Source organism: Bufo gargarizans, chromosome 1, assembly GCF_014858855.1.
Source record: "Bufo gargarizans isolate SCDJY-AF-19 chromosome 1, ASM1485885v1, whole genome shotgun sequence".
Lineage (NCBI taxonomy): Eukaryota > Metazoa > Chordata > Amphibia > Anura > Bufonidae > Bufo > Bufo gargarizans.
The window spans coordinates 151,292,247-151,868,962 of NC_058080.1; the positions used below are offsets into that span (position 1 = coordinate 151,292,247).

Consider the following 576,716-nt stretch of genomic DNA (forward strand, 5'->3'; position numbering starts at 1 on the left):
ACCCCTGTTGATTGTACGAGCGCTGCCCCTATCTGTACCTTTTATCTGTGAACTTCTAGCAGCAATAGGAGAAGAATGGCACAACATAGAGTCGAAGAACAGGTCATCCAGAATTGTCATTCCATGTGGAATACAAATATTTACCTAAAGAGACATGTCAAGGATGGAGACAGGTCCTCTTGGGTTGGCCATTTTCTGGTTACTGCTGATGAATGTGTTTGTGATATAATTTTAAGGCACTTACTAATATAGTCTTTGATATTCTGGACCATTTTCTATTTTTCATTACATTTGCCCCTTTTGTGTTGGCCACACGGAGGTCTGGTACACAAAAAGGGTCATGTGACCAGGCATTACATTTCTATACAAGTTTGTGTCAGAATTTATTGTGCTACATGTCTTTGATTAAAAAAAAATCCAATAAGTGTATGTTTATTGGTTTGCGCAAAAGTTATAGCGTTTACAAACTATGGTACAAAAATGTGAATTTCCGCATTTTGAAGCAGCTCTGACTTTCTGAGCACCTGTCATGTTTCTTGAGGTGCTAGAATGCCAGGATAGTATAAATACCCCCCAAATGACCCCATTTTAGAAAGAAGACACCCCAAAGTATTCGCGGATGGGCATGATGAGTTCATGTATGATTAAAAAAAAATTCACAAGTTAGCAGAAAATGACACTTTCTGAGGAAAAAAATTATAAAATAAAGTTTCCATTTCTGCTAACTTCTGGCAAAAAAATAAAAAAATCTCCCACGTACTCACTATGCCCCTCAGTGAATACCTTGGGGTGTCTACTTTCCGAAATAGGGTCATTTGTGGGGTGTGTTTAATGTTCTGGCATTTTGGGCATGGCTAAATTGTGAGCAACCCTGTAAAGCCTAAAAGTACTTGTTGGACTTTCGGCCCCTTTACGGACCTAGGCTGCAAAAAAGTGTCACACATGTGGTATCGCTGTACTCAGAAGAAGTAGGGCAATGTGTTTTGGGGTGTATTTTTACATATACCCATGCTGGGTGAGAGAAATATCTCTGTAAATTGACAACTTTGTATAATTTTTTTTTTTTAAGTTATCATTTACAGAGATATTTCTCTCACCCAGCATGGGTATATGTAAAAATACACCCCAAAACACATTGCCCTACTTCTTCTGAGTACGGCAATACCACATGTGTGACACTTTTTTGCAGTCTAGGTGCGCAAAGGGGCCCAAATTCCAATGAGTACCTTTAGGATTTCACAGGGCATTTTTACGCATTTGGATTCCAAACTACTTCTCACGCTTTAGGGCCCCTAAAATGCTAGGGCAGTATAAATACCCCATAAGTGACCCCATTTTGGAAAGAAGACACCCCAAGGTATTCAGTGAGGGGCATGGCGAGTTCATAGAAGTTTTTTTTTTTTGGCACAAGTAAGGCGGACTGAACGGTGAGGCGGACTGAACGCAAGTATGCGCACAAGATCAGGCCTGATAGGGCGAACACTGCGTTTTTTGTAGAGCCTAAGGTGACCCTAATGTAGTGATATAGATCTGATTGCGATCAGTCTTGATCACTTACAGATACTATATAGTACTAGTGCTGATTAGCGACAGCGATGACGCTAATCAGCGACTAATCAGTGACTGTGGTGGGCTGGGCGCTAACTACCTAACAAGTAGGAATTGCGGACCCATTCATTTCTATGGGGACAGACTTTGTCCCGCTCGGATCCGGAATTGCGGATCTGCACTTCCATTCCGCAAAAATACAGAACATGTCCTATTCTTGTCCGCAATTGCGGACAAGAAAAGGCATTTTCTATATAGTTCTGGAAATGTCCGAGTTTTGCGGATCCGTGGATCCGCGGATCCTCAAAACACATGCAGACGTCTGAATGGAGCCTTACAGGGGGGTGATCAATGACAGGGGGGTGATCAGGGAGTCTATATGGGGTGATCAGGGGTTAATAAGGGGTTAATAAGTGACAGGGGGGGGTGTAATGTGTGTGTGGTGATTGGTGCTACTTACAGAGCTGCCTGTGTCTTCTGGTGGTCAATCCAAGCAAAAGGGACCACCAGAGGAGCAGGTAGCAGGTATATCAGACGATGTTAACAAAACAGCGTCTAATATACCTTTCTGATGCGATTATTTTAACATCTACAGCCTGCCAGCGAATGATCATCGCTGACAGGCTGTAGTATAACTTCCGAGCAGCGCGACGCTGTGAACGGGAAATCTCGGGTCTCACGAGATGACGCCGATAGGCGTCATTGAGACCTGAGAGAGCCGCCGCACTGACACCTTTCGGCATTAGTGTGACGGCAAGAGGTTAATTTCCTCTGCACCGCTGAAGGATGCACCACATTTATGAAAAGGCTCAGACCTGATCAAAAATTAGGCATATCCTCCGGCTGTCTGTTCATCTAAACAGAAATCACCCCCCCCCCCCCCCCATCAGCGGCCATCTTATGGACAGGACCTCTGTGTAGAAAGCACAGAAGATTTGCTTAATGAGGGGACATAGCTTATGAAATATAGCACATGTCTGTATTACTAAGTGCCATATAGTCATCAGTCATCAGTATATAGTCATACACTTTGGTCATCAGTTGCCAGAAAGTGGCCAACCTCTTTAATTTCTAACTCTATAGCACCATTGTGTCCTTTGAGCAGCAGTGTAGCTTTATGGGGGGCAGAGGCCCCTCTGGTACATAAGAAGAAACCACTCATAGAGGCGACCTTGACGTGGTGAGTGGCTTATTACGCTTTGGCCAAAATGTACACTAATGCCTCATTCAACATCCAGCACAGAGGCAGGGCAGAGCGCTGGTTGCAGAGTGCGATTGCATTTGTGTTTTTGCATAAGAAGAAACCAGTATAACTAATGGCAGATTCTAGATCAGTCCGTCTTCATGGGTGCTCGTCAATGGTTGACCCATCTCCACCCAAGGATCCATTTTCCAATATAGCACAATTTTAGACAGTACACAATGTGATTTTCAAATATGCTTATTAATTCATTTTAATTCAGCCGTAGGCATCAGAGTAGCAATGTTTCGGGCCCTTCTAGTGGTGGGCCCTTTCTCAAGCAAGTCTTATGTGCTTGTCTATACATGTCAGTCGACCCCCGCAGACAAACGTGTCAGACTTTCTTGAGAAAGGCTCCCCCCTAGAATTGCCTGAAACGTTGCTACTCTGACACCTACGACTGAACTGAAATTAATTAATATATTCACGTTGGTGTGCTGTCAAAAATTGTGCTATAATGGCATATGCTACGTAGGTCGGGCCCCTGTTACAGATTTGGCATGGGAGCCCAGGAGCTTTATGATACAACTTCATCCTCTAGAATTTATTGGCTGCCTCTCCTGAATTTCAGATGAACTAGAAAATGGTTTTCTATCCTCTGTGTGGTCAAAAAGATTTACCATAAACTAAGGCCCCTTTCACACGGGCGAGTATTCCGCGCGGATGTGATGCGTGAGTTGAACGCATTGCACCCGCACTGAATCCCAACCAATTTATTTCTATGGGGCTGCTTACATGAGCTGTGATTTTAACGCATCACTTGTGCGTTGCGTGAAAATCGCAGCAAGCTCTATATTCTGCGTTTTTCACGTAACGCAGGCCCCATAGAAATAAATTGGGTTGCATGAAAATCGCAAGCATCCGCAATCAAGTGCGGATGCGGTGCGATTTTAACGCACGGTTGCTAGGTGACGATCGGGATGGAGACCCGATCATTATTATTTTCCCTTATAACATGGTTATAAGGAAAAATAATAGCATTCTGAATACAGAATGCATAGTAAAATAGCGCTGGAGGGGTTAAAAAAATAATTATAATAATTTAACTCACCTTAATCCACTTGATCACGCAGCCCGGCATCTCCTTCTGTCTTCATCTTAGCCTTGTGTAGGAACAGGACCTGTGGTGACGACACTCCGGTCATCACATGGTCCATCACATGATCCATCACCATGGTAAAAGATCATGTGATGGATCATGTGATGACTGGAGTGACGTCACCACAGGTCCTGTTACTGCACACAGCTAAGATGAAGACAGAAGGAGATGTTATAAGGTAAAATAATACAATCTACAGAACACCGATCCCAAGCCCGAACTTCTGGGAAGAAGTTCGGGTTTGGGTACCAAACATGCGCGATTTTTCTCACGCAAGTGCAAAATGCATTACAATGTTTTGCACTCGCGCATGTTCCCGCAACGCACCCGCACATTTTCCCGCAATGCCCGTGTAAAAGAGGCCTAAAGGGGGCTTCTCCAGTGGCTGCTAATTTTCTTAAATGACAAAAAAAAAATACAATGAATTAATAACATCTTCAAGACGATCGGCCTTAGGCTCCTAAATAGTTCAAATAAAAGGTATCAAATCACTCCATTTATTGTCAGTCCTGCTCCTTGCAGTCATAATCGATGGTGAAGTCAGACTGGTTGCTATGTGTGACACTTTTTGTCAGAACTTTTTTCGCCCTTGTTGCACGTAGCAACTGATTCATTGATCTTTTATCGTTTCTAGTGCAGTTCACAGAATTACTTCTGAACTCTGTTTGCTTTGGGTAACAAGTAAACGGGAGAAGCGTGATTAGGGTACGTCCATATCTATGGCATGCCTTATCTGGAACAAATGCCGGCTACCAGCCAGACAAAAACCGTTGCATGAAATGTTTTGTGTCAAGCCGATCTCTGGCGTTTATGCTGGAAAGCAGTCGCATCACCGCCCAACGGTTATAGTCAAAGGGGATCTGGCGGTGAACTGAAACAGCCTGCCGCAGATGTGAACGAACCCTTACACTTTTTCCTTCTACCAGGTCTTGTATGCTTTGATTATAATGGGACCTCACACTGCCATCAATGGTTTCATGTCAAGCGTTACATATGTATAATGCATGCGTTATTTCTCATCTGCTACAGTTTATGGAACGTTATAGCGCTATCTATACATTGACCCATCTTTATACACGATGGACCTTACGGATCCCACCTGTTTTATAGAATATTTGGCCTTGTTGGAGCAACCGACCAGTCTAGGTTCTGTGTTTTCTGGATGGCACTGGAATATGAACGACTGGTTGAAATAGATAAATGAAATTCTTTCATTTCTTATTTTTCTATGTACAGTATCATGTGCAGTGTTAGCATGCCGTTATAAAGGTGTCTGTCAAAATATAAGCTACTCTAATGTCTTTTTCCTTGTTGTAATATATGTTTTATAAAAATGGATTCTCTTCCTGTATTTTTTATTGTTCGGTATATAAAATAAAAGAAAAAAAATCAGTTTTGTCTGGAAAGCATCTTTCAAATAGCAGACTGGGCCGATATGCAAGTCTTTGTCAGGCTACAGCTTCATTACTAGTTACAGACACCTTTCCAATCGACCATTCCAACATCTAAATTCATAGATGCACATAGCTATAGTGAAGAAGGGAATTGTGGAGACATTACATACCATATGTATCTCGGGGGCTGTTTGTGAGGGACTATTTTCTGAGCAGGGGATAAAGAGGTAGAACAAGTAAACTCAGTAAACAGGCCAGTTGGTATCAATTATTAAGTCTCTGTTTACTAAAGTGCAGGATAGGAGTAGTAGTACATCCAACAATAACCATTCACAGTTCTAAGTTCTAAAGCACAGTGTAATCCTTTCCCACAAGCAGTGTATGGACAGCAGCAATGATGGAAGTTGTAGTACTCCTTCTCTTTCTCTTTAGTACTCTGTCACTCTGAAGTCTTTTTCGACAGAACCATAGGCAGGTAATAAAGTACTTGTTAACTGTTTTTGCAATTCCCAAGCTGCAGGATGCATATATAAGATATGGTATGCCAAACTTTTTCCAAGTATGAAAGGGTACATTAGAAATGTTCCCTCTAACAGCAGCAAAGTCTCTCAGCCATAAATTTGCATGGTACATGGGTGACTGACTCCAATGCACTGCCATGTAGATTCTGGACATTCTGTTTCCTTCTGTCTAGAGCACTTGATGATGATGATGATAAAGTAGCTTCCCTGGCTGTAGACGTCTCAGAGAGGAAAGTAGAACAAACTCCCACTGATTAATCAGGCGACGGACCTAGGTCCATCTCCTGGCAACCTAACAGGGTAAGCCAAGATGTTAACCTTTATTTGTCCATACAATGCTATAAGGTACACAAATATACCAAATCATAACATTTAACATAGTAATATAACATTACATCAGTTAATCCTTTGAAGTGACCCTGTTCTGGGGTACTGCAGAGGCAGGTGCTTGATTGTCTCATGTGAGCAAATGCTCACCCACAGAAAGGAAAGAAAGTCCTCGAGAAAAGTATGTTTAAAAAAGTTTTAAACTCATAGGATAACCCTCCCCATTCTGCTGGACCTGTATTAGGAAGGTGACTTACCTACTTCCCGATCCTGGCTTCCTGCTCCTTCTCCTGCAGGCCTGTGATGCTCCGATGGACTCCAGCAATGTCAACAGCTGGTTTGACATTGCTGCAGCCTGGTTGCTGGCCGCAGAGGTGTCCTTGATCTCCTTGCGTCACATGATCATTTGTCATGACACAATGGGAACCGGACACCGCCGTGGCCAGTGATTGGCTCGGCAATGTCAAACCAGATGTCGACATTGCTGGAGCCCAGTGGACCATCACAGGCCTGGAGGAGAAGGATCCAGGAGCTGGCGCCTGGATGCAAGTAAGTCCTCTTCCCTTTGCAAGTCCGGCAGAATGGGGAGTTTGCCAAAACACCACATTCTTGCACATTCCCTTTAAAGAAGCAGTTTGGCGAATTTTTTCGTGGAAACATAATGCAAACTCCCCAGCAATATTCCACAAGTGTACGTTGTTTCATCCCATTATGATTGCATCCATACATTTGGGACTCTTTCAATATGGGGAGCTGTGTCATGTGAATCCAGCATGACCATCAGTCCATAGCTTGCTCTCTTGTGTAGTCAAGAGGTCCATCTCCCCTGTGTTGCTAACTGACTGTAAATCACAGGATTACATCATCATTTATCAAATCTCTCCTGGCATCTCTCACAAACCTCATCTCCCAACCAAGCTTCACCATCATTGTTCCTTCCATTAAATTAGTGCTGCTGAAGATATCATTATAACTTGTATTGCGCCAACAGATTATCTGATCCATATTTGTCCAATCAAAATAGTTGGTGTGTAAATCAAATAAATCAAAAGACCTGTCTGTGTATAAGTGTAATATAGCACCTGGGTATGTACACTGGTCCCTCAAATTGCAAAATTAATTGGCTCCATGATGACCATTGTAAGTTGAAACTATTGTAACTTGAGCCCATAAATCTATGGAAAACAAAAATGGATTCCAAAGCCCCAAAAAGTCATCCCAGAATAAGAAAAAGTGATTCAGGAAAAATAAGCAGATAACCAAGACATATAAAGCAAGTCCTTACATAAAACAGACAGAAATAGATGCTGGAAGCTGGAAATGATTTTCTATAGTGAGGGCAGGGGCTTCTTCAGGGTCCTGCATAGAAAAAACATGTACCAGAAAAATCAAATGGAGTCCCAGTTCAACTGGTGTCCAAAGGAGCAGCTCATCCTCCATGCATTGATGAAAACACCACTGCTCCCTGCAGTGTATATATATATATATATATATATATATATATATATTAAATAAAAAATCACAAATAGTAGAGAGAGTACCGGTATATTGAACAATAGAATCACATCTGGCATTTGATATAGGCAATCCTAGTTAACCCCTTTCAAAATTGATTCCATGTTAGGTTAACATTCTCGCATTCTTGAAAGACCATGAAAATATGTAGTATGGGTAAAGCTGATATAACTGGGTCCTGCCAAGAAAATATAACTGAGGTGCAACCCTAGTTACATAAAAAAAAGCATATCCACAAGCAAACCTTGTGTTATCATTGTGCACTCAGGTCATATCCTCAGAAATGTCAGATGGTGTTGCCTGGTGCTAGACCTCTTGGCCATATTGAGGTTGTGCTCATTGTTATGGCATAACCTATTAATACCCTGTGAAATTATTTTCCCATCCATTGCCAGACCTTACCAATGTGCAGCCATTCTTTGCATCGGATGAGGAAGAGGAGGTGGCAACGGCCACTACCCAGCGGTCTGACGACAGTACTCAGATCAGCCCAAGGAGTGTGGTTCCCGCTGTTGCTGCCTACTCTGAGATCTCTAATGTCAGTGATGGTGAAGGTGACGATGATGACATGTCGATGGACGTCACGTGGGTGCCCACAAGAGAGGAAGAGGAGGGGAGTTCAGAGGGAGAGACGGAGCAGCAGAAGGAGGCAGAACTCGCAGTGCACAGGAGGCAAAGAGCAGACTGCAAATGTATCTGGAATGAGCCATCTACCATGCACGGTCACATCTGGTGCTCCCAGGACGCCGGCACATGGCTCCGCAGTGTGGGCTTTTTTTAAGAGTAGTGTTGCAATCTGCAGCCTGTGCTGTTAGCGCATAAGTCGCGGTAAGCCCAACACTCACCTAGGGACGACCGCCTTAAGAAGGCACCTGGCCTCCCATCACCGAGCTCAGTGGGAGAAACACCGTCAGAACCCACAAAACCACATTCCCGGTGCTCCACATCCTGCCTTTTCTTCTCCTTCTCCTCTCAATTGTTTTCAATCTCATAACTTTTACTGCCCACTGGGTGAACCTACTGACGGCTGTCAAGTATGCAACCCATGGCACCCATGTGGATTTGGTGTTACCGCAACGGATTGCATGCAGGCCTGCCTCTTCTTCGCCTCCTCCTACTCCATCCTCCGTCTCCTCCTCGGCTGACTCTTCCTTTTCCACTGCTGCCACCTCTTCCACTGCGCACCCCCCCCCAGCTCCCCAGAACCTATTTTTTATTATTTTTTTAACTTAGATTTTTATTTATTTTTGGCACATAATATGTCCCCCAGGATTAAAAGACCTCTTTAGGACACTGACTTTTCCCCCCACTATTTTCACTGTAACTGGGGCATCCACAGGAGCCCCAGCTACAGGGGAAAACAGCCCCCAGTGGGGGCATTACATACAGTCAGAGCTGATCACGGTCTCCTTAGACCCTGCAGCTCTGCTCCTGCCCCTGACACCCCCGATGGTCACGTGACCTCCAGGACTAACAGAGGAAGCCGTTCCATAGGAAGCTGCTGCATTTAGAAGTGGCGCTGGATCTGCCGAAGTTAGGCCTCTTTCACACGAACGTGTGATGCCCATGCTGTGAACTGCAAATTACGGTTCACAGCGACCCCATTTACTTTAATAAGTTCGATCTTTTTGCGGAACGGAAGCACAGAATAGAACCCCAAGTAAGCACTCCGTGGTGCTTCCGTTCTGTGGTTCCGTTCTGTTCCGCACCACATTTCCGGATTTGCGGAATGCACATGGACGGTGTCCCTTGTATTGCGGACCCGACGTATGCGGGCCTGCAAAACGGCAGCGGGGGACACGCGGTCGTGTGCAAGAGGCCTTATGGAGAGGCTGGCGACTCTTCAGAACTTTGTCGATCCACCGCCAGCAATGGGGCTTTATTAAGACTGGCGTCTAAAACGCCAGTCTTAATAAATATGTCCCAAAATTTGAGGTCTAATATACAGGCAGAAACCAGACCGTTTCTGAAGCAGTTTAGAAAGTTTTTTTGTTTTTTTATCAGTTAAAAAAACAGCTACAAGTCATATACATTTACATTTAATTAATATACCCCCTCCAACAACCCCCCCCCATAGAAAATGTATTAATGGACATTTACTTTCAAGATCAAAAAGAGGGTCATTTAAGGAGCAAAGAGAAACAGAAGCACTTGAGTCAGGAACAGGGACAGTAAGGCTACTTTCACACTTGCGGCAGAGGAACTGCCTGCCGGATCCGTCAAAATGTACGCAAACTGATGGCATTTCTCAGGGGGATTTGTGATCCGTCTGACAAATGCATTGAGATGCCGGATCCGTCTCTCTTTTTTTCACATTTTTTGCGGTCTGAACATGCGCAGACCGCAAAAACGGATCAATTTAGCTGGAACACTCGGGGCCGGATCCGGTATTAATGCATTTCAATGGGAAAAAATGCTGGATTCGGCATTCCGGCAAGAGTTCCGGAGATTTGGTCCTGAAAAGTCAAAAAGACTGAAGACATCCTGATGCATCCTGAACGGACTGCTCTCCATTCAGAATGCATTAGGATAAAACTGATCAGTTATTTTCCGGGATTGAGCCCCTAGGACGGAACTCAGCGCCGGAAAAGAAAAACGCTTGTGTGAAAGTACCCTTGCAAATATGCTGTAAGTGAATATACCATACAATACACACAAAACATATTCCTCAGCCAAAGTATGTCCTGCACATTTAGCTACATTCTGTCTGGTAACCAGCAGAGAGCAGGCAAGTTTTACAAAGTTTCGATTTTTTTTTTTTCCAGTATTTCTTGAAACTTGATCCTTCAGAAGGTTCTCTTCATGCTTTGGAAAATACAAATCAGCAGTCCACATTCCTAGCAGCCTTTTTTACATCATCCTTTTACTGACAGCAAGCTGGGACTTTGCTCTTTATACACACCGTCTTGGGGTTAAGACTCCTTTGGGGGACCCCAGGTTACTTTGGAAAATGAAGTTCTGGGCAATTATTACCCTGATTCTTGTCCATGAAGTTCTACAAAATGGTGAGTTATTTTACTGGCTCTCATAGTGTCAGGTCCCGAAGCACCTTGTAGCCAAGCTGCGCAGTCCTGAGGAGCTCCCAACCCCTGGGACTGAAGGAACTGCTTTCAGATATTAGAAAGCAAAGATATACATGTATGAAATGACTGCTGTAAGCTGTTACTTATTTTCTGGAATCTCAGCTGCTGACTTATCTATGTGTATACGGGATACTGATCACATATGGACAGATTTTTAAATATCTGTTAATGACATAGCTATATGAAGTGCATGTTCTTGATATTGATGTATTTAATTTTTTTTCTGAGATGTTAAATACTGGATCTTTTCGGACAGGAAAAAACCCATATCAGTCCACCTGTCACTCGGTGTGTGCGCTTTTCTATCAGGTTATTTACCGCCTTGTATTAGGGGCTATTACCTGCACCAGGCTACTACACCACTTCTACATCAGAAAAAACGGAGGCAGGAAATATCGTTAGATCTGCTCATGTGGAGATTTAATTTCATATGTATTTTTTTGTGCTGTGTTATTCCCATTGAGGTCCATGGAGACAAACTGAGATGAAAATGGCATACACGTTATACCGTTTATAAAGCCATTTACTACAATTTAACATCTGTCCACTGCATTAAAATACCGCAAGGGCCAAATGCACAATGGTATGTCTAGGGGGATGATTACTATAATACAATGACCTCTGTGAGTCTTATGCTATTTAATTACTTATTGTTATGAACTATTAAAAAAACACTGGTTGAAATTAAAGGGTTTTTCCGAAATCAGAAAGAATTTGGCTAAAGTGAAAAGATTTCATGAAAGGTTCCTCACTCACCTGATAAAAACCCTGTCGCACCAGCACTACTGACCCTGATGGTCTTTTTTACTGTACTGCAGGGATGCGGTGCCCATCTGCCCACATGACCGCTGCAGCCAATTGCTTGCCTCATTGGTCTCATACTGTTCACAAGTGAGGCCTCTGACTGTCTGCAGCAGTTTCGAAGGTAGACAGGCTGCAGCAGTTTCAAGGGTAGACAGGCTCCAGCACAATACAAAAAGACCGGGTGGGAGGATAGGACAATGGCAAAACCAATTGTTCTCATTACAGCCATTGCAAGGTTTTATTATGGCTGTCACTCAGCTTTCCCATGCTCCTGAATGACAAAACTGTACAGTCAATACAATGATATATTTCCTGTTTCATCACATATCTGTCAATTTGTTAAGTCTCCTGAAGAACTGGGTGACAACTCTTGTGGGGGCTCTAATGTTCACATTAGCTGTCACCTACCTTTCGTATGCACAGATATAGTGGTCTTTAAGGGCCTATTTACCATTTGCCCAGAAACGGTGAGTTAATGTCCTGCATTAAAGATCATTTCCCCCAATGAATGAGCGTTTTGCAGTTCATCGTGGGATCTGCAACATCTTTCCATGAGCCTATTATGGCAAACAAGTAAAGTTCATTCCTGATAATCAGCCAACATTTGCCCCATGTAAACCCTTTATTACTTTGCAAATTATTACACTATAATTACATTGCGGTCAGATATTTATTATCCGTAATTTGGACAACCCCCTTCACTTTGCAGGTCGTCTTGTCAGCCTGTTTGGTAGGTAGGCTCCTTTGATCAGCTTTTAGCCCTGAAGTGGCACAGCATGATATCAATAGTGCATGATGTCCATTATGTCCATCTGGCATCGTGGGGCAGAGTTTAGCTCTGAGATTGAAGGCCACTGCTTGACAGCAGGACACTCTAAAATCAAGGTCATGGTCCACCACATCCTCTGTATAAACACATACACCCCTGCAGGATCCTGTGAATTATGCCTGGGTTAGTATTTATACAGGCTCGAGATATGGTTTTATTTTCCTGGTCTTGATGTTAGCACAGTGCTACCCATGAGCTTGATTTTCTTTTTTTCAAAAATCTTTAGAGGTAGACATGTGGACAAAATTGTTAGTACCCTTCCATAAAAAAAAAAAACGCAATGATCACTGAAATAACTTGAAACTGACAAAAGTAATAATAGATTTTAAAAAATGCTGAAAATAAGCTAATGAAAGTCACACATTGTTTTTGATTTGTGGCTCAACAAGATAATAAAAAAATTAAATTAACTAATGAAACTGGCCTGGACAAAAATGATGGCACCTCTAGAAAAGATTGAAAATAATTTGACCGTAGGGAAATGTTAGCATCACAGGTGTGTTCAGACTTGTAATCATTCTGCCTTTTTCAAGTGCTGTGTACTGCCATGGTGTGTACCTCACTGAACATGGACCAAAGAAAGAGTTCTCTCAGGAGATTAGAAAAAAAATTATAGACAAGCATGTTAAAGGCTATAAAAACCATCCCCAAAACAACTTGATGTTCCAGTTACTACAGTTGCCCATATTATTTAGACATTTATGGTCTACGAGACTATAGACAAGCTCCCTGGATGTGGCTGCAAGTGGAAAATTGATGACAAATTGAAGAGACAGATAATATGAATGGTAACCAAAGAGCCCAGAGCAACTTCCAAAGAGATTAGAAGTGAACTCCAAGGTCAAGGTACATCAGTGTCAGATTGCACCATCTGTCTCTCTCTGCACCTTAAGTGAACCGAAAGAAAGACATCCGAGAAGAAACCAGTGTTGAAAGCAAATATAAAAAGTGAGATTGGAATTTGCAAAAATGCATATTGACAAGCCACAAAGCTTCTGGGAAAATGTCCTTTGGACAGAAATGTGCTGCCCAGTGTCAGAAAGCTTGGTCTCAGTTGCAGGTCATGGGTCCTCCACCAGGATAATGACCCAAAACACACAGCTAAAAACATCCAAGAATGGCTGAGAGCAAAGCATTGGACTATTCTGAAGTGGCCTTATATGAGCCCTGATCTAAATCCTATAGAACATCTGTGGAAGGAGCTGAAACATGTAGTCTGGAGAATGCACCCTTCAAACCTGAGACAGCTGGAGAAGTTTGCTCATGAGGAGTGGAGGCCAGAATACCTGTTGGCAGGGGCAGAAGTCGCACTGAGAGTTACACAGAACAGGTGAATGCCTCAAAAGGTTGTGCAACAAAATATTAAGTTAAGGGTATCGTCAGTTTTGTCCAGTTTAATTGGTTTGTTTTATAAATTATTCTGTTGAACCAGAATTGAAAAGCAATGTCTGATTTTCATTAATTGATTTTCAGAACATTTTTATTCATTATTACTTTTGTCAGTTTTAAGTTTAATTCTGTTACCATTTTTTTTTTCCTTTAACGTAGGGGTACTAACAACTTTGTCCACGTGTGTATGTCTTTATAGGGATAGGATATCAGTTTTTCTCACAGTGCAGTTAGAATATAAGATTATTGCCTTATAAATATTCACTAATCCATTAATCTTTGACGTTATGAGAATTCACTGGTCCAGTAATTTGATAGACTTGTACACGTCTACATCTTTGTTTTCATTAGATGCTATGTGTGTATGAGCATGTGCGTGTGCAGTGATTTGCTACAACTTACTCCTGGATTGTAATTTTATTGTTGTTGGACTTCAAAAAAGTTGAACTCAGTTTTATCCCTTATGCTGGACAAGTTCTACTTCATAGCTGAGTCGGAGGCCAGTCACAAGATTTTAAATATATGTGAGTGGTGGTGAGCTGGATTTTCTTTCTATTTCTAAAATTCTATCTGCCTACTGTAGTTTGCAGGAACCGCTGTGTGCCAAAACCAAGCAGCACCAAAACACCGCAGTTTCATACCATGTATAGTGGTTGTGTCTGCTTATTACATGACAAGTGAGTGAATGGAAACGGTGCTGCAGTAACCAGGCGCGGCCACTATACAGTGTATGGCGCTGTGCTGTTCTAGTGCCTGATTTTGGCGCACACCAACTGTTGCAAACAGGTAATTGGCGGGGTGCCAGAATCTGGTATTAATTGCCTATCCATATTGTTAAAAGGTGGATATTTAAATGAAGCTTAGTCATTTAAGACATGCTTGTTAACAGAAAAATATTGCAGAAAAAGCTCCAGGCTGACCACTACCATTAGTAAGGCCACTTTCACACTTGCGTTTTTGCTGGATCCGGCAGGGTTCAGCAAAAACGTTTCCATTACTGATGATACAACCATCTGCATCCGTTATGAACAGATCCGGTTGTATTACCTTTAACATGCCAAGACGGACCCGTCATGAACACTATTGAAAGTCATTGGGGGATGGATCAGTTTTCTATAGTGTTGTTTTGCTCCGCTTCCCGTAACAGAAAGAAAACTGAAGCTTGCTACGGTTTGCTCTCCAGTATGGGAATCCAACCAAACAGAACGGAATGCTTTTTGGTGCATTCCGTTCTGTTCAGTTACGTTTTGTCCCCATTGACAATGAATGGGGACAAAACAGAAGCGTTTTTCTCTGGTATTAAGATCCTATGACGGAACTCAATACCGGAAAAGAGAAACGCTAGTGGGAAAGTAGCCTAAGGCGTTCTTAAATTTGAGTCTTTGCTCAAGATTGAATTGTCATATTTCTCTCTCACTGCCATACTAACTAGATTTTTGTGAATTTGTTTTATACACCAATAGTTTATGGATCTGCAGTGAAATACAAATAATTATAGAGTAACAGCTTTATTAGGTTTTATTAATGTGTAGAAAGCATGAGCTCCAATAAGAAAACATCAGTTCATAAACTTCAAAAGATAACTGTACATTAAAAAGGCAATCCCATGTACATGACCTTACATTTGTCAGTGTAAGGCCTCATGCACACGACAGTATTTTTTCACGGTCCGCAAAAACGGAGTCCGTAGGTCCGTGATCTGTGACCGTTTTTTCGTCCGTGGGTCTTCCTTGATTTCTGGAAAATAATTTTTTGGGGGTGTCCACCTGGCCGTGCGGAGCCAAACGGATCCGTCCTGAATTACAATGCAAGTCAATGGGGACGGATCCGTTTGACGTTGACACAATATGGTGCAATTGCAAACGGATCCGTCCCCATTGACTTTCAATGTAAAGTCAGGAGTCCCTTTCAGGTGTCCGCCTGCTGAGCGGAGCGGAGGCTGAACGCTGCCAGACTGATGCATTCTGAGCGGATCCGCTTCCACTCAGAATGCATTAGGGCTGGACGGATGCGTTCGGGGCTGCTTGTGAGCCCCTTTAAACGGAGCTCACAAGCGGACACCCGAACATTTTAACTTGAAGCGTCCCCATCACCATGGGAACGCCTCTATGTTAGAATATACTGTCGGATACTAAAAAACTGTGTACATGACTGCCCCCTGCTGCCTGGCAGGTGCTGCCAGGCAGCAGGGGGCAGACCCTCCCTGTTTTTAACTCATTGGGGGCCAGTGCGGCCGGCCCCCCCCTCCCTCCCCTGTAGTTAACTCATTGGTAGCCAGTGGGCCCCCCCCCCTCCCTCCCCTGTAGTTAACTCGTTGGTAGCCTGCCCCCCCCTACCTCCCCTGTAGTTAACTCGTTGGTAGCCAGTGGGCCCCCCTCCTCCCTCCCCTGTAGTTAACTCGTTGGTAGCCAGTGGGCCCCCCCCTCCCTCCCCTGTAGTTAACTCGTTGGTGGCCAGTGGGCCCTCTCCCCTCCCTCCTAATTAAAATCTCCCCCCCTATCATTGGTGGCAGTGGAGAGTACCGATCGGAGTCCCAGTTTAATCGCTGGGGCTCCGATCGGTAACCATGGCAACCGGGACGCTACTGCAGTCCCGGTTGCCATGGTTACTTAGCAATTTGTAGAAGCATCATACTTACCTGCGAGCTGCGATGTCTGTGTCCGGCCGGGAGCTCCTCCTACTGGTAAGTGACAGGTCTGTGCGGTGCATTGCCTAATGATCTGTCACTTACCAGTAGGAGGAGCTCCCGGCCGGACACAGACATCGCAGCTCGCAGGTAAGTATGATGCTTCTACAAATTGCTAAGTAACCATGGCAACCGGGACTGCAGTAGCGTCCCGGTTGCCATGGTTACCGATCGGAGCCCCAGCAATTAAACTGGGACTCCGATCGGTACTCTCCACTGCCACCAATGATAGGGGGGGGGGAGATTTTAATTAGGAGGGGTAGGGAGGGGGGAGGGCCCACTGGCCACCAACGAGTTAACTACAGGGGAGAGAGGGGGGCTGGTCACCAACGAGTTAACTACAGGGGAGGGAGGGGGGCCCACTGGCTACCAACGAGTTAACTACAGGGGAGGGAGGGGTGGGCTGGCTACCAACGAGTTAACTACGGGGGGGGGCCCACTGGCCACCAATGTGTTAACTACAGGGGAGGGAGGGGGGGCTGGCTACCAACGAGTTAACTACAGGGGAGGGAGGGGGGGGGGCGGCCGCACTGGCCACAAATGTGTTAACTACAGGAGGGGAGGAGGGGTCTGCCCCCTGCTGCCTGGCAGCACCTGCCAGGCAGCAGGGGGCAGTCATGTACACAGTTCTTTTAGTATATTCTAACCTGAAGCATCCCCATCACTATGGGAACGCCTCTGTGTTAGAATATACTGTCGGATCTGAGTTTTCACGAAGTGAAAACTCAGCTCTGAAAAAGCTTTTATGCAGACGGATCTTCGGATCCGTCTGTATGAAAGTAACCTACGGCCACGGATCACGGACACGGATGCCAATCTTGTGTGCATCCGTGTTCTTTCACGGACCCATTGACTTGAATGGTTCCGTGAACCGTTTTTGTCAAAAAAATAGGACAGGTCATATTTTTTTGACGGACAGGATACACGGATCACGGTCTCGGCTGCAAAACGGTGCATTTTCCGATTTTTCCACTGACCCATTGAAATTCATTGGGCCCGCGAAAAAAAAAGGAAAACGGCACAACAGCCACGGATGCACACAACGGTCGTGTGCATGAGGCCTAACCCAGTGCTTTACAATTTAGTATGTACGGATGATTATTCGGGCATTATTCCTTCCCATGTGCATAACCTTAAATTTGTCAGTGTTAAACCTCATCTGCCACTTCACTGCCCAAGCCTCCAATCTATCCAGATCCATCTGTAGCAGTACACTGTCCTCTTCCGTGTTAATTACTTTATGCAATATAGTGTTATATGCAAAGCAGTGCAATCCCCCTACAAGATCATTAACCCCTTCAGGACCCTGCAATTTATCACCCTAAAGACCAGGCCATTTTTAGCAAATCTGTAAGTGGTGATAACTTTAAAATGCTTTTACTTATCCAGGCCATTCTGAGATTGTTTTCTCATCACATATTGTACTTTATGGCAGTGGTAAATTTGAGTCAAAATATTTCATATTTATTTACCGGTATAAAAAAATGCCAAATTTACAACAAAAAAAAATGGAAAATTTGGCACATTTTTATTTCTCTACTTAAAAAAAAAAAGTAATACCTCCAAAAATAGTTATTACGAGGGACGAGCGAACTTCATATTTTGTTGAAGTTCGAGTTCGTGTTCGGGTTGGGGTATATGTTGAATTGCGTTATGGATTCCGTTACCATGGACTATAACGCAATTCCATGACGGAATGCACAATGGAATGCCTTTACAGGCATTCTGTTATTCATTCCATCTGAACAGTAGTCTATGGCCAGCATAACAGATCCGTCCGGTATTTGTTATGCTGCATTTGCTTTACACCCACATTTTCACTTTCCCAAAGGGTAAAAGGACAAAATGCACCCCACATTTTGTTCCCCATTTTCTGCCGAATACAGCAACACCCCAAATGTGCTAAAAAACTGATCAGTGATGGCCAACATATGCGGGCTGTCATCTTTTTTCACAAGTCCAGCGATGCACAGGTAAGCCCTTACCTGTGCCTGTGCCGCGAGCCGGTCTGAAAACAAATGCGGTCACCGGGAGCAGGCAGTTCCGAGAACAGCCCGATGAAAGTCCCCAGTGGCTATTCTCGGAACTGCCTGCTCCCACTGACCGCACTTGTTTTCAGACCGGCTCGCGCACAGGTAAGGGCTTACCTGTGCCTCGCTGGACTTGTGAAAACAGATGGCAGCCCGCATATGTTCGGGGGCGAACAATGCAAACTGGCCATTACTGAAACTGATGTATGGGCGCACAGCAGGCTTCAGAGTGGAAGGAGCACCATATGGCTTTTGGAAAGCGGATTTCGCTGGAATGGTAATTGGGAGCTATGTCGCATATGAAGACACCCTGAGGTGGCCCTACAGTGGAAACCCCCAAAAAGTGACCCCATTTTGGAAACTACACCCCTTTAAAGAATCTTTCAAGGTGTGTAGTGAGCACTTTGACCTCAAAAGTGTTTTCTAGAATTAGGAAACACTTGGCAGTGAAAGTGAAAAATTTCACTTTTTTCACCAAAAAGTTGCTTTAGCCTACATGCACACGAACATGGTTTGGTTCCGTGTCCGTTTTTTTTTTTTGCGGATAGGATGCAGACCCATTAATTTCAATAGATTCGCAAAAAATGTGTCCGCATCAGTATGTCCGTTCCTTAGCCCCACAATTTTTTTTTTATAGAATATGGCCTATTCTTGTCCGTTTTGCGGACAAGGATAGGCATTGTTACAATGGATCCACAAAAAAAGCAGATGACATACAGACACCATCAGTTTTTTTTTTTTGCGGACCGCAAAACACATACGTTCGTGTGCATGTAGGCTTACACCCACATTTTCACTTTCCCAAAAGGTAACAGGACAAAATGCAGTCCACATTGTCAGTCTTTTCTTGTTTTCATCCAAAACTAATACATTACACAATTTAGTAGTAACACATTCCAAAACTAACCATCTTAGTAAACACTCTCCTAAATGGTACGTGGGATGGACTAAAAAAACTCAGCGTTCTCCTTGATGAGTCTGTGAAAATATGGATATGAAGCTTAAATAAAGTAAAAACTACACTTTAAGTACCTTGTGTATAGTAATGACTCTTCAACCACAGTAATATATTAATGGAAATTGAGTAACTACCCTGCATGTTGTTTGAACATTTATCTGAAGGAGCGTGATGAGGCTCTACAGCAGCGGTCCCCAACCGCCGGGCCGCGGCCCAGGACCGAGCCCTGGAAGATGGTTTGCCGGGCCGCGGCGATCAGGGCAGTCTTTAACTCTGTACTAATGAAGCGCTTCCATTATGGAAGCGCTTCTTTAGTACAGAAGGACCAGGAAGCGGTGAAGGATCTGTACTCACCGCTTCCTGGTCCACGGCTCGGCTATCGGCTGTGCAGGGCTGCGCACAGCGTGAGTTCGCTCTGTGACCTCACACTGTGCGCCGCTATACACAGCCAGCCGACAGCAGAATGAAGAGGATCGCAATGGTGACCAGGAGCAGGAGAGGTAAGTGTTTTTTTTATTTTATTTTATTTTATTTGCACTAGGGGCTGATGGCTGACCTGGGGGACATACGACTGACATGAGGGGCAGACATGAGGGGCAGGCATGAGGGGCAGACATATGGCTGACATGAGGGGCAGACATGAGGGGCAGACATATGGCTGACATGTGGGGCAGACATATGGCTGACATGAGGGGCAGACATGAGGGGCAGACATATGGCTGACATGAGAGGCAGACATGAGGGGCAGACATATGGCTGACATGTGGGGCAGACATATGGCTGACATGAGGGGCAGACATATGGCTGACATGAGGGGCTGACATGAGGGGCAGGCAGAGGGGCAGGCATGAGGGGCAGACATATGGCTGACATGAGAGGCTGACATGAGGGGCAGGCATGAGGGGCAGGCATATGGCTGACATGAGGGGCAGGCATGAGGGGCATACATATGGCTGACATGAGGGGCTGACATGAGGGGCAGGCATGAGGGGCAGGCATATGGCTGACATGAGGGGCAGGCATGAGGGGCATACATATGGCTGACATGAGGGGCAGACATGAGGGGCAGACATTTGGCTGACATAAGGGGCAGACATGAGGGGCAGACATATGGCTGACATGAGGGGCATAAATCGCAAATAGGCCAGCACTACTCACTGTTGTTGCAATAATTCCAATGTGTGGTGGTGCCCGTAGCGTTGAATCCTGGTCCTAGGATTACTGTAATAGCCAGAAAATAAGTAGAATAGGCCACGGCACTCCAAATGGATCCAATTAACTTCTTTATTACACCTTATGCAGCTGCATAAGGTGTAATAAAGAAGTTAATTGGATCCATTTGGAGTGCCGTGGCTTATTCTACTTATTTTCTGACATGAGGGGCAGGCATGAGGGGCAGACATATGGCTGACATGAGGGGCAGACATGAGGGGCAGGCATGAGGGGAAGACATATGACTGACATGAGGGGCAGGCATGAGGGGCAGACATATGGCTGACATGAGGGGCTGACATAAGGGGCTGACATGAGGGGCAGACATGAGGGGCAGACATGAGGGGCAGACATATGGCTGACATGAGGGACTTACATGACGGGCAGACATGAGGGGCAGGAATGAAGGGCAGACATATGGCTGACATGAGGGGCAGACATGAGGGGCAGACATGAGGGGCAGATATGAGGGGCAGACATATGGCTGACATGAGGGGCTAACATGAGGGGCAGGCATGAGGGGCAGACATGAGCGGCAGACATATGGCTGACATGAGGGGCAGGCATATGGCTGACATGAGGGGCAGGCATGAGGGGCATACATATGGCTGACATGAGGGGCAGACATGAGGGGCAGGCATGAGGGGCAGACATATGGCTGACATAGGGGGGCTTATGGCTGACATTGGGGGGCTTATGGCTGACATTGTGGGGGCTATTGGCTGACATTGGGGGCTGATAGATAGCTAAAGGTTTGGGGGTTGATTTGAGCCATTGGGGGTCTGATCTGAGGTCTGATTAACATTGGGGGTCTGATTGCTGGTCTGACCTGAGGTGTAATGAAAAATATTTTTTTCTTATTGTTCTCCTCTAAAACTAGGTGCATCTTTTAGGGCGAAAAATACGGTACAGTGCAGCAGAGACCAGTGCAGCAGAGACCAGTGCAGCAGAGACCAGTGCAGCAGAGACCATAGTCAGTTTATATAGTCGTTATATAGTGTTATATATTTTAATATGCACCTTGTGTTTTGTTATGCGCCCGCCCACCCCCTAAGCCCCCCCCCCCCCCCAGACTTTCCTGCATGTGGAATAGGTTTAGCTTCCGTCGCCTACTACATTTTGTAAGAGACTTGCATGCTGTGGTTAATTTGGAAAAATTGCAAAGTGTTTGCAGTGAGACTCAGGGACTACTACTACCACCATTTCCAATGTCTATACACAGCCAGGGGGAAAAGTAAGCTTTTTGTTATACCTCTGAACCATGCCTATTGCTATCTGTACTACAACTTTCATCATCCTCAGTAAAGAAACTGGGCCTGTTCTTTGCCTCCATCTTTTTGCCAGCCCTGCACCTGCCCCCCTAAATGCACCCTGCCAACCATACACCCTCAAGGACACCCCAACTACCACCAGGAGAGAGTCCACAAAAGGCTCAGGGTGTGCAGTCTCCATTCACTGCTGCTCAGCCTCCAGAAGGACCAGAGTGAGGACACACACCGTGAATCACTGCTACTCCTATCTATGCCACCACCACCGCCACCACTCCCATTCTCCTCCCAGCACTCCCACTGCACAGCCACCTTCTAGCCATTTATAAATCAGGTCCCTTTTGATGAGGCAGAAAGGCCTTTGGCCCCCCTTATGTACCAGGACCTGAAGGGATCTGGTTATCAAACTTTAACCTCAAACGTTTTTTCCCTATGGCTGCCCTGATTTGCTTCCTAAACCACTCTTGCCTGTAAAGGTAATGTATGCAGATATATTACAGAACTGCTGAGAACTACATTTCCAAAATACTGTACAGGGTTTCAGTGGCAAAGTGGAGCATCACTGTAAAGCAGTTGTCCATAGAGGACTAACCCCTTTCAAAATCTCAAAAGAAGGGGAAGCTTATGCTATCTTTACAAGAGGTATTACATGGCACCCCTTCAGAGTGTTTTTTTAATCCTATTTCTCTTGGTGCATAGTTTAGTATTTTTCATTTTTTCCATGGTTAGACTTTTGATGTATTAATAACTAACATATTATAAGCTTACTTTCAGACTTTGAGGATTTGGCTTTAGATGGATCATGAAACTAAAGAAATGTTAAAAAATGATGCTGTTACTTTTGGAGCGCTTGTTGCCGCAATACATTGGAACAATAACACGTGCACTTTTTCCCTCCTGCATCTGCTTTATAGAGGCAGTTATATCTCCACCTAGGCATCATATGATTGATTATATTTTATAACTAATATTTTGTAACTAATCAATACATTGGAACAATCTCCAGGACGTGGAAATCTATCTTTCTGACCATTATGATGTTTTCAACATATAGCACTATCCCATGATTGCTTAATGAAACCCAGCCTTAAAGGGAACCTGTCACCGGGATTTTGTGCATAGAGCTGAGGACATGGGTTGCTAGATGGCCGCTAGCACATCCGCAATACCCAGTCCCCATAGCTCTGTGTGCTTTTATTGTGTAAAAAAAATAAAGATTCAATACATATGCAAATGAACCTGAGATGAGTCCTGTATGTGAGATGAGTCACGGACAGGACTCATCTCAGGTTAATTTGCATATGTATCAAATTGTTTTTTTTTACACAATAAAAGCACACAGAGCTATGGGGACTGGGTATTGCGGATGTGCTAGCGGCCATCTAGCAACCCATGTCCTCAGCTCTATACACAAAATCCCGGTGACAGGTTCCCTTTAAGGCCTTTTTCCCACTACCGTTTGTTTTTTTTTCGTTTTACGGGCCGTTTTTTGCGTTCCGTATACGGTCCGTATAAGAAACCATTCATTTTAATGGTTCCGCAAAAAAAAAAACGGAATGTACTCCGTATGCATTCCGTCTCCATTTTTCCGTTCCGTTGAAAGATAGAACATGTCCTTTTATTGCCCGCAAATCACGTTCCGTGGCTCCATTCAAGTCAATGGGTCCGCCAAAAAAACACATACAGAAATGCATCCGTATGTCTTCCGTATCCGTTCCGTTTTTGCGGAACCATCTATTGAAAATGTTATGCCCAGCCCAATTTTTCTATGTAATTACTGTATACTCTATATGCCGTATGGAAAAACGGAACGGAAAAACGGAACAGAAACGGAAACACAGCGGAAACAAAAAATAACGGAACGATGGATCCGTGAAAAACAGACCGCAAAACACTGAAATAGCCATACGGTAGTGTGAAAGAGGCCTAACAATGTGGTTTTCATTGCACTCTATGCATTTGTATCAGACTGGGTGGGAGGCGTGAGGGGAGAGAGAATGGTGGTAGTAGTAGTAGTAGTATGAGGATGGTGGTATTACTCATGGTGGCGGCTGTCCTGCTCCAGCTCCTCTTTTGGGCCGTGTACCTGAAGGTCATATTTCCCTGGGGCACACCGTGGTTGGGGTGTCCTGCCTGTTGGAATGTGGGGTGCTCTTGATGTTGATAGTGAGGTGCCAGTCAGGAAACACTCTTTACTAATGATTCATGGAATAGATGCACAGTCATTGTTACAAACATGGCTGAGGCTGAATTAAATAGTTAACTCCAGGAGCTCCCTGAGAGATCCACTTTTATATAAACTGTTCTATACTTCCCGATTCAGCCAAGAGGTGCACCACAAGTTCAATTATCCGTCTGTATCTCGAGCAGCAGCCGAGATACGATCAGTGCCTGGAAACCTTTACAATATGCTGTGCCTGAATGAGTGCTGCAATTCTGGGTATGACCAGAGCCTATGACTTTTAGAGACCTGGGCAAGTGCTGTGAAGTCCATAGCCTTGTGCTTTACCTTCACAGATTCCTATGTACAACCCTCTTGTGATGGCTGCTCAACCTCGTAAGGGATGCTGAACTGTAAACCTTCTCTGGGATGCTTCCTGGTCTCTTCCCTGGGTCTCTCTATGTTTATATATTCAGCTACCAGATCTAGACTAATCTAACTGAACAGGAAAGAGCCAAGCCCAAGTTTTAGGACTCATCCCTTTCTGGTTACTTTCTCTAGGGGGCGGGGGGTAATTAACCCTATAATTCAGCTTTATAGTGCATGAAAATAAATAGTTTTCAATGGAAAAAAAAAACATTAGCAATCCATCACATTACGTATCTGACAAGATCTTTGATCATTTAGCAGTGGCCCACTGGGTCACTGCACATTATTGTTCCCAGGGGTGTATTTAGAAGTTAAAGGGCCCCGCAGCACAATTTAGCCCCCACCATGCACTGAGAAGTCCAACAAATGTACAACCTTTTCATTAAAGGTAATATCTGCCATAATTTTATCACTTATGCTTATACGGGGTGCAGCTCATTTGGCACACACAGAACTACATGTCTAGTAGATGGTGCCAGAACACAAAGCAAGGGCTGTGGCCGGGGAAGCATGATAGGGTTATTGGGGAATTTCCTCGGGTCCTCTACCCCCATCTTATAACCTCCATTCCCCATCTACTCATACCTCCCCTACAACCCCACCACAAATGACACAACACCGTACGTTGGAATTAAATGGCCACAGCAGCCTTTTATTAATACAAACATAACATGTAACTGTCAATATAAATATATATATAACAATATATATATAACAATATATATATAAAACCCTGACGAAGGAGGTCCTAGAAGCCCCGATTCGATTCCAGCTGGTGCCCCAAACACCCGGTTATGCCACCCTGCCTCCAGCCGTATCACTCCAGCTTGGAGACACCGAGTGATGGTCACCCACTGAAACCAACCAACTTTCCACACCTGGGAGTCCAGCCCCACCGTTTGAGGCCCTCCCATCCACAAACACCAAGCCCTACCACCGTATTCCAGGACCTCCTACCGCCAGACTGCTATGACAAACAATTACCTACCACCTACCCCCCACAACACCCCTAACCCCCCCCCCCACCAGAAAAAGAGGGAGGGTGGGTGGGAGTTTCTACCTCTAAAATGGCGCCCGACTTTCTCCTTTTAAACCTACTACACCGCCCCCTACGCTAACCCGGCCTCCTACTTCCTTAACCCCTTCCTCCCCCTTTCCAACTCCCTTTTTACCTGCCGTCCCCTCGTCCCCCCAACCTCTCATGTCAGCCTCCCCTTAGGCTGCGCTTCTAGTCCGGCTGCACTGGAAGTATGAGAGGTGGAAGCAGGCAGTGCCGGGAGGAAGAAGGAGGAGTGTTAGGGTGGTAGGAGGCTTGGTGTGGTGCTCCTGACAGAATAAGGCCTCTAAGGATTGCAAAGTAAGAAGTACAAAGGAATCGCTGAGTGCCCCAGTGCAAAGTACTGTGATAGAGAGACAGTCTTACAACAAGTGTGAATGGAGAGGGAGTCCCCCGACCCACTGGCACACCACTGAAGAGAGACTGTCACCAGCCGGTAGGCCTTATGCCGCACCACTGACTGAACAGCTATTCCTTATTCTTGTTATTACTTTCATACGTTTGCTTGTTTTCTCTTAATTGAAGACTTCAGTAAAGTTCAGTCAAAGCCAGTGGAGTCGTGTTATTCACAGCGTGCAATATTACACATGTAAAAATTCTGCCTGACTGTAGAACCACTAGCGGTAGCTAAAGGGAGTCACACTGAACATCTACTATAGAACTCAATGAAACCTGTTAAAATATCTGTGCAGTGAAATCCCCTAATGACAATTGCAAACAAAAGCTATGACTTTGAGATTGTTGGAGGCAGTGTCGGACTGGGGCACCTCGGGTCCACCAGTGTAACTGATTCTGGGGGCCCACCTTAGGGCTCCTGCACACAAACTTTTTTTTTTTCCATGTCCGTACCATTTTTTTTTTTTGTGGTCTGTATGTGAAACCATTCACTTCAATGGGGCTGCAAAAAACGGAAATGACTCCATGTGCATTCAGTGTCTGTATGTACACATGGCCGTTACGCAAAATTATAGAACATGTCCTATTATTGTCGGCATTACAGACAAGGATAGGCCTGTTCTATTAGAGGCCGGCTGTTCTGTTCCGCATAATGTGGAATGCACATACCCAGTATCCATGTTTTGCAGATCCGCAATTTGCAGACTGAAAAACATCCAATGGTTGTGTTCATGAGTACTTACAGTGATAACAGAAATATTAAAGATGAAGTATGATGGTAGACACTCACAGCAAAATGCACAAACATACATGTGGCAGAATTTAGGCTACTTTCACACTTGCAGTAGGTCTGGCAGGATGTTCCAGCGGGGGAAGAGCTACCACAAGTGTGAAAGTAGCCTTACACATACCGCATTTTTCGCCCCATAAGACGCACCAAGGTTTTAGAGGGGACAATAAGAAAAAATATTTTCCATGACACCTCAGGTCAATCCACCAATCAGACCCCCAATGTTAATAAGACCCCCAATTAGACCTCAGCTCAAACCCCAATGTAAATGACCCCCAATCAGACCTCAGATAAGAGCCCCATGCCTCATATCAGCCCCCAGTAGCCTCCATTCAGCCCCCAGTAGCCTCATATATGCCCCCAGTAGTCTCTATCCAGCACCCCGTAGCCTCATATATGCCCCCAGTAGCCTCATATAAGCCCCCAGTAGCCTCATATATGCCCCCAGTAGCCTCATATATGCCCCCAGTAGTCTCTATTCAGCCACCAGTAGCCTCATATATGCCCCCAGTAGTCTCATATATGCCCCCAGTAGCCTCATATATGCCCCCAGTAGCCTCATATATGCCCCCAGTAGCCTCATATAAGCCCCCAGTAGCCTCATATATGCCCCCAGTAGCCCAATATATGCCCCCAGTAGCCTCATATATGCCCCCAGTAGTCTCTCTTCAGCCCCCAGTAGCTTAACATCACATAATACACTTCTCGTTTCCATGGTTACAACCACCCTGCAGTCCATCAGTGGTGTTCGTGCTTGCACAATATAGGCAAAAGTGTCAGCCCCTCTGGTGGTCGGGACCATAGGCTAGTGCTTTATCCTATAGTGTGCAAGAACGACCACCACTAATGAATTGCAGGGTGGTCTGTAACCATGGAAACGAGCAGTGTATAATGTGATGGAAAAATGAACCCAGCCAGCAAAGGAAGCAATATGGATAATAACAGTATATTAGTAAGTGGCTTGTATTAACTTTCTCTACATGATAAATCTGACTTACTGAAGTGAGGCAACCCCTTTAAGACCACGTTCCCTTGATCATGGGGGTCCTAGCAGTCAGACCCCCACCAATCAGACACTTATCACCTGTCGTGACATAGCTGTTTCACCTTTATACATTCCCTATCCTTCAAGGTTTTCTTTTTCTTTAAAATTAAAAACAAATTAAAAATCTGGCCCAAAATATGTGTCAAACTAAAATAGAAATGCTCGCCTGTTACAGGGCCTGTGTCCACTTTTCTAGTTATCCTCTATCCACAGGATCGGGGATAACTAAGTGATCCATGGGGGTCTGAACGCTGGAGCCCCCACTGATCCCCTTTCTTGACTGAGTGGCAGGTTGAGCATAGGCCCTGCCTCTCCATACAATCTCTATGGGGTAGCTGGAGATGGCAGAGTACAGCACTGGGTATTTCCAGTGGTCCTAAAGAGAATGAATGGAGTAGCAAGGCATATATGTGGCCTGTCACACCATAAAAAGGGGGATCAGGACCCGTTCCTGGAATCAGTGGGGTGGGGGTTTGCAGAATCGGACCCTACTATTTATATAGGTATACCCTATGGTGTGGAGAGGATAACTTGAAAACCTGCACAACCCCTTTAAATCCTCCACCACTCCTCCATCAGTATCTCTTTACATGGCAGCAGTGATGCCTATAAATATGGAATATCATCACTACCGCCATGTAAACCATACGTGTCAATACTGGAGAATATGACGCACTGTGCAGAATTTTTCGGGCATAAGTCCAAGCTCCTTTGCACCTTTAACAAAGCCCAAGCAAAGGTGCTAGAGGAGCAAAGTGAGCAAAGGGCACAAACGGAGGGTCATAACTGAAACAGAGGCATTAGGGTCACCTGAGGCAGGGCAATAGTGGGGATCCTGGAGCAGGGGTAACTGGAGAAAAGGCAATATTAGTGGTGCATTTAGAGTGGGGGCATCTGGAGCTGGGGCACTTGTGCACCTAAAGCAGAGGCATCAGAGTTACCTGAGGCAGGGTAATAGTGGGGTAATAGTGGGTATCCTGTAGCAGCTGCAGGGGTATTAGGGGGGCAACTGGAGAAGATTCAATATTAGGGGTGCTTTTAGAGTGGGGGCATTGGGGGGCATCTGGTGCTGGGACACTTATGGGGGTGCACCTAAAGCAGAGGCATTGGGGGGGACCTACAGCAGAGTCTCCCCAATGCACTCTGAACTATGCAGAGAGCAGCACACATACACAGATCTGTTTCTGCTATAAACAAATCCTCTATTTTCACTACTGTCACACACCTGAGAAATCAGCCCAGCACCGCAGAGGAGTCCTTCGTTCTAGCAGCCACAGTTTCCTGACAGCAGGGAGGGCAGGAGGAGGCAGACACCTTCTCTCTTCCTTCACTGCCAGCAGTCCCAGAAGCTTAGAAGATACCGCGGGGCCTCCTGCACAATGTACACCAGTAGAAGGCTGCATCACTGTGCGATACTGCCACCTAGTGGTTACAATAATTATCTCTCCTGAGAAAGGAAAAATTATTACTCCATCTTATCTCAGGCGCAGGAGATTGGGGCCTACTGAGGAATACCCCGCCTCCCCGGTGGGCCAGTCCAAGCCTGGCTGGAGGGCCCCACGTGGTCTGAATTTATGCACCTTGGCAAACACTACCATGTGTCTTGTGAAACTTCCCTCTGCAGCACACTTTCTTTAAATTGGGCTCCTGGGCACATTGCTGAATATACGTTGCAATTTTACCCAAGGTGTGGCTCCCATATAAAGTCTATAATTGCACAGGAAACTATTATAATGAAAACTATAGCTCTGATTTATGAAGTCTGGTGTTTGCTCGTCTGGTCTTGATATCCCCTGCACTGCCGTAGCTGGTGTAGATTTCAGTCCTTATTTACACCAGAAAAATGGCGTACATGGTGATAAAAGTGCCAGGGCCGATAGTCCCGTTCTTGTCATGAACCTGGCAAGGACAACATAAAAAGCCAATTGTGACTAAATTGAGTCACAATGGTGTTTAAAAAGTTGCAAACCCTGGGTTTGTAACTTTTTATGCTGAAAAACGGGCATAGGGGGAAGATAAATCTCCCCCTATGTGTTTTCTGCCAGGAATACTGTATATTTTCTTAAAACTCCTGCATTCTTAGCATTTTATGTTATATTTAGTTCTTTTGCATGGTTTTAGAGAGACCCAGGTGCTGAAAAAAGCCAAACTGTCACAACAGCATGTAAGTGTTGGGGTGCAAAAATAAAATATGGTTTTGACTAGTCTCAAGTACTGAAGCCACAATAATGTTATACATTTGTATATTTTTATATATAGAGCAGTGAAATGGGGCAGACTGACAGTGGATTTTCTTTATCTCTCTCTGTGCTCTTTTTTAATTTTCTTATTTTCAAAAGTTTACAGGTCAAGTAAGTGAAAAGCATCTGATAAAGAATAATACACAAGCCTGAATACTTAAAGTGGGTTGTCTGAGTTATAGATATTGATGAACTAACCTGATCCTTAGGTTAGGTCATGATAACAGATTGGTGGGAGCTGATTGGTGGAGGTGTTGGATCTAACCTAACTTAAGGATAGGTCATCAATATCTATAACGCAGACAACCCCTTTAACAATGTGATCAATAACAGATGATGAATATAGATCTTGGCATGCATCAGACAACTGCTTCAAACTGATGCTCTTTCTACAAGATGTATAAATGAATGGTGATTGATGACCATTCCTTTTAGTCCGATCTTGGCAAGACACTTTGGGGGGAAATTTATTAATAATTCTATGCCAGTTTTCTAACATCAAAAAGTCACAATTTTTTCACAAGCCTTGTTTTGTACAGAAATTTTGTGATTTGTTTTCTCAATTTGATGCTACACTTGCCACTTATCTAAAAAGTGGCCAGGATGTGGACAGGAGTTAATGTGACCTACATTATGTGGTCTGATATATTTAAGATACACTATATGGACAAATTGATTGGGACATCTACAAATTATACCTACTGTAGCTTTTATAACATACCATTCTAAATCCATAGGCATTAATATGAAATTGGTCCCTCCTTTGCAACTGCAGAATTTACCACTCTTCTGAGATGGCTTCCTTCAAAATTTTGGAATGTGTCTGGGAATTTTTCCCATTCATCCTGAAAAGCATTTATGAGAGCGAAGAGAGGGCCTAACTTGCAATGTCCATTCTACTTTATTCCAAAGGTTTCGGATGAGGTTGAGATCAGGGGTCGGTGTGGGCCAGTCATGTTCTTCCACACCATACTCATTCAGCCATGTCTTTATGGACAATGCTTTGTGCACTTAGGCACCTTCATGCTGGATCAGAAAAGGGCCTTCTTAAAACTGTTCCCACAAAGTTGGAAGCATACAATTGTCCAAAATGTTTTGGCATGCTTAAGCATTAAGATTTCCCTGGAATAAAGGGGTGTATGCCAACCCCAGAAAATCAGCCTCACAGCTTTATCTTACACCAGCGGACGTTATACTAAGATGGCATATGGAACACTAGTCTTAGGAAATTTCCCCCTGCCTTTATATATCACACACTTAGATAAGACAAAAGAAATTATGTATATTTTAGCTGCTCTGTATGTTGAAAACTGAGGAATATTATTCTTGACCCCAAACATCAGATGCATTCTATAATTCTTGGCCAGTTGATCAGTCCACTTGGCCAGTGCTGAGTAAGACTAGTGGAAATATGATTGGCTTGGGAGTGAACAAAGTCTTTTCTGTGTCTCAGCCAGAAACAGGTCTAAAGATAGCTGAAGGCTGATGAAGGAGGACATAAGGGCAAAGAATCATGTATGTGATAATGAGGCTGCAAAGACTGTGAGGAAAAGGCAACTGCTCTTCTAGACCACTGTGTCTGGTACGGGAGCTGTGGCTGACATTGCAGTGATGTCAACGCAGCTAGCTCAGTAATTTGGCACCCTGGCTTGCTCTTTTATGGTGGCACTGTGACATTTCTGCCTGCCATTCTTTCTAATCTTAAGAGGTGGGGTGATATGGAGGTTAACTGTTTCACTGCATTTAATGTACTCCACTGATCTGCATAGTCCCTGGAGCTTTTAATTTAATTTTAATAGATCCCCTTTGGGACATAGTGAAATATACGATTTCCACCACGAATGTCACAGCAATTTACCTCCATTTTTTGTGCACTTTAGGGTATTAATTAGACCTTGATGACAAAAGTATGTGAGAACATGACTTTGATATTTAATAATGCATTAATGTATCTCTTGTTCAAGATTCTGGTTTAAAAAAGCTGGGTGACAACCATTATGTTAGCTGTAGTCTTATGCGTTGCGTCTGTGCCGCACTATTCCAATGTACCACAGACTTTTATGGGCAATTGTAAGCAAAAGAGGTTTCCATTTTGACATTTTCAGGATCCCACAGCCTCAATTTTATTGAATAGCCGACTGTGTTGTTCAATAGAACGTAAAAGAAAATGTATAAAATTGCACAGTATAATGTTTATGGTAGTTATATGCAACTGTCTAGACTAACTGGCTCTTTCACACTTGCGTTCTTTTCTTCCGGCATAGAATTCCGTCGTCGGGGCTCTATGCCGGAAGAATCCTGATCAGTTTTATCCTAATGCATTCTGAATGGAGTGAAATCCGTTCAGGATGCATCAGGATGTCTTCAGTTCCGGAACGGAAAGTTTTTTGGCCGGAGAAAATACCGCAGCATGCTGCACTTTTTGCTCCGGCCAAAAATCCTGAAGACTTGCCGCAAGGCCGGATCCGTTATGAATGCCCATTGAAAGGCATTGATTCGGATCCGGCCTTAAGCTAATCGTCATTTCGGCGCATTGCCGGATCCGACGTTTAGCTTTTTCTGAATGGTTGCCATGGCTGCCGGGACGCTAAAGTCCAGGCAGCCATGGTAAAGTGTAGTAGGGAGCGGGGGAGCAGCATACTTACCGTCCGTGCGGCTCCCGGGGCACTCCAGAGTGACGTGGATGACGTGATCGCATGGCACGTCATCCATGCGCATGGGGCGCTCTGACGTCATTCTGAAGCACCCCGGGAGCCGCGCGGACGGTAAGTATACTGCTCCCCCGCTCCCCACTACTACTATGGCAACCAGGACTTTAATAGCGTCCTGGCTGCCATAGTAACACTGAAAGCATTTTGAAAACGGATCCGTCTTCAAATGCTTTCAGTACACTTGCGTTTTTCCGGATCCGGCGTGTATTTCCGGCAAGTGGAGTACACGCCGGATCCGGACAACGCAAGTGTGAAAGAGGCCTAAGTCATTGCAATTAATGTAAACACTGAATGCAGTGCAAATTTAGCCTCACCTACTAAGAGATGGAACTAAGAAATGGCTGAAATAGTCACTATTTTCAACAGAGTTTGCATAAGTCAATAGTATAAGCAAATATAAGAAACTTTGTAATATATCTTATCAAAGAAAAATACTAATTTCTCCTCCTATCAGCTCTTTCCAGATTTCTAAACTTATGTTTACTATGAATTTGGTAATACATCTTGTAACACAGAGACAGATTATCAGATTACTGAAGGATGGCATTACAAACTCCTATAGAAGTTATGGAAAGGGGAGGGGAAAGAAAGAGTGAGCAGAAGAGTGGGAAGTGTAAGCGTTATATCTCAAACCAAGTGCTTTATTCACATCTATAGTGTTCAGTACTTCTCTATACTTGTCCTAAATGCTGCTTTTGAATGAGAGACAGAAAGAGAGATGAGAGTAGAATCTCCTTTTTTCTCCCTGTGCACTCTATGGGGAGACATGATGAGCAGTATGTCTCCACCCACTGGATCAGGGATATCTGAGATTAGAGATAAAGGCTGCAGAGGAGAAAGCTGATAAAAAGGATTGCCAGGTACAAGTTATATAATGGCTAGACATAGTGTTATTCCTCATCTACACACATGTGTTTATTCTATAATTTAGCTATAATAGTCTGCCTACATTTAATGCACTGCCTGTGCTGTTCATAGTACGCCCAAGCCATAGGTTCGCCACCACTGCCCTAGAGGATGGTAACAAAAATACCTCATAAAATAAAAGAGCACAGATGAGTAACATTTACAGTCACTGCAGTGTGAGATGTGAGAGGCGGCTACTTATTGACTGAAGTAATAAACACAAGTTTTGCTCAACAACATGGACAAGGTGTTTTTATTCCAGTATGTGAAGCTGAGTCTGCTTTCTGTGTTGACTTTAGACATCAGCCAATGGCCCGGACGTCCAGGCTAGAAAAGATTACCAGGCTAGTAATGTTATGACACAATCTCATACCTTATTGTACGTGTGATAATATAGGTGATACTCCATAATATCACAACAGCAAAACCCCTTTTATATGTATATATACATGTAGCTTTTATTGGAGCCAATGGAGCACTTCACACTGATTTTTATAGCTGCTTCATTGCTTTTATAGCAACTGTGCAAATAAAGACTGAGAATCAAGGTTTTTCAGGTCACAAGTGAGGGAACATCATGTGAATCAACTATGGATTTGTTTATTAGTCAAAGGGGCTCTATGGCATCATTTACATAAGGCTAAAATAGCGAGTACATGTAGTACTTATGCAGTGTCCAATATATACTAGGTAAAAATTCACTCCCCAAGAGCTGATCGGAGGCAATTTTCAGCAATAAATGGACTGTGTTTACCACTCATCTGTACAGGCTTTATAGGTGAGATAGATGTATAGTAGTGATCCACTGCTGTCTGTGAATGCATTTCATGTATCTCATACACGAGACTATCTGTACAGAAGAGACAAAAAACATGGTAACAAATGCATGGAAAAACTTTTTTCTGTATCTAATCAGGGCTGGGCTGGGATTACAAAGCAGTTTTGGCATGCAAACCCCACCAGCCCACATATGAAATCACTTAAAAATAGTGATGCTCAATGAATGCTGAGGCAAATTTTTCATGTCATGCCCCTTTGTAAACCATCAATGCATAAAAGTAAATAAAAGCACATGATAAAAATAATCACATGGTTAGGGACATACATTACCCTTCCCAACAGCAACATCTACCGTGGCAAATCTCAAAATACCTCCTCAGCATTCTCAATGCCACCAGGCAGCACAAAATACCTCCCAGCACCATTGCTTTTAACTCCCCCCCCCCCCCCATTGGCAGCAGCATTGTCCCCAGTTAATCCCCTCCTGATGCAGCGATTTTTTTCAATTTTACCTTTTTTATTTTTTTTTACTCCCTGCCGTAGAGTCATAACATTTTTTTTCCATTCATATAGCCATATAAGGGCTTGTTTTTTGTGGGATAAGCTAGACTTTCTATTGAAACTAATTGCTTTTGCATGCAATGTACAGTAGTAGAAAGGTGGGAAAAAAAATCTAAATGGGGTGGAAAACACAATTCCGCCATAGTTTTATGGGTATTGTTTTTATGGCATTCCCTATGCAGTATCAAAAACATTATTTTCTTTCTGCAGCTCAGTACAAATACAGCAATACCAATTTTTTATAGTTTTTATTGTGTTTTAATACTTAAAAAAAAATTTTTTGAAAAATATTTTTTGTCTTTGACCCCCCATTTAACTTTTTATATTTACATCTCCGGAGCTGTGTGAGGGGTCATTTTTTTGTGGGGTTATCTGTATCTTTCAATTATACCATTTTGGGAAGTGCTGTGACTCTTTGATAATTTTTTATTACATTTTTTGGGGGGTGAAGTGACCCAAAATTTGTGAATCAGCCTTTTTTTTTCATTATGGCATTAATCATAACAGGAAAAACACTGTTATATTTTATTAGTTCAGGCGTTTTAGGACACACGGATACTAATTACCGTATTTTTCACTTTATTAGATGCACTTTTTTTCCCCCCACAAAAATGACATCTTATAAATCGAATACAAATGAGCACCTTTAAGTGGTTTGAATTTTATACCTTTTTTTTTCCTTTCCTTTTTTTACATTGTTTTTAGCCCCAACTATGGGACTTTACTATGCTATTGTCTCATTGCTTCTCCCATAGACAGCAATGATTTATGGGAGCATTCCTACGTTCCTATCAATGCCTACCATAGGCAAGCCTTGATAGAAACATAGCTATGAGAGGCCTCATAGCCTTCAGAAAACCTAAGTCTGCCATAGCAACTAAACGGTTTCTGTGATGTTATAGCGGGAGACCTGTTCGTTCGCCAGGAGCACAGCACTCACAGGAGCCATATTTAAAGATCCAACATCTGCAATACATGTAAGGCAGATGTCGGGAAGGTGTTACATTTTTCTCCTGTTTTCGAGAGTGACAGTATAGCAGCAGTGAGGCTGGTTGTGCCTAGAATTTATGGGCTTCAGAGAGAACCTAACCCTACCCTCAAATCATTCTAAGAACTAATAATGTCCACCAAAACAACCCTTACTCTAAACCCAACACACAGAAGAAACAACACAGAACATGTATAAGAAAGTCTCACAGCCCCCTAAAACAGAACACTTAAAGGGGTTGTCCAAGTTATGAAAAAAAATAATATAGCAGTGAAAATCTGATATATAACTGAGCTAAGCAAGTTTTATGCAAAAAGAATAATAACATATATATATATATATATATATATATATATATATATATTTCCTCATTTCCCTGGTTCTTTTCTGGCCCTTTGTTTACATGCAATAAAAACAATCTCTGCCCCTCCCCCTGCTCTGCTAAGGGAGTGAATACAAGAGCTGCCCTGAGTGACATGTCTGCCTGCTGGGATACTCTACAGCATGTTGTATGTGTAGGACTACAAGTCCCAGCTGTACAATGACACTGCTAAGGGAGTGGATACAAGAGCTGCCCTGAGTGCTGGGAGAATCAACAGCAACTTGTAAGTGTAGAACTACTAGTCCCACCTGTATAATGACACTGCTAATAAACACAGGATCTTCCCCCTACCTTCTTGTGCAATGCTCTCTCTAGTTTGTCAGCTCCAGTGCCCAGAATTGTCTCCTCACTGCCTGCAGAGCTGTGCAGCTAAAGGTGTTAAGAATCCTAGTAGAAAGTAGACGGCAGTGAAGGGGGGGGGGGGGGGGGGGGCGGGGACGTGGCCAGCACAGTGACGTCTCGGTTATAGGCTTGTAAACGACCTTTATCAGAGCAGGGAGAGAAGCTGACATCACGGGTCATGTGACCCTCAGTCAAATCAGAAAAACCAGCCACTGGTGAATTAGAAAGCTGTTACATTTGCCTAGTTAGGAAAATAGAAAGAACAAAAAAATAACTCGGACAACCCCTTTAACCAACTCCCGACCGCCTAACGCGCCGATGCGTCCGGGAGGTGGTTGATTTGTTCCTCCTGGACGCATCGGCGCGACAATCTCGCGATACCCGAGATTTCCTGTGAACGCGCGCACGCAGGCGTGCGCGCTCACAGGAACAGAAGGTAAGCGAGTGGATCTCCAGCCTGCCAGCGGCGATCGCTAATATACCTACTACCTGGTCCTCTGGTGGTCCCTTTTGTTAGGATCGACCACCAGAGGACACAGGTAGGTCAGTAAAGTCGCACCAAACACCACACTACACTACACCCCCCCCCGTCACTTATTAACCCCTTATAAACCCCTGATCACCCCATATAAACTCCCTGATCACCCCCCCTGTCATTGATCACCCCCCTGTCAGGCTCCGTTCAGACGTCCGTATGATTTTTACGGATCCACAGATACATGGATCGGATCCGCAAAACACATACGGACGTCTGAATGGAGCCTTACAGGGGGGTGATCAATGACAGGCAGGTGATCACCCATATAGATTCCCTGATCACCCCCTGTCATTGATCCATGTATCCATGGATCCGTAAAAATCATACGGACGTCTGAATGGAGCCTTACCAGGGGGGTGATCAATGACAGGGGGGTGATCAGGGAGTCTATATGGGTGATCACCCCCCTGTCATTGATCAACCCCCCTGTAAGGCTCCATTCAGACATTTTTTTGGCCCAAGTTAGCGGAAATATATATTTTTTTTGTTTGTTTTTTCTTACAAAGTCTCATATTCCACTAACTTGTGTCAAAAAATAAAATCTCACATGAACTCACCATACCCCTCACGGAGTCCAAATGCGTAAACATTTTTAGACATTTACAGACGTGGACAAAATTGTTGGTACCCTTTGGTCAATGAAAGAAAAAGTCACAATGGTCACAGAAATAACTTTAATCTGACAAAAGTAATAATAAATTAAAATTCTATAAATGTTAACCAATGAAAGTCAGACATTGTTTTTCAACCATGCTTCAACAGAATTATGTAAAAAAATAAACTCATGAAACAGGCATGGACAAAAATGATGGTACCCCTAACTTAATATTTTGTTGCGCAACCTTTTGAGGCAATCACTGCAATCAAACGCTTCCTGTAACTGTCAATGAGACATCTGCACCTCTCAGCAGGTATTTTGGCCCACTCCTCATGAGCAAACTGCTCCAGTTGTGTCCGGTTTGAAGGGTGCCTTTTCCAGACTGCATGTTTCAGCTCCTTCCAAAGATGCTCAATAGGATTGAGGTCAGGGCTCATAGAAGGCCACTTTAGAATAGTCCAATTTTTTCCTCTTAGCCATTCTTGGGTGTTTTTAGCGGTGTGTTTTGGGTCATTGTCCTGTTGCAAGACCCATGACCTGCGACTGAGACCAAGCTTTCTGACACTGGCTAGTACATTTCTCTCTAGAATTCCTTGATAGTCTTGAGATTTCATTGTACCCTGCACAGATTCAAGACACCCTGTGCCAGACGCAGCAAAGCAGCCCCAGAACATAACAGAGCCTCCTCCATGTTTCACAGTAGGGACAGTGTTCTTTTCTTGATATGCTTCATTTTTTCGTCTGTGAACATACAGCTGATGTGCCTTGGCAAAAACTTCGATTTTTGTCTCATCTGTCCACAGGACATTCTCCCAGAAGCTTTGTGGCTTGTCAACATGTAGTTTGGCATATTCCAGTCTTGCTTTTTTATGATTCGTTTTCAACAATGGTGTCCTCCTTGGTCGTCTCCCATGTAGTCCACTTTGGCTCAAACAACGACGGATGGTGCGATCTGACACTGATGTTCCTTGAGCATGAAGTTCACCTTGAATCTCTTTAGAAGTCTTTCTAGGCTCTTTTGTTACCATTCGGATTATCCGTCTCTTAGATTTGTCATCAATTTTCCTCCTGCGGCCACGTCCAGGGAGGTTGGCTACAGTCCCATGGATCTTAAACTTATGAATAATATGTGCAACTGTACTCACAGGAACATCTAGTTGCTTGGAGATGGTCTTATAGCCTTTACCTTTAACATGCTTGTCTATAATTTTCTTTCTGATCTCTTGAGACAGCTCTTTCCTTTGCTTCCTCTGGTCCATGTCGAGTGTGGTACACACCATATCACCAAACAACACAGTGATTACCTGGAGCCATATATATAGGCCCAATGGCTGATTACAAGGTTGTAGACACCTGTGATGCTAATTAGTGGACACACCTTGAATTAACATGTCCCTTTGGTCACATTATGTTCTGTGTTTTCTAGGGGTACCATCATTTTTGTCCATGCCTGTTTCATGAGTTTATTTTTTTACATAATTCTGTTGAAGCATGGTTGAAAAACAATGTCTGACTTTCATTGGTTAACATTTATAGAATTTTAATTTATTATTACTTTTGTCAGATTAAAGTTATTTCTGTGACCATTGTGACTTTTTCTTTCATTGACCAAAGGGTACCAACAATTTTGTCCACGTCTGTATATTCCAGACTTCTTCTCACACTTTCGGGCCCCTAAAAAGCCAGGGCAGTATAAATACCCCACATGTGACCCCATTTTGGAAAGAAGACACCCCAAGGTATTCTGTGAGGGGCATGGCGAGTTCCTAGAATTTTTTATTTTTTGTCGCAAGTTAGTGGAATATGAGACTTTGTAAGAAAAAAATAAAATAAAAATCATCATTTTCCGCTAACTTGTGACAAAAAATAAAAAGTTCTATGAACTCACTATACCCATCAGTGAATACCTTAGGGTGTCTACTTTCTGAAATGGGGTCATTTGTGGGGGTTTTCTACTGTCTGGGCATTGTAGAACCTCAGGAATCATGACAGGTGCTCAGAAAGTCAGAGCTGCTTCAAAAAGCGGAAATTCACATTTTTGTACCATAGTTTGTAAATGCTATAACTTTTACCCAAACCATTTTTTTTTGCCCAAACATTTTTTTTTATCAAAGACATGTAGAACTATAAATTTAGCGAAAAATGTATATATGGATGTTGTTTTTTTTGCAAAATTTTACAGCTGAAAGTGAAAAATGTCATTTTTTTGCAAATAAATCGTTACATTTTGATTAATAACAAAAAAAGTAAAAATGTCAGCAGCAATAAAATACCACCAAATGAAAGCTCTATTAGTGAGAAGAAAAGGAGGTAAAATTCATTTGGGTGGTAAGTTGCATGACCGAGCGATAAACGGTGAAAGGAGTGTAGTGCCGAAGTGTAAAAAGTGCCCTGGTCATGAAGGGGGTTTCAGCTAGCGGGGCTGAAGTGGTTAGGTAAATGTTACTTTTCACTTATTTAGTGCTGCTACTGTGCTGCTACTGTACTGTTAGGTTATTAAGGACCTATTCACAGGTCCCTAAGCTCCCCTAACCTTGAAACTGCAGTTCCTATCCTCTCAGAGGGTCAATGGTGGTTAATGATCGGTGATAATGATGTCATCACAAGTCCTTGAGCTGTCATATACTGGGTTTGCATCATGAGTGCAGTTCATGTTTATTCATATCAGACGGCCCGCTGACAGACCGGCTCACCGGAAATCGGCCCAGTAGGGCAGATATCAGTCTGAGCCTGTATGTAATGCTTTATAAGGGTATGTCAGATATTAACAGGTGTTTATATTGCTACTTGTCAAAACATGTGGAGCCCACCTTCCCAAACATACAGTACTGAGACACCTACATATTACACCTCAGACATCCCAACCTGCAAAAACTCATTTCAGGGAGGTGCACTTCTCATTTCAGGGAGGTTCTCTTTTTTTTTTCTTTCACAAACTAAAATGGATTATAACATGGGTGCAAAAAAGGAAAAAGAGTCCTTGGTAATTAAGGGGTTAACTGTAAAGTGTGACAGATAATTTAAAGCGAACCTGTCACCGGGATTTTGTGCATAGAGCTGAGGACATGGGTTGCTAGATGGCCACTAGCATTGGGTATTGGAGATCTGCTAGTGGCCATCTAGCAACCCATGTCCTCAGCTCTATACACAAAATCCCGGTGACAGGTTCCCTTTAAGTTACTCACCTCAACATGTCTCTTACAGTCATTTAACCCACCATGGGAAATTGAAAAATCACTGCTGCAAACTGTGCAGTGAGCTACACTTTCATTATTTTTTACCCCTATTAGACAAGGTACACTTTAGTGTAGTCAGGGGTGAAGTGCGTTTTGTACTTCTTTTTTTTACTTGCACATTCTGCCATGGTGCTCACTGCTGAGTGATCGTCACACTCTCGATTTTGGCAAACAGTCAGTCTTAAGTGTCACCTCTCCCTCTCTCCCCCTCCTCCCACTTTGAGATCCCGCGCGTGCGCACAGACTCAGATGCGCCGTTGCGGACTGCATCGGCTTCTTTTTGCACTGTGCGCATGCGCCGAGACACTGGCTGCTACGGGTGCCGGAAAGGTTTACTGCGAGTAAACCTTTCCGGGACCTATTGTTTCACATGCGGGCGTCAGGAAGCCGCTATCTAATAGCGGGAGACTCCCTGAATGTCCGGGAGACTTGAGATCCCTGACACCTACAGGAGCTATTATGATATCCCTTTCTAAATCCACAGACAATAATATGGAGTTGGTCCTCACTTTGCAGCTAAAACAGCTTCCACTCTTCTGGGAAGGCTTTCTACAAGAGTTTGGAGTGTGTCTGTGAGCATTTTTAGGGTCCATTCACACGTCTGTAGTGCATTGCAGATCCGCAATACACCCGGCTGGCACCCCCATAGAAATGCCTATTCTTGTACGCAATTGCAAACAACAATAGGACATGCTCTATTTTCTTGCGGAGCTGCGGACCAGAAGATCAGGGGCAAGCTCCGTAAATGCGTATGCAGAGAGTACATAGTGTGCTCTCCGCATCTCTTCTGGTCCCATAGAGAATGAATGGGTCCGCACCTGTGTCGGATAATTGCGGAACGGATGCGGACCCATTTTACGGACGTGTGAATAGACCCCTACCCATTCATCTAGAAGAGCATTTGTGAGGTCAAACATGGGTGTTGGATGAAAAGGCCCAGCTTGCAATTTCTGTTTTAGTTGATCCCAAAGGTGTTCAGTGGGGTTGAGGTCAGGACTGTGTGCAAGCCAGTCAAGTTCTTCCACACCAACTCACCCAACCAAGCGTTTATGCAGCTTGCTTTGTTCACTGAGACACAGTCCTCATGAAGCAGAAAAGGAACCTCTGAAAAACAACCTAATAGCATTGTCCCTCTCCCACCAAACTTTACAGTTGGCGCAGTGCAGGCAGGCAGGTAACGTCCTGGCATTCGCCAAACCCAGACTTGTCTATCAGACTGAGAAACATGATTCATCACTCCACAGAACACATTTCCACTGCTCCAGAGTCCAGTGGCATGCTTTAGATCACTCCATCAGACGTTTGGCATTGTTCTTGGTGATGTAGGCCTTGCATGCTGCTGCTCAGCCATGGAAACCCACACTATGAAGCTCCCAGCACACTGTTTTCATGCTGATGTTAATCTCAGAGAAGGTTTGAAGCTCTGTAGTTATTGAATCAGCATACCATTGGAGACTTTTATGCACTATGTGCTTCAGTACTCTGGTCTTCACTTCGTAGCCTAGTTGCTGTGGTTCCTAAACCCTTCCACTTTGCAGTGATACCACTCACGGATGATGGCGGAATAGCTAGAAAGTGAAGAAATCTCATGAACTGACTTGTTACAATGGTGACATCCTAATACAGGACCGCACTGAAATTCAATGAGTGTTTTAGCATGTGCAACGTACCGCCACCTAGGGCCCTATTGCATCCCAGGTTTACTTGGAAGCCGAGTGGTATGGTGCGGCCTAAATGTCTCTTTATGTGTCACGGTGCTCCTACCTGGATACTGCTGGACCCCAGGCTCTGAAGCAAAATAAAGGGGGAATAATTGAGGGATGAAAGAAAAATAACTTAAAGGGGTTGTCCGGGTTCAGAGCTGAACCCGGACATACCCTTATTTTCACCCCGGCAGCCCTCCTGAGCCTGGCATCGGAGCATCTCATGCTCCGATGCGCTCCCGTGCCCTGCGCTAGATCGCGCAGGGCACAGGCTCTTGTGTTTTCAATAACACACTGCCGGGCGGTAACTTCCGCCCAGCAGTGTGTTCGGTGACGTCACCGGCTCTGAGGGGCGGGCTTTAGCTCTGCCCTAGCCGTTTTACTGGCTAGGGCAGAGCCAAATCCCGCCCATCAGTGCCGGTGACGTCACCGGGCTGCCTGTCAGCCCCATAGAGAGCCCGGTATGTCACCGGAACTCAGAAAAATGCCTTTGCCCTGCGCGATTTAGCGCAGGGCAAAGGAGAGCATCGGAGCATGAACTGCTCCGATGCTCATGTCAGGGGGGCTGCCGGGGTGAAAATGGAGGGATGTCCAGGTTCAGCTCTGAACCTGGACAAGCCCTTTAAGTCCAGAACTTGTGGTGAAATTCAATGGCAGCTTTACTTGAATGAAACAATTGGCAGGTTTTGTCTTGGTTCCAGCAGGCTTTAGCATAAACTGGGCAGGCAAACTCAACTCTGCTCTCTCTCTTTCTCTGCTGTAGACCTCATGGACACGACCGTTGTGTGTTTTACTGTCCACAAATTGCGGATCCGCAAAACACGGATGGCATCCACAATTTGCTGGGGGGCATCTATGGGGGAACATCTTACTGGCACATTATTGGGGGCACTGTGGGGGCATCTATGGGGCAATTCAAACTGGCACATTATTAGTGGCACTTTTTACTGGCACATTATTGGGTGGCACTATTGGGGCATCTATGGGGGCACTTCTTACTGCCACATTATTGGGGGCATCTACTGAGAAATATCTCTCTGTAGTTATTTGGTGGGAGGACAATAACCTTTTAAAATGTTAAAGGGGTTGTCCGGGTTCAGTGCTGAACCCGGACATATCCCCATTTACACCCAGGCAAACCTACTGACTGAGCCTGAGAAGCAACCCCGCCGACACGCTCATTAGTACAAAGGAGACATAGAGCAACCTCAGCTTCACTTAACACCATGCACCCGTTTTAATAGGATTAAATTTCCTATCTTTGTATTCTAATATGAAGTAGGAAACCACACAATATACCTATGTATTCCCACAAAGATATTAGAAGTCTGTACAAGTTGAGTTCGTACACTGATGCCGACATTTCACTGATGCCAATACAGAAGAAAGAGCTCGCCATATTTCTCAATGTAATAACTAGAGATGAGCGAATTAAAGCTGACGAAGTGGAATTCGATCAGAATTTCAGGAATTATTAGATTTGCACCGAATCCGAATTTCCTCATGCTTCGTGGTAACGAATCGTATTTTTTCCTAAAATGGCTGCTGCAAGTGTTAGGACATGGAGCAAGGAACTCTGGGAACGAGGGATCGCCCACAATTCCATGCATGCAGCCAATCAGCAGCAAGCAAGCCTTGCGATGTCACAGCCCTATAAATAGCCTCAGACATCTTGGATTCAGCCATTTTCCAGTGGGAAACATTAGCAGGCGCTAGGGATAGTGCTAGGAAAGACTTGAAAACGTATATTTTGCTCAATCGAAGTTCAGGAAAAGAGCATTAGAAGTGTAGGGAAAGGATAGGGAGGAATTATTACCCAGTATTGAAGCAGAATAAGGTTCAGGAGGAGAGTTTACAGCCTTGGTAATAGGAACAATCCTATTACACCTTGCTGCACTGACTGTGGATCCAAATTGCCATTATACTGCTGCTCATTTCAGGTTTGTAATACCTCTGTAATTTCAGCAAGCCGTTCTTGTTATTGGGGTCTTATTAGCCGTTCACTGCCTCAGTTACGTATATGTTCTAAAGCCTTTTTTTTGTGTGTATTAGTGGGGGGAAAAAGGGGCTTATTAGCTGTTGTGTAATTAAAGCCCTTCTTGTCATGTATTACTGGGGGGGGGGGGGCTTATTAGCCGTTGTGTGGTGAAGTGAGAAAATTACAGCCCTTTTTGACATGTATTAATTTCCTTTTTATTTACTTATTTGATCTAACAGTATGTCAGACAGAGAAGTGACAGGCCCTGCACAGGGGAGGGGAACAGGCCTAAATGTTTCTGGCGCAGGCACAGGTCGCAGCAGAGTAAGAGGCTGTGGCAGCAGGTGTCACTTCGAGAGGCCTGAGCTCCTAGTGTCAGCTAGCGGTCGTGTCTTGACCAGCAACTCGAATTGTTGACTCAATCTTTGACTTCGCAAGTGACATCAGACACCCCCAGCCAAGAGTCAGTGGGTTCGTCAGACACAACCCTTAGTTGGCATGGCCCAGGAGCAGGCCCTGTGCCCTCACCTATCTGCAACTTGCCTCTGTCCTTTTCTGTTCTCTCAGTCAGAGAAATACTATATGCTGTGCGCTCAGCTCCACTATACAGCGAGGATGAGCTACTAGAGGACAGTCAGCAGCTACTGCCCAGCCAAGATCCGGAGGAGACATCCGCCGCTCCTCCGGTAGGCGGGCAAGTAGTGATGAGGAGAGTGGCGTGGGAGCTGGTGTTGTGAGCGGTCAGGCTCCTGGCTCAGAGGACATCAGTGATGTGCAGACAGTACTCGATGATGATGTAGCCGATTGCAATTGGGAGCCAGGTGACGTGAGGCAGTGGAGGAGCCAGCAAGTCGGTAGCGTGACTGGGAGTCACCAAGGTGGCAGCAGAGGGAGTTCGGGAGCCAAACGTGCCCGGGGTAGACCACCCGCTTCGCAGGAGCCTAAAGGCCCGTAAAGTAGTGGTGCAGGGTAGAGATCAGTGAATTTTTCAAAAATAAAAATCGGATGGTTTACCGAATTTTTTAAAAAAATTTGGACTCGATCCAATTTTTTTTGCGGCAAATCGCGTTAAAAAACTGCTATTTTCTGGCTGCAGAGAGCCTTTATAGTGGTGTAGAGCACTGCGACTTACAGTAACACGCATAGGGAGTCTGCTGTGGTTGCAAAATAATACTGTGAGTCAGTATGACATGCAGATTACAGGCGTCGCTCTTAGAATCACTGCACACTTTACTTATTTGGCAGGCACAGGGCCAAAACTGACCAAATAACTCAAGTATGAACCCAGCCTTACAAGTTGATATTATAAATGTCTACAGAACCTGTTCTATTAAACGCTTATACAAGTAGAGCACCCCGACATAGTGGAGAGGGTGTCAGCAGTAAGTTTGTTTTGACGTCACTGGTTATTTTGCCCTTCCTCTGATCCGTCAGAACAATAACCCCCCCCCAAAAAAACAGATCCTGTCTGTGTAGCATCTGCCTTCACTCGATCAGCATTTGGTCAGTAATCCATCAGTATTGCTAATGCCAAAAAATAAACAGGAGTGGATCCAAAACAGAGATGACACATGAATGTAATATTTGCATGTCTTCTGTGTTTTGTACCCACTCTTGCTTTTGGCTACCAAATCACGAGCCAATTCTGATGGAACCATACAGGCCTTACAGCTACTACATAGACAGGATCCATTGTGCATCTTATTTTTAAATCCTTCTGACAGATCATAAGAAGGGTAAAATAAATGATGATGTCAGCCAGGCTGCAAGGCAAAATATTGGCCCAGTCATGAAGTGGGGAGGGTGGGAACAGCATGAGAAGTCCACAGAGTGGACCTATGACATAGTGGTGAGGTGGAAGCAGCATGAGGAGGCCACATAGTGGCACAATGACAGTGTGGAGGTGGCGGCAGCATCAGGAGGCCACAGAGTGGCAAGGTGATATAGTGTGGAGGTGGCAGCAGCATGAGGAGGCCACAGTGGCAAGGTGACATAATGTGGAAGTGGCAGCAGCATCAGGAGACTACAGAGTGGCAAGGTGACATAGTGTGGAAGTGGCAGCAGCATCAGGAGACCATAGAGTGGCAAGGTGATATAGTGTGGAAGTGGCAGCAGCATCAAGAGACTACATAGTAACCCGGTGACAGAGTGGGGAGGTGGGTGGCAATACCAGTACCAGCTGAAGATGGTGTGTGAAAGAAGGAGCACTAGGCATCCGATCTCTGACATCACGCGGGTTTCAGCATCAGAATAGTAGCTGAGGCAGGTAGCCATAGGAAACTGGTCTCTTTTGTCAAGGTTTGGGTGAGGCAGCATGGATGAACTAATCTGATGCATCTGGCATTGGTGGGTGGAAATTCTGGCTGATCCACGCCTGATTCAACTTGACAAAGTCTCTCCACATTTTGGGTGGACAGGCAAGTTTTCCTTGGAGTAACTATGGCCCCCGCCGCACTGATGCCATACTACTGGCCGGGCAGCACAGCTTTTCCAGGGCAAACTCGGCCAGTTGCGGCCACAAATCCAGTTTGGCTGCCCAGTAGTCCAGCAGCTCTTCAATGTGGGGTGGCAGGGTGCTGTCCAAGTATGCCACCACCTGCTGGTTCAGGTTCTGCTCCAGGTCTAGATGCTGCTACTGGTGAGTAGTTTGATCACTAGGCTCAGGCTTCTGCTGATGGAGCTGGTACTACTCCTGCTACCCCCGAGCAGCTATGGTAGTGGAACATGAGCGCAAAGGGGCCCCCGGTCAGGCCTGCGAGAGGATGGACGATGGCGCAGATAGGCAGCGGCAAACTGTCTCTATAGTAGTTCAGTTTGTCCTCCCTCTCAGCACGTGTAAAAAAGGCCCCCATTTTGGACCAGTAGCAAGTGTCTAACAAGGTGGAAAGCCAGTAGTCATCCCTCTGCCAAATGGTAAAAGTTCGGCTGTCACTACGCAAGAAAGTGAGACTGCATCGGGCCATTTGCGCGAGTGACTCAGAGGGACTCCATGCCTCCATCTCCACTGCATACTGCCACTGTGTGTCCCGGTCATCTGCCTCGTCTTCCTCATCTCCCTCTTGCTCCTGCGGCTGCTCCTGCTCCTCCTTTCCTGTCACCTGTGTAGAAAAACCATCCATTTCGCTACACATTGCTTGTGCGCCAATGTCCTCCTCCTCATCCAGTTCAGCCCCCCATGTGGCCATGAGATGTAGGCGTCATGTCTCCAGTCCCCTGACCAGCCAGATTTACCAGCATCTATTCCAGGATATGAATCAGTGGAATGACATTGTTCATCCCGTAGTCCTGGCAACTGACAAATAAAGTGGCCTCCTCAAAGGGCACGAGCAAACGGCAGGTGTCACGCATGAGCTGCCACTTGCTAACATCGAAGTTACACAGGGGAGTATCTCTGTCCGCTTGTATCATCAAGAAATCGTTTATATGGCCTTTCTCTGTTCGTACAGTTGGTCCAACATATGGAGGATGGAATTCTAACGAGTGGATATCAGCCTATGTTGGGGGACGCCGTTCTGCCGCTGTAGCTCAAGGAGGGTGTGCTTGGTGGTGTACGAGTGGATAAAGTGTATGCAAAGTTTCCTGGCCATTTTTAGGATGTCTTGCAGATGGGTGGAAGACTTCAGGAACGGCTTGACAACCAGATTGAACACGTGTGCCATGCAGGGCGCATGGCTCAGCCCTCCTTGACGCAGCGCCGACACCATGTTTTTCCCGTTGTCGGTCACCATGGTTCCGATTTTGAGTTGTCATGGAGAAAGCCAGGATTTGATTTCTTGATGAAGGATGCAGAGCAGTTCCTTCCCTGTGTGACTCTGTTCGCCCAGGCAAATTAGGTGCAGAACAGCGTGACACCGCCATGCCCTGCACATGTGATATGCTAGTGGGGCATTGTGAATTGTCCCCGCAGTGGAGGCTGAGGACACAGTGGAGGATGAGGCGCACATTGTCGCAGGAACAACGGTGTGAGAACGTGGAGACGGAAGCGGCGTCACCTGGCCTGGTTGCTGGTTTGGCTGGACAGGAACCACATTTACCCAGTGGGCCGTAAAGGACATATATTGTCCTTGACCGTATTTACAGCTCCACACGTCAGAGCTGCCGTGCACTTTGGCAGACACCGACAGGCTCAAGGACTAGCCCACCTTCTGTTCCACATGTGTGTGGAGGGCTGCTACTGCCTTTTTGGCAAATAAGTGACGGCTTAGGACTCTCCAACTCAGCTTTCCACAAGCCGTCAATTCTCTGAAAGGTGCAGAGTCCACCACTTGGAAAGGGAGGGACTGCAGCACCAGCTATTTGGACAGGAGGACGTTCAGCTTCTGCGCCGTTGGATGAGTGTCACATACTGTTGTCTCTTGGCAATCACTTCAGTGGTGGTGGAGGTCGAGGTGGTGGTGGAGATCGATCGAGGTGGTGGAGCCTTGACTGCCTAAAATTGGGTGTGTCCCACTGTGTGATGCAGCGGTTGCTGCAGCAGGCTGGACCACCACATTGGAGCCGCGGTTCTCCCAGGCCACTTTATGGTGACACTGCATATGTTGACGCAGGGCCGTAGTGCTAACATTGGCACCCTGGCCACGTTTCACCCTCTGCCCACAGATTTGACAAATGGCCTCTGTGGCGGGTTCCTGTTTTAAACCTCAAGGTGAAGTGTCGTCTCATTCTTGGGGGAGGATTTATTGCATGCTGTCCCAGTTTGACTGCTAGGAGTGAAAACCTATTCGTATGGTTCCTACTCAACTGCCTACAGCATTCATTGCTGGGAGAGGATTTATATGCTGGTTCGGTGATTGTGGTGTCTGCCAAAGTGCTTGGAAGCCTCAGGAAAACGCTAGGCGCATCCGTAAACGGAGGTACTCAGTCGGGGTGCCAGGAGATCCGTTACATTGGTGGCAAGCAGTGGGATGGCGTCCTAGTGCGAGGAGAAGCAGCTCAGAGACACCGGTAACGTGTGGAGTTACAAATTGAGGGCAAACGCTAGCACTCGTGCAGCGCCCCTGGGAGCAGAGGTATCCAGCGACTTGGAGCAGACAAGTATGGAAGGCTCTGAAGATGACTGGCTGGCCGAGGTGAGGCAGCGAGTGGACCAGTATGGAGATAATGTGTCCATGGATATATGCCAGGCCATCTGGAACCAGGTCACAGCCAAGCGACACGCAAGGATGGAACGAGAATTCCGACTGGCGAAAGAGAGAGAAATTGCCCAGCAGAAGGAGTGTTACAGCAGCCGAGCAGAGGCTGCATCCGAGGAGGTAAGCCGTTTCCCCTTGAGGTGGCCAGAGGAACCCGAAGTAGGGGTCCTCATAGACTGGTCCTGTGAGGAACCACAACAGGCAGGTGGAGACGGGACCGAGGTCTCTCCACCGGGATGCTGGGCAGCTGGCCCAGACCCTCAGCAGCAGCCGAAGTTGCCAGGTGTGGACGCAGGTGGTCCTTACTCGCAAATGTTGAGGGACCTCAAAGACTGGTCCTGGGAAGACCCACAGATGGCAGGTGGAGATGGGACCGAGATCTCTCTACCGGCCCTACAGGGATACTGGGCACCCGGCCCAGATCTCCAACTCCAGCAGCAGTACCAGGAGGAGGAGGTAAGCAACCCCTCCCCTCCACAGCCAACTCCAAACCAGGTACTGGGGTCAGTAGAGGAGTCGTTAGCCCCCTCTGGCCCCCTCCCAGTAGAAGAGCTGGCATCTGGGCAGAGCACCGCTGACCTCTGCCCTACTTGTCCCCTTACTACCCAGCAGGACTGTACTCCAGTCCCTCCAGCAGAAGAGCTGGCATCAGGGCAGAGAGCCGCTAGCCTCTGCTCCACCGACCCCCTTGTTACAGGGCTGGCTTGTACCCCCCTCGCCCCAGCAGAAGTGCTGGCATCAGTGCAGAACACCGCTGGCCGCTGTTCCCCAAGTAGCCCCAGCGGTTTGCCTAGCACACCAAGGGTAGACAGCAAGCCCCACAACAGTGCAGATGGGACCGTAGTCTCTGTACCTGCACCACTGGAGATATGGACAGTCTGTCCTGGTCCACAACAACAGGACAATGTATTGGAAGGAGAGGCAGTCTGTTTTCCCCTACAACAAGGGAGGGTGTCGCAGAGAGAGGAGCCTGTTACCCCTTCCCCCCAGCAACAGCTTTGTTCAACCAGGGGAGAGGGCACCCTGGTTACCTTCCCCCCAAGTCATGGATCTACAACTGGGCACAAGTGGCAGGGGGCCATAGGGACAACTACACCCTTGGAGAAAGGCCGGCTGACTATCAGAGCCCCAGACCGCCTAGAGGTCTGGAGTCTGGATAGTCTCAATGGGAAAGGGGAGAAATGTGGCGGAACCCGCCTCGCCACTGGGCATTGGAGAGGACTGGCTGGCCGCCTCCTACCTACTGACTATGGCCCCTGGTGATTTGGTACGTTTGAATGCAATATTTGGGCATGTGCTATTTTATATTGCTGCTACTGGCCCTTTAATGGCCATCCGGGGACATGTCTGACTTTTAGGAACAATGCCCCTTTAAGACTGTGTAGCAGATTGCATTCAGGCTGTCTTAAATACTATGTATGTTATTATGTGTTCTGTTACATTGTATCTGTGTATGCCAGGGGTCAAGTTAGTCCATTACGTTTGATAATTGTATTTTGTGGATTGCGTCTGAGACAATGCTTATTGTGTTGGTTAATTACGTCTCAGACAAGGCTCATTGTGTTTTGTTTATTACGTTACAGACAGAGGGAAGGGGATTTTGTGTACAATTGCTGGGAAGGTTTAAATACTGTAGATACATATGATTGGCTGTGGGTGGTACCTTGTTGGAAGATGTGTATAAATCAATGCTTGTGTTAAAATAAAGGGAGTTCCTGTTTTATCCTTCATCATGTTGAGACTGGTGTTTGGATAACTGATCAAACTGGGGGATTGCTATACGCTGAAGATTTGCTATACTCCCCCTGCATAACTACTAGCTCTTGTAAGAGCTGTTCCTGCTCTCTGGCTGTAGGAGAGGTTCACCCACTGGAGCCTGGAGCCTTGTCGTAGGTCCAGCATGGGTGGAGGACGGTGAGACCCCAACCAAGCTGCGGCGGTTCGTGGGGTCTGCAGTGCGTACGGTGTCAAGTGGAGTGCTTGGAGTCCTCGGAAAGCACTAGGAGCATCTATCGACCGAGGTACCCGGTCGGGGTGCTAGGAGATCCGTTACAGCCTCCTCCGGCGGTTTACCAAAAAACTGCCACACCGCAGAGTAGGTAATTTTACACCTAACACTCCACACTGACTGACTGCTACTGCCACTGTCTCTGCGAACCCCTGCACTAGGATGAGCGAATAGAAACTGACTTCTGGTAACTAATCGCATATTTATTTTTTTAAATGGCTGCATGTGTGAGGACATGGAGCAAGGAACTCTGGGAATACAGGATCACCCATGTGATGCCACAGCTCTATAAATAGCCTCAGACATCTTGGATTCTGCCATTTTCCTTTGTACTTAGTGCAGGGAGAGACGTCAGCAGGCGTTAGGGGCAGTGCTATAAAAAACTTCATTGTGCTAAAAAAAACTATTTACAAGTGCAGGGAAAGATTATTCAAGGTGTAGGGAAAGGATAGGGAGGAATCATTCCACAGCATTTATATTGAGCAGGGTTCAGTAGGGGAGGTTACAGCCTGGGTAATAGGAACAATCCTGCTGTTTGATAGAGGCATTAACAGGGTTTATTACAAGGAAATATTTCTGCATCTTATTTGCCCTTGTGCGGTGCAGTTATATGTTCAAAAGCATTTTTTAGCTTGTATTAATGTGAAAAAAGGGCTGTTGTGCGATGAATTGAGAAAATTACTTTTTGTCATGTATTAGTGGCGAAAAATATATTTACCGTTCAGCGGTGCAGTTATATGTTCTAAAGCCTTTTGTGGCGTGTATTAGTGGAAAAATAAAATATATATTTGCCGTTCAGCAGTGTAGTTATATGTTCTAAAGCCTTTTGTGGTGTGTATTAGTGGCGAAAGAAAAATATATTTGCCATTCAGTGGTGCAGTTATATGTTCTAAAGCCCTTTTTTGTGTGTATTAGTGGGGAAAAAAGGGCTTATTAGCCGTTGTGTGGTGAATTGAGAAAATTACAGACTTTTTGGGGGTGTATTAATTTCCTTTTTATTTATTTATTTCATCTAACAGTATGTCAGACAGAGTAGTGCCAGGCCCTGCACAGGGGACTGGCAGAGTCCTGAATGTTTCTGGCGCAGGCAGAGGTCGCAGCAGTGTAAGGGGCCATGGCAGCAGGGGTCATTTCGAGAGGCCTGAGCTCCCAGTGTCAGCTAGCGTTCATGTCTTGACCAGCAACCCAGCGGTTCTTGAATGGTTGACTCTATCTTCGACTTCGTCACAAATGACATCAGACACGCCCAGCCAAGAGTCAGTGGGTTCGTCACTCACAACCCTTAGTTGGCATGGCCCAGGAGCAGGCCCTGTGCCCTCACCTGTCCTCAACCTGTCTTTTTCTGTTTCCTCAGCCAGAGAAGTATTGTATGCTGTGGGCTCAGCTCCACTATACAGTGAGGACGAGCTACTAGAAGACAGTCAGCAGCTACTGGCAAGCCAAAATGTGGAGGAGACATCTGCCGCTTTCTCCACTAGGCGGGCAAGTAGTGATGAGGAGAGTGGTGTGGGAGCTGGTGCTGGGAGCGGTCAGGTGCCTGACCCAGAGACGGTTGAGGAGGACATCAGTGACATGCAGACAGTACTCGATAATGATGATGATGTAGCTGATCGCACTTGGGAGCCGGGTGATGAAGGGGCTTTATCATCATCTGGAGAAGAGGATGGCAGCTTGCCCGTTAGGCAGCGGTGGAGCCAGCAAGTCGCTAAAGTGGCCGGGAGTCAGCAAGGGGAGGTCGGTAGCTAAACGTGCCCGGGGTACACCACGCGCTTCGCAGTAGCCTACCTGCCCGGAAAGTAGCGGTGCACAGGTTCACGGAGGCAGTAGCAGTCAGTCAGTGCATAGTGTTAGGGGGTAAAATCACCTACTCGGCGGAGTGGCGGTTTTTTGTTAAGCTACCGGAGGAGGTGAACGTGGCCATATGTAGAATCTGTGGGCAGAAGGTGAAGTGTGGCCAGGGTGGCAATGTTGGCACCACAGCCCTGCATGAAAATATGCAGCGTCACCATAAAGTGGCCTGGGAAAACCGTGGCTCCGATGTGGTGGTCCAGCCTGCCTAAGCAACACACTGCATCACACAGTGGCAAGCAGCCGATTTCAGGCAGTCAAGGCTCCACCACCTCAGTCGAAGGCAGCTGTCTGTCCTTCCCATCATCTGCTGGTCCTGATGCTCCTGCTCCTCGCCCTCCTACTCCTCATCAGTCATTCTGTCAGCAATCGATCACCAAAGCGAATGTCAAGAGACAACAGTATGCTTGTACTTATCCAACGGCGCAGAAGCTGAACATGCTCCTGTCCAAGTTGCTGGTGCTGCAGTCCCTCCCTTTCTAAGTGGTGGACTCTGCACCTTTCAGAGAACTGATGGCTTGTGCCGAACCGAGGTGGAGAGAGAGTCCCAAGCCATCATTTCTTTGCCAAAAAGGAAGTACCAGCCCTGCACACACATGTAGAACAGAAGGTGGGCCAGTCCTTAAGCCTGTTGGTGTCTGCTAAAGTGCACAGCAGCGCCGAAGTGTGGAGCTGTACCTACGGTCAGGGACAATACATGTCCTTTACGGCCCATTTGGTGAATGTGGTTCCTGCACAGCCACACCAGCATCTTGGCCAGGTGACGCCGCTTCCGCCTCCACGTTGTCACGCCATTCATCCTGCAACAATGTCCGCCTCTGCCTCCTCATACTCCACAGTGTCCTCAGCCTCCACTGCAGGGACAATTCACAGTGCCCCTCCAGCATACCAACTGTGCAGGGCATGGCGGTGTCATGCTTTTCTGCACCTTGTTTGCCTCGGCGAACAGAGTTACACAGGGGAGGAACTGCTCCGTGTCCTTCATCAAGAAATTAAATCCTGTCTTTTTCCGCGACAACTGAAAATTGGAACCATGGTGACTGACAACGGGAAGAACATGGAGTCAGTGCTGCGTCAAGCAGGCTGAGCCATGCGCCCTGCATGGCACACGTGTTCATTCTGGTTGTCAAGCTGTTCCTGAAGTCTTCCACCCATCTGCAAGGCATCCTAAAAATGGCCAGGAAACTTTGCATGCACTTTAGCCACTCGTACACCACTAAGCACACCCTCCTTGAGCTACAGCGACAGAACAGCATCTTCCAACATAGGCTGATATGCGATGTTTCCGCCCATTGGAATTCCACCCTCCATATGTTGGACCGACTGTATGAACAGAAAAAGGCCATAAACGATTTCCTGATGATCCAAGCGGACAGGAGTACGCCCCTGTGTAACTTCAATGTCAGCCAGTGGCAGGTCATGCGTGACACCTGCCCTTTGCTCAGGCCCTTTGAGGAGGCCACGTTAGTTGTCAGTTGTCAGGACTACGGGATGAACAATGTCATTCCACTGCTTTATGTCCTGGAACAGATGCTGGTAAATCTGTCTGGTCAGGGGACTGGAGACGTGGCGCCTACATCTCACGGCCACATGAGCCCTGTGGGGGCTGAACAGGAGGACATTGGAGCACAAGCATGTGTAGCGAAATGGGTGGTTTTTCTACACAGTTGACAGGAGAGGAGGAACTGGTGCAGCCAGAGGAGCTACAGGGCAATGAGGAAGACGAAGCAGAGGACCCAGACACACTGTGGTAGTATGCAGTGGAGATGGAGGCAGGGAGTCCCTCCGAGTCACTTGCACAAATGGCCCGATGCATGCTTACTTGCTTGCGTAGTGACAGCTTAATTGTCACCATTTGACAGAGGGATGACTTCTGGCTCTCCACCTTGTTGGACCCTCGCTACTGCTCCAAAATGGGGGCCTTTTTTACACCTGCTGAGAGGGAGGACAAACTGAACTACTATAGAGACATCCTATGTAGTCAGTTTGCCGCTGCCTATCTGCGCAATTGCCCATCCTCTCGCAGGTCTGCGCTCATGTTCCACTGCCATGGCTGCTGGGGGTGGCAGAAGTAGTACCAGCTCAATCAGCAGCAGCCTGTCTAGAGTCGCTGATGAGCAGCTTTCTTCACCTATCTAGGGAAAAAACTACTCACCAGCAGGAGCATCTAGACCTGGAGCAGAACCTGAACCAGCAGGTGGTGGCATACTTGGACAGCACCCTGCCACCCCACATTGAAGATCTACTGGACTACTGGGCAGCCAAACTGGATTTGTGGCCGCAACTGGCCGTGTTTGCACTGGAAAAGCTGTCCTGCCCGACCAGTAGTGTGGTATCAGAGCTGGTGTTTCGTGCAGCAGGGGCCATAGTTACCCCAAGGAGAACTTGCCTTTCCACCCAAAATGTGGAGAGGTTTTGTCATGTTGAATCAGGCATGGATTAGCCCGGATTTCCACCCACCAATGACAGATTAGTTCATCCATGCTGCCTCACCCAAACCTTGACAAAAGAGACCGGTTTCTTATGGCTACCTGCCTCAGCTACTATTCTGATGCTGCCACCCACCTGATGCCACACATCTTAATCCAAGTGCTCCTTCTTACACCTACCATCGTCAGCATGTACTGTTAGTGCCACACACCTCCCAACTCTGTCACCGGGTAACTATGTGGTCTCCTGATGCCACTGCCACCTCCACACTATGTCACCTTGCCACTCTGTGGTCTCCTCATGCTGCTGCCACTTCCTCACTATGTCACCTTGCCACTCTGTGGTCTCCTCATGCTGCTGCCACTTCCATACTATGTCACTTTGCCACTCTGTGGTCTCCTGATGCTGCTGCCACCTCCACACTATGTCACCTTGGCACTCTGTGGTCTCCTGATGCTGCTGCCACCTCCACACTATGTCATCTTGCCACTCTGTGGTCTCCTTAAGCTGCTGCTACCTTAACACTATGTCACCTTGCCACTCTGTGACCTCCTCATGCTGCTGCTGCCACCCCCACACAATGTAATTGTGCCACTTTCTGGCCTCCTCATGCTGCTGCGACCTCCACACTATGTCACCTTGCCACTCTGTGGTCTCCTCATTCGGCTGCCACCTCCACACTATGTCAGCTTGCCACTCTGTGGACTCCTGATGCTGCTGCCACCTCCACACTATGTCATTGGGCCACTCTGTGGACTTCTCATGCTGTTCTCACCCTCCTCACTTCATGACCAGGCCACTATTTTTCCTTTTTGGCCTGGTTTACATTATCATTTATTTTACCCTTCTTCTGATTTGTCAGAATGAAGGAAAAATTGGACACACAACAGATCATGTCTGTGTAGCAGCTGTAAGGCCTCTATGGTCCCATCAGAATTGGCTTATAATTTGGTAGCCAAAAGCAGGAGTGGGTACAAAACACAGAAGAAATGCAAATATTCCATTCATGTGTCATCTCTGTTTTAGATCTACTTCTGTTTTTTTTTTTTGCATTAGCAATATGGATTACTGACCAAATGCTGACCGAGTGAAGGCGGATGCTCAACAGACAGGATCCATTTTTTGGGGGGTTACTGTTCTGACGAATCAGAGGAAGGGCAAAATAATCAGTGACGTCAACACAAACTTATTGCTGACACCCTCTCCACTCTGTCAGGGGGGCTCTACTTGTATAAGCGTTTAATAGAGCAGGTTCTGTAGACATCTATGTAGAATCAGCTGACGACGGTGCAAAAGAAGTGTGCTCTTTCACTCTATAGTAGGATCTTGGGCCTCTGTGTAAGCCGTGTACCGGGGTGGGCTCCCCAGGATATAGCGAAGTCATGAACAAGAAAAGCAACCCTGACACCAGCTTTTGCAAAAACTGAATTTTACTAACACGTGATAATAAAGACAACCCCAAATTCTGAGAGCATAAAATAAGTTTACATACATCCCGCCCAAAGGCTGAGACCCCTGTGTTGCACAACATGGAACCCCCTGATGGATGCCAAATTTCACGATAATTTTCCTACTGGCAGGCACAACTAAAACTGCTTTGCTGTACCTATTATTACCCTGCAACAAACACAAACAATTGGTTGGGTGCTTAGTACGGACTGGCCTGCGGTGCAACACAGCAGTTCATAATCTTACCGCTCTCTATATTATTCCCATAACTAGTCCGGTAGCTTGTGCCTGATTATTTCTCCAGAGCAAAACGCTGAACTGGATAGAGTTTGTGGGGGTATTTATCAGCTCTCAAATGTGCAATGTCCCTTTTAGTAATGGAGTCCTTGTAGTACAGTAGCAACACTTTAGGCCTGACAGAAAGCAGAGACCCTAACTATCTAACTACAGGCCTGGTTTAAGTCTCTAGGTGCCAAACTGCAGTGAGATGTGTGCACGATCTTACCGACCCGGGTCTGCTCTAAATCCACTGATGTCTCTGAACTAAACAACCAGTCTCTCCAGCAAACACGAGGTCCCACAGGGTATGCAGCTTGTTCCTTAGCCCTTGCAAGCCTTCCTGGAAACAATCCTCCTTTCCCTGGACAGGATCTGGGTCTTGGACAACAATCAGTTTCCCTCAGCTGCAGCTGTGGTCACAGAGGAGGTCCTCTCACTCCTGGATCCATTAGCTTTTCTGCTCACACACAGCTCCTTAGCTCTCAGCTCGCTCCCAAGATGCAGATCCTTCTTCCTGCTCTTTAGAACCACACCGTTAATGAATATTGAAATATATATGCAGTCAGTCAGCTGTGCCTAGGAAACAGCAGCAGCTTGTGACCAAACAGCAAAACGTCAGTCCAGATAATTTAACTTCATTTAAACAAACACAATGTTCAGACAATGAGAGCTGTTTCCCCATCTCACATCTGCACGGTTCTTTATACCTGACGCTAACATCGACCTGTAAGGTTGAGTTCACACTTGAGTTTTGGCCCCCTAATTGCCCAAAGAAGTGAAGTGTGCAGTGATTCTAATAGCAACGCCTGTCATTTGCATGTCATACTGACTCACAGTATTGTTTCACTATCACAGCGGACTCCCTATGTGTGTTACTGCAAGGCACAGTGTTCTACACCACTATACAGGCTCTCTGCAGCCAGGAAGTAGCTGTTTTTTATCATTCAGGTTTTTATTGAGATTTTCAAGAAAGTATTTCCTTAACAATGACATACATTGATGTTCAAAGTGACAAACAATCTGAGGGGGTATCTGAAAACTTGTAAAGAAGGTTACAATAGAATATGTACCAACATGGGTGCAGCCCCATAATAAACATGAACCTTGTAAGGTATCTACAGTGAATGCAATAAGAAAGCAAGGGAAGGGGAGAAGGAAAGGTGGGTAAGGGAAGGAGGGATTTGTCAGGTATGCGGATCACAAATGAGCGTTTCGAAAAGCATCCGAAGTACGAAATGTTTCCCATGGACCCCAAGTTTTTACAAAGCAGGTGGAGTCTGAGGGAATGAGATCTTCCATTCTCTGGTGAAGCGCAATTTCTTCAAACTATTCCTCCAGTGTAGGGGGAGAGGGAGATTTCCAGTGTCGTGACCATTTTTTCCTCCCGGACCATGTATTTTAGAAGTGAGGTTTTTCAGGCTGGAATATTCAAATTGAATACAAACAGTAGGAGGGATTTAGGAGAGTTTGGTATAGGGATACCTGTTACCTCCTGTATTGTTTTGTGTACGAAGTTTCAAAATGGGCGCAGGATAGCACAATGCCCCTAAATGTGGATCATCGTACCCGCCTCTGTGTGACATCTCCAGCAGTGATCCGACACTGTTGCTAGCCATTTGTGCAGAAGTGTAGAAGCCATTGTGCAGAAGCCATTTGTGTAGGCATCCTGTACCACCTGAAGAGGATTTTATAGCTTGTTTCTTGCGCTTTAGTGGAGATCAGCGCTTTGTGAGAGAGACGGAAACTCCTGTTCCATTGAGAGTGAGTAAGCTGTACGCCCAGGTCTTGTTCCCAAGCTTGACAAAAGGGAGGGAAATGTGGGGAGCATTGGAGGATAAGTAATTTATAAATGGTTGAGATATCCCTGAGTACTATTGACGGGGCTATACACATTTGTTCGAATGTGGTGAGGCGTCTAGTTAGGGCATGAGTCTTGCGTGTAGATAAATAGAAGTGCTGGAGTTGTAGGTATTCAAATGAATGTCTAGATTGGGAATGTGGAAGTTCTACCAGTTGGGCTAGAGGCTTCAGGGATGACCCCGAGAGAACATGATGAAATCTGAGAGGGTGAATTTTGGTACCTTTAAGAAAGGGGCGAGATGAGTGTCCCGGTGGGAAGCACATATGGTCGGTGATTGGGATTAGGGGGCCCTTAGTGTCGATTAGAGAGGTGTGATGGCTTATGGATGCTATTGTTGCAAATGTGTGGTTAGCCGTAAGGATAACTTAGAGGTGATAGAGCGTGGTACGCCTGTAAACCAGGGGAGTACTGATAGTGAACAGGAAGAGGAGTCTTGTGCTATATGAACCCAGAATTTGGAAGAATCTATTCGCAGCATATCCAGCAGGAGCCTAGCGTATTCCGTAGAGTGATAATACAGTCTACAGTCTGGCATACCAAACCCCCCCCCCCCCCCCAGCTCCTTGGACAGAGTCATTGTTTCCCATCTGATCCGTGGTTTACCAGGTGACCATGCAAAAAGTGTAAAGCATCGACGCAGTTGCAACCAGAATATTGACGGGATGGGGATGGTCTGCAAGAGATAGAGCAGCTTTGGTAACAAATTTATTTTAACAATACTGATTCTGTCAAACCAAGAGAAGTCCCGTTGGCTCGAAGACTCCAGGTCTTTTTGGAATTTTTGAAGGAGAGGGTAAAGTTCTTTCTGAAGAGATATGACAGGTCGGCGGAGTTCTTAATTCCCAAATATGTTATTCCCATGAGTGGCCAGACAAATAGGAAGGAGGTTTTAAGAGAAGAGACCAGGGTGCAAGGCAGGGAGATGTTTAGATCTCAGATCTAAAGAAGAAAGGCATTAGTGCTATTGCCAACTTCTGAGGGCAGGGCCAAGATGCAGCGAAACAAGTTGCTCCTATGGCTGAAGACATCAAATAATGTAGCAGAGAGTTTACCTGCCACGAGGGAGAACGCCCTTATTGGATCGCTTAATATAAAGTAAGTAAACCATTATATTTAGTACCTGAGTGCTAATGAATGGGCTTAAACACAACCAATTGAAACAAAAGACACACATGTACAATTATAACACAAATATTTTATTAAATAATAATTATAACAACAGACCATAGACAATGATAAAATGAGTAGCAGCAGTGCAGACAAGCGCTGCGATAAACAGCTCAGCCGCCTGACTCTGGATAAATGAATCCAAAAATCCAAGAGAGGAATAGGGAAACAGTGTATGCTGCACTGAGCAGGCAATATAAACCCTACCCCCAATACACATATAAGCGTTCAACCCCCACAGATAAACATACAACAACTGCAAAAATAGGAGCCAGAAAAAAGGGTGAAATAACAGCACCTATAGCTAGCCCATAAGCAGTATGGAGGGACAACAATAGTAGTAATAAGCAGTATGGAGGGATTTTTGGATTCATTTACCCAGAGTCAGGCGACTGAGCTGCTTATCGCAGCGCTTGTCCGCACTGCTGCTACTCATTTTATCATTGTCTATTGGTCGTTATATTTATTATTTAATAAAATATTTGTGTTATAATTGTACATGTGTGTCTTTTGTTTCAATTGGTTGTGTTATAACTAGGGATGAGCAAACTCGAACTGTATAGTTCGGGTTCGTACCGAATTTTGGGGTGTCCGTGACACGGACCCGAACCCGGACATTTTCGTAAAAGTCCGGGTTCGGGTTCGGTGTTCGTCGCTTTCTTGGCGCTTTCGTGACGCTTTCTTGGCGCTTTTTGAAAGGCTGCAAAGCAGCCAATCAACAAGCGTCATACTACTTGCCCCAAGAGGCCGTCACAGCCATGCCTACTATTGGCATGGCTGTGATTGGCCAGAGCACCATGTGACCCAGCCTCTATTTAAGCTGGAGTCACATAGCGCCGCCCGTCACTCTGCTCTGATTAGCGTAGGGAGAGGTTGCGGCTGCGACAGTAGGGCGAGATTAGGCAGATTAACTCCTCCAAAGGACTTGATTAATCGATCGATCTGCAGCTGTGCATCATTGAGCTGCTGAAATTCAATTGCTCACTGTTTTTAGGCTGCCCAGACCGTTTGTCAGTCACTTTTTTCTGGGGTGATCGGCGGCCATTTTGTGTCTTGTGGTGCGCCAGCACAAGCTGCGACCAAGTGCATTTAACCCTCAATGGTGTGGTTGTTTTTTGGCTAAAGCCTACATCAGGGTGAAGCTGTCACACCAAGTGCATTTAACCAGCAATAGTCTGTTTATTTTTTGGCCATATACTACATCAGGGGCAAGCTGCACCCATCACCAAGTGCATTTAACCCTCAGTAGTGTGGTTGGTCAAGCTGTCACACCAAGTGCATTTAACCAGCAATAGTCTGTTCATTTTTTGGCCATATACTACATCAGGGGCAAGCTGCACCCATCACCAAGTGCATTTAACCCTCAGTAGTGTGGTTGGTCAAGCTGTCACACCAAGTGCATTTAACCAGCAATAGTCTGTTCATTTTTTGGCCATATACTACATCAGGGGCAAGCTGCGCCTGTCACCAAGTGCATTTAACCCTCAATGGTGTGGTTGTTTTTTTGGCTAAAGCCTACATCAGGGTGAAGCTGTCACACCAAGTGCATTTAACCAGCAATAGTCTGTTTATTTTTTGGCCATATACTACATCAGGGGCAAGCTGCGCCCGTCACCAAGTGCATTTAACCCTCAGTAGTGTGGTTGGTCAAGCTGTCACACCAAGTGCAATTAACCAGCAATAGTCTGTTCATTTTCTTGCCATATACTACATCAGGGGCAATCTGCGCCCGTCACCAAGTGCATTTAACCCTCAGTAGTGTGGTTGGTCAAGCTGTCACACCAAGTGCATTTAACCAGCAATAGTCTGTTCATTTTTTGGCCATATACTACATCAGGGGCAAGCTGCGCCTGTCACCAAGTGCATTTAACCCTCAGTCGTGTGGTTGGTCAAGCTGTCACACCAAGTGCATTTAACCAGCAATAGTGTGGTTATTTTTTGGCCATATCCCAGTCTAATTCTGTCAGTAAATCCATACCGGTCACCCAGCGCCTAAATACTAGGCCTCAAATATATATCCCGCTAAATCTGTCGTTACCGCTGTACTGTTCTGGCTGGGCAAGTTATTTAGTGTCCGTCAAAGCACATTTTTTGTTCTGGGTTGAAATACAATTCCCAATTTAGCAATTTCATAATTTTGTGGTTTCTGCTATATCAGAGCTATTTGAAATCTATCCCTAAAAGGGTATATAATATTCAAGGTGCACATAGGGTCATTCATAATAACTTCACACACACGCTACTGTGCATTTCCAAGTCTAATTCTGTCAGTAAATCCATACCGGTCACCCAGCGCCTAAATACTAGGCCTCAAATTTATATCCCGCTAAATCTGTCGTTACCGCTGTACTGTTGTGGCTGGGCAAGTTATTTAGTGTCCGTCAAAGCACATTTTTTGTTCTGGGTTGAAATACAATTCCCAATTTAGCAATTTCATAATTTAGTGGTTTCTGCTATATCAGAGCTATTTGAAATCTATCCCTAAAAGGGTATATAATATTCAAGGTGCACATAAGGTCATTCAGAATAACTTCACACACACGCTACTGTGCATTTCCAAGTCTAATTCTGTCAGTAAATCCATACCGGTCACCCAGCGCCTAAATACTAGGCCTCAAATTTATATCCCGCTAAATCTGTCGTTACCGCTGTACTGTTCTGGCTGGGCAAGTTATTTAGTGTCCGTCAAAGCACATTTTTTGTTCTGGGTTGAAATACAATTCCCAATTTAGCAATTTCATAATTTAGTGGTTTCTGCTATATCAGAGCTATTTGAAATCTATCCCTAAAAGGGTATATAATATTCAAGGTGCACATAAGGTCATTCAGAATAACTTCACACACACACTACTGTGCATTTCCAAGTCTAATTCTGTCAGTAAATCCATACCGGTCACCCAGCGCCTAAATACTAGGCCTCAAATTTATATCCCGCTAAATCTGTCGTTACCGCTGTACTGTTGTGGCTGGGCAAGTACTTATTTAGTGTCCGCCAAAGCACATTTTTTGTTCTGGGTTGAAATACAATTCCCAATTTAGCAATTTCATAATTTAGTGGTTTCTGCTATATCAGAGCTATTTGAAATCTATCCCTAAAAGGGTATATAATATTCAAGGTGCACATAGGGTCATTCAGAATAACTTCACACACACGCTACTGTGCATTTCCAAGTCTAATTCTGTCAGTAAATCTATACCGGTCACCCAGCGCCTAAATACTAGGCCTCAAATTTATATTCAGCTGAATTTGAATACAATACATTGGGCCAAATAATATTTTTCTTGTTGTGGTGAACGATAACAATGAGGAAAACATCTAGTAAGGGACGCGGACGTGGACATGGTCGTGGTGGTGTTAGTGGACCCTCTGGTGCTGGGAGAGGACGTGGCCGTTCTGCCACATCCACACGTCCTAGTGTACCAACTACCTCAGGTCCCAGTAGCCGCCAGAATTTACAGCGATATATGGTGGGGCCCAATGCCGTTCTAAGGATGGTAAGGCCTGAGCAGGTACAGGCATTAGTCAATTGGGTGGCCGACAGTGGATCCAGCACGTTCACATTATCTCCCACCCAGTCTTCTGCAGAAAGCGCACAGATGGCGCCTGAAAACCAACCCCATCAGTCTGTCACATCACCCCCATGCATACCAGGGAAACTGTCTCAGCCTCAAGTTATGCAGCAGTCTCTTATGCTGTTTGAAGACTCCGCTGGCAGGGTTTCCCAAGGGCATCCACCTAGGCCTTCCCCAGCGGTGAAAGACATAGAATGCACTGACGCACAACCACTTATGTTTCCTGATGATGAGGACATGGGAATACCACCTCAGCATGTCTCTGATGATGACGAAACACAGGTGCCAACTGCTGCGTCTTTTTGCAGTGTGCAGACTGAACAGGAGGTCAGGGATCAAGACTGGGTGGAAGACGATGCAGGGGACGATGAGGTCCTAGACCCCACATGGAATGAAGGTCGTGCCACTGACTTTCACAGTTCGGAGGAAGAGGCAGTGGTGAGACCGAGCCAACAGCGTAGCAAAAGAGGGAGCAGTGGGCAAAAGCAGAACACCCGCCGCCAAGAGACTCCGCCTGCTACTGACCGCCGCCATCTGAGACCGAGCACCCCAAAGGCAGCTTCAAGGAGTTCCCTGGCATGGCACTTCTTTTCACGCTGTGCCATCAGAGCCTGAAGCGAGGCATTAACGTTCTGAACCTGAGCACAACCTGCATGACCAGGCACCTGCATGCAAAGCATGAACTGCAGTGGAGTAAACACCTTAAAACCAAGGAAGTCACTCAGGCTCCCCCTGCTACCTCTTCTGCTGCTGCCGCCTCGGCCTCTTCTGCTGCTGCCGCCTCGGCCTCTTCCTCCGCCTCTGGAGAAACGTTGGCACCTGCCACCCAGCAAACAGGGGATGTACCACCAACACCACCACCACCTCCGTCACCAAGCATCTCAACCATGTCACACGGCAGCGTTCAGCTCTCCATCTCACAAACATTTGAGAGAAAGCGTAAATTCCCACCTAGCCACCCTCGATCCCTGGCCCTGAATGCCAGCATTTCTAAACTACTGGCCTATGAAATGCTGTCATTTAGGCTGGTGGACACAGACAGCTTCAAACAGCTCATGTCGCTTGCTGTCCCACAGTATGTTGTTCCCAGCCGGCACTACTTCTCCAAGAGAGCCGTGCCTTCCCTGCACAACCAAGTATCCGATAAAATCAAGTGTGCACTGCGCAACGCCATCTGTGGCAAGGTCCACCTAACCACAGATACGTGGACCAGTAAACACGGCCAGGGACGCTATATCTCCCTAACTGCACACTGGGTAAATGTAGTGGCAGCTGGGCCCCAGGCGGAGAGCTGTTTGGCGCACGTCCTTCCGCCGCCAAGGATCACAGGGCAACATTCTTTGCCTCCTGTTGCCACCTCCTCCTACTCGACTTCCTCCTCCTCTTCTTCCACCTGCTCATCTAGTCAGCCACACACCTTCACCACCAACTTCAGCACAGCCCGGGGTAAACGTCAGCAGGCCATTCTGAAACTCATATGTTTGGGGGACAGGCCCCACACCGCACAGGAGTTGTGGCGGGGTATTGAACAACAGACCGACGAGTGGTTGCTGCCGGTGAGCCTCAAGCCCGGCCTGGTGGTGTGTGATAATGGGCGAAATCTCGTTGCAGCTCTGGGACTAGCCAGTTTGACGCACATCCCTTGCTTGGCGCATGTGCTGAATTTGGTGGTGCAGAAGTTCATTCACAACTACCCCGACATGTCAGAGCTGCTGCATAAAGTGCGGGCCGTCTGTTCGCGCTTCCGGCGTTCACATCCTGCTGCTGCTCGCCTGTCTGCGCTACAGCGTAACTTCGGCCTTCCCGCTCACCGCCTCATATGCGACGTGCCCACCAGGTGGAACTCCACCTTGCACATGCTGGACAGACTGTGCGAGCAGCAGCAGGCCATAGTGGAGTTTCAGCTGCAGCACGCACGGGTCAGTCACACTACAGAACAGCACCACTTCACCACCAATGACTGGGCCTCCATGCGAGACCTGTGTGCCCTGTTGCGCTGTTTCGAGTACTCCACCAACATGGCCAGTGGCGATGACGCCGTTATCAGCGTTACAATACCACTTCTATGCCTCCTTGAGAAAACACTTAGGGCGATGATGGAAGAGGAGGTGGCCCAGGAGGAGGAGGAGGAGGAGGAAGAGGGGTCATTTTTAGCACTTTCAGGCCAGTCTCTTCGAAGTGACTCAGAGGGAGGTTTTTGGCAACAGCAGAGGCCAGGTACAAATGTGGCCAGCCAGGGCCCACTACTGGAGGACGAGGAGGACGAGGATGAGGAGGAGGTGGAGGAGGATGAGGATGAAGCATGGTCACAGCGGGGTGGCACCCAACGCAGCTTGGGTCCATCACTGGTGCGTGGCTGGGGGGAAAGGCAGGACGATGACGATACGCCTCCCACAGAGGACAGCTTGTCCTTATCCCTGGGCAGCCTGGCACACATGAGCGACTACATGCTGCAGTGCCTGCGCAACGACAGCAGAGTTGCCCACATTTTAACGTGTGCGGACTACTGGGTTGCCACCCTGCTGGATCCACGCTACAAAGACAATGTGCCCACCTTACTTCCTGCACTGGAGCGTGATAGGAAGATGCGCGAGTACAAGCGCACGTTGGTAGACGCGCTACTGAGAGAATTCCCAAATGTCACAGGGGAACAAGTGGAAGCCCAAGGCAGAGGAGGAGCAAGAGGTCGCCAAAGCACCTGTGTCACTGCCAGCTCCTCTGAGGGCAGGGTTAGCATGGCAGAGATGTGGAAAAGTTTTGTCAACACGCCACAGCTAACTGCACCACCACCTGATACGCAACGTGTTAGCAGGAGGCAACATTTCACTAACATGGTGGAACAGTACGTGTGCACACCCCTCCACGTACTGACTGATGGTTCGGCCCCATTCAACTACTGGGTCTCTAAATTGTCCACGTGGCTAGAGCTAGCCTTTTATGCCTTGGAGGTGCTGGCCTGCCCGGCGGCCAGCGTTTTGTCTGAACGTGTATTCAGCACGGCAGGGGGTGTCATTACAGACAAACGCAGCCGCCTGTCTACAGCCAATGTGGACAAGCTGACGTTCATAAAAATGAACCAGGCATGGATCCCACAGGACCTGTCCGTCCCTTGTCCAGATTAGACATTAACTACCTCCCCTTAACCATATATTATTGTACTCCAGGGCACTTCCTCATTCAATCCTATTTTTATTTTCATTTTACCATTATATTGCGAGGCTACCCAAATTTGAATGAACCTCTCCTCTGTCTGGGTGCCGGGGCCTAAATATATGCCAATGGACTGTTCCAATGTTGGGTGACGTGAAGCCTGATTCTCTGCTATGACATGCAGACTAATTCTCTGCTGACATGAAGCCAGATTCTCTGTTACGGGACCTCTCTCCTCTGCCTGGGTGCTGGGCCTAAATATATGCCAATGGACTGTTGCACTGGTGGCTGACGTGAAGCCTGATTGTCTGTTACGGGACCTCTCTCCTCTGCCTGGGTGCTGGGCCTAAATATCTGACAATGGACTGTTGCATTGGTGGCTGACGTGAAGCCTGATTCTCTGCTATGATATGAAGACTGATTCTCTGCTGACATGAAGCCAGATTGTCTGTTACGGGACCTCTCTCCTCTGCCTGGGTGCTGGGCCTAAATATCTGACAATGGACTGTTGCATTGGTGGCTGACGTGAAGCCTGATTCTCTGCTATGATATGAAGACTGATTCTCTGCTGACATGAAGCCAGATTGTCTGTTACGGGACCTCTCTCCTCTGCCTGGGTGCTGGGCCCAAATTTATGAAAATGGACTCTTACAGTGGTGGGTGACGTGAAGCCTGATTCTCTGCTATGATATGAAGACTGATTCTCTGCTGACATGAAGCCAGATTGTCTGTTACGGGACCTCTCTCCTCTGCCTGGGTGCTGGGCCTAAATATCTGACAATGGACTGTTGCATTGGTGGCTGACGTGAAGCCTGATTCTCTGCTATGATATGAAGACTGATTCTCTGCTGACATGAAGCCAGATTGTCTGTTACGGGACCTCTCTCCTCTGCCTGGGTGCTGGGCCTAAATATCTGACAATGGACTGTTGCATTGGTGGCTGACGTGAAGCCTGATTCTCTGCTATGATATGAAGACTGATTCTCTGCTGACATAAAGCCAGATTGTCTGTTACGGGACCTCTCTCCTCTGCCTGGGTGCTTGGCCTAAATTTATGAAAATGGACTGTTGCAGTGGTGGCTGACGTGAAGCCTGATTCTCTGCTATGACATGCAGACTGATTCTCTGCTGACATGAAGCCAAATTCTCTGTTACGGGACCTCTCTCCTCTGCCTGGGTGCTGGGCCTAAATATATGCCAATGGACTGTTGCACTGGTGGCTGACGTGAAGCCTGATTGTCTGTTACGGGACCTCTCTCCTCTGCCTGGGTGCTGGGCCTAAATATCTGACAATGGACTGTTGCATTGGTGGCTGACGTGAAGCCTGATTCTCTGCTATGATATGAAGACTGATTCTCTGCTGACATGAAGCCAGATTGTCTGTTACGGGACCTCTCTTCTCTGCCTGGGTGCTTGGCCTAAATTTATGACAATGGACTGTTGCAGTGGTGGCTGACGTGAAGCCTGATTCTCTGCTATGACATGCAGACTGATTCTCTGCTGACATGAAGACAGATTCTCTGTTACGGGACCTCTCTCCTCTGCCTGGGTGCCGGGGCCTAAATATCTGAGAATGGACTGTTCCAGTGGTGGGTGACGGGAAGCCAGATTCTCTGCTATGGGACCTCTCTCCAATTGATTTTGGTTAATTTTTATTTATTTAATTTTTATTTTAATTCATTTCCCTATCCACATTTGTTTGCAGGGGATTTACCTACATGTTGCTGCCTTTTGCAGCCCTCTAGCCCTTTCCTGGGCTGTTTTACAGCCTTTTTAGTACAGAAAAGTTTGGGTCCCCATTGACTTCAATGGGGTTCGGGTTCGGGACGAAGTTCGGATCGGGTTCGGATCCCGAACCCGAACATTTCCGGGAAGTTCGGCCGAACTTCTCGAACCCGAACATCCAGGTGTTCGCTCAACTCTAATTATAACTCTTTGGCACACATAATCTCATCCTTTGGATGATTTAATAGGTGGTATGAATCAGCCTAAAGTATAACTATCTAAGAAGAGAACTTTTGTCCTGCCTATAAAGTAACAGCATTAGGAAAACTCTCTAAATCGACTATAGCCTGTTATAAAGATCCCAGCTAAATTAACATCTGGATTATTTCCTTTGAAATATAAATTAACTGTACCAACTGTCCTGAGACCATTGATTCAGTAAAAAGTCAACTGTGTTTTACTACAACTGACTCCTTTCTACTACTCTCAAAATTTGCACTTTTTACGGTGCTGGTATCACGAACACAGGGGCCCAGCCACCAAAGCACGTTAAACACCTATACCATCAAGGGCACCTCAACTTCCATCTGGCTGGTGTTCCCTGCAATAGAGAGTGCCCCGGAGGATTTAGTGCTCTCTTCACCATCACTGCACGCCAGCCCAGGGAGGCTCTGCTAACCGTGAGTAAATGAACTACTACTCCCATCGGCCCACCATAGCCTCACTTGTTGCCCCTGGGGTCCGGTCCACTGCATAATGTACATACAGTAACTGAGGACTGAGCTTATATTGAATAGCCACTAAGCATTATGTTAATGAGACACTGTAATTTAAAACTTCGGGGCTGTTCACGCCTCGTTTTTGCTGTATGTCAAGCAGATACGTCTGTAAACAGAAGAAACGTATAGAAACATTTGGCTTGATGTATCCATAGACTATAATTGGGAAAACATAGTTCAAAAGTGCATAGACGTCTTGCGAGCAGGACACAGGCAGAAACAGACCATGGACCAACAGAGTACTTTATGTAATAAAAAAACATGACCGTACAGCAGGTTAAGCAATAGTGGTAGCACTACCACAGAACGAAGTGCACGGTAGACCAGAGGCAAAACCCAGAGGGTGGAGAGCTAGTGAGACAGTTCTTCGCAGAGCCCCTGGAGGTGGGGATGAACTGGGCCGAGGGCTCACTGGTCACACCTCCAGAAAGGTCTTGATACACTTGGCCGCTACCTGCAGAGAACCATGCTGGTGCAAGCACCAGCGTAAACAGACAACAGGACTGGAACCCAACCGAACACAGGACATGGATCAGAGAAGAAGACAAATTGGAACCAGCACAGAAGCAGATGCCTGGACCCCATGTGGAACAGAAGCATGGCGGTCACAAGCTGAGCTACACACAGACTAGAGATCCTCTCTCCGGAGAACCCAGGGACCCTCTCACGAAGGCAGGACAAACACAGGAACAGAAGCAGTAAGGCACTGCAATACAGACAAGTAACGGACTAGATCAGAAGCAGTAGGCTCTGCCCGGCTGGACAAAGGACAGGATCAGAAGCAGTTTAGCACTGCCAGGCTATCAGACGCAGTTAGAGCACTGCTAGGCTAGACATGGAACAGAGTGGATCCAGACAGAGAACAGGTACAGGAGAACAGGTACAGAAGAACAGGCAAGGCATGGACAAGGATAACAACATCAACATCATCACAGGATAGGTACAGAAGAGAAGACAAGGACATAACATCAATGCATTACCAGGTGACACCACAAACAAGGGCATGACATCAATGCATTACCAGTTGACACCACAAACAAGGGCAGATGGCAAAACCCCCTGGGTCAGCAGCAAGGGGCTACTCCCAGCAAGGCACAAGACAGATTGACCCCCTGGCACCACAGCTCACAAGTGACAGTTCACACCAGACACAGAATGTTGCAGCCATCACGCCCAAACGACAACCAGCATACACAGGGTAACTGTAGCCAGTACGAGGTTACAGGCAGCCAGCCTACACAACAACAAGGAGAGACAGAACTGCACTGTGATACAAACACAAATGCATCCATACTTAGACCCTGTTCACACACAAGGCCGCAGCCAGCACACATCACAGAACCCGCATGCATGGGAACACCCACAGCCAGTACACAAAACACATGCAGCCAGCCTGCATGGCACCAGAGACAGGAACCACAGATACAGTTGCAAGAAAAAGTATGTGAACAATTTGGAATGATATGGATTTCTGCACAAATTGGTAAAAAAAAAAAGATTTGATCTTCATCTAAGTCACAACAATAGACAATCACAGTCTGCTTAAACTAATAACACACAAAGAATTAAATGTTACCATGTTTTCATTGAACACACCATGTAAACATTCACAGTGCAGGTGGAAAAAGTATGTGAACCCCTAGACTATTAACATCTCTAAGAGCTAATTGGAGTGAGGTGTCAGCCAATTGGAGTCCAATCAATGAGATGAGATTTGAGGTGTTGGTTACAGCTGCCCTGCCCTATAAAAAAAAAACACACACCAGTTCTGGGTTTGCTTTTCACAAGAAGCATCGCCTGATGTGAATGATGCCTTGCACAAAAGAGCTCTCAGAAGACCTACGATTAAAAATTGTTGACTTGCATAAAGCTGAAAAGGGTTATAAAAGTATCTCCAAAAGCCTTGCTGTTCATCAGTCCACGGTAAGACAAATTGTCTATAAATGGATAAAGTTCAGCACTGCTGCTACTCTCCCTAGGAGTGGCCATCCTGTAAAGATGACTGCAAGAGCACAGCACAGACTGCTCAATGAGGTGAAGAAGAATCCTAGAGTGTCAGCTAAAGACTTACAAAAGCCTCTGGCATATGCTAACATCCCTGTTAACGATTCTACGATACGTAAAACACTAAACAAGAATGGATTTCATGGGAGGATACCACAGAGGAAGCCACTGCTGTCCAAAAAAAAACCTTGCTGCACGTTTACAGTTTTTACAAGAGCACCTGGATGTTCCACAGCAGTACTGGCAAAATATTCTGTGGACAGATGAAACCAAAGTTGAGTTGTTTGGAAGAAACACACATCACTATGTGTGGGGAAAAAGAGGCACAGCACACCAACATCAAAACTTCATCCCAATTGTGAAGTATGGTGGTGGGGGCATCGTGGTTTGGGGCTACTTTGCTGCGTCAGGGCCTGGACAGATTGCTATCATCGAAGGAAAAATGAATTCCCAAGTTTATCAAGACATTTTGCAGGAGAACATAAGGCCATCTGTCCACCAGCTAAAGCTCAACAGAAGATGGATGTTGAAACAGGACAACGACCCAAAGCATAGAAGTAAATCAACAACAGAATGGCTTAAACAGAAGAAAATACGCCTTCTGGAGTGGCCCAGTCAGAGTCCTGACCTCAACCCGATTGAGATGCTGTGGCATGACCTCAAGAAATCAATTCACACCAGACATCCCAAGAATATTGCTAAACTGAAACAGTTCTGTAAAGAGGAATGGTCAAGAATTACTCCTGACTGTTGTGCACGTCTGATCTGCAACTACAGGAAACGTTTGGTTGAAGTTATTGCTGCCAAAGGAGGTTCAACCAGTTATTAAATCCAAGGGTTCACATACTTTTTCCACCTGCACTGTGAATGTTTAGATGGTGTGTTCAATAAAAACATGGTAACATTTAATTCTTTGTGTGTTATTAGTTTAAGCAGACTGTGAGTGTCTATTGTTGTGACTTAGATGAAGATCAGATCACATTTTATGACCAATTTGTGCAGAAATCCATATCATTCCAAAGGGTTCACATACTTTTTCTTGCAACTGTATATAAACGTGGGTGCCCCAAACACAGGCCACAGTTCACACACAAAACTGCAGCCAGAACGCAGTCCCAAGGAACTAGCATACACAGGTGTCAGCCTGCAACCTGTATGCGAGAGAACCTGCAGCCAGCCTGCATGGCAACAGTGACAAGAACTAAGCAGAGATACAGATATGGGAAGTAGACACATACACAGGCATAGTTCACACAAGACACAGCAGCCAGCATGCACAGGAGGCAGCCTGCAGCCAGTATGCGAGAGGGCATGCAGCCAGCCTACACGGCCACAACTGTCACAGTGAACCGCACCATGACAGTTTGTCACTGTTACGTTTCTGCCGGGGGGTTTTCAGGACTAAATAGAGTAGCTTACCACGCTTTTCTGAAGTGTATACTTTTTATTTTACATTGCAGTGCATGAGAGACAGATGGAAACATAAGACACTACCTTTCCATCCGTTAAATGTATCTGTTTTTAATCCAGATACTTCCTGCTTCCTTTGATACACTTCAAATCTTTGTTTAAAAAAAGAAAGGCTCTACAAAAACGTATAAGTTTTTTGTTAAAAAAACAGAAACATACTGAATAGATTTTGTACTTTTTTTTACTGTATGTCTAAATGTATCCACTTGACATACAGCAAAAATGAGATGTGAACAGGCCCTTAAATTGTCTGCGTAATAAGTAAAGGTATAAATGTTTGTGCACCTGTCATGCCTGCATGCCATCAAAGCTCCTACATGGCATTTCCGCTTGTCTGCATCACCACATGGTGACTCCTTACGCTTGTATGTTACCAGTTTTTGCTGAAATAAAAAAACAAACCTCCATCCTGCAGTTCTGGTCAAGACAAGGAAAGATACAGTATTTGACTTTGTGTACATAAGGAAGTGTGTGTATCACAAGAGCACTATGGTGCACATTTATTAAGATGGGCGTTTTAGACGCTGGTCTTCATAAAGTCCAAAGCTGGGGGTGGATCGTCAAAGTTATGAAGAGGCGAAGGCTTCCTAAAACAGGCGTAGAAAATGGAAAATGAGATGGGCCTGCCGGCCAGTCCCCTTCCCTGCCCACGCCACGCTCACATGTAGACTAACTAGACTAACCATCTAATATAGGTGTCATTCAGTATAATAAACTACCCCCTATATTTTTCAAGGCTGCGTTCATACTATGTGGTGTACACTGGGAATGCTTCCTTCTTATACACTGAATACATGCCAAGAAGAGTGTCTTTGCTAAATGAATAAAATGTATGCTCAGTTTTTCAATACAGGAGATCCCATAGAAAAACACAGCCTGACACTGGCAGCACTGATTGGATGAAAGTAGTAGCTAAAACAGAGAAAGTCAGGAGAGGTTACAGGTCCTCTTTAAATCCACTTTACACCAGATTTAATACATGTTTTGGTGAATCTGGTGCATCTTTAAGTGGAATGGGGTAATGTATCAAGTGTGCTGTGCCATAAAAGTGGAGGGATTTTGCTTATTTTGTCATTGGAGTAGTCATTTGCTCAATATTTCTTATTATTTGTGCAATTTTTAATGTGGCTTATGCCATGCCCCGGAGTTTACACTGACTAATTGGCAGACAGATGTTTCGTGGGTGGAGCTACATTTTTTCAAAGATTTTTCACTGCAACTTTTTGCAAAAAGTCACAGAAAAGTTGCAAGTCTACTCCAGTCCCCTGGTGGTGTACAAACTGAAGGAATCTTTGTAATAAATATGGTTAGACATTAGAATGAAAAATCCATAGGTATTTTGTGTGACAAATTTAACAAATGAGATGCAACATGTGAATACATTTATCACAAACAATACATGTGCAACACCGTGACAAAGATTCCAAATAATTCCCCCAAAAATTCACGTTAATACACTACCCCTTAATACTTTTGTCTTGAGATGTTACACCACTTTCTACACTACACCTTTACTGGAGTAAGATTGGGACAACTTTTGCAACTTTTTAAAAAGCCACACTGGATATAGCTGGCTTGAATCATCTGCACAGGCTAACCACACCAGGGAGGGTGTAAAAAGCAAAATGTTATAAAGTCACAAAGCCCTATATTGTTTGTCTGACTCTTTAGGGTACAGCCACACGGTCAGGTTTCCTTGATGCAGTTTGGGAAACCAAAGCTAGGAGAAGTCATATCTGTCCGTCGCGCTTTCTATCCTGTTATGATTCACTCCTGATTTTGGCTTCCAAAACTGCATCAGGAACCCTGACCATGTGGCCAGACCCTTGAAGCCAGAATTCTGGAGTACCGTCTAACAGATGTCATCACTTTTCATTACATGATGACGTGGGATGACACATCTGTGTAGATGAAAGTGGCGTTTAAAGCGCATGGTTACCATATTGTACAGTTATTATATGCAGCTGACCCTTGTCCCGGTGACTGAGCAGGCCAGTTGTAGACACCTACAGTATTACTATTGTACCGTACAGTGTGAACAGAGACTGCTCTATTTCTATATAGCGTATAGCTGATCTGTGAACTGGAACTTAAAAGATTATTGAAACGACTTTAAAGTAAATGTGTTTTCTATTTTCCCTTGGCATGTTCATGGCCAGACATTACATGGTGATGCTCATAACCCAGACCTGGAATGGTAAATTCTTCATTCACTGACTAACACACCCAGAAACGATTATTTCCTAAGCTTGAATTTCACAGGCGTTCTCTAACTTCACTTCCATGAGTGCCCTTCAGCACTGCTGCACGAAGAATGCTTCAAATCTTTCCTATCATCTGCCTTGCAGATTGTTCCTATTAGTTCTTCTCTCCGTGCACGTCCTCCTATATTAATACCAGCATATGCTGCTTAGTCCAGTAAACAAGCTTATACCCCCATAATATAATCACCTCCCGGACTTGTCAGGAGCACAGCAGACATTTCATGGTTCCAAAAACACATATAAACTTTATTATGCACCAGAAGAGAGACATTGGTGTGTTGTGGCTTCCACAGCCCTTAAATAGACTTTCCTCACAGTTTAATTGGCCTAAAGTAAACCTGTCATCCATTTCCATCTACATGAACTCCTAACAGGCTGACCTGTCAATCATGCTAAAGGGGGGCAGAGAGTGGACTCTTCTCCTCGTGCCCGGACTCTTCGCTCTGTGCCCGGCTTGTTTTTAAAACTATGGGGCAGATTTACTAAGGCTGAGTTCACACTTCAGTTATTTCCATCACTTATTGTGAGCCGAAACCAGTAGTGAATATGCAGCCAGCCAGTCGCAGGGGGTACACGTGAGGTTCACGGTGGACCGATGAGGGGTCAAATGGTATGACATACAGTTCATCAGTTTACTCACGGTTAGCAGATAGCCTCCCTGGGCTGGCAGCACAGTGTTGAGGTAGACAGCATGAAATCCTCCGGGGCATGCTCTGTGGTAGGGAAGCATCAGCCAAGATGGTGGTTGAGGTGCCCTTGGTGTTAAGGGTGCTTAGGGTGCTTGTTGCATGATTTTTGTCGTGACGCCAGTACTGTTAATGGTGGCACAACCATAGGTATTAATAATGAGGTAGACAGTGGTAAGATGCAACTCACAACTTTTACTTTAGTGGGTTTTCAGATGCTGTGGTACAATTATGCAGTCTTTAGATGTTAGAGAGACGATACTACAAATCCACTGTTTAAGGCTTGTCAGGTGCTAGGTTGGTTTTGGAGCAGTGGGTTAGGTGTATCTGGTTCCTTTAGATGCCTTGGATCCTATTCCTTGACTTTCCCTACAAGTTAAATTGGTATAGACAGGAAAACTCAACTGTCCCTCAAAAGGTTGGTGTGGCTGCCTGAAGCTATAAACCTCCACCATGCAAAGGTGTCTGTGGCCCTAAATAATGGCTCTTATCACCGATGAATTCCTAGAAATGCTTGTTTCTTTTGCAGGGAGGCAAACTCTTCTCCTACTTGTCAGGGATGCAAGTCTATAATCCAGCTACAGAAGGAAAACGCTCTTCTGCGCCTAACATCGGAGTAAACACCTTCTAGCGAATTTGGCTCCACTCACTAATCTGCGTTGCGAAGTCTTCACTCTATCTTTCCTCCCGCTAACTTGATCTGACTACCTCAGATCTGCTCTCTTCTGAACTACATCCTAGTTAATCTGATCTGCCTTGACTAATCTGTCTCACTAGGCCTGACCTGAATATACAGTCCTGATCAAAAGTTTAAAACCACTTGAAAAATGGCAAAAAATCATATTTAGCATGGCTGGATCTTAACAAGGTTCCAAGTAGAGCTTCAACATGCAACAAGAAGAAATGGCAGTGAGACAAAACATTTTTTGAGCATTCAATTTAATGAAAACAACAAATAAACTGAAACAGGCTGTTTTTCAGCTGATCAAAAGTTTAGGACCACACCTCCAAAAAAAAAACTAATCCCCCCCCCCCCCCAAAAAACAGAAATCCAACTTAAAAATATAAACTCAGTAATGAGTAGCTCGGCCGTTATTGTTTATCACTTCCAAAATTTGTTTCGGCATGCTTGATGCAAGCGTTTCCATGAGGTGAGTGGGAACATTTCTCCAAGTGGTGAAGATGGCCGCACGAAGGCCATCTACTGTCTGGAACTGTTGTCCATTTTTGTAAACTTCGCTTGGCATCCATCCCCAAAGGTTCTCAATTGGATTTAGATCAGGGGAACACGCAGGATGGGCCAAAAGAGTGATGTTATTCTCCTGGAAGAAGTCCCTTGTCCTGCGGGCATTGTGTACTGTAGCGTTGTCCTGTTGAAAAACCCAGTCGTTACCACACAGACGAGGGCCCTCAGTCATGAGGAATGCTCTCTGCAACATCTGGACATAGCCAGCGGCCGTTTGACGCCCCTGCACTTCCTGAAGCTCCATTGTTCCACTGAAGGAAAAAGCACCCCAGACCAATTTGGCGCCCCCTCCACTGTGGTGCGTAGAAAACATCTCAGGTGGGATCTGCTTGTCATGCCAGTAACGTTGGAAACCATCAGGACCATCAAGGTTACATTTTTTCTCATCAGAGAATAAAACTTTCTTCCACCTTTGAATGTCCCATGTTTGGTGCTCTCTTGCAAAGTCCAAACGAGCAGTTCTGTGGCGTTCAAGGAGACGAGGTCTTTGAAGACGTTTTTTGTTTTTGAAGCCCTTTAGTCTCAGATGCTGTCTGATGGTTATGGGGCTGCAGTCAGCACCAGTAAGGGCCTTAATTTGGGTCAAAGATCGTCCAGTGTCTTGACGGACAGCCAATTGGATCCTCCGGCTCAGTGCTGACTAAATTTTTTTGGGTCTTCCACTTGACTTTTTTGTTCCATAACCCTCAGGATAATTTAAGAAATTCCAAATGACTGTCTTACTGCGTCCCACCTCAGCAGCGATGGCGCACTGTGAGAGACCCTGTTAATGCAGTTCAACAACCCGACCACGTTCAAAAAGGAAGAGTTTTTTGCCTTTGCCATCACAATGTGTGACTACCTGACAGAAAATGACAATGAATCCACATTTTTGCACAGACTTGGCCTTTTAAAGGCATGTGGTCCTAAACTTTTGATCAGCTGAAAAACAGCCTGTTTCAGTTTAATCGTTACTTTCAATTAATTGAATGCTCAAAAAATGTTTTGTCTCACTCTCATTTCTTCTTGTTGCATGTTAAAGCTCTACTTGGAACCTTGTTAAGATCCAACAATGTAAAATATGATTTTTTGCCATTTTTCAAGTGGTCTTAAACTTTTGATCATGACTGTATATAGGACCTGAACTTTATCCCCATCTAGTGGCAGGATGTATAAATTGCACCTAATAGGCCTGTTAACAGGGATTTTGCAGTTATACAAATGTGAAATTATACATGACAACCTAGTGCTTGTGATAATATAAAAAGTGCTTTTGAGCAGTGCCCCCACACACACACATAGTGGGACGCTACAAATCCTACTCAAAGATCAGGTGTAATGATTTAATTTGCACCTGTTCTGTGTTTTTGACCCGAGCCAGGTTTTGACTCTCAGTAACGAATCAAAATAACTGACCAAATACCTGAAGTGTGAACTTAGCCTAATCCTGTCTAAAATGCAGAGTGAAATTAGATGGACAGCCTAAACTTTACCAATATGGGCCAATCTTGGCACTGTATGTGTCCAAATGAAATGATTGCACTCATTTGGCACATATACTTTCACTATTGTCGGCAGCACATGCAGCGCGCCCTTGTGGGAGCCGGTATAGAGGATGGGAGTGGTAGTGGCCATGATGTAGTGTAGTTGTGTCATGGTGTCTTACTTCAAGCCATTGCTCCCTGGGATCCATTGCAGAGAAAGTTGTAGCACTGAAGAATGAGGCCAAAATTGAACACAAAGTCCTTTTTACTAAGTGCAATGTAGAACTTTAGAATACAAATAGTAGCAGCAGGCTTTAGTGCAATTCTCTTCTGGCAGCAGCAAGGATATTGAGGCAGGTTGGTGGTGATTCAGCACTTCGATGGTCCTTGCCTTGTGGTGGCTTGGTGTCTTTGGCCTGTTTTCCCTCACTTTGCAGCAGGGTCTGCAGAAGCTGGATACAGCAGTTCACTTTGCTGTCTCTTATCCTTTAGGGGTTTAATTGAGGCAATTTAGTAATGGTTCCCTCCAGAGAAATCTATAACAGGAGTAGGAGCACTGCAAGCTGCATCCTCTCCACACTGTAGCTACACATGAACTCCTCCTTTTTCACAAGGCCACTCCCATTTCCTGTTAAGATACACCCATTTTAGGTGCTGAAACTTTTCTAAACATAGATGTACCAAATTTCTGCAAAGTGAAACAGGTGCTTCATAAATATGGGGCTAATCCTGAACAGCATATTTCTCAACTCAACGTAGCCACCACTAGGGGGAGCTCTGTGCAAAGGAAGTTATACAATTACCATGGAAGCTGTAATAATCTTTTTGCAATGAGCTCCTCATAGTGATACATGGACAAAGTAACAGCACACAAGACCTTTGTTATATCTTCCTTGCTGGTAGTGATAGCCAGGGAACAAACACTTCCCTGTTTACACAAGGCAATGTGCTGCCAACGCAGTACCCCAGACCTAGGAGTATCTGCTAATGCTTTGTATTGTATTTTTCTATGTTTGGCAGTATCTACTAGTAAGAAGTAGTGATGAGCGGCAGGGGCAATATTCGAATTTGCGATATTTTGCAAATATTTGGGCGAATATTCGTCATATATTCAACCGAGAATTCGCTATTATTTTCTTGATTGCGAAAATCGGCAATGTAATATGCGCGGATTGCGTGCGCAATACAGGCGTGGGTCACTGTTGCTACATTTTTCAAGCTGCTAGAAGTTTCCTGAGACTGGAGAAAATGATTGGTACGGCAGAACATTACAATAGCTTTATATGCAGATAGAGTGCGCCAATCTCACACTAACTATCTGTATTATATATAAAAGCTAACTATCTATCTAATGTAATTAGACAGTAAAGCACAGAGCTGTCACGGACGGTGTACAGGAAACAAGACAATGCAACATGCATATAATGTCACGGACGGTGTACAGGAAACAAGACAATGCAACATGCATATATGACTCACTGGATCCAAAGCTAAGGAACCAAAAGGGAGACCCCTGCACAAGACCTGGCACTTTCCCTGGCTGCTCAGCCTATGCAAAAATCCCAAAGGTGGATGGTTGCATATCCACGTACCTCGACTATATAACACCTGAACACCCTACAATAGTGAGGGGACACGACCACCGGCTCCCTACACCAGACACGGAGGGAGTCAGGGTCACCTGGGATCCAGCAAACAGAAAATAACAGATAAATGTACAGCACTTAACTTAGTAGCAGACTGGGAAATAGGATCAGCATGCACACACACTCCAGGAAGAAGTATAAGCCGCCCAGTAATGCATTATGGGGAGGAATTTAAAGGGAAGCAATCAGTCCAACTACATGACAGCTGAGAGAGGCTAACGAGATGAGGAACTGAACACCACAACAAAGAAAACTCAAGGAGGAGGTTCTGAAAGGCTTCTGTCAGAGCTTCTCAGCTGTCTGGTTGTGACATTACCCCTCCCTCTACGACTGGACTCCGGACACTCAGAGCCCACCTTCTCAGGATGGGACCTATGGAAAGCCCTGATGAGACGAGAGGCCTTAATGTCCGTCACTGGGACCCACATCCTCTCCTCAGGACCATAACCCTCCCAATGAATGAGGTACTGGAGAGAACCGCGGACAAGACGAGAATCCACAATCCTAGAGACCTGAAATTCAAGATTCCCATCAACCATAATCGGAGGAGGAGGCAAAGGCGAGGGTACAATTGGTTGAACATAAGGTTTCAATAAGGACTTATGAAAAACATTATGGATCTTCCAAGTCTGAGGAAGATCAAGACGGTAGGCAACAGGATTGATGACAGACAGGATTTTGTAAGGCCCAATAAACCTAGGACCCAACTTCCAGGAGGGAACCTTCAATTTGATATTCTTGGTAGACAACCACACCAGATCACCAACATTCAGGTCCGGACCAAGCACACGTCTCTTATCTGCCACACGCTTATATCTCTCACTCATGCTCTTTAGATTATCCTGAATCTTTTGCCAAATAGATGACAAAGACGAGGAGAATCTGTCCTCATCAGGTAAACCAGAAGACCCCTCTCCCGAGAAAGTCCCAAACTGAGGATGAAACCCATATGCACCAAAAAATGTGACTTATCAGAGGACTCCTGACGATGGTTATTTAAATCAAACTCAGCAAGGGACAAAAAAGAACACCAATCCTCTTGATTCTCTGCCACAAAACAGCGCAGATATGTCTCCAGATTCTGATTGACGCGCTCTGTCTGACCATTCGACTGCGGGTGGAAAGCAGAAGAGAATGACAACTGAACCCCCAGGCGAGAACAGAAAGCCTTCCAGAATCTGGAAACAAACTGCGTGCCCCTATCAGAGACTATGTCTGAAGGAATACCGTGCAATTTGACAATGTGATCAATAAATGCCTGCGCCAGCGTCTTAGCACTGGGCAAACCAGGAAAAGGGATGAAATGCACCATTTTGCTAAAACGGTCCACCACCACCAGAATCACAGTCTTCCCCGAGGAACGAGGCAGGTCCGTTATGAAGTCCATGGACAGATGTGTCCAAGGACGGGAAGGAATGGGTAAGGGAAGGAGAGGACCTGATGGCCGTGAATGAGGGACTTTGGCACGAGCGCAAGTCTCGCAGGCTGCCACAAAACCCTCAACCGACTTACGAAGCGCAGGCCACCAGAATCTCCCAGCGATGAGATCCAGTGTGGCTCTTGCCCCCGGGTGCCCAGCAAGGACCGTATCGTGGTGTTCCTTAAAAATCTTGTGTCTTAAAGCGAGAGGCACAAACAACCTCCAAGGAGGACAACGATCAGGAGCCTCTGACTGGGCTGCCTGCACCTCTGCCTCCAATTCAGAAAAAAGAGCAGAGACCACCACACCTTCAGCCAAAATGGGACCCGGGTCTTCAAAATTCCCGCCTCCCGGAAAACAACGTGACAGGGCATCTGCCTTCACATTCTTAACTCCAGGGCGGAACGTGACAACAAAATTAAACCTAGAAAAGAACAAAGACCATCTGGCCTGTCTCGGGTTCAGACGCTTGGCTGACTCCAAGTAGGCCAGATTTTTATGGTCAGTAAATACGGTAATAGGGTGTCTGGCTCCCTCTAGCCAATGGCGCCATTCCTCAAAAGCCAACTTGATGGCCAACAATTCCCTATCTCCCACATCGTAATTTCTCTCTGCGGAGGAGAGTTTTTTCGAGAAAAAGGCACACGGTCGCCATTTGGCAGGAGAGGAACCCTGAGACAAGACCGCCCCCACACCCACCTCAGAAGCATTCAATCCTCAACTATGAAGGGTAAAGAAATATCAGGTTGCACCAAGATGGGAGCGGAAGCAAAACTCTCCTTGATATTAGAAAAAGCCTTACGCGCCTCTACTGACCAAGAAGAAAAATCTACCCCCTTTCTGGTCATATCAGTGAGTGGTTTAACAATAGAGGAATAATTCAAAATAAACTTCCTGTAATAATTGGCAAAGCCCAAAAAACGCATCAGCGCCTTCTGATTCTCAGGAAGCTCCCACTCAAGCACAGCACGAACCTTCTCGGGGTCCATGCGAAAACCAGAAGCGGAGAGAAGAAACCTCAGAAATTGAATTTCTGGAACCGCAAACACACATTTTTCCAGTTTCGCATATAATTTATTCTCCCGCAGGATGAGCAAGACCTGACGTAAATGTTCCTTATGAGTCTTGAAATCAGGAGAAAAAATCAAAATATCATCCAAATACACTAATACAAATTTTCCCATCAAATGATAAAAAATGCTGTTCACGAAATGCTGAAAAACGGCTGGGGCATTCATCAAACCAAAAGTCATAACCAAATTCTCAAAATGGCCCTCAGGGGTATTGAAGGCCGTCTTCCATTCGTCTCCTTCTCTGACCCTGACCAGGTTGTATGCCCCTCTTAGATCTAATTTGGAAAAGACTTTAGCCCCAACAACCTGGTTAAACAGGTCCGGGATTAGAGGAAGCGGATAAGGGTCACGAATAGTGATACTGTTCAGCTCCCTGAAATCCAGACAAGGTCTTAAAGAACCATCTTTTTTCTTAACAAAGAAAAAACCAGCAGCAACAGGTGACTTCGAGGGTCGTATGTGTCCTTTTCTCAGACTCTCAGAGATATAAGCACGCATAGCGATACTCTCAGGTTGGGAAAGATTGTATAAACGAGATTTAGGCAGCTTGGCGCCTGGGATGAGATTAATAGGGCAATCGTACTCCCTGTGCGGGGGCAAATCCTGAACTCCACTCTCAGAGAAGACATCCGAAAATTCAGAGAGAAAAGATGGTACAGTCTTAGTAGCAACCTCAGAAACAGATGTCGTGAGGCAATTCTCTCTGCAAAAGTCACTCCAACCATTTATTTGCCTCGCTTGCCAATCAATGGTGGGGTTATGTTTAGTGAGCCAGGGTAGCCCCAACACTAGAGGAGTAGGCAAACCGCTAAGGACGAAACATGACACATCCTCAACATGAGCATCACTCACAATTAAACGGATATTGTGAACTATACCCTTTAATGATTTCTGAGAAAGTGGAGTGGAATCAATAGCAAAAACAGGAATACCCTTTCCCAAAGTGCGCACCTGGAAACCATGAGTTATTGCAAATTGATTATCAATGAGATTGACAGCTGCTCCACTATCCACAAAAATCTCACAAAAAATGCTCTTGCTCTCTAGCGCCACCCTAGCAGGCAGGACAAAACGGGAACTACAAGCAAACGGAAAACCTTCAATTTCCGCCTCAACCCTGCCAATAGTAACAGACGGAACATTTTTAAAAGATTTTTTCCTCTTTGTTTCTTTATTACTCCCAGAAAACTGCCTGAATCTCCTAGAGGGACAAACATTTGCCAAATGATTTATACCTCCACAACAAAAACAAACCCTCCCATGCGAGCTGAATCTTCTATTGTCAGAAGCAATCAACCCCAGCTGCATGGGCTCCTGCTCAGAAGGGGCTGACAGTGACCGAGACCCCTGCGCACAGAATGAGACCGCTGCACTGTCCTGGGACTGAGTATGACAGGAAGGAGATATCTCTCCTCTCTCTCTAAGACGCCTGTCAATACGAACGGCCTGAGACATAGCAGAGTCCAAGGAAATAGGCCTCTCATGAAAGGCAATGGCAAAATTTACCATGGCAAAATTGACTTCGGAGTGCAGCATCATTCCAACCAGTATCAGCTGCCCATCTCCGAAATTCTGAGCAGTATATCTCTGCGGATTGTTTACCCTGGCATAATAGACATAGTCTAGACTCAGCCAGAGCAATACGATCCGGATCATCATATATCTGACCCAGGGCTAAAAAGAATTCATCCACTGAACGGAGAGGCCGTGCCCCCTCCGGCAGCAAAAAGGCCCAAGACTGAGCGTTACCCCTGAGCAGCATTATAATGATCCCCACCCTCCATTTCTCATCACCAGAGGAATGGGGAAGAAGGCGAAAATGGAGTTTGCAAGCCTCTCTAAAACGCACAAAATTCTCAGTACCCCCGGAGAACGTATCCGGGAGCGAGATCTTAGGCTCAGAACAAACTCCATGAACGCAAGCTGAACTGGTCACTTGAAGCTGAGAAAAAGTCTTACGGAGATCAGCTACCTCCAATGAAAGACCCTGGAAGCGTTCAGCCAAAAGTGAAACCGGATCCATGCTTGAGACGGTTTTGGCGGCTTATAATGTCACGGACGGTGTACAGGAAACAAGACAATGCAACATGCATATAATGTCACGGACGGTGTACAGGAAACAAGACAATGCAACATGCATATATGACTCACTGGATCCAAAGCTAAGGAACCAAAAGGGAGACCCCTGCACAAGACCTGGCACTTTCCCTGGCTGCTCAGCCTATGCAAAAATCCCAAAGGTGGATGGTTGCATATCCACGTACCTCGACTATATAACACCTGAACACCCTACAATAGTGAGGGGACACGACCACCGGCTCCCTACACCAGGCACGGAGGGAGTCAGGGTCACCTGGGATCCAGCAAACAGAAAATAACAGATAAATGTACAGCACTTAACTTAGTAGCAGACTGGGAAATAGGATCAGCATGCACACACACTCCAGGAAGAAGTATAAGCCGCCCAGTAATGCATTATGGGGAGGAATTTAAAGGGAAGCAATCAGTCCAACTACATGACAGCTGAGAGAGGCTAACGACATGAGGAACTGAACACCACAACAAAGAAAACTCAAGGAGGAGGTTCTGAAAGGCTTCTGTCAGAGCTTCTCAGCTGTCTGGTTGTGACAAGAGCACAGCAATGACACTGCTGTCTCTTTCAGAACTCCATAAAACTACAGAAAATGGCTGCTGGGGAGGTTCTTATATTGTAAGGGGTAGGCAACTTTCCTATTGGTTGCTAGGGATGTTTCTAAGCTCAGACAAAGACTTTGCAGCCTTCTCATTGGCCCACAAGCAAGAAGGGAGGTTACTGATGAAAAAAAATCTAGAATATTCGAGAATACGAATATATAGCACTATATTCTAAATCTTCGCGAATTCTCGAAGTGGCGATATTCGCGATTAAAATTTGCGATTAAAATATTCGTGCCCAACACTAGTAAGGAGTGGCAATAGTTGGCAAGGAACAGGGCTAAACCACCTTGTTCCTCTTGGTGGGAGTGGATTGGTCCTGTTTTCTACCAGTAGCCTTAGAGAGGAGAGGAAGCACACTGCAGAGCTCCTGCTCCTGCCAAGGATTCTACAGAGAGATAGACTATATTTAGCCTCAAGTAAATCCTTGATCAGTGAGACAGCAGAGTGAACAGTTAAACACCTTCATCAAAGACACTGCTGTGAGGTGAGGGAACACAGCCAAGACACCCATCACCCAAACCAGCACAAAGCCATTTACCGCTAACCTTATAGTATCTACACTTGTACAAGTGTTAAATTGCAGCCATCTAACCTGCTTCCATATTCCTTAAGGGCTGTTTCACACGAACGAGTCCTTTGCGGGAATCATGCTCCGTGTGTGAGTGTGATCCTCCGCTCTGGACTTGCAGGAGCGCACGGCATTATCATGATTTATAATATAGTAAAAGTAAAGATGGGCACTCTAATATCCGGAATCACCAAACATTATATTTATTCAGAATAAAATATGGCATGAATAACAAAAGCATAAAATTTTGAATCCAATATCTAAAATAGGCCTAAATACATTATAAACTGTGATAAGACTAATAGCTGGTATAGATTGACTCTATTAGCCACTAAAAATGAAGCTGGTGTTGGGCTGCCTGTTCAGGTCCAGCCTAGCTACACATATGGACCAACAATTATTGCAATAGTTGATGAAATCGAGTAGGTGTTCAAAGGTGCCTACAAATGATATATAGTCCCCAAGTGATGTGTTTCTCATACACTATACAAGAGACCAACGTGAAATAGGATGTAGCAAATGTTCCAAGTGAAAAAATAATAATCCAAATAGATCCAAGAAGAAAAAAGAAAAAATAGAAATATGCAAAGTTGGCAAAAATATGGCAAAAATATTTGTGAACACTTCTTAATCGTGCAAAGAATCCAAATAAAGTATAGTGTTGCTGTGTTTAGGTAGGTAATAGTCAATCGCTACTTAAAGTGCATATGCTGCCTGTATTCAGGGACTTTATAATAGCAACTTTGCAACTGTAGCCGGTCCCTCCGGGTATAAGATTTTTTACTCCGGTAATATGGTCTCAATTGTTTGAGTCAGTGTTATACACTCTCCACAGTTGACCCGAGGAGGAGATATATGCAGTATAAGTGATTACAAGTCGTTGCTATTTGTAGTGGTACTCACACTTAGTGCTGCTATCCGGTCTGTAGCGTGGCTACACAGAAGGCTTACCTCGTGTGTGGAGTAAGGAGGTACCTTGTTGGTATATCTGGACTGTATGGTCCACTTTCGCTGTTATCCGCGGGTATCCAGGGCCGACCGCAGTTCACAGGTCTCACTCTGTTTAGATCGTAGGCACAGTCTGGACTTATCTGCGATGGGCGTTTCTCACTACTCCATGCGGTTGATTTAATTGTTCCAGCTGGCTTCTGCTGTCCGTGGTTTACCAGGCTATGGCCAATAGACCTGGTATCGGTTTGTTTAATAGAAGAGCTTATTCTAGATAGCAATAAAATCTAGTTTTGCCGGTTAACTGCCAGGGTCAGTTTCTTATTCATCCACGCCAGACGCGTTTCGAAGGTTGGGCTACCTTCTTCCTCAGTGGCTTTAGTAAGAACTGCCTGGCTGCCCGGCTTTTATTCCTCTGGCTATCAGAAGGGTTCTTTGTTAACCCTGAGATGGATCTAGTCGATCTGGTGTCCTTTTAATCATATGTCTTTTTCATTGTGCAGTTTTTAATGCGTTTTTTTCATAAATTCCTGCGTTTTTATGAGTCCACACTTGCTTTAGTTTGTCACTGACAATTACAGTGAATTATTTTTGCGAAAAAAAGTTGTATTCTTAGTAGGCTTTCCTTTCAAGATGTATATAGCTGAATCATTTAGCTTGGCGGCATATAAGTATTTATTATTAGTAAAATATATAATCACATAAAAATATCACTAATAGGATTTCCCTATCTAGTATGGAGAGTGGTCATAATATGCAGCATTTAGTATTTATTCTATATGAAGAAGACAAAGGATATAGGTACATAAAATTCATTTTTGATTTTATAAAGAACATAAGAAACATTTTTAGTATAATTTTTTGTTTATTTTAATAGTTGTTTTAAAAAAGTTATTTTAAAAAAGGTTTTTTTTAAATCAAAAAATGCAAATAATATAATAGAGACTGAGTAAGGGGATCCCAATTGTGGGAGCTGGGAGATATGGTTCATTCAACATATGCTTTATTCAGGTGTACAGTGGTGGTCGGAGGGGTATGGTATCTGATTTTGTAGCCGGTAGAGTATATTGTCTGATTTTATAACCGGTGGTCACTCATGGTGTATTTGGGCTGGAAGCCTCCCGACCAGGGGGGGTCACAGTGCTGATAATCAGCCAGACTGGTACCCTCCGTGATCCGAGGGCATCCAGCCCATTAGAGGAATCCAAAGATTTCGAGTTCGGCATTTAATCCGGCTGGTGTCAGACTCCCGAACTCGAAAATTCTCCTTGATTCCACCCTGGACATTCGGGCTATGTGGTTCCCTCCCCTCCAATGCCGATCTAACTGTTCAAAGGCTGCAAATTTCAGGGTTTTTGGATCCTGGTTGTAGATCAGTTTAAAATGTCTGGACAGTACATGCTTTTCGTATCCCTTTTTAATATTATTTATGTGTTCCGCTATTCTTACTCTTAATGGTCTTTTAGTTCTGCCTATATATTGTTTGCCACACATACATTCTATTACAGGGAGTGCAGAATTATTAGGCAAGTTGTATTTTTGAGGATTAATTTTATTATTGAACAACAACCATGTTCTCAATGAACCCAAAAAACTCATTAATATCAAAGCTGAATATTTTTGGAAGTAGTTTTTAGTTTGTTTTTAGTTTTAGCTATTTTAGGGGGATATCTGTGTGTGCAGCTGACTATTACTGTGCATAATTATTAGGCAACTTAACAAAAAACAAATATATACCCATTTCAATTATTTATTTTTACCAGTGAAACCAATATAACATCTCAACATTCACAAATATACATTTCTGACATTCAAAAACAAAACAAAAACAAATCAGTGACCAATATAGCCACCTTTCTTTGCAAGGACACTCAAAAGCCTGCCATCCATGGATTCTGTCAGTGTTTTGATCTGTTCACCATCAACATTGCGTGCAGCAGCAACCACAGCCTCCCAGACACTGTTCAAAAAGGTGTACTGTTTTCCCTCCTTGTAAATCTCACATTTGATGATGGACCACAGGTTCTCAATGGGGTTCAGATCAGGTGAACAAGGAGGCCATGTCATTAGATTTTCTTCTTTTATACCCTTTCTTGCCAGCCACGCTGTGGAGTACTTGGACGCATGTGATGGAGCATTGTCCTGCATGAAAATCATGTTTTTCTTGAAGGATGCAGACTTCTTCCTGTACCACTGCTTGAAGAAGGTGTCTTCCAGAAACTGGCAGTAGGACTGGGAGTTGAGCTTGACTCCATCCTCAACCCGAAAAGGCCCCACAAGCTCATCTTTGATGATACCAGCCCAAACCAGTACTCCACCTCCACCTTGCTGGCGTCTGAGTCGGACTGGAGCTCTCTGCCCTTTACCAATCCAGCCACGGGCCCATCCATCTGGCCCATCAAGACTCACTCTCATTTCATCAGTCCATAAAACCTTAGAAAAATCAGTCTTGAGATATTTCTTGGCCCAGTCTTGACGTTTCAGCTTGTGTGTCTTGTTCAGTGGTGGTCGTCTTTCAGCCTTTCTTACCTTGGCCATGTCTCTGAGTATTGCACACCTTGTGCTTTTGGGCACTCCAGTGATGTTGCAGCTCTGAAATATGGCCAAACTGGTGGCAAGTGGCATCTTGGCAGCTGCACGCTTGACTTTTCTCAGTTCATGGGCAGTTATTTTGCGCCTTGGTTTTTCCACACGCTTCTTGCGACCCTGTTGACTATTTTGAATGAAACGCTTGATTGTTCGATGATCACGCTTCAGAAGCTTTGCAATTTTAAGAGTGCTGCATCCCTCTGCAAGATATCTCACTATTTTTGACTTTTCTGAGCCTGTCAAGTCCTTCTTTTGACCCATTTTGCCAAAGGAAAGGAAGTTGCCTAATAATTATGCACACCTGATATAGGGTGTTGATGTCATTAGACCACACCCCTTCTCATTACAGAGATGCACATCACCTAATATGCTTAATTGGTAGTAGGCTTTCGAGCCTATACAGCTTGGAGTAAGACAACATGCATAAAGAGGATGATGTGGTCAAAATACTCATTTGCCTAATAATTCTGCACTCCCTGTATATATATGACATTCGAACTGTCGCATGTTAAGAGTTGTTTTATTTCAACAGAGAAGGCATTTTGGGTTGAATTCACTCGTGTGGTTTTCCTAGCAAAAGATGTAATTTTGCAGTTCACACAGCGACCACATCTGTGAAACCCACCACTTTTAAGCCAGTTGTTAATGGGTCCATTAGTCCCTGATTTTTGTTTAATTGATGGCGCTACTTTCAAACCCAAATTGGGTGCCTTCGTATACACTATGTCTGGTGTTGAGGGAACTAGGGGACCTATGATTTTGTCCTTCTGGATCAGATGCCAGTGGTTTTTAATGATCCGCTCTATTTTTTTATATTGTGTGTTATACGGTAATATTATACGGAATTTTTCTTCACTGGTTTTTGGCCCAATATCAATCTGATTAGGCACAAAGAACTGATTCCTATCCATTTCCCTGACTTTTTGCAGGGCTTTGTCCACCACTGATTCTGGGTAGCTTTTGGCCAGAAATTGGTTTTTCATATTGGTAGCTTTCTCTTCAAATTTGTCCTCATTAGTACAATTCCTCTTGATCCTCCGGAATTGTCCTGTGGGTATGTTCATCAGCCAGGAAGGCAGATGACAACTTGAATAGAGGATGAAACTGTTTTTCGCCACTTTTTTCTGATAAGTGGTACACACATAGTGGTCCACTTGAGTGGTGATCAGTAGGTCGAGGAACTCTGTGCTATCTTGGTTGATGTTGGACGTGAATTTGAGGTTGTAGGTATTATTATTAATCTCTTTTAGGAAGGTAGATAAATCCCCTTCATCACCCTGCCAAATGAAGATGACATCGTCAATATAGCGCTGCCAGAGCACCAGATCATGCTCCGTGTGTGAGTGTGATCCTCCGCTCTGGACTTGCAGGAGCGCACGGCATTATCATGATTTATAATGCTATGTGTCTCTGCTTGACCTTATTTCTACAGAATCATACTGACAGCTTTATGTCACTATGATTCTGTGGAAAAGAGGCCATGCAGAGACACATAGCATTATAAATCATGATAATGCCGTGCGCTCCTGCAAGTCCAGAGCAGAGGATCACATTAACACATGCAGAGCTTGATTCCCGCAATGGACTCGCTCGTGTGAAACAGCCCTAATGGTCCCAGAAAATTGCACTTGGATTGTGCTGCAAAAGTCATTTCCAGTGCACCAATCCCCAGGGAGCAACGGCCTGAGGGAGCAGACCGTGACACAAAACTTCATCAGGGCCACTACCACTCCCATCCTCTGCACCCGCTCTTTAGGGACTCGTTGCACCAACATTCAGTTATTTTAATGTCTGCTTGAAAGATTAGATTAAAAAACACAAGTGCAAAAAATACAGCAAAAAATGTCTTTCTTAAATTTCTATATTTTCATAAGGTTATAGCTAACATCTGGAGGTGGTACTTTTTAAATAATAAAAAGAAAATCACACATGCACGTTTAAAAAAAAAAAGATGAAAAAGTCAGCAAAAAAAGCTAGAAAAAACTGTGTGAAATCACTACTGAGCATGTGTGACCACAGATTCTGGAAAAATCAGGGGGCTCCATTACTCTGACTTCACTGCAATAACTACACACATTTATTTTTAAAGATTGCAGTTGACTAAAGTGTGGTTTTGTTGTGGTTAAAAAAAACAACTTCAAAACATATTTTACAAATGTGGTAATTGCCTATGCTTTTTTTACTAGTAAAACAGAAACACATTGATTTAACACTTCTCCTGTAAAAACAATTTTTATTAAAATTAACAAATGGTAAAAACGTGTGCAGTTTTAATAATGAGTTTTTGCTTTGCATTTTTAAACAAAAACTGCGACATGAAAACCCACCCATAGGGTACATTCACATGTGTGGTGGGTGTTGTACAAACACCAGCAAAGTGGATGAGATTTTAAGGAATCTCATCTAAACTGCATGAAAAACATGCCGTGTAAATTGACCTGTAGTGCGGATTTAAATTCAGCAGAATGTCAATTTATGCATTTTAAAGGTTTTGCTGCATTTTTTATTGCAGCAGACTTTTTCCACAGTAGTCTTTTCTGCTGTATGTTCTGTCATGTATGGACATACCCTTATCCGTTATGTAATCTTACAGAGTTAATTAATATTCATTTCTGAGACAATCTCTTTAATGTTTTTTCACATTTTTCTTGCAGTTTTTGGCCAACCAGCCAGCAAAGGGAAACGTCCAAAAGAGCCTGCAGAAAATAAAATTAAACCTGCAATAAAGAAGCTAAAACCCAAAATTACAAAGCTGAAGGACTCCACAGAGCCTGTCTCAAAGGTGCAGTCTATTATGATGCAAGTTATGGACAAAGGTCGGTTCCAGAAGCCCCCCGCTATGCTCACCATGTCAGCGGGGCAGAGCATGGAGCTTAGATGTAAAGGAGAGAAGATAACATGGAACTACCCTGAATATCTGAACACATTCAAGACCTCCAGACTCAGGTAAACGCTTCTAATGGAATGGAAGGATATTGTACTCTTCTGAACGGAGAATGGGAATTCTTCTATTGTTGGAATTTACTCAGATTTTGTGCCAAAAATACAGAAGCACATATAAAAAATGACATATAAACATGGTAGCTCTAGTGAGCACCTGACCATAAATAACCTACACATGTAAGGCTCTGTTCACATTGTGTTTATCACATGTCCAATGTGTGCGCCAAAAAAACCTCCTGACGTGGTCTGAACACAGATCCTTGACTTGTGTAGCTGTACGCCATACAGTTGCATACAGCGCCATAGACTTCCTATGTAAAAAAAATAAAAATAATCCAGTGATACACCAAGGCATATTGGTCTGACATATGCCACAAGGACACTTTTTGGCATATATCCAGGACATACTCCTTTATAGATATGCATAGTGAGTATGCTAGGAGTATGCTATATGACCCTATGCTAATAGAATTATGGGGCAGATTTACTAATCCTGTAGATGGTATAGGCTTAGACTGGCGGTCTATATCTCCACCAGATTTATCACAGTGGCTCAGGCTGGATGATAAATGTGGTGCAGGGATAGACACTTTGTCTAACTGTATACAAAAAATTGATTGGCATACTTTGAGATTTATTCACCAGTATTATGGAGTAAGTTTAGGGCACAATTTGCATCTTAGGCCACATCCCTTTTTCACAAGGCCACTCCCATTTCCTGTTAAACCACACCGATTTTTAGGTGCTAAAACTTTTCTAAACATAGATGCACCAAATTTCTGCAAAGTGAAACAGGTTGTTACGCTGAGCGCTCCGGGTCCCCTGCTGGCCGCGGAGCGCCCACAGCGTATGCCCCCAGGCAGCACTCCAGTGTCTCGGCATGTGCGTCCTCGCTCTCTAGGGCGCGCGTGCGCCGGGACTCTTAGATTCAAAGGGCCAGTGCACCAGTGATTGGTGCCTGGTCCAAAAGGGATATTAAGGGTTAAGGTTTGTGAGAGGCAGTGCTGACTTAATTAGGCTGCACCTGTGCACTGCCCATTTATACCTTCTCCTCCCACAGCTTCCTGCCGGATCTTTGTGCCTTGTGCCTCAGAGAAAGCGTTCCAGTGTGTTTGTTTGCCTTGCCTGTTGCCAAACCCGTTGCTACCGTCTACTCGCCTTTGAACCTTTGCCGCCTGCCCTGACCTCTGCTACGTCCGACTACGCTCTTGCCTTCTCCCTGTGTACCACGCCTTATCAGCTGCCAGAGAGGTTGAGTTGTTACTAGGGGATACGACCTGGTAGTTACCGCCGCAGAAAATCCATCCTGCCTTGCGGCGGGCTCTGGTGAAGACCAGTAACTGCTTAGAACCGGTCCTCTAGTACAACCCGCGCCATCGCCTCTCTGGTCCAGAGGATCCACTACCTGTCCTGCCGGTTCGTGACAGTAAGATCCGGCCATGGATCCCGCTGATGTTCCCCTGCCAAGCCTAGCGGACCTCACCACTATTGTGGCCCAGCAGGGTCAACAGCTGGCCCAGCTGACCGCTATGTTGCAGCAGCTCCTGCCTTCTCAGCAACAGCCAGCTCCTCCGCCTGCAGTTGCCACCGGTTCCAGAATCCGTTTGTCCCTACCAGACAAATATGACGGAGATCCTAAGCAGTGCCGTGGGTTCTTGTCGCAGTGCTCTCTCCACCTCGAGCTTCTGTCCGACCAATTTCCTTCTGAGCGAGCCAAGGTAGCCTTTATTCTCAGTTTGCTGTCCGGGAAGGCCCTGGCCTGGGCTACACCACTATGGGACCGCGCAGATCCTGCCACCGCTTCCGTCCAGAGCTTCTGCCTAGAGTTCCGGAATGTTTTTGAGGAGCCTGCCCGGGTTACCTCCGCAGAGACTGCCTTACTAAATTTGACCCAAGGAGGTTCTTCCGTGGGTGACTATGCCATTCAGTTCCGCACCCTGGCCTCTGAGGTGAACTGGAACAATGAAGCCCTTTGCGCCACCTTCAAGAAGGGACTTAATAGTGAAGTAAAGGACGTTCTGGCTGCACGTGAGCTTCCTTCCACTCTTAGTGACCTCATCTTGCTGGCCACTAGGATAGACAAACGTTTCGCCGAAAGACAAGAGGAACTCCTCCTTGAAAAGGAAAAAGCTCGTCCTAGACGCTTTCCTCGTCAGGCTGCTGTTTTTCTGCGTCCACCTCAACCCGCTACTGGGCTTTCCGCCGTGGAAGCCATGCAGGTGGATCGGTCACGCCTGACTCCGCAAGAACGAAGCCGCCGCAGAAACGAGAACCTGTGTCTGTACTGTGCCAGTACCGAGCACTTCCTTAGAGATTGTCCTCTCCGTCCACCGCGTTCGGGAAACGCTCGCACCTAGTAAACGTGGGAGAGGCGTTGCTAGGTGTGGATTCTTCCTCTCCACGTCTCATCATACCCGTGCAGTTGATCATCTCTTCCAAGTCCTCTTTCTCCGCAGCCGCCTTCTTGGATTCCGGTTCAGCTGGCAACTTCATTCACGCCTCCTTGGTTGACAAGTACCGTATTCCAGTAATCCGTCTACCCAAGCCGTTTTTCATCTCTACTGTTAACGGTGAGAGACTCTCTGCCACCGTGCAGTTCCGTACCCAGCCTCTGCAGATGGACATCGGAATATTTCATACCGAGACTATAGAGTTCTTTGTCCTTCCCTTCTGTTCCTCCGAACTCCTCCTGGGTCTGCCGTGGCTTCAACGTCATAGTCCTATCCTGAATTGGTCCACCGGTGAGATCCTGCGTTGGGGTTCCTCCTGTTCGGACCGCTGTCTCAAGCCTGCTCTGGTCAAACAGAACCCGCAAGTTTCTCCGCCTTCTGGGCTGCCCAAGCCATACCATTCCTTCGCGGATGTCTTCTGCAAGAAACAAGCTGAGGTCCTTCCTCCTCACCGATCCTATGATTGCCCGATCGACCTGATACCCGGTTCTACTCCACCTCGGGGCAGAATTTATCCTCTCTCACCTCCTGAGACTCTTGCCATGTCCGACTATATAGGTGAGAACCTACAGAGAGGATTCATAAGAAAATCTTCTTCTCCTGCTGGGGCCGGTTTTTTCTTCGTGACAAAAAAAGACGGCTCCCTCCGCCCCTGCATTGACTACAGAGGTCTTAATAAAATTACCATCAAGAACCGTTACCCTCTGCCTCTAATCTCTGAGCTATTTGATCGTCTCCGAGGGGCTAAGATCTTCACTAAATTGGACCTTCGAGGGGCCTATAATCTGATCCGTATCCGTGAGGGAGACGAATGGAAGACCGCCTTTAACACAAGGGACGGCCATTTTGAGTATTTGGTGATGCCCTTCGGCCTCTGCAACGCACCTGCTGTCTTTCAGGAATTCGTTAATGATATTTTCAGGGACTTACTTTACACCTGCGTGGTCGTATACCTGGATGATATCCTGATCTTTTCCTCCAATTTGGATCAACACAGGGTCCATGTGCAACAAGTTCTTACTCGTCTTAGGAGAAATCGCCTGTACGCTAAACTTGAAAAATGTCTTTTTGAACGGACCTCCCTGCCTTTCCTGGGATACATTATCTCTGCCCAAGGACTTCAAATGGACCCAGCCAAGCTCTCGGCGGTACTGGATTGGCCACGCCCCTCTGGTCTCCGAGCCATACAAAGATTTCTGGGCTTTGCAAATTACTACAGGCAATTCATCCCTCACTATTCCACTCTGGTAGCTCCTATCGTGGCCCTCACAAGAAAAGGAGCTAACCCCAAATCCTGGCCTTCCCAAGCCGAGGAAGCCTTCCAGTCCCTGAAATGCGCCTTTGCCTCTGCACCCGTTCTCTCTAGAGCAGATTCCACCAAGCCTTTCTCTCTTGAAGTGGATGCCTCCTCGGTGGGAGCCGGAGCTGTCCTCACCCAGAAGTCTTCCCGGGGCAAGATTTCTACTTGTGGCTTCTTTTCCAAAACATTCTCTCCCGCAGAGAGAAATTACTCCATTGGGGACAGGGAACTGCTGGCTATTAAATTGGCACTGGAGGAATGGAGACATTTACTCGAGGGCGCCACACATCCTGTGTACATCTTCACGGACCACAAGAACCTGGCTTATCTCCAGTCTGCTCAGAGATTAAATCCCCGTCAGGCTCGTTGGTCTCTGTTCTTCGCCCGCTTTAATTTTGAGATCCATTTCCGTCCGGCTTGTAAGAACATTAGGGCAGATGCTCTGTCTCGCTCCTCTGATGTGGTGGGCGACGAGTTAACTCCTCGATATATTATCCCTCCAGAACGCCTTATAACAGTCGCTCCCGTGGACCTGCGCCTTCTTCCTCCTGGCAAATCCTACGTACCTCCACGTCAGCGGCTGCGAATTCTCAAGTGGGGCCACGCCTCCCCTTTTGCCGGTCATCCAGGGGTGCAAAAGTCTCTCCAACTAATCTCCCAAAGGTACTGGTGGTCTTCTCTAGAGAAAGATGTCTCGGACTTCGTCCAGGCCTGTATGATTTGCGCCCGGGATAAATCACCTCGCCAGAAACCAGCGGGTCTCCTCTTGCCTCTACCCGTTCCTGAAGTTCCCTGGTCTCACATCGCCATGGACTTTATTACTGATCTTCCCTCCTCCCATGGCAAGTCCGTTATTTGGGTCGTGGTGGATCGCTTTTCCAAGATGGCTCACTTTGTACCCCTGCCCGGTCTACCCTCTGCACCCATGTTGGCCAAACAATTTTTTCAACACATCTTCCGTCTCCATGGCCTTCCCAAACATATTGTCTCGGATCGTGGGGTACAATTCGTCTCCAAATTCTGGAGGGCTCTATGTGCTCAGCTCGGGATCAAATTGGACTTTTCTTCTTCGTACCATCCTCAGTCTAACGGCCAAGTAGAACGGGTGAACCAAATTTTGGGTGACTATCTGCGTCACTTTGTATCCTCACGCCATGACGACTGGGCTGATCTACTTCCCTGGGCGGAGTTCTCCTACAACTACAAACAATCCTCTGCCTCTAACAAGTCTCCTTTCTTTGTAGTTTTTGGCCGTCATCCTCTTCCACCTCTGCCGCAGTCTCCCACTCCTTCTTCTGTACCTGCCGTGGACAGTCTTGTACAGGATTTTTCCTCCATCTGGCGAGAAACCCACGCTGCTCTCCTCAAGGCTTCCGCCCGTATGAAGGTTCAAGCTGACAAGAGACGCAGATCTCCTCCGGAATTTCGCCCGGGTGACAAGGTGTGGCTCTCCTCTAGGTACATCCGATTTAGGGTCCCAAGTTACAAGTTGGGCCCTCGTTTCTTGGGACCCTATAAAATCAAGAGTCGTATCAATCAAGTTTCTTATCAGCTCCATCTTCCTCCCTCCCTCCGAATCCATAACTCCTTCCATGTCTCCCTTCTTAAACCTGCTGTCTTTAACCGTTTTTCTCCCAAGCTTGTTTCTCCCACCCCTGTCGCCGGTACCTCCGATATATTCTCTGTCAAGGAGATCTTGGCGACCAAGATCTCCCGGGGAAAAATATTTTTTTTGGTCGACTGGGAGGGCTGCGGTCCTGAGGAGAGGTCATGGGAGCCGGAGGAGAACATCCTGGACCGCAGTCTCATCCGCAAGTTCTTCGGTACCAAAAAGAGAGGGAGACCAAAGGGGGGGGTACTGTTACGCTGAGCGCTCCGGGTCCCCTGCTGGCCGCGGAGCGCCCACAGCGTATGCCCCCAGGCAGCACTCCAGTGTCTCGGCATGTGCGTCCTCGCTCTCTAGGGCGCGCGTGCGCCGGGACTCTTAGATTCAAAGGGCCAGTGCACCAGTGATTGGTGCCTGGTCCAAAAGGGATATTAAGGGTTAAGGTTTGTGAGAGGCAGTGCTGACTTAATTAGGCTGCACCTGTGCACTGCCCATTTATACCTTCTCCTCCCACAGCTTCCTGCCGGATCTTTGTGCCTTGTGCCTCAGAGAAAGCGTTCCAGTGTGTTTGTTTGCCTTGCCTGTTGCCAAACCCGTTGCTACCGTCTACTCGCCTTTGAACCTTTGCCGCCTGCCCTGACCTCTGCTACGTCCGACTACGCTCTTGCCTTCTCCCTGTGTACCACGCCTTATCAGCTGCCAGAGAGGTTGAGTTGTTACTAGGGGATACGACCTGGTAGTTACCGCCGCAGAAAATCCATCCTGCCTTGCGGCGGGCTCTGGTGAAGACCAGTAACTGCTTAGAACCGGTCCTCTAGTACAACCCGCGCCATCGCCTCTCTGGTCCAGAGGATCCACTACCTGTCCTGCCGGTTCGTGACACAGGTGCTTCATAAATATGGGGCTAATCCTGAACAGCATATTTCTCAACTCAACGCAGCCACCACTAGGGGGAGCTCTGTGCAAAGAAATGTATACAATTACCATGGAAGCTGTAATAATCTTTTTGCAATGAGCTCCCCATAGTGATACATGGACAAAGTAGCAGCAAAAAGAAGATCCCAGAGCACTCCTGCAACTAAGCTAATTTATTAAAATATTAAAACAATAAAAACTTTACATCAGTGCTATGTGTATCTAGGGTGTGCCACCCTCTTCCTCAGGCACAACTCCCCATAGTGATGGCTGCAAATAAGGGCACACAAATGTTGCCCCTCCGTGGCCATATTGCGGCCCGCATACGGCGGGTCCACAATTCACGGGGCACCGGCCGTGTGCATTCCGCATCACGGATGCAGACCCATTCACTTGAACGGAGTGGGTTCCATTCCGTGCCTCCGCACCGCAAAAAGATAGAACTTTCTCTATATTTTTGCAGAACGAACGAATCGCGGAACCCATTCAAGTGAATGGGGTCGCGATCTGCATGCAGCAGCCCCACGGCCGGTGTCCAGCACAGGCACGGAGGGGCAACGGTCGTGTGAACAAGCCCTAACAAAAATACAAAAAGTAACAGAAACCTGATGTAATAGCAAAAGGTTTAATGTAGAAGCTTTCCATAGTGACCCCATTACTTTGGTGATTATATTTCTGAGTTATGCCAGAGCTAGTATTTTTAACACGTTTCCTACATTTCTTTTCGTTTGCTGAGTAAGCAGGTTCGCCACATGGCATTTTAAGATCTTTGCATTGCTGAAATTCCAGATTTTCACCCTTTCCCTCTGGTTCATTTTTCATCATCTTAACAGGAATTTAATTTGCAGGCTGTTTTCTTATCGCCCATCCTAACTTTAGAATGGTATGTTAATTCAGAAAAAATATGATTATGTGTTATTATAGCATTACTGACGGCAGACGCAATGTTTATCTACATTCCTGCAGACATTTTTTACAGATTGTTGCAAGACCTTATTTTAATAAGGAGCACTTTGCCCATATACACCCATCAGCCATAACATTAAAAACAGATGACAGGTGTAGTGAATACCATTGATCACCTCCTGACAATGACACCTGTCAAGAGGTGGAATATAGTAGGCAGCAAGTGAACTGTCAGTTCTGGAAGTTAATGAGGGACATTTGCTAAGGACAATACACTATTATTGTGGCGTAAAGCTCCTCTGCACTTTTCTGACGGTTCTACTAGAAACTGTATATAAGGAGAGCAATCAGAGCCCCTAGTTGTTTGCAGACAGGGACCGGTGCTTAGTAGAAGAGACAGACTGCAGAGACCAGTGTTTAGTAGAAGAGACAGACTGCAGAGACCGGTACTACTCCCTGCTGTAAAAAGTTGGATTGTCCAGTAAAGTTTACGTTCGGTTCAGTATATACTTGTGTACCTTCATCATTCCAACCACCAACCGGCGTGCCACCGTCCAAAGGCACTGGCGTCACGAATACCACAGGGACCTTGCCCCAGGCACACAAAATACCTGTAACATCCAGGGCACCTCAACTACCATCAGGCCTGGTCCCTATCTACAGAGCGTGCCCCAGAGGAACCGTGTCTACCTCTCCTTCACTGCCACGCGCCTGCCCAGGGTTCTTCAAATATAGTGAGTACCCTCGATTGCCTATAACTGTGACCTCACTTCGTCAACCCCTGCAGGTCTGGCGTGTTGCAGATGGCGATACAGGTAGATGCTGCGGTGGGGCAGTGCAGCAATGTCTCCCTGCCACACCTTTCCCTCTGATAGTCTTTAGCCTAGTGCCTGTAGCCCGGCACAAGCAGTCGATGACATAATAATCATTGCGCCGTCTGAGCCAGGCATCATACAGCTCAGGAAATAGGTCAGAAGAGGCCTGCACTGCATGGAGGTAAGTATTTGAGTTTATTGTTTTTAATTTGGCACCATGCTGTAAGGCCACTATTGGTGGGGGAGGAACACATCTACTGGGGGCACTAAATAGGGGCATTTTGTACTGGCACACATAAGAGGGTATGTTCTTGTACTGGCTGTGGGGATTCGCTCTGGTAGTTAGGACTAGCGGATGCAGTATACAGGGAAAGTACATAGTTCTTGAATCAAACAGCGGTGTTTATTCACACATTGGTGTATAACAAAATGCAGATAAGGTGTATCACAAAACGCAGGTGGCTTGGTGTTTGTTCACACACAAGGAAAGTCCATAATAAAAGTCACCTTTTCTCCTGGGTGTTAATTTACACCCTAGAGAAGATGAACAGATGGCTCACTGTGGACAATCACGCTAGGTGCTCTGGTCAAAAAGAGCCACCCCTTGCTCTTGTTAAAGTGAATGGTAAATGGAAATTGGACAGGCACTCAAAACACCAAGAGGGATGTGGAACCAAACTTATTTATTTAAGCACAATAAAATAAATCGAGTGTATATACTAGCATCGATAGTACAGTTTTATCGAAAGAATATCGATTATAAAAAATCCATTGCGGTGAATCGATCAAATAAAATCGAATTGAATAAAATGCATACATAAAAATACAAATAAAATGCAATATTCTTAATCGATAATTGCTCGATTTTTTCTGGAGACCTAGATATATCTCAGTTAAAGTCCCAGTACAAGAAACCCATATATATGGGTGAGTCCCAGTGGAAAATATCAGTGGAAAATATCAAAGCTATGTCTTCAGTGCTTATATAAAGAGCACAGTTTCGCCTTTTCAGGCCTGCATAGTTAGTCAATACAACCAGCTTTCACGAATAGATATATATTTTTGGTTACTCACAACCTTTTGTGCTGATCGAGAGGTTCTTTGTATGGGAATTATTTCAGGTGGCATCCCACCATTCACATCCCAACCCAGCAGAGGGAAACCAACATTGCTGGATTGGGATCGATGCTAATATATACACTCGATTTAATTTACACCCTGTTAGCCGTTCAGCCTCATCATGTCCATAGGCGGCCTGTTCGCCTTTAGAGGGGCCTGAGTCCCCCAGCCCGGCTCAAACCTTAAATCCCAGCACAGACCTCAGTTCACAGCACACAGACTCCTTAGCTCCACTGTCAGAGGGAGGTAAATCCACACATCTGGCACTGCTGGCTGGTTTTAATGCCTGGCAAAACCCGGCCTGGAACATGGGGAGTAGTCACCTACCCAGCACTTTGACTACTCCCAGTAAGAGCCGTCCCGGATCAGCTATAACAGCCATGCTGAATCTTTAGGTGTCAATTAGCAATAGCTGCTGCTGACACATAAAATACTGGCTCTTACTTCACCGAGGCCAGGAACCTCGGTGACACATACCTTCCATCCACAATTATTCCAGGTACCTTCTTACATGGCACACATTATCGAGGCAGTATGGGGACATTGGCTTTACTGGGGGCACTAAGAGGGTGCATTTTTTGTACTGGCATACATAAGGGGCATTGTTTGTACTGGCATACATTTTAAGGGAGCATTTCTTGCACACTGACATGCATTATAATGGGTATTTTTTGCACTGACATGCATTATAAGGGAACATTTTTTGCACTTGCACACAATATAAGGAGATTTTTTTGTGCACACTATAAGGGGGTATTATTTTTTTACTAGGGCACACTATAAAGGGGTATTTTTGCACTGGCACACATTATATGGACAGTGCAATTCAAATGATCACAGCACACATGAGCGCCGGCGTGCACATGATTGTGCTTATACACAACATGATGAAGGGCTACATATAGCCCGAAACATTGCCTGAATTTACTATATACCATTATGTCCGGCTGAATAAAAATCACTGAATATTTCACCTTCAATTTTGGAGTGCTGTCTAATTTTATACACACATTATAAGGAGAATTATTATTACTTGGGGACTGTGGGGAACATGATTATTAGTATGGGCAGAATGGGGGCTTTATTGCTATTGGGGGCACTGTTAACACTATGCACTCTGGCAGATTATTACTATTGGTCGGACTTTGAGGAGCACTGTTACTGTGATGGTCACCCTGGCACAGTATCAGCTTAGCACAATTATTTTTGGGGGCCACTATGCTTACACTATTACTGTTAGGGACACTATTTGCTGGGCGCAGCTATTTTTTAGGTCACTGTGTGCCAATAATAATTGAATGGGGCACTATCTGTGAGGTACTAGTATTTTCAGGTGGACTGTTTCTGCAGTATAATATTGGGGAGCACAGCGGGCATAGTATTAGGGGTGGCAGGATGGAGTGTTGAGAGGGTGAGGAGGATGATGGAAAAGTAGGACACTACAGTGTCTGTTTGTTAAACACTGCAGAGACAACAGATGGCTGAAAGAAGTCATCATGGTGGTCTGGTCTGAATTGAGAAGATGAGGAAAGAGAATGTCTACATCAGAGGAGACCCCACAGAGGTATGTGGCACTGTATTACTGAATTACTCGGTATGTTGTGTAGCGCTGTATGTAATGTTTTCTAATTATGTATTTAATAGGGCTGGAGGGAAGGGGTTAGGTTGTGAATTTGGCTTGGGGAGGGTGCCGTTTCAATCTTTGCCTGAGGCAGCAGAGAGGCTAGGTGTTCCCCTGATCCTTGCCATAAATCACTGAGAGATGGGGGCCCAAGCTGAACTCTTGCACCAGGGCCCATGTGCCTTTAGCTACGCCCCTGTTGCCAGCATGTGACTCTGCTCCAGCACGTGCAGCCTGCATTAAACAGTAAGTTCTCGCATCAACTTTACATTAGCAGATAAGTAACAGACCACTGTCACTATTGTATGCTGTCCTTAGTGACGGTAGCATAAAGATGGTGACAGGTTCCCTTTAAGGATAAGTCCTTCAGACTGAAAATATTGCAGAGAAATTTCTTAGAGTCCCGCTATCTTGTTTCCAAGAGAATTTTAAATGATTAGAAACAATCATTATAAAAGCACTCAGTAGAAAAGACAGTTTTTAGTGGAATGCATTTTTATGTTGCCAAAAACTGAGTAAAACCTGTGAAGTCGAAGCAATAAATCTGGAAAGGATTTATTTGATTAAAATAATGTTCTCTTGGGATAATCTACCTACTTATCCAGCTTTTCGGCGGTATGAGCAGAAAGCTTGTGATGTTGTTTTAGAGCAGCAAGCCATCTGTATCACTTCAGACTTTAACATTTAGTGGTTCAGTGGCTTTGAGTGAGTAGCAGAAACTTTCACTAGTGAAACATGATGTCTCATGGCTAATGAGGCTGGAAAGAGACTCCAAGAAGTCTTTAACATGGAACATGATCTTGGAAACACACTACATAAATACACCAGTGTATACTGTATGGCTGGTATTGTATCATATGAAAAGAATGAGTATAGTATAAGGAGAAGATCGGGGGGAGATCTATCATCTCCCTGCGCCACTTATCGTGCATAAAAACGTAGCACGCACCGTTTTTTTTATTTTTTAGGTGACAGTTGTCACAACTTTTGTGGTATTCTTATGCTTTCAGGGAGGGTGGGGACTGGGGAGGGACAGGGTCAGTGGACCCTACACATTCATCTTCATTTACGCCAGAGGATGCACCTAATTTATGACAAGGTGTAAGACGCCTCATAAATTAGGTGTATCTTCTCGCAGCGCACAAGTTTGCAAAGACCAGAGTAAAACACCCCCCAGATGTAGAACGTAGCCTTCGTGGACGTAGCCTTTGTGGATTTCCTAATTACTAATGTATTTTTCAGTATAGAGCTTTAGGAAATGTATATTATTCCCCACAAATTTGTTTTTGCGACCATTGTCATATTTTGAAATGTACCTATTTTCAGTAAGAAATCGATTTGTTCACATAAAGTCATAAAGAAAATAACATATGAATCAACATTGATGCTGGTTGCTCATTGGAGACTTTAAAGTGGTAGCATTCTTGATGGGTTTTCATTGTAGTTTTACCAAGTTTCTCTGCTGTCTTTGCTATTGGGACAGCATGGATAGCAAGGCACACTACCACAGGTGGGACTGTCCAAAGCACACTGAATTCTCTGTATCAAGTAATTGGCACTGGTGAGAGCTATTGCCAGCACTGCACATTAAATTAGGCCTTATAAAACAATCTGCCATAGCTCTAGCTAAGTTGGGGGCCATTAAGAACCTTTAATACTTTTTTTCCTAAGTTCTCTGAGCTAGGTGTCTTCCTCAGAAAACAGATAAAGAAGGTCCTGGAGTGGCAGGAATTCCATAAGAAGCTTGCTATTAAGAAGAAAGTGTATTGGATCAACTTTTTCACAGTGGTTTGCGGCGTCCTGAGTAATCACAAAATGGTAAATTATGTGAAACTGGAACAATGGACGGCAGGATGTCCCTCAAAATCCATATATACTTGATGCTTTCCTTGATAAATTCAGGAAGAACTTGGGAACCTATTCAAAAAAGCAAAGCAAGTGTTTGCACCAGGGTATACTGGACTTTGAACTCCGCTGCCAAGGATAGTATAATGAAAACATAATGGGAGACTACATTCGGGGACTGATTCGCGACAGAGATTTACTATATATTCGCAAATCTTGAAAAACTATTAAAGGGGTTGTCCACTTTCTGGTTACTGTTGACCAATGTGTTTATGAGATGATTATATGGCACTTACTAATATAGTCTCTGTTGAAATTCTGCACCATTTTCTATATTTTCTAAGGTATACAAAGTCTTTTGTGCTGTCCACACAGAGTTCCTGTCCATAAGATGGCCGCTGATGGAGGGTCATGTGACCAGGCAAATCACCTCTGTGTGATTCCTCCTCCGTTTATATACAATGCACCTGTCATCTGCACTTGTTCTTTTGAGAGTTTAGTGCAGGTGCAGTGTGTTTGAATGGAAGAGATGTTACATGGAGGTGATTTACCTGCTCACATGACCCTCCATCGGCAGCCATTTTATGGACAGGAACTTTGTGTGGACAGCACAAAAGACTTTGTAAACAAGGGGACATATATAATAAAATATAGAAAATGGTGCAGAATTTCAATGAACACTATATTAGTAAGTGCCATATAATCATCTCACAAACACATTGGTCGACAGTAACCAGAAAGTGGACAACCCCTTTAATTGTCTCACTCTTTTGTGATTAGACCTTGTGTATTCTGCTGCAAGTTTTTTTTAACTACTTACAGCCTGTGTTTGTACAATGGCTTAGTGGGAGCTGAGTCACCCTATCCTGAAATTTCTAGACTGGGAAAGAAAGTGTCAAGCCCATGATGGCCCTGCCATTGTACAGGGGATTTATCAAAACCGGTGTAAAGGAAAATTGGGTCAGTTGCCCATAGCAGCCAATCAGATTCCACCTTTCAATTTAAAAAGGAGCTGGGAAAAATGAAGGGTGAAATATGGTTGCTATACTCAACTAAGACAGTTATTCTTTACACCAGCTTTGATAAATATCCCCCGAGTTACCCTGTTAGCCCAACAAAGACTTTAGATGTTAGGCTGTACACCTAACAGAGAGAACTACCAAGATGTTTATGTACCTATGAGGGATTGTAACCACCAAGCTACACGCTAAAATCTAACCTTCTTCCAAATATGTGTACATTTTGATCAATACGTTGATAATCTTGTGCAGGAGCAGACTACCACTCAGCAGGGGGTCAGTGATGTCACCAGGAGAGGGGAAGGACATCAGAGCGAAAGGGGGAGGAACTGGTATCAGTGGGCACTTGGGCACTTTGAAAGGAAGAAAACATCCACCTTGGCAATTAGTGCCTTAGTTGCATATACATCAAAGTGCTTTTTATGGGGAACAAAAACAAACAGGGAAGGAAAGGTATAGTTTTACTGATTTTCTACAATTAGGTCCATATATATTTGGACACTGACACAAATTTATTTGTTTTACCTGTTTACTAAAACATATTCAAGTTATAGTTATACAATGGACATAAAGGCCAGACTTTTAGCTTTCATTTGAGGGTATCCACATTAAAATTGGAAGAAGGATTTAGGAGTTTCAGCTCCTTTACATGCGGCACCCTGTTTTTAAAGGGACCAGAAGTAATTGGACAATTGACTCAAAGGCTGTTTCATGGGCAGGTGTGGGCAATTCCTTCATTCTTTCATTCTCAATTAAGCACATAAAAGGCATGGAGCTGATTTGAGGTGTGGTGCTTGCATTTTGAAGATTTTGCTGAGAAGTAAACATGCAGTCAAAGGAGCACTCCATGCAGGTGAAACAAGCCATGCTTTATGTGCAAAAACAGAAAAAAAACTTCAGAGAAATTGGTACACTATTAGGAGTGGCAAAATCTACAGTTTGGTACATCCTGAGAAAGAAAGAAAGCACTGGTGACCTCAACAATGCAAAAAGACCTGGACGTCCAAGGAAGACAACAGTGGTGGATGAGAGAAACCCCTTCACAACAGCCAACCAAGTGAACAAAAAAAAAGTATGGGAAGGCATGGTACAGCTCATGATCCAAAGCATACCACATTATCTGTAAAACACGGTGAAGTCAGTGTGATGGCTTGGGCATGCATGGCTGCCAGTGGCACTGGGTCCCTAGTCTTTATTGATGATGTGACACAGGACAGAAGCAGCCGGATGAATTCTGGGGTTTTCAGAGACATACTGTGTGCTCAAATCCAGCCAAATGCAGCCAAACTGATTGGTCGGCATTTCATAATACAGATGGACAATGACCCAAAATGACACCAAAATGCATTCCGTTCTATTTGGTTGCGCTCCCATTGCGGACAGAATAACGCTGAACGCTGAAAGAGCAATTTCTCTGACACAATAAAAAAAGGATCTGTCCCCCATTGATTTTCAATGGTGTTCATGACGAATCCGTCATACTGTAGCTATAGATGACATAATACAAAAAGATCCGTTCATGATGGACGCATGCAGTTTTATTATGGTAACAGAAACTTTTGCAGATCCAAGACGGATCCGCAAAAAAGGCTGATGTGAAAGTAGCCTAAGCTGTGAATACTACAATCATAGCGCTAAAGAAGCAGGTTCCATTCTTCTCTCATAGAAATGAATGGGAGTTGCGGAAACAGCATAGCACATCAAGTTTGGCTGTTTCTACAATCCTGGGCACCTCTTCACTCAACCACAACCCAGGTGTGGTGGCCAGTGGCAGACGTGACGGGGTTGCGGGACCCCCAAGTAAAAGTTATGGTGATGAATAAATCTAATGTTTCTACTTTTAGTATATCCAGAGTAGGTTACCTGAAAGTAAAGATATTCCTTCTACCCACAGATGACAAACTGGAGAAACACTAGAGAACATTCATAAGTGATGAGAAAATGTTGGCATGCGGTCAGGGTAAGCTAGATGTGTGCCTGCTAAAAAGGAGACAATAAATCTGCCCAAAGCAGATCACACAGCTCTATGTGAACTGGTAACCTTTAGATGCAGACATTTATGACAGAGTCACATTGACAAGACGGCTCAGAAAGCTCTTAGAGAGGACACTCCAAGGTGCTACTTGCTCTTTAGTTGACCTCTGCATTGCAATGTTCAGTGAGAATAAAAGACGAATGTCATATCCAGGGAGGCAACGGTATGCAATACATTTCCATTTTATTACTGGAATGAATGTATTAGTAACTGGTCATATATCACCTGTAATAAACTTGAAGGTGCATCGGCAAACAGTTTTGTAGGGGTCTCCTATACCTTCTTGGGGACCTGGACCCTAACTGACCCCTTATCGCAGAAGTAGGGTTGGCCACTACTATTCTTACCTGTCCATGTCAGCAATACAGGCGTCACACAGACGGGTCTCATCATTGCATCCCAACTACCAGCTTCAAAAGGGGAGAAGTAATAGGTGTCATGCTCCACTCTGACGATGTGCGGAGGTCGGCCAGGATAGCAGCATGAAGTTAGTGGTTGCTTTGGAGCCGTGCTGGATCCGCCTCTCATCAGGTGCACTGGGTGGAGTCATTAGTTTAAATAGCACACTGCCCAGTGCCCTGAGCGGATTATACTGTTCATTTTGGTCTGGGAAGTTTGGAGGGAAGGTTGGCTGTCAGTTCCTGCTCTCAGAGATAAGTGTCGTTTCTAATTTGGTTGTTTGTGTCATCTATCCCAACCAGGTTCTGTGCGAGCAGACTGCTCCTATCTCCCCACTTCACCATCTTAGGGAGTTCAGGGTTTTGTCAGCCCAGGCTGGAGGACACAGCACACCTACCTTCAAGGTCTGCTTGTGGGCTGAGCAGTGCAGGGAAAGAGGTCAGGAATAAGCTAGGAGGTGACCCTTCCCCCGTCTCTCGTCCAGAGCCTGGTTGGTGTGTTATCTTTTGTACTGAGTGCACGTCCGTCGTGACATTATAATCCGCCATACTGTGACAGCCATTGCTCTGCGCTTTTGTGATGGCGTCAATTGATGCACTGGTTGACCGCATGCAGGATTTATCCCTAGAGGTTGCGGATCTGCGTAGTTCGGTCACACAGTGTCAGAGGGTGCTGGCAGCAGGTACAGGTCAAATTGTTGGGGAGCCTAAAGTCGCTCTTCCTGAGAAATTTGCAGGGGGTACTGATGATTTTTTCCGCTTCAAAGAGTCATGTAATTTGTACTTTCGATTGTGCCTATTTTCTTCAGGTAATGAAGATCAGAGGGTGGGTATCATCATGTCTTTGCTTAAAGGGGACGCGCAATCCTGGGCTTTTTCTCTGCTGCCCGGTTCTCTGGCCCTCCGGTCGGTGGAGGAATTTTTTAAAGCCCTGGGATTGATTTACAATGACCCAGATCGAGTTTCATTGGCAGACTCAAAATTACGTAACTTACTACAGGGTAAACATACGGCTGAGGTTTACTGCACAGAGTTTAGGAGGTGGGCTACTGAGTCGGGGTGGAACGACCCCGCGTTACGTAGTCAGTTTTGTCAGGGGTTATCTGAAAGGTTGAAAGATGCCCTGGCTTTTCTTGAATACCCAGATACTTTGGAGAATGCTATGTCTTTGGCTATACATTTGGATAGACGTATCAGAGAGAGGTGTAAGGGTCCCTCTGTGCAGGGGATTCCTCCCGCGTGCGGTTTTGTTTCACCAGCTGCCCAGGGTGATATTGCTTGTTACTCTGGGGTAGGGGAGGAACCCATGCAGTTAGGTCAGATATCTGGCCATTCTGATAGTAGAGACTTTCGAAAAGTGCACAATCTATGTTTCTATTGTGGGAAGAGGGGTCATTTTATTTTTTCTTGTCCTTATGTTAAACCACAGGGTGAAGAGATAAAGAAAAAAGAGAAAAAAAAAAACTCCCCTCACACTTGGTTGTATGAATGGTATGGTGGAGCAGACTAGTATGCAATCTCCCTGCAGTTCCCGTTTTCTCCTTTCAGCTATGGTGGCGTAGAGTCTAGAAATGTGTTTGTTGATGTTTTCCTTGATTGTGGTGCTGGGGTAAATTTAATTGACTTTCTTTTTCTTCAGGGCCTGGGACTAAGTACTTGCACGTTAGAGAACGAGATTTGTGTTTTTGCAATTGATTCTTCCCCTCTTTCTCAAAGGAGCCTTACGCACATTGTTCATGGTATTCATTTAAGGGTGGGTGATTCACATGCTGAGATTATTTCTTGTTTTGTCATGAAGGATTTGCCAGTTCCAATAGTGTTGGGGTTGCCATGGTTGTCTAGACATAACCCAATTATAGACTGGCAAGCGAGACAAATCATTGGTTGGAGCAAGTTTTGTTCGGATAATTGTCTTGTCACATCTATCGCTGAAGTGTCCATTACGGCCTTGCCTCAGTATCTCTCGGATTTTTCGAATGTCTTTTCGGAGGGTGGGGCTCAGGAATTGCCCCCTCATCGAGACTATGATTGTCCACTTAATCTCATTCCGGGGGCTAAGTTGCCTAAGTCTCGGCTTTACAACCTCTCTCAACCCGAGAGAGAGGTCATGCGAAAGTATGTCGCCGAGAGTTTGGCAAAGGGTCATATCAGACCATCCAAGTCTCCAGTGGCGGTAGGTTTGTTCTTCGTGAAGAAGAAAGATGGATCACTGAGACCGTGTTTGGATTTCCGGGAGTTGAACCGTATTACAGTCCGGGATCCATATCCCCTGCCTTTGATCTCTGATCTTTTTGATCAGATTGTTGGAGCCAAGGTGTTCTCCAAGATGGATTTGAGAGGAGCATACAATCTGATCAGGATCAAGGAGGGGGATGAGTGGAAAACGGCCTTCAATACGCACGAGGATCATTTTGAGAACCTGGTAATGCCTTTTGGGTTGACGAATGCGCCAGCGGTATTTCAGCGATTCGTCAATGATATTTTTCATCACTTGGTGGGGAGGTTCGTAGTAGTTTACCTAGATGACATCTTAATTTATTCTCCTGATCTGAAGACCCATCAGGATCATGTGAGACAGGTTTTGACGATCCTTCGGGAGAATAAGTTATATGCTAAACTGGAGAAATGTTTGTTTGCGGTGCAAGAGCTTCCGTTCTTGGGATACATGCTTTCTGATTCCGGTTTTCGTATGGACCCCGAAAAGGTCCGGGCGGTTCTGGAGTGGGACCGACCGGAGAATCAGAAAGCTTTGATGCGGTTCTTGGGGTTTACGAATTATTATAGAAAATGTATTTCAAATTATTCCACCCTAGTCAAACCTCTTACTGATATGACCAAGAAGGGCGCTGATGTCTCTGTCTGGCCGGATGAGGCATTGCAGGCCTTTTCGGCTATCAAGGAGCATTTTGCGTCTGCTCCCATTCTGGTGCAGCCGGATGTATCTCAGCCATTCGTGGTGGAGGTTGATGCATCAGAGGTGGGGGTTGGGGCGGTGCTTTCGTAGGGTTCTTCTCCTGGCAAGTGGGTCCCGTGTGCCTTCTTCTCCAGGAAGCTCTCGGTCGCCGAGAGGAATTATGATGTTGGAGATAGGGAGTTGTTGGCTATCAAGTTGGCCTTTGAGGAATGGCGTCACTGGTTAGAGGGGGCGTCTCACCCCGTTACGGTGTATACAGACCATAAGAATTTGACTTACCTGCAATCTGCCAAGCGTTTGAACCCTAGACAGGCCAGATGGTCATTGTTTTTTACCAGGTTCAATTTTGTGGTTACCTTTCGCCCTGGGGTTAAGAACGTCAAGGCAGATGCCTTGTCTCGCAGCTTTCCTGGGGGAGGTGATTCAGAAGATCCAGTGCCGATTTTGGCGGATGGGGTGGTGGTCTCCGCTCTGTAACCTGAATTGGAGATGGAGGTATTGGGAGCTCAGGAGGGGGCTCCTGGTTCGTGTCCACCAGGGAGGTTGTTTGTTCCTGAGGGCCTACGATACAAGGTGCTCAAGGAACATCACAAAACTGTTCTCGCTGGACATCCTGGTGGTAAGTCCACCTGTGATCTGGTGTCCCGGAGGTTCTGGTGGCCAGGGTTACGTAAGAGTATTGAGAATTACGTGACAGCTTGTGAAACCTGCGCTCGGTCAAAGGTTGCTCATACTCGACCGCCTGGTTCACTTCTTCCATTGTCTATTCCATCTCGTCCTTGGACGCATTTGTCCATGGACTTTATTACGGACCTGCCGAGTTCCTCCGGGAGAACAGTGATTTTGGTGGTAGTCGACCGTTTCAGTAAAATGGCTCACTTTATACCACTAACAAGTCTGCCTAATGCTAAGACTCTTGCGCAGATCTTTGTGGATAATATTGTGAAATTGCACGGTATTCCTTCGGATGTGGTCTCTGATAGGGGCACGCAGTTTGTCTCCAGGTTTTGGAGGGCGTTCTGCTCTCGGCTTGGCATTCAACTTTCTTTCTCGTCGGCTTTTCATCCACAGTCGAATGGTCAGATGGAGCGTACCAATCAAAACCTGGAGACCTACTTGAGGTGCTTTGTGGCTGAGAATCAGGAGGACTAGTCCTCATTCTTGTCCTTAGCAGAATTTGCATTGAATAACCGTAGGCAGGAGTCCACGGGTAAGTCGCCATTTTTTGGCGCCTACGGTTTCCATCCTCAGTTTGGTACCTTTTCTGGGTCTGGTTCCTCTAGGATGCCAGAGGAGGAGAGATTCTCTTCTGCCTTGTCCTCTATCTGGCGGAGGATTAAAGGAAATTTGGAGAGGATGGGTGAGAGGTATAAACGAATGGCTGACAGGAGACGTGTGACTGGTCCGGACCTGTGTGTGGGTGATCTGGTGTGGTTGTCCACTAAGAATATCAAGTTGAGAGTGCCATCTTGGAAACTGGGTCCAAGATTTGTTGGTCCGTATAAGATTTCTGTGGTGATCAATTCAGTGGCATTTCGGCTGGATCTTCCGCAGACTTGGAGGATCCATGATGTCTTTCACAGGTCTTTGCTAAAAAAATATGTTAAACCGGTGGTACCATCGCCATTGCCTCCTCCTCCTGTTCTAGTCGAGGGAAACTTGGAGTTCGAGATCTCCAGGATTCTCGACTCGAGAGTTCTTCGGGGCTCCCTCCAGTACCTGGTGCACTGGAGGGGATACGGTCCTGAGGAGAGGATGTGGGTTCCGGCGTCAGATGCCAACGCCAGCCGACTGGTGAGGGCCTTTCATAGTTCCCATCCGGATAAGGTTGGTCCGGGGTGTCCGGAGGTCACCCGTAGAAGGGGGGGTACTGTCATGCCCAACTCTGACGATGTGCGGAGGTCGGCCAGGATATCAGCACGAAGTTAGTGGTTGCTTTGGAGCCGTGCTGGATCCGCCTCTTATCAGGTGCACTGGGTGGAGTCATTAGTTTAAATAGCACACTGCCCAGTGCCCTGAGCGGATTATACTATTCAGTTTGGTCTGGGAAGCTTGGAGGGAAGGTTGGCTGTCAGTTCCTGCTCTCAGAGATAAGTGTCGTTTCTAATTTGGTTGTTTGTGTCATCTATTCCATCCAGGTTCTGTGCGAGCAGACCGCTCCTATCTCCCCACTTCACCATCTTAGGGAGTTCAGGGTTTTGTCAGCCCAGGCTGGAGGACACAGCACACCTACCTTCAAGGTCTGCTTGTGGGCTGAGCAGTGCAGGGAAAGAGGTCAGGAATAAGCTAGGATGTGACCCTTCCCCCGTCTCTCGTCCAGAGCCTGGTTGGTGTGTTATCTTTTGTACTGAGTGCACGTCCGTCGTGACAATAGGCCACAGGCTATGTGCCCTATTCCTCTACCTCTGGGATGACTGTGACAGTCAGGAGTGGAACGTTACAGGGGGAAATCCCGGTAGACTGCTTTAGTTATGGCGTCATGAGTAGTGATGAGCGGCAGGGGCTCATCACTTCACATTTTAGCCGGTCTGACTACAGATTACTGATTGGTGCACTAGTATTGTTGTGAAATTGACATTGTTTCCTTCTCGTTGGCCCACAAGCAAGAAACAGAGAGGAATCATGTGTTCAGATGAAAAAAAATGACGAATATTCGATATAACGAATACAGTCCTGATCAAAAGTTTAAGACCACTTGAAAAATGGCAAAAAATCATATTTAGCATGGCTGGATCTTAACAAGGTTCCAGGTTGAGCTTCAACATGCAACAACAAGAAATGGGAGTGAGACAAAACATTTTTTGAGCATTCAATTTAATGAAAACAATGAATAAACTGAAACAGGCTGTTTTTCAGCTGATCAAAAGTTTAGGATCACACCTCCAAAAAAAAAAATAAACCCCCCCAAAACAGAAATCCAACTTCCAAACATGAACTCAGTAATGAGTAGCTCCGCCGTTATTGTTTATCACTTAAAATATTCGATTCGGCATGCTTGATGCAAGCGTTTCCATGAGGTGAGTGGGAACATTTCTCCAAGTGGTGAAGACGGCCGCATGAAGCCCATCTACTGTCTGGAACTGTTGTCCATTTTTGTAAACTTCCCTTGGCATCCATCCCCAAATCCCCAGATCAGGGGAACACGCAGGATGGGCCAGAAGAGTGATGTTATTCTCCTGAATAAAGTCCCTTGTCCTGCGGGCATTGTGTACTGTAGTGTTGTCCTGTTGAAAAATCCAGTCTTTACCACACAGACGAGGGCCCTCAGTGATGAGGAATGCTCTCTGCAACATCTGACATCTGGACATAGCCAGCGGTCGTTTTACGCCCCTGCACTTCCTGAAGCTCCATTGTTCCACTGAAGGAAAAAGCACCCCAGAACATTATGGCGCCCCCTCCACTGTGGCGTGTAGAAAACATCTCAGGTGGGATCTGCTTGTCATGCCAATAACGTTGGAAACCATCAGGACCATCAAGGTTAAATTTTTTCTCATCAGAGAATAAAACTTTCTTCCACCTTTGAATGTCCCATGTTTGGTGCTCTCTTGCAAAGTCCAAACGAGCAGTTCTGAGGCGTTCAAGGAGAAGAGGTCTTTGAAGACGTTTTTGAAGGCCTTCAGTCTCAGATGCCGTCTCATGGTTATGGGGCTGCATTCAGCACCAGTAAGGGCCTTAATTTGGGTTGAGGATCGTCCAGTGTCTTGACGGACAGCCAATTGGATCCTCTGGATCAGTGCTGATGAAATTTTTTTGGGTCTTCCACTTGACTTTTTTGTTCCATAACCCCCAGGATCATTTAAGAAATTCCAAATGACTGTCTTACTGCGTCCCACCTCATCAGCCATGGGGCGCTGTGAGAGACCCTGCTTATGCAGTTCAACAACCCGACCACGTTCAAAAAGGGAGTTATTTTGCCTTTGCCATCACAACGTGTGACTACCTGACAAAAAATGACAATGAATACACATCTTTGCACAGATTTGGCCTTTTAAAGGCATGTGGTCCTAAGATTTGGATCAGCTGAAAAACAGCCTGTGTTCAGTTTAATTGTTATTTTCAATTAATTGAATGCTCAAAAAATGTTTTGTCTCACTCTCATTTCTTCTTGTTGCATGTTGAAGCTCTACTTGAAACCTTGTTAAGATCCAACAATGTAAAATATGATTCAAGTGGTCTTAAACTTTTGACCAGGACTGTATATAGCACTATATTCTAAATATTCGCGAATTCTCGAAGTGGCAATATTCGTGATAAAAATTTGCCATTCGAATATTCACGCTCAACACTAGTCATGAGGCCGACTGCCCCCCAAAAACTATTCAGTAGCTCAGCTAACTGGTCCTACATGTCACTGATGTCCTATATATAGCGAAAATTGAGGCACTCAGATTTAAATTGCTGCAATCAAACTTTTTTTATTTTTTGAAGTTTTGCAGTAGTTTCATCCAAAAGCCCAATATTAATCCTTGGTACAAAGTGTGTATTTAGACCAGACGTTTCGGTAATTTCAGAACTTCATCAGTGGTCACATTTTTATCTGTAACAATATATAGTACAAAGATGAGTTGGTATGAAAAATAGAGTTTTAGATGAGATGCTGTATGCTTTCCATTTATATATAGTGCAGTCAGGCTATATGGCACTTGTGCAAGGGCTGGAAGACTTTGGGCCCATCCTTGCTAAGGGCCCAGCGCAGGTTTCACCTGTTCCCCTGTGGGCCAGTTCAAGCCTGACTGTTTACAATGCAATGTTTACTATATCAAATGAATATGAGGTACTTACAAGTATATTTTGATCAAAATCATTTGTGCCCATCCACTACAGCAAGGTGACCATTTTTAAGATGGGTCCCTAATCTATGATTACTCCTCTCCGTGTGCCAACCAGCCCAAAATAGAATCCACCAAGTTAAATGGCATTTAAAGGGTGAAATTGCCACTTCATAAGTACAGGAAAAAGGGGAACCCTGCTCTTGGGATCAGTGGAAGTCCCAACACTTGGACTTAATTTTCCCCTATCTTGTGGATAGGGAATACCTTTAAAACTTGGCCAAACCCTTTAAAGGGGTTGCACAGGATAACATAAACTTTGTTGCTCTGTTTAAAAAACAGCACCACTTCTGTCCATGGACTGTGTCCATGGGCATACAAAAATCTCATAGGGCCCCCCTGACCCAGTTTCCCAGTAGACGGACATGAAGCACTCCAGGACAGTGTAGAATGCAAAGCGCAATGCCCAGATTTCTGATGAATTTATGTTTTTTTTACTAAGCAGAAGAAATGTATATAAAAAAGTTACCCTTGACTTCACCCAGTTCTATGGCAGAAAAAGTGGAAGTAGTGCTTCAAAAGTATGGAGCTAATTCTGAACAGTTTATTTCTCAATGTATTTATACCAGACAACTAGTATAATACACAGATAAACCACCTGCTTCCCTCTATTACAACGTTGGCTGCCTGAAGTCACCACTAGTGGGAGCTCAGTGCAAAGGAATTTATACAGTTACCATAGACTGGAATAGGCTATAATGGAAGTTGCAAGAATCTAATTGCCCTGAGCTCCACCTAGTGGCAGCTACATGAAAATGCAGGCCCAGATTTACTAATCGTAAAGATGGCGTAAGCTAGAGACTTCCACCAGATTTATCGCAGGGGCTCAGGCAGGATGATAAATATGGTGCAGGGATAGAGACTTTTCTATGACTCTATAGAAACTATTGGTTGGCTTATTTTGAGACAGATTTTTAATGCCAGAATTGCCCCAAATTTTTTATGCAAAATAGCACATCCTAGGCTGCGTCCCTCTCCCTGCGGAGCGCCATCTTCCTCTAAGCCACACTCCCTTATTAAGCATATGGGGAGGAAGTTTACAAACCTGAGATGTACCAAACTGCTCTACTTTTTTAGACAGATTTCTGGCGCAGATACATAGCACCTTCAAAACCACACGGCCATTAACAATACAGACCCACTGAACAGCGTGGCTTCATTAGTTTAATGAGATTCCACTGCTGCCCTTTTGGACGCACGGGTACTGAAACACTGCACAGCCGTGTCACAAGCGCCACACAACCTGCCCGTGTGGTCCTACCGTAATAACACACACAACCTGTGGATAACTGTGGCGCTGTTTTGGATTTAAAAAAACGCCTGATTTTTTCTGATTCTTTACAAGCCCATTTTACCACAATGCCTTATACAGTTGCTGTCATTCCTGTTCGGTTATTACTAATACATTTTACACGTGTGTTTTTCGAATCAGTTGTAGATTCTTCAGGTCAAATAAAATGCATCAAAGCCACAAAGCTGGAATAATAAAGGAGCTGGCTTTTTACTGAAGCCAAGAGTTTCTCTATAAAGTGCAGAAGATCCACAGCTCCAGCACTATTTTTAGTTGCATCTGGCACCACACCGGGACCTGTGTGATTTGCATGCACGTACATCCTCTCGCATATTTTAAAATGATTTGTGGGGTGGAAAATAGTTTTTTGGGGCTTAATTTTTACAGCGTTTACTATGTGTTAAAATTAACATGATCATGGCAATTTATAATTTTTAGAGTTTTTGTTATGTGTTTCTATGTTTTATAAAAACGAAACACTTAAAAAAAAAGCATAAATATACTGTATATAAAAATGGAGCTTTGTGTGACAAATTTTAAAAATTGTCCACCTCTAAAGCTGTGTAGGGCTCATTTTAGCTGGGAAAGTTCTCTCTGATACCTGCCGTGTATGGAGCAGCATCGGCTCCTGAGCATGCTCCGTACCCTAGTCGTACACCAGTGATGTAGGTCATTCTGCACAGTGGTTAAAACGTATGTAAAAACACTATGCACTTTATGAGCTTTTAGTCGTGTTTTTTACATGGTTTTCCTTGGTGGAGTTTTTTACTGTACATTTTGTTTTACCGGAGCTTTTGAAGTCCTATAGAGAAGAAACCACCAGAGAACAATACCATACCTAGGACATGCAGCATTCTGGTACCTTAAATACTACAAACATGGCAAACTGTTTATATAGACAGCACTCTTCTGTGGGGGTCACTGAGGGGGTAAAACTATTGTAAGGAGGGCACTAAAGGTCAGCACGATTGTGAGGGAGCACTTAAGGGGCATAGCTACTTGTTGGGGAGCACTAAGGTGCATAACTATGGGGCACTAACATGGCATTCTTACTGTGAAGTGGACATTCTACTATGAAGGGCACAATAAGAGAGCATAACTACTTTGTGGGGGCATAACTGTGGGAGCACTAACAGCGCATTGTTACTGTGAAAGGAGCACTAAGGGAGCATAACTACTGTCCAGGGGAACTAAGAGGGCATTCCACTGAGAGGGGGCATTAAGGGGACATTCTACTGTGAACGGGGCACCAAGGGAGCATAACTATTCTGTGTGGGCCCTTAAAGAGCATAACTACTGTCACGAAAGGTGTACAGAAAACTAGAAGACACAAAATGAAGATCCGACTGACTGGATCCAAAACTAAGGAACAAAAGGGAGAGCCCTGCATCAGACCTGGCTCTCTCCCTAACTGCTCAGCCTATGCGAAAATCCCAATGGTAGATGATCGCATATCCTCGTACCTCGACTGTATAACACCTGAACACCCTATAATAGTGAGGGGGCACGACCACCGGCTCCCTACACTTGATACGGAGGGAGTCAGGGTCACCTGGGATCCAGCAAACAGGAAAACACAAATGAACGAACAAAACTTATCTGTAGAAGACTCAGTAGTAGGATCAGCATGCACACACTCCAGGAAGTAATATAAACCGCAAAGTGATGCAGTATGGGGAGGGATTTAAAGGGATGCAATCAGTGCAACTACATGACAGCTGAGAGAGGCTAATGAGATGAGAAAATGAAAGCAAAACAAAAGGAACCTCAAGGAGGAGGTTCTGAAGGATGTCTGTCAGAGCTTCTCAGATGTCTGGTGGTGACAACTACTGTTTGAGAGCACTAAGGAGGCATTCTACTGTATAGGGGCACAAAAGGAGCATTACTACCGTGTGTGGGCACTGGTACGGATTGGGTGGGTATAGCTAGGCATTTGGTGAAGTTAGAGGCATGGGTTAGTGTAAAATAAACTTTGCTCCAGCGCACTCCACGTACTGCTGATCTTGTCCCTCCTTGGGCTTTTCAGGAGATGGGAGTTATGCATGTGCATTTGGAAGAGATATACTTGAACATAACTCACATATGTGGCAGTGTTAAAGGGGTTGTCTGAATTTAAAAAAATTGGAAAAGACAGAGAAGGTGTTAGAACTAGGGATAAACGAATCGACTTTGGATGCTTCATCCGAAGTTGATTCGCATAAAACTTTGTTGCAATATTGTACGGAGCGGGAGCACCGTACAGTATTATAAGGTATTAGCTCAGATGAACCAAAGATATTACTACACAAAGTCTTTCGAGACTTTGTGTAATAACTTTGTGAATTAATTATTACTGTTAAAAACCTTGATACCAAGGTTCGGGTTCGGTTCCAAGACCCTTGCAACTTATGCTTTAGAATTTTGTTTATCTGAAAGTGGTGTAAATGGGGAGCAACTCTCGGCACTTACATTGGATTCATTTTGAGATTTTTTTGGCGTGTACATCATGTGGATGAGATGCATCTGCTGTAGGTTTTTATTGACACCTGGAGGCTGGTTGAGGTCACAGTCTGTCCTTGTAGAGGGTCCTGTCATAGACTACTTGTGCATTAGATATTAAAAGGACATGACTTTTCTTGTTCACATATTAATGTACCAGTACCAACCAAAAGGTCATATGCAAAGACATGCGTGTGCACAGGGTACTCAATAGGGAATATCAGCTTTCATAAATACTGTACCCCAGCCTCTCTCCTAAAAATGGGAAGAATATGTAGCTCTAAATAAACAGCCTCTTCTTACGCCATCTGCTGGTCAGGTGTCATCACAGCAACTGTACTCCTTCAGCACCTGGTAGATCTGTTTCTAATCTGTTTCCAGATTTCTTAATGTTAACCCTTTCAGGCCTGGGCCCTTTTTAATTTTTCATTTTTGTTTTTCACTCCCCACCTTCCCATAGTCCTAACTTTTTTATTTTTCTGTTCACATAGCCTTATGAGGGCTTATTTTTTGAGGGACAAGTTGTACTTTCTAATGGCGTGATTTACAGCTGCATACCATGTAGTGGGAAGTGGAAAAAATAATCCAAATGGGGTAGAATTGGGTAACATTGACCTGTTATCTTCATTCTGCAGGTCAGTACGGTTCCAACTATACCATAATTGTATAATTTTTCTTACTGAAAAAAAATTAATACCTTTGAGGAAAAAAAATACATTTTATAACCATATTCTGACCCCTATAACTTTTTTGTAGTTATGTGTATGGGGCTGTGTGAGGGCTAAATTTTTGCGGGACGATCTGTTCTTTTCAGTGATACCAATTTGAAGTGTGTGCGACTTTTTGATCACTTTTTCTAAAAAAAATATTGGGTAGTTGAAGTGACAAAAAATTGCAAATTTGCCGTAAGCCCATAATATTGTTATATTTTAACAGTATGGGCATTTTCTCACGTGGCGATGCCCATAATGTTTATTTTTTTATTGATTATGTATATTTGTAAAAACTTTTTTTCACTTTTTTTTCGTCACCTTGGGTGACAATAAGTGGCAATCATTAGCTTGCCATTGTGTTCATTGTCTATATAGACATAATTGAACACTTCATTTGCACTATACCAGTGATGCCCAACCTACGGCCCACGGGCCAAATGCAGCCCACGAAGCTGTGTCATGCGGCCCGCGCAGTAACAAGACTTTATCAGCGCAGGACGCGCTGCGAACGGCACAGGTAGCAAAGCGATGCTGCCTGTGCCTGCAATCTCCCCGCCCAGCGCCGCCTCCTAGCTAATTTATTCACTGCACTTGCCTCTGTATAATTGAAGAGAAGCGCCGTAATCTCGCACAGGCACACTGGCAGAGGCATCGAAGTGCGCATGCACCGTCTTCCTGGCCTCTGCCAGTGTGCCTGTGAGGGATAACGGTGCTTCTCTTCAAGCGGAGCGGAGGTGCGCAACTTCCGCTTCTGGACTGCGAAAATGCCGTGGTCACATTTGACCACGGCATCTGAAGGGGAAAATGTATGCGATCAGCCTCATGGCTGATCGCATACATGTGCCACGGGTCTCTGCTAGGGGTTAAGAACTTTTTTTTTTGAGGACCCATTTATTAAAAATAAGTATCCCTTATTATCAGGAACTGTTTGTCCTATAATCAAAGGGGTTGTGTCACTTCAGCAAATGGCATTTATTATGTAGAGAAAGTTAATACAAGGCACTTACTAATGTATTGTTGTTTTCCATATTGCCTCCTTTGCTGGCTTCATTCATTTATCTATCACATGTTTTACATGTTCCTAAGCTATTCCAAAAGTGTCCAACCACATGATATAACTGACCACATATAATCAATGAGCAGAACAGAATGAATTTGAATTGTTTGCATAAACAGTGATGGCTAACCTCTGGCATTGCAGCTGTGGTGAAACTACGTCTCCCAGCATTCTCTATTCATTTCTATGGCGTTCTGAGAACAGCCAAGCAAGTGTACATCTTGGGAGTTGTAGTTTTAGCACAGCTGGAGTGCCAGAGGTTACCCATCACAGGCATAAGATGTTTCTGTAGACTGACCAGTAGTACTATAGCTGATATACACTACTCATCATTGAAAGTAAGGTCATGCAAATCGAGGAAGGAGCAAGTGTCACTAAAATTTTCAGATGATAAAATTTTCAAGGACATAGCTACAACTGTGGTATGTGGGCATAAAATCCATAATTAATGCAAAATTTTTTAGCCACATAAAACCTCACAAATCATATCAAGTGTGTGGGATGATTGTGCGATGTCTCTTGTTTGTTAATGTGCCAGTTATTGTCACTTGTTGGAAACTGAGAGGGACATAAAGGGGTTATCCGAGTTATTTTTTTGTTCTTCGTATGTTTATAACTAATAAAATGTAACAGCTTTACCATGCACTTGCTTTATCTCCAGTTGCTGCTGTCTGCTCTCTCCCTTTATTTTGTAGAAAAAAACTTTAACCCCTTCATTAGCACAAACTCAGGGCTGCAGTCTTTACTAAGTAGCTGCAGGCAGTGAGGAGACAAATGCTGGGCACAGGAGCTGACAGATTAGAGGAGTTCTGCAGAGCATTGCACAAGAACAGGTAGGGGGAAGATCCTGTGTGTATCAGCAGTGTCATTGTACTGCTGGGACTTGTAGTCCTACACATACAATATGCTGCTGAGTCTCCCACTCGGGGAAGCACTTGTATTCACTCCCTTTGCAGAGCAGGGGGAGGGCAGAAATTGTTGTTGTTGCAGGTAAAGAGAACCAGGGAAATGAGGAAATATATATATTGTTGGCCTAAAACTTGCTTAGCTTAGTTATATATTGCTGCCCATCAAATTTACAGTGCTATATTTTTTTTTTTCATAACTCGGACAACCCCTTTAACCCTTAAACTGAGATACCTTGGTTTATCACCCCGGCAGATTGCTACATGCCTAGGCCAACATGTCAGCCCTGTAACATGTTGCGTGTCCCACTGGTTGGGAGAACAATAAAATGGAGTGACAGAAAGAGGTGCAGAGAGGCGAACCTCTGCATTGACAGATCTGATTCGAAGAATGGCACGTAATGATCCATTCTGTACTGAAAGTGAATTTGGAAGTGACTTCCCAAGCCTAGGGTGGCAAACAGTGTCTACACAAACTATCAGAAGACATTTGCACAATGATGAGCTTTGAGCCAGACCTCCAGCCACAGGTGCTCCATTGACCTCATGCCACCACTCTCCAAGGCTATCTTGGTGCACCGCAAGACATCATCCACTATCACCAGGTTTGGGGATTACTAAACCACTAGCATGTTGTTACACAGGTTCCCAAACCTGCCCATAGCAAACCCATCTGTCCCCACAGAGAATAGTAAATGAAAATCAAACTTACTGTGAGATGTATCTGGGACTCTCCACCAGCAGCACCAGACACATGTGCCAAAGAGGGTGCATCTCACTTTATTGTGTATATGTAATGAGAATGGCACCCTTGGCATACAGTATATTAGGAGGCAAGTAAACAGTCATTTCTTGAATTTGATGTGTTAGAAACTGGGTTCTGAGTAACTTTGACTAGACAACTGGGTCAAAGCATCTGAAAAATGGCAGGTCCAAAGAAGGACAAGTGATGATCTGATGTCAGGGTCATGGGGGCCCAAGATTAATTGATGTGTGAGGACTGAAGACTACTCTGTCTGATCTCACCTAAGAGCTACGGTAGCACATAGCTGAAAATGTTGGCTTGCTGTATATGGGTCTGTGCAGCTGCAGACCAGTCACAGTGCTCATGCTGGCCATGTCCACCGGAGTATTTGAGCATCAAAATTAGACCATTGAGCAATGGATGAAGGAAGCTTTGTGTGATGAATCACATCTTCATTCATATCACGGGGACATCTGGGTCACTTTCCCAGGCAAGAGATGACACCAGGATACAAACTGCGAAGAAGGCAAGTCAGATGAGGCAGAGAGATGCTCTAAACAATGCTCCTCTGGGAAATTTTTGGCCATGGTATTAGTATGGACATTATATATTGTCACATACCATGTACACCCCTTCATGTCAATGGTATTCCTTAATGGCATTGGTCTCTTTCAGTAGGATAATGCACCCTGACACAATGTAAAGGTTGTTCAGGAATGGTTTGAAGAACATGACAAAGAGCAGGCTCGGACTGGCCCACAGGGTTGCAGATGAATCCCACGGTGGGCCCCTGAGCAAGGTGGGCCCCTAGTCGCCCACCCCCTGCACAAGTGGCACAGAACACATTAGATTTACTGCACTACATACATATATTCAATATACAGCACCTCAACCAGCCTATGTTCATATAAAAAACTCTATAGATTATTAAAGAAACTCACCCGTTTATTATTATAGACGATCAGAGCTGAGATGACTTCTAGGTACAGAGGAAAGCTGCCAGTGTCCTCTTCTCCCCAGGACCTACCTTCTCAAAGTTACTGCAGGGACCCCCATATTCAATCATCTGGTAGCATCTTGCTGCTGTGTTAGCAGGTAATATTTGAATGTATTTATACGGTGGGCCCCCACAATAAATGTTTCTGGTGGCCGCTAGGCACCCCAGTCCGACACTGACAAAGAGTATATGGTGTTTATTTGGCATCTTAGTGTTAGGTGTCAGATAACACTCAACACCTTTAGAGGTAATTTTGATGCATGAGATCTGTTTTGGCGGCACAAAGGGGACCTAAACAATATTAGGCCAGTTATGGTGGATCAGTGTATTGTATGCTATATTACCTACATAAATTTAAAATGAAAGTATAGGGTTTCCCGCCTATTTTTTAGGTCACTTTAGCTATGGGGATACAACTTTACAAGCAGTGGCATAGCTAGAAATCACTGGGCCCCACAGCATATTTTTTCGCAACCCCTTCCTTTCATGCCGCCCCTATTCCTGTGGCTAGTAAAGATCGCTTGCTCAGACCAGGCCCGGCAGCTGTTCCATCTATTTTGTACACTGTCTATACTGTCACTGTATATTATTTCATTGTGTAATACTGTTGAGGGGGCCCTGACAAAATCTTTTAGTCCTCCTCCTGGATGGGCCCCTAAGCAGCCACTTCCCCTATAGATCACTTTTCTTCTGTTCCAGGCTCTGCTTACTTCCCCTATGCTCAGTCAGGGTCCCAGAGTGGGTAATTTCTCAGCTTAGGAGTCCCTGCTCTGACTCCATATAGGGAGTCAGTGTTATGAACATGAAAGGCATATTCCCAAGCATGGTCACTATGCTTGGGGGGACACCCTGTGTATACAAGTCTAATTTAGACTCTATTTTTGAAATGTTTCTTTGAGGATTCAAACTCACAACCATCTACAATAAAGACAAGAGTCTTAACCACTGGGCTATAGAGCTCAGTGCTAAGTCATTACTGAAAAATCTTATAGAAGATTCTCTTGTGTCATACAAGAGAAACTTCTATGAGGTTTTTCAGCCATGACTTAGCATTAAATTCCATAGCCCAGTGGTTAAGGTTTTTGCCTTTAATGTAGATAATTGTGAGTTCAAATTCCCACAGAAACATTTTAAAAATAGAGTCTAAATAAAACTTAAATACACAGGACTCAATATTTTGACCCTCATAACCTTTTTATAGTTATGTCTACAGAGATGTATGGGGGCTCATTTTTTATGGGACGATCTGTCATTTTTGACAATACCATTTTGGTGTGTGTATGACTTGATCACTTTTTATTCAATTTTCTTGGTAGATAAAGTGATGAAAAAAACATGAATCGGCCTTTTTTAAAAAAAAAAATCTGTTACGCCATTCACCATTCACCATATGGGCTAACTTTTTTTTAAATATTTTACAAACCAGATTCCCAAAAAGTTGGGACACTAAACAAATTGTGAATAAAAACTGAATGCAATGATGTGGAGATGGCAAATGTCAATATTTGATTTGTAATAGAACGTAGATGACAGATCAAACGTTTAATCCGAGTAAATGTATCATTTTAAAGGAAAAATACGTTGATTCAAATTTTCACGGTGTCAACAAATCCCCAAAAAGTTGGGACAAGTAGCAAGAAGAGGCTGGAAAAAGTAAATTTGAGCATAACGAAGAGCTGGAAGACCAATTAACACTAATTAGGTAAATTGGCAACATGATTGGGTATAAAAAGAGCTTCTCAGAGTGGCAGTGTCTCTCAGAAGCCAAGATGGGTAGAGGATCACCAGATAGTGGAGCAATATCAGAAAGGTGTTACCCAGCGAAAAATTGCAAAGACTTTGCATCTATCATCATCAACTGTGCATAACATCATCCGAAGATTCAGAGAATCTGGAACAATCTCTGTGCGTAAGGGTCAAGGCCGTAAAACCATACTGGATGCCCGTGATCTCCGGGCCCTTAAACGACACTGCACCACAAACAGGAATGCTACTGTAAAGGAAATCACAGAATGGGCTCAGGAATACTTCCAGAAACCATTGTCAGTGAACACAATCCACCGTGCCATCCGCCGTTGCCAGCTGAAACTCTACAGTGCAAAGAAGAAGCCATTTCTAAGCAAGATCCACAAGCTCAGGCGTTTTCACTGGGCCAGGGATCATTTAAAATGGAGTGTGGCAAAATGGAAGACTGTTCTGTGGTCAGACGAGTCACGATTCAAAGTTCTTTTTGGAAATCTGGGACGCCATGTCATCCGGACCAAAGAGGACAAGGACAACCCAAGTTGTTATCAATGCTCAGTTCAGAAGCCTGCATCTCTGATGGTATGGGGTTGCATGAGTGCGTGTGGCATGGGCAGCTTGCATGTCTGGAAAGGCACCATCAATGCAGAAAAATATATTCAGGTTCTAGAACAATATATGCTCCCATCCAGACGTCATCTCTCTCAGGGAAGACCCTGCATTTTCCAACAAGATAATGCCAGACCACATTCTGCATCAATCACATCATGGCTGCGTAGGAGAAGGATCCGGGTACTGAAATGGCCAGTCTGCAGTCCAGCTCTTTCACCTATAGAGAACATTTGGCGCATCATAAAGAGGAAGGTGCAACAAAGAAGGCCCAAGACGATTGAACAGTTAGAGGCCTGTATTAGACAAGAATGGGAGAGCATTCCTATTTCTAAACTTGAGAAACTGGTCTCCTCGGTCCCCAACTGGTCTGTTGAGTGTTGTAAGAAGAAGGGGAGATGCCACACAGTGGTGAAAATGGCCTTGTCCCAACTTTTTGGGGATTTGTTAACACCATTAATTTCTGATTCAACATATTTTTCCCTTAAAATGGTACATTTTCTCAGTTTAAACTTTTGTTCCATGATTTATGTTCTATTCTGAATAAAATATTAGAAGTTGGCACCTCCACATCATTGCATTCAGTATTTATTCACGATTTGCATAGTGTCCCAACTTTTTTGGAATCCGGTTTGTAATAGTATGGGTGTTTTCGCATGCGCCGATGACTATAATGCTATTTTTTTTGTTTCTTTTGATTTTGGGGAGTGGGGGTGATTGTCATTTTTAATTTTTTTTTATATTTTCAAAACTTTTTTTTGCTTTTTTTTACTTTTTGTTAGGTCCCTCAAGTGTAAATCAGATGTAAAATGCTCCATTAGTCTGCATAGAAATCACTATATCACAGTTTAGTGCTGCCCCCTAGTGGCCTAAACTGGGATATACTAACAATGAGCCTGGAAGCCTAGTACAGGCTGTGGCTTATTTATAGAACATGGTGCTTTTCCCGTTCTCTCCCCTAGGGCAAAGCGCGCCTGAAGAGGAATCCCACACTTCCAGTTTTTAACACTCTTAGATGTCGTGAGTGAGGGGAACTCATTGCTGTGAAGGGAGGGGGCATGTGGTGTATTCTGGGCCCATAAGGGTGAAGAACTGTTGCATTTTTGGGGGGCATAATAGGGGTTGATAACCCTTTTAACCATTAAGATACCGGAGGTTTTTTCATTTTTCTTCCCTATCTTCCTTGAGCCATAACTTTTTTATTTTTCCGTTCACATATCCATATGAGGGCTTATTTTTTACCGTACAAGTTGTACTTTAATATGGCATACAATGTAGTGGGAAGCAGGCAAAAAATTCCAAATGGGGTGGAATTGATTTTATTTTTTTTAAATTGCCACTGTTTTGCAGGTTTTGTTCCTACTGTGTTCCCTTTGCGGTAAAACTGACTTGTGCCCTTCATTCTCTTTGTCAGTAGGAATACAAAGGGGTGTGGCAGGGGATGAGCCAGGGCAGGTGGTGGGAAATTTAAGGGAACCACTTATACACACATAAGTGGGACGCTGCACCGATTCGCACTGTGCAGCTTTTCCTGTACAGTTTTGATGCAGTTTTAGAACATTATGCAGTTTTTTTGTGAAAATCACATTATGCTTCAACAGTAAGGCCTCATGCACACGACCGTTGTGTGCATCCGTGGCCGTTGTGCCGTTTTCCGTTTTTTTTCACGGACCCATTGACTTTCAATGGGTCCGTGGAAAAATCGGAAAATGCACCGTTTGGCAGCCGCATCCGTGAGCCGTGTTTCCTGGCCGTGAAAAAAATATGACCTGTCCTATTTTTTTCACGGCCAACGGTTCACGGACCCATTCAAGTCAATGGGTCCGTGAAAGAACACGGATGCACACAAGATTGGCATCCGTGTCCGTGATCCGTGGCCGTAGGTTAGTTTCATACAGACGGATCCGAAGATCCGTCTGCATAAAAGCTTTTTCAGAGCTGAGTTTTCACTTCGTGAAAACTCAGATCCGACAGTATATTCTAACACAGAGGCGTTCCCATGGTGATGGGACGCTTCTAGTTAGAATACACTACAAACTGTGTACAAGACTGCCCCCTGCTGCCTGGCAGCACCCGATCTCTTACAGGGGGATATGATAGTACAATTAACCCCATCATATCCCCCTGTAAGAGATCAGGGCTGCCAGGCAGCAGGGGGCAGACCCCCCCCCTCCCCAGTTTGAATATCATTGTGCGGCCCCCCCCTCCCCTGTTGTTAACTGTTGGTGGCACAGTGTGCGCACCCCCCTCCCTCCCTCCCTCTATTGTTTTAATACATTGGGGCCAGTGTGCGCGCGCCCCCCAACCCCCCCTCCCTCCCTCTATTGTTTTAATACATTGGGGCCAGTGTGCGCGCGCCCCCCCAACCCCCCCTCCCTCCCTCTATTGTTTTAATACATTGGGGCCAGTGTGCGCACCCCCCCCAACCCCCCCCCCCCCTCCCTCCCTCTATTGTAATCATCATCGGTGGCAGCGGAGTAGAAGATTTTCATACTTACCTGGCTGCTTGCTGCTGCGATGTCTGCGTCCGGCCGGGAGCTCCTCCTACTGGTAAGTGACAGGTCTGTGCGGCGCATTGCTGTCACTTACCAGTAGGAGGAGCTCCCGGCCGGACGCAGACATCGCAGCAGCCAGCAGCCAGGTAAGTATGAAAATCTTCTACTCCGCTGCCACCGATGATGATTACAATGGGGGGAGGGAGGGGGGTGGGGGGGTGCGCACACTGGCCCCAATGTATTAAAACAATAGAGGGAGGGAGGGGGGGTTGGGGGGGCGCGCGCACACTGGCCCCAATGTATTAAAACAATAGAGGGAGGGAGGGGGGTTGGGGGGCGCGCGCACACTGGCCCCAATGTATTAAAACAATGGAGGGAGGGAGGGGGGTGCGCACACTGGCCACCAAGGAGTTAACAACAGGGGAGGGGGGGCCCACTGGCCACCAATGAGTTAAAAACAGGGGGGGGGTCTGCCCCCTGCTGCCTGGCAGCACCTGCCAGGCAGCAGGGGGCAGTCATGTACACAGTTTTTTTGTATATTCTAACCTGAAGCGTCTCCATCACCATGGGAACGCCTCTGTGTTAGAATATACTGTCGGAAATGAGTTTCACGATGTAGCTCATATCCGACAGTATATTCTAACATAGAGGCGTTCCCATGGTGATGGGGACGCTACAAGTTAAAATATACCATCGGATTGGAGAAAACTCCAATCCGATGGTATAACAGAACTCCAGACTTTACATTGAAAGACAATGGGGACGGATCCGTTTGAAATGGCACCATATTGTGTCAACATCAAACGGATCCGTCCCCATTGACTTGCATTGTAATTCAGGACGGATCCGTTTGGCTCCGCACGGCCAGGCGGACACCAAAATGACTTTTTTTTCATGTCCGTGGATCCTCCAAAAATCAAGGAAGACCCACGGACGGAAAAACGGTCACGGATCACGGACCAACGGAACCCCGTTTTGCGGACCGTGAAAAAAAACGTCCGTGTGCATGAGGCCTAAGGCTGAGTTCACAAAGGCGAGATTTCCGCGCGGGTGCAATGCACTGAATCTGGCACCATTAATTTCTATGGGGCTGTGTACATGAGCGTTTTTTTTCACGCATGACTTCTGCAATGCTTGAAAATCACAGCATGCTCTATATTCTGCGTTTTTAACGCAGGACAGGCCCCATAGAAGTGAATGGGGCTGCGTGAAAATCGCAAGCATCCGCAAGCAAGTGACGCATGGTTGCTAGGTGACAGTCTATTCACTGTATTATTTTCCCTTATAACATGGTTATAAGGGAAAATAATTACATCTACACAACACCGAACCCAAACCTGAACTTCTGTGAAGAAGTTCGGGTCTGGGTACCACAGTCGGTTTTTTATCATGCGCGTGCAAAACACATTGCACCCGCACGATAAAAACTGAACATCGGAACGCAATCGCAGTCAAAATGACTGCAATTGCGTACCTAATCGCGCGGGTTTGCCACAATACACTGGGACGCATCCGGACCCAATCCGGACACGCCCGTGTGAACCCAGCCTAAAACATATATAAAAATCACATGTCCTGAAAGTTTTTCAATAATTTTTCAATCCTTCAATAATTACAGCAACAGGCAGTGAATAAGATACTATGTGTCAGGACCAGGTTCGAATTAAAACTGCATTGAGCCTTTCAACAGAACCACGTTTTTCACCTTAGTCTCGGTTCACATCTGCAGCAAATTCTGTTTCTCTTGTTCTGGTATAGTAACAGAAAAATGGAAGCACCGCATGCAGCATATACTGGATGCAGGTCAGGTACCTATTGAGGTCCCTTCCATCAGGAATGCCTTAGGATACAGACAGGCATTCAGCTTTCCTGGTGCAGTTATGGAGGCCAAAATCAGGCATCAAATAAAATAAAATAAATACAAAAAAAGAGCAGGAGTGGCATCGGAATGTGTGGCCAGACCCTTACAAGTACTGTTGAAAGCAAAAAGTTGACTGGCCCTTGGCTGAATGGGAGACCACATTAATACTTGGTTGGCAGAGTATAGAAATCTGAATGAATGTTGACAGTAGAAAACCACTTCCACAATTGGTCACTAGGTGGCAGTGTTTTACAGTTTTGCCCGAATATAAGTTTACGGTATATAACTTTTAAGTGTAAATCTTATAAAAAAATATTTAGCAATAAGCAGAAAATAATAACATGAGCATATAGTGTCATCAATTAGAAAACTTGCTGCAGCCACTGATCTCATGTTTTTTCTTACATGAGACTTTTAGGGCTCATGCACATGACCGTTGTTGTTTTGCGGTCCATTTTTCATGGATCTGTATCTGAGTTTTTTTTTCTCTGATTTAGGTCCTGAACCGTTTCATTATTGCACAAAACATATCCGTATGGTTTCCGTATTTGATCAGTTTTTTGCGGATCGTATACAGAAACAGTAACTTATTAATCACCAAACACATGAGCAATATGGGCTGGGCATAGCATTTATACAGTATGGATCCGCAAAATGCAGATGAAATACGGATGACATATGGATGTGTTCCATGTGTGTTCCGTATTTTTTGCGGACCCATTGACTTCAATGGAGCCACGGACAGTGATTTGCAGACAATATAGGACATGCACTACTTTTTTGCGGAATGGCCATGCGGACAAACGGAAACGGAATGCACACAGTGTAACTTCCGTATTTTCTACAGCCCCATTGAAGTGAATGGTTCTGCATACAGGCCACACAAAAAACGGAACGGAAGCAGAAAGAAAATACGTTTGTGTGCATGAGCCCTTAAAGTCACAAGACAGCAAATACGAACACTTTGCGCAGATATGTTATTCGCCATGTGTTATGTGTTACTATTGTAAATAATAGCGCTGCACTGATTGTGGTGTAATTCCATGAAAAAAGATCCGTCAGACGGATGTCGCTGCATTTTGTGACAAATGCCATGTTCACACTGCCGTTACTCCTTTCCATTGTTTTTTTTTTTTCAGTGCCTGTAACTTTTGACAGCAAGAATTGAGCAACATGCAACGTGCATCACTGCATGCTGCCAAAATGGTGACATAACCTTAAAGGGGTTATCCGAAACTATAAACAGCCCCCTCATGTGCCAGGCCCCTCACATGGAATATACTTACCCCGCTCCCTGCGCCCCTCCTGGTCCCCGCATCGCTACTGCTGCTTCTCCCCGTGCGCGGATGAAAAGATCCGGTGTCGGCAAACGGCAGGCAAGGACAGGGACGAGCCTCCCTAGCGTCACCCGCAATGCTAGGGAGGCTCCCCCCCCCCCCCCCCCCCCCCTCCACGACACTGGATGTTTTCATCCTCACACGGGGAAAAGCAGCAGCGGCGGTGCTCTTGATAAAGGGACTCTTATGCCAAAACGCTTCAAACTTTTTACTGAAAATAAAGACTTCTACTATACCCAGGAGCCCTTAGTGTCATCCTTTGGGGGCCAAAGAAGCTACTTTAACCATCTACAAGCGACCTCGGCGGGGGAGGTGCAAGTATTGGTGTATTGAGCTTATCCTCTACTTCCCTCCCTGGTAAAGTAAGTCCTTTACCATTGCCATTTTATCGACCCTACATAACAATCGGTGGTAATAATAATGATGTTCATGTATCTTTTTAATTACTGATTTTAAACTTTGTATCTTTGTATCCATTACAGGTCCTTCTAAAAAAATTAGCATATTGTGATAAAGTTCATTATTTTCTGTAATGTACTGATAAACATTAGACTTTCATATATTTTAGATTCATTACACACCAACTGAAGTAGTTCAAGCCTTTTATTGTTTTAATATTGATGATTTTGGCATACAGCTCATGAAAACCCAAAATTCCTATCGAAAAAAATTAGCATATTTCATCCGACCAATAAAAGAAAAGTGTTTTTAATACAAAAAAAGTCAACCTTCAAATAATTATGTTCAGTTATGCACTCAATACTTGGTCGGGAATCCTTTTGCAGAAATGACTGCTTCAATGCGGCGTGGCATGGAGGCAATCAGCCTGTGGCACTGCTGAGGTGTTATGGAGGCCCAGGATGCTTCGATAGCGGCCTTAAGCTCATCCTGAGTGTTGGGTCTTGCATCTCTCAACTTTCTCTTCCCAATATCCCACAGATTCTCTATGGGGTTCAGGTCAGGAGAGTTGGCAGGCCAATTGAGCACAGTAATACCATGGTCAGTAAACCATTTACCAGTGGTTTTGGCACTGTGAGCAGGTGCCAGGTCGTGCTGAAAAATGAAATCTTCATCTCCATAAAGCTTTTCAGCAGATGGAAGCATGAAGTGCTCCAAAATCTCCTGATAGCTAGCTGCATTGACCCTGCCCTTGATAAAACACAGTGGACCAACACCAGCAGCTGACATGGCACCCCAGACCATCACTGACTGTGGGTACTTGACACTGGACTTCAGGCATTTGGGCATTTCCCTCTCCCCAGTCTTCCTCCAGACTCTGGCACCTTGATTTCCGAATGACATGCAAAATTTGCTTTCATCCGAAAAAAGTACTTTGGACCACTGACCAACAGTCCAGTGCTGCTTCTCTGTAGCCCAGGTCAGGCGCTTCTGCCGCTGTTTCTAGTTCAAAAGTGGCTTGACCTGGGGAATGCGGCACCTGTAGCCCATTTCCTGCACACGCCTGTACACTGTGGCTCTGGATGTTTCTACTCCAGACTCAGTCCACTGCTTCCGCAGGTCCCCCAAGGTCTGGAATCGGTCCTTCTCCACAATCTTCCTCAGGGTCCGGTCACCTCTTCTCGTTGTGCAGCGTTTTCTGCCACACTTTTTCCTTCCCACAGACTTCCCACTGAGGTGCCTTGATACAGCACTCTGGGAACAGCCTATTCGTTCAGAAATTTCTTTCTGTGTCTTACCCTCTTGCTTGAGGGTGTCAATGATGGCCTTCTGGACAGCAGTCAGGTCGGCAGTCTTACCCATGATTGCGGTTTTGAGTAATGAACCAGGCTGGGAGTTTTTAAAAGCCTCAGGAATGTTTTGCAGGTGTTTAGAGTTAATTAGTTGATTCAGATGATTAGGTTAATAGCTCGTTTAGAGAACCTTTTCATGATATGCTAATTTTTTTAGATAGGAATTTTGGGTTTTCATGAGCTGTATGCCAAAATCATCAATATTAAAACAATAAAAGGCTTGAACTACTTCAGTTGTGTGTAATGAATCTAAAATATATGAAAGTCTAATGTTTATCAGTACATTACAGAAAATAATGAACTTTATCACAATATGCAATTTTTTTTAGAAGGACCTGTATGTCTACTCTTACTTCATGAAAAGTATCACACTTCAGACTCTGTGAACAGTTTGGCTCTGTGGTGCCCCCTTGCTGCCTCCGGGCCACATTCCCAAAACAGCGCCACTTACCGTAATTTTTCCCACCCAATTGCCTTTTTTAAATGACAGCCATGGGCGTAACTATCAGGTCAGCAGACATAGTAGCTGCTATGGGGTCCAACAACTGAAAAGGTGCATTTAGTGGTGAAAGGTATGTAATATGGCAAAAAAAAACAACTGAATGTGTTCCCATTCTAAATCTTACAACGATTTGCATGGTTATTCTATGTGCAGGGTGACATTATCACTGTACTGTGACATCATTTGTACATATTCCCTGTACTGTGATATCACTTCTGTACATTATCCCTGTACTGTGACATCACTGTGTTCATAATCCCTTTACTGTGACATCACTGTGTTCCTTATCTCTGTACTGTGACATCACTTTGTACATATTCCCTGTACTGTGACATCACTGTGTTTATTATCCCTTTACTGTGAAATAACTGTGTATATAATCCCTATACTGTGACATCACTGTGCACATAATCCCTGTACTGTGACATCACTGTGTTTATTATCCCTTTACTGTGACATTCCTGTGTACATAATCCCTGTACTGTGACATCACTGTGTTCATAATCTCTGTACTGTGACATCACTTCTGTACATTATCCCTGTACTGTGACATCACTGTGTTCATAATCCCTGTACTGTGACATCACTGTGTTCATAATCCCTGTACTGTGACATCACTGTGTTCCTTATCTCTGTACTGTGACATCACTATGTACATAATCCCTGTACTGTGATATCACTGTGTTCCTTATCTCTGTACTGTGACATCACTATGTACATAATCCCTGTACTGTGATATCACTGTGTTCTTAATGCCTGTATTGTGACATCACTATGTACATAATCCCTGTACTGTGACATCACTATGTACATAATCCCTGTACTGTGACATCACTCACTGTGTCTCACATTTCGCTATCATTACCGTGCACCAATTTCATAAATTTAGCACAAGTGCGAACAGCAACTCCAATCTAAAATCTGACCTCAAATACACCTACAATTAGAAATTCCTCCTGGAAATTATAGAAAAGCGCCATTGTGTGGAGTGGATTCCCATCAATCAGAAGTGATTTTTCGAGTACAACAAGATCATTGTGAAGAACCATCAAGTCCACCAGATTAACAATCGTCTTTCTATCTATGGCTCTGAATATTTGTCTGTCAATATGTATATAGTCACGTCGGCAGATGATATCACCAAGGTTCATTTATGTTCCTCCTGAGGATATCGCAGGTAAAGTCCCATAAAGTAAACATCTGAAATAATGGAGCAGAATAGGTTGGCTGCTTTGCCAGGTGATATCAGACTGTCTAAACAGAGCACTGTGTGTACTGCGCTTTACAGGTGTGGTTCACCATGACAGATTGTTCTTCTGTCAGGATAGAAACAGAGGAAGAATTTGGCTCCTGTGACTGCCTGTACCCCTCCGAGGCTCTTAGGTGTACCCTGACAACCATATCACATAGCACTCAACGGCATCATCATTACTCACCTCGTCCGCAAGACTCTTGAGGGTACAGTACATAGACTCCTCGTGGGAAACTGTAGGATCAGTGTGCTCTCACCTCTCCTGACCTCTGTTTTAGGCCTCGTTCACACTGGCGCGGGCAAAATGCGGGCCACAATAGACGAGCACAGTCCGTGGGGCAGCCGCAGCGGATCGCAAACCCATTTAATTGAATGGGTCCGCGATCCGGCCGTTCCGCAAAAAGATAGAACATGTCCTATCTTTTTGCGGAACGGAAGTACAGGCCGAAACCCCACGGAAGCACTCCATAGTGCTTCCGTAGGGTTCTGTTCCGTGGTTCCGTTCCGCATCTCCGGATTTGCGGACCCATTCAAGTGAATGGGTCCGCATCCGTGATGGGGAATGCCCACGGAACGCCACCCATGTATTGCGGATCCGTAAATGCGGTCCGCAATACGGCAACGGGGCGCACACGCAAGTGTGAAAGAGGCCTTAGGGTCATGCACGCGACTGTATGTATTTTGCGGTCCGCAAAACAAGGATCAGCAAAATATACGGATGACATCCATGTGGCATCCGAATTGCATCCATTTTTTTGTGGGGATCCATTGTAAGGGTTCATGTGCACAAACGTATTTTCTTTCCCTGTCCATTCTGGGTTTTTTTGTGGGCCACACGGGGAACCATTCCCTTCAATGGGTCCGCAAAAAAACGGAAATAACTCTGCGTGCATTCCGTTTCCGTATGTCTGCATGGCTGTTCCACAAAAAAGATAGAACATGCCCTATTCTTGTCCGTTTTGCGGACAAGGATGGGCATTGTTACAATGGATCCGCAAAAAAAGGATGCAATGCGGATGTCACACGGACGTCATTCATATTTTTTGTGGATCCATGTTTTGCAGACTGCAAAATACATACGGTGGTGTGCATGAGCCCTAACAATGCCTATCCTTGTAAAACGGACAAGAATAGGACATGTTCTATCTTTTTTGTGGAACGGCTATGTGGACATACGAAAAAGGAATGCACACAGTCATTTCCATTTTTTTGCACACCCATTGAAGTGAATGGTTCCGCATATGAGCCGTAAAAAAACGGAACGGACATGGAAAAAAGAATACATTTGTGTGCATAAGCCCTTAGTAACAACTTGCATTCCCCGTGTAATAACATTTCTGGACCATCTTTTCTTATAACTCTAGCTTATGCCATTCCTCTATTACTCCTAGTAGACATTTGTATATGAAATGCCAGCAGTCTGCAATGAAGGTCCATCAGGGTGTTACCAGTTAGGGGTGACATTATCCAATCTGTGCTACCAGTGGCAGACTGTGCAGGAACACACTCCAACTAGTATCACTCAGCTGGACCTTTATTACAAACTGCTGACAATAAATTCATAATTTTCTAGTAGGAATAACAGAGGAATGGCACATCATCGAGTTATAAGAACAGATGCTGCAAAATTGTTATTACATGGAGCAGCGGCGTACATAGAGAAATAAAGGCCCCATAGCAAGGATCAAACCAGGCCCCCCACACAGGACAGAAGGGTTTCCACCTAAACCCCTTTCAAGGACCCTTGGGCTATTTTTTCCACTGCCTCATTTGCTAAAAGTTGTTTCTTTAGAGAGTCCTGATGAGGTTTTCACCCCCAGTAGAAGAGGAGAGGATCCCAACTGGGCCCCCTCTTGCCCTGGGCCCCATAGCAGTTGCATGGTCTGCCACTATGGTAGTTACACCCCTGACATGGAGAATGCAAGTACCATATTTTTCACCCTATAAGACGCACCTAGGTTTTTGAGGAGGAAAATAAGAAAAAAATATATTTTTAACCAAAAGGTGTGCTTTTGGTGGGTTTTGAACTAATGGGGGTCTGTGGATGACACTATTATGGGGGATCTGTGGATGACGCACTGTTATGGGTGTCTGTGGATGGCACGGTTATGGGGGTCTGTGGATGGCACTTTTATGGGGGCATAACATTGCTTACATGATTACTACAGTGAGTGGGGCCCGGTATAGTAGAATACAGTTACTGCTACTAATGCCGGCCCCCAGTTCCTCCTCCTTTCCGCTGATACACACGCCGGCCTCGCTGTGCAGCAGCGCGGCAGCAATGTATCAGTGTAAAATTGCAGCATTCGCCCCATAAGACGCAGTGCTATTTTCCCCCCACTTTGGGGGGGGGGGGGGGAGTGCATCTTATAGGGTGAAAAATACAGTAGTTGCTAAAACAGACAGGACCAGGACTTGACAGGCTTTTCAGGGACCAGTTAACAAGCAATACCTCACATGACAAGAGCCTGCAAACTGTCCCATCATGCAATTCATTGTTGACCAGCGAACAGGGACCAGTCAACATCATCCACTGGAGTCTTGGTTTCTTATAAATGTTTTTTCTTATATAAAAAGTCACATCACAACATTAAAAAAGAACAAAATAAAAATCACCACATGCCAAGATGTAATGCTGGGGCTACACGGCGATAATGGCCACGAGACCCGTCATGCAACTAAGGATCACGGCGTAGCTCTGTAGCCACTGTACTGGATAAGGCTTACACCATGACCCCAGAATCACCAAAAATCAAGCAGTGTTGGATTATTTGCTTATTCGGAGGTCGCATCAACTTGAAAATTGTGCCCCCGATTCAGTACAATGGCTGCAGCGCTACACAGCCGTCCTTGGTTGCGCAGCAGGTGCCATGGCCAAGATCGCCTTGCAGCCCGGCCTTATCGTACCAATCTTACTGTTCTTTTATAGCTGAATTAAAATTGCACTGTAACGATTTATATAAGAGGAGATACAATTTTTCCGATACCTCGTTGACACAGACCAAGCCAGTGGATCCGGATTGACGTCTGCATGACGCCATCTTAGTATGATATGCAGCTTTTACAAGTACGAAATGTGAGTGCGTTTATCATTGGTTTGAATTTCTCACTCACACTTGTCATATGGTTATCTGCATAGTGTCAGTCTCATTAAAGCGGTTTATGGGTTCTGGTCAATAAGGAATGGGGAAAAGGGTACTTTCACACTTGCGTTGTGAAGATCCGTGTGCAAATGGATAGCATTTGTAGACTGATCCGGAAGCGGATCCGTCTAACAAATGCATTGAAACACCGGATCCGTCTCTCCGGTGTAATCCAGAAAAACGGATTTGGCATTTATTTTCTTTGCATGCGCAGACTGGGAAACCGGATCCATTTTGCCGTTAACACTTGGTGCCGGATCTGGCATTCATGCATTTTTATGGAAAAGAATGCCGGATCCGGTATTCCGGCAAGTGTTCCGGTATGCTGCGGTATTTTCTCCGACCAAATACTGTAAGAGTGACTGAAGTGAAGACATCTTGATGCATACTGAACAGATTGCTCTCCATTCAGAAAGCATTAGGATAAAACTTTTCCGGTATTGAGCCCCTAGGATGGAACTTAATACTATACTCGAGTGTGAAAGTACCCTTAAAGGGGTTGTCCATAAGTTAGAATAACCAGCAGCAGGATATGTAATAAAATTTTTAATGAATGATTAGCCTTTTACGCCCCTTCAAATAGCTGATTAGCAGGGGCGCCATATGTCAGATCCAATATGCTGATCCTGAAAAACCCCTTTAAGGGTCCATTCAAACGTCCGTTGTTTCTTTCCTGATCTGTTCCGTTTTTTGCGGAACAGATCTGGATTAGATCTGTACCCATTCATTTTCAATGGGTCCTGGAAAAAAATCAGACATTGTGCTGTCCGATTTTTTTCAGGACCCATTGAAAATGAATGGGTCCAGATCTGGTCCAGATCTGTTCCGCAAAAAACGGAACAGATCAGGAAAGAAACAACGGACGTGTGAATGGACCCTAATCATTCATCAGTCCAGCACAGATGCTCACGTTGTCCGGTGCTGCCGCTAGTAATGACGTTCCGTACAAGTGTGTGACTGCTGCAGCCAATCACACTTAGGCTACTTTCACATCTGCATTTTTCTTTTCCAGTATTGAGATCCGTCATAGGATCCTAATACCAGAGGAAAATGCTTCAGTTTTCTTTCCATTCATTGTCAATGGGGACAAAACGGAACTGAACCAGAATGCATTCCGTTTTGTTGTGTTCCCATAGCAAGCAGCGTGTTTCTGTCCGACATGGGATGTGGAGCAAGACGGATCCGTCATGACATACAATGTAAGTGAAAGTAACCTTACTGGTATCACCGCAGCAGTCAGTGACTGGTCCTGTAGCGGTGTGTGCATCCTGTAAGCTACATTGGTAGGTTGCTACAGGCGGTAGTATTCTCATACGTATGAACCACTTGGTGGTACCTGCCACTGATTGTTCACTATTGTTTTAGTGATAACATTTCCCTTTAAGAATAATTATTTAGCGCGGCTCCACCACATGAATGACAGCAGGAAAGCATTTCTCAACAAGTCCAGCTGTGACTAATCCGTAATGTATGGCTGGTATTTCTGGAAACTGCCTGGGAGTTACCGTATATCTGGAGGGATGCAAGAGTTTTACATAAGGGATGATATAACTCAGTGTAATTGTATGTTTTCTTCATGGTGATAAAATAACAGGGCCGACACCGATCTGACATTCCAGGAGGATAACTACAACTGTACGAATAGCCGACTAGCCCAATTATTACTGAACTTCCTCTGCTTCCATGGCTAAAAAAGGCCTGGAATGCCCGTGTCAAAGTGATTCGGTGAATTTATAAGAATATATTAGGAAATTAAACAGCTATTCCCTGACATAGTAGTGAAGCCTATCAGAGACTACACGGAATAGGGCCCCATTTTAGTGCTTGTTCACTTCACCCTCTCCAATCTGTGAATCTTGCAACACCATTGGGGTCATTTATCAAACTGGTGTAAAGTAGAACTGGCTTAGTTGCCCATAGCAACCAATTCGATTCCACCTTTCATTTTGGACAGCTGCTTTGGAAAATGAAAGGTGGAATCTGATTGGTTGCTATGGGCAACTAAGCCAATTCTACTTTACACCAGTTTGATAAATGACCCCATCTGTTTTTAGCCCACTCACATCTCCCCTTCTGATGGACAGTATGACTGTCCAGACATCTACTTATTTGACAAACAGGTTTTCTTTGATTTACACATGGGCCCTATGCACACATCTGTCATTTTTTTCGACACCTGATCTAGATTTTTTGAAGATTGGATGCGGTCCCATTGATTTCAATGGGGTAGCAAAAAATGCAGACAGTGCACCATGTGCTGTCTGCATCCATATTTCTGTCCCGCATAAGAAATAGAACATTTCCTATTCTTATCCGTTTTGTGGACAAGAACAGGCATCATGTGCCTGAGGCCTAACAATCTTAGAATAGAGCATCCATCAATCTGACGTACATCTGACATTTGGAAAACCGCTGATCAAGAATGAACAGATAAAGGATACCAATGATACTTTATTCTTTACCCCTTACCCTATGTACAAGTGTGGCTGGTAGTCCTACGGTTAGGCCAACAGCAGAAAACATTTTGACATCGCAGATCATTGATGAGGTTTGCACCACTCATTTTGGCACAAGGGTGTGAACAACCTAAGATGTGGTTCTCCACCTCCATGTGCCCAATAGTTGGATGCCCTATGGTACGTTCATGCAAATTCACTGTGGTGTTGTGTCATCAGAGGATATACTGTTTTACCACAGTCCTCTTGTCATGAGCCAGCGGGTGTGAACCCACTGTGCCACGTGTCCTACCTCCTCTAAGGGCGTTGTCTAAGTGAACCCCTCGATTCTTCACAATACCCCTGATGGTGGGGATAGATTTTCCCGAGGGGAACACCAGGTCGCTACCTCTTGAGGAGGATAGGTACACAAGGCAGCTGGTCCAGGCAGACCAGGAGGTACCTGAGAAAGGTACCAGAAGTACAGGTGTAGTCAGGCAGGTGGAGTCGTTACCAGGAGCAACAGTGCAGTACCGAAGGATGAGGCAGAGGTGTAGTCAGACAGGCAAAAGGTCAGGGCAGGCGGCACAGGTACAGTTCTGGAAATCCGGATCGGCAACAGGAGAGTCAAGGCATGCTGGCAGGGATCAGACGAGAAACAGAATCCAGGAACAAGTCAGGAACACAAGTGGTTATCAGGAACCTAAGCAGAGCACAAGGACCTTGACACTGCGCATGAGGGCTAGGATTGATCAGCGAGGTCACATGAGCTAACCCATAAAACCCAGGAAGTGATCCGTGCCAGCCCTTTAGGAATAGTGTTGAGCGCGAATATTCGAAAAGCAAATTTTTATCGCGAATATCGGCACTTCCAGAATTTGCGAATATTTAGAATATAGTGATCCCTTCTTCTAGCTTGTGGGTCTATGAGAAGGCTTTGTCACAGCTTAGCAACATCCCTAGCAACCAATAGAAAAGTTGCCTGCCCCTTACTATACAAGTTGCACTTATTGAGAAAAAATATGTGCATAATTAATTGCCGAAAATTCGCAAGCGGAAATATATTGGAGCACTTTATCTGCATATAAAGCAATTCTAATGATCTGCCGTGTCAACCATTTGAATATGACGAATATTCTACAAATATTAGCGAAATATTGCAAATTCGAATATTGCCCCTTCTGCTCATCAGCTGTAAAAAAAACAGCAGCAAGCATGCTGTGGCCAGGGTTGAAATGAAACTGTGGAGTGGATCCTCAGAACTACAGCACCTACACAAACAGAGCTGCAGCGGGATATGGGAAGCTCTGGTCACAGATCACCGCAGAGCACGGGACCGCGGTGGTAAGCAGGGGAACAGTGGCGCAGGGCAGTCGCTGTTACACCTTTTCACAAACTTGGGTGGAAATTGTGGTTCTCTGGGTGTCCTGCACTTTGCACTGTTTGTTCTGGATGAGGGTCCTATAAACCTGACCCTGGGTGAGATGGTAATGACCGTACTTCGCTGATAGTTAAGGAGTAGAACTGTTCAGGATTTAGATGCAAATTCCATGCCTCAGTACTGACAGAAGGTGTTGTCCGAGTTATCCTAAAATCTACCCAAGACCACTAAATGCGTTAAAATAAAAACATCCTATACTCACCTGTTTCTCCCCTGCCTGTTTCTACTCTTGGCCACAGCTCTAGTTCTCCTCCTGCTGTTTGTATACAAGACAACTGAGGACAGTGATTGGCTGCAGCAGTCACATGCTATTTACCTGCACGTTACTGATGCAGCTTCTTAGGCTACTTTCACACTTGCGTTTGTAATTCCGGTATTGAGATCTGGCAGTGGTTGGTGTAAAATCAAAATGGAAAAAAAAACGGATCAGCACTAAATACATTGAAAGTCAAAGGTTGACAAATCCAGTCTTCTGTAGTAAACAGATCCGTCACCATTGACTTACATTGGCTTCAGCAGGGGCGAACACAGACAGCAGAGGACCCCTGTGCAAAGAATGTGCCTGGGCCCCCTGAAGCCAAATTCTCAACATAACCTTTTCCGTCCTAACGTTACTTATAGCAATACAAAACATACAGGTTAAGGCTACCTTCACACCTGCAGCACTACGCTCCGGCCACCTCATCCGGCAAAGAATGCAAGTAATTGGCCAAACACAAACTCAGGCATGCAGCGGTTTGTGTCCCGCTGATTCTCTGCATTTTTGCCAGATTGTGGCCGGATCTCTGCCATACCCTGTTATAGTTAATGGGGCCGGCGGACATTCAGTCTGCATTCAGCAGTGCTGAAGCATTCCGGCAGGCTGTTCTCTGCTGGAAGAGCCTGCCAGAATCATTAACTCAGATGTGAAGACAAGTCCACATACCTCTTACATCTAGTGACATCTTCTTTAATGTGGATGTTCTCTGTCCTTATCTTCTCCTTTCAGACCACACCGCCATGATGATTTATTTCAGACATCTCTTCTTTCTGCAGAGTTTAATAGACAGACATCTTAGTTTCCTAGTTTTCCATCATCCTCCCACCTTCTGAACACCCCATCCTGGTGTTCCCTATACTAGTTACACACACAGCCCTAAAATATAACTGCCCATAAGAAACAGTGTCCCTGACACTAATAGTGTAATCATAATGTTCCCCAAAAATAATTGTGCTGATACTGTGCCAGGGTGCCCACCAAAGTAACAGTGCTCCCCAAAGTCCCACCAATAGAAATAATTATCTACCAGACAACACGTAGTAGTAATAGTGCCCCTACAGTAATAATGTCCCCACTACGTCCCAAAAGTAATAATGCTCCCATAGTGCTCATACTAGTATTCAAGTTCCTCATAGTCCCTCAACTGTAATAAAGCCCACCATAAATCCCCCGGTAGTAATAATTCTCTTTATAATGTGTAACAGTAGAAAAATGTCCCCTTATAATGTGCGCGAGTACATAAAAGTGCCCTGTTGTTTAGCAGTATAAAAAATACCTCCGCTTAGTGCCCCCTGTAGAGCCAATGTCCTCATAGTACCCTCATAATGTGTGGCAATGCCCCCTACTGTGTGCCCAAAAAACCCTCTTAGTGCCCCCAGTTGAGCCAAGGTCCCCATAGTGCCCTATAATTCGCACCAGTATAAAATACTCCTATATCGTGCACCAAAAGTGCCCCCCCCCCCCTTATCCCCATGGTGCCTGACAATGTGCCAGTATAATGCACCTATATAATGACCCCAATAGTGCTCCTATTCCCTCATTCTCCATAGTGGCACCCATGTGTGCCATTATATAAGATAGGGTCACCAGTAGATGCCCCCATAGTGCTCCCCTCTTCTCCATCATGCCCCCCATGTGTGCTAGTATATTGCATTCATAATACGAGTGTTAAAATGTGCCCAAATTATGAGTTTTGAAATAATCTTCAAATATTGCAAGTGGCAATCCCAGTGACATTTACACACATTCATCATTTATGTGTGTCTTCAGAAGATTTGGGTTTAAAAGTTTTAAAGAAATGTAACAAGAAAAACTGGAAATTCAGGAGCCCAGAAGATGAAATGTATTACTTCTTAAATACATCATGTATTGTTTTATTTTTTCCCGTAGAAGGCTTGCGCAAAATTAGAAGAACATGGCTGTTTTCTTCCAGAAACAGGGCCACATCTGTCTTCGAGTCTGGTACTGGAGCTCAGCTCCTTTGACATGCTGGTGGCTGGGCTGCAATACCACATGCAGGCTGTGGACAGGGGTGTCGCTGTATCTGGAAGAAAGCAGCCATGTTTTCTAATCCTGGTAAATACCTTTAATTACAACTACTCTGTTCTGTTGGTCAGCTAGCATAACATTGCCAGATTCTGGCCCTATAGAGCACCCTATTCTCATTCAATTGGACCTGTAGCCTCTCCTAATTTCACTTGCATTCCCGTTGTAATAACAATTCTGGAGCGTTGTGCAGAGGTTCCGTAAATTAGGGACCGCAATTTGCGGTCCCCAATGCACTGGCAGCCTCCGTGTGGTGGGCCGGGAGGGATTGGACCCATTCAACTTGAATGGATTCGAGTTCCGTCCGCACTGCAAAAAAATAGAACATGTTCTATTTTTTTGCGGTGCGGGGGCACAGACAGAAATACCACAGAAGCACTCCGTAGTGCTTCCATGCCTCCGTTCTGCACAGCAGCTCCAGATTGTGGACCCATTCAAGTGAATAGGTCCACATCCTAGATACGGGGAGCACACGGCCGGTGCCCGCATATTGCATGAGGCCTTATGGATGAATTACTAGCTGGGTGTTACTAGTTGGACAGTTGTTTCTGCACAGTCTGACACTATCCAATCAGTGCTGCCAGTGACAGACTATGCAGGAACCCCCTCCCCCCCCCCCCAAACTGGTATCAACCAGCTTAATTGAAAACATTTAGCAATTAGTTTAAGAATAGATGTGCAGTGTACTAGGCCACAGGGGTGTAGTGAGTTAGTGAGAGTGGTGGTGTACCGAATGGGTGCAGTAGTTTTACTCACTTTTTTGTAACTCCCTGGGCCGGCGTGCAGCGGAGGGGAAGATAGCACAAAATCTGCCGGGGTAGTCTCTATTGCAGGGAACACCAGCCAGATGGAAGTTGAGGTGCCCTTGATGGTAGTGGGTATGTTAAGGGTGCTTTGGTGGCTGGGCCCCTGAGTTCGTAAGGTGCAAATGGTGAGGGTAGTAGAAAGGATGAGGAGTCAGTTGTAGTAAAAACTGTTGAACTTTTACTGAATCAATTGTCTCAGGGCAGTTGGTACAGTTCATTTATATAGCAAAAGCAACAATCCAGATGTTGGTTTCACTGGAATCTTTATAACAGGTCTGGCAATTGTCAGCTGAGGAGTTTTCCTTATGCTTTTACTTTATAGGCAAGACAAAAGTTCTCTTCTTAGATAGTTCTACTTTATGTCCAATCTCTAGCACTCAGGTACTGAATATAATGGTTTCCTTACTTTTATATTGAGCAATCCAATAAGGGTGTTCTCCCTCGTGGCAGGCAAACTCTCTGCTACATTATTTGATGTAGGATGCTCTCCTGAAGTATTCAGGTTCACTATGTCCCAGAAGGCGTTTAGTGAAAAAAGATAATTCTGCGCACTAATCATCCAGTTGTGTCCAGGTACCTTTAAGTTCCTCCTGGTCACTGGTGCTTGTGAAGTCCCATGGCTAGACCTGGCTCTAATCTTCACTAGAACTGCTTTATATTCGTACATAGACTGACTTGTCTGTGTTGGGCTGCTGTGACTACTTGGTCTGTCCTCTCCACCCTTGATCAGGGCCCAGAGGAAAGAAAGGCAGATATATCTTGGACTGAGTCTGCTCTTCTCCTCCATACTGCGCACAGCACAAAAACTGCGGCTCGGATGCGGACCCGAACAACAGTCGTGTGCATGAGGCCTAAGCCTGAGTTCACACCAGTTATTTGGTCAGTTATTTCCATCAGTTATTGTGAGCCAAAACCAGTAGTGGATCCTACAGAGACAAAAGGTATAAGGGAAAGATCTGCACCTGTTCTGTGTTTTTGACCCGCACCTGGTTTTGGCTCACAATCACTGATGGGAACAAGTGTGAACTTGGCCTAAGAGAAGCTCACAAAATTCTTCTGTCATTTGAAGGAAATATAGAGGTCACAATAACGTAGTCTGAGTCTGAGAAATATATGATAAGACTAAACCGTGTCCCTTGTTTCCACCCTAGCATAAAGCAGCAGGACAGATACGGGCAGCTGATCCTGGCGAACTCCTCTGCAATGGACACTGGGGAGTTCAGCTGCTGGGCCCAGCTCTGCGACAGCCTCGGCTGCAAAAAGGACGAATCCAAGACTGGCTCCACGTACGTTTTTTTCACAGGTAACAAAACAGCCAGGTCAGTTAACCTAGAAGGAGTTAATTGATTGTCAGCACTGAAAATAGATAAAATAACTCAAAATGTACCGTTTTCTGTATTTTGAAGGGCTCATGTCACAAATCAGGGAAGATTTGAGACCTCTTTTATAATAGAGATTGAAGATTTTACTGTAGCTATATATAAATATATAGATATAATTTGTCATTATAGCTAGGGTATTTAACCCCTTCCTGTCGGAGCCATTTTGAAATTTTGACTCCCTGTCTTGAAAAAAAGCCATAACTTTTTTATTTTTCCATTCCATAGCCATATGACTGCTTTCTTCCGAAAACAGCACTACACTTGTCCATAGGTTATGTGCAGTAAAGTAGTCCCGCTCAATTGAGGTGAATGGGGCTGTGCTGCTATACCACACAACCTGTGGGCAGGAGTGGTGCTGTTTTTTGGTAAGAAAAGCAGCTGTTTTTCTAACCTTGGGCACTTCCTTTAAAAGTAGGTTTCTAATATTGAATATTTTCCATGCCATCATTCCATTCTGTGTTCCATTCCTTATCTTTTTTTTTTCCAAAAAGTTGAACAAATCTCAGCAGAAGGAACAAAGATATTTGTGTTTTCCATTCCTGCGTCTGACTTAAAGGCTATGGACATGTTTTTATTATTATTACATTCTACTTATTTTGAGCTAAAAATCTGATGTCTCAGTCTATAGCCCTTGCTTCTGAGCTCCTGACAGTTCATAAACACACATTATAGCTCAGTACTTTTCAGTTTGATAACAATTAAGCTTAAATGAGTTTTTATGAGTTGTTATGAGTTCAGAGATAAGGCCTACAGAGTCCTCAGATCAGTTCTATGACGGGATTCACTGTGAAGGTAGAACCTGACAGTCTTCAAATTAAAGCTATACATGGAAAACTTGAAATTTTGTAATAAAGACCAAATTAAAAAAATTATTTTAACTCAAAATGTTTAGAAAATGCCTCCAAAAGGTGTCCATAGCCTTTAAAGATAGTGTAGAGAAAAAAAAACATGGATTTGCTCATACTGGGGCACTACTTTAGCAATCTAGGCCCTGGATTGGACTGCCTCCGTCATCTCTCATAAGTGAAAAACTGAAGGAGGATGTTATGGGGATGTTATTTGGTATAAAGTATAATATACGGTAAATCATAAAGATCATATTATCCCTCCAGATGCACAGCAGCATAGTATGAGGGCTCCTGTGGAAGGAACTTTTTTTTAAAATGCTCATTCTTATAACTGGCCTGTGTAAATGTGCCGCTGATCGCCCTGCAATTGAGCCAACACAGCTTTCATGCAGCATCGAAAATCCTCAGTTGTCAGCACCACACTGTCTTGGGTAAACAGGGATGTTCTGCCGACAAACAATGATAATGTATTAGGAAGAATGATCATAGTGACTGTGACGGATACCACGCCTCGTGCCCGCTTGACGTCACCTACGTCGAGCTCTGGAGTTACCAAAAGCGTGATGTTACGCCCTCCCGAGGAGCAGGTAAGGTCAGCTTGGTAAAGTTTACACAGACACATCCTGTCCAGGCAACAATTTGAGAGAGCCTTTTCACTGCTGCAGTGAAAACAGCCCTGTCTCAGCCCAGGAAATCTGCCACCAGCTTTTCGTTTGATATAAGCCCGGTCCGCTAACGGGATTATATAGGGTGAGAAACCAACCCGCAGTAGCTTATAACTAGGCCGAAACACGGACGTGGGGATTCGTGATCGAGATACAAGATAGCACAAGATTAAATTATATATTTAATTGCCTTAAGGGCACACTAAATGCCACAATATACACAGAGAATATATACAGTGGTCTGAGGTTACAGATACAGGTGATATAGGTACAACAGGGTTAAGCAGAACAATAAGTCAGTTTACCAGATATGAGTCCTTTGGGTAGTGATGAGTTCTTAGCTGTATTCACGTCGGAGGCAGTGATGTCAGCCAGTTGCAGGTCCCTCTAAACACATTGCATGATGTTGTGAAACGAGAGCAAGGCAGGTGGTTTGACTCCTCAACCAGAAAAGAGTGCGTACGCAGAAGTCAAGATTAAGACAATTGCATTTACTATAAATTAATAAAAGCAGGTTAACAGTGAAGTTACAGAGGTAAAGACAAGCAAAATATTCAAAACAGTATAAACAATACAAGTCAAATACTGCAACAATTTTCACCTTTGCTGTGTCCGTATTCGCAGTGCGGACACTAAGAAATAACAGTCCCAGGAACTATCCCTAACTGACCCTAACTTTCAAGCGGGTGCGCACCCCCCTTATCCCAGTGGTCCAAGTGGACCTCTTACAGTTTGTGGAAGTGCACGGTGGGGCCCGATGTCGTCCTTTTCCTTTAACCAGCGCAGGATCCGCAACAAAGAAGTCCTCCTCAGCAGGCCGGAAAACCAGTTGAATATAATTCAGGATTATTACAGTTACTGTCCGGTACCTCGACAGCACTGTGAGTCTCTTTACTGTTTGGGGCAATCCACTCAGCCCAATGTCGGCTCCACAGGTTAGTTGCTGCACACAGTCCTTTTAACTTGGCTTCACTAAATGCACGGTTTCTTTATACTCCATCCGTCTCTAGACTGAAGTTCACACAGCTTGGCTGCACAGGAAAGTCCTTTAGTATCTCCACACACCTCTTACACAGCACAGAACTTGTTTTTTCTATCTGCCAATATGGCAGCCGTTATAGTTCCAGTCTTTCTTCCTCTTTCTTCCTGCTCACACTGAGGCAGGCTGACATCATAAGGGGCGTGTCACTTCAACACTTAACTGCTGCCTTAAAGAGCCAGTATCACATTAATACACTTTCTCTATGGTAAACTTAAATGCAAATTGGTCCTATGCTGCCATCTACTGACCAAACGAATACTGCAGGCATTTTACATTTATCTGTATTACTGAAATAGCATTATACATTAAATTTTAACACAGTTTACCAGGATACTGAAACTTAGAGACATTACATGACTGTTTCTTACATATTCCCCCCACTTTAAGATTGTCAGTCCCTGCCAATGACTGAATATCCAGAGTGCTGTACTCTTATACGTAGAGTGGTAATGTACCGTTGTATGGCAGGCCAAATAAACTCGTCCTGCGCATACCGAACAGGGGGAATGCCAGCATTTGGTCTAGTGGTGCGTCTGAGAACCACTGGTATACTCTGGGGTAATGTAGCCATAGGCTGAGAAGGACCAGCAGACTCCGCACCGGAGGGGGCACAGGCTGGGGGCACAATAGTCACAGATGGAACATCCTCAGGAGTGGGAATTGGCCAACAATCATCTTCATCATCGTAAGCCCATTCCACACCACCAGTCTCGGACTGTGGGAACTCGTTGACATTATCAGTTCCATCACAATTTGCTTCTTCAGATTGACACAGGCGCAACATATTTCTGTGAAGTACTCGGACACAATCAGTTCCTTCGTTCTGGACTTCGTACACAGGCCCATTTGCATACTTGCGGGCAACTACACGATACGGCACAGCCTCCCACCTGCTTTCCAATTTTCCTTGAGGCTTCTTGACACGTACCAGCACCAGGTCACCTGGCTGCAATGGTGCCCTTTGCACCGGGGTCTTATCAGGATGAGAATTTTCTTGCAGACGCTGTCGCACCAATCGATGAACTGTCTCAAGTCTCTGCCGGTGTGCTCGCACCCAGGAGGCTGGATCTCTTGGAGGGAACCCATCCACATCATTTAACTGTAACTCTCCGACACTTCGCCCAGACCGTCCAAATGGGAGAGTATAAGGAGAATACCCTGTTGTAGAATGGACCTGATTGTTATAGGCCCACACCATCTCAGACAAGAACTGAGGCCACTGTAACTTCTTGTCCTCCTCCAAAGTCCGCACCATCTGTAGCAGAGTTCTATTGAATCGTTCGCAGGCTCCGTTTCCTTGGGGATGGTATGGAGTCGTGTGCGACTTCTTTATCCCGTAGATACGTTGAACTTCTTTCATTACATGTCCCTCAAAGCAAGCCCCTTGGTCAGAGTGTATGCGTTGTGGACACCCGTACACTCGGATGAAATCTTGGCATAGGGCTCGAGCTGCCGACTCAGCGGTCTGGTCCTTGGTGGCGTGGTCCACCATTACGAGGCAGTACTGGTGCCCATTGTTGGAGGGGCCCACCATTAGGTAGTCTATCATGATGATCTCCAAAGGTTCCTGGGTCACTATGGTTTGCAGGGGAGCTCTTTGTTCTATTGCCTTATGGATCTCACAAGTTCGACATCTATGACATACTTCTTCGACCATTTGACGGAGAGCTGGACAGTAAATCAGTCGCTGTAGCCAACGAAAGGTCTTCTCATGACCAAAATGTCCTTCTTATTATGAGCCTCAAGAGCCAATGATTGAGCCAGTTCACTAGGCACTATGATTTGGTAACAAATGTCGATTTCAGAGGGTAGATATACCTTTCGGCATAGCACTCCATTTTTCATCTCTAACTTTTCCCACTGACTCAGGACTGATAGCATTTCACGTGTCAGTCGTTCTCTTTCCTCTTTACATGGCTTTTTGCCTTTCTTAACACACTTGATCATTTTCGCCAGCCCCTTATGGGCCTGCTGTATTTGCACCCATTCCTGTAGTGAGGGGCCAAAGAAAGGAGCCGTTTCGGTCCCTTCCACTGCACACTGCATAGCAGTGAGCAAGGCTTGTGAAAATCTGCTGAAGTCAGGCACTTCCACATGCTCTAACTCATGATCCACGTCTCCGCTGGGGGCCTGGGTAGTTACCCTAGAAAGTCCAGGCATTTTGGTTCTCTGTCTTGGACCGATACTTAATGCGGTAATTGAACTTAGACATTCCGGCTATCCACCTCTGCTCCAAAGCCCCGAGCTTGGCATTTTCCAGGTGAGCCAATGGGTTGTTGTCAGTCAGTACTAAGACTTCAGCTCCGGTCAAATACTCAGAGAATTTCTCAGTCATGGCCCATACCAGTGCCAACAGTTCTAACTTAAATGAACTATAATTGTCAGGGTTTCTCTCAGAATCTCGCAAGGATCGGCTGGCATACGCTATGACACGCTCTTGGCCATCCTGGAACTGAGAGAGCACCGCTCCGAGACCATACAGGCTTGCATCGGTATATAGCTTGGAAGGGCAAGTGGTAATCAGCATACGCCAAGATTGGGGCCGTTGTAAGAGCATCCTTCAATGCCTGGAAGGCGTGTTCCTGTTCAGGGCCCCATTTCACGGACCGGTTCTTCGGACCCCCGGCGGTGCCTCGTAGGAGAGCATTAAGTGGTGCTGCTATTCTAGCAAAGTCTTTAATAAACCGTCGATAGTAGCCGGCTACTCCCAGGAATGCCCTCACCTCTCGCAGGGTAGTCGGTGTCGGCCAGTCTTGAACAGCCGCTATCTTGTCCCTTGACGGCCTCACCCCTTCTCCTGATACACAATGACCCAAGTAATCAATTTCAGATTGGAACAACCGACATTTACTGGGTTTCAGTTTGAGCCCATGTTCCCGCAATCGTTGAAATACTTGTCCCAACTGGTGGAGATGGTCCTCAAAGGTTGCAGAGTACACTATAATGTCATCCAAGTAGATGAGAGTGAATTCAAAGTTGAAGTCACCAAGACATTTCTCCATCAATCGTTGAAACGTTCCAGGTGCATTTGTCAACCCAAAGGGCATCCGGTTAAATTCGTATAGTCCCATGGGCAAGATAAAGGCTGTCTTTTCCTTATCTTTCTCGGCCATTGGCACCTGCCAATACCCACTAGCCAGGTCTAGCGAGGAGAAGTACCGGGCTCTTCCTAGTGCCGAAAGGGACTCCTCAATCCGAGGTAAGGGGTAGGAATCTCGTACGGTGCAGGTATTCAACTTTCGATAGTCTACGCAAAACCGAATGGACCCATCTTTCTTCCTTACTAGTACCACTGGAGCTGCCCAGGGACTTTGGCTTTCTTGAATGATCCCACTCTGCAGCATCTGGGTCAACAGTTCTTTCACCTCCTGATACATCTGTGGAGGAATTTGTCGGTAGCGCTCTCTGATTGGAAGGGTGTCTCCTGTGGGAATCTCATGGTAGATCCCTGTTGTACATCCAAAATCTTCAGCATGACGTGCAAAGGTTGTGCGGTTTTCCCATAACAGTTCATCTACCTTCCGGATCTGTTCCAGAGAACACGAAGAAGTCTCTATCTTCATCTGTTCTCGAATTGCACCGCCATTCCATTTAGGGGTGGGGTTCTCGCCTTCCCCCATAGACACGGTTACGGCCCATTCACCTCGTTCAGCCGGCCTCAACTGCATCGGGGTCGCTTTCCTCACTTCCTCCGGAGTCACATAGAGGTTAGCCAGCAGCCTTCCTGGGGCTAGGTCTACACTCTGATCCTGAGTGTTCACACATCGGAGGGGTACTCTCCCATTGCGGACTACTGCCAAGGAACGGGCTACTAGCGGATCAACACTTCTTCCGGCTGTCGGCAGTGGTTCTATCAACACAGCTATGTCCTCTAGTTTCCTACAGGTGCCTACAGGCATGGACACTATCATCTCCCATCTGGGTGGCAACGTAACTTTTGTATGCAGAGGGACCGAAATTCGAGCAAGAGGACACTGTGCATCTGAACTTTTCTGTAAGCCACATGTTCGGACCAGCCGCTGGAAGGCCGTTTGAGTAGGCCGATGGCTAGTGGTTTCTCTCCAATAACCGTGACCTTTCTTTTCAAAGAGAATCTGATCCAATTCTTTTAACACATTCATCCCCAAGATGACAGGGACCTTTACTTCATGTGACTCCTGTACTACCACAATGCCTTTCTTGCCTAGATCTTGGCCACATAATCTGACATTCATCCAGGCCACTCCCACCACCAGTACTGGTAACTGATTAGCTGTGACCACTCGTATGAATGTATGGGGATCATATTTCACATGTCGCTGAAAATACCGTTCGTAACAGTCTCTACTCAGGGTCGTTACTTGGGAACCCGTGTCAATCATCCCGGTAACCGGAATACCTTCCAATTCCATCTGTATGATGGGACTTGCAGCGATCAGATCCTCTTCAGGGCATTCTCCTCTCATAGTCTCCTTCTCAGTTTCCCCTACTGCCCGCCCTACTGCAGCAGGGGATTTCAGTTTAACGGCGGTCTCTCATAAGCTTGTTGCTGCCCCGGACATCTAGCAGCAATGTAGCCCACGCGTCCACAATCCCAGCAGCGTATTTCCCGTCGCTCTGGCCATCGGTTTGGGCCCCTTCAGTAAGCCCCATCCTTCTCTCCTGAGAGTTGTACTACATTATTGGGACCCCTTCGGTAGGTCCTATCCTCATCCCTCCAGTAGGGTTGTGGGTGATTCTGACCTTCTTGGTGTGAACGGCCCACCCCTTCGTCTCTAGTTTTCTGGAGGCCTGCAATTCTTATAGAATTCTCATTACAATTGGTTTGTAGGTGTTCCATTTGCTCTTGCAATTTCTGCATTACTGTAAGTATCTCTTTAACTGTCCCTTTTTCCACTGTTTCTGGGCCAGAGCTAGCCCCCTGCAACAATGTAACTCCAACTGCGGTCTGAGGCTTCTGAACCATACTATTGGCACGTGAGATGGCCTCTACCTGTACGTCATGAAATTTAGCATCAGTCTCCCGTCGTATAAAGTCCTGCATAGCAACAGTCAAACTGCCATCACGGATCCCCAGAACGAACTGGTCACGGAGTGTCCGATCAGGGTTACAGAAGGCTGGTGAGCCCCCTCTTTCCTTCCCTTGAATATCTCGGAGCAGTTCTTGTAGGGCATTTGCATACTGAGGGAGACTTTCATTCTCCTTTTGTACCCTCTGGAAGAACCATGCCTGCAGGGACCCCAGCAATGCGGTTTCTCCATAAATAGTTTCTAGAATCTGGACAACTTGCTCAAATGTCTGTCTTTGTTCAAATGGCCGCAATATCACTGTAGTCTTAGCATCTCCTTGTAACGTCAATATGGCTAGCTCTACTAGTACTTCTGGTGCGGTCTGGTACATGCGCTGTACCATTCGTATCTGCTCTGCCCACACACTCACAGACATATTATTGCCATCAAACTTTGCTAACTGACTCATTACAGCCCCTGCTGGCATTCTTCCTCCAGCACCATCCCTCCTAACGGGTGCGTCGCCGTCCATTCTGGTAGGCGGACCCTGCCGACTACGCCAATTTGTGAACCGAGAGCAAGGCAGGTGGTTTGACTCCGCAACCAGAAAAGAGTGCGTACGCAGAAGTCAAGATTAAGACAATTGCATTTACTATAAATTAATAAAAGCAGGTTAACAGTGAAGTTACAGAGGTAAAGACAAGCAAAATATTCAAAACAGTATAAACAATACAAGTCAAATACTGCAACAATTTTCACCTTTGCTGTGTCCGTATTCGCAGTGCGGACACTAAGAAATAACAGTCCCAGGAACTATCCCTAACTGACCCTAACTTTCAAGCGGGTGTGCACCCCCCTTATCCCAGTGGTCCAAGTGGACCTCTTACAGTTTGTGGAAGTGCACGGTGGGGCCCGATGTCGTCCTTTTCCTTTAACCAGCGCAGGATCCGCAACAAAGAAGTCCTCCTCAGCAGGCCGGAAAACCAGTTGAATATAATTCAGGATTATTACAGTTACTGTCCGGTACCTCGACAGCACTGTGAGTCTCTTTACTGTTTGGGGCAATCCACTCAGCCCAATGTCGGCTCCACAGGTTAGTTGCTGCACACAGTCCTTTTAACTTGGCTTCACTAAATGCACGGTTTCTTTATACTCCATCCGTCTCTAGACTGAAGTTCACACAGCTTGGCTGCACAGGAAAGTCCTTTAGTATCTCCACACACCTCTTACACAGCACAGAACTTGTTTTTTCTATCTGCCAATATGGCAGCCGTTATAGTTCCAGTCTTTCTTCCTCTTTCTTCCTGCTCACACTGAGGCAGGCTGACATCATAAGGGGCGTGTCACTTCAACACTTAACTGCTGCCTTAAAGAGCCAGTATCACATTAATACACTTTCTCTATGGTAAACTTAAATGCAAATTGGTCCTATGCTGCCATCTACTGACCAAACGAATACTGCAGGCATTTTACATTTATCTGTATTACTGAAATAGCATTATACATTAAATTTTAACACAGTTTACCAGGATACTGAAACTTAGAGACATTACATGACTGTTTCTTACAATGTGACCCCCCTTTCAGAGAAAAGACACCGCCCGCTGGCTTGCATGGGCTTATGACATGTCGCCAGACGCTCCCCTCCCCGCCTATGGGTAGGGTCCACCCCTCCTTCTCTGGTGCTGGGAACAAATGACCCATAAAACCCCTTAGGGCTCATAGCCCCAGACCAGAATATCGCCTGGACCAATTGATCCGCATGGGTTCCGGCTACAACTAGAGTCCAAACATGGCGCCGCTATGTGGTTTCTGTGGAGAGATATGTATATATCCCCTCCCGGGCATCCTAGCCTCAAGCCAGGACTACGTGGACATTTGGCTTTGCCCCAGGATCGCAAAAAGATCACTGAATTATGCCTGGGGTGGACGAACGATTCATAATTCCTTATGAAATGTAGGTGCCAACATGTCTGGGAGGTATTATTGATCCTGACAAGGGCTGATACCTCCTGCTGGGGGTTTTCCTGCAGGATCCGTGCTGTCTGACTGGAGGTGTGAAATGTAACCAAATGTGGCCTGCTAGGAGTTTTCTGCTATCTGGCTGCGGCTTTGAAGCAGGGCCCTCCTGTGGAGCTTGATTTCCTCTGCCATCTCTCAGCAAATGGTTGGTGTGAGGACATGGCTGACAGTAAATATTAATCCATATTGCTCACAGTGACGATTATTCATCCACCTACACTAGTGAATATTGCTGCATGTAAATACAGTTGAACAAGCAGGTAATGATTGGGAATGAGTGATCCTCACTCCTCCTGTTGATTGCCCGCTCTATCAGTCTGTGTAAAAGGGCCTTAACTGTGGCCTGTGAAATATTACCCCACGTGTTCACATGTCATCTCCCATTATTTATTGTGTGCAACTATAAAAGTGTCATGAAGTGACTGGTGGGCACCGGAGGGCAGCTGACAGGTGAGAGTAGACCCTTTTCATTAGCTTTGGTCTCAGTACTCCATGTGGAGCCCTCATGGTAGCCATGTAAATGAACCTTTATGAACTAGGTAGTGTCACCTGGCTCATGACTGGTTTACTTGTGTGACTGGAGCCGGACTAATTTCAATAACAATTAGATATAATCTCTCTGTAAATCACCTGAAGTGACAGTACCTGCAGCCGACGTGACTGAGATTAATCTGTTACACATGTCTGTCATCAGACAGGACTATCACTGTGTGCGAGTTCGTGCTAGGTAACAATTAGAGGAACGAAGGCCCTCTTAGTGTTATAATGGAATAATATTCATCCTATCCAATAATCATACACACTAGAGTTGCCAACCAGAATTTTTCTTTTTTCTGGATAACTTATCCCAAAATCACAGACAGCCAACATTTTTTTAACCAACAAATTGGAAAACCATAATGAACGATACAAATTATAAGTAATACATGTCTATAGCTAAATATACTCATGAGAACTCAGAACCAGCATTTACTGTGAGCTGTAAAATGATGATAATTACCACCAGAATAATCTAGACAAGTACCACCAGCCTCAAAAAAAATCCACACCTGACTGTACAGAAATTTCTGGACATTTGGCTTCCCTGGTATGTACTCTCTATGTACAACTGTATGCAATCTTCATATAACATGTAATCTAACGCCTCACCAACTATACAGTAAACATAGGAGGTCGTGGATGACGTCTCAGTTATTGCCTTCTAAAAAAATAGTACAAGGTCTGGTGTTTCCTAAGATAAGGTGGCTACAGAGCTAATCGTTCTGCTCTGGTGAGGCCACGTGTCAGTATATGCCAGATCTTAAACAGTGGGTGACGGCACAATAATCATTAGTAAATCACATTATATGCAGCCAGATGCAATCACTTATTAATTAATTCACTTTGTGGCTATTAAGTCATTCGTCATCAGTAAAGTCAACTACATAAAGTATGCACTGGTGTCCAAGATAATGGATAATGTTGTCTCTGACTCTTCTAAAAGGGGTTGTCCAAGTTCAGAGCTCATACCCATCATTTCACCCAGACAGCCCCCCTGATGTTAGCATCGGGCTCTTTTGTTTACAATAACACACTTCCGGTCCGGAAGCTTCCACCCGGCAGTGTGTTCGGTGATGTCGCCGGCTCTGATGGGCGTGCTTTAGCACTTCCCTAGTCGTTTTACAGGTAGAAGTATCCATGTACGTCGTATAAACAATGGCCAAACCTGCTGATTTTAGTGGGATAAGCAGACCATGTTGAGTGTGTGGAGGTCACCAGACTCTCCTCTCACAGGAGAAGTCAGGAGAAAGATCAGGCAACACTTTTCCCCCTCTTTCATGCATGTTTATGAGTCACTGGAATTAGTGATCAGCCGAACCAGTGTTTTGCTACCAGCTATTTTAAGTGTATGGGGACCTCGTCCTACACCCTCACTGACTGACCATCCCGAAAAGTGTTCATGAAGGCAGGAAAGAACAGTGCTATCTTGAACAAACATCATTCAAGGCTGTGTGACTGCAGAATGAGGGTCACTTCTGAGGACTTTATTGTAGGATTGTTTTAAAGTTGACAATCTAAGCTTTAAAACAAGAGCAAGATTGCAGCACTATCCACAATACATCACAAGTTACAGCTCTTGAAAATGGGTCCCAGCAAGCTGCAACTTTCACTCCCCACCTGATTTCTAAAGTTTGTATCTCTCAATGTAGCAGCAAGCACTTCAATGCTGGTAGTGTTTAAAAACTTCTAGCTGATACACAACCTGAAATATGAAGGGTTAAAGCAGCCCTCCCTCCCTTCATTGCTGAGATACCAGCCAGCCTGGAGGGGGTGGCAGTGGGGGAAGTGCTGACAGGCTGCAGTAGGACAGACATAAGTAAGACTGCTACATAATGCCACTGTGGTCATGAAATAAAAAACGCTCTCTGGAGGTCAGTCATCGGCATTATTCAATGCGACTGCAACAAGCCCAGGAATGTAGTAGGGTAGAGGGCAGGAGTGGTGGTGGTAGTGGCAATGATGAGGATGGTAGTACTCATGGTTGCAGTTCTCACCCTGGCACACCCTGGTTTTGGGGTTCGGGGTGCCTTTGATATTGATGTTGGTGGGGTGCAAAGCAGGGTCCTTGTGAGAATCAGTCAAGACAATGCAATACCAAGATAATGAAGGTGTTGGTGCATGCAACGACGAGGCTGGGTTTTGGACCAGATAAGTTCCGCACTGGCAATTGCAACGGAAGTCTGGGGGATGCACTGGGGCCCATTTAAGATGTTAGCTAAGTGTTCGTTTTTCGTGACGCTAGTTGCCATGAAGCAACAAGGACACAGGGCCCCTTTTCAGTGATGTAGTGAATGGTACCCAGGTGTAGGAATGCCAGAGTGGTAGAGGGTAGCGTACAATGTCCCTTTGAGTGTTGTGCACTAAGTCTAAGCCTCTCCCTATATGAAGTTACTCCCATTTTTTTCACTTCAGCCTCATTGTTTTAGAACACACCATATTTGATGGAGAAGTTTTCTGAGCAAACACAACTAATGTCAGAGGTCTTTGACTCCTTGCCCATGCCTACAATAAAGTGGTTGGAACAGGAAGCAGGGATTCTTTTGCTAAGTTTCAGACTCCTAAGAGTAAAGCTATTATCTCCACAATCGCCAGTTCACCAAAAAAGAAGAAAGATCCTCACTGGAATAGAAATAGCATTTAATTAGGTTTAGCTATTAATCCAGTGCATTGTCTGAAGCTGACCGGCAGAGCTGAACATCATTACATTAAATATGCATAATCAGGGGAGTTTATAGAAGAGTGACCCAAGCACTGAACCTGGAACTAAGCAGGATATGCCAATGGAAACATCTGAACAGGAACTCTCCCTAAGGATACACAGGAAGACCTTAGGTAACTCATTGCCATTTATTGTGACAGTAAATTGTAAAGAGCCATCAAGGACGAAACTTTGAAGTAAGCTTCTCGGCCTTTTGGCTAAAGGGCCCTTTACACGGGCCGAAAATTGAACAGATCGTTCATAGTAATGCTCATTAGCGATGATCTGGCAGTGTAAATGCACCGCCAATTACCCAATTGGATTGTTCGTGCAGCACAAAAATCCTTGTTTCCCGGTGGCAGATTTTTATGTGTGAACAAGTTTGTATGGGGAAGAGTGATGGCATTAGCGATTGCTCTTCCCCATACTCTGGAGGAGATCGCTACATGTAAATGCAGTGGTCTCCTTTGCTAGAGATCAGAGGATTGTCTGGAATGAACCCTTCCCAACAATCTGCTTGTACATAGTCCCGTGTAGAGGGACCTTAAGATCAAGTGAACAGAGAACCATATGGAGGACCCTAGGGTCTATGCCAGGGATGTCCAACCTGCAGCTCTCCTGCTGTTCCAAACTTCCAATCCCAGCATGCCCAGACTGTCAACAACTATCAGCCTACAGCAGGGCATGGTGGGAATTGTAGTTTTACTCCAGCTGGAGAGTCGCAGGTTGACCATCCCTATGCCTTTGGCCATTAGTGCCATATGTTAGGTGACCATAGGCTGAGATGTTTGAAAGCCCGAGGTGCAGAAGTGCCCCAGGAGTGGTGACCCAGGGGTACCTGAACTCACTGGGGAGCGAGGGCACATTTGCACAAACTTCACTTTCTCACATTTTGAGCACACTCATCTCTATCTTTGCCGACTTTACAGCCTGCTGTAATAAGATGAATTTTAATAATTCTGGTGGAATTTCCGGGCTGTAACGGACACACATTCACTATTTATTTTTTGTTCACTATATGTTAACTTTGCACATTTGTTTGTCATTAGGACCGGTCAGGGATGCAGCGCGATGGGGGTGTGGCAATCTGGTTCCTCAGCCCCCTGCAAACCCCTTGGTTCTCCCTCTGGGGAGAGACCAGACCTAGACTTCTGGCTCTTGGCCAACTCCTGGGCTGGCAGCCAGAGCAAGACTGGCACTTCTTTAGCTTCGGCTGTGGGATGACCGCTAGTCCTGGTCCCTTGCAGGAGCCTTCTGGCTCAGAGCGACTGGATTGGTTTATGGGAGCCCCTTCTCTTACTAATGTGAAAGGGGCACAGAGGGCAATACTACTATGGAGGGGGCACAGGGGGCATTACTAATGTGAAAGGGGTACAATGGACATTTCTACTATGAAGGGGGCACAGAGCCAGAGGGCATTACTACAATGAAGGGGGCACAGAGGACATTATTACTTTGAAGGGGGCACAGTGGGCATTATTACTGTGAAGGGGGCACAATGGAGATTTCTACTATGGAGGGGGCACAGAGGGCATTACTACTACAGTGGGCATTACTACTATTAAAGAGGCACAATGGGCATTATTATTGTGAAGGGGCACAATGGGCATTATTACTATGAAGGGGGTACAGTGGGGATTTTTATTGTGAAGGGGCACAGTGGGCATTATTACTGTGAAGGGGTACAGTGGGCATTATTACTGTGAAGGGGGCACAGTGGGCATTTCTACTATGGAGGGGCAAATATGGCATTACAAGCACAGTGGGCATTACTACTATTAAGGGGGCACAATGGGGATTATTACTATGAAGGGGACACAATGGGGATTATTACTATGAAGGGGACACAATGGGGATTATTACTATGAAGGGGACACAATGGGGATTATTACTATGAAGGGGACACAATGGGTATTATTACTGTGAAGGGGGAACAATGGGGATTATTATTGTGCAGAGGCACAAATAGGGCATAACTACTGTGAGGGGGCACAATGTGGGCATAACTACTGTGAAAGGGCACAATGTGGGCATAACTACTGTTAGGGGGCACAATGTGGGCATAACTACTGTGAAAGAGCACAATGTGGGCATAACTACTGTGAGGGGGCACTCATCTTTACAAAACTACTGTGAAGGTTGTACAATGAGAGCAATACTACTGTAAGAGGGTACAATTTTTTTGGTATTGGGGAAGAGGGGTGCCAGAGAAAGAACACATCCCTGGTGCCAAACACATTAGGCACGCCACTGATGTGTGGACCTCTGCCCAATCTTGTTGCATGGCCTCAGGCATAAAAAAAAAAGATAACCATGTATTAGCTGAAAGAACTATGAACTGTGAAGTCAGACTGAAAGCAATTGGACTAGTAACTTCCCTAGGTGGTCCATATAGGTTATGCAGTAGAAGTAGTAGTAGGACTTGGCAATCAATTACTTCTCTAAACTAAAAAAAGCTCAGGAAAATATTAACTGCAGGGTCACAGGAAAAGAAAATAAGCATCATTTCTAGTCAAGTGAATTAAATAAAGATTTTCTGTTCTCTCAGGTTAACAGGTGAAAAGGGTCAGATTGGCTTATCAGACCACAATAATGGGCCATCAGAATAACCAGTCTAACAGATTACAACCATTTGGAAGATGTTTTGAAGTATTTATTTTCAGAATAAATCATGTTTCATTTAGAACAATTTTTGTGTCATTTTTTGGGGGATTTGCATCCCTACCTATCCCTTGTTTGAACTTGATGGACTCTTTTTTTAACCGTATTAACTACACTGGACAAAAATATAAATGCAACACTTTCGGTTTTGCTCCCATTTTGCATGAGCTGAACTCAAAGATCTGAAACATTTTCTACATACACAAAAGACCCATTACTCTTAAATATTGTTCACAAATCTGTCTAAATCTGTGTTAGTGAGTGTTACGCTGAGCGCTCCGGGTCCCCTGCTGGCCTCGGAGCGCTCACAGCGTATGTCCCCAGGCAGCACTCCAGTGTCTCGGCGTGTGCGTCCTCGCTCTCTAGGGCGCGCGTGCGCCGGGACTCTTAGATTCAAAGGGCCAGTGCACCAGTGATTGGTGCCTGGTCCAAAAGGGTTATTAAGGGTTAAGGTTTGTGAGAGGCAGTGCTGACTTAATTAGGCTGCACCTGTGCACTGCCCATTTAAACCTTCTCCTCCCACAGCTTCCTGCCGGATCTTTGTGCCTTGTGCCTCAGAGAAAGCGTTCCACTGTGTTTGTTTGCCTTGCCTGTTTCCGAACCCGTTGCTACCGTCTACTCGCCTTTGAACCTTTGCCGCCTGCCCTGACCTCTGCTACGTCCGACTACGCTCTTGCCTTCTCCCTGTGTACCATGCCTTATCAGCTGCCAGAGAGGTCGAGTTGTTACTAGGGAACACGACCTGGTAGTTACCGCCGCAGCAAATCCATCCCGCCTTGCGGCGGGCTCTGGTGAAGACCAGTAACTGCTTAGAACCGGTCCTTTAGTACAACCCGCGCCATCGCCTCTCTGGTCCAGAGGATCCATTACCTGTCCTGCCGGTACGTGACAGTAAGATCCGGCCATGGATCCCGCTGATGTTCCCCTGCCAAGCCTAGCGGACCTCACCACTATTGTGGCCCAGCAGGGTCAACAGCTGGCCCAGTTGACCGCTATGTTGCAGCAGCTCCTGCCTTCTCAGCAACAGCCAGCTCCTCCGTCTGCTCCTGCTGCGTCACCTCCGCCTGCAGTTGCCACTGGTTCCAGAATACGTTTGTCCCTACCAGACAAATATGACGGAGATCCTAAGCAGTGCCGTGGGTTCTTGTCGCAGTGCTCTCTCCACCTCGAGCTTCTGTCCGACCAGTTTCCTTCTGAGCGAGCCAAGGTAGCCTTTATTCTCAGTTTGCTGTCCGGGAAGGCCCTGGCCTGGGCTACACCACTATGGGACCGCGCAGATCCTGCCACCGCTTCCGTCCAGAGCTTCTGCCTAGAGTTCCGGAATGTTTTTGAGGAGCCTGCCCGGGTTACCTCCGCAGAGACTGCCTTACTAAATTTGACCCAAGGAGGTTCTTCCGTGGGTGACTATGCCATTCAGTTCCGCACCCTGGCCTCTGAGCTGAACTGGAACAATGAAGCCCTTTGCGCCACCTTCAAGAAGGGACTTAATAGTGAAGTAAAGGACGTTCTGGCTGCACGTGAGCTTCCTTCCACTCTTAGTGACCTCATCTTGCTGGCCACTAGGATAGACAAACGTTTCGCCGAAAGACAAGAGGAACTCCTCCTTGAAAAGGAAAAAGCTCGTCCTAGACGCTTTCCTCATCTGGCTCCCGTTTTTCTGCGTCCACCTCAACCCGCTACTGGGCTTTCCGCCGTGGAAGCCATGCAGGTGGATCGGTCACGCCTGACTCCGCAAGAACGAAGCCGCCGCAGAAACGAGAACCTGTGTCTGTACTGTGCCAGTACCGAGCACTTCCTTAGAGATTGTCCTCTCCGTCCACCGCGTTCGGGAAACGCTCGCACCTAGTAAACGTGGGAGAGGCGTTGCTAGGTGTGGATTCTTCCTCTCCACGTCTCATCATACCCGTGCAGTTGATCATCTCTTCCAAGTCCTCTTTCTCCGCAGCCGCCTTCTTGGATTCCGGTTCAGCTGGCAACTTCATTCACGCCTCCTTGGTTGACAAGTACCGTATTCCAGTAATCCGTCTACCCAAGCCGTTTTTCATCTCTACTGTTAACGGTGAGAGACTCTCTGCCACCGTGCAGTTCCGTACCCAGCCTCTGCAGATGGACATCGGAATATTTCATACCGAGACTATAGAGTTCTTTGTCCTTCCCTTCTGTTCCTCCGAACTCCTGGGTCTGCCGTGGCTTCAACGTCATAGTCCTATCCTGAATTGGTCCACCGGTGAGATCCTGCGTTGGGGTTCCTCCTGTTCGGACCGCTGTCTCAAGCCTGCTCTGGTCAAACAGAACCCGCAAGTTTCTCCGCCTTCTGGGCTGCCCAAGCCATACCATTCCTTCGCGGATGTCTTCTGCAAGAAACAAGCTGAGGTCCTTCCTCCTCACCGATCCTATGATTGCCCTATCGACCTGATACCCGGTTCTACTCCACCTCGGGGCAGAATTTTTCCTCTATCACCTCCTGAGACTCTTGCCATGTCCGACTATATAGGTGAGAACCTACAGAGAGGATTCATAAGAAAATCTTCTCCTGCTGGGGCCGGTTTTTTCTTCGTGACAAAAAAAGACGGCTCCCTCCGCCCCTGCATTGACTACAGAGGTCTTAATAAAATTACCATCAAGAACCGTTACCCTCTGCCTCTAATCTCTGAGCTATTTGATCGTCTCCGAGGGGCTAAGATCTTCACTAAATTGGACCTTCGAGGGGCCTATAATCTGATCCGTATCCGTGAGGGAGACGAATGGAAGACCGCCTTTAACACAAGGGACGGCCATTTTGAGTATTTGGTGATGCCCTTCAGCCTCTGCAACGCACCTGCTGTCTTTCAGGAATTCGTTAATGATATTTTCAGGGACTTACTTTACACCTGCGTGGTCGTATACCTGGATGATATCCTCATCTTTTCCTCCAATTTGGATCAACATAGGGTCCATGTGCAACAAGTTCTTACTCGTCTTAGGAGAAATCGCCTGTACGCTAAGCTTGAAAAATTTCTTTTTGAACGGACCTCCCTGCCTTTCCTGGGATACATTATCTCAGCCCAAGGACTTCAAATGGACCCAGCCAAGCTCTCGGCGGTTCTGGATTGGCCACGCCCCTCTGGTCTCCGAGCCATACAAAGATTTCTGGGCTTTGCGAATTACTACAGGCAATTCATCCCTCACTATTCCACTCTGGTAGCTCCTATCGTGGCCCTCACAAGAAAAAGAGCTAACCCCAAATCCTGGCCTTCCCAAGCCGAGGAAGCCTTCCAGTCCCTGAAATGCGCCTTTGCCTCTGCACCCGTTCTCTCTAGACCAGATTCCACCAAGCCTTTCTCTCTTGAAGTGGATGCCTCCTCGGTGGGAGCAGGAGCTGTCCTCACCCAGAAGTCTTCCCGGGGCAAGACTTCTACTTGTGGCTTCTTTTCTAAAACATTCTCTTCCGCAGAGAGAAATTACTCCATTGGGGACAGGGAACTGCTGGCTATTAACCCCTTAAGGACCAGGCTCATTTTCACCTTAAGGACCAGGCCATTTTTTGCAAATCTGACCAGTGTCACTTTAAGTGCTGATAACTTTAAAACGCTTTTACTTATACAGGCCATTCTGAGATTGTTTTTTCATCACATATTGTACTTCATGACACTGGTAAAATAAAGTCAAAAAAATTAATTTTTTTGCATAATAAAATACCTAATTTACCAAAAATTTGGAAAAATTAGCAAATTTCAAAGTTTCACTACTTCTGTAATACATAGTAATACCCCCAAAAATTGTGATGACTTAACATTCCCCATATGTCTACTTCATGTTTGAATTATTTTGGGAATGATATTTTATTTTTTGGGGATGTTACAAGGCTTAGAAGTTTAGAAGCAAATCTTGAAATTTTTCAGAAATTTACAAAAACCCAATTTTTAGGGACCACTACAGCTCTGAAGTCACTTTGCGAGGCTTACATAATAGAAACCGCCCAAAAATGACCCCATTCTATAAACTACACCCCTCAAGGTATTCAAAACTGATTTTACAAACTCCGTTAACCCTTTAGGTGTTGCACAAGAGTTATTGGCAAATGGGGATGAAATTTGAGAATTTCATTTTTTTGCCTAATTTTCAATTTTAACCCATTTTTTCCACTAACAAAGCAAGATTTAACAGCCAAACAAGACTGTATCTTTATTGCCCTGACTCTGCCGTTTACAGAAACACCCCATATGTGGCCGTAAACTACTGTACGGCCACACAGCGGGGCGTAGAGTGAAAGGTGCGCCGGATGGTTTTTGGAAGCCAGATTTTGCTGGACAGTTTTTTTGACACCATGTCCCATTTGAAGCCCCCTGATGCACCCCTAGAGTAGAAACTCCATAAAAGTGACCCCATCTAAGAAACTACACCCCTCAAGGTATTCAAAACTGATTTTACAAACTTTGTTAACCCTTTAGGTGTTGCACAAGAGTTATTGGCAAATGGGGATGAAATTTGAGAATTTCATTTTTTTGCCTAATTTTCAATTTTAACCCATTTTTTCCACTAACAAAGCAAAGGGTTAACAGCCAAACAAGACTGTATCTTTATTGCCCTGATTCTGCCGTTTACAGAAACACCCCATATGTGGCCGTAAACTACTGTACGGCCACACAGCGGGGCGTAGAGTGAAAGGTACGCTGTATGGTTTTTGGAAGCCAGATTTTGCTGGACAGTTTTTTTGACACCATGTCCCATTTGAAGCCCCCCTGATGCACCCCTAGAGTAGAAACTCCATAAAAGTGACCCCATCTAAGAAACTACACCCCTCGAGGTATTCAAAACTGATTTTACAAACTTTGTTAACCCTTTAGGTGTTGCACAAGATTTAATGGAAAATAGAGATACAATTTCAAAATGTCACTTTTTTGGCAGATTTTCCATTTTAATATTTTTTTTCCAGTTACAAAGCAAGGGTTAACAGCCAAACAAAACTCATTATTTATGGCCCTGATTCTGTAGTTTACAGAAACACCTCATATGTGGCTGTAGACCGCTGTACGGGCACACGGCAGGGCGCAGAAGGAAAGGAATGCCATACGGTTTTTGGAAGGCAGATTTTGCTGGACTGGTTTTTTGACACCATGTCCCATTTGAAGCCCCCTGATGCACCCCTAGAGTAGAAACTCCATAAAAGTTACCCCATCTAAGAAACTACACCCCTCAAGGTATTCAAACTGATTTTACAAACTTTGTTAACCCTTTAGGTGTTGCACAAGATTTAATGGAAAATAGAGATACAATTTCAAAATTTCACTTTTTTGGCAGATTTTCCATTTTAATATTTTTTTTCCAGTTACAAAGCAAGGGTTAACAGCCAAACAAAACTCATTATTTATGGCCCTGATTCTGTAGTTTACAGAAACACCTCATATGTGGTTGTAGACCGCTGTACGGGCACACGGCAGGGAGCAGAAGGAAAGGAATGCCATACGGTTTTTGGAAGGCAGATTTTGCTGGACTGGTTTTTTTGACACCATGTCCTATTTGAAGCCCCCCTGATGCACCCCTAGAGTAGAAACTCCAAAAAAGTGACCCCATTTTAGAAAGTACGGAATAGGGTGGCAGTATTGTTGGTACTAGTTCAGGGTAGATATGATTTTTGGTTGCTCTATATTATACTTTTTGTGCGGCAAGGTAACAAGAAATAGCTTTTTTGGCACGTATTTTTTTTTGTTATTTACAACATTCATCTGACAGGTTAGATCACATGGTAATTTTATAGAGCAGGTTGTCACGGACGCAGCGATACCTAATATGTATACAATTTTTTTTATTTATGTAAGTTTTATACAATAACTTCATTTTTAAAACCAAAAAATTGTTTAGTGTCTCCATAGTCTGAGAGCCATAGTTTTTTCAGTTTTTGGGCGATTATCTTGAGTAGGGTCTAATTTTTTGCGGGATGAGATGACAGTTTGATTGGCACTATTTTGGGGTGCATATGACTTTTTGATCGCTTGCTATTACACTTTTTGTGACGTAAGATGGCAAAAAATTGCTTTTTTTGCACAATTTATTATTTTTATTTTTTATGGTGGTCACCTGAGGGGTTAGGTCATGTGATATTTATATAGAGCCGGTCGATACGGACGCGGCAATACCTAATATGTATACTTTATTTTTATTTATGTAGGTTTTACACAATGATTTTATTTTTGAAACAAAAAAAATGATGTTTTAGTGTTTCCATAGTCTAAGAGCCATAGTTTTTTCAGTTTTTGGGCGATTATCTTGAGTAGGGTCTAATTTTTTGCGGGATGAGATGACGGTTTGATTGGTACTATTTTGGCGTACATGCGACTTTTTTGATCACTTTTATTACCTTTTTTGGGAAGTAAAGTGGGCAAAATTTCAATTTTCTCATAGTTTTTATTTTTTTATTTTTATGGCGTTCACTGTGCGGGGAAAGTAACATGACCGTTTTATAGATCAGGTCGTTACGGACGCGGCGATACCTAATATGTGTAGTTTATTTTTTTTTTTTTTTTTTTATTCAGTGATAAATGTTTTTTTTTTATCTTAACTTTTTTCACTTATTTTTTATTTTTTTTGACCCAGACCCACTTGGTTCTTGAAGATCCAGTGGGTCTGATGTCTGTAAAATACAGTACCGAACCTATATAGGTATCTGTACTGTATTTTACTTACACTGAACAGATCTATGCTTTCAGCATAGATCTGTTCAGCACCATGGACAGCAGGACGCCTGAGCAGGCGTCCTGTTGTCATGGGAACCTTCCCCGTCTGCTCAGTTATGGTCAGAACTGCGCAGACGGGGAAGGGTAAGGACGGGGCTCTGGGGGGGCTGTCTGGGGGCTCTCTCCCTCTCCCATCGGGGGGCTGCAAAGGCACAGCAGCCCCCCGATCGGAGAGGGAGGGAGCTCCCTTTTACTGTTACCGTACGGACCGCTGTATGGAAAGGGTTAAACGGCTGACATCGCATCAACGATGTCAGCCGTTTATACCAGGGTGCCAGCAATGTGCTGGCACCCTGGTATACCCACTGTACACCAACGATTATTCAATGGGAGGCGGGCGGGGGATCACGATCCCGCCTGCCGCACCGCCCGCCTCCCGCAACGCCCCCACCGCCTGCGACACCCCCCCTGCACCACCCGCCGCCATCAAATCATGCAGGGGTGCAGGGGGGGGTGTACTATATTGATTTTAGACACTCTAAAGTTTCTGATCCCCGCGGTCAGGGACCGCGGGGATCAGAAACTGCAAAAAGCGCAGCAAACCGCAGGTCTGAATTGACCTGCGGTTTGCTGCGATCGCCGACACGGGGGGGTCACATGACCCCCCCTGGCGTTTTAACAGGATGCCGGCTGAATGATTTCAGCCGGCATCCTGTTCAAATTAACCCCTGCGGTGCCGGAATGCCGATTTTAAAGTCAGGACGTACCGGTACGTCCTTGGTCCTTAAGGACTCGGGAAATAGGGCGTACCGGTACGTCCTATGTCCTTAAGGGGTTAAATTGGCACTGGAGGAATGGAGACATTTACTCGAGGGCGCCACACATCCTGTGTACATCTTCACGGACCACAAGAACCTGGCTTATCTCCAGTCTGCTCAGAGATTAAATCCCCGTCAGGCTCGTTGGTCTCTGTTCTTCGCCCGCTTTAATTTTGAGATCCATTTCCGTCCGGCTTGTAAGAACATTAGGGCAGATGCTCTGTCTCGCTCCTCTGATGTGGTGGGCGACGAGTTAACACCTCGATATATTATCCCTCCAGAACGCCTTATAACAGTCTCTCCCGTGGACCTGCGCCTTCTTCCTCCTGGCAAATCCTACGTACCTCCACGTCAGCGGCTGCGAATTCTCAAGTGGGGCCACGCCTCCCCTTTTGCCGGTCATCCAGGGGTGCAAAAGTCTCTCCAACTAATCTCCCAAAGGTACTGGTGGACTTCTCTAGAGAAAGATGTCTCGGACTTCGTCCAGGCCTGTATGATTTGCGCCCGGGATAAATCGCCTCGCCAGAAACCAGCGGGTCTCCTCTTGCCTCTACCCGTTCCTGAAGTTCCCTGGTCTCACATCGCCATGGACTTTATTACAGATCTTCCCTCCTCCCATGGCAAGTCCGTTATTTGGGTCGTGGTGGATCGCTTCTCCAAGATGGCTCACTTTGTACCCCTGCCCGGTCTACCCTCTGCACCCATGTTGGCCAAACAATTTTTCCAACACATATTCCGTCTCCATGGCCTACCCAAACATATTGTCTCGGATCGTGGGGTACAATTCGTCTCCAAATTCTGGAGGGCTCTATGTGCTCAGCTCGGGATCAAATTGGACTTTTCTTCTTCGTACCATCCTCAGTCTAACGGCCAAGTAGAACGGGTGAACCAAATTTTGGGTGACTATCTGCGTCACTTTGTATCCTCACGCCATGACGACTGGGCTGATCTACTTCCCTGGGCGGAGTTCTCCTACAACTACAAACAATCCTCTGCCTCTAACAAGTCTCCTCCTTTCTTTGTAGTTTTTGGCCGTCATCCTCTTCCACCTCTGCCGCAGTCTCCCACTCCTTCTTCTGTACCTGCCGTTGACAGTCTTGTACAGGATTTTTCCTCCATCTGGCGAGAAACCCACGCTGCTCTCCTCAAGGCTTCCGCCCGTATGAAGGTTCAAGCTGACAAGAGACGCAGATCTCCTCCGGAATTTCGCCCGGGTGACAAGGTGTGGCTCTCCTCTAGGTACATCCGATTTAGGGTCCCAAGTTACAAGTTGGGCCCTCGTTTCTTGGGACCCTATAAAATCAAGAGTCGTATCAATCAAGTTTCTTATCAGCTCCATCTTCCTCCCTCCCTCCGAATCCATAACTCCTTCCATGTCTCCCTTCTTAAACCTGCTGTCTTTAACCGTTTTTCTCCCAAGCTTGTTTCTCCCACCCCAGTCGCCGGTACCTCCGATATATTCTCTGTCAAGGAGATCTTGGCGACCAAGATCTCCCGGGGAAAAATATTTTTTTGGGTCAACTGGGAGGGCTGCGGTCCTGAGGAGAGGTCATGGGAGCCGGAGGAGAACATCCTGGACCGCAGTCTCATCCGCAAGTTCTTCGGTACCAAAAAGAGAGGGAGACCAAAGGGGGGGGGGTACTGTTACGCTGAGCGCTCCGGGTCCCCTGCTGGCCTCGGAGCGCTCACAGCGTATGTCCCCAGGCAGCACTCCAGTGTCTCGGCGTGTGCGTCCTCGCTCTCTAGGGCGCGCGTGCGCCGGGACTCTTAGATTCAAAGGGCCAGTGCACCAGTGATTGGTGCCTGGTCCAAAAGGGTTATTAAGGGTTAAGGTTTGTGAGAGGCAGTGCTGACTTAATTAGGCTGCACCTGTGCACTGCCCATTTATACCTTCTCCTCCCACAGCTTCCTGCCGGATCTTTGTGCCTTGTGCCTCAGAGAAAGCGTTCCACTGTGTTTGTTTGCCTTGCCTGTTTCCGAACCCGTTGCTACCGTCTACTCGCCTTTGAACCTTTGCCGCCTGCCCTGACCTCTGCTACGTCCGACTACGCTCTTGCCTTCTCCCTGTGTACCATGCCTTATCAGCTGCCAGAGAGGTCGAGTTGTTACTAGGGGCAGCAAATCCGCCTCAGCAAATCCATCCCGCCTTGCGGCGGGCTCTGGTGAAGACCAGTAACTGCTTAGAACCGGTCCTTTAGTACAACCCGCGCCATCGCCTCTCTGGTCCAGAGGATCCACTACCTGTCCTGCCGGTACGTGACAGTGAGCACTTCTCCTTTGCCAAGATAATCCATCCCACCGCACAGGTGTGGCATATCAAGGTGCTGATTAGACAGCATGAATATTGCACAGGTGTGCCTTAGACTGCCCACAATAACCCTAAGTTCACACCTGAGCGTTTTACAGCGCGTTCCTACGCGCTGTAAAACGCTCAACAAGGAGAAACCAATGCTTCCCTATGGGAATGGTTCTCACCTGGGCGTTTTACAGCGCGTACAATCGCGCTGTAAAACGCCCGACGCTCAAACAAGTTCTTGAGCTTTTTTTGGGGCGTTTGTCGCGCGTTCCCGCACATAGATATTCGGGAACGTGCGACAATGTGTGCACGCCTGTCTCTGTATGTGCGATTGTAAACGCCCGTACAATCGCGCATACAGAGCGCTCATTTCAGAACGCCAAGGTCTGAACCCAGGGTAAAAGACCACTCTGAAATGTGCAGTTTGATCACACAGCACAATGCCACAGATGTCGCAACGTTTGAGAGAGCAATTGGTATGCTGACTGTAGGAATGTCTACCAGAGTTGTTGCCCGTGCAATGAATGCTCATTTCTCTACCATAAGGCGTCTCCAAAGGCATTTCAGAGAATTTGTCAGTACATCTAACCAGCCTCACAACCGCAGACCACGTGTAAACACACCAGCCCAGGACCTCCACATCCCTCATGTTCACCTCCATGATCATCTGAGATCATCCACCCGGACAGCTACAGCAACAATCAGTTTGCATAACCAAATAATTTTTGCACAAACTGTCAGAAAACGTCTCAGGGAAGCTCATCTGCATGCTCGTCGTCCTCATCGGGGTCTGGACCTGATTGCAGTTCGTCATCGTAACCGACTTGAGTGGGCAAATGCTCACATTTGATGGCGCCTGGTACGTTGGAGAGGCGTTCTGTTCACGGATGAGTCCCGGTTTTCACTGTTCAGGGCAGAGGGCAGACAGCGTGTGTGGCGTCGTGTGGGTGAGTGGTTTGCTGACGTCAACGTTGTGGATCGAGTGGCCCATGGTGGCGGTGGGTTACGGTATTGGCAGGCGTATGTTATGAACAACAAACACAGGTGCATTTTAATGATGGCATTTTTAATGCACAGAGATACCGTGACAAGGTCCTGAGGCCCATTGTTCTGCCATTCATCCACGACCATCACCTCATGTTGCAGCATGATAATGCACAGCCCCATATTGCAAAGATCTGTACACAATTCCTGGGAAGCTGAAAACATCCCAGTTCTTGCATGGCCAGCAGACTCACCGGACATGTCACCCATTGAGCATGTTTGGGATGCCCTGGATCGGCGTGCACGACAGCGTGTTCCAGTTCCTGCCAATATTCTGCAACTTCGCACAGCTATTGAAGAGGAGTGGACCAACATTCCACAGGCCACAATCAACAACCGGATCAACTTTATGCGACAGAGATGTGTTGCACTGCGTGAAGCATACATAGTCTAAGGCACACCTGTGCAATATTCATGCTGTCTAATCAGCACCTTGATATGCCACACCAGTGAGGTGGGATGGATTATCTCGGCAAAGGAGAAGTGTTCACTAACACAGATTTAGACAGATTTGTGACCAATATTTCAGAGTAATGGGTCTTTTGTGTATGTAGAAAATGTTTCAGATCTTTGTGTTCAGCTCATGCAAAATGGGAGCAAAACCAAAAGTGTTGCGTTTATATTTTTGTTCAGTTCAGTGTATGTGACTATGTAATGTTGCTCCAATAATGCCACAATGGTGTTATAGGCTGTGTTCTGTTGTAAAGACCTCACAGCTGCCTATCTCTTCATATATAATGTGTTCTATTTGATAATGTCTCAGTTGGAATTCCAGGTCTGTGCACTATTCTAGTGATGTCAAAAAAGGCTATATCTTCATTCAGAGGTTTTGTTCTATTTTTGCGATGTCACAATAGGCAGTGTCCTCATGTATTATTAGTTTTCTGTTGATGATGTCACAATAGTGTTTGCTTTTCTTCATAGGCTGTGTCCTGTTTTGAAGATGTCACAATAGACAGAAAATTAATTTACGCAATGCTTTCTACAGAGATTATGTCACAATAGCAAATGCCCTTATTCCTAGGTTGTTTTCTATTGTGATGATTTCACAATAGTTTTGTCTTTATTGCTAGATTGTGTTCTTTTATGATGACACTGAAAGGTTGTAGGGAAGATACACACAATGTTGGAAAAGCAAATCCAGAGTCATTTTCTGTTTGCACTGTTTTAATAAAGTTAGTTATTCTGTAACGCTGCCTGGGTTAGGATGGAGCTAGCACAGCCTGGGAGAGGTTAGTACAGCCCATGTGAGATTTTAGGAGAGAGGAGTTACTGCCTTGGTGCACTAGAGTGGTGATTGGGTGGTGTGAACGACCAGGTTGAGTTCAGGTCGTGGTCATATAAAGCCCTCAACTCCCGCCAATTATTAAATGGAGAGCGCATCGTGCATACGCAGTTCGCGCTCTTGCACTTTGGGGGGCCTATTCTGGAGATAGGCGAGGGTTTCAGAAGTGCCATGGATTTCAATGGCTTTTGTCACGAAATAACCGAGATAACACTTTGACGTGTTATCAGAGTGAGTTTTAGCTTGGCTACATCTGTATTAATCGTACCACAGCAGCTGATAAATAAAATGAGAAGAATTACCGAGCGTCCCCCCAACATGTTTGGCCGTATCAGCATCATAATCACGGGATTGGGACACTGCAAGACACAGCACATAAAGTGGCTGAGCGCACTATATTAGGGATCTGTCCACAGCATCGCTGAGTGACCAGTCGGCATTCCCTGGTGACATAGCTCTCTCCAAGTCACATGTGCACATTTGTGGGCACATGATTGCGGCACCAGGACATGATTTTTACTCCCGTTCACATGAAATTTCCTCTATCACATGCTTACTCCAAAGGCTTTTCAGGCTGAGGAGGAGACCCATACTGGGTTACTTATGTACTCATCAATATGCCCAGATATTTACAGAGCAGGATTTATGTCTATACATATATATATATACAGGTCCTTCTAAAAAAATTAGCATATTGTGATAAAGTTCATTATTTTCTGTAATGTACTGATAAACATTAGACTTTCATATATTTTAGATTCATTATACACCAACTGAAGTAGTTCAAGCCTTTTATTGTTTTAATATTGATGATTTTGGCATACAGCTCATGAAAACCCAAAATTCCTATCTCAAAAAATTAGCATATCATGAAAAGGTTCTCTAAACAAGCTATTAACCTAATCATCTGAATCAACTAATTAACTCTAAACACCTGCAAAAGATTCCTGAGGCTTTTAAAAACTCCCAGCCTGGTTCATTACTCAAAACCGCAATCATGGGTAAGACTGCCGACCTGACTGCTGTCCAGAAGGCCATCATTGACACCCTCAAGCAAGAGGGTAAGACACAGAAAGAAATTTCTGAACGAATAGGCTGTTCCCAGAGTGCTGTATCAAGGCACCTCAGTGGGAAGTCTGTGGGAAGGAAAACGTGTGGCAGAAAACGCTGCACAACGAGAAGAGGTGACCAGACCCTGAGGAAGATTGTGGAGAAGGACCGATTCAAGACCTTGGGGGACCTGCGGAAGCAGTGGACTGAGTCTGGAGTAGAAACATCCAGAGCCACCGTGTACAGGCGTGTGCAGGAAATGGGCTACAGGTGCCGCATTCCCCAGGTCAAGCCACTTTTGAACCAGAAACAGCGGCAGAAGCGCCTGACCTTGGCTACAGAGAAGCAGCACTGGACTGTTGCATGTCATTCGGAGATCAAGGTGCCAGAATCTGGAGGAAGACTGGGGAGAGGGAAATGCCAAAATGCCTGAAGTCCAGTGTCAAGTACGCACAGTCAGTGATGGTCTGGGGTGCCATGTCAGCTGATGGTGTTGGTCCACTGTGTTTTATCAAGGGCAGGGTCAATGCAGCTAGCTATCAGGAGATTTTGGAGCACTTCATGCTTCCATCTGCTGAAAAGCTTTATGGAGATGAAGATTTCATTTTTCAGCACGACCTGGCACCTGCTCACAGTGCCAAAACCACTGGTAAATGGTTTACTGACCATGGTATTACTGTGCTCAATTGGCCTGCCAACTCTCCTGACCTGAACCCCATAGAGAATCTGTGGGATATTGGGAAGAGAAAGTTGAGAGACGCAAGACCCAACACTCTGGATGAGCTTAAGGCCGCTATCGAAGCCTCCTGGGCCTCCATAACACCTCAGCAGTGCCACAGGCTGATTGCCTCCATGCCACGCCGCATTGAAGCAGTGATTTCTGCAAAAGGATTCCCGACCAAGTATTGAGTGCATAACTGAACATAATTATTTGAAGGTTGACTTTTTTTGTATTAAAAACACTTTTCTTTTATTGGTCGGATGAAATATGCTAATTTTCTAAGATAGGAAATTTGGGTTTTCATGAGCTGTATGCCAAAATCATCAATATTAAAACAATAAAAGGCTTGAACTACTTCAGTTGGTGTGTAATGAATCTAAAATATATGAAAGTCTAATGTTTATCAGTACATTACAGAAAATAATGAACTTTATCACAATATGCTAATTTTTTTAGAAGGACCTGTATATATATATATATATATATATATACACACACACACTATAATATATACATATGTGCACACAAATGTTTGCATATATACACACTATAATATATACATATGTGCACACAAATGTTTGCATATATACACACACACTATAATATATACATATGTGCACACACGTTTTCATATATACACACACACACTATAATATATACATATGTGCACACACGTTTTCATATATACACACACACTATAATATATACATATGTGCACACACGTTTTCATATATACACACACACACTATAATATATACATATGTGCACACACGTTTGCATTTATACACACACACTATAATATATACATATGTGCACACACGTTTTCATATATACACACACACTATAATATATACATATGTGCACACACGTTTTCATATATACACACACACTATAATATATACATATGTGCACACACGTTTTCATATATACACACACACTATAATATATACATATGTGCACACAAATGTTTGCATATATACACACACACTATAATATATACATATGTGCACACACGTTTTCATATATACACACACACTATAATATATACATATGTGCACACACGTTTGCATTTATACACACACACTATAATATATACATATGTGCACACACGTTTTCATATATACACACACACTATAATATATACATATGTGCACACAAATGTTTGCATTTATACACACACTATAATATATACATATGTGCACACACGTTTTCATATATACACACACACTATAATATATACATATGTGCACACACGTTTTCATATATACACACTATAATATATACATATGTGCACACACGTTTTCATATATACACACACACACTATAATATATACATATGTGCACACAAATGTTTGCATTTATACACACACTATAATATATACATATGTGCACACACGTTTTCATATATACACACACACTATAATATATACATATGTGCACACACGTTTTCATATATACACACTATAATATATACATATGTGCACACACGTTTTCATATATACACACACACTATAATATATACATATGTGCACACACGTTTGCATTTATACACACACACTATAATATATACATATGTGCACACACGTTTTCATATATACACACACTATAATATATACATATGTGCACACACGTTTTCATATATACACACACACTATAATATATACATATGTGCACACACGTTTTCATATATACACACTATAATATATACATATGTGCACACACGTTTTCATATATACACACACACACTATAATATATACATATGTGCACACACGTTTGCATTTATACACACACACTATAATATATACATATGTGCACACACACTAGACACATATATACAGACATTCACACTAGAGTTTCCACCTTTCCCAACAAAATATACCGGCCAAGTTAAGCCACACCACAAAAGGGGGTGTGGCTGTGGGCGTGGCTTAACACTGGGTGTTAAGTCGCTGTCATACTGTGGCTTCCAATAATATTACTGCCCCCCAGTAATATTAATGTCCCCATTAGTGCCCCCCAGAATTAAGAATGCCCCCATTAGTGCACCCTAGAATTAATATTGCCCTCATTAGTGCCCCCAGTAATAGTAATGCCCCCATTAGTGCCCCCCAACTGCTGGGACTGGATTAAAGAAGGGTGGACCCCCAGAGGACCACGTTTTTACCTTTTAGAGCAGGCCACTGGGAATTTGCCTGGCCTGCCAGATTGTCGGTCTGGGTTTGATACTGATCATCTTTAACCTTAGTTGTGTACTATTACGATGATTTCACAACCGTCTGTGGCTTCATAGTTAGCCGTATTCTATTGTAATAATTTCACAATAGATCTCACTAACTGCACCTTTCAGGGTTTTGATAAATCCCCCTGTGGAGAGAAGCATACCTACCTGCTTCCCCACTCTGGCTCCTGCTCTCTCTGGCCTCAGCTGCTCCGCTTTGCTCCCAGGATGTAAACTTCCATTTTGACTCGACTGCAGCCAATCGCTGGCCACAGAGCTGATCTGCTCCCCTTGCGTCACGTGACCATTTGACATGACGCAAGGGGAGCAGGTCACTGCTGTGGCCAGCCTTCTTCTCTGTCTTCTGATCTGTAAAATCATGGTCACCATTTTGAGCATTTTTTTGTAAACTAAATGCAAAAGTTTCCGACTCTTAATTTTTGGGGGAGGAAATTCATAAATAATTTGATATGTTAAGAATTGATTCACTATCTCTAGACACAATCAATCCTAGGGGGTCAGCAGACACCTACATATTATAATATTCCTTATCCCACTACCAGGTTTACTTAAAGGGCATCGGTCAGCAGATTTCTACCTATGAAACTGGCTGACCTGTTGCCACGACTGCACTTTGATTGACTTTAGGAAAAGGCCAGGTGTGATCATGTTTACATGGCCTGGCCCCGTCAAAGTGGAGACGGTGCAGCAGCTGCACAGAGAGCTGAGCCTCTAGGAGTAACGGCAACTCCCCCATTGCCCCTAGAGGCTCATTTGCATATAATACAAATTATTTTTTCTCAGAAGTGAGGGCACATATGAACATGGGACCAACACAAGCGCACATGCAATAAGTCAGCCAGTTGCCAGTTTCATAAGTACAAATCTGCTGACAGACATTAGACTAGTTACAGTAAATCATTTTCAAATGAATTCTCTTTTTGTTGCAGATAAAGGAGAACTCTTCGTACCATCTCCAAGTTATTTTGAGATTGTCTACATGCACCCAGATAAGCCAGCTGTCATCCCATGTCGTGTGACCACTGCGTCTGCTAAAGTCACCCTACACAGAGAGTTTCCAGCTGAAGAAATAAAGGCCGATGGCACAAGCATTTCCTACGATGTGAAGAGAGGTTTTATTTACCAGCACCCCAGTTACAACCAAAGTGGAGTGGTGTATTGCCGGGCAGAGGCCAGAGGAGCCCCACAAATATCCATTAAATACCAGCTACTCTATGTGGAAGGTACAACGAAAGACGATGGCCACTATCTTCAACCACATTATGACTTACACTTACATGTTTTATGCTAGGCAGGCACAGGTGTGATGTTTAGTGCTGCAGTTATGCCACCTCTGCCTACTGAAGGGCTTTGCCAGATGTGCGGCCTACTTACTAGAAGGAAAATCTGTCCAAGTTCTACAAATAACACAATGGCCATAACCATTTGTGTTAGTCATACAGTTTGTGTTCGTAGATTGTGTCCAAATTGGCCAGAAATCATGTCATGTTTATGGGGCTTTGCAGACTTTTTTAGAGGAAATAAGGCTTGAGTTGTTTCATGAAGATAACCACTGTCCATATGTCCTGTTAGGACATAGGGACATCATAGAAGGAAGTTCTCCACTCAGTACAATGGCTACAAATGTTTTAAGCAGGTTACACATTTTTTGGGCTTAAAGGGAAAATGTCACCTGAGGTCAGCATAGTGTAGTGACAGACCTGCTGATGTCAGTGAGCTGTCACTCCCGGGCTGGCAGTCAGTACTTTCAAGAAGATGAGTCTGATGAGACTTGCTGACGCCGCCCTCCCCACCTCCAGACAAGGACTGGCAGGTTTCTTTTCTGTTGTGCATAGGAAATAAACCTGCCATTCATTGTCCAGAGTCAGGGGAGGGCAAGGCCAGTGAGTCTCATCAGACTCATCTCCTTCGTAGGTCTGGCGTATCTCGTAGCTCTGGATCTGGTCTGAAATCAGCGTGTTTCTCACTACACTATGTTGCCCTCAGTGAGGGCAGAATAGCGCAAGTGAAAGGATCCCTTTAAGCAGTGCCACTAAAATGCTGGAAATGATGATGTGGGTGACATTTACACATTTCTCATTGCTCTGTAAAATTGGAAAGTGACATGTAGAGTGGATGCAGTCCAACGAGCCATAGTTTAGGCCAGATTTATTAAGTAGAATAAGTTGAAATGGCACACATTTTTGCCATTGCAAGCATAGATTTCATCTCCAACAAGTCAGGTAAAAATGTGCCAGGTTTATTACGAGGTGTGTGTTTTTTGTTTTTTTTTTCTTTGCTAAATCTGGCACAATTCATTCCAACTGTAGTCTTAAAGGGAACCTGTCACCGGGATTTTGTGTATAGAGCTGAGGACATGGGTTGCTAGATGGCCGCTAGCACATCCGCAATATCCAGTCCCCATAGCTCTGTGTGCTTTTATTGTGTATAAAAAACGATTTGATACATATGCAAATTAACCTGAGATGAGTCAGAGCTTAAAAATATGACTCTTCTCTGGTCACACAAGTAAGATATGACTCTTTTAAGTTAATTTGCATATGTATCAAATCGGGGAGGTTTTACACAATAAAAGCACACATAGCTATGGTGACTGGGTATTGCAGATGTGCTAGTGGCCATCTAGCAACCCATGTCCTCAGCTCTATACCCAAAATCCTGGTGACAGGTTCCCTTTAATAAATGTGGGCCATTGTGTGAAAAATATAGTCATCAAATGGTAGGGAATGCTTTTGTATATTCCTTCCCACATGTCTATATGACTTAATCTTACAAGTAGTAATGTTGTATAGCCCATTAAAGGGGTTGGCTGAAACCTAAAAAATAATTGGGGAGATGGTTGGGTGAGCTGAATTCTGTGGTGTGGCACATGTACATTCACATCACAGCTGCCCGCCATAAAGGGATAACCAGACCAAGTGAGTGTTTTTTCTATTCTGGCATTCCCCAATTTTTTCAGATCTTGGACAATCCCTTTAAAGTACAAGACGGTCTATTCACTTCCGCTCAGTATGCTGGTTGTATTCTCGGTATATCTAATACAGGGCCAAGCACATAGATTCTTGTTTAATGATATGATTCTAAATGTAACTTCCTTTTAAGTCCTCATAAGTATGAAATGTTTTAACGTTTATTTCAGTTCCCAGCGGACCACCCTCTGCAACTATTTCAGCCTCGGCCAACAAGGTTCGAAGTGGAAGTGACTTCAGTGTCTTCTGCACGGTCCTGGGGGAACCAAACGTAGAAGTAGAATTTACTTGGATCTACCCAGGACAACAAGTAAGTTAATAACTATACATGGGAATTTATGGCTTTTTCTATTGGTTCCAACAATTCAGAATCTTAAAGGGGTTGTCTTACCTCCTTTCTTCAGCGCGGCATGCCCAAACTTCTGGTGTTCTAAGGTTGGAGTTCCTGCTAACATGACGGGCAGCACAGGCCAGCGGCGCTGGGAAGCTGTAAATGTCACTTCATGTGATGAGTAGGGATATACTACTACTACTACTGTATAGTTCGGGTTCGTACCGAATTTTGGGGTGTCCGTGACACGGACCTGAACCCGAACATTTTCGTAAAAGTCCGGGTTCGGGTTCGGTGTTCGTCGCTTTCTTGGCGCTTTTTGAAAGGCTGCAAAGCAGCCAATCAACAAGCATCATACTACTTGCCCCAAGAGGCCGTCACAGCCATGCCTACTATTGGCATGGCTGTGATTGGCCAGTGCAGCATGTGACCCAGCCTCTATTTAAGCTGGAGTCACGTAGCGCCGCACGTCACTCTGCTCTGATCAGTGTAGGGATAGGATGCAGCTGCGACTGTTAGGGCGAGATTAGGCAGTGATTAACTCCTCAAAAACACTTAATTCAGTGATCGATCTACAGCTGTGGATCATTGAACTGCTGCTATTTAATTGCTCACTGTTTTTAGGCTGCCCAGAGCCTTTTTCAGTCACTTTTTTCTGGGGTGATCGGCGGCCATTTTGTGTCTTGTGGTGCGCCAGCACAAGCTGCCACCAAGTCCATTTAACCATCAATACTGTGGTTATTTTTTTGCTATATCCTACATCAGGGGCTTGGCTGTGCTTGCTATTTTATTGAGGGGTGAAATACAATTGCCAAAATAGCAGTACCCTAAATCTGGTGTTTCAGCTGTGGCCAGCCAATTGTACTGTCTGCTGTCTGGCAAAGGATATATTTTTGTTCTGGGTTGAAATACAATTCCCAACTTAGCAATTCCCTAAATCAGTTGTTTCTGCTGTATCAGGCCTACTTTAAATCTATACATAAAAGGGTATATTAGATTGAAGGTGCAGATAGGGTCATTCTCAATAACTTCACACACATGCTACCGTGCATTTCCAAGTCTAATTCTGTCCGTAAACGTATACCTGTCACCCAGCGCCTAAATAATAGGCCTCAAATTTATATTCAGCTAAATCTGTGTTTATTGCTGAGGCTGGTCAATTCATTTAGTGTCCGCCAAAGCACAGTTTTTGTTCTGGGTTGAAATACAATTCCCAACTTAGCAATTCCCTAAATCAGTGGTTTCTGCTGTATCAGGCCTACTTTAAATCTATCCTTAAAAGGGTATATTAGATTGAAGGTGCAGATAGTGTCATTCTCAATAACTTCACACACACGCTACTGTGCATTTCCAAGTCTAATTCTGTCTGTAAACGTATACCTGTCACCCAGCGCCTAAATAATAGGCCTCAAATTTATAGTCAGCTAAATCTGTCGTTACTGCTGTGCCTGTATTAGTGTAATACGGTACCTAAATAGATAGCCAGACAGTGTTAGGTGTCTGTAAAAAAAAAAGGCCTAAATTTGAATTCAATACATTGGGCCAAATAATATTTTTCTTATTGTGGTGAACGGTAACAATGAGGAAAGCATCTAGTAAGGGACGCGGACGTGGACATGGTCGTGATGGTGTTAGTGGACCCTCTGGTGCTGGGAGAGGACGTGGCCGTTCTGCCACAGCCACACGTCCTAGTGTACCAACTACCTCAGGTCCCAGTAGCCGCCAGAATTTACAGCAATATTTGGTGGGGCCCAATGCCGTTCTAAGGATGGTAAGGTCTGAGCAGGTACAGGCATTAGTCAATTGGGTGGCCGACAGTGGATCCAGCACGTTCACATTATCTCCCACCCAGTCTTCTGCAGAAAGCGCACAGATGGCGCCTGAAAACCAAGCCCATCAGACTGTCACATCACCCCCATGCATATCAGGGAAACTGTCTGAGCCTCAAGTTATGCAGCAGTCTCTTATGCTGTTTGACGACTCTGCTGGCAGGGTTTCCCAAGGGCATCCACCTAGCCCTTCCCCAGCAGTGGGAGACATAGACTGCACTGACGCACAACCACTTATGTTTCCTGATGATGAGGACATGGGAATACCACCTCAGCACGTCTCTGTTGATGACGAAACACAGGTGCCAACTGCTGCTTCTTTCTGCAGTGTGCAGACTGAACAGGAGGTCAGGGAGGAAGACTGGGTGGAAGACGATGCAGGGGACGATGAGGTCCTAGACCCCACATGGAATGAAGGTCGTGCCACTGACTTTCACAGTTCGGAGGAAGAGGCAGTGGTGAGACCGAGCCAACAGCATAGCAAAAGAGGGAGCAGTGGGCAAAAGCAAAACACCCGCCGCCAAGAGACTCCAACTGCTACTGACCGCCGCCATCTGGGACCGAGCACCCCAAAGGCAGCTTCAAGGAGTTCCCTGGCATGGCACTTCTTCAAACAATGTGCTGACGACAAGACCCGAGTGGTTTGCACGCTGTGCCATCAGAGCGAGGCATTAACGTTCTGAACCTTAGCACAACCTGCATGACCAGGCACCTGCATGCAAAGCATGAACTGCAGTGGAGTAAACACCTTAAAAACAAGGAAGTCACTCAGGCTCCCCCTGCTACCTCTTCTGCTGCTGCCGCCTCGGCCTCTTCTGCTGCTGCCGCCTCGGCCTCTTCTGCTGCTGCCGCCTCGGCCTCTTCTGCTGCTGCCGCCTCGGCCTCTTCTGCTGCTGCCGCCTCGGCCTCTTCTGCTGCTGCCGCCTCGGCCTCTTCTGCTGCTGCTGCCTCGGCCTCTTCCTCCGCCTCTGGAGGAACGTTGGCACCTGCCGCCCAGCAAACAGGGGATGTACCACCAACACCACCACCTCCGTCACCAAGCATCTCAACCATGTCACACGCCAGCGTTCAGCTCTCCATCTCACAAACATTTGAGAGAAAGCGTAAATTCCCACCTAGCCACCCTCGATCCCTGGCCCTGAATGCCAGCATTTCTAAACTACTGGCCTATGAAATGCTGTCATTTAGGCTGGTGGACACAGACAGCTTCAAACAGCTCATGTCACTTGCTGTCCCACAGTATGTTGTTCCCAGCCGCCACTACTTCTCCAAGAGAGCCATGCCTTCCCTGCACAACCAAGTATCCGATAAAATCAAGTGTGCACTGCGCAACGCCATCTGTGGCAAGGTCCACCTAACCACAGATACGTGGACCAGTAAGCACGGCCAGGGACGCTATATCTCCCTAACTGCACACTGGGTAAATGTAGTGGCGGCTGGGCCCCAGGCGGAGAGCTGTTTGGCGCACGTCCTTCCGCCGCCAAGGATCGCAGGGCAACATTCTTTGCCTCCTGTTGCCTCCTCCTCCTACTCGGCTTCCTCCTCCTCTTCTTCCACCTGCTCATCCAGTCAGCCACACACCTTCACCACCAACTTTAGCACAGCCCGGGGTAAACGTCAGCAGGCCATTCTGAAACTCATATGTTTGGGGGACAGGCCCCACACCGCACAGGAGTTGTGGCGGGGTATAGAACAACAGACTGACGAGTGGTTGCTGCCCGTGAGCCTCAAGCCCGGCCTGGTGGTGTGCGATAATGGGCGAAATCTCGTTGTAGCTCTTGGACTAGCCGGTTTGACGCATATCCCTTGCCTGGCGCATGTGCTGAATTTGGTGGTGCAGAAGTTCATTCACAACTACCCCGACATGTCAGAGCTGCTGCATAAAGTGCGGGCCATCTGTTCGCGCTTCCGGCGTTCACATCCTGCCGCTGCTCTCCTGTCTGCACTACAGTGTAACTTCGGCCTTCCCGCTCACCGCCTCATATGCGACGTGCCCACCAGGTGGAACTCCACCTTGCACATGCTGGACAGACTGTGCGAGCAGCAGCAGGCCATAGTGGAGTTTCAGCTGCAGCACGCACGGGTCAGTCGCACTGCGGAACAGCACCACTTCACCACCAATGACTGGGCCTCCATGCGAGACCTGTGTGCCCTGTTGCGCTGTTTCGAGTACTCCACCAACATGGCCAGTGGCGATGATGCCGTTATCAGCGTTACAATACCACTTCTATGTCTCCTTGAGAAAACACTTAGGGCGATGATGGAAGAGGAGGTGGCCCAGGAGGAGGAGGAGGAGGAAGAGGGGTCATTTTTAGCACTTTCAGGCCAGTCTCTTCGAAGTGACTCAGAGGGAGGTTTTTTGCAACAGCAGAGGCCAGGTACAAATGTGGCCAGCCAGGGCCCACTACTGGAGGACGAGGAGGACGAGGATGAGGAGGATGAGGATGAAGCATGTTCACAGCGGGGTGGCACCCAACGCAGCTCGGGCCCATCACTGGTGCGTGGCTGGGGGGAAACGAAGGACGATGATGATACGCCTCCCACAGAGGACAGCTTGTCCTTACCTCTGGTCAGCCTGGCACACATGAGCGACTACATGCTGCAGTGCCTGCGCGACGACAGCAGAGTTGCCCACATTTTAACGTGTGCGGACTACCGGGTTGCCACCCTGCTGGATCCACGGTACAAAGACAATGTGCCCACCTTACTTCCTGCACTGGAGCGTGATAGGAAGATGCGTGAGTACAAGCGCACGTTGGTAGACGCGCTACTGAGAGCATTCCCAAATGTCACAAGGGAACAAGTGGAAGCCCAAGGCGAAGGCAGAGGAGGAGCAAGAGGTCGCCAACGCAGCTGTGTCACGGCCAGCTCCTCTGAGGGCAGGGTTAGCATGGCAGAGATGTGGAAAAGTTTTGTCAACACGCCACAGCTAACTGCACCACCACCTGATACGCAACGTGTTAGCAGGAGGCAACATTTCACTAACATGGTGGAACAGTATGTGTGCACACCCCTCCACGTACTGACTGATGGTTCGGCCCCATTCAACTTCTGGATCTCCAAATTGTCCACGTGGCCAGAGCTAGCCTTTTATGCCTTGGAGGTGCTGGCCTGCCCGGCAGCCAGCGTTTTGTCTGAACGTGTATTCAGCACGGCAGGGGGCGTCATTACAGACAAACGCAGCCGCCTGTCTACAGCCAATGTGGACAAGCTGACGTTCATAAAAATGAACCAGGCATGGATCCCACAGGACCTGTCCATCCCTTGTGCAGATTAGACATTTATAACTACCTCCCCTTAACCATATATAATTGTACTCCAGGGCACTTCCTCATTCAATCCTATTTTTATTTTCATTTTACCATTATATTGCGGGGCAACCCAAAGTTGAATGAACCTCTCCTCTGTCTGGGTGCCGGGGCCTAAAAATATCTGACAGTGGCCTGTTCCAGTGTTGAGTGACGTGAAGCATGATTCTCTGCTATGACATGAAGACTGAATCTCTGCTATGGGACCTCTCTCCTCTGTCTGGGTGCCGGGGCCTAAATATCTGACAATGGACTGTTCCAGTGTTGGGTGACGTGAAGCCTGATTCTCTGCTATGAAATGAAGACTGATTCTCTGCTGACATGAAGCCTGAATCTCTGTTATGGGACCTCTCTCCAATTGATATTGGTTAATTTTTATTTATTTTATTTTTATTTTAATTAATTTCCCTATCCACATTTGTTTGCAGGGGATTTACCTACATGTTGCTGCCTTTTGCAGCCCTCTAGCCCTTTCCTGGGCTGTTTTACAGCCTTTTTAGTGCCGAAAAGTTCGGGTCCCCATTGACTTTAATCGGGTTCGGGTTCGGGACGAAGTTCGGGTCGGGTTCGGATCCCGAACCCGAACATTTCCGGGAAGTTCGTCCGAACTTCTCGAACCCGAACATCCAGGTGTTCGCTCAACTCTAGTGATGAGGCAACCCCTTTAACCATTGGAGATAAAACAGATGAACTGCATACAGGACACTGGAAAATATGATATATACTGATATGCTGCACATTTTGCTGCCTGAGACTGAAGGGTTCTCCAAGATGATGTTCAGCTGGTTATAGACAGACGGGTGTCTGTAGCACATCTGGCCATTACCGGCCCTTGATCAGTGAAAATATTCTGTGAAAAAAGACAATAATCAAGTTGGATCATAGTAAGAAAATGTCAGAACTTGTGCAATGTGCATCACTCATTTCTTAGGCTAGGTCTACATCTGCACCTAGATTCCAGCACAGAATACTGGAGCCACCAGATTCGTTGTATGCCAGGCACTGCCAGCACCCAACGGATCCCATTTACTGTACTGGGGTCTGTTGGGTGTCTGGTGTGAATACCGGCATCTTGCCAGACAAAATGCCTTTGCAGCAGTATTTAATACGTGTTTTTGTTTCAGAGCCCAGTTCCTGGTTCCCTGTAGGGGGCTGTGTTTTACAGGGCATTTCTCATGGCATTTTTTATTTGTTTGCAGACAGATGTTTTTTAAAGTCTATCTAGAAAATAAAATGCCTTACATCTAATGAATTTTGGTTTATTGCATAAAAAAAACACAACATACTCTGGGAATGTTTTTTTGTGTCCAATTACTTGCAGGTGCATGACTTGAAATGCCTGAGCCCCGTAGCAAATTTTTGAGCAGGTCTGCCCCTGCCCAGCACATAGACCGCCAACGCAAGTCACCTTCTCCGCCCCTTCCCCAAGCCTACAGGTCACCATCTGTGAAAGATTGGGCACATATACTGTACACAGCCTTATAAGTCATGTGTCCATAATGGGAAAGCACCCTTCCACCCTTCCGTCTGAAATTAGCTCTAAAGTACAGACAAACATGCATTTAAAAAGCAACTAAAGAATTTTGCCGGTTACAAATTATGAAATCATTTCGATGATTTCTGCCATACAGAACGTCAGTGTTTCATTTTATAACTCTCTTGTGACCGCAGTAACCGCATCAGAACTGCGCTGTGTGGCGGCACCCCAACCCTCCCGTTCTAAGGCTGGCGCTACACCTAGACTTTTTGTACCACTTTTAATTGATTTTAACTACTAAGTGAAAGCTACAGGGCCCAAGATTGCATACAAGTCAATTTACTGCTTTGGACTACAGCAGTACAGGATGAAATGTGGCTAGATCACAGACATTAGGGTGGAAGAAGTTAAATGTACTAATAAAATAACATAATACAATTAATAAATGAAGTAATAGTTCCCTACTATATTAATGTAGGGTCACAGATGGTTAGCTTTCGTAGCTCGCCGCTCCCCTTGTACACATAGCAATGAATAGTGGTTCTCCTATATCAGGGATGCTCAACCTGCGGCCCTCCAGCTGCTGTAAAACTACAACTCCCATGATGCCCTGCTTTAAGCTGATAGCAGTAGACTGTCCGGCAATGCTGGGAGTTGTAGTTTTGGAACAGCCGGAGGCCCGCAGGTTGGGCATCTCTGTTCTATATGAATATTACATTATAACCATTGTACAACGGCAGAGAGACAAGAGTTGATAGCACAATGCATCCATTTAATAATCACACACACCCAAAAGATTCCTGTCAACCATGACAGTGCTTTCCACATATTGTCTTCTGGCCCACAGAGACCCGTCTTCCTGTAAAACACAGAGACAGCTATGTTCCTGCTGCAGAAGGGTGGGAATGTGTGAGATCCGACTCACAATGTTGGTATTGGCAGCAGGAGTATTTTATCATGACACGGAGCAGTCACTACAAGAGCTCGAGATGACGCCTTCACAAACAAGATGAGCCTTCACAGCATACCATATGTACAACTGCACAGGGGCCCAGTCGGTAAGAGGGGCCCATTGTCCCTCAGAAGCTTTTTCCTACTGTCTATAAGGTTCAATGTAATGGGGTTGACAGCTCCGAATTACTGGTGGATTGGTGGATGGACATATGTAGCTGGACTGATGGAAAACAAAGGTCTATATGCTCTTCTTGCCCGGTGACCGCTCCTCTCTGTGTCTGCTTCTGCACATACTCATATTAAAGGTCCAGGAATAACTACTTGTTATTGTTCCAATGCATATTTGAAAATTGTTTTGAGCAAAGTCAAGCTTTTTGTACTATTTTGTGTTTACAGCTCTTATTCCAACTTGTACCCTGATCATTAGTCATATTCCATCCATGTATGTTGTCCCCGCGTTTGTGTGGTTTTCTCCGAGTTCTCCGGTTTCCTCCCACACTCCAAAGATACACTGATAGGAGGGACCTTAGATTGTGAGCCCCATTGGGGATAGGCTGATGCTAATGTCTGTAAAGCGCTACGGAATATAGCAGCACTATATAAATGCGTAAAATAAATAAATATATCCTCCACTTGTAAATGCATATGTTTAGTAAGTTCACAAGAACGTGCTGTTGCAGGAGCAGATTACACAGGCTTTGTTTGTAGTCAACGAAGAGACGTATAGGAAATAATATATAAATACATACATAAATAATAATAAGAGCTGTAGACACCAAACAGATATCATCCTTTCATCTAAGGCTTCACATCACCGTTCAGCCTTTCCGTTCTCCTGCTCCGTTATAGGAGCAGGAGAACGGAAAGGACGGATTGGGCACATAACTGAGCCGAACGGAGCCTACGGACCCCATAGACTATAATAGGGTCCGTTATATTTCTGCTCAGAAGATGATTTTGGAGCGGAGACAAAAGTCCTGCGCGCACAACTTTTGTCTCCGCTCCAAAATCATCTTCTGAGCGGAAACATAACAGACCCCGTTATAGTCTATGGGGTGCTTAGGCTCCTTTAGCTCAGTTATGTGCCGAATCCGTCCTTTCCGTTCTCCTGCTCCTAAACGGAGCAGGAAAAGAAAATGCAGAACGGTGATGTGAATGAAGCCTTAGATGCATTGCAGCAGTAAGTAATGGGTACAAAGGTAGACATAGTCTTTAATAAACTCAAACTCACTTTGTTGTGGTTTCCACTTAGGCCTCTTTCAGACGGGAGTCACGGGTGAGGGCCGGATGCGTTCAGGATGCATTGCGGCAAACCCGCGCGAGTAGGCACGCAATTTTAGTCAGTTTTGTCTGTGATTGCGTTCCGCTGTTCAGTTTTTTCCACGCGAGTGCAATGCGTTTTGCACGCGTGTGATAAAAAACTGAATGTGGTACCCAGACCCGAACCCGGACTTCTACACTGAAGTTCGGGTTTGGGTTAGGCTACTTTCACACTTGCGACAGAGGATTCCGGCAGGCAGTACCTGGAACTGCCTGCTGGATCCAGCAATACGGATGCAAACTGATGGCATTTGTCAGACGGATCAGGAATGCTCTCCATACAGAATGCATGGGGATAAAACTGATCAATTCTTTTCCGGTATGGAGCCCCTGTGATGGAACTCAATGCCGGAAAAGAATAACGCTAGTGTGAAAGTAGCCTTAGGTGTTCTGTTGATTTTATTATTTTCCCTTCTAACATGGTTATAAGGGAAAATAATAGCATTCTTTAGTACAGAATGTTAAGTAAAATATCCCTTGAGGGTTAAAAAAAAATTATAAAATAATTACTCACCTCATCCACTTGAGAGCACAGCTGTTATCATCTTCTTTCTTCTTCCTGCAGGACCCGCAAAAGGACCTTCGATGACGTCATCGCAGGTCCTTTTGCTGTTGGATGAGGTGAGTCATTTTTTTATTATTTTTTAACCCTCAAGGGACATTTTCCTTAGCATTCTGTATTAAAGAATGCTATTATTTTCCATTATAACCATGCTATAATGGAAAATAATAAATTGAATGGAACTCATGCCTATTTATTTGCCATCTTGCGGATGCAATGCGATTTTCATGCAGCCCCATTTATTTCTATGGGGCCTGTGTTGCGTGAAAAACGCAGAATATAGAACCTGCTGCGATTTTCACGCAACGCACAAGTGATGAGTGAAAAACATGCACTTAAAGGGAAAAACTAAGTAGTTGGAGTGAAAAACATCGCTCATGTGCACAGCCCCATTGAAGTGAATGGGTCAGGATTCAGTGCGGGTGCAATGTGTTCACGTAAAGCATTGCACCCATGCAGAAAACTCGCCCGTGTGAAAGGGGCCTTAGACTTCAGCACAAAGTACACGCCAAAATCTCTGTGAAATTTAAACAGTGTGAACATAAACTAATAGTTAAAGGGGTTATCCAGAAATGGATAATGATAACCTATCCTCAGGTAGGTCATCATTATCACATTGGCGGGGCTCCGATTCCTGACACCCCTGTGCATTGTCTAATGGCTGTGCCTGGTATTGCAGCTGAACCCTATTCACTTCAATGGGGCTGAGCTGCAACTAGGCCATGTGACCAAGGAAATCAGAGTGTCTAGTCCAGTCCAGTATGGGGAAATGTTTCTGCAGGATTTCTTATTTGATTGTAGTCTAAATGAGCCCCTCGACCACAGCACTAAAATATATGTAAATATATGTAGGCAATGCAGTATTTAGCTATGGACGGTGGTTGCCATCTTCTGCTCTCAAAATGTGCCTGGTCCTCCTAGTGGACAGTGACATCACTGCATAAGTGCATGGAGATCTCGTATGTCTGCTGCATTTACCTATCGTATGACCAAACAGAAAACGTAGGTTAGGTTCACATTTCTGTTTGGTAAATCCGGTAGTCTGTTCCAGCAGAGGACGGAGATGTGGACAAAGCCTTTCCATCGGAAATCAAAGTTTTAACTCAATTTACCCTTTTGACTCTAATCCTGATACAATAGGTTTCCTTTCTCTCACGGCCTGCCCTCGTATCACATCTGGACCTGCTCAGATATTTCCTCATGTCCACATGCTGATGATGTGTGGTAATGCTGGAAGAATGGGGAAATCTCGTGCATGGATTTAAAAGTTTATGCCTAAAAAAAAATATTTTATTTAGCTCGATATTTATCTGCTAATATGCAAAAAAAACAACTAATGGCTAAAACTTTCATAAAGGTGTTTTCCTGCAATAGGAAGTAATGGTAAATCTCCATATGCCATCACTCACTGATCAAATGAGATCCAACTGCCAAGAGCTCCAATATTATAAAAATGAACCTCCAAAATCAGCTTTAAAACAAACATACGGCCACGTAGGGTAGGTTCCCCAAAACACATATGAAAATCCAGTCCTCTGATGCTGAGAAATGCTTCTTATTATTTTTAGGCAAATAAGGTTTTTAGTGCACTGTGGGCGGGGCCTCTCAGTTTGGTGCACCTGGCTTCAGCTCTGACTGACCATAATAATAGAGGTGGAGTTACAGGTGGAGCAATGGTGTTCCAAAAAGGGGCCCACCCACAGTGGAGCAAAATCCTTTTTACAAAAAAATGTATTTCTTTCAGAGGACTGAATTTCAGGTAGTTTTGGTTCCCCAGAGGTGGCAGATTCCCTTTGGGGCACAATTTCTTTGCCAATTTTTCCTGCACATTGACCACTGGCTAATTCACTTAAAGCAAGCCTCCAATTTAAAGGGGTTATCCCATCACAGACAATGGGGGCATATCGCTAGGATATGCCCCCATTATCTGATAGGTGCGAGTACCACATCTGGGACCCATACCTACAATGAGAACAGAGCGGGGAAATGAACGGAGGGAGCATTGCGCAGGCGCGGCTCCTGCTCCCATTCATGTCTATAGGGCTGCCGAAAATAGCCGAGCGCTGGCTCGACTATTTCCATCTGCCCCATAGAAATGAATAGGAGCAGGGGCCGTGCATGCGCGGTGCGCTCTTATTTATTTCTTTGGGAGCAGCGCTTGGTGGTGGATGGACCCCGGGAAATCCGGGGTCCTCCAGCCACAGTTCTCCCTACCGCACCTATCAGACAATGGGGGCATATCCTAGCGATATGCCACCATTGTCTGTGATGGGAATACCCCTTTAAGAAACAAAAATCACATTAACTGTGGAAGGAGCAGAACACTTAGATCTTTTTAGCTGCAGATCCGTCAATTCCTGAGCCCCTCTTCTGTCATCCAAGATGGCCTCACTACTGCTTAGACAACCTAATGCATTTGGTAGCCCAAGACACTTCCTGTTGCATTTGGATTGGCCAGAGCTGCTCACGTGAACAGTGCTGGCCAATGCAAGAGCAGGGCTGGAAACTTGTAGGATACGTCTTGGGCCACCGATGCACAGTATGCATCAGTGGAGATGTGCGGCCACCTTGGATGGTCCAAGAGGAGCCAGAGAATTAGGGAATCTGTAACTAAAAGATGAAAAGGAGGACACCACTCATTCCCTAGACACTATGATTTTTCTTAAAGCACTATAAATGAAATAAAACTGACTGTTTTAGGGGTTGTGGGGTCCAAGAGGCCAGTCCACCAATGATCAGAATGTTATAGTATACTCTAGCAATATGCCATAATATTATAATATAGGAATACCCCTAGAAGTGATCAATGGATGTGTTAGGATAGCTGCCAAAGAACTGCAACATAATCTGGAGCTAGATGTAAACGACACAAATAATTTATTTAATGCATTTGAAAAGTGATTGTAGCATATTTTAGGTTCGGGACTTCACATCACTGTTAAATATTACTTTTGGTATATGTAGTGGGCAGACCCCATTCACCCAATGTATTCAAAGCGTGCCCTTTTTAGCACACATTTCAGGACGCACCGGCCCAGGTTTACTGATCTTATACAAGGTGTAAAGATTTATCACAGGCAGGGGAGTAGCTATAGGGGAAGAAGCTGCTTTGGGGCCCACCCAGGAGCTGGACTAAAAGATTTTATGGTCAGGGGCCCCTCAACAGTATTATTCAATGATAGAGACACTATGGGAAATGGACAGAGTGGCTGCTGGGTCTCGTCTTGACTAGCCACAGGAGTGGGGGTTGCAAAGCAGTTACTGGGGATGGGGGGGCTTTCAAAAATTTTTGTTACACCACTGATCACAGGGGCTCAGGCTGGAGGATAAATCTGGTGCAGGGATAGACATTTTTGTCTAACTCTATAGCATCTATTGGTTGGTTTACTAATAGATTAAATTGTGGGGCAATTTTGGGTGCAAAACCATCCTTCTTTGCCACAAAACCATCCCCTTACCAAGCAAGTGTGAAAAAAGTGTAGAAACCTTAGTTGCACCAAATTGTGCAACCCTTTAGACACACACATTAGTATATCTGGGCTACTGTGTGGTATTGAGCCTGCTTTGTACTTTACAGAGGGACCCTATGAGGGTAACTTGCCTATAGTGTCAGATCTTTACAACCTTTGATAGAAGCCTCTGAAATGATGTGAACTGTGGCATTGATGAGGTGGCCTACCCTAGTCTTTAGACCTGTTACTCCTGGACTAATGGCATTAAACAGTATATTACTTCTTCCCACCGTAGTGCGCCCCAAAATGTGGAAGTGCAACATTAAGGCAAATGATTATCTGTCCATTTATACATGCCTGAGTTTAGATGGTGCTGGCTGGAGACACTAGGTAAGGACTGAGATGATAAGGGCTGGCAGATTGTGGAGGAAGCCATGCACTGACAGGAAGCATTATTCCTGGTCCATGATGAGAAGGAAATGAGTCATTTGGAAATAAGACAGCATTACAGCGGCTGCAGATGTTCTGTGTGTAAAAGCTGCCAGACTATAGTCTGTAAAGGTATACACCCAGTAGTTCATTATTCTCCTGCAATAGAATATGTACTGCAGTCTTCATATATATTTGGAAGCAGGGGCGTAGCTAAAAGCTCATTGGCCCTGGTGCAAGAGTTCAGCTTGGGCCCCCCCCCCCCCTTTCACTCAGCGCTCGTGCAGCTAGCTTTTCTGCTGCCCAAGGCAAATATTGAAATGCCCCCCCCCCCCCTTTCCCTCCAGTCCTACTGTTAAAGGGGTTGTCCTCTTTTTACTACTGATGACCTATCCTTAGTAGCCTTTTTCAAGCTTGAAAAAGGCTACCATGTAGTCGAAATGTTGCTGTTTTGGGACCTTTTGTACTGTCTCATGCACCATGTGTGAATAAACCTTGTTGGACTGGAGATGATGCCATTGCTTTCTTTTTGGATACTGTCATATTGATCCCTATGGATCTGGGGCTTTGGATGGGCTGATGCATTCCTGAAGTTCCACACATAGGTACTGTTGTGCTGCTCTATATTACATATTGTCTATCCTCAGGATAGGTCATCAATATCAGATCAGCCGGGGACCTCCAGCTCCCCGACGATCAGCTATTTAAAGAGAGGGCAGCGCTTATATGAGAGCTGCTTTCTCTGCTCTGTTCACCTGCCCGCCGTAGCATTTGTAGTGATGAGCAGGTAAACAGAGCAGAGAAGGCAGCACTCTTACAAAAAAAAGCGGACAACACCTTTAAAAACATACTTGGAAAACATTACATACAGCGCTACAGAACATACAGTACCTCTTACATCCAGAGACTTCTCTTCTCTGATGTAGATATTCTCTTTCCTCTTCTTCTCCTGACAGACCAGACCGCCATGGTGACTTCTTTCAGCCGCGCCTCGTCTCTGCAGAGTTTACCTAAAGGACATCTTACTTTCCTACTTTTCCATCATCCTCCTCACCTTCTCAACACCCCATCCTGCCACCCCCAATACTGTGCCCACTCTGCTCCCCAATACTTTCCTGCAGAAAGTCCCCCTGAAAATACTGGTACCACACAGACCCCTTTATATTGTGCGCTAGTACAACAAAATCCCCCTTTGCTTTCAGAGATTCCCCCATCTCAGACTAAACCCCCTTTAGACCTCTATTTCAGACCCATATAAGACCCCAGTTTTAGGCCTCAAATCAGACCCCCATTAGACCTCCATGTAAGAGCCCGACCCAATATGAGACCTCAGATAATACCCCCATTAGACCTCCAGACCCCCATATCAGACCTCTAGACCTCCAGACCCCCATATCTGACCCCCATTAGATCTCCAGACCCCCATATCTGACCCCCATTAGACTTCCAGACCCCCAAACCCCTATTAGACCTCTAGACCCCCAATCAGACCCCATTAGACCTCTAAACTCCCAATCAGACCCCCATTAGACCTCTAGACCCCCAGTCAGACCTCTCCAGACCCCCCAGTCAGACCTCTAGACCCCCCATTAGACCACTTCAGACCCCCAGTCAGACCTGCAGACCCCCATTAGACCACTTCAGACCCCCAGTAAGACCTCCAGACCACCCATAGACCACTCCAGATCCCCACTGAGGCCTCTCCAGACCACGCATTAGACCTCTATATCAGACCGTAAAATAACAAAGTAACTTACCTCTCCTGCTGCCACTCTCCTTGTCCTGGCTGTCTTCTCTTCTCAGGGCCCGCACTGCAGTCACCTGACCTCCTGCAGCATCAGGTCACAGTGCATTTTGTACGTCCTGACGCTGCAGGCAGCCAGGATACAGCAAGCCAGGATACAGCAGTGCAGGCCCTGAGAAGAGCGAGCAGGAGGAGGGGTAAGTACTGGACAGCGCTCACATCGTTTCTCTCCTCCTGCAGATTAGTGAGCGCTTCCATTATGGAACCACTCGCTAGTATTCCCTTTATAAGATGCACTGCATCTTATAAAGGGAAAAGTACAGTACCACTCTGGGACCGCTGCGACCCCTATAGTTAGGTCAGTGTTTGGAAGTCAGATGAAGATCGTGTGTAGTGAGGTTTTTCATGTCATTGGACCTGTCTGATGGTCATTTTCTGGGTCAGACTACTCCTATCATGTATAATATATTGTACTGTCTATGACCAGAGTTTTGGAGGGAGGCTGAAAGCTGCCTGGAGCCACTGTGTTTCCAGCTCCGACATACTACAGTTCATCTCCCCCCACCGGCCCAGTCACTGTACGGAACCGTCTGCTTATGGCTCTGCCTACTCTATAGTTTCCTGCATCGGCAGCTGACCAGCTTATTTGGGAGGACGCTGGGTGTCAGACCCTCACCCATCTGATATTGATGACCTATCCTTAACCATCAATATCTAAGTTGTGGAAAACTCCTTTAACATTTTTAAAATGCAAAGAACATGAGATGGCTGTACTTCAGCATCATTACACCATAAAACAGGAGACATTGTGTGGTGGGGTGAACATTAGAGATGTTTACCAGTGTCAGATGAAATACAGTCAGATCAGCATCTGCTATTTATTTGAACCCCCTCTGCAATGTGATATCGGTGAATGCTATGAGTACATATATAGACACTCTTTCAGACTATTGTGTCATAAAGCAGAAAACTGTGATTGACCCCACAAATGTCCAAGTCTTAGTCAATCTGAAGACCGATATAATGCACCCACATGACTTCACATCCAAGGACTGTGTTGTTCTAGGCCATAAATAATGAACTGCATGCTCACTACTAACCTTCAGAGACTGGCCATAGTTCTGCTATTAGTTATATTTAGTAGAGCCTTTCAGTATTGTTTGCTGAAGGTTCTCCACACTCTCGTGAGCTTTATATTCACGTCTGCACAAAACCTCCCTGTGCAGCCAAAGACAAACCATTGCCAATTATTATTCTGCAATCCCCATTTGTTCCAGTTGCAGAGACACTACTTGGCACCGAACAGTCCACTCTGGAGAAGACAGCCTGCTAGATTGCTGTGGGGCAAGTGTGAATGTAGCCTTAGTATAACTATTGAGAATGTAGTACATACGCAGTAACAGACCCAATCCAGTTCAGCACAGGTGGAGATAGGACTGAAGTACCCCTTCCCCAAGGGGTTGAGGCCTGATAAGGGGGTCACACTGGCGCCCTCTTTTTTGTGAATGCATCAGTGCATTATATTACATGGCTATTGTCTCAAGCCTCTATTTCTAAATAAATTATTCGCTAAAAATACGATGCTTTCTAAATCATTACATGGTATTAAAGGTGTTGTGTTATGAAGCATATTCTAAATTATTCAAACCAGCACCTGGATCTGAATACTTTTGTAAATGCTTTTTGTAAATGCTAAAATTTAGGGGCACATTTATTAACACAGGCATTTTAGACGCCGGCCTTAATAAGCCCCCTGCGCTGGATCGCAGAAGTTATGTAGAGACGCAGGTGTATTTCTGTTTAACAAATGGCCCCCTTAGTATACAGTGCTCCAGACGTTCTCTTTCCTCATCTTCTCTGTTTGACCCAGACCGCCATGACAAATTCTTTCAGTCGCATCTCGTCTCTGCAGAGTTTGTTAGACAGATGTTAGATTTCTACATTTTTCCATCAACCTTCCCACCTTTTCAACATCAATTACCCATCCTGCTGTCACTCCTAATACTGTGCCCACTGTGCTCCCCGACACTATACTGCTGAAAAAATTGTGACCCCAGTAGAAATAATGTCCCTATAGTGCCTCCGGCAGTTAAAATGCCTCCTAGCGTGCCCCTGAGTAATAATAATGTCTGCTAAAATGCCCTTAGTAATAATACAATCCTACATTGTGCTCCTAGTAATAATGCCTCTATAGTGTCCCCAAAAATAATGTCCCCAAATATGCACTGAAATAGAGATGCCCCTACACTGCCTACAGAATTAATATTCCCTATTTTACCCCCAGTAAAAATGCCTTGATAGTGCCTCAAGGATTAATAATGCCCCTGTACAAAAAATTCTGCTATAGTACCCCAGTATTAAAATGGCCCCAGTGCCTCTAATAATAACCCATATAGTGTCCTCATATTTAAAATGCACTGGTAATGCCCCTTATAGTGCCTTAGTATTAAAAGTCCCCAGTGCCACCAGTAATGTTACTTATACTTTTGCCTGTATTAGAATTTCTCCCCAATAAAGCTGCCAGTTATGTCCCAAATAGTGCTCCTTCAGTAATAATGTCACCCACAGTGCCTCCCAATAGCAAGGTCCCCCCACAGTGCCACTCCAATATTAATTTCACCCACAGTGCCCCTACCAGTAGTAATGTCCCCCACAGTGCCCATGGTAATATCTCCCACCATTCCCCTACAGTAGTAATATCCTGCCCCCGGGGCCCCTCCAGTAGTAATGTCCCCCACAGTGCCCCTCCATTAGTAATGTCCCCCGCAGTGTCCCTCCATTAGTAATTTCTCCCCCAGTACCTGCCCAGAAGTAGTTTTCCCCATAGTGGTAATGTACCTCACATTGCCCCTCCAGTAATGAATCCTACAGTGCATTCCCTCTCTCCCCAGTAATATGCCACATATTGCCCCCCAGTAATGTCACTCATAGTGCTCATCCCCCCTGTATAATGTCCCCCAAAGTGCCTCCCTCCCCCCCTTCACAGTGCTCTCCTTCTTGCCAGTAATATCCCCTATGCGGGCACTAAAAAAAGAAAAGCCAACTAGTACTCACCTGTGTCCTGTTCTCCGGCAGTCACGATGCAGGCCGCAACCTCTTCTTGACGACGGTAATTGCCATTTGCAATTCTGAGTCGCATTGGCGACTATTTTGGCCGCCATCTGGAGCACTGGTATAGCCAGTGAGCTATTCAATAAAATGTATTTGTAAAGCTCTACCTGCTGTTTGTTCTTTTCCTTATTTTTTGTCCGTCTCACTTAGCTGGTGGAACTCCACTGCCACCAGCCTTTTGTTCTGTTAGAAGCTGTGGCAGTTACAGGGAGAGAGCTGCAGCAGAAAGGACACACCCCATAGCTGCCAGGCTGAAGATAACCTAGCAGAGCAATTGGAGCAATGAATGGGGAGATCTCTGGATCCATGTGAGGTACAGGGCTGGTTCTAGCTTTGTTACAAAGGTATTGCCATGTACTACAGGGTGGGCGATTTATATGGATACACCTTAATAAAATGGGAATGGTTGGTGATATTAACTTCCTGTTTGTGGCACATTAGTATATGTGAGGGGGGAAACTTTTCAACATGGGTAGTGACCATGGCAGCCATTTTGAATCCAACTTTTGCTTTTTTCAATAGGAAAATGGGAATTTCACAAGAAAAACAACGGTGTGCTTGGTTTTAACGTAACTTTATTCTTTCATGAGTTATTTACAAGTTTCTGACCACTTATAAAATGTGTTCAATGTGCTGCCCATTGTGTTGGATTGACAATGCAACCCTCTTCTCCCACTCTTCACACCCTGATAGCAACACCGCAGGAGAAATGCTAGCACAGGCTTCCAGTATCCGTAGTTTCAGGTGCTGCACATCTCGTATCTTCACAGCATATGCAATGGGCAGACATTGAACACATTTTATAAGTGGTCAAAAAACTTGTAAATAACTCATGAAAGAATAAAGTTACGTTAAAACCAAGCACACCATTGTTTTTCTTGTGAAATTCCCAATAAGTTTGATGTGTCACATGACCCTCTTCCTATTGAAAAAACAAAAGTTGGATTCAAAATGGCCGACTTCAAAATGGCCGCCATGGTCACCACCCATCTTGAAAAGTTTCCCCCCTCACATATACTAATGTGCCACAAACAGGAAGTTAATATCACCAACCATTCCCATTTTATTAAGGTGTATCCATATAAATGGCTCACCCTGTATATATTTGATTTTCATTTTTTTTTTTACATCAATTATGGCATAAACCCTTTAATGGTATACACATATCGAATGAACTGGAGCCACGGAATGGTCTGTTCTTCTTGCATATTCTACCTAGAAAAGCCGAAATAGCCAGCACTAGTCTCTTCCCAGGTTACGGCCAGAGCAAATATGTATTTTCAAAGAAAAAGGATCCCAGAACACGCACACAGGATACCATTTATCAAAAGTGTTCACAGGGAGCTGTGTAATAGGAAGATGACGTGAGCCGGAGCCACAAGGAACAGGTTTTCATTTAGTAAACTCTAGGCTTGTATGCACAGTGCTCTCTTTAGTTTAATCTGTATTTGCTTTTGTCTTATTACCATTATTGGAAAGCTACAACACCTCTATGTATTATTTTTTATAAAGCTGTATGTACTCTTCTATTCATGCAATGCTGTTAAAGTTCAGACCCCTTTACTAGCAAGAGCAGAAATACACAGCAAAAAGTTCAATATAAGTACAAACCGGATTCCAAAAAAGTTGGGACACTATACAAATCGTGAATAAAAACTGAATGCAATGATGTGGAGGTGCCAACTTCTAATATTTTATTCAGAATAGAACATAAATCTCAGAACAAAAGTTTAAACTGAGAAAATGTACCATTTTAAGGGAAAAATATGTTGAATCAGAATTTCATGGTGTCAACAAATCCCCAAAAAGTTGGGACAAGGCCATTTTCACCACAGTGTGGCATCTCCCCTTCTTCTTACAACACTCAACAGACATCTGGGGACCGAGGAGACCAGTTTCTCAAGTTTAGAAATAGGAATGCTCTCCCATTCTTGTCTAATACAGGCCTCTAACTGTTCAATCGTCTTGGGCCTTCTTTGTTGCACCTTCCTCTTTATGATACGCCAAATGTTCTCTATAGCTGAAAGATCTGGACTGCAGACTGGCCATTTCAGTACCCGGATCCTTCTCCTACGCAGCCATGATGTTGTGATTGATGCAGAATGTGGTCTGGCATTATCTTGTTGAAAAATGCAGGGTCTTCCCTGAAAGAGATGACGTCTGGATGGGAGCATATGTTGTTCTAGAACCTGAATATATTTTTCTGCATTGATGATGCCTTTCCAGACATGCAAGCTGCCCATGCCACACGCACTCATGCAACCCCATACCATCAGAGATGCAGGCTTCTGAACTGAGCGTTGATAACAACTTGGGTTGTCCTTGTCCTCTTTGACCCGGGTGACATGGCGTCCCAGATTTCCAAAAAGAACTTGGAATCGTGACTCGTCTGACCACAGAACAGTCTTCCATTTTGCCACACTCCATTTTAAATGATCCCTGGCCCAGTGAAAACACCTGAGCTTGTGGATCTTGCTTAGAAATGGCTTCTTCTTTGCACTGTAGAGTTTCAGCTGGCAACGGCGGATGGCACGGTGGATTGTGTTCACTGACAATGGTTTCTGGAAGTATTCCTGAGCCCATTCTGTGATTTCCTATACAGTAGCATTCCTGTTTGTGGTGCAGTGTCGTTTAAGGGCCCGGAGATCACGGGCATCCAGTATGGTTTTACGGCCTTGACCCTTACGCACAGAGATTGCTCCAGATTCTCTGAATCTTCGGATCATGTTATGCACAGTTGATGATGATAGATGCAAAGTCTTTGCAATTTTTCGCTGGGTAACACCTTTCTGATATTGCTCCACTATCTTTCTGCGCAACATTGTGGGAATTGGTGATCCTCTACCCATCTTGGCTTCTGAGAGACACTGCCACTCTGAGAAGCTCTTTTTATACCCAATTATGTTGCCAATTGACCTAATTAGTGTTAATTGGTCTTCCAGCTCTTCGTTATGCTCAAATTTACTTTTTCCAGCCTCTTATTGCTACTTGTCCCAACTTTTTGGGGATTCGTTGACACCGTGAAAATTTGAATCAACGTATTTTTCCTTTAAAATGATACATTTACTCGGATTAAACGTTTGATCTGTCATCTACGTTCTATTACAAATAAAATATTGACATTTGCCATCTCCACATCATTGCATTCAGTTTTTATTCACAATTTGTTTAGTGTCCCAACTTTTTGGGAATCCGGTTTGTATGTGCTATGCTATATAATCGCTGAAGACTGCGCTATCTCACTATATAGATATAATTATAGTATATACACCAAACAGCAAGAACACCTGCCTAATATTGTGTAGGCCCTCCTCAAGGTACCAAAGCAGCTCTGAGCCGTCTGACCTCTGAAGGTGGTATGTAGCACCAAAACGTGAGCAGTGGTTCCCTTGAAGGAATCCTTCACAGGGAAATTCACTGTTAATCCAGGCACAATGCCTTGTATGGCTAGCTTAGCTGAATGTAAAGATACCTTTCTCTTAGCGATCCATTGCTTCATACTAAAAAAAAGGTACTTTTAATCCATATGCACATGAAGTGTGCCGAAGGTGGACCAAGCCACCCTGTGCACCCTTGTTCTCCCTTCTTCCTCTACCGGCAACTCCCTCACCTTCTTGATTGATAGGACCAGTCATCTGCACAGTCATCTCACCTAGCCCATGTCAATCAAGATGGAAGGGGAGGGGCATATAGAGAAAGCAGGAGGAGCAAGGGTGCACAGAGTGGCTTGGGCCCTCCCTGCTCATTTGCATATGGATTAAAATACATTTTCTCCAGGATGAAGAAACAGATCGCTAAGTAAATGATGACATTCAACTAAGGTAGTCCTTCAAGGCAAGTGCCTGGTTTATAAGGAAATTTCGTGGTGAAATTCAGAAAATGGCAGTGTTTATATTAAGTGTTTATGTTTTCAACATAGTTTTAGTAAATTATGGTGGTTATTTTCAATTTTTATTTTTTATGACACTGTTTAAAGAAAAAAATAAAATTCTGCACTTTTCACACTGGCCACTAAAGCCTAATAATAGGAAATTATTTTTCAGCAGTCATCTCATTATCCTTATTGGCAGGATTGCACTAAAAAATAAAACATCTCCAGTCTATTGCGCCTTGTTGTCCATGTGGCTGCTGTAAAGCATATCTAAATCCTGCAAGAAAATAAAACATATGGGAAAAAAAGAATATATATCACTATCTAGTTTTAATTAGTAAAAAAAAAATATAGGCGACACATTCTGCCATGAGGGTGGTGCCTCCATGGATTGGACTTGTTATTCCAGCACATTTCGCTGATACGTTACCGCGATTCTGGAGTATTATCTGCAGTACTACAGGAGTAGTATTGCAGATAAGGAGTCCAGATCGCTATCTTTGTTTTCCTATTGCCCCTTCCCTCTATCAGTGCTCAAAGCTGTGATGGGATACATGGTCTGGACTGCTGAGTCCTCTCCATTCCAGGGTAAGCTCTGCAGTCTGGACAGTGTATTGCAGCACAGCTTTGACTACTGGCAGCTGGGGAATTGGGGCAGTTTAAAATTAAAAAACACTGATCTGAAGTCCTTAAAGGGGTTTTACTATCACTTACAATGGGGGCATATCGCTAGGATATACCCCCCCATTGTCTGATAGGTGCGGCTCCCGCCTCCGGGACCCGCACCTACAACAAGAACGGAGCGGGGAAAGTAATGGAGTGAGCACTGTGCATGCAAAAGAACAAGTTGAGTAATGGGCCAATCTAGAAATAAAGTATTATGTACTTTGTCTGTGGTATGAGGAGACTGGAGAACATTAACCTATGAACTACAATCATCTGGTCATAAGAATACATACAAGTCTGTGTTCACACTGCCATTAGAGGCTTCATCGACAGTTCAGTCACATTTGACAGCGAGACCCATATGCAGAGCTATTCTTGCCATCAAAACAATAGGCATATGATGGATGGAACCCTGACGAAGCCTCATGGTACATTTGGTATATGATTTGCAATTTTACGTACCTGCTATTAATATTTCATCAATTGATAAATAATATTTTCCCTATAAAATTAATGCCTTGTCTTGTGTATATATTTTACAACAGTACGAACGGCCTGTGACCATTCAAGACTTCTGGAGACTGGTCAACCGTGGCATTGGGCATACTACCAGAATCTCAAACAGCGTAATCACTGTAGAAGACTTTGAAACAATTGACGCTGGCTACTATATTTGTAAAGCACAGAATCTCCGAGGACAGACAACACTTGCTACCAGAGTGGACAGATATTAAATGGACCCTTCATTCCAGATAAGAATGCCTTGAAGGCAAAACTTACAAGATTCCTTAAAGTCCCAAACAGATTTCACAAGAGCTTATTACCGGCATAACAAATTCTCTCCAGCAGCCCATATGTACTAAAGATGTCATACAGTCTGCCAGATGTGGAACATACTGGTCTGTGACGGTACCTCAAGCTTTTACTCTGGGGTAGAATTTCTAAACCTGGGTTCTTTATACAATAGTCAAAATGATAGAAATTTATTTGTATTCAGTCAAATACATTATGTGTAGTATTCCATTTAACCGTGTATCATATTAAAACCAAATAAATACTTATTATTTTTCATTATATCTATATTTAGCTGTGAATAGGTCACCATAGTACATACCAGTCAGAAAAAAAATCATTCACAAACTGCAGCCATGTACTGACCTGTGAACATAAAAATGGGGTGTTGTAATGTTTGAATTCAGCAAGTGTATATCATGTGTTTGGTATGACCCTTACAACAAGTTTCATATACTACTTTGAGGAATATTGGTTCTCCTTGTGGAGAACATGCTGGGGTAGGGAGCCTTGCAGTTAATGCTCCCTGGGAAAAATATGCCAATAAGCTCCCCTCCAGAGGAAAGACAACAGTCTAGTGTCTATAGGTAGATACCATGTAACGTCCAACCAATCTTCGAGCCTTGAAACAAACCAGAGATGGACTGATCATAGACCCAACAAATAAATTTTCCAGTGGGCTGAAACCCAGGGGGCCACCCGAGCCCTCCTCAAGAACCAGCATTTCCTGAGAGCTGCATCAAAGGCATCTAATTCAACCAACCAGTATGCTACTCCAGTGTTCCTCAACTCCAGTCCTCAGGGCACAGCTGCAGGTTATGATTTGAGACTGGCAGGTGGACCCTGAGGACTGTAGTTGAGGAACACTGCCCTGATGATGGACAAGAAACCTGAAGGGCATCTGTCAGAAGATTTGTACCTATGAAATTGGCTGAACTGTTGCATCAGCTCTTGGCAGCTGAAGGCACCTGTGTTGATCCCATGTTCATATGTGCCTGCATTGCTGAGAAAAACTAGGTTTTAAAGGCTATGTTTTCTCTCTGTGCGCCAGGCAGGTCTCCTTATCTCTGATCTTATAAACACTCATTATAGCTCAGTCCTTATGTTACTGATAAGAATGTGGCTTAGTGTATGACCTTTTAGTAATTTAGAGATAGCAAAACAGTAGGATTCACAGAGCTAAAAAAGAACGGTTAACCCTTTGTGACAGAAAGGCTCAATATTTTTTTAATAAAGCCCAACTGAAAAAAATGTTATTCAGCCTAAAATGAGTAAAATGCAAACATAAAAAAAAAAAATTGCCTCGGAGGGTGTACAATAGCTTTTAATATACGCAAATGAGCCTCTAGGAGCAACTGGGGCATTGCCATTACTCTTAGAGGGTCATCTCTCTCTGCAACTGCCGCACCCTCTGCACTTTGATTGACAGGACCAGGCAGTATAAAAGTGATCATTCCTGGCGCTGACTAAGATCATACGAGTGTATTACTGTAGTGCAGCGGCGACATGAAGCGCACAGCGTCATAGCAGCCAATGACGCCGTTCGCGCCTGCTCTCAGCAGGATGCCAGGCCGGGATACCACGGACCGCTCACGGCCATGGAATACGGCCGCGTGCATTCGGCCATACTCTAAGGTCTCGTGCTGTGTGCTTCAGTATCCAGCGCAGCTGCAGTACAGGAAAGAGGTTTGCCTCTGGTTTTCTTCTGTATTGTGATCCTCTTTTCTGTATTTTCCCTGTGCTGGGTACTGAAGCCCCCAACGCGCAGGTCCTGCTGCCTCCAGTACAGATCAAATGTTCCCTTGCATGCAACTTTTTTTTCCACATAGCATATCTGTTATTAATGGCAGTTAATTGGGTCGACACAAGGGTCCACTTCTGTCTTAATGGCATTAAAAACGGTACCACTGATTTTCAGTGGGTCTGTCAGGCCATGAAATGGCCAAAATAGGATATGTCCTATTTTGATGCTTGCTGTTCACTGGCTGTAAAAAAAAAACACCCATGTTAATAAACTTCAATGGTTCTAAAACATTTTTCACTTTAGTGTATACATAGTAGATACAGTATCTGTTTGGTAAAGTAAGAAGATCACTTGTATGGCAAAGCAGCTCTATAGCAAACTTTAAAGAAACTACAGCAACCCGGTCTTGCCGTAAGGCTCAATTCACACCACACCAGGGGGATGCCATACAACTGTATGGTATTTTGACTGCAAGAATAGTGCAGACTGCAGTGCTATTAATGCCATTAAAAATTACCTGAAAACAAATCCAGCAACGCAGCATGATGTCCATTCTAAACTAAACACATGATACCAGTGTGAACAGAGCCTTCGTTAGGAGACATCTCAATTGACACAGAACCATGCTATTTTTTTTTATACATTTTTTACACAGAAAAACAGTATGGTGCTAGATGAGCCTGATCTGTGACATTTTGTACAAAAGATGCCGTCATATTCAGTCACAAAGCAAAATGAACCAGGGTCTAGAAAGCTGGATTTGCTACTTTTTTTTCCTGGACATCTTCTTTCACACCTCCGTTTTGAATTCCGGCAGCCGGTTCCAGCAGGATCCGGCACTGAACCAGTAACTAGAATGGGGTCTGGAGGAGATCCCATGCACACAAACTTATTTATTTTCTGTATCAGTTCAGTTTTTTTTTTTGCGGACCATATGCGGAACCCTTCATTTCAATGGGTCCGGAAAAAACAAACAAAAAACTGACGTTACTCCGCGTGCATTCCGTTTCCGTATTTCCATTCCGCCCAAAAATAGAACATGTCCTATTATTGTCCGCATTACGAACAAGTATAGTACTGTTCTATTAGGGGCCAGCTGTTCAGTTTCACAAAATACGGAATGCACACGGACGTCATGCATATTTTTTGCGAACCGCAAAATACATACGGTTGTGTGCATGAGCCCTTAGGCAGATAGGCGGAGATCCGGCTGATTCTCCGCTTGTCTGCCGAAACAGCCATGCTGGAGTTTCAAATATTAGACGCGAGGTGCATTTTCATATTTAGGACTCATGCACATGGCCGTAGTTCGTCTGCATCCGCACTTTTTGTGGATCAAGTAGGGACCCATTAATATCAATGTGGTCCACATCCATTCTGCAGCCCTGCAAAATAGATGTCCTATTCTTGTCTGTTTTGTGGACAATGTTAGGACATTTCTAGAAGAGTGTGAAAAAAATGACAGCATGCACTTGGGCAGAATCCGTGATTTTCAGACCGCAAAACACTTACGTCGTGTGCATGAGCCCTTATCTGATTTTCACTATAATAGAATGGGAAGAAAAAAACGGAAATCCACATCAAAATCTGCAACAAAATCCACTTTATACATTGCATACCTCAAGTGGATGAGGTGAGTTATGTTTTTATTATTTCTTAACCCTTAATTGACATTGGACTTTGCATTCTGTATTAAAGAATGGTATTATTTTCCATTATAACCATGTTATAATGGAAAATAATAAAATCTACAGAACACCAAACCCGAATTTCAGTGAAGAAGTCTGGATTCGGGTACCACATTAAATTTTTTCTCACGCGCGTGCAAAACACATTGCACTCACGCGGAAAAAACTGAACGGAACGCAATCGCATGTCAAATCTGACTGAAATTGCGTGCCTATGCGCACGATTTTCCCTGAACGCACCAGCATTGCATCCGGCCCTCACCCGCAACGCCCGTGTGAAAGAGGCCTATGAATCACAAAAAAGCCCTTTTGATTTGGGGGAGAATTTGAAAGCTTTTATTGAAGACTTGCGTTTCCTCTTATAAACTGACTGCGGATCTGCTGCCCTTTCTAAATGTTGTCCATGTCCAAGGTCTGCCATCCAGTGATACAGTATTAAAGTGCTGCCATTAATAAAATTTCCAATGTAATCACTGAGTAATAAATAGACTGTGTGTCCTGTACTTACAGCAGCATTTACAATAAGAGCACAGGTTATGATGTACGCACGCTGTGAGTTCACACAGAGCATTCGTGGACTTTACCGAATACTGCAAGTAGACCAGAGACACATTTGGAAATGATGCAGTATTTCTCAACTCTAGTCTAGGTCCTTGTGTGAACTCTGCCTGATATCTATTGCTCATCATAAATCTCATAAGTAAGAAGTTATGTGTACAGGATATAAAGCAGCATAAAACTAGGCTTTTTTTTTTTTTTTAAACCCCATCATTTTTTCTGTTCTAATTTAAACATTCAGAGCCACTTTTCTCTTTTCATGTCTGTGTTGAAAGTACATGATTGGCATATGGTAGGCTACAGCTGCCATACTGAGGATCTGTACAACATGGATGCATAATATAGTATTTACGCGAGGCCGAAAACAGCACCATACTCGAATCATGTCTCTCCGGAGGAGCGGATTGCCTTCTTTTTTTATAATCTATAAACCTGCAGTCTCTAGATGCAGAGCCATCGTGTTTAGTTTTTTTTTCTGCATGTCGTCCATATGTCTAAAGACCTGTGCAATGGGGCCTCAACATCGCTGCTCAGCAACCAGACTTGCAGTTTCACTGCTGCAGTGCGCTACGTTCCAACTCACTACTGAAATGCAAAGCGTAGGAGAAAACTATTGTTTTTTTTGTTATTTTTCCAATTGAGACGATATCATCATTTGCCAATAGTCTTGATTAAAATATTGTACCACTGTGGCCATTCAGCTTCTATGCAGACTTATGAGCACCAGGGTGTTCCAGCTACTAGTCCATGGTTACAGAACTCTAATAGGTGGTCCACAATTGGGAAAACACGGTTGATTTCTTCCACCAACACTGCAATGTCTGTCCTTGGGTTATGTTGTCTTTTGCAGCGCAGTTCCATTGAAGTGAATTGAGCGGAGCTGCGATATAACACACGACCTGTAAGCAGGCGCGCGCTGCATGTTTTTAGTCATGGACAACCTTTCAATGAAACCTGTGAACAGCCTGACCCAGTAACCAGGTATTAATTGCTCACTGGTTTATGCCAACTTACTAATGAACACTGTAGAGGCATTTGAGGTCAGGTTAATTAGCGTTATATAACCAAGATTTCTGAGCTGTATTTTCTTTGAGAAATAGGACACCAGTGCAAAGCTACTGTAGATCAATGAGAGAGCAGGAGCGGGTCAGACATATAGCCTACAGCAGGGATGGCTAACCTCCGGCACTTCAGCTGTGGTAAAACTACAACTCCTAGCATGCTTCATTCATTTCTGTGGAGTTCTAAGAACAGCCAAGCAAGTCTACATCTTGGAAGTTGTAGTTTTACCACAGCTGGAGGTTAGCCATCACAGGCCTACAGCAATGTTCCTCAACCTGTGGCTCTCCAGCTGCTGCAAAACTACAAGTCAATCATACCCTGATAGTCGGTAGCCACAGGGCCATCAGAGTACCTAAAACATTTAAAGGGTCATTAAGCTTTCACAAACCTTTTGATATGCCATAGCAACGTATCAAAGGTTTTGATTTGTGGGGGATCCGAGTGTTAAGACACCCCACCCCCTACTAGCAAATAAGTCTATGGGTCTGTCACATTTCCTTCTCCTGCAGCAAGGACAGCGATTCTCTCTCCTCATCGTATAACTTGTGGGGGTCTCAGAACTCAGAATCCCAGATTGATATATCAAATGTTTTGTGAAAGCTTGACTATCTTTAAATCTTTCTCTAATAAAAAAAAAAAGTGCATATGCTTTTCAGTTCACTAAACCTCCTGCAAATTTAGATTTTTTTTTCCTTCGAAGTCCATATTATCTGTAAAGGAAGATGTATTAATATGGAAACTTTATATCCAGGTAGTAAACAAATGGTGGCGGCCAGTGGCCATATTTAAAAGTCATTTGCAGCACGCTTGCTTGGTGTTAAAAGGATTCTGTCGGCTAGTTTTAGCATACTGAGCTGTTTACATGGGCTGCTATATCACCACTAACACATCCGCAACATACATTTTCCATATCTACGACAGATTTTATTTAAATCAGAAAAACAATTATATATATATACACACACACACAAATGAAGCTAGTAGGGAGCCCAGGTGGCCATTACCAACATTTTAGGAGCCCAGCACTGCCCCGCATTCTCCAAATCCACTCCTTTCGCCCCCAACGTCACACAGTTGAAGCGACGTAATCTCCCGCATGCTCGAATACGCTGCATGTCAGCGCCAGCATGGTATTACTTCCCTGTGCTGGCATCAGCCTCAGGGAGCGAACTGTGAGACATCGGGGGAGCAAAGAGTGGATTTGGAGGATGCGGTGCTGGGTTCCTTCACAGTGGGGGTGGCTGGGCTCCCGAAATATTGGTAACAGCCCCTTGGGCTCCTTACTAGCCTCATTTGTGTGTGTGTGTATATATATATATATATATATATATATATATATATAGATAGATAGATAAAGTGCTGCCCATAATTATTCATATCCCTGGCAAATTTTGAATTAAAGTTACTGTTACTCAACCAGGAAGTAATTTTTGGACGGGAAATGACATAGGTGTCTCCCAAAAGATAATAAGACGATGTACAAGAGGCATTATTGTCGAAAAAAATAAACATTTCTCAACTTTTATTTACATTTAAGCAAAAAGTGTCCAGTCCAAAATTATTCATACCCTTCTCAATAAATCAATAGAAAAGCCTTTATTGGCTATTACAGCAATCAAACGCTTCCTATAATTGCCGACTAGCTTTTTGCATGTCTTCACAGGTATTTTTGCCCATTCATCTTTAGCAATGAGCTCCAAATCTTTCAGGTTGGAGGGTCTTCTTGCCATCACCCTGATCTTTAGCTCCCTCCACAGATTCTCAATTGGATTCAAGTCAGGACTCTGGCTGGGCCACTCCAAAACTTTAATGTTGTTGTCTGCTAAACATTTCTTCACCACTTTTGCTGTGTGTTTTGGGTCATTGTCATGCTGAAATGTCCACTGGTGCCCAAGGCCAAGTTTCTCTGCAGACTGATGTCGTTGAGAATCCTCATGTATTGCTCTTTTTTCATGGTGCAGTTTACTGTGATTAGGTTCCCTGGTCCATTGGCTGAAAAACACCCCCAAAGCATTAGGTTCCCACCGCCATGTTTGACAGTGGGGATGGTGTTCTTTGGGTTGAAGGCTTCTCCTTTTTTACGCCAAATGAAGGAAACCTCATTGTGACCTAATTTTTGTTTCATCTGACCATAACACAGAAGACCAGAAGTAGTCGTCTTTGTCCAGATGATCTTTTGCAAAGGCCAAGCAAGCTTTTGCGTGCCTTATCTGGAGAAGTGGCGTCCTCCTTGGTCTGTATTGTGCAGTGTCCGTTGGATTGTCTGCCTTGAGACATTTCCACCAGCAGAGCCCAGATTCACCAGGATGGCCTTGGTGGTGATCCTTGGATTCTTTTTCACCTCTCTAACTATCCTCCTGGTCAGCACAGGTGTCACTTTTGGCTTCCGACCACGTCCTCTGAGATTTTCCACAGTGCGGAACATCTTGTATTTTTTGCTCAAATGTAAATAAAAGCTGAAAAATGTTTTTTCCACAATAATGCCTCTTGTACATAGTCTTATTATCTTTTGGGAGACACCCATGTCATTTCCCGTCAAAAAGTTACTTGCTGGTTGAATGAAAGTAACTTTAAGACAAAATTTGCCAGGGGTATGAATAATTATGGGTAGTGCTGTATATCTAAAAAATGGAAAAATGCCAGTGCCGATCTAGCAGCACATGTAAACAGCTCTGTATGCTAAAACTAGCCGACAGAATCCCTTTAACAGGGCAATGCTGAACATCTGAAAAAGTTCCTTTCATGGCATTGTTCGCCGCTGATGCACCTGCACGTAAATGTCAATCAAATGCTTCTATAATGTAATAAGCAGTTAAGACAGATACTATTCATGTTACTAACTGTATAACTGCAAATACCATCAGCACAGCAGCTGTCTACATTGTCTACCATACAAACACGTATTTCAGAGAGTCTTTTAAAGGAGAAGGACTAGAATTTAAGCTAAAAAACAAATAATGGAAAATGTCTGTTACATATGAACAAACATGAAGCAATAGGAAACTTATTCTGTGGGATCCGGAAACTGAGTAGTTTCTTTACTTTATATAAAACACAAAAACAGAGCATCTATCTTCTCCATACAGATGCCCCAAGCACATTCCAGTATTGTGCTATGTGGTATACAGGACACCTGGGCAACCACTCTTGGCAGCTAGCCACCAGCTCCATAGAGCAGAGATGTACAGCAAAAAGTAGGAGCTTGTTGGGGTGGCACTGTGCTTAATTGCCAATGCCATGATATTTCATTGATAGGAAGGGACATAACAGTGGAGTGGATCACTTTCCAAACAACCAGCACTTTTACAGCCAAATAAACCTCTGATGGGGATGCTATGGGACAACTATGGATCACCATGCAACTGGACCACCAGGAAAAGTATTGTAGCTGTATGGACTATGTATTCTATATGTACTGTACGCTGGTATGGGCAGCTGTTCCCAGATAGTGTTTTGTCTACAAGGTTTTTATTTGTTTTATGATCTTTAGTACTTGCTGTCATATAGGAGGTTTATGCTGTACCGCCACTGTAGATCTAGTTGATAACCAACCTATGGTCTAATTTACATTAAACACATGCATGATATTTGCAAATTAATAGCTAGTGAATGCTTTTATAACTCCAGCAAACATTAGGCCAGTAATTACTGTCAGATACGTGGATTTTCCAAACACATAATTTATTCATCTTAACACAATCAGCTAATTGCTATTATTACAAGACCGGATCACGCACTTCCAGCCTCATTGAAAACATTAAAGACGTTCCATTTAGTGCAGGGTGTGAAGAGGTGGAGATGAAATGTTCCAACAAAAACACATTTAGGTTTATGTAAGTGAGCACGAAGGAACATTTGATTGTGGAGTCAAAGTCAAAACATTGAGAAGCAGCAGGGACCTCTATGGTAGGACTAGTAGGAAAAAAAAAATTACATTATTTGCATTTAGATATGAAAAGACACACACAATATATGGTAAATGCACTCCTGACCACATATATGAGCTTGTTGGACTTTCTAGTCCTAAAACAAGAGCACACATGACGCTGGGCCCCCCTTTATGTGACTATAAACTCTTCTGAAAAGTCTTTTCACAATATTCTGCAGTGTCTAGGCTGGTCAGCTAAAAAAAAGCATTTGTGAGGTCACATATGACATTGGATGAGAAGGTCTGACTCACTATCTGCCTTCTAAGGGTCCATACACACAGCCGCAAGTGTTTTGCGGTCTGCAAATTGCAGATCTGCAAAACACAGACACCGACCATGTGCGTTCCACATTTCGGGGACCGCACATGGCCGGCACTTTAAAAAGAAATGCCTTTTCTTGTCCATGTCTGCGAACAAGAATAGGTCATGTTCTATATTTTGCGCAGCGGAAGTGCGGCCAGCACACTGTATGCTGTACGCATATTTTGCAGCCCCATTGAAAATAAATGGGCCCCGATCCATTCAGCAACGTTGCGGAACAGATCCGGATCCATTCTGCAGACGTGTGAATGGATCCCAATTCATCCCAAAGGTGTTAGGAGGGTTGAGGTCAAGACTCTGTAGTCACTCGTGTGTCATTCTCAACTTACTAAACCATGCCTTCATGGACTTCATTTTGCGCAAAGGGGCAGGGTCATTGCGGAAAGAAAGGGGTATCCCCAAACTGTCTTACACAACTGATTTTTAAGGAAATTGGTTAACGAGCTCCAGAATTAACAGCCAATAATCCACACATTACAAAATAATTCTACAAAACAAATTACTACTAAAATGAGGTTATCAAACAAATGTCATATTCATAAAAATGTACTGTACATTAATATGCAGATTTACTTTTACATTTTAATCTTTTCTGCAAGACCCGACAATACAAAAAAGGAGCAGATTCCCATAAGCCTATATCAATTTACAATGCAAAGTGTCTCCATCGAACAGAAATGTTATATTTGCCAATAATCAATAAAAAGGATTTGATACGCAATGTCAGTTTACACTGTAAAGTATTATCCATCAGAGTCATAAGATCTGTTCAGTGTAGAATACAGTACTAAGTAATGACCCACAATACCTTGCTGCATAGTGCTGTGACCACAGTCGGTACCTTTTGTTGCGGGTCTGTGTGTAGGTAGCGTCAGCAATGATAGATTTGACTAGATTCAGCAGGTTTGATTTTGGTCCAACTTGACACGTTTGGCATCAAAGTTCAGCAGTCACTGAGTACTCCACAGACATTGCGCATAAACCACCTTGCCCCTCTGGACACTAAACATAGTTGTCACCTCACCTAGGTAATTTCGCCAAACTTAGGGAGACCGGGCTTCACACACCCACCAGGCTCCGACACAGAATGTGTATTTCAGCTAAGTATTTATTCCCACTTTAAAGAGCCTAGTATCTACACGTAAGGCTAGGGGAAAATGTTGTACTGGAGTGGGCAGGGAATGACAGTTCCCTCTACCAACCTACCCACCATGCCATAAAAATCTAGGCCAATAAAACATTTTTAGGCTACTTTCATAACAGCGTTGTGCTATCCGGTTTTGATATCTGGAACAGGCTCACAAAACTGCAGCACAATGCTTCAGTTTTGTCCCCATGCATTGTCAATGGATTGTCACCAGAATGCATTCCGTTCCATTTTATTGCGTTCCCATGTCGGACACAATCGCTGCAAGCAGCCTTTTTGTGTGCGGCATGGGAAACTGAACAAGTTGAATCCCGCACCAAAACCCATCTAAGTCAGGGATGCCCAACCTACAGCCTTCTATCTGTTGTAAAACTACAACTCCCACAATGCTCTGCTGTAGACAGATAGCTGTAGGCTGTCCAGGCATGCTGGGAATTGTAGTTTTGCAACAGCTGGGGGGCTGCAGGTTGAGCATCCCTGATCTAAGTCAATGGTGCCAGATCATTTTTTTTCAGACACTTACTTTCATTTTCGATCTAATACAACCGGATTCGTTCTGAACGGCTGCAGATGGTTGTATTATTAGAACGGTAGAATTTTGCTGTGGTTTTGAGATCCCCTGTCGGATCTCAAAACCGTACAGAAAAAACAGCGATATGAAAGTAGCCTAGAGAAAAGTGCCTCAGCAATCTACACTTTGCTGAAACCACCGAGCTTTCCTGGTTTCTGGTGCATCATCGACATTGGAGATTTCTAGGTAAGATATACACCCCCTCCAATACTTTACCGGCCACCATGTTAAATTTATTATAAGCATGCAAAGTCTTACGGGAATACTATAAAATAAACAGAACAAAGACCAATAAAGAACCACACAGATCAATCGATATGAAGTAAATTATTGCACCAATAAATTTATTCTCTTAAACATCAGAATATATTTCCATCATTACAAACCAAGCAACTACAGCTTCAATATTTCTTTTTACATCCAAGTATGCTAGAAGCTACACACAATTGCATGATACAGATGAAACATGAAAAAAAAAAAAAATTATAATCAAAACTACACAAAACATTTCCATTTTCCGTGCCCAAATTTGACAGTTTGGTGTTCAAAATTAAAATTGCAACAAGATTAAATCAGGGGTCCAAACCAATACATGTTGGTCACAGGCCTGAAATATCTAACCAAGGAAACCAAGAGGCAACCGACGGAAGAATTGCATGGATAAAAACTAAGCAGAGAGCTAGGGAAAAAAAATAAAAAATGTACAGAACAAAAAGCATTTCTTGTAGGCCGTTACATTATAAAACTCTTTGGAAACTTTTTTTTACAAATGCTTGAAATATGGTACTTTCTTACAGATTAATTTCAATGCAAACAGATTATAAATTGTGAACAAAAAAAAACAAAAACAAATCTGAACAGTCCCGGGTTGGCTGTCTTCGGATGGATTTTTCAAGGCAGGTACAAAGATTGTGTCCAATTTCTTCCCCTCCCTTCATTTGGTCGAAGTCAAAACAAACTGACTTGAAAATGAGGCATGTATTGACAGATGGCAATTACCCATCTTATGACATGGCAAGCTTCTCATTCGTTATCGGAGATGTTATTGTTTGCACTAGAATACAAGTTGTGTAATGCAGGTGAACAGTAAAACACCAATGTGGTGCCTTTTGCATAGTCCAAAAAGTACACAACCATGTACAAGATGGATAATCACTTATTACAGATGAAAAGCAGCAGACATTTTATTTCACAAAGGCATATAAAAGTCAATAAGTCCACATTTGAAGGACTGAGAAAGCCACATGGACAAGACCACAGAACCTCAATTAATGGATGGTGTTCTGATGCTCTACAAGGCAAATATAAGCTGTGCAGATTGCACAAGTTCATAAGCTGTACAGATAACAGTGCGGGAGATGGTGGCAAAAAGAAAAAAAAATACACGCGAAAAAAAAAAAACAGGCAGCATGAGGCAGACATGCCATGTGTGTAACATCCATCTCATTCACTTCACAAGCACCCAGTCCAATGGGAAAAACAATTAACAGGTGAATAAAGAAACTTTAGAAAGTTTGTGATTTATTTACAAGCCCTGAGCTTTTTTCCCTATGTACTTGCTGTAGGTGAAAAAAGGCAAAATGCAAGAATAGTTGTATCTTGCTAGGTAAGTGCTTTGTGCAACAACGTCCATATATATATTTTTTTTTTACCATAAAGTCTTCTCTTTAGCTGAAAGAACAACATTATTCAGTTGCTCCTTCATATTCCAGTGGGTTAGAGAACCATGAACCCAAATCCCAAATTCCAGTCATCTTGTAATGGTTAGGTAGCTAATATAGCCTTAGTTTCCATTGTTTCTGTCCAAAGCAATCTCACCACGACTTTCCTGAAATGTCGGAAGAGTTTTTTGTTTTAATGTTTAATGATAAAGTGGTGTCATCTGGGTGACACTGTCGGACTGGAAAACGATCCAGAGTTCCGAGGATGGAAAGGAATACCCGGGGAAGATGGAGACAGCTTTTTGGGGCTGCATAGGTCACCATTGTGTAACTTCCAGAGAAGTTCTTCATTCTCCATCGAGAGACGTTTGTTCGCTTTGGATTCCTTCTCCAGAGACCTTTGCAAAACTTCTTGCTCTGTGGACAGCTGCCTGCAATAACAAAAGAAGGCGTAATAGAATAATAAAATAAACCTGATCCCAATCATATTTTAAATTTAATTGTAGGCTACCAGTCTTCTAGTACTATGACATATGTTGTGCCTAGGCACAATGTAACTTGGTTTTACATTAGTCTCCATTCTGTATTCACAGCTTCAATTTATTTATTTATTTTTATATTGGGAGAGGGCAGCTTGGTGACAAAATTATGGGCAAATAAATGTATGGCATGTTGACCTACATGGAAGACAGACAAGCTTGCCATACCAGTTTTTTACTAACTGGACACCATTTGGTAAACACAAAATAGAGATACTGAGTATTTTAGAAACAGAAATGTTCTCAATATAGCGCACACTGAAGAATCCTGTTATGTCTTGATCACTCCTTCTCTGACCAAAGGAAAGGTTAAACCCCATTTAGAAGCAGATCATAGAGGACCCGGGAATAGGCAGAGAGGAAGGTGAGACATCTGCCCATATGTAGCCTCACCCGACCTGATATGGTCTTGGTATTTTTGTTTCACCCTCAAGGAATTTCAAATAAAACAAAAACAAAATGACCCAAAATATTACCTTGAGAGAGCTACGTGATTTGCCATACGAGCTTTGAGATCTTCATTTTCTTGCTGACATTTGTTCAGTCTTTCCACCAGGATTGTGTTGGTCTCAACCTTGAAAAGCAAAAAACATAAACAAATGAATATACTTAGACATTAGACTGGATATTTCCTCTTGAGAATCTGGGTTTGGCTTCTACGAGTCTTATTACACAAAATCAGTATTCAGTGACATTGGTTTGCACGGTTCCATGATTTAGTGCAGAAAAGGGAACAAAAATAAATAAAAAAATAGTAGTAAATGTCCTTGTTCAGCTAAAGTATTAATCGTATGTAGGCCTGAGGAACAGTCAATGTCTGTCATCAAAAAGCATCTCTTTAGCTTCATAGAAACATTGGCCCACATTTACTAATGTGAGGGAAGGTAGGGGGATCTCAAGGTTCAAACGAGAGAGAATGTGAAGAGAACAAAATTAATAAAACGTGAGGAAAAAGGTATCTTTAAAATAGAAGGGACACTACCAACCGTGAATTTATAGACTAAGATTTAGGAAAACCCCCCAAATTATATGAACCAAATATAAGTGTTCTATAGGAAGATCAAACGCCTGTTTGAAAAGTACGGTTTTCAGTGCACGTCTGAATGAGAGAAGACTGGGAATCATTTTCAGGGCCAGAGGTAGGTGGTTCCAAAATCTGGCCCCTTGAGCCGAAATGGATTTATCTCCACGTCTGATCTTGTTAACTTGCGGGATGTTAAAATTCGCAGCGTTACTAGACCTCAATGTCCTCAACGGGCCATACCTGGTGAATTTACGTTGCAGGTACAAGGGCCCCACACCATGGAATGCCCTATGCATAAAGCATCTAATCTTGAACATCACCCGTTGTTGGACGGGGAGCCAGTGCATGGCACTAAGAGAGGGAGTGATATGCTCTCGGCGGGCAACACCCGTTAGGAGCCTTGCTGTGGCATTCTGCACAAGTTGAAGTCTATGCAAGTTCTTCTTAGGGAGTCCCATGTACAAAGCATTACAATAGTCCAACCGACTGCTGATCAGTGCTCCGACCAAGGCTTTCCTGAGAGGGGATTCAATGTATTTTAAGATCCTCCTCAGAAGTTTCAGCTGGTAGTGGCAGGTACTAACCACCTGATTTAACTGAGGAGCCAGGGTTAATCTGGAGTCCAAGACCACTCCCAAGTCCCTGACCTGGATGGCTGTCTCAGGGACAGGTCCAAAAGACAATGGCCATTGGGGTGCTGAGGGTGTAATTTTCTGGTCACTGAATGTAATACATTCAGTTTTGGTGCCATTAAGCATTAGATTATTGGCACTCATCCAACGATCGATCTCCAAGAGACATCCGGCCAGATCGACATGATCAACGGTTCCTTTGGCAAGCCTAAAGTACAGTTGTGTATCATCCGTATAAACATGAAACTGAAGATTGTGGCTCCTTATGATGTCGGCCAATGGTCTCAGATAGATGTTGAACAAGACTGGAGATAGTGCCGAGCCTTGTGGTACTCCACAGGACAGTGGGAGATCAGCCGAGTGAAATACCTCCAGCTTCACTCGTCGTACCCTGTCCTGGAGAAATGAGACCATCAATGCCAAGGTCTTTCCATCTAATCCGGCTACCACTTTCAACCGGTTCAGTAACACTTGATGGTCAATAGTGTCAAAAGCGGATGATAGAAGGACTAGGACCATAGAGTCGTTCTGGTCTAATGCCATCAGTAGATCGTCCTGGACATTGAACAGAGCGGTCTCAGTACCCCTTCTGAGTCGGAATCCCGACTGGAAGTCGTCAAGAATGTGATTGACCTCCAGATATCCCTGTAGTTGTGCAACAACCTCCCTCTCGCCTATCTTTGCAGCGAACGGCAGTCCCGAAATCGGTCTAAGGTTATTCAGATCGGTCACGGGTACCGCCGGTTTCTTAGGCAGGGGTGTTACCACTGCCTGCTTCAGAATAGCCGGCACCTGACCGCTGGAAAAGGAACTATTTATAATGTCTCGAATGTATGGTGCCATTGCAACCGCGGCGGACTTCACCACTATTATCAATGAGTAACCTGCTGTGTGGCCATCCTAGACACAGACCACCAGTTACATCAATGGTCCTCCCTTGCTATAATAGGACTGTAATGTATTGATATAAAAATGGTGCTTCCCTGCCATCAGCATCACCTTGCATGGTGTACTAGTGAAGGATGCCTTAAAGAACCATCACAGATTTCCTGTTTTGAACTCTCTAGGGCAGTGTTTCCCAACCAGTGTGCCTCCAGCTGTTGCAAAACTACAACTCCCAGAATGCCTGGACAGCCTTTGGCTGTGCGGGCATGCTGGGAGTTGTAGTTTTGCAACATCTGGAGGCACACTGGTTGGGAAACACTGCTCTAGGGTATAGAAGCCACCTACCAGTTTCTCAATCTGCATAAGCTTTTTGTCTTGCTGATGTAATTTCTCATTCTTAATCTCTAATACTGCTTTTAGACTCTCCAGTTCCTGCTCCAGATACATCACCTGAGGGTTCTTCTGCAAAGAATGAAAGGGTAACACGTTACTATGATCTGTGGCACACAGGTTGATATACAGTGATTCACGATCTACAGTTTTTAAATCCAAATTGTATTTTGGCCCAGAGCACATACTGAAAACACAAATTATCCTGCAGCAGAAATTCATCTTTTCAGGTGTCTTGCTAGAGCCAATGAAGCTCTACACAGACATGACCTCATAGATCCAACATATAAAGCATTATAAGAACGCTTCCAGATTGTCATGGGTGACCGTCGTAGCTATTTCATTTAAATCTGGTTGCAAATTTATGCAGAAGGAAACCAGAAGGTCTCATATGTTATAGTCATTAAAATGAGGAGAATCTATCCTTTATAGATTGGACTATTCACACAGTATACGGATGCTTACTGCATATGTTTTTTTTTTTTTAGATAAAACGTCGCCTTCTGACTTGGCAATGAGGACCTGTCATTGCAAAATGCAGAACAATTATAGAGCAGGAGTAGCAGATTAATATATAGCTTTGTGAGAAAAGATTACTGTATTTTTCGCTTTAGAAGACGCACTTTTTACCCCCCAAAGTGGGGGGGAAGAAAGTCAATGCATCTTATAAAGCGAACGTGACCAAAATATGGCCGTCACATTGCAGGCTGATATCTAGAGATGCACCTCCAGTGTTAATGTGAGGCGGCGCCCTCTAGTAGGAAGTGTGGGGCGGAAGGCGGTCATTGAAGCAAATGCCGCCAGCACGCATGTTTAATAGGACGGTGTGAGCGCTCGGTTTGCTGCTGCTGCTTAGCAGCACTGACTCTGCTGTCCTCCCAGCCTCACCTCCCTCCCCTACTGTGACGCGCTCCGGCACTGCTGCCCTATATGTTGAGCTGATTGGTGGCAAGCACGGCGGAAACTGCTGCTCCGCTGCCTCCACCAATCAGTTTAGTCAGTTGCCCGACCGCTCGCCACTGTGAAGGAGCATTACCGAACCTCCGGCACCCCGAGTCAGCACTGCTTTCCCCTGGGACTACTGGGCTGTCCCCACCTGAGACTTGGTGAGTGACAGCCTGGATATAAAGAAGGGGAGCTCAAGGGCAGACCTATTACATATAGCTATAACCTCTCCTCATCTATAGGAAAACGCTCATGTACTGCAGTACATGTGTCCACTCTTTAGGATGAGGTGGGTTATAGTCACCTTTAATATAAACACTGTCCAGGAGCTGTACTATTATTGGCCTAAGTGTTTGCATTAAATGTGACTATAACCCCCCTCATTCATAGGAATACACCTGTGTGCATCAGTGAATGGGTGAATTCCTATAGAAGAGGGGGGGGGGGGGTATAGTCACATTTAATAGTAACACTATCCAGGGATCGTACTATAATTGACCTGTGTATATTAAATGTGACCATAAGCCCCCTCATCTATAGGAACACACCCATGTACGGCAGTACACGGGTGCATTCCTCTGGATGAGGGGGGGGGGGGGGGGGTTATAACACTTAGGTGAATTATAGTACGCTGGACAGTGTTTATATTATATGACTATAATCCCCTTATCCATAGGTATGCACCAATGTACTGCACATGTTTTAGCCCACCTTTTGTTTGAAAATATTTTTGGGGTTATTTTCCTCGTCTAAAACCTGGGGTGCGTCTTTTAAAGTGAAAAATACGGTAATTAAAACTTGTAATTTATACACAAAAGACAATGGTAGAAAATTCCGTCTACAACGCCGACCTGTCTGGTTTTCTCTTTGGATAATTTTCTTTGTTCCTCCTCAGCTTTCAGCTTCTCCTTCAGAGATTCATTCTCTTGTCTTAACTCTTCAATTTTTTTCTTTAAATTGGGGAAAAAGAAAACAAAATAAATGTAAGCAACAGGTGAAATGAGACAAATTAGTACATAATATAGAGTATAAAACCAACCTCTAGCTCTGCCTGCTTTTCTTTAAAGGATACTTCCAGGAGCTTATTGTCTCGTTCTTGACTGTCTTTCAGTTCTAGAGAAAGAGGTTCAGAACATATAAGGTTATAAAAAATCCATTATATAGTATGTCATAGCAGAAAAACTTTAGAGGACATGATTAGAGATGAGCGAACTTCTGTTTTAAGTTCGGCGTCTAAAGTTCGGGGGCGGGTTAGCGGAGAATCCCGATCTGGAACCGGATATGGATTCCGACTTCCGTTGTGGTCCGTGGTAGCGGAATCAATAATGGCCGATTATTGATTCCGCTACCACGGACCACAACGGAAGTCGGAATCCATATCCGGTTCCAGATCGGGATTCTCCGCTAACCCGCCCCCGAACTTTAGACGCCGAACTTAAAACAGAAGTTCGCTCATCTCTAGACATGATTATTTACTGGGCCCAAAATACTAGATCATCAATATTATCACACATATGTGGTTTATTGTGCAAAGGTGCTCTGGCCCATCTACTTGGTATGTCCCTATTATGCCATGTACACAAAGTAAATGGCAGTTCGGCTGCTGCTAAAGAGAGAGACTATAAAGTCCTATAGACATGGGATAAACGGACTTTAAATTGCTCACACTCAGTTTAGTGAAGTTCAAGAGTTGACTGCAAAATAAAATTAAACCGTTGGATTGGCCTAAAAACTTTAGTTAAGCCGTTTTCCTACAGTAAGTCGACCAGAGCAGGGAAGATTTCAGAAGAACATGTCGGAATCAAGTAAATCAGTCATTGACGCTAGTTGGGATTGTGTCAGGACATTGGTTTAGTAAGTAATTATCTAAAAAGGGCAGTAAGAAAATAACACAGAAGAGTTATATTCATTACTAATTTCTCAAGGGGATGGGAGTTGTGTCTCCTCAAACATGACAACTTAACTTGGTGCTCTGGTGCTCAACGAGTGATGACATCACCTAAACTCTACTTACTCTCATTGTTAGATGGAACAATCAGCTTATACTGTTCTGACTGGAACAGGGCCCTTTAGTGTGAGCCAGTATTACAACTAGTCAGCAGACACTTTTAAGTTGAAGGACAGCCACGGGCAATTTTTTTAAATACATTTTTTTGAATTATAAAAAAAAGAAAATAATCTATACACTGATCAAAAATAGACATTTCAAACCATTCACTAGCCCAGGAAAAAGGCTTAAAAACACTAATCTCTTGATAGTTCCTTTGTATGGGCTTCATTTATAAACTATGCATATCAGTAGACAAGTCTGAGCATGCTGAGGAAGATGGTTTCTATAACTAATTTGTAAAATATAATGTATATATATATATATATATATATATATATATATATATATATATATATATATATTCCAGAAAAGTAGGCGGCACTCCAAGAAAGATGACAAGTGAACTTTATTCACCCAGGTGGTGCAACGTTTCGGTTCCTCACTAGAACCTTTTTCAAGCAAAAAAAAAGGTTCTAGTGAGGAACCGAAACGTTGCACCACCTGGGTGAATAAAGTTCACTTGTCATCTTTCTTGGAGTGCCGCCTACTTTTCTGGATTACACATTGGGGTAAGAAGCCTATTCCCCTGGAGACGTGCACCCTCTTTTTCTTTGATTGTGTTCCAGTGCCGCCATTTTTCTTGTGTGTGTATATATATATATAATATAATTTTTTCATATATAAGCTTTCTTCCTAGTCTTTCCAATTTGTGTGCAGGTCAGACAGCAATATTTTTTGCTTTAGAAAAATAATATACCTGTAAATGATTTTTCATATTCTTCCTTTATGGTTTTTACTTCCTCAGCATGACTTGCTTCAGCTGCATCCCTGTAGGTTTCATGAGTGACGTTGAGGTCATCAACCTAAAATATATTATACAGTTTTAGTGACTAAGAAGTAAAGTTATGCTGTACAGACTAAGGCCTGTATTAGACCAACATAATATATGACAGATTCTCCGACTAATCAGATCGTCGTTTACACACACACACAGTTTGGTCTGAATAGACAAAAAAATTGTCCGAAAATCTGTTGGTGTAAATGCACGGCTCACAAAGAACACATGAAATTGGACTTCAATTCCTGTATCTCACATTAGGGTGTCGTTCTGGATTACTATATCTTAAAATGTCCAAATACTTGACCTTCAACACATACATTATAAAAGCTTATCAAGAACAAATAAACATTTTCAGTTTAGAGTTGTACAGAAGACTTACGGGGGAAAAAAAAAAAAAAAAAAAAAAAAGTCACTGTACTCACAATATTTCATTTTAGAGAAAATGGTGTAACTAATACATTTTACATTATATTTGGTGTAACTAACACATCACTCCATTTAAAAAATAAGCCAGCAACCACCTGAAAAAAAGCTGCCATAGACACTAGGGGTCTCACTACTACCCAAGTTCCTGCCTGTTGTCAGGCAAGATCCATCCCTGGTAACAGAGACTCAGAAGACTGTTCACAGGAAATAGGGATGTGTTGGAGCTAGCTGAGCTTCTGATGCCTGATAGAAGCACTGCTTCTGAAGAGCAGAGAAGCTCCTGTGTGTATGCAAGTCTGATCTCTCTCCTTAGCAGCTTTCTGAGCTCCCTAGAAGAAAATCAAACATAGTGGTAATTGAGGTCACTGCATATAGTACAGGCAGATTCAACAGAAGGGAGACGCCCACTGCTTATGAGAGAGATGCATCTAGCTGAGCAGCTAAAACAGGGACTATGGCTGAAAGAAACTTTAGGGAAGCCCAAAAACACTAGTTCCTTCACAGTTATGATTGTACAAAGAAGCACAGCCAGATACTAAGCCATATGATTGTACAAAGAAGCACAGCCAAGTACTAAGTCATTTAAGCCATTTTAAAGGGTTTCTGTCATTAGAAAAATAGTTATGCATTTGGCTGACATTAGCGATGTGCTAATTTCAGCAGAACATAACCGTATGATTTTTAACTCCCTGCCTGCCACCGTTCCCTCAAAATAAATACTAATGAGCCTCTAGGTGTTAGTGGAGTGTTGCTGCAGCACCTAGAGACTCCGTCTTCTCACCCTTTGGTACGCCCATGTCCAGTTGATTGACGTCCTAGTTCATGCGCCGTCCGGTTTAGTATTCGGCACAGGCGCAGTATGTGAAAGACGCTCTTCTGCTGCCGGCTTCACTCACTGCGCTGAATACTAAACGGGACGGCGCAGGCGCAGGATTTTACGGGCACATAGGAGAACTAGGACGTCAATCAACTGGACATGGGAGTGCCAAAGGGTGAGAAGACAGAGCCTCTAGGTGCTGCAGCAACACCCCACTAGCAGCTAGAGGCTCATTAGCATATTATAATTCTTCATTTTGAGGGAACGGCAGCGAGTCAAAAATCATACTGTTATGTTCTGCTGACATTAGCACATCGCTAATGTCAGCCAGATACATAACGACTTTTCTGATGACAGAAACCCTTTAAAGATGTCCTCAGACTTAAGAAAACAGGAAAAGAGCTACAGATAATACAAAATGGCAGTCAACAATCTTAACCCTAGCCAAAGTATTTCAGCATGGGATTTACTCTCCAGGGGACTAACGAAAGGCACTTGTGAAAGAAGCAGTTTTTTGTTGAATTTTCTTTTCTTGCCCTTTTATCAATTCCTGGTCTACATAAGAGGATTGTCTTCCCAAAGAAATATCAGTTTGCAAGTCAAGGAATAATGCAAGTCACCCGTACTTATTAAATGGTAAAACACTCGGTAACACTGACATGGAAAAGGACCTAGGAATTTTAATAAACAGCAAACTAAGCTGCAAAAAACAGTGTCAGGCAGCTGCTGCCAAGGCCAATAAGATAATGGGTTGCATCAAAAGGGGCATAGATGCCCGTGATGAGAACATAGTCCTACCACTTTACAAATCTCTAGTCAGACCACACATCGAGTACTGTGTACAGTTCTGGGCTCCTGTGAACAAAGCAGACATAGCAGAGCTGGAGAGGGTCCAGAGGAGGGCAACTAAAGTAATAACTGGAATGGGGCAACTACAGTACCCTGAAAGATTATCAAAATTAGGGTATGGAATCAGTGATACTATGGAACTCTCTGCCTGAGGAGGTGGTGATGGTGAGTACAATAAAGGAATTCAAGAGGGGCCTGGATGTATTTCTGGAGCATAATAATATTACAGGCTATAGCTACTAGAGAGGGGTCGTTGATCCAGGGATTTATTCTGATTGCCTGATTGGAGTCGGGAAGGAATTTTTATTCCCTTAAAGTGAGGAAATTGGCTTCTACCTCACAGGGCTTTTTTGCCTTCCTCTGGATCAACTTGCAGGATGACAGGCCGAACTGGATGGACAAATGTCTTTTTTCGGCCTTATGTACTATGTTACTATGTAAGGCTAAAGAAAAAGACATCCGTCCATACAGTTCAGCATACTATACTGCAAAGTTAAACCAGAGCAAGGCAGAAGCCATTTTTCCACATTTTAAGTAAAAAGGAAAAAAATACTTCCCGACTCCAAATCTAGCAATCAGAATAACTCCATGGATCAATGATCATTTGGTTCAAAAAAGGCAGTGACCGATAAACAAAACAAAAAAAAAAACAGAGAAGGCAGTTTTACCACTACTGTGTTAAAGCAAGCAAGAGAACAGTATGATTGTCCAATATCTGATGGAAGTTGAGACGCACTTAATTGGGAAAATGCAAAGTCCATAACGTCCAATGAATCATTAAAGAGGTTTTTTGGCCAAAAAGCATTGTGTGTAAAACTGGAAAGAGCACTGTCTAAAAATATAAAGCAACACCAGGTCATTGTTGGACCATGATGCAGAAAGGGCGGGAGAATAGACAGTGGCGGTTTCGGAATGGCTGGGCCAGTACAGATTTTTTTTAATTTGCAAAAAGCACTCTTTGCATTTTTTTTTTTTTTTTTTGTTGCAGAAAACCACTTTAAATAATCTGTACCACTCTACAGAAATATCATCTACCTTCTCCTGAAGTTCTGTTTTGTATTTCTCGGCTTCCTCAATGAAGATGGTCTGAAGTTTCTCACATTCGCCAGTGTAGAACTGTTTGAGTTTCTCCTCCAGGTCATTCAGCTCAGCAAAGTGTTCATCTTTCACCTTCTGCAAAATGCCTTCATAAGCTACTAGCAAGTCATTCTTCTCCTTCTCGAGCTTTTCACATGTGCCAGACGCAGACACTGCAAAAGATGAAAAATAAAGCTTCGACTACTTCATACTTTCTATTATAGCTTCCTGTATATTTCATTTTGGCTTGAGGATTTAAAATGCGAAACAAAAAACCTGAAGGGTTAGAAGGGTCATTTTTTTTTACTACCACATGAGCAGTTATATATTGTAAAATGCCAACATATACCAGTCAGTAGGGATGAGCTAAGTGCTCCAAAACTCGATTAGGCTGCTTCGCCAAATTTTACAAAATTCACTTCTTGTGACAAATTATTACTTTGTCACGAAGCACATTTCTTTGTAAATAGTGGGTACAATGACAGGGAACGACTATTGCACCACGCCGCCCGCCCCCCCCCCAGCTTTGAACCCCTCAGATGCCGCGTTCATATTATAGCATTTTACTGTGAAGAGGCTGCCACGGCCATCCAGCGCCAAATCTTGCGCAGCGCGTGACAAAGTAATTACGCTGGCTGGCTTTGTGATGTCATATGTCAATGCGCATGACATTTTGCGCGTGATCTTCAAGCAAGATGGCAGCAGCCTCTTCGTGCTCAAAAGGATGTGGCAAGTATTTTTTTTTTATTTACCGCCATTTCAAGAAAAAATCATGGCAAATCGAATTTTTCCTGAAATTCGGATCAAAGTCCACTTTGTGAACTTTGATTCACTCAAAACTAGTTAAAAGCAATAGAAAAGGCTATTCTCATGCAATAATGTTATGGCACATCACTAAATATCAGATATGTCATAACATGATTGCTTGGGATCTAGTATATGGGACTCTAGCAAATCACAAGAATGAAACCAAAAGGAATTGTCAAAGTAACATTATTTCATCCCTAACAGCAGTAAATGTGAGAAAAACAACAAAAAAAAGCCATACTTATCACCCCTTATCACTCTGTACCCCTGCTGTCTCACTTCAGCAAGCAGCGGTGGTCGTGTTTGCACACTATAAAAAACTAAACAAAAAAACACAAACACACAGTCCTCTCTGGTGGTCAGAAACGTGGGAGCGCACATAGGCTGGTGCTTTCTTCTATAGTGTGCAAGCACGGCCACCACTGCTGGATTGCAGGGTGGTTTTAACCATGGATATCAGCAGTGTATAACGCGATAGAAAAAGTAGTCCAGCCAGCAAAGGAGGCAATATGGATAATCACAATACATTAGCCTTGTATTTACTTTCTCTACACAATAAAGGTAATTTGCTCAAGTGAGTCAACCCCTTTAAACGATGGGAAAGGGGTAAATATAACTGCTATTTTTTTCACATTTATCGCTGCTGAGGGTGTATTATTTTAACTTTGACAATACAGTTAATGACCCCATCCATATGCTTTAGCCGAACCCACCATTTTCGGTAGAATAAGATACCAATCTAGAGCATTTGGTGTCCTTCTGATTGTCCGCAACAGGGGAGAAAAGGATTGGGCACTGTCCTAGCACAATCTTCTTTCCTTCTAGGAAGTGAGCTGCTGTTGGGGGTGTCTCTTCTCAACCCACTGACAACACGCACTCTTGGCCAAGCATGTACGTGGATGGGAAAGTCAGCAAAGACAGCTGACCGCCAATGACCGAGTATGGCCAGGGTTGTCTTACAGTTCCATGCAGAGAAGGTAGCCCTGAGCATTGTTATGCAGAAAAACAATGTTGTGAAGAAGAAGCAGCTCAACCAGGAACCTGGATTGGTGGGTCTCCAAGCAGTTGGATCCCAAAATCTGATGTCATCATACCACTAAATAATGTTGGAAACCCATTTAAGCAATGCAACAATAGCAAATGTGATATTTCAATAGATCTAGTTAAGTATAAATAATATGTTTGTTGTGGATTATATCTGATTTGTTCAGCTTCATCTGTTTGGAGATAAACCCTTTGGCAGTGATGCAGGACATAATGTTTAAAAATTTAAATCTCATTTGCTGAAGTCTCTATCTCTATTAGGCTTACACTACACCAGTCTGTTTTCATAGTAATACTCATCCCATCACAGAAGGAATTTGAAAAATTCAAAAAGGTATGCAAGCATCAAAACTAATCAGAAATACAGAAGTACAAAACCTCAAGTGCAACAATACAAAGCAGGCCGGGCAAAAAATAACTGGAGCCTAGTGAAGCAGCATGAACTGCACAGGACAGACTGGAGGCTTGGCACATGGACAGTTACATTTACAATCTGTGTAAGCGCCCATTTTTTTGACGCTTCATTTTTCAGAAGGAATGGTAAATCACGCTTTCCAAAGTTCATTGGACATTTTTAGGAACATGGATTTGCGTGCGTGGGCAGATCTGGCATTTCACTTGTAAGGACTTGTCTGACAGTAAGAATAAATAGATTGGATGGAATGTGCTAAGGCTATCTGAGTATGAAGAGGTTACTTGTGTAAGAGATGAAAGTGTATAGGTGAAATGAAAGGCTAAACTCAGCCGTGGACTGACTTTTCATCAACAGAACTAAAACTTGTTATCCATACAGAAATTCTTACATTATTTCTGTGATATATACAGTAAAAATGCCTCTATTCACACTTGGGTTCTACTAGGACTTCTGACAAGTCTTACATCATGTTTGATGGCAAGAACAGCATCGGCTTCAGTGATATTTTTTGACAGCGATATTCTGTCAAAAATACCTGACCAGTCCTACTAAAGGTAGAAAGGAGTCAATTTGTGTCCCTTTTGTTAAGTTCAAAAATGTATCCCTAACAGTGGCCAAGGCTCCTCAAAGACAACCCCTGTCCATATGCTCTATGATGGCAAAGGGTGCCGTAGATTGGAATCCACCATTCAGGACACCCTCTAAGCACCAGTAGGGAGATCTGCTCAGTTACATCCCGCGCTGGTGGACCCAATACATCCATGCATTACATGGAAGTCCACTCATTTACATTACCTGACCAGATGCAAATTTCTTAGAAGAGCTGATTGATAGGAATTAGAGAAGCTAGAGCTGGTTTCGTCTTTATAAATAAAATAAAAAGTTGTCTTTATGAGACAAACCGTTTAAGCTATATGTCTGGCTTACCAATTCAAAGCTTTTACAATGGTAAAGCTGCAGTCCAGTCTACCGTAAGCCATGCCTAGAGAATATATTCAGGTTTGTGAGAATAGTAGACACTGGGGGTCTGAGAACAGGACTGTAGGTCCAACTTCACAAAATACGGTCTATCGGGAGGTTTGGCTTTATGCAGGGGTTATATTCCTGTCAGAGATCTTGTACAAGGAAAAATATAAAAGCTGCAGAAGAAAAGTTTCTCAAGAACGAGACCATGACGGCTGGCAGGAGGCCACATACACATTATTGGTCAGTTGGTTCCACCAAACATCTAAAAAGTATGTATAGACAGCCTGCAGAGACATCCTACATTGAAGCGGCATCTACCATTGCCTAACCTAAAGATTATCAAGATTCAAACCTGATCAAAGCTGCAGAGTGAAAAGGGCAATCTGTGGTTAATCTCAGATAATAAACTGGGTGATTTGCCACTCACATGTAGAGACAATGCACCATACCCATAGTACTATTAAAAAAAGCTGCAATGTATCATCTTCCCAGAGAACAATTAAAGAACAAATGGCTATTTACAGAGTTCTACCGCCTGCACAAATAAATGTAGAATTGCTATGTAATAACTCATAATTCAAGCGGTAGAGGATTTCTTCTGCTCATACTGCTTCTACAGAGAAGTTCAGGCTGGTTCACATGAAGCTAATTCAATTACAAGCCTCATTATGTGCTGTCTCAGGAAGGGCATATTTTATTCATAATTGCAAGAGGTTTTCCAAGTTTTTATTACAAGCTTTTTTTTTCCACTGGCAGCCTGGAAAAGAAAAACAATCTCTGGGCAAGGAATCTCCATGTTGCCAATAGACTCAGCCCTGCCTGTGCGATAGCACAGTGTGTTCTGAACCCTGGTGTGAAGATTATGAAAGGCTAAAGTGGTATTCTGATTTTAAAATGTTCAATTTCAATTGACAGGAAACACCACACGTTAGCGATGGTTTATCAGCAATGCCTGTTTTCCTGCATTCCATCGCGGTCATGTGACAGTTTTCGCTGTGTTGGTTCCCTATCCCGATGACATGTCAAAATCCTAAACATGGCAAAGCTTGTAAGAGATCGTCATCAATAACCTTGCATCTGATGGCGGAGTTCTGCGCATTCTCCTGGACCCTGTCCTGTAGACATGATGTGAGCATTGTCTTAGGGCAGAGTTTTTCCAGCAGGCCTGTGATGTTCAAGATGGCAGGAGAAGGAGAGACCTGATGCTACAGACTCCCCATGATTCTTTCTCCAGGATACAAACACTAGATGCCGGTCACAGCTGGAGTCATCAAAATACACTGAGAACTTCATCAGATTTATATAATGCAGTAAGGTTAAATGCCAGTGTTGTGTTTTTTGGGGGAAAAACTAGATAAAGCAGAAGTAGGAGAAATTCTGGTACAACACAAACGTATTCTTATATGCCTACATGTTAAAGACCATCTGTTCTCCTTGCCCATGGCAAACTAAACCCTTAAAAGAGGTGGTCTCACGAAGAGAACCCTTTATAAAATGAAGCTGGAGGGCTGGCTTCTCTCACACAAAGTGATCAGCTGTTAACGGCTTAAATTACATCTCCACCGTTCTAATAATTGGTTATGCGTTAATGCGTGGATGCCCTGGTCTACCAGAAGAGCTTCACATTCTGGCAAGCAGATCCGGAGCGGGGAATAATAAGGAGGGGTTATTCTAATGATACAAGACTGCTGACTAAAAGAACAAAGATAACGGATTGTCACTTATTGTATCCGTACTTCATATTAAAGGAGTAGAATTCTTAAAGGGGTTGGCCACTTTCTGGTTACTGTTGACCAGTGTCTTTGTAAGAGGATTATATGACACTTCATAACATAGCCTGTGCCATTTTCTATATTTCATAAGGTATTCCCCCTTGTTTGCGGTCCACACAGATGTCTTGTCCATAAAATGGCTGCTGATGGTGGATCATGTGACCAGACAAATTACCTCCATGTAATGTCTCCTCTGTTTAAATACACTACACCTGCCATCTGCACTTCCTCTATCTTGTGATGCAGCAGTGTGTTTGAACGCAGAAGACAATACATGGAGGTGATATGCTTGATCACTTGTCCCTCCATCAGCGGCCATCTTGTAGACATATGGAAAACACAGAAGATTTGCATAATTTATTAAATATAGCAAACACCCCAGAATATCAAAGGCTATATTAGCAACTGTCATAAAGTCACCTGACATTGGTCACAAGCAGCCAAAAGGTGGTCAGTCCCTTTAAATATTTATGGCAAAGAATATATGACCCATAACAATCAGTAAAAAGTGGGTCATGTGGGCCCTTTTGCCAGTTTACACTGGTCGCTATACATTTAAGGCGGACCCCCCCCCCCCCCCCACTCATTAGTCTTTTTTTTTTTACGTTTTAATTGTCTTGTCTTAAGTGGTGTAAATACGGTTCCTTCCTAAGAAATAAGCGATCAGTTGACTAAACCGCACACGACTGACCACTATGTGTTAGCGGATGGCAATTTACAAGATGGTCATAATAAAGCTGGTATGAAAGGATAAAACATTTGGAGCCTCTGACTATACCGCTGCCCACTCATGCGCTGACCGGGTTTTAATGTAATTAAACACACAAGTGCTTATCTCACTACAGTTTGCTGGCTGGATTTTGTCAGAGAGGTCTGGCTGAATTACTGTATCTTGTTAAATTGCATTCTTATTAGCAGCCATTAGGCAATAATCCATTAGTCGGTGTGATCATGTCAGTGAGCACTTACCAGCAGTCAAGTAAGGAGAAAGAGCACCCGCCATATGATAAATCAGTCTGCACGGAAAAGCCTTCTGAATGTACAGACAACATACAACAACCTGCTTCTGTACCTACCATCTGCATGTAGAATAGGACATGTACTGACACTGTTTCATTGGTTTCTGTCAGCAGATTTGTCCCTATGACACCGGCTGACCTGTTACATGTGCACTTGGCAGCTGAAGGCACCTGTTTCGGTCCCATGTTCATGTGTCCTCATTGCTTAGAAAAATGAAGTTTTAATATATGCAAATGAGCCTCTAGGAGCAACGGGGGTGTTGTCATTACTCCTAGAGGCTCAGCTCTGCAACTGCTGCGCCCCCTGCACTTTGACAGGGCTGGGAGTGATGATGTCCAGGTCTAGGACTTGTCAAGGAGCAAAGGACGTGGCAGAGAGAGCTGATCCTCTAGGAGTAATGACAACGCCCCCGTTGCTCCAAGAGGCTAATTTGCATGTATTAAAACATCATTTTTCTCAGCAATGAGGACACATATGAACATGGGACCAACACAGATGCCTTCAGCTGCCAAGAGCACATGTAACAGGTCAGCCGGTGTCATAGGGACAAATCTGCTGACAACTGCCATTTATATCGATGCAGCAATTATATTTAAATCAGGTACTAAGCAATGATGTCCTCCAAGCCTATAACCTTCAATATACCTTAATATGAAGAGGGGCTAGGCAGATTATCTTAAAAACCAATCAACCTTCAATCCTCCTTTCCCCAGTTGATGGCACTAATCTCAGACTTTGGCCAAGAACAGGTTCAATTAACCTGTTAAAAAGGTATAAATCACTAGGATTAGGGGGTGGGCAGGGTTTATGGGGGTGCTGGTCGGCGCTGACTGATTCACGCGAACGACAAAACACAAGGTGCATATTAAAATATATAACACTATATAACGATTACATTTAGTATTTAAATGTGACTCCAAAAAATAAAAAAGTATTGCAACACCAATAAGATACCATGAAAAAAATAAAATAAAAATACTCACACGTTAACCCCATGTTTAATGGGGTTAACGTGTGAGTATTTTTTTATTTTTACTTTTTGCAAAGTTGCAATTTCCCATTATGTGAGGAGGTAATTGATGGGGTCACTTACTATTAATGTGAAGCAAACAGAAGTCTAAATTGATAAAGCCATGTGCCTCATATTAATAGTAACACCAGCAAGTACTTCCTGACATAATGGACATTGAGCAGCATGGGGTTAATGTGTAGGCTGGTGTTGGGTACTACAGTATGATAAGGTTACTGGCTATTAATGTGAGGCACATGGAGTCTAAATTGATGAAACCATGTGCCACATAATAGCAACCTCGTCAAATACCCCGCTTAACGTAATGGGCAACATGGGGTTAATGGCATCAGATACATGCTGTTAATATGAGGCACATTGTTTTATCAATTTGGACCTGCATGTGCCTCACATTAATAGTAAGAAGCCTCATTATGTGTACCTCATATTAATGGTTAACCCAATGTAGCCTATTATTTGATGATGTGCTTGAGGGCCAAATACTTTTAATCTGAGGTACATGGGGGTACTAATGTAATAGCCCTCAGGAGCTTCTACATGGCGCAGGCAGTCTGCGGTACTGCGCCTGTGTGAGATTTCACTGAGCGGACGCAAGGAATCTGTGGGCGTAGTTACATCCAAATAACTGGGCTCCAGAGAAGGATAATAACGCCCCTCTGGGCACCTTGGACACTCATTTGCATACTAGAAAAAGTGGATTTTATTGCTAATGAAACCATGAAACCAAAAATGAAGCCTACAGCAAGAAATAAGGTATTTTATTGTACAGGGCAGTAGTAACACTTTATTATGCTGAAACCAGGTGACAGATTCCCTTTAAGGCGTGGTACACTTTTCAGTACTACCGGAATGTTATGTCCCGGAAGATTGCACAAGTTTTAAACAAGAAAAAACATTTACTAGAAAATAAATTTAGATTAGGTAAAGCTGAGTGTTACATTAGGCACAACTCCTCAAAGAACATCTGTAAGTAATAACCTTGTTAGGGCTACTTTCACACAAGCGTTTGGCACGGAGCCGTCATGGATCTGCACAAACGCATCCATTCAGATAATACAACCGCATGAATCCCGTTCAGAACGGATCAGTTTATATTATCTTTAACATAGCCAAAACAGATCCATCTTGGGCACCATTGAAAGTCAATGGGGGATAGATCAGTTTTCTATTGTGCCATATAAAATCCGTCCCCATAGACTTACATTGTGTGTCAGAACGGATCCGTTTGACTCAGTTTCATCAGACGGACACCAAAACGCTGCAGAGTGGAATGGACACTGAACGGAGGCAAACTGATGCATTCTGAGCGGATCCTTTTCCATTCAGAATTCATCAGGGTAAAACTGATCCGTTTTGGACCGTTTGTGAGAGCCCCGAACGGATCTCACAAACGGAAACCAAAACGCCTAAAGCAAACGGACAGAGTTAAAAAAAACTAAAAATCTATACCACCATTTTTAGTAAGTCCTCAAGCAGGGTCCTTCACAGCACCATTAGTGGTTGGATCCTTGTGTATTTTAATATGGAGAAATGAAGAAAGCTGGACATACACCAGGAATAACTACTGACCTAAAATCAATGACCTCTCAGAGCATGCATGTGTTGTAAACATTTGCCGTCGGGGCAGACTCGAGATGACGCCAATGCCGTTCCACTGACAGACATCTAATGTTTATGGCCAGCTTAAGCAGCTGACAGAAACCTCAGCCAATGGATCTCTTGTGTTCGGAGACAATCTGGAGGGCCCCCATAGACATGAGATGATTGGCCCACCACACCAAAATCAACCGCTTAGGCCGACAAATAAATGGCCAGTTTACATGAAGCCTGTATGATGGTATATGGAGACCCTATAGCAGGCATGTCCAAACTGCGGCCCTCCAGCTGTTGCAAAACTACAACTCCCAGCATGCCCTAATAGCTGTAAGCTACCCAGGCATGCTGGGAGTTGTAGTTTTGCAACAGCTGGAGGGCCGCAGTTTGGACATGCCTGCCCTATAGTGTGCACCTGGATGGCATCTCTACAGCATCCTAAGGAGCATGGTACATTTCATTGTTAGGTTTAGTATGAACCGGACAAAAAAAAAAAAAGCCCTCTGCATGTCTTCATAGGCTTCTGAAAGTACAGTATGGGCCTCTATGGGTCCCATAACAAGTCTATGTACTGTATAACTGAGTATATATCTGTAAAGAATAAATCAAGGCAACTGGACATAATGTAGATTTCTTGAAAACGTTTCACTCGTTCTTCCAACGAGCTTTCTCAATTCTGAGTGATTGTACAAAAATTCTGGGAATAAATATGTAACTGAATCCAGATCTGGTAATTATACCCAGCATTGGGTCAAAGGTGTTGATTCCATTATCCTAATTGGAGAAAGCTCGTTAGAAGAACGAGTGAAACGTTTTCAAGAAATCTACAGTAAGTCCAGTTGCCTTGATTTATTCTTTACAGATATATACCATGACCTGGATAAATGAGAACCTTCACAGACATGTATAACTGAGTATGTTCAGTATGAGGCCACCTTTCCCATAAAAGGGACAGCAACTCTCTCAGCTGAAGGGAGTGAATTTGCCCAAGTTTCCCAAAAGAGAACCTGCATTTTAAAATAACATTTCTACGACAGTAAAATTAAATTCCCCTTGCATTCCATGGGGCTTACGTGACTGCCTCTTCCTGCTCGACAGTGCAGAATAATGGCCTACAGGACATTGAATAGTGTGGCCACCAAATTTTACAGGGATGGGACAAATGCCAGTTCACATATGAATAATTAGCAAATATTAGATTTTCGAGAAACCATTTAAGGTACACTAATATCAGGTCGACAGAGGAGACAGATGGAAGAGGAAGTTAGGACCGCACAGGCCATCTCACCTCACTATCTGGTTGTAGCCATAATCACAAGGTGTCCGTCAGCGGTCATTATATGGGCATGTAAGGCGCTCTTGTACACCATGCTGTAATAGTAACGAAGATGATAAATGGGATCATCCGATTCCACACAGGGGGCCCAATTGTGCAAAACACCCGTCCCCCCCACATACTTGGCAAGGGATCGGGCCTTGGTGGAAAGAGGGAGGAGCCCATTTTGCTATTGATCACAGAAGCATAGAGAATCTATTAGAAATCAGAAATCATGTACACTGAATACTCATTACGGCAAGGTGTACTGTGCGCACACCACAGTCCAGATTTACTAATGTGTTAGAGCCAAAAATCTGTCAAAAAAAGTGGCGCATGTAGGGTTTCTTCACTTTTTTTCCCCTGAAATGCTTGGCCAAAGGGTAGGGCATAGTGGAAAATAAGTGAAGCTTCATGTGAAGTGCTTAAAATGTGTAGGGCTTAAAATGCACCATTTTGCACCAAACTTTTGGTGCAATTCTGGTGTAAAAATGTGTCTCAAAGTCAGTCAACCAATAGTGTCTGTCCCTGCACCAGATGTATCATCCAGCCTGAGCTGCATGAGTGCAGGTCTACAGCCCGCCTAAGCTTCTGCCATCTTTACAATTAGTAAATCTGTGTCACTGTCTTTAGTTTCTGTCTATGCAGTAGATCTGGAGCTCTGTATCAGGAAAAAAAAACTCAACTGCTATAAAGATGTATTTAGAAGTTAAGCCAATGACTAGTTAAGCCATTAGCTCCGCTGCCCATCTCAATAGGCAACAGGGGATAAGTGGCTGCCAGACACACAGAAATTTGAAGACCGTTCTCAATGCCATTTGGTATATTTCTATCAAGGCTCTGCAAATTACAGAGAAACAAAGGAAAGATCAATCACTGCTCTAATACGGAAGCATTATGGGGAAATAGCCAATTGACTTCTAGGCACCAAAATTCCAAAATTGTGACCAAAGACGTACACTAGTTCCAGAGCAACAAGAAAAGTTCAGTATCATGAAGAGTCAGCCTGACCCCTGTACATTTTGCGCTCTGGGAATATGATAAAGCAGATTAACGCTGGCAGCAGGGGCGACTCCTCGCACTGTTGAATAGCTGATCCTTTCAAAATGCCAAGGAGTGCTCTATTTATGACACATCAAGTATCCTCTGCTGGCAAAGGATGAGAGTGAGGGTATGTCCACACCGGACGACTCCGCTGCTCAACTGCTGTCAGAGGGTCTCTGAAATGCAATGTGGCACTTTGTGCAGGAATTGCAGCAGGTTTTCTGCTACATTCAACTTTTGCATTGCAAAGGCTGGAAATCATGGGTGAAACGTAGAGTGTAAATTGACAAGATGTGGGCGGATGACCTGCAGCAACAGTCCGTCTGAGATTTCTGTAGTCTCATCCGGTTTTCTGGTACTGTAAATACTGCGGATTTTCCACATGTAGAAAACAAATATCATTGACAACATGTGTGGCCATACCCTGACAAATACCTAACAATGCATGATTTTAAAGTGTGTGTGTGTGTGTATATATATATATATACACACACACACACACACATATACAGTATCTATTCTATACACTGATCAGTTATAACATGAATATCACCAATTACTTGGTGACAATGGCATCCATCAAGGGGCAGCACAAGTACTATCAGATCTAGAAGTTGATATGTCGGTAGCAGGAAACATAGGCAAGTATAAGTTTCTGAGTAGCCCTGACAAAGTAGACAACTGGGTCAGAGCATCCCCCACATAGAAGATCTTGTGGAGGGTTCCTGGAATACAGTATTTAGTACTAACCAAAATGGTCCGAGAGAGAAAACAGGGTAATGGTCACTCATTGAGTGAAAGCTAGGTCCAGGCTGATCCCATAGAAGAGCTACTGTAGCAATGTGATGGTCTGGGCAAAGATTTGTTAGAAAAAAAATTAGGTCTTGCCATTCATGTGGCTATTATTTTGACATGCACCCAATGCCTAAACATTGCTGCAGACTAAGTACCCCCTTCATGGCAACACCATTCCTTAAATCAGTGGCCTCTTCCAGCAGGATAAAGCATCCTGCAACATTACAAGAATTGTTGGCATTTAAAGAACATGAGAAAGTGTTGAAGGTGCGGGCTCTAAACCCTCTAGATCTCAATCCAATGAATTATCTGTGGGATGTAATCAGATCCATGGATGTCCCATCTCTCAACATACAGAAATTAGATGATCTGCGGCGATCATCTGTGTGCCAGATACCACAGGACACCTTCAGCGGTCTTGTGGAGTTAATGCCTTAAGGCCCTATTAGAATGCACGATTTTGGGCCAATTATCAGAAAGAAGTGCCCATAGGAGCGCTCGTACCCGATAACTGGCCTGTATAATTGAGCAACCAATCAGCTAATGAACAAGCAAACGTTTGTTCATCAGTTGATGGGTATCTCATCAGGATGAAAAAGATGCCAGATTATCGGCAGCACATCTCCCTACGTCATCAGGGATGTGCTGCCGATAATCAAAATAACAGAAGGAGGGAGAACAAACTGCGGTACCAATCGTTCCTCCCAAGTTCAGAGTTTGCATCGACCTGAAATTGCGTCGATGGCGATGCGCGCACTGCCCAAACACCAGGCAGCGTAATAGGGTCCTTTCTGGGTTAGCGCTGTATTTAGAGGCACAAGGAGGCTACACAATATTAGGCAAGCTGTTCTAATGGTGTTGCCCATTAACATTATCCACATGATATGGGATAGCCAACTGATCGGTGAGGTTCCAACTGCTGGGACACCCACCAACCCCCAGAAAATGGCTCCCGTTTCCCCATCCTGATGTAGCGAAAAGCTGAGGACGCGCCCAGCCACTCCATTAATTTGCTATGGAACTGCCATAAATACCAGAGTACTGTACTCTGCTAACTTTGTCACTTCCACAGAAAAAGAAGAGAGCATCATAGAAGGGGCTGTTAAAACTGAACACAAATGCATCTTCAATAGCTGTGGGCCAAAACTCATCTGTTTCAACTTCCTCATACACAAATACTTGTTTCGGACAAGCTTTTTTGGGTAGAGAGGAAAAAGCTAAAGCATAACATGTGGAAGAAGCAGGGGAATCGCAATAGGGGAAGCAGCTGCTTTGGGCCCGAACTCAGAAGGAGCCCACCCAGGAGGGGCCAGTTCAAAAAATTTGCTGTTGGTCCAAGTCATTTCTAGATGCACCACTGGGGAGTGGCATATCTCCCAGAAGAAAAAAAAAATTGGACAAATCAGGCGTTCCCTATATACAAAAGATTGTCAACCTCAGACAGTCCTATCAAAAATGGCCACCAATAAAATGAATATAATTTAGTATTATGCAAGTTTACTAAGAAAAACCAAAAAAGTATTTATAATTATGGAACAGGTGCCACTATGAGGACTATAGGAATAGGACTGCAAATATAGACTTGCAGAGTGGTTCCATCCACATGTTCTATATTAAGCCAGTGGCAAATTCTAGAGCTGCATCTAGGAGTTTGAGCATGGGCCATGAGGATGTTGTGGTAATTACAACCGTGGGTCACTGCATGGCAGTAAACAGGCCATGGAGTCAGAGAAACTGCCTTAATGAGTAACCAGGGTTATTGATTCTTCTGTCACATTAATGTGTGTCTGAAATGTGATAAACACATGTACGTATATCATTTATATGTGTTATAAGGTGCACACAGCTACAGATGGGGTATAAGGTAATTTATATTTGTCACAAGTCATGATTCGGGTTCTGTAAAAAGAAAAAAAGGGCTAAAAAAAGTCAAATGAATGGAATGAATAGGAATAGATTATAGGGCTGAGGATCGGGAGAACAGACGTTCGCTCCTAATCACACCCTGTATGAACATGTCCTCACATAGGCACTTGTTTGTCGCTCACGTTTTAATGTGGATGTTAAAGTCACTGTCGGTTGGTAGTGTTAAAACCACCCTAAATTAGGGTATTTTAGATACACTCTGGTGTTCCTGATCAATGTACCCCCCCCAGGGGTTAATATCCACGCGTGGCTGAGAGACTGGACACTGACACAGAAGTTGGTCAAAGCAATCTCTAACTTTATTACATGGACTAAGCGTTTATGAATCTTCAGAAGAGGGCAGTCCTCTCTGAGGCTAAAACATTGTTTCATTGGTCAAAAAGGAAAAAAGTGATAAGAGAAACAGAGATAACACTTCAACATCTGCGCAGTGAGTACCACTTTGGAATGTGAACTAATGTAAACATCTGGTTACCATCGCCATTTTGTAATGGAGTTTATTCTAACAAGAATACTGCCTACGTCATATGTGACACTTTAAAGAGGTGCTTCTCTATAGGCAGTGAATAATATATACATATCATCAAGCCATATGATTGGCTTACGCATTCCACCTGTTCATGCATAAGGCAATGCCTGACACTCTATGGAACACATGTAAAAGATGAGAAATCAGACACTTCCCACAGCACAGCTCTTTGCCCCCCTCTCTCTCCTTTCCAGTCTTGAAACAAAGAGGGGGGTGGGTGGGCACTTGGAAGTAGAAAAAGTTAACTCATTACAATCCTAGATTTACAAAATATAGAATAAAATTCACCCATCTTTAACAGTCCCCCCTTGAATTTCATTCTCTCCCTAAACCTAAACATCTGTCCCAATGCTCCGCCTCCTCTTCACCAGCTTCCACGACAAGCCATACCTAGCGAACAGCCTCCCGTGACACTGGATTTGAGCAAGGGGAAGTCAGATGATCTTTCCCTAACTGGCGTTGACATTATATGGGGGGACTAGAGGTCACCAGTGCTCCTGATTTTCTGGATCGAAGTTTTCATACAATTTTCCATATTCTTTTGAGTCATGATCAACAGTCACACAAGGGAAAACCAGTCTCAACACTTCCTTGAAATCAATCCAATTATGCTTTTCTTTGAGCTTCACTGTGCTTGTGGTCAACAACACTCGGAATGGACCATCAAACCAGGGTTTTGGGACTTTTCTAACGTGTCTTTTCCTACCACCTAATCTCCAGACACAAGTGGGTGGGTTCCTGGTACTTTATCAAAACCTGGAAGTGAAGCAAAAACTCGAAAATGTACTTTAGTCAAATGCTTATACCAAACTGATCACATAATCTGTCAGACAACCATGTTGCATCTGGAGCTGCTGTGGGAATTAAAATCCTATTCTAGGGGCTGACCCAAAAAGGACCTTATAGGGACAAAGGCCTGTCTCACGGTTAGGCGTATACCTTACTAAAAGAGGGCTACCAGCAGGTACTCTATTAAGACTTTAAATCTTTAACTTAGTGTCCCGTTCAGTTCCTTTTCCCTACTCTACTGCTGCTTTGTGGATGGTACGAAGCATGTAAGGCCTGTCCTACACCCAAAACCTTCTTCATCTCCTGCATCACTTCACCTGTGAAGTGAACACCTGTGTCACTTTCAATGATCTAAGGTACCCCATACTTGCACACAACTTCAGCCATAATCTTCTTTACTTCTTTGGGTACGGTTTTGGCCATCCTGAAAACAAGTCATCACATATCAATACATACTCATACATGCCCACCTTGGATATTTGAAGGTAGTCTGCAAACGTTGAAACAGATACAAAAAGCAAGACGTGTTTCTTGGGTACCTTAACCACCTTGCCCATGTTGTTCTGGGCACAAACCATTTATCCTTAAGTATGTCTGACTGTTACAGTGCTGAACCCTGGTGCGTACCATATGCTACGTACTAAATCACACATAGCAGTTTTTGTCTGGTGCATCACTCCATGGGTTGCCTGTGCCATCGTGGAGTAGAGGGACCTGGGAAGGTAAAGTTTCCCTTCTTATTTGTAGTCCCCCCTTTTTCATCCACCAGTCCCTTTCCTCCTTCCCCAGGGTTCTGTAAGGTCTTAAGAACTTTCGGGAGACAGGAGGAGTTATTTCAGGGACCTGAACTGTGGCCACTTAAGACAGGGGTCTGCTTAGGTAATTTGGCAGCCATCTTTGCCGCCTGATCTGCCGTGGCTTGCCCCTTTGCCTCCTCTGCATCTGTTTACAGTGGCCTTTCGTTGCCATCACCCCTCATGTTAGTGACACGAGGGCTTCCATCAGAGACCTCACTGCTTCCCCATTTTCGATGGGTTTACCTGAAGCGATTAAGGAGTCTCTGGCTTTCCATATGGGCCCATAGTCATGGGCTATCCCAAAGCACACCTGGAATCAGTGTAAATGGTGGCTGTTTTCCCATCTGCATATCTGCAAGCCATCTTCAGAGTCTTTTAGCTCCACTTCTGAGCAGACAAGTGTGGTAGTTCACGTTTAATCACCACTGCCCAACCTGTGTAGTACCTGCCATACCTCGATCCATCCACAAAGAGCACATGATCTAGATTACCTAATGACTGATTTACCAAATCCCACTACCTCTTGTGACATCATCTGCAAACAGTCAGGAGCCTCTTCCTTTGAATCTGAAAGAAAAGTTTAAAGTGCGGTGCCCTAACTCTTCCCTCCCCCCTTGGTCCAGAGGCAACAGGGTGGCTGGGTCCAAAGTATTACACCTTTGGAGAGCAACATTGAGGCAACAAAACAATCATTTGGATTGTACGTTCATGAGGATAGATGTAATATCAGCATCACTTTGTGGTTCAGAACTATCTCAGAGCTTTCATCAAGCATAGCTAGTACAACTACTCCAGCTCTGATGCAGAAAGGGGCACCTCTGGCCACAGGATCAAGTCTGACTGAATATTATACTATGGGGCGTTATTGCTGGCCATGCAGTTGGGTGAGGACAGCTGAGTCATGGCCACTCACTTCATTAACAATACAATCTAAATGTAATAATATGATAGGCCCAGTGTGGGGGAGCACAAAATTGCCAGTTCTAGGCACAAAAAACATCTACCACCTCATCTGTGAGGCGGTAGGGACTAAAGGACAAATCAATCACAGTGGAGTGAGTAGGGGTAATGGGAACCTGAGCCGACAAGGTGTGTGTGTGCATTGGGCACGATGTGGGTGTTAGAAACTGTGGCTTCATTAACGGCATGTAGGTCATGTACCATCCAATGGTGAGTGGTTTGCTTTTCTCAGCTTCTGGGAGTACTGATACAAACATGGACCAGAGAATTTTATCACTAATGGCCAACAAACAAAGTTCTTGGTCGTGGAGGGCACCTGTAAGCTTCACAGTGCCGTCCTCCTGACGTGAGATACCAGCATGTACTTTTGCAAACAAATCTGCACCTAGGAGACAACAAGGAGCGTTACCAATGACCAGCAAATGGGCAAGCGCATCTTGGTTAGGGGCAAATCTAATATGGATGGTTTCTGTTGAAAAAAAGTGAGCGTACTACTTTCCCATCCACTTCTACCCAAAGGCTGGTGTCCTTGGAGAGTAAATCAGGGGAGGCCATGTTTGCTGTGCACAACTGTCTTGGCTGCTCCAGTATCAATCAAAAATGGGACTACTTCTTTATCACCCAGAGTGAGGGATATCCTTGGGCCAGACTGAATCTGCTAAAAATGTTTAAAGATAGAGCAGATACTGGATTTCCTGTTTCTTAATCTTGATCTAACTCCCCCCCCCCCTCCTCTGTCTGTGTTCCCCTTATGACAAAAAACATGGGTGTCTGTGGGGACGGACAGTGATCCGGGCATGGTCAACATAGAATACAATCCTCTCGTGTGGTGTGGACGAGGAGTACCACACACAGCACAACACTCTCTCTTCTGGGATCTGGGTCCCACAGACTCTGCAGGCCCACCATAGGGTGGCAGACTTACTTTTACCTCACTTCAATGAGGCGTTTGACATCATGGCTGAAGCAATGCCAAAGGAACACTACCTATGGTCGGCACCACTGAACCCCCCAATGCTGCTTGATGTTACTCTGCATTTTGGCTTACAGAAGTATCCAACTTTTCCTATCACAGAATTAATAGACTGGAAAACAAAACAGGACTTCTCATCTTCCATGGGAGTGTCTTATAACTAGGGGATGGGCACAAGGGCTGTCGTTGTCTGTAACGTCCACCCCTATCCTCCTCCCTCCGCTCTGAGTCATCTAAGTCCACCCCCTTCAGTCGGACGCTATGGTTCTCCTTTTGTCCATCAGTAATGTGGCAGCTGCCCATCAGAACAGAGCTCTGATGTTTAGCACAACACTTAACGTAACTTCAAACATTGAAACAAACAGATCGGACAATACAGACATGAACACACAAAGGGCCCATAAGAAACTTTTCATTGACTTCAATTTAAAAATAAAATAAATAAATAAATAAAAATGTACAGCTTGATCAATGCTGTTGGCACCAATAAAAACCCCAAAACTTCCAAGAAAAATAAAATAAAATCCTCAATGCGCATATTATTAAAAAAAACAAAACAAATATCGTACTCCATACGCATTCATATACATTTTCATGTACTAATTTTCACAAACGGCTCATAACCACGCCCTCATACATAAAAACTGAATTGCATTCACAACTCTGCTGAAAACCTCCATCAGTCTTCACACATATTCGCCTCAATCACAACTCAAAGCCAGACCCATTCACATTCCACTGAATCATTTGTCTTCCAACCCACATTGTTTCATCCCAAAACTTGCAGCACAGACAAACACAGCTTTCCTAGAAACAGATAGCCACACCACACCCAGAATTGCTGATGGTCTGTCGCTGTAAGAGAATATACATGTTATCATACAGTCATTTTGTTAAAAGCTGGATTCCCACAGTACACTGCTTGGGAAAGAAGAAAGAAGAAAGAAAATTATTGAACAATTCTTTGTCTTGTATAATATATTACACATCACTGACTCTGCATCATTCCCTCATTCCCTCCCACCTTTTTCCTTCGTCTGATCCTCTTATCTCAGGAATGTTTCTGTTGAGGTGGGGGTAGTGAGTCTCTGTAGCTCACACTGGATACAACACCTATCCATTAACTGACCATCTTTTACTGCTGTAATCTCTAGGATATTCCCTAGTTAAACACACACATTTTATTAGGGTAACAAACTTAACCGGTTCGTTTCGGAACATTTAACACAAGCGCCGTTCTGATTGCAGACACTGGGGCACTTTCTTTCTTTCTTGTTAATGCCATCAATTAACATCCTGACAACTCCCCCCTCAAAATCACGGGAGTTCTGATGCCCACAGTCTGTAAGCTCTAACTTCACAGATTCTTACAGATCTTCATCCCTGTTGCCAGGGGCGACCTCTGTCCGAGTATACACTTTCTCTAACATTCTTTTTCACATTTTAACTTTCAATTCTTCCCTCACTACTAGCTAGGGGATGTATTTTCTCCTTCATAATGCTGGGACTGACCGATATCAAAACAACAGTATTTCAGACTGACACACACACAAAACAGAGGAGTGATCAGCACCTTTAGCCCTTTCTTCCGCAGACAAAGGATTCACCCCCCCCTCTGGTTGGCTCAAATCTGACTATCACGTCTGACTAGTCAGCCGGGACTCCCCGCACGTCTTCCCCAAAACCAGGGGTCAGGCGGGCTCCGTCGCATCTTCCTGGGGTCAGGTCAGGTAGAGAATATCACCGCAGTCTTTCCCTTGATCAAAAGGTCATGAGAGGTTCTACCATCTTCCTAAGGTCAGGTCAGGTAGTCTCCGCAGTCTTCCATCAGATCAAGAGATCATACGGCTCTACGCATCTTCCTGGTCAGGTCAGCCGGAGTTCCTTGTCCCACACCTCGGCGCTATAGCACCCCCTTCCCAACCAGGAGGTTACTGTTCCCTCCCTTTGTCTGTGGTTTTACCGTCTGTGCTCAACTCACTCCTCACATAAATCACAGACACACACAAAACATATACACACCAGAGTGATCTATGATTTCAGACTATTGGTTCAATAGACTCCAAGCTTTCAGCATTACAGCCGACTACTATACTTACATGGGTACCACCTCACAGCAGACTGAGCTATGTGAGCATGACGAAGTAACTAGCAGAAAGGCAGATGAGATAAAAAGTTTTCTCACCTTTCTTTGAGGTTGCAATCCTCTCTCCTCTGCCGTTCGTCAAGCTCAGGGGCCCGTCTTGTCAGCTGTCTGATGCTACATTTGCTCAGAGTCCCTTCATGGTCGCCATTTGTTAAAACCACCCTAAATTAGGGTATTTTAGATACACTCTGGTGTTCCTGATCAATGTACCCCCCCCAGGGGTTAATATCCACGCGTGGCTGAGAGACTGGACACTGACACAGAAGTTGGTCAAAGCAATCTCTAACTTTATTACATGGACTAAGCGTTTATGAATCTTCAGAAGAGGGCAGTCCTCTCTGAGGCTAAAACATTGTTTCATTGGTCAAAAAGGAAAAAAGTGATAAGAGAAACAGAGATAACACTTCAACATCTGCGCAGTGAGTACCACTTTGGAATGTGAACTAATGTAAACATCTGGTTACCATCGCCATTTTGTAATGGAGTTTATTCTAACAAGAATACTGCCTACGTCATATGTGACACTTTAAAGAGGTGCTTCTCTATAGGCAGTGAATAATATATACATATCATCAAGCCATATGATTGGCTTACGCATTCCACCTGTTCATGCATAAGGCAATGCCTGACACTCTATGGAACACATGTAAAAGATGAGAAATCAGACACTTCCCACAGCACAGCTCTTTGCCCCCCTCTCTCTCCTTTCCAGTCTTGAAACAAAGAGGGGGGTGGGTGGGCACTTGGAAGTAGAAAAAGTTAACTCATTACAATCCTAGATTTACAAAATATAGAATAAAATTCACCCATCTTTAACAGTAGCAAATCGCCCCTTGTAAACAGGGCAGCGCTGCAGACGATGAAACCGTATGTGAATGTACAATTGCTTTAAAGGATGTGCGGCACCCAAAAAGTCATCTCCCTGTTAAAACCAGATAGTAAATACTTTTTTCTAATTTGCCTTTATTTTCTGGTAGTAATTATTATTTTTTCATTTCCTAAACATTTCCATTTCTTATAATTTACGGCAGTCTCATGGACCATAGACACAATGGACAGGAGGGGACTCTATATACTTCTTTGGGAGCGTTTTATAGGTATGCTCTGTGACTTGTGCAGAGGTCATTGTACAAGAGAAGAATAGATAATACAGGTCCTTCTAAAAAAAAATTAGCATATTGTGATAAAGTTCATTATTTTCTGTAATGTACTGAAAAACATTAGACTTTCATATATTTTAGATTCATTACACACCAACTGAAGTAGTTCAAGCCTTTTATTGTTTTAATTTTGATGATTTTGGCATACAGCTCATGAAAACCCAAATTTCCTATCTAAAAAAATTAGCATATTTCATCCGACCAATAAAAGAAAAAAAAAATTAATACAAAAAAAGTCAACCTTCAAATAATTATGTTCAGTTATGCACTCAATACTTGGTCGGGAATCCTTTTGCAGAAATGACTGCTTCAATGCGGCGTGGCATGGAGGCAATCAGCCTGTGGCACTGCTGAGGTGTTATGGAGGCCCAGGATGCTTCGACAGCGGCCTTAACCGCCTCCGGACCGCCTAACGCAGATGTGCGGTCCGGAGGCGGCAGCGCTGCGCACAGTCACGCATATACGCGTCATCTCGCGAGATGACGCGAATATGCGCGCGCATGCGCAGTTCGCACCGGCATTTCGTAGAGGGGGCTGCTCCTCTGCTGGAGTGGGATCCAGCAGAGGAGCAGGCTTCACAGTGAGTACACCAAACACTACACTATAGCCCCTGATCACCCCCCTGAACCCCAATTAACCCTTTGATCACCTCTTTGATCACCCCTGTCAATCACAAGTGAAAAGAAAAAAGTGATCAGTGCAAACTGTCACTTTTTTTTTTCACTGTTATTGACTGTTAGGTTTTAGGTATAGTTTAGGTCCCTTGGTTAGGTAGTTAGCGATCAGTTAGCGCCCAGCCCACCGCACCGCAGTCCGTTATTCGCTGATTAGCGTATCGCTAATCAGCATTTGTACTTTTATAGTATCTGGAAGTGATCAAAACTGATCACGGTCAGATCTATAATAGTACTAGTGTCACTTTAGTTCGCCCTCCACCCAAAACGCAGTGTTTGCCCGATCAGGCCTGATCGGTCGCCCACACGTGCGTTCGCCCACACCCGCCCCACCGCAGTGACAAAAAAAAATTTTTCTTTTGATCACTGCACATTCACTTTACACGCACTGCGGCGATAAAAAAATCAGTTTTGATATTTTTTATCAACCGCAGCGGCCTCCGGTACTTCGCTAGCCTCCCCTTTGTAAGACAGGCTTGCTTTTTTTTTCTTGGGTAGTCTCAGGGAATACCCCTAAATTTAGTTGCCCACATGTCTAACAGGGGGTATTCTTCTGAAGAGGCCTACAGGCTTCTGACCCAGTCAGATAAGGAGTGGGAACCCTCATCTGATGAATCCAGCGGGTCAGAATACGAACCTGTAGAAAGCAGTGGCTCTCTGACCCAAAGTTCGGACGAGGAGGCTGAGGTCCCTGATACCACCAGGCGTACCCGGCCTAGTGTCGCTAGACCGCAGGTTGCGCAGGATCCGCTTCAAGAGCAGCAGAGTGGGGCTGGTGCTGTCGGATTACGTGGTGAGGCATACACCAGCAGCCCAGCCCTCCCTGGACCTAGTACCAGCACTGCCGTACAACCTGGTGAAGTAGCGAGCACCAGAAGGGCAGTTGAAGCTGGTACGGTGGCACGTGCAGTAGTGACCCCGTCGCAGCCACCGCAAAGACGTGCCCGTAGAGCCCCTAGAATCCCAGAGGTGCTGGCAAACCCTGATTGGCAGTCCCCAACTTCAGCCGCACCTGTAGTTTTCCCTTTCACTGCCCAGTCTGGAGTTCGGGTTGAGACGGCTCAGATCGGTTCGGCCCTGGGATTTTTTGAGCTGTTCTTGACTGCGGAGCTGTTAGACATAGTTGTGGCCGAAACAAACAGGTATGCCACACAATTTATCACCGCTAACCCGGGAAGCTTTTATGCCCAGCCTTTCCGGTGGAAACCAGTCCAAGTTTCCGAACTTAAAACTTTTCTGGGCCTCCTCCTCAACATGGGCCTGACAAAAAAGCATGAATTGCGGTCATATTGGTCCACGAACCCGATTCATCACATGCCCATGTTCTCTGCTGCCATGTCCAGGGCACGTTTTGAGGCCATCCTGCGGTTCCTGCACTTTAGTGACAACACCGCCTCCCGTCCCAGGGGCCACCCTGCTTTTGACCGGCTCCACAAAATTCGGCCCCTCATAGACCATTTCAACCAGAAATTTGCAGATATTTATACCCCAGAGCAAAACATCTGCATAGACGAGTCCCTGATACATTTTACCGGGCGCCTTGGCTTCAAACAATACATCCCAAGCAAGCGCGCCCGGTATGGGGTCAAATTGTATAAGCTCTGTGAAAGGGCCACAGGCTATACCCACAAATTTCGGGTCTATGAGGGAAAAGATCAGACCCTGGAGCCGGTCGGTTGCCCTGACTACCTGGGGAGCAGTGGGAAGACAGTTTGGGACTTGGTGTCACCCTTATTCGGCAAGGGGTACCATCTTTATGTGGACAATTTTTACACAAGTGTGGCCCTCTTTAGGCATTTGTTTCTAGAACGGATTGGCGCCTGTGGTACCGCGCGAACTAGTCGCGCGGGCTTCCCCCAACGGCTCGTTACCACCCGTCTTGCAAGGGGGCAGAGGGCCGAACTGTGTAACGAAGAACTGCTCGCGGTGAAATGGAGAGACAAGCGTGACGTTTACATGCTCTCCTCCATTCACGCAGACACGACAATACAAATTGAGCGAGCAACCCGTGTCATTGAAAAGCCCCTCTCAGTCCACGACTATAACCTCCACATGGGAGGGGTCGACTTCAATGACCAGATGTTGTCTCCGTATTTAGTTTCCCGACGCACCAGACGCTGGTATAAGAAGGTGTCTGTATATTTAATTCAATTGGCTCTGTACAATAGTTTTGTTCTCTACAGTAAGGCTGGGAGAACTGGATCCTTCCTCAAATTATCCAGGAGGTTCCGTGGCCCCAACCACCAGTGTAGTTAGCCGTCTACACGAGCGACATTTCCCCAATGTCGTTCCTGGTACCTCAACCCAACCATCACCCTGAAAAAGATGTCGTGTCTGTAGCAGGAGTGGAATAAGGCGTGACACCCGCTATTTCTGTCCTGACTGTCCGGACCACCCTGCCCTATGCTTTGGAGAGTGTTTCCGGAAGAACCACTCACAGGTACACTATTAGCATAGGGATCATCTCACCAGGACAGGCACACAGGGCTATTAGGGCCCATTCACTCACTGCTGCTGCAAACGTCTCCTTTCACATGGGACAAAGTGCATAACGCACTTCGCCACATCTTTGGGCGATTTGCGCTTTGCACATTGACCCATGGGGAAGGAGAGGTTTGTTCTATAAAGGTAAAAAAACAAAAAAACACACCAGTAAGCAAACACGTTAATGTTCAGTTAAAAAAGTTAAAGTTACATGTTCTGTTGCAAAGTTAATAAAATTATTGCGTTGCGGCCTGGTTTTTTCTTTTTTTTTCTTTTTTCTTTTTTTTACCTTCCAGGTGGACCAACCGATTGACTAGCTGCAGCACCGATGTGCATTCTGACAGAAGCATTGCGCTGCTGTCAGATTACACGCAAGTCGGTGTATGCGGTGCTGCAAGACGGGATTTTCTCCTCTGCAGTGACAGATACGTTTGACGAGGCATACGAGCTGAGGAGGAGGCGGCGTTCCTATGCTTTGGCAAACACTTTGTATATATATATATATATATAAAAAAAAAAAAAAAAATCCCAACAATGATTTATTCATCCACATCGATTGATGTGAATGGAGAAATCTGGTTTGCCAGGGCATACGAGCTAAGTGGGTATGGATGTTGGGCGGAGCTCCTATGTCCTGGCAGACGCCTTTCCCCTCCATTTTTTTTTTTTGGCAGAGATTTTTTCATCCACATTGATCGATGCGAATGAAGAAATCTGTGCCGTTCATTTTTTTCTTTCAGCCCAGAGGCTAAACGGAAAAAAAAAATCTCATTACCTGTATGCTCAATATAAGGAGAATAGCAGAAACTCCTAATGCTGGACATACATGTAATGATTGCAGAGACCCTCAAATGCCAGGGCAGTACAAACACCTCACAACTGACTCCATTTTGGAAAGAAGACACCCCAAGGTATTTGCTGAGGGGCATATTGAGTCCATGAAAGATTTAAATTTTTGTCCTAAGTTAGCGGAAAGTGACTTATGCAAAAAAAAAAAAAATTCTATGAACTTGCCAGGCCCCTCATTGGATACCTTGGGGTGTCTTCTTTCCAAAGTGGGGTCACATGTGGGGTATTTATACTGCCCTGGCTTTTTAGGGGCCCTAAAGCGTGAGAAGAAGTCTGGGATCCAAATGTCTAAAAATGCCCTCCTAAAAGGAATTTGGGCCCCTTTGCGCATCTAGGCTGCAAAAAAGTGTGACACATCTGGTATCGCCGTACTCAGGAGAAGTTGGGGAATGTGTTTTGGGGTGTCATTTTACATATACCCATGCTGGGTGAGAAAAATATCTTGGTCAAATGCCAACTTTGTATCAAAAAATGGGAAAAGTTGTCTTTTGCCAAGATATTTCTCTCACCCAGCATGGGTATATGTAAAATGACACCCCAAAACACATTCCCCAACTTCTCCTGAGTACGGCGATACCAGATGTATCACACTTTTTTGCTGCCAAGGTGGGCAAAGGGGCACATATTCCAAAGTGCACCTTTCGGATTTCACAGGTCATTTTTTACAGATTTTGATTGCAAAGTACTTCTCACACATATGGGCCCCTAAATTGCCAGGGCAGTATAACTACGCACAAGTGACCCCATTTTGGAAAGAAGACACCCCAAGGTATTCCGTGAGGGGCATGGCGAGTTCCTAGAATTTTTTATTTTTTGTCGCAAGTTAGTGGAATATGAGACTTTGTAAGGAAAAAAGAGAAAAAAAAAAAATCATCATTTTCCGCTAACTTGTGACAAAAAATAAAAAATTCTAGGAACTCGCCATGCCCCTCACGGAATACCTTGGGGTGTCTTCTTTCCAAAATGGGGTCACTTGTGGCGTAGTTATACTGCCCTGGCAATTTAGGGGCCCAAATGTGTGAGAAGTACCTTGCAATCAAAATGTGTAAAAAATGGCCTGCAAAATCTGAAAGGTGCACTTTGGAATATGTGCCCCTTTGCCCACCTTGGCAGCAAAAAAGTGTGACACATCTGGTATCGCCGTACTCAGGAGAAGTTGGGGAATGTGTTTTGGGGTGTCATTTTACATATACCCATGCTGGATAAGAGAAATATCTTGGCAAAAGACAACTTTTCCCATTTTTTTATACAAAGTTGGCATTTGACCAAGATATTTTTCTCACCCATCATGGGTATATGTAAAATGACACCCCAAAACACATTCCCCAACTTCTCCTGAGTACGGCGATACCAGATGTGTCACACTTTTTTGCTGCCAAGGTGGGCAAAAGGGCACATATTCCAAAGTGCACCTTTTGGATTTCACCGGTCATTTTTTACACATTTTGATTGCAAAGTTCTTCTCACACATTTGGGCCCCTAAATTGCCAGGGCAGTATAACTACCCCACAAGTGACCCCATTTTGGAAAGAAGACACCCCAAGGTATTCTGTGAGGGGCATGGTGAGTTCCTAGAATTTTTTATTTTTTGTCGCAAGTTAGTGGAATATGAGACTTTGTAAGAAAAAAATAAATAAAAAAATCATCATCATTTTCCGCTAACTTGTGACAAAAAATAAAAAGTTCTATGAACTCACTATGCCCATCAGCGAATACCTTAGGGTGTCTTCTTTCCGAAATGGGGTCATTTGTGGGGGTTTTCTACTGTTTGGGCATTGTAGAACCTCAGGAATCATGACAGGTGCTCAGAAAGTCAGAGCTGTTTCAAAAAGCGGAAATTCACATTTTTGTACCATAGTTTGTAAATGCTATAACTTTTACCCAAACCATTTTTTTTTTTGCCCAAACATTTTTTTTTTATCAAAGACATGTAGAACAATAAATTTGGCGAAAAATTTATATATGGATGTCGTTTTTTTTGCAAAATTTTACAGCTGAAAGTGAAAAATGTCATTTTTTTGCAAAAAAATCGTTACATTTTGATTAATAACAAAAAAAGTAAAAATGTCAGCAGCAATAAAATACAACCAAATGAAAGCTCCATTATTGAGAAGAAAAGGAGGTAAAATTCATTTGGGTGGTAAGTTGCATGACCGAGCGATAAACGGTGAAAGGAGTGTAGTGCCGAAGTGTAAAAAGTGCTCTGGTCATGAAGGGGGTTTCACCTAGCGGGGCTGAAGTGGTTAAAGGGCTTCTATCACCCCATTAAACCGTTTTTTTTTTTTTTCTTTACTAATAATCCCTACACTGCGATCTCATCATACATAAGCTAATTAATGATTTTCGTTCAGTAGAATTTGTTAAAAATCGATTTTTGAAATATGTAAATTACCTTGCTACCAGCAAGTAGGGCGGCTACTTGCTGGTAGCAGCCGCGTCCTCCGATGGTAATGACGCCCCCTCTGCTTGTTGATTGACAGATCCCGTCCGCTGGCCCTTTCTCTGCTGGCCCTGCCTGTTTTGATTCAATATCTGGCGCCTGTGCCGCGGCCGTACCTCTCTTCAATCTGCGCAGGCGCACTGAGAGGCGGCCTCTCGCTCTGCCGCTCGCTCCTCAATGCGCCTGCGCCGATGACGTCACATCTACACCCGGCGCAGGCGCATTGAGAAGCGAGCGGCCGAGCGAGAGGCCGCCTCTCAGTGCGCCTGCGCAGATTGAAGAGAGGTACGGCCGCGGCGCAGGCGCCAGATATTGAATCAAAACAGGCAGGGCCAGCAGAGAAAGGGCCAGCGGACGGGATCTGTCAATCAACAAGCAGAGGGGGCGTCATTACCATCGGAGGACGCGGCTGCTACCAGCAAGTAGCCGCCCTACTTGCTGGTAGCAAGGTAATTTACATATTTCAAAAATCGATTTTTAACAAATTCTACTGAACGAAAATCATTAATTAGCTTATGTATGATGAGATCGCAGTGTAGGGATTATTAGTAAAGAAAAAAAAAAACGGTTTAATGGGGTGACAGAAGCCCTTTAAGCTCATCCAGAGTGTTGGGTCTTGCGTCTCTCAACTTTCTCTTCCCAATATCCCACAGATTCTCTATGGGGTTCAGGTCAGGAGAGTTGGCAGGCCAATTGAGCACAGTAATACCATGGTCAGTAAACCATTTACCAGTGGTTTTGGCACTGTGAGCAGGTGCCAGGTCGTGCTGAAAAATGAAATCATCTCCATAAAGCTTTTCAGCAGATGGAAGCATGAAGTGCTCCAAAATCTCCTGATAGCTAGCTGCATTGACCCTGCCCTTGATAAAACACAGTGGACCAACACCAGCAGTTGACATGGCACCCCAGACCATCACTGACTGTGGGTACTTGACACTAGACTTCAGGCATTTTGGCATTTCCCTCTCCCCAGTCTTCCTCCAGACTCTGGCACCTTGATTTCCGAATGACATGCAAAATTAGCTTTCATCCGAAAAAAGTACTTTGGACCACTGAGCAACAGTCCAGTGCTGCTTCTCTGTAGCCCAGGTCAGGCGCTTCTGCCGCTGTTTCTGGTTCAAAAGTGTCTTGACCTGGGGAATGCGGCACCTGTAGCCCATTTCCTGCACACGCCTGTACACGGTGGCTCTGGATGTTTCTACTCCAGACTCAGTCCACTGCTTCCGCAGGTCCCCCAAGGTCTGGAATCGGTCCTTCTCCACAATCTTCGGCCTCCTGCACACGAACGTTGGGTGCATCCGTGGCCGTTGTGCCGTTTTCCGTTTTTTTTCACGGACCCATTGACTTTCAATGGGTCCGTGGAAAAATCGGAAAATGCACCGTTTGGCAGCCGCATCCGTGAGCCGTGTTTCCTGGCCGTGAAAAAAATATGACCTGTCCTATTTTTTTCACGGCCAACGGTTCACGGGCCCATTCAAGTCAATGGGTCCGTGAAAGAACACGGATGCACACAAGATTGGCATCCGTGTCCGTGATCCGTGGCCGTAGGTTAGTTTCATACAGACGGATCCGAAGATCCGTCTGCATAAAAGCTTTTTCAGAGCTGAGTTTTCACTTCGTGAAAACTCAGATCCGACAGTATATTCTAACACAGAAGCGTTCCCATGGTGATGGGACGCTTCTAGTTAGAATACACTACAAACTGTGTACAAGACTGCCCCCTGCTGCCTGGCAGCACCCGATCTCTTACAGGGGGATATGATAGTGCGGCACCTGAAGGGGTTAATTGTACTATCATATCCCCCTGTAAGAGATCAGGGCTGCCAGGCAGCAGGGGGCAGACCCCCCCCCCCTCCCCAGTTTGAATATCATTGTGCGGCCCCCCCCTCCCCTGTTGTTAACTCGTTGGTGGCCAGTGTGCGCACCCCCCTCCCTCCCTCCCTCTATTGTTTTAATACATTGGGGCCAGTGTGCGCGCGCCCCCAACCCCCCCCCCCTCCCTCCCTCTATTGTTTTAATACATTGGGGCCAGTGTGCGCACAACCCCCCCCCCCCCATCATCGGTGGCAGCGGAGTAGAAGATTTTCATACTTACCTGGCTGCTGGCTGCTGCGATGTCTGCGTCCGGCCGGGAGCTCCTCCTACTGGTAAGTGACAGCAATGCGCCGCACAGACCTGTCACTTACCAGTAGGAGGAGCTCCCGGCCGGACACAGAGATCGCAGCAGCCAGCAGCCAGGTAAGTATGAATCTTCTACTCCGCTGCCACCGATGATCGGGGGGGGGGGGGGGGGGGGCACACTGGCCCCAATGCTATTATTACAATAGAGGGAGGGGGGGGGGGGTTGGGGGGGCGCGCACACTGGCCCCAATGCTATTATTACAATAGAGGGAGGGAGGGGGGTGCGCACACTGGCCACCAACGAGTTAACAATAGGGGAGGGGGGGCCCACTGGCCACCAATGAGTTAAAAACAGGGGGGGGGGGGTCTGCCCCCTGCTGCCTGGCAGCACCTGCCAGGCAGCAGGGGGCAGTCATGTACACAGTTTTTTTGTATATTCTAACCTGAAGCGTCTCCATCACCATGGGAACGCCTCTGTGTTAGAATATACTGTCGGAAATGAGTTTCACGATGTAGCTCATATCCGACAGTATATTCTAACATAGAGGCGTTCCCATGGTGATGGGGACGCTACAAGTTAAAATATACCATCGGATTGGAGAAAACTCCAATCCGATGGTATAACAGAACTCCAGACTTTACATTGAAAGTCAATGGGGACGGATCCGTTTGAAATGGCACCATATTGTGTCAACATCAAACGGATCCGTCCCCATTGACTTGCATTGTAATTCAGGACGGATCCGTTTGGCTCCGCACGGCCAGGCGGACACCAAAATGACTTTTTTTTTCATGTCCGTGGATCCTCCAAAAATCAAGGAAGACCCACGGACGGAAAAACGGTCACGGATCACGGACCTACGGACCCCGTTTTTGCGGACCGTGTAAAAAAACGTTCGTGTGCAGGAGGCCTTCCTCAGGGTCCGGTCACCTCTTCTCATTGTGCAGCGTTTTCTGCCACACTTTTTCCTTCCCACAGATATCCCACTGAGGTGCCTTGATACAGCACTCTGGGAACAGCCTATTCGTTCAGAAATTTCTTTCTGTGTCTTACCCTCTTGCTTGAGGGTGTCACTGATGGCCTTCTGGACAGCAGTCAGGTCGGCAGTCTTACCCATGATTGCGGTTTTGAGTAATGAACCAGGCTGGGAGTTTTTAAAAGCCTCAGGAATCTTTGGCAGGTGTTAGAGTTAATTAGTTGATTCAGATGATTAGGTTAATAGCTCGTTTAGAGAACCTTTTAATGATATGCTAATTTTTTTAGATAGGAATTTTGGGTTTTCATGAGTTGTATGCCAAAATCATCAATATTAAAACAATAAAAGGCTTGAACTACTTCAGTTGTGTGTAATGAATCTAAAATATATGAAAGTCTAATGTTTATCAGTACATTACAGAAAATAATGAACTTTATCACAATATGCTAATTTTTTTAGAAGGACCTGTATTTGACAGTCACCTATTGTGAATGGTGGATCCTGTGTTATCTATACACAGAGGTGATATCATTACAGGCAGGATTAGAATAAGTGAACTGCAGTGAAGTTATCTGTACAAATGAAGAAGTGGCACCAACTATTAGACATAGTGGCCAGTTCAAAAACTGCAGGATTTGGGGATTTTGGGAAAAATGACATGGAAAATTGAAATCAAAATTAATTAGAAAATATGTTGAATAAAACAGCAGGTTTATTTCTGATGACACATTCCCTTTAATGACACTCGCTCGCAAACCATCATGATGATGAGGTAAATGAAGCTACACTAGCACCAATCAGCTTGTTATATCACTGCTAGTTGCCCAGGTAAAAGGACCCTTGGGGGAAGGCCACACAGCTGACCATGCCCACCAATTTTATATGCGACCATTGGCTGAAGTGGGAGGGCTTGGCCTGCCATGACTATTTGCACTGACCGGGCAGGGGCACACGTAGCAGCAGATGAAAACCACACTCACACGTGGTGGGAACGGTTCTTGAGCATAATTATTAAATTAATGACTGCACAATTTTGTGGGAAAAACTGCAGTTTTACTACCAACATTGTGCGGCCATTAAAAATCTATTAAAAAAATCATACCCAAAGCAAGAGGGCATGGGTATCATCCTGTGCTACCCATATTCCTACTCTTCAGTGATCGTTGGAAAATCTGCCCTATGTGACCACGCATCAGTATAAAAATTACATAGGTACATAGTTTATACGGTTGAAAAAAAAGACATAAGTCCATCAAGTTCAACCAAAAGATAGGTGGGGACGAGAATCCCAGAAGGAAGTGAGCTTTCTACACGGTTTCATAAGCATTAATGTTGTTTACTTTTAAGAATTCATCTAAACCCATTTTAAAACTGTCCACTGTTCCTGCTGTGACCACGTCCTGAGGAAGTCTATTCTACAGCTTCACAGTTCTTACAGTAAAGAAGTTTTGACACTTCTGGAGACTGAACTTTTTCTTCTCCTGTCGGAGGCACCGCCCCCTTGTCTTTTGAGGGCATTTTACATGGAACAGTTTTTCTCCGTATTTTTTGTATGGCCCATTTATATATTTGTATAGGTTAATCATGTCCCCTTAGAAGTCTCTTCTCAAAACTAAATTAATTCAATTTTAGATCTTTCTTCATAACCAAGAACCTCCATGCCCCTTGTCAGTTTAGTCGCTCTTCTCTGTACTTTCTGCAGCTGCAGTGCGTCTTTTCTATCTACTGGTGCCCAGAACTGAACTGCATATTCCAGAGGAGGCCGCACCAGCGCTTTGTAAAGTGGTAGTATTACATCCCTGCCCCGCGAGTCCATGCCTCGTTTAATGTATGACAATATCCTGGTGGCCTTAGGACCAGCTGATTGACATTGTATGCTGTTATTTAATCTACCATCTACAAGGACACCCAAATCCTTCTCTATAAGTGACTCTCCCAGTGTTTTATCACCTTACATCACCTAGGACATATGAAGCACAGAGATTATTACTACCAACATGCATAAATTTACTTTTATCCACATTGAACCTCATTTGCCAAGTTGATGCCCAATCACTCAGAGTGTTCAAGTCAGCTTGTAGTATATGGACATCTTCCATAGACTGCACAGTACTACACAGCTTAGTGTAATATGCAAACATAGAAATGGTTTTATTAATCCAGTCCTCGATATCATTAATAAATAAATAATAGAGGGCCCAGCACTGAACCTTGGGGTACACCACTTATAACCTGGGACCATTCTGAACAGGAATCATTGACCACAACTCTCTGGACACGGTCCTTCAGCCAGTTTTCAATCCAATTACAAACTATACTTTCCAAACCTATAGACATTACTTTACCTATTAAACGTCTATGAGGGACAGTATCAAAAGCCTTTGAAAAATCCAGAAAAAAACATCAGCCACCCCTCTGTCCAGGCTACTACTCACCTCCTCATAAAAACAAATCAGGTTAGTCTGAAAACTTCTGTCCTTGGTAAACCAATGTTGGTTAACACTTATAATATTTACAGTCACATATTCCTGTATAGAGTCCCTTAAGAATCGTTCAAACATTTTTCCCCACAACAGAAGTTAAATTAACTGGTCTATAATTACCTTGCGCCAATCACTTGGAACTGTACAAGTACCTAGAGAACCTTTAAAAATTATAAACAGGGGCACAGCAATGACTGAACAGAGCTCCTTAAGCACTCTTGGGTGTAATCCATCTGGACCCGGAGCGTTGTTCACACTTCTACATTTAGCCATTTGAGTATATTACTGGATGTACTAACAGCCCCAACACCACAGATATCAGCTCCTTTCTCTTTTGTATATACAGAGCTAAAAAACCCATTTAGTAAATCCGCCTTTTCCTCATCATCACTGCTTAACCTCCCCCCCCCCCCCCTTTAACATTATTTAGGGGCTACCTGCTCTGACCTTGGTTTTTAGCATTTACATGTTTAAATAATTTTGGGGGATTTCTTGTGCTCTTTTGCCACCTGCTATTCATTTTGTATTTTTGCTAATTTCTTTTTTTTTTTTTTTTTTTACAGATTTTATTAACCACCTCACCTCCCCTAGCTTAAACACCCTTAATGACCAGACCACTTTTTACACTTCTGCACTACACTACTTTCACCGTTTATTGCTCGGTCATGCAACTTACCACCCAAATGAATTTTACCTCCTTTTCTTCTCACTAATAGAGCTTTCATTTGGTGGTATTTCATTGCTGCTGACATTTTTACTTTTTTTGTTATTAATCGAAATTTTACTAAATTTTTACAAAAAAAATGACATTTTTCACTTTCAGTTGTAATTTTTTTTTAAAAACGACATCTATATATAAATTTTTCTCTAAATTTATTGTTCTACATGTCTGATTAAAAAAAATGTTTGGGTAAAAAAAAATAAAAAATGGTTTGGGTAAAAGTTAGAGCGTTTACAAACTATGGTACAAAAATGTGAATTTCCGCTTTTTGAAGCAGCTCTGACTTTCTGGGTGAGAAATATCTCGGCAAAAGACAACTTTTCCCCTTTTTTTTTTCAAAGTTGGCATTTGACCAAGATATTTCTCTCACCCAGCATGGGTATATGTAAAATGTCACCCCAAAACACATTCCCCAACTTCTCCTGAGTACGGCGATACCACATGTGTGACACTTTTTTGCAGCCTAGGTGGGCAAAGGGGCACACATTCCAAAGAGCACTTTTCGGATTTCACAGGCCATTTTTTACAGATTTTGATTTCAAACTATTTTGCACGCATTTGGGCCCCTAAAATGCCATGGCAGTATAACTACCCCACAAGTGACCCCATTTTGGAAAGAAGACACCCCAAGGTATTTCGTGATGGGCAGAGTGAGTTCATGGAAGTTTTTATTTTTTGTCACAAGTTAGTGGAATGAGACTTTGGAAGGAAAAAAAAAATAAAAATCATTTTCCGCTAACTTGTGACAAAAAATACAAAATTCTAGGAACTCGCCATGCCCCTCACGGAATACCTTGGGGTGTCTTCTTTCCAAAATGGGGTCACTTGTCGGGTAGTTATACTGCCCTGCCATTTTAGGGGCCCAAATGCGTGCAAAGTAGTTTGAAATCAAAATCTGTAAAAAATGGCCTGTGAAATCTGAAAGGTGCTCTTTGGAATGTGGGCCCATTTGCCCACCTAGGCTGCAAAAAAGTGTCGCACATCTGGTATCGCCGTACTCAGAATAAGTAGGGCAATGTGTTTTGGGGTGTCTTTTTACATATACCCATGCTGGGTGAGAGAAATATCTCGGCAGAAGACAACTTTTCCCATTTTTTTTTATATAAAGTTGGCATTTGACCAAGATATTTATCTCACCCAGCATGGGTATATGTAAAATGACACCCCAAAACACATTGCCCAACTTCTCCAGAGTACGGCGATACCACATGTGTGACACTTTTTTGCATCCTAGATGCGCAAAGGGGCCCAAATTCCTTTTAGGAGGGCATTTTCAGACATTTGGATCCCAGACTTCTTCTCACGCTTTAGGGCAAGGCGAGTTCATAGAATTTTTTTTTTTTTGGGCACAAGTTAGCCGAAATGTATTTTTTTTTTCTCACAAAGTCCCCCTTTCCGCTAACTTGGAACAAAAATTTCAATCTTTCATGGACTCAATATGCCCCTCACGGAATACCTTGGGATGTCTTCTTTCTGAAATGGGGTCACATGTGGGATATTTATACTGCCCTGGTATTTTAGGGGCCCTAAAGCATGAGAAGAAGTCTGGAATATAAATGTCTAAACAATTTTACGCATTTGGATTCCGTGAGGGGTATGGTGAGTTCATGTGAGATTTTATTTTTTGACACAAGTTAGTGGAATATGAGACTTTGTAAGAAAAAAAAAAAAGAAAAAAGTTTTTCCGCTAACTTGTGCCAAAAAAATGTCTGAATGGAGCCTTACAGGGGGGTGATCAGGGAGTCTTTATGGGGTGATCATAGGTTCATAAGGGGTTAATAAGTGACGGGGGGGGGGGTGTAGTGTAGTGGTGTTTGGTGCTACTTTACAGAGCTACCCGTGTCCTCTGGTGGTTGATTCAAGCAAAAGGGACCACCAGAGGACCAGGTATATTAGACGCTGTTATCAAAACAGCGTCTAATATACCTGTTAGGGGTTAAAAAAAAAACAAAAAAAAAAAAACGCATCTACAGCCTGCCAGCGAATGATCGCCGGCAGGCTGTAGATCCATTCGCTTACCTTCCGATCCTGTGAACGCGCGCGCCTATGTGCGCGCGTTCACAGGAAATCTCGCGTCTCGCGAGATGATGCACAGATGCGATTCTGCCTGGGACAGCCACGTCCAAAACGCGATCCTGCGTTAGGCGGTCCAGAGGCGGTTAACCCCATTCAAACGCTTTTTTTCTCTTTTATTGCCCTTTTTACTGTAGCTGTAAGTCATGGGGAAAGGAGGGGGGGGGGGGGGGTTTAGCCGTTTATACTTGTTACCTAAAGGAATGCATTTTTTTGAGCAATTACTCAATGTGGATTTAAAGAGCACCCATTTATCCTCAGTATTATGTGACAGTAGCTGCTCCCAGTCTATGCCCTGAAATGCTGCCCTCAACCCAGGGAAATTAGCCTTTTTAAAATTTAGTGTCTTTGTTCTGCCTGACAGAGTTTGCTTCTTATAGTTTCGGAGGAATATAATTATATTGTGGTCACTATTACCTAGTGTTTCTCGAACAGTAACATTTCCAGCAAGCTCTGCATCATTAGAAATTACCAGATCCAACAGAGCATTGCCCCTAGTGGGAGCTTCTACAAACTGGCCCATAAAGTGGTCCTGCAGCAAGTTGAGTAATTTTCTCCCCTTTGCGGTTGAGGCAGAATCCTGACCCCAGTCAATGTCTGGGAAGTTAAAATCTCCCATTATGACCACTGTACCAGCCTGTGCCGCCCGCTCCATTTAGTTATACAGTTACGTCTATCTCCTCTGTGATGTTAAGGGGTCTATAGATTACACCAAGTATTATTTTTTCAGTGTTTATATCCCCTTTGAACTTCCACCCATTAGGTTTCCACATCCTCACCATCCGCACCCACAATTGCCTCTTTCACACTTTTCTTCAGATCACTCCTCACATACAGGCACACGCCACAGCCTTTTCTATTGACCCCGTCTTTCCTAAATAGTGTAAAACCCTCAATATTTACTGCCTAGTCATGCGAAGAATCCAACCATGTCTCAGCCACACCAACTACATCTGTGTTCTTCTAGTACCATAGCCTCCAGCTCCCATATTTTGCTACCTAGACTTCTGGTATTTGTGAAAAAACATTTTAAATTACTATTACCTGTAAAGTGATTATCTGGGATTTTTGGTTTTTGGGTTACCTTGGTTGATGTTTGTATGTAACAGTTTCTTGTTACCAGCAGTTCTATTTTTCATAAGTGTATTGTTATGCCCAGTCTTCTCCCTACTTTCCTCACTAACTCCAGCCCCCACTGACCCCTTCTATATCGGACTATCTATCTACACCCTTATTAGTATGACCCCCCCCCCCCCCAGATCCTAGTTTATAAGTCGGCCCAGTTCTCCATGAACCCAAACCCTTCCTTCCTGCACCAGCTTCTGAGCCACTTATTTAACCCCCTAAGCTCCCGTTGTCTCTCTGGTGACACTCGTGGCATTGGCAGTATTTCTGAAAACACTACCTTGGAGGTCCTGGACTTGAGCTTTTCTCCTAGTTCCCTAAAATCATTTTTAAGGACCTTCCATCGCCCCCTGACTTTGTCATTGGTACCAATGTGTACCATGACCGCCGGGTCTTCCCCAGCCCCACCCAGCAATCTGTCAATCCGATCTGCAATATGCCGAACCCGAGCACCCGGCAGTCAACATACCGTTTGGCATTCAGTCTCGGCGACAGATGACCCTGTCTGTCCTCTTCATAATAGACCCTACCACCAGTATCTGTCTGTCCTTTTCAGCACTCCTTTTCCTATCCTTCCTGCAGCGGTCATACCCCTGGTTGCTAGGAGAAACGCTCTGCTTCAGTGTTGCTGGCCCTGGGCTTTCATCCCTAATACCAAACAGGCATATTTACTAGGGCGTTCCAGCTCAGGACTAGCCTCCCTGGCACTTTTTCCTCTACCCCTTCTTCCTACATTAACCCAACTGCTGACCTGATCTTGCCCTCCTCCTCCCACCTCCATTTCTCTCACCCCAGTCAGTGCCTGCACAGTGAGGTCTAAGCCTCTCTCCAGGTCTGCATTGCCCCTAAGTGTTTCAAGCTGCTTATTTAGATCCAAAATCTGGGCTTCCAAATATGCAACATGATTGTTCACCCTCGAAAGGCTCTTCAAGGCATGCATACATTGCACAGGACACACACTTAGTGGCATTGTCCATGGAGCACATGTTTAAAGGGCTTCTGTCACCCCACTAAAGTCATTTTTTTGTGAGGGGGGGACGGGCTAGTTATATTCCTTACACTTTTGGCTGTACCTGTAAAGGGAAGCTTACTTACCAGGGAGGGCTCCCCGCTCATTCTCCTCCTTCCTGCAATGATTTGACGCCGCCTGCAGCCACTCACTGGTCACGGTGGTGACGCATCATGTGAACATTTGTCATAATGTAAGGCGAACAGTCACCAATGCGGCAAGTGATTGGCTGCAGGTGGTGTAAACCATGCTTCCAGTAAGGGAGCCCAGTGGATCACTACAGGCAGGGAGGAGAAGCAGCGGGGGAGCCAGTGCCAGGAAGCAGGTACATGGGCTTCCATTTACAGGTCCGGCAAATTGGTGGTGATGTGGGGGGGAATCAAAGGTGTACAGAGGCACAATATGGCCCCAGGAAGTCTATGGGTGCCTAATGACAGCAATAATTTTAAGAATTTAGAATATGTGAGGAACAAAAGAAACTTATACTTTTATAAATCCACCAGCGTCTCGACAGATCACAAAACCTTGTAAAGAGAAGCCCTGTAAATTCTCAGACAGCTATTCTATGCATCACGTCATAGGGAAGATAGCGACATGCAGATTGTGGATGGAAAGTATTCGTAACGGGTTTCTATCTTCTTACAACACCCTGGATAAAAGTGGATGGAAAACATATGTTCACTTATCACTGTGTTAACCCTTGCAGTCTTTCTATAGCATTTCTAAATCTTGATGGGAACAGGTTTTGGCCAAGGAATCACTGAGGCAATATTTAGCCCATTGTGAAGATGAGGCCATCAAGCACTTCAATGTTGCAAGTGGATTTTTCCAACATGCCAAGATGAAATATCTTGGAAACCCCGTCACCATGTCTGACCTACATCATTTTTCTGTTCTGTGAAAGAGGACAAGAGATGCAAGCAAGATACAAGGTCAATCCAAGGCTGGACAGAAATAACACTAGTATGATAAGAGGTGTAAAGGAGCTTGCCTTCTTCAAAGGCCACTCAATACAGCTGTGATACAAAGCAAATAGATAAGAAGTTCCATTTCAATTCACTATTTAACAACCGCTCAATTCCCAGCAAAAGTGCCCCAGGGAGAAGTGAAACGTTTTTAAAGGCCATTACCATTTATGTGCTGCGATCACCAGCTCTGTATGGGAATACAGTGATAACTTGTGTCCATAGAAATCCATTGTTTCTGGGCAGCAGATCACACTTTAAACAGCAAATCTGTTGCCCAGAAACAATGATTTAGGTGACTGCTTCTGCAATGCGTTCACCCAATGAATGAGCGAACGCCCATCAGGTGATCAGCAGCACCCTTACACAGAGCAGTTATCGGGAAGGAGCGTTCCTAGGAATTGTTCAGCTGACAGTTCTCTCCTGAATCTCCCATACAAATACACTTTTGGATCAGCAAAACACGTTATCAATGGGGAGAGATCCACTGCCGGCGTCTTATCTCCTGGGAGAACAAAAAGGATCAGGTGAAAAACTTCAGTTTAGGCCTGTTTTACACTTGCGTCGTCGTTTTCCGGTATGGAGATCTGGCAGCGGATCTCAAAACCGGAGAAAAACGTTTCCATTTAGTCCCAATGCATTCTGAATAGAAAGAGATCCGTTCAGGAGGCATCAGGATGTCTTTCGCTCCATCAGCATTCCGTTTTGTGACCGGACACAAAAACGCTGCAAGCTGCGGTTGTGTGTCCTGTCAAAAAAAACAAAAAACAGAACAAACCAGACCCGTCACTAAAAACAAATGTAAGTCAATGGTGACGGATCTGGTTTTTCAGGATCTTAAAAAACAGGATCTGTCACACATTGACTTTCAATGTATTTAGTGACAGATCCAGTTTGTTTGGTTTCGATTTCACAAAACAGCAACCTAACGGAACGGATGCATCCTGATGTGCAAAATCAAAATGGGTCAGTTTAATTCCGGTTTTGAGACCCTCTGACGGATCTTAAAACCGGAATTAACAACGCAAGTGTAAAACAGGCCTCACCCGACCCAACACATTAATGTATATCAAAAGTCAGTATACCACAAAGTCTTAGAGACATTGGGAGAGATTTAGTAAAGTTACAAAATCATTAAAGGGGTTATCCCATCTTAGACAATGGGGGCATATCGCTAGGATGTGCCCCCATTGTCTGATAGGTGTGGGTCCCACCTCTTGGACCAGCACCTACAAGGAGAACGGAGCAGAGAAAGTTGAGGAGGGCGCATTGCGCATGCGCAGCCGCCCTCCATTCATTTATATGGAGCCGCCGAAAATAGCCAAGCGCTGGCTCTGCTATTTCCGTCGGCCCCGTAGAAATGAATGGGAGCAGTGGCCGCGCATGCGCGGTGCACTCCCATTCACTTCAATGGGAGCTGCGCCTGGTGGTGGATGGACCCTGGGAAACAACTCTCCCCGGCTCCGTTCTCCTTGTAGGTGCTGGTCCCAGAGGTGGGACCTGCACCTATCAGACAATAGGGGCATATCCTAGCAAAATGCCCCCATTGTCTAAGATGGGATAACCCCTTTAAAAGCACCCCCACCATTTAATAAATTGTCCTTTGGCAGTGCATGCGACCGCAGAAAACATTGTATGGACAGGCATAGATGTGCGCCTTCATTTATTAAATTTTTTTGCCACAAGTTATGGTAAATCTGTCTAAACCTAGCAGATTTTTTTGTAACTTTTAAAAAGTCATGAAACGCCAGTTTTGGTTTAAAGCCATTGATAAATTTCCCCCCCCCCAAAAAAAATCAATTTGACTACTACCAGAAATATAAAAGTATGTTTTGTCATTTTCTGATGTTCTCATGGTGTCCAGTGAACTAGAACTGATACCCTGTAATAAAGAAACAGTGAAACTCAAGAGCTGTGACAAATACGTGTCAGGGAGAGCTTCACTATTCTTTTCTCAATACCAAGTCTTTGACAACTGACACGGTCAAGGCTCTCAGATGGCGGGCTAGCAAAACTGCATGCAAGTCAACAACACTACAGCCATGTGAAGCTGGTCATAGAAGTGTGACCATCTCCTAAGCTTTGATGCAGAGCTTGTTGACCATCTCCTAGATTTCAGCAGTGCTTGGTGTACCAGGAACCGCTTACTCCCTCTTACCATAGAAATAAGACAGGAGTCAGCCAGACAACCTGATAGACAGCACTTAATATGCTTTGGCATTGCTCAGACTTTTGAGCAGTGCCAAAATAAGACATTTTAGGTAATCAAATCAACAGCAAAGTGTTTGGCTTTATTCATCCCGATAAGGCTGACGGTACAGAAAGAAAGACACCCTGATATCAATGAATATATCCCCCCAAGCAGAAAGATCATCATGAAACATTTCTGTCAAGAAAACAAATTATATCAATCGTAATTCATGACATTTTTGGCCATTTCGGTTCAAAATGGCTCCCATCGAAAATTACTGGATCCACTTAGATACCTTTTTTGTAGAAAAGAAAAAAAAGGAATAACCGTAGTCTTATAGGTATGCAATCTCTCAGCAGCACCTAAGAGGGTTGAGCACCCTCCTGTTCTTGAAATATGCGGTGGTCTGAGATAAGACGTCACCAATCTCATCTTTCCATACGTATCGGCAGATCACATCAGCTTTATATATTGTGAACAGTCTTAGACAGTGAAAAAGTAGCCTCGCTGTGCAGGAGGTCAGCAATGAGCAGCCCAGTGCGCCCTCAATGAGATAACTGCCAGGAATCCGATGAACCCAGGGTCAACTAACAGGCTCTAGAGAAATTCAGAACTCCAGAGTTTCCATGGGAATGTGCCTCAGGGGGAAAAGCCATTTACATTACTTTAAACTATTTAACTCTTTGGAAGTAAAAAAAAAAAAAAAAAAAGTGTTAGTCAATGAGAAGCATGCAAGAATTTACCTTAATAGGGAACTATGCACAATCTGACAATCTGTCTACAAAAGGCACCAAGATTCATTGATCTTAAACAGTTGAGAAGTTAGTGAACTTACGCAAGTCTCCCCGCAAGTTCTGAAGTTCCTGAGAAAACTCTTTACGTTTCTTCAGAGCCTCTTCTCGCTGCAAAGACAAGAAAAGTTCTACAATGAGCACATGGATCTTTCAGACTTCAAGATTTCATGCATCGACGGTGGATCTAAAAACTGTTCTGGAAGATGGATGCACTTGACTGCTTCTAGACCAGATACACCTGCAGAATGGTGGTCCCTGCAATACAGCCCCAACGACTATGGACGTTAGAGCCAGGACAGACCAGCCTGCCCTTCGTGTTTGCTCAGAAGTAAAACAACAGATAAACTTTACAATAAGACAAGATGTAAAAAGGCAGAACCACCTACATTCCTCCCATAATGAACACATGTTGAACTCTGGCCACTGACTTCATGCCAAGAAGGACTGCATATTAATCTCATGAACGTCTCTGCACTGAAACAACGATCTGCAAGATTTATCTTCCTTGCTTAATGAAACCAGTGTCCTTTTCCTGCACCCCCCCCCCCCCCCTCTTGTGGAGCGCATCATCTCCTATGTGAGGAGGAATCTGTATTAGTATAATTGAATGGACACAATCCACCCCCCAGAGAGCATAATTCCATTAAGTCTGCATATAGGGAACTTTGCATACGTTAAGGGGCAAAATGCATTTAAAGTCAAGCATCAGGATCATAGAAATAGGGGAGCTGGAGACTAGTGCAAGCACGAAAAAAAAAGCAAAAAGTGTACAATCATCTCTTATGAAGAACAAAGCAATCCCTGGATGACGAAGGAGTACGAGCAGCCTCACCGCTTATATTCAATATCCGCCTGGAGACGCTCCTAGATGTAAACAGGGCTGAAAAGGGAAGATCAAGGAACTGCAAGCGTCTTCTCTGCTTATGGGTCCCAGGCTGGCGCTGCTCCCTTTGCTGCAGCAGCTGGAAGAACTCCATGATCAAAAGTGAAAGGTATATACATAGAGATGTATAGAAAAATAAAAATGCGTTAGTTACCCGGGTAGCAGTGCATGGGGCGTAGACGCAGAGTTTGCTGCTTGAGCAGCCCATTCTGTATTGCCAAGGTGTACGCTCCTGGAGGACACACTGCAGCCAAAACTGGTCTGGCCACATTTAAACAGCAGCTGCTAGGAGTTCCATAGGACTGGCCGCCTGACACTCATGCTTTGCAGGTTTGCTGTGCTCCTTGTACTGATCCCTCCCAGCTCCCAACACATACTGCAGTCCCTTCTCCTGGCACCAGCAGCCCGTGATTACTTTAAGCCACAGCCCCTTTAGAATATGAAAAGCGAGAGGCAGACATTAGCCTGATCGATTGCCACTTACTCAAATATCAGCCTGCATGGTAAGGGCTGACCTCACAGCTTGGAGGCTTATATTTAGCAGCCACGGGCTCTCTGTTCGCCGCTCATTATAAAGGGGTCACAAGTTCTGTAATCGCATACAGAGCAACATTCATTTTCTATTAAATTAGACTTTATTTATTTTATTACGCAGGACTTTCGGTGGTGCCCACCGCTTATGTAAAATTAGTCTACTTTCACACTGGCGATTTGGCTTTCCTTTTGCGAGATCCGTTCAGGGCTCTCACAAGCGGTCCAAAATGGATCAGTTTGGCCCGAATCCGCTCAGTTTGCCTCCATTCAGTCTCCATTCCGATTTGGAGGTGGACACCAAAACGCTGCTTGCAGCGTTTTGATGTCCGTCTGAGGAAACTGAGCCAAATGGATCCGTTCTGACACACAATGTAGGTCCATGGGGACGGATCCGTTTTCTATGACAATAGAAAACGGATCCGTTCTCCATTGGACTTTCAATAGTGTTCAAGACGGATCAGTCTTGGCTATGTTCAAGATAACACAAACAGATCCGTTCTGAACGGATGCAGACGGTTGTATTATCTAAACGGATCCGTCTGTGCAGATCCATGATGGATCCACACCAAACGCGAGCGGGAAAGTAGTCTTAAATTCTTATTTCATCTTTCTTACATAGATTTGTAACATAGCAGTAAAGACTGAAGGGGAGTAATTCAAAAAGCACAAACTTGCAGATGATGCATCCATGGCGGCTCTACAAGTGCCGCTCATCATACGAGGCGCTATTCTCATTCACATGGAAGCAGGCAGAGGTGACTGGGGGCTCTCAGAACTGGACGCGAGCCTTTCACTGCCCCCTGAATAGGGATGAGCGAACCTGAACTTTACAGGTTCGGCGTTCAGGCGGTGGAGGAATCCTGTTATGGATTCCGTTATAACAGAATTCATAGACTGAATGCAAAACTGAAGCCTTCAAGAAGCATTCCGTTTTGATCCGTCATAATTGAAGTCTATAGCCAAGCATAACAGATCTGTCCGGTTTCCGTTATGCAGGACTTCCGGACTTTCTTTTCCGTCCTGTATAACGGAAACAAGATGGATCCATTATGCTTGGCTATAGACCTCTATTATGACAGATTAAAACGGCTTCCATTTTGTATTCAGTCATAGAATTCCGTTATAATGGAATCCATAGCGGAATTCCTTCCCTGCCCGAACGCCGAGCCTGTAACCTACATGGGCCATGATCTTTACTTTGTCTTGCATATCACCAGTATGGTCTGCCCCTCCGAAGCCTGAAACACTGGGGTATTATTCCTCTGGATTTTTGGCGATTTTTTTTTTTTCCGCAGGGAGATACTATTCAACAAAACATCAAAAAGGATATATGCAAACGGCAGTGCAGTTCATGTGGATTTTCTGTGCGGATTTCACAGCATTTCCACACCAAAATCATGTGTGGATTTTGAAGAGGATTTGCCCCAGATTACAAATGTGAAATCCGCACAAAAAAAACAAAAAAAAAAAACGGACCCGCTATGGATGTCAAAACCTGCACTACAGGTCAATTTCTGCGTGGAAAATGTAATCCATTTAGTTGGTGCTGTATTACGCTGCGGATTTTCCAGACGAGAATCAGTGAAGAAACCGTGCAAGTAACATGCACATATACATGTAGCCTAGACATTGGGGGGGGATAAGAGGTGTGCTTGCGACAATTGCTAATAAAGGGAACGTGTCACCAAGAATGTATGAGCAGCATGTTATAGGGCAGGAGAAGCCGAGCAGCCATGTATAGTTTTTGTGGGAAAATATTCAGTAAATCTTGCAATTTATGAATTTAAACCTATGCTTTTTTACACTTAAGAGTCATGTGGGCGGTCCTATCAGTGACTGGCAGCCTTCCCTGTGTGCTTAGTCATGTAGCGTTATCTGTCAATCACGCAGTAGCTCCACCCACCCCCTAAATGTAAAAAAGCAAAGGTTTAAAATGTAAACCTAAAACTCCCAGCATGCCTTGACAGCCTACAACTATTAGGGCATGCTGGGAGTTGTAGTTTTGCAACAGCTGGAGGGCCGCAGGTTGACCATTCCTGGTTTAAATGAATAAAATTAAAGATTTATTGAATCTTTTCCCACAAAAGTATACAATCTGCTCAGCTCCTCCTGCTCTATAACAAGCTGTCTGAACTCATGGTGACATTTTCCTTTATATCCGATAATAGTTGGAATTTGAGATCTTGTGCAACAGTCTATGTCAGGGATGCCGAACATGTGGCCCTCCAGCTGTTGAAAAACTACAACGTCCATCATGCCTGGACAGCCTTCAGCTATCAGGGAATGCTGGGAATTGTGGCCCTCCGGCTGTTGGAAAACCACAGGTTGGGCATCCCTGGTCTATGTGAACTGCCAGCTTAAAAGAAACGGTCATCAACGTTATGCTGCCCCCACTAACGGCAGAATAGACACAGGTGAGTTGATTTCTGCGGTCCGTCATTTAAAAGTTAAAAGTAAGTGGTTGCCGAGAACCAACATCACAATCATTGCAGACTGGGCCTGGAAAAGAGTCCCGGCCACCTGAGAAGAGTCATGGTTATACATGAAGTCCTGCTCTCCTGCCCACCTGCTGAGGACTGACCGGCTTCTACCTAGTTTCCTCCCTTTCTCTCTAGGAGAGAACTGCCAATCATCAGCAGATGAGCGGTAGAGCAGGAGATTATGTATAACCAGGACTCTTCTCAGGTAGATCTGACTCTTTTCAAGGCCTGGGCTGCAATGATTATGATGCTGGTTCTCAGTAACCACGGACTTTTAGCTGATGTGTGACACACCTGAAATCCGCATTTCTGTCACTATTTTATGCTGCCCTCAGTGAGGTCGACATAAAGTGGATGACAGGTTCCCTTTAAGGAGGACCAGTCACCATGAAAATGCAGTGCAATCTGCAGGCAGCAGGTTATAGGAGGAGCCGAGCAGATGATATATATCTTTATGGGAAAGATTTACACGTTATATACCATATCTGCTCATTCTATGCTGGAATACCATGGGGCACCCTACTCCAGGATTGACAGCAGTCCCTATAGGACTGTGGATACACGTGAGCCCCAAAGCCTGTGCCTCTGTTGCCTGCACTTGGAATCAGATTTGCTTACCTAATACCGGCACTGCTTTCACTGGTAACAGGAGCATATTAGGGAAATGCTTTGTACGCAATCCCCTGATGTAAAATGACAGTCATTGCAATCAATAGCCAGTTGGCTAATAGTGATTTATAAGCACTAACATTACACATTTATGGGAGCGGATCTGGATATTACAGCGCAATCTGTACAGTAGGCTGTAACATTACTAGACTGTATTATGGATTTATCAGGTACATTAAGCCTATAGAAATCCGAGCTGTGATATAAGTTTCTAGGATATCATTACTTATTGATACCTCTCCAGATAATAAGGCAGGCTCTTAACCCTTTCACCACCAGTTACCTAACAGTCATAAAAAATGCACAGGGCTCTCCGATTGACAGGACATCAGTTGGGAGTATTACTGCTTGGTCTCTAGTAAATTGGTTATAAGCATCAGCCAGCCTACTCATCATCCTAATGACACCAGTAAAGCTCAAGGAGGGTTATCTGGGAAAGAGCTAGATGATTTATGAGGAGTTGACTCATGTGCCACATTAAGGGTACCTGCACATGGTGCAGATTTGTACGCTGAAAATCCGTATAAAATAAGACACCAAAACCGCACATAAATCCGCACTATTTATTGCAGTGTTTTTGGTGTGTTTTTATCCGGTTTTAGTTGTGGATTTTCTTTTTAAGTTAATAGTCCTAGTGAAGCCTATGGAGAGAAAACCATTCTACAGAAGGTGCGGAATCGCACAAACAACCGACATGCTGCAGATTTGAAAATCCGTACAGCAGGTCAATTTCCGCCAAAGAAGAAAGGGGGAAAAAAAAGCAAAAATTGTACATTAAATTATTCAACTCTCATTCACTTTGCTGGTACTGTATTCCGCTGCCGTTTTTCCACGTGAAAAAAACTGTGCATAATCCACATTGTTTGCAGTTACCCTAATGTTTTAACCTAGCAAATGCATGAGTATTACCACCTAATATCCTCAGGGTAGGTCCTAGGTCCTGAGGATAGGTCATCAATAGTAAAACACACACAACCCCTTTAATTCAGTGCCCTGCCCTCAAACCACTGAATAAGTAGATTTGCCCTTTAGGAACCTGGAAAAGAAGGGTGACAAGACAGGTGAAGGTTGTACTAGTAGACTTAAGGTGGCCATACACCTATAAAAGTGATCTGCCAAAAGCTGAAGTTTCACATGCTCAACTGTCCTAAATGTTGTAAAATGGTAACCACAGAACCACCAGATCACGCACATCATTAGGCCCATTGATGTCCTGAAACCAAGTGTAAGTCTCTTTGTTACCATGAGCTTTGATAGACATTAAAGGGGCACTAGTGAACGTTGAACATTAGGAAGCAGTGCAATGTACTTTTGGGTTGAGTTAGGACTGGAGATATTTGGTTAAGCATATATTAGGTCTACAGGATTACAATAACCTGATGGGGCTAAAAAGAGTCCTTAAGGGTAGGTCCACATGCGGCAAGTAATTTATCATATCCGGAATAGTTGGCTACAGCGGTGCACCACCGGATCCCCACAGACTATAACAGGATCCAGCATAAATGCCGGCTTTCGACAGTGAAATACTGCTGCATGCAGCGGTATTTGTCCAGCTGAAAGCCGCCATTTATGCACAAGAGCCACAAGGCCCCTGTAAGATTGCGTTATAGTCAATAGGAATACGGCTATGCTAAATATGATATCTCCGCAGACGAGAACCTTCGCAGACCTTCTTACAGATGCTATAAAAAGAGCATTGGATAGACGTCCACAGGGATGTGCTGCCCACAGACAATGAAACTGTCCGGACCATGTATTGTTCATCCCCATGCAGAGGGATGATTGGCCTGTATAGAAAGGGACCTAAAGGCCTCACAATTCTTGGGCCAATTATTGGGAATGCATGAAAAAATGAACGCTCGTTCCCTATAATTGGCCTGTAAAATTGATCAGTCCACGAATGAGCAAAGGCCCATTCATCGGCGGATGGGAATCTTTCGTCAGGATGAAAGATACTTAAAATGGGTTTTCCCATCTCAGAGAATTGGGGCATATTGCTAGGATATGCCCCCATTGTCAGACAGGTGCGTGGCCCCACACCTACACCGAGAATGAAGCCCCGAAAGTTGTGGAGGGCAGACTACACATGTGCAGCCGCCCTCCATTCATTTCTATAGGGCCACCACTGGGGGTGGCTGGGCAAGTGTGCTGCACTCCCATTCAGTACTTTGGGGAGAGCGCTTGGTGGTGGCTGGACGCAATAAAACATGGGGTCCTCGGGCCACCACCTTCCCCACTCCATTCTTGGTGTAGGTGCGGTTCTCAGAGGTGGACATATCAGACAATGGGGGCATATCCTAGAGATATGCCCCCGTTGTCTTAGATGGGAATACCTCTAACCATCAGCAGCACATCTCCCTGTGAAGAGAGAATGAGGAAGGAATGACTGCAGTAGCTATGGTTCCTCCCATGTTTGAAGTCTGCACCAGTCTGTGTAATCAGGCCAGTGCAAATGAGCGCCAATGGAGGTGTTCACCTACCGGCGCTGGCACTGCCCGATCATCGGACAGTTTAATAGGGCACTAACTTCACAATAAAATTGCCGTCTTGCTATAAAAAAAAAAAACTGAGAAGTTATGGAGAGAGCCCATAGAAGCTGCTGAAATCAAATGTCTTATGGACTGTATAAACTAAAGATTTCACAGGCTTTTAAAATATCCAACCACGTTGCTATAGTTGTGCAACTCTGGTTATTCGCGGTGAAACCCAGGTAACCAGGTCCTAAATAATTTGGATCTCTCTGCTCATTAAGGTTCATGTATATAACATATTCCAGATAATTAAATCTAAAGCTGACGTGATCATTCCATAAGGACGCCTGTACAAATGTCAGCATGATATACCACTACGTGTGTGAAGATGTCTAAACTTGAATGGTTTGCAGCTATTTACAGTGAAATAAGTCGTCTACAAAAGATCTAAGACATCCTAGTTGCTGTAGGGTGGTCCCCAAGCAGACTTCAAAGTGCAAACTGTGTTCCATAGCACCGATTCCTAATACAGGGAGAATACAAATTACAGGAGGAGAGAAATCTGAAAGACTAAAGTCCCCTTTGCACAGGCCAATTATCGGGAAGAAACTTTTGTCAAAAGTAACGCTTGTTCCCAATAAATGCAATTCTGTGTAAGGCTACTTTCACACTAGCGTTCGGGCGGATCCGTTCTGAACGGATCCGCTCATAATAATGCAGACGGAGGCTCCGTTCAGAACGGATCCGTCTGCATTATTTTTAGCATATAACAGCTAAGTGTGAAAATAGCCTCGTACGGATCCGTCCAGACTTTCAATGTAAAGTCAATGGGGGACGGATCCGCTTGAAGATTGAGCCACATTGTGGCATCTTCAAACGGATCCGTCCCCATTGACTTACATTGTAAGTCTGGACGGATCCGCACGCCTCCGCACGGCCAGGCGGACACCCGAACGCTGCAAGCAGCGTTCAGCTGTCCGCCTGTCCGTGCGGAGGCGAGCGGAGCGGAGGCTGAACGCCGCCAGACTGATGCAGTCTGAGCGGATCCGCTCCATTCAGACTGCATCAGGGCTGGACGGCTGCGTTCGGGTCCGCTCGTGAGCTCCTTCAAACGGAGCTCACGAGCGGACCAGCGAACGCTAGTGTGAAAGGAGCCTAAGGGTTTCTGCCACACAGTCAGGTTTCCAGTAGTGGCTTTAAAAGCCAAGATCAGGAGTGGATCATAAGGGGAGAAAAAGCATAAAGGAAAAAAATATATATATTTTTTATTCACTCCTGGTTTTCTCTTCCAAAATTGCACCGGATACCAGATTGTGTGGTTGTAGCCTAAATGTGCCGCTGAGCAAGCGGTCGTTCGTTAGGTGAAAGCACAGTTGATCATTGGATTTTGGGCAGCAGCTCTCCCTGTGTGAACAGGTATGTGCTGCCTAGAAATGATGAATCTGTATGGGAACAATCAATCACTCCTACATGTAAATGCAGCTCTCACCCCCTCGGATGATCAGGCATCATCCCCGATAACTGCCTGTTCAGTCAGCCTGTGTATACAGACCCTAAAGTGGACCTGTCAGCACAAAAACACAAAGATTCTGTAAAACCTGGAATTTATACCTTTTCTTTTTTCACCTCCTGTGAATACTGGTACCTATCAGTACAGGGAAGAGGCGTTATCAGTGATTGACAGAATTGCGTGTATAAGAGATAGGCGTGTATACCGGAGTCAACATTTCGTATACACTGTATAAAACTTGCAGAACAATCACTGCGCTGTACAGATTACTTTTTTTTTTAAATAATGGCAGCATATGGGTAACACATGCCACTGTATGCCCTATTATTGCCCGCATTCCGGACAAGAATAGGACTGTTCTTTTAGGGGCGTAATGCATGTGGACAGTATCTGTTTTGCAGATGCGCAATTTGCAGACCGCAAAACAATGGTCGTGTGCTTGAGCACTAAAGTCATAATAGGGACGTATATTGGGGTCTATATTACAGAAGCAACACTGACTCCATGTAGTTTTGCTGCAATATCCTTTTCAGACAGACAACTGGAAACTCGTCCGTATTCTGGATGGTGAACACGGATGACACTTTAAACGCACTGCACACATATGGCGTCCGCTCAGCCAAACAGAGCATGCATGTGAATGGAGAAGTGCGGAGGGACGGCCGTCGGGCTAATAAAGGTGCAGGTGGCCGATATAACAGAGCGGTGACTATGTATTGATTGCAGCTCCGACCACATGTATTTGCTGGGATCATCCAAATCATTAGCAAGTCCTTGGCCTCATTCAATTATATAAACTATTACTGTAATCAACCGGTGACTAGGACAAGCGAGAGTATTCAGACAACTCCTGACAAAGCCCACCATTAACGGACCCTCTAACACGGGACAAAGGCCATAGTCTAAAGCCAATTAAACAGGATGGAGCTGATAACCTATCCTTCTTCGAGATACAAGATAACCCGCATTATTTTCTTCATTTTCATGCAATGACATAAGTACTTTAAGTGCCCGAGGCCCTGACAGAACAATGGAAGGCCACCAGAGCTTATACAGGGCACAGCCAGATAAGGGCTTATCAAGAACGCACAGTTTATTTAATGCTGGGGAAACTCTGTTCTGTGTCAGAGATGTACAAGGAAATGGCTGCAGGATGACTACCAACCATAAAGGCTGGGCTCACATGCTGCAATCTGTGACCAGCCATAGGTGCTTGCTGCAAATGAATGGAATGCTTAGATTTTATTGATGAGAATTGCTGTCCTTGTAAATAAATCTGACAAGCTAAAATGTTTCATCAGACAAGGCCTATCAAAAATGACTGCACACAACTGATTTTTTTTTTATTCGGCATCAGCAAAGTCAGACTGCGACCAATTTTATGAAGGAACTGTCCACATTAAAGGATCACTGTATTTTCACAAAATGTGAAATTTAATTTAAAGATGACCTGTAACCAGTCCTGACATGCATGTTTTAGTAACTACTTGCATTCCCCATGTAATATCAATCCTGGAGCATCTATTCTTGTGATTATGCTTTGTCCCTTTACTGTATTACTCCGGCTAGAAGATTTCAAAAATTGTCAGCAGTCTGCAGTAAAGCTACTGCTGGCTGATGTTTCTGACTCCATCCAATCAGTGCCGCTGGTGTAAGACTGTGCAGGGACACGCCCCCATCTGGCAACACCCAGCTGTACCTTTACTGCAAGCTGCTAGGAATGCATTCATAATTTCCAGTAGAAATAAAGGAATGGTACAACACAACCATAAGAATAGAGGCTCCAGAAATGTTATTACATGGGCAATGCAAGTAGTTACTAAAACAGACATGTCACGAGAAGCGACAGGTCTTCTTTAAGAGAATAGTGTAATTAGCACATTTCTACATCACTTTATTTAAAAATATGCCTACATCCAGCTGAAAAAAGCTGTAAAGTCATGGCCACCAAGGGTCTCATCTCCACCTAATTTGCAGTCCACTGCCAGTTGTTAGGCTCGATCACCCTCTAGTAACAGACGGTTCACAGGAAGGGGTGTCCGAGCTAGCTGAGCTCCTGAGCCTGATAGAAGCACTGCCTCTACACAGTTTTTGAAGAGCAGAGAATTTCCTCTAGGTGTCTAAGTCTAATCCACCCTCCATATGAGCTTTTTGAGTTCCCTAGAAAAAAAATATGAATATGGTGGGAAGAAAGACGCGAGGTCGCTGCATACAGTAGTAGCAGATTCCATAGAAAGGACACACCCACTGCTTGTGAGAGAAATGCATCTAGCTGTGGATCTGAAAAGGGGGAATAATGGGGCTGAGGAAAACATTAGGAAAGGCCAAAAAGCCCTTTCCTTCACAGCTCAAACTCTACAAGCAAGAATAGCCATTTCTTTTTTAAACTCAGGTATGCGTTAAGGCCATTTTCACATAGTCAGTATTTGGTATCTGTATCTGCAAGCCAAAACCAGTAGAGGGTCCACAGACATTTTGCCAGTATATTTTTTTTCTTTGTTCCATTTCTGGTTTTGACTTCCAAAAAATAAAATAAAAAATATTGCCCACTTGAACGTGACCTTAATTGTATAATTACTTGCAACAAGCTTAATTAGCTTATATAGGTTATAGCCTGTACACAGACTATTTGCCATTTTATATATTTGAGTAGATAACCAGCAAAGCCCTGACCTGGCACATAACTGTCTAGTTTTGTGCTTCACGTGGTCCACAGTAGAGTCTGGCAGGGAACCCAGACCTGGAACTGCAGTGTTGGGGATAATGGGGGTCAGTAAAAAATAAATAAATAAATAATAAAATAGTGTTTAAATGGTAGTACCATAAAAAGCTAAATTATAGACCTTGCATATCAGCACTTCTCCATAAAAACTAGCAGAAACAGAGGTGGAGCAAGTGACCAGAGCAACCAGACGTTTCCAATGCTCATTAGAAGAATACATCAGTAGTATCTGGTCAGTATGGACTTTAATGAAATTTATCCTTAAAGGGAACCTGTCACCGGGATTTTGTGTATAGAGCTGAGGACATGGGTTCCTAGATGGCTGCTAGCACATCCACAATACCTAGTCCCCATAGCCCTGTGTGCTTTTATTGTGTCAAACGATTTGATACATATGCAAATTAACCTGAGATGAGTCCTGTCCCTGACGCATCTCTCGTACACAACTCATCTCAGGTTAATTTGCAGATGTATCAAATAGTTTTTTTTTACACCATAAAAGCACACAGAGCTATGAGGACTGGGTATTGCGGATGTGCTAGCGCCCACCTAGCAACCCATGTCCTCAGCTCTATACCCAAAATCCCGGTGACAGGTTCCCTTTAAGTAATAAATCCATAATCCAACTAGATTCTAGGAGTAGCATTGAAGAAAATGAGGAGAGTTGTCCCTTAGTAAGCTTGGCCTAGGCACAGGGGTAGCTAAAGGCTCATAGGCCCAGGTGCAAGAGTTCAGCTTGGGGCCCCCCTTCCCTCAGTGCTTTGTGGCCAGGGAAGCACAAGGGTCTTTGGGCCCCTTAGGCGACTGCTACCTCTGCACCCCCTATAGCTACGCCCCTGTCTAGTATCTCAATGAACGCTAGTGTAAGAATTCTCAATGTACATAGCAGAAAAAAAGTTCAGTGCAGCTACAATAACATGCCTTTACGTTTTCTATTCCAGAGTATACAGATTATATACATTTTACAATGAGCTATCTCTTTATGTAAACTTATTTGCACAGTTCCGCTGGTGCTGATTAAACATGTCTGAATACTCTCACTGTTTCATGACTGTGAAAAAAAGCACACCCATTAGTAAATACAGCCAGATCGCTCCTATGCCAGGAACAGGATATGGTCAGTAGAAATATATATTTGGGACTTCCTCTTAAACAGGACCTGTCACCTCTCCTGACAGGTCTGCTTTCTCTTGTAATAATTCTAGAGCGGCATCTACTCTTATAACTATGTTGGGCCATTCTTGTATTATTCCTATTATAAGTTTAGAAATTACTTCCCAGCAGTCTGCAACAAAGTTTCAACTGGGAGTCACTGGTTGAGGGTGTTATTCGTCATCTGTAATCAAAACCAAAATGCTCATCTAGATCAGATTTTCATAACTTCTTGGCTGCCATTATCCATACTTTTGTATTCTACATAGGCATACATGAAGGCCAAGACTGTTCACATTTGCCTTTACTTTACGTTCCCATATGGCTGGGAAAGCTCTAAATAGATAGATAGATAGAGGATATATATATATATATATCTACACACACACACTGTATTCAATGGACATTCAGGGAAATTGAAATGTGAACAGAGCCTAAAACGGGGCCTAGTGCAACCTTCTGCACTCCAGCTGTTGTGAAACTACAACTCCCAGCAAGCATACTTCCTCTGCTCTTCTCAGAACTCACAGAAATGAATGGAGCATGCTGGGAATTGTAGTTTCACAACAGCTGGAGTGCCAAAGGTTGCCGATCGCTGGTCTATGGTAATGGTAATACATGTGCAAAACATGCTTGCCAGAGTCCCACACACTGACAGTTATGGGGCATTGCCATGGAGAATAGAGATTACTGATGTCCCATTCTTTCATGTCACTGTTCCACAACAACATCGAGTCCTCAAAAGAACTGATGCCATGAAGGTCTGGATTAGCAGTCATAACTGAGCCTAGGAGACTGAGAGGGCCCGAGCACCCCAAAACCCAATAAAATGCCTGCATTATAAACAGTGTATGGTAGGTGAAAGACCCAGTTATTGCAGACCCAAAGCTATCGGCTCCTTAACAAGACTACAATGTCATCACCTACATAACCACACTGTAGGATTTTGATGGGATGCCACCAAGGTAGAGCTTTTCAAAGAAAAAGCAGCTGGTCAGAAGGACATCTTCTATTTTTCCCGCCAGAGAGAATGCTCCACTTTTGATATTATGTTGAGGGAAGTGTTGGATTTAAATATATATGCCCTTACATATATGCATATGTATTGGCCCTTTTGCATGGGTCGGTCCAGGTGGTATGGGTATATACATAGAGATATATGTATGCCCCCTTGTCAGCATATATCTATGTATAATATATCTATATGCAGGTGGGCTTATTACTGCCCATTTATGCCCCAGAATTATATTGTGTGTATATATACACACATGCACGTAGATGTGCGCTAAACATCTATATGGATGTATAAACCCAGTATATTGATCTGTCCAGGTTGTGTGTATGTATATACATGTATACCTAAGTGCCCCCAGGTTGGGTGGGTATATATGTATATACTGATATGATCCCCAAGTGTGTGTGTGTTATACATACATACACACACACACACACGCGTATTTATTGATCAGCCTAGTTTTCTGTTATGAAGTTGGAGTGTGTGATGTTATGGTGTGGCAGCTGGGGGGGGGGGGTTGCTCTCATTTATACCTTGGGCAGGAAGTCCTTTGATTCAGTTCAAGCATTCCGTCACACGCCCACGATGATGTCATCACCCTCCTGTTGAAGGGGGAGGGGGGCTGCTTTTGCGCTATATTAGCCCAAGCTAGGACAAAGGCGCGCTCTCTTGGAACTGGACTACAAACAGACGCATGGGACCAGCTCCCTGAAGGAAAAGGCCACATGTCCCTGGAGATGGCCGAGTAACCTTTTCCCTCCAGCAATGTATAACCCCTGCATTACCCTTGCTTCGCCAACCATCCCCTAACCCTGGCTGCTGAACTCCTGCAGCATTAACCTCAGCCCTGTACCCTTGAGGGAGCCCCAGTTACCCCTGTAGCTGCCCCGCTATCCTTTACCCCTTCACTGCTGCCTGCTTACCCCAGGGACAGTGAGTAGCCAGGCGGGTGGGTTGCTGCTAATGAATGTATGCAAGTGTATTTTATAGCTAGTATGTGGGGTGGAATTGGGAATTGTGTATTGTCTAGTGTAGTTAGGTTTGTATTGTGTTTTACTGTAGTGTTATTGCTGTACTGTGGTGTGTGCGGCTATATGTATTTATAACCATTGATCGATAAATATATATCTATATAGTGTATAATTAGACTTTTATTATTGTATTGTACAGGGAGTGCAGAATTATTAGGCAAATGAGTATTTTGACCACATCATCCTCTTTATGCATGTTGTCTTACTCCAAGCTGTATAGGCTCGAAAGCCTACTACCAATTAAGCATATTAGATGATGTGCATCTCTGTAATGAGAAGGGGTGTGGTCTAATGACATCAACACCCTATATCAGGTGTGCATAATTATTAGGCAACTTCCTTTCCTTTGGCAAAATGGGTCAAAAGAAGGACTTGACAGGCTCAGAAAAGTCAAAAATAGTGAGATATCTTGCAGAGGGATGCAGCACTCTTAAAATTGCAAACCTTCTGAAGCGTGATCATTGAACAATTAAGCGTTTCATTTAAAATAGTCAACAGGGTCGCAAGAAGCGTGTGGAAAACCCAAGGCGCAAAATAACTGCCCATGAACTGAGAAAAGTCAAGCGTGCAGCTGCCAAGATGCCACTTGCCACCAGTTTGGCCATATTTCAGAGCTGCAACATCACTGGAGTGCCCAAAAGCACAAGGTGTGCAATACTCAGAGACATGGCCACGGTAAGAAAGGCTGAAAGACGACCACCACTGAACAAGACACACAAGCTGAAACGTCAAGACTGGGCCAAGAAATATCTCAAGACTGATTTTTCTAAGGTTTTATGGACTGATGAAATGAGAGTGAGTCTTGATGGGCCCGTGGCTGGATTGGTAAAGGGCAGAGAGCTCCAGTCCGACTCAGACGCCAGCAAGGTGGAGGTGGAGTACTGGTTTGGGCTGGTATCAAAGATGAGCTTGTGGGGCCTTTTCGGGTTGAGGATGGAGTCAAGCTCAACTCCCAGTCCTACTGCCAGTTGCTGGAAGACACCTTCTTCAAGCAGTGGTACAGGAAGAAGTCTGCATCCTTCAAGAAAAACATGATTTTCATGCAGGACAATGCTCCATCACACGCGTCCAAGTACTCCACAGCGTGGCTGGCAAGAAAGGGTATAAAAGAAGAAAATCTAATGACATGGCCTCCTTGTTCACCTGATCTGAACCCCATTGAGAACCTGTGGTCCATCATCAAATGTGAGCTTTACAAGGAGGGAAAACAGTACACCTGTCTGAACAGTGTCTGGGAGGCTGTGGTTGCTGCTGCACGCAATGTTGATGGTGAACAGATCAAAACACTGACAGAATCCATGGATGGCAGGCTTTTGAGTGTCCTTGCAAAGAAAGGTGGCTATATTGGTCACCGATTTGTTTTTGTTTTTGAATGTCAGAAATGTATATTTGTGAATGTTGAGATGTTATATTGGTTTCACTGGTAAAAATAAATAATTGAAATGGGTATATAATTGTTTTTTGTTAAGTTGCCTAATAATTATGCACAGTAATAGTCACCTGCACACACAGATATCCCCCTAAAATAGCAAAAACTACTTCCAAAAATATTCAGCTTTGATATTAATGAGTTTTTTGGGTTCATTGAGAACATGGTTGTTGTTCAATAATAAAATTAATCCTCAAAAATACAACTTGCCTAATAATTCTGCACTCCCTGTATAATAAATACTTTATTATTCATATACAGCGTATAGTGTTTTTAGTAGTCGCCGCCGTTGTATAGTAGTAAGTCGCACGTAGTGTAGTTCAGTGGAGTGTATAGGTAACAGAGGTAGTTAGCTAGTTAACGTGTGTGTGTGTGTGTGTGTGTGTGTGTGTGTGTGTGTGTGCGCGCGCGTGCGTGCGTGTGTAATATATAAATATATATATATATATATATGTATATATTTTAGGCATAAATAGGCGGAGTCATCACTAGATGACTCACGCCTATTTATGAATCTTAATTATTGGGATTTTCATAAATATCAATAATTAATATCCCCCTCAACACATTACATAATAAAAGTTGAATATAACAGATTTGACCGATACATCCCAAAGCCTTTACATTTCTACGTGGAATGTGTATGGCCAGCCCATTTCAAAAACTCACAGCTTTAATCAGTGTCTCTTTAAAATTACAGTTCTGTCTTCGACTGATTTTCAGTACTGAGCTTTCAAGGTACAGTGCTATCCACATACTTCCCAAAGTGCTATAATAAGACCCTGGGCTGGCGCGTGTCCACTGCATCAGTTTTCTCCATAGATCAATTTGCTCATGTCCTACTCAAAGCTATCTAAAATTAGATCTATGAAAGCTACACTCAGTCTACTGTAATCCATGTCTCTAGAGTGAAACAAAAAAATTAAATAAAAATTCAAGCCGGTTCATCATACACTACCAAAAAACACAAAAACAGTACAAGTCATATCTAAAAACAGATGCGACAATTAGTGTTATTTTAAACACACCATCAATACAAACGTCTAGAGAGCGAGTTAGTCAAATACATGTATCTCACTGTATGACATTCAGGTATGATTCACCGTGCTCATGGAAGCCATTGGACACGCTAATGGAATTCCTGACCATACAGGAGTAACGCAAAGCCCAGAGGAAGGCTGCCGGAAGACTGGTCAACCTAACGTGCCCGCCTGGGGACAAGGGTGGAAAACTTCTGAAGAGGGTGGAGACCAAGCCATTGTTACTATAAGTGTTTGCAGTTTATGTTAGTCATTGCAGAACTATTTTCTTTTTTTGCCATGCCCATGCTGTATGCCTTGTCTGTACCATTCCTTTCTACTCATTTTTTTACCAGAAAAATAAAGCAAAAATTTACGATCAATGGTTTCAATGAAAATGTTTGGAAAACGTACACCAAATTGTCAATGAAGACCTAGAAAAATGTGGACCATTTACTCTGTCCAACAGACCAGTAGGGACATGCAAGTTAGCTCTGCAATGTAAAATCACCACCAAAATATGATTTCTTCTTAGCAAGACTATAGGGGGTCTAAGGCTTTTGGAACATGAGCAAATATGTTTTCATTAATGGGCAGCAAGTGACGATTAACCCAATAATTTGTGTTCAAAGGATGTTCAATTACTGTCGCTAAATATTCTTCTCCATTTGCTCATTATTGGCATTGTTGCTCGTTTACCTCTACACTGCTAATGATTGGCAGATTAGTGATTAGAGGGGGAGAGGTGGTGGCAACCAAGGATAATCTGTCAGTCAGGCAGATTTGTCCGATCCATGGAAAACTAACAATTTAACGCTTGCCTTTTGATCACTGCACACTATTACTTTCGGTGATAATCTCCCTAATTCAAATGAGCATATGAAAAGTCTAATGATTAGTGCTCCGTCTAATAAGCCCTTAAGGAGGAGAACTGACAAAGTACTACCTTTCAAAGGTCTAAAGGAGATAAGAAGCTATATAAAAGGTGACCAAACAAAACTTTTCTATTATCAAGTCTACGACACAGCAGTCCATGCTGAATACAAGCCAAGCAACAAACTAATGGACAGAGCAGTAAATGTTTATAATTCACATAACTGGCAAACACGTCACACGTCACCCGTAATAAAAGATGGATAACTAAAGACAGCTGCTAGGTGAGCAGATACTAAAACACATATATAAAGTAAACACTGGATCAGACCATCCTCCACCTCCAGGTTCCCATTTCCTCTGATATGTTGCTCCTCCGCCCACAGAGGTGTTTATATGTGGTTTGCTGTAGCAACCAGTACTCTCTCCAAGTTTACGGGACGCTGTCCAGGCAAAATCAGCTAATCTACAAGGTCATCTAATATTGTAGATAGTACCTGTGTTACTGCCTAACAGAATGTCCATGTGTTTCCTGCCTCACAACAAATAACTAAAAGTGAATCATCTGAGATGATGTATGGAGTTGTAAACTTATGATTGTAAAAAAAAAGGTATGAGGAATGTGTTTAATATAAACAACTGTTGCAAATGACCCACGACTGACATTACCCTGAAGTGACATAAAAATTCTGGATTTGTGTTACTATGAACTGTTACAACCTCAACAATCTCAAAACTATTAAAGAACATTTCAATCAAAACGGGCAAAATTCCTTAATCTCAATATGCATAGAAAACTATTTTTATAGAATTTTTGATGGTATTATGACACTGCTTAAAAAATTACATACAAGAAATTGTTCATCTGTGGCATTTAAAAAAATAAATAAGTCTCATAGATGCTTTGTAGACCCTGAAAGAACTGTTCTCCAGGAAAACAGCATTCCTGAGGGTAAAAGCTGCCAGAAAAGGTAACTCTGTTGAGGACTACTTCTGAGAGAAATTAGTCTTTCATCCATCCAGAACGTTGAGGACCATGCTGAGACTATACAGCTAAGGTAACACACGCTTATGGGTTTTGGGCTTTACTGCTTGTGGCACGCCACACTTTTCAGATGGACTGGCCATGCAATCTAGGACTGCACCCTGCAATTAAAACTGCAGAAAGTTCATTGGGATTGATTGCATTCCAGGAGTCATTGGAAAAGATTGCATCCGATATCTAGAAACAGACTTAGACAGGACCATTGTACTGCCGACAGAGCCTTATGCAAAATTACTGCTGTCTGAAATACTTGAACAAAGTGCTTACTGGTTATAGTGGTACTGCAACCCTCATCTTCAACTCAGTAAAGAGAGACTTTATTCTAAATGAGCGGGCCTCCATCATCTGCCAGCCCCCTGCTCCTGTCCTCCTGCCTTGCACCCTGCAAACTATCGACCATCAAGGGCTCTATGGACAACATTAGACAGGAGCGCCAGGCCCAGGTTGAGCTCCAAGGGGAGCAAAAAGTGCACCCCTCCAATATCTGCAGTCGTGGCATAAGGGAGAGCTGGAGTCTGGATTAGCCACCGTGAGGACTACAACCATCCTCATAACCTCAACCACCAATCTCATACACTACAACCGCTATCCATCGTGTCTCCCCTCTCTCTCCCTCAGTAATCCATTGATAATTTACTGCTGCTGTGAGGGGAATATGTTATCTGAAGGGTAATAGTAATGATAATAGTAGGTGTCAATTTGGGATAACAGTATGAAAACTCTATTGTTCTTTTGATAGGCCTAATGTAATGTGTGATACCCTGTTTAAATCACCACCTGGGCTCTATCTGGTCAACCATGTCATGCTAAGTGTCCAAACAAAGGAGTATCAGTAGATGAATACAGAGTGTGACTTGAAAAATGATATTCATAAATGCAGCCCCCTTTTTTTTTTTTTTTTTTATTATATACAATATTCACAAATAGGTTGTTAATATGTGATGTAATTTTGATAGAAATATTTAAAAAATTTCCATAAAGCTGGCCCTCTGAATATATAAATGTTTGTGTTCAGAGCGTGGAGTAAGGGGCATTTACATGCAGCAATCACCTCCACAGTATGAAGAACAAACATCAGGTAGTGTAAATCCAGCTTTAGATCGTGATCACAGAGCTGCCCCGGCCAATGACGACCTCCAGAAGTGAGGCTAGTTGTATTAGTGCTGATGGCTCCCATCACTCAGACTGACTTCAGGACCTTACCATCAGCCAGGGCAGCTCCGTAATCACCATCTTGGGCTACTTTCACACTTGCGTTTTGGCTTTATATTTGGGAGATGCGTTCGGGGCTCTCACAAGTGACCCAAAACGGATCCGTTTGTAATGCATTCTGAATGCATCAGTTTGCCTCTGATAAGTCACCATTCCGCTCTGGAGGCGGACACCAAAATGCTGCCTGCAGCGTTTTGCTGTCCGCTTGACAAAACTAAGCCAAACGGATCAATCCAGGCACACACTAAGTCAATGGGGATGAATAATTTTTTTCTGACACAATAGAAAACGGATCCGTCTTGGCTATGTTAAAGATAATACAAAACTGATCCGTTCATAACGGATGCATGTGGTTGTATTATTATAACGGATCCGTTTTTTGCAGATCCCTGACGGATCCGCCCAAAACTTGAGTGTGAAAGTAGCCTAAGGCCCCTTTCACACGGGCGAGATTTCCGCGCGGGTGCGATGCGTGAGTTGAACGCATTGCACCCGCACTGAATCCTGACCCATTCATTTCTATGGGGCTGTTCACATGAGCGGTGATTTTCACGCATCACTTATGCGTTGCGTGAAAATCGCAGCATGTTCTATATTCAGCGTTTTTCACGTAACGCAGGCCCCATAGAAATGAATGGGGTTGCGTGAAAATCGCAAGCATCCGCAAGCAAGTGCGGATGCGGTGCGATTTCCACGCATGGGTTCTCGGTGACAGTCTATTCACAGAATTTTTTTCCCTTATAACATGGTTATAAGGGAAAATAATAGCATTCTGACTACAGAATGCATAGTACAATAGTGCTGGGAGGGTTAAAAAAAATAAAAAAAGTTAACTCACCTTATCCCCATGATCGCCTAGTTCCCGGTCGGTCTGTTCTTTAGCTGTGACTAAAGGACCTTTGGTGATGTCAGATCACATGCTCCATCACCATGGTGATGGACCATGTGATTGGAGCATGTGATCTGACATCACCAAAGGTCATTCAGCCCACAGCTAAAGAACAGACCGGGATCTACACGATCATGGGGATAAGGTGAGTTAACGTTTTTATTTTTTTTAACCCTTCCAGCGCTATTATACTAAGCATTCTGTATTCAGAATGCTATTATTTTCCCTTATAACCATGTTATAAGGGAAAATAATACAATCTTCAGAACATCAATCCCAAGCCCGAACTTCTGTGAAGAAGTTCGGGTTTGGGTACCAAACATGCGCGATTTTTCTCACGCGAGTGCAAAACGCATTACAATGTTTTGCACTCGCGCGGAAAAATCGCGGGTGTTTCCGCAACGCACCCGCACATTTTTCCGTAACGCCCGTGTGAAACCAGCCTAAGTTTTCTGAGGACTGTGCCTCCAAGCCTGCCCGGACTTCAGGATCCTGGAGACCATCCAGCATTGCCACCCCTTGGGCTAGAACTCTCTGCCAGACAGGCAGGCGCATTGATGCAGGCTTCAGTTTCAGGGTAAGCGAGTGTGGCAGTAGGAGGCAGAAGGAGCACTAGTCATTACGAAAAGCAGCCAGTGAGGTCTGGCACAGCTCGACCACCATGACTGCGGCTATAAAATGCAGGTACTTTTTAGCAATAATTTTTCTGGCTAAAAAGTGTTTCTAATAGTGTGAAAAATATGGGATATTAATGTGTAAACCAGGTGTAATAAATAGACAATAGCAATACAAACCCCGACTCACGTTTCACACTCAGCTTCTCCAAGACTTGGTATTGCTATTAACTATTTATTCCACTTGGTTTTGAGAATATAGTTTTTAGCAAGTCCTATCATGTCTTATCATTGCATTTGTAGTATTTTATTACTTTATCACTATATGGATTTATAGATCCATGAATTGTATTACTTTGTATACCTTTTGCTCCATCATTCATACGAGATAATTAGATTAAAAACCATTACAAAATAACTGCAATGGCCATTTATTATGTAAAGATGTATATTTATTTTAACAGATTTTCTTGGTATGTTTACCGTGTGATTAATTGTTCTATTTACCATGAATTGGTTACTTAAAGCAGTATTATTTGCCCTTAGGGTAATTCGTTAACCTGTTAATATCCATTGCACCCTTCACAGGGCATCTTTTTGATTTGCTCAGCTTTGACAATAAATACTAATAAATACACAAATGAGAAAAAAAATCTAGAAATAAAACTAAAATCTTTAATTTCAAATAAACTGTTTGCTAAATAAAGAAATGCAGGGAACAGAAGTAGATTTGGTAATTATTATAGAAGAGCCAACAGGGGTCGTGAAAAATATTATCCCGTTACAAACCAGGAAGATTCAAGTTAATTACCAACTTCTTCTAGCTCCTGATAAGTCAGTCAATGGGTTGTACAGGATTAGGAAAACATTGTTTCTTCCCAAAACAGTGGCACACCTGGCACAGGTTGTCTAAGCTGTTACAACAGTTACAACCCAAGAATGGGTGTGCAGCTCTTTTGAACGTAGCCTTGTGGCTGCAGTCTATTTGGGGTGGCTTGTCATGTTCTCACTGCATATTTTGCTTTTAATGTGCCCCGTCTAATATATGGTTTAAATGTGATAGCGGTGTAAAATTTTTATGTTTTCAATTAAGTGAATATATATTGGTACACTGTATTGTTATTTTACAGGTGCTTTTTGGGGGGTTCCCAAATCCCTTTAATAAGGCTTGCCTCACACCCTTAACCACCCTCTACGGTGAGCCGATCAGTAAGATTCTTGACCATTTATCCAGTTAGGGAAATGTCGGGCTACGTGTGACTACTTTGCTACAGAAGTACATTTGATAATCCCATAGGGAGACTGTACTTGCCCACTAAACATTGTTTTTTAAAGACAGAGCCACCAACTTACCTGGTTGAGCACATGCTGTATGACTACAGTGAGAGCTTCAAACTTCTGATTGCCGCTTGTGATTAGGTTCTTTAGATGTTTGATGATGCCACGCTGTTCTTCACATACCGCCTTACATTGTGCCAATTCAAGAGCTTGTGCATCGACAGGTGCAGTCTGTGCCTGCGTAACCGGTCCTCTGGGGCTCGTCTTCTGCTTGCCTTTATCAACTGAAGACCAAAAAATACTTTGTTACATTTGGAATTAGTCTAAACCGTGTGGTGCTTTGCAAAAATTAATTTAGCAATTAGAAACATACAAGTAGAGATGAGCCAACAGAATAGTACAAATGAACTTTGTTGAAAAATCAGTCTGCTTGAGCAGAGAGGGGCTGGCAAGGCTGCTGAAGGGATTCCCATCGCCCCCTCGATTGACGGAACCAGACATCTTGCTGGTCTTGTCAATCTGGTGCCTGTGCCATAGCTTCAAGCAGTAGCGCAAGACCTGAGGCTCTGCTGCTTCTACCTGCGCAGAGCAGATGCCTTCTGTGCATGTGCTGCTCATGTCTAGGTAGGAAGCGCTGCAGTGCCTGCAGTCGGCATATGCTGAGGTGGCAGAAGTAGAGAAACGGCACCTGCTCAAGGTGGACAGGACCAGGCAAGATGTCTCGATGTATTTCGAGCAGCTGGGCCAGACCCTCGCTGATGTTTGAATGGATTTGATTCACTCAGCAATTCGCTCGTCACTATAAGAATGAAGGCAGAAAACGATTGCATGGTCCATCGAGGCTGCCCTTATATTACTTCCTCTAGATTTCTAGCTTCGGACACAGGTTTATCCCAAGCTTGTTATAAAATTCACTTATTGTAGATTTCCCAACCACATCTGATGGATATTAGTTCCAAGCATCTACCACTCTTAGTACAATAACATTTTCCGACAAGGATCTTCCCCTAATTTATTTCAGGTTCTTCTTGTGCTCGCATTAAGTTTCTTAATAAAAACTAAATTTGACTGACTCCTTGTTTTCTGTTGGACGCAGTCGATTAGTTATTAGGCTACAGGCCAATACACACAGTCCTCATCCATGCTGACTCACTGCTGCCCTCTAGAGACTGATCAGGACATCACCAGAAATTGCATCTCAAGCAGCTGCTCAGTATGGCTGTTCAGTTCCACGCGCTATTGTGGTGGTGAGGTCTCCTGCAGCATGCACACAGACATACGCAGACGTCTGGATATGGATGTTCCAGGCCTTCACTAACAGTACAATACTTATTCCATGTCCTTATAGTCACCATTTCCTAAATACACTTATTGCTGTATATCACAAGACCATCTACTATGTCACACGACAGGATCTCATGAACCGCTGACAGATCTGCTCATGAATCGCTCATTATGTAATATTTAAAAAGGGACATCAAAGGACGAGTCAATTTCAACCACCTAAAACGGAAGAAATTAAACCAGTATTGTCAATGGGTGAAACTGCGGGGCAGCAATCAGATCGCTTCACAAATGTGAAAAAATAACTTTGGTGGGACAGTTAAAAATAATAAAAAGGCATGAAGTCTGTTTTATTTGTCGGAAGAGCGGTCTGGAAGTGGAAAGCATTAGAAGAGAAATTCTTCAATTCCAATTTTCTCTGCATGCCAAAAATGACAGCGCTCCACCAATATGTCATACAGCTCATGTGTATGCAATGAAGCTACAAGTCTCACATCTGTCCGGAGGAGAACGTGCCTTCATCCAGTGCGATTTACCTGCGTGAAAAGCCCTGGATTAGTAAAACTACGTAACGTGACTACTATGAATGATGAATGAGATGGGGAATTCTTCCAGGAAAAGCCTGATGGAAAATTCACTCTTTAATTAGCGATGCAATTACATCCAGCTACAAAGCGTTTGACACCTGCTCCCTGTCCAGTTTCTCCTATGTCCACTAGGGGGCGGTGAAGCTACATTATACACATACAAAAGAAAAGCAAATTCAAGGGATTAGTTCAAGGTCAGGATGAGCAGAATGAACACTGAGGGCCAGCGTCAGAGGGCGATATCATTTCTTTAACCATCTCAGGACTGCCGAACGCAGGATTGCGTCCTTGAGGCGGCCCTGTTATTCCTCCTGGACGCGCCGATGAGTCCTCTCGCGAGAGGCGAGATTTCCTATTTCACAGGATCGGACGGTAAACCAGTGGATCTACAGCCTGCCAGCGGCGATCATTCGCTGTCAGACTGTAGATGCGATTTTTTTAACCCTTGATGGGTATATCAGACGCTGTTTTGTTAACAGCGTCTGATATACCTGGTCCTCTGGTGGTCCCTTTTGCTTGGATCGACCACCAGAGGACACAGGCAGCTCTGTAATAAGTAGCACCAAACTACAGCCCCCCTTGTCACTTATTAAGCCCTGATCACCCCCTGTCATTGATCACCCCCCTGTAAGGCTCCATTCAGACGTCCGTATGCGTTTTGCGGATCCGCAAATCTGCAAAACACGGACACCGGCAATGTGCTTTCCGCATTTTGCAAATCCGCAGATTGCCAGAAATATATAGAAAATGTGTTTTCTTGCAATTGCGGACAAGAATAGGACATGTTCTATATGCTCTACAAAAAACTGTGTTCGCCCGATCAGGCCTGATCTTGTGTGCACACTTGCGTTCAGTCTGCCCCACCGCAGTGACAGAATTATTATTTTTTCTGATCACTGCAAAGACACCGTAAAATCGCTGAGGCGCTATATAGATCACTTTTTAGGGGCATGGCGAGTTCATAGATTTTTTTTTTTTTGGCACAAGTTAGCGGAATTTTTTATTTTAGTCTCATATTCCACTAACTTGTGACAAAATAAAATCTCACATGAACTCACCATACCCCTCACGGAATCCAAATGCGTAATTTTTTTTTGACATTTATATTCCAGACTTCTCACGCTTTAGGGCCCCTAAAATGCCAGGGCAGTATAAATACCCCATAAGTGACCCCATTTTGGAAAGAAGACACCCCAAGGTATTCACTGAGGGGCATAGTAAGTCCATGAAAGATTGAACTTTTTGTCACAAGTTAGCGGAAAGGGAGACTTTGTGAGAAAAAAAATAATAATAATCTATTTCCGCTAACTTGTGCCAAAAAAATAAAAAAAAACTTCTATGAACTCGCCGTGCCCCTCACGGAATACCTTGGGGTGTCTTCTTTCCAAAATGGGGTCACATGTGGGGCATTTATACTGCCCTGGCATTTTAGGGGCCTAAAGCGTGAGAATCCAAATGCCTAAAAATGCCCTCCTAAAAGATACTCATTGGAATTTTGGCCCTTTTGAGCACCTAGGCTGCAAAAAAGTGTCACATGTGGTATCGCCGTACTCAGGAGAAGTAGGGCAATGTGTTTTGGGGTGTATTTTTACATATACCCATGCTGGGTGAGATAAATATCTCTGTAAAATGACAACTTTGTATAAAAAAAAATAAAAAGGGGAAAAGTTTACTTTTACAGAGATATTTATCTCACTCAGCATGGGTATATGTAAAAATACACCCCAAAACACATTGCCCTACTTCTTCTGAGTACGGAGATACCACATGTGTGACACTTTTATGCAGCTTAGGTGCGCAAAGGGGCCCAAATTCTAAAAAGCACCTTTAGGATTTCACAGGGCATTTTTTACGCATTTGGATTCCAAACTACTTCTCACGCTTTAGGTCCCCTAAAATGCCAGGGCAGTATGAATACCCCACAAGTTACCCCATTTTGGAAAGAAGACACCCGCTAACTTGTGACCAAAAAATTAAAACTTGAACTCACTATGCCCATCAGCGAATACCTTAGGGTGTCTACTTTCCGAAATGGGGTCATTTGTGGGGTGTTTCTACTGTCTGGGCATTGTAGAACCTCAAGAAACATGACAGGTGCTCAGAAAGTCAGAGCTGCGGAAATTCACATTTTTGTACCATAGTTTTTAAACGCTATAACTTTTGCGCAAACCAATAAATATACACTTATTGCATTTTTTTTTTAATCAAAGACATGTAGAACAATAAATTTATAAAATTAAAATAGAAATTTAGTTTTATTTGAAAAATTTTACAACTGAAAGTGAAAAATGTTATTTTTTTGCAAAAATTGCAGTCAATTTCGATTAATATCAAAAAAAGTTAAAATGTCAGCAGCAATGAAATACCACCAAATAAAAGCTCTATTAGTGAGAACAAAAAGAGGTAAAATTCATTTGGGTGGTAAGTTGTATGACCGAACAATAAACGGTGAAAGTAGTGTAGTGCAGAAGTGTAAAAAGTGGTCTGGGCATTAAGGGGGTTTAAGCTAGGGGGGCTGAGGTGGTTAATATGCTATATAACACATGATTTATACTACAGCACTGAGGCTGGGTGCTCATACATGTATATCAACGGGGTCTGGCCAGTAGTTTTACACATGATCTGGGCACAACTAACGACATTGTGGACCAGTCCATGATCCTCAGCTGGAGATAGCCGACCAAAAAATATGCATTCTGCGCTTTTCTGTTCGGCGCTGTGAGATATTGGGCGTTACAAATGACGTGCTGAACACCAATAACTCACAGAAATCCACGGGACCAGTTCTGGCATCAGTTTCCCTCCGGAGGGACATTACAACCGACGCCTGTTTGTACGGGAAACCAGATTATAAAAATAAAAAAATAAAAATGCTCAGTATGCTATTCACATAGCAAAGTTATGCTGACATCAAAATGGATCAGAGGACACAATGACTGAGTGAAGGGTGGGGAGGCCGAAGCGGACCAGACCAATGAGAAAACTAGCGCAAAGAAAATCTGCCCACTATATTCCCACATCATTATGAATTGAGGAGAGTGGAAAAGCAGAGAATATTTGCCAGAGGCCTTTGAGGCAGTGGAACAAGCCCAGGAGGTCGCGTGGTCTCAGACGGCACAACGACATGTCATGAACGTCTGTGTCCTGGTACTTTATAGCTACTGTGGGCTCTATGGGGTGCCTTATAGATCACCTTAGGTGGGGCGGGGGGGGGGGCAAGGGGGCGGTTTCCCCGGGCACTAAACTGCAAGGAGGCGCCCAGCTGTTACATACAATGCCATTCCCTCTCACAGGCAGCACGCGGCGTGCATCCCGCCATTATCAGTGAATCATTCACTAAATTGCGCTGGTAGGATGCACACAGTGCGCTGCCTGTGAGAGTGAGTAGCATTCATGCACCGGCAATGCACAGTAAGGAGACTGATTCAGGGCCGCAGTTGCTATACCAGGCTTCGTCCAAAGAGAGCACCAGGCGTCCGTGCATTCATCAGGGAAAGCGCTTGCGAACCATCAGGCGGCGTTCGGTTGGCTCTGTTTTAGGCTGTGCTGCTGCCTCCATCTCAAGGCCTGAACCAGCCTGCTCAGAGCAAAAGCAGCCAACAACAGGCCAAGTTGGTCCAGCACTGCACTGGCAGGGGGTGCACCCAGCAGGCTGGAGGTAGAGCAGACTAGTAGCTGGTTACTGTGTGGCTAGCCTCATTCCCAGGAGCACCGCTTAGTAGGCGCGAGACTTTGGGGCACTGGATGGGTGCCAATATCCCTGGTAAGCACTGAATGGCTGGCACTGTTCATGAAGTAGAGCTTGCACTATAGGACTCAGCTAACTATTACATTGCTGCCACTGTGTGTGGGGGGCGCTGTGTGGTGAATGCTATTCCTGGGGGCCCGGTATGGCACTATTCCTATGAGCACTAATTTTGTGGCACAACCAGTCGCTCTGTCACAGGGTTTGGGGTTCCTATTCTCATGATTGGTTGATATCCCAGTGGTAGGACCCCCACCGATTTAATAGTTATAGCTTCACATAACTAGGATACCCCAGTGGGGTCTATTTAGGCATGGAGCCTAAACAGGTATGGCTTAATAAGGAGGATTATTACTGTGGGGGCTTAAGTGGAATCTGCACAGTAATTACCCCTAGTAAAATTCCAGTGGTCCATTTAGGCGCCCCTACAGTAAGCCATCCTTATTTAGGCTCCACGCACACAACCAGCCCCACTGGTAATTTCATTTCTACTACTCGCAGCGGGGCTGGTTGGGTGCATGGAGCCTAAATGGGGATTGGGAATGGAATTACTTTGTGACCCCTGATGCAATAGTACCTCAGCGGAGGGCAATAAGTGTAAAGAGGCATCATCCACTGATCCAACACCATACGTGGCTGGAGCATGTGGGGCGTGGGTCAATAAAAGGGACCGTGTCTGCAGGTTAGGGGGCGCAATACTTGGCTTGCCCAGGGCGCCAGCAATGCATGCTACACCACTGGCCTTAGGACTACTGGGAGCATTATTATTGGGCAGAATACAGAGGGCACTACTAACAATGGGGGTACATAAGGGCATTATTATTGGGCCCAATACGGAAAGCATTGCTGTTGGGCAGCATAACTACTAAGAGGGGTACTATCTGTACGTCACTATTATTTTTGCAATATACTGTTTGCAGGCATTGGGGAACACATTGGGCACAGTATTGGGGGTAGCAGGATCACCAGGTATGAGATAATGATGGAAAAGTGCAGACCCTAGATGTCTATATGGCAAACTCTGCAGAGAGATGCTGAATGGAGGAAACAAGGAAAGAGCGGATGAGCTATGTAGTGCTGTATTCTCTAGGTTTTGTGGCATTTCAACTTTTACATCAGGCAGCAGAGAAGCGAGAACCTTAATTAATTGTAATATATACAAGTACATAATAAACTCCGACCTAAAATATGCCCCTCTTTTAGAGAGTTCCATACTGGTTCATGTGTTTAGTAAAAGGAAGCATTCAGCACGATAAAATGGTGTAGAAGACACTGAGATTAGCATAGATTTTGTAGAGTATCCTCCTTATTTACTTTTGATTGAAATTTCTAAAGGTTTTTCAATTATGCTAAAAATACACAAATTATTGTATAAATTTTTCTTTGAAAACTGTATATGCACCTGTTTTTTTCTGCATTTAAACAGCAGAATTCTGGGGCACCTGGAATAGTAAATCTGCCCCATGGTGCCTATGACTACTTTGTAGGGGGTTGTACCCATACTGTATAATATTGTATTCTGTGAACACTAAATGCTCAGTTTTACTTTATGCTGGTCCACCTTCCCCCATCACGTCAGTATAAGCAATTTTAGTCATGAAACTGTCCCTGAAGCTGTATGCATGAAGAGAGGTGATGGAACGAAAACCAAAAACTGCAGTATAATAGAAGACCAGTAGGGGTCACTCTTATTCTGAACCGAGTTTACCGCAGGCAGTTGTAGTGGCCGTCAACAAAAAGACCAGATCCATTCATTTATTTATTACAACTATTAGGCTGGGGTTGAAGGGCTCAAAAAATAATAATAATAATTTGTGCAACCTTTTGCAACTATTTTAGAGCTGCGATTTGGCTGTAAAAACACAGCCAAGTCACAGAAAAGTTGCAGACTAGTTGCATGTTAGAAGACACTCAAAACCAATGTAGTAAAAGTTAAAGTAATACAGTAAAACCAGCAACACAGAACCTATCTGGATTTTATGCCACTTTCACCTCACAAACATGGCATATGGCACACTGTAACAGAAATATAGTTCACATACGGCTGATGTGAACCAGCGGATAGCCTCATGCTATATCCAAAGCAGTCACGGACATTTGGGACGCAGCTGCAGCCCTCCCTGTGCCCACTGGTTACTTTCTGCAAGGCCAGACACAGACGAGCAAGTTCAATGTGATAAACTTGCAGCGTGTCAGTGCGAGATCCCGTTCTGACCTCCGCGCCTCTGACAGGATCGCACAGCATTAGGGCTCATACACACAAACTTTTTTTTTTTCCTGTCTGCAGAACCATTCACTTCAATAGGGCCGTGTGCATTCAGTGTCTATGTCTGCATGGGCATTCTGCAAAAAAAAATAGAACATATCCTTATCGAGTACGATTTGACTGTTCTAGTAGTGGTCGGCCATTCCGGTCAGTAAAATGCGGAATGCACACAGCCGGTATCAGTATTTTGCAGACCATAAAACTCCCAATAGTCGTGCGCATGAGACCTTATACAATATAATGCTGTGTGACCCTGAAAGTCCTGGAATCTAATTACACCGACATCACTCTGTCAGTGTTATAGAATAGATTCCAGGAGTCTCAGGATCACAAAGCATTATAAATCATTATAATGCTGTGCAAGCCGGTCAGAGGAGCGGAGGTCAGAACAGGACGTCACACTCAAGGGTGCCGTTACACGCTGCAGAATTTTCTGCAATGAAATCTGCCACATAAATACATGGCTATGGGGAGGAAATGTGTCAATAACTTCGTTCTGTTCCACGGTGGAATATTAATTCTTAAATTTAACACAACGCAAATAACGTTTTGCTACAAATTTCCTACAGCTGAAAGTCTTCATTCACTTCTACGGAGATGTAATCCCCAAAGAAACAACTAATACCCATCCTGATCCATTGCAGAAAAATCTGCCACAAAATCTGCAACTTTGTCAAATCTCACCTGAGGATTTTGTGAGGGCACCCTAATAGTGCGGGGAGAAGCCCACAATACAAGGGTTTTAACAGCAATTACCAATACGGCCTTCTAGCCATGGCGCCGTTCACATCTGCATCAGGGGCTCCCGATTTCATTGCTCCTAGCAAACAGAAGAACCCAATGGACATCACTGTAAATCAGTGGGGTCTGTAGGGTGCGGTTGGTATTGGTCATACAACTTAACTGGCAAAACATTGAGGTATCCATTGTAAATAAAAACCATGGCAGGAGTGTGAACAGAGCCTAAAGCAGCTCCTCAATGTGAGGTTTGAACAGTACCCCAGATCCCAGGATAACAAAGCAGGGACAAATCTATATTCACATCAATTTTCCAGTGGTCTAACATGTAATGTGTCATTTAGGTTCATTTCACACCGGCGAGTTATCCGTCCGGATGCGATACGTGTAGTGACTTAATCCCGACCCATCCATTTCAGTGGGTCTTGGCACATGAACGTAGTTCATCACTGATCATCTCTACATTTAAGTAAAATGGCAGCATATTCTATATTGTGCGTCTTTCACGCAGCTCTGGCTCCATAGAAATTAATGGGGCTTGCTTGAAAAACGGAAGGCCTCCGGATGCAATGCGTCTTTCACTGATGGTTGCTAGAGGATTTTGAGTGTTATTCTTCAGTTTTTCTTCATGCACGTGAAAAACTCAAAACGCAGACAAAACTGATTCAACTTGCGTGCAAAAATGTCAGTTTTCCCCTGCACAGATCCTGCCACAATCTGTATAATTCACGTGAAATAGGCCTTAGCCTGGTTTCCCATTGCTGGCGCAGGCTGTTCTGGCATAGAATTGGCCAGACACAAACCGCAGCCCACAGTGTCTAGCAGATTCTCGCCATATTTGCCAGGTTTCGGCCGGACCGCCGTCAGACCCCATTATAGTCAATGGGGCTGGACGGCAATCCGGCAGGCTGTTTCCGACGGGAACAGCCTGCCGGACACGTAAGGGATAGTGTGAAACTAACCTTAGTGAGAACCCAGAGTGAGCATACCCTGCCCAGAAGGACGGTTTACATTGTCGAATGTTTACTACTGGAGTGCTCAGTGTGCAGACATTCCCGGCAGAAGCTGAAAAGTATTTGAAAGATTTATTTGACAAAAAAAAAAAAGTTAATATAAACTCAATCATTAATGTGAAACCTCTGAGCATACCTAAAACAAAACACTGGGGCTGTAGGAATTCCTGCTGAAGATGAAGTGGAAGGAGCTAAACCTCAGCAAGACACCCTGTGCTGGGCTAGAACAAAGAGCTGACAATCTCTCGTTCTCGTGTAGGCTTTTTTCAATGATAAGGTTTCACAGTTGTAATATGTAATAAAAAGGACCCTATATTATTCAGCAGATACAGGCAGTGATGGCTACATGGATCACACACTTAGGCCTCGTTCACACAAACACATTAAAAAGAGTCAACTGTCACAGCCCCAAACAGACCATTGTGAATACGTAGTAATGTCTATGTCTGCATATAGCCCTGATCTGATGGCCGAGGCCAGAATAGTGCATGCCCTGCACGAGGTGGTATGAACAATCATTTCCATCCGTCCATGTGCTGTCTGTTGTATACAGTAGTGATGGAGTGGCTTCTCCATAATTCCAGACCATTTTTTATCATCTGTGCACCCAAGGTCTACCTAACATTGCATTTTAAGACATCCCTCCAACAAACAACAGTGAAGAAATACAGAATAAGGTCTCATACACACAACCAATTTGCGGAACGGCGCGGACAGCAATTGATATAACTGCCTATTCTTGTCTGCAAAACCTGGACAAGAATAGGACATGTTATATAATTTTTGTGGACCAGTGAACGGAGCAACAGATGTGCACAGCACACGGAGTGCTGTTCGCATCTTTTGCGGGCCCATTGAAGTGAATAGGTCCGCATCCGAGCCACCAAAACCGTGGCTCGGATGCGGACCAAAACAACAGTCATGTGCATGAGGCCTAACTCCAATTATATCATCTTCCTTCACTAAGGAGTCTAAAAACTGAACTGGAAGGGTGAAACAACAGGAACATCCCCTGCCGTGTCCCTGTGAAAAGAGGGAGTAAAGAGCTGTGGGTGGGCTTTTAGTCAGAACCCACATGGGCACAGCAATTGCCCCTCAGTATACTCTGTGCTATACAGCTAGCACATGCGCCTCTTCGTTCCAGGAAACACGCTCCATGTGATGGCTGCATATCCCAAATCAAACACTGCTCCTCTGACAAACTCACAACATCAAAATGACTTAAGATGCTGTGAGCTCCTGCCTGACCATGAGTCTACTGTACTGTACTCATGGCAGTATGTGAGTGCCACAGTAGACCCACAGTGGGGCAAGTACTGATGGCATCATAACACAATACAATGCTGTGAGTTTGGGTCATAAATGCAATGTTTGGTCCTAGAAACATTAGCCATCACATGCAGCATGTTTCCCAGGCCGAACATGCCTGTGTGAAATCAGGCATCGCCTCTGAACTCTGCCTTGCATGTTCTCTAGAAGGTGTTGCGCATTTCCTGCACTAACCACCATTAGGAAGCCCATGTTGGTTCCTCCTAGCTAGTGTCAAAATGGGGTGCCTAGGGCCCACCAGTAAAATTCGGGGGCCCACTGTATAGTTACTTACAAATATTACTTGCTCACATCACAATAGACAGGGGGACTAGGGGCCCACCTGGGGAATTACCCCTCCCAGCCTGCTCCTATCATAATGGAGCTACTATGGCATGTTCACCATTCTGTACTGTGTTTGGGGGCCTTTAGGATTTTTTTGGTCTCCACTCCTTTCAATGTCTTTTGCTTGGTTTGACATCCGTCACCAAAAGTTGTCATTAATTACTTTCTGAGTGGATATTGGCCAAGTTAGTTATCGGGCCTATAGCAGCTGCTATGATAGCTACCTTGGCAGCCATGGTTTATGTACAAGCTGACCAAGACAAAAAAAAAAAAAAGTAAGTAAGATGAAGCCTGCCCACATAATTAGATCATATATTCCGAAATTAAAAATGCCAGAGTGAAGAGCACCTTCCAAGAGGTGTCCAGTTTCTGGGCTAATTTTGGTTCGAGTTTGGCAGGAGGGTTCATCAGTAGGTGCCTGACACTTTAGCACTACATAGTGTATCAAGTAACTCTGCAGGTTGTGTGTACAGCTCTGTCCTCCTCAATATGCTCTGAAACGTTTAGAAAACTAATGAGTAAATTAGAAGCATGCAAGATATGCCAGTAACGATCGGGATGTGGAACGTGAAGAATATTACAATACAGTACTGTTTAAAAGCTGCAATGTCCACATACAAAATCTGTGTAGGCAGGGGAAGTGCATTTGTTATAAGAATAAAGTTTGTAACTGGAGATCAGATGTTTGTTCTAGGTCAACCTCCAACAACAAGATGGTATAAGTCAAAGTTCAGTGCATCTCTGGTTCATGAAATCTTTACCAGTCAGCAGCCTAAAGTACAAAACTGGCAGCAAAGTCAAAAAGTAACGCACATTTCAGGAATTTATTACAAGACTTTACAGTGAGCTTGACACCAATAATTCTTACTCCTCATCAGGTCTTCAGGAATCAACAGATGTCCATGGAGAAGACCACCAAGACAGTGGGGGGTTGTAGGAAAGAAAAAAAAAAGAAAAAAAGAAAAAAAATCAAGATGGCAAAGAATAGCCAAATAAACAAAAAAAACTAAAAAACTAGACCATCAGAACCGAAAACCAAATTAAAATAATTATATAGCCTTGCTTCAATTCTATACCAAAAAATTCCAACTAACCTAGACAGATGTAATTGCCCTGACCCCCCACACTTTATTTTACTTTCATATTCTACGTCCGTTAATTTCCTTCATTAGGACCCCCTCTTATAGTGGATTTCCTCCTCTGCAGCTGACTAAAATTTGTACTATTACTTTAGGTAAGGGTAAAATATTTGGGTGTGATTACCATATACTAACTCAATAAAAAGTCAATTAATAACTGATCAGTATGTTTTGGAGTGTGTTTGAACCCTGTAGAATATACCATATTACCATGAGGAGAACATACAAATTCCAGGGGTGTTCCACCTAATGAAAAATAGTTGGCAGCAAGGAGAAGGGCTTAAAAACAAAGTGATACTCACCGATCCCCCTGCCTAGGTTCCCAATATTTCAAATATGTCTTGAAATGCAGGCGAAATGCAGCCAGTGATTGGCTGAAAAAGCACTTCAAGGCATTTCTTGCATGTCAATATGGGAGCCAGAAGTAGAGAGCAGTGGGGACCCGGAAAGTTTGAAGAGCAGCAGTGGATCTTGTACATATTTTTTTTTTATTCCCTTTGACCCAGATACCAACTTGGTTTAACTGGAACACCCCTTTAATAATTTTTAAGGTGTACACAATGCACTAAAACAAAAAAAAAAAAAAAAAAAAAAAAATCAGGATAGGTCATCAATATCCTATCAGTGAGGGGGGTTGACTCCCTTCACCCCCGTCGATCAGCTGTTTGAAGACAACACAGCACTTGTATGAGCACAGTGTCCTCTTCTCGGTTTACCTGCTCGCTATCGACATTGTATTGGTGAGCAGGTGTAATTACATCTCTTTTGTCCCATTCACGTCTATGGGACGGCTCCATCCTAGTCACCTGAACAGGAAGGAGCAGATGTAATTACACTGCTCACCACCGAAATGTCGATGGCGAGCGGGTAAACCGTGAGGAGAAGGCAACGCTTGTACAAGAACTTCTCTTCCAACAGCTGATCTGCAGGGATGCCGGGAGGTGGACCCCCACCAGTCAGATATTAATGACCTGCCCTGAGGATAGGTCATCAATATATTTTTTTTAAAAAGCAGACAACCCCTTTAAAGAATGCCAAAAGAGGCTGGGATAAACATTCAGGTTTGTCCTGTGGTCATATTACTTTTCTTTAAAGAATAAAAAAAATACTGTACTTCTGCGTTTCCCTGATATCATACGGAGGCATATAACTCCACTCTTCAGCATGTTCTGTGAAGGAAATCTCCCTTATGTAGTTCTTAATAATACATGATCTAAATCTTAGTCAGCCATATTTAATCTTCAGTGCATGCATTATCCAGAAGAGGACCTGATAATGACATCCGTTGATACAAGTTAGTTGGTAAGGAAGGCACCATTTTACCCCCAGTCACCCATCTCCATTATCTGGACTCCTATACTCTGTACTGGAACGATTTAAAGGGAGTCTGTCACCTCCATATGGCCATATACAGTGCTTACATGGCTCTGTAGCACACCTACACAGGATTTTAACGGTAGTACGGTACCTTTGTTCTTTTCTTTAGACTTGCACAAGATAAAAGGAAGTTTAATTCATATGCAAATGAGCACTCGCAAGTGCCCAGGTGCGGCGTTCAGTGCGTAGGTGCCCAGGCTGCTCTGCTGCCTTTTCACTTTACTCCTCCCCAGTCTCTGCCTTTGCCCTCCCTCCAAGTCTCTTGCCTCATCGATAGGGCAAAGGCAGAGACTGGGGAGGAGTAAAGTGAAAAGGCAGCAGAGCAGCCTGGGCACCTACACACTGAACGCCGCTCCTGGGCACTTACGAAGTTTAATTAATATGCAAATGAGCACTCGCATATTAATTAAACTTCGTTTTTCCTGCTGGTGCAAGTCTAAAGAAAAGAACAAAGGTACCATTACAATCCTGTATAGGTGTGCTACAGAGCCATGCAAGCACTGTCTATGGGCATATGGAGGTGACAGACTCCCTTTAAATCGTTCCAGTACAGAGTATAGGAGTCCAGATAATAGAGGTGACAGACTCCCTTTAAAGTTACAAAGGTTTAAGATATTATGAACGTGAACATTACCTACAGGTATGCCAGAGAAAAGTGTCTAACCCTGCTCTAAAATTTATCATCCAGCCTGAGCTATTTTGATAAATTTGGTGCAAATTGTGGATGATGCCACACGTTCAGATTTTTGAAGCACATCATGATCTACACCAGATTTTGGCTTCAAAAACTGCATCAAAAAGCCTGAACGTGTAATATGAGCCTTAGGCTGCCTGGACATTTAACCCAGGATTAGTAAATCTGCCCCAGTGTTCACAAGTGCATATTACAATGCAACTAATGTTAACGGATTGATCACAAAGGCCCTGTTCACATTTGTGGTTCCCTTATCCACTGGGGTGTCTATTTTTTATTTCATGAACACCACAACCTGACAAGCTATTCTTGCGGATAGAAAATGAAGACAGGTCCCATTATATCAGTATGATGTTCCCCAGTGGTGTACATAAAGGGGCCCATAGCAAGGATCAAAAGAGGCCCCCCACACAGGACAGAAGGGTTTCCGCCTAAACCACTTTGTGACCCTTGGGACATTTTTTCCACTGCCTCATTTGCTAAGTGTTGTTTCTTTAGAGGCTAGAGTCCTGACCAAGTTTTCACTCCCAGTAGAAGAGGAGAGGATCCCAACTGGGCCCCCTCTTGCCCTGGGCCCCATAGCAGTCGCATGGTCTGCCGTTATGGAAGTTACGCCCCTGATGTCCCCCCTTCATGTCATGTTCAAGAGAATGCCACTCCCATATGTCTTAAAGGGGCATTCTTGTAAGTTCACGTTATTCCCTATTCACAGGATAGGGAATACTGGGACCCCACCAATCACTGGGGGGCCCATACATCACAGGACAGCCTCCAAAATGAACGGTGTGGCATGCCGAGTTTATGCACAGATACTCCACTCATCTTATGGGACCTGATCAAAAACGCCAAACGACCACCTCTACAGGTGCCATAGAGATGAATAGAGCAGCAGTGTGCATGCTTGACCTGCCACTCTGTTAGTTTCAGGAGGCCTTGCGGGGGGACGGAGCCCCTGTTCTTGTGATTGACTGTGGGTCTCTGCAGTAGGTCCCCACCAACTTATCCTCTATCCTGTGGATAACGCCCCAGCACACAACTATCAGTATTGCGGTCTGTGTGCTGTCCGCATTTTATTTGCGGTGCCATGATCCATGTGCTTTCCACATCCGTATGTCCGTTCCACAAAGCGATAGAACATGTCCTATGCTTGACAAAAAAATAAATAAAAAAAATGTGTATGCAACAAGAACCCCATCTGTATTTTGTGGATCCGCGATTTGTGGACCGCAGAACTGATGCGGACGTGTGCTTGGGGTCTAAAGCTGAAATGACCAGAATACCCCTTTAATGCTTTAATTAAACATACAGGATATGTACTGTCAGTAGGAAAACACTTAAGGACTATTGGATCGTCCTTTTAATTAAAAAACTTGGGCACCTTTCAACGTTGCATTAAGAACAGGTCCCCACGGCAAGGGAAAAAAAAGAAAAGAAAAAAGGGTCCATCGCTGGATTTTGTTGCTAAGTTTTTGTGAGAAGTGTAATAGTAAAAAGCTTTTAGGCTAGGATATCAAAGATAGATCTGTAGTAGTCTGAACCCTCTAGATCCCACAGGTCAACAGCACCGCAATGCTCTGTTGAACTTGAATTGGACCAAGGCTGGTAAAGACGACATCAAGAAGAAATACTCCAAGGTCCCATAAACTCATTTATTGGCCTCAGTACATGATGATTTGTTTCTCGCTAGTTATAGAAGAGTGGTAATATTTTATCTAACAGAAATCAGTCCTCCATATACTACTATCACACTGGACCTTGGGGGGAGTGTGGGAAAGTAGTTAATATGAGCAATGCTGCACTGAAGGCTAGTCTAAAGGCAAATCTAAAAGGCCGCTTCACACTGCCCGAGAATCGCTTAACAATGGTTCATATGAACGCTCGTTAGCGATAATCTGGTGGTGTAAAGGTGTCCACAATTACCCAATAAACAAGCAAAATGTTCATTCATCATGTAATATTGTTTGTGCGGTCACCTAAATGGTCATTTGCAGTCAGCAGATCGTGCAGTCAAACCATCCTCTACTGCCAAACAAGTCTGTATAGGGACGAGTGATGGCATTAGCAACAGCCCCTCCTAATAATGTGGGGGAGATCACTACATGTAAATGTAATGGTCTCCTTCCCTGACGAGAGGAGATTGCCAAGAGGGAACCCTTCTTTTCCGACAATCGCCTGCTGCATCAGCTCGTCTAAAGGGACCTTTACTCTCCATTTCAGAGTGCTGAAGCTAAGCTGGAGTTTGATTACTCCAGCGAGGAACGTTTGCTTAGAATTTTTTAATACAACAAATGAATTTCCTCTTCAAACAGGCCAGGGGACCAGAACTGGCTGCTCCTCGATACGATAGCTGGCCAATGGTTTCCAGCCAGAAATGATTCCACACTGTAAACTGTAATGTCTAACTTCGGTACAATGTAAACAGTAAGGGAGGATTTACAGCCATGCTCCTCAGTCCTCAACATTACACGGAAAGCCTAACTAAAATTAGGATTGTTTCTTCATGCCCCGGCATTCATGAAATGCTAACTTCTGCATCCAAGTGCCCAGAGAGAGAGGAGCTCTGACAAAGCCCTTGCTTACATACACAACCATTCAACTCAAGGAGGCCACACATTAGATAGCCATTGTTCAGCCATCTCTCCCCACGCATGTAGTGAAGGGGAGAGGGAAGAAAGCTCATCTCCCTGCTAACAAAAGGATCAGGCTATTGAATCCAACATGCCCAATCCTAATCTCTCCAACATCAGCAGTCAGGGGAAAGAAAGGAGGCCCCATACAATTAGATTATGAAATTCAGCAGGTTTAAGGATACACATCTGATGTGTATGGCCAGCTTTATAATGACTTAATACGTCCGCCCACCTAAACAACTATTTTTCCTTAATTTCCCAATGAATCTAAAATGAAAAATTAGGCAACTCTGCAAAAGGTCTTAAAAAAAGGTTCTCTGGTAATGATGACCTCTTACCAAGTTCCGCTGTGGCCACAGCACCGCTGAAGCCAGCCATTGACTGCAGCAGAGCATGTGATCATTCTCACGCCATGTCAGGGGGACTGGAAAACATGGAGCCAGCAGAGAGGATCGGAGCAGGTAAGTATGACTCCTTAAGCCTAGAGGGGCCGGCTGCTGGCTCTTCATAAAATATCATTACTACTGGAGAATCCCTTCAATTAAAAAAGGTCTACAGTTTTGTTTTTTACAGCTCCTATATAGTAATTATCTGGCAGTCTAAAACCGCCAGGTTAAAAAAAATAAAAAAAAATATCGGCAGATCATAGTGTCTAATCACAATCTGCTGCCGGCCAACAATGATTAAGTAAAGGGAAGAGCAATGGTATAACGATTGCTCCTCCCTATAGGGAGGAGATCATTGCACGCAATAGCAGTGGTTCCCTCTGCTAGAGAGCAGGCGATTAATACACCCTTTACCTACTAAACTGACACTAGAATGAAGTTGGAGACAAAGAGCTAGAAACTGTACAAAATGACAGAAATTTTTTAAGTAAAGCCTATTGAAAGGTGGCTTCATTTTTCCTGTAAAAGCTTTGAAGAATATAGGATAGGTCACCAATATCAGCTCAGTCTGGGTCCGACACTACAACCAATCAGCTCTTAATGGCAACTAAGTGTTCTGCTATCCCCTGAAGAAGCGAGATGCGAAACGCACATCAGGGTTTATGATCAGTGGTCGGTATTATTTTTATGTTACTCACTACTGGTATGCTTTGATCACTTTGCTATTGCTTTATATTTTCCTGATCTTTTGCACCATTGGGAACAGTATGTTTTGCACTATGCACTTTACCAAGTTGTATGAGATCTATTCGGTTCGGGATATAGCTAATATTATTGTTATTACTTCCATCCCAGTAGTTTATGATTTATACATGCTGACAGTGTGTGGTTTTTTGTGTGTACTTGACCGCCACTGTGTCCTACTATAATAATAAAAAATATATATATATATATATATATATATATATATATATATATATATATATATATATTTTATGTATTTGAACCAATAAAATTTACATTTCTATATTGGAGTAGTACTACGTTGTGTCTTTCTATAGGGGTTCTAAGTGTTCCGGAAGTAAACAATGTACGGAGTGAACGGGAGCTGAGCTGCACTACCCAAGAATGGCCACTAGGCAGTGTACAGAGCTGTGGTGTTCCTGCTCCATACACGGTTTACTTCCGAAACCTACCTGGTCGCTGCAGAACCAATCTGATATTAATGAATTATCCTATTTAGAGATCTAAGGAAAGAGGTAATGACCATAACTCATTTTTTCACACTGAATCAACATGTTAGGACATTAGCAATTGGTTAAAGAACCATAAAATAATTCACAGACTGCTCTAAATATTACACGACATGTAATAAATTGATAGTTCATTGTTTTCTCCCATCTATTAATACTAGCACGTTCTAAATACACGCTTCCTGCCTGTCCGGACCCACAGAGACCCCTCTTTCCTGTGTTATTGTTTCATAGGCAGTCTATAGCTATGTGTTCACAATCTAATTTGAGTCATGAAGCCCCATGAGGCCCTGTTACCGCAGTAGTGCCAGAAACCAGGGATTCAGACATCCGATTAAGGAAAACCAATAAATTTCACTGGTGAACACTACTCTTGGAATGTAACCACAATGAGTTTAATTTTAGGTATTTAAAGGGGAAACCCATTTTATCAACATTCTGGCACTCATTGGTTGTATGCCAATGGAACTAAAAAGATGCTAAACTCAGGGCACCACTAATTTCTATACCAATGTGGACACTTTATAAAGTACCCAAACTCTTTAAAAATCACCAAAATATATTCACCACCATTAATCAGACTTCATTATCCATTAGTTGAAAAAAATCATGTCTACTGTTTAGTGAAGATTGGTTCTGAGGGAACTTGAGCACACACAGTCTGATAGAGGACTAATACATATGGTAGAGCGGTGCAGGGGCTGTAATGCGTCTCAGGGTACAGGCACACAATCAAGTTTTGGTAGTAAAAACCATGGTTGAATTAAAGAAAAAAAAAAAAGAAGTGGTATCTGTCATTTATACTGTCTCTACTTTTTTGATCCACTCACTATTTTGGCTTCCAAAACTGCATCAGGAAACCTCCTGACCGCGTGGCAGTATTTTTAACCAATGTCCTCCATTTAAAGAAGTGGGTGCCAAAGCTGCTGCTCAGCAAACACCCTGGGCCAATGTCCGCGATAAGAGAAAACACTGATAAAAAAACATTTAATCCCTCAGATGCCACGGTCAACTGTGACTGCTTTCCAAACACACACCTCACAAGACGCGGTTTTAAATATGTTCTGATCCACTCAACCATTAGGCCCTCGGCAAAGTCACTCAGATCCTTATGTTTTCCTATTTTCCCTGTCTCTACCACAACTTCCAGAATGGACTCTTCAATTGAGGCAGATGCTTTTGCACCAAGATAATCAATGGTATTCACTACAGTTGTCAGCGGTTTTGGGCTAGGATTCCACATTAAGTTGTTTTTATGCAGTTTTTGAAGCCAAAACCAGGAATGAATCATAAATGGAGGAAATGTATAAAGGGGTAATTCACACTTCAGTGATTTGGTCAGTGTTTTCCCATCAGTGACTGAGCCAAAACCAGGTGCGGCTCTAAACACAGAACAGACGCAAATCTTTCTACTGTAGCTTATTCTCTGTATAGCCTCCACTTCTGGTTTTGGCTCACAATCAGTGATAAAAATCACTGACCAAATCAATGAAGTGTGAACCAAGTCCTAAAAGAGTAACTGAGCGAGCAGTCTTCTCACTGTTCTTTCAAAATATTTCATTAAAGGGAATGGTGTTAAATTTCTAAATTCCTTAATTTGAAAATATGCTTGCATCCAATTGGGGGGGGGGGACTGGACCTTAGTCATGGCCACTTGGGGTCTCACTTCGACCTAAGTTGCAGTCTGCTGCCTGTTGTCAGGCAAGATCTGTCCCTGGTAAGGCTTGTTTCACATTTGCATTAGAGGCTCCAGCAGGCTATTCTCTACGGGCATTGCCGTATCCTGTACTGACATAAGGGAGACTCCTCCTGCTTCTGAGTGAAATACATCTAGCTGTGCAGCTGAAACAGGGAATAATATGTCTGATAAATAGATTAGGGAAGCTCAAACATAACTCTTCCTTCACAGTTATGAATGTACAAAGAAGCACAGCCATTATACAACATTATTTTGAAAACTCAGGTACACTTTAGTGCTCATTCACACAACCGTATGAATGAGTCCGCATCCGTTCCACAATTATGTGGAACGGGTGCAGACCCATTCATTTCAAAGGGGATGCAAAATTAACGGACAGTACACGTGTAGTTCCGTTCTATGGCCCCGCAAAAAATATAGAGCATTTCCTATTCTTGTCCGCAATTGCAGACAAGAATAGGCATTTTCAATTATAGCGGTGGCCATGTGCGTTCCACAAAACACTACGGTCGTGTGAATGTAGCCTTAAAGTGAAATCTTGCCCTGAGAGTATGGCAACACATGAAGGTTTTTTTATGCAGTTTTTAAAACCCAAATAAAGAGTTAATCATAAAAGGAAACAAAATAATAAAGAGGTTGGCCAAGATCTCTTTTTATTAGAGGAAACTCCTGGGAACCTGATAAAATACATGGGACTTAAAATTGCCTTTCCAGCCCCCTCAGATGTAGCGCAGCCACTACTTCCTCTTCCATAAGCTACAGTCAGTGTCTTACTGTTTTGACTCCAATGGTAATGTCCCGCATACTGCCGCAGCCAATCACTGGCCTCAGGACTGCTTGGAATGGGACTGACGAGTCCAATGATAGGCTGCAGCAGTATATGGGACGTCAATGCTGCAGTCCAGGAGAAGAGAAGGGAGCAGTGGGGCTGGGAATGCAATTTTATGTGCTCGCAATTTATCAGGCTCCAGGCAATTTCGCCCAATAAAAAAACTTCTTGGGCAACCCCTTTAAAGGGAATGTGGGAAAATTACCTATTGTTTAAATCAGAACAAGAATAAGACAGGATCACCATTCACAATGGGCAATTGTCAAATCTTATCTATTCTTTCCTTACAATGACCTTTACAATGACCTCTGCACTAGGGATGAGAAAACAATCGGATTCGGTGTTCAGGATTAGCCTCAATTCTGTCACGGATTCCATTACCACGGAACATAACACAATGCACCAGAGGCATTTCAACATAACCGAAGTCTATGGGCAGCATAACGGATCCAGACGGTTTCCGTTATGCAGGAGTCCTGTCCGGCATAACAAACTGGCTGGATCAGTTATGCTGCCCATAGACTTCTATTATGATGGAATGCAAAACAGAATGCCTCTTAAAGGGCTTCTGTCACCCCCCAAAAGTCATTTTTCTTTTTTTGGCTACTTAAAATCCTTATTCAGCGATTTTTCAATATATAGTGCTCTTAGCCTTTTTCGTTCACTAGTTTCTTTAAAAAACGGACTTTTATAATATGTAAATTACCTCTCTACCAGCAAGTAGGGCGGTTACTTGCTGGTAGCAGCCGCATCCTGCTTTCAAAAAAACGCCCCCTCCTCCTGTTGATTGACAGGGCCAGCAATCGATCTAGTCTTCTGGTTGGCCCTGTTTGCGTTCAAAATCTCGCGCCTGTGCCGTACCGGCCTTCAGTCGGCGCAGGCGCACTAAGAGGAGGATGCTCGCTCGGCCGCTCCTTCCTCAGTGCGCCTGCGCCGACTGAAGACCGGTACTGCGCAGGCGCGAGATTTTGAACACAAACAGGGACAGCCAGAAGACGAGAGCGATCGCTGGCCCTGTCAAATCAACAGGAGGAGGGGGCGTTTTTTTTAAAGCAGGATGCGGCTGCTACCAGCAAGTAACCGCCCTACTTGCTGGTAGAGAGGTAATTTACATATTATAGAAGTCCGTTTTTTAAAGAAACTAGTGAACGAAAAAGGCTAAGACCACGATATATTGAAAAATCGCTGTATAAAAGGATTTTAAGTAGCCAAAAAATGAAAAATGACTTTCGGGGGGTGACAGAAGCCCTTTAAAGGTTTCCGTGGTGCATTCAGTCATAGAATTCAGTTATGTTCCGTGGTAACGGAATCCATAACGAAATTCAGGCTAAACCTGAACTTCAAAACATGAAGTTCGCTCATCCCTACTCTGCACAGGTCACTGAACATGCCTAGAAAACACTCCCATAGAAGCCAATGAGGTCCCCATTGTGTCTATAGCCCATGGGGCTGCCGTAAAGCAACATTTTTTTTTATGCTATATAAATGCTGTTAAAAACAGCTCAAGCAAGATGGACACCCCGATGATCATGTTCAGGAAATAGAATAAAAAAATCAGCAAATCAGAAAATAAAAACTGATTAGAAGAAAAGGATGTGTGTCACCATCTGGTTTAATCTGGCAGATAAAGGAAATGTGTCACCAAGAATGTTAAGGACAGAAACGACTTGTCTTTTTGGAATCTACTGCTGGTTTTGACTTAAAAAAAAAATGTATACAAAAAACTCCATGTGAGGCAGTACCCTATTTTAGCTGATTGTTGTACGTTTACAGGTCATCTTATATACTATATAGTGTACTAATCCCCAGACGTACTTGGGTATTGTGGCTTCATGCTCTCCTAGATTTCTCTGCATGGAGATAAAGACCCATGAGGATTTCAACATCTACGGATTCACTCCACGTACAGCGAGTACTTCGCATGCGCGAATCAATAAAATATAATTTACGGTATCCACATTTTAATTACTCCCTTAAAGTGCACACAGGGCATGAAATCAGGAGATTGTGTCTACTCTAACCTATTTGTTTGGTATATGCTGGCCTAGGATATCGTTGGCTCTATGGCTTTTAACACAACGGTTTGCTGAAAAAACCCTACACAACGAATGATACTTTCCCTAGAGGTCAATGGAATACACTGGCATCAGTCTGTATGTTGTATGGGTTGTAAGCGGACACATTCACACCCTCCCGCCAAACATATGCAGAAGATCTGGTGTGAAGCTAGCCTTAGACCGGTATCTATGATGCTGTAGGTTTGGGTCAAACCTGGACATGTCAGGAACACAAGTCTGATGTATGAATTTTTCAGGGCTACATTTAGACTTTTTGTAGTGTTAATTTGCCATACTGACCATGAAAACGGCACATATGTAAAATGTATACATTCATGAGACGGGCCGATATAAAATCGGTATACCTTTTTTCAGTAGTATGAAATACTGCAGTTTAAACGGGCTACTCAATAAGGAGGCATCCACCAAAAAAAAAAACAACTATACTGTGGGGTATATTTTTACTGCGACAAAGGCAACCATGTGGCTTAGCACCCTAGGCACAATTATTTTGCATGACTAAAGACTGTGCCATTGATTTGAAAAGCTCACGTCCAAGGATGCCATTGCTGAGGTTTAGACTCCTCTTGCAACCTTCCACATAAACCACCTCCAACAGTGTGTAAAAGACTTGCTAATCCCAGCGCTCTACATGGCTTGCCAATAGCAGTATTTTGTCTCCGGGAATAAATATCGCCTCCCTAAAATAAATCCAGCAGCAACCGGCGACAAATTACATAGCTCGGCTCTAACTTCATTTTCCCAAACAGCTGCTTTACATGTTATTCTCCTCATGCAAACCTACAGAGATATCCTAAAACCCCAGTGGTACTTGATAAATACACCTTTCCCTTTACATGACCTCTTTATAACTCACTGGTCGTGCTGGGATTTGATTGTGTAAAATACCGTAAAGTGGTTGTATACAAGTCAATTGCTGTTTACAAGCTGGATCTATGTCATGGTCTGCCACCGCGGACATTTTCTTACCTTCTTATAATTCCCAGGTTGTGCAATGGTTGCACATAAGACTACTGCTGTTTATTCCACTTCCATGTCTATAGTGGAATATAAATCTGGTGTGTAAAGAATCTACATCTTGACCACAAGCTGGATTCATGTTCTGCCACCATGAACATTTCTTACCTCATTTGTTGTGATGGTTAGTCTTTGTGTGAAAGCAATGGTTGCAAACAAGACTACTGCTGTTTACTCCACTGTCATTTCTACAGTAGAACATAAACCTAGTGTATAAAGAACCTACATCATGACCACAAGCTGGATCCATGTTCTGCCACCATGAATATTTCTTACCTCCTTTTTATAAAACTCACTGGTTGTGCAATGGTTGCACATAAGACTACTGCTGTTTACGCCACATCCATGTCCATGGTAGAACATAAACCTAGTAGTGTCTAAAGAACCTACACCTTCACTACAAGCTGGGTCCATGTTCTACGACCATGGACATTTTATTACCTCCTTTTTATAACTCACTGGTTGTGCTGGTTAGTCCTTGTGTGAAATCAATGGTTGCAGACAAGACTACTTCTATTTACTCCACTTCCATGTCTATAGTAGAACATAAACCTACACCTTGACCACAAGTTGGATCCATCTTCTTCCACCATTGACATTTTTCTGCAGCCCATTAGACGTGGATTGTAATCTGAATGCTATTTTTTGTCGGCACAGATCTTTTGCCATCACCTAGGAAACACCGTATGACTGCCTCCAGCTTTCTATACTGAGTTACAATTTAGACCAGTGACTCAAGACTGGAAATGTGAAAGCGTGAAAAACAGCAGCACGGAGGGTGGAGGTGATATGTCCTCCATTAGACCCGACTGCCATCCATATCGGATCTATGAAACAGACATAGCTGCTGGTCGTCGTAGCATCCGATATCCATGACACAGGTTGCCTGCAGCATACAATAGAGCCATTGCTTTTAAAACATCACATTTCCCAATTTTCCTTAACCGGCGGTTTGACTACCACTAGTAAATGCATGGTATGTTTGCAATTGCAATAGTTTTTTATGCACATTTGGATTTTTATATATAAATTACATGGATGTCTGAGATGATTGTTTTCAGATTTGCATAGAATTGATCACCACGTATAACCCAAGACGGTCTATGTTAGTACATGTCAAAGGTTCCCGTTCCTAATCTCCAGGGTTATTATATATTCAAAGCATTGCAAGAATAAGATCAATTAATTTATATAAAAATGTAATTTACAGGGTCCCCTAAATAAAAGGGAATGTCGCAAATGAACAATTAATTTATACTATCCTTTATTACAAAAATACATGAGCTCCACGTACATCAGCACATACTGTGTGCCCATATATATATATATATAGCCGCACACCTAACAAGCGAGTCTCAGCTATCATCTGCCACAGTAAACAAGATGTCCCCTGCTATTACTGGCACCGAACACCGTGCAAGCAGACAGCACTAACCTGCATGAAATGTCACCGAGCTCTTGCGGTATCCAGAAGGCAGACGCAGATTTCGGAGCAGTCCGCTTGCAGTCAGCCGAACACGCATATTGGATAAGGAGAATTTGGGAGACCATAACATGTCTTCAGAAAAAGTGGAGAGATATCCAGCAAGAATCTGCCTCCATGTACTACCACGCTATATTTTTAGCTCGCTACCAATGATCTGGGGCCAAGCAGCAGAAGGAAGGCAGAAAAAAGCAATTCGAAAAAGGCAGCTCATTCCATCACCCTGACTGCCAGGCGCGCACATCCCAAATCCCAGAAAGCAGAAATCCACTATGCAAATCTGTCCAGCAGCACTCCCCCAACCAGATGTTGCAGAAACAAAGCGTGCCCTCAGAATGAGCCCTCCTCCCAGTGCCTGTGAAGACAGGCAGCCACTGAATTACATCACACCACGGCCATGCAGAACAATCTATTATGCGGGGAGAAGGCTGGTTAACCCTTCGTCTTGTCTGCGGTTTACTATGGATTGTGTACACACAGGCAGAAATAGACTAGAACCTGCCCAGCGACATTAATCCTGTGCGTGTAGCTACACAACGATGGAGACGATGCATCACCAAGACAATGGTGCTAAGGAAACAAGTGCACGGAGAAGGAGAAAGATCTGCCAGCTTTCCTGAGCACAGAGGTGTTCAGTGATGTGATTAAAAGGTGGGAGGCGATCAAAAGGACCGCGCAGCGCCCCATCGCCTGCCACCCATCGCTCACCCAGACAATATCTGTCACAATCCTGCGGGCTGCCTCAATTTTATTTGTCGCAAGGGAATAAGAGGACACGGAACAAAATGGTGGCGCTGGTCCCTAGGGAAATATCCTTTACATATTCATCCCCAGTGGTGGTGGGGGGGGGGGGGGGGGGGCGCAATGCCTGCAGCACAATGAAGAGCTTCCCTCGGTTTTAACGCGTTGGAGAAATTTGATATTAAATGAGAAATTAGTAGGGAGGAGGCATAAATTAAAAAAAATATATATATATATTTCCCACCATGGAGAACGGCAGTCTGATGACTAGCGAAATGTCTTCAAGAGAAAATACCAAAAGTCCAGTTCCTCTTATTTCCACTGATGTCATGACCTGGATAAATGAGAACCTTCACAGGCCTACCAATTACGTGGTTTATAAACCGCATACTATGGGCGGGAACAGGGTTTTGAGAAATAGGTACAACATGGCATTTGTGCTTTACAAACAAGTGGTAAGATAGTGGTGTTCGGCACAATCTGGTTTTTATACTGGCGGCAGCAGATCCTTTGAAATGCCTTTATAAATAACTGGTGGGGGGCCCCCCCAGAGCGTTTAGCTTGGGGAACACATGGGGGCAATGGCACCATTAGTTTTAGTTAGGCAGGGTTTTTTCTGTTTGTGTCTCTCCCCCCACCCTGTTCGTTTTCCCGCTTTTTTTTTTTTTCAGATTTACCTGAGGTAATTTACCAGGGACTGGTTCCAGCTGGCTGCAGCAAGATGTTTTGAAGCAGCTGAAGACTTGGCGCTGATTGGTGGAAGCGGTTGCTAGGGGAAAATACCTTTCCCTGATTCGTTAAAGCTGTTGCCTTTAAATTGTGGGTCTGATGGCGCTTCTGGGCCAGTTTAGGAAGACCGGATTCGTCCCACCACCCATCCTCCCCTTATTTTGCAATGTTGCTTCGCTTTATTAGAGGGGCTGTACCACTCAGTGTTTCTGAATGGATGTCTGTATTTAAATAATTGAGGCAGCATATCCGGTACAAAAATCCCTTTAATGGGAACTGCCAAGTGAACAAGCGTGCAACAGGTCGTGACGTTTCGGCTGATAAAGGCTGTTTGATAAAGGCTGTGAATCAGCCGAAACGTCACGACCTGTTGCACGCTTATTCACTTGGCGGTTCCCATTAAAGGGATTTTTGTACCGGATATGCTGCCTCCATCTTCTGCAGCAGTGTGAGCATTTCAGCAATACAGCCAAGTTATTACCTCACAGCTCCACTTTACTGACTACGGGCAGTATCAGGCTAGTATACCACAGTGTTGGCAATGGGTGCCATGGAAAAAAAAAAAAAAAAAAAAAAATCACAGCATGCCCTAACTACTGTCTAATGACTTCTAGGGGGAAATGCACTTTTTACGCTTTTTTTTTTTTTTTATTAATTAAAAAAAAAAATATTCTTACATTTATGCAGCCAAAATACAGACACAACCCAGACTTCTGGTTTAACTTAAAGGAACCTAGATCACTAGTTGAGAATAGGGATCTAAGACATTTGCCTGGCAGTCTACATCAGATGGCAGTTCGCTGATGGGCTCTAGGAAAGGTCTGCGCTTAATAAAATTAGGAAACAACCATTCAAGCAATGATCAAATATATTCTTGCAAAGTTAACCCCAAGCTTTTAATCTTCGTCTTAGGCTTTCCACAATTCTTGGATTGTCTCCTTGATCCATTCTGCAATGGGGCTCTGTGAAGACAGATTGCATGATGTAATGTGCAATACAATTGAGGGCTCATTCACGCAGCCATTCTGCCATTCCGTGCATTGGGGGCTGCAATTTGCGGTCCCTAATGCATGGGCACCATCGTGTGGCTGTTACGACGGTTCCAGACTAATTTTTATTAATTTTTTGCGGTGCGGAGGCACGGAAAAACTCCATGGAAGCATGGGGTTCCATGCCTCTGTTCTGCACCAACCTTCCGGATTGCAAACCCATTCAAGTGAATGGGCCCGCATCAGTGATGCGGGGTGCACACGGCGGTGCCCGCATATTACGGACCCGCTGTTTGCTGGACACAACACAGGCATGGCTGGACAACGGCCGTGTGCATGAGCCCTAAAGGGGGTGTTTGGTTTCACGAGGAAACCTGACAACTCAGGGGAACGATCAGTAATTAAGAGTAGATGATTACTTGGGCTACTTTCACATTTGCGGTACTGCTCACAGAATGCCAGCAACCAGCCAGATCTCGCCCGGACCCCATTATAGTCAATGGGGCCGGCAGACATTCCAGTAACTTGGCAATGCCGGATCCGGAGAACTCAGGTAGGATGTTCTCTGCCAGAAAAGCTTACTGGAAAGCTGTGCCAAAAACGTAAAAAGTAGCCTTTCCTGATAGATATTGCGCCACCGCTCCAGTTTGGGGCTCCGTTTTCGTTGCTGTAGCAGTAACATCAAGTCAACATGTGACCGCTATAGCCAATCACTGGCCTTTTCGATGCACTGCTGAGTCCAATGTTTGGATGCAGTGGTCTGGTAAGTAATCATCTATTCTTTATTACATGTCAGTCCCATGAGTTGTCAGGTTTCCTCTTGAAACCAGACAATCCCTTTAAGTAGAGGGAGACGATTCACTTGTTTTTATGTGATTAGACTTCATGCGATCCAGTAGAAATACAGCACATGTGAGAGATCACTATTCATTTTCATGGGCTTTTGTGTCCCTGGCCATGACCATAACTACACCTGGTTTAGATCTTATAAAAGGCCTCAATAGAAAAAAAAAAAAAAAAAGTATAAAAAAATAAAATAAAAAGTTAATGTGCAAAAGACGCACTAAACTTGTGAAAACAAGCAGAGCGCGTGTACTAGATTGTTTGCTTTCTTCTTCTGTTCGTTTTCATACCACTATGGATAATTAACAAAGGAAAAAGAAAGTTAAGCAGATCAAGTCCTGGATCCACTAGTACCTACATGGACCATGCGTATGAATGAGACCAGTCTGAGCCGCAGAGCTACACGGTTCCCTGCAGAGTGTATTCATGCTGCTACAAAGCTCTGTCACAGTAGAACAATTGCAGAACACGTCACACCTAAATTGAAGCATGCTTGAGCACACTTTAATGCCAGGTTGTGCAAGTTTCTCAATTCAAAGCCTGATTTACCACTTTAAGTAGTGTGCACACGCCCTACAAGAGGAGCGCTCCGGGTAAACACAGCACTATGGGCGGTGCAATCGACGTGATTCACTATAGTATTAGTGGAACACAACCATGTTCACTACTACAGCCTATCAGAGCGAAAAAGAACGGTATGTCTTACGGACCTTCTTGCCCCTCATGTGTGCTTTATGTAGCAAGTCCCTCTGTTATACCACCTGAAAATTGACAAACGGGTGTTACCAGTTTGGGGGAGGGGGGGGGGAGGGGGGGGGGGGTCCGTGCACAGCCTGATATTATCCAATCACTGCTGATAGTATCAGATGTTATGTTCACACACTCCTAGGACAAGGGGAATAGTGACAATCAGTTGACAAGTTATTCATGAATTACTAGGGGGAAAGTGACAAAAGATTTAAGAATTAAGAAGGACATTTACCAAGCTGTATACGCCAGTTCATTGGCATGAAAAAGTTGTACATTTTTTCGTACACTTTGAGGCAATTTTTTAAACTTTTCTTCCTTCACGCCATTTCAGAAAAGGGGGCAACGGAGCAAGTCCAGCACATTTATCTTTCTTCACATCAGTTTCCGGGCATCAATAAGGGCAGAAATGTACATCAGCTAGGTGGTAGATTTTAGCCCGTCACATGGGCAGCGGGAGGATGCGCAAAATCTATGAGCAGTGAGCTCCTCTGCATAACTTTGGCGCATACTCCGACAGCGCAGGGGGAGTCAGACCAGTGAATACAATGCTGGTTTGGATAAATGTCCCCATGAGTTTTTACTAAAATGGACAGGATAGGCCATCGATACCTGATTAGCAGGGGTCCAACACCCTAGGCCTCTGCCCGATTAGCGCCAGTGCCAGGACTACACCACCGCATTCACTGCCACTGCACAATAGACGGAGCCGTGCAGTGCCGATGCTTGTAAAGGGCTGGACAACCTCTCTAACTATAGCCCTAATGAGCCATATTGTCATATCAGCAAAATGTGGTGGATGAAGAACGGATATATATGGAGTAAAGCTCCAGATTTACAGCCATATTCGTAAACTGGGGAACTACTCCATGACCAATGCTTACACCCATGTCACTTGCTACTCTATTACCTTGCAGCATCAGCTAAATTTACAGCTGTTATTCCTGCCCTGGTATTCTATGAAAGCAGAAGGGAGAGGCCTCATCGGAGCCCTCAGAAGACGTGACTGCTCGCCATTCCAGTGCCTTTTACAATCATGGATGATCAGGGGGGAAAAAAAACAACTAAAAAACCCAAACATTTATTTGTTCCTTCATTTAGATCAGAACACATTTCAAGATCTCCCCGTGTAAAAGGACCCTTGGGGTATATTCATACAGCTTAATTTCACACAAATACTGCATCCACATCCCATTGTTACAAAAGGTAATCTGCACTGGGTGTCAGCGAGAAGATTAGCTCCGTTATATGGGGCTAATCTATGGTCGGATAAGTGACATGGTAAGGCTCCTTTCACACCTGCGTTCAGGTGTCCGCTCGTGAGCTCCGTTTGAAGGGGCTCACAAGCGGCCCTGAACGCAGCCGTCTGGCCCTAATGCATTCTGAGTGGAGGCGGATCCACTGAGAATGCATCCATCTGCCAGCGCTCAGCCTCCGCTCAGTGAGCGGACACCTGAACGCTGCAAGCAGCGTTCGGGTGTCCGCCTGGCCGTGCGGAGGCGAGCGGATCCGTCCAGACTTATAATGGAAGTCAATGGGGACGGATCCGCTTGAAGATGACACCATATGGCTCAATCTTCAAGCGGATCCGTCCCCCATTGACTTTCAATGTAAAGTCTGAACGGATCCGCTCAGGCTACTTTCACACTTAGAAATTTTTCTAAGTTATAATGCAGACGGATCCGTTCTGAACGGATGCAAACGTCTGCATTATAGGAGCGCATCCGTCTGATGAAACATCAGACGGACCGCTCCGAACGCTAGTGTGAAAGTAGCCTAAACTAGAAATCCGCATCAGACACCCAAGGGTCAAATTTGGCAAATCCCAGCCTGGCTTTTCCAACAAGTACTTTGCTGTGTGAACAAGGCCTTACTGTTCACAGAATATCGGCTCATGATTGTATAGGGAACAGTTCTGTTAATACAAGTATATGGTGAGCTCCACCTGTTAGGACTCCAAAAGGTTTAGACACACGAGGACATTTTTGACTGACTTATTAAATGTAGTAAATAGCAAAGTAAGAAAAACCAATAAAGAAGCGGATATACAGAATCATCATACCGCAGTAAGAAATTGTGATTTAGTCAACAACTAGATTTAGAGGACGACAACATAAAGGACGGACAATGGAAGGATCACATTTCTCAGTTCCTGGATAGGTTTTTGGGTGTCGGCTGCTAAAACTATGGTAATCGGTAGTTACTGGCCCAACATGTCAATAAAAACACGAAAATACAGGAATGCACAAGCCTCTACTGAGCCCAGATTTCCGATTTAAAGAACTGTAAAACAGATTAAGTCATTTCATCATGGTGGCTTATGGTAGGTGCCCCACTCTGGACAGAGAATGAGTAACTTACCGTAGGTTCCCTTTAGTGAAGAATAATATATTATATCTCACTGGGATTGTGTTTTTTTTTTCGGGATCGGAATTTCGGACCACATCGTGCTGCCCCATAGAAATGAATGGGTCCGCAATTCCGTTCCGCAAAATGCGGAATTAAATTGCAGACGTGTGAATGGAGCCTAAAGAAACTGCAGAAGACGCCAGGCGGGCAGCCAGGATTTTAGAGAGAGATACACGTTAGACGATGGATACCCAAGCTAATCACATACTACAACCTAGCATGTTATTTTCCTGACTGTGTAGTGAAATATCAGGCCTCACCAACACAGCGGAGTAGTGCAGTATGGCTCCACACGACAGACAGGAGGCACTCCGTGTGCCGCCACATGGTGCTCTATACGGCACCATATTGAAGACCTCTGCTCCCTTACGTTATATTCAAAATCCACTTCTGCCATGGCTTTTTAATTTGAATGCAGTGGAGCCCCCCCCCCCACGGTTTTATACCCATTCCGTGGGGGTAATCGACAAGCAGACTGGCATTGCAGTTTCCCATTGTGTTCATTCTTGCACAGTCTGGAAAACCACTGGTAAATAATCCACAGCCGCATGTACAGCGACGTGGACTCCCATGGAAAACAAGGATGCTGAGCGCCCCGAAATCCATGGGAAAAAAATCTGCAAGGTCATCACAACCTTAGTGTGGTTTCAGTTTTTCTCCTAGCATTATTTCCAGCTTTTTTTGCAATATAAAAACACAATGCGAGCAGATGTTTGCATGAAGATGAAGCATATGGCGCCGTGTGTCAACTGCCTATTCAGAGCTAAAGATGGGATTGCATAAAGTGATGTCAAAGCAGAAAAACCTTTTCAGAAAACCAAAAATATTTTCCTGCATATAAATGATGGAACCAAACCGATGGCCATATTAAAGGGGTTATCCTGCCGCTGCTCAACTACAAATAGCGCAGACACATGCTGGCCACAGGACAGTGATCTGCTGTAGCTCAGAAGAACTGGACCAGCGCCGCAGGGGAGGGCGCAGGAGAAATGGGTGGGTATAACGTGATTTTATTTAAAGCTCCCGATTTTAAATCTCAGAGAACCCCTTTAAGGAGATAATCGTGACCCTATGGGTTAGTTAGGCCAGGTAGTAGAAATAAAACTTTAATATCGTATCACAGGGATGACAAAGAAATGAAGCTATGCGCCAATAAGGCTGGATTACAATGCGCAATTTACATAGTGCATCCAAATTGTTCATTTGCAAAACTATAAATGTATTCAGTCTCTTCCACACTTCAATAGGAAGTAGATGGATTGCATAAGCACCTGGCAATCTAAAGAGCTCCGCACCCCCAGAGAGCACAGGGGTAATGAACTGGGCGATTGATGTCAATTTGGAAACAGATGGGCCAGTCAGGTAGTGATTTAACCGTGAGACTGAGCGGACCGGACTGGCACCATAGTAGTTGTGCCAACATCTCTGCAATCTCAAATCTCTGATATACCCAAAACCGAACCAAATGTAAATGCAGACATAAGCAACCATCGGGGGAAATCAAACGAAGGCTGCAGCACCGTTACACTAGAGAAGCTCACCTAAAAAGCATAGACATTTGTAAGGGTATGTTCACACTGCAGATTTTGACACTGTCAAAATCCTCCGCCCGTTTAGAGAAGCTAAACTGAAAGCAGACAACCGCTGCAGGTTCAAGTGAAGTCCGTCCGGACACTGACCAAGAAAGAAAATATCCCTTCTCAGATATGCAAGGCTATTCACTGTGAAGGGGAACTCCGCATCAAAGAGCTGATATACGGTAGACCGGAAAGGCTGCAGTATGCCTCTAAATGGATTTTCCAGGACTAGACCAGTGTCAAGAATAAGTGCACTATAAGTGCAAGGATACCTTATCTGCTGGGCCAACCACTGCAAGAAAGTTGCTTCCTGGGTAGGTGCACACAACTGCAATGCTAAGGGCGATAAAAAGACGGGAAGACTATCCCCTAAAACACAAGTTTGTTATGACTTTTTTTTATTTTTTTCTTTAGCGCTAAAAGACACCATAAAAATGACAAATGCTTTTTTTTTTTTTTTGCATATCGAATGGGTTTATTACTTTTTTTCCAAAATGTGTGGATTTTTTACTGAAGAGAAGGAGATGGAAATACATCTGAAAATGAACTGCCATTTTTGCAGCAAACAAAAATATCCTGTGGAACAAAAACCACCACCCAAAAATGCTAAAAACACCACTAAAAAGCTAGCTAACTTTGAATTCACCCTTAAAATGTTTGCTGGGAAGGAGAATACACAAAAGCTCTGGGACATAAACCAGAGAAGAAATGACATAATTTAGGCAGATCAAATCAATCTGTGCTCCGCCTGCTGCCTTCACAGCCCACAAGTCCTCGGAGGAGAAATTACCTCTCAGCACAATGCAGCTAGTGCTCGAGTCAGTATTCCAAATACAAGTTATTCCCTTCTCACTCTATGGGGATACATGTTGGAACCCCTCCCCACTGATCTAACAGCTGGGATCCCCAATGATTATGATGAGGGTGCCCTGCTTGAACGCAGTGATGGTTGAGCATTTAAACGGCCACTCCACTCAAACTCAATGGGACTGCAAGATATAGCGGACTACTGTCTCCAGCGGTCCCATAGTGATGACTGGATCAGCAGCAAGCACACTGCTTCATTTATATGGCGGACAAAGGACCCATGTTTTTGTGATCACTAGGGGTCCTGGTGGTCAGACCCCCGCCATATTAACAGTTATACCCTATCCAATAATTAGTAAAAAAAAAAAGATAAATATTTTAAAGTGTTAATTACTTACTTAAGCCTTGTAGCCCAAGAGGACCTGAAATATCAAGAATATTAGACATCATGATGTTGTAAATAGACTGCAGAGACAGAAGCACTGTGCAAGAGCTGACAGTGTAGACTAGAGATACCTGGCCTTTGTCAGCCAAATGGATGGGGTAGAGGGCTAAGCGCAGAGGTGCTCGGGCCCTCCCTCGATGCACCAAATACCTCATTTACATATTCAGAAAGTTAGTTCTCTCAGGAACAGCACAATGGAGGAACGTAAATTAGGTATCTGTTAAACCAGGCATAATACCTAGTATGGTTGACCCTGCTGAGAAACTGAGGTGATTCTGATGAAAGATTCTTCAATAGGATTTAAAATTCTTAACCAATATACCATACTACTATCTAATGGAGACCTTCAGCTATGATCGGGCTGGATAAAGTTTGTGAAGCCCACATGTTATAGGTCCACCTATCACCGCGTCACAAAGAGCATGGCTCTCTCAGCCTGTACATGGTGTTGGCTAGAAAGGACCACAAAACAGCCTCCAAGAAGGTTGAATGTTGAAGGAGACCTAGGTCCTAGGAGGTTTCTTTTGAACAGCTTTTCTGGATACATCTCAGTACATGTGTTGAGGTGGACACACATGCTCAATCTTTCAGCTTTCAAAGGTGCAGAATCTTCTAAGTGATCAGGGAGAGACAGTGTAAGGCCTCATGCACACGACCGTTGTGTGCATCCGTGACCGTTGTGCCGTTTTCCGTTTTTTTTCACGGACCCATTGACTTTCAATAGGTCCGTGGAAAAATCGGAAAATGCACCGTTTGGCAGCCGCATCCGTGATCCGTGTTTCCTGGCAGTGAAAAAAATATTCCCTGTCCTATTTTTTTCACGGCCAACCGTTCACGGACCCATTCAAGTCAATGGGTCCGTGAAAAAACACGGATGCACACAAGATTGTCATCCGTGTCCGTGATCCGTTTCCGTTTTTTCCTATCATTTCAATGGCAAACTTGACTTAGATTTTTTTTTTTTCATTTTTCATGTCCGTGGATCCTCCAAAAAACAAGGAAGACCCACGGACGAAAAAACGGTCACGGATCACGGACATATGGACCCCGTTTTTGCGGACCTTAAAAAAAAAACGGTCGTGTGCATGAGGCCTAACTGTAATTGCATTTCTGTCAGAAGCACACTGAGGATCCCACTGCATACCCAAAGGAGGAGAGATAGTAAATATGCTGAGGTAGAGGATACACCTGGTCAGTCTATTGGACACAGAACGACTGTTCAATAGAAACACCAGGTGGTACCATACTAACATTATACCTGGAATATCCGAAGATGGGAGCATTTTTGTGTAAATACAAAAAAATGCAATAATGGTCTGGATTGAACGGTAGGATCAGTGAGGCACCACTAACGCATGTACATGGGCTGCGGCCGAATATGTGAATGAATGCACTGCTAACCCCATGAATGATTTGGGGCCTCATTGGCTGCATCCGGACATGCAAGTAGTATCTTGTTACTTGTTTTGTATCTCACTGTCTACTACACATGCGATCGCACAGATGAGGGTCAATACTCCTATTATCAATGTGGTAATCACTTATATTTGCATGAATCTATATATCCCTGTGGGAGCTTGTACTTCATGCTATACATCCACTATTATGAGTTATGCACTGACCTTGTGCCTCTCAATGGTCCATGTATATGATCGCAATATCTGACCTTTACAAGCTGTTTAATGAGTGAACTAAATTGACTAGTGAACTATCTGGTCAAATATTGTCATCACAATTGAGGGGCCGGCATACGGTCTTGCCACCTCTTATCGATGCCAAATAATAGCATTGTACTATAATATGTCCCCTGAGGAACCCGGCAATCCATTAGGGTGAAACGCGTTGGGACTGACACCTGATCACATGCCACCAACTTTGGAGGCAGTACTTCTGGTGTTCAGTATATGTATTCACATTGATGATACATTTGCATGTACAAATGTGTACGGCAATTTTGAGATAGTTTGTTTGATGATACATAGACCCATAGGTAATCACACCTGTGGTTTTCTGCGAACTTGGCATGACATTATCTTTGGGAGCAATTGCCCACCCACAGGACCTAGTACTTATGATTGTGGGGGATCAATCGCTCAATATACTGTAATTTCCTTTTTTTTTTTTGTTCTGTATACCTAGAGTAGGCCCCGACGTAGGTAGCAACCTACATCATAGGGTATAGTCAGGACTCAGTAGGAGGTTCCAGAACACGGGATCGTCCTCATCAGGGCGGCTATTCCGTTCCTAGGCAGGGGCTTGAGCCTAGGGTTAGGCATAGGGACAGATCAGAATCTACGACTGTCCACTTCGTCCATCATTGAGCCTGCCATCTGGACATTACAGTATCATCCCATGCCATCAAAGCTATATCTCTTTTTTTTTGTTCTTTTTCTATGTATGTTTGTGGAAGTTCGTTATTTTATGTAAATTAAAGGCTACGTTTTAGAACAGGTTGTTCCCTGTGAACACTTCAAATATACATATACACTTCCTGTGGTTATTACTCCCTCTGACGGGATATCGTCTTAGCTGTGATTTATTCTGGATTGAACTGTAGACAATATTCTTCATGGAATCCCCCACCTTAGTCTGCTTTCAAAAACACTGCTGAAACATGAATGACCATTGGCACCTTCAATGATACAGACTACTGAAAGTAATGACCGCAATTACTATTCATTTCAATGGAGGAACCTTGGGCATTCGGATCTTGATCCCTATTAATGACACAGATTAAAATGGCCTGTTCTTGGCATCACTGGGGAACCCAGCAGTTTGTCACAATGACCAGGGTTCAGAATTCAAAGTGCTCCAGTAGATACAGAACTTGTATAATAATCCCTCCTCTTACCTCCAGTAGTAACTTTATTTTCTAGTCGCTTTGTTAAAAGTCCTGATGAGCCCGATGATTTTGCGACTCCTGGGGGTAATACGGGGCTTTTCTTTGTACCTGGGCAGAAAATAGTTTATTGTCGAGTCAACACCACAATGAACATTAACAAATACCAGACGCCATTCAGATATTTATTTTTTTGGTCCACATGCATTTGGCATCAACGAAATGTAATGCCCATGACAAACAGTCCAACAGGATGTCCCAAACCAAGAGTGTGGGGCTTCCCATGGCTTATGTCACATACACACACACACAGAAATTACATTTTGATCAGGCACTGTCAGTTAAAAACAATAAAAATCTTACATTTTATTTTCATTTGCCGGATTTCAGTGCATTTCATAATTTTTTGCCTTTTTTAAACTCAATGGGACAAATTTACTGAACCTATACACTGGTGCACCAGATTTATCTCAGGGGATCATACTGGATGATAGATGTGGCACAGGGATAGATACTTTTGTCTAACATACAAACTGTTGGATGGCTTAGTTTGAGAAAGTCTTACACCAGACTTGTGGGACAATTTTGGTACTATGGGGGAGATTAATCAAAACAGGAACTTACTGCGCCAGACTTGATATCTCCTCCAGGTGGAGAACGTGACATTTATGTGGAGGCACGCGCCTCATCATAAATGAGGCACATCCTGTAGCAGTCCGTGTGCTTAAAAACAAAATCTCAGCAGTTCTGAGCTGCCGTCGATTTCTGGCTTCATTTGCGCCGTAAATGAAGATAAATTTGTCCTGGTGGCTGGTCACACCCTGAAAATTGTTGAGGCCAGTGTAAAAAACTGACCATTGCAGCTTATTTTTTTTTTTTAAATAGATGCATTTAAAAAAAAAAATAAAAATAAACATGCAAGACTTTTTAGGTTATGGCTGCACTGCAAATTTTTGTAAAAATTCCTTCTCCTCGCAGGCAATCAGACTAACTCCCTGGATCAACGGCCCTTCTACAGAAATCTAATAACTATAACTTAATTAATATTAAGTAATATTATCACACTCCAGAACAGGGGCAGATTGGCCATAGACCTTACAGGGAAATTTCTTGGATGCCCTGGGGGCTGCTCAAGCCCTCTCCTCTGTCGCTGGCTGGGTAAATAATGAGCTCTCAGCAGTAATTAACACTGAGAATCAGGTACTAATGCACCCAAACAGCAACCCTCCTGAATTCAACTGCTCTGGCCCACATCTCACCTCCTAAGCCCCTTGCTCCATATCTTAATCAGAGACCACTGGAGAAAGACGACAGAAAATGGCATCCATTGGTGGCCACCACAGACTGACAGCTTTTGGGGCAGTATATTGTGCTGCACTGTGGTATATGTGTCTGCCGGGACATTATTTAGTGCTATGGTATTGCAGACCCCGCCTATTTGTGTTGCCCCGCCTTCTGTCAATTTGGACCAGCCTACAACATGGGGCCACTTTAAGCTCAGTCTGCCCCTGCTCCAGAAATACATCCAGGCGCCTTGAACTCTTTTAGTGAACTCACCATCACCACCTCCTCAGGCAGAGAGTTCCATAGTCTCACTGCTCTTACGGTAAAGAATCCTCTTCCATGTTTATGTAGAAACCTTAGACACATTCCTCTAGACACAGAGGATGTCCAGTCATCACAGTCACAGTCTTGTATAAATAGATGATGGGAGAGACTTCTGTACTGACCCCTGATATATTTATATATGGTTATTAGATCTCTCCTTAGTCACGCCACAAAGTCACAGTGAAGCCTAGGCCTTGAAGCCTCTTTTGAGGTGTAGGGAACGGATGTTGCACATTAGGCCATGACCCTTTCTCATGAACCCACGCCGCCTTTTTTTAATTAAGTCCGAACCCCTTGTTGGACTAGTCACTGAAAAGTTCTCTAAACCTAGACGCGCCAAAATGTTTACACCACAATCTAGGAGCACTCACATTAGTAAATGTCGGCCTGTGTGTTACTATAAAAACCACATTTTTACATCAGTTTAAAAAATAAATAAAAATTTGAGGGCGTGAGAGCAAGCAATTACCACTAATCTATTGTGACGAAAGATCTTCCAGCTTTAAAAGCAGAGAAATTATCAATAACTGGAAACACCCAAATAAGAATGAAAATGTCTCCCATGAGAAAGCCTCAATATAGTAAAAGAACTAAACGGCCGATTTAACTACTTGGACTAAACTCTTCAGGGTTTAAGGTCTTCAGTGAGTTTCCCAGGTTCTTCAGCTCCTTCAAAACAACTGGGCGTGGTGGATGGGAAGGGACGGCTTTAGACTTTTATATCTGCAGGGAAAATGTTCTTCCTTGTAGAAGTGGTTATTGCGTGCTCAGTGACACTTACCAACAGTCTGCGTGACTTTCAGAGACTGCGACCTAGCTCTTGGGAAGGTAACCTTTGCAGTATGAGCTCCAGATGGTCCATTTTGCTTGATACATTTTGCGGGGACTTCATCAGTCTTATTTGTGGCATTTGTAGCTGTGAGCATAAAAAAATAAATAGGATAAATTATAATTTACACTACTATTATAGGATGCCATGACCAGGCAACACAGTGCAGGTTTCTACAGTATAAAAGCAGAATCATTAATTGGCATTGTAAGTAAGGAGAACGTAAAAAAAAAATGGAAGCGTATGAATACAATACACTGTGAAATTATTAAAACTCTGATTTCTTTTCTCATCAATATACTTGTCAAAAGTATAAGTGTTCCTGACAAAATACAATTACTACTATACTAGACAAACTATTAGGCCTCTTTCACACCGGCGTTGCAGGAAAAAGGTGCGGGTGCGTTGCGGGAACATGCACGATTTTTCTGCGCGAGTGCAAAACATTGTAATGCGTTTTGCACGCGCGTGAGAAAAATCAGCATGTTTGGTACCCGAACTTCTTCACAGAAGTTCGGGCTTGGGATCGGTGTTCTGTAGATTGTATTATTTTTCCCTTATAACATAGTTATAAAGGAAAAATAATAGCATTCTGATTACAGAATGCATAGTACAATAGCGCTGGAGGGGTTAAAAAAATATATACAAAAATAATAATTTAACTCACCTTAATCCACTTGCTCGCGCAGCCTGGCTTCTCTTTGCTGTGTACAGGAAAAAAACCTGTGGTGGTGATCTTTTACCATGGTGATGGATCATGTGATGACCAGAGTGACGTCACCACAGGTCCTTTTCCTGCAAAGAAGACAGAAGAGAAGACGGGCTTCGCGAGCAAGTGGATTAAGACGAGTTAAATTTTTATTTATTTTTTTAACCCCTCCAGCGCTATTGTACTATGCATTCTGTATTCAGAATGCTATTATTTTCCCTTAAAACCATGTTATAAGGGAAAATAATAAAGATCGGGTCCCCATCCAGATAGTCACCTAGCAACCGTGCGTGAAAATTGCACAGCATCCGCACTTGCTTGCGATTTTCACGCAGCCCCATTCACTTCTATGGGGCCTGCGTTGCGTGAAAAACACACAAAATAGAGCTCGCTGCGATTTTCACACAACGCACAAGTGATGCGTGAAAATCACCGCTCATGTGAACAGCCCCATAGAAATGAATGGGTCCTGATTCAGTGCGGGTGCAATGCGTTCAACTGACGCATTGCACCCGCGCGGAAAACTCGCTCGTGTGAAAGGGGCCTTAGAGTTCAGACAAGAAGGTGCAGATTTTCCATGTGGATTCCAGAACACCTGGCTTCTGAATAAGTGACAAAAAAAAAGAAAAAAAAAATATATATGAAAAAAGTTGCGCACAAAAGGTTATGGATGCAAAGAACATAAGCCAGTATTAAGTGCAGTTATGTGCAATTTGGATTTGACTCAATTATATAATTTAACAGGATAGCACTGAAGGTGTATGGCTAAACCGGTTGTGTTATTTCAAAGGCTCTTAGTCAGTCATAGTGAATCACAGTTACAAACCGAATTGTATTATTTTTTATAGAAAGGGTACATTGATACCAGGTTTTACAATATTGTGGTATTTAACTATTCGTGTTAGAGTTAGAGAAACAGAAATCAATAAACTGTGCTGCAAAATGTACTATACTGCCTAGTATGTCTGGAGCAGCGCTTAGAAACCACCTTTACCAACATAGAATTAGTACCTGCTAATTAGATCAGACTATCATGAAACACTAGAGTCTTTATTGTAACCAGTAAAATAATGTTCCTTGACCCATCAGAACCTAAATGCACTAATAAAAAATATACTGCTCCAATAAAAGAGTAAATTCACAAAAAGTAGAGATTTTAAGATTCACACAGAATCTAAAACACTAGAGGCTTCATTAATTATAACAGACCCCATCAACACATTATTTAGTACTGGAATTTTTATATGGCACAAAAGCCTGATTACACTGGGAATATTGGTTGAGTTGTCAATGGCGTATCGCGCATTAAGGATGTAGTAGTTATAGGTCTTGTAAGAAACCTGAATGAAACTCTACTGGAATGTTGGATCGACCACACCAGAATAAACAATTCACCAAGCTGGTCTCCATGATCCACAGATCCAACACCCTACGATTTCTCCCTGTGGGGCTACATCAAGAACTCTGTACCTGCCACCCCAGATACAACCTGAAATGACACATTACTGAGAAAGTCCCAATCTGAGCATATGCTGGCACACGTCTGGACAGAACTGGACTACTGCCTAGATATCTGCCATGACACCAGTGAAACTCACATCGAACATTTGTAGGGTACAGATAAAACTCGAATTGTGTGTATTTGTATTATGCTCTCAGTTATTAATACTGAGGCTTTAATTCTGTACCATTCTTTTTGAATCACCTTGTATATCAATGCAAAAACAGATGCTCTGCAATGTAAATTTCACCCCTTTGAGCTTACCTACTCACCCCTCTACAGCTATGATCTCTTCACTTTCTGTGGGGCGGTAGCAGCTTTCCCATGTGACCATCAAGCACCTGCATCTCCCAGGAGCACTTGCTAACCCCATTCCCCCAGCTACTGAAGGCTCTGTTGTAAAATGGATAAAAAAAATTGTTCCTAACATACAGCCCCAGCGATTCCATTAACAAATCGTATTAGTATGAAAGGCCCTCCCTCAAATTCCTCGTCCACTGTCTACAGAGATATAGCTACATAACTCTTTGAATTTAGAAGTAAGGAAGAACGAATCAAAGATGTCTGGGCCACTTCTTCACTATAAGATCACTATGCCTGTACTGAGGAGAGGGGAGCGGAGCAGGGAAGCTACTGAGCATATTAGACCACCACCGAATGTAGGAGAATGCAGACTAGAAATTCAGCTATGTAGGAAAGAAGAGGGCACCGCCAGAAACAGAAGGGGGCACTACCAGAGAGGAAAATGTAATGCACAAAAAAGAAACAGTATTTTTTATTGCATGTATATTGCAATACTACTTCATTTAAAAAGCCCCATTCATTGAATAGCATTGCTTTTCAAGGGATAACCACTTTAGGATTCTTCAAAGTGCTTCAATGAGCCACTCTACGCACATGTATAACCATCGGATCAACAGAATCATCTACCCATATTCATGCATTCATGGTCATTGAAAGTGGCTAAAATAGTTAAAACTGTATAATAGCTGAAGAAAACACACGTGTTTTAAGTGTTAGAAATAACTCTTCTGCCCTTGTGGCAAACAACACTACTATATTTCAAGGTATGCAACAAGACAAGGAGTAAGAGGGAATAGACCGTCACAATTTAGGCACTAGAACCAAGAAGTTCAGCCTTTAAATTTTCGCTCATCAATAATACTAGGGATTGGTGGGGAACATCGCAACATGGGAGCAACAGAATGAATGGCCAACCAACGTCTGAACTTCAGGAACCAAGAGTGGTGGGATGAATGCTAAAAGCACCTCCTTTAACACCAAGAGAGCTTGTCCCACCCATCAGTGTACTATTGGTAAGCATCATTTTAGGAACGCTGCTTTCAACATGCAAAGTAATCCTCGTAGAAACACATTTACAGGGGTTGGCATTTGTCAGGTAGAGAAAGTTAATACAAGCCGCTTAATAATGTGTTGCCTGCTTTACTGGCTGGATTCATTGTTTCATCACATTATACACTGCTTGTATCCAGGGGTAACAACCACCCTGCAAGCCAGCAGCTGTGGTTGTGTTGGCACACATTGGGAAAAGATGCCAGCCTCTCTGGTGGCCGGGACCATGGGTACACACATTATATCTGCACTGCAGCGGTGGCCGTAAGCCCTGGAAACGAGCAGTGAATAATGGGAGCATTTGAATACTACACTCTGTGTTAAATTAAATTTTAATTTTACAACCATTACCTTCCAAATCAAGAAGACTATGTAGGCTGTGGTCCATGAATGGACTCTAAACTAAATGTTAACGGTATTGCTTTAGATGATATCATATTGAGATTTAACTGCCATTTACGTGCTTACCCAAATTTCCTGTAGGCTCCCCAAGACACTGTTCTAAAGTTATATATTAGCATAACATCTACAAGGACATGGGCATATATATCTACTCTAACTGGAACCATTGTAAGCGCTGGTCCAGCAGGTCTAAATTTACTAGCCCACAAGACTTGCATGTGCACAATCCACGTATTCATGTCTATGGAGTAGAATTAACGTGTTTAGTAAGGGCATGTAAATAATTAAACAGTCTAGAGATCAGCAAGGGTATTCTGCATGCAATAGATTCCTAGAAGGCTTCATCTCATGACTAATGTCATCTCAGTAAATGGGTAAATCTAGCTATAGCAAGGCTGAAGCACACAGAACTTCAGAATGCAAGGGGCTCAAGAAGACTGACATTTAATTTAAGTTCAGTTTCAAGTATCAAAAAGAATAACCAATTGACCTACTTCTTTTCCCAGCAGCTGAAGCCAAAGGAATTATGCAAAAGCTCCAGGATGCGACAATCAGCAAAGTCACGGTAACGTCGGAGAGCCTCTCTGAATCCGCAACTAATTTTATAGTGGCATTAATAGAAAGCTGTATGGGCAAAGCACTCTGTGTGCAACTGCGGTGCCCGCCTGGCACAGTCATTTAAGGCAAAGGCTCTTAACCAGATAAGAGATAAAAATAGGGCATTAACAACGTTCTCGCTTTTGTGTTTTTCCAGACAGCTCCCGATGAATTAGAGTGGAAAGTAATCAGAGGATCTGAGGCGGTGGGCAGGACAAACTAATCCAACATGAAAGTCTAACTAGGAAAGTCGGCACTGGGCAGGCTCTGTCATTTTGGCTACTTGGTTAGATGGAGCTTTGTTTCAAAGGGCATTTCATACATAATATAGCAGCAATGGAAAAATGGACACAATAAGCACATTTATACTCTGCTCAAGGCTCCTCTTAGCAGTAGAGATGCTGCATAAGCAAAGCTGTTACTTAACTACCAAGCACATTTTGGAGGATTTGAAAGGCAGAAAGACCAGCCTGATGCTCAGTTCCTCAAGTCAAATCCAAATGAAACAAATAACTGTAAAAGAAGATTCAGAGAGGAAATAGAAGCAATCAGTTCTCAGCCGCTGCTTTCATGGTCCTCAAGCCATTTTTATTGCAATCTACCCTGCAATTGTTCAGTCAACAAGCTTCAATTACAATATAAAAAGGATAAAGCATGCACAACGAGCACATATCAGAAGAACGGTTGCCAATGCCATGTAGCTGCATACAGTTACTATGAAGAGTCTCCCTTCCTAGAAAAGGGAGGAATATTAGAGTAGAGATGTCCAAGTCCCAATGACTATTCTTCCCAGCCTCTGCCATTGTTGGTGTGTCTGAACACAAATCACTCTTACCAATGGTCACATCAGAACTTTGGCTGATGCAGTAAAGCTAGCCATACTTTAGAGTTAAAGTGGTTGTCCAGGGTTTTTCTTAATGTGATGGCCTACCCTTAGAGCAGGCGATCAATATCCCATAGGGATCCAACCTCCCACCGATAAGCTAGTCTGCACAGCTCTGTTGATGGAAGTGAGCACCAGAGCTACACACAGCCGATCAACAGGGGTGTTAAGTGTCAGACCCCTGTTGATCACCTAGTGATGGCCCATCCTGGGGATAAGACATCACTTAAACACCTTGGACAACCCATTTAGCAAACCAGCCCAACAGCCGTCATAAATAGGGTCATGCATACATGTGTTGTGAATAAGAGGGGAAGTTGTCTCTGCCAGAAACCTTTGGCATAGTTTATCTTCCCAAAAACAAATTGAGTGAACATGCTAAAATCCAATCCTGATGGCAGATGTTGGAGAGAGAGTTAGGAGACCCTCAAACACATAAGATAATCGACCAAACTCACAAACTGCCATGATGTGAATGAGCAGCAACATGGAGTGCGCACTTTGATAAGACATGGTGACTTAAATACACACAATGTTAAGTGAAGCAGCACAGGGGTGGAATGTTATTGGGCCACAAACAGACCAGACATGCAACAAAAAACCAAACATGAATTAGGGTGGTATCACACAAAATTTGATAGAAAATTGCTGGAGTTTTTGTGTCAGTTTTTAGTCAAAGCCAGAATTGGTTTCAAAAGGAATGGGAAATATACAGGGAAGACCTTCACTTCTCCTTTCTGGTGGATCTACTTCTGCTTAATAAAAACTCCATCAAAAACTTCAAAAAGTTGCGTGTGAAACCTCTCAAAGGTGATTTTATACATAACCAGTGAAAGTGACATCACAAGGTGCGGAAACATTAAGACAAGTGCAAGTGAAGTGCCCAACCATTACATGTGCCAAAGGTGAACACTACTTACACCTGGAACTCAGAGTGCTGTGATCGCTCTGGGTGCTGCATACTGAAGACACACTAGGAGTCCTCTGGAGAGTAGGTATTTTGCTTGGGACTCTTGTTCTAGGCAAAGATCTTGTCCCAATCACAGCTGAAGCTTTTACAATACTAGACTTTCCTTTGGAAGGAGTCCGAGCTCCCACTAACAGAGACAAAGACAAGGCATCAAATGAAACATTCAATTCAACAATGTAGCCAAAATGATGAGTAATTGACATGGTATCTGAAGAGCAAGAGGATACTACCACTAAACTACGATGTGTCAAACAGAATCTGTCAGCAGGGTCAACAGTATTAAACCAGGAATAATGCCTGATAGTGCCGATACTGTTGACTAAAAGAATAACATTGTGCAAATCCATAGTGACGTTACATAGAAAAAAAAAATATTTTTTATGCAAACGTGGGCTTCAAAGCCAACCCCCCTGCTTTCAAGTTCTGGCCATTCTCTCCTCCCCCTGAGTGACATAGCCAGGTGTCAGTCTTCTTACCTGACCCTGTGCCACAATTTTGGTCCATGAACAGCAACATCTGCTTAAGCTAGCCCCACTGAACAGATAGAGGTTTAGGACCGATGCCCCAAAACTGTGGGAAAAGGTTAAGGTGCGGAATAAGAGGGCCAGGAAGACGACGATGGTGACCCCTGGCCTTCTCAGGCAAGGTAAGAGTGGCCAGAACTTTAGGCCGAATTTGCATAAACATAGAAACAAATTAAAAATGGTTTCCACACAACAGAACAATGGATTTCAAAATAAAAGTATGCTTTTAAATCCGCAGGTTCAGCCCTTCCTACTGGGCATTATGCCTAGTTTAAAAAAGGATGATCCTGCTCACAGAAGCATATTAAGGCCTAATATATATATATATATATATATATATTAGACCGTGTCAATGAGCAGGGCAATTGTCAAAAATGTTGTTCATCATTCGTCTGTATACATCAGTGATCCCAACAACCGGGCTGCAGACCAGTACTGGGCCATGGATGATGTGCTACTGGGCCACATGTTGGTACAGGGTGGAGACTTCATTTCTGCTCAGTGGGCGTCATCTTCACCCTGGCTGTGACGCCATACAATTGCTTTAGGCTGCTTCACAGAGCAGTAAAATTCGAGCTGTTCCCACGAGAATTATATAATCTCACAAGTACAGCTTATTTTCTCCCTGGATTTGAAGCGGACAACAGCAACTGGACGGCATCACAGCCAGGACGAAGGTGTACCCCTACAGTGCAACTCGGTCAACTAGGGTCTTAGGCATTCCCACCACCTCTATTCCTTGCCTGGTCAGAAGTGTGACATGCTGACTCCCCACACATCACCAATGAGTGACCTCACCGGTCACATGCCGTGCCTGTACATGTCCGTGCAGTGGCCAGCACCAGTGAAGTGCAGGGAGGAGGCACACCCTCTTCTGACTAGGTGGGGATGGAGATGCACTGCAGGATTTTCACTTTTTCACACACCATTTTCATGCAAGACAATTTTCCGGGGAACCGGGAGGGCAGTGTATTGTAGCATGGTATAGGGGACACAGTGTATGTAAATATCCAGTGTTAAATCACATTTTAATCTAATGGACACCTATTTGCGCAGATCTTCTTACATCAAGCCATGTACTACTATGTACTACAGTAGTTGTCAAGGCAATCATATCAGTTTGTAAGGTAGTTGAACCACCACTCTTGCAATTAGCGTCACAAACAACTACCAAACAGACTATCATCTACACCTGACCCAGTCATTGCATACTTTGGCGTCAGTGTGTATACCCCCTATCCTGCTCCTTGCAATGGCTAAATAGCCATCATTGAAGACTTCATTTGGAATATAACAATACAATGCTGCCACCTAGTGGACTGTATTGGTATATTCCAGAAATAGGCACCGAAGCCTGCTTGCGGCTTCGGTGTATTTTAGCGAAATAACAGGTTCCCTTATCTCAGCCGGGGAACACTGTTACCGGACGCGCGCGACTTCCGCTTCCAGACTGATCAGATGCCATTGTACATTTGATCACGGCATCTGAATGTTAAAATGTATAAGCCTTATGGCTGATCGCATACATGTGCCGCGTGTCTCTGCAATTCAAAATAGCAGAAACCCTGCAGCTATGGCGCCAGGTGCACATGCGATCGGGTGCCATGTATAAAGACCGGACCGATGACGTACATGTGTTTATTTTCTTATTGTCCTCCTCTAAAATCTAGGTGCGTCCTACGGGCCGATGAGTCTTAAAAAGGCGAAAAATACGGTACATATTGAACAAAAAAAAGTGGAAGAAATTACAGTACCAGTTTATCTGCCGATCAACATACATGCATTCATGCGTGTTCACAAGGGCATAAACGGAACGATTTATATGTCCCCGCCCACTTCCCATCTCCTTGATTTTTTGATGTGATAGATATATAAATTCCCCGTTTTAAACAGGCTTAATATGAAATACATTTGCAAACTAGTACCACAAATTCATGACAAAAGCACAACGTATTTGAGTATACCCTATGCAGAAGAAAAAACACGGAGAAAAAATGCACATAGATCTACAGTGTAAATTCCCTACTCTTACTATAAATCAGCAAGGAACAAGGATAACGTACAGTAAGCACTAAACATACACACAAATAATTTTTAAATTACAATTTTCTGTGCTGTTTTTACCGCCACAGTTTTGGCATTTGGCAGAAGATGGAAGATGTAGACCAAAATGAAGCGGCCACAGCACAGAGGATTTTCTGTGTTCCCGTTTCTTGTAGTTCAGCATGGTCAACAGATAAATTGACAAGTTCTCCAAAACTGCTACATCAGCCTTCACAACTAATCCATACAGAAATTGGGAGGGTCTCCAGCTCCGGGTAGGGTCTTGCTTACTCTAGTCCGTCTAGAAAAAAACTCCACAATAATTGACGGTCCAGCTAGGATTCTCCAGTCCACAACATCTCAGTTTCTTGCCGTTGGGCTAGGTTTACTCTGCTGCATGCTTCACGACAAGCTGTTTTTCTGTTCTTCTCCACCTTCATCCTGATCTCAGTCCAACTCCTCATTCCATTTAAAGTGCTTTTATCTCACTTCCCACAATATCTTCCCTACCCTTAATGTAGCATCAATCAGGTCCCTGAGCAGCACTTCCAGCATGTTTATGCACTTATTCGATCCATCCTAGCCTTCACCAAGACAACAGATCTCACAGCATCAGCAGCCAGGATCTCCTGGGACCAGCTCAGAAAGACAGAAAGAACCAAGGGTGGATGATACAGGAGACAGCTATGCTACTCTAGTGTAGCTGAACAAGTTATACAACTCTATGGAAGAACAGAAGGTTCTCACAGCTTATACCTTCCACAGATGGTTGAGAACCTAGCATTATCTAAATATGTAAATGGCAAAGACACTGCATAACTATAGAAGTACTCATCCAAAGACGCCAGCTGAGCATGCCACCCCATAGACGAAGGGCCTCAACTCTGGTTGTCACAACACTGTCACTCCATGTACAGGTCCACGGCAATCAAGGTAAAAAAAGGTGGGTGGGACATCTCGTAGGTCTTGTTGAGGTTTGGCTGCAGATCTATACCAGATGCACAGTTTACAAGACAGTAATGAGAAGGGTCTTACAGATTCTACCAGTAGTATAACTTGTGTCAAAATCTAATGCAATATAACAGCATTATACGTCAATACTGGTAATACTGGAAACACTAGGCACAATGCATTATAATAGGACAAGAAAAAAAAAAAAAAAAAAAAAAAAAGTAAAAAAGGTGCAGTTCTCTGGTCACACATTTAATGGCCAGTCCTATGCTAAACTCTTCAGAGTGAACGTACGGCTAAAAGGATTGAAGATTAATATTATCCAGATGCTTTGCTGAAGGGGGGGGGGAAAACACAAGTCGATCAAACATGACATCTATTTTCTGCTGGCCTCGAGCAATGTACTAATGGCGCTCTGTTTTATATAATATAGGACGGGGGTCAAGTCCCAAGACGGGCTGTTACTCCTCTTCTAGGTTAAAGTATAGAAATCCATTGGATTAGAGAATGGGACGAGTTAAAAACGTAGAGGAGATCAGCAGCCTCCATTAGAGTACCAGGTTAATTAACAGCAAAGGGCAAATGCATTGCATGGTGTGCCTGGCAATTATGAGACACTAGATTTGGTCACCATTTATATTGGGGAAGGAGGGCTACAGCATGTGCTTGAGTATGTGTGTATGCAATGGAGCACACAGAAGAGCAGGAGCCCTATAAACAGAGATAATATGGGACACTTTCCAAGCACTTCCTATAGCCCGTGGGGGCAACTCCCCTGTATGCCAATAGCTCTGCTCCTCTGGAGAGCGGAGTCCTGCCCCAACCAGAGCTAGCCCCCTCGTTCAGAGGGCTCCATTGAAGCTGAATAGTCTGCCCTTATATGCATGCATAAGAGTCCGTGTTACCTCAGTTCATACATGTAACATAATAATATACCCGCTAGGTTTTATTAGACCAATTAAGTTATATGAATGATTTAAATCCTAAATTATGTGCATAATACAAATTATAGCTTTGTAACAGAAAAAAGTCCCAAATAAGCAACAGGTAAATTGCCTCTATATAACCAGGGATTTTACCTCTTCTCATCGTATACATTTTAAAAGTGTTCTGTTTGTTTTTCCTCTGGGGGCACGAGGACGTTTAGGCAGTGCTGCACAGGCTGCACTCCTTCCTTAAGGGTTTCTGTCACCTGAAAAATGGGTATTAAGCTGGCTGACCTTAGCGATGTGCTAATATCAGCTGAACATAACTATATTAGTGCCATCTCACTGCCTAAAGCGTTGCACTGCCGAGCGCCCTTCTCACTGCGCCTGCACCGAATGCTGAACAGCACGAGATTTACACTGCAGACACAGCCGGCGGGAGGAGAGCAGCGCTGCCTGAGGTGGGCAAGCGGAGCCTCTAGGAGCAGGTGCAATGCCCCCCTCCTCCTAGAGGCTAATTAGCATATTATAATATAATGGAAGCAGGCGGGCACTATGACCTGGCACTGTGCGGCTTCAGGTCACAATGCAGTGCGGGCCAAAAAAAAAAGCGGTGCAGCGAGTCCTGGCTCTGCAGTGCCATCCAGAGCAAGAGAGTTCAGTTTATTTTTAACATCTGATCTGAGGTCTGATGGAGGCTGGGGGCTCCAATGGGGGTCTAATCTGAGGCTGATGGAGGTTGGGGGGGGGGGGGGGGGCGAATCTGATCTGAGATGATTTGGGGATCTGATTTGAGGTCTGATGGAAAATAATTTTCTTATTTTTCTCCTCCAAATGCTAGTTATCTTACAGTCCGAAAAATATGGCACCATAAAAAGGCCTCAGAGGCTTGACGAGGCCCCAAGCTGTCATGACAATGGATCAGCAACCCCCGATTTTGCCACCCCAATGACTGGCCTCAGCAGTCACATTGGCTAGCACATGTGTCACTGTTTGGGAATGTTGCAGACCAGAAGCAGCGGTGTGGGAATGGCTGGGGGCGTAGATAAGCAAATAGGAAAAATTACATTCAGCTAAGCTATACTTGCAAGGTATAGTGCCTGGTGTATTTGAATTTCCTCTACTGCTAATAAAAACAAAATTCTAAGGCTCAACCCGAGGTATACTAGGTTTTATGTTTGATGTGCTTTGTTAAATCCCATTACTTGGAGGGGGGCGGAGCTAACCAATGGCCGGGTAATACGCGTTTTACCTCGGCTCCCGACCGACTCCAACTTCACCGACCCACAGGACACCCTCCGCTGTGTTGATCCCATGACAGGTCGCAGGGGGAGACCCTCATCGACGCCCGCTCCGACACGCCGCAAAACGGGAGCGATTTCCCGCTTCTTCGCCGCCTCCAGCCAGGCAGACACGGGCAGAGAAGGAGACGACTCCTCCAAGATGGCGCCTAAGAAGGTTAGAGCCGCATCCCCGCTACAATATGAAGACTCGGGCCCGCAGACATCGGAGTCACAGCAGCAGATGAGGGGCACACCTACCGGTTCACCGGCGTCCTATGCTGCAGCAGCGAGCTCCGGCTCGTCGGCGGCTTCATCCCCGCCATATACAGGGTCGCCCTCGGCAGCACCTCAGGGACATTCCCCTAGAAGCCGATGCTCGCAGGCCACGCTTCTTGATACAGGGGCATCCATGTCACCACAAAGAGAAGATGAGGACTGGGACTGGAAGGTCCACCTCAAATCCCTCCCCACCAGGCATGAAATAGATGCCTTATTTTCTAGGCTGGAAACATCTCATAAAAGAGACATTGAGGCCTTGCAGCACGACTTGAAGCAGGTGGGCCAGAGGGTGGAAGAGGCCGAGTCCATGCAGGACCAAGTACTGGGAGTCCTAGACTCGCATCAGCAAGTCATCCAGACACACTCTGCTCAGATCCAAGATATCATTACACATCTGGACGACATTGAAAATAGAAATAGGAGGAATAACCTGCGCATTAGAGGCCTCCCTGAAGATATTTTACCACAAGACCTTGAGAAATGGGCCATTTCATTCTTCAATGCTTTGCTCTCCAGAGATCCAGGGCAATCTCTTGAAATAGATCGCATTCACAGAGCCCTTGGTCCCAAATTAAGTGATCCTAACCGCCCTAGGGATGTCATATGCCGTATACACTTCTTTAAAGATAAAGAAGCCATCTTGAAAGCTGCCAGATCAGCAGGCAAGATCATGCATGCTGACAAAGAAGTCATCATTCTACAGGATCTAGCTAGACGCACCTTACAGCTACGCAAAGCGCTGAAACCGCTTTTGACAGCACTCAAAGCCAAGGACATTCCGTACAGATGGGGGTACCCGTTTCAATTATCTGCCTCTAAAGAAGGAAGGTCGGCTGTATTCAGATCCCCTGACGACCTCGCTAACCTCTGTTCAACCTTTGATATCCCGCCTCTGGAGTTGCCGGACTGGCCTAGCACGCGGCAACCCATCCCGATCCCACAGAGGGAAAGATGGCAGATGATCTCACCCAAGCAGAAGAGAGCGCCTAGACGTGGGCCTGATCCTGATGAGTGACTGCTGGGGTGTTCTTGCTCACTTTCTTGGGGGATATCCATCCTCCTGTAATCTCCATTGTTCTATATTGTTATAGACGTTATATGCATACTTTTTTCTGGTCTTCTAGACCTTCATTCACACCTGTCCTGTTTCTTTCAGCAAATGTTATGCTTGCGTTATTGTAAGTTGGAGTCCAGTAAGGAGACGGTCGGTCCTTGCTTTCTCCCTACCTCACTTAGGGATCGCAGCGCGGTTTGCTGCGGACAACCTCAGTTGTTACCTAGCACCTTTTGAACTGACGTTGTCGGTTCTCCCGAATAAGATTTACATGTTCTGTATATTTACTTTTTTGTGTCTTGTTGTGCCCTTTTCTGTCACCCCCTCCTTATGTGTCCTTCCCTTTACCACTACTGTATTTCTGATGGTACTGAAAGGTTCTGACAGATTATGCCTGTCTTCCACTAATGTCACTCACAATGGCACCCATATCGTTTTGCACCTTTAACGTTAGGGGTTTCAATAAACCCGAGAAGCGTAGCCAGATCCTATACAGCCTCCATAAGAAAAGAGTTATGATTGCTATGATCCAGGAAACTCATTTTAAAACGGGTGCCGTTCCCCGCTATTCCAATCGTTATTACCAGACTTGGTTCCATGGTCCTAATCCCACCAGTAGATCGGGAGGAGTTTCTATAGGGTTCCACAAATCGTTTAGCCATACAGTTTTGTCTTCTGAGATAGATTTGAAAGGCAGGTTTCTCTTCATTAAGCTCTCTGTGGATCACTCTGTTATAACTGTGGCTAATGTCTATTTTCCTAACCAGGGACAGACGACATACGGATCCAAGATTTTGAAAAAATTGTCCAAGTTTGCAGATGGATCTCCGATCATACTTGGAGGCGATTTTAATCTAGTGATGGACCCACGATTGGATTCCTCCTCTGGTAAGTCCTCGATCTCCCCGAGTTCCTTGCGCAGATTCAAATCTGAGCTCACGGCACTTCGCTTGGTAGACTTGTGGCGCATTCTGCATCCAGGTGTCAGGGATTATAGCTTCCACTCCCCAATCCATAACAGTTATGGCAGACTCGACCATATCTTTATATCTCAACAACTGTTGGATTCTGGGCCTAAATGCTCTATTGACACTCGCCTGTGGTCTGATCATGCTCCGGTGTGTGGCGTTATTTCTTCCCAACCTTCCTGCCCCCGGCCCTTATCATGGAGATTGAATGACAATCTGCTATCGGATACAGCCTGCTTAGCAGACATTCGGAAAGCTATCGCTGACTTTATCACGGACCATCTGTCGGATTTGACGGCCCCCCCTATTAAGTGGGAGGCCCTCAAATGCGTGCTTCGGGGGGTGTTTATCTCACATGGTTCCAGATTAAAAAAAGAACGCTCCCACAAATTGAAGTCTCTTTTATCTGATTTAGCCATGAAAGAAAATTTGAATAAGAATGCCCCTTCTGATATTCTAAAATCAGACATTTCTTTAGTTCAGCATCAAATACTACAGATACTCGACCAGAAATCTCTTTGTTTTAGAGATAAAGTTAGGCACGGGTTTTTTGAATATGGTAATAAATGTGGTAGCTGGCTTGCTAGGGCCTTACATCCCCGAACTACTCTGACTCACGTCCCCTCAATTAATACAGGCGCAGGAGGGTCCGTGCATAATCCAGTGGATATCACGGCAGAATTTCAATCCTTTTATGCGTCCCTATATAATCTCCCATCGTCTACTCTCCCGCGGGAATCCCTTGGTGATGTAACCCGTGAGTACCTAACTCAATTTGGCCCCACCCCCATACCGAGCGAAGATGCGGCCACGTTGGAAGATGATTTTACCCTATTTGAACTAGAATCAGTGATCAAGAATCTGAAGAATGGGAAATCCCCAGGTCCTGATGGGCTGACCTCTCGATTTTATAAAATCCTTCGAGACGATCTCACACCCTTACTTGTCAAAACCTTTAATTCCATCTCACCGGTTTGTCCATTTACTAGGCAAGCCCTCCAGGCTCATATCACGGTTATCCCAAAACCAGGCAGGGATCCAGCTTCATGTTCTAATTATAGGCCTATTTCCTTGCTCAATGTGGATCTCAAAATGTATGCCAAACTTTTGGCGCTGAGAATCCATCCTCACATTCCCGGCTGTATCCACAGGGAGCAAGTGGGATTTGTACCAAGACGGGAAGCCCGGGATAATACACTTAAAACGTTAGGTCTGATAGCGAGGGCACAACACACTAAAATTCCGCTATGCCTTCTCGCTGTAGACGCTGAGAAGGCGTTTGATAGGGTGAACTGGCGGTTCTTAGAGGAAACCCTGCGCCACATTGGTTTGGGAGACAAAATGATCTATAGGATATTAGCCCTTTACTCCTCCCCTTCAGCCTGTGTTCGTGTCAATGGCCTTCTGTCTGCCCCTTTTGAGATCCGGAATGGAACACGTCAGGGATGTCCCCTGTCGCCCTTTTTATACACTCTTGTGATGGAGTCCCTTGCTAATGCTCTTCGGGCAAATCCTTCCATTTCGGGTCTCAAACTTGGTAGTACGGAACACAAGCTATCCCTGTTCGCAGACGATCTGCTTATTTACTTAACTTCTCCTAGGATTGGCCTGCCTTCGATTCTCCGTGAATTTGATCTCTTTGGACGCCTTAGCAACTTTAAAGTTAATGTACAGAAATCAGAGATTTTAAATATCAACATACCCCAACGGGAGGTTGACTCTTTAAAAAACTCTTTCTCCTTTAAGTGGGCCACCAAACACATCAAATATTTAGGAGTTCACATCCCAGCAAACTTGGCACATGTTTTTAAACTTAACTATTTACCCTTGCTTAGGGCTATTGAATCCAGTTTTCATAAATGGACTCCACTCCAGATATCTTGGTTCGGGAGGATCAATGTGGTTAAAATGGACATTTTACCGCGCCTCTTATATTTGTTCCAGACGATCCCATGTAAAATCCCCTTAACCTATTTTGCTAAGATCAGGAGAATGGTATCGGTTTTTGTATGGAGAGCACCCAGGGCTAGACTTAGCTACAGTTTGATGTCCCGCTCTAAAGCTTTGGGGGGTACGGGACTACCAAATTTTATTTCATACTATAGAGCGACGATCATGAATTGTGGGCTTGATTTGTGTCATAACCGCTCTACCAAACTTTGGGTAGATATTGAGCATGAAATGGCGCCACATTTGGCTACTGGAATTTTTTGGTTGTCCCCTACCTCCTTGGGCTTATTACCTAACTCACAATCCCCGATGCTTTTACACACCCTGGCTAGGCTTTGGGCTAAATTTGCGGTCAAACTCAGCCTTATAAGCTCTCCGGGTCCGCTTACGACACTCACTGTCGGATCTCCCCACAGGTTTGTGTCAGCTCCCAGCTTTAGGCGACCGGAATAGACATCCGATCAAATTGATAGATGTTTTTAAACAGAATGGTCTGCACCCCTTGGATGACCTCTCCCACATTATACCTGCAGGCCCTGGGCGCTGGCTCCTTTACTTTCAGTTGCGAAGCTTTATTAAATCCCTGATACCTGGATTACGGTCATGCCCTCCATTGACTGAATTTGAAAAGATGTGCACAGCAAGGTCAGCTCCTGATCATGCTATATCTTTACTGTATGCCATGTTGAACTCTGGGGAGAAAGAGGATTCCTCCACAGGCATTCAAGGGACTAAACTCAAATTCATGTCTGATTGGGAATCGGAACTGGGGTCTACCTTCTCTACAGACCAATGGTCTAGATCACTTATGTTCACTCATAAATTAACTGTGTCATGTAATTTGCAGGAACTTAACTATAAAATCCTTACCAGGTGGTATAGGACCCCAGTGCGGTTACACAAATTTTATCCTCAGGTTCCTGATGCGTGCTGGAGGTGTCTTAATGCACGGGGTTCAATGACACATATTTGGTGGGACTGTCCAGGTGTGGCTCCCCTGTGGCAGGAGATCTTTGGCTTATATAATTTCCTATACAAAGCTACTATTGTACCCTCTCCTGCTTTAGCTCTTTTATCCATGTTCTCAGGACGGATTTCGCAGATCAAAAAAGGTGCCCTTCGCTTTTTTATATTAGCCATGAGACAGATAATTCCCCGTCAATGGAGGTCCCCAGAGAGTCTTTTGAGAGTGACCTGGTCCAGCGCTCTGGACTCACTAGTCCGTATGGAGGAGTTAGGCGATGTAGAATCGGGATCTGCTTCGGCCTTCTGGGGGACTTGGGAACCATGGAACCAGTTTCGCTCCTCCACACCGTTTCATGACTGGCTGACGACGGGTGTTTTACCGGGTAACGGCTCTTGAATACTATACTAAGCAGAACCTCTCTATTCTATACTTCTCCTTCCCTCCCTCCTCCTGTTTATGTCTTGTCTTGGTCTGTCGTGTCTTGTGAAGTCTCTCCCTGTCCTATGTGGTTACGGGTCTGAAATTTGGAGAACATCTGCGGTGGTACTCTTGGATTTATGTCTGGAAGCCTTCACGGGCTTGTTATGTGCAATAAGGGTTCTGTAACGCTAACCTTGTATGTACCACTGCCTCAGACCTATTTCTGTGAACAGTTTATGACCTTTGTAGTGTGCATGTATACATAGTGGATATGTATGTGCGTTTTGCATTTGTACGCTTTAATAAAATAATGATTGAACCATAAATCCCATTACTTAACATACTGAAGCACGAAAATATATACATTCTTGCTACATTTAAAGGGAACCTGTCACCGGGATTTTGTGTATAGAGCTGAGGACATGGGTTGCTAGATGGCCGCTAGCACATCCGCCATATCCAGTCCCCATAGCTCTGTGTGCTTTTATTGTGTCAAAAAATCGATTTGATACATATGCAAATTAACCTGAGATGAGTCCTGTCCCTGACTCATCTCACGTACAGGACTCATCTCAGGTTAATTTGCATATGTATCGAATCGATTTTTTGACACAATAAAAGCACACAGAGCTATAGGGACTGGGTATTGCGGATGTGCTAGTGGCCATCTAGCAACCTATGTCCTCAGCTCTATACACAAAATCCCGGTGACAGGTTCCCTTTAAACCATACTACCAATACTTTGAGGAAACTGGAAACGTTTGCCAAAATTATTCTTTATTGCCTGTATTTGCATAAACCTATTTCAATGTTTTAAATGTAAGATTACATTAAAAAAATTCTAATAAAAATCATTTTTGAAAGAATCCCATTCATTTGTATGGACTACATTAATTGATGATTTCTCCTTCAGCAGCAAAGAAGGTATTAGATATCAACTTGCCATCAAAGGCTAGGTCTTATTTTAAAGCTTAGATTCCTGCCATACCACATTAAGGCTACTTTTACACTGGCATTTTGAATTCAGTTTGTGAGATCCGTTTCAGGGCTCTCACAAACGGTTCAAAACGGATCAGTTCAGCCCCAATGCATTCTGAATGGATAAGGATCCGTTCAGAATGCATCAGTTTGGCTCCGTTCCGCCTCCATTCCGCTCTGGATGCGGACACCAAAACGCTGCTTGCAGTGCTTCACTGACACAATATGGTGCAGTTGAAAACAGATCCGTCCCCCATTGACTTTCAATGCAAGTCAGGACGGATCCGTTTTGACTTTCTTTTTTTTTTTAAAGAATAATGCAAAGTCTAACGGATTCGTTCTGAACGGATACAGGCGTTTGCATTATAGGTGTGGATCCGTCCGTGCCGATACAAGACGGATCCGCACCCAACGCAGGTGTGAAAGTAGCCTTACCCTGTTTGACTTCCCAACCCAGATATTTACTAGTGTCTGAATGAAGGCAAGCACCACACACGGAACACACAAACCATTAACAAGAAAGATTACATTTTACACTGACCCTATCCTGTCATGCCATTCAATTTTACATGTTCACACATGAGGTCTTTGCATCATTTTTGGCTGCATTTTATTTAAAAATTATAACAGGAAAATAGTCTATTTAAAAAAAGCAGCAGAACGCAAAAGTATAAACACAAGACTGGTATAAAATAATACCCCGTGTTAAGACATGCCCCCAAACCACACCTATTTATTAGGCCTCCTGCACACAAACGTGGCCCTAATGAGGACTGCATTTGCAGATCCGCAATACACGGGCGCCGTACTGTGGGCATTTCGCATCACGAATGCGGACCCTTTTACTTCAATGGGTCTGCAAATCTGGAGATACGGAATGGTGCGGAACGGAAACCTACAGAAGCACTATGGAGTGCTTCCGTGGGGTTTCGTCCCGTACTTCCGTTCCGCAAAAAGATAGAACATGTCCTATCTTTTGGCGGAACGGGCGGATAAGAAACCCATTAAAGTGAATGGGTCCGCCATCGGCTGCGGCTGCCCCACGGTCGGTGTTCGTGCATCGGAGCAGCACGGCATTGGTGCAGCATGGCCACAGGGCGCAAACGTTTGTGTGCAGGAGGCCTTACCCTTGTAAACTTTGCCAGTATTTCATTGTGGTAAAGGTGCCAACCCTAACCAATGTACATCATTTCATACTTTTTTTTTTTTACTGAAAAAACTGTGCTGTGTTTGGATGCTATGGGCAAAAAAAAAATAGCTTTTAACTTCTGTTTGATAACCATGCCCCCTAGTGTGCAGGTTCTTTTTGCTTGGGATGAACAACCGTAGAAATCACTCTGCCATCCTTGAACAAGAACATTTAAGTTGTCGCACTGAACCACTGAGCATGTGTGACCACCAGAAATGAAAGACACAGTAAGTGGAATACAGTAAAATACAGCAGGGGCACCATCACTAGTAGGCAACAGCAATACTCAGAACAGTAGTGATGAAAAGCTGCTATTCTTTGCAAGATATAACAGTAGTTAAGAGAAATTATTTAGGTAAAGGCTACATGCACAGGACCGTATGCGTTTTGAGGTCCACAAATTGCGGATCCACAAAAAAAAAAAAAAAAAAAAATTTGCAGATCCATTGTAACAATGCCCAAAACGGACAGGAAGAGGACATGTTCTATTGTTTTGCGGGGCTACGGAACAGACATACTGATACGGACAGCACCCGGTGTGTTGTCCACATTTCTTGCGGACCCATTGAAATGAATGGGTCCACATCCTATCCGCAAAAACACACGGAACAGACACGGAAACCAAATACGTTAGTGTGCATGTAGCCTTAGAAAAATATGGCTGCTTTCTACCAAAACAGCGTCACGCCTATCCCTGGTTGCTGTCCAGTAGCGCAGCTAAAGCTCCATACAAGTGAACAGAGCTGAGCTACAATACCACACATACTGCGGACAGGTGCTGCTGTTTTTGGAAGAAAGTAGCCATGTTTTTCTAACCCTGGCACCAATGCCTGTAGTAAACCTCCTGCAACACAACTATCCACATCTTCCTTGCTCAGGAGGAGGATACTGACAGCCGATAGTAATGGTTGATTTACCGTAAAAGGCCTCATGCACAAGGCCATGGTGCAGCAGTTCCTTGCATTGGGGACCACAATGTTCCATCTTTTTTTGCAGTGTGGAGGCATGGACAGAAACGCCCCGGAAGCACTCTGTAGTGCTTCCGCAGCGCATCTCTCGGATTGCGGACCCATTCAAGTGAACTTGTCCGCATCTGTGATGCGGGGTGCACAGGGCCAGTGCCCATGTATCATGGACCCGCTGTATGCAATGGCCGTGTGCATGAGGCCTCAGTTTGGAACCCTCACTGTAATCCAAAACCACAGTGAACTTACAGAGGAACCAAACTTCAGATAACGCTATTGGCTGGAAGCCGCTGCCAATCATTCTGCAGGATACTGGTTAAATGAATGTGATTGGTCACCGCAAGTGGACATTTCCTGCAAATCTGGATCACCAAACCTGGAACATTTAAGCCCCAACTTACAGGTCAAACCCTCTCAACGGTTTGAGAGAATGCCTGCTTTGTGTTAAAAAAAAATTCCACATCCATATCCAGCCTCACTAGTGGCCATATACCGATGTGGTCAGTGATCGAGCAAGTTATTCACAAGTGTGGAGGTTATTTACTGCTGAAAGTTTTCAGACCCAAAAAAGGATGTTTAATGACCATTTCTAGTAGTACCCTGTAAACACACATGCACACCATCTCCGCTGGGGAGGCCTAAGGTTCCCTGCACACGTTGCGGATTAGGTCTCATGCACACGACCGTTGTGTGCATCCGTGGCCGTTGTGCCGTTTTCTGGAAAATGCACAGCTTGGCAGCCGCATCCGTGATCCGTGTTTCCTGGCCATGAAAAAAATAGGACCTGTCCTATTTTTTTCACGGCCAACGGTTCACAGACCCATTCAAGTCAATGGGTCCGTGAAAATCACGGATGCACACAAGATTGTCATCCGCGTCTGTGATCAGTGTCCGTTTTCTCTTATCATTTCAAAGGCAAACTTGACTTAGATTTTTTTTTTCATTTTTCATGTCCGTGATCCTCCAAAAATCAAGGAAGACCCACGGAAGAAAAAACTGACACGGATCACGGAAAAACGGAAACAGTTTTGGTTCAGCAGAAAAACCATACAGCAATACAGCACCAGCAAAGTGCGTAAATCTCATAAACTTGGCTTTTTTTCTTCAGTGCAGAAACTGATCTGCCGTGCCGATTTTGAAATTCACAGCTTTGTGCAATTCCATATAATGTGTAGAGTCGTCCCACCCCCTCCCCCATAGACTTCAATGGGGTTAATATTGAAGAAAAAAACGAAAAATTCATGAACACAAAAAAAAATGCACCAAAACTGTGATAAATAGTGCAGTTTTATGTGCGTCTTCTATGCAATTTGGTGTGGATTTCATGCATACAAATCTGCAGGCACCCTAAGGCCTCTTTCACACGGGCGAGTTTTCCGTGCGGGTGCGATGCGCGAGTTGAACGTATTGCACCCGCACTGAATCCTGACCCATTCATTTCTATGGGGCTGTGCACATGAGCGGTGATTTTCACGCATCACTTGTGCATTGAGTGAAAATCGCAGCATGCTCTATATTGTCCGATTTTCACGCGACGCAGGCCCCATAGAAGTGAATGGGAACCGTGAAAATCGCATAGCATCCGCAAGCAAGTACGGATGCGGTGCGATTTTCACGCACGGTTGCTAGGAGACGATCGGGATGGAGACCCTATTATTTTCCCTTATAACATGGTTATAAGGGAAAATAATAGCATTCTGAATACAGAATGCATAGTAAAACAGCGCTAGAGGGGTTAAAAAAAATAATAATTTAACTCACCTTAGTCCACTTGATCGCGAAGCCCGGCATCTCCTTGTGTCTCCTCTGCTGAACAGGACCTGGGGTGAGCTGCTGCATTAAATAGAGGTTAAGGACCTTTGATGACGTCACATGGTACATCACATGGTCTTTTACCATGGTGAATCACCATGGTAAAAGATCATGTGACGTACCATGTGATGACTGGAGTGACGTCAAAGGTCCTTAACCTCTATTTAATGCAGCAGCTCACCCCAGGTCCTGTTCAGCAGAGAAGACACAAGGAGATGCCGGGCTTTGCGATCAAGTGGACTAAGGTGAGTTAAAAAGTTTTTTTTTTTTTTTTTAACCCCTCTAGCGCTGTTTTACTATGCATTCTGTATTCAGAATGCTATTATTTTCCCTTATAACCATGTTATAAGGGAAAATAATACAATCTTCAGAACATCAATCCCAAGCCCGAACTTCTTCACAGAAGTTCGGGTTTGGGTACCGAACATGCGCGATTTTTCTCACGCGAGTGCAACGCATGACAATGTTTTGCACTTGCGCGGAATAATCGTGCATTTTCCCGCAACGCACCCGCCTCTTATCCGGCCCAAAAAACTGACGCCTGTGTGAAAGAGGCCTTATAGTTTATGTCCCTTGCAGGAATCACACTCTGTATGTGCTAGACTTAGGCCTCATGCACACGACAGTTTTTTTTTTTTTTTTTTGCAGGGCTATAGAAAGGAGCAACAGATGCGGACAGCACACGGAGTGCTGTCCGCATCTTTTGCGGCCCTATTGAAGTAAATGGGTCTGATTCCGAGCTGCAAAAACTGCGGCTCGGATGCGGACCAGAACTACGGCCATGTGCATGAGGCCTTAGGAAGAGCATGGCATTATCATGATTGATAATGCTGTGTGCCTCTGCATGTCCTTTCTGTAACAGAATCATACTGACATAATGCTGTGTCTCTCTGACATATAGCAGTATGATTCTGTTACAGGAAGGTCACACGGAGGCAATTTGTGTGGGATTTTCTGCAAGACAATGAGCAGGTGGCCTTAAGGTTCTGCAGTTTGTTTCTGATGATCTATCCTCTGCTCGATCAGCTGTTTGAGAAGGCAGTAGCGTCTCGGCCTTCTCTCGGTTTACCGCAGGCCCACTGACGTCACAACTAGTATCACTGGCCTGGGCAAGTGAACAGAGCTCAGCCACACTCAGGCCAGTGATGCTAGTCGTGACGTCACTTCACCTGCGGTAAACCGAAACGCTACTGCCTTCTCGAACAGCTGATCGGCAGGGGTCCCAGGTGTCGGACCCCTGTCGATCAGATGAAGATGATCTATCCAATGGATAGGTCATCAGTATTTAAATCTTGGAAAACCCTTTTAAATAGCCGCTCAGTATTGCACAGAGGCTAGATCATCAGAAAGAACTGCAGAACCTCTTTAAAACTGCGTCATGCTGCGGTATTTTCTCCATCCAAAAAACGTACAAGGGACTGAACTGATGCATCCTGAACGGATTGCTCTCCATTCAGAATGCATTAGGATAAAACTGATCAGTTCTTTTCCGGTATTGCGCTCCTGTGACGAACTCCATACTGGAAAACAAAAACGCTAGTGTGAAAGTGCCCTGAGAGACTATGTTGCAGTGTTTTTGTGACGCATACCAAATTTCTGTCATATAGCTCCCTCTACTGATGAAACGTTGCAAGCACAACACAGTAACCTAACAATAAAGGATAAGAGACGGCTTGGATCAACAACGGCACATTTTTTATTACATCCCATCTTCCTGTAATTCAATAAAGCAGCTCCCCCTCTACCTTCCTAATCCCTCCCCTGCACACCACCGCAGCCGCTGCCTATTTGAAGTAGGAATTCATTTAACCCTTCATCGTAGAATAAAGAAATGAGAAGGAATGAGGTGGTGAAGCCCCTTTTAGGGTGCGGGTTTGTATGCAGAAAACCCACACAAAATCTGGACCAAAACAGCACATAAATCCACACTTTTTAATCACAGTTTTTTAGCAGATTATGTTAACCACATTGAAGTCTATGGGGAAAACCACTGTATATAAAGCTGCGGAATTGCACATATAATTGACATGCTGCAAATTTTAAAAACGCACACAGGTCGATTTTCACATGTAAAAATGTACATGAGATTTGTCTAATATTAATCACTTTGGTAGTGCTATATTACCCTGTATGCTTACCGCACGGAAAAAATGTGCACGGTATCACGGATGCGGACCCATTCACTTGAACGGGTCCGCAATCCAGGAGATACAGTGTGATGTGGACCAGAGGCACAGATCAGAACCCCACAGGTTTTGTCAGGGCCTCTGCACCGCACAGAAGTAGTGCATGCACTACTTTTTTTGGATGTGAATCGCAGGCCCCATTCGAGTGAATGAGTCCAGGTCTGCAGATGGCGGTCATACGGTTGGTACCCATGCATTGCAGACTGCAATTTGCGGTCTGCAGAACGGGTAAGGCCGGCACATGGTCGTGTGCATGAGGCCATATTCACACCTGCCATTCTTTAAGTCTTTATCAAAGCGCTTTTAGGATTCCTTCACACCGTTCCTTTGGAACCTTTTTTCTTGTGCTTTTAAAGTCTTAGGCCCCTAAGATTTTACGGGCAAGAATTCAGAGCAGGTGCAATGCGCGAGGGGAACGCATTGCACCCGCACTAAATCCGGACCTATTCACTTCAATAGGGCTGTGCACATGAGCGGTGATTTTCACGCATCACTTGTGCATTGCATCAAAATCGCAAGCATCCGCAAGCAAGTGCGGATGCGGTGCGATTTTCACACATGGTTGCTAGGTGACGATCGGGATGGGGACCCAATCTTTATTATTTTCCCTTATAACATGATTATACAGGAAAATAATAGCATTCTTAATACAGAATGCTAAGTAAATTAGGGATCAAGGGGTTTAAAAAAAGATATATAAATTAAACTCTCCTCCACCACTTGTTCGCGCAGCCCAGCTTTTCCTTTCTTCTTCTTCGAGAACCTGGGAGGAAAAGGACCTTTTGATGACGTCACTGCGCTCATCACAGGGTCCATCACCATGGTGATGGACCATGTGATGAGCGCAGTGACGTCACCAAAAGGTCCTTTTCCTCCAAGGTTCTCAAAAGAAGAAAGATGACAAGCTGGGCTGCGCGAACAAGTGGAGGAGAGGAGAGATTAATTATTTTATTTTTTAAACCCCTCCAGTGCTATTGTACTATGCATTCTGTATTCAGAATGCTATTATTTTCCCTTTTAACCATGTTATAAGAGAAAATAAAAATTTACACAACACCGATCCCAAACCCGAACTTCTGTGAAGTCGTCCGGGTTTGGGTACCAAACATGCCGATTTTTCTCACGCGCGCGGAAAATGCATTAAACCGCTTTGCACTCGCGATGGAAAATTGTGCATTTTCCCGCAACGCACCCTCATCTTTTCCCACAACGCCCGTGTGAACCCAGCCTTCGAGTGCTTCACAAACAGCAGATTTTGTGGCAGAAAATTCTGTGACTGAAAATCAGTTCCATTCATTTGAATGGTGCAGCAAGCACATGGATTTCTGCAGGCTTTCATAATGCATTACAGACTTTAAAGTGACATAGAACCACAAAGAAAAAGCATTTAGAAATGCCAATTACTAGTAAAAAAACTAAACAAAAAAAACACCAACACCCCAGTAGAAAAACACTAGGATAAGAAAGTACATGTATGTGAATAAGACATGCAAATACTAATTCACATGCTGAAAAGGCTGTTTTTACAGTTTACTACACATATAAGGCCATCTGCACTCGATCCACCATAATACTACCCTATTAAAAAGCACCTGACGGAATTATTTTCCCTCAGGGGAGTACTCAAAGTAACCACTAGATGGCAGTATTTTTTATAAACTGCAAATAAAATAAATAGGGAATAATGCAGCCTAGAGAATTCTGGTATGTTATGGAAAGATTTACCTAAACATTCTTTAAAGGGACACCCTTCCCACAATGGGTTGTGTTTATAGACCTCAAATTAATCAATTCATTGGTCCAGGTGGCTGGTGCCGGAGCTCCAGGCTCCTCTGCAGACCAGCAAGCACTATGCTGAAGGAGGAATGGTGGCGATGATGTGCACCAACACTGATCCCCATTACCTCTGCTGGATTTACATTATTTTAAATTTATTGTTTTTTAAAGCCGTAGGCATCACTGTAAGGTTGCATTCACACAGCCGTGTCCGTTTTGCAAACGACAAATCTGAAAATCATCATTGGGTCAGCAATCCGCATGTTGGGGCCAAAAGATAGGACGTGTCCTATCTTTTGTGGCATGAACCCAGAAGCACACGCGTGTCAAAAACGGGGGCAAATCTTGCCATTATACCTTCTCTCTCTGTAGGCATCGTTTGTTTTGGCTAGAAATCATTGATGGAAATCACCGACGTGTCAACTAAGGTTACAGGACAACTCCGCTGTAATTTTGATACTGCGCCCAACCTTGCATGGGCAACAGGAGCAGATTCTACACAATTCAATGCTCTTCAAAATATGTGCATAACAAATACACTGGAACATTTCATCCTATTATATGTGGCCAGAACAGAGCAGATCTCACTGCATCAGGAAGCTGTGCCAGCCATCATGAATAATTCACAGTGGTGGCCTCATCTCATCACCACTCGTAGCGATCAATAGGCTTCAGCACTCCTGGAGAACTCGCTAGAAGAAAGATTTTCTACTCATCAGTCCAAAACCACTCTGATCCAGCTGCACCACTCCGATTCTCCCGGCCAAACTTTTCTGATATGACTTGACTCCAGTGGTGATATGCCTGTATACTATACATGACTGCTGCAGCCAATCAATGACCTCAACAGTCTCATGCCATATGACACTGATGCCAGTGTATGGATGCAGCAGTCACAAGCAAATCATCACTGCAACAGAGAACATAACATCATGGCTGCAGAGGTGGGGAAGATCTGAGCAGTACAGTTTGAGCAGAGGGGGCTTGGTCCATTAAGTAACTTTTTTTTAACACCTTCACCTGCTTTTTGTTGTACATTAAACTATTTGCCATATCCATGCGACAGAAGTCTCGTCATCGACCACTCTTGACACTACCTAAAGCCAAACAGAAATGGTAAGATGTCTCACTGTCAATCATGTTCAGGTTCTCAGGCTCTCTGAGCCAGACACTCCTGATTTCCATGGGGAATGGGGAGGACATTGAATGGAGATCTTTCAATCTGTTCTTCAGAAGGCTCAATTTCATCTTATACAATAGTTAAAGATGTGATCATCTAATGAAGTTTGTGCACACTGTCATCACAGGACTGGGTTACCAGGTCAATGCCAACACTGGTCAGCGACACATAACACACCATCATAATGATCTGTTGCAATGAACAGTTGTGCTAGTATATTAAGGCTACTTTCACACTAGCGTTCGGGGCTCCGCTTGAGAGTTCCATCCGAACGCATCCGTACGGCCCCAATGCATTCTGAGTGGATGCGGATCCGCTCAGACTGCATCAGTTTGGCAGCGTTTGTCCTCCGCTCCACAGGCGGACACCTGAACGCTGCTTGCAGCGTTCGGGTGTCCGCCTGGCCGTGCGGAGGCAAACGGATCCGTCCAGACTTACAATGTAAGTCAACGGGGACGGATCCGTTTGAAGTTGACACAATATGGCTCAATTTTCAAACGGATCCGTCCCCCATTGACTTTCAATGTAAAGTCTGGACGGATCCGCCTGAGCAACTTTCACACTTAGAATTTTTTCTAAACTATAATGCAGAAGGATCCGTTCTGAACGGATCCCATCGTCTGCATTATAGGAGCGGATCCGTCTGTGCAGATACCAGACGGATCCGCTCTGAACGCAAGTGTGAAAGTAGCCTTAAATGTTGAGCTAAGTTTGCATACAGAAAGAAGCAGGGAGGGGGGAGAGGATGGGGGTAGTTGTACTGACATACCCTAATCTGGGGGCTCATGTCTGATTTTAGGTGCAGTGTCCTTGGTGTAGACATGTTTGAGGTGCAAGGCAGGGTCCGTGAATGATGCGACAGCCGTGCATGTACATGCAATGTTTTGTACAAGTCCACTGTTCTTTACTGAGGCAGTCCAATAAAGGATTCACATAGGCACTGTACACACTAAGAACACTCTTTACATTTGGGATATATAGTTCCCAAGGCTATATATGGGAGGCTTGTTTCTCTCTGCAGCATCCTTAGTGAATACAGGCTCTGAACAGACAGTCCTTCTGTCCTTTTGACATGATTGTGAACCTAAAGGGTATTGCTCCCACCAGTATGCAGCAAAGTCTGTAGCCACAATGTAGATGCTTTGCACTTAGCCTTTTATGGCCACTCAACTTGCTGTAGAATCCAGTAACTCTTTCTCTCAGGCCTTTTTTACACAAACGTATTGGTTCCATTCCGTGCATTGGGGACCACAATTTGCAGTCCCCAATGCACGGGCAACATCAGTGTGCCGGCCGGGACGGATCGAGACCCATTCAACTTGAATGGGTCAGTGATCCATCTGTTTCCGCAAAAAGATAGAAGTTCAAATTTTTTGCAGCACGGATCGGAACCCCACGAAAGCGCTCCGTAGTGCTTCCGTGGGGTTCCATGCTTCCGTTCCGCATCTCCGGATTTGCGGACCCATTCAAGTGAATGGGTCCGCATCCATGATGCAGAATGCACACGGCCGGTACCTAGTGTATTGCAGAATTGCCGTATGCAGCCTGCAATACGGCCACGGGAGCACTACGTCCGTGTGAAAGAGGCCTCAAAGATAAGCATTTTGCTGCTTTTTAATTCACAGGGTGAAGTATTACCTGGTGAGCTCTGGTCTTTGCTGCACAGAGATTCACAGCTCAAGCTACACAGACTTACTCCTAAAGGGAAAGGGTGGTGCCAGCTCTGCCTAGCAATAGAAGCTAGGAACATCCTGCTCTCTCCATATACAGCATGTGGGACTCACAGCGCACAGAATACCATGACATTAACATTTGCAGTGGCAGACTGCAAGCAAACAATCTTTGCAGTGGGTAAAGTAATGCCTAGATCAGGGTCATCTTTAATGCAGGGCAAAAGGGGCAGCTGCCCAGGGCCCAGTTGCTCCTGGGGGGCCCCAAGGGCGCTAGCCTCCTGGAAATTAGGCAAAGTGAGGCGATGGCCCCAGGTGGCGGCGCCCTGGTGACAAGCGGGGGTCGATGGCAGGGCACAGGGAGATGAGCGCTTCCATTGTGGAAGCACTCATCTCCATAGTCATCTGTATCGCCATCCTCAGGACAGCAATACAGATAGATGTGCTGCGGCGGGGCAGGTGAGGGAGAGGCGTCTACCTTCCCCGTTCCTCCGATATGCTGCAGGCCTATCAGAGGCCGGCGCAATGACGTCATCACGCCGCCTGAGCCATACAGCGCAGCACACAGGCCGGAAGAGGCCTGCATCGCATCGCTGCCAGCCTGATGGAGTTAAGTAGAAGTGATTTTTTTTTTATATATATGGTACTACTTACTGGCACATTATTAGGGGGCATCTATGGGAGCACTTGTTCCTGGCACATGATTTGGGGGCACTATGGGTGCATCTACTGAGGCCACAAAGGAGGAGTATTTTATATGGGGGGAAGGGGGTTGAGGAACACTATGGGAGCTTATACTGAGGCCACAAAGAAGCAGTATTTTATATGGGGGGGCTCTGCATAGGGGTATTTTATACTGGCGCACATTATGGTGGGTACTATGAGGAAGGGGAGAGGAGTACTCTGCGCTCATCTATGGGGGCACTACGAAGGGGTATTTTATACTTGCAAATATGGGGGACAATGGGCATCTACTGGGGCACTTTATACTGGTACATTATGGGGGCACTAGGAAGAAGGGGGAGAGGAGCACTATGGGGGCATTTACTGGGGGCACTATATAGTTTTTTTTTCTACTGGCACATTATTGGGGCACTATGGGGACATTAGCTCAACTGGGGCCATTAAAAGGGGGTATTTTTTGCACTGGCACATAACAAGGATAATTATTACTACTGGGGGGCATTAGGATGGGCTTTATTACTACTGGGGGTCTATGGGGAATATGATTACTAGTATAGGCACAATGGGAGCATTATTACTTAGGGGGCACAGTGGGGACATGTTGGGAGCACCGTAGGAGCCCTATTACTACCATGTGTGCTCTAGCAGCGAATTATTCCTATTGGTGGGACTTTTGGGAGCACTATTACTGTGGGGGCACCTTGGCACAGTATCCGCTTGCCACAATTATTTTTGTGGGACGTATTGTTTACACTATTAGTGTCAGGGGCACTATTTGCTGGGCGCAGTTATTTTAGGGCACTCTGTGCCAATAATTATTGAAGGGCACTATCTGCATGATACTATTATCATCAGGGGGTTTATCGGTTTCTGCAGTATAGTATTGGGGAGCACAGAGGCACAGTATTGGGGTGGTAGGATGATTTGTCCAGAAGATGGGAGGATGATGGAAAAGTAGTAAACTAAGATTTTGTTTGTCAAACTGCAGAGATGAGAAATGGCTTAAAAATGGTGGTCTGGTCTGAAGGTCTGAAAGGAGAAGATGAGGAAAGAGAATATCTACATCAAAGAGACGTCACTGGATGTAAGAGGTATGGGGCCCTGTATGTAGGGGTGGATGGAGGGGTTAGTACAGTACTATCTGCACACTGTAAAAAAAAACAAAAAAAAAAAACAAAAGGGCATCTGCAAAATACTATACATTTGCGTCAGAAGTAGTGCTTTTTTTTAGTTTTTAGAATGATACAGCCATTTTAATTGATACTTTTGTGCCGATTCTTTTTTCCCCCTCTATATTAAGGGACACTATAGTCACCAGAACCACAACAGCCAAACGTAGTAGTTCTGGTGTCTATAGCATGTCTCTGCAAGATTTTTAATATAAATACTGCCTTTTCAGAAAAAAAAAAGTCAGTATTTACATTACTGCCAAGGAACACTTCTAGTGGCCACTCATTATTAAAGTTTACTACTCTACTTTATTTTTTTGTGTGTGTGTTGCAGTGGGAGTGATTGCCTGCTAGGGTGTGGGAAGTCGGGATCCAGGGAGCCCAAGTAAATTCTTGCCCAGGGACCAATCAATATAAAAAGTTGGCCCTGGCCTAGATACATCTCTGGTGTGTATTAGTAAAAAAAGGAGGTCCTAACTGTGCATACAGATGAGAAAGCTGTATGTGTATACTGAGAAAAGTACCAGTTGATGGTGGACATGTATTAAGTGTACACCAATAACTAATCCAACGTTTTTGATTATCTGCTTCGTGTGTGCCATTTAGGATAAAACTAGAAGTGGACTGGATGTAGGGTGGTGTCCGGCTAGACCAGGGATGGGCAAACCACGGCTCTCCAGCTGTTGTAAAACTACAACTCCCAGTATGCCCTGTCTGCCTACAGCTATCAGCCAATAGAGCAGGGCATGATGGGATTTGTAGTTTTACAATAGCTGGAGAGCCGCAGTTTGCCCATCCCTGGGCTAGACCTTTGACTATTATTTGCCATATACAGTAGATGTAGGCTGTCACCTTCTTCTGACTTCTTTATTATGTGCTCTTTGCGAATAACTGTCAGGGCATAGAAAATTGACACAAAGACTTCACCCCATCAATAGAATCAGTCTTGTGACATTTGATGGGTCTAGGTATCTGAAATGGGAATGGATCTGAAATTAATGGTTCTAGCATTTATGAATGTGAGATGGGGAAACAGATCTCCTTGTCCGAACACTGTTTGTGTAGATAAAATTAAATGATCTGGACTGACATTCTGCTGTTTGGCCACAAGATGCTGCTGTTTCCTAAACACAGCTACAGACTGCATATATGTCCAAATTCATGAGAGACAGGCTTACACAGAGCCTGGAGAGGAAGAGAAAGGGAGCAGCCATCTTAGGCTACTTTCACACTAGCGTTTTTACTGGATCCGGCAGGGTTCAGCAGAAACGCCTCCGTTACTTATAATACAAGTGCCTGCATCCGTTATGAACAGATCTGGTTGTATTATCTTTAACATTGCCAAGACGGATCAGTCATCAACTCCATTGAAAGTCAATTGAGGACGGATCAGTTTTTTATTGTGGCAGATTGCGTAAGAGAAAATGGATCAGTCCCCATCGACTTGCATCAGGGTTCATGCCGGATCAGTCTCGCTCCGCATTCCAGGACGGAAAGCAAACTAAAACATGTTGCGGTTTGCTCTCCGGTATTGGAACTCAACTAAATGGAACAGAATGCATTTTGGAGCATTTCGTTCAGTCCAGTTTTGTCCCGATTGACAATGAATGGGGACAAAACTAAAGCATTTTTTTCCCGTTATTGAGCCCCTATGACTGATCTCAATACCGGAAAACTAAAATGCTAGTGTGAATGTAGCCTTAGAGGGAGCAGAGACTGAGGAACTGTGTCAGCAGAGGATCCAACGGCATCCAGGTGTGAGAGCCTACCTCAGTGACCAGAGCAGCAGCTAAGTGAAGCCGATTGTGTCCAAGACCCTGATCCTGTCCAGAGGAAAAAAGATTGCTTCCAGGAACGCTGATGAGAGCTGAGGAGCAGAGTGTTGGCGCCTAGAGGCGGAGACCAGGCCTGTAGTTGTTAGTTAGGGTCTCTGTTTACGTCAGGCCACAACTGTTACTATTGTTCATTGAAAGGACTCCATAACTTAAAAGTGGCATTTCACATTGGAGATCTGATAAACTTCCGACAAACTCAAGCCAGGCTGGCGTTTGGCTAAGAAGAAATACTCAGGCACGTGCTACAAGACCAGTTATGGGAGGGGGAATACCATAGAGCATTGTAAGTTTGTAAGCTGTTGTGCTGCACCGCAGGCTAGCCCACGCGATGCACCCATACAGTTAGTTATTCTTATTTTTTAGGGTAATAACAGGTAAGGTTTGGCAGTTTAGTCATGCCCGCCAGTAGGTAAGTTAACATGCTTTTCTCTTGCATCCATCGGAGGGCGCCGCGCTGTGCAGCACAAGGGTCTCAGCCTTTCGGCTGGGTGTATGTAAATTTATTGTATGGTCCCAGTATTTGTGGTTGTGTTCATTACCACGTTACGTTACATAAGTAAAATTTTGTTTTGGCAAAAAGCTGATGGTGGAGTTGTTTCCCTCGTTCGCGACTTCGCTGTATCCTGGGGAACATACGATAAACTCACATACACCCAGCAGGAAGGCTGAGACCCTTGTACTGCACAGCGCGGCGCCCTCCGATGGATGCAGGAGAGAAGCGTGATAATTTACCTACTGGCAGGCATGACTAAACTGCCACACCTTACCTGTTATTACCCTAAAAAACAAGAATAACTGTATGGGTGCATCGTGTGGGCTAGCTTGCGGCGCAGCACAACAGATTACCAACTTACAATGCTCTATGGTATTCCCCCTCCCATAACTGGTCTTGTAGCACATGCCTGAGTATCTCTTCTCAGCCAAATGCCAGCCTGGCTTGAGTTTGTGGGAAGTTTATCAGCTCTCCTGTGTGAAATGACACTAAGTTACGGAGTCCTTGCAATGAACAGTAGGAACACTTGTGGTCTGACACAAATGGAGACTAACTACAGTACAGGCCTGGTCTCAGTCTCTAGGCACCAACAGTGTGGTGAGGTGCGTACACGATCTTACCGACGCGGGTCTGCTCTGCATCCGCTGGTGACTCGGACAAGCAGTACCGCAGTGTAGGTCACTTAGCTCCTCAGCTCTCATCAGTGTTCCTGGAAGCAATCCTCATTCCTCTGGACAGGATCAGGGTCTTGGACACAATCAGCTTCTCTTAGCTGTCGCTCTAGTCACTGAGGTATGCTCTCACACCTGGATGCCATTGGATCCTCTGCTGACACAGTTCCTCTGTCTCAGCTCCCTCTAAGATGGCTGCTCCCTTTCTCTTCCTCTCCAGGCTCTGTGTAACCCACCTCTCATGAATATGGACATATATGCAGTCTGTAGCTGTGTTTAGGAAACAGCGGTATCTTGTGGCCAAAAAGCAGAATTTCAGTCCAAATCATTTAATTTTATCTACACAAACAGTGTTCAGAGAAGGAGAGCCGTTTCCCTATCTCACAGGAATGTGGGAATGAATTGTTCCAGTTATAGTATTCTGTTATTTTCTATTGTACGATTTCATTCTTGCAACTTAAAAGAAAAAAACAGTGCGGAGAATACACACTAAAGATAGAGAACCGGTAAATAGGCTATGGAAGAAATGGTGATAAAAGACTTATTGGAGGGATAAAAGACTGAGTATAACACAAGTATGTAGGGTGAGAATAGCCTACCAATGACACTTCATTCAACCTTCTTGAGACAACTGTCTATGGTTATTGACAGGTGATGTTTTTTTACTCCTATCCCAGTGGCTGACAATATGAGGATCCTACGAGAGTGTCTCTGTATAGCGCCACCTGCTGTTTGTCGTCTTCTTATTTCTTGTTCAGCTCACTGAGAAGGCCGCACATGCTCAGTTTAATCCTTCAACTGCCTCCCGAGTTGCGATAGGGACAGCATAGGCACGTCCCCTTGGCTGCAGCAGAGAAAACTCCGCTTGAGCTGCCAGCTTGATATAAATCTAGTACAGCAATGAATGGGGGTTAGAATGAATAGATAGATCTCTATAACGAGAGCAGGATGGTGAAGATGTCCCATAGACTTTATATTGAGACTGTCTTTATTACAGCACTCCGCAGTGAGGAGAAGCACTTCACTTCAGACTGCTCACTACAGAGATCAGTAGGGGTCTCAGAGCTAGGACCCCCAGTAAAGCCCACGGCAACATCAGGGACCCTACTGCCCAGCAAGGCCGCTTACCCTGCCGGGCGCCTCTGGGTGAAGATCACACAACACTGCAGGAGCCTCTCCCTCCACATCTTGAAAGCGGTGTGCTGAATGCTCGGGCAGCCCGCTGTAAGGGACCAATAACAAAGCTCCCTTCTGTAAGGAGATTTGTTATTGGTTGTTTCAGGCAGCAGAAATCGCTGCGCTTGGTACACCCAAGACTCTTTCCAGGGTGTGTGTGCCCACAGAGAGGGCTCAGAGTGCCCCTTCTGGAACCATAGGTTCACCAGCACTGTTATAGGACATAAATGGACATTACAGGGAGGGGGATATAATAAGAGAAAACCTCAACTCCAAACATTTCCATACTTCCCTACATTTCAAATCCATCTGGAAAAATCCATTTATGGGCAGGTTTTTTGTTAGTTCCACCTATTTTCATCTCTGGACAGGGAAAGTGATATAATAAAATAACAGTCACAGCAAATGTGGGACAGTTGGCAAGTATGCATTATGGACTATCAGAGGACATACCATTCAACAGAGCTAAACCGTGTGGGACCACACCATTCAAATTTTAAAACCATAGCCGTTTCTGCCATGGGATACAATGCGGATTTTGACATTGTCAAAATCTGTCATTTGCACATACCTTAAATATGCAGCTGTAATGGTCCAAAGTCAATGTTTTGTGTACCTTTCTAACGGTTAAGAAAGGGTCATAAATATTTTTAACCCGCGTGGAAGGTATAATGGGGATTTGGCTCCCTTTCAGGAACATCTCTGAAGGTCTAGCATCAAGTTATAGGATTTTCTGCCTTACTTTAATTACCGTTGTAGCCATTCAGCCTCATAAAATAAGCACATTATACTAAGATGACACAACATTTCAATATGACATACTAATGTAAGCCATAACTTTTCTGGTTACATAAGCACTAAACACCCATTACGGATATTTCACAACTCCAATTTCTGAGACATCAGTCTGGCACCTCTCCCTGGATCAACATAAACCATCAAACATATAAAAAAATGTTGTTCCAATATTCACCCACATGCCTGCTTGTGTAGAGCATAAAGACGTTACAGGAACATACTACAAACAAAATGCAGAAACTGAAGAGAATAATAGAGTGAAATGCAAATTACTAATTCAAAAACAGCCTGTATTAGGGATGAGAAAATAGATTCGTACAACTCTGCATACATTAGAAATTCACAAGTCGGGTACTCATGGGCATCAACTGAGGTTCCAAAGTTGACACTGACTTTTTTAGCATATGCCAACAATGGCATATAAGCGCTTTGCCAATGATGCAAAATGTGCACATGGCTAAAGACTACATTATTCTAATATAGGTTTTAGATATGCACTGATGGCTGTACATGGTAATAATATCAGCGGTTTGTAATGCCATAACCACAACTTACCAAGGCTCTTGCCAACACTCGATTGCTGGTTTGCCCTAGGAGGAGATGACACTCTGAGAGTGACCACATTTTTCGTTAGACTTCCACGTCTGAGTTCGGCAGAATAAAGTCTTGCTTTTGCCGTAGAGACTTGAGACGTTGTACTTTTCAGACAGGACAACAGCTCCTTATGTAATATCTTGCTTGGAGTGGCTATCCTTGTAGAAAATGACTGGGGAAAAAAATAACAAAAGATTGGAACATGAAGACATTGACAGATTAAAAGGGATTGTATGAAATTATAAAAACGAGGCTACTTTATTCAAGAAACAGTGGGCCTCCTGGCCATGGGTTGCATCTACTGCAGGTCTACATCATTCACTTTAGTGGGACTGAGCTGCTATACCAGGCATATCCATGGACAAGTGTTGCTCTGTTCCTAAAAGTAGGCAGCCATGTTTCTCTAATTTCATACAACCCAAATATATGCTAATACAGACGTGGACAAAATTGTTGGTACCCTTTGGTCAATGAAAGAAAAAGTCACAATGGTCACAGAAATAACTTTAATCTGACAAAAGTAATAATAAATTAAAATTCTATAAATGTTAACCAATGAAAGTCAGACATTGTTTTTCAACCATGCTTCAACAGAATTATGTAAAAAAATAAACTCATGAAACAGGCATGGACAAAAATGATGGTACCCCTAACTTAATATTTTGTTGCGCAACCTTTTGAGGCAATCACTGCAATCAAACGCTTCCTGTAACTGTCAATGAGACATCTGCACCTCTCAGCAGGTATTTTGGCCCACTCCTCATGAGCAAACTGCTCCAGTTGTGTCCGGTTTGAAGGGTGCCTTTTCCAGACTGCATGTTTCAGCTCCTTCCAAAGATGCTCAATAGGATTGAGGTCAGGGCTCATAGAAGGCCACTTTAGAATAGTCCAATTTTTTCCTCTTAGCCATTCTTGGGTGTTTTTAGCGGTGTGTTTTGGGTCATTGTCCTGTTGCAAGACCCATGACCTGCGACTGAGACCAAGCTTTCTGACACTGGCTAGTACATTTCTCTCTAGAATTCCTTGATAGTCTTGAGATTTCATTGTACCCTGCACAGATTCAAGACACCCTGTGCCAGACGCAGCAAAGCAGCCCCAGAACATAACAGAGCCTCCTCCATGTTTCACAGTAGGGACAGTGTTCTTTTCTTGATATGCTTCATTTTTTCGTCTGTGAACATACAGCTGATGTGCCTTGGCAAAAACTTCGATTTTTGTCTCATCTGTCCACAGGACATTCTCCCAGAAGCTTTGTGGCTTGTCAACATGTAGTTTGGCATATTCCAGTCTTGCTTTTTTATGATTCGTTTTCAACAATGGTGTCCTCCTTGGTCGTCTCCCATGTAGTCCACTTTGGCTCAAACAACGACGGATGGTGCGATCTGACACTGATGTTCCTTGAGCATGAAGTTCACCTTGAATCTCTTTAGAAGTCTTTCTAGGCTCTTTTGTTACCATTCGGATTATCCGTCTCTTAGATTTGTCATCAATTTTCCTCCTGCGGCCACGTCCAGGGAGGTTGGCTACAGTCCCATGGATCTTAAACTTATGAATAATATGTGCAACTGTACTCACAGGAACATCTAGTTGCTTGGAGATGGTCTTATAGCCTTTACCTTTAACATGCTTGTCTATAATTTTCTTTCTGATCTCTTGAGACAGCTCTTTCCTTTGCTTCCTCTGGTCCATGTCGAGTGTGGTACACACCATATCACCAAACAACACAGTGATTACCTGGAGCCATATATATAGGCCCAATGGCTGATTACAAGGTTGTAGACACCTGTGATGCTAATTAGTGGACACACCTTGAATTAACATGTCCCTTTGGTCACATTATGTTCTGTGTTTTCTAGGGGTACCATCATTTTTGTCCATGCCTGTTTCATGAGTTTATTTTTTTACATAATTCTGTTGAAGCATGGTTGAAAAACAATGTCTGACTTTCATTGGTTAACATTTATAGAATTTTAATTTATTATTACTTTTGTCAGATTAAAGTTATTTCTGTGACCATTGTGACTTTTTCTTTCATTGACCAAAGGGTACCAACAATTTTGTCCACGTCTGTATATGCTAAAACAGACTAAGGGGAGTTCACATCTCCATTTCATTTTCTGTTCTTCTGATCAGTCAGAAGACTAGGGGAAAAAAAACAAAAAACAGGATCCTGTAAAGAATGGATCCTGTATATCAGTTATGCATAGGATCCCTTTCTTTCCAGATCCTGTTTCACATTTGGCATCTGTTTGAGGCATTTCTTTTTTTTTACGGATACCAAATGTGCAACAGGATCAGTTTTTTGTGTTTTTTTTTTTTTTTTTTTTTTTACACACAGAATCCCGTTTTCTTTCTATTCTTACACTAGTTCTCTCTCAGACATTGCAAACATACAAAGCTATTAACTCACTAGCTAGGTTCACAGGATTTTACTCTAGGCAGTAATGGGCACCCTCAAACCCTCTTGACACAAGTTAAGATGGGGGCATGATGCAGTTCCTTTTATTAGCATCCCCTATCCACAGTGGTCAATTACCCATACCATAAATCTGAAATATTAAATTCAGAAACCATATTGCATGGCACTTTCATGCCATACATTAGGTCAATAATTCCATACAGTTACCTAAATAATGTGCCTTCACAACAAATAGTATACCGGTCAGTGCCTAGAAGTCAGCACACAGTGTGAACAATATTACTAACATATTGGGTAAATCATAAATAATGGCACCATACAAGCCTCAAATGCATCAGAAATGAGGATACCATGAGTTGTATGTATACCTCTAAAGCCGTCTAGTCCCAACCATCAACTTTTACGGTACATAGCAAATTATCAAGGTAACTCATTTACACAGTCACACAAAAAGACTGGTGTAGTCAAAAGAAAGTGTACAAGATACAAGTGAAAGGGGTTGTTCGGGTTCAGAGCTGAACCCGGACATATCCCCATTTTCACCCAGGCAGCCCCCCTGACTTGAGCACCGGAGTAGTTCATGCTCCGATGCTCCTCTTTGCCCTTTTCTGGAGTTCTGGTGATGTACAGGGCTCTCCATGACGCTGCCAGGAAACCCGGTGAAGTCACCGACACTGATGGGCGGGCTTTAGCGCTGCCCTAGCCTGTAAACCGGCTACGGCAGCGCTAAAGCCCGCCCATCAGAGCCGGTGACGTCACCGAACACACTGTTGGGTGGAAGCCTCCGCCCGGCAGTGTTATAGTAAATAATGTAGCGCAGGCCAAGGCAGTGCATCGGAGCACGAGATGCTCCAATGCCAACATCAAGGGGGCTGCCTGGGTGAAATTACGGGTATGTCCGGGTTCAGCTCTGAACCCGGACAACCCCTTTATTTCTACTAAACCTTTCAACGCTTTTGAATTTGTAAAATACTAAAAAGTGACATTCGTAAGACAAAATAATAAATAAATTTCAAGAGCTCAAGAGCTTCTCGGTCTGCCTTTACTTGAGTTAAAGGACCTGTGAGAACACTCTGAAAATGTCAAGTGGCTGATAACAGATCTCAGCAGCAAATATAACACGAACTAGAAACCAACACATTAGTCTTAAATACTCGTTCTGTTCATTTAACAAGCTGTCAGCGGGATCAGCTGATAAATGCAGTGATATTTTAATACACATTTCACAACAGGGTAAGAAAAAATACAAAATGAGAACTCTGAGCTAGATGTTTGGATGTACCCTAAGAGCATGAGACCAGGGGCAGTTTTACCTTCCCCGCCCCCTTCCCCTTCCCACACACAATTTGCCCACAAACTAGACCCGAAAGGTGACTAGCATATGCAAATGCTTGACAAAATGGGACTTTATGACAGATTTGGTGGTTGTCCCCGGGCAGATGAGGGGTTGAGCTTAAAAAACGTTTCACATACAGGGATTCAAATGTTAGGGGACACATGTGGACAAACTTGTTGGTACCTAAAACTAATGAAAACAATGCTTTGGAATTGTGGTTCAATAGAATAATTTAAAAAAAAAAACTAAGATTTTATGAACAGAACTCCTAGATCAAGATGGAACAATCAGATCTACCTACCATAACAGCAAAGTTCCAATTAGGATTGTCCATTAAGAACGCTGTAGCGTCAGATGGTTAAACCTCCTCACCACTGGCAGATCGGGAGGGGGGGGGGGGGGCAACAGGACTGGCGGCGCGGCCTTGGTGAAAATAGGCCAGTGCAGGCAGTCATCACGCCGCCTGAGCTGTACAGCACAGGACACAGGCCGGAAGAGGTCTGCATCGCTGACATGGAGGTAATTATTATTATTTTTTATATGTACAATACTTTTAGTGGCACATGATGGGGAGGAAGGGCTCTTGTTCCTGGCACATGATTGCGGAGCGCTCTTGTTCCTGGCACATGATTGCGGAGCGCTCTTGTTCCTGGCACATGATTGCGGAGCGCTCTTGTTCCTGGCACATGATTGCGGAGCGCTCTTGTTCCTGGCACATGATTGCGGAGCATCTATGGGGCACATTATTGGTGGGCACTATAGGGGCATCTACTGAGGCCTACTGAGTATTTTATATGGGGGGGCTCTGTACAGTAGAAATTTATACTAGGACACATGGTGGGTACTGTGGGGGAGAGGAGTACTATGGGGGTCATCTACAGGGGGCACTACGAAGGGGTATTTTATACTTGCAAATTATGGGGGACACTGAGGGCATCTACTGGGGCATTTTATACTGGTACATTATGTGGTGCACTAGGAGAAAGGGGGGAGAGGAGCACTACGGGGGTATTTACTGGGAGCACTATATAGGGGTATTTTATACTAGCACATTATGGGGGCACTATGGGGACATTAGCTCAACTGGGGGTATTAAAAGGAGAACTATTTCTACAAGGGGAGGAGGGGGCATTATGGTGGGCTTTATTATTCCCCCATGGTATGAGCCCCCTAGTAATTGTAAGTTTTCATGTGAAATATGTTTATGTCATACACATATAGCATACACTGTGCCACACCATATACAGTATACCTCTATACTGTGTAGTCTCTTCTATAAGCACCACATTGTTTTGTGGCGGCAGACAGAAAACAATCTGGAAGGGCCCCTCCCGAGACCAGGCTCTGGATCCGTCACTGCTCTTCACTCATATGGTTTGAGAAGCTCCTGTCCCAGACAATACCCAACCAGATTAATCTCCATTATATGCCGGAATCTGCTGGAACTTGAGTCCCCCAACTCTATTTACTACATAAGAGTGGGAGAGAGACCTGGATGTGAAATTCTCAGAAAGAGACTTGCAGAACATCTTAGTGTCACCTAAACTCGCCTCCAGATGCATCACTATACAAGAAAATGCTTATAAAAGGTTCTGACCAGGTGGTACCCGACACCAGATAAGTTACACATGGCAGGTCAAAGCTATGTTGGAGATGCCAGTCTGTCAGAGGCACCTTCATACACATATGGTGGTCATGCTCCCAGCTCAACACTTTTTGGAAAGAGGTATTCAAAAATATTAAGGCCATCTTCAAATTAACAAACAGCTACCCACTTGCCCAAAAATTGCCCTAATAAAACTATTACCTGACACTTACAAACCAGAAAAAAATCCTGCCGAGTGTCATTCTGGCAGCAGCAAGATTATTAATAGCTCTCAGCTGGAAATCTGATACCAGTCCCTCTATCCCTCTTTGGATTGACAAGACTGAAGCCCTCTCCAGACTGGAGGAAGGAGGAACTCTCTCATTGGGAGAAAAGAGCTCACCATAAATACAATAATATCTGGTCACCCTGGGTGACATGGAGAGCTGGTAAGAGATAGATAGCTCAATCAACAACTGAAAATATGTCATATTCTAGGTTCTTCAAAGTAGCCACCTTTTACTTTGATTACTGCTTTGCACACTCTGGGCATTCTCTTTATGAGCTTCAAGAGGTAGTCACCTGAAATGGTCTTCCAACAGTCTTGAAGGAGTTCCCAGAGATGCTTAGCACTTGTTGGCCCTTTTGCCTTCACTCTGCGGTCCAGCTCACCCCAAACCATCTCGATTGGGTTTAGGTCCGGTGACTGTGGAGGCCAGGTCATCTAGCGCAGCACCCCATCACTCTCCTTCATGGTCAAATAGCCCTTACACAGCCTGGAGGTGTGTTTGGGGTCATTGTCCTGTTGAAAAATAAATGATGGTCCAACTAAACACAAACCGGATGGAATAGCATGCCGCTGCAAGATGCTGTGGTAGCCATGCTGGTTCAGTATGCCTTCAATTTTCAATAAATCCCCAACAGTGTCACCAACAAAGCACCCCCACACCATCACACCTCCTCCTCCATGCTTCACGGTGAGAACCAGGCATTTAGAGTCCATCCGCTCACCTTTTCTGCGTCGCACAGACACGGTGGTTGGAACCAAAAGATCTCAAATTTGGACTCAGACCAAAGCACAGATTTCCACTGGTCTAATGTCCATTCCTTGTGTTCTTTAGCCCAAACAAGTCTCTTCTGCTTGTTGCCTGTCCTTCGCAGTGGTTTCCTAGCAGATATTCTACCATGAAGACCTGATTCACACAGTCTCCTCTTAACAGTTGTTCTAGAGATGTGTCTGCTGCTAGAACTCCGTGTGGCATTGACCTGGTCTCTAATCTGAGCTGCTGTTAACCTGCGATTTCTGAGGCTGGTGACTCGGATGAACTTATCCTCCGCAGCAGAGGTGACTCTTGGTCTTCCTTTCCTGGGGCGGTCCGCATGTGAGCCAGTTTCTTTGTAGCGCTTGATGGTTTTTGTGACTGCACTTGGGGACACTTTCAAAGTTTTCCCAATTTTTCAGACTGACTGACCTTAATTTCTTAAAGTAATGATGGCCACTCGTTTTTCTCTACTTAGCTGCTTTTTTTCTTGCCATAATACAAATTCTAACAGTCTATTCAGTAGGACTATCAGCTGTGTATCCACCTGACTTCTGCACAACGCAACTGATGGTCCCAACCCCATTTATAAGGCAAGAAATCCCTCTTATTAAACCTGACAGGGCACACCTGTGAAGTGAAAACCATTTCAGGTGACTACCTCTTGAAGCTCATCAAGAGAATGCCAAGAGTGTGCAAAGCAGTAATCAAAGCAAAAAGGTGGCTACTTTGAAGAACCTAGAATAAGACATATTTTCAGTTGTTTCACACTTTTTTGTTATGTATATAATTCCACATGTGTTAATTCATAGCTTTGATGCCTTCAGCGTGAATCTACAATTTTCATAGTCATGAAAAAAAAAGAAAACTCTTAGAATGAGAAGGTGTGTCCAAACTTTTGGTCTGTACTGTATATACAAAAACGAGGCAGCTTTGTGCTGCCTCGTTTTTGGATATATATCATCTTACATTGACTGCTGAGCCTGCGGTTTGGAGGATTTTGCACCTGTGGTCTATTTAACTTGTGCTGCTGTTGGATTTTTTGAAAAAATTATGTGCGCACACTCACCGTATAAGGAATCATAGCTACCTAACTAGCAAACACCAAAATGACGATACATCCCCTAATGCACTGCGGTCTGCTACCCCTTCAATTACCACTATTATGTTGATACCACTGCTCTCCAACACTATAGAGCCACACCTACAGTGCTGACCCTCCTTCTCCCCCTTCCCTTCTCCCTAAATTTTTACCTATGCCCTCCCCCCACTCTGTTCCTTTCATTATTCATTATATATTTAATCCATCATACACGTTAATCTTTCTACAGGTCATGCTCAATAAATAAAGGACAAGCATCGAACTGCGGATTTCTCAAATAGTTATGAAGAAAACACATGTTCCTCCTCCATCTCGACTTGGGTTTGTCTGTCCACTGTACCACCATCCAGTGTGCTTGTAAACCTGTATCTAATCTAGTTACTGCTTTCTGCTTACAGTTGTGTCTATATGCTTCCTGTATTTGTACATGTTCATTCTGTTTTCCCTATTGTAAATCAATAAAAAGATATTGTGGCTTGCCAATATGCATTTTGGCAGATTCCAAAGTTTCTGGGAGAATGTTCTATGGACATTTGAGACAAAATTGGAGCTTTTTGGCAAGTCACATCAGCTCCATTTTCACAGATACAAAAATGAAGCATAAGGAAAAGATCATTTTAACTACTGTGAAACATGGAGGAGGCTCAGTTAGGTTTTGGGGCTACTTTGCTGCATCGGCACAGGGCATCTTGAATCGGTGCAGTATACAATGAAAACTATCAAAGCATTCTGGAGCAAAATGTGCTGCTCGGTCTCAGTCGCAGGTCCTCCAACAGGATAATGTTCCAAAACACAAGGCTAAAAACATCCAAAAATGGCTGAGATCAATGCAGTTGAATATTCTGAAGTGGTCTTCTGTGAGCCTTGATGTAAATCTTAATGGCTATTTAGTTTTTTTTTTTCTTTAACAGAGGGGTACCAAAAATGTTGACCATGTGTGTATGTTAAAGTGGCTTCATAGTATTTGATAATGCATGATCTGATAAGATATGATATATGTATGATTTAGGGTCCAGTCACACGTCCACAAAATGGGTCCACATCCGTTCTGCAAGTTTGCGGAACAGATGCGGACCCATTCATTTTCAATGGGGCCGGAATGTGCTGTCCGCATCCGTGGATACTCACTTCCGGATCCGCACAAAAAATAGAACATTGCGGACAAGAAAAGGCAATTTTCTACGAGCGTGCCAGCGATGTGTGGTCCAGAAAACACATACGGATGCGTGAATGGACCCTAGGTGATTCTACCCCTGTAACTTCTGACTGTTAAGGAAGTACAGCATATAACACAATATTACAGGTGCGGAGAAGCAATAATCAGTCACAATCCCTACACGTGCTACTGGATGGTTTTTAATTGGAATACCAACAAACCATTGCACTTCTGCTTCATTCACACGTCAGTGTTTTGGTCAGTGATTTCCATCAGTGATTTTGAGCCAAAACCAGGTGCGGCTCTAAACTCAGAACAGGTGAAAATCTTTCCCTTATACCTCATGTCTGTGGAGGCTCCAGTCCTGGTTTTGGTTCACAATCACTGATGGAAATCACTGACCAGAACCCTGACGTGTGAATGAGGCTTTAATACACAGTGATATTACAGATACTTTTTTTTTTTTTTAAACGATCCTCAAGATTTGCATAGCGATTTCGAACATCTTATAAAATTAGTTATTTACACATTTAGGTGTTGGTAGTAACAATTTGACTAATTTTAATACAAGAATCCTAAAACGTGGAGTAAGGGTACTTTCACACTTGCGTGAAATCCGTGTGCAGACGGATAGCATTTGTAGACTGATCCGGATCTGCAGTACGCCAGTCCTTCAGGGTGAGCGAATGTGAGGTCACGGGGGTCAGTTAACAGACCAAGGGTTGCTCTTGGTACTCACAATTTTTATATACCCTGGGCAGGCGTACAGCAGTGATGGAGATGCTGGCACATAGATCCTCTGGGGCACTCTATGGGTAGGGACCTGGTGGTAGGAGAGGTGCCCTGGGTGTTGTAGGTTTAGTGTGCCTGTGGCAATATCCCTTATAGTTTGTGATGCCAGTGCCGGTAATGGTGGCACACCGATTTGTTGGAGGAATAATGGAGGTACACACAGTTGTAGTGAACTAGAACTCCTCTTTACTGAACAGTTCAACTATATACATGCTTCAAACAGTTCCATATGAAAGATTTTGGTAACAGGCAGGCTTCACATAAATGGCAGGTAGAATCCTAGCAAGATACTCAGAGGGAATAAAACTCACAGATCAGGCTGCACTTCCTGTAGAATCCTGACTGGCTTTCTCCAAGGCCCGTATGCCCTATAGCTGGCTTTATCCTTGTGTAGGGAAACCTTCGTCTGGTATAAATCCTCTTGCTGTAAATAACCTTCTGCCCTTCAACTTTCTACTTGGCTGGATAAAGTTTAGCACTGCAAGATGCAGGATCACTTCAGGAGGAAACTTCTTCTGGATGCAGGCTAGGAACCTGGGCTATCTAGCTGCATGTTAGAAGCTGACCTTCAGCTACTACCTGGCTAAAGTGAATACTTGGCTTCTAACCACACACTCCAACTAACTCTCTCCTGAACTGGACCTGTCTATATATACACTAGGTGGTTCCTTAGCTCCCTCTACAGCTTGGGAGGATAAAGTACACCCCTAGCAGGCCTGGTACACAGGAGATAATCATGAAAATACACATTACAATGCAATAGAAAATACAATGACCATGTTCCACAGGAGGTGGAGAACAACGTAACCCAATTGACCCTTGAGTAGTGCCCACCTTTACGTAGTGTGACACTACAGATCCGTCTTATAAATGCATTGAAACACCAGATTAGTCTCTCCGGGAAAAACGGATCCAGCATGCGCAGACCGGAAAACCAGTTTATCCGGAATACTTGGTGCCAGATCCAGCATTAATACATTTTAATGGAAAATAATGCCGGATCCGGCATGCTGCAGTATTTTCTCCGGCCAAATACCGCAAGAGTGACTGAACTGAAGACATCCTGATGCATATTGAACGGAATGCTCTCCATTCAGAATGCATAGGGATCAGTTTTTTTCCGTATTGAGCCCCTGTGACCCCCCTCAATACCGGAAAACTTTAACGCTAGTGTGAAAGTACCCCAAGCAGCCCCATGCTCAAAATTGTAATTTAGTGAATGCAATATGTAATGAACATAAACATTAAGCTTCCAAAGATATTGAGACCGAACACTCCCACACCTAACCGGCAATGGTATAAACAGGGCCCTTGTCATGAGATTGGACTGTGCCCATTATCCTTGCAAGAGAATAACCACAAATTCTTTCAGATAATGGATGTATAACACCGTTCTTGGAAGACGATCTAAGATACAGAAGAATTTATACAACAAAGAACAATTGAACAAAGGGCTTGAGGATTCCTAACCTTCTATACAGACACTATATTAAAAGAGAAATCTGCCCTTTCAAGAAGCTCTTATAAAACAGAAAGGGAGGGTTCTAACAGCTTACTTGTATACTGTTATCAGGCTGTTCTTATTTCTACCTAATACAGCTTCTTATAGGGCTACTTGTGTAGATACACATCACCATCAAGGTCAACACATACATACAAACCGCTGCAAAAAATGTCAGAGATAGTCAGTGTCTCGATAAAATTTTGATACAGTTTCAATACCATTAAAAAAAAGTATTGAGATACCTGATACCACGCAAAAAAATAAATATTAGTATTATTAGTAATAATAATAATAATAATAATAATAATAATAATAATAATAATCCAAAAAAGCCGTGTGCCACATTTTATGGAACATCCAGCACACAATAGAACAGTCCGATCCTATTTTTTTTGGGAGGGAAGGGGGGGGGGGGGGGGGGCTAGGTCATAAAAAAAGAAAAAGCGTTTTTATGGCGTTCACCACATAGGACTTTTTTTTTAAATATTTTAATAAATAATTACTTTTCGGACGTGGCGATATGTAAAATGTTTATTTATTTATTGTTTATATTTTTTATATGTAAAATTGGGAAAGGGGAAAAAAATAAATAAAAAATTATTAACTTTTTATTTAATAACCACTTTCCTCCTCCTCCTCCCCCCCCCCCCCCCCTCCGATACTAGACTGCACAATAGCGAAGCCTAAGGTAGACACCAGACAAAAGTATCAATTGGGTATCGAAAATTCGATAGCCGAAACAACCCTAGTTAGTACTTTGCAGTCGTGCTGCTAAAGATTTTATTACATGGGCCGATTGTCCGGCAGATTATCGGGAACAAATGTTCCTGTGAACGATTGTTCCTGACAATCTGCCCATTTAAATGTGCCACTAGGTTTCCACGCGATGACAAGAAAGCCAATTGTCGGGGGGGGGGGGGGGGGGGGGGGGAACTGCTCCGTGTTCTTTTTACACATACATACATATATACAGTACAGACCATAAGTTTGGACACCTTCTCATTCAAAGAGTTTTCTTTATTTTCATGACTATGAAAAGTGTAGAATCACACTGAAGGCATCAAAACTATTAATTAACACATGCGGAATTATATACATAACAAAAAAGTGTGAACCAACTGAAAATCTTTATAGAACCTAGAATATGACAGTAGCCACCTTTTGCTTTTTTATTACTGCTTTGCACACTCTTGGCATTCTCTTGATGAGCTTCAAGAGGTAGTCACCTGAAATGGTTTTCACTTCACAGGTGTGCCCTGTCAGGTTTAATAAGTGGGATTTCTTGCCTTATAAATGGGGTTGGGACCATCCGTTGCGTTGTGGAGAAGTCAGGTGGATACACAGCTGATAATCCTACTGAATAGACTGTTAGAATTTGTATTATGGCAAGAAAAAAGCAGCTAAGTAAAGAAAAACGAGTGGCCATCATTACTTTAAGAAATTAAGGTCAGTCAGTCCGAAAAATTGGGAAAACTTTGAAAGTGTCCCCAAGTGCAGTCACAAAAACCATCAAGCGCTACAAAGGAACTGGCTCACATGCGGACCGCCCCAGGAAAGGAAGACCAAGAGTCACCTCTGCTGCGGAGGATAAGTTCATCCGAGTCACCAGCCTCAGAAATCGCAGGTTAACAGCAGCTCAGATTAGAGACCAGGTCAATGCCACACGGAGTTCTAGCAGCAGACATCTCTAGAACAACTGTTAAGAGGAGACTGTGTGAATCAGGTCTTCATGGTAGAATATCTGCTAGGAAACCACTGCTAAGGACAGGCAACAAGCAGAAGAGACTTGTTTGGGCTAAAGAACACAAGGAATGGACATTAGACCAGTGGAAATCTGTGCTTTGGTCTGAGTTCAAATTTGAGATCTTTGGTTCCAACCACCGTGTCTTTGTGCAACGCAGAAAAGGTGAACAGATGGACTCTACATGCCCACCGTGAAGCATGGAGGAGGAGGTGTGATGGTGCTTTGCTGGTGACACTGTTGAGGATTTATTCAAAATTGAAGGCATACTGAACCAGCAAGGCTACCACAGCATCTTGCAGCAGCATGCTATTCCATCCGGTTTGTGTTTAGTTGGACCATCATTTAGTTTTCAACAGGACAATGACCCCAAACACACCTCTAGGCTGTGTAAGGGCCATTTGAACATGGAGAGTGATGGGGTGCTGCGCCAGATGACCTGGCCTCCACAGTCACCGGACCTGAACCCAATCGAGATGGTTTGGGGTGAGCTGGACCGCAGAGTGAAGGCAAAGGGGCCAACAAGTGCTAAGCATCTCTGGGAACTCCTTCAAGACTGTTGGAAGACCATTTCAGGTGACTACCTCTTGAAGCTCATCAAGAGAATGCCAATAGTGTGCAAAGCAGTAATCAAAAGCAAAAGGTGGCTACTTTGAAGAACCTAGAATATGAAATATTTTCAGTTGTTTCACACTTCTTTGTTATGTATATAATTCCACATGTGTTAATTCATAGTTTTGATGCCTTCAGTGTGAATCTACAATTTCCATAGTCATAAAGAAAACTCTTAGAATGAGAAGGTGTGTCCAAACTTTTGGTCTGTATGTGTATATATATATATATATATATATATATATATATATATATATATATATATATAGATATATATAGATATATATAGATAGATAGATATAGATGAAGTAGGACTGCACTCCAAATGTGGTAAATGGCAGTAATTTATTCACCCATAATATGGCAAGTCTTGCAACGTTTCGGCTCACAAGAGCCTTCCTCAAGCATAATAACAGTGAAAGTGAGAGCATATAAAGGCATTTACAAAGTGTTCAACCCATACAGGTGTGGTTACAATCAATTGCAATTACATACATCTGGTTCAGATCAATAAAGTGCAAGTGCATAAAGTGACAAGTGCTATATAATATATAACTCTAGGGATACCTTCCCCTCAACGAGAGCCAAAATGTGTACAATACTTTGTTTAGGTAAATTCACAATTATATAAGCGACCTATTGCATGTGGATCACAGAGATACGGCCTTCAGTGGTGATGGGGCCCACATATACCATCGCGTTCGTTGCATGTCTTCGACTCCTCATTGCGCATGTTCACACTGACCTCATAATGTGAGTCATAGTGTAAAGTTCATGCGCATGCGTTCCATGCGATCGGCGCAAGAGCACCATTTTGCTTGAGGGAAATCCACCCTACAGTTCTATTCATATTGTATATGTGACTGTTGTAGAAATAAGATCATTTTGTAAGTATGCGACCGCTGTAGGGATCTCCTACATACGCCAGCCTCTGGACCGGGATCCCGACCTTGCGAGCGAGACACCTGACCAGAAGGCCGTGAGTGTCAGAGAAGAGCATTTCCATGATCTCCGCCGGCAGTCTAAGCCCATTGCTGGTAATTTTAGCAGTCATAAAGTGATGATCACTTTCCAATGAACAGTCATATCATAAATATGCAAATATATATCTAAAGTAACGCATGGATGTAAAGACGCTGATGTCCATATTGGGCCGAATCGTCCACCAAGGCAAAAATTCAAGGATCCACATCCAATAGTGTGAGAATACATAAAACCTAAAAACAAAGAGAGAGGAATAAATATTTTAATTTCCAAATATGTGTTACAGATATGTATTGATCTTTCACGGTTATCTTACACCAATATACCGATATAAGGAGGACAAGAACACTTATATACAACTGAACTAAGAACGATCCGCAGATCCACAACACTATCACCTGAACTCGATGTTAAGACCCGTAGGGTGCAAGCTGTCAAGATCATAAATCCAACGCAACTCTCTTTTTTTTCAAGAGAGTTAGGCGGTCACCACCTCTTCTGGGAAGCCTGACCTGATCCACGATCCAACATCTTAGATCCCGCTCGGAGTGTCCTAGGGATCCAAAATGTCTGGATACTGGTAGATCAGTACGTTTCTTCCTTATTGAGTTCCTATGGTTATTCAACCTGACTTAATTCTGTGGAAGTTTCCCCAACATATAATAGGTTACAGGGGCAGGCCAGCACATATATCACATATGACGAGGAACAATTTAAATGGAACTTTATAGGGTACTCTTTATTTGTGAACGGATGTACAAAAGACTTGGCTTTGCAGATATATCGACAATTGACGCAGCCGAGGCACGGAAAACATCCGAGGCCCGGCTGCGTCAATGTGCGCTGCACACTGATCTTCTTCGGACCTGTATCTGCCCTGACCAATTGATCTATAATGGACCTGCTTAAACTACTCCAATTATCTTTAATGATACGACCCATCTCCAAAGAACATTCAGAGTAGGTGGACCTAAATGGTATTCTTTGAGTTTTTTTGGGAGTAGTTAATATTGTTTCGATATTCTTATCTAGAATTTTATTTTTGTGTGTATCTAGTAATTTGCGGGGATAGCCCCGATCCCTAAATTTGCAAGCCATCGTATCCAATGTATCTAACAACTCGGTGTGGTCAGAGACAATACGTTTCGTACGTAAAAATTGTGAATAAGGAAGGTGTTTCACTAGACTGCGTGGGTGATTACTTTCATATCGCAAGATAGTGTTCCTATCGGTCGGCTTTACATATAATCCTGTACCAATTGCACCATCGACCAATTTCACATTGGTGTCCAGGAATGATAATTGTGTCTTGGAGTATGATACAGTGTTTTGAAGATCCGGATCTATGTTGTTAAGGTATATATGGAACTCACTTAATTGTGATTCCGTACCAGACCACATTTCGCATTATGGCTATTATCAACAGGAGTCTATCCAAAGCGGTGGCTGGGGGTATTATAGATGAGGGATTAAGGGAGTATTTGACGATAACTGCTCCCATTACTCCCGTCATATATATTTTACTCAAGGTCCACAAGAGCTTGGTGGACCCCCCCCCCCCCCCCCCCCCCCCCCCCCCGGTCGCCCCATCGTATCCGGCTCTGACTCTGTTTTCAGCAGGATATCCATCTTCTTAGACAGGATACTTAGAGAATTCTCAATGGCTGGTAAATCTTATATAAAAGACACAGGCAATTTTTTTAGAACAACTGAGGGCAGTGGACATCAGTGACATGCAGACTGTGACTCTTTGATGTTGTGTCCCTATACACATCAATAGGGCATGAGAAGGGCATCAGTGCAGTCAATAAATACTTGGATGATTCGCCCGTAACACAGAATGCAAAATGCTTTATAAATACTCTGCTGAGACTGATTCTTGAAAATAACTACTTTTTGTTTCAAGATACTTTCTACAATCGGAAACGTGGCGTGGCGTCCAATGTGGCCCCAACGTACGCAAATATTTATATGCGACACATGGAGGAGGACTTTATCTATGTATCCCACCACTTTCAATACGTGATTAGGTGGTGGAGATACATAGATGACGTCTTCCTCCTGTGGTCTGGTACGGAATCACAATTAAGTGAGTTCCATATATACCTTAACAACATAGATCCGGATCTTCAAAACACTGTATCATACTCCAAGACACAATTATCATTCCTGGACACCAATGTGAAATTGGTCGATGGTGCAAGTGGTACAGGATTATATGTAAAGCCGACCGATAGGAACACTATCTTGCGATATGAAAGTAATCACCCACGCAGTCTAGTGAAACACCTTCCTTATTCACAATTTTTACGTACGAAACGTATTGTCTCTGACCACACCGAGTTGTTAGATACATTGGATACGATGGCTTGCAAATTTAGGGATCGGGGCTATCCCCGCAAATTACTAGATACACACAAAAATAAAATTCTAGATAAGAATATCGAAACAATATTAACTACTCCCGAAAAAACTCAAAGAATACCATTTAGGTCCACCTACTCTGAATGTTCTTTGGAGATAGGTCGTATCATTAAAGATAATTGGAGTAGTTTAAGCAGGTCCATTATAGATCAATTGGTCAGGGCAGATACAGGTCCGAAGAAGATCAGTGTGCAGCGCACATTGACGCAGCCGGGCCTCGGATGTTTTCCGTGCCTCGGCTGCGTCAATTGTCGATATATCTGCAAAGCCAAGTCTTTTGTACATCCGTTCACAAATAAAGAGTACCCTATAAAGTTCCATTTAAATTGTTCCTCGTCATATGTGATATATGTGCTGGCCTGCCCCTGTGAACATCCGTTCACAAATAAAGAGTACCCTATAAAGTTCCATTTAAATTGTTCCTCGTCATATGTGATATATGTGCTGGCCTGCCCCTGTAACCTATTATATGTTGGGGAAACTTCCACAGAATTAAAAGTCAGGTTGAATAACCATAGGAACTCAATAAGGAAGAAACGTACTGATCTAGCAGTATCCAGACATTTTGGATCCCTAGGACACTCCGAGCGGGATCTAAGATGTTGGATCGTGGATCAGGTCAGGCTTCCCAGAAGAGGTGGTGACCGCCTAACTCTCTTGAAAAAAAAAGAGAGTTGCGTTGGATTTATGATCTTGACAGCTTGCACCCTACGGGTCTTAACATCGAGTTCAGGTGATAGTGTTGTGGATCTGCGGATCGTTCTTAGTTCAGTTGTATATAAGTGTTCTTGTCCTCCTTATATCGGTATATTGGTGTAAGATAACCGTGAAAGATCAATACATATCTGTAACACATATTTGGAAATTAAAATATTTATTCCTCTCTCTTTGTTTTTAGGTTTTATGTATTCTCACACTATTGGATGTGGATCCTTGAATTTTTGCCTTGGTGGACGATTCGGCCCAATATGGACATCAGCGTCTTTACATCCATGCGTTACTTTAGATATATATTTGCATATTTATGATATGACTGTTCATTGGAAAGTGATCATCACTTTATGACTGCTAAAATTACCAGCAATGGGCTTAGACTGCCGGCGGAGATCATGGAAACGCTCTTCTGACACTCACGGCCTTCTGATCAGGTGTCTCGCTCGCAAGGTCGGGATCCCGGTCCAGAGGCTGGCGTATGTAGGAGATCCCTACAGCGGTCGCATACTTACAAAATGATCTTATTTCTACAACAGTCACATATACAATATGAATAGAACTGTAGGGTGGATTTCCCTCAAGCAAAATGGTGCTCTTGCGCCGATCGCATGGAACGCATGCGCATGAACTTTACACTATGACTCACATTATGAGGTCAGTGTGAACATGCGCAATGAGGAGTCGAAGACATGCAACGAACGCGATGGTATATGTGGGCCCCATCACCACTGAAGGCCGTATCTCTGTGATCCACATGCAATAGGTCACTTATATAATTGTGAATTTACCTAAACAAAGTATTGTACACATTTTGGCTCTCGTTGAGGGGAAGGTATCCCTAGAGTTATATATTATATAGCATTTGTCACTTTATGCACTTGCACTTTATTGATCTGAACCAGATGTATGTAATTGCAATTGATTGTAACCACACCTGTATGGGTTGGACACTTTGTAAATGCCTTTATATGCTCTCACTTTCACTGTTATTATGCTTGAGGAAGGCTCTTGTGAGCCGAAACGTTGCAAGACTTGCCATATTATGGGTGAATAAATTACTGCCATTTACCACATTTGGAGTGCAGTCCTACTTCTTCGCTTTATACAAATTTTGGGGTTTGCCGCTGCCCTGTGTTGGACCTGCACCCACACTCTGGTTGGTGCTCCCATTGGACTTTTCTATATATATAAATCTGTCCCCGATGGCCTTCATAAAAGGTGGCAATTATGTTTTGGTTACTGATCCGCAGAGTTAAATTATACATATTTTGACAACCTGGGGATTGGTTCTCTCTCAGAATTGCTTCGATGAAGATGGGGCGCACAAATTCCAGTCAAACATAGTGGCTTCATGTTTCAAGCAGACCTCAGCCAGTTTTATTCTTAATACATGACAAAACCAATTCACAGTTCAGTACAGAACATAAAAGTAAGCACCTGGTCTTGTAGCGTCTAATTGAACACTTTCAGTGCCACCTATGTTCACCCCCCTGGGCCCAATACCGACTACCTCAAAACAAACAGGTTTCACAAATGTTCTTATGATAATCATGGTTTCTCCCTCAGGCTTTTTGCATAGTCTCTGTTCCCCAGACTGAGGAGAGGCTCACATTTCTCTTGAAGAGGTCTCCCAGATGGCTCCTTATGAACCCAATTAGCAAGCTCAAAATGATGAGTGGGCTAAGTGGAGTTGGGGCATCCATTTCTCTACCCCAAACTTTGACAACCCATGCCCTTTTCCAAGTTTAACCTGAATGCAAAATATCCCCCTCTACTGCACCTACCCTGGTTATCTGAAAGTCTCTACTCCAGTGAAATAAAAGTATGCCAACTCCAGCAGACACAATTCCACAATATACAGGTTTTAAAGGCAAACAGATTGACATTTAACCAAGTTTTTTCAGCCTACCCCTCACCTATTACCAGCACCTGACGCAAAAGTGCTATGGTCTTACCATCTATTAATGGAAGCACAGCATAACTACAATTAAAAAGTACATGGACATTCTGTTGAGAACAAAACTGATGGCTTTTTCTGCAAAAACAAAACTAGGACACTCAATGGGGAGGAAATCACATAAAAAGCAAGTGATATCTGCAAATGAAATGCCTAAAATCTCAACCATTTAAAAAAATGTAGTGGACACATATGCTACATCCTAATTCTCCTATCTTCTATTTCATGAGAAGTCTAGTTATGTGATCTCCATCAGATTCCTTAGAAGTCTCTCCAAAAGGGAATTTAATATTAATTCAATTTAAATTATAGTAAGAGACCGGTCAATATGCAATACTCTGCCATAATAAAGTGTCTCCAGGATAAATCCAGCCTGTTAAAGCAATCAATCTCTAGCACATGAAGGGAACCCCTTTTGTCCTTAAAACACCTGATTTTTCAGGCCAGCTTCCCAAAAGGAATACGAAACAATACTTAAGGAATAAGAAAAAAGTGAACACACCAAGTCAATAACGAGTTCACTAGTTGCCAGGACAGGTAAAAATCCAGAGATTTGTACATCGAGTGCTGATCTAGTCTGGCAGCATACCACAGGAACGTAGAGGTAATTGTTTTTGTTTGCTAATTGCTCATAGAGGATTAAAACAGACTTCTCCCATTTCTTTCAACCAAACCATCCCGGCTTTTAGAAAATCCTATTTTCTGCTCTTCGGTTTTGACCTCGCCGACAAAACATGCAGGGACTTTACAGTTTAATGTAGCAAGCAGCTCAAAGTACAATAACTGGTTGCTAAAACAATTTGAAAGATTAAGCAACACTATAGGCAGTCATCCCGTTAGCCAAGATGCTTCTCCGCTTGGTCACCACTAGGGCTGAAACGATTCATCGATTTAATCGAGGCACAAAAATTATCGATGCAGTTTTTCTGCATCGAGGATTCGTTTTAAATCACATGACCACAGAGCATTAGTGAAATGAAGCTCCTCCCTCACCGCGCCATGGCCTCCCGTCAGCACCGCAGGACCTCGTGTTTACACATAGTCAGCGCGCTAGCTGACTGACGTCACGTACCCAGTGCATGCTGGCATAATGACGCGTCTCCTGCGGACCTCATGCGGCGCACTCTGCACTGAAAGCCAAGTATAATGTTAACAGACACAGGTGGGGCGGAGACGAAATGGTGGCACCTGTGATTTAGGATGTATAACGTTATTGGTGGAGGGGGAGAGGGGTTAATGGAGGCACCTGTGGATTGGCACATGGAGGGGCTGATCTGGGGGAGTGGGGGACATGGTGGATGACTTACTGCAGCCCTAGTCACCACCATAAATTCTTCAAGTGAAACAATTTCCAGAGCGGTTCTCATAATATCTAAACTGTCTAGGTATCTTAAATTAGCCAAACATTTCTGACAGGTCCATTCATCAGCATAAACCAGAGAAAAGGCAAGAACAACATGGCACATTGGGACCAACATCTACCATCAGTATCGAACTACAGATATAGTAGGGTTAATACACAAACTTAACTCGTCATGTTATCTTAATACAAAAGCCATTAAAAAAAAAAAAAAAAAAAAAAAAATATTGAAGGTGTTTGCTTAACGCATGTGTGTTAACTCTACTACATCTGTATATGTGTTGCATTTAAATGCAACAAGAGCCCTGTAGAGCAATTTCTGTAAATCAAAAAAAAAAAAAAAAAAAAACACAGCTAGGTTTGGCTAATAAAGGGGCTCTCTATCTATACCCCTCTGGATACGTTCCCGGCAGCAGACAACCTGTCTGCCAGACAAATTAGTAATTGCTGCACTGTAATGTAATACCTAGGTTGGAATCACAAATATTCAGTCCGTTGGGTAGTTTTAAAGGTAAACGCACATAAATAGGAAATTCTTAATATTAGCATCCAAACTGAATAGATACATAATTTCGGGTCATTTTTTCCCATTTAGGTGGCAAGGCAAGGAAATCAAAGTATCTGGGGACACATTCCTGCAGGTCAGGCTGAAATGTTTGGTTTTAAAAGGGGTTGTACCACTAATAAGAGCATCTCACCCAACAGATATCACTGTTATCTCACTTTACCCAAATATCACTATTTATCTAAACTGCCTTATTTTAAAAGTAATTAGCCTGCCACAGCGCTCTGTGGGACCTCTCAATATCAGTGACTGTTGGTTACGTCCTGTAATACAGGGCGCACATGCTCACAGAACTTCTCCTTCCCTTCAATAACCCCTCCTCTATGTGCAGTGTCCGTTAACGATTATAGACAGAAACATAAGGGTGAATTTTGCTCTAACAAAAGATGGACATTAGCACAAGTGTAATCCAGTTAGGCCTCATGCACATGACCGTATGCATTTTGCAATCAGCAAATTGCGGATCAGCAAAACATAGAAAATGTCCGTGTTGCATCCGCATTTTTTTTTTTTTTTTTTACAGACCTATCGACTTCAAAAGGGTTTGTGGTCCGCACTTTGCAGCCAAGTTAAAGGACATGTTTTTTCACTTTGCAAAATAGACATGCAACGGGTGGTGGAATAATTTTTATTATGGTTATTATTACAGAAAATATATCACTGTAGACATTTACATGGCTGCCTGTCTCTAGGGGATTTGTAAAGTTGCTGACAAACTCACTTCTTGGAGTTTGTCAGAATTAGTGGGTTTTTGTTTGTCCACCCGCCTCTTGAGGATTGACCACAAGTTCTCAATGGGATTAAGATCTGGGGAGTTTCCAGGCCATGGACCCAAAATGTCAATGTTTTGGTCCCCGAGCCACTTAGTTATCACTTTTGCATTATGGCACGGTGCTCCATCGTGCTGGAAAATGCATTGTTCTTCACCAAACTGTTGTTGGATGAAGTTGCTGTTGGAGGGTGTTTTGGTACCATTCTTTATTCATGGCTGTGTTTTTGGGCAAAATTGTGAGTGAGCCCACTTCCTTGGATGAGAAGCAACCCCACACATGAATGGTCTCAGGATGCTTTACTGTTGGCATGACAGGACTGATGGTACCGCTCACCTTTTCTTCTCAGGACAAGCCTTTTTCCTGATGCCCCAAACAATCGGAAAGAGGCTTCATCGGAGAATATGACTTTGTCCCAGTCCTCAGCAGTCCATTCACCATTGACACCAGGCCATCTTCCAAAAGTCTTCGCCTCACTGTGCGTGCAGATGCGCTCACACCTGCCTGCTGCCATTCCTGAGCAAGCTCTGCACTGGTGGCACTCCGATCCCGCAGCCGATTCCTCTTTAGAAGACTATCCTGGCGCTTGCTGGACTTTCTTGGACGCCCTGAAGCCTTCTTAACAAGAATTGAACCTCTTTTCTTTAAGTTCTTGATGATCCTATAAATTGTTGATTGAGGTGCAATCTTAGTAGCCACAATATCCTTGCCTGTGAAGCCATTTTTATGCAACGCAATGATGGCTGCACGCATTTCTTTGCAGGTCACCATGGTTAACAATGGAAGAACAATGATTTCAAGCATCACCCTCCTTTTAACAGGTCAAGTCTGCCATTTTAACCCAATCAGCCTGACATAATGATCTCCAGCCTTGTGTTCGTCAACATTCTCACCTGAGTTAACAAGACGATTACTGAAATGATCTCAGCAGGTCCTTTAACCACTTCAGCCCCGCTAGCTAAAACCCCCTTCATGACCAGGCCACTTTTTACACTTCTGCACTACACTACTTTCACCGTTTATCGCTCGGTCATGCAACTTACCACCCAAATGAATTTTACCTCCTTTTCTTCTCACTAATAGAGCTTTCATTTGGTGGTATTTCATTGCTGCTGACATTTTTACTTTTTTTGTTATTAATCGAAATTTAACGATTTTTTTGCAAAAAAATGACATTTTTCACTTTCAGCTGTAAAATTTTGCAAAAAAACGACATCCATATATAAATTTTTCACAAAATTTATTGTTCTTTTTTTGTCACAAGTTAGCGGAAAATGATGATTTTTATTTTAATTTTTTTATTCTTACAAAAGTCTCATATTCCACTAACTTGCGACAAAAAATAAAAAATTCTAGGAACTCGCCGTGCCCCTCACTGAATACTTTGGGGTGTCTTCTTTCCAAAATGGGGTCACTTGTGGGGTAGTTATACTGCCCTGGCAATTTAGGGGCCCAAATGTGTGAGAAGTACTTTGCAATCAAAATCTGTAAAAAATGGCCTGCGAAATCCGAAAGGTGCTCTTTGGAATGTGTGCCCCTTTGCCCACCTAGGCTGCAATAAAGTGTCACACATCTGGTATCGCCGTACTCAGGAGAAGTTGGGGAATGTGTTTTGGGGTGTCATTTTACATATACCCATGCTGGGTGAGAGAAATATCTTGGCAAAAGACAACTTTTCCCATTTTTTTATACAAAGTTGGCATTTGACCAAGATATTTTTCTCACCCAGCATGGGTATATGTAAAATGACACCCCAAAACACATTCCCCAACTTCTCCTGAGTACGGCGATACCAGATGTGTGACACTTTTTTGCAGCCTAGATGCACAAAGGTGCCCAAATTCCTTTTAGGAGGGCATTTTTTGACATTTGGATCCCAGACTTCTTCTCACACTTTCGGGCCCCTAAAAAGCCAGGGCAGTATAAATACCCCACATGTGACCCCACTTTGGAAAGAAGACACCCCAAGGTATTCAAGGAGGGGCCTGGCGAGTTCATAGAAATTTTTTTTTTTTTTTGCATAAGTTAGCAGAAATTGATTTTTTTGTTGTTTTTTTCTCACAAAGTCTGACTTTCCGCTAACTTAGGACAAAAATTTAAATCTTTCATGGACTAAATATGCCCCTCACAGAATACCTTGGGGTGTCTTCTTTCCGAAATGGGGTCAGTTGTGGGGTGTTTGTACTGCCCTCGCTTTTTAGGGGCCCTAAAGCGTGAGAAGAAGTCTGGAATATAAATGTCAAAAAATGTTTACGCATTTGGATTCCGTGAGGGGTATGGTGCGTCCATGTGAGATTTTATTTTTTGACACAAGTTAGTGGAATATGAGACTTAGTAAGAAAAAACAAAAACAAAAATATATATATTTCCGCTAACTTGGGCCAAAAAAAATGTCTGAATGGAGCCTTACAGGGGGGTGATCAATGACGGGGGGGTGATCACCCATATAGACTCCCTGATCACCCCCCTGGTAAGGCTCCATTCAAACACATGCGGACGTCTGAATGGAGCCTTACAGGGGGGTGATCAATGACAGGGGGTGATCAGGGAGTGTATATGGGTGATAACCCGCCTGTCATTGATCACCCCCCCTGTAAGGCTCCATTCAGACGTCCGTATGCGTTTTGCGGATCCGATCCATGTATCCGTGGATCCGTAAAAATCATACGGACGTCTGAACGGAGCCTGACAGGGGGGTGATCAATGACAGGGGGGTGATCAGGGAGTTTATATGGGGTGATCATGTGTTCATAAGGGGTTAATAAGTGACGGGGGGGGTAGTGTAGTGTGGTGTTTGGTGCGACTTTACTGAGCTGCCTGTGTCCTTTGGTGGTCGATCCAAACAAAAGGGACCACCAGAGGACCAGGTAGCAGGTATATTAGACGCTGTTATCAAAACAGCGTCTAATATACCTGTTAGGGGTTAAAAAAAAATCACATCTCCAGCCTGCCAGCGAGCGATCGCCGCTGGCAGGCTGGAGGATCCACTCGCTTACCTTCCGTTCCTGTGAGCGCTCGCGCCTGCGTGCGTTCACAGGAAATCTCGGGTATCGCGAGATGACGCGCCGATGCGTCCAGGAGGAATAAATCAACCACCTTCCGGACGCATCGGTGCGTTAGGCGGTCGGGAGGTGGTTAATGACAGCAATGAAATGCAGTGGAAAGGGTTTTTTTGGGGATTAAGTTCATTTTCATGGCAAAGAAGGACTATGCAATTCATCTGATCACTCTTCATAACATTCTGGAGTATATGCAAATTGCTTTTATAAAAACTTAAGCAGCAACTTTTCCAATTTCCAATATTTATGTAATTCTCAAAACTTTTAGCCACGACTGTATGCTTAACTACAGCAATGTATAAGTGGGTCATGAGAGTTTGTTTACTACTTCTCACTTTATCCTGCATTTATCTTCACACAAAGTTGTTCTCTTGTAACATTCTTACACTACAGGCCAAGAACATTGCTGGAACAGAAAGAGAATGCAATTTATCACTGCTCTAGGCAAGATTTCACTACAACTCCTCCTAGTATAGGAAGGGACACACTTGCGTGCCAATGTCACACCCAATCCACACCTAAAGCGTCTACCCAAGAACAAAGTGAAATACAGAATTTAACACCTAGATAATTTTATAAATGGCATAATGACTGATCATTGTAACCAAGTAGTGCTTGATAAACTTACAAACCATAAAATGTATACGTAATGCTTGTCAGGTCTCCAGACAAAGCACATAAGACCAGTTGTAGATACTCAATCCTTAGGGCCAAGTGGCCTGGTCACAACGCTCCTCAAGTCCACTTCAGATAGGCATAGCTTTTCTTTTTTATACAATGGTATAAAGCACCCTGATAAGAGCTCTTGGCACGAGTTCACCAAACACCTTGAACAAACATGACCCTTTTGAAATGGTGCTTGTTCTGCACCACGCACTACTGGTGTATGATAAGAAATGCTTCTCGACCCGGCCATAGACGAATTCCAGCCAAAACCCTGAACTGATTTCTGGGAAAGCAAGGCGACAGACAACAAGGCTGTAAGTCACAGAATAGACTGGTTTCAAGAAACATATACTTTAAGCAGAGAATACAGATCCATGGCAGAATGCATAATTATTGTAGTCTTGGATAGGAGATTGGGCTGATCATTACATTCAATTGTTATCTCTGCGTTAAGAGATGCAAGAATCCAGAAAGCCAATGCACCTAGAAATTTGTTAATGGCCCCTAAATTTTGAGGTTGTTTTCAATTCAGATCTGCAAAAGTTTTGATTGACTACTAAAAACATCAGACTAGGTGTTAAAATGGTCTTCATGGTTACCACCTCTGTATTTGTCCATTTACAGTACTAACAGAAATAGAACATTTTCACATTGTGGCCTGCTGTTGCATTACATCAGGCATTGAAAAATCGCTAAATCTAAATTTATTGGTGGCTGGTAAACTTTCAATTATGTCTAGACTGATATTATACTTTAGGCACACACCTAAAATCACAAACCCCTGGTTTAAATTGCCTTATTGATACAAAGCAGTAACTGTAGCCCAATAGGCTGGCTTTATTGTCTGCATTTAGGCCCAATAGGATAACTATTCACATGTGCAAGCCTTATCCGATAGGTTTGTCTGACGATGAACTAAGGGTACTTTCACACTAGCGTTTTTCTTTTCCGGCGCTGAGTTCCGTCCTAAGGGCTCAAATCCGGAAAATAATTGATCAGTTTTATCCTAATGCATTTTGAATGGAGAGCAATCCGTTCAGGATGCATCAGGATGTCTTCAGTTCAGTTCAGTCTTTTTGACTGATCAGGCTTTTCAGAAAACCGTTGCATGTTGTATTTTTACCTCCGGCCAAAAATCCTGAACACTTTGACTGAACGCCGGATCCGGCCTTTTTCCCATTGACTTGCATTAACGCCAGACCCGGTGCCGTGTGTTCAGTCAAACCGGATTCCGGCTTTTGCATGTTAAACCCGAAAAATGTGAAAAAAAATCTAAAGTCCATAAATGTCGGATCTGTTTTTTCCAACGCATTTTTTCATTGTGATCAAAATCCTGATCAGGATTCAAATGTAATCCGTTTTCACATGTTTTTCCGGATCCGGCGGGCAGTTCCGGTGTCAGAATTGAACGCCGAATTTAAACCACGCTAGTGTGAAAGTAGCCTTAGGGTTCTTTCACACCAGCGTTCTTTTCTTCCGGCATAGAGTTCCGTCGTCGGAGCTCTATGCCGGAAGAATCCTGATCAGTTTTATCCTAATGCATTCTGAATGGAGTGAAATCCATTCAGGATGCATCAGGATGTCTTCAGTTCCGGAACGGAACGTTTTTTGGCCGGAGAAAATACCGCAGCATGCTGCGCTTTTTGCTCCGGCCAAAAATCTTGAAGACTTGCCGCAAGGCCGGATCTGTAATTAATGCCATTAAAGGCATTGAACCGGATTTGGCCTTAAGCTAAACGTCATTTCGGCGCATTGCCGGATCAGACGTTTAGCTTTTTCTGAATGGTTACCATGGCTGCCGGGACGCTAAAGTCCTGGCAGCCATGGTAAAGTGTAGCGGGGAGCAGCATACTTACCGTCCGTGCGGCTCCCGGGGCGCTTCAGAGTGACGTCAGGGCACCCCATGCGCATGGATGACGTGATCACATGACACGTCATGCATGGGGCGCTCTGACGTCACTCTGGAGCGCCCCGGGAGCCGCACGGATGGTAAGTATACTGCTCCCCCGCTCCCACGCTCCTACTATGGCAACCAGGACTTTAATAGCGTCCAGGGTGACATAGTAACACTGAAAGCATTTTGAAGACGGATCCGTCTTCAAATGCTTTCAGTACACTTGCGTTTTTCCGGATCCGGCGTGTAATTCCGGCAAGTGGAGTACACGCCGGATCCGGACAACACAAGTGTGAAAGTAGCCTTACAAGGTTTGTGAGAGATTGCAGTAATGTCTAAAGACCGCAATATTTCCATCGTATTAACATTACTAAGCAGACAACTGAAAGCTGGAAAACAAAAACCGGGCAGATCCGACAACTCAAAAGGAAGACAAACCAGGATGGCATCAACTGTTGTCAACAGCAATTTACATACAGCAGTCAAATCAGTGAATGATTTCAGGTCCAGGGTATTTGGGCTTTCATTAACAGATAGTTAAGCGGTTTTTAGAAAAATCTTACATTATGTTTGAGCAACATCATCAACATGCCATATACTTCATGCCTTTATAGGCCAAAATGTTACCCAGTGCCTATGGCTATACACCTACCCTAAAAAATAAATAGCACCAAAAAAGTTCACAGAATATCTTAGGGCACTTTCACACTTGTGGCAGGACGGATCCAAAAGGCTGTTCACCTTGTAGGATCCGTCCTTCCGCTATTTTGCCGTGCCGCTGCTCCGTCCCCATTGACTATAATGGGGACGGGGCGGAGCTCCGGCACAGAACGGAAGTTCGCGGTGAGAGGCCGTCGGACTAAAAAGTCCGACATGCAGGACTTTTAGTCCAGCGGCCTTTCGCCATGCACTGCCGTGCTGCGCCGGAGCTCCGCCCCCGTCCCCATTATAGTCAATGGGGACGGAGCGGCGGCACAGTGAAATAGCGGAAGGACAGATCCGACAGGGTGAACAGCCTGTCGAAAACGGCCTGCAGCAAGTGTGAAAGTAGCCTTAGTCTTTATTATATCACATGATTAAAAACTATTAAAGAGAAATTGCAGGAAAATGCGGCATCCATAGGAATGGCAATGACAGCTGTTATTTCACTGTGCAAACAGAGGCCAAAGTGCTTAGTGCATGAGGACAGTATTCAGGCTTTATACAACTATGTGCAAGCAAGTTATGCTCAGAAAAAGCAGTTACCCATTTTATGTTGCACAATCCAAGATGCAAAGCTTTTTTTTTTTTTACTTTTTTTATATATATGCAATACCCTGGAGCAATGGTATCTGCAAATGGTTTGTTATTACATGTTATGAAATGTATTGAAATATTGTGATATATGTTTCGCACCCAGCATAGTTGTGTATCGATGGAAAACCTCTGCTTAACGGAAACGGGACGGATCTGTTTTGCAGCACATAGACTTCTATTATGACGGAATGAATAACTGTATGTCTCTAAAGGCATTCCGTCATAGAATTGCTTTATGGTCCGTGGTAACGGAATCCATAACGCAATTCACGTTTTACCGACAAAGTGTGAACGCATTTCAAAATATTAAATTAGCCTATCTCCAATTAAAGCTATTATTGCAAAAGTACTCTTGCAAGATACAGAGGCGAGGGCCATAACTTCCATACATCACCATCTGGAAGAGAACTGCACAAAAAAAAAAAGTCTACACACCCCTGGTAAAATGGCAGGTTTCTGTTCTGTAAAAAAAAAAAAAAAAATGAGACAAAGAATCATTTCAGAACTTTTTCCACCTTTAACCACTTCAGCCCCGCTAGGTGAAACCCCCTTCATGACCAGAGCACTTTTTACACTTCGAGCAATAAACGGTGAAAGGAGTGTAGTGCCGGTCATGCAACTTATCACCCAAATGAATTTTACCTCCTTTTCTTCTCACTAATAGAGCTTTTATTTGGTGGTATTTTATTGCTGCTGACATTTTTACTTTTTTTGTTATTAATCAAAATGTAACGATTTTTTTGCAAAAAAAATGACATTTTTCACTTTCAGCTGTAAAATTTTGCAAAAAAAACGACATCCATATATACATTTTTCGCCAAATTTATTGTTCTACATGTCTTTGATAAAAAAAAAAATGTTTGGGCAAAAAAAAATGGTTTGGGTAAAAGTTATAGCATTTACAAACTATGGTACAAAAATGTGAATTTCCGCTTTTTGAAACAGCTCTGACTTTCTGAGCACCTGTCATGTTTCCTGAGGTTCTACAATGCCCAAACAGTAGAAAACCCCCACAAATGACCCCATTTCGGAAAGTAGACACCCTAAGGTATTTGCTGATGGGCATAGTGAGTTCATAGAACTTTTTATTTTTTGTCACAAGTTAGCGGAAAATGATGATGATTTTATTTTTTTATTTTTTCTTACAAAGTCTCATATTCCACTAACTTGCGACAAAAAATAAAAAATTCTAAAAACTTGCCATGCCCCTCACGGAATACCTTGGGGTGTCTTCTTTCCAAAATGGGGTCACTTGTGGGGTAGTTATACTGCCCTGGCAATTTAGGGGCCCAAATGTGTGAGAAGTACTTTGCAATCAAAATGTGTAAAAAATGACCGGTGAAATCCAAAAGGTGCACTTTGGAATATGTGCCCCTTTGCCCACCTTGGCAGCAAAAAAGTGTGACACATCTGGTATCGCCGTACTCAGGAGAAGTTGGGGAATGTGTTTTGGGGTGTCATTTTACATATACCCATGCTGGGTGAGAAAAATATCTTGGTCAAATGCCAACTTTGTATAAAAAAAATGGGAAAAGTTGTCTTTTGCCAAGATATTTCTCTCACCCAGCATGGGTATATGTAAAATGACACCCCAAAACATATTCCCCAACTTCTCCTGAGTACGGCGATACCAGATGTGTCACACTTTTTTGCTGCCAAGGTGGGCAAAGGGGCACATATTCCAAAGTGCACCTTTCGGATTTTGCAGGGCATTTTTTACACATTTTGATTGCAAAGTTCTTCTCACACATTTGGGCCCCTAAATTGCCAGGGCAGTATAACTACCCCACAAGTGACCCCATTTTGGAAAGAAGACACCCCAAGGTATTCCGTGAGGGGCATGGCGAGTTCCTAGAATTTTTTATTTTTTGTCGCAAGTTAGTGGAATATGAGACTTTGTAAGGAAAAAAGAAAAAAAAAGAAAAATCATCATTTTCCGCTAACTTGAGACAAAAAATAAAAAAATTCTAGGAACTCGCCGTGCCCCTCACGGAATACCTTGGGGTGTCTTCTTTCCAAAATGGGGTCACTTGTGGGGCAGTTATACTGCCCTGGCAATTTAGGGGCCCAAATGTGTAAGAAGTACCTTGCAATCAAAATGTGTAAAAAATGGCCTGCGAAATCCGAAAGGTGCACTTTGGAATATGTGCCCCTTTGCCCATCTTGGCTGCAAAAAAGTGTCACACATCTGGTATCGCCGTACTCAGGAGAAGTTGGGCAATGTGTTTTGGGGTGTCATTTTACATATACCCATGCTGGGTGAGAGAAATATCTTGGCAAAAGACAACTTTTCCCATTTTTTTATACAAAGTTGGCATTTGACCAAGATATTTTTCTCACCCAGCATGGGATATGTAAAATGACACCCCAAAACACATTCCCCAACTTCTCCTGAGTACGGCGATACCACATGTGTGACACTTTTTTGCAGCCTAGATGCGCAAAGGGGCCCAAATTCCTTTTAGGAGGGCATTTTTTGACATTTGGATCCCAGACTTCTTCTCACACTTTCGGGCCCCTAAAAAGCCAGGGCAGTATAAATACCCCACATGTGACCCCACTTTGGAAAGAAGACACCCCAAGGTATTCAATGAGGGGCATGGCGAGTTCCTAGAATTTTTTATTTTTTTGCATAAGTTAGCGGATATTGATTTTTTTTTGTTTTTTTCTCACAAAGTCTCACTTTCCGCTAACTTAGGACAAAAAATTCAATCTTTCATGGACTCAATATGCCCCTCACGGAATACCTTGGGGTGTCTTCTTTCCGAAATGGGGTCACATGTGGGGTATTTATACTGCCCTGGCTTTTTAGGGGCCCTAAAGCGTGAGAAGAAGTCTGGAATATAAATGTCTAAAAATGTTTACGCATTTGGATTCCGTGAGGGGTATGGTGCGTCCATGTGAGATTTTATTTTTTGACACAAGTTAGTGGAATATGAGACTTTGTAAGAAAAAACAAAAACAAACAAAAAATTTCCGCTAACTTGTGCCCAAAAAAAATGTCTGAATGGAGCCTTACCAGGGGGGGGGGGGGATCAATGACACGGGGGTGATCAATGACAGGGGGGTGATCACCCATATAGACTCCCTGATCACCCCCCTGTCATTGATCACCCCCCCTGTAAGGCTCCATTCAGACATCCGCATGATTTTTTACGGATCCATGGATCGGATCCACAAAACACATGCGGACGTCTGAATGGAGCCTTACAGGGGGGGTTATCAATGACAGGGGGTGATCAGGGTAATCAGGGTGATCACCCCCCTGTCACTGATCACCCCCCCCTGTAAGGCTCCATTCAGACATCCGCATGATTTTTTACGGATTCATGGATACATGTATCGGATCCACAGAACGCATGCGGACGTCTGAATGGAGCCTTACAGGGGGGTTATCAATGACAGGGGGTGATCAGGGTGATCACCCCCCTGTCACTGATCACCCCCCCTGTAAGGCTCCATTCAGACATCCGCATGATTTTTTACGGATCCATGGATCGGATCCACAAAACGCATGCGGACGTCTGAATGGAGCCTTACAGGGGGGTTATCAATGACAGGGGGTGATCAGGGTAATCAGGGTGATCACCCCCCTGTCACTGATCACCCCCCCCTGTAAGGCTCCATTCAGACGTCCGCATGTGTTTTGCGGATCCGATCCATGTATCCATGGATCCGTAAAAATCATGCGGACGTCTGAATGGAGCCTTACAGGGGGGTGATCAATGACAGGGGGTGATCAGGGAGTGTATATGGGTGATAACCCGCCCGTCATTGATCACCCCCCTGTAAGGCTCCATTCAGACGTCCGTATGCTTTTTGCGGATCCGATCCATGTATCCGTGGATCCGTAAAAATCATACGGACGTCTGAACGGAGCCTGACAGGGGGGTGATCAATGACAGGGCGGTGATCAATGACAGGGGGGTGATCAGGGAGTTTATATGGGGTGATGATGGGTTTATAAGGGGTTAATAAGTGACGGGGGGGGGGGGTGTAGTGTAGTGTAGAGTGGTGTTTGGTGCGACTGTACTGACCTACCTGAGTCCTCTGGTGGTCGATCCCAACAAAAGGGACCACCAGAGGACCAGGTAGGAGGTATATTAGACGCTGTTATGAAAACAGCGTCTAATATACCTGTTAGGGGTTAAAAAATTCGGATCTCCAGCCTGCCAGCGAGCGATCGCCGCTGGCAGGCTGGAGATCCACTTGCTTACCTTCCGTTCCTGTGAGCGCGCGCGCCTGTGTGCGCGCGTTCACAGGAGATCTCGCGTCTCGCGAGATGACGCATATATGCGTGACTGTGCGCCAGCCTGCCACCTCCGGAACGCACATGTGCGTTAGGTGGTCCGGAGGTGGTTAATGTGACCTATAAACTGTACCACTCAACCTGAAAAACAAACTGAAGTCTTTTAGGAGGGAAGAAAAAAATATAAAAATAAATAAAAATATAGTGTGTGTGCACACCCTCTCATTACTGGGGATGTAGCTGTGTTCAGAATTAAGCAATCACTTTCAAAATCATGTTAAATAGGAGTCAGCATACACCTGCCATCATTTACAGTGCCTCTGATTAACCCCAAATAAAGTTCAGCCGCTCTAGTTGGTCTTTCCTGAAATAGAGCTAGAGGGAATTATGAACAGTTCCAAATACCAGTCAATATTGGCACAAAACCTTAAGGCTTCTGCTAGAAAGCTGAATATGAAGAGGAACTTCACCTTTCAGCATGACAACGACCCAAAGCATACATCTAAATCAACAAAGGAATGGCTTCACCAGAAGAAGATTAAAGTTTTGGAATGGCCCAGCCAGAGCCCAGACCTGAATCTGATTGAAGATCTGTGGGGTGATCTTAAGAGGGCTGTGCACAGGAGATGCCCTCGCAATCTGACAGATTTGGAGTGTTTTTGCAAAGAAAAGTGGGCAAATCTTGGCAAGTCAAAATGTGCCATGCTGATAGACTCATACCCAAAAAGACTGAGTGCTGTAATAAAATCAAAAGGAGCTTCAACAAAGTATTAGATTAAGGGTGTGCACATTAATGCAACCATATTTTTTTCTTCCCTCTACCTAAAAGATTTCAGTTTGTTTTTCAATTGAGTGGTACAGTATATAGGTCACATTAAAGGTGGAAAAAGTTCTGAAATGATTTATCTTTGTCTCATTCTTTTACATCACAGAAACATGACATTTTAACAGGGGTGTGTAGACTATATCCACTGTAAATTTATTACACACAGACACCATACAGAATACAATTACTTATCCTGTGTGATGGATGCCACTGTATGACATCCATCACAATCATCTGTTGGATGTATACATAATCAGCGCATAACGACAACATAACGCCTCATGCACACGGCCGTTATTTTGGTCCGCATCCGAGCGGCTTTAACGGCTCGGATGCGGACCCATTCACTTCAATGGGGCCCCAAAAGATGCGGACAGCACTCCTATTCTTGTCCGCACTTTGAGGACAAGAATTGGCATTTGTATTAAAGGCTGTCCGTGCCGTCCCGCAAATTGCAGAACGTGTACAGATGCCATCCGCGATTTGCAGACTGCAAAACACACCATGGTCGTGTGCATGAGGCCTAAGCAGGAATAAATCTTATTTGGTGGTTGATTTGAGGTGTTTTTTCCTATCATTAAAAAATAAAATAAATTAAAAATTAAAAAGTTTTGACAACTGACACATGCATTCCACCACCTATTGTTTTTCAATAGGAATCTGGGCTACCAGGGATTTTTTTCCATGTCGATTTCATCAAAAAGGGATGCAAATGAGCTCTTAAGCTCTACCTCTAATGCCATCAGATATAAGGTAGATAGCCTATAAGTCAATGTTAAACCATTTAAAAATAGGCCTTGAGACATGACTAAGATATTAAACAAGCCAGTACCTCATCTGCAGACAACTGTTTCGGGGTAATTGACCCTCATCAGTGCAGAGCAGAGAGTAACGGCTAAACTGGGTGAGAGGCCTAGGTCAGGATTTAGGGAGCTCTCTCTCCTTAGTGAGAGAGCACCTTAATTTGCGTGAAAAGACTTAAAGGCCATACATGCTCCTCTGGAATTCTGGGAAGAAAGTGTTGCAAGTGAGCTCTCAAACTCTGCCTGGTGTAATGTAAGGCAGCTATCCTATAAGTCAATGTTCGACCCTTTAAATAGGCTTTGAGACTTGACTAGGATATTAAATAAGCCAGCACCTCATCTGCAGACAGCTGTTTTGAAGTGATTGCCCCTCAGAGCTCATTTGCATCCCTTTCTTACCAGAATTTATTAAGGCGCTCTCTCCCCAAGGAGAGATAGTACCCCCTAAAGCACACAGTCAAGAAAGCACAAGACCCTTCTGGGCACAGTTTCCAGCGGTTGTCCACATGTGGTTTAACCCCACTGATTGGATCTGCGGCATTCAAACAACAAATCCACAGCAGAAATTTAAGGATCAGCTTTGGAGTTATGCCACAGATAATGCAGGAAATACATTGGATTCTTCCACTGTGCCTTTCTAAGTCTCAATATACCCTCAACCTACAAAAGATGTGTAAACACGAGTTGGCACTAACAAGTCTTTACATAATAAATCCATCAATACATTTTCAAGCCAGCATTACAAGGATCAGGCTTTGACCCGCAAGGCTTTGAGTTTGCATAGAAAGCGACTCTGGTTGCCTGGAGGAATAGAAACATAAGCATGGGGACTACAATTACTGCTAAATTAAACTACTGTAAATGTAAACTGCAAGATAGAGACTGTATCCAAAGTCACTGAACGTCATGGCCACCTTCTCACTAAATTATACAAACTTCATAAATAATGCCGGCAACTGCCAAGTGTGTGCAATACAGAATGACTACTACTATGATTGTAGTACTAAAAGGTTATACGATGGTCTTTGTAGGCTTCTAAAGTACATTGAGAAAGAGTGAAAAAGGACCAGAATGCTTGACTTCAGGCCCCAAAAATACTAAGGGGGACATTTAGAAAGAATGGCCAGAAAACTGTTGTGTAGATAAACTTGCTGGGCCTGCTGGCCACTCACCCTGCCTATTCCCCCCTTTTCGGAAAGGGGGCGAGATCAGAGATGAAACACCACTTGCGACAAAATTGTTAGGAGGACTGAAATTCTCTGCTAAGTAAGTGAAAAGGGCAACAGTCCACTACACTGTTTGGTAGTTGTAGTACCTGTGCTGCCCACCAGGTACATTTTACCTGTGCTGCCCAATTGTCTTTTTGCCACGGCTGTCACATTTTTCAGGTATAACCCTGAAGGTGGTCTAAAATGGTTGCATTCAAGCAAGTAACATTTTGGGAACCTTAGTAGTTTCAAAGCATTACCTAAATACTGCATTTTTTTTGTGGTCTGGGTCCCACTTTAAGCTAGGTAAGCTTTTATGGGTCCAACTCACAAATAAGGATGCTTGAAGGCTTTATTTGTTACAGAGATCCCAATATAAAGTGTGGCAGCCGTTCTGTTCGAGGCAGCAGATGTCAAGGGCTGTGGATTGGGAACTACACTGCCAGTTAACAATCAGTCTTATGTAGGCAATTCTAGTGTGAGGGCCTGACTGTTCGAAACTCAGCATAGTAATAGTTGGAGCCAAATAGTACAAACACAGTCAAAGCAAGCACCTTTAGAAGGACTGCTACCTCTTACTAAAGAAAGATTAGCTCGACAAAAGTAAAAAAAAATATTACAGTGTAAATTACAAAGTCATTTTGACCTTAAAAGCATACTGCAAAAAAGTAATAGGTAGTAAAAATAATCTAAAAAATAATATAAAAAAAAAGGAAAAATCCACTGCCCAAACAGTCAAAGCCATTTTAAGACTTAGGCTACTTTCACACTTGCGGCAGAGTGATCCTGCAATCTTACAAATGCACTGCAAGAACGGATCAGTCTCACCGTACGGCATCCGGAGAAACGGACCTGTTATATATTTATTTTTTTCACGGATCCGGCATTGAGGTATTGTTAATCAGGCACTAATACATTTCTATGTAAATTAATGCCGGATCTGGCATTCCGGCAACTGCTCCGGAATTTTGGACAGAGATAATACCGCAGCATGCTTTAGTGCCTGAACTGAAGACATCCTGATGCATCCTGAACAGATTTCTCTCCATTCAGAATGCATGGGGATGAAACTGATCAGTTCTTTTCCAGTATTGAGCCCCGATGACAGAACTCTGCGCCGGAAAAGAAAACCGCAATTGTGAAAATACCCTAATAGTTTGACCTTACAGTACTAAAAAGGAAAAAAAAAAACTTTTTGGTGTTAAACGGCAGAAAATACCCAGTGCTGAAATGGTTAATAGCCATTGTACATTCAGGACTTAGATAATCAGTTCTTGGGACACTTTGCCATTTTTCATATTTGTACTAAGATCACGTACAAGCCTGTAGAACAGGACATTCTTCTAACTTGATCAGAAGCACCTTCCCCTAGGGCAGACTTGTAATGACAGAAAAAAAACAAAAACAAAAAACAGTCATTTTTACTTGATAGATGAAAACTTTTCTATCTTTGTGTTTTGAAATAAAACTGAAAAAAAAAAATAAAAAAAAAAAAAAAAAAACACAAACTACACCACCGCCTACTCATCAACCAATTATATAACCATAATATCATTAAGCCAGAAATACTCAATGTCTCGTACATGAGGAAAGCCAGGAGCAATGTTTATAGACTCATTAGTATGGAGAACAAACTCTCAGCCCAGAACATCAGTTCCCAGGACTGCAGCGGGTGGTGTCTAACATGTAAACATAGGAAAAAACGGAATCTTAGGATAACTGGACGCAGGACAAACACAAAAGCACAATGCTTGAGCAGCGAGATCTGGAATGAGTTTGGACACAGCAGATATACGTGCGGTTCTGGCAGAGGTTACTTGAAATACGATCTTCACAATCATGCTGGATGTTTACATGAACGCAGCACTGAGGCCCATGTAGAGTAATAAACTACTGCTGCATAAATGTAGGATACCAAAAAGTTTAACATTTAAAAGTTCACCTGAATGAATGGAGGCACTATAAAAAAAAGAGTATTAAAGAACTACTCAAATAGCCATGTCTAGATAGATAGACCTCCAACTTTGGCGGGTGAGTACATACAAGCGCAAAGTCAACAACAACAAAAATAAATATAGAAATGACCCAATACACACTTACTGATACGTTGCTAAATAGATCACCAGAAGTGCCATCTTCTTTCTGGAATTCCGTTTTTTCATATGGAGCATCTATAAGGCCATTCTGCTTGGTTTTATCTGGCCCCATGTGTTCACCATTCACAGCAGAAGTCTTCGAAACGGTCTTTGCCTTGTCTGTCACTCTGGAGCTGGTTGTACAGGTTAAGACAGCAGCTGATCCAGAGGAGCGTGTTGAATTTGACGAACTTGCTCTCTCAATCTCATCCTGCGACTGCTTCAAAACAGCCGTTCTGGGAGCTTTACCTAAAGCATATTTAGTATGGGTTGGGGCATGTGCAGGTTGGCCTGGGAAGATCTGTCTATTAATTGGTTGCTTCTGAGATTTAGCAATAGCAGCTTCTGCTTTCAGGTCCTGATCAGGAACAGGTTTTTTCTTCAGTGTTTTGATGGCAGAAGCAGGGGCCCGAGGTGATGCTACAGGTGAAGATACATTAGATTGAGACTGCGGGGACCTTGGAGAAAATTTAGAAGTGGTTGAAGAAGGATAATCCTTTATGATTAATGCAGGTCTACTCAGCACTTTTGCCTTTACATTTTTAAAATTGGGTTTGGGAAAGTTCACCACTTCATTTTTCTTGGCCTTTGGAACAGACGGTATTGTGACAGTTTTCCTATTAGCTTGTTTTGCTATAACATTCCCGATGAAAGATTTAGCAACGTCTACAGCACTTTCCTGGTAAAAGTCCCTTACAGAATCTGGATTTTTGGGTATATCAATCTGTCCAATATCCTCTATCACTGGAACACAGAAAGTCATGTTTTTTGACTCTGACAGAGGCGTGGAAGTGTACGTCTTAGCACCAGTTTGTGAACAAGGACTTTCAATTAAGAAAGTATCCTCACAGTTGTTCCCAGTTACGTTAGTTAACAAGTCTTTAGACTCTGAGCTTAAAGACTGTGTTCCACAAGAGGATTTAACAGAGCCACCATTTACGTTGTGTGTGTCAAGGTCAGTTTCCTCTATACGTAGAACTGGAATTATGGCTTCTTCTGTACAAGGAGCAGAACACAAGTTATTTTTGTTTGAATCCTTAATTTTCATGACTGGGCCAACGTTTAGAACTTGGTTATCAGGTTTGTAGTCTTCTTTGGGGGTATTGCTAGTGGTCACGTCTGTGTCTGTTACATGTTCTATAAATTCTGCACCCATATTGTTGAGCACCCTTTCTTTGGAATCTCTATTATGTGGAGGCACTTCAAAATAACTCAAGTCCTTAGTGGGCTGTTCATCATTTGGATAGCTGCCAGGGATACTGTTTAACCACTTCAAGGACTCTGAAAACACTTCAGTGGTGGCATTTGGTAACATGGAACTTTCCAGTAAAGAAGCACTCAATGGCTTTTCAGAGCCACTAGAAACACTGTTTTTCCTCATACATTCTGCATTAATAGAGTCCCATGACATAAAAAACAAACTCATTGTTGGTAGCTCTGAGTCTTTTTGTTTGGAAAAAAGGGCACCCATCTCTACCTGTTCCTTCAGAACATTCTTACAGGGTTCATCAGTTTCCTTTACAGTGAACTGTGAAGTCCTTGTAGACTCCATCTTCCTATATTGTGCTTCATTTGTCTTTTGTATATAAGGCATAGACTTGTCAGCATTCAAACTACTGTGCTCATATTTTAAAGAATTGGGATGTGTGGTGAATGCCTGTGGTGGAGACAAAGGGATCATACTGGGAATGGAAAAGGATTCCTTATTCACATAATCCACAGTTTCCTCAAAATCGAATGTGTTTGTATCCACCAAACGTATTGTTTCTGCCATACGGCCATTGTGTGTGGATTCATGTTCTGGAGGTAAAAGGACCTTACTGGGGTATAAAAGTATTTTTTCAGAAGATTCCTTATTGACATAATCCACAGTTTCGTCAAATTCAATTTGGTGTAACCTCATACTGTCATGAGTGTTTTTTAGATGGTCCACACTCTCCCCCAGCTCCACTCCATTGTGATCCTTAAGCATAGAATCATTACCATCACCATATCTGATAGTAATAGCGGGAGCACTGGAGTTTAGATTTGGTTCACAGTTCGAATACTTGGGAATCTTAACAGCATTAACATTTCCATTACCATCATCATCATCGTAGAGCAATGGGGACCCAAATCCATTCCTGGTCGATTCCTCCACATTATCATCTACATTCATCCTGCTGCCTTTCAGCTTTGTACACTTCAATCAGGGCATTTCAATGAAAAGTGAATAAAGTCAAATAAAGAGCAAAACTTATCCCTTGACCAAGGTGGAACGTCCATGCAAAGATTACATCAGCTTTTTTTTGGGCAGTTATGCATTCGTCAGGTCAGATCTGTAAAAAAAACAAAAAATAAATTAGAAAATACTTAAAATGAATAGTAGATAATCAAAAGCACTGAAATGTAAGGTTAGCCATACACAGAAGATGGCTGTTGGCTGAGCAAGTGTGCTACTCCTGTCCCCCTCATACACATCCCTGCTTGGTGAGCAAGAATAAGGAAGCCGCAGCTTGACCTAGCTGGTAGCGGCACATCTCCAAGAAAAAAAAAGAATCAAGTAGCTGAAATCCAACTGCCTGATGCTCATCAACCCCTTACATCTGCCACTGGAGAGGCGTCCGTTGCCCCGATAAACTTTGCATTGTCATTTGGTCTCGCCAACATCAGCAGGTTTGGCCAACATAGATCAAATTCATATGGCCAGCTTCATTCACCAATTCCTTCAAGTAACATTTTATATATTAAAGTGGATCTAAATGTAGTTTAAAGTTCTCCTTATTCTAACATGCCAGTCTTCATATTTTCTCATAACTGATATTTTGTCACACCAGAGTGAACACAACCATTACATCACATCACATCACAACAGTTTCCATCGACTGCAACAGTTGTGGAGTGTTAGAAAGCAATGACGATAGCAACCGGACTTGTTTGTTTGCCAACGCCACTTGTCGTATTTGCACTGGTCTTATCGGGACCCTGAACTTTCTAAACCAGGTTAGAAATTAATGATATCAAACCAGGAAAAGTTCAGCCTAGATGCAATAGTTTGTAGTCTGAAATCAAGTAGCTTCCCTTTCACCTTCCTAAAACTCTGGAGGGAAGACAAACGTTACATACGTCAGCCTTAAAGGGGTATTCCAGTAACATTAAAGGGGTACTGCACTTTGTTTTAACTGATGATCTATCCTCCGGATAAATCATCAGCTTCTGATCGGCAGGGGTTCGACACCTGGGACCCCCGCCGATCGGCTGTTTGAGAAGGCAGCGGCGCTCCAGTAACGCCTCGGCCTTCTCACCGTTTACCGCCGGCCCACTGACATCACGACTAGAATCAACTAGCTTGGGCGGGGCTAAGCTCTGTTCACTTGAATGGAGCTTAGCCGCGCCCACGCTAGTTGATACTAGATGTGACGTCATTGGGCCTGCAGTACACCGTGAGAAGGCCGTGGTGTTACTGGAGCGCCGCTGCCTTCTCAAACAGCTGATCAGCCGGGGTCCCGGGTGTCGGACCCCCCCGATCAGAAGCTGATGATCTATCCAGAGGATAGATCATCAGTTAAAACAAAGTGCAGAACCCCTTTAAGTTATCCCGTATGCCCACCAATCACGAGAACGGGGATCGCATGTGAGAACTCTCATAGAAATGAATGGAGCAGCCACGTGCAAGTTGGACTGGTTGTTCCACTCATTTCATGGCGCTGCAGGGGGTCCCCATTCTCGTGACCCATTCAAGGGTGGGGGTCCTTGTGGATAGAAGATAATGTAACAGGAATACCCCTTTCATCAAAGGTGCTCTATAGTAAGCTACAAGTATAAGCCTTTTAATAAGGGCTAATGCACATGAACGTATTTTCTTTCCGTGCCCATTAAGTTTTGTTTTTTTGGCGGACCATATGCAGAACCATTCATTTATAAAAAAACAGAAGTTTCTGTATGCATTTCATTTCCGCATGTCTGTTCTGCAAAAAAAATAAAAAAATAGAACATGTCCTAATAAAGTCCGCATTACGGACAAGGATAGGACTGTTCTATTAGGGGCCAGCTGTTCCGTTCCACAAAATACAGAATTCACACGGACGTCATCCACATTTTTTGCAGATCCATACAGTCGTGCGTATGAGCGCTAAATTTGACACTTCTGGCAGACTCTTTAGCAGAAAGGTAAGCCTTCTACAGTAAAGTATTGGCACAGATTTGTGCTATAATTTATACCAGTCTCCCCTTCCACTGCTTTGAAAAGTGTCGAGAGTGGTGTAAAAGTCACATTTTGCATAGCTAAATTTGTGTAATAAATTTCCAATTTTTCTTCACACCGATAAAGCTGCTTTCACACTTGCATTGTTAATTCCAGTATGGAGATCTGGCAGAGGATCTCAAAACCAGGTCAGTCACTAAATACATTAAAAGTCAATGGGTGACAGATCCAGTTTCATAAGCTCCTAAAAAAAAAAAAAAAAACCCTGATCTATCACCATTGACTTACATTGTTTTCAGTGCCAGATCGCTTGCAGCGGTTTTGGGTCCGATCACATTGTGAAAAAAAACATGACTAATTTCACAATGATGAATTATGCCAAAGAAAACTAGTGGCAGTGTAAGTGGGTGAGCCAGGGTGCCCCTGGTATTGGAGCCAAGTGGCGATTACGGTACCTCTTCTGCAAGCCATTTGGCTACACCATGTCATTATGGTGGACTACAAAACAGATTACACCACACCCCAGACCCTGCTACCTTACCATCTGTCACCTTACAAAAGGTGGTTTTCCGATTGGTATGTATGGGAACGCAAAAGAAAGAAAAATGGATACAACTTGAAGAAAAGTCAGACAAGAAAGCCAAGAATAAGCTTGCAGTATGATAAAAGTCAATTACCAATGATTCACAATAACCTACAGGCAACGCCAGACAGCTTTACCAATTAGAGTTTTAAATACTTCTTAAAGTTGTGTCATTGCAAAACTCTGACACATCAGACGCCTTTAGCTGTGGGGCAATGGGGAGAGGACACATGTACAAAGAGGCACACGCAGTCTGCAGCCTACCCTGTCAACACTCTACTTTCTACAGCCTGTACATCGCTCTCAATGGAGCTGGAAAGTGGCTGTTGGATGTACAAGCAATAGTGTATATCAGAAACTCGTACCTCCAGGTCATATACCGTAAATGGGGTCAATGACGTACGAAAGCTCCAGCATGCAGGCAGCGTTTTGGTGTCCACCTCCAGAACGGAATGGAGACTGAACTGATGCATTCTGAGAGGATCCTTTTCCATTCAGAATGCATTAAAATGCAAACTGATCCGTTTAGGACCGCTTGTGAGAGCCCTGAACGGATTTCACAAACTGAAAGCTAAAACGCGAGTGTGAAAATAGACTAACGCTACTTAAAAACTCACGTTTTAGGCGGATGCGTCATGGATCTGCAAAAACGGATCTGTTACAATACAACGGCATGCGTCCACCATGAACGGATCCGGTTGTATTATCTGTAACATGGCCAAGACGGATCCGTCATGAACTCCATTGAAAGGAGACTGATCTGTTTTTTATTGAGCCAGATTGCGTCAGAGAAAACGAATCCATCCTGGCACGCAATGTAAGTCAACGGGGACAGATCCATATGGCTCGGTTTCATCAAGCGGACAGCAAAACGCTGCAGGCAGTGTTTTGGTGTCCCCCTCCAGAGCGGAATGGTGACTGATGCATTCTGAGCTGATCCTTTTCCATTCAGAATTCATTAGGGCAAAACTTATCAGTTTTGGACCGTTTGTGAGAGCCCAGGGCAGAGCTCACAAACGGAAAGCCAAAACGCGAGTGTGAAAGTAGCCTAAAATGTTCCCACACGTTTGCCATCTAACCATGTGCCGGTAACCGTAGGCTTTCAATAACTATGTACAAGACGATCGCTAATGGAGCTTCCTCTTTTGTAGAGGACAGACAGGAAGGGGGTCAAAACATCCTTCAAGTGCAGGTCCGCCAGGAGAACCCCCTAAAATCTCCTGAATAGACAATAACCATCTCTCTGGTTATCTTAAGTGCCTATAAGACTAATATTTCTGGGATCTAATAAGGGCTCATGCACACCTACGTATTTTCTTTCCGTGTCAGTTATGGTTTTTTTTGCAGACCGTATACGGAACCACTCATTTCAATGGGTCCACAAAAAAAACAAAAAACAAAATAAATGGAAGTTACTCTGTGTGCATTCCGTTTCCGTATTTCCGTTCCGCAAAAAAAAATATAGAACATGTCCTATTGTCTGCATTATGGACAATTTTTGCCTCAAGCAGTAGGAAGGCCATGTGCTCCCCTGCCCCTGGCTACAAAGCACTGAGGGAAGGGGGGCCCAAGCTGAACCCTTGCACCAGGGCCCATGAGCCTTTAGCTACGACCGAGTATATGCAAAATCTCCAACACTGACTGAATTTACAATTAACCTGTAAAAGTAGCAGTGACTATAGGGGAGAATAGCTCCATATAAACTGCCCTTTTAGACCCTTTTGATTTGGGCCATTTTGTGTGCATGGAGCAGGTATGTGTTCCTAGGAGGTGTATTCAGGTGACAAGTCCTAGTGAGAGTTTCTCATCTTAGGAAGATTCTCGCCCACTCAGCAAGTTTCCACACTGGAAGTTGCCATAGTAATATTCATATATTAAGAGTACAGAAAGTATATTCCATAGCACAAGTGCATTACCAGAACCAGATTTCTTAAAATTTTTCCAACATTATTCTCTTCCACTTCCAAGTACACAGAAAAAAAATGGCAGAATGTTCTGCACAGGAGCCAAGACACACACTGAATGCACTTATATTACTACAGAGCCGTGCAATCAAGACAGGATGGCTTTCCCACTATAAACAGAGAAGCTAAAATTCCATAAGCCTCATCAATGCTTCCAAAGTGACTCAATCGAAAAGCCTGGTCCTGTAGTCATATGATTTGTCAATTTAGGAGGGCAGCGCTTAAAATAACACAAGAAAGGGAACTGCACATGTGGTAAAGTCAGCATCGAAAGCATTTCATAAAAAAAATTAAAGAAAAATAAAAAAATAAAAAATTTAATTATTACACACACGCATTTTTCTACACGTGTTTATGGCCGTTTTAGCACCTGCGTTTTTTGTGGTAAAAAACATAATTAGACTTACTGGTATCACCAAGGAGATTGACCCTTCAACTCTGTATGGGCAGGAGCAGATAAATGTTAAAAACACTCTCCCCCTTTTGCTTTCCAAAATTACAAGAGTGAGAGGTGGAGATAAATCTAAGCAACTATTATATAAATTAGAAGGTATTAATTCATACCCTGAACAAAATTAAGCTAATGATAATAATTGAGGAGAGAATAATGGGCTGTCATGGTGATCTCATGGAAACCGAATTACTGGCAAGTCTAAATTCAGATTTTCCCATATCACCATGACGGCCACAAGGAGATATCCAAAATTATAACATCTCAGGGGGGCTACTGCCTGAAGGATTTTACATCCAAAGGACAGTTTGGAAGAATTTGAGAAATCTAAGCGTTAATGCTTAATAAAAGTATGCACACTGGACCAGGTCGCAGCCCTGCAAATGTCTTCCATTAAAGCACCTGCTTTCTAAGCATGAGAAGAGGAGATGGCTCTAGTTGAATGTGCTTTTAAGTTGGCTGGAACCCCTGAGCGGTTTAACAGGAAATTGTGCACTTTATCCACCTGGCAATGGAAGACCTAGACAAACTCTTCCCCCTGTTTTCCCTGATTATTGAACATGAAGACTATCGGACTGCCTGAATTCCTTAGTGACCGCCAAGTATTTCAGAACCATACGTCTAACGTCTGAAGAGTGAAAGGAACTTTCCCTGATATTTTTTGGGTTATTACAAAAATACGGGAGGAACCCTGGGTCTAGTCCGAGTACTATCCTATCTTCCAGGATTCTAAGATAGGGTTCCCTAATTGAGATAGCCTGTATTTCACCCAGCCTTCTTGCGGACGTGATCACAATCAGAAATGCTGTCTTGAAAGATAAGAATTTAAGCGGACAGTCTTCCAAAGGTTGTGGGCCTCAATCTTGATGCTTCTCTGATTAATCTTCTGATCCAACTGTGATTTGCTAAGTCAGCATCAAAGAAACAGCTGAGTGCCGATACCTGTACTTTTAGAGTAGATGGTCTAAGGCCTCTTTCACACGGGCGTCATGTTTTTTGCCCGGATAAGAGGCGGGTGCGTTGCGGGAAAATGCGCGATTTTTCCGCACGAGTGCAAAACATTGTCATACGTTTTGCACTCGCGTGACAAAAATCGCGCATGTTTGGTACCCAGACCCGAACTTCTTCACAGAAGTTCGGGCTTGGGATTGATGTTCTGAAGATTGTATCATTTTCCCTTATAACATGGCTATAAAGGGAAAATAATAGCATTCTGAATACAGAATGCATTGTATAATAGTGCTGGAAGGGTGCGGATGCGGTGCGATTTTCACGCATGGGTTCTAGGTGACAGTCTATTCACTGTCAAGAGTTCCCAGCAAACTCAGCCTCTCTTATAGGGCAGATAGTCTTCCACTGGAAGGTTTGACTTTCGCCTTTAGAGACTGAATCTTGTCTGTGGGCAGAGTAATACACTAACAGGTTGCCTAGGAGACCAAGCCTGAGGCTGGATCTCCTGGGCACCAGTAGAAGGCAGGTCCCAATGCCGTGCAAGGAATCGGCTGCCTTCTGACACAGAGTCCCGCCAAAGCAGCGCGGGTACGCTATGCACTCCCTCACCCCACACAAACCACTTCTAGGACTCGGTCAGCACAGACCGCGGCATAGAAGGGGTTAATCTGTCGACATAGGCTTTTACAGCAATGCTGGCTGATACAGCAGCGACCGGGCACGCACCACTCCGATGCTCGCCCGATCAGCCCGCCATGCATGTACGGTGGGATGCATTCTGTCAATGCATCCCCTGCCGTATATGCACTGCGTTTTGCATTAAGGAGGTCAGACAAAGTAGAATTTTTTACTGCCTTCTGGAATTTCTCTCTCAGAAAGGGGGTCCTCCTCCCACTGTCTGGAAGAAGAGGCGTAGTCACCCATGCATTCAGAATCAGAAGAGGGTGGGTGGGATTAACTTTTGCCTTTTCAGGGGTAAGGGTCCCTGGTCAGCCTCCGACATCTGAGATAATGAAGCCTTAAAGGGGGGATCTGTCTCATGGTTTGAGCATATTAAAGTGTTACTACTGCCATGTACAATAAAATACCTTATTTCTTGCTTTAGTCTTCATTTTGTTTCATTAGCGATAAAATACACTTTTTCTGTCATGCAAATGAGTGTCCAAGGTGCCCAGAGGGGCGTTCTTATCCTTCCTTGGAGCCCAGTAACTCCCCCTACAGTGCCCAGCCCGCTTTCCTTTACAGCCCAAGCACACCTCTTTCAGCATAAGCAATTGCCCACACCCAAACTTTTTGCTGCCGCCCCACTCCGCTACGTCGTCATTTGGATACAACTACGGCCACAGATTTCTTGCGTCCGCTCGGTGAATTCTCACGCAGACGCAGTACTGCGGACTGCCTGCGCGATGTAGAAGCTCCTAAGGGCAATAGCTTTAAATTTATCACTGGGCTCGGCTCATGCCCAGTGACACACGCCATGCGCCATAGCCAGAGAAGGAACTCAGACTTTTATGGTCACACATATTGGGGTTGGGGATCACCCTTTACTTAAAGGGATTCTGTCACCAGGATTAACGATATAAATATCTACATATGTGCCCATTAGTCTTCATGCAATGTTTACAATGATCCCTCTTGTTTATGCTCTGTGTGCCTTATATTCTTATAAAAAGCGATCTTATTCATATGTAAATCACCTCTGTCAGGAGCCCAAGGGGTTGTCCCAGGATCTCCTGGAGCCCAGCACCGCCTACTACTTAAATTTATTCAGTGCACTATCCTGAAGTCATGTAATCTCTGCTCCGTGGTCTCGTGCAGGCGACACTGTAGTCTGCGCCCATGCGGACTACTGGCACCGGCTTCAACTTGTCCACTGCGCATGCGCAGTCTCACTGCGCATGCGCCGTCTCCCTGCGCACCCCGATCAGACCGGAAAACACTTTCTCTGCGCAAGTCGGTCAAAATTGTCCAAGGAGCAATTGCTGCCAGAAGATTCCTCCGCCTAGGACCGACTTGCAGAGAAAAATTGTCTTTTCCAGTCCGATTGGGGTGCGCAGGGAGACAGCGCATGTGCAGTGGACAAGTTGAAGCAGATGCCAGTAGTCCGCACGGGCGCAGACTACAGTGTCCACTGCGCCTGCACGAGACTACGTAGCAGAGATTACATGTCATCAGGATAGTGCAGTGAATAAATTAAGCAGTAGGCGGTGCTGTGCTCCGGGTCGATGGGCGGTGCTGGGCTCCAGGAGATCGTGGGACAACCCTTTAGGCCCCTGACAGAGGTGATTTTAATATGAATAAGATCGCTTTTTATAAGAATAAGGCACACAGAGCATAAACAGAAGGATCATTGTAAACACTGCATGAAGACTAATGGGCACATATAAATATCTACATATCGTTAATGCTGGTGACAGAATCCCTTTAAGTAAAGGGTTATCCCCAACCCCAATATGTGTCTGACCATAAAAAAGGCAATCCATGCAGGGAACTTACGGGATCAAGCTCTCTGGGCAATTGCGGTTCCGGACCCGACATCTGTTACACTAGTGTTTTAACCTTTTATGCAGTCTAGTATTAGAGAACAATGAGCGCGCTGCTCTCAGCGCGCTGTGTTCTCCTCAGCAGCACAGGGGAGAAGGAAGCAGTCTCTCCCCCCCTGTGCCGCTGCCACAAATGAGGAGAGAGGGGCGGGCGCACTGCGCCACCAATGAAAGTAAATGTTTAAAGAGGACCTTTAATCTGGCAAAAAGAATTCTGAAGTATCACGATATGTACAGCGGCGCACAGGGATCTCACTGCACTTACCATTATACCTGGGCACCGCTTTGTTCTCCCGCTATGTCCTCCGGCATCTTCAGGGACTTGGTTATACTGGGCGGAGACTGCCCTTGTTCTCCTGAAAACAACCTCCCTTGCTGTGAGCTCTGCACTGCGATTGGCCAGCGCTACAGCCTAGGTGAAGGAGACGCCCAGGAGAACAAGGGCAGTCTTCACCCAGTATAACCAAGTCCCCGAAGTCTCCGCCCAGTAAAACCACTTGAACGTAGCGGCGCCCAGGGATAATAGTAAGTGCAGTGAGATCACTGTGTGCTGCTGTACATATTATGACACTTAGTTCAGAATTTTTTGCCAGATGAAAGGCCCTCTTTAATACAAATACCGGAGGGGAGCTGCGATTAGCGGCAATTAACCCCTCAGGTGCCGCACCCACCTCCTGTATTAAATCTTAAATATATTATCATTGGTATCGCAATGCGCCCTCCACTCCAGTATTAAAATAATTGGTGGCGCAGTGTGCACCCCCAAACCCCCCCAGTATTAAAATCATTGGTGGCAGTGGCCACAGGGTCCCCACCCCTTCTAGTCATTGGTGGCAGTGGCAGTTCCGATCGGAGCCCCATGGCAGCCAGGACGCTACTGAAGCCCTGGTTGCCATAGTCAGTTCCCTGCTGCTGTGTGCACTATGCACAGGGCAGCAGGGAGATTGTGAAGTCCTATTCACCCTAATAGAGCTTTATCAGGGTGAATAGGACAAGGGATTAAAAGATCCCAGGTTCTGGCCCCTAAGGGAGAAAATAGTTATTAAATAAAAAGTAAAAGTATAAAATCACCCCCTTTCCCAATTTTACATATAAAACATATAAACAATAAATAAAATAAACAACCATTACATATCGCCACGTTTGAAAAGTCCAAACTGCAATACACGCTGTTTTTTTTTACTTTTTTTTTTTTTTTTTGTGTGGTATCGAAACCGAAACAAAATTTTGGTATCAAAACCACCCTACACTGTGCTTTCCACCCCACCGAGGTGGGCGTCACACGTAGGAAAAAACGTGACGGCCACCCAGCCTTGAGGACACTCGGGCAGTTTGTGAAACTGCTTAAAAGAAACACTGCCTTTGTTGCCCATAGCAACCAATCACGGTACAGCTTTCATTTCTTAAAGTGCTCTTGTAAAATGAAAGCTGGGCTGTGATTGGTTGCTATGGACAACAAAGACAGATCTTTTGAGCAGTTTCACAATTCAGTTTCACAAATAACCACAGGTAGCACACAGGAAAAGCAGCCCAAAAAGCTTATTCTGCCATTTTTTGGGGGAGGGGTTTAAACAGGTAAATAACCCCAGAGATAAATTGATGTATGCATGTACCCCTTCCAGACCACCTGAAAAACTGCATCATAAAACGCCACAAATGGCTGAGCAAATTCACAGTGCGGAATACAGAATAAAGTGCTCTATGATAGTGCTTGTACAGTCCTGTTAGTCCCCATTCACATCTCCGCTGAACGTTACTGGCAGGCTGTTCCAGCAGAGAGCAGGCTGCCGTAGGGTATTCTCTACCGTAGTTCACAACCAGATCCTGTACTGAGGTCCAGCGGTGACCCGGCCGCTTTCATGTCGCATGCAGAGGTTTATGCCGGATTATCTCTGACAGAAATGTGAATTAGTCAGGCAGACTGTATTGTGCTAGTCACCATGAGTTGTGTAAAGCCAGACTATTCTGGGGGGTCCACATTATACAGCCAGACTTAAAGTGGCTTTAGTGGCAGCCGTTTAGGGTACAAAGGAACAGACAGACCCTCCCCTTATAAATCTGACCCACTCCCAGGCTGGTTTCCATTCGAGCAATGACGACGTGCTGTACCGAGTCCTTATGGGGCGATATATAGAGTATAGCATGTGACTGTGGTCAGTGAGTGCAGTCGTCATCATCAGGGCAGGAAGACGCCAGAGGAACACTGCACCCTCAGTGCTGCAGCCGCAAGGGCTTCTAGAAAGGTATGAAGTATCAGTACCACAAATCGGGAGTAGTACCACAAAAGGCGTCTGAAGTATCGGGTACCACAAAGGTATAAAGTATCAGTACCACAAAGGAATGAGGATCAAAGGCCCAGGGTCCTCCCAAACTGTTCAGGCTACCTTCACACTCGCGTTTGGTGCGGATCCATCATGGATCTGCGCAATCAGATCCGTTCAGATAATGCAACCGTCTGCATCCGTTCAGAACGGATCAGTTTGTATTATCTGTAACGTAGCCAAGACGGATCAGTCTTGAACACCATTGAAAGTCAAATCGAGGATGGATCCGTTTTCTATTGTGCCAGTTGAAACAGATCCGTCCCTATTGACTTACGGGACGGATGCGTTTGGCTCCGCATCATCAGGCGGACACCAAAACGCTGTCCATCTCCAAAGCAGAATGGAGACTGAACTGATGCATTCTGAGAGGATCATTTTCCATGCAGAATACATTAGAATGCAAACTGATCAGTTTTGGACCACTTGTGAGAGCCCTGAAACGGATCTCACAAACGGAAAGCCACCAAAACGTCAGTGTGAAAGTAGCCTAAAGAGCAAAATAAGGCACACCTTAGATATAGTATTCGTGTACAACAACAGTGTCAGGTTTCTGCATCCGGTTTGATGCCAAAGCTATGAAAAAAAAGCGGATAAGTCATATCGGTCCTTTATACTTTCACTCCTATGATGCACTCCCGATATCGGCTTCCAAGACTTCATGCAGAAACCTGACCGTGTGGCCGCCACCTCAGTGTTCAACCAGATTTCTTTCCTTCAGGGTGCTACCTCACATAACGGTTGTGCTACCAGCAAAGGAAAACACAGCAGAAGTTACATTAGTGTAACCATTTTGTAATTAATGTAATTCAGTTTTGCTGTGTTTTTTCCCCTTTTCTGGAAGAGAACGAACCATAAACTCGGGTATGTTACTGCAAAAACCCAGCAGTTTTTGGGGCCTTATTTGACGCACCAAAGTCCATTTCTTGGTATTGGGGTCACTTACTGTTAGGTTAGTTTCCTCACATTTAATATTAAGTGTACAAACACTGGCGGTACTGATGAAAAAAGAAAACAAGGCATTTTAATCTAGAGGCACATGTAAGGTGATCACACAACCCTAAACCATGGGATCTTTGCATTAGGCCTATTGACTTCAGTAGGCATTGTAATTGCAAACCTCATGAATGATTCATTCATACACTGGATATCTGAGCAGACAAGGGACCTCTCCTATTGTGAAAGAGCCAAGAAAATAAGACAAAGGACAAGCCTATTCACCCCGAGCAGCAGCATGTCCTACCACATCTCAGGCTGAGAAGGTTTAATTCAGAAACAAGGCGGTAATAGAATTACATATCTCTTTGATCTGTAACATTAGAAGACTTGGCAAGTATAGTATCTGTTCTGATCAGTGGCCAAGCCCGGGCCACTGGTAATGACTGGGTAAACTGGGCATACACAAGTTGGCCCAATGGCTACCTGGGGCTTCTCGATCAAAGCCATGAGGTCAGGTAGACAAAGCCCAAAGTACAACACAGTCTAGTAATGAGGACCCTGGAGTAGTTGTTTTATGATGGCACATTTGCATGCACTATTTGCCCAGGCCTTCTGTCTAGGACAATGAGAGGGGTGGCGCAACACTGACTCCCCCCTAAGGTATGCCATCGATGACTGACCCATGCAGGGCTTCCAGGTTTGGAGAGGTTTGTAGGTGACCTCCTCTTTTTACATCATTATGCACCTTGCTATACTTTTTTTTTAGTAACACTTTGGTGCCACCTGGAGCACACATTTGGGCTTTCAAAAACTAGAATACTTTTCTAAGATGAACATATCAGGATATTGATGATTTATACTGATAATTTATTGTTATGGATCATACCGGGTCAGTTATGTGCACCTCATTTTTGGGGTATTTTGTGGTGCTGTACTAAACCGCTAAAAGCATAATACAACAAATAAATGCTAAATCAGCCATTAAAGGGGTCGTCCGGGTTCAGAGCTGAACCCGGACATGCCTTTATTTTCACCCAGACAGCACCCCTCATGTTGGTATAGGAGCATCTCATGCTCCAATGTGCTCCCTTGCCCTGTGCTAGATTGTAAACAAAAGCCTGTGCCCTGCGCAATCTAGCACTGCTGGGCGGAAGCTTCCGCCCGGCAGTGTGTTCGGTGACGTCACCTGCTCAGATGGGCGTACTTTAGTGCTGCCCTAGCCGTTTTACTGGTTAGGGTAGCGCTAGAGCCCGCCCATCAGTGCCAGTGACGTCCTCAAAAATGGTGTAAAAAAAAATAAAAAATAGAGATAGATTATAATATCTATATCTCTATAGCATATTGATCCTTTCATTTTCCAAAGAAGCTCTAAAACAATGCAAGGTGGAACCTGATTGGTTGCCAAGTTTAACTAGGCCAGCTTCCATGCACCACTTTTGATAAGCATACTGGGGGAGGTTTTGTTCAAACCACAGCATGCTCTGGGTGGGCCATTTTTCTCCCATAGCCCATTTTTTGGCATCTTCATAAAAAGGCATGTGCAATGTTTGGGGAAGGTCTCTGTGGGGGGGGGGGGGGAGAGCAGCCAATGGCAGGCGATGACGGTGACGCGAGGCTCCCTAGAATCGCAGGTGACACTGGGGGGGCTGCGCCTCCCCAACACCGGATGTTTTTATCCGCGCACAGAAAGAAGCAGCTGCGGCAGTGCAGGGAGCGGGGGCCAGGGAAGTAGAATCATTTTTCCTATATATTATACACTGCTTGTATCCAGGGGTTACTGCGACTGCCGCAGTGCAAATATGAGGTGGCTAGGATGGAAGCTGCTGCACATGCTGCACGGTCCCAGCAAGACAGCCTGGTGCTTTTTCCTATAGTCTGCAAGCACCGCTGCTGGGTTACAGGGTGGTCATAACCCCTGGATACGAGCAGTGAATAACACCATGGAAAGGATTTAAGCCAGCAAAGGAGGCAATATGGATAATCACAATACATTAGTTAGTGCCTTGTATTGAAGGGGTTTACCGAGGCTTTTATACTGATGACCTATCCTCAGGAGAGATCATTTGTATCTGATCGGTGGTGGTCAGACACCCAGGATTCCAGCTGATCAGCTGTTTGAAAAGGCACTGGACGTTCGTAGTATCAAGATAGGTCATCAGTATACAGGCTTGTTCACACGAAGCCCATGCTGTAGACCGCAAATTGCGGTCCGCAATGCACAGGCACCGTCCGTGGAGCAGCCACATAGGGATCGCAGACCCATTCAGTTGGATGGGTCCGCGATCCGTACGTTCCCGCAAAAAGATAGAGCAAGTTCTATCTTTTTGCGGTCCGTAGTGCTCCTGTAGTGTAACGTATTGTGCTTCCGTTTCGCACCTCCAGATTTGCAGGACCCATTCAAGTGAACGGGTCCACATCAGTGATGCCGAATGCCCACGGAACGGCGCCCGTGTATTGCAGACACGCAAATGCGGTCCGCATAACGGCAACGGGCAGCACACGTTCGTGTGAATGAGCACTAAAAGTCCCAGAAACACCTTGAACTTAGTCTACACGATACATGCCATTTGCTGAAGACAACCCCTTTAAGCATCTAATAATATGCATGAAATATACAATGGCAATACCACGCCAGATGTGTCCACGACAAGCGTCTCATGTCTCAGTCATTACTTGCCTCTCAAGGGATTAAACGTTTACCAGCTCATAAATCAATTTTCCTAGCGCGTCATCAGGCCTTCTAATTGCCTGACCTCACATCATTTAATCACCCTCCATAAACAGCCGACAAGCAGAAGGAACCTCCACACATGCCTCCTCAGGATTAGGAGTTGTCCTAGGTGACACATGTGGAGCAGGACATGGGACAGTAGTCATTAGCATGGATACAATTAAATACAGTATGGCGTCCAGGGACTCACTAAATGTGCTGCAAGACAAACGCAGCTGATCACCAGCAAAGAACAAGGAGAAGAACTACTACAGGCCATTAGCAAAGCGCCACAACAGAATTCGCAGCCTGGGAAATGAGCAATAAGCAAAGAAAGACGATGGCTTCACTTCCATCAACCATCACCATGAACCTACCCTGTCCATAATGCCAACAGCAGTAACAGGAATCTAAGGCCTCAAGCACACGTCCGTACCAGGTTTTGTGGTCCACAAATCGCGGATCCACAAGACACAGATTCCAGCCGTGTGCGTTCCATGACACAGACAAGAAAATAACTTTTTGTGGGGCCACGGAACAGAAGTACGGATACAGACAGCACACCGAGTGCTGTCCGCATCTTTTGCGGGTCCATTGAAGTAAATGGATCAGCAGACAAACCGCAAAAAATGCAGCTCTGATGCGGGCCTAAACAACGTTCGTGTGCATGAGGCCTACTTTTAAAACGCCATGACTTCTTCTATTCTACTTATATGCACCTGTACAGTCAAAGGGGACTACCTGCCTAAAGTGTTTTAGCGTTGGAGTGGAGGATTTGCCAGAAAAATAATGCTCAGTTCTTTTTTTACAGGAGGATCCCTTGTGTCGTCCGTTTTCTTCCCAAAACTGGACAACTGCTTTAAAAGGGGTTGTCTCATCATGGACAATGGGGGCATATTGCTAGGATACGTCCCCATTGTCTTATAGGTGCAGGTCCCACTGCTGGGACCCGCACCTATATCAAGAACCGAGCCCCGCACCAAGCTGGCTCCCCATAGAAGTGAATGGGAGCGTCCGCGCATGCGCAGACACCGCTCCCATATATTTCTATGGGGCTGACGGCTATATTCGCCGGCCCCGTAGTAAATGAATGAAGGGCGGCTGCGCATGCGCAGTGCACCCTCCTTCACTTGCGGGGCTTCGTTCTCAATATAGGTGCGGGTCCCAGCGGTGGGACCCGCACCTATAAGACAATGGGGGCATATCCTAGCGATATGCCCCCATTTGTCCATGAAGAGACAACCCCTTTAAAAGGAAGCCTTCACACATGACAGATTTTGTTGCAGGTATTCCTGCAACTGAAAAGTCTGTTCCATTTGTCAGAAAGGCACAGGGACAGCCTCTGTGAGGCTCATTCAAATTAATCGAATTGATTTTCTAAAATTTATGCAACACAGTCTGCCGTGTCTGAAGGAGCTCTAACACATTGTGATCAAGTAATTTTGCCACAATTGTTAAAACCTCACGGAGAAGCAATATAAATTCATGAAACCTGCAGAAAAAATAAATAAATTGAGACATGAATGTGATTTGGTTATCTCGCTCTTTTAAACTTCAGGGGACCAGTATTTATTTAGTCCTGAAAGTGATAGAAATAATAATATATGTAGCCAAAGTGTTTTGGTCAAGACATTTTTTTAGCCATCTCGGACACTGCGCAATATGCCTCTAATGTCAGATAAGTGCGGGATCCACCTCTGGGACCTGCACCCATCTCTAGAACAGGGTCCCCAAAGTAAAAGAGCGCACCGCACATGCCAAGTAGCAATGGGTCCCAGAGGTGGGATCCACACCAATGTCAGAGATAAATTTCTGTAGTCGGCAAAAATTATATTAACATTGTTAGGGCTCATTCACATGGCCGGTCGACCACGCCTTTTTCCAAACAGCAAACAGAGGGTCCGCAATATGTGGGCACCCATTCACTTCAAATCAGTCCGCAATCCGGAAGGTCAGTGCGGAACGGAGGCACGGAACCACACGGAAGCACTATGGAGTGCTTCCGTGGGGGTTTATGTCCGTGCCCCCACACCGCAAAAGAATAGAAAAGGTTAAAAAAAATTTGCGGTTCGGACGGATCACGGACCCATTCAAGTAGAAGGGGTCTGGATCCGCAAAATTGGTGCCCCTAATGCACGGAAGGGCCAAACAAAGGCCGTGTGAATGAGCCATTATAGAACAGAAGACACCTTCTAGCTGAAATGATTACATAAGATGCATTCGGGTAATCATTCACTAGAGTCACCTCTCACACGGTAGGACATTACAACCAATGCTACAGCTCCAAATTTGTGATCTGACCAACAAATATATAGTGAATTGCAAGAAGTACCCTATGTATTATAACATAGGACGCATAGCATGGTGAAATTCCAACCATGCCTGTAAATATATCACTGTATGCATAGACTGTCACAACCTAATAAATACAGATAAGTCAGGAAAAAAAATAAAAAATACAACAAAAACAAAAATACAACAGAAATATGGGCCCAAATATTAGGACAAAACAATGACTATGATATAAGGCACAATTGAAGGGAAAACTGGCCTTACAGTAGTGGACACTACCTACCCTAAGGGAAAACATCCTGCACAGGAACTTGCCTCCACTGTCCTAGTTAGGCTACTTTCACACTAGCGTTAATATTTTCCAGTATTGAGATACGTCATAGGATCTTAATACCGGATAAAAAACCGCTTCTGTTTTGTCCCCATTCATTGTCAATGGGGACAAAACGTAACAGAACAAAATGGATCCGTCATTACCCACAATGCAAGTCAATGGGGCGGATCCATTTTCTCTGACAATAGAAAAACTGATCTGTCACCCATTGACTTACAATGGAGTTCATGACGGATCCGTCTTAGCTATTTTAAAGATAACACAACCAGATCAGTTCATAACGGATGCAGACGGTTGAAATATCGGTAAGAGAAGCGTTTCTGTTGGACCCTGCCGGATCAGATTAACACCATCTAAAGCGAGCTGCGATGGGAGCCTGTGTGCCCTTACATATGCTAATCTGTTCCTCGGCTGGTGGGAGGATACCATTGTTCTTCTAGAAGACACTTCATAGTGGACTGATGGGATCATCCTCTGGATAGATCATAAACATCTGATCGGCAGGAGTCCAACACCTGGGACCCCCACCGATCAGCTGTTTGAGAAGGCAGCAGCGCTGGCAGAAGTGCCGCGGCCTTCTCGACTATACTAGTCGTGACATCACTGGGCCTGCAGTAAACAGCGAGAAGGCCACGACACTACTGCCAGCGCCGCTGCCTTCTCAAACAGCTGATCGGTGGGGGTCCCTGGTGTCGGACCCCCGCCGATCAGATGCCGATGATATATCCAGAGGATAGATCAGTTTAAAAAAAAACGCATAACCCCTTTAATATTTTATTTTTTTACTTTTTATTTAATAATTATTTCCCCCTTAGGGGCTAGAAACTGGGATATTTTAATCCCTTGTCCTATTCACGCTAATAGATCTCTATTAGGGTGATTAGGACTTGACACTCTCCCTGCTGCCCTGTGCATACTACAAACAGCAGCATGGAGCTTACTATGGCAGCCAGGGCTTCAGTAGCGTCCTGGCTGCCATGGTAACCAATCGTAGCCCCAGGATTACACTGCTGGGGCTCCGATCACAACTGCCACTGTACCTCCAATGAAGAGGGGAGAGGTGACCCTGTGGCCACTGCAGCACTAATGTTTTTAATACATGGGGGGGGTGCACTGCGCCACCAATGATAATTAACCTTTAATACAGATACAGGAGGCGGGTGCTGCGTTCAGTGGCAGTTAACCCCTCAGGAGCCAGCTATGCGATTCTGCTGTCGGCACCTGCCTCCCACACCCTCTACCTGTATCTGTGGCCAGGCCGGGTACCTGCTATTCTGGCTGCTTGACTCTGGGGCTCAGGCTGATGGTGCGGAGGACACAAACACTCAGAGGAGGAGGCTTCCGCTGCTGTCCGCCGAGCTCACTAGCTCAGACGGCGCAGCAGTTTATTACCTCCCCCATTCCACCTCCTGCTTTAACCCCTTAAGGACCAGGCTCATTTTCACCTTAAGGACCAGGCCATTTTTTGCAAATCTGACCAGTGTCACTTTAAGTGCTGATAACTTTAAAACGCTTTTACTTATACAGGCCATTCTGAGATTGTTTTTTCGTCACATATTGTACTTCATGACACTGGTAAAATAAAGTCAAAAAAATTAATTTTTTTGCATAATAAAATACCTAATTTACCAAAAATTTGGAAAAATTAGCAAATATCAAAGTTTCAGTTTCTCTACTTCTGTAATACATAGTAATACCCCCAAAAATTGTGATGACTTTACATTCCCCATATGTCTACTTCATGTTTATAGCATTTTGGGAATGATATTTTATTTTTTGGGGATGTTACAAGGGTTAGAAGTTTAGAAGCAAATTTTGAAATTTTTCAGAAATCTTCAAAATCCCACTTTTTATGGACCAGTTCAGGTTTGAAGTCACTTTGTGAGGCTTAGATAATAGAAACCTCCCAAAAATGACCCCATTCTAGAAACTACACCCCTCAAGGTATTCAAAACTGTTTTTACAAACTTTTTTAACCCTTTAGGTCTTCCACAAGACTTCATGGCAAAAAGACATACATTTTAAGAATTTTGATTTTTGGGAAAATTTTCCAATATAATCAATTTTTTCCTGGAAAAAAACAAGGGTTAACTGCCAAACAAAACTCAAAATGGGTTGCCCTGCTTCTGTAGTTTGCAGAAATACCCCATATGTGGTCGTAAACTACTGTTTGGCCAAACGGGAGGACATAGAAGGAGGGGAACACCATATGGGTTTTGCAAGGCAGATTTTGCAGGACTGGTTTTGTTTATACCATGTCCCATTTCAAGCCCCCCCTTGTACCCCTAGAATAGAAATTGCAAAAAAGTGACTCCATCTAAGAAAGTACACCCCTCAAGGTATTCAAAACTGGGTTTACAAACTTTGTTAACCCTGTAGGTGTTCCACAAGAGTTAATGGCAGATGGAGAAACAATTTAGAAATTTCTATTTTTTGGAAAATTTTCAATTTTAACCCATTTTTTACAGCAATAAAGTAAGGGTTAACAGCCAAACAAAACTCAAAATGGGTTGCCCTGCTTCTGTAGTTTGCAGAAATACCCCATATGTGGTCGTAAACTACTGTTTGGCCAAACGGGAGGACATAGAAGGAGGGGAACACCATATGGGTTTTGCAAGGCAGATTTTGCAGGACTGGTTTTGTTTATACCATGTTCCATTTCAAGCCCCCCCTTGTACCCCTAGAATAGAAATTGCAAAAAAGTGACTCCATCTAAGAAAGTACACCCCTCAAGGTATTCAAAACTGGGTTTACAAACTTTGTTAACCCTGTAGGTGTTCCACAAGAGTTAATGGCAGATGGAGAAACAATTTAGAAATTTCTATTTTTTGGAAAATTTTCAATTTTAACCCATTTTTTACAGCAATAAAGTAAGGGTTAACAGCCAAACAAAACTCAAAATGGGTTGCCCTGCTTCTGTAGTTTGCAGAAATACCCCATATGTGGTCGTAAACTACTGTTTGGCCAAACGGGAGGACATAGAAGGAGGGGAATACCATATGGGTTTTGCAAGGCAGATTTTGCAGGACTGGTTTTGTTTATACCATGTTCCATTTCAAGCCCCCCCCTTGTACCCCTAGAATAGAAATTGCAAAAAAGTGACTCTATCTAAGAAAGTACACCCCTCAAGGTATTCAAAACTGGGTTTACAAACTTTGTTAACCCTGTAGGTGTTCCACAAGAGTTAATGGCAGATGGAGAAACAATTTAGAAATTTCTATTTTTTGGAAAATTTTCAATTTTAACCCATTTTTTACAGCAATAAAGTAAGGGTTAACAGCCAAACAAAACTCAATATGGGTTGCCCTGATTCTGTAGTTTGCAGAAACACCCCACATGTGGCCGTAAACTACTGTACGGACACACGGTAGGGCGTAGAGGGAAAGGTGCGGCGTGTGGTTTTTGGAAAGCAGATTTTGCTGGACTAATTTATTTACACCATGTCCCATTTGAAGCCCCCCTGATGCACCCCTAGAGTAGAAACTCCATAAAAGTGACCCCATCTAAGAAACTACACCCCTCAAGGCATTCAAAACTGGTTTTACAAACTTTGTTAACCCTTTAGGTGTTCCACAAGAGTTATTGGCAAATGGAGATGAAATTCGAGAATTTACATTTTTTGCCAAATTTATTATTTGCTCCATTTTTTCCAGTAACAAAGCAAGGGTTAACAGCCAAACAAAAGTCTATATTTATTGCCCAGATTCTGTAGTTTGCAGAAAAACCCCATATGTGGCCGTAAACTACTGTACGGGCACACGGTAGGGCGTAGAGGGAAAGGTGCGGCGTGTGGCTTTTAGAAGGCAGATTTTGCTGGACTGGTTTATTTACACCATGTCCCATTTGAAGCCCCCGTAGAGTAGAAACTCCATAAAAGTGACCCCATCTAAGAAACTACACCCCTCAAGGTATTCAAAACTGGTTTTCCAAACTTTGTTAACCCTTTAGGTGTTCCACAAGAGTTATTGGCAAATGGAGATGAAATTCGAGAATTTAAATTTTTTGCCAAATTTTTTATTTACTCCATTTTTTCCAGTAACAAAGCAAGGGTTAACAGCCAAACAAAAGTCTATATTTATTGCCCAGATTCTGTCGTTTGCAGAAACACCCCATATATGGCCGTAAACTACTGTACGGGCACACAGTAGGGCGTAGAGGGAAAGGTGCGGCGTGTGGCTTTTAGAAGGCACATTTTGCTGGACTGGTTTATTTACACTATGTCCCATTTGAAGCCCCCCTGATGCACCCCTAGAGTAGAAACTCCAAAAAAGTGACCCCATTTTAGAAACTACGGGATAGGGTGGCAGTTTTGTTGGTACTATTTTAGGGTACATATGATTTTTGGTTGCTCTATATTACACTTTTTGTGAGGCAAAGTAACAAAAAATTGCTGTGTTGGCACCATTTTTATTTTTTGTTATTTACAACATTCATCTGACAGGTTGGATCATGTGGTACTTTTATAGAGCAGGTTGTCACGGACGCGACAATACCAAATATGACAACTTTTTTTGGTTGTTTGTTTCAGTTTTACATAACAAAGCATTTGAAAAAAAAAATGATTCTTTAGTGTCTCCACATTCTGAAAGCCATAGTTTTATTTATTTTTTGGGCGACTGTCTTGTGTAGGGGCTCATTTTTTTCGGGATGAGATGACTGTTTGATTGGCACTATTTTGGGGTGCATATGACTTTTTGATCGCTTGCTATTACACTTTTTGTGATCTAAGGTGACAAAAAAATGGCTTTTTTTACACCGTTTTTATTTTTTATATTTTACGGTATTCACCTGAGGGGTTAGATCATGTGATATTTTTATAGAGCAGGTTATTACGGACGCAGTGATACCTAATATATATACTTTTTTTTTATTTATGTCAGTTTTACACAATGATTTCATTTTTGAAACAAAAAAAATCATGTTTTAGTGTCTCCATAGACTGAGAGCCATTGTTTTTTCAGTTTTTGGGCGATTATCTTAGGTAGGGTCTCATTTTTTGCGGGATAAGATTACGGTTTGATTGGCACTATTTTGGGGTGCGTATGACTTTTTGATCGCTTGCTATTACACTTTTTGTGATCTAAGGTGACAAAAAATGGCTTTTTTTACACAGTTTTTATTTTTTATTTTTTACGGTATTCACCTGAGGGGTTAGATCATGTGATATTGTTATAGAGCAGGTTATTACGGACGCAGTGATACCTAATATATATACTTTTTTTTATTTGTCAGTTTTACACAATGATTTCATTTTTGAAACAAAAAAAATCATGTTTTAGTGTCTCCATAGTCTGAGAGCCATAGTTTTTTCAGTTTTTGGGCGATTATCTTGGGTAGGGTATGATTTTTGCGGGATGAGATGGCGGTTTGATTGGCACTATTTTGGGGTGCGTATGACTTTTTGATCGCTTGCTACTACACTTTTTGTGATGTAAGATGACAAAAAATTGCTTTTTTTACACCGTTTTTTTAATTTTTTTTTTACGGTATTCACCTGAGGGATTAGGTCATGTGATATTTTTATAGAGAAGGTTAATACGGACGCGTCAATACCCAATATATAAATATTTTTTTTATTTATTTAAGTTTTACACAATGATTTCATTTTTGAAAAAAAAAAAAAATGTTTTAGTGTCTTCATAGTCTGAGAGCCATAGTTTTTTCAGTTTTTGGGCGATTGTACTATGTAGGGGCTCATTTTTTGTGGGATGAGGTGACGGTTAGATTGGTACTATTTTGGGGGGCATACGCCGTTTTGATCGCTTGGTGTTGCACTTTTAGTGATGTAAGTTGACAAAAATGGCTTTTTTATACACAGTTTTTATTTTTTATTTTTTATGGTGCCTATCGGATGGGGTGGATCATGTAATATATTTATAGAGCCGTTCGTTACGGACGCAGCGATACCTAATATGTGTGTTTTTTCTTTTTTTTTTCAATTTTTTATTAGAAAATCAGGGGAATGGGGCTTTTTTTTTTTTTTTTTTTACTTGAAACTTTATTTTTTTATTCCAAACACTTTTTTTTTTAACTTTTTTTAAAACTTTATTTCTATCCCACTCTGATCCCCTCTGCAATGCATTACAATACATCTGTATTGTAATGCATTGCCTGTTAGTGTATGACACTGAGTCATACACTAACTGGTTGCCTAGGAGACCCAGCCTGAGGCTGGATCTCCTCGGCTCCCGTAGAAGGCAGTTCCCGATGCCGTGCAGGGCATTGGGCAGCCTCTGCACGGCATCGGGCTGCCTTGTCACGCATCGGGTCCCCGCCACAGCAGCGCGGGGACTCGATGCGATCACTCACCTGCCGCAAACAACTTCTATGTCGCGGTCCGCGCGGACCGCGGCATAGAAAGGGTTAATCCGCCGGCATCGCTGTAAACAGCGATGCCGGCGGATACAGCAGGGGCCCGGCTACCAGGGACTGCCGGACCCCTCCAGTGATCGGGTGCGCACCGCTCCGGTGCCCGCCCGATCATCCTGCCGTACATGTAAGGCGGAATGCATTCTGGCAATGCATCCCCCGCCGTACATGTACGGCGTTCTGCGCTAAGGGGTTAATTAGCCACACGTTAAATTGGTGGCAGTGGTGCGGGCAGCTTAAGAGCCAGCTCACTTCATTCAGCTCAGCGGCGGCCGTGTCATAGGAGGGAGGGATTCCCTCCCTCCCTCCTTCTCCACTGTCTGGCTGGAGAGAACATAGCATGCGCCGAGCGCCATGTTCTCTCATGAGGAGATACTAGACTGCACAGTAGCACAGCCTAGTACCGAAAAAATGAACATCCCGAATCGATACTGGCATAAAAGTATCGATTAGGTATTAAAATTTCGATACCCGAAACAACCCTATTTAAGACCTGTGAGACGGGACCACTCAAACAGTCTCTTTTCAGGGTTTTATTCGGCACACAGTACAGTACAGGCTTGCTTTCTTCAAATAACAGAACAGTCCAAATGAAATAACAACACAGTGATACAGGCTCCTCACCCGCGGCAGTCTTCTCCCAGCAAATCCTCACTGCCAAGAGGTTTGGTTCAGTAGTCTTCCTCTCAGACCACCATCCACACACTGCTCTCTGGCAGAGTGTCCTTTTTAAAACCACCATCGCACCTGTGTGTGTGGTGGTAACACCCGAGATGGAGTATGGGAGTGACCTTCCCACCCAAGCTCTTCAGTCACTCCTAAATCCCGGACCCAAATTCCAGCTACCACCAACTCAGTGATCTACCACCACTGGTCACTACTTACCTCCGGGATTTACATCACTGAGCGTAGCAGCCTCAGTGACACATACCTACCATCCATGATGTCACCCACTGCATGCTTACAGACCATACTATGTAGACAGGCCCAGAACTATTACTCATTGAGAAACACATTGGACAGGACCAACCCCAATACCAGGAAACCTGAGTTACCACCCAAAAATTTCTTCGAAAAGTGGTGTTCTGTGGGATGGGGTCTTCACAAAGAAAACACAAGAATTTATAAAATATGGTGGCATTAAAAATCCATCACAGGAAATCCAGGGTCTTTAAGATGATGGTCTTCTTAAGGAGGTGGTCATTTAGACAGATTTCACCCCATAGTCCATTGTCACATAGACAATTAGAAGTCAGATATTCTGAAGGGTCACCAGTAGCCATCTGTGATTAACATATTGATAGATTTCTATCTAATTAATTCTGGTTATCTTAGGTCACATATGCTACCAGCAATGGTTAACTATAATGATCACACCACGTGGCAATCGTTAGGAAATCACTTAATGAAATATGCTAATCAGGCGACATTTATTGACACAGTGTCTAAAATAACTCATGCAGACAATGGGGCGTGATCAGGAAACGTTGTGGAAGAGCAAGTAAGACAGGCACATCAGTAATGAAAAATTTACTACAGTCAAACCTGAGGTCAGGTCCTTAACTACAATGGTGAGTACTACAGTAAAATGCGGAACACACATGGCCGGTGTACGTGTTTTGCGAATACGCAATATGCGGACAAGTGAATGAACCCTATATGGCAGGGGCAAATAGATTGATAACTGCATGTAATACTAAACCCCAGAAAACAAGCCTGCATGTGGCGTCCAAGCACCATGGAGGTGGGTATAGACATTTGGAGAGAAAGCGGAGACTATTTCTGTCTGCGGGCTCATACACTGTGCCATGTACTCCTGCAGAGGTATTTCCATACGCAGACCATGGAAGAAAAATGGCATTTCAGGTCACGGCATATAAGTCAATGGGGATTAGTTAAAATCCACATAAAACTGCCATATGGCTTCTTCGTAAATTCTGCAAGTGGGCAAGGAGAACTGCATGAAAACGCTTGTAGGAGCTTCTAGGGAAGGTACACGATGACATGGTGGTGTGCATCTATGTGAACCGTGATATTGGTACAGTATTTCAGACTTGTGCACACAGATCCCAAGAGAAGGTTTTAAATGCTGTAAGTCTGCAAGGATATGATTTTAGGAGGACCTCTCAGCTCGGTCATGTCTGTTTTAGTAACTACTTGTATCCTCCATAAAAATAAAAAAAATAATAAAGAAGTCTAAGGGCTGTTTCACACAAGCGGATGCCGTGCGTGACATCCGCTGAGTGAATGACAGACAAGACGCGATGCAGACTGCAGGGGCACGGAGCAGTAACATGACTGATAATGCTCCGTGCCTCTCTGTGATCTCTTTACTACAAAATCCCGGTGACAACTTTATCTCACTGTGATTTCGTAGTAAAGAGATCACAGAGAGGCACGGAGCATTATCAGTCATGTTACTGCTCCGTGCTTCTGCTGTCCGCATCGGGTCTTGGCTGTCATTCACGGAGCGGATGTCACACACGGCATCCGCTCGTGTGAAACAGCCCTAAGTCATTGTTTCTTGAACACTCTGCATTGTGCCTTTGCTCTGTTATTGCTACTCTAAAGGCATGAATTGACAACTGGGTGTTACTAGTAGTCGGTGTGCCGCTAAACACTGACCAGTCAGTGATGCCAGTATCTGACTGTAGGGACATGCCCCTTGGACATGAGAAATGATAATACCCAGTTATCAATGTTCTTCATTACTTTGTAGGAGGAAAGGCACTAGCAGTGATGTAAGAAAATATGCTACCGAATGGCTAATGAGAAATGTACTATTTACTAAATCAGACATGTCTTTTTTTTTAAAAGGGTATGACTGGAGTTTAATATTGAGTACCTATGACACACCTAGCACCCCCGCTGAGCTCTTAGTGGTACAGAGCATGTAACTTCTGGAACTGGTGTACAAAAACCCATCTGCCCTTCTGTATGGGCCTATATAAAATTCTATAGGTGCCCCATCACAGAACTATACCTTGAAAATCTGTATTATAGCTGTGAGCCATTAATTATGGGGGGGCTGTAAGCAGACGGCCATGACTCCAGATTTTACCAAGAGTCATCTTGGCAAATGTATAAATGTGCCTGCTAAAATTGAGAAAATCCAGAAGTGGATTCAAAATTAATCACTCTGGCTTTGGTTGGAAAATCTGCCCCAAAAATCTCCATGTGAACCTACTCCTAAGGCATAAGGGTAATTCCACAATTGCGTCAAAGTTTTCCGGTATTGAGTTCTGTCCTAGGGGCTCAATACCGTAAAAAAACTGCATTCTGAATGGAAAGCAATCCGTTCAGGAGGTCTTCAGTTCAGTCCTTTTACAATATTTGGCCAGAGGAAAAAAAAAAAAAAACGCAGCATGCTGGAATTTTTTCCATTGGAATGTATTAGTGCCGCATTGACTGATCAGTTCTTCCAGTCCACGCATGCGCAGACCTTTAAAAATGTAAAAAAATAAATACCGGATCAGTTTTTTTCAGATGACACCGGAGAGACAGATCCGGTACAGCAATGCATTTGTGAGACAGATCTGCATCCGGATCAGTCTACAAATGCTTTCCATTTGCATACAGATTGACGGAACTGCCTGCCGGAATCCAGCAACGCAAGTGTGAAATTAGCTTAAAACATGTAGATTGCTGTCTGCAGCATAATACAATACTAAATAGAAGCTAAAGCTTCCGTGCACAAACTGACCTGTGGTGAAGGTTTTGTAGATAGCAGTATGTACTGCGTCATAAGCAAATTACGTGCGGAAGTGCAACAAAAACAGAATACAAATCTGCGCTGACAATCAGACTCCAGCAGCAGAAGCAAGGAACACATCTCCCCAAGTTTTCAGCCTACACTTGGCCAACATATGTAAGGGAACACTCATATGTGAATGAAGCCTAAACCTTCACATAAACAAAGCTGATAAAGCAATGAGCCCCAATACACACAGTATGTAAAAAGTCAACCCCAAGTACAGAGCTCAGGTGGTTGCAGAAAACCACCAGGAGGCCCTCATTGTGAGGATTGAGCAGGTTTGTAGATGAGGAGTAGATACTTAGGTAAAGTATCCAGGTACTGCCACACATTCAGGCTTTTTGATGCAGTTTTTGAAGCCCAAAATCAGGTGTGGATCAGAACATAAGAGAAACTTCACTTTATCAATCCTCTCCTGGTTCTAGCTTCCAAAATTGCAAAGAAAAACCTGAACGTGTGGCAGCACCCTCAGGAGAGAGACTAAAGGCCCCTTTACATGGGCCGACCATCAGGGCAATTAGCAGGAAGGAGCGTTAGTTTCCGCCATCTGCCCAGTGTAAAGGTGGAGCTGATCACTTGATGAACAGACAAGCGCCTACTCCTTGGGAGAAAGCGCTGTTGATGCTTAAAATCATCATGTCTGGGCGCACATCTGTATGGGGAAGTGATCGCAGTAGCAGAGATGATTGCTGCATGTAAATGTGGCTCTCATTTCTGATAACAATCGCCAATTATCAGGAACAAACCCTCTTGATAATTGCCTGCACAGTCATGACAGGTAAAGGAGCTTTAAGGCCAGTTTCAGAGAAGCCTGTGTGGTCTGTGCGAGAGCTACACTTCCGAACAGACCACTGCATCAGTGATCGATGATGCACCAAGCTCCAGCCTGACCGCGAGTCTACAATCCTGAACTCCGCATCATAGATCATTTAGGTGACCTTGGAACATCTACAGACATTTGAATTGGAAACTGGTTTAATAAAAAAGATCAAATCCTAGCAAAGGGTAAATTTACATGTGGTCGTTTTGTTGCGGAAGGCAATGCACATGGTGCAGGAACAACCTTACATTTAGATAAATGGAACTGAACTGTGGATGTACAAAAAGGTCTACGACAAATCTGCTGCATCTGAACACAACTCTACACACATTGATCAAGGTCTTTAAGAAGCCTCGAACACATTAGAATTTGCAGAAATTTAAATCACAGCCTCCTAAAAAAATGTATTAAGAGCATTAAAACTACGACCCTGTTCACACACATCTGCAAACATCTAACGTCGTACAAAAATAAGGAAGAGCAAACAATCTGATTTCTTCAGAAGCACCACGTGTGATGCCAGATGTTTCTCCATCCAGCTATGAATGGCAGACTAGTACATAAAGCGCACAGTCAGGCATCAGTTCCATCTGTCCCAGGCATAATGATGTATGGCCAAAATAGCGCGGTACGGTGCCATCATTATAACGGAAGATACGCCAATGTACCAGACACAAATGGATCAAATGTCTCAGGCATAAAACAACCGGCCAGACATAACTGTTCACACGTGAACACCGCCTCTCAAGTCTAATCATTTTCATGGAAAATAAAAAAAAACACCTCTTACACTTTGGTCTTCTAGATAGAATTTCGTATGGGAGGCAGGGCTGAGATTCTGCAGAACTTTTTAGTATCTGCGTAGACTTTGGCAGCAGCGTGTTTGTGTGCCTCCTCCATGGTGCCTGCCTATAGGTAGGAGCTGGGGTGGGAGGTAAAGCACTTCACCAATCCAGATGGTGCCACAACATTCCAGTATGTGCTGACAGAGCCAAGCGTTGATGAGGATTATAATAGAAGTGAGACCGTGTCACGAGCACACCACCACAAGCAGGGAGAAGAGAAAAAATAAAATAAAAAACTCCCAACAACTCTAAACTAGACCGCCAGCTACAGGCACAGTATGGTCCCAGCATTCACACATTTGCCTCTCCGCTGGGACTCACAATCCAATTCATAGAACGAGCGAGCATTCTTTCCGAGCCCATAAAAGCAGGCAGGGACAGACCTTCGAGTACACACACACACATGAGAACGCTTAAATGTGTTTAGACAGTCGCATGACGGATCCGCACAAAACGCGAGTGTGAAAGCAGCCCTACAGAAAGAATTTAACGTCCGACTGCAGCTACAAGGACTATGCCCTTTGTCAGTCCTCCTTCCATCTATAGACAAGGGGCTTGTGCCGGGGACTCCAGGCACTGTGCAGACGTCACTGCAGGAGCGTTTGGATTTTAGGAAATAGATTGAGAAAGTCCCTCAGGGCTTCATGTCCTTTCTCTGCATGCCTGGCAGAAGGAATGGTGAAGACCACTCACCTTTCTCCTCCGCTGGACAGACAAAAGAGCCTCCTGGGTGGTGGAGAGAAAGTCCCCCTCCTCTGCTCCATACGAGGGGGACTGCAGTATTTCCAGCTCTGGAGCTTTTCACAAGGCACTTTCTAAGGCAGCAGCGAGCAGTGGAAGCTCAGGGATTAGAAAGAATTTCCTTTAGAAATGCTGCCAGCGTTTAGTCATGCCCACTGCCAGATCACAAAGTGCAGGTTTAGCCCTTGGTCAGATGAAGACACCAATGATGAGGAGGACTTCCATCCCAGGATCAAGGTCCGCAGGGATGTGCAGCACGGGGGCCAACGCTGAGCCTGTCGTCGCTGGACAAAGGGGGTGGAACTAGGGTGCAGGCATGTCAGCATTCCCAGTTGCCTAGCAATGACAATGAAGGACAGCATGCACGAATGAAAGGGGAGCAGAAAGTTGGTAGAGATGAAGATGATGAAGGCTCTGATGACACTCCTGCCTGGATGCTCTGTGCTGGAGACCACCAGCGCTTCAGCTTCCTAGTCAACTGTGTCTAATTATAATCTGCCTTGTAGAGTCTTGTAAAGAGGATGCACAGTAAGCACTTTTACCTCCCACAACTCAGGAGAGCAGGGCTAGAATTAACACCTGCATTGCTGCGAGGAGACAACCCACCATCACATCACCCGCTATTAATCAGACCTCATGTATGGCGGAAGGAGAATCTAGGGTTTATGCTTTTCTGTATCAAAGTAAGAATATAACATACCAGATCAGGCATGCACAACCTGCAGCCCTCCAGCTGTTGCAAAACTACAACTCCCAGCATGCCCGAACAGATTACACCAGGGCATTGTGGGAGTTATAGTTTTACAACAGCTGGAGGGCTACAGGTTGAGCATGCCTGTACCAGTTGATACAAATTCTCATATATATGTGGAAGATTTTACCCCGGTGTTAGGATAAGAAATCAGAAAGAACGGAAATAACTAATAAAAAATATTATAACATTATGTTAAATTATTAGGCCACATGGACCTCATGGAAAAAGGGCGCCACTTGTGACTTCTATGAACCAGACCGAAGAGCCATGCTGCACGAGAAGCTCCCGATTCTGGCAGATTTAGGCTAGGGAAACAAGTGTTGCGCAGCAAAATAAATAAATATATATATTTTGTAGCATTTTATTTAACAGTAGTCAATGGTGTCGCAACGCAACATGTTAAAACTGCAACGCTCCAAAAAAATCCAACTTGGATGGATTTTTTGTGATAGTCGAATCGCACTGCGACACCATTGACCTTATTAGAAGTAGCATTAAAGAGGTTGTCCCATGAAAAATTTTGTACAGTTCTCAAACTGGCACCTGGATCTGAATACTTCTGTGGTTGCATGTAGTTAAAAATGTAGCATAGCCACCGAGTTATTCAATAAAATGTGTCTGTATAGCGCCACCTGCTGTTTGTTCTTTTTCTTATTTCTTTGACCTGCTCACTGAGAAGGCCGCACATGCTCAGTTTCAGCCTTCAACTGCCTCCTGAGCTGTGATAGGGAGAGTATGGACACGCCTCCTGAGAAGCAGCAAAAAAAAGACACTCCCCTGAGCTGCCAGCTTGATATAAATCTAGGAGAGCAATGAATGGGGAGATCTCTGGATCCATGTGAGGTACAGGGCTGGTTCTAGCTTTGTTGGAAAGAGATTGCCATGTACTATATGATGTCCGATTTTCATTTTTTACATTAATCAAGGGATAACCATTTTTTTATTTTATTTTTTAAAGCCAGACTAGCACCAAGAAAAAGATGCAGTGTGGAAGCACCCTCAGAGCTAACCCAAACCAAAACGTGCACACAACGATCTACGTAATGTTTTTTAGAATGTATATATCTACTGTAGAATGGGAAGAATAAGCAGCTGCTTGTGAAGGATGAGAATATTAAAGAACACCTGTCAGCAGGATCAACCCCATTAAATCAGGAATAATCCCTGGTACAGTTGATTCTGCTAAGTACAAAAAAAATATATATATAATTATAATTGCATATAAATATTAGTTCTCAGGAGGAGGCCATCATTGGTGCATATGCCGAGCATCTCCTGTACCTGGCATGCAAAGAAAATTGGCATTTTATAATTCACAGACATGCAATATCTGGCCACAGCAGGGCTTTTTTTAGCTTAGGGTACTTTCACACTAGCGTTTTTGTGTTCCGTCCTAGGGGCTCAATACCGAAAAAAAAAAAAAAACTTATACGTTTTATCCTAATGCATTCTGAATGGAGAGCATTCTGTTCAGGATGCATCAGTTCAGTCTCCCTTACGTTTCTTGGCCAGAGAAAATACCGCAGCATGCTGCAGTCATCTCTCCGGCCAAAAATCCTAAACACTTGCCGGTACGCCGGATCCGGTTTTGTGGTCTGCGTATGTGTAGACCGAGAAAAAAATACCGGATCTGTTTTTTCCGGATGAAAACCAGAAAGACGGATCCAGTATTGCAAAGCATTTGTGAGACGGATCCGCATCAGTCTGACAAATGCATCAGTTTGCGTCCAGATTGCCTGCCAGAATCCTTTGCCGCAAGTGTGAAAGTACCCTTCTGTGAAAAAAATAAATAAATGAATGAAAGTGGTGTTTTTTCAAGAGACAACATTGTATAAAACCACGCTAAAAGACATTCACTTAAGGTGGGTTCACATCACATTTTATACACAAAACTTATACATCAACGGATGATTCAGACAAATGCCATAAAGCTCTATTGTAAGGCCTCATGCACAGGACCGTTGTTTTGGTCCACATCCGAGCTGCAGTATTTGCGGCTTGGATGTGGACCCATTCACCTTGATGGGGCCGCAAAAGATGCGGACAGCACTTAGTATGCTTTCCGCATCCGTTGCTCCGTTCCGTGGTCCGCAAAAAAAAAAAAAAGTCAGTTTTGTGGACAAGAATAGGCAGTTATATTAATGGCTGTCTGCCCCATTCCGCAAATTGCCGAATGCACACGGACGCCATCCGTAAATTATAATAACAAATTAAGTAAAATAAAGTAAAATATATATATTTAAAAGATGAGGCAGCCCTCCAGAAGTAAAGTGAATAAATGATGGACCCTTTATAACCCCTCTGCAACGTTTCAACCGCTCAATGCAGTCTTTACCAATTATATAATATACACACACTTTTTTTTTTTTTTTTTTACACACTTTTTTGCATGCAGTATAAAAAGCATAGTGTACCACACTTTAGCCTGCAAAGTCCAGCAAAAAATAAAAAATTAAAATCCAGTACTTTACCTTCCTCCAGAGTGAAGACCTGAACCATTAGTGCAGCTTGCAGAGAACATAGGTAGTCACAGACGTGGCCCCTTTAAGAACATTTCCCATTAGAGAGGAATGTAAAATTATACCAAGTAAATAGTGAGCGCCTCCCAGTGAATCAGGTTCTGCAATCATTGCACAAGTGTGGACTCCGAGAGGAAAGTGAAGGAGGGGTGCGGTGCGCCGGCCTGTCACCGACTAAAGGTCAGGAGCCTGGGGAAGAAGGAGCTGCCTCCCAGCATTATTTGAAAAACGCATTTCTTGAAAACTTTAAATCAAGACATCGAGGAACCTGAAAAATGGATAGACATAGGTGTACTGTACACAAAAAATGTCACCCAGTTCATCCAGGAACATGTCACCCCGCACATAGATATGCAGAATACGCATGCGCTGTGAACATGCCTTCAAGCAAACCCCATACCCCGAACATGCAGTCTAATCTTAGGGCAGCGTGTTATATAAAAATGGAGTAAAAGATCAAATGTGGTGGGAAAAGATTCAGAATGAAAGTTCCTTCATTCTGGGCTTGCAATGACTGATGGCTTTTTCCCATAGGGGCGGGCAATGCAGCGCTCACCGCCAATCACAGATTAGAACCACCCGCTAGGTTCCTCAAGCCAGAAGGAGAACAAGAATTAAAAGGGGTTGTCCCATCTCAGCCAGTAAGCGCTAGCTAGGGTTGGACATTAGTGCGGCAGGTTCTCCACTTTTTCTTCATTCCCATACAGGGGTGGACTCCGACCCTAAAGGGGCCCCATGTTGTAGGCAGGGCAACATAAGTAGGTGGGGCCAGTAACATCATGGTGCAGCACAAAATACTGCCACCGACGCTGCAGTATTCATTTGTATCAAGTCCTATGGATGGCTATACAGTTGAATTCAGGAGGGCACCTACAGCCGTTGGCGATGTGCCAACTACACACAGCATGCTACACTGTCTGTAGTAGGGTTGTTGCAGGTATCGAATTATCAATACCCAATCAATACTTTTGTAGCGGTATCGATTCGATACCGGTATTTGACATTTACCTATACTAGGCTACACTACTGAGCAGCCTAGTATTAGAGAACATGGCGCACGCTGCTCTCGGCACGCTCCATGTAATCCTCAGCAGCACAGGGGAGAAGGAAGCACTCTCTCCCTCCTGTGCCACTGCTGCCGCCGCCACCAATGAAAAGAGGAGGGGAGGGGCTGTGGACACTGCACCAACAATGATATCTAAACCATTAATACAAATACAGGAGGCGGGTGCCGGCTGCAAAAAAAAAAATCACATAGCCGACACCCAACCTCTATGACAGGGCGCTGCGATCCGCGGCAGTTAATTGCCGCGGATCGCAGCGCCCCATCATAGAGGTCAGGTGCCGGCTATGCGATTCTGCCGCCAGCACCTGCCTCCTGTATTTGTATTAAAAGGTTACTTATCTTTATTGGTAGCGCAGTGCGCCTCCCCCCCACCCCCAGTACTAAACATTGGGAGCGCTGTGTGCCCCCCAACCCCCCCAGTATTATAATAATTGGTGGCAGTGGCCACAGGGTCCCTTCCTCCTCATTGGTGGTGCAGTGGCAGCTTCTGATTGGAGCCCCAGCAGTGTAATCCTGGGGCTCCGAACGGTTACCATGGCAGCCAGGACACTACTGAAGCCCTGGCTGCCATGGTAAGCTCCTGCTGCTGTGTGCACAAAGCACAGGGACAGTGTGAAGTCCTATTCACCCTAATAGATCTATATATAGGGTGAATAGGACAAGGGATGAAAAGATCCCAGGTTCTGGCCCCTAAGGGGGCTAATAGTTATTAAATAGTCAAAAAAAATAATTATATGTAGTTTCAAATCACCCCCTTTCCCATTTTTACATATAAAATATATAAACAAATAATTCCATATCGCCACGCCCAAAAAAAGTGAAAACTATTAAAATAGAAAAAATCTCTCCTATGCAGTGAACGCAGTCACAGAAAAAAAAATTAAATAAAAACCGTGCGATTCGCAATTTTTTAGTCGCCTTGTCACCCCAAAAAAATAGGATCGGACTGTTGAATTATGGGTCGGATGTTCCATAAAATGCGGAATGCGTGCAGCTTTTGTGGCGTTTTATATTTTTTTGCATGGTATTGAATGGTATCTAGTATGGCAATACTTTTTTTATGGTATCGAAATCTAATCAAAATTTTGTTATCGCAACAACCCTCGCCTGTAGCTCCCGATTTATGTAAACAGTGTAACCTGCTGTGCTACGCTATTTACACATCTCCCATTCACTGCCATGGGAGTGAAGAAAAAGGCGGAGCGCGGGCTTCTTGGATGTTCCTTTAATTTTGGCATCCACAGTCTGGTGCCTAAAGTGGTTATTCCCATCTTGGCCATGAAAGATCAAGATGGGACAACCCCTTTAAATGGAAAAAAGATTTCTCAAACTGTAAAGAAAAACTGACCTATAGCAACCAGATTCCACCATTCATTTTCCAAAGGAGTTCTGAAATACGAAAGGCGTAATCTGATTGGTTGCTATGGGCAATGAAGCCAGTTTTCCTTTACACCAGCTTTGATAAATTTCCCCCAGTATGTTACACTACTATCCGCCCACTAAACCACCAGGGACACCCACTCACAAGCTTTTCCAAATGTAATATTAAAGGGGTTGTGAAAATTTAAAAAAAAAAGCACCCCCCAGGCATATACTCCCCTAACCTCCTTCAGGCCGTGTTTGGCTACAGAGGACGCGCCTGTACGCTGCGCCGGCCTCCGATGTCATGTACAGTATACCCCTGATGCCAGTGGTGTCCAGACATGTCATCGCTACAGTCAAGGAAGCTGGCGGGTGGAGTGAAATAGGTGATTATATGGCATTTTATTATTTTATCACATTTCCTAACTGGGGAAGACCTGTTTTTCATAAGTCTTTAAATGATGGAATTGTCATTTAGGCAATTCCCTTATATTTTACACCTCTAATGTGGAACTTTACTGTAAGGCAACATAAGCAAGTAGAGCATATAGTAAAGCCAACTGACTAACAAAATGACTAACTTTTAATAGCACGGTATAGGAGGACGGTATATTTTTATACTGCCATCAGAGCTTGTGACGACGAGAAGAACGCTTCAACTTATGATTCACCTTGAAGTTGTATATAATTACAACACTGTCTCCTTTAATCTGAACGCAGACACAGATTATTCAACGACAGATGACAAGTGGTAATAACACGTTTCTGACAGGTTTAGTGGTTCAGTGCTTATAGACAGAAGCTAGCCTGAATAGGCAGAGATGCAGTGTAAAGCATGGTGAATAATGCAGCTAAAACTGATAACACTTAGGCTACTTTCAAATCAGCGTTTTGGCATTCCGGTTTTGGGAGCCGGCAGAGGATCGTATGTATTTTGCGGTCTGCCAAACACGAACCTGCAAAAAACTGATCTTTTTTTGGGCAGAACCATTGTCACAATGTCTGTCCTTGTCTGCAAAATGGACAAGAATATGACATGTTCTATTTGCAGAGCAGGCTTATGGAAATACAGATACAGAATAGATACGGAGACCTTTCCGTTTTTTTGCGGCCCCATTGAAATGTATGGTTCGCATAAAATATGTTTGTGTGCATAAGCCCTTAAAGGGGTTGTCTGGGTTCAGAGCTGAACCTGGACATACCCTTATTTTCACCCAGACAGCCCCCCTGAGGCTAGCATCGGAGCATCTCTGATGCGCTCCCGTGCCATGCGCTAAATCACGCAGGGCACGGGCTTTTTTGTTTTCAATAACACACTGCTGGGCGGTAACTTTGGCCCGGCAGTGTGTTCGGTGATGTCACCGACTCTAAAGGGGCGGGTTTTAGCTCTGCACTAGCCTTTTACTGGCTAGGGCAGAGCTAAATCCCGCCCATCAGTGCTGGTGACGTCACCGGGCTTCCTGGCAGCCCCATGGAGAGCCCCGATACATCACCGGATCTCCAAAAAATACCTTTGCCCTGCGCAATTTAGCGCAGGGCAAAGGAGAGCATCGGAGCATGAACTGCTCCGATGCTCATGTCAGGGGAGCCGTCGGGTGAAAATGGAGGGATGTCCGGGTTCAGCTCTGAACGCGGACAACCCCTTTAAAAGGTGTTCTCACAAAAAGTATTACCATGCAATGAATAGGGCATTCCAAATGACATTTCAATATACACACACAAAAATATTGAATATTAGGTAATTTTTCACACACACTTTTTTTTCTGTTAGCGCCCCCCACGGTTTACCGCCTGGCCCACCTTCTCCATAGCTTCCCTGTTGTCTTCCCTTGTCAGCGATCTTACAGAGAAGCAGCCCAGACACCTTTCATTCATATGTTCATCCCTATTTCTAGATCCATAGAAATACATAGTTCCATCTCTCTAGACATACCATATCCATCTGTGGGGCTATATGTAAAAGAATGCAGGGGAGTAAGGGGTTAACAAGAGCCAATTGCAATGCATCCTAGCAGAGCTGCTGCCCGCCCACAGAAAAGCCCCTTGCAGACAAGCGTGTCTGGATTAGGTCCGGACGCGTTGCAGATGCGTTCAGTGATAACTGAGTGAGTTTGCAGGCAAAGTCATTCAGTTTTGCCTGCGATCGCGTTCAGTTTTTATCGTGCGGGTGCAATGCAATTTAATGCGTTTTGCACACACGTGATAAAAAAAACCTGAATGTATACAAAGATCTCTTAGCAACCATGTGTGAAAAACGCATCGCATCCGCACTTGCTTGCAGATGCGATGCAATTTTCTTGCAGCTCCATTCGCTTCTATGAAAAATCGCAGAATATAGAACATGCTGCGATTTTCACGCAACACACAAGTGATGCGCGAAAACCAACACATGTACACAGCCCCATAGAAATGAATAGCTCCAGATTCCGTGCGTTCGCATCACGCATTGCACCCGAAACATCGCTCGTGTGAAAGGGGCCAAAAGGAAAGAAAGTCCTCGAGATAGGGAGTAAAAAATATGTTTTAAATTTGTGGGATAACCACTTTAATATGTTGGGGCTCGAAAACTAGCAGGTCAGCATTACCCCAACATCACCACTTGTATGTATTAAGCCAAAACTAAACAGGGTTTGTGGCTTAACACTGAAGACCTATCCTCAGAATATCAGATCCATGGCGGGGCTGACTGGAAATTCCCCTACCAGTCATCTGTTTGAAGGGGTCTTGGCGCTCGCGCTCCTTCCTCTTCAAGATTACCTGCACTGCGTCCAGGGTGGATTTCATTTAAATCACTAGTCAGTAAGGCTTGATTTAAAAATCATAGTTTTCTACATAAAGACTCATTCTTGCTGGTATAACTTATAATATGCAAGTAGATGAAGGTTTTTAGAACAACAACTTTTCATATTAGTTTGATTAGGTTGATTCTGTATTCATAGGTTTGTAGAAGTTAGGATTAAGGTCTTTTTCTAAACTCTGTTCATGTTATAACATTTCTGCTGTGAAGAAGAGGCATGTGATCTCTGCTGAGTCAAATTCAGTTTTGAGAACTGCAAAAGTAAACCAAGCATCTGTGATAATGTCTTGTAGGCAGAGAAACTGCCCAATAATCTTACAAAAACCTCTGGAAGAGCATTACATTGTGAATAGATTAATGGAATTTATTTACCAAAAAAATGTTACATATACAGCCTTAGGGTACTTTCACACTTGCGTTTTTCTTTTCCGGCATAGAGTTCCGTCACAGGGGCTCAATACCGGAAAAGAACTGATCAGTTTTATCCCCATGTATTCTGAATGGAGAGTAATCCGTTCAGGATGCATCAGGATGTCTTCAGTTCAGTCGTTCTGACTGATCAGGCAAAAGATAAAACCGTAGCATGCTACGGTTTTATTTCCGGCGAAAAATAGACATGCCTGAATGCATTTTTTCCCATAGGAATGTATTAGTGCCGGATACGGCATTCAAAATACCGGAATGCCGGATCCGTCCTTCTAGCCTGCGCAGACCGGTAAAAATGTGAAAAATATACAAGACGGATCCGTCTGTCCGCATGACAAGCTGAGAGACGGATCCGTCCTTGAAATGCATTTGTGAGACGGATCCGTATCTGGATCCGTCTCACAAATGCTTTCAGTCAGCGGCAGATCAGGCGGGCACTTCTGACGACGGAACTGCCCGTCGGATCACACTGCCGCAAGTGTGAAAGTAGCCTTATTCTACATAATTAAAAAACAAATCTTTATTTCATGATGGAATAACCTTTGGATAGTAATATATTTTCCTCAAAAAGCATTTTGTATAAAAATAAAATAAAAATAATATTATTTAAATTAAAAAATCTAAATTTTATAAAAAAATAAATAAAAAATAATTGATTTTTATCCACCCCGACTACGTCTCATTTTAGGTGGAAGACCAGCGTTATTATAGCTGCTGGTCCCATTCAGACAGCTAATGGGCAGGGGTGCTGGGAATCGGACTCCGTCGGTCTGATACTAATCATCAATAAAATCCAGCGATCATTCAGCACTGCCCCTTCATCTCTAGATACAGCCCCTATAAAGAGTCCATAACCTACAGCAATAGAACAGGAGAATACTGACCTTAAGGAGCTGCAAACTTACTGCAAGGTCACAAAGGATCAACCGATTTCTTCTAAATTAGAGGAGGAAGAAAAGGTTAAAAAAAATAATAAATCAGCAGAGCAAACCTGTAATAAAGCCAGTGACATGGTAACAGTCAGAAGACAGAAGGGCTTATTTATTTGTGGAGCCACGTGGGCTGAGTTTGGGCGCAGTGCCAGCACAATGACTAGCTGCCAGCCAGGTCACATGACCACATACCATTCCGAGCAAACAGATCATCGTAACCGGTTCACTGACTATACTGTAAATAGGGGGCGGGCAGAACACAACCTCCTGGTCACACTGCATTCATATTTATTCCCTCAGGTTGCCGCATAGAGCGTTCTTCAGTCCTTGCTTTCCTCTGCACACATGCTTACTCCTTAGGCTACTTTCACACTCGCGTTTGGTGCGGATCCGTCTTGTATCTGCACAGACGGATCCGCACCGATAATGCAAACGCTTGTATTGGTTCATAACAGTTTGCATTATTCATAAAAAAATACATAAATAAAAAAGTCCAAGTCAAAACGGATCCGTCTTGACTTACATTGAAAGTCAATGGGGGACGGATCAGTTTTCAATTGCACCATATTGTCTCAGTGAAAAACGGATCCGTCCCCATTGACTTACATTGCAAGTCTAGACGGATCCGTTAGGCTCCGCATAGTCAGACTCTGCATAGTCAGACGGTCACAAAAACGCTGCAAGCTGCGTTTTAGTGACAGTCTAAAAAAAAAACGTAACGGAGACCAAACGCAGCCAAATTGATGCATTCTGAACAGATCCTTATCCATTCAGAATGCATTGGGGCTGAACTGATCCGTTTTGGGCCGCTTGTGAGAGCCCTGAGCCCTGAATCTGATCTCACAAGCGGACCCAGAAACGCCAGTGTGGAAGTAGCCTAAGGTGTGTTCGTTGGCTATACAGGCGGTAGGCTAGGGGGTATACATTAGGCTACTTTCACACTAGCGTTGTTTGAATCTGGCGTGCAATTCTGTCTGCGGAACTGCCCGCCGAATCTGGAAAAACTTGTGAAAACGGATTACATTTGAATCCTGATCAGGATTTTGATCACAATTTAAAAAAATGCATTGAAGGAAAAAAAAAACAGATCCGCCATTTATGGACTAACTTTTTTCTCACATTTTTCGGGTTTAACATGCAAAAGCCTGATCCGGTTTGATGGCATACACGGCGCCGGATCCGGCTTAAAAACAAGTCAATGGGAATAAGGCCGGATCCGGCGTTCAGTCAAAGTGTTGCAGATTTTTGGCCGGAGATAAAAATACAACATGCTACGGTTTTCTGAAAAGCCTGATCAGTCAAAAAGACTGAACTGAAGACATCCTGATGCATCCTGAACGGTATGCTCTCCATTCAAAATGCATTAGGATAAAACTGATCAGTTCTTTTCCGGATTTGCGCCCCTAGGACAGAACTCCGCGCCAGAAAAGAAAACCGCTAGTGTGAAAGCACCCTTAAAATGGTACTACAAGGCTGGGTGAATAAATTACAGAAGTAAATCATAGCCAAGTCCTGATGCGCAACAAGGGTGTCAGGTTGTGTCGACCATGATGACAAACTGTATAGCAGGTGCCCCCAGTGTGCCGTAAAGAGCACCTGCCACCTCTCCTGTAACTACTTGAATTCCCCAAGTAATAATCCCTAAACCTCTATTCTAATGTTGTGTTATTCCTTTATTATTACTGATAGAAGTAACAAATTAATTACTTGCAGTGAAAATCCATAGGGGTGTTACTAGCTGGGGGAGCTGTCCCTACAGTCTGACAGCAGCAGCACCGATTGGACAGTCAGACTGCAGGGACACACCCCAACTGGTAACATCCATCTGGACTTTCATTGGAAATGGCTAGTAGGAATAATAAAGGAATGGCCGACTTGTCCAAACAGATAAGTCTGTCTAGTATTACAGTTTAAAGGGTTTCTGTCATGAGAAATAACGTTATGTAGCTGGCGGACATTAGCGATGTGCTGATGTCAGCAGTACATAACAGTATGCTTTATAACTCCCTGCCTGCTGCCGTTCTCTTAACATAAAGACTTTTATAATATGCTAATGAGCCTCTAGGTGCTACGAGGGCGTTGCTGCAGCACCTAGAGGCTCAGTCTACTCGCCTTTTGGCATGCCCCCTTTATTGACTTCCTTCACTCACTGCGCCGAATACTAAATGGGACGGCGCGGGATTATGAGGACGATGCGGAGAAGGACGTCAATCAAGTGGACATGGGCGTGCCAAAAGACAAGTAGACCACCTAGAGGCTCATTAGCATAAAAGTCTTTATTTTAGAGAACGGATAACCGACACATAGATGATATTAATACTTTTGTAATGCATGCAATTAAAAATTTTGTCTAGCTAGTAAGTTAATAAAATTTATCGGTATAGCGCCACCTGCAGTTTGTTGTATTCCTTATTTACTGGTCCACCTTGGTGAGGTGGTTGCATGTGTTCAGTTTAAATCTTCAACTGCCACCAGCCATATGTTCTGTTACAGGCTGTGGCTGAGTCAAGTGTAATAGCAGAAAGGACACACCCCCTGAGCTGCCGGGCTGAAGAGCATCCAGCAGAGCAGTTGGATGGTGAGATCTCTGAATCCAGAGACCCGTACAGGGCTGGCTCTAGCTTAGTTATAAAGATATTGTCATGTACTATATGATGTCTGATTTTAATTTTTTACATTAATGACGTGATTACCCCTCACTTCAGTAAATGGCATTTATCATGTAGAGAAAGTAAAGGGGTTTTGCCATCCCATATAATGGGGGCATATCGCTAGGACACGCCCCCATTGACAACCAAACAAGGTGGTTGTGACCATGGAAATGAGAAGTGTATAAATGGGATGGAAAAATTAGTCTAGCCAGTACAAGAGGCAATATGGACAATCACTATACACTAGTAAGAGCCTTGTATTAAAGGGGTATTCCCATCACATACAATGGGGGGGGAATTATCGCTAGGATATGCCCCCACTGTCTTATAGGTGCGGGAAGAGCTGTGGCTGGAGGACCCCGAAGTGAATGGGAGTGCACGCGTGGCCACTCCTCCCATTTATTTCTATGGGGCAGACAGAAATTTTCGGCAGCCCCGTTAAAATGAATGGAGGGCGGCTGTGCATGCGCAATGCGTCCTCCATTCATTCCCCTGCTCCGTTCTTGTTGTAGGTGCGGGTCCCAGAGGTGAGACCCGTGCCCATCAGACAATGGGGGCATGTCCTAGCGATATGCCCCCATTGTATGTGATGGGAATACCCCTTTAATACAAGGCTCTTACTAGTGTATAGCGATTGTCCATATTGCCTCCTGTACTGGCTAGACTCATTTTTTTCATCACATTTATACACTTCTCGTTTCCATGGTGATAACCACCTTGTAATCCCGGCCGTGCTTAAAGTGCCAGCCTCTCTGGTGGCTGGGAACATATGGTTCATTTTCCTATAGTGTACAAGCACGACCACTGCTGCTGGATTGCAGGGTGGTCGTATCCATGGAAACAAGCAGTGCATAATGTGATGGAAAAATGAATCCAGCCAGGAAAGGAGGCAATATGGACAAACAATACATTAGCAAGTGCCTTGTATTAACTTTGTCTACCATATAAATGACACTTGCTGAAGGGACACAACCCCTTTACGTACTATAGCCATGAGAGAAATTAAACTGAACATTAAACTGAACAATGCATGAAATGACAAGCCTTCTGACCCACAGCCATTTCTGTTTAGAGACCACGGTGTGCGGTTGTGTTCCCCATGAATAGTACTGTGTGCTCAGTTATATATAGTAGATACGAGTACTAGGGAATGACCGAGAGATAAACCCCCTGACACTGGCGAGGATATTCATAGTAGTGACGCAATGTACACAGTGAAATCATACACCAGCACTTATTATAGGGCTTCATACACATTTATGCCAGAGGGGCTTTGAAACATTTTAGGTATACACCAAGTAAGAGGATCTCCTTCACAGCAGACTGGAGGAGAAAAAAGAAGGTTGTGTCATGTTCATTTGGGGTTTTATGAGACTTAGGCCCCATGCACACGGCCGTGTTTCACAGCCGTGTGCGGGCCGTGGAACCGCGGCCTGGATCCCTCCTGTGAGCTGGAGCGCACGGCGTCACTGGTTGCTATGACGCCGTGCGCTCCCTGCTGCCGCCGCTATACAGTAATACACTGGTATGATCTATACCAGTGTATTACTGTACTGTGCCGGCAGCAGGGAGCGCACGGCGTCATAGCAACCAGTGACACCGTGCACTCCAGCTCACAGGAGGGATCCAGGCCGCGGTTCCACGGCCCGCACACGTGCATGGGGCCTTATACACATGCTTGATAAAGGCTAGTCATAGCCGAAACGTCGCTGTAATTTTTATGCCTTGCTGTGAGGCGTTCGTTTGAATAAAGAGGATTTCGTGGATATGCTGCTGTGGCCTCGTATCTTTTTCCTATCCTCAGGGTAGGTCATCAGTATCTGATGAGTGGGGGTCCGAGTCTGACACATGGGACCCCCGCTGATCAGCTGTTTGAGAATCTAGCCTCGCTCGCAGTCGCTCCACAGCTTTTCCTAGGCCAGTGATGACACTTATCGGTTGCACGTCTATAGAAGTGAATGGGGCTGAGCGCCATACCAAGCACAGTCGCTATACAATGTACGGCACTTGGTGAGCACGGAGAAGGCCGTACCACTCACAGGAGTGCCAGTGCCCTCTCAAACCACTGATCAGCAGGGTCCCGGGTGTCTGACCCCCACCGATCAGTTACTGATGACCCATCAGAGGATAGGTCATCAGTTATAAAATCTCAGAAAACCCTTTAAACCCCGACTCATGGGAGTCCGAAACCTGAAATCCACCAGTCGGTACAATGAAGGGGCAGCAGCACTCACTGGTCTCCTTCAGGGTATACCCGCCCTAGTATAGGTCTCGGGCACATGACTGCATCCGTTTTGTGGTCTGCAAATAGTGGATCTCCTGGCTGTGTGCATGCCACCATTTTAGTTTTTTTCCAACTCTTGTAGAAATGTCCTATCCTTGTCTGCAAAACGGACAAGAATAGGACAATTTCTATCTTTAATGCAGGGCCGACGAACAAACGGATGCCAACAGTGTGCTGTCTGCATCTTTTACAGCTCCACTAATATGAATAGGTCCACATCCGATCCACAAAAAAAAAAAAAAAAAAGAAGCGCAAATTGGGCGGGAACCAAACACACACTATTTTGCAAGCAAGTTCAGTCAGTGTTGTCTGCAATTGCGTTTAGTTTTTCAGTTTTTTTCCGCGAGGGTACAATGCGTTTTGATGCAATTTTCACGCACGTAATAAAAAACTGAAGGTTTACAAACGACATCTCTTAGCAACCATCAGTGATAAACGCATCGCACCCGCACTTGCTTGCGGATGCAATGCGTTTTTCACGCAGCCCCATTCACTTCTATGTGGCCAGGGCTGCGTGAAAAACGCAGAATATAGAACATGCTGCGATTTTCACGCAACGCAGAACTGATGCGTGAAAAACAAAGCTCATGTACACAGACCCATTAAAATGAATGGGTCAGGATTCAGTGCGGGTGCTATGCGTTCACGTCACGCATTGCACCCGCTTGGAAAACTCGCTCGCGTGAAAGGGACCTAATACAGTAGCAGCCAAGTAAATGAGATATCCCAAGTCTCATGTACACGGTACAGAATACGGCCTGTGGTGCAGGTGCGGAGGTCTACAGCAGGGCCATTGTTCGTGTGGATTTTCAGTGCCGATGTCGCACTTTACAATGCTGAGGATCTGGTGCAAATCCGTAACAAAATCCACTAGTAACACATGCAGACTGTGGAGAAACAGCAAAAACCACACGAAAACACTGAAAATCCAAATAAAGTACACTGCCAGGCTTTGCATTTCTGGGGCCCCAAGCAAAGTTTGGGGTACCAGAAAATGACGATTTCCCACACCCACCCCAAATATGGGAGGTTATTTTCAAGACACTAAGGGGGTCATATACTATATTGAAATACGCCCGGTCTAAAATTGTGGGCGTGGCGTGGGCAGGGAAGGGGGTACCACCGCCAGTTATGGACCTTTATTAAGACAGGCGTCTAAAACGCAAGTCTTAATAAATGTGCCTGAGATTTTTATTTTTTTAAATCTCATCCACTTCGCTGCTCCTGTAAATGCTGTAGATTTTCCACATATAATCCCACAGTGATTACACTACGTGGGGCCGTGCTCATATTTGCAGAGGCATGGTGGCTTATGTGGATGGGGCCAAGCTGCAAACCAGACAACACGCTGCACCCCTGTATACAGTGGCGCTGCCAAGTGCCCCTTCTATTAATGGCCAGGGACTGGATGCCCTACCAATTCATTGGTGGCCTATCCTAAGTCCAGAAAACATCTAAGACTAGTGTTAGGTTTTTTTTTTTCCGGCATTTTTAAGAGGAGTGTTGAGGACCTGTCAACACTCCTGACATCAGTCTTAGCAAAAAAGGGCTGTTGCACATGAGCAAGTCCATTGCAGGAATCACACTCAGTGTCTGAGCGTGACCCTCCGTTCTGGACACGGTTCGTCTTACAGGAGCGCACGGCATTATACTGATTTATAATGCTGTGTGCCTCTGTTTGAACTTCCCTCAACAGAATCATACTGACAGCTTTAGGTCACCATGATTCTGTAGAATTAAGTTCAAGCATGAGGCACACAGACAACGCTGCGCTCTCCTGCAAGTCCAGGACGGAGGATCACGCTCGCACACAGTGTGACGCCCGCAATGGACTTGCCCCTGTGTAACAGCCCTAACTGTAATCCACATTAAATAATTCTGGTGCATTTATTTTTTATAATGCTGTGGTGTGTCGCTCCTTTGTTATTCCCGCTGGGACACACCCCACTTCTAGCAGGAATAATACCGGAATGGCACATCACAAAGTATACACGCTCTAGAATATTTATTGCATGGGGAATGAAAGTAGTTACTAAAACAGGCACGTCAGGGGCTGTGACAGGTCCTCTAAGTGAAGGACATACAGGCTTTATTGTCGTGGTGTTTGTTTCCACCTTGAAAGGGAATTTTTTAATGGCAATATGCTTTGGGTATGGTGGGGTTTTTTTCCCCCCCAGAAAAAAAAAAAAACTGGCAGCACCCTAAGGCCTCATGCACACGACCGTTGTGTGCATCCGTGGCCGTTGTGCCGGTTTTTTTTTTCACTGACCCATTGACTTTCAATGGGTCCGTGGAAAAATCACGGATGCACACAAGATTGTCATCCGTGTCCGTGATCCGTGTCAGTTTTTTCCTATCATTTCAATGGCAAACTTGACTTAGATTTTTTTTTTTCATTTTTCATGTCCATGGATCCTCCAAAAGACCCACGGACGAAAAAACGGTCACGGATCTACGGACCCCGTTTTTGCGGACCTTAAAAAAAAACGGTCGTTTGCATGAAGTCTTAGGCCTCATGCACACGACCGTTGTGTGCATCCGTGGCCGTTGTGCCGTTTTCCGTTTTTTTTCACGGACCCATTGACTTTCAATGGGTCCGTGGAAAAATCGGAAAATGCACCGTTTGGCAGCCGCATCCGTGAGCCGTGTTTCCTGGCCGTGAAAAAAATATGACCTGTCCTATTTTTTTCACGGCCAACGGTTCACGGGCCCATTCAAGTCAATGGGTCCGTGAAAGAACACGGATGCACACAAGATTGGCATCCGTGTCCGTGATCCGTGGCCGTAGGTTTTAGTTTCATACAGACGGATCCGAAGATCCGTCTGCATAAAAGCTTTTTCTGATCTAAGTTTTCACTTCGTGAAAACTCATTTCCGACAGTATATTCTAACACAGAAGCGTTCCCATGGTGATGGGGACGCTTCTAGTTAGAATACACTGCAAACTTTGTACAAGACTGCCCCCTGCTGCCTGGCAGCACCCGATCTCTTACAGGGGGATATGATAGTACAATTAACCCCATCATATCCCCCTGTAAGAGATCAGGGCTGCCAGGCAGCAGGGGGCAGACCCCCCCCCCCCCCCTCCCCAGTTTGAATATCATTGTGCGGCCCCCCCCCTCCCCTGTTGTTAACTCGTTGGTGGCCAGTGTGCGCACCCCCCTCCCTCCCTCCCTCTATTGTTTTAATACATTGGGGCCAGTGTGCGCGCCCCCCCCAACCCCCCCTCCCTCCCTCTATTGTTTTAATACATTGGGGCCAGTGTGCGCGCGCCCCCCCAACCCCCCCTCCCTCCCTCTATTGTTTTAATACATTGGGGCCAGTGTGCGCACCCCCCCCCCCCCCCCCTCCCTCTATTGTAATCATCATCGGTGGCAGCGGAGTAGAAGATTTTCATACTTACCTGGCTGCTGGCTGCTGCGATGTCTGCGTCCGGCCGGGAGCTCCTCCTACTGGTAAGTGACAGCAATGCGCCGCACAGGCCTGTCACTTACCAGTAGGAGGAGCTCCCGGCCGGACGCAGACATCGCAGCAGCCAGCAGCCAGGTAAGTATGAAAATCTTCTACTCCGCTGCCACCGATGATGATTACAATGGGGGGAGGGAGGGGGGGTTGGGGGGGTGCGCACACTGGCCCCAATGTATTAAAACAATAGAGAGAGGGAGGGAGGGGGGGTTGGGGGGGGCGCGCGCACACTGGCCCCAATGTATTAAAACAATAGAGGGAGGGAGGGGGGGGGTTGGGGGGGCGCGCGCACACTGGCCCCAATGTATTAAAATAATAGAGGGGGGGTTGGGGGGCGCGCGCACACTGGCCCCAATGTATTAAAACAATAGAGGGAGGGAGGGAGGGGGGTGCGCACACTGGCCACCAACGAGTTAACAACAGGGGAGGGGGGGCCCACTGGCCACCAATGAGTTAGAAACAGGGGGGGGGGGGTCTGCCCCCTGCTGCCTGGCAGCACCTGCCAGGCAGCAGGGGGCAGTCATGTACACAGTTTTTTTGTATATTCTAACCTGAAGCGTCTCCATCACCATGGGAACGCCTCTGTGTTAGAATATACTGTCGGAAATGAGTTTCACGATGTAGCTCATATCCGACAGTATATTCTAACATAGAGGCGTTCCCATGGTGATGGGGACGCTACAAGTTAAAATATACCATCGGATTGGAGAAAACTCCAATCCGATGGTATAACAGAACTCCAGACTTTACATTGAAAGTCAATGGGGACGGATCCGTTTGAAATGGCACCATATTGTGTCAACATCAAACGGATCCGTCCCCATTGACTTGCATTGTAATTCAGGACGGATCCGTTTGGCTCCGCACGGCCAGGCGGACACCAAAATGACTTTTTTTTCATGTCAGTGGATCCTCCAAAAATCAAGGAAGACCCACGGACGGAAAAACGGTCACGGATCACGGACCAACGGAACCCCGTTTTGCGGACCGTGAAAAAAAACGTCCGTGTGCATGAGGCCTTAGGCTACATTCACATGTGAAAAAAAAAAAAAAAAAAAATTGCCAGGACAACAGATGCAGTGTTTTTTATGACCCATTTTTCAAACATTTTTACCTCCATTTTACCTCATAACTGGCCATTAAAAATTTATGATTTTCTTTGGCTTTTCTTTTTATTTATTTTTTTTATTCCCAACCCCTGCAGTATACCTAGTGTCCTCCTACAGTAGCCCCAGCATGGGCGCAGCACCTGTCTGCATCAAGAGAGGAGATGCTGCCTCTGCGTGTTCAGGTGGATGAGTTTTTTTTTCATATACCGGTATATATTTTTTTTAACCCTAAGGCACCTTTCACACGAGCGTGACGGGTTGGCTCCGGATGCGTTGAGAATGCATTTGGTAAAACTCGCACCATTTTGCAAGCAAGTTCAGTCAGTTTTGTCTGCGTTTGTGTTCAGTTGTTTCCACGCGAGTGCAATGCATTCGATGTGTTTTTCACATGCGTGATAAAAAAAACCTGAAGGTTTACAAACATCTCCTAGCAACCATCAAGCTGGGTTCAGACCTGAGCGTACTGAACGTACGCTCTGTATGCGCGATTGTACGGGCGTTCGCAATTGCGCATACAGAGACAAGCAAACGCCCATTGTCACGTGTTCCCGCTGAAGTCTATGTACGGGAACGCGCGACAAGACGCCCCAAAGAAGCTCCTGTACTTCTTGGGGCGTCGGGTGTTTGACATCGCGATTGTACGCGCTGTAAAACGCTCAGGTGAGAACCATTCCCATAGGGAATCATTGGTTCTTGCCTGTTGAGCGTTTTACAGCGCGTAGGAACGCGCTGTAAAATGCTCAGGTCTGAACCCAGCCTTAGTGAAAAGCACATTGCAACCGCACTTGCTTCCGGATGCAATGAGTTTTTAACTGAAGCCCCTTTCACTTCCATGTGGCCAAGGTTGCATGAAAAACGCGGAATATAGAACATGCTGCGATTTTCAAACGCATTACTGATGCGTGAAAAAAAATAAAAATATGAATGGGTCAGAATCCAGTGCGGGTGCTATGCATTTCACCCATGCGGTAAGCTAGATCATGTGAAAGGGGCCTGAGGGTACTTTCACACTTGCGTTGCTTGATTCCGGCAGGCAGTTCCGTTGCCTGAACTGACTGCCTGATCAGGCAAATTGTATGCAAACGGATGTCATTTTTTCTGACTGATCAGGCATTTTTCAGACTGATCAGGATCCTGATCAGTCAGAAAAATGCCTGATCAGTCAGAAAAATGCATTGCAATACCGGATCCGTTTTTCCGGTGTCATCAGGCAAAACGGATCCGTTTTTTTTTTTTTTTTTCATTTTTAAAGGTCTGCGCATGCGCAGACCGGAAAAACGGATCCGGCATTCCGGTATTTTGAATGCCGGATCCGGCACTAATACATTCCTATGGAAAAAAATGCCGGATCCGGCATTCAGGCAAGTCTTCAGTTTTTTTCGCCGGAGATAAAACCGTAGCATGCTACGGTTTTCTCTTTTGCCTGATCAGTCAAAACGACTGAACTGAAGACATCCTGATGCAAACTGAATGGATTACTCTCCATTCAGAATGCATGGGGATATGCCTGATCAGTTATTTTCCGGTATAGAGCCCCTGTGACGGAACTCTATGCCGGAAAAGAAAAACGCAAGTGTGAAAGTACCCTAAAAGAGGTTTAGTCCATCTCAGATCACACCATCTACACAACTGTACAGAAACAGTATTGTTTCATACACTTACAGCTGATGGAAACTAAGTGCATCTTATCCTTCTGAAGAGAAAAATAATTATAAGTCCTTTAAAAGTGAATCTGTCAACAGTTTTATGCTGCTCCGTGCCAACAGCTCCAGCCCATGCCAACCAGTCCCGATATTCATGAGCTTCTGGTTTTCTCTGCCCCCCTTACTCTGCCCGTTTTTACCCCCCAACTTCCCCAGTTCATTAGGTCATCCTGTCATTCTGCCGGTACCCAAAATCATTTTTCCCCCCAATTGTGCTGCTTCCCAGAAACAATTTCTATGTAAATGCAACCCTCCTGAAGATCAGGCAATTATCAGGAATTTTTAGTTCGTTCCCGATAATTGATATATTGGTCCATGTAAAAGTACCTTACACAAGCCAATTACCAGGAATGTGTATTTCTACAAAGACTTGTCTCCAATAGGCCTGATTATCAAGTTGCGTAAAAGGACTTTTAGTCTCTGTGCGCACAGCATCCGAGCTCCAGATGTACACTTCAGATCTATGCCTTTTTTTTTTTTTTTTAACCAATAATGGCCAAAAGTATTTTTCTTTTGGTCTTCACTGGGGTGGTAGCTATATTTCATTTACAGCTGTACATTGTTCTTTTTTAAATAGGACCCTATGCTTCTATATGCATATACAGTGGCATGTGTCAGTCTTCCGTCAGAAGTACCGTATACTCCAGCATATCTACTTGACGTATACTACTGCAAAATGCTCAGACTACATGAATTGACTCCTAGGCCTCATGCACACGACTGTGCCAGTTTTTTGCAGACCGCAAAAAACGAAAGCCGCCCGTGTGCTTTCCGCAATTTACGGAACAGAACGGGCAGCTGTCAATATAATGCCTATTCTTGTCCGCAAATCCCGGACAAGAATAGGACAGGTTATTTTTTTTAGCGGGGGCGCGGAACGGAGCAAACGGATGCGGACAACACACGGAGTGCCGTCTGCATCTTTTGCGGCCCCATTGAAGTGAATGGGCCAGCATCCGGGCCGCCAAAACAGCGTGAGGCCTTACACTGACAAACAGTTTTTAAAGGTAGGTTCACACATTACTAAAATGCTGCAGATTTGCAATCGTGGAATTTCAAGCTGCAAATCCACAGCATTGGACAGAACAAGCAAAGCGGACGAGAAATCTCATACGCACGTTGCCTACAAAAAAAAATAAAAAAAATATGTAAATTGACCTGCGGTGCGGATTTCAAATCTGCACCATGTCAATTTATGCTGTGGATTTCACCCTTTGCAATGGAGAAAGAAACCTGCCATTTCTGTGGCAAAAAAATATGCGGCAAACATTTTCTTTTATGTTTTTGATGTGGAACCATGACAGAAACCACAGCACCACTAGCAGCTGAATATTCAGGCACATGTGGCAGTACCATAAAGCTTCTTAGGCAGGGCCTAACTGATTCAAGATCTGCACGGGTTTAACATCTAGGGTTAAGGACAGGCCATCAATGGTACGGTATTGTAATAAACTGTAACACGGTCAGATCTGTCAGGCGGGGGACCTGTGGCACTGAAGCCTACAGCAATTCCACAGTGACAGCCACACAGGTGTGAACAAGCCTTTTAGGAGAAAGTGAATGAACAGCCTGGAGTCAAGTGAAGTGTGGAAAGGCAAATGCAGATTTTACAAAATGATCAAAATCTATGGAGCTTTTCACGTGAGAAGATATGACGTGCTGTACAGTCAATGGCAGCAATAAAAGACAGGTCTAAGGCATGCGGGGAGCAGCGAAAAGATAGAGAATCCACAATGGGGCTTCTTGCCTCACAAATTTAGTTTATTCACTGTACCATGAAAGACTCAACAACTTCCCACATTATATTCACTGCTGGCAGTGGATGAATACACATGTTTATATACTGAGGACTGAACTCTAGTGTCGAGCTTACCTGTTTTCAAGTTCAGCGTACAAGGTTTGGGTTATCTAAGAATTCAGCTATGAACTCCTCTAGCATGGACCATAAATTATGTTCCGTGGTAGCGGAATCCATAACAGAAGTCTTAGATAACCTGAACCTTGTACTTAACTTAAACACAAGTTCTCTCATCCCTACTCAAATCCTATATGGGCCTACTCCTCACAGTTGATAAGTGGATACAACAGGACCCAGTGGAGGCACTCCTCTGAGCTAAAGGCCCTCTCCAGTCCCAGCAGTGTAATCCACTCGCCCCCAGTCATGGATCAAAATTAGATCACCATAGCAGGGTACATGCTCCGGTTCCTCCAGGTCTACATTTCCTCAGTTACTGGTAGGACGTGTTTGTGTAGACAATTTCATCTTGAACTCACCAAAAGCCAAGCTGCATTACCAAACAGCAGACCTGAATGTGGTCCTACTCTAGTGACCGAGCACCCTGACCCTACAAGCCAGCTTCTATTTCCATCCACTGGTGCCCGATGCAGACGACACAAACAGATTATACATTACGCTGACCTTATGGCATGTCCGAGAGCATTCCTCTACCAACAGCAATTCTTGTCTAGGACGGAGCTTGGCTGCTGAAATCCTATACATGAGGAATGCATTCAGAAACCTCTGCATCCTGTAACTTGACCTCTATTTAAATATTAATTCAGGTCTGGAAAGTGATCTGGCACTCAGGGAGATGGGGAAGGATATTAGCGAAACACTGGACATGTACATAGCATGACCTAAAGTGGTGCCTGTATGTATATAAAAAGGGTCAGTTGGAAAGGGTGCTGTAAATTTGTCGCCATTGCTTTACTGTGCACTATATCTATTCAGAAAGTAAAGTCGGTCATGGGCTAATTTCACACAAGTGTGTTGAGCCTGGGAAACGTGCTCCGTGTGATGGCTAGATTTCGTGGACCTAACACTTGTCCTCTAACCCAAACTCACAGCCTCTTAAATGAGCTAAGATACAGTGAGTTTGTGCCCCTCTACTGTACCCACATAATGCCATGAGTACAGTACAGTAGACCCATGGTCAGACAGTAACTCACAACATCTTAAGTCATTATGACACAAAGTTCGGGGTTAGAGGAGCAGTGTTCAGTGAAGGAAAGGAAGCCATCACACGGAGACTGTTCCCCAAACTGAACACGCTCGAGTGAAATTAGCCAAACCAACAGTCTCCAAGATTGGTCCTGGGGCATCCATGCAATGGCCAGGATCAGAGTTATCTCCAATCCTAACCATTTAACTCCTTAGACTATGTCAACAGTGGCCATCGCATCTGTGCGGTTTGATAGAGGGAGGGGGTCACTGTCTCCATCAGCCCAACACGATCCCAGGATACTAATGTTGCCATGGCAGTCAGGAGGTCTAGCAAAGGCTCTCAGGCCTGCAGTGAATGTATGTATAAGGCTATGGCGAAGGTAAGGTTTTATTGAAAAGCATTATTAAAGCAATCAAATAACTGCATTGTTAAGTCCACCAGTGGGACTAAAAAAAAAAAAACATTCACATAAAAAGTGGTTTTAATTTAGTAAAAAGTGTAAAATAAACACATACAGAACATGTAAGTATAGAAGTTAACATGTTCGTTAAACAATACAGTGAAAATAATGAAACATTCCACAAATGTAAAAGCTAATCAATACAGTATATTGCCCTCATTAAGCTACGCCCATGGATAAAGAAACAGTCTACTTTCACACTAGTGTTTTGGCTTTCCGTTTGAGAGATCCATCATAGCCTCTCACAAGCGGTACAAAAAGGGAACAGTTTTGCCCTAATGCATCAGTTTGCCTCCGATCAGTCTCCATTCCGCTCTGGAGGCGGACACCAAAACGCTAACTGCAGCATTTTGCTGTCCGCTTTATGATACAGAGCCAAATGGATCAGTCCTGGCACACAATGCAAGTCAACGGGGACGGATCAGTTTTCTCTGACACAATCTGGCACAAAAGAAAACGGATCCGTCTCCCATTGACTTTCAATGGAGTTCATGACGGATCCGTCTGTGCTATGTTACAGATAATACAATAATACATGAACGGATCCGTTTGTAACAGATCCGTTTTTGCAGATCTACCTAAAACGCGAGTATGAAAGTAGCCTTATGGCTCTCAGATTGTGGGAAAAAAAAAATACGTGGAGCCAGCGAGATACGGTATAGTCACTGGTTATCAAGGTGTGACATTACGCCATCCCTGAGGAGCAGGTAAGGTCAGCTTGGTACAGGGTTCACCGACTCCTATCCGCACGGGCACAGAGAGGCAACAAGCTGAGAGAGCCTTTTCACTACCCCAGCGCGTCCTCAGCCCAGGAAGGCTGCCACCAGCTTCTCAATTGATATAAGTCCAGTCTGCTAACGGGATTATATAGGGTGAGAAACCAACCCGCAGTAGCGTAGAACTAGGCCGAAACACGGACGTGGGGGATTCGTGATCGAAATACAAGCTAGCACAAAATTAAATTATATATTGAATCGCCTTAAGGGCTCACTAGAAATAACCACTATACACACAAAGAACATACAGTGGTCTGAGGTTGCAAATACAGGTAGTATGGGACAAACCGGATTAAAACAGAGCAAAATCAGTTTAAGCTACATGCACACGACCATATGTGTCTTGCGGTCCGCCCCAAAAAAACAACAGATGACGTTCCGTATGGCATCAGTTTTTTTTTTTTTTGCGGATCCATTGTAATAATGCCTATACTTGTCCGCAAACTAGAAAAAAAATAGTACATGCACTTTTTTTTGCGGAGCAACGGAACGGACAACACTGTGTGCTGTCCGCGTTTTTTGCAGACCCATTGAAATAAATTGGTCCGCATACCATCTGCAAAAAAAAAACGGTTGTGTGCATGAGGCCTAACAGAGGGATGAGTCCTTTGGGTTGTGATAAGTTCTTAGCTGTAGTCACATGGGAGGCAGTGATGTCAGCAGTTTGCACTGTAGTCACATAGCACGTTGTGTCCCCGCCCCTTCAGAGAAAAAGACATGCCCACTTGTTGGCACAAGCCTTTTGACCTGTAGCCGGCCCCTCCCAGCCTCTGGGAGGAGTCCACTCTCCCTCTTCTGAGGCTGGCAGCAAAATGAGCCACAAAACCAATTAGGGCTCATGGCTCCAGACCATAGTGTCGCAGGGAAGTGGTTCTGGGACCAATGAATCCGCCTGGGTTCAGGCTACCAGTAGAGTCCAAGCATGGTACTGTTATTTGGTTTCTGTGGGGAGATAAGTATATCTCCCTTCCCTGGCATCCCACCACCAAACTATGACCATGGGCCTGTTCACCACAGGTACACAAATATTTATCTGGTTTAGTCTGTGATGGACAGGAAAGTCATAATTCTGTATGAATCGCCGGTTCCATGATGTCTGATAATGTTCATTGAACTGGGAAATGGCCTAGATCCCCTGCAGGGAAGCTTTCCTGCAAGATACGTGGGGTCTGAATGGAGGTGTAAGATGTAAACAAACATTACCGGTAAGTGTAATCCAATCATTCTTTCTCGCCTATGACAGCACCCCCCGAGAATAGGCAAGACATTTTTTTCCTAGGGTGGGACCACAGCCTGAAGTACTTTACAACCAAATTAAAGACCTTAATTAGACGGTATCTTTAGTCTATAATGCCTAAAAAAAAATAAAAAAAATTACAAAAAAATTCTGAGGCATTGTTTATAATAGGAAAAGAAGAAAGCAATTGCTCCCTATGGGTACCCCCCTAATGTGAGCCTCTAACTCCCCCATTCAAACTTTTCAGGGACCTAGCAACAGATGTAGCGGCAATGGCAGGTCAAAAAGTTGCAGCAGAGGCTTTCCAATTCTTCTTTAAATAAACCTCTGCCCTTCTGTCCATTGGGTCCCTGAGTGAACCCATATCCTCAAAGGGGAGAGTGGCCTTTGCTACAGGGGCATCCAGCTTTGGGGCTCTAGCCCAAGGAGCAGACAATTCCTCCTCGAACGGATACTCCCCTTCACTGAAGAGGGAACGAAGAATTTCCCATCCGGTCTTTTCCATTCTCTGGCAATAACCTCCTGAAAGTTCTTATGACATCAAACACCTTCCTCTTCTTGGGGCCTAACCCTTCAAACATTGAATCCTAGACTGAATGCTGTGGCTTCTGATCCCCCAACCCCATCGTAGCCCTAACCGCCTTTACTAGGGAGCTAGTGTTCTCCACATGAAAAAGTGGTCTCCCTGCAGCCTCGTCTTCAGAAAAATCATGTGATGACCTCCACTCCTTTCTTCTCCAGACCCGAAATTATCTCAACTGTCACTGGAGGGGGAGTCCTTAGCAGCAACAGAAGTACTGGGACGGTGCTTGATCAAACCGCTAACCAACTCTCTGACTTCTTCACGTATCATTTGTTTAATGCTACCCATTAAAGATGGAGTTTCCGCCTCCATTAACTTGCTGATACATGCTTGACATAGGGGTTTTGCCCAGGCAGAACAGAGCTTCTTCGTAAATATACCACATCCCCGTTCCTTTACTCTGGAGGTCTTCCTAGAAGACTCCTTTGATACCCAAGCAACAAAAATGACCCCATGAGCATATAAATAAATAATATTCATGCTGGGGTAAAACCCTTCTTACTCCACCCCCCCCCCTCCCGGTACCAATGTATCATTGGTGGCCTCAGTGGGTTCTGCGCGCTGAGCCTGCTCCATGTATCAAACAGCCAACACAGCCTGAACAGAGGTACTGCACATGCTCTTCTCACCCAGCGTGTCAGTGAGCTGGCTGGGCTTTTCTCCTCGGTGCGCACAGCCGGCATTCCTCCCCTTCCGGTCCAAAGCATAGCTTCCTCCCACCATCGAAACTTAGAAGTAAAGGCTTAAACACTGGCCAGTGAACGGGCGTGCCAGCAGCCGAACAGGTGAACACAGCCGCAGAGCTTCGCAGGAGCCCAGGAACTGGGAAGTTAGACGGAAGGGGAAAGGATAGAGAAGGGAGCCCAGACTTTTGCAGAGGCTCCCGGAGGAGAACTTACGCCGCACAGGGTAAACCTCCACACACTGTTTCAATAGCTGGGGCCCCCACTAACTCTTCTTCCAGTGGATCAGATTCCCTCCTGCCCCTTAGGACTGTGCTCCTCTGCTGGTCCTTTTCGTCGGTTGGTCCCAGCAGAGGAGCACACATTACTGTAAGTACACAGCAAACACTACACTTAGCCCCCAGATCACCCCCCATCACCCCAATTAACCCCTTGATCACCCCTGTCAATCACTAGTGAAGGAAAAAAGTGATCAGTGTAAACTGTCACTTTTTTTTCACTAGTATTGACGGTTAGGTTTTAGGATAGTTTAGGCCCCTTTGTTAGGTAGTTAGCGTCGGTTAGAGCCCAGCCCACCGCAGTCACTGATTCGCTTATCGCTAATCAGCATTTGTACTTTTATAGTATCTGTAAGTGATCAGAACTGATCACAGTCAGATCTATAATAGTATTAGTGTCACCTTAGCTCGCCCTCCACCCAAAACGCAGTGTTTGCCCGATCAGGCCTGATCGGTCGCCCACACGTGCATTCACCCACGCCCGCCCCGCCGCAGTGACAATTTTTTATTTTTTTTATCACTGCACAATCACTTTACAAGCGCTGCGGCGATAAAAAAAAAAATCAATCGCAGCAGCTTCCGGTACTTCGCTAGCCTCCCATTTGTAAGACAGGCTTGCTTTTTTTCTTAGGTAGTCTCAGGGAATACCCCCTAAATTTTAGTTAGCCAAATGGCAAATAAGGGGTATTCTTCTGAAGAGGCCTACAGGCTTCTGACCCAGTCGGATGAGGAATGGGAACCCTCATCTGACGAATCCAGCGAATCAGAATACGAACCTGTAGGAAGCAATGGCAGTCTGACCCAAAGCTTGGACGATGAGGTTGAGGTCCCTGATACCACCAGGCGTACCCGGCCCTGTGTTGCTAGACCACAGGTTGCGCAGGATACGCTTTAAGGGCAGCAGAGTGAGGCTGGCGCTGTCGGATTACGTGGTGAGGCATACACCAGCAGCGCAGCCCATCGTGGACCTAGTACCAGCACTGCCGTACAACATGGTGAAGTGGCGAGCACCAGAAGGGCAGTTGAAGCTGGCACGGTGGCACGTGCAGTAGTTCCCCCATCGCAGCCACCGCACAGACAGGACCGTAGAGCCCCTAGAGTCCCTGAGGTGCTGGCTAACCCTGATTGGCAGCCCCCAACTTCAGCCGCACCAGTAGTTTCCTCTTTCACCGCCCAGTCTGGAGTTCGGGTTGAGACAGCTCAGATCGGATCGGCACTGGGAGTTTTTGAGCTGTTCTTGACTGCGGAGCTCTTGGACTTAGTCGTGGCAGAAACAAATCGGTATGCCACTCAATTTAAAGCTGCCAACCCGGGAAGCTTTTATGCTCAGTCTTTCCGGTGGAAACCCGTCCAAGTTTCCGAATTTAAAACTTTTCTGGGCCATCTCCTCAACATGGGCCTAACAAAAAAGCATGAATTGCGGTCATACTGCTCCACGAACCCAATTCATCACATGCCCATGTTCTCTGCTGCCATGTCCAGGACACGATTTTAGACCATCCTGCGTTTCCTACACTTTAGTGACAACAGCACCTCTCGTCCCAGAGGCCACCCAGCTTTTAACCGGCTCCACAAAATTCGGCCCCTTATAGACCACTTTAACACCAAATATGCAGATTTGTATACCCCTGAGCAAAACATCTGCGTAGACGAGTCACATATATTTTACCGGGCGCCTTGGCTTCAAACAATACATCCCAAGCAAGCGCGCCTGGTATGGGGTCAAATTGTATAAGCTCTGTGAAAGGGCCACAGGCTATACCCACAAAATTTTGTGTCTATGAGGGTAAAGATCAGACCCTGGAGCCGGTCAGTTGACCTGACTACCTGGGGAGCAGTAGGAAGAAAGTCTGGGACTTGGTGTCACCCTTATTTGGCAAGGGGTACCATCTTTATGTGGACAATTTTTACACAAGTGTGCCCCTCTTCAGGCATTTGTTTTTAGAACAGATTGGCTGCTGTGGCACCGCGCGACCTAGTCGCCGGGGCTTCCCCCAACAGCTCGTTACCACTCGTCTTGCAAGGGGGGAGAGGGCTGCCTTGTGTAACGAAGAACTGCTCGCGGTGAAATGGAGAGACAAGCGTGACGTTTACATGCTCTCCTCCATTCACGCAGACACGACAATACAAATTGAACGAGCAACCAGTGTCATTGAAAAGCCCCTCTGGACCACGACTATAATTTGATCATGGGAGGGGTGGACTTCAATGACCAGATGTTGGCTCCTTATTTAGTGTCCCGCCGCACCAGACGCTGGGATAAGAAGGTGTCTGTATATTTAATTCAATTGGCTCTGTACGATAGTTTTGTTCTCTACAGTAAGGCTGGGAGAACAGGATCCTTCCTCAAATTTCAGGAACAGATCATCGAGAACCTCCTGTATCCAGGAGGTTCCGTGGCCCCATCCACCAGTGTAGTGAGCCGGCTACACAAGCGACATTTCCCCAATGTCATTTCTGGTACCTCAAACTAACCGCCACCCCAAAAAAGATGTTGTGTCTGTAGCAGGAGTGGAATAAGGCGTGACACCCGCTATTTCTGTCCTGACCACCCTGCCCTATGCTTAGGGGAGTGTTTCCGGAAGTACCACACACAGGTACACTATTAGCATAGGGACTGCGTCACACAGGACAGGCACACAGGGCTATTAGGACCATTTCACACACAGAGCTGCTGCAAACCTCTCCTTTCACCTGGGACAAAGTGCATAATGTACTTCGCCACATCTCTGGGCGATTTACGCTTTGCACATTGTCCCATGGGGAAGGAGAGGTTTGTCCTATAAAAAGGTAAAAAATAAAAATAAAAAATCACCGGTAAGCAAAAAAGTTAAGGTTCTGTTCAAATGTTATTATAAAGTTCATGCTAATAAATTTATTGCGTTGCTGCCTGTTTTTTTTTGTTTTTTTTTACCTTCTAGGTGAACCAACCGATGAACCAGCTGCAGCACTGATGTGCATTCTGACAGAAGCATTGCGCTGCTGTCAGATTACACAAAAGTCGGTGTATGCGGCGCTGCAAGACGAGATTTCTCCTCTGCAGTAAAAGATACGTTTGCCGAGGCATATGAGCTGAGGGGCGGTGTTCATATGCTTTGGCAAACACTTTGTATATAAAAAAATAAATAAATCCCGGCAATGATTTATTCATCCACATCGATTGATGTGAATGGAGAAATCGGGTTTGCCAGGGCATACGAGCTAAGTGGGTATGGATGTTGGGCGGAGCTCCTATGTCCTGGCAGACGCCTTTCCCCTCCTTTTTTTTGGCAGAGATTTTTTCATCAACAATGATCGATGTGAATGAAGCAATCTGTGCCGTTCATTTTTTCTTTCAGCCCAGAGGCTGAACGGAAAAAAAAATCTCATTACCTGTATGCTCAATATAAGGAGAATAGCAGAAACTCCTAATGCTGGCCATACATGTAATGATTGCGGAGACCCTCAAGTGCCAGGGCAGTACAAACACCCCACAACTGACCCCATTTTGGAAAGAAGACACCCCAAGGTGTTCACTGAGGGGCATATTGAGTCCATGAAAGATTTACATTTTTGTCCCAAGTTAGCGGAAAGGGAGACTTTGATAAAAAAAAAAATAATAATAATAATTTCCGCTAACTTGTGCCGAAAAAACAAAATTTCTATGAACTCGCCATGCCCCTCATTGAATACCTTGGGGTGTCTTCTTTCCAAAGTGGGGTCACATGTGGGGTATTTATACTGCCCTGGCTTTTTAGGGGCCCTAAAGCGTGAGAAGAAGTCTGGGATCCAAATGTCTAAACATGCCCTCCTAAAAGGAATTTGGGCACCTTTGCGCATCTAGGCTGCAAAAAAGTGTCACACATCTGGTATCGCCGTACTCAGGAGAAGTTGGGGAACGTGTTTTGGGGTGTCATTTTACATATACCCATGCTGGGTGAGAGAAATATCTCGGCAAAAGACAACTTTTCCCATTTTGTTATACAAAGTTGGCATTTGATCAAGATATTTCTCTCACCCAGCATGGGTATATGTAAAATGACACCCCAAAACACATTCCCCAACTTCTCCTGAGTACGGCGATACCACGTGTGACACTTTTTTGCAGCCTAGGTGGGCAGAGGGGCCCACATTCCAAAGAGCACCTTTTGGATTTCACAGGGCATTTTTTTACAGATTTTGATTGCAAACTACTTCGCACGCATTTGGGCCCCTAAAATGCCAGGGCAGTATAACTACCCCACAAGTGACCCCATTTTGGAAAGAAGACACCCCAAGGTATTTCATGATGGGCATAGTGAGTTCATGGAAGTTTTTATTTTTTGTCACAAGTTAGTGGAATATGAGACTTTGTAAGGAAAAAAAAAAAAAAAAAACATTTTCCGCTAACTTGTGACAAAAAATAAAAAGTTCTATGAACTCACTATGCCCATCAGCGAATACCTTAGGGTGTCTACTTTCCGAAATGGGGTCATTTGTGGGGGTTTTCTACTGTCTGGGCATTGTAGAACCTCAGGAAACATGACAGGTGCTCAGAAAGTCAGAGCCGCTTCAAAAAGCGGAAAATCACATTTTTGCACCATAGTTTGTAAACGCTATAACTTTTAACCAAACCATTTTTTTTTTTTACCCAAACTTTTTTTTTTAATCAAAGAAATGTAGAACAATAAAGTTAACGAAAAATGTATATATGGATGTCGTTTTTTTTGAAAAATTTTACAACTGAAAGTAAAAAGTCATTTTTTTGCAAAAATCTCGTTAAATTTCGATTAATAAAAAAAAGTAAAAATGTCAGCAGCAATGAAATACCACCAAATGAAAGCTCTATTAGTGAGAAGAAAAGGAGGCAAAATTCATTTGGGTGGTAAGTTGCATGACCGAGCAATAAATGGTGAAAGTAGTGTAGTGCAGAATCGTAAAAAGTGGTCTGGTCATTAAAGGGGTTTAAGCTAGCGGGGTTGAGGTGGTTAAAGGACATCTGTCAGCAGATTGGCACCTATGACTCTGGCTGACCTGTTACATGTGCACTTGGCAGCTGAAGACACCTGTGTTGGTCCCATGTTCATATGTGTCCGCATTGCTGAGAAAAATGAAGCTTTATTGTATGGAAATCAGCCTCTAGGAGCAACGGGGGCGTTACCATTACACCTAGAGGCTCAGCTCTCTGCACTTTGACAGGGCCAGACAGTGTTAATGTCATCATGACTGGCCCTGAAAAATAAAAGTGCAGCGGACACGACAGTTGCAGAGAAAGCTGAGCCTCTAGGTGTAACATCAATGCACCCGTTGCTCCACGAGACTCATTTACATGTTATAAACACGATAAAACTTAATATTTCTCACCAATGCGGGCACATATGAACATGGGACCAACACAGGTGTCTTCAGCTGCCAAGTGCACATGTAACAGGTCAGACAGAGCCATAGGTAAAAATCTGCCAAAACTGACTGTGGTGGCAAGGGGTTAATAGAACCTCCTATCAGGGGTCAGCAACCTCTGGCACTCCAGCTGTTGCGAAACTACAACTCCCAGCATGCTCCATTCTCTTCTATGGGAGTTCTGAGAACAACCAAGCAAGTGTGCATGCTGGGAGTCGTAGTTTTACCACAGCTGGAGTGCCAAAGGTTGCCGATCCCTGTCCGATATAGATAGGTAATCCAGTCAGTTTACATACATGAGTGAGAATATAGAACATGCTGCGTTTTTCACGCAACGCAGAACTGATAAGTGAAAAAAAAAAACGCTCATGTACGGGTGCTATGCGTTCACGTCACACATTGCACCCGCCCTGAAAACTCACTCATGTGAAAGAGGCCTAACCCTGGGTTCACACCTGAGCGTTCCAAAAGAAGCGCTCTGTATGCGCGATTGTACAGGCATTTACAATCGCGCATACAGAGACAAGCGAACGCCCATTGTCGCGCGTTCCCGAAAGTCTATGTACGGGAACGCGTGACAAAACGCCCCAAAGAAGCTCAAGAACTTTTTTGAGCGTCGGGCGTTTTAAAACGCGCTGTAAAACGCCCAGGTGAGAACCATTCCCATAGGGAAGCATTGGTTTCTCCTTGTTGAGCGTTTTACAGCGCGTAGGAACGCGCTGTAAAACGCTCAGGTGTGAACTTAGGGCAAAAGTCAGGTAGTCTATAGAAAGCGTATTTTCTATACGCTACGCCTATATCACAGTAAAATCAGTGCACACACAACGTAACCTCGACCACACAACACGGCCTCATACTATATTTCCTATGTAATCTTACCTTTTTCCAGACATCAGGTCTTCCCCTGTCACCCAGCGGACAAAGGTCAACCCCCGGAGCGCAGCGCATGCTGTGTCCCCATCCCCCGGAGCGCAGCACATGCTGTGTCCCCCATCCCCCGGAGCGCGGCGCATGCTGTGTCCCCATACCCCGGCGCATGCTGTGTCCCCATACCCCGCAGCGTGGCGCATGTTGTGTCCCCATACCCCGCAGCGTGGCGCATGCTGTGTCCCCATACCCCGCAGCACGCTCAGCAGTAATCATTCACTGCAGCATGTCAAATTACAATAGCAGAATACCAACAAGTCAGTGATACCGTTACAATGGTGCCAACTGCCAAAAACAGGGGTTTAAGCTAGCGGGGTTGAGGTGGTTAAAGGACATCTGTCAGCAGATTGGCACCTATGACTCTGGCTGACCTGTTACATGTGCACTTGGCAGCTGAAGACACCTGTGTTGGTCCCATGTTCATATGTGTCCGCATTGCTGAGAAAAATGAAGCTTTATTGTATGGAAATCAGCCTCTAGGAGCAACGGGGGCGTTACCATTACACCTAGAGGCTCAGCTCTCTGCACTTTGACAGGGCCAGACAGTGTTAATGTCATCATGACTGGCCCTGAAAAATAAAAGTGCAGCGGACACGACAGTTGCAGAGAAAGCTGAGCCTCTAGGTGTAACATCAATGCACCCGTTGCTCCACGAGACTCATTTACATGTTATAAACACGATAAAACTTAATATTTCTCACCAATGCGGGCACATATGAACATGGGACCAACACAGGTGTCTTCAGCTGCCAAGTGCACATGTAACAGGTCAGACAGAGCCATAGGTAAAAATCTGCCAAAACTGACTGTGGTGGCAAGGGGTTAATAGAACCTCCTATCAGGGGTCAGCAACCTCTGGCACTCCAGCTGTTGCGAAACTACAACTCCCAGCATGCTCCATTCTCTTCTATGGGAGTTCTGAGAACAACCAAGCAAGTGTGCATGCTGGGAGTCGTAGTTTTACCACAGCTGGAGTGCCAAAGGTTGCCGATCCCTGTCCGATATAGATAGGTAATCCAGTCAGTTTACTGCTTCTGTGAGAGGAAAATGCTATCTGGAGGGTAATCCTCGTGATAATAGATGTACAACTGGGACAACAGCACGACCACTCTATTGTTCTCTTGATAGGCCTACATAAAGATACTCACAGAACAGCATTGATGCAGGAATGCCCAACCTGCGGCCCTCCAGCTATTGCAAAACTAAAACCCCCAGCAGGCCCAGAAAGCCTATAGCTACAGCCGAGCCTTATGGGAGTTGTAGTTTTACAACAGCTGGAGGGCCGCAGGTTGAGCATCCCTAGATAAAGGTAATGCTCTAATTCAGTCACCACAGGGTCCTCTCTCTGGTCACAGTGATGGCCTGACTGAGAAAGTTAAAGGGGTTCTTCAGGATTTACATATTGATGACCCATCCCCAGGATATTAGACTGTCGCTGTATGAAGAGGCTGGGGGGCTCCATGAGCGCTTAGGCCGCTTCACAGGCCACGACAGGAAGGAGCCTCCCGAGCATCGCGGGTGACACTAGGGAGCCTTGTTCCCATAACCGCCTGCTATTGGCTGGAGCCGCCACCCAAGGCCGGATGTTTTCATCCATGCGACGGGGAGAAGCGGCCGCGCAGGCATCAAAATCGACACGGGTGCCGGGGACCAAGGTAGGAACATTTTGTGTGATAAAGCCCAGGACCCCTTTAATATCTCAGAAAACCCCTTTTAAAAAGGTATAGTTTCTTAAGAGCGCTCTAGGTCTAGAAAAATATGTCTGCTTTCTACCAAATACAGCATCACACTTCTCCACAGCTTGTGTGGGATATTCCAGTTCATTTCACTTAAATGGAGCTGCAGTACCAAACAATTCACGGACAGGTACGAATACGGATGTAAACAGTCCAGCATACGGATGCCATCATGAACGTGTCCTATTCTTGTCCGTTCTGCAGACTAGAAAAGTAATTTCTAAGGTCTCAGGCAAATAACCATTTTTCACTGAAGCCCTGTTCACTTCTATGGGGCTAGGGCTGCGTGAAAAACGCCGAATATAGAACATGCTGCGTTTTTCACGCAACGCAGAACTGATAAGTGAAAAAAAAAAAACGCTCATGTACGGGTGCTATGCGTTCACGTCACACATTGCACCCGCCCTGAAAACTCACTCATGTGAAAGAGGCCTAACCCTGGGTTCACACCTGAGCGTTCCAAAAGAAGCGCTCTGTATGCGCGATTGTACAGGCATTTACAATCGCGCATACAGAGACAAGCGAACGCCCATTGTCGCGCGTTCCCGAAAGTCTATGTACGGGAACGCGTGACAAAACGCCCCAAAGAAGCTCAAGAACTTTTTTGAGCGTCGGGCGTTTTAAAACGCGCTGTAAAACGCCCAGGTGAGAACCATTCCCATAGGGAAGCATTGGTTTCTCCTTGTTGAGCGTTTTACAGCGCGTAGGAACGCGCTGTAAAACGCTCAGGTGTGAACTTAGGGCAAAAGTCAGGTAGTCTATAGAAAGCGTATTTTCTATACGCTACGCCTATATCACAGTAAAATCGTGCACACACAACGTAACCTCGACCACACAACACGGCCTCATACTATATTTCCTATGTAATCTTACCTTTTTCCAGACATCAGGTCTTCCCCTGTCACCCAGCGGACAAAGGTCAACCCCCGGAGCGCAGCGCATGCTGTGTCCCCATCCCCCGGAGCGCAGCACATGCTGTGTCCCCCATCCCCCGGAGCGCGGCGCATGCTGTGTCCCCATACCCCGGCGCATGCTGTGTCCCCATACCCCGCAGCGTGGCGCATGCTGTGTCCCCATACCCCGCAGCACGCTCAGCAGTAATCATTCACTGCAGCATGTCAAATTACAATAGCAGAATACCAACAAGTCAGTGATACCGTTACAATGGTGCCAACTGCCAAAAACAGGGAAATCATCTGCAACACTGAAGCCAATAGGTATTCCTAATAAATCAGAATCCAGACATATGTACAGTCACCAGCAGCATATGTCCCTGTTCACACAGCAGCCACTGACCGCAGGGAGCAGGTACACCCCACTGTCTCCAGTGCAGCATGTGCCATACAGGGTCCTGATTGGGGGGTCATTAGGAGTGACTGCAGGACAGTGCTCAGATCACAAGGAGGAGGCTGCAGCACACTATATGCAGATGTGTCACATACACCTCAGGGGGGTCTCTCGCGCACCTGCCTGCTCCTGGCGTCCCCGGGGGATCCCGACCACTCACACGTGTGCAGTGCTGAGCTCAGCTTCCTGCCGCCCCGCTCCCTGCGGAGGAGAAGACGTCCTTTAAATCACTTCTCCCGCTGCTGCTCTGGCGCCTCCTGCCGGCCGCGCGGAGGAAGACAGCCTGAGCACGGGAATGCTGAGAGGACGGAGCTGCTCTCACAGATCACTGAAGCAAACGATCGTTGAATGTGGGCTGTGATCACCTCTGGTGTGCTGCCCTTGTCAGATTGCCAAATACATATCCAAGAGTGCATCACAGGTTGTCTCTACAGGGGATTTACATCCATTGTGATGACCCCCCAGAGCACAAGCGATCAGTAGTGCAAGGTCACTTACTGGGGAGGAAAAAATCCTGATGTGACTCCTGGTCATCGTCACACCGTATGGTACCATGACTCCCAAGTAGCCCTCTTTTGGACCCAAGTCCCTCTGTCTCTCTTTGATCCTTAAAGGAGTTTTCTCATCTCAGACAATGGGGCATATCGCTAGGATATGCCCCCATTGTCTTATAGGTGCGGGTCCCGCACCTATATCGAGAACAGAGCCCCGAAAGTGAAGGAGAGCGCACTGCGCAGGCGCAGCCGCCCACCATTTATTTATATGGGGCCGCCGAGAATAGCCGAGCGCTGGCTCAGCTATTGCCGTCTGCCCCATAGAAATGAATGGGAGCATGGGCCGCGCATTCGCAGCACGCTCTCATTCACTTCTATGGGAGAGGCGAGGATTAGTGCTTGGTGGTGGACGGACCCCGGGAAATCTGGGGTCCTCCAGCCACACCGCTCTCTGGCTCAATTCTCGATATAGGTGTGGGTCCCAACGGTGGGACCCGCACCTATCAGACAATGGGGGCATATCCTAGCGATATGCCCCCATTGTCTAAGGTGGGAATACCCATTTAAATGTCCCTCATTGACCCTTGACCTGGGGAATTAATGCATAAATGTGCATTTATAAATTTACTAAATAACTCCTTACTAAAGTGTCTGTATGTTCCCTACCTGTATATTAGACTATAACCAATTGTTTGGGATTTAAAATATCTGATGATTTATGTGGTAATATTTAGGCCTCATGCACACAAACGTATTTTGTTTCCATGTCCGTTCCGTTTTTTTTGCGGATAGGATGCGGACCCATTCATTTCAATGGGTCCGCAAAAAATGCGTAGAGCACACCGTGTGCTATCCGCGTCAGTATGTCCGTTCCGTAGCCTCGCAAAAAAAGAATATAACATGTCCTATTCTTGTCCACTTTAGGCATTGTTACAATGGATCCGCAAAAAAATATGGCATATGGATGTCATCCGTTTTTTTGTTTTTTTTGCGGACCGCAATACATGTGCATGTAGCCTTAAATGGATATTGAAGTGCGTTACGGACAGCAGAGACACAGGAGCATTAACATGATTGGCAATGCTCTGTGCCTCTCTGTGATCTCTTTACTACAAAATCACAGAGACATAAAGTTGTCACCGTGATTTTGTAGTAAAAAGATCAGTCAATCATGTCACTGCTCCGTGTCTCTGCTGTCTAGAATGGGGCTTGGCACTCAGTCACGCCGCGGATTAGCCGCACGGAAATATATCTGCCGGTTCTTTGAAAAAATGTTTGCACTGTGGCCCATAACACTATAGTTACACCACTGGTAGGGGAGGTAGTGGGGGGGGGGGGGCTAGGAAGCAGGTTGGGGGGGGGGGGCGACGGGGAGGGGGCCCCATAGATCAGTTTCGCACCGGGGCCCCATGGATTGTGTGTACGCCACTGGGCATCACCCCTGTCCCTGTGCGAGGTACCGCGGCAACGGTCCTCAAGCCCGATTGTATCGTCGCCTACAATCGGTATATGGGAGGAGTTGATCTCTCTGATCAAGTCCTCAAGCCATATAACGCCATGCGCAAAACCCGGGCATGGTACAAAAAAGTTGCGGTCTACTTGGTGCAGGTTGCCATGTACAACTCTTTTGTACTATCCCGAAGCGCTGGCAGCACAGGGACATTCCTCCAGTTCTATGAGGCAGTCCTCAAGGCCCTGATCTTTTCGGACCGAAAAGAGCAGGCCGGAGTACCTCGGGAACTGTAGGCGCCCGGATCGTCCCTGGCCAACACTTTCCAGGTGTGGTCCCCCATACTGGAAAGAAGGGACGAACCCAAAAAAGGTGCAGAGTGTGTCACAGGAGGGGGATACGGAAGGACACCACAACTCAATGTGACACGTGCCCCGATCATCCGAGCCTCTGCATTATTGGTTGCTTCAGGGAGTATCACACTTCCATGGAGTACTAAATTTATATCCCAATTTAGCACTGACATCGGATTAAAAAAAAACTGGTTCTCAGACTTGAGACACCCAAAAAAACTAAAATAATTTATTAAAAGTATACATATTAGGTATTGCCGTGTCGGTAATAATCTCCTCTATAAAAATACCCCATGACCTAACCCCCCAGATTAACACGGTCAAGGAAAAAAAAAAAAAGGTGCAAAAAAAGGTTTTTTTTTGTCACCTTACATAACAAAAAGTTTAATAGCAAGCGATCAAAAAGTCATATAGCCCCCAAAATAGTGCCAATAAAACCGTCCGCTCGTCCCGCAAAAAATGAGCCCCCACATAAGATAATCGGAGAAGCAAAAAAAAAAAAAATGACACTTAGACTTTAGAGATACAAAATTATTTTTTTGTATCAAAAAGGATAATATAGTCTAAAACCCAAATAAATGTAAAAAAAGTAGACTTATTAGGTATCGCCGCGTCCGTAAGAATCTCCTCTATAAAAATACCCCATGATCCAACCCCCCCAGATTAACACGGTCCAAAAAAAAAAAAAAAGTGCAAAAAAAGATTTTTTTGTCACCAAACATAACAAAAAATTTAATAGCAAGCGATCAAAAAGTCATATAGCCCCCAAAATAGTGCCAGAAAAACCGTCCGCTCGTCCCGCAAAAAATGAGCCCCCACATAAGATAATAAGATAAAAAATAAATAAAAAAATGACACCTAGACTTTAGAGATACCAAAAAAATGTTTGGGTATCAAAAAGGATAATAGAGTCAAAAACCTAAATAATTATAAAAAACAAAAGTAGACTTATTAGGTATCGCCGCGTCCGTAAGAATCTCCTCTATAAAAATATCACATGACCTAACCCCCCAGATTAACACGGTTAAAAAAATAAAAATAAAACGGTGCCAAAAACTCAATTTTTGGCACTTTTTCATTTCAATCCGTTTTTTCCGGTAACAAAACAAGGGTTAACAACCAAACAAAAGTTAATATTTATTACCCTGATACTGCAGTTTACAGAAATGCCATATTTGTGGTCGTAAACTGCTTTATCAGTAAAAGGGAGGCCGCAAAAGGAAAGGACCGACATGGTTTCTGGAAGGCCGATTTTGATGGCCTTTTTTATTGACACCATGTCCCTTTTGAAGCCCCCCTGATGCCCCCCTAGAGTAAAAACTCCCTAAAAGTGACCCCATCTAAGAAACTACACCCCTCAAGGTATTCAAAACTGATTATACAAACTTTATTAACCCTTTAGGTGTTCCTCAACAGTTAATGGCAAATGGAGATAAAATTTCAGAAACTCAATTTTTGGTAACCTTGCCTCACAAAAATGTAATATAGAGCAACCAAAAATCATATGTACCCTAAAAATAGTCCCCCAAATAATGCCACCTTATCCCATAGTTTCCAAAATGGGGTCACTTTTAGGGAGTTTCTACTCCAGGGGTGCATCAGGGGGGTTGAAACAGGACACGGTGTAAATAAACCGGTCCATAAAAATCAGCCCTCCAAAAACCAAACGGCGCACCTTTCACTCTACGCCCCGCTGTGTGGCCGTACAGTAGTTTACGGCCACATATTGGGTGTTTCTGTAAACGGCAGAGTCAGGGCAATAAAGATACAGTCTTGTTTGGCTGTTAACCCTTGCTTTGTTAGTGGAAAAAATGGGTTAAAATGGAAAATTAGACAAAAAAATCTAATTCTCCAATTTCATCCCCATTTGTCAATAACTCTTGCGCAACACCTAAAGGGTTAACGACGTATGTAAAATCAGTTTTGAATACCTTGAGGGGTGTACTTTCTTAGATGGGGTCACTTTTAGGGAGTTTCTACTCCAGGGGTGCATCAGGGGGGTTGAAACAGGACACGGTGTAAATAAACCGGTCCATAAAAATCAGCCCTTCAAAACAAAAACCAAACGGCGCACCTTTCACTCTACGCCCCGCTGTGTGGCCGTACAGTAGTTTACGGCCACATATTGGGTGTTTCTGTAAACGGCAGAGTCAGGGCAATAGAGATACAGTCTTGTTTGGCTGTTAACCCTTGCTTTGTTAGTGGAAAAAATGGGTTAAAATGGAAAATTAGACAAAAAAATCAAATTCTCAAATTTCATCCCCATTTGTCAATAACTCTTGCGCAACACCTAAAGGGTTAACGACGTATGTAAAATCAGTTTTGAATACCTTGAGGGGTGTACTTTCTTAGATGGGGTCACTTTTAGGGAGTTTCTACTCCAGGGGTGCATCAGGGGGGTTGAAACAGGACACGGTGTAAATAAACCGGTCCATAAAAATCAGCCCTCCAAAAACCAAACGGCGCACCTTTCACTCTACGCCCCGCTGTGTGGCCGTACAGTAGTTTACGGCCACATATTGGGTGTTTCTGTAAACGGCAGAGTCAGGGCAATAAAGATACAGTCTTGTTTGGCTGTTAACCCTTGCTTTGTTAGTGGAAAAAATGGGTTAAAATGGAAAATTAGACAAAAAAATCTAATTCTCCAATTTCATCCCCATTTGTCAATAACTCTTGCGCAACACCTAAAGGGTTAACGACGTATGTAAAATCAGTTTTGAATACCTTGAGGGGTGTACTTTCTTAGATGGGGTCACTTTTAGGGAGTTTCTGCTCTAGGGGTGCATCAGGGGCATGGTGTAAATAAACCAGTCCATAAAAATCAGCCTTCCAAATCAGTCTTGTTTGGCTGTTAACCCTTGCGTTGTTAGTGGAAAAAATCAGCCTTCCAAATCAGTCAATGGAAAATTAGACAAAAAAATGAAATTCTCAAATTTCTTCCCCATTTGCCAATAACTCTTGTGCAACACCTAAAGGGTTAACGACATATGTAAAATCAGTTTTGAATACCTTGAGGGGTGTAGTTTCTTAGATGGGGTCATTTTTGGGAGGTTTCTATTATCTAAGCCTCACAATATGACTTCAAACCTGAACTGGTCCATAAAAAGTGGGATTTTGAAGATTTCTGAAAAATTTCAAAATTTGCTTCTAAACTTCTAAGCCTTGTAACATCCCCAAAAAATAAAATATCATTCCCAAAATGCTACAAACATGAAGTAGACATATGGGGAATGTAAAGTCATCACAATTTTTGGGGGTATTACTATGTATTACAGAAGTAGAGAAACTGAAACTTTGAAATTTGCAAATTTTTGCAATTTTGGGGTAAATTAGGTATTATTTTGTGCAAAAAAAATATTTTTTTTGACTTCATTTTACCACTGTCATGAAGTACAATATGTGACGAAAAAACAATCTCAGAACGGCCTGGATAAGTCAAAGCGTTTTAAAGTTATCAGCACTTAAATTGACACTGGTCAGATTTGCAAAAAATGGCCTGGTCCTTAAGGTGAAATAAGGCTGTGTCCCTATGGGGTTAACAGGCAACCTGTGGCCAGCAGGCTGCCTGTATTTATAGTGGGGAGTGAGGGTCATGTGACGTGGCCAGCGTCACATGACTGACAGACCGGCCAGTCGAGCACCGAGTGATCAGCTCAGCGCTCAAGGCAGACCTAGGAGCAGGGAGCCTCCCAGCTAGCAAAGCTGCCCTGGGAACGAGGTCAAACACAGATCCTTGCTCCCGAAGCTAAGCAGCAGGTCTGTGGCTGATGGGAGACCGAGTGCGCCTTCGGCACCCGGTTACAATTCTACATTCAAGGGATGGCCAATGTCAGAGCTGATTGTTTGAGTAGCAATCTCATTCATCCATCATGTAATAACACTCAGAATGGGGAAACCAGAAATAGATAAGATGGCAACCAGGCACAACAAGAAACTCCCAAGGTCTGCTCACTTTAGAAGATGAATTATCCATGGGCACTGCATGGTCTTTCCATATCCTGGAGGGACATGATTGTCTGTCATTCCACCATTTCCTCTTATAATGGGAGTATTGAACAGGATACTGAAAGCTCAAGCAGAGGTAATTGCAGTAATCCCGTTTTGGCCATGCAGAACCTGGTTTCCACTGGCATTAACCCTGTCCAAGGGCAATTAGTGGAGACTGACGACAGTCCCCAGTCTGATATAACAAGCTACACTAACCGCCTGGAGAATGAGCAAGAAGATTTAAGAAAACGGGTTATCAGACAACCTTATATACTCTGCTGTCATCCAGAAGGCCCCTTCAAGGTTAAGAATTATTCCAGAACCTAGGAGATATTTTGTGCCTGGTCTTCTGATTTACACTTTTAACCTACTTGCCTTACATCTATTCTTTATTTCCTACAGTTTGAGAGAGGCTTAAAATTAAATACTTTAAAATCCCAGTTTTCTGCAATCAATGCACATTGTGGAGATTCAGTTTTAGGTCAATCCACAGATTTTTTTAAAGCAGTTTTAAAATCTTAGACCAATTGTTCAAATTCTTAGATTTTAATGCTTTTTGCATACAGCTTTAAAATGTATTGGCTCCGTGGAGCAAAGTTTGTCTCTCTTCCAAAGTTGCGTGAGATTTCAATGAATTCCTACTGTATCCATATCTGCATATTAAAAACCAATTTAAAATAGCAATTCAAACTGGGCTTTGGTGCTGGCTGGTACCTAGGTACCAAACCCACTTTGGATTACTACACTTTGGATTACTATTTAAAATTGTTTTTAAATACGCAGATATGAATACAGTAGGAATTTACTGAAGTCTTGCGCTATTTCGAACGAGAAGAACTTTGGCTTCATGGAGCCAATACATTTTAATGATCTGAATGTCAATTCGCTCAAGCCTACCTGGGTTTATTCCAAAAGTGAATTCAACCATAAATGTCAATCAAGAAGTATTATTTTCAGTATTGTGTACGAATCTTCAAAAGGAAGAAGAGAAGCTACATCTCCTAGATGTGAGGCGGCTCATGTTACTCTATCTTTAAAGGATGCAAACCTTTAGATAGGCAGAAGATCTTTTCTTACAATTTAAAGGGTCTAATAAAAAGGCCGGTTTCTCTCTCCAGGTGGATTAGAGAGGTACAGATGTAGTAGAGGTAACACATGCTTAACTAGACAAAGTAATTAAACTAGTTGTGTTACGCTGACACCTTCAATTGCTTTTCAATGGTTTTTGTTTCGAGATATCATGAGTTAAGAAATTTGAATTAGAGATTTTTAGTGTTAACTCCACTACACGTAATAAGGGACTATTACCTTTTACATTTTCAAGATCCTCCTTCTTCAGTGAAGGCGCATTTTATACAATCAACGGTGGCTTCCTGGGTGCAACAAGCAAATGTACCTTTGGAGTTGATATGCAGAGCTGCCATTTGGTGTTCTATGTCCACTTTCATGAGGCACTTTCAAGCTTTCAGTCTCTCAGATAATACGGACTTTGGCAAAGCAGTATTAACCAATTTGCTTCCTGATCCCGCCCTTAAAGGACTTCTGTCACCCCACTAAAGTGATTTTTTTTTTTTGGGCTAGTGAAATTAGTTATATTGCGATATATGACAATATAATTGTGTTACTTACTTTGATCCAGCAGTTTCTGCAAAAAACAAAGTTTTAATATATGTAAATTCGGTCTCTACCAGCAAGTAGGGCGTCTACTTGCTGATAGCTGCTGCAGAAATCCGCCCCCTCGTCGTGTTGATTGACAGGGCCAGCCGGGATCTCCTCCTCCGGCCAGCCCTGTCGGCATTTCAAAAATCGCGCGCCTGTGTTGATTCGGCGCAGGCGCGCGATTTTTGAAATGCCGACAGGGCTGGCCGGAGGAGGAGATCCCGGCTGGCCCTGTCAATCAACACGACGAGGGGGCGGATTTCTGCAGCAGCTATCAGCAAGTAGACGCCCTACTTGCTGGTAGAGACCGAATTTACATATATTAAAACTTTGTTTTTTGCAGAAACTGCTGGATCAAAGTAAGTAACACAATTATATTGTCATATATCGCAATATAACTAATTTCACTAGCCCAAAAAAAAAAAAATCACTTTAGTGGGGTGACAGAAGCCCTTTAAAGAGGACCTTTCACGCGTTCGGACATTACAATATCAATACCTGGCACTGTAGGGCATGTTTACTAGATGTCCTATCACTGCTCTGTTGCAACGCTGTGCCCCCTGTTCTGTTTTGCCGCCTTGTATGCTAATCAATAGCATCGCTACAGGGAGGAGGAGACTGACGCGTTTCTCAGTGGGCGTCTCCTTCTCCCTGGCTATGAGCTGTCCAATCACAATGGACCACGTCACATCCAAACAGCTCACCTTCTCCCTGGCTGTGACGCAGCCCGCTGTGATTGGACAGAACAGGTGGCACATTGTCACAGCGGAGTAGTGTATTTGAAAAAAATATTTTGCAGTATGACATCTGTAAACATGGCCTACAATGCCAGGTATAGATACTGTAATGTCTAAACCCGTGTAAGGTCCTCTTTAATATCTATTGCTTTCCATGTCCCATTGTGTGCCACTGTAGTACGCCCAAGAAAGAATAAAATATGTTTACCTGAAGTTTTCATTTCCTGGAGTCCTTAGGCAGCACAAGTTTCCCACCCTTAATAAACGTTTGTATTACTGCATTATACAGATGTAGCAGCGTTAACAGTCACAGTCATAATGCGTTAACTAAATGCGATAACTCACCAAGTGTGTATTAACTCTGCTACATCTGTGTACACGGTGTGATTCTCATTTAGCACTTTTATGGCGCCACAATGTCATAATTGTTGATTTGTATAATTGGCATTGCTTATTAACATGTCTTCTGTTCTAAGTAGGGCTGCTAACAATTCAACCCATTCTGTGCTGCCTATGGGCTGCAGGAAATTAAAATCTCAGGTAAGCAAATTTTATTCTTTTTTTCTTGTCTGTTAAGCAATCAGATGGCCAAAACATCTTTGATGTTGCTTTGACACAGATGATGCTGGCAACTGGTAATATGACTGAATCTTCATGATCTACTGTGTAGAAAACCAGAAGTATCACTCACTACCATGAATAATGGTCATTGGTAAAAAATAAACCATGAAAGAAGAGAAATTAAGGTGGTGGTCCTCAACCAATCCTCTTGTCTTCTGAGTATGGGGTCTGCAAAAGGGCAAGGGAGATGCTGTAGCAGACTTCATGCAAACAATAAAACCTGTCATTTACTATTTCCATCCATGAGAACATTGAGAGTATGAAGGCATTTACCGGTTACCTGTCTTTGTCCAGAACCGGGACAACTTCTATATGTTCCACAACATACTTGGACAATTCACATTCTATGTGTTTGTAAGGTTTGGAAGACTTATTAGTCATGTGCTTCAAATAGTTAATCCTTTGTCAAATGTTCTCATGGCAGGAAGGATACCCTAATGGGAATTGTATGTAATTTCCCTTAAAAGGGTTGTCCGGGTTCAGAGCTGAACCCGGATATACCCTTATTTTCACCCAGACAGCCCCCCCTGATGTTGGCATCGGAGCATCTCATGCTCCGATGCGCTCTCTTGCCCTGCGCTAGATCGTGCAGAGCACAGGCTCTTTTGTTTGCAAAAACACGATGCCGGGCGGAAGCTTCCACCCAGCAGTGTGTTCGGTGACATCACCGGCTCTGATGGGCGGGCTTTAGTGCTGCCCTAGCCGTTTTACTGGCTAGGGCAGCGCTAAAGCCGGCCCAACAGAGCCTGTGACGTCACCGGGCTTCCTGGCAGCCCCATGGAGAGGCCGGTACGTCACCGCAACTCTTGAAAATGCCCTTGCCCTGCGCGATTTAGCGCAGGGCAAAAGAGAGCATCGGAGCATGAACTGCTCCGATGCTCAAATCAGGGGGGCTGCCTGGATGAAAATGGGCATATGTCCAGGTTCAGCTTTGAACCCGGACAACCCCTTTAAAGTGTCTGCTTGTATGCTTGTTTTTCTTAATTTCTATTCTATATATTTATCTGCAAGTGTGGTTTCCTTCTTCAGAGTGACAGCTGCCCTATCTTACAGGAACAGTCCAAGATCCTTCTGATTTACTATAAACTCTTCTGTCCCACAATGAATGTACTCGATAGGTTTCAAAAATCATATAGTACATGACAGTCTCTTTCTAAAAAAGTAACAATCAGCCCTGTACCTCACATGGATCCATAAGTCTCCTCATTCTTTGGTCCAATTGCTCTTCTAGATACTCTTCAAGATTAGTAGCTCAGGGGGAGTATCCTTTCTAGGAAGGCATGTCCTTTATGCTATTTTATTTTATAGGACAACCTTTTTAATGCACAAACAATGATGACTAAATGACTAAGCTCAATAAATACTAAGGTTTACATGCTGGAGTATTAGCAAATCAAAATGTATTGACAGTGGATTTTGCTGTGGATATGCTGACAATACAATTGGCAAAATCCCTGGAGAAATCTGGAAGGAAACTATAGCCATTAGGTCTTGTTACAGCATACTCTAATAAAAGTACTAAAGAGGTTGCCCACTCAGGACCACTTCTGTCTATATGAATTATTAAGATGAGCAGGTCTGTAAATCATATATACATTGCTCTTCTGCTGACTTTGACTGGATGGGTCACCAGCCTATTGCAGACATAGTTCAAGTGATTGTCTAGGTAATAAACCCTGTATGTATTCTCTTGTAGATTTCTAAGTATTATAAAGGGGAGCCCCATTGAGGACCCAGCTGTTCCTTACACACTACTCAGGGACCCATGTTAAAATGACTTATACCGCTCCTTTGTATGGAATAACAAATTCTGCTGCACCATTCTATAAAACACAAAACCCTATAAACCCCAACATAACTTATACCACCTAAAGGGAAGCCAAAATGACACTCTTTTGGTCTCTGTGAATGGGGGTCTATGAATTTATTTAACTCATACAGCACAATCTTTCCTTGCATATAGGTTAAATGTACACCGCAATGCAGTGTGTAAAAAGCCTTACACTTTCAGCCAATGGATTTCAATGGACACCATGTCATTCATTCTCCCTTGCAACACCATAATAGGGAAACTAAGGAGGATTTCAGGGGTGTCCTGGGGGTCTCAGGAGCAGAAAGCTGTGTGATCCATTCATGTGAACTTTTTCATGACCAGCTCCCCCTTTAGGGGACAAAGGATTTAGGAAGTATCTCAGCTCACATCACCCAAAGATGGTATCTCCTGATATGTCTCCATTACATGTGATCAACCTATAAGAAAAACCTCAAATTGGGAATATAGATATACTGGGGTCTAGTATAATATACTGAGCCAACAAATGAAAAAAGACCAATATCCCCATATAGAATCAGAAGACACACATATAAAATATATGTAATTTATTAAAGACACAATTGAATGACAATAAATATGACATAAAGGCACAAGGTAAAGGGGGGGGGGGTGAAGCACCCCGTGTAATGGGACCAGAATCAACCACCCTCACATATACCGGACTAACAGGGAAGGAAAGTCACAGACATTGGGTATAGAACCGCATACTAATGGAAGAGCTGTAAGTTCGCCCAAAGTAACCTATAAACATGTGTATGTTGCATGCAATGATATAAAAGAATCAATGTGGTCACACATAGCAAACTTGCCCACCAAATATAGCATAAATGGCCATCAGATAAATGCGGATGGCCAAATGGTATCACAAACAGGGACAGAGCCGGGATGCTATGTGTAAGCAATGAATAACACTAAAGTAACAAAATAGCCATGCAAGAAACAAAAACACAAATTACTCATGGTATGCCGGAACCCAAGGTCGGTGACCAGAGCTGCACCTCAACGTGCGTTTCGCCGAGAAAGGCTTCGTCAGGAGGTAAAGATCACAAACAATGTCCATCTTTAAATAGTGTAGTCCACAGCTGGCACTTGATTAGCGCATACGCCCAGTGATGCCAGAGCATGACATCACAGAGGCGTGCCACCCACTCCCAGGAACCAGGCGAGGCCCGCCTATCACGTCACATGACCAGGCAGGGAGGAGGGAGCCGCACTAACTGCGTGCAGCCACTCCCCCCTTCCGTCCGATCACATGACATGAGGGCGCGCGTCAGCCTGCTCACAAGGGACAGGTATAGGAGCGCACCCGCGATGCCCCCCCCCCCGCGCAGCGCACCGGGTGAAGATAGTGACTGAACAATACAGCAGATCACAATGTTTGTCAGGATACATTTATTAAAATAAACTTTAACTTTTGGTAAGTAAACACAAAATCATTGTTTTTAGGTATTCTGATGAGCTTGGTTGATATTATAGAATTTCTTTCTCAGTTAAATTTATATCTCCCTAAGTTAAGTTATAAATTGTAGCAGGCTGTAATCTTCCAGAAGCAGAACATGAGCAGATGGCCTCACAGCTTCCTGTTGGTTGCTGTAAAAATGACTAATGTGGAGTGGAACATTGTGGGAATCACAAGGGATTTTCACAATCTTAATGCAAAATGTAAGTGGTTTTATTAGAACTATAGATGGAACCAAGGCTGATAATTAATAGTCTCATACCTATTTTAAGTTCATATAATTTTGGCCAAAAAAATAGACAAAATTCCTGCTATTCTATCCTCATCAGTAACAGTTTTGCAGTCCATAAGACTGAGGTGTGTTCAGGCTCTGTCTTGTACAGTGCTATATTAGGGCTGCAGCAGATGTCTTAGCCCCCTACTGTGCCTAAGTAGTCCTCTGATTTCATACATGGCATGTTCCCTTAGACTCCATATGTACAAAGGTATTCTTCCACAGAAACCCTGCTTCTAGGGATAAATATATCTGTATGCAAGGATCCGATGGAGGCTGCATAGAGTCTCTAGGAGCAATGGGGGCGTTACCGTTACACTTAGAGGCTCTGCTCTCTCTGTAACTGCTGCACGCCCTGCACTTTGATTGTCAGGGCCAGGCGTGGTGATGTTTGTGCACTGCTTGGCCCTGTCAATTAAAGTGGAGAGGGTGCCGCATTTGCAGAGTTAGCAGAGCCTCTAGGAGTAATGACAACGCCCCCATTGCTCCTAGAGGTTTATTTGCATATATTAAAGCTTTATTTTTCTCCACAATGCAGGCACATATGAACATGGGACCAACACAGATGCCTGCCAGGAGCACGTGTAACATAGGTACAAATCTGCTGACAGATGTCCTTTAAATGGTAAAGGTACTTTCTTTGTCTTGTTCATTGTAAATCCCAAATAGTTGTTATAAAGACATCAAATAATTAAAAATGGCAGTCTTAGTGCAGTTGCCTGGGTGATGGGCTGGTAGCACTGTGCTTTGCTTCTCTTTATCAGTCCCATTAAGATGGATGGAGTAGCAGCAGCTTGCTTGATCATCACTCCATTCTTTCTGGGGACCTTGGGATCCTGTTCTCACGATTGGTGGCACTCTCAGCAGACAGACCCCCACTGATCAGATACATATCACATATCCACAGTTCTTATAGTAGGACACATTTAATTAGCATTGATTCAGGCTGACTTTAGATGTTCAGGTTTTTGATGCTGGTTTTGAAGCCAAATCCAAGAGTGGATCATAGATGGAGGACACATATAAAGGAAGGACTGTGTTGTATTCTGTTTTTGAATCCCTTCATGGTTTTGGCTCCTAACACTGCATCAAAAACTTGATTTTAAGTTAGAACTACACCTAGACTTTGCTGAAGCATGTATGGGCAGCATTAGAGGCAAACATAGTAATAAAAAACATGGGACCAGAGCACCATCTAGTGAATCATTAACAGCTCACTAGTATTTACAAAGCTATTACGCTTTCATGTAAAGATAGAAAGTGACTTCTTTTTTTATCATCTGAAATGGAAGGTGACCTCTATTTATCATGAGCTTAAAGGGGTTTTCGCTCTGGCACGGCTATTTCCGTCTGCCCCATAGAAATTAATTGGAGCAGGGGCCACGTGTGTGCGGTGCGCTCCCATTCACTTGTATGGGTCCTCCAGCCACAGCTTTCCCGGCTCCGTTCTCCTTGTAGGTGCGGGTCCCAGAGGTGGAACCCGTACCTATCAGACAATGGGGGCATATCCTAGCGATATGCCCCAATTGTATGTGATGGGAATAACCGTTTAACAGCTTCCAGGTGTCTTAAAACTAACTAAAAAAAGTGACCTATATCATAGACACTGTATAGACCATCTTCTGCCTTGCACTAGGAGATAACAGCGGTAACCTAGTAATTGGGTGTGATTAATTGTTTTTTGTTATGCTCTAGTTTCATATATACTGTAGGTCCAAATGTCTGCACAAAGCCAGTTGTACTCTTGCCCGTTTTTTTGTGTGACCCTTCAGTGTGCTTTATAGAGAGTGAAAGACCATAGTAAAATAAAAAAAATCGTAAGAATATAATTATTTCACCGATTCTGCCATTGTCCTACATACCATGCAGCACTATGCTGTGTCTTGTATCCTTCCCTGGATGACGATGTATGGTCCATTGTAAGAATACTTTAGACTACCAATCCCACTAGCTATAGAACATCACCACAGCAAATAGCTTTCATGTTCTCTTGATTTATAACATGTAGGACACAATAAACAGAAGGTGACAGAGGACACTAGTGGTTGAAGACCAGGAAGAAATTGGCATGGTATGTACAATGGTGCTTGAAAGTTTGTGAAGCCTCCAGAATTTTCTATATTTCTGCATGCATTTGACCTAAAACTACATCATAATTTCACACACGTTCAAAAAGTAGATAAAAATATTTAAATCAAATGAGTCCAAAATATTAAATTTGAATCCTTGATCGTTTATTTATTGAGGAAACTGATCCAATTTTATATGTCTCTTAGTAGCAAAATTATGTGAAGCTTTGCTATAACTATCTGGTGTTGCAACGTGCCAGTCCGCAGGGGAGAACACGTGAGGTTCACGGTGGGCTGAAAGTTACAACAGTTCATCAGTTACTCACGGTTAGCAGATGCCTCCCTGGGCCAGCAGTGCAGTGAAGGGGAGAACAGCACCAGATTCTCCAGGGCACACTCTATTACAGGGGACACCGGCCAGGTGGTGATCGAGGTGTCCTTGATGGTGATTGGGTTTCTGAGTGCTCGTGCGGCTAGGCTCCTGACTTAAGAGATGTCGTGATGCCAGCACCTTGATGTTTCAAGATGATGGGAGTAGTGGTGGTATGGAGATAGAAGAATGAGGCAGGTTTGAATCCAACTGAGAACTTTACTGTAACTTGGTTGTTGATAACAGTTTACATCCAGTTATAAAACAGTCTCTTATGAACATGCAGGTTGGATGTGGTAAATCCCAGTAACACGCTGTACATGTAGTAATGTCTCAGAGTATAGTAGGTAGTTGTGTACTCACTGATATTCAGCTCTTTACCTTGCTTCAGTCTAAGTGGAGGTAGTTCAAGTCTTTATCTTCTACACACAAGTAATGCAACAGAAATCTTATATGTCCTTAAAATAACGGTGAGGTTGCCGGAAGCTAATAAATCCTTCACCTAGATACAAAGGCACCTAGAGCCTAGAATAATGGCTTTGTCCTTCCTTTGTCTTTTCCACAATAAACTTGGCAAGATCCACTTGCTACTCCGGAAGAGTGAATGGTAGAATACAGACTTCACCTCTGCCTATTTTCCTGGCTTGACACTGAGATACAAGTTGGCTCCTCTGGGCCGTGGAGCCCAAGAGAGAGCTAAAAGGAGAGGGGACCTCTCCTTCCCCCTTGCTCCTCACTCCATCTCCTTTTGCTCACTCTCACCAACTCCCAACTGAACTGTGCTATATATACTGTGGTGCTATCCCCATCTAGTGGTGGAATATGTGTAGTGCACCTGACAGCCTGGTAACAGAGATTTCACATAAGAATGAAATACAGCATGACATTAAATATGACAAAACTATGATGACGCGTGACCCCCTTGTAAAGCAATAATAAGAATTTTAGCTCATTCCTCTGTACACAGCAGCTTCAACTCTGTTATGTTGGTGGTTTTCCTCCAATGAACTGCTTCAGGTCCACCCACAACATTTGACAACATTTGTATTTGATTAAAGAGGTTCTCCGGGAATTAAGAAAATGAAAATACCTAAATATTACTTTATTATAAATATATTCCCAAATGCCTTTCATTATTTATAATGTCTGGGGAGCAATCATTAGGAGAAATAAAATGGCCACCCTCCTATTAGTACACACAAAACCTGTCCTAAACACACTGGACAATTTACTACAGAGCAGTGAGCTAAAGATCTACCTCATCCTCCCCTCTGCTCTGCTTGTCAGGAATTATGACAATGGACAGTTTAATATGATCTATAATGAATGATGAATATCTGTAGGAATGGAGTTCATGAGGAGACATGGACAGAGGATGGACAGGACAGACTGTGGTAATGTGGGGCTGTGGTAATGGAGACTGCATAAAAGTGCTGCTGCTCATTACCCCAACCCTTGTCTCTGTACTTCATGTCGCCTCATGTACTCCATTCCTACAGAGATTTAGCTGAAGATCTTTTCAGCTGTATTTAGGATCATAATCTCTGACAAGTAGAGCAGAGAGGAGGATGAGGCAACACTATAGCTCAATGTTGTGAAGTAACTTGTCCTCCTGTGTGATTAGGACAGGTTTTTTTGTGTACTAATAGGTCGGCGGCCATTTTATTTCTCCTGATGATTGCTCAAGAGACTAAACAAGCCATTATAACTAGTGAAAGGTATTTGGGACTATATATATATATATATATATATATATATAGATACACTCACCTAAAGAATTATTAGGAACACCTGTTCTATTTCTCATTATTGCGATTATCTAGTCAACCAATCACATGGCAGTTGCTTCAAAGCATGTAGGGTTATGGTCCTGGTCAAGACAATCTCCTGAACTCCAAACTGAATGTCAGAATGTGAAAGAAAGGTGATTTTAGCAATTTTGAGCGTGGCATGGTTGTTGGTGCCAGACGGGCCGATCTGAGTATTTCACAATCTGCTCAGTTACTGGGATTTTCACGCACAACCATTTCTAGGGTTTACAAAGAATGGTGTGAAAAGGGAAAAACATCCAGTATGCGGCAGTCCTCTGGGCGAAAATGCCTTGTTGATGCTAGAGGTCAGAGGAGAATGGGCCGACTGATTCAAGCTGATAGAAGAGCAACGTTGACTGAAATAACCACTCGTTACAACCAAGGTATGCAGCAAAGCATTTGTGAAGCCACAACACACACAACCTTGAGGCGGATGGGCTACAACAGCAGAAGACCCCACCGGGTACTACTCATCTCCACTACAAATAGGAAAAAGAGGCTGCAATTTGCACGAGCTCACCAAAATTGGACTGTTGAAGACTGGAAAAATGTTGCTTGGTCTGATGAGTCTCGATTTCTGTTGAGACATTCAAATGGTAGAGTCCGAATTTGGTGTAAAGAGAATGAGAATGTAAGATCCTCACCTGCTTTGCACTCCAGGGGAACCAAGAGGGGTGCTCGTGGAGTTGCGGGACAGGTTATGCGTGTCTCTGATGCACCAGCGCTGACCCCTTTGCGAGCCAGTGCGGAGATGCGTTCGCGTGGACATCGGAGGGGAGGACCGTCGGCGTCCCGGGGACAGAGTGGCCAGGCGAGTGACAAGACGCCGCGGCCAGGGTTGTCTCCGGGGTCTCCTGCGACTTCCGTTTCCGCATCTGGGTCCACGCGCTCGCATACTCGCGCTGAGTCAATCATGCGTCCGTGCGTACGCACGAGGGCAGGTTCGCAAAGGGATACACGGTCGCGAGTACGCGCTTCTTATGCACTTCGTCGACCAGTGGCGCATATTATACTGACTCACAAGAGCAAAGTGGATTAGGGAGCCAGCCATGGGTTAATCAACTTGTGATTGCCTTAGGCCTTGTACTCAGGTGCAGGGCAATTTGTTCACCTATGGTAGTGGACACTTGGCACCCTGGGATTGGTCAGCAGGCATTTAAAAGGAGGTCTCTCAGGGTGATCAGTGCCCACTGTTATTTTCCCTCAACCAGGTATAGGTCACAACTCCTAGTGACTGAAGATTGCCAGGAACTTTGTCCTTTACAGCAGACCCAAGATCTGGAGTGACTCGACTGCCAAGTGCACAGCATCATTCAGCACTGGTTGGGACTATTCCTGGAATCTCCTTGCCTGGTTTTTTGTTATTATTCCTTGTTACCAGCAAGTGTCCTGGACGTTTATGTTTCTGGTGAATAAACACCTTTTTGCTTTCATCACTGGTCTGTTTGTTGGTGCCTTGCATTACAGAACAGTGGGCCCAACTAACAGTTACCATGGACAAGATCCAGCAGCAGCTGAATGAATTAACGGGAGCCGTTAATCTGCTGTTCCAACGACGCCCAAATATACCAGCAGCCGCTGCAGCGCAAATCCAAGAGCAACTGACAACTGTGATGGAGGAGGTTCAGCAGCTTATCCAGGGAGCCTCAGCACTACCCGTCACTATCGCAAGGCATCAAACAGAACCTAAGATCCCTCTGCCTGACCCCTTCACAGGAGAGCGACAGGAGTTCTTAAACTTCAGGGACTCCTGTCTCCTTTATTTCCAGTTACGACCGATGGCTTCTGGCACTCTCAGGCAGAGAATTGGGATTGTAATGTCACTGCTACGTGGAGACCCCCAACGTTGGGCATTTAACTTGCCTCAAGACCATACAGCTTTTTCGTCAGTGGATGCCTTCTTCGAGGCTATGGCTGTGACATACGATGACCCGGATCGTACTCGCACCGCAGAGACCAATCTTGAGCATATTCAACAAGGCCGCCGCCCAGCTGAAGAATACGCTGCGGAATTCAGGCGATGGGCAGCTTTCACCACCTGGGGCGACGCAGCCCTACGCCATCGCTTCCGTTTGGGACTTTCGGATGCGGTCCGGGATCTTCTTTTGGCCTTGCCTACCCCCTTCTCGTTGGAAATGGCTATCTCTCAGGCAATCGATGCCGACAGGCGAATCTGTGAGAGGCGAGTGGAACGATCGTCTCGGTTTTCATCCTCTCGACCACATCCAGGGCCTCTAAAATCGGCCGAAGAGCCAATGGAGGTTGGATCCTCCCATCTCACACAGGCAGAACGAGCTCGTCGCCAACAGAAAGGCCTGTGCCTATTTTGCGGAAAGTCTGGACACCTCGTTAAAACCTGTCCCCTCCTGCCGGCGGGAAACGAATGAACCTAGGGGGCATAGAGGAGAACCCCCTAGGTGCTATTATCCCTCCTCCAAGCCGGGTGATGGTATCCATATCCTTACGGTGGCAAGACAAGGTCCATGAGTTTTCAGCACTAATCGATTCTGGGGCCGCTGGGAATTTTGTGGACTCAACCTTGGTTCGTCGACTTGGCATCCCGTTGATCCAGCCGAAAACCACCATGTCAGTGACCGCGATTGATGGTTCCCCTCTTCAAGATGGTCGTGCAGTGTGGATGACTCCGGGAATACAGGTAACGGTGGGGGCTGATCATCGGGAGACCTTAAGCCTTTTTGTCCTTGACATGCCAACCACTCCCGTGATTTTGGGTCTCCCTTGGTTAAGGCTCCATAATCCAGTAGTGGACTGGCGCTCGGGTCTTATCTGTCAGTGGAGTACGGAATGCCTTACTAAGTGCATTCGTCCCGACCTGTCACTAGCCTCCATGGAAGTATTAAGTACTTTACCACAGCAGTATCATAATTTCCGAGATGTGTTCAGTCCTCAGGGGGCTGATGTATTACCTCCCCACAGGTCATATGATTGTCCTATAGACCTGTTGCCAGGCACCATGCCACCACGAGGGCATCTTTATAATCTCACTGGGCCTGAGGTTCAGGCTCAGCTGGAGTATATTAAAGAGAACCTTGAGAAGAATTTCATTCGTCCATCCACTTCCCCTGCTGGAGCTGGATTCTTCTTTGTGGAGAAGAAGGATGGAGGCTTGAGACCTTGCATGGATTATCGTGCCCTTAATCGGATTACGGTGAAGAATCGGTATCCACTGCCTCTGATTGATGATCTGTTTTCTCAGGTGGCAGGGGCCCGAGTCTTCACCAAACTCGATTTAAGGGGTGCTTATAATTTAGTTCGCATTAAAGAGGGTGACGAATGGAAGACCGCATTTAATACCAGAGACGGGCATTACGAGTATCTTGTGATGCCTTTCGGTCTCTGTAATGCTCCTGCGGTCTTCCAGGAGTTCATCAATGATGTTCTCAGAGATTTCTTGGATAGATGTGTTGTTGTCTATCTAGATGACATACTAATCTACTCTTCGGATCTGGTCTCTCATCGGAGACACGTGTGTCAGGTTTTCCAGAAGCTGAGGGAGAACCGCCTCTATGCCAAACTTGAGAAGTGTCTGTTTGAGGTGAAGGAGTTGCCTTTCCTGGGGTACATTATCTCAGAAAAGGGATTGGCTATGGACCCATCCAAACTTTCTGCTGTCTTGGATTGGCCTCAACTTAAGGATCTTAAGGGGTTGCAGCGTTTCTTAGGCTTTGCCAACTTCTACCGCAAGTTTATTAAGAATTTTTCTGCGATAGTAGTACCTCTCACCAACCTCACTAAGAAGGGAGCTAATCCTTCTAAGTGGACGAGAGAGGCAGTCAGAGCCTTTGAGACGCTGAAACAGGCCTTTTGCACGGCACCAATTCTTACTCATCCAGACACCTCCAGACCTTTAGTTCTCGAGGTCGATGCCTCAGAGGTCGGTGTAGGGGCAGTTCTCTCACAGTATTCTGGGGACCCCGAGAGGTTACATCCCTGTGCCTTCTTCTCTCGGAAGCTCTCTTCAGCCGAGTGTAATTATGATATCGGCAATAGAGAGCTTCTGGGAGTAAGATTGGCTTTTCAAGAGTGGAGACATTGGCTAGAGGGTGCAGAACATCCCATCACGGTTTACACTGACCACAAAAATTTGGAGTATCTAGAGAGTGCCAAAAGACTCAACTCCCGACAAGCCAGGTGGGCATTGTTTTTCACCCGCTTCAATTTCCGCCTCACTTATAAACCAGGTTCCAAAAACGTGAAGGCAGATGCCCTGTCCCGCTGCTTCCCTGAGGCTGCTTCCATCCTGGACTCTGAGCCAGAAACCATTCTCCCAACTAAATGTTTTCTTGCTGCCCTGGGGGCCGCAGAAGTAATGGAGGACTTGTCCTCTCTGCTTGAGCCCTCACAGGCAGAGAGTCCACCTGACAAACCCGAGGGTCGATGGTTCGTACCCATTAACCTTCGATTGGAGGTCATCCGACAGCTTCATGACTCAAAGTCTGCCGGGCATTTGGGTGCTAAAAAAACACTTGCCCTTGTTAAACGTCACGTGTGGTGGCCCAACATGTCCGTGGATGTTAAGGCCTATATCCAGGCATGTACTGTTTGCGCCAGATGTAAACCGTCCCGGTCTGCCCCTTCTGGGACTTTACTCCCACTGCCTATTCCCCAGGCTCCATGGACTCACATTTCCATGGATTTCATCACAGATTTGCCAAGGTCCTCTGGAAGTACGGTAATCTGGGTAGTGGTGGACCGTTTTAGTAAAATGGCCCATTTTATCCCACTCCCTGGATTGCCCTCGGCCAGAGAATTGGCAGATCTGTTCTTGAATCATGTCTTTCGATTACACGGAGCGCCGGATGACATTGTTTCAGACAGAGGAGTGCAATTCATCTCCCGCTTCTGGCGTTCTTTCTGCTCCCGATTGGGTATTAATTTGTCTTTTTCTTCTGGTTTTCACCCAGAGACCAACGGTCAGACGGAAAGGACTAACCAGACCCTGGAGGAATATCTCCGGTGCTTCGTGTCAGACTGCCAGGAGGAATGGGCAGCGTATCTACCCTTTGCAGAGGTGGCTTATAATAACTCTGAGCATGCTTCCACTAAGATGTCTCCGTTCAGGTGCGTGGGGGGCAGGGATCCAAGACTCTCTTCTTTGGCCGGACCCTCCACTGACTCACCGGTGGTGGATCAGTGGTTCAAGGATAGACGTCCCATTTGGTCGTCGGCCCAGCGGAATCTCCGCAGTGCGGTTGCGCAACAGAAGAAATTTGCTGATCGTCATCGCACCGTAGAGCAAAAGTTTAAGGTGGGAGATCAGGTGTGGGTCTCCACCCGGAACATTCCGCTGCGTCAGCCATCTTCCAAGTTGGGTCCTCGATTCATTGCCCCATACCCAGTGACACAAAAGATCAACCGAGTTACGTACAAGGTTGCTCTTCCACCGTCGATCCGAGGAGTGAACACCTTTCATGTTTCACTTCTCAAATCGGCAGCCGACTCCGCTCCCTTCATTCAGACCCCATCCCCGCTGGAGGTCCAAGGGGTACCGGAGTTCGAAGTGAACAGAATTTTGGACTCTCGTTTTGTCCAAAGGTCTCTTCAATACTTGGTGGACTGGAAGGGTTTTGGTCCAGAGGAGAGATGTTGGATACCTGCTCGCCAGGGGCATGCGGATGAGTTGGTGGCAGCCTTTCACCAGGATAATCCGGGGAAAGCTTGCTTGGAGTCTTCAGAGCCGCCTCCTCGAGGGGGGGGTAATGTAAGATCCTCACCTGCTTTGCACTCCAGGGGAACCAAGAGGGGTCCTCGTGGAGTTGCGGGACAGGTTATGCGTGTCTCTGATGCACCAGCGCTGACCCCTTTGCGAGCCAGTGCGGAGATGCGTTCGCGTGGACATCGGAGGGGAGGACCGTCGGCGTCCCGGGGACAGAGTGGCCAGGCGAGTGACAAGACGCCGCGGCCAGGGTTGTCTCCGGTGTCTCCTGCGACTTCCGTTTCCGCATCTGGGTCCACGCGCTCGCATACTCGCGCTGAGTCAATCATGCGTCCGTGCGTACGCACGAGGGCAGGTTCGCAAAGGGATACACGGTCGCGAGTACGCGCTTCTTATGCACTTCGTCGACCAGTGGCGCATATTATACTGACTCACAAGAGCAAAGTGGATTAGGGAGCCAGCCATGGGTTAATCAACTTGTGATTGCCTTAGGCCTTGTACTCAGGTAAAAGGAGGTCTCTCAGGGTGATCAGTGCCCACTGTTATTTTCCCTCAACCAGGTATAGGTCACAACTCCTAGTGACTGAAGACTGCCAGGAACTTTGTCCTTTACAGCGGACCCAAGATCTGGAGTGACTCGACTGCCAAGTGCACAGCATCATTCAGCACTGGTTGGGACTATTCCTGGAATCTCCTTGCCTGGTTTTTTGTTATTATTCCTTGTTACCAGCAAGTGTCCTGGACGTTTATGTTTCTGGTGAATAAACACCTTTTTGCTTTCATCACTGGTCTGTTTGTTGGTGCCTTGCATTACAGAGAACATGTATCCATCATGCCTTGTTACCACTGTGCAGGCTGGTGGTGGTGGTGTAATGGTGTGGGGGATGTTTTCTGGGCACACTTTAGGCCCCTTAGTGCCAATTGGCCATCGTTTAAATGCCACGGGCTACCTGAGCATTGTTTCTGACCATGTCCATCCCTTCATGACCACCATGTACCCATTCTCTGATGGCTACTTCCAGCAGGATAATGCACCATGTCCCAAAGCTCGAATCATTTCAAATTGGTTTCTTGAACATGACAATGAGTTCACTGTACTAAAATGGCCCCCACAGTCACCAGATCTCAACCCAATAGAGCATCTTTGGGATGTGGTCGAACGGGAGCTTCGTGCCCTGGATGTGCATCCCTCAAATCTCCATCAACTGCAAGATGCTATTCTATCAATAGGGGCCAACATTTCTAAAGAATGCTATCAGCACCTTGTTGAATCAAGCCACGTAGAATTAAGGCAGTTCTGAAGGCAAAAGGGGGTCCAACACCGTATTAGTATGGTGTTCCTAATAATTCTTTAGGTGAGTGTATATATACAGTGGGGCAAAAAAGTATTTAGTCAGCCACCAATTGTGCAAGTTCTCCCACTTAAAAAGATGAGAGAGGCCTGTAATTTTCATCATAGGTATACCTTAACTATGAGAGACATAATAAGAAAAAATCACATTGTCACATTGTCTTTTTAAGAATTTATTTGCAAACTATGGTGGAAAATAAGTATTTGGTCAACAACAAAAGTTAATCTCAATACTTTGTTATATACCCTTTTTTGAAAGTTTTCTGTAAGTCTTCACAAGGTTTTCACACGCTGTTGCTGGTATTTTGGCCCATTCCTCCATGCAGATCTCCTCTAGAGCAGTGATGTTTTGGGGCTGTCGCTCCCTCCAAAGGTTTTCTATGGGGTTGAGAGCTGGAGACTGGCTAGGCCACTCCAGGACCTTGAAATGCTTCTTATGAAGACCCAGCCATGTTTCATCTTCAATGCCCTCGCTGATGATGGAGGTTTTCACTCAAAATCTCACGATACATGGCCCCATTCATTCTTTCCTTTACACGAATCAGTCGTCCTGGCCTCTTTGCAGAAAAACAGCCCCAAAGCATGATGTTTCCACCCCCATGCTTCACAGTAGGTATGGTGTTCTTTGGATGCGACAAGTTGAATTTTTACCAAAAAGTTCTACTTTGGTTTCATCTGACCATATGACATTCTCCCAATCCTCTTCTGGATCATCCAAATGCTCTCTAGCAAACTTCAGACGGGCCCGGACATGTACTGGCTTAAGCAGGGGGACACGTCTGGCACTGCAGGATTTGAGTCCCTGGCGGCGTAGTGTGTTACTTATGGTAGCCTTTGTTACTTTGGTCCCAGCTCTCTGCAGGTCATTCACTAGGTCCCCCCCTTTGTGGTTCTGGGATTTTTGATCACCGTTCTTGTGATCATAGAATGTGTCGGCAGATAAGAACCATTTAGCCCATCTAGTCTGCCCAATATACTGAATACTATGGATAGCCCTTGGCCCTATCTTATATGAAGGATGGGCTTTTTCCTATCCCATGCATGCTTAAACTCCTTCACTGTATTTGCAGCTACCACTTCTGCAGGAAGGCTATTCCATGCATCCACTACTCTCTCAGTAAAGTAATACTTCCTGATATTACTTTTAAACCTTTGGCCCTCTAATTTAAAACTATGTCCTCTTGTAGCAGTTTTTTTTCTTTTAAATATTCTCTCCTCGTTTACCTTGTTGATTCCCTTTATGTATTTAAAAGTTTATATCCTATCCCCTCTGTCTCGTCTTTCTTCCAAGCTATACATGTTAAGGCCTTTTAATCTTTCCTGGTAAGTTTTATCCTGCAATCCATATACTAGTTTAGTAGCTCTTCTCTGAACTCCTCAAGTATCAATATCCTTCTGGAGATATGGTCTCCAGTACTGCGCACAATACTCCAAATGAGGTCTCACTAGTGCTCTGTAGAGCGGCATGAGCACCTCTCTCTTTTTACGGGTAATGCCCCTCCCTATACACCCAAGCATTCTGCTAGCATTTCCTGCTGCTCTATGACATTGTCTGCCTACCTTTAAGTCTTCTGAATAATGACCCCTAAATCCCTTTCCTCAGATACTGAGGTTAGGACTGTAGCACTGATTTTATATTCTGCTCTTGGGTTTTTACGCCCCAGGTGCATTATCTTGCACTTATCAAATTAAAATTAAATTTTAGTTGCCAGATTTTTGACCATTCCTCTAGTTTTCCTAAATCCTTTTCCATTTGGTATATCCCTCCAGGAACATCAACCCCGTTACAAATCTTTGTGTCATCAGCAAAAAGACACACCTTACCATCGAGACCTTCTGCAATTTCGCTGATAAAGATATTAAACAATATGGGTCCCAGAACAGATCCCTGAGGTACCCCACTGGTGACAAGACCATGGTCTGAATATACTCCATTGACTACAACCCTCTGTTGTCTGTCCCTCAGCCACTGCCTAATCCATTCAACAATATGGGAGTCCAAGCACAAAGACTGCAATTTATTGATAAGCCTTCTATGTGGGGAAGTATCAAAAGCCTTACTAAAGTCCAGATAAGCAATGTCTACTGCACCTCCACCATCTATTATTTTAGTCACCCAATCAAAAAAATCAATAAGATTAGTTTGACATGATCTCCCTGAAGTAAACCCATGCTGTTTTTCATCTTTCAATCCATGGGATTTTAGATGTTCCACAATCCTCTCCTTAAGTATGGTTTCCATTAATTTCCCCACTATTGATGTCAGGCTTACTGGCCTATAGTTGGCCGATTCCTCCCTACTACCGTTCTTGTGAATGGGCACAACATTTACTAATTTCCAATCTTCTGGGACGACTCCTGTTACCAGTTATTGGTTAAATAAATATGTTAATGGTTTTGCTAGTTCACCGCTAAGCTCTTTTAATAGCTTTGGGTGTATCCCATCAGCCCACAGGGTAAGATCTTGCGTGGAGCTCCAGATCAAGGGAGATTATCAGTAGTCTTGTATGTCTTCCATTTTCTAATAATTGCTCCCACAGTTAATTTCTTCACACCAAGCTGCTTGCCTATTGCAGATTCAGCCTTCCTAGCCTGGTGCAGGTCTACAATTTTGTTTCTGGTGTCCTTCGACAGCTCTTTGGTCTTGGCCATAGTGGAGTTTGGAGTGTGACTGTTTGAGGTTGTGAACAGGTGTCTTTTATACTGATAACAAGTTCAAACAGGTGCCATTAATACAGCTAACGAGTGGAGGACAGAGGAGCCTCTTAAAGAAGTTACAGGTCTGTGAGAGCCAGAAATCTTGTTTGTTTGTAGGTGACCAAATACTTATTTTACCAAGGAATTTACCAATTAATTCATTAGAAATCCTACAATGTGATTTCCTGTATTCTTACCCCTGTATTCTGTCTCTCATAGTTGAAGTGTACCTATGATGAAAATGACAGGACTCTCTCATCTTTTTTAAGTGGGAGAACTTGCACAATTGGTGGCTGACTAAATACTTTTTTGCCCCACTGTATATAATAAAGTAATATTTAAATATTTTCATTTTCTTAATTCCCGGAGAACCCCTTTAAGGTCAAGACTTTGACTTGGTTATTCCAAAACTTTAACTTTATTCTTCTTTAGCCATTCTTTGGTAGAATGACTTGTGTGCTTGGGGTCATTGTCTTGCTGCATGACCCACTTTCTCTTGAGATTCAGCTCACAGACAGATGTCCTGACATTTTCCTTTAGAATTTCTTGGTGTAATTCAGAATTCATTGTTCCATCAATGATGACAAGTGGTCAAGGCTCAGATGCAGTAAAACATTCCCTAACTATGATACTATGACTACTGTGTTTCACAGATGGGATGAGGATTTTAACCCTTTAAAGAGTGGGCCTATTTTCATTTTTGCATTTTGGATTTTATCTCCCCACGTTCCAATAGCCATAACTTTTTTTTTTTTCTGTTCACATAGCCATATGAGGCCTTATTTTTTGAGGTACAAGATGCATTTGTTAATGCCATCATTTACATGACCATGTCTTGTATTGGAAAACGGGAAAATAATTTCTTTATTGGGTAAAAATAAAAAATAAATAAAAAGAATTTGGTCAAGGTTTTGGGGATTTTGACATCACTGTGTTCACTATGCACTAAAAATGACCTGATGTCCTTATTCTGCGGCTCAATACGATTGTGGCAAACTTTTATGGCTTTTATTATGTTTAATTGCTTTTTTTTAAATAAAAAGCTTTGAAAAAAATCTAAATTTTCTTTGCATCACCATATTCTGACAGCTACAACTTTTTTATATTTCGGTTTACAGAGCTGTAGAAGGGCTTGTTTTTGAGTTACGAACTGTAGTTTGTATTGGTACCATTTTTGTGGTACGTACGACTTTCTGATCACTGTGATTCAATTTTTGGGGAGGGACAAGATGACAAAAAAAATTAGGAATTGCATGTTTTTCATTTTTCTTTTTTCGTTCCCGCATTCACCGGACAGGAAATTAGTTTTTTATATAATTTAATAGTTCAGACATTTCAGACTCGGCGATACCTAATAAGTTTATGTTTTTATTGTTTAGATATTTTTATATGGAAAATAGGGAAAAGGGGGTTATTCAAACTTTTAATATACAGTAGTAGTGGTTACTACATGGGGGCTAGTACATGGGATCTTTTGATCCTTTCTCCTATTCACCCTAATAGAGATCTGTTGGGGTGAATAGGATTTTTACACTCTCCATTCTGAGCTATGCCTCGTGCTTCAGCAGAGTCCAAGCTGCCATTGCATCCGATCGGCGCCCCGCAGAGGCCCGCTTCATACAAATGCGGGCGCATAATGTCGTGCATGTTTTCTTTTCTCCAAACATAATGCTTTTAATTTAAAAAGTTCTAGTTTGGTCATATTTGTAGACAAAGCATTGTCCTAATAGTCATGTGTTATCTATACAAAGGTGTTACTTGACATTGTTATTCTGCTTGTGATGATAACGACATAGCTACTGAAAAGTTACCAGTACAGAACAGGAAATCATGACCTATTACAAGGCCTAGTGGCCAGTATGAAAATTGCAGGATTATATACTTATTTTAAATATATAGATAGTGACATGAATACAAAAAAAATCTAAATTGTCTTAAAGGGGCTTTGTCACCTGGTGCAAGCATACCCTACCTGGCATATAGCCAGGTAGGGTTGATAACGCTGACAAATAGCATACCTTTCTTTTTCTTCTATTAGGTCCGGTTTGGCAGGAAAATAAACTTTTAAAAATATGCTAATCAACAAAAGGAGATCTCGGAGGCGGGGGATTATGCCTTCCGATCACTGCTTCTGAGACGCCCATGTAACTATACACCGCCATTATTCTAATAATCACGTCCCTAATCCCTTTGACTGACTGACATTCCGCGCCTGCGCACTCGCATCTATGACGGAGCGTGCGCACTAGAGGTATACATTAGCCAAGAGGATTGGGAAAAGGCCAGTGTGCACGCGCCGTCATAGATGCGAGTGCGCAGCCGCGAGATCTGGTGTTCTTTTTTTTATATTCCATGTCACTATCTATATTTTAATATATATATATATATATATATATATATATATATATATTAACATAATCCTGCAATTTTCATACTGGCCACTAGGCCTTATAATAGGTCATGATTTCCTGTTCTGTACTGGTAACATTTTAGTAGCTATGTTGTTATCATCACAAGCAGAATAACAATGTCAAATAACACCTGTGTATAGATAACACATGATCCACCACTCACAATAGGTGATATCACAGCTTATCAGCTCCCTCCTGACCTCTGCACAGGTCACATAGCATGCCTAGAAAACTCTCCCACAGAAGTCAATGTGTTCCCTTTGTTTCCACTGTGTCTATGTCTCATGTAGCTGCTCTCAAAAGACAGGAAGTCCTAACATATTTTAGGCCTGCAGGATTTTAGTATTTTTTTAAATTATATATAAATTACTAGCTGTCATGCCCTGCTCTGATTATGTGCGGAGGTCTGCCAGGCTAGCAGCACATGTGTAGTTTGTTTTGTTTTGGGTTTTGATTTGAGCTGTATCCACCTCCTTCCAGGTGCACTGGGTGGGGTCATTTGTATGAGTTTAAATTACTCCCTTTCCCAGTGTCCTGTGCGGGTTATAGCTTCTATCTAAGGAAGGAAGGAATTGCTGTTTCTGCTCAGCTACAGATAAGTTGGTTTAGTTTCTCTCTTGTGTTCTGTCTAGGCTGTTAGGGAGACACCTGCTCCCTCCTTGCTTGAGGAAGCAGGCTGTCTCTTTTCCACTTTTCCACTATCTTAGGGATCTTAGGGTTTCTTCAGTCTTAGGCACGGGGGCACGGTTATTCCCACCTTCAGGGTCTGAACGTGGTCACAGAAGTCCAGGGAGAGTTGGTAGGGATTTGTTTCATGGTTTTCTGTGTTTCTATTGTATCTTGTATCCTACCCAGCGTGACACTAACAGAATGAGCTGGCTTCAGCACGGGTGTATTTTGACATTTCAATTAAAGTTTGTGTGTGAGATAAAAAAAATATCCACAGTATCCTCCATAACAGTTACCTCCACAGCATCCCTCCCCCTCACAGTGTCCTCCACAGCACTCCCCCTCCCCGTTAACATTGACCTCTACAGCCAGCCCACTTCCTTAAAATGTGACCTCCACAGCACCCCACTGCATGTTTATGGCAGAGAAATACTTTGCTTAAGAGCCCATTCACACAACCGTTTATTTGTGTCTGTATCTGCTCCGCAATTTTGTGGATAGGATACGGACCCATTCATTTCAATGGAGCCGCAAAAGATGCGGAGAGCACACTGTGTGCCCTCCGCATCTGTACTCCTGAACCGTGACCCTGCGTAATTGCAGACAAGAATAGGCCTTTCTATCATAGGGTTGGCGGTTCCATTCTGCAAGATGCAGAACGCACACGGCTGGTATCCATGTTTTGTGGATCTGCAATTTGCAGACCGCAAAAGCAGATACGTTCGCCAGAATGAGCCCTAAGTGAGTGGGACATTGCTAACAAACCCTTCTACACCTTGAGACGGTTTGGCTGTATCTTAATTCTGTACCCCTCAACCCGGTAATTACAGAACATATAGTGGGAACCTTAACTGCATGCCTGATGTTCTTCAGGGGTGCTTTAGAAAGACAGAAAGGAGTACCTCATTCCCCATCATTGCTGCTACCGATGCATTGCTATTGAGGAGGAGCTGCACTGTGATTTGTTTGAAACTGTGTCTTGATACTGTCGGATGTACTACTAGTCCAATCCTGCACTTAGTTATTTACTACAACTGGCCTAGGTACTGACTCCTCTACCATATGCCGGCCATTGCACCTACACCTCCTGCCTTGCTCCTCCTGGACTTGTAGTAAATATACATGGCCAGCTTAAAGGGTTTCTGTCACCTGAAAAAATGGGTATTAAGCTGGCTGACATTAGACATTAAATCTTGCGCCGCTTAGTATTTGGCGCAGGCGCAGTGAGGAACTCACCAGCCGCCGAGCGTCCTTCCCTCGCCTCCGCCAAATACTGAACGACGCGAGATTTACACTGCAGACACGGCCGGCGGAGAGCAGCACTCCCTTTACATATGTGGTTTTACAATATCCAGGATATTCACAAAAAATACATTTCAAATTGACTCCGTAACCAGAAGATACAAGCTTGGGCAGTGTATCCCCAACACAATGTGTATTATATGTGTTCAGTGGTGTGTACTAGCTTTAGTTCATAAGTTTTGTAGCATAAAACAGTATTATCTTTAACATGAGCGGCAGTGATATTGTACAATAGTGAGATCTAATCCTGTATTTCTCCGATCAATCCCTGAGAATTGTTTCTTTGAGCTGTATTTAGTGAATCGGGGATTAACATGTAAAAACTGTTCCAGTGCTTGCATATGTTTTCAGTCCCTTTGTTGTCAGAGTTCCTAATTCCTCAGCACAGCCAGTCCTCACAGTTGAGAACATTTGATTCCTGTGCATGTCTGTGCCTGTCAGGAACTGTTAGATCAGACGTGTAAAGCCGGGCACAGCATAAAACACTGGTGTGATTCCAGTGCAAAAGTCTTTTCTTTCCAAGTATTGCTTGGCTATCTAATTAATAAACCTGTGGGAACTTGAGACCTTTCACATGACAACCATTTCTCAGACTTTCTCAGAATTTTCATCTCATTACATCCAATTTAAAAAGGATTTATATTATTAGCCTGTTTTAGTTTAGATAGGAAAACCCTACAGACTGCTTCAGACGACACCTAAATTGAATGTCCAAACTATAAAGGTGCCTTCACGTGCAGCGGATTGAAAATCAGTTCCATCCATAAGAAGGGTGTGGGTTTGGTGGCAAGTACATGGAATTCTGCAGGCCCGTTGGGATAAAGGGGATAAAATCTGCCACATGTGAAGGCACCCTAAATGGGTTTTCTGGCAGTAGCATATTGATAGTCAATTCTCATGATATGGACCCCCACCAATCAGCTGTCTGAAGAGGCTGTGCCGCTCCAATGAGCGCCATGACCTCTTCCTAGGTACGCTCAGTGTTCACATGGGCTAAGCACAGCTCAGTCTCATTCAAGTTAATGGGCCTGGCCTGCAAAAACCAGCACAGCTAGTGGTATGTTGTAAGAAGGCCAGAGAGGCCTCTTCAAACAGCTGATCATCGGGGGTGCTGAAAGTCAGACCTCACCAAACAGATATTGATGACCTATCCGGACAACAGGCCATCAATATGGAACTCCCAGGAACCACTTTAACACTATGGCCCACATTTACTAAGGTCAAAGCAAATAGATGTTGTTAAATTGGCAAAATGTTGCATATTGTGCATATTATTTGGCGCAGGTGGCACATTTTGGTCAAATTTGGTGCATCTAGTTTTAGAGAAGTCCTATGTAGCCAGTTTGATACAATTCTGGTGTGAAATTGGGCCACAGACTAATCCAACAAATAGTTGGTATAGAGTTAGACAAAAGTGTCATAGTGACAAATGTGGTGCATGTCCAGACAGCCTGTCTGATTTTACGCCATTTACAGGATTAGTATGTTGTTTTTAGGACCAATATTAGGTATAGCATTCAGAGTTCTGATTTTCTTACCCAGAGCTCCAAGCCCCCGGTACAGAAGTTAAAAGATACTATTCTGGCTGTCTGGAGCCACCCCTAGGGGGAACTTATTAACTAAACTTTTGTGTACATTTTATTGACATAACTTCTTGATAAGGTTGTATGCTGTAAGCTCCCTCTTGTGGTTATTACTGCAAGTATCTTTTAACTGTGATTTGGAGTTCTTTCACTATTTTACACAAGTGATGGATTGTGTCAGGATCTGACCGCGACATAGAAGTTGTTTCCGGCGGGTGAGGGAGCGCATCGAGTCCCCGCGCTGTTGTGGTGGGGACTCGATGTGTCAGAAGGCAGCCGATGCTGTGCAGAGGCTGCCCAATGCCTTGCACGGCATCGGGACTTGCCTTCTACGGGTGCCCAGGAGATCCAGCCTCAGGCTGGGTCTCCTAGGCAACCTGTTAGTGTATGACTTAGTGTATGATGTATTGTAAAAGCATTGCAGAGGGGATCAGACCCCCAAAAGTCCCAGAGTGGGAAATAAATAAAGTAAAAAAAAAAGTTAAATAAATGTTTTGAATAAAAAAATTGTTTCAAGTTAAAGGGCTTCTGTCACCCCACTAAACATTATTTTTTTTTGTGTACTTATAATCCCTATACTGCGATTTATCCATACATAATGTGATTAATCATTTTGGTTCAGTAGATTTTGCTAAAACGTACTTTTATAATATGTAAATTACTTGTCTACCAGCAAGTAGGTCGGCTACTTGCTGGTAGCAGCCGCATCCTCCTATCATAATGACGCCCCCTCCGCATGTTGATTGACAGGGCCAGCGAACAGGATCGTTTTCTGCTGGCCCTGTTTGCATTCAAAATCTGGCACCTGCGCCGTACCTGTCTTCAATCGGCGCAGGCGTACTGAGAGGCGGATGCTCGCTCGGCCGCTCCATCCTCAATGCGCCTGCGCCGATGACGTCACATCTACACCCGGCGCAGGCGCATTGAGGATGAAGCGGCCGAGCGAGCGTTCACCTCTCAGTGCGCCTGCGCCGATTGAAGACAGGTACGGCGCAGGTGCAAGATTTTGAATGCAAACAGGGCCAGCAGAGAACGATTCAGTTCGCAGGCCCTGTCAATCAACATGCGGATGGGGCGTCATTATGATAGGAGGATGCGGCTGCTACCAGCAAGTAGCTGCCCTACTTGCTGGTAGACAGGTAATTTACATATTATAAAAGTACATTTTTAGCAAAATCTACTGAACCAAAATGATTAATCACATTATGTATAGATATATCGCAGTATAGGGATTATAAGTACACAAAAAAAAACTGTTTAGTGGGGTGACAGAAGCCCTTTAAAAAATGAAAAAACGCCCCTTTCCCCGATTTTATAATAAAAAATATAAAAAACGCACATATTAGGTATCACCGCGTCCGTAACGACCGGCTCTACAAATATATCACATGATCCACCCAGTCCAATAGACACCAGAAAAATAATAAAAATAAAAATAAAGCCATTTTTGGCACCTTACATCACTAAAAGTGCAACACCAAGCGATCAAAAAGGCATATGCCCCCCAAAATAGTACCAATCTAATCGTCACCTCATCCTGCAAAAAATGAGCCCATACATAGGACGATCGCCCAAAAAATATAAAAAACTATGGCTCTGACGGTGGAAACACAAATTTTTGTTTCAAAAATGCCTTTATTGTGTTAAATGTAAAAAAAAAAAAAGTATATATATATTAGGTATTGCCGCATCTGTAACAACCTGCTCTATAAAAATATCACATGAACTAACCCCTCAGATGAACAGCGTAAAAAAAAACGGTGTCAAAAAAGCCATTTTTTTGTCACCTTACATCACAAAAAGTGTAATAGCAAGCGATCAAAAGTCATATGCACCCCAAAATTGTACCAATAAAACCGTCATCTCATCCCGCAAAAATTATACCCTACCTAAGAAAATCGCCCAAAAAATATTAAAAAACTATGGCTCTCAGATTATGGTGACACTATATTATGATTTTTTTGTTTTTTTTGTTTTGTCACCTTAAATCACAAAAAGTGTAATAGCAAGCGATCAAAAAGTCATATGCACCCCAAAATTGTACCAATCAAACCATCACCTCATACTGAAAAAATGAGACACTACATAAGACAGTCGCCCAAAAAAACTATGGTTTTCAGAATATGGAGACACTCAAATGCTTTATTATGTAAAACTGAAACAAACAACCAAAAAAAGTACTCATATTTGGTATTGTCGCATCCGTAACAACCTGCCCTATAAAATAGCTCATGATCTAACCTGTCAGATGAACGTTGTAAATAACAAAACATAAAAACATTGCCAAAACAGCTATTTTTTTGTTACCTTGCCTCATAAAAAGTGTAATATAGAGCAACCAAAAATCATTTGTACCCTAAAATAGTACAAATAAAACTGCCACCTTATCCCGTAGTTTCCAAAATGGGGTCACTTTTTTGTAGTTTCTACTCTAGGGGTGCATCAGGGGGTATTCAAATGTGATATGGCAAGTTAAAATTATCCCAGTGAAATCTGCCCTTCAAAAACCATATGGCGTTCCTTTCCTTCTGTGCCCTGCCGTGTGCCCGTACACCAGTTTCTGACCACATATGGGGTGTTTCTGTAAACTACAGAATCAGGGCAATAATTAGTTAGTTTGGCTGTTAATCCTGGCTTTGTTAGCGGAAAAAAAAAATTAAAATGGAAAATCTGCCCAAAAAAGTTAAATTCTGAAATTTCACATTCATTTTCAATTAATTCTTGTGGAACACCTAAAGGGTTAACAAAGTTTGTAAAATCAGTTTTGAATACCTTGAGGGGTATAGTTTCTAAAATGGGGTCACTTTTTTTGAAGTTTCTACTCTAGGGGTGCATCAGGGTGGCTTAAAATGGGACATGGTGTCAAAAAGACAGTCAATCAAAATCTGCCTTACAAAAACCATATGGCGATCCTTTCCTTCTGCACCCTGCCGTGTGGCCATACAGTAGTTTATGACCACATATGGGGTGTTTCTGTAAACTACAGAATCAGGGCAATAAATATTGAGTTTTGTTTGGCTGTTAACCTTTGCTTTGTTAGTGGAAAAAATATGATTGAAATGGAAAATATGCAAAAAAAAGTGAAATTAGGAAATTTCATCTGTGTTTTACATTAATTCTTGTGGAATACCTAAAGGGTTAACGTTTGTAAAATTAGTTTTATTACCTTGAGGGGTGTAGTTTTCTAAAATGGGGTCATTTTTGGGTGGTTTCTATTATGTAAGTCTCACAAAGTGACTTCAGACCTGAACTGGTCCTTAAAAAGTGGGTTTTGGAAATGTTCTTAAAAATGTCAAGATTTGCTTCTAAACTTATAAGCCCTCTAACGTCTCCAAAAAATAAAATGGCATTCACAAAATGATCCAAACATGAAGTAGACATATGGGAAATGTAAAGTAATAACTATTATATGAGGTATCACTATCTGTTTTAAAAGCAGATAAATTGAAATTTAGAAAGTTGTGAATTTTTCTAAATTTTTGGTAAACTTGGTATTTTTTATAAATAAAAATGAATTTATTTATTTTTTTCAAATTTAGCACTGTCACGAAGTACAATATGTGACGAGAAAATAATCTCAGAATGGCTTGGATAAGTAAAAGCGTTTTCAAAGTTATCACCACATAAAGTGACACTGGTCAGATTTGCAAAAATCAGTCTGGTCCTTAAGGTGAAAAATGACCTGGTCCTTAAGGGGTTAATACACCTGTGTTCGGCATGGAAAATGGCGGATCCACCGCCAGCTATAGGGGTTATTAAGACCAGCGTCTAAAACGTTGGTCATAAAAAAAACGCTCATGTACACAGACCCATTGAAATGAATGGGTCAGGATTCAGTGCAGGTGCTATGACCTCCAATGTTTTGTGCTAATTCCACCGATTGATGTTCAATCCAGTGCTTTGACATTGGTAAACCATAAGGCCTCTTTCACACGAGTGTGACGGATTAGGTGCATTCAGTGAAACTCGCACCGTTTTGCAAGCAAGTTCAGTCAGTTTTGTCTGCAATTGCGTTCAGTTGTTCAGTTGTTTTCCGCGCGGGTGCAATGCGTTTTGATGCGTTTGATAAAAAAACTGAAGGTTTAGGCCTCATGCACACAACAGTATTTTTTTCACGGTCTGCAAAACGGGGTTCCGTTGTTCCGTGATCCGTGTCCGGTTTTTCTTCCATGTGTCTTCCTTGATTTTTGGAGGATCACCAGACCAGAAAAGTGAAAACAAAAAATCTAAGTCAAGTTTGCCTTGAAAATGATAGGAAAAAATGGACACGGATCACGGACGCGGATGACAATCTTGTGTGCCTCCTTGTTTTTTCAAGGACCCAGGGGTTGACTTGAAGGGGTCCGCTGAACCGTTGTCCGTCAGAAAAATAGGACAGGTCATATTTTTTTTACGGACAGGAAACACGGATCACGGACGCGGATGACAAACGGTGCATTTTCCGAGTTTTCAATGGACCCATTGAAAGTCAATGGTTCCGCAGAAAATCACGGAAAACGGAACAACGGACACACAACATCTCCTAGCAACATCAGTGAAAAACACATTGCATCGGCACTTGCTTCCAGATGCAATGCATTTTTCACTGAAGCCCTGTTCACTTCTATGGGGCCAGGGATGCGTGAAAAACACAGAATATAGAACATGCTGCGTTTTTCACACAACGCAGAACTGATGCGTGAAAAAAAACGCTCATAAACACAGACCCATTGAAATGAATGGGTCAGGATTCAGTGCGGGTGCTATGCGTTCACGTCACACATTGCACCCGCGTCGAAAACTCGCTCATGTGAAAGGGGCCTAAGGCATTGGCGTGTGGGACTTACTTGATGTGGGGCACTGTGATGGTGACCAGCTATATTGTGTAATTTAGTTAGGCAGGTGGTTGAAGACCTGGTGTATGGGTGCTGGGATCCCATAAGGCTATTCTTATCTGATAAAATGTGGCTTCCATGTGAGGTATTTTCAGGTACGGAACTGGATGGACCTATCTTATGAAATGTGGTTTCCATCAATAGGAAGAAAGCTTCCCCTGTTATTTGACACACACATACTTCCAACTTTGAAGAGAAGACTCACAGGAGAAGTGAGAGTGTGGCGAAGTGCAAAGCAGCGCAGTGTGGATTTTCTCCTGATATAGGCACACTTTTTTGTGATGCGCCACACTGCCTCCTGTGACATGTCATGCTCTCTTCAGAGTAGGTATGGTTACAAGGCCTGCAGCATTCCAGCACCGCTTCCAGTTAGCTCACATGGAGGGCTTCTTTCTGGGAGACTTGCCAGCATTTGCTTCCCTTTTTCTGGGACATATGGGAGTGTTGATAAGTATGATGGCCCTCATGCTAATAATTATAAATGGGCATTGTCACGAGGGTGTCAAGAGCCACGTCTGACTCCGTTATACCCGGGGTCAGGAAGTCGCAGCGGGTGGCTGCGCGCTCTATGTCTAAAGATCACGTTGTTTCTTAGTGATTGTTTTCTGTGTTTGCCTTGCAATCCTTTTTGTCTCACTCAGGGATCCGTAGCTTCTCCTCCTCAGCTGTTTCTTGTCTGCCACTCCCAACCTCCTTATATTCTCCTCTCACACTTCTCTAGTTGCCAGTTATAGAGCTTCCTGCCTGGACTTCTATACTGACCCACTGGAGCTGTGAATCCTGGTTGTTGTTCCAGAGTGCTACCCTCCGGATCCCTGTTGGGCTTTTTGTTGTCTCCTGTTGTCGCCCACCTGGGATTATATGTTTAGTCTGTATTGTCTGTCCTCCCCTTGGTGTTTTCCTTTAGAGCTAGTGGTGCGGACTAGTGTTCCCACCGCCCTGTTCACTATCTAGGGCTCATCTTAGGGAAAGCCAGGGTTTTAGGCACGTGATCGGCGTACGGGTGAGGAACCCGTCTAGGGACGTCAGGGCAGCCAGGTGCCAGCCGCAAGGTGAGTCAGGGGTCACCACCTTCCCTCTCACTTGGGCAGGGCCTTCCTCTTTCCCTCCCTCTGTGTCACGTATGTGATAGTCACGCCGATCGTGATAGGCATACACAGGTTTGGTAAAAAGCCACCTAAGTGGCAAATGATGCTTGTCACTGGCCGTCGGACACTGAGCTGCACAGTAGCTGGCGTCCCGTTGCCAGGCTGGCACATGTGCTCCTCTTGTTGCTGCTCCACCAGAATCTTGGTCCCACTGTATTGCACCATTGTGGGCTGCGCTGCCACCTTCCTGTTCTTTATAACTGGCTGAGCTTTATGAGCTGGAGCGCTGACCAATCAGGGAGAAGGTGGGGATGCAATCATTGATGTCACAGGTTACGTAGGTGGATGTGCAATGTGATCTAGGGAGCGCTGTATTTAGACAGGCAACTGCTGGTCACAGTTGCCTGTGATTAAGGTTTTCCCATCATATACCCTCCTATATTGAGTTTTTGACCTCTGGATTTTTGGACATTGGCATGTTCTGTATACTACCCCTTTTGCCCATCGATTTGTAACTGATGAGACTTCCTGGTTTTGACTTCTTGCCTTGATATGTTTCTATTTTCCAGTTTTTGATTTGGCTTTAGACTAGATTCTCCTGGTGTTGACTTTGGTTTGTACCACTAATGGCTGTATTCAATTTATCTCTGTTCTGGTTAAGGTTTTCCGACCCATCCAGTTATATGCTGTGTGTATCTGTCAGTATTTTTGTTATTTTGTCCCTGCATCTTTCCCTGTAGGCCCATGCACTTCGTAAGGAAGGGACTGACGTCCAGTTGTGGGCCGTCATCTAAGGCAGCTCGTCCAAGCAAGTAGGGATAGTGGTACAAGCAAAGTTCAGGGCCTCACTGATCCCTATCATGACAATGATGGTGTAATTAACAGAGTAGATAACATTCATGACTTTGATTCTGTGATGAGTAGTGGTGCATACTTCAGTCTTCCTGCCATGGGGCACAAATGCTATGGGGCAAATGAACTGTCCCTCCCCGCTGAGGGTATCACTCACACCCAGATAGCATAATGCCCCATCTTCCCTTCGCCACTTTCTAAAACAACATCACAGATATAGACATTTAACAATCCAAATCCATACTGGTCATAACTTTGGAGCAAACGAAATAAGATGCAGGCATCTTAATATATCTGCCCCAATATCTTTTTCTGTTACAGATATGGGCCCAGCTGGGCACTGCTCTATGAAACTATGGGACGTCTTTGTACAGGTGATAATAGGTTTGCACACAGCTCAATATTTCCACAGATATCTTCTGATCAGATGCACACGATGGCTTTAAAGAGGACATCTCACCTCTCCTGACATGTTTGTTTTAGTAGCTATTTGCATTTACTGTGTAACAACAATGCTGTAGCCTCTATTCTCATGACCATTTGTTGTAGCATCCCTGTATTATTCCTACTATAAGCTATGAACTAATTACTAGCCGTTTGCAATGAGGGTCCAGATATCTGTTACCAGTTATATCAGTCCGTGTTGGAAATCAAATTATATCATATCAAATTATATCAGTCCGTGTTGGAAATCTTATTTTAACCTCAGTGCTGACATAGCTTTTTGTTTGAAAGGGGCGCAAACGCACCCTGTAGCAGGTCACATATTGTTTGGCTGGCAGCAGTTAAAGGAGTTCTCCGGGCTTTTAATATTGATGACCTATCATCAGGACCCCTGCCGATCTGATATTGATGACCTATCTTGAGGATAGGTCATCAATTTGTAAAAGCCCAGAGAACATCTTTAAGCACGTCAACCCATTTGTAGAATGGGATGAGAAGAATCTGTATGTAGCATTAGGCGTAGGTTCCTGTCCTAAAGAAGTCGCATTGCTGGGGCGGACAGGCACAAAAGATTTTGTACTAAATGTAGTGGCCAAGAATCTCACATTTACATGATTAGCATGGCGTAGCACCAGTATATTTTCTAGAGTGAGTATGGCAGTATTTTATATATTTTGCTGGTTGTGTTTGCAGAGTGCTGTTGCATTGTGTTTGTTTTAGTCCTCTCTTCGCCTAAGATCCTGAACTGACCAAAATGAAGTATAGAAAGAAAAATGTATAATAGTATAATAGAATTAGGTGTATAATTAAAATAATGTATGGTTTATTACTCATATTGTAGGTGCCTCACAAGTCTTTTACACCTTCAAAGCTTACGTGACGTACACCCTCACAGTGTCTAGGCATGTGTGCATGAAGCCTAATTGGTGCAGTGTGTGACTAATATGTCACTGGTTTGAATGGTTGCACATAATTTGTGTGTTTTTGTTTCAATATCTTTTTCAAACTGTATATCCCACTTTTAACTTTCTCCTTTTACTAGTATTAAAGGGAGTCTTTCACGCAGTCGGGCTGGGGCATCACAGTTTACCTTGCGCATGCGCCGGGTAAACTGTGATGCCCCGGCCCGATTGTGGTAATTCAATGCATACGCGCCGATATCGCATTCATCGGTGCATGTGCAGGATTACGGACGGGAGGAGGGAGGTTAGAGCAGAGACTAAGGGCGGGCAGATGCGGCGGAGGGGGAGTGGCTTTGTATGAAAATGACCCAGGGGCCTGGGCACCGGCCGTTGTAATGCCGCCCCTGGGCACCTTCACAGCCTAATTTGCATGTGGATTAAAAGTGTTTTTCTGCAGAACGATGATAGCAAGGAACAAACGGTAAGCACAGTTTTAATAGGGGGATGCTGTGGACATAACACTGTTATTAGGTTAATAGGGGGAATCTGCGTGAAAGACTCCCTTTAACTTTGCATTTTGGGGGAACAAGGGTGGCATGCTGTAATTAATGGGGTTCTCTGGGCTACAGTAATTGATGAGGTCATAAATATCAGATCTAGGGGTGCCTGACACCTGACACCCGCAATAATCAACTGTTTTGGGCTGCCGTTGCGCCAGAAACTATACAGTGTATGTAGCTGGAGGCAGACAGCTCTGTGTACTGTGTAGTGTTTGCAGTCTAGGTTCTGCTCTGTACACTGCTAGGTTAGGTTCAGATAGGTTTCAGCAGGAATTAGGTGCCAAAAACGGAGAGAAATCTGCACTGAAACCTCCTCCCATTGTTTTCAATGGGAGGCAGTGCCGCAGTGCATTGTCACGTTCGGGTGTGGGAGGGAAATACCACACAGAACATAGGAGGGAAAGGGGTGAGGGAATAAGGCCTGGAAACTAGGGAAAGGAGAGGACACCTCCTACTAAGACCCTAATCAAAGTCCTGACTAACTACCAGTATGAACAGACCCCAGAAGTAGGTGAGTTCATACACACGAATACCTAATGTCCTAACTCACCCTATAGGACCCTGGTACTAATGTCAGGACTGAAACAACCTGTTTCTCCAAAAGGAAGGATGAACAGGAGTCTCCCTCAGGTTTTAATACAAATGAAAGGGAAATGGAACACACAAAATAACTCAAACAAAGTACAAAAGGGAAAGAAAACACTTAACTTCAAGTGGCTTCGGCAGCACCAGGAACTCAGCCGAGATCCATACTGAAGCTATAAATCGCATAGCATAGTGGGCGAAAACACAATAAATAGAGATGGTTAAATGACCATAATAGCCACACCTGGGGAAAGAAGGTGTGCCAAGCACCAGAAACAACACAGACCTTATTTGTGTCATGGTCTTACCTTCTCACTGTTCTCCTTCGTTTGACATGTGCTGGCGGCCATCTTGGTTTCTGGGTTTCTTGTAGCCTCCCACCCTGCGGCTTCTCCTTCCCACTGGGAGGAGCTGGATGCCTAGCTCATATATATAGGAGGTCTGTGGCTTCAGTTCCTTGCTTGGTCCTCCTGTGTTCACATGCTTCTAAGACTGCTGCTGCTTCTGGTTCCTGATCCTGGCCTCGTCTGACTACCCCGTTGGTTCCTGATCCTGGCTTCGTCTGACTACCCCGTTGGTTCCTGATCCTGGCTTCGTCTGACTACCCTTCTGGTTCCTGACCTCTGTCTACGCAAGACCCTGCTTCGGTTTAGCCATTCCGTTTGGACTTTTGCTTACGGCTTGATTTTCAATAAAGCCTTCTTATTTTCCACTTATCTCTTGTTGTACGTCTGGTTCATGGTTCCTTGACATTAGGACCAAGCCATGAATTCTGACGGTACAGGGCCATCCTCGCTACCTACGCTGGTTGCCAGACTTGATCAGCAGGATCACCTGTTGGGTCGGTTCGCTGTGGCGTTGCAAACCCTGCTTGAACGCATGGCTCATTTCGCTTCCGTTGCCGATGGGTCGGTTGTCGCTCCTGGGCCCGCTCCTACTGCCGCTCCGGTTGTTGCGCCAGAGTCTACCCCGACACCTGTTGCTGCGCCTGCGGTGTCTCGGGGTATGACCGGTTCTGCCCCCCTTCCACAGCGCTTTGGGGGAGAGCCAACTCAGTGCCGAGGTTTCCTTAACCAGGTGGGCATTTATTTCGAGTTGCTGCCACATGCCTTTCCTACTGAGAGATCAAAGGTGGGCTTCTTGATCTCGCTGCTCTCGGACAAGGCCTTGGCCTGGGCCAGCCCTTTATGGGAGAACAACAATCCGGTGGTTGCCGAGTTTTCCGGTTTTGTTGCTTCTCTTCGGAAGGTATTCGATGTGCCGGCTCGTGCTGCCTCTGCTGCGAAGCTCCTTATGTCCATCAGACAGGGTTCACGATCCGTAGCTGAATACGCCATTGAGTTTCGTACCCTGGCAGCAGAGGTGGGCTGGAATAATGAGGCTCTGGTCGCTGCTTTCTCTCATGGTCTCTCGGATGCCTTGAAGGATGAGGTTGCAGCTAAGGACCTACCAGTGGAGCTCGAGTCTCTTATTTCTTTCCTGATTTTGATTGACACCAGACTCAGAGAGAGACCTTCCTTTAAGGAGAGCCTGCGGAGGTCTTCTAACAGATTGGCGCCTACGTTTGCTGTCCCACCCGTGCCTCCCTCTCCTCCCACGCCTCCTGGGGATGACTTGTCTGGGGGTGAACCCATGCAGCTGGGGTTTGCTCGCCTGTCCGAGGGGGAGAGGGTACTCCGGAGACGCGAGGGCCGATGCATGTACTGTGGTCTCGGTGGGCATTTTCGGTTGGCATGTCCGAACCGTCCGGGAAACGCTCGCACCTGAGATCCTGTCGGGGGCAGATCTTGGGTGGAGTCTCCTTGTTCCCGGTTTCCCGTGTTGACAAACCACTGATCACTGTTGTCCTCTCCTGGGTCGGGGGCTCGGTGACGACCCAGGCGTTGGTGGACTCTGGTGCTGGTGGTTTGTTCATTGATAGTGTGTTCGCTGCCGCCAATTCCATTCCTCTGCAGCCTCGAGGTTCCCCACTGGCCCCTGGGCACCTTCACAGCCTAATTTGCATGTGGATTAAAAGTGTTTTTCTGCAGAACGATGATAGCAAGGAACAAACGGTAAGCACAGTTTTAATAGGGGGATGCTGTGGACATAACACTGTTATTAGGTTAATAGGGGGAATCTGCGTGAAAGACTCCCTTTAACTTTGCATTTTGGGGGAACAAGGGTGGCATGCTGTAATTAATGGGGTTCTCTGGGCTACAGTAATTGATGAGGTCATAAATATCAGATCTAGGGGTGCCTGACACCTGACACCCGCAATAATCAACTGTTTTGGGCTGCCGTTGCGCCAGAAACTATACAGTGTATGTAGCTGGAGGCAGACAGCTCTGTGTACTGTGTAGTGTTTGCAGTCTATTCAAGCAGAGCCTTCTGCTTCTGCTCTGTACACTGCTAGGTTAGGTTCAGATAGGTTTCAGCAGGAATTAGGTGCCAAAAACGGAGAGAAATCTGCACTGAAACCTCCTCCCATTGTTTTCAATGGGAGGCAGTGCCGCAGTGCATTGTCACGTTCGGGTGTGGGAGGGAAATACCACACAGAACATAGGAGGGAAAGGGGTGAGGGAATAAGGCCTGGAAACTAGGGAAAGGAGAGGACACCTCCTACTAAGACCCTAATCAAAGTCCTGACTAACTACCAGTATGAACAGACCCCAGAAGTAGGTGAGTTCATACACACGAATACCTAATGTCCTAACTCACCCTATAGGACCCTGGTACTAATGTCAGGACTGAAACAACCTGTTTCTCCAAAAGGAAGGATGAACAGGAGTCTCCCTCAGGTTTTAATACAAATGAAAGGGAAATGGAACACACAAAATAACTCAAACAAAGTACAAAAGGGAAAGAAAACACTTAACTTCAAGTGGCTTCGGCAGCACCAGGAACTCAGCCGAGATCCATACTGAAGCTATAAATCGCATAGCATAGTGGGCGAAAACACAATAAATAGAGATGGTTAAATGACCATAATAGCCACACCTGGGGAAAGAAGGTGTGCCAAGCACCAGAAACAACACAGACCTTATTTGTGTCATGGTCTTACCTTCTCACTGTTCTCCTTCGTTTGACATGTGCTGGCGGCCATCTTGGTTTCTGGGTTTCTTGTAGCCTCCCACCCTGCGGCTTCTCCTTCCCACTGGGAGGAGCTGGATGCCTAGCTCATATATATAGGAGGTCTGTGGCTTCAGTTCCTTGCTTGGTCCTCCTGTGTTCACATGCTTCTAAGACTGCTGCTGCTTCTGGTTCCTGATCCTGGCCTCGTCTGACTACCCCGTTGGTTCCTGATCCTGGCTTCGTCTGACTACCCCGTTGGTTCCTGATCCTGGCTTTGTCTGACTACCCTTCTGGTTCCTGACCTCTGTCTACGCAAGACCCTGCTTCGGTTTAGCCATCCGTTTGGACTTTTGCTTACGGCTTGATTTTCAATAAAGCCTTCTTATTTTCCACTTATCTCTTGTTGTACGTCTGGTTCATGGTTCCTTGACAATTTGATCCAAAAGGAAAACATGTCAGATCAAACCACATGTTGCCAGTCTCACAGACCTCCTGCCACCTGTCACGAGAACGTCATGCAGGGATTTTCAAGACCATGCCAAGCCCACTTACAAAGCCACAGTTGGAGCCTGCTCAATGTTTAGCTCCATTCAATGAAGCTAAACCTAGAGCAGGTCCACAGGAACAGTCATGGCAGAAACCGCACCACAGCAGTTCTTGCCGTGGGATACGAGGAGGATTTTGTAGCGGACAGTTTCTGGTGCCACAGCCTGAAACAGCTGATCGGTGGGGGTGCTGGATGGGAGACCCCCACTGATCTGATATTGATGACCTATAAATATCTGGTCTGAGAAACATGCTTCTTCTATACACATAAGACTGTTGATGGATACTGATAATACAAATTGTATCTGTTTATTTAATAATTTGCTATATAGGGAAATATACACTGTATTTCAGATTTTATTTTCTGATTGTAGATTTTTTTTTACTCATTTTCTTATATATGATTATATGGGCAGCCTGCTTATCTGAAATGCTGTAGTGAGCTGTGAATAGCCACTCAGAAATTTGCATTACAGCAGCCACATGGACATAAAAACCTCATTCAGAAAACAACGTATTAACTTCTATGGTAGAGTGTTGTGAGCATGCTTTGTGAGCAGTGCAGAGGACATTCTGCAGGCAGTGGGAGGAGGTGACCTATATTTATTATCCATTGCCAGCAGTTTGTATGTCTCTAGCTTTATAACAGAGGTGTTACCTTTCATTGTAACTCTGCCTGTGATGAAAATGAGATGACTGCTGAAAAGATAAGCTGTACAAATCAGAGAATATCTCTATTGTGTGGCTCACTGGCAAGATTTGCAAAACTGCAAGATTTCAGTCTTTTTAAGGTACAGTATCATACTGACTCATAAAATAAAACAACACCAAAATGTTTAAAATATGTTTAATATAAAAGTAATTTTCTGATGACGCATTCCCTTTAAATATGCAGGATCAGCCAACATGTATCTGTGTGTGTGTGGCCCGGTCTGGAGACATACCAAAAGTAGTTGAAATTAGAGGCACATATTAATGAGCTTTGAAAAACAATGGCCAGATCCATAGTAACGGAATGTGTAAATCTCTACAAAACTTTGCAGATTTATAAGTACATGAAAATAATAGTTAAAGAAACAATTTATACAAGGTTTGGCTCAAAGTGTATGGATCTAATCTTCATAGCGACATATTTCAGGGAATACCACCATCCGTGCCATGTGTACCAAATAATCCCATCATCTGTGTTAGACGTGTAAGGACCTTTGTAGTACAAGCCGTTTAGGTTGGTAGAGTGACACCTGGTGGTAGAATCACAGAAGTAATAAAATGCAGTAACAAAGGATACAGTCAATGCTATATACCACCTTTAGGCTTCATAAGCAGAGCTTTTATGTTACATGTTAAAGGGGTTGTTCAAGATCAATCAAAATCTCAGACAAGCCCTGCAGTAGCCTGAAATAAAAATATTATAGAGTCGCCTCTTTCTCCAGCGCTCCTCTTTAGTGATGAGCGTCAGGGCCGGGCAATATTCGAATTTGCAATATTTTGCAAATATTTTGTAGAATATTCATCATGAATTAGAGAATTTGCGAATATATTCTTGATTGCTAAAATTGGCAATGTAATATTCGCGTAATGCGCGTGAAATACAGGCGTGGGTCACTTATGCTACATTTTTCAAGCTTTATATGCAGATAGAGTGCTCCAAAATATTCGCAATATTCAAATTTTCGCCAATTAATGATGTGCATATTTTTTCGCAATACGTGCAACTTGTGACATCCCAGCACTATGTCTGTAGCATGTATGTACGGACAGCAGAACCTATCAGCTACACTATAGATCTATCTAACCTACACTGACTATCTCCCCCTAACTATCTAAATTATATATATATAAGTTAACTATCTAATGTAATACATCAAAGCACAGAGCACATTAATGACACTGCTGTCTCTTTCATAACTGCAATAAACTGTAGAAAATGGCTGCTGGAGAGGTTCTTATATACTACGGGATAGGCAACTTTCCTATTGGTTGCTAGGGATGTTGCTAAGCTCAGACAAAGACACTGCTGCCTTCTCATTGGCCCACAAGCAAGAACAAGGGAGGGATCGTGGGTTCAGATGAAAAAAAATCTAGAATATTCATAAATACGAATATATAGCACTATTCTAAATCTTTGTGAATTCTCGAAGTTGCAATATTCGCGCCCAACACTACCAAGTGCTCTTTGCAGTGCTGGTTATGTCCTCTTACTGCAGCCAGGATGTGCCAGTACACGGTATGTTACCACTGCTACCACTTACTGTCCTCAGCAGTCTAACGCCTTTCACATAGTCAGTGTTTAGTCAGTATTTGATCAGTGATTGTGCCGAAACCAGGAGTAGAGGCTACACAGATATAAGGTATAATGGAAAAATCTGCACCTATTATGTGTTTTGGACCCACGCCTGGTTTTGGCTCACAATCACTGACCAAACACTGACTGTGTGACAGCAACCTATCACCGAGGACAGTGATTGGCTGCAGCAGTCACGCGGTGTATACCGGCACATCTCCGCTGCAGTTTGTAAACGAGCAATGGAAGGAGGACCAGACTAGCCCCACACGGAATGGCGCTGGAGAGCGGTGTATGTATAAGAAGATTTTTATTTTAGGCCATTGCCATTAGAACAGATTTTTAATTATAGCAAACAACTCCATTAATGTAGCCACTATATAAATGGTTTCTACTTTGTAGTATATTATTATTTACTTTGTAGTAAATTTTTATTGATTGATACGTAATGTTAAAGAGGTTGGCCCATCTCACACATTGGTGGCATATCTCTAGAATATGTCTAGGATATGCCACCAATGTCAGTTAGGTGCAGGTACCACCTCTGGGACCTGCACCTATCTCTAGCATGGGTCCCCAAAAGTGAACGGGGGCATATCGGGCAAGCACAGCCACCCTCCATTCTATTCTATGGGAGTACCAAAAATAGCTGAGCGCCATCTCGGCTATTTCCGTAACTCCCATAAATGTGAATGGACACGTGGCCGCTCTTCAGCAGTGCATTCTCCATTTATTTCTATGGGAGTTCTAGATTTTTTTTCGGAACTGCCATAGAAGTGAATGAAGCGCACGCTGCGCATGCTCTGTGCGCTGTCCTTAACTTTGGGGGCCACGTTCTAGAGATACTGTACCTCTGGGACCCGCCCCTATGTGACATAGGTGTCATATCTTAGCAATATGCCACCAATATGTAAGATCGGCCAATCCCTTTAAAGGATACGTCATCTGCCATATTTTATTCTACTTTGCATGTTATCTTACCACAAATTTCCCAGTAAATGAAGATAATATACAGTATACTTCCCCAGTGTGCACTGATCTTTGGATAGTAATTAGAGATGAGTGAATTTCTTAAAATGTTATCCCATTCGGCTGAATAGCCTGACTGATTCCATTCGGGCAGAAATTAACATTGCAATAGGAACTTTTTGAAAAATTAAGGTTGAATTTCTGAATTTTAGCCAATCAATTCGCTCATCTCTAGGAATGATATTGAATAATTCTTCAGGAATCCTTGGTGTACATTACCTTTTCATTCTAGTAACATGGCCCCAAATGAAGGAGGTAGCACTAGAACTTTGAGAAGGGCACCAGGAGGACCAGCAAAGGTTAATAAAGTATATGATGGCATTCAGTAAGCAAGGTTTTTCCAGGATTTTATCGTTTGTATAAACTTGAGTTACACTTTAACTGGTAAGAACATATAACTCTATAACTACACTGAACCAGTTAGTGCAGCCTATAGGGATATAATGTAGAGAATTCATAAAGGCTGAACAGGCAATTTGAGTTGTAAGACAGGGATGGATTCTGCAGCGCCTAGAAATAAAGCTGAACCCACAGTACATGGAGGTCGTGCCAAAACCCAACATGTACACCAAAAGGCTCCTGCCCATCTCCTGCCACTATCAGCGGTCTACACTGATGGCTGAACCCTTGGTATTGAGAATGGAATGTATCATCATTACGTGTCAGTAATAAAACTCTTTTATTCAGAACACAGATGTTACCTGTTATACCACCATCCACCTTTGTCCTCCTCCGCACAATTCTCCTCGTAGTTGTCATTGTCCCGATCCCTTGTGCTGAACTTCATACCATTATGGTTTGCCCACCACTTAACTTCTGGGTTAAAGCCTCCCGTCAGAGAGTCGCCAGCGGTACCCGAGTACTCCCCACAACTTATCTGGTATGCACTCTAGGGTTGATAAAAAGAGGATTCACGGAGGAGACAAGCATTCGTGATAATTCAATTCTTCCATAATCTTCTAATGAATATCTCCGACAGCTAGCACCCTACGAAATGTGCCCTATGGCCCCGCAATTTTCCTCCCAGATATAGATATCTGTGCAACAAAATTTTCCATTTTTTTCCACTTGCATGTATGTAAATGTATTACTGTTATATATTGTGCTGGTGCCATGGGATAGACCCTAGAATATTGTAAATCAGAATTGGTGGTAGATGGGCAGCACGGTGGCTCAGTGGCTAGCACTGGGGTCCTAGGTTCAAATCTGCCCAAGGACAACATCTGCATGGAGTTTGTTCTTCCCATGTTTTGGCGGTTTTCCTCCGGGTACTCGGGTTTCCTCCCACACTCCAAAGACATACTGATAGGGAACATGGATTGTGAGCTCCATTGGAGAAAGCCAGCAATGATAATGTCTGTAAAGCGCTGCGGAATATATATATGTAAGTGAGTAAAAATACATGTGTTACTAGAACCTTTACAGACGGCTTTTACATGCTGTTTGTCGGATGCATATTCTGCCACTAAAATCAAAGAGACAAAAATGGCACACAAACAACATAAAGGGTTTTAAAAATAATGCAGTTTAGCCAGAAACAACTGAAAGTTCCAGCTTTAGTATATAAATAGGATTTTGGAAATGCTATTCATTCATATAAAATATGGTAGTATTGTACAGCAGTGAAAACAAAATGTGTTAAGGCTACTTTCACACTTGCAGCAGAGGATTCCGGAAGGCAGTTCTGTCGCCGGAACTGCCTGCCGGATCCGGAAATCCGGACGCAAACGGATGCATTTGTAAGACGGATCCGGATGCGGAGCCATCTGACAAATAGTAACATAGAAACATAGTATATAAGGCCGAAAAAAGACATTTGTCCATCCAGTTCGGCCTGTCATCCTGTAAATGCATTGCAATACCAGATCTGTCTTTCAGGTTGTCATCTGGAAAAACTGATCCGGTATTTATTTTTTTCAAATTTTTAAAAGGCCTGCACATGCGTGGACCGGAAGAACGGATCCGTGCAAGTGTTCAGGATTTTTGACCGGAGAGAAAAATGCAGCATGCTGCGGTATTTTCTCTGGCAAAAAAACGTAAAAGGGACTGAACTGATGCATCCTGAACAGATTGCTCTCCATTCAGAATGCATTAGGATAAAACTAATCAGTTTTTTTCCGGTATTGAGCCCCTAGGACGGAACTCAATACCAGAAAATAAAAATGCTAGTGTGAAAGTACCCTAACTTGGGTGCAAGAACTTGTTTCTCAGTAGGCCCCTGTATTACCTCTTCATCCCCAATCCTGAAGCTTTTATAATCAGCATACCGTCTTTGTCCTTCAAAATCCAAAAGGTCTATTCTTAGTATGTAGTCATCTAATAGGGTAAAGAAAAAGCAAAAATCTGATATTTTATATTTCTGTTCTATATTCCAGTTTTATTTGATTGTGCAATCGGTGTTGCACACAATTTTTATTTAGTGCTACCATTTCGAGATGAGTGAATTTCACAAAATTTGTTTTGGGTATGATTTGGGTGAATTTGCCATCAGATTTTATTGGTCCCAAAAACCAGGTCCAAATCAAAAGTACCCTAATTCATACTTACCACTTTTGTTATTGATAAATTGGGGGCATGTAAGCCCTGCGCCAGGAATGCCCCAAATTCACACACGACTGACCATTTTTGGCCTGTCTCTGAAACTTAGGGTACTTTCACACTAGCGTTAGAGGAATCCGGCAGGCAGTTCCGTTGCCGGAACTGCCTACCGGATCCAGAAATCCGTGTGCAAGTGGATTCCATTTGTTTCCGGATCTGGATCCGTCTGACAAATGCATTGAAATACCAGATCTGTCTCTCCGGTGTCATCCGGAAACACGGATCCGGTATTTTTTTTTTTTATATTCTTAAAGGTCTGTGCATGCGCAAACCGAGAAACCGGATCTGGTTTTCCAGAACACTTGGTACCGGATCCGGCAATCAGGCAAGTGTTCCAGAATTTTGGCCGGAGAAAATACCACAGCATGTTACCGTACAGTGACTGAACTGAAGACATCCTGATGCATCCTAAACGGATTGCTTTCCATTCAGAATGCATTGGGATAAAACTGATGTGTTTTTTTTCCGTTATTGAGCCCCTAGGACGGAACTCAATACGGGAAAACTTTAACGCAAGCGTGAAAGTACCCTTAGCAGCAGTTTCTGCAAATTTGGGACTTTTGACAGCTATGACCAGTTGCCCTGAAAATTTGTGTTTGGCCTCTTTCACAGGCCAGTATTTGCTCAGTATTTTTGCATCAGTATTTGTAATCCAAGACCAGGTGTAGGTCCAAAACACAGAAGAGGCGCAAATATTTATATTATACATTTTCTCTGTAGGTTCCAGTCCTGGTTTTGTCTTACAACTACTGACCAAATACTGATGTAAAATACTGACCGTGTGAAACAGGCCTATGGGTAGCTTTTTAATGCCAAGCATTGGTAATGTCAAAGTGACAGTGACGTATATGGCTATGAGTAAGCGGATGGTAGAAGTAATAAACAGCCTGTTTGAAAACACACTGCACTGTCAGTTTTTTTTTAATTAAAACACTGTTCAAGAATATTCCTTTTTGGTTGCAGATGCCTTCTTCTCTGACTTCTGGACTGTAAAATGCTGTCTGCCTTTTTGAGCAGCTGTCTTTAAGTCACACCACAGATTTTCAATGATATTCAGGTCTGGGGACTGAGATGGCCATTCCAGAACGTTGTACTTGTTCCTCTGCATAAATGCCTTAGTGGATTTTGAGCAGTGTTTAGGGTCGTTGTCTTGTTGAAAGATCCAGCCCCGGCGCAGCTTCAGCTTTGTCACTGATTCCTGGACATTGGTCTCCAGAATCTGCTGATACTGAGTGGGATCCATGCGTCCCTCAACTTTGACAAGATTCCCAGTCCCTGCAATGGCCACACAGCCCCACAGCATGATGGAACCACCACCATATTTTACTGTAGGTAGCAGGTGTTTTTCTTGGAATGCTGTGTTCTTTTTCCTCCATGCATAACGCCCCTTGTTATGGCCAAACAACTCAATTTTAGTTTCATCAGTCCACAGCACCTTACTCCAAAATTAAGCTGGCTTGTCCAAATGTGCTTTAGCCCACCTCAAGCGGCACTTTTTGTGCTGTGGGTGGAGAAAAGGCTTCCTCTGCATCACTCTCGCATACAGCATCTCCTTGTGTAAAGTGCGCCAAATGGTTGAACGATGCACAGTTACTCCATCTGCAGCAAGATGATGTTGTAGGTCTTTGGTGCTGGTCTGTGGGTTGACTCTGACTGTTCTCACCATTCGTCGCTTCTGTCTATGCGAGATTGTTCTTGGTCTGCCACTTCGAACCTTAACTTGAACTGAGCCTGTGGTCTTCCATTTCCTCAATATGTTCCTAGCTGTGGAAACAGACAGCTGAAATCTCTGAGACAGCTTTCTGTATCCTTCCCCTAAACCATGATGGTGAACACTCTTTGTCTTCAGGTCATTTGAGAGTTGTTTTGAGACCCCTATGTTGCTACTCTTCAGAGAAAACTTACAATTGACCCCCTTAAATACTCTTTCTCATAATTGGATTCACCTGTGTATGTAGGTCAGGGGTCACTGAGCTTACCAAGCCAATTTGAGTTCCAATAATTAGTTCTAAAGGTTTTGGAATCAATAAAATGACAACAGTGCCCAAATTTATGCACCTGCCTAATTTTGTTTAAACAATTATAGCACACTTTCTGTAAATCCAATAAACTTCATTTCACTTCTCAAATATCACTGTGTGTGTCTCCTATATGATATACTTAACTGACATTTTTTATTGTAGCAACCAACGATTTATACAGGAAAATCATGACGATTAACAAGGTTGCCCAAACTTTCACATCCCACTGTACATAAGGGCACATCGTAACTGCTCAATGACTCTGCGTTCCTCAGGTAATGTGACACGCTGTTTGGAAGATTCCATTAAAGAGGATATCCGAAAAAGACCTTACATAAAGCCTTTTATAGATGAAAAATCGTCCTGACTTACTGAGTAAAAATGAGAAAATTTATACCCCTGCTACTATTAGGTGCATCAGCACCTTTGATGTTCAGCACTGCAGGGTTTTACAAATTCTGCAAAAGCACTGGCATGTCTTACAAACTGACAATGACTTGAGCGAGGTTCTATTGACCAAACCGAGTGTTACCTATCGTAGAGGTAAAAACCTCAAAGACCATCTAGTGCACAGTTTTCACAGTAACGATCCCCCAAAAACAATGTGATTGAGGTCTAATGTAGTGGGTAGTTACCCATGTGGGAGATGTAGTTTCTGTCCCTACATTAAAAAGATCAAAGAATTTATAAATCCTGTGAATGGAAACGAATATGAAATTCGGCAATTCATTAATTGTCAAACGATGGGCATAGTGTATGTGGCCCAGTGCCCTTGTCTAAAATTATATGTTGGTAAGACATCACAAGAGTTCCGACTGCGGATTTACCAACACATACGTTAAGCAGTATCAATATTAAATCTGACACCACAATATCTAGTAGTGAGCCAAGTAAGGGGACTGGTGGGTAGAGATACCCTTCAGATCTCGCCTATTTGGAATATACCCTTTTGAGCGCCAATAGTGGTTGATTGTTACTGATTGGTATTTGGGCTTTGTGTGGGTATGAGGAGCAAGTTTTTTGGATGTAGGGGTGTGTATATATGTCTCGAGCTGTGAGATAAAAGCACATATATGTTTATGCATATATAAACGCGTATAAAAACCTGCAAAAAAGGTCAAAAGATTGTATCTATATAAAAGTCTAAAACATTTTCACACGGGTAGGATTACTGCAAACTGTCTCAGGTGCCTAAGAGACTGTGTTCTGCAGCATCGTGCGCTGTATGGTATGGTACAGTATGTAAATCAATGGGTTAAAAATCTGTGTCCAAGAATACCATTATACATATATTTAAAATAACATATATATAATATAAAATAAAAAATAATATTTTTAAAAAATTTCAAAAAATATTTAAAAAATAATAATAATGTAGTAACGTGGGTTCAGTTACTCACTTCACGAGGGGGGCGGTTTACCAGGATAAGCATAAAACACCTGTAAACCAAGTACCCCCCCAGCCTGGATCGCTTCTAGAGTATTAACGGATGAAGGCAGCAAATCACACGGGTGCTTCTCTTCAAAGGTCTTTATTTGCATATGTAAGTAAATCCGGCTCAACGCGTTTCGGGACAGGCACGTCCCTTCATCAGGAGCAATATTGTCCATGTCTATATTCCTGGGTATATATACCCTCAATGTCTTGTTTAATTGTTTGTTAAAATGGCCCCTAATTGGCAAAAGGGCGCCAAAAGACGAAAAATGGCGCCAAAATATCTTTGGGGGACCGCCCATGTGTGGGAGAAGGCATTTTTCAGCCTATCCCTGCGATCGGCCGAAAGTAAGGGTAACCGGCTGCGCTTTTGCGCATGACCGGAAGTGGGTGCGTTCCACGCTGGAGCGCATCATAACGTCCGGTCTAGTCAGTGGTTTTCTTCTTCTTCTATTTCGTGCGCTGCGCATGTCCGGAAGTTCGGCCTTGCGTTCCAAGCTGGAACGCATGTTCTGCTTCCGGTATTTGCGATCCTTCTGGTCTCAAGTCTTTTTCTGTTAAGGCTACATGGGAGCGTTTGTTTTTAAGAGGATATCTGTGATGATTTAGTGTATTTGGTGGGGTGGGCTTGTACCTGGGGTGAATCGGTTGGATTTTTAGGTTAAAATTCGTGTGGGGGTTGGATTAAAAAAGGAGAAGAGAGGTCTTTTCTAATGGCAAAGAGTGGTGTGCCAAGTGTAAAAGTCCTATAGAATCTGTCTTCCTTAGTTCTGGCTCTTTTTATGGGGTTCAGGGTGGAAGCATGTGGGGCTATTGTATGGTGAGTGTCAGTGGTACTGAAGGGGAAGGGGGAGTTAATATTTATTAGGGTGTATAATAATTTATAGATATGTAGGGCAGGTTCTATTCAGATGGGAGTAAGTGGGATTAGATGTTATTATATATCTCAAATAAATAGTAAAAAATATGTAAAATACATAACATATATTATATGAAAATAATAATGCATAATAGATAATAAACCATTAAAAATATGTAAGATGAGGAAAAAATATATAAGATGAGGAATTACCAACTTCTACAGCCCCATCTCGAACCCCAAAAAAAGACCAAACCCCGCCACAGAGGATGTAGAGGTGGCAGGAAACAACCTGCAAACAAACAAAAAACACAGACCAAAAACCCAATCATGGTAAAATCAGTTTCTGACACACTAAGAGAAAAGGGTATTTTCAACATCTCGGGATATAACTTAAACGAAACAGAAATAGAGCTCCTAAGTAAAGGCCTATCATTTTGCCCCATCAACAAACCAGACCTCTTCGAACTTTTCATAGATCTTAACCAATTCATTAGAAGACTTACCTTGCAACGCCATTTTAGTATTAAAAATCACATAACAAACACGACCAGAAGTCCAACTAACGATAGTCCAAACGACGCTATCGCCTCCACATCAACAGCACCAAACACAATATATAATGAGACACAAACACTAGAACCGACCATCACTATCAAACCACCACTAAAAAATAAATCCAGCTACTATCCCCTAGAAAGCCGGGGCCCACATCTAGAAAGCTATTATAACATGGTTCTAGATGACCTCAAACATGCATTCTCACTCACCACACACCCCCAACATAAAGGTAAAGACTCCACAAGATCAGACATCTCGAAACCAATAATAACAAAAAAAAGCGGATAACCTCACCAATGACCAGAAAAAAGCCCTAAAGAACCTAAAAGACAACCCTAACATCGTCATAAAAAGTGCAGATAAAGGAGGGGGAATAGTGATCCTCAGCACAGACCAATACGAGAAAGAGGCCCAAAGAATTTTATCAGATACTAACTACTATAAACAGATCACTGACGACCCCACTAAAGAATATAAAACCCAACTTCACGACCTAATAGATTACGGCACATCGCAAGGAATCCTGAACAAAAAAGAACAAAAATACCTCAAAGTGTTCCATCCAGCTACTGCCCGATTTTATTACCTCCCCAAAATCCACAAATCCCTATCAGACCCACCGGGTAGACCAATCATCTCGGGCATAGATTCCCTCACATCGAACCTGTCAGAATACATCGACGGCATACTTCAGAGATAGGTCATCATGCTTCCATCCTACCTTAGAGACTCGGCACACCTCATTCAGAGCCTAGAGGAAGTCAAGTGGCAAGACAACTACATCTGGGCCACACTCGATGTAACATCACTATACAGTAACATCATACATTCACTAGGTCTTAACGCTACAAATAGATATTTAGACAATGATACAATCATGACACCAACCCAAAAAGAATTCATTTTGAAATCCATAGAATTCATACTTAACCATAACTATTTTACATACAAAGACAATTTCTACATCCAAACCAAAGGTACAGCCATGGGTACCAAATTCGCACCCTCATATGCAAATCTATTCATGGGGGCCTTCGAGGACCAACACGGCCTACTCAAACACCCCAACATCAAATTCTACAAGAGGTACATTGACGATATCATCTTCATCTGGCAAGGAAATAATAACGACCTCAAAACATTTGTACAGACCCTCAACCAAAACAATTGGAACATCAAACTCACACTCGAATCAGATCCAACCAACGCAGTTTTCCTAGACCTTCACCTCAATAGCCAAAACAGCACTATCCTCACCAGCACACATTTTAAAAATGTAGACGCCAACAGCTTCCTTGATTTCAACAGTTGCCACTACCATAAATGGAAAACCAATATACCCTTCAGCCAGATGAAAAGAATAAGACGCAACTGCACAAACACAGATACCATGAAAACACAAATAGAAACCCTTAGCCAAAGATTCCTGCAAAAAAATTACCCCCCACAACTCATAAAAAATTCGAAAAAGAAAATCTTCCAAATAGATCAGAAAGAAAGCCTTCAGCCAAGAAAAAAAGCAAATAAAGAAACCCCCTTCATACCAGGACTAATCACAAGGTATAACAAAAACCATCAGACAATCAGACAGATCTTAACAAAACATTGGTCAGTATTACTTAAAGACCCCATTTTAGGTAAAGAAATCCCTAAAACACCAAAACTCACCTTTCGAAGAGCAAAAACCCTTAAAAACATCCTAGCCCCATCATGCCCAAACAAACACAACCAAAAAACGACGAAACAAACAAAAATCTACAAACAAACATCAGAATTCAAGGGTTCCTCAAAATGCGGCGTAAAAAAATGCAAATGCTGCAAAATGATCAAAACAGCAAACAGGGAAATAGACATCCCACACCCCATAAACAAGATCGTATTCCTACAACAAATGACCTGTGCCAGTAAAAATGTCATCTACCTACTCCAATGCCCCTGCAACATCTATTACGTTGGCCGCACGACACAAACCCTGAGAGAACGAATGAATGAACACAGATCAAACATAAAGAGGAAAATCACGACACACAGCGTTTCACGCCACTTTACACTAGTACACGAAGGCAACCCCCTCGATCTAAAAGTTATCCCCCTAGAACAAACCACTTCCTATCAACAACTCTGTAGAAAAGAAATGTTCTGGATTTTTAAACTCAATACCCTTACCCCATTTGGACTCAACGAAGCACTTGAACACGCCAACTATTAAATCATCAAGTACCACTATTAAATCATCAAGTACCACTAATCATCAACTACCGCACCCAATACAACCACCCGACACTACTCAATTAACATGTACATTCGACCTTTTAAACCACTAGAAAGACCAAAACCAAAACATCCAAGCACTTTCCCTAAGAAAAAACCTGAAAAAGAATATATAAACACAAAACACATAAGAAGTTCTTCAAAAAAACGGTTTTAACCAAGAACGATGAAAGCAAATTATACATGGAGAGGATGCGCGCGTGTCCATGCACGTGTATGTGTATATATATGTGTATATGTATATGTGTGCACATGTGTATATGTATATGCACGCACAAGAATCAAGGAAACAACGACACAAATAGAACAAACCAATTCCACATTTATTTATTGTATTTATTGTATTACCACATTTTAATACATATGTCTTTGACCGCCTAACCCGAACCCACCCCCCCCCCTTACCCCAAGAGATATAATCCCACCATCAGTACCATCTTCAAGTGATACAACACCCTTTCCTCATCTTATATATTTTTTCCTCATCTTACATATTTTTAATGGTTTATTATCTATTATGCATTATTATTTTCATATAATATATGTTATGTATTTTACATATTTTTTACTATTTATTTGAGATATATAATAACATCTAATCCCACTTACTCCCATCTGAATAGAACCTGCCCTACATATCTATAAATTATTATACACCCTAATAAATATTAACTCCCCCCTTCCCCTCTTCAGTACCACTGACACTCACCATACAATAGCCCCACATGCTTCCACCCTGAACCCCATAAAAAGAGCCAGAACTAAGGAAGACAGATTCTATAGGACTTTTACACTTGGCACACCACTCTTTGCCATTAGAAAAGACCTCTCTTCTCCTTTTTTAATCCAACCCCCACACGAATTTTAACCTAAAAATCCAACCGATTCACCCCAGGTACAAGCCCACCCCACCAAATACACTAAATCATCACAGATATCCTCTTAAAAACAAACGCTCCCATGTAGCCTTAACAGCAAAAGACTTGAGACCAGAAGGATCGCAAATACCGGAAACAGAACATGCGTTCCAGCTTGGAACGCAAGGCCGAACTTCCGGACATGCGCAGCGCACGAAATAGAAGAAGAAGAAAACCACTGACTAGACCGGACGTTACGATGCGCTCCATGTATAATGGTATCCTTGGACACAGATTTTTAACCCATTGATTTACATACTGTACCATACCATACAGCGCACGATGCTGCAGAACACAGTCTCTTAGGCACCTGAGACAGTTTGCAGTAATCCTACCCGTGTGAAAATGTTTTAGACTTTTATATAGATACAATCTTTTGACCTTTTTTGCAGGTTTTTATACGCGTTTATATATGCATAAACATATATGTGCTTTTATCTCACAGCTCGAGACATATATACACACCCCTACATCCAAAAAACTTGCTCCTCATACCCACACAAAGCCCAAATACCAATCAGTAACAATCAACCACTATTGGCGCTCAAAAGGGTATATTCCAAATAGGCGAGATCTGAAGGGTATCTCTACCCACCAGTCCCCTTACTTGGCTCACTACTGTATTCTCTACAGGCAGACATCTTGTCGACCTGACTATACCCGGAGCAGCCTTTAGTATTCTTCTCTCCATTTCCACTCCTATAAACCCGAGGCGCCTCAAGTCTTTCAGATCTAGTGGAACCCCTTTCCAACAGATCGGTCTGACCCTCACACTTTCTCTCTCTCTCTCTTATAACCACAATATCTAGGCATGTTAGGACAATTCCACAAGGGAGATCCTGGCTGTCTAAAATTTTGGGGCTTGTGTAAAAAGACACTTGGTGCACGTAGAGGAGATTTGGATAAAGTTCTTCTTCAACAAGAAACAAGATGGAGTTACCGTCTTGATAGCCTCAGCCCAAAAGGCCTCAATGAAGGCTTCACTTTTTCTTCCTTTTTAGAATAATTATCAGCATTTTTCAATCAAACATGATCGATATTTATTAATTTGTGAGCAGGTGTAGACGCTGTTATGATTATCTATATTTACTACTATAAATACGTTACGTTTAGCGAGATCACATTTTTTATGCCCACTGTGCTATAGATATGATACCATTTCGGGTGAGATACGATTTAAAAGTATGATCTCATCCCAATGAGTGTAAATCTAGCTATGGTGTTCCCTTGTATCATCTAGGGCTCACATAGCCGAAACACAGCAGACACGGCGATAATACCTGTTAATCTGCAGCACTGTGAGACTAAGTCACAAAGAGAAACGAACTCTGAGACGAAGTGTGTACGCAGGCGCAGTGAGGCAGAGCGATGCTGTTGGAGTCTCAGTGTACGCGCAGGCGCAGTAAGGCAGAGCGATGTGCCTGAAGACTAAGTGTAAGCGCAGGCACACTATGAGAAGAGGCGCTTCAGGTACATTTAAGTTCTGCGCAGGTACTAGATGCGCATCTTACTCACCTGAACACTCCCACCAGGATGACGGTGGTGCAGTGTCATCGTTACTTGCAGGTTGCCTATTGGTGATAGGGCTTACCTGATACTCACCCACTCATATCCTCCATACCTATTGGCCCTTTTAGTCTGCTCCCAAGGTGGAGACAGCCTATATAAGGTCCTTAAACGGCGTCTTTATTCAATTCTGTCCGTTACCCCTGATGAAGCCAGATTAGCTGGCGAAACATGTTGGTGGACAGTTTAATGTTTTAGGCTCTGTGATCCATGTCAGTTCCAGCCACATGTATTAATAGCAGAGCCGGTCCTAGTTTGAATACTGTTTGCACATAGAATTTTCTATAGGGATACAGATAGGACGGTGCTGTATAGGTCTGCTAATACAGTATTAAAGTGTGTGAAGGCACGGGCAGTGCACCCCCGGCTCACATTGTAGCTAGGATTCACATGCTGCACTACTGACAGGGCATCAGATAGTTTTAACTCTTTCCGTAGCTCACTTTCTTTTCACTGAGAAACTCTTAGCAGATTTAATAAAAGTTAAGTTTTAATATCTGGGACAAGCGAGGTTAATAGCCTAAACAGGCTTCATTTGTTGATTAATAATAAACCCTTCCTAGATAGGGTCTAGTATTTTGTTAGCAATATAGTATGGCCTCAGCATGCATGTGGAACCTGCATTCCTTGAATTTATAGGAGTATTTAGTGTTAGGTTCCTGTCCTGAAGAGATCGCCTTGACGTTGGCGGACAGGCACAAATTATTTTGTACAAAATGTATTTGCCAAGAATCTCACATTTGTTACGTAGCATTAGCATTTTACATTTGGCACTGTTGCATTTACTTTTATATTTGTGTTTGCAGAGTGCTGTTGCATTGTTTGTTTTTTGCTTTAGTGATATAAACACCCAGATATATAGTATATTCAATGCATATTCAGCTCCTACAGTGACAAATAGCACAGTCCCCAAATCACAGAACGGCCACCACTTGCCCCCCTTCATTCCTCACACCAAGAACAAACTTCACTCTGCTGGAGAGTGATACTGCCATCTGCTGGCTGCAGCTGATGAAACAACTGGAGATCTTTTTGTCTCCCAAAGGTGCTCCCTGGTGTCAGAGAAAATGGTAATATTGGTAGCGATGGTAATGTTGAAGAGATTATATAGTCCATCCCATATTGCTCTTTTCATTTTCTGCTGAATATTGTCAGCAGATATCTTAAAAAGGCATATTTGATGTTCATAGAGAAGATGCAGGATGAACCGTACACCCATACACGATGCTGACTCTGGCAGATCATCTGTCATCCATGCACCAGCAGAGGTCACAATCAAGGACTTTATTATCTGTAAAGCTGGTAAAACACAAGCATTTTGAAGATCTATACACCTGCATCTAATCTTGTAGTAGGAGCTTTTAACCGCCATGTATGTATGAAAGAGAAAACCTGGGCTGCATCTAGTAAGCCAAGTAAATTACAGAAAGACATGGCTATTTTATTACAGTCCTGGAATCCTGAATTATTCATGTGTGAGAATGAACATTCCCTATCTACTCCCAGACATTACTGCAGATTTATGTTCCAATTCACATTTCACAGCAGAGGATTGGAAATAAAAGGGCATCTCCTTAATTTGAATGAACTGACTTTCACGCTCTATAGATGTTATCAATAATACCGTAGCTAAATATTCAGCCGCCACGACTGAACGGTTTATAGGGGTTTTCTGGGAGTAAAATATTGATGACATATCCTAAGGATAAATCATCGATATCGGATCAGTGGGGGTCTGATTCCCGACACTTTTGCCAATCAGCTGTTTGAAGAGGCCACTGCACCCTGGTGAGCGCTGCAGCTTCTTACTAGGCCAGTGATGTCACGTTCATAGGTCACATGGCCTAGGCGCAGCTCAGTCCCATTCATTTGTAAATAGGCCTGGGCTGCAATACCCAGCACAGCCACCATACAATGTAAGGCACTGTACTTGGTAAGCTGTGAGGAGGATGCAGCACTCACTGGAGCACCACTGCCTCCTCAAACAGCTGATCGGTGGAGGTGCTGGGTGTCGGCCTCCACTGATCAGATACTGTCTGCCCCCGGAAGACCCTCTGAGTAAAGCTTTAGATTGGAGTAAAACTGCATCAATAGCGTAACTGTATGGTGGCAATGAAATTGTTCTACTTACAAGTGGTGGTTATAAATAGCGTTGAGCAAATCGAAGTTCACCAAGTGGACCTTGATCCGAATTTCAGGGAAAATTAGATTTGCTGCGAAGCCGAATTTCCTCGTGCTTCATGGTAACAAATCAATTTCCCTTAAAATGGTGGTAAAATTAAAAAATTCATACTCGCCTCATCCATTTGTGCGCAAAGAGTCCTCCCCGGCCATCTTTATTGAAGATCCCGCGCGTAATCTCATGCGCAGTGACGTATGACGTTATAATGCATCGCGCTAAAATACGTTTGCGTGCATGAGGCCTTAAAGGGTATGTGACATGAAACACATTTTAAATTTTTCAAACCAGCACCTGGATTTGAATACTTTTGTAATTTTGTGTAATTAAACATTTAGCATTGCCACTGAGGTATTAAATAAAATGTATCTGAATAGCGCCATCTGCTGTTTGTTCTTTTCCTTATTTGTTGTCCACCTCACTGAGCTGGTCGCACATGCTCAGTTTAAATCCTCAACAGCCACCAGCCATATTTACAGTTAGAAGCTGTGGCAGTTACAGGGAAAGAGCTACAGCAGAAAGGGCACATCCACTAAGAAAGGACACACCCCATAGCTGCCAGCCTGAAAGAAATCTAGCAGAACAATTAGAGCAATGAATGGGGAGATCTCTGGATCCATGTGAGGTACAGGGCTGGTTCTAGCTTTGTTAGAAAAGTATTGCTACTGCATGTCATATATGATGTCTAATTTTCATGTTTTACATCAACCATGACATAACCCCTTTCAGTGTCTCATATATTACTTTTTACATGTTCATAGGCGTACTAAATGTGTGAGGGAACATGCCACCATTTTTTTCCCTTTACACAAAATCTTTAAACTCCTAATTACCCTGAAATTTAATGTATGTGTAGACAGCCAGGACCCCATAAGAAATCTATGGGTGCTGCACTACAGACAACACAAGCCAGAGGTCATAAAGAGCCATAGTATGATGATGTGTGTGAGCCCATAGATGAATACAACACATGGTATGCCAAATGTATCTGACATATGCAGTGTATTACAATGAAATACATGTACCTTGTAATGTCAGGTAATGCAGGTGGTCATTCCCAAGCCAGTATTCTCCCATTGCTTTACTGAAATCTCCAAAACCTTGTTTGTAGTCAGTCCAGTTCCTCAAAGAAAAGAATTATTAAAGAAAATAGTCTGAAGTAATCAAAAATGTTATGGCATTGCCAGGGACGGACTGGGAACTTAAAAGTGGCCCTGGAAAAAATACTAAAAGTGGCCTTGTTTTGTAGTCAGTCCAAATTGGTGGAAGGCATGGCCGGCAATACCATATTGTGGCACATTATACCACCCAACAGAGCCAAATAGCACATAATACATCCCCAAAAAATTCCACCGGCTGGTCGTGATTAGGACCCAGACGGCTCCCTGAACATCAGCCCACTGGGAAATTTGCCAGTAAGGTCTACGGCCAGTCCGCCCCTGGTCATTGTTAGGGGCGGACTGGCTATAAACTGTATAGGTATGCCCAGGGGGCCATCTGAACCTCACTGCAGCTGGCCAGGTACATAATGATCTGACGCTCTAAGCACTAATTAATGTAGGAGCTTCAGGTATCCCTGCACCTGGCCAGCGGCAGCAGGAGCCCTCCTGAATTCAACTGTATACCCATCCTCAGTATGGTGATAGGGCGGTATATTATGCTGCAATGTGGTATATGGTTTTGCTTGGACGATAATTTGTGCTGTACTATGATATTACTGGCCCCGCCAACTTCTGTTGTCCCTGCCTACTTGTGGCTTGTGTTGGCCCCGCCTACTTGTGGCTTGTGTTGGCCCCGCCTACTTGCTTTGCCTCACCTTCTGTCAATTTGAACTCGCCTACATCACGGGGACACATTTCGTTTTTTTTTTCCAGGGCCGCTTTAAGAGCCCAGTCTGCCCATGGTCATTGGATATATTTCATTTAATTAGATAAAATGAAATATAACCATTCTGACTGCAAACATCTTACATAATGTCAAAAGACAGAAGAGAAAAGGTAACAATTACCTATAAAAGTTCTGACTTCCATCGGAGCGTCTCTGGAAGACCGTCCATCCCCCTCCCTCAGACATGTCACAGAATGCAGAGAATGAGGTGTTGCTCTGCAGGGGTTTAATTTTATAGAATCCGCTTTGTTTGTGTCCATCGTTGTAGATCTCGCCACAGTCTGTTCAAAAAGCAGCACATAAGCAATCGTTGTAATTAACCCCTCCAGGACCAGGCCAGTTTTCGGGTTTTTCCTCCCTGCATTCCAATTCTAACACAATTATTATTTTTATTTTTTTTCATTTATTTATTGGGGTTTGGTGTTTTTACGGCATTCACTATAAGCTAAAAATGACATGATGGCATTATTCTGTGGGTTAGCACAATTACAGTGATTCCACATTTACCGTATATAGTCTCTTATGTATTATTTCTTTTGAAAAATAAAAACCTTTAAAAAAATGTCTTTGAATCACCATATTCTGCCACCTATTTATTTTTTTAGGTGGTTCAACCTCTAGTTTTAGTAGTACCATTTTGGGGTAAAAACCAGTTTTTGATCACTTTTTATTACATTTTTGTGGAGGGGTCAGTGAGGTGAAAAAAAATGAAAATCAGCCATTTAGGCCCCTTTCACACGGGCGAGATTTCCACGCAGGTGCAATGCGTGAGGTGAACGGATTGCACCCGCACTGAATCCGGACCCATTCATTTCTATGGGGCTGTGCACAGCATCACTTGTGCGTTGCGTAAAAATTGCAGCATGCTCCTCTTTGTGCGTTTTTCATGTAATGCAGGGCCCATAATATTGAATGGGGTTGCGTGAAAGACAGAAGAGATGCCGGCTGCGCGAACAAGTGGATTAAGGTGAGTTAAATATATATATATTTTTTTTTAACCCCTCCAGCCCTATTGTACTATGCATGCTGTATTCAGAATGCTATTATTTTCCCTGATGATCATGTTATAAGGGGAAATAATACAATCTACACAACCTTGAACCCAAACCTGAACTTCTGTGAAGAAGTTCGGGTCTGGGTACCACATTTCGTTTTTTATAACGCGTGTGCAAAACACATTGCACCCGTGCGATAAAAACTGAACAACGGAATGCAATCGCAGTCAAAACTAGTTAGATTTTTTTTATTATAGTATTCATTGTGCAGGATAAGTGTTTTAATAGCTTGAAAATTTTTAGATGCGACAAATATACTTTTTATTGCTTTTATCATTTTATATGTAAAATTGGGAAGGAGTTGGCTTGATTTTTTTGTTGTATTTTTTATATTTTGAGAATTATTTTTAGTCCCGTTAGGGGACTTGAATCTGCGATCAACTGACCATAGACTGCAATAGAATATTACAGCAGTTTATGGCATTTTGACAGGCTTCCTATTAAGCCCTGTCACAGGCCTAGGCTGCAATAGTAACTGATTGGAATCCCGCAATTTCACCTCATGGGCACCAATAAGAGGACAGAGGGAGCCCCCTCTGTCTAACCGCTCAGATGTCATTAGTCAATAGCATCTGAGGGGATAAATGAGCAGGATTTGAGTCATTTCTGATCCTGGTCATTGCTGGTGGATGTCAGCTGGTCCTAATATGTATGCCGTACAGGTGTATTACACGGCTGGTGGCACCTGATACGTAAGGAGTGGGATCACCTCATGAGCCTGCTCCATACATGTCTCCCATACCTTGGATGTTCCATTACTGCACATCCAAGAGTACTGGGGTAGACTTATATAAAGGTATTCAAGTAAAACATAGAGTACTTGTCCATAGCAAGAATCCAGCTCTCATTGCTCACAGGCCCTTTGAGTTTTGAAAATTATGAATGGATTGGTAAATGTGGTCCATACAGTACTCCACTTTTTTTTTTGCACTAGCTGAATGTCCTTCTCCATGTGTATATGATATGCTTATTCCATATTAATATTGTGGTCATATTTTATTTCTAAGCACATTTCTGAGATCAGAGTGCTCATGGGTGATGTCCATAGGAACAAAAAACAAAAATAAGTTTTCTAGTACTGTTATATTGATGGCTTATCCTCTGGGTAGGCCAACAATCTCTTACCAGCAGGACTCCAACACTCTGCACCCCCACTGATCAGCTGTTTTGCAGTAGCTCCGGTCCCAGAAGTTGGCGCTGGAACTACACAGCTTTGTCTATGGTGTGGTGGCTTGAGCTGGACACTGCTCACATTCATTTCAATGGGAATAGGCCTGCAGTAACCGGTAATGTCCACTACACAGTGGGTGGAGCTGTGTAGTTTTGGTGCCACAGCTACATAGAAACATAGAATGTGTCGGCAGATAAGAACCATTTGGCCCATCTAGTCTGCCCAATATATCTGAATCCTATGAATAGTCCCTGGCCCTATCTTATATGAAGGATAGCCTTATGCCTATCCCATGCATGCTTAAACTCCTTCACTGTATTTGCAGCTACCACTTCTGCAGGAAGGCTATTCCATGCATCCACTACTCTCTCAGTAAAGTAATACTTCCTTATATTACTTTTAAACCTTTGCCCCTCTAATTTAAAACTGTGTCCTCTTGTGGTAGTTTTTCTTCTTTTAAATATTCTCTCCTCCTTTACCGAGTTGATTCCCTTTATGTATTTAAAAGTTTCTATCATATCCTCTGTCTCTTCTTTCTTCCAAGCTATACATATTAAGGTCTTTTAACCTTTCCTGGTAAGTTTTATCCTGCAATCCATGGACCAGTTTAGTAGCTCTTCTCTGAACTCTCTCTAGAGTATCTATATCCTTCTGGAGATATGGCCTCCAGTACTGCGCACAATACTCCAAGTGAGGTCTCACCAGTGATCTGTACAGCGGCATAAGCACTTCACTCTTTCTACTGCTTATACCTCTCCCTATACATCCAAGCATTCTGCTTGCATTTCCTGCTGCTTTATTACATTGTCTTCCCACCTTTAAGTCTTCTGAAATAATTACTCCTAAATCCCTTTCCTCAGATACTGAGGTCAGGACTGTGTCAAATATTCTATATTCTGCCCTTGGGTTTTTACGCCCCAGCTACTGCAGAACAGCTGATCAGTGGGGGTACGGGTTGTCACACTCCTGCTGATCAGATATTGATGGCCTGACGACAGGCCATCAGTATAAAAATTCCAGAAAATCCCTTGACAGGGCGAGTACAGTTTATTTTATTTTAGTGCATTTTCTTTTTTTTTGTTTCAACTCTTGGACAACTCTTAAATAACCAGAGGATAGAAAAATGTTTAGGTGATATTATTCAATCATAAAGAAGTGCAGCTTTAAGGGATTGATGCAAATAGACAGTCCTTTTTATATTGTATAGTTATATATAATATAAGTCTGACCTGCATATGTTCTTTTCTCTCCTAGGTCGATAACTACCATCTCAGCTCCTCGGTCCATGAACTGAAGCTCCTTTTCTTGCAGTAGATTCTCAATTTTTATTTGTTGCAATTTTGTTTGGTGCTCGAGAAGTCTCACTTGGGCCTTCAACCTTAGTTGTTCTTGAAGGCACTTGTCCAAGGCCTTAAAAATCAGAAAAGGGGGACCTGTGTATGTTTATGTGATAAGTACATGAAAAAAACAGTAATTCAATAATATTAACACTTGTAGGGTAGTTTGGCTTTAAATGGATTATCCAATGAATTAAATAACACTACTCTCCAGTGTACTTTAACCCCTTTAGCTTCTTCATTAACCTAACTGCAGCTCTGGTGTCTTCACTTTTTGTGGGCAGGCAGCAGTTCCTTGCATGCCCCCATCTCCTCCGCTTCTGGTCCCCGTTGGCGTCTACACACATGTCACCACTGCCAGCCAATCAATGATCTCAGCTTTGGCAGTGGTTACGTGCCATTGGTTGGCAGGCAGACGTGTGTAGACAGAATATTACGCTTCCATTCCAGAGGGGACAGGAAGCAGAGGAGAAGAAAACTCGACACTGAAACCAAAGTTCTGGTGACAGGTGACATTTTTTTAAAGACTCCTTTAGGCATACCTGTATTAACAGCAAAAAGTCTATATGACATAAATGTCTTAAGTAAAGTGTGTGATTTAGACTGTTCATGATTGAAACCAGACTGCACAAAATATTTACATTTTGAAACAAGCTACTTTAAACCAGAAGTTTTCGGGAACACATAGCAGATGTGCTCATGGTCTAAAGCCAAAAACGGAAGGACAGGGAATGAGGTAGTACTCTCTGTGCCAACAAATTATTTTGTACATGTTGGGGTTGTTCAGCTCATCATATTTTTTTTTGAAGGCTGCGTTGCATAAGAAAGCAAAAAAAAATAAGTCATACTTACCTCCATCATACCACCCTCCACTGGTGGAATAAATATTAAGAGCATGAGAAGAAGGTTGCTATTAACATCTTCTATTAACTGTAATGTGTAATGGAAACTTCTGATTGTTGGAAGTTTATCCAGACCTCCCAAGTGTCCCTCTTTTTGACACAAGTCCCTCTTTGCTCCTTAAATGTCCCTCTTTTTGAGTATAGATTTGCATTAATACCTTTACAATATTGATCCAGAAAATGCTTGTCTGGTTCCTCTGTACATTAGAGCCCGCCTTGTATAATATTTCATTATTAAATAAAATTTGTGTTTTAGAGATTTCTATGTTCAGATATTTTGTACTATTGTTTAAAAGAAAACTATTGAAGTGAATACATATGCAGGGAAAATGGATCTTTCACACAGTGAACCAAAATTGTCCCTCTTTGATCTTCCAAAAAGTTAGGAGGTATGGTTTATCTGTTGGCTGAAACAGAAGGGGTGAAAGAAATCGCTTGTGCAGCAGGTTCTCCAAATATCCCTATCATTGGAGATATCTTTCAATGTATGGTGCTTTAATGATCAGCATACCAGTTTAAAACATTTGGACTGCTAGCCGGATCAGGCTCACACTAAGGGCCCAATTCACACGACCGTACTGTTTATTCCACATTTTGCGGATCAGAGCGTCCTTCCCTATGATAGAAATGTCTATTCTTGTCCGCAAAACCAGACCAGAGTAGTTTTTTTTTGCGGGGCCACAGAACGTATCTTTTGCTGCCCTATTGAAATGAATGGGTCTGCTACCGATCTGCAAAACTTGTGGAACGGATGCAGATGACCATATTTTGCATCCGCATCCAATCTGCATTTTTTGCAGGTAGCATGCAGAGCCATGTATTTCTAAAAAAATCAGAATTTTTTTTAGAGCACACAGATGTCATCCATGTGTTATCCGCATCCATATGTCCTTTTCGTGAATTTTAGAACATGCTCTATTCATGTCTGCATCGCGGACAAGAATAGCCATTTTTATTGATGGGAGTAAGAAAAACAAGGAATGCAGACGGAAGGTGTCTTTATTTTGCGGATCCATGGTTCGCAATCCAAAATACAGACACGGTTGTGAGTACGAGGCCTGAACCTTGTATGGCCAGCTTATAGGGGTTATCCCACAAAAAGTATAACTATGCAATGAATAGGTTATTTCAAATGAACTATTATTACTAATAATTTAATAAACATGCAAAAAAAGTATTGTTGTTTTTTTTTTTATGTACATTATATTTTCCTCTCCGTTAGCACTCCTTCTCATTCCGGTCCACCTTCTGCTACATTCAGTGCTGGACTGACATGCTCTAAGGCCCCTTTCACACGAGCAAGCATGTGCGGGTGCGATGCGTTTTTCACTGATGGTTGCTAGGAGATGTTTGTAAACCTTCAGTTTTTTATCACGCGCGTGAAAAACGCATCAAAACGCATTGTACCCGCACGGAAAAATCTGAACAACTGAACGCAATCGCAGACAAAACTGACTGAACTTGCTTGCAAAATAGTGCGAGTTTCACTGAATGCACCCTGAACGCATCCGGACCTAATCCGTCACGCTCGTGTGAAAGGGGCCTTAGGCTAGGTCTACACGACGACATTGTAGGGCGCAACAGTTGTCGCGCGACATTTTGTTGCACTAATGTCGCGCGACAATTTTTATAATGGCAGTCTATGGTGTCGCACTGCAACATGCGACATGCTGCGACTGCGACGCGACAGTCGCAGAAAATCCATTTGAGATGGATTTTTCTGCGACTGTCGCAGTCGCAGCATGACGCATGTTGCAGTGCTACACCATAGACTGCCATTATAAAAATTGTCGCGCGACATTAGTGCAACAAAATGTCGCGCGACAAATGTCGTAGTGTAGACCTAGCCTAAAGCTTCCCTGCTCCCTCCTTCCCCCCTTAGTGTCGGTGTAGTGATCTCATAAAGATGTAGGTAAAGCATCTGGTGTTGCAAGTTCTGGCAGGATGTTCCAGCAGGGGAACAGCCTGTCGGACCCGTAACTTCCGTGTACAGCCATGAGCATAACACTGGGGAGCAGCACGTTTACTTTACTTCAGTATAGGTAAAATGATGGGTTTATTTTTCATAACATTCATGAAATAACCCCTTAAAAGGAGGATTCTGGATATTTAGGCTGCCTTCACACACTGCAGATTTTGTTGCAGAAATCTGTTCCATTCATTCAATGGGGCAGCGGCAAGCACATGGATTTCTGTAAGCCCCATTCAGGTCAATGGAACTGATTTTCAGTTGCGGAAATTTCTGCAACAAAATTTGCAGCGTGTGAAGGTGCCCTTATACATTATCCAGCTATGACACCCTCACCTATCTCGAGAACAGGGTCCTTTCCCACTGCAGCTGTAAATGGAGAAGTGGCCAGGCATGTGCAGCTTTCTCTACTTCAATGGGATTTCCAAATATAGCCAAGTGCTATTGTGAGACCTCCCGAAGAAGTGAATGTAGAGAGTCGCTCTCTCCATTCACAGTAGCCCCAAGATGGGGTCCTATTCTCGAGATAGATTCAGTCTCAGAGGTCGGACCAACACCAATCAGACATTTATGGCATATCCGGTGCATGTGCCATGAAGGTCATATAGACACCCTTTTGACATTAAGGCCTATTGACATTGCCATTTTTGTCAGATGTGCCTACAAGATGTCCTTCAAAAGATAGACAAACTAACCCTAAGCCATAATGAATACCAGTGTCAACAACAATGCCTTAATGTCCTCCACCCCCACCCCACCCCACTTACCACTGTTGGAAGAACAAGGAGTGTGATGATTAATACAACTCTATAGGAGAAACAGGACATTTCCATTTTGCCAAATCTAGAAAGATAACAAAACACCTGTAAGTGTAATAGTAATATAATGTTAATGTAAAGCGTTAAAGGAATTGTCTGGCAGATTACAATAACATGAAAAAAGTTTCACTGTGGTGAAAAGTATATAATACTGAAGATACCTGTGTGTAACAAGTCAGATAGGCAGGTGTGTAGTACCCCAAGAGTGGGCACTACCATCTTTATACCCAGCTTCTATCTCTACTGGTTAACAATGCATGCCATCTTTGTATTCTTTTCCAGGTCCTCTCATACTGTGCCTTAACGTATTTATGCAATGTTATGTGACATGTAATGTGCCTGGTTTTCCAGCAGGTGGCATATGTTCTGGCAGATTCCTTTAGATATCCCCCTTGGATCAGAAGTGGTATAGTCCTGCTTCCCACCAAGGGAGGGGTTGCGGAGAAAGCAGCGAGTTGAAGTTTAGAGTCCAAAGGGACAAGACATGGTCCAGTGAGGGGACCGTTCACCCCTCCTGCTGCAGGAGCCTCTGGGAGCAGCTTGCAGAGCACCCGCTCCTTGCATTATCCTGTACTAAGAGACTTCATTAATGAGTAGAGGGAAAACAGGCAAAAGACACCCTCCTCAGCAATTATATGGAAGCCAAAGCCAGTTAGGAATGAGAGCAGCATTTAGAAGGCCTGCCCCCACATTGCATCCTGCTGGAACCAAATAAAGAACAATGGCACTAAAAACTATAAAACAGATTGTATTGTCAAGTTCAAGTTAGGCCTCATGCACACGAACGTTTGTTTCCGTTTTTTTGCGGATAGGATGCGGACCCATTAATTTCAATGGGTCCGCAAAAAATGCGGACAGCACACCATGTGCTGTCTGCATCAGTATGTCCATTCCGTATTCTTGTCCGTTTTAGGCATTGTTACAATGGATCCGCCCCACGAAAAAAAAGGATGGCATACGGATGTCATCCGTTTTTTTTGCGGATTGCAAAACACATGCGGTCGTGTGCATGTAGCCTTATTCAAGTAAACACGACTAAAACGTTCCCAACTCTGGACTTCACCTTATTCTTCAACTCGATCTCTGCAACGGAGACTAAACCCCAGGAAGCAACAGTCTGAAGGTAGGCGTACCATGACACAAACATTAGGCCACAGTATACCACTCGCATCCTAAACTCCCGGTCTCCTATAAACACTGCAGCCTCTTTAATATTTACCTCAGTCTTTAAACCTCTTTTAAGAAACTAGAATCCAAAGAGACAAAAAGCATTCATGATGGAAATAAATAACCAAGTAGAGGTTACGTGATATTATTATTCAAACAGCTGTGCAATGTACTGATTATTATGGATTATTTTTCATGCCCAAGGCAAAACTCTGGAGTTGTTGTTCACAGTTCAGAGCAAGTTGGCTGCACCAATAATCAAGCATTTTTAGTTAACATACACTAACTCCAGATGTTGCATGGACGTCTATGGGAATTATTAAACACAGGACAAGCAGGCATTTTAGTAGTGGTGTTTTTTTTTAACCATTTTTATATAATTATTATTATTTATTTTATGGTCTGGTTCTGGCATGTTTTCCTCATTGCCTGTCATTTTTGTCCAATACACATCTATTGGTGTTTTTTTGCACTGCTTTAAAAAATGCAAGTCCCACTGTGTTCCGCTGTTTTAATAGCATAATTGCAAGGCATTTTTTGTACCACTACGGCCTCATGCACACGGCCGTTCCCACATTGTGGCCTGGATTGAATGAGTCCGGAATCTAGAAGGTCCGGTGCGGAACGAAGTGGTTCCGTGGGGTTTCTGTCCGTGCCTCCGCACCACAAAAAAGTATTACGTGCACTACTTTTTTGTGGTGCTGACCAACCACAGACCCATTCAAGTTGAATTGGTCTGGATCCGTCTGTAAAATTCACACGAATGTTGCCCGTGCATTGGGGACTGCAGATTGCAAATTGTTTTATTGTTTATGTATTTTGATTTTGGGGTTCAGTCTCCGTTGCAGAGATCGAGTTGAAGAATAGTTGGGAACGTTTCAATAATCAACGAGATGACTTGGTCTCCTCGATGTAGCAACCAGGGTGGATATTCGAATTAAGGACCTCACAACCAAATGGCCTCAATGAGCAACTTTCCTTTGGTTGCTACATCGAGGAGACCAGGTCATCTCGTTGATTATTGGTAGCTGCCCAGTTGCCTCCTCTAAGAGTAATGAGAAAGATGAGTCCACTGTATTAAATTAAAATAAAATAAAATAAATGTACATTTTCTGATCACCAATTGGGGTGTCTATGATACCTATAATGACCTTCAATCGGTGTTCATACATGTAGTGGATGCCCGATTTGTATTATATGTCTTCATCACATATAGGGACCTATCTATGTGTCTTGCTTTTGTAATGGGGCTAAATTGTGTCCCCTTTGATCTGCTGTTCCCCTTTGATCTGCTGTCAATAGGTTTGATCTGCCGCACCAGGTACCATTGGTAAAATATAACTATATACCTGTTCATCTAATTTCTTCAATCTAACCTGTCCGGTGAACCTGCTATTTAAATACCTTGGTAGCACCTTCTATGACTCTATAGGAGTGACGCACCCTACTTGGCTATTTATGCCACTATGTATGGTCGATTGGGGCAGTTGAGCTAGCCCATCTCTCAAACCCCTTACCTCCATATCCCCGCCCCTCTATGCTGTCCGAATTACCGCCCCCTAATGAAGGGGACGGACATTGGGCTACACTGATACACCTTCAGTGTGTGTCCCGATCATGTGACTTCTCTCCGTGACGCGGGGTACTCGTGACCAGTGATGTCACAGCCCGCGTGATCGGAGCATGTGATCTTGGGGGCGGATCTCAGGCCGACGCTGGTTTAAAAGAACGCCAGCACGGGCACTCACTGCCATCACTGCCATACGCAGGAGGGGCGGACCATGAACTGGTGCACATGGAAAAGCTAAGTATTAGTTCTACTTACAATACTGCTTTTTTCCTGACTGGCCCCAACATACTTGGAAGCGCCATGGACTGGATGCTTTTACACTGTGCACATGTGTGTATCTTGTTGTGTATATGGGTCCCCTGATGACCTGGCTGACTGCCAGTGAAACGCGTCGGGACTGTTTCTATTGCTATATGATCTGTATGTTCTCTGATGAGTGATACCTTTGTATTCCGATGAAGCTGGGCAGTCACTGTTATTGCTTGCAAGGGACACCAAGGGACACACAGAGAGGGCTTTATCTTGAGTTAGAACCTAGGGGTATATCAGGGGAAGAGACCCAGTATCTGTCTCCCTCTTTATCTGCATCCCTATGTTTCGTAAACTCACCCTCTCAGCAAGTGTTTATACCTCACACTTGCCTCTCTTCTCTATAATCTCATATCATTTGGTGGTGTATGACTACCAATGCATGCAGTCTCTAATCAAACTATTGGGCCTACTATTTTAATTATTGACTAGAAACATAGAATGTGTCGGCAGATAAGAACCATTTGGCCCATCTAGTCTGCCCAATATACTGAATACTATGGATAGCCCCTGGCCCTATCTTATATGAAGGATGGCCTTATGCCTATCCCATGCATGCTTAAACTCCTCCACTGTATTTGCAGCTACCACTACTGCAGGAAGGCTATTCCATGCATCCACTACTCTCTCAGTAAAATAATACTTCCTGATATTACTTTTAAACCTTTGCCCCTCTAATTTAAAACTATGTTCTCTTGTAGCAGTTTTTCTTCTTTTAAATATTCTCTCCTTTTTTTACCTTGTTTCTATCATATCCCCTCTGCCTCGTCTTTCTTTCAAGCTATACATGTTAAGGTCCTTTAATCTTTCCTGGTAAGTTTTATCCTGCAATCCATGTACCAGTTTAGTAGCTCTTCTCTGAACTCTCTCCAAAGTATCAATATCCTTCTGGAGATATGGTCTCCAGTACTGCACACAATACTCCAAATGAGGTCTCACTAGTGCTCTGTAGAGCGGCATGAGCACCTCCCTCTTTCTACTGGTAATGCCTCTCCCTATACACCCAAGCATTCTGCTAGCATTTCCTGCTGCTCGAGGACATTGTCTGCCTACCTTTAAGTCTTCTGAAAAAATGACCCCTAAATCCCTTTCCTCAGATACTGAGGTTAGGACTGTAGCACTGATTTTATATTCTGCTCTTGGGACTATTAAAAGTTATTTTTTAAGGTAACCCCATTTATCAATAATTATACTTCTAATATTTCTGGGTGCCATATTTATGTTTACTGGTTTGACTGGTTACAACTCCAGTTAAGTTATCTATCTGAAAGGGGGGATGATTACATTTTCTTAACTTTTTAAAAATAATTTTTTTTAAATATTTTTAAAAACATTTTTTTACATGTTTTTCTCCCGTAGGGACGAACTATAACAAGCAATCATCAGATTAGCATTGCATTAGCATTGGAGTCTATGAGGATTTCACTGTGTTTGTATGGGCTACATAGGAACTTATGTGCAGCAGCCTTGTATCACTCAGGAATACAGAGGCTGCTGCACACACACTCCGGCTCTGCTAATCCTAGCTAGGCTCGTAGATGCCTTGGTCACGTTAGACCATGGCATCTGAGGGGTTAAAAGTATGCAATCAACGTTAAAACAGTAGGCATCCGGCAGCTATGGTACCCGCTGCCCCCATGAGTGGACGCCACCTTTAAAGTTCCACCCAGGTCATTGTACGGGAAAGATTGTTCCGGAAAAACTGCTCAGCATTTTTCAAACCTGCACCTGGATCTGAATACTTTTGTAATTACTTGTAATTAAACATTTTGCATGGCCGTGCAATAAAATGTATCTGCATAGTGCCACCTGCTGTTTGTTCTATTCCTTATTTCTCCAACTACCTTGGTAACATTGCTGAAGTGGTCACACATGCACAAGTCCACTACTCAACTGCCACCAGCTAAATCTACTGTTAGAAACTAAAGCTGCGCAAGGAGAGAACTGCAGCAGGAAGGACACACCCTGAGAAATCTCACGCCCCTGAGCTGAGAGCTTAAAATAAATCTAGCAGAACAATCGGAGCAATGAATGGGGAGATCTCTGGACCCATGTGCGGTACAGGGCAGGTTCTTTCTTTGTTAGAAAGAGACTGTCATGTATTATACGATGTCTGATTTTCATATTTTACATTAATCAGGGGATTTACAATACGTCTAATGGTAGGGAACTATACAGTGTGACCTGTCATTAAAGTTAGGATATATGTCCTATCTGCAAGGAGCATTGTTTGACAGGACATTCATTTACAGCTTAGTAGTGGCAAGGGGTTAAATATACGCACTAATAGTTGAAAAACTGCAGGTTTTTGCATAATGTTACATTTACGATCCGAACCATTCAGTGTGACTAATGAGCATCTAAATCAGTCCTTATAAATTGTGTCACATACACTACACATTCCTCCCTCGCCCTTGAGAGATGGTTGCTGTGTTGGTCTGGTATCCATCAGAGGAACAGCAGCACCTGGACCCAATCATGAGGGTGTGGTTCTATCCAAACACATACGATTCCTATTTAAGTTCATTTTGGAATAGTCAAGTGTCAGACGTCATTGCTAGACCACAGCTTGTGTCTTTTATATGGTCTCTGTTCACTTAGACCTCAAGCGGCCAACATGTGCTCTGCGGTAAGACTCTAACTTCACGAAGAAAAAGGGAGATTGCTAAATGGAGAGTTTCCATAAAACTGATTCATGGTTGATCAGGTTTCAGCATGTATTTGAGTTCATTAAAATAAGTAATCTGTTTATAAACAGTTTTTTGTTCAAAATTTTGTATCCAATCTTATTGCAGAGAATCTCTCAATATTTTTTAATTAACTACCTCAGGACCGCCTAACGCAGGATCGCGGTCCGGAGGCAGCAGTCTCAGGCAGAGTCACGCATTGGCGCGTCATCTCGCGAGGGGTTAGAGGGGTATTACATCATCAGCCTGCCAGCCAATGATCGTTGCTGGAAGGCTGATGATTTTCAAAAAAACGAATCACAAGCCATATAACACCTTATATTTATAAATATAAGGTGTTAAATGGCTTCTCTGCTCCTCTGCTGGTCCTTTTGGTCGGTTGGTTCCAGCAGAGGAGCAGGCATCACAGTGAGTACACACAAAACACTACACTTAGCCCCAGATCACCCCCATCACCCCAATTAACCCCTTGATCGCCCCTGTCAATCACCTAGTGAAAGGGAAAAAAGTGATCAGTGTAAACTGTCACATTTTTTTTTTCACTGGTATTGACTGTTAGGTTTTAGGAAAGTTTAGGCCCCTTGGTTAGGTAGTTAGCGATCGTTTAGCTATCGCTAATCAGCATTTGTACTTTTATTGTATCTGTAAGTGATCAAAAGTCAGATCTATAATTGTATTAGTCTCACCTTAATTCGCCCTCCACCCAAAACGCACTGTTTGCCCGATCAGGCCTGATCGGTCGCCCACACGTGCGTTCACCCACGCCCGCCCCGACGCAGTGACAAAAAAAATATTATTTTTTTGGATCACTGCACAATCACTTTACAAGCGCTGCGGCGATAAAAAAAAAATCAGTTTTGATATTTTTTATCAATCGCAGCGGCCTCCGGTACTTCGCTAGCCTCCCCTTTGTAAGACAGGCTTGCTTTTTTTCTTGGGTAGTCTCAGGGAATACCCCCTAAATGTAGTAGTCCAAATGTCAAACAAGGGGTATTCTTCTGAAGAGGCCTACAGGCTTCTGACCCAGTCAGATGAGGAATGGGAACCCTCATCTGACGAATCTAGCGGGTCAGAATATGAACCTGTAGAAAGCAGTGGCAGTCTGACCCAAAGTTCGGATGAGGAGGTTGAGGTGCCTGATACCACCAGGTGTACCCGTCCCCGTGTTGCTACACCACAGGTTGCGCAGGATCCGCTTCAAGGGCAGCAGAGTGGGGCTGGCACTGTCGGATTACGTGGTGAGGCATACACCAGCAGCGCAGCCGACCCTGGACCTAGTACCAGCACTGCAGTACAACATGGTGAAGCAAGCACCAGAAGCAAGCACCAGAAGGGCAGTTGAAGCTGGTACGGTGGCACGTACAATAGTTCCCCCTTAGCAGCCACCGCACAGACAGGCCCGTAGAGCCCCTAGAGTCCCTGAGGTGCTGGCAAACCCTGATTGGCAGTCCCCAACTTCAGCCGCACCATTAGTTCCCCCTTTCACCGCCCAGTCTGGATTTCGGGTTGAGACAGCTCAGATCAGTTCGGCACTGGGATTTTTTGAGCTGTTCTTGACTGCGGAGCTCTTGGACACAGTCGTGGCAGAAACTAATCGATATGCCACTCAATATATAGCCGCCAACCCGGGAAGCTATTATGCCCAGCCTTTCCGGTGGAAACCCGTCCAAGTTTCCGAATTAAAAAAATTTCTGGGCCTTCTCCTCAACATGGGTCTAACCAAAAAGCATGAATTGAGGTCATATTGGTCCACGAACCCAATTCATCACATGCCCATGTTCTCTGCTGCCATGTTCAGGGCACGATTTGAGGCCATACTGCGTTTCCTGCACTTTAGCGACAACACCACCTCCCATCCCAGAGGCCACCCAGCTTTTGACCGGCTCCACAAAATTCGGCCCCTCATAGACCACTTCAACAACAAATTAGCAGATTTGTATACGCCTGAGCAAAACATCTGCGTAGACGAGTCCCTTATACATTTTACCGGGCGCCTCAGATCTATGAGGGTAAAGATCAGACCCTGGAGACGGTCGGTTGCCCTGACTACCTGGGGAGCAGTGGGAAGACAGTCTGGGACTTGGTGTCACCCTTATTTGGCAAGGGGTACCATCTTTATGTGGACAATTTCTACACAAGTGTGCCCCTCTTCAGGCATTTGTTCCTAGAACAGATTGGCTGCTGTGGCACCGCGCGACCTAGTCGCCGGAGCTTCCCCCAATGGCTCGTTACAACCCATCTTGCAAGGGGGGAGAGGGCTGCCTTGTGTAATGAAGAACTGCCCGCGGTGAAATAGAGAGACAAGTGTGACGTTTACATGCTCTCCTCCATTCACGCAGACACGACAATACAAATTGAACGAGCAACCAGTGTCATTGAAAAGCCCCTCTGTGTTCATGACTATAATTCGCTTATGGGAGGGGGGGATTTCAATGACCAGATGTTGGCTCCTTATTTAGTTTCCCGACGCACCAAATGTTATTATAAAGTTAATAAATTTATTGCATTGCGGCCTGGTTTTTTCTTTTTTGTTATGTTTTTTTTACCTTCCAGGTGGACCAACCGATCGACTAGCTGCAGCACCTAGGCTGCAAAAAAGTATCACACATGTGGTATCGCCATACTCAGGAGAAGTTGGGCAATTTGTTTTGGGGTGTCATTTTACATATACCCATTCTGGGTGAGATAAATATCTTGGTCAAATGCCAACTTTGTATAAAAAAATGGGAAAAGTTGTCTTTTGCCGAGATATTTCTCTCACCCAGCATGGGTATATGTAAAAAGACACCCCAAAACACATTGCCCTACTTCTTCTGAGTACGGCAATACCACATGTGTGACACTTTTTTGCAGCCTAGGTGGGAAAAGGTGCCCACATTCCAAAGAGCACCTTTCGGATTTCACAGGGCATTTTTTACACATTTTGATTTCAAACTACTTTGCACGCATTAGGGCCCCTAAAATGCCAGGGCAGTATAACTACCCCACAAGTGACCCCATTTTGGAAAGAAGACACCCCAAGGTATTCCGTGAGGTGCATGGCGAGTTCCTCGAATTTTTTATTTTTTGTCACAAGATCGTAAAAAGTGGTCTGGTCATTAAGGGTGTTTAAGCTAGGGGAGCTGAGGTGGTTAAAAGGGTTGTCTCACTTCAGTAAGTGTCATTTATCATGTAGAGAAAGTTAATACAAGCCACTTACTAATGTATTGTGATTGTCCATGGTCGTGGTGGTCGTGCTTGCACACTACTGGAAAAAGCACTGGCCTCTCTGGTGGCTGGGACAGTGGAAGCGCACATAGGCTAATGCTTTTTCCTATAGTGTACAAGCACGACCATCACTGATGGATCGCAGGGTGGTTGTAACCATGGAAACGAGCAGTGTATAATGTGATGGAAAAATGAATCCAGCTAGCAAAGAAAGCAGTATGTATAATAACAATACATTAGTAAGTGGCTTGTATTAACTTCCTCTACATAATAAATGTTATTTGCTGAAGTGAGACAATCCCTTTAAGGCAAGAAAACAATATATTATATATACAATATTTCCAGGAATAATTATGATATCTCGTAAATGTGTAAGCCTATTAGGCTCGGTTTTTTTTAATGCAATATTTAAGACCAAAGCCAGGAGAAGAGGAGGGGCCCTCAAAAAGAGGAAAAGACCCAATCTTTATTTTATTCATTTTCTTAGTATATGATTCATTCCTGGCTTTGGCTTCAAAAATGGCATAAAAAAACTAAAATCCAGCCCCAGCTGAAAAAGGTTCCCCCCAGCTAATTTCATAGAAGTCATACTAACCTTACCGATCCACCGATGATCCCATTCTGATACTTCCTGGTCAACCACTGGTCTCAAGAGTAATTTCCTATCTGTTGTAAGGAATCCGGAAGTGTATACCCATGGGGGACTGGGAAGTGTCAGAACAGAAGCGTTGGAGTGGTGGGGGTGGTAAGGGTAATAGGACTTATTTTATTATTTTACACAGTTCTGAATTTTTTTTTAAACTGTAATTGGCCAGACAACCCTTTTAAGGGTGCTCATGCATGTTGTGGTATGGTTTACCACAAATTGCTGTACTACATATTGAAAAATCAAGGCAATTCGCAGTAAAGCTGTATTTCCTGTGGTTTTGACCAGGCACTCAATTAATTACATTCCTAGTTATGTGAATGGCTCATATACTTGACTTTGGAAAGAAGTAGATCCTTGAGTGGCATCTAATTGATTCTCCAAGAAGAATATGACTCCTTTTTATTTTATTTTACACAATTCTGAAGTAGATCCTTCTGTGGCATCTAATTGACTTTCTATATTTTAATGTCAACCACTACAAAAGCAGTATTCCATATTTCTGTAGAGAGCCTGCAGGGCACAACCCTCTAGTTTACCTCTTAGACAACACTCAGAAGGCACAATACTGAGTAGGAGAATAGCTAGTTCGATCCGGGCCGTTCAACGTCTTTGATATCATGGTCAATAGCAAGTGGTTTACAGGGGAAGGGGCTGCCTCTCCACTCCACTGGGCCCCTTGCTTTGCAATTGTAGGGTCCGATGATTGCTATGGCTGTCATAGGCCTTACAATGGCCTCTGGGTTTGCCATCTAGGGAAGCCCTTTTAGGCTCCTCCAGAGTGTAAACTGACAGATAAAATACAATGCAGTAGTTAACATTATTTATATCCTAAAAAAATCGTTTGACTGAATATTGTGCTATGATTGCGCCTTGCTTTTTATTGTAGATGCACACCATAATTTGCGCATTGCCCCGCTGAATGCTGTCCACGCAGCATTAGCATCGCGCATTGCTTCGACCATGTTTGCATCACTTATGGCCTGTTGCCTCCTTCCCTGCATCAAATGTCATTAGCCTGTCACGGCAATATATTCTAATTGTTACCATGGAGATGCATACACTTTGCATCCCACATGATTGCCGGCCTGTCCGTATGGCTGGGAGATCTTCAGCCCCGCTTATCCCTGCTGCCTCCGGTACCGCCTCTCCCACGTGACCTCGTCGCTGGCGTGTGACGTTATGCGCTACGCCCGCGATGGATCTTGGGCGCGATGCCTCTGCCCAGGTGATCTGCCTGACGCGCGGGCCTCGTGCCTGGGAGAATCGCGTTGCATCCCGATGACGTCTGCGAGGAGGGGGAGTGACAAAGGAAAGGCACGGCGATTTATCAAGGTGCACAACTGCGGCTGGTTGATATAGTTGTTTCCCCCAACCATAGGGGATCCACTAGATACTGGATCACTGTATCCCCCTGACCGTCCAGCAGAGGACCACCCCTCCTCTGCAATACCGCATCCCACCATCCTGGGATAGCGGATATAAGCCTTTTTTTGCTTTTTTCCAGTGTTTATTTAGCCTCAGGCTATACACTGCGGTTATTTATCTGTCGTTTTCCATCCTCTGTATTTACTCCCCTGAAGAGTCACAGACAGAAACGTGCCACGTCGGGAGGTCATTGGAAGTACCACAATTATTTTTGCACTGGCAATAATGTTGTAGATTTAGGGATCAGGCCCAAGATAGGGGCAGGTATCCAGACGTGGTCGCCCCTTTCGGGCCGGGTGTTCTGTATAGGTAGGTAGAAGTAAAATAGCCCCCCCTCCCCAATTGGTAGGGCTACAGAGGGCAAGTACTGCTTCTACTATACAGAAACAGAGCAAGTCCGTAACTCTCCGTGTGGTATACATCCATCATTTCCTGAACCTATCCCTCCTGACTGATCCCATCATCTACAAGGGTCTGGTAAGACTGCCCACGCCTTTCAATAGGCGGAGCAGATTTGTTTTCACTACCATTAACCAGGGTACCATTATTTGGTCCCTCTATGTACTGTATGTATGTTTGTGTATTGTAGTGAGTCATATTATTCTGTCATCTTTAGACCACATTAAAAGTTATATTTTAATATAATCACACTCGCTCCCTCCTTGGGGGCCCCTCTTTGTGCCTATTTACCTTTGGAGTGCTAACATAGCCTGAATAGATTCAGAGCTTTGATTAATTTTCCTTCTGCAATTGAAGAGTCTCCCTCCAGATCTCCCGGCGCAAAGCGTCACTCCTTCTCGGCATGTCCTGGGCAGAACAAGGATTCTGGAGCTGGGCTAGTGCTTCCATGGCCGTAGGCAACTGTGGCTCTTCTCCTATGTCAGCAGAAAACTTGGTCCCGGTGGTGGTTTGAATGTCTCCTTAGGCAAGGAAGAGCATCCTACTGCTGCCACCAATGTGACGGACCCCCAGTACTCAGGAATAGTATGTCCGCCTCTGTGTTCTTCCTTACTCAGGAGATATTGATACTGGTCTTTAGCTCCTAGTTTTCCCCAGTCACTGGTCGAGACTCAGTGTAGGTGAAATAAAGTCTGCTTTATTGAGCAACTGCACAGACTTATATACCGAAAGTGATCAGATGAAACTGTAATCCCATCACATCCCCCTTCCCCTCCCCAGACATTCTGTCTGTAGCACACCACAGGGGTCCACCTGCTGACGGTGTTTTGATAACAAGTTGCACAGTATACCATAATTACACATATCCAACACCAATACACATTTAACAAACTGATGACCATGTCGTCCCAGTCATCACAAATGGTTACGTGACGCAAGGGGAGCAGATCACTGCTGCGGCCAGTGATTAGCTGAGGCAGAGTCAAACAGGAAGTTTACATTCAGGGAGTCCGGCAAAGCAGCCGAAGCCAAGGAGCAAAGATTCCAGGAGCCATTGCCGGGAAGTAGGTAAGTATGCTTCCTTCCCTTCGCAGGTCTGCCATGGGAAGGGGGGTGTCAAAAACACCCCAAAGGTGCACAACCCCTTCAAGGCCTCTGCAAACCTGAAATGGTGCTTTAAAAACATCCTAAAAAATGGAGGCAGCAAAATCTACAAGGTGCTCCTTTATTTCTGAGGCTGGTATTTGAGTCAAGTAGCACTTTAGGGCCACATATAGGATATTTCTAAAAACAGCACAGTGTGATAAATATGGTATTTTATTTCTTTTTTATGACCAACTGCATTCCAAAAATTGATTGGAGTTGAAAATCTGCAAAAAAAAAATAAAGTTTATAAGTTTCACTTAAATTTATGCTGCTTTCTGTGAGAGTTAACAAACTTTGTAAACGCCAATCTGAATATTTTTAGGGGTACAGGTAACTGGTGATTTATTGGGGGGGGGGGGGGTTCTAGTATATAGGCCCCTCAGAGTCACTTTAGGACTGAATTGGTCCCTAATAAAATAAGATATGGAAATTTCCCTGAAGATTTGAAAAATTGCTGTTATAAGCCATATCAGCCTTTGAATGGCTCCAAAAATAAAAGTAAAAAAAAAAAAATTCAAGTTATAAAAGTACGTTTGAAAAACGATGCCAACATAAAGTAAATGTTTAAAAAACATTAGTTATTAACTATTTTGTGAAGTGTGACTATGCGCCTTAAAAGCAATAAAATTCTAATTTGGAAAATTGCAAATTTTGTTAAATTTTCATTCAATCTTAGATTTTTTAAGTAAATAAAAAAAATGTCGACCAAAATTTACCACTAACATAAAGTACAAATAAAACTCAGAATGGCTTGGATAAGTTAAACCATTTTAAAGATTTACCACATAATATGACACGTCAGTTTAAAAAAATGGAGCTGCATCCTGAAGGCCAAAATAGGGCTAATTCTTAAAGGGGTTGTCCACCCATTTATATTGATGACACTATTCCTGCTCCACAAGAGACAGCAGGAATAGTGTGCGGACCAGGAAGCCATGCAAGCGCCGCCTCCTCGTCTCACAGCTGATCGGTGGGGGTGTCGGGCGTCGGACTCCCACCGATCTGATATTAATGACCTATCCTGATGATAGGTCATCACATACGTGTAACTAAAGCCATATGTCACCAGAAGCTGTTTGTTGCTCCTCAATACGTGCCACTGATTCAGAGAAATGTATTTATGTATTGTGTTATGTAAATTAGCCTCTTGGTGCAACAAGGGTGTTGCTGTTGCGCCTCCTCATTGCACCCAGAGGCTCCACTCAGTTTTTTCTGCCGGCTGCGCCCCCCTCTGCTGGCTGCCCCCACCACTCTGACTGATAGGACCAGGCAGTCTGTTCTCACGTCTGGCCATGATGTCTCGCGGCAGCATGTTTGGCGCACCCACAATACATGACTGGAGATCGATGGACAAATGCACCTAGTAGACTCATATACAGATGTACAGTAGACCAATGGCTGGGCTGGAACTCACAGCATCATAAGTCACAATGATGTAGTGAGTTCTGTTCAGCTGGGTCGTGGTTAGTCTGGGAAATATGGCCATCACATAGACGATATTTCCTGGACCACAATCATTCGTGTGAAAATGGCTTTTGGGCACATCATAGAAGAGGGTTCCTGCTTGAGACTGTCCTCTATTAAAAATGAATAGAATATTACATGTAATACCACATTTCTCCAGCAGTGGTAGCTGCAGTTGATGTGTGAGGATGCTTACCGCTTCCCCAATTAAAATAGCTGATTGCCAGAAGTTTTATTTGTTGAACCTACAGAGATCAGATTAACATCAGCTGGTCTCTGTTTAGAAAGGGGACGGGGGGCAGATGAGACCAGCTTATAAGGGCAGCAAGGTATGGGGGGGGGGGGGATGAATTAAAAGGTTTGGTATCCCTATGACAATGGTTTGCCAAACTGTGGCTCTCTGGCGATTGCAAAACTACAATTCCCATCATGCTCTGATAGCCTGCAGTTATCATTGCATGATGGGAGCTGTAGTTTTGCAACAGCTGGACATCCTCAGGTTTGGAGATCACTGCTATAGGCAGATATTATGCAGTTTTCTATTAAAGGGAGTCTGTCAACAGTTTTGACCAGACAAAACTGCTGACAGCACTAGGTAGGGGCTGGAGAGAGCAGGACAATGATACCTTTTGTGGCTCTTTTATCATCAGGAGTAGTGTGAATATGAACTTTTATTCTGCTAGGCAATTTTCCTGTACCATCAATCCAGGAGACCACTACAGCTGTCACTCAAAACAGAGGAGAGGGGCTGTGAAGCAGCTGAATGCAGAGGGCACTTTGTGGTGAAGCTCCACCTCCTGGGCACTTGCAGGAGCAGCATCTGGCAGAATAAAAGTAGTATTTGCACTGCTCCTGATAGGGAAAGCTCTGCAGAAGGTATATTTATTCTACTCTCTCCTGCCCTTATGTAGCAGGGTCCAAACTGCTGACAAATTCCCTTTAATATTAGTGGTAGTTTGGAATATTACACTTGTAAACTCTTGCATGGCATTCACCGGTATGACATTAATGCATATACAGTATTTTCTTTTTGTGTAATACACATCCAGACTGATGTAAGTACCTAACCAGCACAATACTACAGAAAGATAAACCCACGACACGATAATTCCCATGATATAAACCTTGACTTACAGACCTGTTGGTGGTCTACAGTCCACCCAAATGTACAAGCCAGTGCTGTGACTGAGAAGAGAACATGAGCTTACCCCTCTGCTGGATTTTGCGGTAGCTTCATTGACTCCTTTCCTGGGGTGGTTTTTCCAGGTTCTGTTCGATGCGCTGCTCAGTTGAGCAACTGTAACACAGATCTGCTATGAGTCAGGGGCCAAGAATGTTTCGGATTATCCACATTTACAGAGAACACAATAAAAGCATAAAGTGAGTAGGACGTTCCAAAAAACGCGACAAGAGCAAATAACCGCATCAAATCAAGTAGCAAATCACATGAAAAATATATAAAAGGAGCAGAGGTGGTGCCTCAACCGCAATCTTAATATGATGGGGGGATGTGTAGACAGGCTTTATGGGGTCCTGTTGTTTTAACCCTTTTTGTCCTCATCTTATGCTCTCTTTTATGATGGTGACGCTTTAAAGAGAATGTGTTTGCTGCAAGATGTCTTTTTTCTTTTTTTTCCCCCCTAGAAACGTATTCATTTATTCCAAATTTAAATACAAAATGTTCAGTATTTTTACTTTCAGGAGTGGCCCCATCAGCCCTTTTCATCTCAAGATTTTAAAATGAGATTTTTATAAGTATAAAGGATTTTTTTAATTATTTTTTGCAGATTACCGTACCCTCGTCTACGACTTGTGCCTGGTCTAGCAGTTTAGCTCCTACCAGTTTCTCTCCAGCGTCATTGGAACGGAAAGACGAATCCCATGAAGCTGATATCAGAAAATCTCAGCACTCACTCAAACCTCTTTTACTGATCTATAGCAGAGCACGGAGGACGCGTTTTGGCCTGACACAGGCTGACAGGGGCTTTGGACGGGCCGAAACACATCTTCTGCCGTGGGTCAATAACATTGGTTTTGAGAGCAGATTGTGAGTGCTAGGATTTTTCGGATATGAACTGTATTGACTCTGGCGCCTCCATTAGGTATATGAATAAGCACTTCACATAGCACTGTGCCAATTAGTCTGTTAGGCAACGTAAGAAAGGCTGCATTTTACGACTTCCTAAAGTATGCGAAGTGCATAATAATTGGGGCATGCCCCGAAACCATCTTTTTGGTGCAGTTTCTGCTAGTCAATCCCCACCGGTCTGTGTAGAGCACTTATAATCTATAGTGTCAGGGACAAGCAAATACAAGAAGTGAATAAACGGTCCATGTTCTGTTACACACTGCAAAAAAACATACTACACGGGCATGGAATATGATATAATGTCAGGTCTACAGTCCATGCCATTTTGGAAAAATCTGAGGTCGAAAATGTAAATAATACCGCCATACTTACATATTACCGTCAGTTACGCATACTTCCAGCGTACCGTTATGATAAAGACATCCGTGCTGTTTACAAGAAAACAGATCCACCAAATGATCTACCCCATAGTATGGAGATGTAAGGAACAGTTTAAGGGCTTAAGCATCCTGTTATGCAATAGTCGCCTCCCGCAGCCAAGACAGGCGGAATAACAGGATCCAAGATTCCTAAGACACTGCTGAGAACTGAGGCCTCCCAGTGTTGTGAAACATGATCATACAGAGCATTGTCAGCCTGTGCTAGAAAGTCAGTGAATGGAGTCAGCGTGTGCTAGAAAGTCAGTGAACGGCGTCAGCGTGTGCTAGAAAGTCAGTGAACGGCGTCAGCGTGTGCTAGAAAGTCAGTGAACGGCGTCAGCGTGTGCTAGAAAGTCAGTGAACGGCGTCAGCGTGTGCTAGAAAGTCAGTGAACGGCGTCAGCGTGTGCTAGAAAGTCAGTGAACGGCGTCAGCGTGTGCTAGAAAGTCAGTGAACGGCGTCAGCGTGTGCTAGAAAGTCAGTGAACGGCGTCAGCGTGTGCTAGAAAGTCAGTGAACGGCGTCAGCGTGTGCTAGAAAGTCAGTGAACGGCGTCAGCGTGTGCTAGAATGTCAGTGAACTGGCGTCAGCGTGTGCTAGAATGTCAGTGAATGGAGTCAGCATATGCTAGAATGTCAGTGAATGGCGTCAGCGTGTGCTAGAAAATCAGTGAATGGAGTCAGTATGTGCTAGAAAGTCAGCATTTTTGGGGTTTCAAGTACAAGTCTTTTAAGAAGTATTGTAGCCAAACCTGTGATTTTGCTGACTAACCTTTAATCTCCCATTATGTGATCGATATATCTCTTCTTGAGCCCAAAGAGTATATGTAAAGTGCCAGGATGTGACCTTCTTGATTGGACTTTCCCTTCATAGCACCCTATCAGAGACGGTGACAAGGCTACAGCTGGACATATATATCAGATAAACGCCGGCCAAACTCTTCAATTTCAGTGAAACCAAATGGCCATGTAATGTGAATAGGGACCCTGCAACTCTCCCCCAATGACAGTTGTTTGGGACGATAGGGATAGGGCATGTTGGATTTCAACTGCCTAAATCGTTTGTTCTCAGGAGCCCCACTGCCAGAGGAGAAGGTGTAAATCCGACCTTAGAGTAGGTCAGACTGCTCATGTCACTTTTCCTGTTGTTCCCAGGTCTGGGCATACAGATGAGAAGGCCCACTGAAGGTAGTGACACCTCCATAAAAAAGATAAACTCTACAGAAAAAGGAAGATGGCCCCCAAAAGAAAGCTGCCACCCAAAAGGTATGAGGAGCAGAGTGGAACCATTACTAGACAATTTGGGAAAGCCCAGGCCTAGAACAAGGGAAGAAACCACAGCCACCCTTCTGTAATGAGTTTCTGAGAAGAAGCCACTGTCTTGACCCCCAATTTCCACTTTCTCCAGTTCTAGCCCACCCCATTATCTCTAAGGACTCTTTCCATTCATTTCTATGGACAGTACATGAATGTCATTTGCGTCCATATGTCCATTCCACAAATTATAGAAATGTTCTATTCTTGGCCGCAAACTGCAGTCCGTGCTCTGATTCAAGTCAAAAATAGCGAATGGCACATGGAGGTTGATTGGAAACGCCAGAGAAATCGCCTTTAAGGCATGAGGAGCCGAGTGACAGAGCCAGGCCTGTGAACAGCAAACTGCCCTGCACAGCTAATCGCATGGTAGACAATTCGGCCAACCCACAACATGTCTGTCACTGATTCTGAAAATTGATTGTCATGGCTCATGAACTCTGGGATTAGAGCGGACTCTTACCAAGACTGCTTCACAAAGGAAGTGACATGGGAGGAGGTTTGTAAAGAGCTGCATTCAGAAATGGGGGTGGGAGTTATAATTTTTTTAAAATAAATTCCGTCTTGCAGTGAAAAAGATGAAAACAAGATGTAATAGTTGCCGGGACCAATTTAATCGGGATCTTAATGAACATGACCAAAGTGGTGGCATCAAAAAGTAGGAATTAGTCCTACCAGTAACTGGTTTTCCAGGAAAATCCAACATGACATTACTACAGCACAATCACTGGAAGGGAAACTTCCTGGTGCTGTTATGCCGGATTCCTGGAAAACCAATCACTGGTAGAACAAATTCCTACTTTCCAGGAAGTCCTCTATAACAGCACCACAGAAGTAATACCAAATCAATACTAGGGAGGGACCACCACCGGAAGGAGTTTCCGTCCAAAGGCAAGATCCACATTGGCTTGAACATAGTAACATAGTATATAGGGCCGAAAAAATACATTTGTCCATCCAGTTCAGCCTGTTATCCTGCAAGTCGATCCAGAGGAAGGCAAAAAAAAAAAAACTGTGAGGTAGAAGCCAATTTTCCCCACTTAGGCCTCATGCACACAACCGTTGTCTATTATGCGGTCCGCAAACCGCAAAACACGGATGGCGTCCGTGTGTGTTTTGCAATTTTGTGGAACGGCACGGAAAGCCTTTAATATTACTGCCTATTCTTGTCCGCAAAGCGGAACGGAGCAAAAGATACGGACAGCATACGGAGTGCTGTCTGCATCTTTTGCGGCCCCATTGAAGTGAATTGGTCCGCATCCGAGCCGCCAAAACTGCGGCTCGGATGCAGACCAATACAATGGACGTGTGCATGAGGCCTTAAGGGGAAAAAAATTCCTTCCCGACTCCAATCAGGCAATCAGAATAACTCCCTGGATCAACGACCCCTCTCTAGTAGCTATAGCCTGTAATATTATTACACTCCAGAAATACTTCCAGGTCCCTCTTGAATTCCTTTATTGTACTCACCATCACCACCTCCTCAGGCAGAGAGTTCCATAGTCTCACTGCTCTTACCGTAAAGAATCCTCTTCTATGTTTGTGTACAAACCTTCTTTCCTCCAGACGCAGAGGATGTCCCCTCGTCACAGTCCTGGGGATAAATAAATGATCTGAACTGACTACAGACATCCAGTTTGTAGTGTTCAAGAAAACATATGGCTGCTGGACTAAGAGTCTGCTTTACAGACTAGTCTATGGTAGTACTGACTTTTTCTGCCCACCTGAAAAATTTGCCTTGATGTGCGACATGGGTTAAAGATTTTGAAGCTTTTTTTCCTCTATTTTTCCACGATCCAATCACAGCAGAGAGCGTCACAGCCAGGGAGAAGGCGATTTGTTTTTCTCCCTGGCTGTGACGCTCTCCGCTGTGACTGGATCGTGGCACAGCTAGTGAGAAGGGGACGCCCATTGAGAAACCCTGGCATTTCCTGCTCCCTGTACCGATGTGCAGTATTAGCATACTGAGCGCAAAAAATAAAGGGGAGTGCAGCGGGGCGCAGGAGCAATATTTAAAAAAAGGCAGGGTGGCCGCATCAGCGGGGTGTGTGTGTGTGTGTGTGCAGCGTCCCACTACGTGTGTGTGTGGGCACTGCTTAAAAGCACTTTTTACTCTAAAAACTGTACTATGCTGTATTATATGACTTTGTACTAATTTATCTGCAAAATCCCTGTTACCAGGCAGATTAGGTGTAATTTATACATCCCACCACTAGATGGGGATAAAACTTAGGTCTTATATATATACCTAGGTCAGGCCTAGTGAGTCAGTTCAGATTAGTAATGGGAAGTTCGGCTCTTTCAGCTGAATCGGTTCATTTGAATCAGCTCATTCAAATGAACCGATTCATGAATCGGATCTTCGGTTCACTTCATGAGCCGGCAGAAGCAAGTGAACTGAAGATCAATGCGCATGCTCAGCTCATCGAATCTTCGGTTCACTTGCTGAGTCGGCTCTCAAGTGAACCGAAGGTCAGGAGGGACTGGCTTCTGGCAAACACAGCTCTGCTGCAGTGAAGCAGACTGTGATAATTGTCAGAGAGTTTTAGTTAAAAGAATCGTGTCACCGAGTCCCTACCAGACTTCCTGCTCTGCTACAGCATGTAGCAGAGCTGTGTGTGTACAGGGTGCATGTAGCAGTGTAGCATGATGCTACACTGCTGCATGCACCCTGTACACACACAGCTCTGCTACATGCTAGATTAATGTCCCCCCCCCCTTCCCCCCGGACGGACTTACAAGGAGCCGCAGAGCAGGGAGCCTGGCAGGGACTCGGTGACTCACGGTTCTTTTAACCACTTAAGGACCACAGGTTTATACCCCCTAGTGACCAGGCCCTTTTTACAAATCGGCACTCCACAACTTTAGCAGTTTATTGCTCGGTCATGCAACTTACCACCCAAATGAATTTTACCTCCTTTTCCTCTCACTAATAGAGCTTTCATTTGGTGGTATTTCATTGCTGCTGACATTTTTACTTTTTTTGTTATTAATCGAAATTTAACGATTTTTTTGCAAAAAAATGACATTTTTCACTTTCAGTTGTAAAATTTTGCAAAAAAAACGACATCCATATATAATTTTTTTGCTAAATTTATTGTTCTACATGTCTTTGATAAAAAAAAAATATTTGGGTAAAAAAAAAAAATGGTTTGGGTAAAAGTTATAGCGTTTACAAACTATGGTACAAAAATGTGAATTTCCGCTTTTTGAAGCAGCTCTGACTTTCTGAGCACCTGTCATGATTCCTGAGGTTCTACAATGCCCAGACAGTACAAACACCCCACAAATGACCCCATTTCGGAAAGTAGACACCCTAAGGTATTCACTGATGGGCATAGTGAGTTCATAGAACTTTTTATTTTTTGTCACAAGTTAGCGGAAAATGATGATTTTTTTTTTTAATTTTTTTTTCTTACAAAGTCTCATATTCCACTAACTTGTGACAAAAAATAAAAACTTCCATGAACTCACTATGCCCATCACGAAATACCTTGGGGTGTCTTCTTTCCAAAATGGGGTCACTTGTGGGGTAGTTATACTGCCCTGGCATTCTAGGGGCCCTAATGTGTGGTTAGTAGTTTGAAATCAAAATGTGTAAAAAATGGCCTGTGAAATCCGAAAGGTGCTCTTTGGAATGTGTGCCCCTTTGCCCACCTAGGCGGCAAAAAAGTGACACACATCTGGTATCGCCGTACTCAGGAGAAGTTGGGGAATGTGTTTTGGGGTGTCATTTTACATATACCCATGCTGGGTGAGAGAAATATCTTGGCAAAAGACAACTTTTCCCATTTTTTTATACACAGTTGGCATTTGACCAAGATATTTATATCACCCAGCATGGGTATATGTAAAATGACACCCCAAAACACATTGCCCAACTTCTCCTGAGTACGGCGATACCAGATGTGTGACACTTTTTTGCAGCCTAGGTGGGCAAAGGGGCCCACATTCCAAAGAACACCTTTAGGATTTCACCGGCCATTTTTTACAGATTTTGATTTCAAACTACTTCGCACACATTAGGGCCCCTAAATTGCCAGGGCAGTATAACTACCCCACAAGTGACCCCATTTTGGAAAGAAGACACCCCAAGGTATTCCGTGAGGGGCATGGCGAGTTCCTGGAATTTTTTATTTTTTGTCACAAGTTAGTGGAATATGAGACTTTGTAAGGGAAAAAAATAAAATAAAAATCATTTTCCGCTAACTTGTGCCAAAAAATAAAAAATTCGAGGAACTCGCCATGCCCCTCACGGAATACCTTGGGGTGTCTTCTTTCCAAAATGGGGTCACTTGTGGGGTAGTTATACTGCCCTGGCATTCTAGGGGCCCTAATGTGTGGTAAGTAGTTTGAAATCAAAATGTGTAAAAAAGGACCTGTGAAATCTGAAAGGTGCTCTTTGGAATGTGTGCCCCTTTGCCCACCTAGACGGCAAAAAAGTGACACACATCTGGTATCGCCGTACTCAGGAGAAGTTGGGGAATGTGTTTTGGGGTGTCATTTTACATATACCCATGCTGGGTGAGAGAAATATCTCTGCAAAAGACAACTTTTCCCATTTTTTTATACAAAGTTGGCATTTGACCAAGATATTTATCTCACCCAGCATGGGTATATGTAAAATGACACCCCAAAACAAATTGCCCAACTTCTCCTGAGTATGGCGATACCACATGTGTGATACTTTTTTGCAGCCTAGGTGCTGCAGCTAGTCGATCGGTTGGTCCACCTGGAAGGTAAAAAAAACATAACAAAAAAGAAAAAACCAGGCCGCAACGCAATAAATTTATTAACTTTATAATAACATTTGGTGCGTCGGGAAACTAAATAAGGAGCCAACATTTTTAGACATTTGGATCCCAGACTTCTTCTCACGCTTTCGGGCCCCTAACATGCCAGGGCAGTATAAATACCCCACATGTGACCCCATTTTGGAAAGAAGACACCCTAAGGTATTCCGTGAGGGGCATGGCGAGTTCCTAGAATTTTTTTTTTGCCACAAGTTAGCGGAAATTGATTTTTTTTGTATTTTCTCACAAAGTCTCCCTTTTCTGCTAACTTGGGACAAAAATTTCAATCTTTCATGGACTCAATATGCCCCTCATGGAATACCTTGGGGTGTCTTCTTTCCGAAATGGGGTCACATGTGGGGTACTTATACTGCCCTGGCATTTTAGGGGCCCTACAGCGTCAGAAGAAGTCTGGAATATAAATGTCTAAAAAAATTTACGCATTTAGATTCCGTGAGGGGTATGGTGAGTTCATGTGAGATTTTATTTTTTGACACAAGTTAGTGGAATATGAGACTTTGTAAGAAAAAACAAAAACAAACAAAAAATTTCCGCTAACTTGTGCCCAAAAAAATGTCTACATGGAGCCTTACAGGGGGTGATCAATGACAGGGGGGTGATCAGGGAATCTATATGGGGTGATCACCCCCCTGTCATTGATCACACCCCTGTCATTGATCACCCCCCTGTAAGGCTCCATTCAGACGTCCGTATGATTTTTTACGGATCCACGGATACATGGATCGGATCCGCAAAACACATGCGGACGTCTGAATGGAGCCTTACAGTTGGGTGATCAATGACAGAGGGGTGATCACCCATATAGACTCCCTGATCACCTTCGTCATTGATTACCCCCCTGTAAGGCTCCATTCAGACGTCCGTATGATTTTTTACGGATCCACGGATCGGATCCGCAAAACACATGCGGACGTCTGAATGGAGCCTTACAGGGGGGTGATCAATGACAGAGGGGTGATCACCGATATAGACTCCCTGATCACCTGCGTCATTGATCGCCCCCTGTAAGGCTCCATTCAGACGTCCGTATGATTTTTTACGGATCCACGGATACATGGATCGGATCCGCAAAACACATGCGGACGTCTGAATGGAGCCTTACAGGGGGGTGATCAATGACGGAGGTGATCAGGGAGTCTATATGGGTGATCACCCCTCTGTCATTGATCACCCCCCGTAAGGCTCCATTCAGACATCCGCATGTGTTTTGCGGATCCGATCCATGTATCCGTGGATCCGTAAAAAATCATACGGACGTCTGAATGGAGCCTTACAGGGGGGTGATCAATGACAGGGGGTGATCAGGGAGTGTATATGGGGTGATCACCCCCCTGTAAGGCTCCATTCAGACGTCCGTATGTGTTTTGCGGATCCGATCCATGTATCCGTGGATCCGTAAAAATCATACGGACGTCTGAATGGAGCCTTACAGGGGGGTGATCAATGACGGAGGTGATCAGGGAGTCTATATGGGTGATCGCTCCTCTGTCATTGATCACCCCCCTGTAAGGCTCCATTCAGACGTCCGCATGTGTTTTGCGGATCCGATCCATGTATCAGTGGATCCGTAAAAATCATACGGACGTCTGAATGGAGCCTTACAGGGGGGTGATCAATGACAGGGGGGTGATCAATGACAGGGAAGTGATCAGGAAGTCTATATGCGTGATCACCCCCTTGTCATTGATCACCCCCCTGTAAGGCTCCATTAAGACGTCCGTATGCGTTTTGCGGATCCGATCCATGTATCCGTGGATCCGTAAAAATCATACGGACGTCTGAATGGAGCCTTACAGGGGGGTGATCAATGACAGGGGGGTGATCAGGGAGTCTATATGGGCTGATCAGTGGTTTATAAAAGGTTAATAAGTGACAGGGGGGGGGGTGTAGTGTAGTGTAGTGGTGTTTGGTGCTACTTTAGTGAGCTTCCTGAGTCCTCTGGTGGTCGATCCTAACAAAAGGGACCACCAGAGGACCAGGTAGCAGGTATATTAGACGCTGTTATCAAAACAGCGTCTAATATACCTGTTAGGGGTTAAAAAAAATCACATCTCCAGCCTGCCAGCGAGCGATCGCCGCTGGCAGGCTGGAGATCCACTCGCTTACCTCCCGTTCCTGTGAACGCGCGCGTCTGCGTGCGCGCGTTCACAGGAAATCTCGGCTC

The 576,716-nt window shown here is 44.1% G+C and overlaps 3 protein-coding genes across 17 annotated transcripts; 1 reads left to right on the forward strand and 2 right to left on the reverse strand.

Moving 5' to 3' along the window:
• Positions 1–10,444: 10,444 nt before the first annotated feature.
• Positions 10,445–206,851, forward strand: PDGFRL (platelet derived growth factor receptor like). Its single transcript, XM_044296171.1, has 6 exons — positions 10,445–10,649; positions 92,874–93,165; positions 147,952–148,103; positions 180,684–180,977; positions 182,894–183,033; positions 206,323–206,851. The coding sequence occupies exons 1-6, from the start codon at positions 10,595–10,597 to the stop codon at positions 206,509–206,511; spliced, it is 1,122 nt and encodes a 373-aa protein (XP_044152106.1). The 5' UTR covers positions 10,445–10,594; the 3' UTR covers positions 206,512–206,851.
• An 11,056-nt stretch (positions 206,852–217,907) lies between these two features.
• Positions 217,908–479,516, reverse strand: MTUS1 (microtubule associated scaffold protein 1). Of its 12 annotated transcripts, XM_044299618.1 has the most exons (17): positions 479,443–479,463; positions 451,734–451,785; positions 410,091–412,443; positions 371,890–372,100; positions 341,338–341,514; positions 334,925–335,059; positions 332,548–332,646; positions 329,650–329,673; positions 294,614–294,822; positions 271,754–271,820; positions 229,684–229,898; positions 226,473–226,578; positions 224,705–224,778; positions 224,517–224,615; positions 222,676–222,792; positions 220,266–220,363; positions 217,908–219,681 (listed from the first exon to the last, which is right to left on the reverse strand). In XM_044299618.1, exons 3-17 carry the CDS (start codon positions 412,281–412,283, stop codon positions 219,468–219,470), a joined length of 4,038 nt encoding a protein of 1,345 aa, XP_044155553.1. In that variant the 5' UTR covers positions 412,284–412,443; positions 451,734–451,785; positions 479,443–479,463; the 3' UTR covers positions 217,908–219,467. The 12 variants fall into 12 exon arrangements, with proteins under 12 accessions (XP_044155553.1, XP_044155557.1, XP_044155566.1 ...); XM_044299622.1 differs by lacking the exon at positions 451,734–451,785 and having other exon boundaries at positions 479,443–479,516; XM_044299631.1 differs by lacking the exons at positions 451,734–451,785; positions 479,443–479,463 and adding an exon at positions 441,878–442,318 and having other exon boundaries at positions 222,676–222,789.
• A 46,351-nt stretch (positions 479,517–525,867) lies between these two features.
• On the reverse strand, positions 525,868–568,545 carry FGL1 (fibrinogen like 1). Of its 4 annotated transcripts, none has more exons than XM_044299691.1 (9): positions 568,380–568,545; positions 567,127–567,228; positions 551,845–551,920; positions 548,099–548,279; positions 544,765–544,924; positions 543,782–543,879; positions 530,577–530,665; positions 529,051–529,238; positions 525,868–526,277 (listed from the first exon to the last, which is right to left on the reverse strand). In XM_044299691.1, the coding sequence occupies exons 2-9, from the start codon at positions 567,153–567,155 to the stop codon at positions 526,118–526,120; spliced, it is 981 nt and encodes a 326-aa protein (XP_044155626.1). In that variant the 5' UTR covers positions 567,156–567,228; positions 568,380–568,545; the 3' UTR covers positions 525,868–526,117. The 4 variants fall into 4 exon arrangements, with proteins under 4 accessions (XP_044155626.1, XP_044155620.1, XP_044155613.1 ...); XM_044299685.1 differs by having other exon boundaries at positions 567,127–567,231; XM_044299678.1 differs by having other exon boundaries at positions 567,127–567,215; positions 568,380–568,544.
• Between the last annotated feature and the right edge of the window lie 8,171 nt (positions 568,546–576,716).

Coding starts and splice junctions, on each gene's coding strand:
- FGL1 (XM_044299691.1), bottom strand. CDS start 567,155: ATGAAGCTACCGCAAAATCCAGCAGAGGG. Junction 551,921..567,126: donor CCGCAAAATCCAGCAGAGGG/GTAAGCTCATGT, acceptor TTATCTTTCTAG/ATTTGGCAAAATGGAAATGT. Junction 530,666..543,781: donor GCATTACCTGACATTACAAG/GTACATGTATTT, acceptor TTACCCTATTAG/ATGACTACATACTAAGAATA.
- PDGFRL (XM_044296171.1), top strand. CDS start 10,595: ATGAAGTTCTGGGCAATTATTACCCTGATTCTTGTCCATGAAGTTCTA. Junction 10,650..92,873: donor CCATGAAGTTCTACAAAATG/GTGAGTTATTTT, acceptor TTTTTCTTGCAG/TTTTTGGCCAACCAGCCAGC. Junction 180,978..182,893: donor CCAGCTACTCTATGTGGAAG/GTACAACGAAAG, acceptor CGTTTATTTCAG/TTCCCAGCGGACCACCCTCT.
- MTUS1 (XM_044299622.1), bottom strand. CDS start 412,283: ATGAATGTAGATGATAATGTGGAGGAATCGACCAGGAATGGATTTGGG. Junction 341,515..371,889: donor GAGTGTTGGCAAGAGCCTTG/GTAAGTTGTGGT, acceptor TGTCTCTGTTAG/TGGGAGCTCGGACTCCTTCC. Junction 226,579..229,683: donor AAACAGAACTTCAGGAGAAG/GTAGATGATATT, acceptor AATATATTTTAG/GTTGATGACCTCAACGTCAC.